We start from the raw sequence: 417,241 nt of genomic DNA on the forward strand, positions 1-417,241 counted from the left end.
AGAAGTGAAATTTTAAAATTTTCTTTCAAACTGTGCACAAGGAAATCTTATTTGTGGCTCAATGTTTAATATATATGTTAGGAAGAGTAATACTTTCTTATAAAATGGTAATTTTAAAAAATTTGCTAAAATGGCATCCAAACTAATATTATACAAGTTACGGCCTTGGGCCAGGAGATCCTGGAACAGAAATCTATCAGAGAAGAGTGTGATTTGCCTCCCTGAGCTGCTGAACACAAGGCACGCTGCGTCAATTTCTCTACTCATTTAATAGATACACATTGAGCCCTGCACTGGGCACTTAAGCCGTGGAGGAGAAATTGAATTGGTCCTCAAACTCAAAGATCTCCTAATTAAGCCACGAAGCAGTTATAGGAGTGGAAAAGTGCCTAGGCTAGAGCTGTAATGAAAATGTGGACAGAGTGCAATGTAAACACCAAGCAGAGCCGGCAGGCTCCTTCTGAAGGAGCGTGGGACACGTACACACAAGCATCAGAGCAATCCGCCTGAGAGGAGGGCGAATGGTTTTCAAGGGGCAGTTGTTGCAGAAGCCACCTGACACACAGCATGGGCGTGAGAAAGACTGTCAGTTTGCTAGGGCTGCCATAACAAAATAGCAGGCTGAGGGGCTTAAACAACAGACATTTATTTTCTCTGTTTTGGAGGCTGAAAGGCCAAGATCAAGGTGCCTGCAGGGCGGTCTCCTCAGAGGCCTCTCTCCTTGGCTTGCAGATAAGCATCCTCTCGCTGCCTCTTCACATGCTTGTCCCTCTGTGCACACGCACTCCTGGTGTCTCTCTGCATCCTGATCACCTCTTCTTATAAGGACATCAGTCAGATTGTATTAGACCACCCAAAGGGCCTCGTTTTACCTTAATCACCTCTTTAAAGGCCCTATCTCCAAATACAGTCACATTCTGACGTTCTGGGATTAGGGCTTCAACACAGGAATTTTAGGGGAACACCATTCAACCCATAACAGCAGTTCTCAAAGCGTGATGACATGGACCACTGGCGGTTTCCAAGGCCCTCTCAGGAGGTCTGCAGGGTCAAAATTATTATCGGAATAATACTAAAGTGTTGTTTGCCTTTTTCACTATGTTGCCATTTGCACTGATGCTACAAAAGCAGCGGAGGATAAAACTGCTGAAGTCTTGGCACAAATTGTGGCAGTGGCACCAAACTGTGCTGGTACGCACGGTATCCTTCACTGCCATCCATGATGGGTTAAAGAAAGAAAGCCGGTTTTACATAAGAACGTCCTTGATAAAGCAATACGAACTACTAATCGCATTAAATCTTGGCCTTTCAGCATGTCTTGTGAGTATTCTGTGTGATGTAGTGGAAAGTGGGCACAAAGCACTTCTGCGGTGTGTCCAAGCACCATGGTCATCTCGAGGAAGAGCGCCTGTGCCATTGAGTGGTGAGCTGAACTAACCGCTTTCTTCAGGGAACACTCTTTTTACTTGAAAGAACAGGTGGCAACTATGGTTATTCAGACTTGACTGCTCAGCAGACATTTTTGTGAAAATGGACCAAGCGAGCTTGTCACACCAAGGAAAGGCAACCACCAGGATTTGTTTCTCAAAAGAAACAGAAAAAGTTAGATTTTTAAAAATCTTGTATCAGGCCTTGTAAGCTTGACAGCTTCCCAACACTTACTTTTCAGATGAGATTGGTGTTGATATTAATGAATGTGGTTTTTTGATATTGTATAATGAAATGGGTGGACACCTGGAAGACCTCCACAACTCTGTGAACCAGTATTTTCCAAATAGTCAGTGCATGATGTTATAAAATTATGCACGGACATGGATGAAAGATCCACTCAGAGTGTCTGATAGACCAACGGATGAATGCAACTGAGCAGGGAAATTTCACTGATAGAGTTTCAGATTCCACACTGCAACTAAACTTAAGAAACTGCTACTTGTCTCCCTTTGGTGAGATTTCAAAGAAGAATATCCACAATTGCATGAAAATTCTCCTCTCCTTTCCAAGCACATATTTGTACAAGGCCAGATTTTTTTTTTCCCACGTACCTAAACTAAAACAATGTATTACAAAAGAGTAAATGCAGAAGCAGATGTGAGAATCCAGCTGTTCCACGTTAAAGAGATTTTAGGCCCGATATTAAGATTTGCAAAAAATGTAAAACAATGCCACTTTTCTCACTAGATGTTTTTAGTTTCAGAAAATATAGCTGTCTTCATAAAACATGTCATTTGTGTAAAAAAACAATGGATTTATTATTGCTTTTAAATGATTTAATAAATTTTTTTTTACAAAGGAAACTTCCTTTTTTTTTTTTAAAGATTGGCACCTGAGCTAACAACTGTTGCCAGTCTTTTTTTTTCCTGCTGTTTCTCCCCAAATCCCTCAGTACATAGTTGTATATTTTAGTTGTGGGTCCTTCTAGTTGTGGCATGTGGGATGCCACCTCAATGTGGCCTGACGAGCAGTGCCATGTCCATGCCCAGGATCTGAACCGGAGAAACCCCGAGCCGCCAAAGCAGAGCGCACGAACTTAACCACTCAGCCATGGGCCCAGCCCCGTTAATAAATATTTTTTTAAATGTATAGTAAATAACTATAGAGTGAGAACTCACATCAACCAAAGCCCTTTGGAGTTGCAATAATTTTTAAATGTATAAAGAGATCTTAAGGCCAAAAATTTGAGAACCACTGCTGTAAAGATACAGCTTCCCCCAATAAGACACACTGTGGACCATGTGGAAATGATAGCAGAAGATAAACTGAAATTATAAGAAATTTAATGAGCAAAGGCATCAACCAGGCTGCTAGCAGGGCACAGCTGCCCACTGTGATGGCCCCAGTAACTGTGTCCCTCGATGCACAGGCCTGTTCAGATGTGTTTGCACAGTTGTAAAGCAACAGCAGTGGCGTATATACACTTGATAGGACGTATTGAATAACCTAGGAAGACTCTGCAGTATTGGCGCCAAAAGGAGGAGACTAAGTCATCCTGAACCTGTGCCCCAGGCCGGTGGGAGACCAGGGGTGTCTTCTTCAGTGATGTCTGCTCATGCCTAGGACAGCGCTCGCCTCATGATACCTTCTCAGTAAATTCAATATTTATTGAACAAACAAACGAATGAATATCGTGCTAACTTTTATACAATGTTATTAACAATCAACCATCAAGTATTTATCATGCAGCTCTTATGTGATCAAAACTGACCTAGAAGCTATAAAACATACATGCTATAGACTGACTGTGTCCCTCCCAAATTCATGTGTTGAAGCCTAATCCCCACTGTGATGGTATTAGGAGGCGGGGCCTTTGGGAGGTGATTAGGTCATGGGGGTGGAGGCCTCACCCACGTGATTAGTGCCCCGGTAAAAGGGACCCCCATAGAGCTCCCTCTCCCCTTCTGCCGTGTGAGGACACAGTGAAAAGATGGCTGCCTATGGACCAGGAAGCAGGCTCTCATCAGACATCCAATCTGCTGGTGACTGAATCTTGAACTTCCCAACCTCCAGATCTGTGAGAAACAAATCTCTACTGTTTATGAGTCACCGAATATACGGTATTTTTGATGAGAACCAAGGCTGCCCCAGGGAGAGAAGGTCAAGGTGTCCTGCCCTACAGACGGATCTGTATCTGCTAACAGAAGGTTAAGATCAAGAATCGATTATAGAAGACTGTAGGAAGTGATGAGGATGATTTTAACTTTTTATGACGTTTGTTTGAAATATTATTGACTGTTTGATGTTTTGCTTTGTTGTCTCAGATGTAAGTAAATCTTTTTCTCTTTTATGCTAACTATGACTGATAGCAACGTGGTGAAATTATATCTTTGTGAGCAGAACTGAAACATTTCTCTTTTTCTCCCTACCTGATCCCTCCAGAATTTGGAAACTCAGTGATTGAGTGAATATGCTTATTTCATGGCAATATAGTTATTTGCATAAGTTCAGAAAGAATCTGTTCTCCTTATAACAGGACACATTTGGAGACATTGGTTATATAATGAAGGCTTTGACTGGAATGTCATATTTGAGAGAAACATACAGACTCAGATATGACAATACAGCCTTTGAGGAGTGAAGGTTGACTTTCTGGAATAAAGCCACTTGAAACATTAGCCACAGGAAATATTGGCCTGGTACCTTGTTTATAGAGATTCCAGCAAACTTACCTGGTAAGTAAGGAAGCTCACTTATCTGGCAGGTGCAAGGACCCTCAAAATATTTTGAGGGACCTCGAAAAGAGAGGAATCCACCCAAATATGTAGGTATTACAGGCAAAATCTGATGGCAAGTCCTTGGCTTGGCTTTTCTGACCTCAGAGGCTTTAAAGTTCAAGCTAAGATTCTTCATTAAAAAATTCCAGCAAAGCAGATTTAAAAGAGTCTATGTAATCAATTGCTATTCTTGCTGCACTTATGTAAATACTTGGACCAAGTTGAAACTACACTTATTTTGCAAATCAGTTCATCTTAATTTGGCTATCTTTTGTAAAAATGATGGTGATTTTAAGGAGAAAAATTACATTTCAGTAGAAGCTATAGTACACATTCATGGATTTTAGATTCTAGCTCTTCTCTTCTACAAGATTCATCTGTTACTAATCATAATGTCTCCTTGTGGCATCTGTCTCTGATACTTGGGATCTCCCTGGCCACAATCAAACCTTTTGCTTCAACTCTAATGCCCAAATACTAAGTAAATTTGCCTTGTCACAGGTGGATCATAAACAACAAGTTCCTAAGGTAAAGTCCCCAACTTATTGACACACACAGGACAGACTATATCAAACTTGGGACGAATATATTTGGCTTACTCAGTCAAAAGTGGTCAACTCAGTCAAAAGGCCACTCTATGTTGGGAACAAAGCAATCACACTTGTGATGCATGGCCTAATAGCACCCGACCTATGGCACAAATTCCCCATTATATGTGTTCTCATATCATAGCCTTAAAAAAACATACTGGGATAGATGGCCCAACACATGTCAGTTAGCCCCTAATGGCACTCTGTGGTTATGTGTCTCCAACTTACGGCCTTGGCTAGCACCTGGATGGATTGGACAATGCACCCTAGGCTTTATCTGGATGCAAGGTATAATTGCATTTACTATATCTCCTCCTGCTAACCTACCCAACCTGCAACAGCACTGGACTCATTCTGTCTTCGACTGTTATGACCACCTTGCCTCAATTTTCCTTCCCAGTTAGGAATCGAAAGTGTCATCTGGCACGTGGAAGCCCTAAACAAATTTACCATGAAGGCATTAAACAATACACAACATAGCCTTTCACTGCTCAATTTAGAAGTATCCCAAATGCATAAGGCAGTCCTCCAAAACCGAATGGCACTGGATGTCTTGATGGCAGCACAGAGGGGCACTTGTGCAATTCTAAAAACCGAACGTTGTGTCTATATTCCTGACTATCATTAAAATATCTCTGGCTTCCTATCTGATATGAGCCACCAGATTAAATCCATGTCTGACCCTACCCTATCCCTAAATGATTGGTTGGGCTCCTGGTCAAGTCCAGGTCTCTGGACTACTATCAAAGCCTTATTCATTGGGTTAATCATATTGCTTGTATTTCTTATTATAATTTGTTATCTATTTCGTTGTTCGTCTTCCGCATGCCAACAAAGTTTTTGCCTCCTAGACCACTTCTCATCAAATGATTCTCTCATCTCCAGAGGACCTGTATTCCTTGTCAGCTTTGGACTGCATGGACCCAACCTTCCAGTCCACTGAACCTCCTTCCTGTACCCTCATGGCCCCATTTTGGGACAGCTCTATGACCTTGTTCAGCCAGAAGTAGTTACAGAAGGTTGGCCATCGTCCATATCCCCAAAGGATTTTGGGGCCAAATGGGTTCAGGGGAGATTTTATGATGAGGATCAAGCCTGCCCCAGGGTGAGAAGGTCAAGGCATCCTGCCCTACAGATGGATCTATATCATCCTCCGGGAAGCATAGGACATCCTGATCTGATCTGACCTGACTCCTATCCAAAGTTATAGGATCACCCAATAACCAGACCCCGCCTGCACTGATACCATTTTGATGGCTTTTTTTTTTTTTCTGCTTTATTTCCCAAACTCCCCCGGTACATAGTTGTATATCTTAGTTGCAGGTCCTTCTAGTTGTGGGATGTGGGACGCCGCCTCAACGTGGCCTGACGTGCGGTGCCATGTCCGCACCCAGGATCCGATCCCTGGGCCGCTGCAGTGGAGCACGCAAACTTAACCACTCGGCCACGGAGCCGGCCGCCTTTTGATGGCTTTTTTACATGATCTTTCCTTTGTCTTGTAAAGAAATAACTCACATACCTGTGCCTTATAAATTTAGCCCTACCCTCAACCCATTGCAGCTCTTTACTGCCCATGGGTCCTGTCCCCATGCTACTCCATGCTATTCTCTGAATAAAGGAGCACTACTACCAGATCTTGAGAATCCAGGAAATCTTTCTTTCAACTCCTCAGCTCACAGAGCCCGCATCATTTTTCATTAGAACAGCTTAGCTATAATGAGATGATTGCACTTCATTTATCAACAGGTTATATATATATTTTTTTTAGAGGAAGATTAGCCCTGAGCTAACATCTGCTGCCAATCCTCCTCTTTTTGCTGAGGAAGACTGGCCCTGAGCTAACATCCGTGCCCATCTTCCTCCACTTTACATGTGGGACGCCTGCCACAGCCTGGCTTGCCAAGTGGTGCCATGTCTGCACCCAGGATCCGAACCCGCAAAACCCGAACCCCAGGCCTCCACAGTGGAACGTGTGCACTTAACCGCTGCACCACTGGGCTGGCCCCAGGTTATAATTCTTAATAAACCTAACAACAATTTTTTTCAATTTAATTCCACAAAAATATATTCAGTTTACCTGCATTCTCCTTCCATTTTTGCCTTTCTCTGAAGTTGCTTTCCATTCTTTGACCTACAGGAACATCTATATTGCTAAGAATGGCCATAGGACAGTTGAATATCAGTAACATAAAGAACGAAGATAAACACTCAGTTTAAAGGAGAACACTGCATGATGTTTCCCGAAGGCTTCTGAGGAAGGCCGTGGGGTGGCTCTTCTGAATGATTGTCTTAGTTCTGCATTCACTTAATTCCTCAATGCTGTTATCTGCTTTGGAGATAATGTAACAGGGATCTTTAAGCAAAAACAAACAAATAGAAAACCTTTATTTATAACTAACATTACCAAAGCAGTATTGTACAATAGTCAACTAATAAAAGGGGCACTTAGAATAAAAATAATCATACTTTTCATGCAAATTGCACTTTTCATTGTAATACTGACAGCATGCCCTGCACAGATCATTGCTTTGCATCTTGTAGCTCGTAAAACCTTACTTTGGACGCAAACACATTTGTGGAATGTCCAGAATGTAGCAGGACTACTAGAGATTAGGAAGGCTGTGTGGTAAAGAAATTTTTTTAATTTCTGAAAGATACTTTACTGTTATGCATCCTGGTTTCCTGGGTCTATTTCCATCCATTCTTTCAGTACAAGAGTCAATCTAGATTGTAGTAATGGCACCATGCTTATATAGAGTATCTTGGTAAACACATTGTATTTACCTTGTCACATGTGCTAAGATAAGAAGTTTGATCTTGAGCTGCACTGTCCAATATAGTAGCCAACAGTCATATATGATATGTAAATTTAAATTTATATTAATGAGAATTAAATAAAATTTAAAATTCAGCCCCTCATTCTCAACCAGCCCCATTTCAAGTGCTCACATACCTCATATGGCCAGTGGCTACCATATTGGAGAATGTAGATATGTCTCTTGTTGCACGAAGTTCTATTGAACGGTGGTTATCTAGAACATAATCTGTAGTTCTCATTTTTTAATATATGGCTGTATAAAGACCATATCTGGCGTTTAAAGAATGTTAGTAATTTGGAAATTTAATCACATGAAAAAAGACTGAATTTTTGTTTGGAAATTCTGTTTACAAATTCAGGTTTTTGAAGTACTTAAAATGAATACAGAAAAAGCATGTATTTACAGAGCAGCCTTCTTCCAAGTTGCTTGTTTTACTCTGCCAACATTCATGTATTCATTCAAAAATAGTTACTGAGTGCCTTCTGTGTGCCAAGCACTCTTCTGGGCTCTGGGACAAAAAAAATAAAATAAAATACCTGGCCTCATGGAGCTTCCATTGTACCCAGTGGGATGAGAGGCAAATACTATTTCTGTTTTCAGGGCCACAGACAAAGCTATTGTCTACCAAAGCAGTGAACGAAACGAGACTATTCCAATTGTTATTATGTTGCTCACTAGGAAGTCATAGAAAGGGGCAAATATTAAGAACACAGCTTCTGATTTGAAAAGATATTCTCATCACCAACAACAAGAAAGCCTTGTAAAGAATTTTTAAATATTATTTCTGCAAAACCAGATTTGCCTGACAAGGTGTCCGAGGAACTTATGCACATTTTCCAACGTCACCATCTTCCTCCATGGAATCAGAGCCTCTGCAGTTGCAAGTGGCTTTAGCCTCTTCTGTTCCAGCTTTCTGCCCACAACACTCAGCCAAGTAACCGTTGCATCTCTAGCTGAGCACTTTGGGCAGCAGAAAGCTCACTGCTTTCATGAACAGCAGGGTCATGTTTTCATCAGCTCTAACTTACTTTACCATTATTACAATAGCACATATCCCATAGTTAAAAGTTTAGAAATAACATAAAAATAAAAATTTTAAATTAGCTCTATTCTTGCCACCTAGAGAGATAACCACCGTTAGCATTTTGGTATATATCCTTCAAGAATTTCTCTGCCTCTGTCTCTGTCTCCCTCTGTCTCTGTCTCTCTTTCTCTCTATATATAATATAATATATATATTTCTATCAAATTAAAAATGGTGCCATTTGTATCCTGATTTTTTCTACTTAACCATATAGTACAAACATATTTTCATTCAAATAAATATAGCTCTATATCACCATTTCAATAGCTGTATAGTATTCCATTCAATGGCTATATTGTGATTTATTTAAGCCCTGATTGTTGAAAGTTTATGCTGTTATAAATGCTTCCCTATGATAACCAATACTATGGTGAACATTCTTGTACATATATCTTTGAGAAGCGGATTAAATTTCAGTGACCAAAATCTAGAAGTGGAATTCCTAGGTCAAAGTTTCTGTACATATTTAAGACTTTTCATACATGTTACTAAATTCTCTTCCAGAAAAACTGTGCAGTTACCCTGATTCCAGCCCTAATGAGAATGTGCCTTTTCCCACGCCCTCACCCAGGATACCGTACTTGGGAGAACCTGACCTGTTCTCGGTCTTTCATTCACTGGTTCCCAGCTTGCCCTAGGACAACCTTTCTGGTGTTCGAGCAATATTGTCATGTCCCTCCAATGTGTCCTCCTATTTAGACTTAACATCCCTCCAGTGGGGATTAATAAATTATTGTCAACCTGGCACCTGGCAGATCAATAGTTCTGTCCTTGATCTTATACTGCTCAACATTCTAATAGATGATTTGAAGGAAGCTATAAAAAGCAGCCTTGCAAATTCTGCTCAACATTTAGTGCCTACCAGATGCCAGGCATGATGCCCTGTTCTTAGGACATAAATATAAACGAGCTCTCTTCCCTGACCTGGAGGAGCTCACAGGACTATCCACAGCCAGGAGTGTATGATGGGGCTGGACCTGGTGATTTCCAGCTTGGCACACGCAGTAAATGATAGCACTTGTGCCTGAGAGCGCCAGCACCCTGATCCCTTTCATAGCACTGCAGCTCGCTGATTGGGAGACTCTGCTCCAGTCAACAAATGGACATTGAGCACCTTCTGCGGTCAGGCCCTGTGATCCAGAACAGTCCCCTAGAAATTATTTTTTCAAGTGTTATGCCATTTCCCCCAGGATGGCCACAAGCAGAAACATGTTTCCAATACACTTGGACCCAAGTGTTCTCTGGCTTAACTATGCCTCTCCCTCCTTGGTTATTTATTTTCTCTGACAATTTCCCAAGAGAAGTTTTGGCTGGCTGATATAAAACCAAAAGCATTTTGAAGAGTTTTAGGACTCAAACACATTAACCTTAAAGGGAGATAAGTTGCTTCAAATCATTTTGGGAGCAGAATGAGGCAGTGCATAAATACCTAAGACGGTAATTCCAAAAGTCCGCTGTGAAATATAAATTAGTCTGGAATAGAAAAAGAAATGCTCCAAACTCTAAAACATGCAGCACTTGGTGATTGACAGATGATTCTGTTTCTAATATTAAACATCCAGAAACTTCTCAACTGTACTCTGAGATCACCTCACCCCTACATCCTATTTCCTCCTGTGCCGTAACAGGCAGGTCTTAGGTTCATTTTATCCTCAGAGAAAGTAGGTGTGGCACACACCAGGAAATCCTTGTTGTTTGACAGGACTTGAAGAAGAAACAGCCTCTCTCCATTGTGAGACTTCAGGCCAGATGTCCTAGCTGGGCCAGAAGGACCTAGAAAATGTTACCATACTTTGAACTGTTGGGTGTTGGATACCAAAATCAATGGCCCTTCTTTCCCGAGAAGTACAATCAGCTCATGACTGGAAGAGAGAAATAATGGAGCATGCCTTATTCTAGTTCATATTTATATTTTAATCTTTGGATTGGTGCCTGACATTTTGCTCGATGTCACAATTGCTCGCGGTTGATTGGAGCAGAACAGTTGATCTTTGCCTCTCGATTGTTCTATGAACCATGTCCTGCTCACTACAGTTCAGGGATTGTGCTAGGGGTTGGCTTTGCCTTCTTCTTGCTCTCCTTTCTGGAACATTGTGGCTAAGAGGGAGAGAAACATTGTGCCTGCCTCCTCCCTGCACCGGGTCACTGCCATGTGGAGTTACCAACACTGTAAGTTTTCATTTTCCAAATCAACTTCTGTCCATACACTCCACAAACAGCCACACCTTTGCCTCCCCCTGGGCCTAGAGGTGCACACACCGGCAGTGCAGGGAGATCCACTCAGGAGGATGGCGAAAGGGGAACGCCTGTGCAGGCCCTGGCAGTGGGCTGGAGGCCATTTCAGCAGGGAGTTCCAGGGCCCTGGGGCCCCAGAGCGTGGTTTGGAAGGGGGAGCACTGTGCAAGTCTTAGGTAAGCTGCCTTAGCCTGTGGGCTCCTTGTCCCACGAGGAGGGGCCTGGCCGAAGGTGGCCACAAGGGGTCCGCTAAAGCAGACAGCCCAGCACAGGGGCACCACTTGTTTGGGCCTGTGGGCCATACTGCACACACACACAGACTCCCTCTCTCTCTTTCTTCATTCCTCCCTCTTCCTCTTTTTTTCTATATTTAAGTTTGTACTGAGATAATCGTAGATTCAAAATAACATAGAGGGGCCGGCCCGGTGGCACAGCGGTTAAGCTCACATGTTCCGCTTCTCGGTGGCCAGGGGTTCGCTGGTTCGGATCCTGGGTGCGGACATGGCACTGCTTGGCATGCCATGCTGTGCTAGGCGTCCCACATATAAAGTAGAGGAAGATGGGCATGGATGTTAGCTCAGGGCCAGGCTTCCTCAGCAAAAAAAAGAGGACTGGCAGTAGTTAGCTCAGGGTTAATCTTCCTCCAAAAAAAAAAAAAAAAGAAAAGAAATAATATAGAACTTGGACGTGTTAGCTGGAGTTACCACATACCTATGTGAAAGGTCCTTTGTGGAATATGATGAGGAGAGCAATAGGGACAGACCCCTGGCGGGGGAGGGATTCTAAATGGGAACCTGCTTTCCATGTCATTAAGCAGTTATGTTTGTCAAGGAAGGAGGATGTAACATGTCATTTAACAGTTTGTTAGCCTGATTTTTGACTTTTACGTATTTAGACATATGGTATGCAGGCCTCGCTTTGCACCTTTGCTCCACATCCCTGCAAAGGTTAGGGGTGGGGCTAGGGCTACAAGGGGGTTATTCCTCAGTTAATTACCCCTAGAGACAGTCTGAAACCGAACTAGAACAGCCTTTGAGGTCCCAGAAAAGGTCTAACCCTCCCTTGGAGAGCCTTCTAAGAGTCTGGCAGCCAGAGGAAGGAGTACGCTAGGAGTATGGGGACGACGTGTGGAAAACTAGGGTCTGGGAAAAGATTCTCTTGGTAAGACTGAAATGAACTCTTGTTCCCTTGGGATAAATGATCCTTGTTCAGTAAACTGGTCTATTTCTCTGCTTTCGTGTTTTCTTCTTTGTTCTTGTTCTTTTGGGATTTCCCTTAGCATCCTAGTAAAATTCCATATGAAGAACTCCTGTACGTCTTGGCTGAGCTGAGAGGCGAAGGCAGATGTACACTTGTGGACTTGACTGCCTGGGGAGCTCAGACCCTGGGACCAGGACACAGCTGGGAGAGCCGGGGCGGGTGGAGCCCTGGAAACGTTTTGCATCCTCTGCTACCTTGCCCTTTACAGGACTGACTGAGGACCCAGCACGTTCAGCAAGGCAGAGCCTTTTCCTGTGCCACCCTAACGACCAGATAATGTTTGTCGAATGAATGAACAAAAGTCTGCATCTAGCATGGTACACCAAGTAAACGGTAAATTGTTGAGTTAAGGGGTTATTTTTAAGCATTTTAATTAATTATTATTAATAATTTAATTAACAATAAATATAAACAATATAATTATATAAATAATATAAGCATACATGTAATAAAATTAAAATATAATTAATAACAAATAAGTTAAACTTTAAAAAGTAAATAATAAATTATTTAGACCATTTGATTGAACTTATTTGAACTACATTTACTCCTAGAAAGTTTGACCACTCTGTCTAAAGAGAGAGAAAAACAAACTGTTATGTTTCCAAGCTGAAAATAGGGGGATGATTTAAAACAGCTTGAAGCAAATGCATCATAATTTCTTCCTGGTTTTAGCATACAGAGCGCGGTGTTCTGAACTGTTTGCAGTGTCTTTGATGGATCTGCCCTTCTTTAAGATGTTTACTTGTGTTTGTGGAACAAGTTCATCCACCAAGATGAGAACCATGGCTTCTGGGACAGGTCTGCCAAGTGAGGGTGGTCAGGTTGTCTCTATTTATTTCAAATTCTCGAAAAGGTCCCTCGATTATTGTTTCAGCATATGTGTTTGTACATTTATGCTTACTGTTAACAGCTCTACTTTTTTTTAACCGATTTACCAAGCACTGAGTATCTGACCTTTGGACAGCATGTACTGACACGTTACCATGACTGCCCAAGGCGGGCTGCAGCCCATTCTGACATGTGTTTGTCCACACCAATTCAAAATGATAAGACACATAGATCAGTGGAATGGAATCAAGAGGCTAGAAATAAACCCATACATGTATGGCTAAATGACAAGGGTGCCAAGACAATAAAATGGGGAAAGAATTGTCTTTCAACAAATGGTACTGGAACAACTAGATTTCCACAAGCAAACGAAGGAAGTTGGACCTCTATTTTACAGCAGATATAAAAATCAACTCGAAGTAGATCAAAGACCTAAATTTAGAAGCTAAAACTATAAAACTCTTAGAAGAAAACATAGCAATAAATCTTCCTGACCTCAGATTTGGCAATGGATTCTTAGAAATGACATACAAGTACAAGCAACAAAAAAGAAAAAACAAACTGGACTTCATAAAACTTAAAAACTTTTGTGCATCAAAAGACTATCAAGGGGCCGGCCCCATGGCCAACTGGTTAAGTTTGAGCGCTCCGCTTCTGCGGTGCAGGATTTCACCGGTTCGGGTCCCTGGGGCGGACATGGCACCGCTCAGTGGGCCACGCTGAGGCTGCATCCCACATAGCACAACCAGAAGGACCCACAACTATGTACCAGGGGGCTTTGGGGAGAAAAAGGAAAAAGAAATTAAATCTTTAAAAAAAAAAGAATTACCATATGATCCAGCATCCTAGGTATGTATACCCCAAAGAATTTAAAACAGGCACTCAAACAAATATGTTTACACAAATGTCCATTATGGCACTACTCACAGTAGCTAAAATGTGGAAACAACCCACGTGTCCATCAACGGATGAATGGATAAACAAAATGTGAACTATCCATACAATGGAATATAATTCAGCCATAATACTACCACGTTACATGCTACCTTCTACAATGTGGATGAACCTCCAAAACATTACGCTAAGAGAAAGAAGCCAGACACAAAAGGTCACATATTGTATGCTTTCCATTTGTATGACTTGTCCAGGATAGGGAAATCGATAGAGACAGAAAGCAAATTAGTGGTTGCCAGGGGTTGAGGGGTGGGAGGAATGGGGAGTGATTGCTTAATGGGTACATGGTTTCCTTTTGAGGTGAGGAAAATGTTTCAGAACTAGATCAGAGGTGATGGTTACAATATTGTGAGTGTACTAAATGCCATTGAACTCTGTGCTTTAAAATGGTTACCTTCATGTTATGTGAATTTTACATCCGCACAATAAAGGGAAAAAATGACAATAACCAGGCCCTGGCTCCTCTCCCACATACCTCTGTGGAGCCGCCTCCGTGGGAATGAGCCCCAGTCCCCACACACTGTCAGGTGAGTCCTTCAGGTGCTAAGCCAGTCCTCTAGGGGCAGGAAGCACGGGGCAGCCCCGTCTTCCCACTTACTGGGGCTTAGGAAGAAGTCACACAGGCCAGGACAGTTCCTGATCTCCCTGTGTCCCCCTCCTCATCATCCACCCAGCCCTCTGCTAAGCAAATCTTGGATGTTGTACTTAGACTGGCTACATAATTTGTGGAGCTTAGTGCAAAGTGAAATTGCAGGGCCCTCTGTTAAAAGATTGTTGTAAATTTCAAGATGGCAATAGCAGAGCATTTACACCAGCACAGGGCTCTTTTCTTCTGAGCGTGGCGTCCTATCTGCACAGGTCAGGCACCCGGGTGGTACCCTGTCCCTGTCTCCTGTTCCTGGCTCCATCACTGTCACCTTATGGCAATACAGACTCCTTCTCTGGTAATGATGAATGGTTGTATCCCATCCCAGCTGCCTTGGACCACTCAGCTGTCCCCGAGGAGCCATCTTCGCAAGCCAGATCAGTTAAAAGTCCTCCCAGCCTTTCCCCTCTTGGCCTCTCCCTCACATTCCTTGGGACTCAGTTTGCCTGAGCCTTCAGTGGACCCTGCAGAAACTTTGGCTGCTATGAGAACTCACTATATGGACGAGAGAGATGTGGCCCTGAATGTGAGGTGACTGGGAGGAAGCATGGCACGACTGAGGCCCTGTGCCAGTGGAAGAGCTTGATGATCCCTAAAGTCCCTCAAGCCCTGAGACTCTATATTTAGTCTACGCTGACACGTACTATCACCCCTATTTTCACCGATGAGTAAACTGAGACTCAGAGAGGGTAAATGACTTTAGCAAGGTCACACAGCTGGTTATGTGTTTTATTTCAAGTACAAATGTAACTTAGAAAAATTTAAGACATTTGTTTCTTTTACTTTTGGCAATACTGGCTCATAAATAGTTACCTGCTAGGACTCTGTTAAGATCAGGGCTCTTTTTTTTAAAAAGCTTTGCTGGCTAGGTTTCAGTTTCGTTTCATTTTCTTTCTATCACTTGAGTTTCAGTTCTGTTTCTCAGGATATTCTCTTCCCCTTGTTAGTGGTATTATCTGATCCTATTTGTTATTATTGTTCCTTTGTGCTCTTTAACCTGATTAAAATATGCCAGTATTCAAAGGCAGGTATTTCTAAACAGAAAGTTTAAACAGATTTAAAGTTTAGTGCCCAGCAAATGTAGTCTAGCTTTAAGCAAAATACATTTACTTTATTAGTCGCATGAATTTGCCCAACAGCTGCCCCTGTCTAGGTATCCATGGCCTAACTTACCCAGTCTGTAAGTTCCTTGATGTGAAAAGGCCACCAAAAATCTCTGACACCCTGACCAACCTAATGGGAAGGAGCCATACCCAGTATTTCTGCTTTTGCTGGAGAGAGCACTGATTGAGAACTTCTGAACTGGCTGGTATCCTGGCCGTGAAGTGGAGGAAAGGAGCCTGGGAGTTCCCTCATTCACAGCTTCTCTCGACTCTATCGAAACCCAAACAGCCCCAGGACTCCATGGGACAACAGGGCCTGGGAAGTTTGAGGAAAGGACTCAAAAGAGGGAGCACATGGTTAGGTCACTCTTCAGTCTTGACAACACTTAGAGAAAAAAAGAAGATTGAACTTCTATTTAGACAAGCACGAAATCACTAAGATACTTGAACTCTAAACATTTTCTGCTTGAAACTTAAATCCTTGATGCCCCTATATATGAAATTACATTCTTTTCCACTCCAAAATTAATATAAGCTCAATTTTGGCAATTAGGAAAACAGGAAAAGAGTAGAAAGAGAAAGATAAAAATTTAAATTGCAATTCTGCCATTAAAAGGTAACTAACTCCTCTTAGCATCGTGGTATATTTCCTCCATTTCTTCTTTTTTTCTATTCATATTTTTGCATGTTGTTTTGACCATGCTATACGTAAAATTTTACATTCTGATTTTTTCACTTAACATTATATTATAGCATTTCTCTGTGTTGATCCAAATTTTACCAACTACATTTTTAATGGCTATATGATCTTCCCTCGTAGATATATAATGTATGTGCCCATTCAAGGGTTTTTTTTCTTTTTCTGATGTAGGATTATTTCTTTAGGATACATTCCCAGAAATAGATATACTAAAAGGTACAAAAAATTTTAACGTTCTCGATACATATTGTCAAGTCACTTTACAAAATGCTTATTGTAGTTTACACTCTAAAGTAGCCTGTTTACTGTAAATGTTCCTTGTAAAAATCAGCTACTTAAAGTTGTCTGAAGCAAATATTCTGTTCAAAGCAGTTTGCTACATATCTAACTTATACAAAAATGTCCTTTATTTTACCTATGCCTCTGAAAGGTTTTTAGCAGTCCACTAATATGACCACATTTGAATCTAAAAATTAAGCATTAATTAGTTTACTTATGTGACACAGAGGCATAAAGAGAAGTACAAAATGTGGTCCATGTCCCGTAAGATAGACAAGCATTATACACAGAAAAATACAGGGGAGAAAACAGGGTCGCTGAACTGGATGATGAGTGCTACGGTAGCTCAGAGGGAGATGAGACTCTTGGGAACTGGGCTGGTTGGGGAGACTGGTTCGTTATTTTCCTCTGGAAGTGGTAGAACCTGACACAGAAGTGTGGTAAGACAGATAAATACAGACGAGGTGAGGAGAGCCTTCTAGACTGGGAAAACAGGATTTACAAAGATGGTTCATTTAAATATTAGGAAGTGAGGAGACAGTAGGCTAAAATTTGCAAGTATTGTAGATTATATTTGTCCACTAAATTCTCATGTTCCATTTCCTGATTTGTATTCAAAGAAGTCAGTCTACATAAGCTCATGCGATTTGCTAGAAGAGAACTTAGCTCAGCCCAGTATCTCCCATAGCCTACATTTTGCCAAGGAGAAAGTGGACATTAGTGAAGGATTAGAAGGTTTGTGTCCTAATTCCTAGGACAGTGCTGTTTTTACTGGGTCCGACACTCAGGTGCACCATATGGGAATCTGACAGAGACCAGAATTATTTAATGGTTTATATTTATATGTTTACAAACACACACACACACACACACAGCATTCTTACAGAGCCTGGGAAAATAATGGAGGGGAAAATCCAGGTAAGAGTAATGTAGACGTGAAGAGGTAACTGAGTTTTGAACAGCTTCAAAGGCTATTTCCATACCTGTATTAGGATATTTTGTGTGGCATGATTAATGGTATAACTAACTATTGGAACGATTTGTTCCAATAGTATAGTTAAAGAAAGTCTAAAAGATAATCATCATATAAATTAGACTTTTTCTTTAACCCTTACTACACAGAAGTCATTCTGCTAAATTTTATAAGGAATGCAATAAATAATAAGGTGGAGGAATAGCCCCAAGCAACTCACAATTTAACTGAGGAAATAAGATATAGAAACATATATCCACAAGTGCAAAATTATTTGATACAGACAACTTTTGTATAACTTCTATTACTTAATCAGTGTCTTACAAAGAGTGGGCACCCAATACATATTTGCTAAATGAATAAATGAAGGAAGGAGAAAAAGGCCATTTCTAGGTGGGATAGCCATGGGAGAGTTCCTGAAACAGTAGAGATTTGAGCTTGGTCCTCAAGGATGGTTAAGATTTAGAAAAGTGGAGAAGATATAAGAAATATTCCAGACAAGAAATAAAACAGAAACCTGGGGCCGGCCCAGTGCCTCAGCGGTTAAGTGCGCATATTCCACTTCGGTGGCCCGGGGTTCGCCGGTTCGGATCCCAGGTGTGGACATGGCACTGCTTGGCAAGCCATGCTGTGGTAGGCGTCCCACATATAAAGTGGAGGAAAATGGGCACGGATGTTAGCTCAGGGCCAGTCTTCCTTGGAAAAAAGGAGGAGGATTGGTAGCAGTTAGCTCAGGGCTAATCTTCCTCAAAAAAACCCAAAAAACAAAAAAACCAGAAACTTGATGTGCCTGTTCTTGACAAGTTAGATAAATATGTTCTCTGATTGCTAAAAACTAACTTTCCAAAATGGATAAATATGGTATAACCAGGTGTATGTACATAGACACAGCATAAAATTAACAGTTTCTCTCTCCAAGAGGTAATTTTAGGCCACAGAAAAATATATATTCTATACGATAGCATTGAAAAGTAAAGAAATTATTTGTCCTCCAAAAAGTAAACACAACTAAAGGAAAACAACACCCTAGAAACTTTTCTATTGTTGTAAACTAGAACAGTCAGGAATGGAAAATATACCATTTCCCGAAATGTCTAAGAGATATTAATGATTTGTGATCACACAGACACAAAATGCTGGTGGATGCTGATTCTCTCCTGGTGTAAAAGGCAGTAAGCTCAGTTCTGTGTGACTGCATGGGAGCAAAGGTGTTGCAAGTATACACAGATTGCTCATTCTGCACACAATACCTTTGCCCAAAATAAGCGTCTGCACCTTTTATACAGTGAAAGAATTAGAGCTATTATTCTAGGCACTATTCCCTAAAACACAAAGGCTTTCTTTCGTCTTTCAAGAATTTTAAACTATAAGAAGAGCCATGCGCTACTCACAGATGTAGAACACATATAGAGTTTTTGTTATAATTTTCTTTCTTCATCAAAAGCATTTGTGTTTTTTGAATGAAAAGGGGCTTAGCAGTTATTTAATCTAAATTCTGAAAGTTGTTTGTAGGTGAATGTAGATATACAACAACACAGTGTAAAGGGCAGGGGTGGGGGAAGTGTTCACACTCCCTATAAATGGCAAATGAGCCTATATATGAACCTAAGCAGTGGTAAGTGAACCTGTATATACCAAGGTTTCTACATTCTGCATGAAGTGGAAACAACTTTAACTAAAGCAGACTGTGAAAAGTTACGGATGTATATTGTATCGCTATAGAAACCATTGGGAGGGTGGGGAGGCAGTGGCAGGATTGCCAGAATGACTGAGGGCGAAGCACAGCAAATCCTTTTCCCAAAAAGCAACTATAAAATTGGACAAAACCATCAAAAACAACCATTTCAGTACTCTGTAAATTGACCAAAGTCATACAACAAGTTGAGAAGAATTTATTGAAGATAAACTACTGAACTTCAGCAAGATCAGTGGAAGTCTGTGGTGTCTTAGCCTGGGGCTGCTTCTGTCTACTCCTTCCCCCAGGTCCATGTGAGATAGTTCTACTCAGGCAGAGTAGGTGATGAGAGGCAGCTGCCAGAGGGGGCTGAATCCAGCAACATATAAAAAGAGTTGTCCATTAGGACCAAGTGGGATTTATTCCAGGAATGCAAGGTTGGTTCAACATCTAAATATTTAATATAACAATAGAATAAAGTACAAAAAACTGCATGATCACCTCAAAATACCCAGGAAAAGCATATGACAAAATCCAATACCTAGTCATGATAAAAACTCTTAGCAAATTAGGAATAGAAAGGAACTTCCACAATCTAATAAAAGGCATCAATGAAAAATGTATAGCTAACATCATACTCAACGGTGAAACCACTGAAGTTTTTCCCCGCTAAGACTGGGAATAAGGTAAGGATGTCCACTCTAACCACTTCTATTCAACACTGTACTAGAAATTTAGCCACTGCAAACAGGGAAGGAAAAAAAGGCACACTGATCAGAAAGGAAAAATTAAAACTTGCCTTTATTCAGAGACTCATGGTCTGAAGTCACAGACTCATATATAGCAAATCTTACAGAATACACACATGGACAACTACCAGAATGAACACGTCAGCAAGGTGTGGGATACAAGATCAGCATACAAAAATCAATTGTATTTCTATATACTAGCAATGAACAATTCAAAAATAGAATTAAGAGGGGCCAGCCCCGTGGTTGAGTGACTAAGTTCGCACGCTCTGCTGCTGAGGCCCACGGTTTCGCCGGTTTGGATCCTGGGCACGGACATGGCACCAGTCATCAGGCCACGTTGAGGCAGTGTCACACGTGCCACAACTAGAAGGACTCACAACTGAAAATACACAACTGTGTGCTGGGGGGCATTTGGGGAGAAAAAAGCAGAAAAAAAAGATTGGAAATAGTTGTTAGCTCAGGTGCCAATCTTTGAGGAAAAAAAATTTTTAAAAATTAAAAATAAAGTAAAATTAAGAAATCAATATAGTCTTAAGTTAAAAACGTAGCATGTCCAAAACTACAGGGTATGATATATATACTCTGCACAAATATATACACATATGTGTGCATACTCACGCACATACAATCACAGGAAAATATTGGAAATGAATTGTATAGTAGCTACCTACAGGCAGTGGAATTACGGCCAATTTAAAATTTTTTATTTTAGGGGCCAGCCCTGCGGCCGAGCGGTTACGTTTGTGTGCTTTGCTTTGGTGGCCCAGGGTTTTTGCCAGTTCAGATCCTGGGCACGGACTTGGCACCGCTCATCCAGCCCATGCTGAGGCGGCATCAACTAGAAGGACCCACAACTAAAGTATACAACTATGTACTGGGGGGCTTTGGAGAGAAGAAGGGAAAATAAAGTCTAAAAAAAAAATTAAAATTTTTTATTTTAATCGAATTTTTTTATTAATCAAATTTTTAGTAATGAACATGTGTGGCTTTTTTGGTCAGGAAACAAATGGTAAACATTATTTTAAATTTTTTCAGTCCTTGAATTGAAAGTATTTTGACTTATCTAGATGGTATAGTAGTTGCAAATGTAGTTTTGGGGGCCAATCGGGGTTAGAATCATGACTTAGTCACTTTCTAGTATGAGACTTTGGCTTAACTTCTCAGTCTCAGTTTCTTCATCTATGAAAGAGTGTAAGTTTAAAGACTGTTATGAAGATTAATAGAAACGGTGTAAAGTGGTTAGTGCAACAGCACACAATTCAGTACTCAATAAATGGTCTTTATTATAGTTGGTGTTGCTCTGTTTAGAAAGATGTATTCTTTGCTGTGGGGAAACGATTCTTTGCTCCTGGCTGTTGTTTCTTTGTTCTGCCTGACTTCTTCAAGTCATTAGAATAGGGAACACGCTGGCCAATAAGGATTAGGTGGAGCTGGAGATGATCATACAACTCTTTGCATTATTAGAGCATTCAGTTGCTATATGACATCAACTCTCAAGGTCACTGCTCAAGTTCACAGGCAGGATGTGCTCAAGAGATGAATTGTGGTGCAGCCATGGCCAGAGCTGTCCCAAATGTGGAGCAGAAGCAAGGATGAGGCCACAGGATGGTTTTCCTCCTTGTCACTGGACGTTGAATACTTGTGAGACCTTGTACCCAGAGGGCTAGGTGTGGAAGCAGAAAGAGCGCTGCGGGAGGGGTTTTGAGAACTGATAATGTGTATACAAGTCTTAATTTAGCACCATGCAGTCATCTCCTCCATATGGCTCACTGCCTGAGTCACCAAGTGAAGCCCAAGACTCCTCAGAGGTTAGAAGTCAGGAAATGACAATTCAGTCAAATTTCTTCTATCATTTCTAACCCTTCTAGCATCATCACCCAAAGCCTTCTGACAGAACTGATAGAATCGAAATGGTTCTGTAGGTCATCCAAATTTCAGTAGCAACAGTGACATACAACATGAGTTTGCTAACTTACATAAGCACAGTTAAATCTGAAAAACAGTAAACCTATGTAGATGGAATCTTAATGTCTGGCCTTAGTTTACATTTCTGTAAAATAAAACTGTTCCCATGCCTTTCGTGATAGTGAGGTATTTGAGACTTATGAAAAACCTTTTGGGTTGTCAATGTTGATGGAACGCTTTAAATACAAATATTGCATGCAAGAAAAATAAACTTTGACTTGAGGTTTAATAGCAAAATAAATATTTTTGAATATTTCAAGTACAGTCAGACTATAAAACCAGTGTTCTGATGTGTTGATATGCTCTGAGATAAATGCGGCAAGAGTATTGTTTAATTTAGGTGATATTTGCTTAACTCGTGTCTGCAGAGTCCCATCATAATCAGTTGAAAAAGTGAAAAATAAAACAAATATTTTTCTACATCATAAACAAATTGGATGGTTTTTAATTGAATAGTCTTTAAGTGAACTAAATAAATCTACCATTTATTTCACCATAATTTAAATGTAATTTTTGTTTTAAAAATAAATTTGTTAAAAAGTTAGTTAAATCTTACATAGCATCAGTTGTTTATGGGGTTTAAGCATGAATCTTTAGTATGTATTTTCCTCTGTACATAAAGGTTTGTAACCAGTCCTCTAAAGTTGATAAGTAATATCTAAAATTTTATAGAGTTTAAAAACAATTCTTCCACATAGTTTTTTTCCTGAGAAAGTATTCTTGAAATGGTGTTGTTTGGGTCTAAATGATTATTTAAGTTTACGCAGTGTATAAATTAAAATGACGTCAAAGAGCAAGAAGAGCAGGCTGTCCAAGGCCCCATATATAGGCCAGCATCCAAGAAAGTGATCTTATTTGTTTACCCAGAATTGATAAGACCCAGGGGATGTGACCTCTCTAGCTAAACTTAGAAGGGACCTGCAAAGCACAATGTCAATGTATTCATTTCAGTGAGAGATATCCCTTTCTTGGGAGTGGGTTATATGTCTCCATTCTCCATGGTGTCCTGTCTCCCAGCATTAAGTCAATGAGAAACTGAATTGCTAATCAAACGGTTGGATTCTGAATCAGAATCATAGTGTGATGCTTGTCTGGTGTCAGAGATTTTTCATGAGGGTGAGGGAAAAGCCCAAAGAACTAAGTCTTCTCCAGGACAGAGTATTTCTCTCTAGTGATGGGAAAGTGATATCCACCCAATACAATGGCTGTTTACATTGAAAAGTTCTGCATCAACCTTAACAAATGCATTGGCTGTCCATTCTTTCTATTTTATTATCTTTAATTTTTTTTCATTTTTCCTATTTTAGTTTATAAGCAGCCTTCTTAAATTCCTTTCAGAAGAAGGCAGGTAATAAAAGAATAATTAATTAAGATAATTTAATTACAATGCACCCCACATGGAACATCATCCTCCTGGTACTTCGCCATGGTTTCATGTAGTCCAGTTCCAGTGGGATTATTTTGCACCCTTCTTTGGGAATGTTTCTGTCCAAAGATGACCTTGCTTGCATTTGGCTGCATCCCAGGTGTCCTTCAGAACACATTGACAAACTGGCTCCTGGGGCACCTTCTGACTCTGCAAGCCATTACAAGTTGATTCTACCCAGCTTCACTCTCTGATTTTTTGGAAAGGTCAATATACTGAGGAAACAAATTCAGAAAAGCAGTTCTCTATTAAGCTGCTATGTTCCTTACAAATGTTATTATTCTGTTTTCTATATAGTTTTAAGGGGACTTGGATTAATGTCTTGTCCCATTTACAAAACCAGTTAAACCACTTTAAACGTAGTAAACTGCATTCATAACTTTAATATATTTTATTTTTTATTCATTCTGTGGATGTGTATTGGTGATCTCCATTTTTTCCAGTTTATTTTGAAAAGAAAAAATCGCACCTACAGAAAGCTGAAATAGTACAATATTTGCCCATATACCCTTCACCTAGATTGGTCTGTTAATATTTTGCCACGTTTGCTTTATTTCTCTCTATATAACTTCTAAATTAAAAAAAATAAGTTGTAGATATCATGACATTTCAACCTTCAGTGTTTCAGCATGGACAATGGAAAACAAGGGCATTTCTCTATCTATGCACAATGTCATTATCTCACCCAAGAAAGTTAGCACTAATACAGTAACCATATCTAAAAAGAAGTCCAGGGTCTGGCCCCATGACCGAGTGGTTAAGTTCGCACGCTCTGCTGCAGGCGGCCCAGTGTTTCGTGGGTTTGAATCCTGGGCGCGGACATGGCACTGCTCATCAAGCCACGCTGAGGCAGCGTCCCACATGCCCCAACTAGAAGGACCCACAACGAAGAATATACAACTAGGTACCGGGGGGCTTTGGGGAGAAAAAGGAAAAAAATAAAATCTTTAAAAAAAAAAAAAGAAGTCCATATTCAGATTTACCTAATCATCCCCAAATTGTCTTTTAGAGTTTTTTTTTTGAAATCCAGGATCCAGTCATAGATTATGAATTGCATTTGATTGGCATGTCTCTTTAGTTTTCTTTAATCGAGAACAGTCTCCTGCCTGTGTTTGCTTTTGCGACATTGATATTTTTGAAGGTTTAGACCAGCTGTCCCACAATCCAGTCCCACAATAATATCCCACAATCCAGATTTATTTCCTCATGATTAGAGTCGATGCAAACATTTTGACCACAATACTGCAAATAGGGTGCACTGCCAATGACATTCACGGCATAAGGAAGAATACTAGATTGTCCTGTGTTGGTGATGCTCATTGTGGAGACATGGTGAAGGCGATGTCTGTCAGATTTAGCCATGTAAAAGTACCTCTCCTCCCTTTTTATTAAGCAAGGTGTTAATTTTCAGAACATGTGAATGTTTCTCTTCCCAAGAGTTTTTCACCCAGTGGTGAAAATGCCTGAATCAATTCTTACATGTGATGGTTGCAAAATGATACTTTTCTTCTCAATTTTTTAGATGGCCTTCTTCTGTAAAGAAGAGCTTTCCCTGCACCCCCCTCCACCTCCCTTTTTTTTTTTTGAGACCCCCCCTATGGACTTGGATTCTTCTTTTTTTTTTTTTTTTAAGATTGGCACCTGAGCTAACAACTGTTGCCAATCTTTTTTTTTTTTTTTCTGCTTTATCTCCCTAAATCCTGCCCCACCCCTGTACACAGCTGTGTGTCCTAGTTGCAGGTCCTACTAGTTGTGGCATGTGGGACGCCATGTCCCCGCCCAGAATCCGAACCGGCGAAACCCTGGGCCGCCACAGGGGAGCGCGGGAACTTAACCACTCGGCCACGGGGGCGGGCCCGGATTCTTCTTTTTATTCACTGATATCATCTTATTCTTTTTGATACTCAAATTCTGCCAGATTTGGCTGTGGGAGCCCCTTCACGTACCAATTTTATAGAATTTATTGGCTCTTGTGTCCTTTTTTTTTTTTGAGGTCACATTGGTTTATAACATTATATGAATTTCAGGTGTACATTACATTTCAACTTCTGTAGAGACTGCATCGTGTTCACCAGCAGAAGTCTAGTTGCCGTCTGTCACTGTGCACTTGTGCCCCTTTACCCCTTCTCCCTCCCTCGTGTTTCCTTTTGACATACTCCAATCATTCAGGATTTCTGAACAAAGTGGCAAGAAGCATGGTCTTTCCTAATTGGGTTACTGATAAAGATCTCTCCACAGAGCTGGCAAAGGTATCCCCCAAGCCACATAGGGTTTTTGGGAGAATGCTGGATACTTGAAAAAAATCAAGTTTCTTTTATGAAGGTGAAAGAGTAAGAGATGGTGGGTTTAAGCTGGTTGACAATCAACAGCTCACCATAATTTGACGTAACCATATATTTAAAGAAGTACACAAATTCAGCAAATTCCATTCCAGAGAACACTGCTGGAGCAGTGGTTATTTTTCTCTCTAGCAAGCCAACCCTCCGGGACTTCAATTCCACCTCTCCACGGGTCCCTAGAAGGCAATGTTGTCTTTTTGGGAGATAGCCCTTGCCTTTTTGAACAGTTGGGCAAAGTCTACTTGGAGACGTCTCATAGAAATAGGCAAGTGCCTAATGTCATCCAACTCCTTAATTTCTAACACAAGCCAGTAGCGTGAGGATTTTCCAAGCCAACTCACTTTAGAATCAAGTTTATTTCTGGACAGACTTCAAAGATTTGTGGATTTCAGGGTTTCTCAAACATTTCAATGTACAACTGGGAGAACGTCAGCAGCCTGGTCAATCTAAGTCCCCTGAACTTTTCTGACAAATGGAACCACAACTCCAGGGAGACTTTGAATTTAACCCAATGCCAGTCTTCCAGAAAAGTTGCCATACACCACAGTGTTGGGTGTGGAGTCCCAACTTACCAATGGGAATATTGTCACAGTGTCAATACTGATGATTTCTTTCTATCTCAAATCTTCTAGGGTGTTTTTGTAAACTTCACAAAAAATTTCTTAATTTTAAATATGCAATTTTTTCCTAAGTTGTGTATCAGTGAATAATTTACCTGTGTTGTTTGCAAGATCTTTAGACCAGCTTTTTAATCGTAATCTTTAAAGATAACTTAATATTTAATATCTCTCTTAAATATGTGACTAACTAAACAAAAATATGTGGTCTAACTAAACAAAAATTTATTTTTGAGGTATCTTAAACTCATGACAATTTAAGTGATTGAAACTACAGATTGTTAGAGCCAGTCCTGCCAGTAGAGCCAGTCCTGACGGCCTAGTGGTTAAACTTCAGCAGCCCAGGTTCACTTCCCCAGCCCAGGTTCACTTCCCAGTCTCAGAACCACACCACCTGTCTGTTAGTTGCCATGTTGTGGCAGTGGGTCACATACAAGAACTAGAATGACTTACAAGTAGGATATACAACCATGCACTGGGGCTTTGGGGAGGAAAAAAATGAGGAAGATTGGCAACAGATGTTAGCTCAGGGTGAATCTTTCCCCGAAAAAAAAAAAAATTAAAACAGAAAACTACAGATTGTAAGTACAATGACCTTGGACGCATGTTGGTTGATTCCCCAGCATCCATGTTTCCCTTCCTCTTTTCCAACAACCTGGGATTTTTGCGGGGGACCCACATAGTTCTGAAGAAGCTGACTCCGCTTCTTTGGCTCCCAGTGAATGATGAGGAATGGGTGTGTAACCTCAGCCAATTCAGTAAGAATGAATCTCAGGACTAGTCTGGCAATGTTGGGATGCACATGTTTTCTGTTCCCTGCAAGATATGAAGAAGAACTCAGGTGACCCCAGGATCTGTTGGCAGGTCTTTTGGTTCCTGAAGCATTATTCATTCATTTGTTTATTGAGCAAACATTTATTAACATCTACTTTGTTCTAGATGTTAAAATAAAAAATTGAATAAGACATGGTCACTGGTGTTAAGATATGTATATTCTAATGGAGGAAACAGGGAGCGTAACGAGACGGGGAGCAAATGGGCCAACATTCACAAAGACTGAGAGAACAAATTCTTGGTATAGATCAGATTGGCTGCTTCAGGATATCATTTGAGGTAGAAGTGGCTGTATCTGGGCATCCTGTTTATGGAGCTGATATCATTATTCATCTTCTCTGAACCATCCAACTAACTGTGGTTTTAGTGAAATTTCTTGTAGTAATCCAATTGCAAAAGGGAGGGTTGCAAAGTCTCCTCAATCCTCCATCACTGGCTAGTGTCTTAATCCAAAATGTAACATGAACTTGAAACCAGTCTTCTGGTTACATATAAATATTTGGACAGAAATGTCAATAATATCATCTTTCATTGTTAAAGAGGCAAATAAAAGAAAGTATATTGAATACGTATTAAACACCATATGGGGACAAGAGACAACTGCACTTTGTGTCCTTAAAGATGTCTTTTACAGGGGGCCGGCCCGGTGGCGCAGCGGTTAAGTTCGCATGTTCCGCTTCTCGGCGGCCCGGGGTTCGCTGGTTCGGATCCCGGGTGCGGACATGGCACTGCTTGGCAGCCATGCTGTGGTAGGCGTCCCACGTATAAACTAGAGGAAGATGGGCACGGATGTTAGCTCAGAGCCAGGCTTCCTCAGCAAAAAGAGGAGGACTGGCAGTAGTTAGCTGAGGGCTAATCTTCCTCCAAAAAACAAACAAACAAACAAACAAAAAAGATGTCTTTTACGGGATATATCCCTCTATGAAAGATTTGTATACAAACATACACCCACCATCACCACGGTAACACTATCTGGCCCATCTGAATGATTATACAGGGAATATATAAAATACCAGAGCAGGTGTTCTCAACAGGTAGACCCAGTGGAAGGAATACCTTCCTAGGTTATCTTATTAGAATCATCTGGGTAGGGGGCTGGCCCGGTGGTGCAGCAGTTAAGTTCGCATGTTCTGCTTCTCGGCAGCCCGGGTACGGACATGGCACCGCCTGGCAAAAAGCCATGCTGTGGTAGGCGTCCCACGTATAAAATAGAGGAAGATGGGCATGGATGTTAGTTCAGGGCCAGTCTTCCTCAGCAAAAAGAACAAGATTGGCAGTAGTTAGCTCAGGGCTAATCTTCCTCAAAAAAAAAAAAAAGAATCATCTGGGTAGTTGTTGCCAACTAAACACACCCTCACCTCATCCTGGGCTTTCCATCTGGGCCCCTCTCTGAGAAGCACTGCAGTAGTGCAGCACTCTCACTGAACGTGTTCCCCTTCACTTACAATAGGGTGGGAAAAAGTGGAGGCCTGGTCTAGTGAGGTGTGGAATGGAGAGAGGCTCTGAAAGAAGGCACCGGGGGGAGAAACAGGAAACTGGCCAACTGATGGATGATAACTAGACTCATTAAATCATAGCATATATGTCATGTATGTGTAGAAGCTTTGATCACTGCATTTTCTAATATTGACCAAAGATAGAAGGACAAAAGTCATCATTATTGATTACAAATCTGAATTCTGACGTAAAATTTATGGATCAAGTAATGTGGCGAGTTCATACCAAATGACTTCTTTTCGCCAAAGAAAATGTAAAGACCTTTTGCCTGGGTCACATGTAAAAATCAGCTCAGAGGTTAAGTATTAGCTTACTACACAATATCCCCATGTAGACAGGTGACTCACTCCGGACCTGTGAACACCTGGCAAGATTAATGTCGCTAATGGTTGCCTAATGTATTTCACTGTAAGCTTTAGAAATGTGGGAACAAGAGATGAGATAGGGTAGAAGATTCTAGGGCAGTTGAGGTTGACAGCAAAAAGGGGCAAGGATTGTTAACAAAAGTCCTTGCAAAGTTTTCTCCTGATTGTAATGTCTACATTACACCCAAAGAATACAAGGAAACAGCAAGTTACATGAAAGAATGGCTTTCATATATTTTGCCAATCTCAAATGTGTTGAAAATAATTCTGTCTCCCCTGAAACTGATTTAGGCTTCAGTTCAGCCTTTTACTGAATTATAAATTAGCTTCTTAGGGCATAAAGTTGTGAGATAAAGAGGGTTCAGAACAAGGTCTCCCAACAGATGTCCCACCATTTTCCGAACGAGTTACAATGTGATTCTTATTTTTATTTACATACTCCTGTATAGCTGTAGTAGTAGCACTTGTTAATTTAAAACATTAGGATTTTTTTTAAACCCCACCTTTTTTTAACCCTCAAAAGATCCAGCTGAGTTTTAAAAATCTGGACTATATTGCTAAAAAAAGCGACATTTTGGAGGTCTTCACACCTTAAAAATGTAACAAAACCAAAAAAGAAAAAGAGAAGTTGAAAGCCAGTCAAGGTGGTAGCTTATTAAACAGGGAATTCATATCGGCAGGAAGATTCAAAATGTTAGTGTTAAGCACAGAAACGTTACTTAGCAAATAAAATGACTCCACAAAGATGGAGGCTTTGGGGGGCTTTCGCTAAACTGTCGTGGAAATAATTTCCAAAGAGCGTTAGAGACCAGCGACAGCCGTTAGGACAGGGGCGTCCCCACCGGCGCGTCCCCGTCGGCCGAGAGGCCGTGGCGCTCCCCGGGGTCGAGCGGCCTCTGCGCCCCGGGGCCGCGTGTCCCCAGCTCCGCACGGCGCCGCCGGCGCTCGGCGTGGGCGCTCGCCCGGGATGGAGGCGTCCGGGCCCCAACCACGGCCACAACCCTCCTCCAGACCCAGTTCCCCGATCCGCAACACAGAGACTGAGTCAACACAAGCGATCCTGGTAAAGTTGGGGAGGGGGAATGATCCCAATGCCGACTCCGGAAAGTCGGCCAGCTGCGGAGGGAGAAGGAGCTCAGCTAGGGTTGGCGCGCCCACTTCCAAGGAACCCCCCGCTCCCCGGACGCGTTCAGTGCGGCCGCCAACGGAACCGGGCGGCGGCCCACGCGAGGAGGCGCCGCAGCGGAGTCAGTAGTCAAAAGCTGGCCCTCAGCCCTCGGAAAAGGTGAAATCCCCCACTTCCCTCCTCTCAGGCGGGCTTCGCCGCGCTCTGGCACACCTAGCTGCCGCCCCACAGTCCCACCCTCCTCCTCCCTCCCGCCACGATCGCCGAGACTTTAGGACCGCGCGGAAGCCGCCGAGAGGGAGGTGGCCGAATAGCAGTTGGGCGTGGCTTCTCGGAGAGAGGCGGCCCCTGGGGGCGGGGAGAGCTACGCAACCGTCGGCTCGGGCGGCTGATTGGCTAAGTGCCTGCGCGGAGCCCGCAAGCGTCTCCGCCCAGCCCGGCCGCTCCTCCTCTTCTCCGCTCCGTCCGCCCCGGCTCGCGAGGGAAGCGCTCAGGCGCCGCCGCCCCAGCCCAGTGCGGACGACAGGAGAGAGGCAGGGGGAAGGAGGACGCGCTCGCTCGCTTGCTCCCACCCGCACCCGGGTTCCCCGAGCCGGCGCGGCGCCCAGGGGGAGGAGCCGCCGCGGGCACGCCCCGCCTCCGGCCGGGGAAGACTACGCCAGCGACCCAGGCGGCCGGCCACCGCCCCCTTCGCCGGCCGAGACCCGCCCCTGGCCCCGGCCCTCCCCCGGCGGCATGGAGGGGCCTCGCTCCTGACGGCTGCGCCGCCGCCTCGGCCCCCGCCCCCCGCCCGGCCCCTCCCGCCCGCCCCCGCTCGCATGTCCGCGCCGCCTTAGCCGAGGATGCTGAGGATGAAGCTGCCGCTGAAGCCGACGCACCCCGCGGAGCCGCCGCCCGAGGCGGAGGAGGCTGAGGCGGACGCGCGGCCGGGCGCGAAGGCGCCGCCGCGCCGCCGCCGCGACTGCCGCCCCCCGCCGCCGCCGCCGCCCGCGGGCCCGCCGCGGGGCCCCCAGCCGCCGCCGCCGCCGCCGCCGCCCCGGGGGCTCGGGCCGCCTGTTGCTGGCGGAGCGGCGGCGGGGGCGGGCATGCCGGGCGGCGGCGGCGGCGGGCCCGGGGCGGCGCTGCGCGAGCAGGAGCGGGTGTACGAGTGGTTCGGGCTAGTGCTGGGCTCTGCGCAGCGCCTGGAGTTCATGTGCGGGCTGCTGGACCTGTGCAACCCGCTGGAGCTGCGCTTCCTCGGCTCGTGCCTGGAGGACCTGGCGCGCAAGGACTACCACTACCTGCGCGACTCGGAGGCCAAGGCCAACGGCCTCTCGGACCCGGGGCCGCTGGCCGACTTCCGAGAGCCGGCTGTGCGCTCGCGCCTCATCGTCTACCTGGCGCTGCTGGGCTCGGAGAACCGCGAGGCCGCCGGCCGCCTGCACCGCCTCCTGCCCCAGGTGGACTCGGTGCTCAAGAGCCTGCGCGCGGCCCGGGGCGAGGGCTCGCGGGGCGGCGCGGAGGACGAGCCCGGCGAGCGCGGCGAGGACGGCGAGGAGGACGCCGAGAAGGACGGCTCCGGCCCGGAAGGCGGCGGCGCTGAGCTCCGGCCGGGCGGCGGGCTGGGCTCCACGGCCCAGGAGGAACTGCTGCTGCTCTTCACCATGGCCTCGCTGCACCCGGCGTTCTCCTTCCACCAGCGGGTCACCCTGCGGGAGCACCTGGAGCGGCTCCGCGCCGCGCTGCGCGGGGGCTCCGAGGAGGCGGAGGTGGAGCCGTGCAACTTCGCCGGCCCCGGGGCCCAGGTAAGGCTCGCGGGCCGGTCGCCGCCCGGCCGCCCTCCTGGCTTGGCTCTCGGACACCCGTTGGCCGAGCCTCACCGGCGCAGGTGGCTCGGAGTCCCCACCCCCGGCTCCCAGCCGCGTCCTACTAATCGTTTTGCTGGGCCGCTCGGTTCCACTCCCTCCTCCCCCCACCCCGTGCACACAGAGGCACCCGCCATAACAGAATGCTCTAGAAGTCTCTTCCGTGCCGGAGTTGCCACGGAAAACATGGACCTCTCAGCCGCGGTCCCCTTCTCGGATGAAGGGTCTCGGGACATTTTTGGCTTTGAGCATCTCTCGGGCCCTGGGCGCTGGGAAAGGCGAAGCGCTGGAGGAGCCGGGGTGGGAGCCGCAGGCTGGCCCCGGGCAGTGCTTTCCTTGGCGTGGCTTGTGGCGCTCCGGTGACACGTTTTAAAGCTCTGCCTTGCCCCTGGGGGAGGTGTACTAAGGTGCGCTCCCGCCAGGCTGCCCCTGTCTTTGGCACAAAGGGGCTTTGGGTTTTTTCCTCAGCGTGTGCCTGAGTTAAAAGGGGTCGTAGGGGTTTTTTGGCTCCTGCTCAGGGACCTTGATGTTTCCAAAAGAAATCTGATGTGGAGATCTGCGAATTGACTCAAATTGAGTAGTAGCGCAGGTTGTTGGCGTAAAGAAACCTCTCCTGGGACGCGCTGGTTATGCCGTTTATCTCTGGCATAACCTGCTTTCTAACGGGCTGGAGTCGTGCCTACACGTTTGGATCTGGAGATATTTGTTGGGCTTTTAGTATAGGCATAAATGTCTTTTTCTAAAACGTTATTAAACACTAAAGTGTAGGAGACGAGAATCTAGACGAGTCGCTTGTCGCAGATGAAGTTTTTATAAAGCCATGAAAGCAGTTTAATAATAACTTAGGCCCAATATAAAGTCCTTGAGCGTGACAAGTTAAGGGAGGAGAGGGGAGCAGGTTTCAGTTAGAGCAAACCTACGTGCGAGAAGAGTTTATTTTCCTGGTTCACAGTTACTTAAAAGGTATTAATTTGGATGCCATGCTTTTCAATTGAGGTGATTTCCAGGATGATATATTGGCAAAGGGGATTTTCTTTCCCTCCTTGCTTGAAAGTTAATTCAACTTACGTATCTGTTGTTATTCAATACCCTAGGACTAAAACTGGGTATTGTATGTCTCTAACGGCTTTGTAGACTCAGTAGCCATACAATCAAGGAATTTGGGAGCTGGAAGGGATTTAGCGATCATCTAGGCTGAGCCCCTCCTTTTAAAACTAGGCTTCTATGAAGAGACTAACTCACATTTTAGCACGTTATCAAACTCATGTAGTAATGCTAATACCCAGTATTTTCTTGGTGAGCTTGAAATTTTATCTTCCAGCGTTTACTACTAGCTTGCAGTTCTGTCAACTGATGGTAAAAGCCCTTTCCACTCCTCAGCCTGCTCAATTCCAAAAAGTCCTTATGCGACTGCCGTGAAATTGATAGAAAAAAGCCTGAACTCAGGAGGAATACGTATTTGTATATCTTATTTTTAAAAATTTCTTCTAATACATATTGTAAAGATAACCTTTGATTGTAGGTATAGTGGAAATGACCCACAGTGGAACAGTTTATATTCATTCCATTCATGTTCTATCAAGGGTAACCGATTTCTGATTTTTAACTGCTGCGAGTCTTCTTTCTCCTCTAAATTTTGCTTATAATGCGAGTGTTGGAAGCCGACTAGAGGAAAGGGAGAGATGCGTGCAAACCAGCGTAATGAGATTTTTATTTTGACTGCAGTGTGTGGCCTTTTCTGCCAACCAGTGAGTGCTGGGAGGAGTGGACGAAGTGAGGCTGGGCATCCTGCCATTAATTTCAGCACATCATTACTTCTCAGGCAGTGCCCTGGGCTGGGGCCATCAGTTGACGTGGGGGAATAAATCATAGGGGATATACGTACTACAGGTGACGCTGAAGCCTATTTCTAGACACTGGTGGGGTGCTGAACTTTTTTCTCCAGTAGTTGTTTAGGGTTATCCTAACAAATCATTTGTCGAATTACATTGTTACAATCCCGCATCTTTTGCTTATTAGCCCGGACTCTGGGTCCCCCAGCTGTGGCATGCTCTGGCCTGGAAGACATTTCCGTTTCCAGGATTTTGTTGCTCCCAGACTGTCACTCCGGAGGCTGCAGACGGGAGTGGATCGATTTCAACCCCGATTCACTGCAGTCCAACCCAGCTGTTCCCCGGCCTTTGCCGCCGCTGCGCTCCGGCGGATGGAGGGCCCACTGAGTGTGGAGGGAGGCGCCCGCATCTCGCGCCTGTCTCGCGCCTGACGGCCCGGTGGTCTGGCGTAGCCGCGGACCAGCACAGGGCCACGGGGTCCCGCCCCGCGGGGCTTCTCCCCTCCCCCGCCCTGCAAGATGGCGGCCGCGCGCTGCCCACATGACTGGCGCGCCGGCCCCGCCCCCTGGGGGGCGGGCTGAGGACGGCCGCGCCTTTGCGGGGGCCTCCCCTAGGCCTCGGCTGGGCGGAGGTGGGTAGGCGAGCGGAGAACCACTAGGATGATGTACCCTGGGGACCTTGAGGGGAAATTCGTGTGGCAGCCCTTTATTGCCCCGAAAGGAACCTTTTAGATCTGTGTAGGTAACTTTAATTGCTTGGGAATCATTCTATTTCTTTTTTTGGTAAGGAAGATTGGACCTGAGCTAAAATCCATTGCCGTTCTTCCTCCTTTTGCTTGAGGAAGATTGTCGCGGAGCTATCATCTATGGCAGTCGTCTTCTATTTTGTGTGTGTGGGACACGCCACAGCGTAGAGTGATGAGCAGCGCATAGGTCCATGCCCAGGATCCGAACCTGTGAACCCGGGCAGGGAAGCGGAGCACTTGAACTTAACTGCTCTGCCACCCAACCGTCCCCATTCTGTTTCTTACTACTGTCTGAATGTCATCTATGCTAAGTGGATAAAGTAGAACTAATCTTTTAATTTTCTTTTCCGTTAGAATAAGAGTATACTAGCCCAGGATAGTGTTCTTGGCTCTTTGAAAACTTGTATCCAGTACCTAATGTGCAGTAGCTTCTGTTTAAAATAAGCAAGCAAATATTAATAACGTCTACAGGGAGAACATGTGCTTTAATGCAAATTTTGAATTAATTACATATGCTTTCAGGTTGACCAGGCCCAGCAACGGTTTGTGACATATCATGGTTATAGTGTTAATGGTTGAGGTGACAAGTCCCTAAACTTGCCACTGGAATGTACTTACTAGGTCATTTTAGAAAAATGGGGGAAGATTAAACAACTGTATACCTTAAATTTTTTTTTTTTTTTTTTGAGAAAGACTAGCTCTGAGCTGACATCTGTGCCAATCTTCCTCTATTTTATATGTGGGTTGCTGCCACAGCATGGCTGAGGAGTGGTGTAGGTCTGTGCCTGGGATCTGAACCCTGACCCACGAAGCAGAGCACATGGAACTCGACCACTAAGCCACAGGCAGGCCCCAAACAACCATATTTTTAACAGTAACATTTTTAGGGTTTTCCTCTGTGATTTGGATGATTGTAGAGGAAATGTTACATTGGATTACAACTTAAATGTTGGCCTTACTTTTTTTGGAGACTTGTGCGTGAAGGTCGTGTTCTTCACAACTGCTCTGGGTAGTCGGTCACTTGCATAAAGTGCAACAAATAAGCCAATGGGCAGTAGTGAAAATACTCATCATTAGCAGTGTCCTAGGAAATTTGGGTGATTGGTGTAGTTATGTGTTAAGAAAGTTACAGACTGCGTATATGGCATAAGTGAAACGACTGGGTTTTAAAAATGGGTCCCTTCTTGTTAGGAACCCTAACTATAAACGATGTGTTAGCACTGGCAACAAAAAACTGCATAAGTATTTTGGAAGATGATAGTCATGTTGCTTTTTCATTGGAAAGAGGAAAGGCAGCCAAGCTTCCTCTCTTTGAATGCCTAAAGACATCTTTAACTGTTCATGAAAATGGAAATTCTAATTTTGGAGATTTTACCCCCAGTTAGCAACACAAAGATGAAGAAAGCCTGAAATCCATAGACTGTCTTATCTTGGTAGTGGTTAGTGGTTAACAATGTTGGTCTGGCATGGTTCTTTGGAGATTGTGTTTTCAGTATCCTCAAAATGCAGTTACTTGGCACGTAGTACTAATGTTTGAATTAAGGATAGAAACGGAAAACTTTTGATAGTAAGACACATGATCATCCTGTGTCTTACTGTTATTTGAGCTTATGAAACGAACGTATTTGAACTCATGAAAATTAAGTGGCCATGGGTCATTTACTTGGCAGAAGTTAATGAGGTTACTGGAAAAGAAAACTTTGCAAAACTGTTAGTTTCTCAGAGCATAGGTTAATTAGCTATATTGTACTTGACGGAGCAAGTACCTCAACTCGTTATGATGATACAGATAATGTATTGGTAATATTGGGGCCTGAAAAAGAAAGCTCTTTTCAGAGAGTTTTAACATAAATGCTCCTACTCTAAGATAACTGGAATATGTGTGTGGCAACCAGAACCCTAGTAAGAAAACTGACCTACGATGAGAAGGGAGAGGTTAGTTGTCAAGATTTCACCTGTCATTGTAGTAGGTACTAAAAAAATGCTTTCTAAAACTGACTTTGAAAAAGAATTCTAGGGCCCGACCCCATGGCCCAGTGGTTAAGTTTGCGCACTCTGTTTTGGTGGCCCAGGGTTTCGCCGGTTTAGATCCCGGGAACCGACGTGGTACCGCTCATCAGCCTATGCTGAGGCGACATCCCACATGGCACAACCAGAGGGACCTACAATTGGAGTATGCAACTATGTACTGGGAGGCTTTAGGGAGAAAAAAAAGAATATTGGCAACAGATGTTAGCTCAGGCACCAATCTAAAAAAAAAAGAATTCTAATGCTCACAGGTAATAAATACCTTTATTTACTTAATTGGTCACTGCTAGGAGATTTTACAGTGCCTAGTATCACTGTAGCAGTGGGCGCTGTCTGAGAAGGCTTTCCCTCTCCCCTAAGGGAGCGATTATAACAGTGCTTTCGTTAGGATTAAATGAACAAGTGCTTGTAGAATGATGCCTGGCACACGCTCTTCAATAAATGTTAGCAATTATAGGTAAAAGTTAAGCCTTGTTTGGAAGGTGGTGGTACAGGAGTCCGTACAGCATCGCGCAAATTGAGAGTGGGGAGCAGACTTAGCCATGTCTCTTACGGGAAATTTTAGGTTGGTTTGGCTGCAGCAAAGAATAAGAGCAGTTCACTTATAAATACCTTTTGGAAAACGCTTTTAGAGTATCACAGTTAACTCGTGATTATTTAGTAGCAAATGGGAGCTATTGGGGATCCCCCTCAGTTTCTTAGATTTTTCTGTGCAGTGGTTTTCTTATACCTCAGTAGCAGCAGGGGGTGGTGGAGATGGAGAGGAAGCAAGTTCCTTTCCTCTAACTAATGTCGTATATATACGTGTGTATACATACACACAGTTTTCATATATACATTATATATATATACACTATATATATATAAACACAGGTTTTTTTTACTACTTTTTGTGGGGTTGAGGACAGGAAATGTGCTGTAGAGGCGCTCACAGGCCTTGAAGAGTGATAGCCATGTTTAGTAGAGCCCTAGGCTTTGGAGGCTTAAATGCCAGCTCTGTCACTAGCTCTTTGATATTAACCAGGCCACGTAAATCCCTAAGTCTCAGTCTTATCTGTAAAATGGGGATAATAACTTCCTTTTGAAGTCCCGATGATTGAATTGAGATAAGATGTAAAATAATTCACATACTGTCTTGAAAACAAATTCTCTGAGAATGATGCTCAGTGCATTTTTCTTTTCCACTAAGCTGCAGCCATCCAGATTATTGTGTCAGTTGTTTTCAGGAATGAGTTTTCTTTTTTTTTTTCACTTAATAAAAATCCATATGATATAGTATTTTCTATATTGTCCTCTATTACCATAACTCTAAATTGATTGATGTCCAGGAAGGACAGGTAATTGAAAAGGTATTATTTGAGACAGGTTTATTTGGGGCAGTTATTTTTGTTAATGCTTACATTGTAAAGATCTGATATGCTGCAGATAAAATAAGCCCAAAGGAAGCATTTCTCTGGGTCACAAATCGTTAAGATACGTATTCTCCCCATGTTGGATTTGAGGATGGGAATGGAGAAAACACATATTTTGAATTTGGATTATCGTTGACTCCCATGCAGCTATAATCTACTTAGATCTTTATCCAGTTTTCACATTTAGCTAGAACACTATTCTATAAAGCTATTTTGCAATTTCGTTACATAATTTTTCATTAGTTCAGAGCAGACTGGAATCCATGGATAATTAAGGAACATTTTTATGTCTTTTTTATAGAAGCTGTTAAATTGTCTAATTTTTAAGCTTATTTAATATTTTTGTCCTTCCTTGAGAAATATTAAGCTAATTTTTTTTTTTTTAAAGAGCAGCAAGAAGGCCTGCGCTACCCTCAGAGCAGACTGAGCTTCCCTTTTACTGACTCTCTTTTTCATTATGGAGGACTGTGTGGAACAGCACTCCTTTTACTCACAGAGAAAGCTTTGTCACAAAAGCCTCCTTCGTCAGTCTGTGTAAACAGTCACTCTAGAAGGGAAGTGCCTGATGGGGTGTTGATGTTACAGGTGGCAGAGCTGCTGAGCGCTTGGTAGTCCATTTCCTTCTGTTCTTCCTATGCTCCAGGGAACTTTTGGCCTTTAATTCCCTTTTAAATGTCTTAGCTCATTAGAAGTGTTTTGTGTTCATTCAAGAAATAATTATTTGAGGTCAGATTTAGGTTTTGAAAAGGTCACTTTGGCAAGTTATGTAGTCTTTCCAAGTTTCAGACTGCTCAGTATAAAATAAGAATATTGACATTTATTGCGTATAGCTGCTGTGAAGATGAACATGATATATATGAACATGCTTGGTAAATGAGACATATATATATCAGTCAATCTCTATATCAGTTGTTTAAAGAGTGAATAGCGCAGTATGGTTGCAGTAGATGAACAGAAATAACAGAAGTTTGAAGAGGTGATGGGGTGGATTACAGAGGGTCTTGAAGGTCATGTGAAAGGAGTAAGTTGTCAGCAGGTTGCAGTGGTGGCAGCCACTGCAAATTTGTGTGCACATGCCTGTTGTGAGTCTCCCTGAGATGTCCGCTGTCACTGTAAACCTAATAACTATGAAAACAATGCATCGTTGATTTAGAAAAAAAATCTTGCAGTCTCATCCAGGTCTCTCAATGGTACCGTTATACTTGGAGTGACTCTGATTTGCTTCATCCTCTCCTCCCTTCATATCTTGAATCCACCCTTTCCTCATCCTTGCTGACACCATTCTCTTTAGGGACTTTATGCCTAAACTTTTATAGTAGTCTCCTAACTGATTCCCCTGTTTTCGGCCTTCCTACCTCTTACCGGCAGATCCCGCTGCCAGATACATCTTCCTAAAGCAATATTTACTCATGTCTTTTTTTTCTCGCAGTGACTGATGGAGCCTGGCCACTAGTAGGTCTTTGGACTCAAAATTCTCTTCTTCTACTCTTTTTCATACTTACCTTTCATTCAAGCCTGGTTTGTGCCATCACTTCTGGATGATGTTCTCTGGAATTGTCCTTATGGTGGGCTTCTAATAAGATTCTTTGCCACATCTGAATTCCAGTAGCACGCATATTCTGTGTTATGATTTTGGCACTCCTCTTATGAGTCTGAATTATGTAACCTAAAAATTGACTTTCTCTCCTAGATTTCAAGTTCCCCAAGCCTCAGGCATGATATATCATTTTTTGTCAGTGTTGCATATAGTGTCATACGTACTCAGTCAAAATTTCCTATGCTTAGGCTTTTCAGATATAGCTTTGACAAATACCAGTATGATAAATTGCTTTAAGACAAAGTGCATCAGGCAGTGATTTTTTTTTTTGGTCTTGTATTGAATTATACTTATCAGCTACTTTATAAAAATAGTTACAGCTGTATCGTATAGGCACAATTGCTTTGGAAATAATAATAGAAACTGTTTCTTTAACTACAAAGCCATGAAACAGTATAGATTTGAACTGAATCTTCAATGAGTGAATGCTGAATAGTTGTGATTGTTAATTACTCTTTCATATCCGACCATTTGTTCTCCCTAAGTTAACTAAGCTTTTGTCTGTGGGGGGTGCATAAATTGGGGCAAACCTATGGGTGATGTTTTGATAGACTGGAAAGTCGTAAATTACAGACTATTTTCTTATTGTTTGGGTAGTTATCTGTAGTTGTCTAGTGGTGATCTCCATTTTATGATTTGCTTGAGAGGCAGTGGGAGTCAGATGCAGAGTTGAGGGCGTAACTTGCTTGTGATCAGAAAGTTAAAAACTTACTTTGGTCACTGAGTGAGCAATCTATAAGAGTTGTGGAATTTTTATATTTCTTGTTAGGAATGCATAAATAGGGATAGTTAAGAAACATAACTTTCCTGTAGTATAATTGATTTTTGTTTTGGGTATCAAATGATTGAAATTCACTAGTGGGTTTGGAAGGGGCAACTTGGTCACATGTGAGCCAAAATGCTGTAGTGTTTGTGGAGCACTTCCTCGAGAAAGAGGTCATTGTACTTACAGAGGTTGCCTGTTGAGAGGGTAGCATTAAGTGGTTTTGTTAGTTTGGGGAAGGTGCCTGTTCTTGCAGGTGGCATTGAACACGAGTCCTAATGCAGTGTTTCCCAACGTGAATATTCAGCAGCCTGTAAATCACTTACTGTCAAGGATCCTTCTTAAACTCTATACATTTCAATTTCTACATGGTTCCAGGAACGTTTCCTCCGCTGGGGTGATGGTGGTGACTCTGCTGCAGGAGCCAGAAGTGGCTGCAGTGCCACTGCCTGTTAAGCTTCTGAGCCCAGGGCTCACTTCTGCCAGGGACACCTTGTGTCCCCTAGCTCTCATCTCCTCTGGGGTGCAGCTGTGAAGGAGAGGCACACCCTCTCTAGATCCTCTTGTACTCATGTTGGTGGGTGTGTTCATTTCACCTCACCCGAGAACATCCTGGCAAAGTGGGGATTTAAAGATTTGGGGCCTGCTACCCCAGGGAGGTAGCAATTTCTGGTTCAATGTCTAGTTCTGGGGTAAAAGAAGAGATCTTTTCCCTTCTGTGATAGGAGAGCAAAAAGTTGGTGAAAGAAACACAGATGCTGATGCTAAAAAGGGGGTCCCCAGCTTTGGTCTAGCCTGGGAATCCGTTACCACTACCCCTGTGCGTTATTCTATACCTTTGTAGTTTTGTGGTCCAATACCATTTATATTTTTCACAGTCCACCTGCCAACTACAGATGACGCTATTCAGGTTGAAATAGCATAAACATGAGGGGAGTTTTACAAGGAAAACATCAAGGCCAGTTCTTGGGTAAAAAGTGCTGCCCTCACTTCTCTTTCATTCTCCACTCTGCTCCTCCCCCGTAGGCTTCTGTGTCAGCATTCTTTTGCCAGATCTTCCCTAAGTGTGCATCGTACAAGTTCAGTTCTCTAGAAAAGACACAGACAATTTTAATGATTTTTAATTTGTAATAAATTCACAGAGTTCCCCCAAATACATAGAAGGTTATAGGCATGAGTTTCCCTCGCCCATCTTGTTCCACCCACCCAGTTCCAGTCCACCCCTACTCTGCACAGATAACCACTGTTCATAAATGTCACATTAAGAACAACTTGCGACGCTGCTTTGCTATGGTCAGATCTGGTCTGTGGGCTGTGATGGCAGAAGAGTATATGCAGATTCAGCAAATTGTTTGGCCCTTCCTCCATGTTCAGTAGCTAGAGTGCATTTACCCATGCTTTAAGACGGTTAATTCTGCCACACTCGTCTTGCTGAATCACCTTATACCTCTATTTCTAGTTAAACTAAACAATAAGTTACATAGGAAGTGAGTCCACGATCATCGCAGAAATCCGTATCATGCAGGTTCGGAGCTGGTCTCTCTAGCGCGGCAGCCTCAGGGGAATTGCACTTCTTACGTGGTGGCTCAGAACTCCAAGAGCAAGAGTTCCAAGAGTCCCAGGCTGCAAAGCTTCTTATGACCCTCAACCCTCTTAATCCAAGCAGAGAAAAATTCTCCACTTTTCATTTGGTCCTAACACTTTCGTTTAACTAGTCTTTGTAAAATGCCAATTCTGGCATGTCATCTGTATTGCATTTTCATGGGAATCTGAACTTTTAATAGAGAAAGTGGGTGTAATTCCTCTCTGTAAGATATCATTAAACCCTTACTCTCAGATTTTTATGGCACCATTCCCCTACTCAAAGTAAAGAAAAGCATATTTGACGTGTGAAAACAGGAGACAGCACAACCGACAACCATTCACTGTTGGAACTAGTAAATTCCGTGATTCTGATCTCTGTAGCACATGCGGCATTAGATTAAGTTTTTATTAAATTTTAAATTTTATAAATGGTTTCTCAACTTAGTCTAAATGATTTTATACCACTGCTACATGCTGAGGCTTGGTGGGGGGCGTGGAGAAAACTTCATTAGTAGATATTTCATGGCTTGATGAACTTTAGGTCTTTTGTAGTGAGTGATTCTATGGTCTCGGTTAGAATACACGTGATTTTGTTATTGTTAGAAGAATTCCTCTGTCTACCTTTTTTTGATCAGTAATACTGAAAATTGGTGAATGCCATCATGCTAAATGTTTCAGAAGTTGGATGTTGACTTAAGAGGTCTGTGCCCTCTTTCTCATGAGGTGGTTTATGTAGACAACCTTTATTTCTTCGAGTTTCTAGAGGAAGACAAACTATAAGGCTGAAGCTTAGCTTCCAAGAGAATCTGATGTGATGCTTTATTCCCAAAAATAGAGCTGTCAGCGGGCGACCCGTACTCATTGTCAGGCCAGGATGCGTGATTAGACAGCAGAGCAAAATATTTTAAATTAGGATTCTTGGGAAGTTTAGAGTCCACTGTTTGCTTCATGTCTTTGCGCAATTTAAAAAAATTAATGTATATTATTTATTGCAGATTTGCAAAATTGTAACTGGTTCTTGAAACTGAGGTGATTTTGATCTCAGTAGTTTTTTGAGAGTATGAACGTGAAGGGGGATAGGTGTGAGTTGTGATAAAGAACTGTTATAAAGCTCTTTTATTTTTTGGCTTAACCAGTGTGTTAGAGCAACAATATGTATGTGACAGTGCTTGAATTCTGGAGAGCTGTGTGTAAGATTAGCATGCTCTTTTTTACTCCACGCAGCAGTTCTCCTAGGAGTAAAACTCACTCCAGTTCACTAATGATACTGATCGGCAGAGCAAACCCAGTTAGATTTAGAGCACACAGTTGATATTAGATGGTTTAACGTTAATAGTAAACTCCTGTCCATACACGTTGTTTAGAAAGATTTGGCATGAATTGATACCTTTTGTAAAACTTTCCTAACAGAGCGTCTTATTAGACTGTCACTAAAACTAAGTAATGAATAAAAATTCCATAATAATTGATGTAAAAAATGCAAATGCTTAGCATGAAGGGAACCGTCTTTTATATGTGTTCCTTCGATTGTGGTTCGCTTTTATATAGAATTAACATCATTGGCAATTCTGAATAGTAACATGCATTATGTCTCAAGAAAACTGGATCAGTAAACAATTGATAGAATATTACTGTTAAATGATGATAAATATTAATACTTCTCCTTTTCCTTACTGCTCTGACACTTTGCACCTTTCTTCCCTTAATGTATAATCACCTATTTGATCTCTAAAAATTCCTATCAAAGTGATTGCTATTAAAAGTATAAAACTTCAATCTGGTTTATTTTTATAGAATTTACTATTCTTAGTCTATGGTGTAGATTAACACATGCCCCTCTTTCTCATCCAGAATGACTCTGCTCATGGTGATTACCTGCAAAGTAACGAGGCCAGTTTAATAGAACAAGCCCCAATGCTTCATGACGGACTTACTGTGGCACCTCATAGAACCCAGCGAGAAGGTATGCTTTTTTTTGTGAACTTAAAGCATCTGTACATGGAAAGATTACAGAGTGCTATTTGTGTTAGTTACCTCTAACTCTGCTCTCTCCTTTTTGGAGTAGAGAAATCCTCGAGGTCCTAGGTTTACCTCACATGCTGGTCCTCCCACTTCTTTGAGTCAGCGTCTGGGGTCTGGCTCTGTAGTGCTTGGCCCATCTTAGTGCGTGCTTACTTGATTCTGCCTTGCAGCCAGTTGTCTTAAATCTGGTGGCATACTTCTGGAGGGCAAAGACCTAAACATATTCCCAGAATATTTAGTATATAGTGATTTACATGTAGAATGTGCTCAGCGTCTACTGGAAAAATAAATCTTAAAGATGTTCACTGCAAGAGAGTCACGAAATGTCTTAGAAGTCCATGCTTCCTGCAATAATGCAGTTTTCAAGAGGGCTGGGATCAGGGAATGAAAGGACATTAGCATCTGAAAAGAAATGAATTGAGATATTCTCGTAGCATTTACACATTAACTTACACATTAACTTATGTTGAGCGAAAAACTGAAATGGAAAATGTAGACTGCCACCTTGGCAGCCTTGAAATAATAGTGAAGGATGTACAGTGAGCATCACACTCAGTTATAACAGCTTTGAATTGATGTTTTTTTGGTTTCCTTTAGTCCCAATAATAATCTTTTTTGTGTAATAATGTTTTTCCTCACAGAGGAAAAGTATGTATGGATGTTTAATGTTTAAAAAAAAGTTCACATAGTTAACCACTTCTGTTCAAGACTACTAAACTATTTGAATCATAGACTACTTCAACCAGGCTCACTCAACATATGAGTAAAGCAGAGTTTGGTTTTACAGTGAAGGTCTTTTTTTTTTTTAATAAAAATACTTTAGAAGTACATGAAGACTACATCCAAATGCTAATGAGTAGCTGTAAAGTGGTGCTCTACATGATTTTTCTTATATTCTTAATTTTTAAACAAATGTATGTAATCCATACTTTTCAGTTTTAATTTATGAGGGTTGGAGGGTCTCCCGTTATTGGCCATTCCTCACCACATGCTCTGTTGTCTGACTCATCTTGATTCTGATCGATCACAGCAGGCATACCTTGAAATCACGGCTGAAGACGTAGCTGTGTTCCATACCCTATAGTGCCCTGGTGGTCCCTGCCTTTAGTCCACTGGTTTGCGGAAGTAGAGCTGCTTTATATTTCTGAACGTTGGTTAGTTTAGATGGTTTTTGCTTAGTAGCATCATCCTTTACATCATTTAATAGAAAAACTTCTGAGAACAGCAGACCCTCCGTCCCACACTGTGGCCTTTAGCCCTGTAGCGATTCTGAAGTTACAGGCTTCTCACCTGGCTTTTGAGACTTTTGTCTCCATCCTCAACGTTTCTCACCTAAGGGGAATTGGCCCAGAAGCAAGTCACCAAACACTATGTATTTGGAAATACAAAATACTGGTAATGGTATCTGCTTGGTTTGGTGTGAAGTCTGTTGACCAGCAAATGTCTGTATCCCTGTGTTTCCTGCCTTCTCATTGCCCGTCATCCCTGGTCTATAACAATCTTATTTCTTCCTGTTTACTTTTGTTACTTTGTATTTTCTACTTCATCTATTTTAACTTCTTCCTTTAAGGCAAAATGAATCCTTCCCTCCTCTTCTCCATCTCCTTTCTCCAGAATCCAACACTGTCTGTTGAGTCACTTTCCTAACTTCTTCCCTGTGACCTTTATCATCTTCATTACTACCAGCCTCATTATTGTTTTAAGTACTATTTCTTTCATTTATACCCTGAGCAACAATCTTTTTTTTCCTTAAGTCCTTATATTATGCTTGGTAGACTGGCTCTTTTCACTTTGTAAAGAGATTTACTTCCTGAGGTGATACTTTTATTAAAGGCTGTATAAAATGAGTAGTTTGGGGATTTGCATATTTACTTATTACTTCATGAATAAGCTGACCCTCTTATCTAGTTCAGTTCAGAGTAATTGTTCTTAAGTCGCTAATGTAATTTATGACCACTGTTTTATCTGTATAGTAAATTGTAAAAAATTTTGCTACAGTGAACCTTCATAGTTCATTCTAACGTTAAGTTTGTGTTACCATTATATGAAATTAAGGGTCACATTTGAGAAAAACAATTTTTAAGTTTCCAATTGGAAAGAAATTTCTATTTCATACATTACTTTTGAAGGATTTTTTTTCCAATTTAAAAAAGCTGGATATTTTCTAGTTTACACCTGCTATACATAAATAATTGAATGAATTTAAGTGCTGTATTTGTGGTAATCTGAATAACAAACAATTTTGAAGATTATCATCTAAAAAAATAATCTTCACTGCAGACACCTTTTATTATTTATCTTTGGTGTCCAGCAGAGTGCCTGAAACTACTTAGGCACTCAGCATACTGAATGGCTATAGAAAAAAAGTTACTTCATGGATGGATGGCACATTGCTGTTGTTTCTAGGTTTTTTGTTTTATTTCGTGATTTAGGGCCAGGAGTAAAGATGAAGATAAATAGCTTAATCGTTGAGCATTTGTCAAGTTGGGTAACTGGAATGTGTGTCTAGTCTCTGTAGAACAAGTCAGCCTGTTTTCTTTCTTTCAGCTGTGCACATTGAGAAGATAATGTTGAAAGGAGTCCAGAGAAAAAGGGCTGACAAATATTGGGAGTACACCTTCAAAGTAAGCTACTCTCACCCCCAGAGATATCTTATATCCTATGGTAAATGAGTTGGAAAGAATGAAAATTGATCTTTGGAAAAACTTATGGCAGGTTTGTTAATTTAAGAAAAGCTATACATATGTGTACCTTTGTCTTAATTGAGGGAATGTACTGTTTTCAGTATATATTGCATGGTTTGCCAAGTTGTTAAAATTGTATCACATTAAAATCACTCTGACAGTTTTATTAAAGAGAAATAATAGCCTTAGATTTAAGGTGTAAGAAACATCTTTAAAGAGTAAAAGTCAACATTTTCACCAGTATTTTAAGATCAAGATCATGGGCATTGTCTTTTCCTGGGATCGTTTTCCCTGATATCTTTCTCCTCCTCTTCTTTTTCCGTGGCAGTTTTATTCCTGCACCTTTCTTGCCTTGTCTTCTTATCTCTGATAGCTCTCTTGTCATTCTGCCCTTCACACAGCTGTCTGATTAGCCTTAGAGCCCAGCTCTGTTACTCCCCAAATCTCCTTTTTGCCTGCTGACTGTAATGTGGACTCCTTGTCCACGTCTTCCTTATTCCTCCCTGCTTGGGCTTCACTGTCTAGCCCTTCCTCCTAAGGTTGGACTGCACATGCTTGGAGGCCTAATGGGATGACTCCGTGTTTCTGTGCTTCCTCGCTTCAGTTCCTCCCCAAAGGTATTGTTTGCCAAACTTTAGCTGTACCTTTCTCATGAAGTCATTTCTGGTCCTCCAGCAGAATACTTTTTGATTCATCTAAGGTATACTGTTATCTCACCTTTCACTTGTTATATTTGGGTTACATGTTTTTTCTTTCTAGTAGGTTATTATCATGGAGTGTGAGAATCTTCATCTTCTGTCAACACATCATCTCTGACTTGCTTAGTACATTTGTTGAATGAGTTTCAAAACTCTGGCTTCTGTTTTGTGGGAGAAATATCCACGATGTGCAAATTTTAAGTCCTTATCTTCACGTTTCAGTGGACGGTTCTATAATACGTGGTACTAGCCACACTTTGCTCTCCTCCTTCAGTTACACCGGCTCTCCTTTTGTTGCTGGAGTGCTTAGCTTGTTCCTTCCTTAAGGCCTTCATTGTCCCGTCACTCTGGAATGATAGTCCCCAGACCATGGCACAGCTCACCTCCTTTCAGCTAACAGACTGGCTCAAATGCCCCCTCGTCCAAGATCTTTCTTGGTACCCATCTGTGTGCTTCTCCCTGCTCCTGCACCATGCCCTGTTCATTTTCTTTGGAGCACCGATCACTGATGGGAATCTTCATATTCATTTGCTTTGCTCTGTCTCCTGCACTAAACTTTGACCTCAGCCAGCAGAGACTTCGGCTGTCTTGTCCACTCCTGTATCCCTTTCACCGAGAACAGTGTCTGACCCAAGTAACTACTCAACAAACTTTTGAATAATTAAAAATCATTTAAAAGATGTGCCAGTTAATAAGGATATTTGCTTGCGGGTTGCTCAAAGGGTTGCTAGATAAAATTTTGTATATATTTTTAAGTATCTGATTAATTATGATATGGTTAGTTGATAAGGCTTAGATATTAGTATAGTTCAAGTATTTTCTTAACTCAGATAATTGTAAAGTAGAAATTATTCATGGGCCACCATCTAGTCTGCTGAATTATGAAAGTGTCCTAAGCGGTAAGGCACATGATAGATTCAGTTCTGGCTCTTTTACTTACTTAGGGTCAAATCTAAGTAAGTTAACCTTTTTTGAGTTTTAGTTTTTCCATCTGAAAATGGAGATAGTCATACCTGCCCCATTCACCTTAATAGGATTTTAAAGAATTAAGGTAAGGATGAAATCTATTCATAAACTATAAATTTCCATAAAAATACAGTATGATACTTCCAAAGAGGGGCAGTAAAGTCTAGTTATTTCTCTTAAGAATGTGTATTTAATAAGTTCCAGGAGATAGAATTTTTATCTTTCTTGGGGCATAGATCTGTACTGTCAAAGTGTCGTTGTAGTGTCCTGCAACCTCACAAAAAGGAATGTAAGGCATTTCCCTTTCTGAAAATCTACTAAAATATAGTCACATTTTTTTAAAGACAGCTTTTTAAAAAAAACCATGCAATTCGAAAGGAGTTATTAAGATTGTTTTGAGTAGAATGTCAACATACAGTTACTTGTAACAGTTTTGAAGAAATTATGACAATGCCAGATTAACTTAATATTTCTAATTGTTAATCTTAATAAAATTTAAGTAAGGTCCTTTGTTTTACACATGGCTCTTTTCTAGCCAGTTCCTGCCTGTGAATAACCATATAATATGTGTGTTTTTTTTTTAATCAGGTGAATTGGTCTGATCTTTCAGTCACAACAGTAACAAAAACCCACCAAGAACTACAGGAATTTCTACTGAAGGTAAAAGTATAGATTTTGTTGTTAAAATAATTTTTACCTAACATACAGAATCCAGAAACCTCAATATTAAAACACACCAGGAAAATTAAAACACATATGTAAAGGTTGGCTTAGAACTCTCCATGAACATCAGCTGTAGAAAACGTCGTGTTATTCTAAACATAAGTTTTCTTACCTACATTACCAGTATAAGGAAATGATGAAAGGTTTTCTTTTCCACAGTTTTAAAAAGTGGAACCTTATTCCTAGTTCCTTGCTGAAATGTGTATTATTGATTGCTGCTTACAAGGTACTTCCCTTGAAAGTGTGTCTGTGAAATGAGGTGAAGTTTGTTTGCATTGGTTAGTGGTTCTCAGCTCCCTGTCTCAGCTTCCTTAAATATGTCTCCACTTGCTCCTTCTTTGGGCTCCAGCCTCCCATCGACTTCTCCCAAGGTAAAATCTCCAAAGTGTTGAGAATAAGGGATAATGGAAACATCTTATACAGACTTGCGGATGTGAACAGTATCTCAGATCATTTTGTTCAAACTTTTGCCTGTTTCTTTTATATTAATTTTATTTTATTGAAAAGCGTGTGAGTAGAGATACATATTGAAAAGTGGAAATGGGTTTAAATGGTTAACCAATAAATTACTATTTCTCAGTAGGCGAATATTTTAAAATTTATTTTTAATAGGGAAATAAAGCAGAAGGTCCCGAAACAGGAAACATTCCCAACTCAATTACTAACTTTTGGGTAAAGGTATGACATAATTATTGAACCTACTGAAATTTTCAGGACAGTGCTGATTTTTAGGTTGTCTGCTTGTCACCCTAAATAGGTTCTTTCCCATCTTGTGAGTCTCTATTCATTCCTAAAGCTGAAAGAGCCTGTCATCAGCTTACAGAGCTTTGAGCAGCATGGTAGATGCTGGCCGCGAGGAGCATGTAATTCAAGGTACTGCCACAGTGTTAGCTCTGCTGGGTGAAAACACCCAGGGGCGACTTGAATATTTCTGTTTCCCTGTGGCTTGTTTTAAACTAGGTGCTCTTGGTTAAGGGCTGAGAACTCCCACTTCAAACTAGTGACCTAACTGCATGTAAAGGTTGGGGGTGATTAATGTCTAGTCACCACAGGTCATCTGCACATGACATGTCAGCTTTTAGACAGCGTGGTGAAGAAGGAGAGAATAGTGGAAGGAAACGAGTGTGTGAGCACTGTTGTCCAGTGAAGAGGGCCATCAGCCCCCAAAGGAGAAACTAGTTCCTGGCTACCGTTCTGCCTGTTGCAGAAATTGGGAAGGGCTGTCCCACACCACCCCACACAAGCACTTTTGAAATCTCCTACTTATTGCAGACTTTTCTGTCTCTGGATAGAATAAATTTATCAAAGTTTAGGGCAAGTAATCGTGAGCAGATTCATTTGGATCAGAGAGCAACATGCTTCATTTCCCTTTGTTCCGTTGCTGTTTCTAGGACAGAATTCAGGTGCTGGAGGGTAAGTTTTGGGGAGATAGAGCTAAGGCTGAAATACCTCGCAGTGTGGAGTCCCCCCCTCGCAGTGGGGTCCAAGCACTGCCACCTGGCGAGCAGTTACTTGACGCGCTTGGGTGGGGGTGCTACTGCCTGTCGCCTGTGCCGAAGAGACTTAAATGAGCACATGACGGACCCCTACTCAGCCTGGGCCTGGCACCCTGGCAGAGTCTCTCCTACTGGATTTCCCTTAGCTTCAGCTACTTTTTGTCTTAATGGATTTCATTTTTTCAGTCACAATTTTTGTAAAAGCTTAGAAAAATGCGGCGCTTTAAGAAAAATACGGCCCTAAATAAATAGTTCACTCTTCACAGTCACAGTAATTAACAGTCCCTCTGCTTAGCCGACATTTGATTATAGTTATTTTTCTAAAATAGGGCAAATTCCTTATCAAGTTATATGAAATAGTTGGCAACATTGTGTACTTGTGGAAACAAGTTGCCTATTATAAAGTATCCTTTTAAGTTTACCATATATCCTTTTTTCCTTTTAAAATCATCTACAAAAGTTAAGAGCAAAAGCTGTCCTTTTGACAACCTGTATATACTCACAACCTTTAACTTTTGTGGATGCTGTTTAACTGCACTTACTGTTTGCTATAAGGTGGAAGAGTGAGTTTGAGGTCAGTGCTTTCAAACCCTTTTTTGCCATATAAACAGCAGCCTCTGTCCTTTGCCTCCCAGCCTCTTCCCCTGCTGCTGCTGCTTAGCAGCTGCATCTGACGTGCTGTCCATTGTTTCTCATTACCGGAATGGAAGCTCCCCGGAGGCAGGGTTTTTGTTTGTTCTTTCACTGCTGTCGCCACAGTGCCTAAAACAGTGCCTAGGACAGGGTTGGAGTTTGAATATCTGTTGACTGACTGGGCGAATGAGCCAGAAGAATTAAAATAAATTGTAGTGAGGTTTTGTAGACGGTTGTCCGTTAGGCTTCCATGTTTTTAAAGAAAAGCTTGTCATAGTGAGGTATAAATGCCTCCAGACACTCTGAGCTTGTGCTGAGGCTGAGCCCGAGCTCTGGAGGTAGAGGCTGGGTATGCTGGAATGAAGACCCAAGAGGTGAGAAAATTCTTAAGAGTGACTAGAGTAGAAGAGATGTGATTTGAGGCTGTATTTTTAGCAAATACGCCTTCCTCTAGGCCCGAAAATAGTCCCTGGAAATTGGAGATAAAAACCACTTGAAAGTAAGTCAGTTTGCAAATACCAATGACTGCATATCTGCTCTCTGCCCAGTCACGTGAACAGTCATTGACGAGGTGAACATTTATATACTCTCACCTTCCTGTGTTTAGAAGAGCCATCAGTGATGTAGTAGTTGAAGTAGACGTCTCCACTGAAGCTGGTTTTCTTTAGCTGTGTGCAGATATTTAGGAGAAATCGTGTTTAAAATGGATAATACGATATATGCCTAGTGTCCTAAATCTATAATAAAATAATATTATCAAAGTGTAAATATTGAGATGAATAGTCATTTCTTTGTTTGGAAAATATGTAGATTTAGAACGTGTTTTGTGGTCAGAGGACATGATTTCCCCAGTGGGTGAGTGGAATGCCAGCAGAGCCCTCAGCATTACCAGGTTAATAAAAGGACCAGGAGGAGCTTCATTCTGACATGGTATCTTAGTTCTTTTTGCTACCTTCAGGAAAGTGTCCATTTCTGAATTGTTGACTCAAAATGCTTATTTGTCAAAAGAAGACTTTTTGGTTCTCCAATTAAAGATCAATATGTAAACTGACAGTTTGTATAGTTTTTATATTCTTGCAGCTCCTTAGATACTGTTAATGATTCTGCTCTTTTTTTTTTTTAAGTATTTCTTTTTTTTTTAAAGTATGCTTTTTTTTTGGTGAGGAAGACTGGCCCTGAGCTAACGTCCGTTGCCAGTCTTCCTCTTTGTTTTGCTTTTCTTTTCTCCCCAAAGCCCCAGTACATAGGTGTATATCCAGTTGAAGGTCATTGTAGTTCTTCTATGTGGGACACCACCACAGCATGGCTTGATGAGCAGTGTGTAGGTCCACATCCAGGATCCAAACCGGTGAACCCTGGGCTTAACGTGAACCTAAATACTCAGCCAGGGGACTGGCCCTTCTCCTCTTAATTTTAGTGAGTGTGCCAGTAATTCAGGAGTTAATTGCAAGGACTAGTTACCAAAAGTGAAATTTAAAACTTTGAATTCTTGAAACTCTTAGAATCAATTTACTAGGAATTTTAAAAGTAAGCTAGTTAATGAAGAAAATGACTTAAAATTTTGTTTTTAATTTAAAAATTTTCTTGGCAAAGTGATGATTTTTTTGTGGTTTCTTGTACATTGCTCCGAGGGCACCTCCATCACATTGAGGAAAAGGTTACTAAACTTTCATTAGTGTCTTTTATCTAAGTAAGATTGAGAGTTTTCACCCGATCTTTCACACCCAGTTCTTTATTTGATGCATGGCACTGGTAGTCTGACATTGCCTAAGGTTCAGATGTAAAACAGAGGCACAAAAGTGTTAACTGTAAAGGCAGAGATAACACTTTTCAGAACACTATTTGAGGATAAAAATAATACTAGCTGTGCTTTGCAAAATGTTCCCTGTGACTGTAGAACCTTGGTGTGGGTGTCATTTTGGTGTGGCCTGCGGAACTTAGAAGGTGAGGGGTATGCAGGCGTGTCCCAGAAGCGTGTTGAATGCTGCTGGATTGCTCTGCATCTCAGGGAACCCTGAAGGGTACCCGGAAGGCAGATGCTGTGTTTCCTGGTGAAAGAAGCTGTACTGCTTCAGTGTGGGGCACTGTGCCATGAAGATTTAGAAAAGGAACTGAGCAGGAAGCATTTATCTTCCATTTAGGCCTCTGCTTTTTAACATATTTATCAGTGAGAAATTTAACATTGGCTATGCTGTTTTTCTGTTCTAGCTTCCAAAGGAATTGTCTTCAGAGACTTTTGACAAGACCATCTTAAGAGCCCTGAATCAGGGTTCACTGAAGAGGGAAGAACGGCGACACCCTGATCTCGAGCCCGTCCTAAGGTAACAGTTGACTGGTGCCATTGCAGCAACGGCATAGGCTGGATCACGGGCTGTCCCAAGGACTTAGAATGGAGTTTTAAGGGAGATCATAGAGGTTCTTTCTCTGCAGTACTTTTTTAAAAATTTTATTTGTAAAATATTTTTGTGGGGAAGATTCGCCCTGAGCTAATGTCTGTGCCAGTCTTCCTCTATTTTGTGTGTGGGTTGCCATCACAGCATGGACGCTGATGAGTGCTGTAGGTCCGCACCCAGGAACCACGCCTGGCCTGCCGAAGTGGAGCACACCAAATGTAACCACTAGGCCATGGGCCAGCCCCTCTGCAGTACTTTTTAAAATCGACTTTTAATCCATATGTTATTTAGGTCTAGACTTAGAGTAAGAGACACCAAACTAATTTCTTTTATCATTGTACTCTTTAACTCTCTGACATCATAAAGAATTGCTTCTAAAATATGCAAGTATTCAGTGAAACTTATTTTCTCCATAAAATATTTATTGAAAGAGACCCTTGTCCAAGATCTCAACGATGGAGATGTTTTTTGTTTTAAGTTGTCAAGTAAGATTAGGCCAACGAGTGGGAAGGTGAAAGGAAACCACACTTCCTCAACGCCTGCTCTTCTGTACGGTGGTGGTTGAGGAACAGCAGTACTAGTTAAGTTACAGATGTGGTAGTTGAGGCACAGCGGTGGTGGTTGACATCCAGTGGTGGTGAAGTCGGGTCTTTGCCCTCGTGAGGTTGATGGGCTGGTGGAAAAGATGGGTTTAGTGAGATGAGCATTAAATATGCTGCCAGGGGCACACAAACCTTGTCTTGGGTTAGCTCCCAGAGCATCCTGTGCACCCATAGAGAGGGGAAGAGATGAAGATATAGGCAAGGGCGGATAATTGGTGGCACAAGGTCCTTGCACAGGCAGGATGGGTATGGATATGGGTAAATTTACTTATTTCATGACGGGAAGTTGAGAGATCTCTTGCCTAATGGCTTATGTTTTTTCTAAAGTAAGAGATTTGCTCGAGATGGGGTAGATTGGGGGTGCGGGATCAAATGTTTGCGAGTAGGAGGGATTTAAAATAGTCGTGTGAGGGTATGGAAAACAACATGATAAAGGAATCCTAGTAAGCTGGATGAGGTTTAGAGTCCAGTTGAGGCTGAAGATCAGTAAATTATAGTGGTACTGGTCTGTCCTATACTGGTCTTATCTTTCCAGCAGTTCAGGTCCACGTGTTAGGAAAGCAGAGGGTTGGATTTGTCCTGGATAACCAGTTTCTTTGATGTGGCAAAAGGACAGTGGGACAAGGGAATTTAGGAAGAAGTGTTAAGTTTTTAAAAATGATGGACAGTTAGGTTCATAGGGTGAAAATAGGATGAGTCTGATAGAGCAGAGTGAACTGCAGTTGGAGAGCGGGCATCATGGGAGAAATCAAGTAATTAAGCAGAGAGAATCAAGTTGGAATTAGAGTGTGAAATGTTCTAGGTTAGAATTTTGAGATGAACGAATTCCTTGTAAGCTAGAGATTTGAATTGTGGTTTGGGAATTGTTGCACTCCCCGCTCTCAGAGGGCTTCCCTTTAGGAGAGATAAATTAAGGATTCATGGCCAAGGAAACAAATGCTGTTTTACTGGAAACTTGCAGTTATTAATAAGTAAAATAAGTAAAAGCACCGTGGGAGCATATACAGCTTAGAGTCAAGGCTTAAGTGAGACTTCTTATCTGCCCTCTGAACCTAAGACAGCTCAATTTGGGAAGCCAACTTGCTGAGGCAGAGGGAGCGAGAGCAGAGATGTGCATCATTTAATGTAGTGACCTCTTCTCCTAAGTGAGAGGCCCAGTGAGTGTGGTCGGGATGGGGTGGGGCTGGGAAGATGGACGAATGTTTGCTCCTCAATGGAGAGAAGGCGAAATCTGGGAGGGAGAGTGTTTTCATTGTATGACAAGGTCCAGGGTGTGACTATGGAAAGTAAATGACTTAATAAGATAGGAGGTGGAGGAAGTCCCTGGGGAAAAAGACAGCCAGGCAAAGAGCCTGGAGTGTTCAGTGGTCACCCGTACCAATTTTGAAGTCCCACAACACAATGGAAGTCTTGGAGTAGAGAAGACAGTGAGGCCGGGACCAAAACTGAATATAAGCGTGGAAGAGTGACCTGCAGGTTGCCACGTGACTAGACTAGGTGAAATTGGAGGGTGGAGTGGCCGAATGGCAGGCTGACAGGAGTGCTTCCTCCCTCACAGCCCACCCATGATAGGAGGGGACGTGAGCATCGTCCACCTGAGTGGGCTATGAGGAAAGCTGGATCCCAGGGACTAGCAAGATTTTAGTCAGAATAAGGGGGTATGGGCTCCGTTCATTGAAGAGCCTGAATATTTGGGGTGTCTCAGAGGGCATAGTGTGAGGGTTCAGAGAAAGAGGAGGAGAAATGGGAGGGGCTGGGTCTAGGAAGTGGTTGCAGAGCACGTTCCAGGGATGAGACCAGCTGAGAGGTTGGGTGATGATGATGAGGAAGAGTTGGTTGAGTTGCTGAGTCCCCTGTGAAACTCAGACTTCACTGGACATATGCATCCCTGGGGATCATGTTAAAGTACAGATTTTTACTCCATAGTACTGGGGTGGGCACAATTCTGAGATTCTAGTAGGCTGCAGGAGATGCTGGTGATGCACAGAGCACACGTGGAATAGCAGGCCGTAGAGAGTGGTGAGTGCTCAGACCATGCTTCTAGGAGTGGGTCAGGAGGGAGCTCTGCAGATGTGATACGGGGGGTGGGCATGTCTGTCAACATGAGCCTGGTGGTCTGCTCTGGCAGAGATAGCAAGGATGCCAGATGGCAGCCTCTGGGGTGTGGTAAGCAACAGAATGTGCATCTTTAGGGGCAAGTCGGCATGTGCTGTTACCCTGTCTGTGCCGGCTTCAGTGTGTGCTTTATCCCCAGCCAGACAGTCTTGCTTCTTGGCCTCAGATTCAAACCCAGGTCCTCACCTTGCTTGAGGTCACGTGGCTGACCAGTAGTGAACTCAAAGTTTGACTGCCGTATTGCTCTGATTTAGAGTGATAAAATTATAATACAACCTTATTCAGTATGTTTCTATACAAAGTGCTCCATATAGAATCATTGAATTTTGGGTACTTTGGGGCTTTCATGATAAATCTAACAGAAGCTCTATATAGAACATTTGGGAAACATAGAAAAATAATAAAAAGATAATTACTCAGCTATTATTGACATTTTTATTTTGTCTTTTAGTTGTTTTTTGTTTTGCCTGTAATACTAGATATACAGTTTTATATCCTGTTTTTCCTCTCAAATTGTGAACATTTTTTATGTTTAATTTGTCAGAAGTATTTTTGACTACACAATATATCCCATCTGGCTGTCTAGTCCTTTATTTCTCTGTTTTTAATTTTTCAGTTTTTGGTTTTTTCCCCTAAAGATAAAGCTTTGACCATTTTTGGGCTTAAAACATTTCCCAGATTTATGAATAATTAACTGAGGAGAGATTCTTTGAAATTGATTTACTGATTTAAAGAGTATATGATTCTTTTTAAGGATCCCAGACATATGTTATCATTTTTCTTATGAAAAACTTTCGTGCATAGCAGCACACACTCCCAGTGTCTGAACTTGCCTGCTTACCACAGCTTGCTTAGCTTTCAGTATCATTAAAAAAATATTTCCTGATTTGATGGGTGAACGATTATCTCATTGGCTTAATTTTCATTTCCATCATTAGTGAAATTCAGTATCTTTCTGTAAGTTTAGCCATTTATTTATTTTGTAAGATCATCTGTCCTTGACCAGTTTATCTTTATGGATCTTCGTGGAGTTTTTTTAGATTTTTAAATGAAATCTATATTAATAGAAAACTTATCTTTAGTAATATAGTATTTTTCAGTTAAGTTTTTTTCAGTGAAGTTTAAAATATTATGTTAAGCCTCTCAGTCTTTGATTCTGTGTTCCTGTGTATCTCTTTCATGATTAGAAAGTCATTCGCAGATTGTTTCGTGTTGGGTACATCTGGGTAGCCATCTGGGAAAAAAATTAGGCTGGAACTCTACGTCATTCCTTACATCAAAATTAACTCTACATGGCTCAAAGATTTAAATGCAAAAAAGAAATCATAGTTATAATGTGTTTATGAGAGATTTTTCTAAATATCATACAATACCTAGAAGCCATTAAAGAAAAGCATAAATTGAATACTCAAAAGTCAAATTTCTACATGATGTAAGAAAGAAAATACACATAAAGTGAAGACAGACCTCAAGTTCAGAAAAAAATACTTGCGATAACTTCTTTCTCAGTAAAATAAACTCTTAAAAGTCAGTAAGAGAATAAAAACCAGTAGTCCAAAGCAGGGAGAAAAATGGGAGCAGGTATGAGCAAATAGCACAGAGAAACTGGGATTTTAAGTGTCATTTAAACATGTGAAAGATGCTCATAATAAGAAATATAAATTAAAACCTTGAGATTTTTTAACCTGTTGAATATACAAGGATCAAAAAGTTCGGCAGGTACTCTCGGTGGCAAGGTGCATGAATTGGTAAAATTTCTATGGAAAGCTGTTTGGTACTATCAAAACTTAAGTGCAGATAACCTTTGAATAGTTCCACTTCTAGTAATTTATCCTACAGGCATATTCCCACTTTCATGTAAAGATGAATGTTAAGGATGTTTACCGTCATATTTTTTGACTAGAAAAGACTAGAAACAGCTAGATGTCGATAGGGACTTAGTTAACTCATGGTATGTTCATTACTGGAATACTATGCCACTTTATTGAAAAAGAACGCTAGCAAAGGTACGCGAAATAGTGGTGGGGGGAGCGAGACGTGAACAGTTATCAGAATGTCACTGTTTTAAAGAAAGGATATGTATGTGTTTGTGTGCGTAGAATATCTCTGAAAAAACGTGATAAAATAGTAGAGAGGCTTGTCTCCCGGGAAGAAGAGCCTGGGGAGTAGGAGTGAGACTGACTGGTCACTTGGGAACTTCTAAGTTTGGGCCTTGCATATCCTTCACTTACTTTAAAGATTTAACGCACTCTCACTTTAGAAACACGATGTACTTTTTTGTGTGTGTGGTGGTTTTTGGTTTTTGTTTCCTTTAATCATTTTGGAATTCATTTTGTTATGCCAAATGAGGTCAGGATCTAAATTTATTTCTCTTTCCAAACAATGAATTAGTCCTTTCCTATATTTATTTCCTGTATGATTCTTTATCCTACAGTCTCAGGTATATTAACATATTTTGGGATTTCTCATTTCATCAATCTGTCATTCTTCTTCTGGGATCACATTTTACTTATTTGAGCTTCATAGTTTATTAATAGCTGACAGATCTGGTTTTTCCTATTCCTGGTACTGTTTTTTTTTTTTTTTTTAAAGATTTTATTTTTTCCTTTTTCTCCCCAAAGCCCCCCGGTACATAGTTGTGTATTCTTCGTTGTGGGTTCTTCTAGTTGTGGCATGTGGGACGCTGCCTCAGCGTGGTTTGATGAGCAGTGCCATGTCCACGCCCAGGATTCGAACTAACGAAACACTGGGCCGCCTGCTGCGGAGTGCGCGAACTTAACCACTCAGCCACGGGGCCAGCCCCTCCTGGTACTGTTTTTTAAGATACTCTTCCATGTTCTCAGATATTTATTCTTCAGCTTAGACAGTTACTTTAAAACTTGATGCACGTGTGCTCTAGGAGATAGGCTGAACTGTGCTTCATCTTAGTAATGCCAGTGCCTAGGTTCATTTTTAAAGAGTCGTTGCCAGCTCCTGTCCTCTTTTCCCTGTCCCTCCTGAACAGTTAAATCATAAGCCATTCAGTGGCATAGAGCAAACTAGGCAACAGCATCAGGTTTAGTGGTTGTGCCCTAATAGAGGGACATGAGTGGGGTGAGGAAGTCATTTGCTCTTGGGTGATGGTGGTGGGGGCCTGGCATAATGTTTCAGAGGGCATGCACATGACGGGTGGCCCAGCAGGGCATTGGAGCTTTGGTGGGGTCAGGAGGGCATCTGCGTGGGGCTTGGAAGGGAGCAACAGTGATAATGGGAGATAGATTACTACAGGGAGATTGACCTAATTACTAAATACATTTAGAATAGTGAGAACCAGGTCTCTATTGGAGAAGGGAGTTATAGTATGGAAAAGGAGAAATCCAGAATGAACTCTGGTTTTCTGATTGCAATTGAAAATACTGGTGCAAACTCATAACTTTCAGGATATATTTCTAGATAGAGAAATAAATATAGTCGTATGTGTGTACACATATATCTTTCCTGGCTCTATTCATTAAAAGGATCTGGAAGCAGCCACACTCCAGTAGCAACATGCATACCTGGTGTCCAGATCTTGACTTCTAATACCATTCTCCAGTAATCAGACCTAGGATCTCCTTGGAGGAAGAGCTGATTGCAGGTCTGGAGCAGGAAGAGTGTAAGATGAGCCTGTTGTACCAGAAAGCAAAGAAGTCCCCAAAAATGATGTGACTTGGTCAAAAGGACACAGAAACTGGCTTGAAGGGGCTCTTGTGGTCAAACCTGGGGCAAATCAAACATTAAAATAAATAATCATAGTAACATTGAATAAAATTGGAAACCGTGAGTCAATATTGAAATAAATAATAAATGAATAAATTGAATGTTTGAGGAATAGTATAGTTACAGTATCAAAGCCCTTTCCCACAAAATAATGCTTATTAATTAGAAAGGGAGAGAGAGTAACTTTAGAGCCGAGAAGCCTGACAGATGCCACTTTACTCTGGTAAAGTGAACTCCATGAGTGACAGGTCAGTCAAAATCGCCCACCACACAAGAGGCTGCAGCGAAAGAACCAGCCTCACTCCTGTGATATGCCTGCTATGAGTCTATAATTCTGAGAAACATGAGACAAACCCAAATTGTGACTGTTCCACAAAATACCTGGGCTGTCCTTTTAAAGCCATGAGAGTCGAGAGAGGGCTGAGAAGGTAGAGAGGAATGGCAGCTGGATTCAGTGAAGATTCTGAACTGAGTCTTTGTGATAAAAAGGACACTTTGGGGTCAAATGGCAAAACAGAATGGAGTCTGAGGATGAGGAGGTCGTACTTTATCAGTGTCAGTGTTCTGATGCTGGTTGTAGGAGAATGTCTTCATAGAAAATAGTAATGTCTTACCAGATGTTGGGGCATCAGATCAGCTATTTACGGTTCAGGAAAAAAAAATCTTTTTACTGTATTTGCAAGTTTTCTGTAAGTTTGAGGTTTTCTAAAGGGAAAATATATCCGCAAGTGGTCACCTTCAGAATTTCGGCTTTGGCCAAGACCACAGTTAAGAGGTATGTGTCTGACTCCTTGTTATAGCTTTTAGGGTTCTCAGCAATGATCATGTTTTGTGTTTGTGTGTCTTAAGGTAGCCTTTTTACTATAAAGATGTAATTCAAGCTGTTTGTGAATAATGCAAAGGAAGGTGTTATGTAGAAAGTCCCTAATTTCCTTTTCTGCAAATCTAGTCACTAGAAGTAGCCTTCTTTAAAAATCGCATGTAAGTTTTCAGAAATTTTCTGTGCATGCACACACCCAGAGTTTATAAATTAGTATTTCCTTTACTGTTCAAATTAAATTATCCTATACACACTTTTCTCCCACTTGCTCTTTTCATAAATATATTGGACATGGTAACACATTAGTACGTGTAAAAAGATTGCTGCTTTGTTCTTTCTTTGCTACATAATATTCCATTTTTAGCTGCACCTAAATAATTAAATTAACCAGTATATTTTTTGGCTATTTTGGTTGTTCCTAGATATTTTTAAACTGTCACCAGTAATATTACAGTGAATGTCCACATGTATATATTTTTTAACACATTTGGATACATTTAGGTATAAGATAAATTCCTAGAATTGTAATTGTTTGGTCAAAAGTTATGCCTCTTTTAGTATGCAGTATTTCCAAATTACTTCTAAAGAGGTAGCAACTCTTTTGCCACGCCTCAGCAATCATAAAATACTCTCAATTTCTCATCTTCGCCAGCCTCAAAAAGGAAGACTGTCTCATTTTAATTTGTATTTGAGTGGCCATTTGCACTTTCCATGAATGGCCTTTTCAGTCCTTTCCACTTTTTTATTGGTTTTACTGGTTTATAAGAGTTATTTGTTAGATTAAGGAAAGGAGCCCTGTTTGTCGTTATTTCTTGACCATAAAAATTAAATTTTTATGTAGTCAGTTTTGTCAGTCTTTTCTCTTATGGTTTCAGGGTTTTGTGTCCTTAGAAAGACTTTTTCTCTTCAAAAATTATATTAAAAAATTTTTATTCTGATACTTCCCTTTTTAAAAAATCTTTGGTCCCGGGGCCGGCCTGGTGGTGCAGCGGTTAATTTCACACATTCCACTTCTCAGTGGCCTGGGGTTCGCCGGTTTGGATCCCGGGTGTGGACATGGCACCGCTTAGCAAAAGCCATGCTGTGGTAGGCGTCCCACGTATAAAGTAGAGGAAGATGGGCATGGATCTTAGCTCAGGGCCAGTCTTCCTCAGCAAAAACAGGAGGATTGGCAGCAGATGTTAGCTCAGGGCTAATATTCCTCCAAAAAATAAATAAATAATAATTAAAAAAAAAATCTTTGGTCCATTTGTATGGCTAGCCCGTGGTCTCAACACCGCTAATAGGGTGTTAGGACACTCTTTCTCAGTTTGTGAATTTTAGATTATCATTTATCATTCATTCATGTCACTTAAGAAATGCAGCAGTTATAAAGGAGAAGGGAAATGGAAGTGAGAAATAGGAAGTAAGTTCATAAGTGAAGTAGAGATTGGTTTGGTACGAGACACACTGAATTTCGTTCCAAACACCTTGTAAATTAGGAAAAGGAAAATATGGCACTGAGGTGTACATTCGGGTTATGATTTAAAATGTAAGCCTGCTTTTCTTAGTCATTTAATTCATTAAGTAGTTTATGACCACTTTGATTTTGTAATATACGTGTAATTGCATCTTGCACTAAAGGACCGGGACTTTAATCTGTACGCTGATTTCAAGCCCATGCCTTTATCTCAGGTGTGGCTTAAATGCAGTGCTTGGTGTTCCCGAGTGGATAGGCAGTTGCTATTTGGAGTTGTAGGTGGTGTCTGAGCTATTTCTTGGGACTCCAGCCTTGAATTGAAGGTGTGCCTGTACTTTTGACCAGTTGTTTTGTAAATGTAAGTGGGCGGTAGGTCCAACCACTACCTTTGGATTTTAATCCCTAGCCTTAGGTAATGTGTTCAGATCTAGAAGTTTAGATTAGCTCCTTACATCATTTTTCTTCCATCTCTTCATTTCCGCCTTTAGTCTTCCTATTGAATTTACCTCCATGTTTTGAGTATCAAGAAGCAATTTTGCTTGATGTACAAGGCAACTTTGGCCCATAAGGGTCATCTCTTCGTATGGTATTTAATGATTCTGTAATTTATCTGAATGATAGGTCAGAAACCTTGGGGAGAAATTAAGAATTAAAATATTTAAATGATCATTTAAAGTAATTAATTTCAGAATTAATGGAGGGGGGATTTGTATGTTGAGCATGATGGCAGTTTAATTTACGAATACTATTTGAGTGTCATAACCTTGAAGAATTTGGTGGTATTCCCTATGAGCAAGTTGAAGCTGAAAGGCTAGATAACTTATTTAGGGTGATTCAGCTTTTGAGTGGTTGAGCTGGGTTCAGATCTATGAGTAAACTTTCCATTAGACTGTGCTGTAACTATGCATCTTTTTGCAGGGTCCCTTTTGTAGGGAGGACCTCCAGTTGAAATCTTTTAATTACATTAATAAAATATGGGGAAAGCTCGTTTTCAAAGATAACAGCTTAGAATCATACTATCATACACACTGAAAGGAATTGTCAGTTAGTTGTGCCTCAGGATGTAGTAAAACTTGTGAGTAACCCGACCGCAGCATTCCAAACTTGCCAGTCTCGTCGGGGAAGGTTCCTCCATGGTGTACCGCCAGATGATGAAAAGTAACACCTATGAAGAAGGGTAAAGACATCGCAGTTCTTTTTCTGAGTAGAACTGTGGCTGTTGGACCACTTGGGCAAAAGGCTGAAATAATACACTTTTTTTTGCCAGAATTGAAACCTTACCACTAGATTATATTAAATTAAAAATAAGACTGTTTGTTGTTTTCTTGCAAATAAGTTTTGTTGACGTTTATTCACTTCCTTCTATGGGAAATACATTAGAAAATATTCTTTTCCCTGGGAAAACAGTGTATTTTTTTATAGCTGAATTAAACTGCCACTTAAGTTTGCTTTACAGTCTTAACTGAGACTCTTGTGGATTTATATTACATGAAATTAACACATTTCTTTTCTTTTCATATGCAGGCAGCTATTTTCAACTTCATCACAAGCTTTTCTACAGAGTCAGAAAGTACACAGCTTTTTTCAGTCCATATCATCAGACCCTCTACACAGCCTCAGTAAGCGTCCCTCTGCTTCTCTGTAGAAATCTGATGTTTTTCTTGCTTGGTTTTCTTGCTTTACCACGCTGTCTTGTATGGGGTTGTCATTTTAGTTAAAGCCAAGGAAGATTGACATACAATTAAGAAATATTTGTAGTTTTTAATGAGTTTTATGCTTCAGTTTTAGAGAAAATAATGTATAAAAGCTAATGTAACAAAACAGACTGATTCCAAGGTGAAGGCCAAGTATCTGTGAGACTCGTGGACACACTGGATCCTTACGTTCCTTGACAGAGCTGGGCGACGGCTCGTAAAGATGCTGCCTTTCCTCTCATGGGCCTTGTTCCCATAACGAACTTTCCAGCCTCCCAGGCTGTAAACGTCAGCCTTATTATATTACTCTTCTCACTTTTCCTCTTTGCATTCAGTCATTTAAAGGCCGAACCATGATAGACAAAGGGCAGCTTCCTTTTTACCCCTCCTTAGCAATCAGCTTGTTGTTTGTTAGGCCTTTCTGTCATGCATAGACCATGCAAAGCCTCTTTTCTCAGATTCTGGTTTCTCACTGTACTTTGACCTGTCCCAGGATTATCTCAGAGATCAATTTGATGGTTAATTCTCTATTCAAAACCTTAAATGTTTGGTATGAAATTTAAGTCCTGTCAGGAGCGTACTTGGGCCTCATTTCTCATCCCTCAGGCTCAGCATTCACTCAGGACACCCTGCCATTTCCTGTCCCAGTGTCTCAGCTCATTCTGTACCCATACTTAAATATCCTTCCTTTTGTCACAACCTGTTAAAATCACATCTGTGTAAGACTCACTTGGAACCTCACCTCTTTCATGAAGGTTTCTCAGTTTTGTATTATGTTCCTGTAGTTCAGTTTTGCTCTCACTGATCATAATCTGCCTTATGTTTAGTTGTATGCACAGCTATCTCAGCTGCCTTTTTTAGCAAATATTTTGCCAGTAACAAAATATGTATGCTTTAGGAGAATTTCTGCTAACTTTAAGTACAGCCACTATGGCAAACAGCTATGTATTTTTTTGTCTTTTAAATCCTTCTGCTTTCAACAAAGTTGTGTTTTCCTGTACCTAAAGGGGAAAGAAAATGCATATTTTCTCAAGTCAAGATGTGAAAAAAAGGGAAAAAAATATGATTGGATATTATGACATATAGGTTAACTTTTAAAGTTTCTCTAATTGTATATGTATATATGCCTTAAATGTTTTAAATGGCTAAGTAGCAGTTAAAATTTATGACTCTTCATGAGTTGACTAAGACAAGATGAATAACTCCAGGGTTAAATTTATGTCTGAATAGTGGCAGTAGCTGTTTTTAAAGAGAATACTGATCATTCTAGAGCTGTATAGATTTAACAACCAGTCCTAACTGCTTGAACCAAGTGTAATTACTTTTTAATGAAGATCTATAAATAGCATCTCTTTAATTCTAAAAAGGCATTGAAGCACAAAGTTAAACTTCTCATTCAGATTAACAGACTGCTCAGGAAAACTCACCGAAGTAAGTAGTACATAAATGAATAATAGTAAACTCATCTTGAGAGTTTGGCAGTATTTAAATTAAGTGAGCAATGCCAAAAAGGCTGGTAGATTTTGTTTTAAGATATCAAATTGTTCTGAAATTAAAATAATATATTAAAGTACATGTTTTGAAATTGTAGAAAATCTGGTCAGGATAATGTTCACACGTGTCCAAGTTGTTTCAACAAAGAACACGTTGTCAAAGTTCATTTGCACTTACTGTTTTGAAAAAATGACAGCTCTACCTCTTTTCCCCCTGGGATAGAGAGCAACATTCACATATCCTGACAACTGAGAAAACAAATATTCAACTTCTAAATGACTTAAAATGTTGAACTCTGATTCTCACTGGTCTGTATTTTAATGGAGAAGTAATACAGTGCTATCAGAATGTGTCTGTGAGTCAGTGCTCGTCCACAAATTGCTTGTTACTGGTTTGCAATAGAGGAACAGAAACTGAGAATAGATGTGGAGAGACTTTTGTAGCGATTTGACATTGCCGCAACATTATTATTGTATTTTACAAAGATAACTGTTCACAACAGATTGGAAATTTAAGTAAGAAAAAAAACCTTACCACAGATGTTTGAGAAGCACCAATCTAAATCCGTCTCCTCATTTTGCACTTGAGCACATGGCACTGACAGATATGAAGAAATTTGTGCTAGTCCCCTGGTTCCTACAGGAAGAGCTGGCTCCATGATTCTGGGTCCCCAGTCTGAGTCCAGCTTTCAGTGCTGTGTCATCTTGCTTTCTTAAAGGTCCTAACTAGTGGAAATGTTCTCTTTACCACTAACCCTCCACTCTCATCTGCCTTGGGGGGAAAGTAAGCTTTACGGTTGTTTTCTTTGTCTCTGTTGTAGTTTTCCTAGAAAGTTAATGGTGTTGAATACTTCTTGCAGGTAACTTACAATCCTCTCTGAAAACTTCTAAGATATTAGAACACTTAAAAGAAGACACTTCAGAAGCTTCAAGTCAAGAAGAAGGTAAATGTTGATTCACCAGAATAAATCATTCTGCCTGATAACTGGCACAGGGACAGGTAAACAGACCACTGGAGCAGATTAAGGAGCTGAGAAACAGACATATGGGAAGTTGGAATGTGATGGGTGGCATTACAAATAATTGGAGAGAAAAGAGACTATTCAGTAAATGGTGTTGGCCAGCTCCCCAATCAAAAAAATATTATATAATTAGATCTTACTTACATCATGGACAAAAATTTCAAGTGAATTACAACTTACATGTAATAAAACTTAATGTAATATATAAACTGTAAAATTTAAACTTCTAAATGTTAATAATCCGGGAAGATAAGGCCTTCTTGACAAGGCAAAGCGTGACCATGGTGGAGATCTTGCCAATCTAAATTAGAACTTACATGTGACAAGAAACCAGACAATTAGAAGACATTTGCAGGATATTTACAGATAAGTACTATATTCAAACGATAGAAAGATTCTCCTAAAAATCAATGAGAAAATCAGTCTGATGGTAATATGGGCAAAAGGTACGTAGTTCATAAAAGAAGAAACTTGAATGGCCTTTAAACATGTTCAGCTTCACAAGTAATCCAGAGAATGCATATTAAAAACAATGAGGTTTTATTTCACACTCCTCAGATTGGCAAAACATTTTCAAGGATATGAAGTGATGGGAACTCTCATCCACTGCTGATGGGAGTATAAATTGGTACAACTATTATGGACAGAAATTGGACACTGTGGTGAATTGGAGGTGACGAATTTTAAGCCGCTGCCCAGCAGTTCTGCTTCTATGAAAATCATCATCAGTGTGCTCAGGGATCAGGTGCTCTTGGCAGCATTCTGTGAAATAGCAAATACCTGGGTATTTTACCTGAATGTTTTAAATGTTAATAAAGTTATAAGTAAATTGTGGCATAGTCGTGTTAGGTGGCAGTTAAAATGAAAGATATTTATCGTATATTCAAACATGCAGCACCAAGGTAGTTAAAATAAAAACATGCACTAGAATATTTTGAGTAATTAACCTCTGTAAAGGGAAGGAGTTGAATGGAATGGAGGAAGGCTGTCACTTGTTTCTGTGATAAATTGTGTTTCTTAAAAAAAAGGAGGCAAATATAGTGATATCTGAGAGGTGGATACGTTGGTGTTGGTTATAGTAATAGATATGTGTTTTTTGAATATTTGAGGCACTCTGTTTTTTCACTGGTTAAAAAAAGAGCCCAAAATGAAATGTTATAGTTTGTGGTGGCATGCTTATATTAGACTTTCATAGTTTTGGGCAAAATCAATTTGCTATTAGGTGGAACACATTTGAGAGAATATTTCCTTAAATATTAAGGAAATTCAGTCTTTTATTGTATCCCTGAAAAATTGCTTCTTTAAGGAATTTTCTGTATTGAAAAATGCTTAGAAGTGGTCTACACGGTCTGTCGACACTGTCATAGTGACATAAATTAGTAGCATCATTCTTTTGGATTTTTCCAGAAGCATTTTGTATAATAAATTGTTTTTCTCTCTACTCTAGATGTGTTACAACACACCATAATCCACAAGAAACATACTGGGAAAAGTCCCATTGTAAAGTAGGTATCTAATTCCTAAAACATAAATGTCTTTGTGTATTTTTAAATCACTGTCACATTTAATTTAATTACTGATATATTTGACTATAATCCTATCATTTTACTATTTATTTATTCCTTGTCGCACTTTTCCTGTGTTTCCTTTTCACTCGTTTCTTTTGTTTGGGTGGTTTTTCATTATTTTTCTCTTCAGTTCGGCTTGATAGTTATACATTGTTTCTTGACTCTTCTAGTGGTTTCCTTAGAGATTATATTACACATCTTCAATTTATGAAGTTCTGATATTGATTGTTCCACTCCTTAAACCATGTGAGGACTGTCGATTGCTGTAATTTCATTTATCTCCTCCTGACTTACAGACTGTAGCTGTTGTGTTTTAATTCTCTGTGTATTTCAAACCTTTTTTCACTAATCGTTTAGGTTTTATCATTCTATTGCTCTTCATTCCCTCCAGTGTTTATAAGCATCCACCTATGATCATTTCCTTTAACTGAAGAATACTTCCTGTAGTCGTATCTGCCAATGATGAATTCATTTTTTTATCTAAAAAAATGTTAATTTGCCTTCACTTTTGAAAGATATTTTTGCTGGGTATGGAATTCTAGGTTGGCAGTTATTTTCTGTTAGCACTTTGAAACTATAGTTTCATCGTCTTCTGCTCTAATGCCTTTGGTCTCTTGTATCATCTCCTGTCAGCCCGCCTTTGATATCTGCTGCAAATCACATAAAATTTGTGTGATTGCTGGCACTTCTCATGTTAGTGCTGTCCTACTGCAAGCGTATGCCAGAACCCTTTCCACCTTCTGCCTGAGGGCCCTTACTCATTCTCTAGGGCATGCTTGGCCCTTGAACAAGCACAGTCCAGAAGTGCAAGAGATTTAATTTGCCTGGAGTCAGCTCTCAACTTGTGGAGGAGCTCCAGCTTCCTGTCCACTGGGTAGATAATTCTGGAAGGTCTCTGCTGATTTGAGCCTCTCTTGCTTGTAGTGGCAGCCTCATTAAGGGACCCCCACATTCGTTTGTCCTTTCCTGTTCCAGTCTCCCCACTCCTTGCTCCTGCTTCCTGGGATCACCTCCCAAATCAACTGTGTCATCCCAGATTCTGCTTTTAGGGAGAACTCAAACTTAAGACAGCTGGCATCCATTGTTTCAATCTTACCATTGCTCTTTTGAAGTTAATGTGCCGTTCCCTCTGATTGCTTTTTAAGATTTTTCTCCTTGTCTCGTTTTCAGCAGTTTTCCTGTGATATGTTTGTAGCTTTCTTTGAATGTATTCTGCTTTTTGAGTCTGAAGCTTGATACCTTTTCATTTCAAAGAAGTCTTAAGTTATCATCTGTTCAGATATCGCTTCTGCCCTATTCTCTCGCTTCCTCTGCTGAGACTCCTGAGTACTTATATGTTAGAGTTTTCACCATGTCCCACATGTCTCTTAAATTTTTTTGCATATTCTATGTTTTTTTTCCTCTTGGTGCGCCAATCTGACGATTTTCTTCTGACCAAATTTCCTCCTCACTGATCTTTTTCATCTGTTTTCCATCCATTGAGTTCTTAATTTTAGTTTATTTTCCAATTCCAGAATTTACATTTGGTTCTTTTTTTATATTTTCCAGTCCTCTTCCCAAATTCTCAATCTTGTAGTGAGTGACCCTCTTAAGTACTGTTATTTTTTAAAGTCCATGTCCTGTAACTTCACCTTCTGGATTCTCTTTGGGTCTGTGTCTGTTGTCTGTTTCTTTTGGTTTTCAGTCACATTATCCTGTCTCTTCACCTACCTGAGATAGACTCAGTACTTAGCAACTCTTTCAAGATCAAGGTGATACCCCTACTGTATATGGTACAATGTGACCATAGCATGGAGTATACACTTGATCTTAGCCAAAAGGCCGAGAAGTGATCATAGCATGGAGTCTGAAGACAGAATGTGCATTTGTTATTAATCTCCTGAGAGACAGGTATTAATAAATAGATATGATAGCTGTGTACTGGTTTATTCTCATAGTATACTTTTTTTTCCTTAGAGCTATCACTAGGCATTATATAAAAAAACTAATGTACTGAAGAAAGGGTTACTATAATTTCTTCACTATGTGGTACAGTAGGTTAGATTATTGAGGACAAATTTTCGTACTTATATAAACTTTTCTTTTGATAGCACTACTGGTACGAGTTGTTCTCCATTGGATGGGCTCACCATGCAATATCCTGAGCAGAATGGAGTCATGGACTGGAGGAAGCAGAGCTGCGCTGCCGTCCAGCACCCGGAGCACTGTGTGGCTGTGGCTGACCAGGTACCTGGGGTTTTGTTCGTCTTCCTGCCGTGTGGTTGAAGTGCTGCTGCTCTGTCAGCGTCGACTTTTGTAAGCATTATGATGTCAGATAGGGTAGCTGGTAAGAAGAAATGAAAGAATGTGTAAGTGTTAGACTTTAAACTCAGTTGTTATATATGATCTCAGCTCTTCTGAGACCTGAAAAAATACGTTTAGATTACTTTTATGCTCAGAAACTTACTATGTTTTAATATGAGGCCTAAAATGTTGATTCTAACCAGGGATACATTAAATTGTTATACTAAATGTTTTGCTTTTGAAATAATTATTTATATTTCAATCATTGTCTTGCTATTGGTGATGTGAGTTTTGAAGGTGACCTTCTGTCATGAATAGTTGGGCCAATTTACTGGCACTCCTGAATGTAATTAGGAAGTATTTGCTTTCTTAGAAGTTGGTGTGATCAGAGAGCACAATGCTCTAAGTGTGTTCAGGTTATATGGCATGACAGACACCGGGGGAGTACATGCTGGTGCAGCTGCGGAGAAAACCTTCTGTCTAAAAAATGGATTTGTTCACCTGATTTTTATTTCTGGCCCACACTCTGATCCAGATGTTAACCTTTACTGCAGCGTGTTTTGATGAACAAAAGCATTGAAGCATATTCTAAGAAATTGTGTGTTATCTTAGTCATACTTACTTAATGGCCTGTTTTCAGTCTATCTGATTATATTTTCTCTCTCTCCTTCAATGTCTACACCTTTTCTTCTTAGAGTTACACAAGTGTGTATTGCACTGTTACCAACCTGAACTTGAAGAGGATACTAGCAAACCTGTAATGCCAGTTACATGATTGCATCTGATTTTGTGGTCAGAAGAAAGAATGCAGGCCCATTTTTAAAGCAAAATACAAAATAGATATTTTTCTCATGATTAATATTAAGTATTTGTCAGGAATATGCAAATTTTAGTGGTTCAGGTAGATAACTTCAAAAAATAGGTTGGAAATAAAAATTTGTGAGAATATACAACTAGGAATGTGTCATTTTAATGTGTGTTATCAGAATAAGAGGATACCTGTATGCCTGTGGTTCAGCTTTGTCTGTTTGATTTCTTTTGATTCTTTCCACTAGCAGTCAACTGAAAAACGAAGCTTATCTTCAATAAATAAGAAGAAAGGAAAGCCACAAATAGAAAAGTAGGTTCAATTTAATGTTGCCAGTAATAGAAATTTGTAAGAAAAGATAACATGAAGCATTTGATTATGGGCATGTTTAGTTTGTGTAGTATAAATAGTCTTTTCCTATTAGTTTTCTTCATATTTTTACTTTAGAGCTTTATTCTTTCAGTTCAAAATAAGCAACATATATAGGTGATGAAAGTAAAGCTATTGTCAAATACTCAGTTTGGAGGGGCAAAACTTTCAGAACTGTACACTAAAATGTGAATCTTGCATTTTGATTATACTTTACTAAAAAAATTTATAGAAAAATTATGAAGGGAATTTTAGTTATATTGTACTTAAGATGTTCTCTAGAAAACCTTATAAAAAATGTTGGTAACATGTATACTTTTGGTTTAGGGAGAAAATTAAGAAAACTGACAACAGATTGAGTAGTAGAATAAATGGGATTAGACTCCCCACTCCTCAGCATGCCCATGGCGGTTCTGTAAAAGGTAAGAAAGGTTTCCTTTCAAATGCTCATCACTTAAATATATTCAGCATGATAGCTATTATAGTGGGTATTGAGCTGTTGTGTCAAATCCTGATATTATACTTTTGTCCTCCATTGCTGTGAATAGCAATTTCTGAGTTAAACAGTTCTGAAGTATTAATGAAGTTAATGGAGGAAATAGAATTTAGCCGTGGAAGGTAGACATTTCCTTGGACAGTTACGCTTACCCACACCCACCTTTTCCTTCCTCTGGCAGCAGCAGTCTCCTCACTGATTTCCTTCCAAAGCCAGACCCTACTCCAGAGCACAGGTCTAGAGGACCTGGAGGAGCTTTTCCACGCTCATGGAAGCCTATACCTATTCTTGTGTAAAGGCATTTTTTAGAATCTTGTTGACTTTTTTGTGTTTTAATGACTGGTCTTTGTGAAATTTTATGAGGCTTTAAAGGAATTCAGACACTCAGATTTTTGTTGCACTAGATTTGTGTGGTTTCCATCTACCCATCATTGTTTTAAGGTCCCTTTATTTTTTGGTGAAAGATTTTGTGTTCGTTTGACTGAGAATTGTTCCTTCTGCTGGTTCATTGATAACTTTTATGTTATGTTTACCTTTACTATTAATAGTAAAGATAAAAAAAGAATAAAAGCCCACAGACCTCTAGGGGAATGTTTTATCCATGTGCGTACCTAACACATTTGTTGACTGGATTGATCCCACAAATAAGGATTTTTTTTAATTTAAACTTTATTCAAATATTAGTACATTCAGTTGTGATGCAACATACCCGGAATATATTTTTTTAATGGAGTGTGTTTTTAAACTGTGTATTTGTTTAGAGAAATTGAATATTGACTGTGAAATCATCTGGCCCACTCATTGAATCAGCTGAGCTGTCTTTAGGGGAAAAAATGACGTGGAAAAAACTGATATTCTTTGAGTATATTTTACTGTCTTTGAGGTTTTCCTGTGGTGATGACCGCCAAAAGAAGGAGGAAAAAGCTAAAATAGGAAGATAAAAGCTCTCTGTTGTAGATGATTGAAACTAGCTTCCACCAGGTCTCCCTGTCTCTGTTCTTTTCTCCTTCTCGTTCACTTCCTACACCGCCACCTTATTTGTCTTCTAAAGCACATGCTGAATTAGGTCATTCTCATGTTAAAATTCCTGTCAAATATATACCACTCTCACAAGATCACTCTGTCTCTTGTCTCTCACATAATTTGGGATCTATTGCTCACCAAATAAGTTTACAACAGTTCTTCCCCTTTTACCTTCATATTTTCAGAGGAGAAGTGCATGGAGTTTGATCTCAGACAGGAGTGGGTTGAATCTCGTTCTCTACCAGTTTCTTAGATACGTGGCCTGTCTAAAGCCTTAGTTTCTCATTTGTAAGACAGGAATAATACGTATCTCACCAGATTGTAAGAATTATGTGGGGTAACGTATGAAAAGCGCTTGGCTGGTCCTGAGCCCATAGGTGTTCAGTAAGTTAGAAGAAAACATACTCTGTGTAGGTTATTAAGAACTTTTTAGTAACATCTCAAGCACCAATTCTTTTATCTCTCTATTTTCAAATATTATGAAAGTACAACCTCAGGATTTTTGATTAAGGTAAACCTTGTTCAGTCTGTTTTCTCCTCTATCTGTATCACCAGTTTATATTTATAGAGTATGGCTATAAATAAAATGTACGTTGTACAACTTGTTTTGTTCATGTCATGTCAAATGTAGCTCAACTGTTTTCCAACTTCAACTTAAAAAAAAAAACCCTTTATTAATTTCCCTTTAAAATATATTTGAAGGAATTAGAATTAGCTTTAAGCATTCAGTAAACTCAACATATATTTGAGAATTTTTTTAATGGAATAATCGTACATATCATAAAATACAGATACTATATTGAAGCTGAAAATATTGGATCCTCTGATTCATAGGTTGTCTGGATCTTTAACTCATTCTAGTTTAAGATAAGTATTATTTATTTTTAATTTTAAATTTTAACTTGTATTTTGAGTAATAATATATTTATATAGTTCATAATTCTGAAGGTACAAAAGGGAACAAAATAAATAACTCACTGCCTCCATCCATGTTGTCTCTTTCTAGAAAACAGTCAGTGCTGTTTGTCATCTGTATTCTTTGCAGTGTATTTGCTTTTAAAACCTCAAACTTTAAATCTCTCTAATAAAGAAATGGATGCATTACCTCATCTGCATCATTAAAAACTCTGTTCCAGCGTCTCACCCATGTTTTTTCCACCCCAGTCTTCTGTCTCTGATTGTGGCACCAGAAAATTTAGGGGAATGAGGTGGTTGACCTCTCAATTTCTGTTCGAAGATTACAGTGATTTAAAAATCTCCAGCTTCCTTTAATAACCCATTGTGGTTTTGTCATCTGGTGTATTTAAATGATTCTTAAGTCTAACTAACTTCGGTTTGTTCATAAATACTAGTAACCAGGATTTTTATTGTTAGAATAGTGGCTAATGTTAAAAGTTTTTGACATGCGTGACTTCTTACCCTTTTAGACCTGAATTAAAAAGTTTATATTTCTATTTAAAAGGGCAGTTTCTGGAGTATCCTTTGGCATAGTTGCTTGATCCTCACCTTTATACCTTCTGACTCCAGAGGATCACATAATTTCTGATTATAAAAATTCCAAAGACCCTACACAATTCTGAAGCACCTTCTGGATCATCACAAAGAGAAAATTATGTTTAGTATAATTTTAGATTTATGTATTTAGTTCTTTGAAAAATGCAAATTAATATATGACAATTTGGTGATTAGAATATTTATTAGCTAATCTAAAAATCATTTTATAAATTATGTCATTTTGAGAAATAGCTGGTTTGTTTTTTTTTTCAACATATTCTGAAACTTACTCTTTGAAGTTTCAAAGACTCCACTCCAGTGTGCAAGCAGATCTTGGCTCACTCTAGCCAGTAGTTACTTTTTAGCCCATTATTTCTGGTTTGAGACTATCATATTGAATGTTTGATTTTCTTAATCTTTGAATTACTCGTTTTGTTATATGCTGGTTGAAATATTTATATGCATTATTTCTATATGTGTCACAGTTTTATGCCAGGTTGTTTGGCCACTATGGCACATTAGACTGTCTTCAGATAGCCACTAGTGTTGACTTGCATCCCTTTCCTTAGTCATGTCGTGATTGGTAATTTAGAGCCTAATATTATGTATAAGTATATTCCAGATTACTTTTCTCTAAAATTGTTACTTGCCCAAGTAACTCTGCCACTTTTCTTATAGTTTCATGAGACTGTGCAGTTTTCCCTTGGCAGTTTGTCACCCAAAAGGAATTAGCAACATCTGCATTCTTAATGACTTTATTCTTCTTCGGTATTCATCCACCATTTGAGTAGGTCATCTTTAACAATCTTAACACTCTTACAAATTCACTCCCTTCAAAAGACAGATTAGTCAGGGGGCCAGCCCTGTGGTGTCATGGTTAAGTTCATGCGCTGTGCTTCAGCGGCCTGCGCTTCATGAGTTCAGATCCCAGATGCAGACCTACACACTGCTCATCAAGCCATGTATGTGGGCAGCATCCCACATACAAAATACAGGAAGATTGGCACAGATGTTAGTTCAGGGTCAGTCTTCCTCACCACCCCCCGCCCCCCCCCCCCAAAAGACAGATTGGTGAACTAACTTGCTCATTACACAAATCATGTATTTTCTCTAACACATATTTTGTCCAAGTGATTAGTAGTTATTACCTTTTATTGGTTCTACCAGGCTGCTGTGGAAATGATTCCCTCATATATATAGTTCTTAAGATCCTTCTGGAGTCCCTTATATGAGGATTTATACATTAAACATGTGTTGAATGCTTGCTTCAAGGCAGAAGCTATGCTGGCTATGGGGTTTACAGAAATGAATAAGACAGTTTCCTAAGTTTGGACCAGTGCAGGAATGTCCAATACCTAGATGTGCCAATAATCTCTCCTTTGGCTCAGAACAGATGTAGCTGCTCCATCATGACAGATTCTGCACTTTACCCCCAAGCCCTCCTCACTGTCTGCTTGGCTTCTGGGCAGGACTCAAGGGGCTACTCTACTAGATAGAAAGTATTTTACTCTTTTTAAATACTCAGATGTAGTAATTTTAACTGAATAGGCATTTTTGGCAGTTCTATTCTTGAGTTCTTTTAAAGAATGAATTTTCCAACGAATTTTCCAATTCCAGTGACTTTTCTGAGGAATTAAAATATCTAGACTTAGAAAGTGGCTGAATGTGCTATTATTGGACAGACCCTACAAAGAACCTTAAACTCTGATTTTTTTTGAAGTCAATAAGATTGACTTGTTCTTGTGCTTTTTGTTATAAGAATGTATTTATCAATTATTTTCAATTAAAATTGTGATTTAATAATTTTTACCTAGGTCAAGAACCAGCTTTTTAGGTGATTGTAGGAAAACTGAAAAAAAAATTTGCAGCTGTAACTAATTTCTAATGGTTCAGTTCAGAAATTAACTATTTAACATGATTTTTTAAAAATAGAATTGTTATTTTTAGATGTGAATTTGGACATTGGATCTGGACATGACACATGTGGAGAAACATCTTCAGAGAGTTACAGTTCTCCATCTAGCCCACGACATGATGGAAGAGAAAGTTTTGAAAGTGAAGAAGAAAAAGACAGAGGTTTGCTCTTTGGCGGGGATGTGGGGGTAGCACAGGGAAAAGTGTATTTTCTCTTAAAGTCAGTCAAACATAAGTAATTTTGTTCCTATAAATGTCATTATTGATTTTAAATTTAATTGCTGTAAAGGGTGTCTTATAATAACTGTTGACTTAGCAGTTCCTAGCAATGTTGATTTTTTTAAAGCTTATTTCACTGCATATGAAATTAAATAGAAAGAAGATAAGCATAACACAATGTAGAGTTCCTGTAGAAAGACTGAAAGTTTGTACGTTGTTAGCTGCTTTATCCCTTACCCAGAATAGACAAGCTTTTAGTATGTTTCATTTCACATGTTGTACTTGATTTTGCAGGCCATACAAATACTCCTGTGGCTCTTAATCTAACAGTACAGATTTGGCCTCTTTGTCAAAATTGTTGAGTCCGTCTGTACGCTTGGTTGCCTTGCAGCATCCCTTTCCTGTCATTAGATAGGGTGAGTTGGTGGGTCTGTGTGGAGGAACTTGCCCTTATTCAGATAGGCTCAGTTATTAGGTGACTAAATGAAAAATCATTTAGGGCTCTCTCAAACCAGCAGGGGGAAAAATAGCCACAGTGATAAAAAGCTTTGATTATTTTTAGAATTTTGAGTACATAAAAAAGTTGCTTTGAGGGGCCACCCCCGTGGCCAAGTGGTTCAGTTTGCGAGCTCCACTTCAGCCCGGGATTTCACCAATTCAGATCCCGGGCACGGACACGGCACCGCCCAGCAGGCCATGCTGAGGCGGCGTCCCGCATAGCACAACCGGGAGGACCAACAACTAGAACATACAGCTATGGACTGGGGGGCTCTGGGAAGAAGGGAAAAAAAGGTCGCTTTGAAAAGTACATGGCTTTGTTGTTCTTGTTGGTCGTAATGGAGTTTTGTTTTGAGACTATACTTTTCAAAATCTGTACTAAAAAGGGCGAGACCTCTTTCTAAATAACTAGATGAGTCCTTACAATGCTCAGAAAATCATCTGGGACCATTTTAAATCATGGGGCCATTTGCTATGACTTAAAAAGATTTAAACAAAGCCCAATTTACAGAAATCTAATTGACTATCTGAGAAGTGTTACAGCTTCTTTTGGACTTAAATGTTTGACTCCGTACTTGTCTGATGGTACGGATATAGTTATAATGCCTTAAGGAAGTTATTAATTTGGGGGTACTTTTTGTTTTGCAAAGTTTAGCAAGAAACACCTCAGTTATTAAGAGGAGTTTGTCCTACGACCGTTTACTTATAAATTGAATCTCTTCTTTCTAGTAGATTTTATAATAGTTGGATTAATAACGCGGTTGACAGTCTGTGTCACTTCAGCAGGTTCTATTTGACCTTTCTCCAGGAAGATGAGTATGATTTACTTTTAGCAGTCTGTTTCAAAAATTTTTAACATCTTGGGGGCTGGTCCCGTGGCTGAGTGGTGAAGTTTGCGCTCTCCACTGCAGGCGGCCCAGTATTTCGTTGGTTCGAATCCTGGGCACGGACATGGCACTGCTCAGCAAACCATGCTGAGGCAGCGTCCCACATGCCCCAACTAGAAGGACCCACAACAAAGAATATGCAACTATGTACCGGGGGGCTTTGGGGAGAAAAAGGAAAATAATAAAATCATTAAAAAAAATTTTTTTAACATCTTAGCTGAATATAACTAGTTACTACCTCAATAAATAGAAACATTTTAAGTACATAATGCAATTCTGCTTATATTTATGAGCAGAAAGCTGTTAAAATAGGCTCAATATTTAATTGAATGGTCTTTGTACGTGTTATTGCAGTATCTGGGCTTATGGTATTTAAACATTGTGAATTAGATTTTATCTTTTTCCCTCTTTATACCAAAAGTCAGGAGATCCAGGGGAAGTCTAGATTGAAGTTATTTCTGTATACAAGCACAAGAGCAATGGAGTAATAGAAACAAATTCAGTACGATTGTGTATCTGCCACTTTGCTGTTTTGCATTTGGAGATATGGGAGTGCGCTGACTCATATTTGCCCTGCTTCTTGTGTTGTAGCATATTTGTTTTATGAAACTCTCTTCCCTTCCCTACCTCTAGAGATTTGAGTGAAATACCATTTCGATTGAGCTCTGTTAAATTGTATCATTTATGTAAGACAAGTATGAAGACCGTGGGTTTGGCGGTACAGAATATAAATCAAGTGAATTGCCTAAAATTTATTAAGGTTAAAAATAGCTAATTCTTTTCACAGTATGTGCTTCATTCAGTCTTAAATTAACCTTATGTTTTGTGCTCTCTCTATGGATTTTTTTTTAAGACTTTACTTTTTTGGCACAGGTTTAGGCTTATGATAAAATTGAGAAGAATGCACAGAGATTTTCCATATACTCCCTGTCCCCACACGTGTATAGGCTTCCCCATTATCAACATCTTCCACCATAATAGTACATTTTTTATCAAAGATGAACGTACGTTGACACATCATTGTCACCCAAAGTCCATAGTTTACCTAAGGGTTCAGTCTTGGTGGTGCACCTTCAATGGCTTTGGACAAACGTATAATGACATGTATCCATCATTCTAATAGCATACATAGCATACAGAGTATTTTCACTGCCCTAAAAATCCCCTGTGTCCTGCCTATTCATCTTCCCCCTACTCCCACCCCTGGCAACTACTCATCTTTCTTATTGTCTCCATAGTTTTGCCTTTTCCAGAATCTCCATATTTTTTAAGTAAAGTCCATAGAGAGCCAAAAATTTTTAAAAAATCGTCTTGGCAGGCAGGAAACTGAGGGACACATTTACTCTACTTCCAAACTTCAGAGTTCATTTTAGATATACTTAAAATTTATTTCTATCAAGAAAGATGGGAATTACAGTTGTGTTAACATCTATTTATGTTTGTTTCTCCTAGACACAGACAGCAATTCTGAGGATTCTGGGAATCCATCAACAACCAGGTTTACAGGTTATGGTTCTGTCAACCAGACTGTCACTGTCAAGCCACATGTTCAAATTGCTTCTTTAGGAAATGACAACGGAAGCCTTTTGGAAGATCCCTTAAGCTCACCCAAATATCAGCATATTCCTTTCGTGCCAACTTTACACTGTGTCATGCACAATGGTGCCCAGAAGTCTGAAGTTGTCGTTCCACCACCCAAATCTGCTGATGGCAAAACAATAGGGATGCTCGTTCCTAGTCCTGTTGCTATTTCTGCAATAAGGGAGTCCACGAATTCAACCCCTGTTGGAATACTAGGGCCAACAGCTTCTACTGGAGATTCAGAAAAACACCTTGAATTACTGGCTTCCCCTTTACCTATTCCCTCAACGTTCCTTCCCCATAGTAGTACTCCTGCTTTGCATCTGACAATTCAGAGGCTGAAATTGCCGCCACCGCAGGGATCTTCTGAGAGTTGCACAGTTAACATCCCACAACAGCCAACTGGGAGTCTGAGCATCGGATCACCAAACACTGCCTTTATTCCTGTCCATAACCCAGGTAGTTTTCCAGGATCTCCTGTTGCTACCACGGACCCCATCACAAAATCTGCATCCCAAGTGGTAGGACTAAATCAAATGGTGCCTCAGATTGAGGGAAACACAGGGACAGTCCCTCAACCTACCAATGTGAAGGTAGTTCTTCCAGCAGCTGGCCTCTCAGCTGCACAGCCACCAGCTTCCTACACCCTGCCAGGCTCTCCCCTTGCTGCCAGTGTGTTACCCAGCCAGAATTCCAGCGTGCTCAGCACAGCGGCCACATCTACCCAGTCAGCGGGTGCGGGCATCAGTCAGGCCCAGTCTACTGTTCCTCCTGCAGTTCCCACTCACACCCCAGGCCCTGCCCCAAGCCCAAGCCCTGCTTTGACACACAGTACTGCACAGAGTGACAGCACATCTTATATCAGTGCTGTGGGAAACACGAACGCTAATGGGACAATATTGCCGCCACAGCAGATGGGCTCAGGTCCTTGTGGTTCTTGTGGGCGAAGGTGCAGCTGTGGGACCAATGGAAACCTTCAGCTAAATAGTTACTATTATCCTAATCCAATGCCCGGACCAATGTACCGAGTCCCATCGTTCTTCACTCTGCCATCCATCTGCAATGGCAGCTACCTCAACCAAGCACATCAGAGCAATGGAAACCAACTTCCTTTTTTTCTGCCTCAGACTCCATACGCAAATGGACTGGTGCATGACCCAGTCATGGGGAGCCAAGCCAACTATGGCATGCAACAGATGGCAGGATTTGGGAGATTCTATCCTGTCTATCCAGCACCTAATGTTGTTGCCAACACGAGCAGTTCAGGGCCCAAGAAGAATGGGAATGTTTCATGTTACAACTGTGGTGTAAGCGGACACTATGCACAGGAGTGTAAGCAGTCATCCATGGAGGCCAGTCAACAAGGTAATCATGAGAGCGCCCCGAGGACTTGTTTTTGAGTGTGCCCATTTCTCCCCACCTTATTGATCACGGTGATTCTGTCGTAGAGAAAGAGCTGTTGTTTGTTCATGTACGGATGCTATGCTTTCGGTGACAAATCATAAGATGCAAACAGCAAAACCTAGTGTAGACCCAGGTCACACAGCACAAGGAATTTCAGAGGAATTCAATTTCCAATTAAGGAATAAACCATAAGGCACTTTTTAAGGCGTATAATGGGAATTTGCATTAAATAATGTCAAATCTCTTGCTTGCAGCACTTTTTTTTAAAGCTACAATCCTGTTTAATAGAGTAAGCAAAATTTTTGAATATTGAAAAATAGGAAGTAATGTAGTCATCTGACATGTAAGATTTTTAGTTCTTATTTAGTATATCTGCATAACCAGCCAACCTCATGCGTGTTCCCCCATGCCACCTCTTTCCTTCCCAGCACACGTTTAAAAAAATGCTGTCGCATTTTACAGGAACAAAAATATTTAAGCACTGGTTTGGGTGTAAGGGAATTTGAACTGTTTAAACATTAATACCACTAGAAACAAGAAAATGCTCATAAATGAGTATGAATGCGTAAGATACCAAATTCAGTGTAGACCTCAATTGTTATCTTTTGCTTGCATTTGGCTTTTGTCATTTTGCTAAATCTCTCAGAAAAAACGTCTTGAATTGGGCGTATATACTTGGCATTTTTTAAAGGAAGATTGAGTTTGATACCTTTAGTTTGGACTTAAAGCACAAACTTCGTATTACTTTTTAAAAGTTTTATTTATCATTTTGGAATCGTAGTAGTGTGGAAGAAGGTGCCTTCTGACAAGCATGCCCGTTTGATGTCTTGTAGTGGTTTGTGATGCCTTCCTTGTAAGCAGTGACTTAGCAGTTCTGTCTTTCCCGTTTTAGGCACTTACAGACTGAGATACGCACCTCCCCTCCCCCCTTCTAATGATACGTTGGATTCTGCAGACTGAAACAAGAAAAGCTTGCCTACTTAATACACTGAAGTGTGGGGAGTCCTGGGGGGTGGAGGGGAGGAAAGGAAAGGTATTTTGTTTGTGTTTCTTTGTCGTACATTTCCTAGATTTCTATGCAGTTGGGATTTTTCATTTCTCTTGTACCGATGTCCAAAACACAGAGGAATGTGTTGCTTTTGAGCCTCTGGTCTCCTGGTTCAACAACAGGCTTATCTGTATGATACGTGTAATCAGACATCCAAACAAACCATCAAAAGGAACATGTTGACACGTGTTTTTTTTTTCTTTTTACACTGAATACTTGCTGTGTGCAATGTTTACTGAATCTTGAAAACTGTGTATTTGACCTTTTTTACAACACTGGTGACAGTTACATGGTTTTGAAAAAAAAGAAACTTTGCTTCTTCCCCAGCTTTTCTCACTTTCCCCTCCACTGTACTCTTCTCCCTGCCGCCCTCGTCCTCCCAGTGGCCTGCTGCAGGGGGGCTGGCAGTGCATTGTCCACACTTTGTAAACTGCTCTGCATATAAATCAAGGTAAAATGTTTCACCTAATCTTAAGGGAGAACTCAAATTCCCAAAATAGTGTGTATATATGTAATAAACAGCATCACGTAATACACATATGCAGTGCTTGTTGTCCAAATAAAAATCAGAGTAAGTGGGAAAGAGGAAGAAGTAAAACCATACGAAACTGAAAAAATATGATGTATGAAGTGGACAAAGAGCTTTTTCTTAAAAAACAAAAAAACAAAAAAAACCTTTTTACTTCATCCTACTTTTTTAGCCTGTTGCTTCAGAGAGACATAAAGTGAACAAGCTGGTATGAGTGTCGTCCTCCTGTGTGTGTGTGTAACGACAGTCGACAGCCAGTTTACTTGTAGTCTACCACTGTGTTGTGCTGAAAGAGACACTACTTGAGTAAAGATTTCTTTTTCTACACCAACTGTTACAGTGTTACATTGTGTTTAAAATGTGTGTGGTTTTATTGCAATCTGAACGGAAGCTCTGTGTTTCTCCAAAGTCAGGTATCTGTTCCCTAACCTGTCTCTCGTAGCAAAGTCACTTTTATAACAGTTTACCACTATGCTCGATTATAATGTGAAAGACTGAATTCTGAGTGTGTTAAGATGGTATTAATCATGTCAGTGTCATGTCACTAAGTTTAATGCTGCTGTTTGAACAAAAAAAAAGTTTTTTTTTTAAAGCCAATCTATGTACTAAATTGCTTCCAGGTAATTTTTTATTTCCTAAAGTGCACTGAGGTTATCTGGAAGATTGGGTGTAGTTTTTGGACTGCTGCGTTCAATGGCAGTGAGCAGCTCCCGCTGGATGGTCATAGGCTAAGGGGCTGGGTTGGTTTTGTTTCCCATTCCTCAGTATGGAGCAGAAATGATAGATTTTTGTTGTGTGGAGTAATGTTGGTGTGCATCAGAGGAACTGAAATATTTGGTCTTGATTCAGAAGCCGAACAGATTGCTAGACAAGAGGGAAAACTTGAAGAAAAAAGAAACTTCATTTAATGCTTCATAGGTAGCATTTATATTTCTAGCACCAATGTACATTTTAAAACTTTGTTTCAGGGGTGGGAGTTAAGGGGAAGGGAAAGGGTGGGTGTGAAGGGGTAGATGAAAGCTTTAATTTAAAAAGAAAAAAGTTGGAGTAAAGGAAATTATTTTGATTAAATATATTTTATTTGATCTGGGTATTTTTGGACCACATTATTAAATTAATTGTTAAGCTGCAGTTGAGTTGTTCAAGTGAGAGCTTTGATAAGCCACATATGGACCGCATTGTGAATCACATGCCAGGTGTACTTTATGGAGCTTATTTTATGATTTAAAATACTGTACTGTACATAGGAGGTATGTTACCTTCTCCTTATTTGTATGTTTACCATATACTTTGATATTTGAAATGTTATGTACTGGAAAGGCCACTTATATTTCTAGAACAGATTGGATTTTATGCAACCTTTTTTCCTTGAATTAACAGCAATAAAAAAATGAAAAACGGCTTAAGAATTGTGCTTTATTGCAAATTTCATAAAAGTGAAAGGAGAACATCATACATGGTGATTTTTTTTTTTGTAGGAATCAACCCATTATTTCCCCATAATGTGGGCAGTGGATCCCAAAATTATTTACCTTTTGGATTTTCTTAAATTTTTCCCCCAAATAGCCTTACTGTCTAGGTCGCCTCTGTGGCCACTGATAGACTGCGTTTCTGTGCTGACTGAGCACACACTGTGTGCCAGAGGCGACCGTGGTGGCCAGAACAGAGTCCTTGTCACCCTAGAGCTATGTTTTTGGTTTAGGTCCTCCTCGAAAGTGTAGAGGACCTAATTCACTGTCTCACATTTAATATGATTTTGTTTTTCAGGCCTGTCTTTCAGCACAGTATTGAATCCCTTATATTCAGTGGCTCTGTCTTCTATAGCCCAGTCTCAAGGCAGTTCTTCATGATCAGTAATTGATACAAGTTGAGGAGGAGGTGCTTTCCAAGTATCCATAGATCGGTCATGTCCTCTGGCGAGGACTCATGTGTTGTTGTTCACTCCAGGCCCCTGCGGTTGTCCCCACAGCCTTCTGGGACCTAATGGACCCTCAGAAGGGCTCAAGCCCTCAGGGTACTGGATGATTGTCTGGAGCCATCTAGTGGATGTTCCCTCTGCACCCAGCTGGGCAGTGGGTTTGAAATGATCACCGAATCCCTGATGGTTTACAGTGTGCCAGCTTTCCTTGTTAGCCGGCAAACTCCCACCCGTGCACCATGTGCATAAGTTAGGGACCTCCTTCAGGTTAACTCACACACCTCCAGTGTCGCCACCTGTGTCCCTCATCCATCCCTCCCCCCTCCCTCGCCACACCAAGGAAACCACTGCCCTAGGTTTTATTATACCCTCGCTTTTTTCTCACATTTTCCATCCTCCTGAAATATACAGTGGATTTTGACTTTTCTTGATCTTTATAGAAAGGGTATCCTGTACCTAGTCTTCTGTGACTGCCTCTACTCATCTGGTTTTACAGTCCTGATACTGTGTTCCTGCAGTTTATTCATTTTCATTGCCTTTAAAATACTCCATTGCATGGGGTAGAACACAGGAATACACACACAAGTTATCCCCTCTGTCAACAGACATTTGGGTGTTTTCTTTTCTTTTTTTTTTTTTGCTATTACAAATAGCATTTTTGTACCAGTCTCCTGGTTCGCGTGTACAAGAGTTCTTCTAGGCGTGCAAGTGCTGAGTGGTAGGATGTGCTAATATTCAGTTTTCCAAGATTGCCATATTTTCAAGGGGTTCACACTCACACAAAATCCCTCGGTCCATATCCTGACACCCTCCTGAAATGATGTAATAGTGCCATGGGGAGGCTCGGCCAGGGGGAAATCAGTGTAGCCTGGAGGTGTTTGTGTGAGGCTTCACGAGGAGGTGAGTGTGGGGAGAGCCTTACAGGATGGCGGGTTTGGATGGTCCCGGTGTGAGGGAGGGGACGCACCCTTAGGCGGAAAGTGCTGGAAGAGAAAGGCACAGGACTAGAATCAGTGTCCTGTAGCAGGAGGAGAGACAAAGGCACTTGTAGCTGGAACATCTTGAAAGAGTTAGGAGATTTCTGGTTCAATAGATGAAACACAGTCAGACTCGATTTTGGAGTTGATTTTGGAGATTTTGGAGTTGATTGAATGAAAAATTGGAAGTTACCAAGTTTTAAATGGAGGGAAAAAGATGTTGATAGCTTTTAAGGAAACCATTGGATGGTTGAGGAAAGAAGCCTGGAAGCTCAGGGACTGGTTAGGGTGGGACAGTGGGAAAGAAAGTGGGTAGAAGAGATGAGTAGAAGGACTTTGGCCTCTGAGCCTCATCTGCCCTAGATATAAAATGAGATTGTTTATTTTAAATTATGGCTACACGGATTAAATGAAAGAATATAAGGGAAAGGTCCAACATAACGAAATAGTACCAAGGTGGCTCTCAAATGTTAGTTGAATACAACTTTGATGAACAAAATTGTGATACTGTTTTATGAGACAGGGAAAATGTGGAAGAGAATTAAGCCTAGGAATGAAGGCAATAGTTCTTTGGGGGTGAGGAACTTAGCAAACACAGTTCTTATAGTAAAGTTAGTGATTTCAGCTCTATCCACTGATAAAAGACATAAAATATTCCTTGTCCTCAAAGATTAAATCTAGTTGGAGACCTTACCAATTAATGGGAGCTCTGGGCTGTACATACATGGGCTGAGTCATGCAGTCCCGATAATTCAGTACCAAAGTAGAATAAATTCATTACAAGGCAAGTCCACATTTAATTTTTTATGTAAGTGCTAAAAATCAGATTTTTCTGAGATGGTTCCAAAAAGATTAAAGCACAGTGTAAAATAATCTCTCTCTTTTTTTTACCAGGTAGCATCTAGTACTAATGAGTATCGTCCATTTGAGCTTGGAAGACACCTTTTTTCAATTCTACGTACTGATTACAAAAGCATTCTAAGGTTAAGGCAGTGAAAGGAACAGAGGCAAGCTGTGACAGTACCTCCACCCATATCCTCCCATCATCTCATCTGAAAAGAATAAAGAAAAATGCTGACTTCCCCCACCCCACCCCCCCTGCTAAGGGGGCCCATTGATTATGAGAGAAATGATCTGAGGTGTGGGGGACGAGGTGAGGAAAGGGATGCTCTGACTTTAAACATGGTCACTGCATCTCTGGACCTTCCTCGTCTTGGGGGAGGTGGGGCAGAGAGACCGGCTGTTATGAGAGAAGGCCCTGGGGTCCCAGGGTGGCAGAGGGGAGCTTGCAACTGCAGTGCCCTAGACCCTGGATGTGACTGAGCACAGAGGGCAGCGCTGTCCTTTCCCAGAAAACGACCCTTGGTACGTTGGCTTACACAATTTGGATTCCTAAGGTCAAGCTCACATCAGTATTTTATCTCTGCTTACAAATCACAGCTCCTGTGCCTGTACATGCAAAAATAACTTTTCTTTGCCATATCTCAAGAGAAATCGACCTAATTCTTAAATGCTGTCCTCTTTTGGAAAATGTGAACCCTCTAGATTGGAGCGTGGGTACACACTGCCTGAACGCCGTGTGTTTACGTAGACATCTGTCTGTCTAGGAAGCACAGGGGCTTTAGGCTTCCTCTTTCCTGCTTTGGAAAGTGGGGCACATCACAAGTGGGGGGATGAGAGACCCCCCCCCCCGTTACTGCAGTCACACCTCTTCTGCAGTGACTACAGGCCTCAGTCACCAGAGCTCCTAATCGTGAGATCCTGTTTGCTACTTGAAATTCGGGGGTAGGTGGTGGGGGTAGGATCTCCCAGTGGTTCTTCATTGTTTTTCTTTTTCCTCTTGCAGCTCCAACTTGATCTGCTGTAAAAGGAGGTTTGAGCCAGCCTCTCGCAGAAAGAAATTGCTAATTGGGAAGCAGTGCCACCTGGTGGAGGAAGAGGCCCATGCACGCAAGCAGATGTCATTTCCCACTGACCTAATTTATGGAAAATTGAATGGAAGACAGAAGACATTTGAGATTGTAAGCCTGTGCCCAAAATATTAAGGAAAGCAGGCAGCTGGCCATAAAAGTAATCTGAGCAGTCTCCTCTTTCAGCCTTTGCAATCTAAGTTTGTGATAAACATCTTAAACGTGTGGATGGTACGTGACGGTTTCCTTTGCACTTTCCTCTGTGCTCGTCGGTCAGCACAACTGTGATGGGCATGGGATCATCTTCCCTATTTTATGGATGAGGAACTTGGGGTTTAGAGGGGTTAAGTGCCACAGACACACCGGTGATGAAGGCCAGGCCCCAGCTTATGTTTAATTCCCACCTCTCGAACACCTTGCCTGCCGCACAGGTAGCTTTGCTGCTGACCCCAGGGCAGTGGCCTTTTTAATCCATATAAAATGATAGGGGCGCATGGACATTACAACCATGGGGCCTCTGGATTCCTGAGAGAGGAGTGGGGTGGGCCTAGTGGGTCGGTATGTCTCTTTTCTGCGTCTCTGTTGAAGGAGTTCAAGACATGGGATGAGGGAGTTTCCAGAGATGGGAAACCTCAGGACTGTTACAGCTAGGCCTTAAGCACTTGTCTGTCTCAGGTAAGCTCAAGGAGCAGCACATCCATGGTTTAAACGTGCACAAACCTCTGTGGGAACACTGAGTTTTGCTTTGCAAGCATCATTATCCCCAGGTGTCTTGATAAATCAAGCATAAAGTGAATATTCCATTAGTTTTGAAACTTCAGAACTTAGGAAAAAATCAGTACGAGGGCAAGCAGAAAGGACACATAACTGCTGATACTTTTAAAGCTCCGACATTTGCATATAGATTGTCCCAAGCACTCCCTCTACCAGCCAGCACCACTCAGAAACACTCCCCACACCAAGAAGGATGGAGGCAAAGTCACCTTGAAGCAGGAACGGTGATAGTCACACCCACCCCAAAGGCCCTTCTGAATGCTAAGAATGCCACCAGGTTACCCAGCAGTTACTCAGTGCTCATCCTTGCTAGCATGTCAGGGTTGGGTCATCTTTGTAACGTGTAGCTCAGTTGTGCAGTGGATGCCTTCAGTGTGAGTTGTGCATTGGAGCTAGTGTGAGGGGGGCACCCATCATGGCTTTGTTCCCAGCACCCACCCACAGTACACATGCCCTTTCTCAGGCTTATTTACAGAAGAGGGTAACATCACTTTGTGGACTAGCAACAAGGATTAAATCTGGCAAAATAATAAAGCACTCAGTGTGTGACACACAGTGGGTGCTCAGTAAATTTGTATTGGTAGCTAACACCTTAATGCCCATTGAAGGCACTATTAGCTCATTTCAACCTCACAACAACTCTGTGAGGTAGGTACTCTGCCCCATTTTACAGCTGGGGAAGCTGAGGCACAAAGGCTAAGTAAGTGTCCAAGGGCACAGAGCAATTAAGTGACAGGGCCGGGATTGGAACCCAATGCTTTTACCCACTGGGCAGCTCCCCTTCTCTGGGGTGCCCACGTCACAGGACTTTTGTAGGCGCTCACTCTGGTGGCATGGAGTGCCCTGTGCCGGGATCAGGCAGGCGGGTCTCTGAGGCAGGCTCTGCCTTGTCATCTTGAACAATTGGCCCTCCTGGACCTTCGAAGTTTTCTCCAAAAGCTGGGGGGATGGTCGGTAAAGAGTAGTAGAAACTGAACCAAATGATCTCAAAATTCTATGACTTGAAGCTTTTTCACTTTAAATGATTTATCAAGATTTTATAATTCTTTACACTTATTTTTGGTTTAACTGATTTGAAGTGTTTATTGGATGTGGTCAGGAACACAAACCCCAGCTGTCGCCGTGTGCCTGTGGGAGGGAACACGCCTTCCCGGTCCTGGGGGAGAGCCGGAGCCGAGGACAGACCTCACTCAGGTGACCAGTCACTAGGTGGCAGCACCAGCAGTTCTGGCTGTACGTAGTCTCGCTGAAGAGCAGATTCTGGCCCTCCTTACGCACTGTCCTAGACTTTCCAGGCTCTTCTCCACTTACATTGATAAAGTTTTCTCCTGCAGGGACGTTTCAGTCAAAAAATAAAGCTCACATGCCAAGCCTTGTGCTGAAGGACTCAGGTTAGGCGTAGCTCGCAGACTGGTGACACGGGGATGGGCAAACTGCGGCCCATGGCTAAGAGCAGTTTTTACATCTTTAAATGGTTGAAAAAGAAACAAAAGAGGAATAATTTTTCATGGCCCATGAAAATTACGTGAAATTCAAATTTCAGTGTCTACAAATAAACTATTATTGGAATACAGCCACTCTCATTCATTTATGTATCGTGGCTGCTTTCGCCCTACAACAGCAAAGGTGAGCAGGTAACGGCAGAGACCGTGTGGCCCTCAAAGCCTGACATAGTTACTCTCTGTGCCTGTACGGAAAAAGCTAGCTGACCCCGACATAGATGCACCTCATCTAGTACAGTTGCACTTTCTGGGGTCCTTCAGGCCCCAGAGGGGGTGAGTGTAGAGATTTGCACTCTGTCCTATTTGGTGCTGTGTTTTCTTAGCACGATAAACAGCATCTGGTGCTTGAGTAGGATGTGCACACAGTCAGCTGTTTAGCAAACGTTTCTTGGCTAAGAACGGGAGTTCAGAGTGTAGGGAGTTGCATAACCAGCTACAATTAGTGGAGAGGTGAACTCTGCCTGCGGAGAATTGGAGAAGAGTTTTCAAAGGACAGAACATTCTAGTTGGGCCAAGAAGGAAGAAGTGAGAGATTCCTTAGTGAAGAGGTGAGAAATGGCAGAGACAGCAGCATCGTCAAAGCTGTATCTCAGAAAAGCTCTCCTATACCACGTGTCGGGGGCGGGCGGAAATAAGAAAGCAGGTAGTGCCAGCAAGAGCTGTGAGGACTGGGCAAGGCTGGGGCTGGGAGGGGTAGCAGGGCATGAAGAAGGAGAAAAACAGTTCTTTTGCTCATGCTGACTTTGTGGTGCTTGAGCACATCTGGGAGTGAAAGTATGGCCTTGGGTTACCAGCAGAATCACTTGAAGGGCTTCAGTGAAAACACAGATCCCTTGGCAGTCCCTCCCCCCAAACACAGACCTACAGTGGAAGTTATCAGAATGTTTTGGGGGAGGGAGGGCAGAGCCATCAAAGGTTGAGAATGAGAATTCAGAGAGATTGGAGAAGATGGAGAGAATGTGCCCTGAAGACCAAAGACAAATTTCAAGAATGAAAGGGTCGTTCCCACGTGCAGTAGAGGTAAGGAATCATGGCCAGTGAGTTTGACGATCATGAGGTCATCAGTGACTTTAAGAGGATAGTTACAAGAGGAACGGTGAGGAGTGGGGCAGGGGACTGAGAGCAGCGCTGGAGGAAGATGCCAGACGGACCGAAGAATGTGAAGAGGGAGCTGGTGCAGCTGGTACATCATAAATGTGCAGGAGAAGGAAAGGGACCTGATGGCCTGTCTTTTCTTGGTGGAATAAGGAGAGGCCGGGGCTTAGGAGAGGCAGTGTGGTCTGGAAGCGCTGCTTGGAACGGGAGCCGAAGGGCACTGAGTTGACCCTGAGAGTCCACTGAGGTTGGAACCATTCATTTGAGGTGCGGCCGCTCGCTCAGCACAGTTTAGGGATTTTTTCTAATGGTGTAGGAAGCAGGGGCGTGGAGAAGGTTTAGGTGGATTAGGGGTGGAGATTTGAGGGTTGGTTTCACTGTCCCAGCTAATTCACCGGCCTCTGTGGGGCTCTCCTTTCTCTTCCATCACTCTCCCGCGGAGTCGGCGCCCACAGTGGCTCTGGGCCGGGTCCCCAGGATCCTGTTCCCTCCCCACCTCCTCAGCCTTCTCTACCAGTTCTTGGTCCATCCCCAGCCTCCAGGGCACAGTTCCCGGGTTGAGGCTCAGGAGATGCAGACCTTGTCACAAGTCACTATTAAATCTCTGGTGACTTGTAGCGGTCAAACAAGCCAGGGACAGAGGAGAGGCCCCAGGCCACCAGAGGGGCTGTCTTTTTACACAGAGTGTGTGTCAGGCAGCAAGCTGAACTCGATGCCCGAGCAGCCAGCAGCAGAGGCCTCCAGGAAACTGCATCTGGACGACACTAATGTGAATTTACAGAAATAAAAGGTGAGTGGCTAAAATCTGCCTTTCACTGTGTCAGGGGGATGAGGGGAGGGAGGGCAGTTTGCTAAACATAGGAGCACGAATTCGATTTCTGGGGCAATGTTTAAACCGCCAGGACAAGCACTGCAGAAGGATCTATTTACTAACAAATAAATGATGTTATAATTCTCTCTTTTTGAGGAGGTCCTTGGACAACCCTTTGACCTCACTCTAGTCACTAATTTTTCTAAAAAGCCGTCTGATGTAGTGGTTATCGGCATAGACTCGTTTGAATCCTAAGGTTGCCGCTCTAGCTGGGGCCTCTGAGCAGCTTCCCTTACCTGTAAGAAAGATTCCAGGAGTGTCCACCCTCAGGGCCACGTGAGGGTTAATCTGTTCAGACATGGTGCCTGGCAAACAGGGAGCACTAACACGTCATTTTAGTTCCTTTAAAAATGTTTTCTCATTTAAAACCTGCCTTCCTATTGTAAGGCCTGTCAAAGTTAGGGATGCCTGCCTTCTTTGGTTCAGACTGCTCTTCGTCCTTCATGTTAGCTATTTCTATTTTATATATCGTAATTATTTTATACATGTGTTTTGTATGTTTCTTTTTATAATCCATGAGCCAGTACTGACAGTTTATTGCTAACTGAAGGCCACAATTTACATTAGAATTCGCTTTTTGTGTGGTACCCTCTGTGGGTTTTGGCAAATGTATAATGACGTGCCCACCATTACAACAGCATACAGGGTAGTTCCAGGGCCCTGAAAATCCACTGGGCTCTGCCTGTTTGTCCCCTCTGCCTTCCAACCCTTTGCAACCGCTCATCATTTTACTGTCTCCATAGTTTTGCCTTTTCCAGAATGTCATGTCGTTGGAATCGCACAGTAGGCAGCCTTTTCAGGTGGGCTGCTTTCACTTAGTCATGTGCGTTTAAGGTTCCTCCATGTCTTTTCAGGGCGTGATAGCTCCTTTTTTTGCTGGATAGTCCGTTGTCTGGATGTCCCATAGTTTGTTTATCCATCCACCTACTGGAGGACATCTTGGTTGCCCCCAGGCTTTGACGATTATGAATAAAGCTGCTCTAGACATCTGTGTATAGGTTTTTGTGTGGACGTAAGTTTTCAGTTTATTTGGATAAATGCCAAGGAGTGCAACTGCTGGATTGTATGGTAAGATATATTTGCTTTTGTAGGAAACTGCCAAACTGTCTTCCAAAGCGGCCGTGCCGTTCTGCATGCCACCAGCAGTGAGTGGGAGTTCTCGTTGCGCACATCCTCCCCAGCAGTGGGTCTTGTCAGTGTTTTAGACTTTAGCCATTCTAGGAGGTATGTAGTAGCATCTTACTGTTGTGTGAATTTGCATTTCCTTAATGACATATGTGGAGCACATTTTCATATGCTTGCTTGTCATCCTTTTTAGTGAAGTGTCTGTTAAGATCTTTTGCTGATTTGTTTTTAAGATTTTATTTTTCCTTTTTCTCCCCAAAGCCCCCCGGTACATAGTTGTATACTTTTAGTTGTGGGTCCCTCTAGTTGCGGCATGTGGGATGCCACCTCAACATGGCTTGATGAGTGGTGTCATGTCCGCGCCCAGGATCTGAACCAGTGAAACCCTGGGCCACCGAAGCGGAGCACAGGAACTTAACCACTCGGCCACGGGGCTGGCCCCTTTTGCTGATTTTTTTAGTTGGATGGTTTGTTTTCTTATTGTTGAGTTTTAAGATTTGTGTATTTTGGATACCAGTCCTTTGTCAGATATGCGTTTTGCAAATATTTTCTCCTTGTCTTTTCATTCTTTTAATGCTTTGTTCTTTTTATTGCAATGAAATGGAAATGTGGGGACACCAAGGGACAGAAACCAGTCAGAGGGTTCAACTGTGTCTTTATTCTTATCAGATGTAACACCAAGCAGCATCCAGTGGTACTTCCGTGTTCAGTCAGCAACGTTCCAGAAATGGATTCCCCACTGGTTGCCAAGTCCTCAACCCAAAGCTGGCGCCGCTCACTGGGTGGTGGGGGTGGACCCTGGGGGCTTCCAAGTCCATCCCTTGTAGAGAAAACCAGGCACTATCAGGGGGCTGGGCCACTGCTGACCCCTTTTGTTACTTGCCCAGAGGACAAACATTGTGGGCCTATGGTGACATCCCCTCATAACTTCTTCAACCTTATTTGGGACACAAAGGACTGAGTTCCTCCCCAGTGTATTTATAGAGTCAGGCACAGTAAAAGAAGAAGTAAGCCGCTTTCTCGCTGCAGGCTTCAGGCAGCGGGTGCAGGTGTTGCCTGTTGCCCCTCAGTGCAGATGTGTCTCCTTCTAGAACACACACAAGACCTTGGCAGGGCCTTGGCGGAACAACAGACAGTAGTGCAGACTGTTATTGCCCTCTGCTTCCCACAGGATGGAAAATCACCATGTGGCAGCAGAGAGGAAGCTCAGCCCCATGGAGGGGCTTTTCCTGCTTGGGGGTCCGCAGCACACATCTCCCGCCCCACCCACCTCATGGTAAATTATTCAGGGTCCTAGTGCTTCAGAATCACTAAGTATCTGCTCTGGAGTTCAGTAGTAAAATATACATCTTTCTGGCCATCCTGAAAAACATGTCAAGGAGGACGCGAGCTGCTCTCGAGTGTCCATGACCCCAGTGAAAATAAATCATTGTGCCAAGTTCTGAATTCCAGTTTCCTCTTAAATCAGACTTTCCACCTAATAGAACACAGAGGTGTGTTTACTCTGGCAAAGATGGTGGTAATTCTTGATTGAAAACAATTGGAAGAGGCCCTTCAAGTGGAGTGAAAGTGGTGGAGCCGGGGGGCCACAGCGCTTCTCCAGTGCCATCCAAGGACCGCCTGGGGAGCCTACGAAATGCAGACTCCCAGGCCCAGCCCCACGGACGGAATGCCTTGGGAGGGCCCGGGAGCGCGCATTTCCCAAGTGCCCAGGCCATTCAGATGCGCATCGATTTTGAACATCACGAAATGAAAAGCACAAACTTTAGAGGCCTAAAACCCTGGATTTAGATCTTAACTCTGTCACCCAGTACCCATGTGACTTTGGACAAATATCTGAATGCCTTAATTCTTATCTGCAAAATGGGAATCGTAATACTGGGGCTGTGGAGATACCACCAGTGCCTGCACAGCCACCAAATGTCCTGAAGCTGAAGTGTTTGAAATGGGAGCGAAAACACACAAGAGCTTCTCTGAAGACAAGAGAACAGGGTTCAGAAAGGACAGACTGTCTCCCCCCTCGGCTGCTGTGTTTTGTTTTATATTACATGAACTAATAGTAATGAGGAGCTTTCACTGAGTCCTTATCATGTCCCAGGCATTATCCTAAGCACTTCCATGTATTATTTAATCCTCAGATGATCTTGGGACATAGGTGTAATTACGATACCCATTTTATAGATGAAGAAACAGACAAGGAAACGCTAAGTAACTTGCCTGTGGTCACACAGCTAGTAAGTCGCTAAGTCAGGATTTGAACTGTGAGATCTCAGAGCCTGGAGCTCTCCCATCTTCTTGGGCCTCCAGCCCTTAAAGACCTGATAATAAACTGCTAGAGAAAATTGAAGTCCACTTACTGAGAGACAGTGGAAGTTAACTCCTCTTCAGCAGCCACATGATAAGAATGTTTAAATTATTATTCTGGAGCGTAAGGCAGAGCCAAAAGTTCTCTCTGATGAGATTTACAAACAGCATCCTTTCTGAGATGCTCACAGTCTAAACCTGAGAAGTCCAATTTGGTAGCCACTAGCCACAGATAGTTGTTTAAATTTAAATTAAGCAATCAGTGCAATAGAATAGAGAATCCAGATACAGATCTACACATATACCAAAAACTGATTTTCGACAAAGGTGCAAAGGTGACTCAATGGGAGAAAGATAGTCTTTTCAACAAATGGTACTGAAACAATTGGATATCCATATGCAAAAAACTGAACATCAACTCCTACCTTGCACCATGTGCCAAAACTAACTCAAAATGGACCATAAATCTAAATATAAAAGCAAAAACTGTAAAATGTATACACAAAAGTATAGAGAAAAAACCTTTGTGACTTTGGGTTGGGCAAAGATTTCTTAGATACTACACTGAAAACAACCTATAAGAATAAATTAATAAATTGGACTTCTTCAAAATTAAAGCTCTACTCTTTGAAAAACATTGTTAAGAAAATAAAAAGACAAGCCATGGACTGGGAGAAAATATTTGCACATTATGTATTTGATAAGGGACTTGAATCTAGAATATGAAAGAACCCTTAAAACTCAATAATAAACAGTGTAATGAAAAACGGGTGAAAGATACGAACACTTCACCAAAGAAGATATACTAATGTCAAATAAGCCCATGGAAAGATGCTCAACATCATTAGCATTAGGGCAATACAAATTAAAACCAAAATTAGATACCACTACACACCCATGAGAATGCTAAAATTAAAAAGACTCACCATACCAGGTGTTGGCTAGGATGTGGTGGAATAGGCAGGAATGTAAAATGGTACAACTACTTTGGAAAAGTTTGCCAGTTTCTTAAGTTAAACACACACCTAACAGAAACCAACCATTCTACATTTAGGAATTTACCCAAGAGAAATGTCTACACAAAGATCTGTGCAAGAATGTTCACAGCAGCTTTATTTATTTGTTCATAGCCAAAAAATGGAACAACCCAAATCTCCATCAACAGGTGCAACTGTGGTATCGCCAAACAAGGGAATATTATTCAGCAATAAAAAGAAACAGACACACGCAATATGGATGAATATCAAAATAATTTTGCTGAGAGTAAGAAGCCAGACAAAAAAAACAGTACAGGCTGCATGATTCCATTTACATAATATCCTAGGAAATGCAAACTAATCTCATGACAGACAGCAGATCAATGGTTGCTTGAGTGTGGGGCCGGGTACGGAGGAGTTATGAAGGGGCGTGAGGAAACCTTGGGACGTGATCAGTATGTTAGCTGTCTTGGTTGTGGTCATGGTTTCACAGGTATATATGTCAAACCAGCAATTTTTACGCTTTAGGTGCAGTTCATTGATGTCTTTTTTATACCTCGAAATAGCTGTTAAAATTTTAAATTTAGTTTAAATAAAATTTACAATTCAGTTCCTCAGTCGCACTAGCTGTATTTCAAGTGCTCAGTAGCCACGTGTGGCTAGTGGCTACTGTCCTGGGTCAGAACATTTCCATCATGGCAGAAAGTTCTATTGAATAGTGCTGGACCAAACACAGTGTCTCCTGTTCCAGGCTGGCAGGCAGGGAGTTCTAATAAAAAAGAATGTTTCAGTTGACCAAAGTGCCCCCTGCTTCTTTTGTCTACAAGCAAGATGGATAATGGAGGGGAGGGACATTTGTCAATCAATCATCTGCCATCAGGACAAGCCACTGGGTATGTCCTGCTAAATGAATTGGGAGGAGAAAAGGGAGGAAATAAAAGAGAGGGAAAGGAGTAATGAGGGGCGCAGAGGTGGGACGGATAAATGATGGAATCACAGGAAGTTCTAGCTCCTTTAGCAATCTTGTGGTTCAAACTACATGAGGAAAATGAGGCCCAGAGATGGGAAGGGATGGGCCCAGGTGTCACCAGGATTAAAGAGAACAGACAGAGCCAAGAGAATCCAGGTCTCCTAATGCCGTCGGCAATCTAGGTGTTGAGGATTAGAAACATAAGTAGGAATTATAATTGAGTGACGAATAATGTTAGACATGCCTATTTCCTCAGTTGTACCAGTTGAGAGCGTTAGTATTTTCCTTTTAGTTGTGCCCTCAAACTCAGTGCACCCTTAAATCTGCCTGTTCAGTGTGAAAACCGAGGTCTTCACCCCTTTGTGGCCTCAGGAAGCCACAGCCCCTTCTCAGAGTGACGTTTTTAGGTGCAAATCACATGCGTAGAATTACAAAGAAAATCAGTAGTGTTACAATACGGTTTTGTACCCAGAACCTTGCTATATGGGAGCACTAATGTGACTGCGAGGGGAATGAGGCCACCCATTGAATCTGTTTTGATAATTTGACAATTCTCACCTCAGTTTCCAGAATGCAATCGAGCAGTTTGTCGTCCCTAGAAATCGGGCCTTTTTTGGATGACGGGAAGGGATTGATACAAGAGGACTGTGAGGAAAGGCCCGGCCTCCCGCCCTCCCGGATTCTGACGCAGTCATCTCAGCCTCCACTGCGGACGAGTTCGCCCTCCAACGCCCCCTCCCCAAATATATATTTTTGAAAATATCCGTTCAACAAAAATGTGCTGGGGTCGAGCCCTCAATGCTCCGCTGGGAGGAGACCCTCACGTGGAACCTCCCCTGACACCGGGGCATCACGCCAGGTTTGTTGGGCAGGAACTGGAGGAGGCGGTGGAGGGGGCGGCCTGGGGCACCCCGCCCGCGCTGGGTGGGATCGCGTCCACATCCTCCAAGGAGGTCCCTCGGGGGCCGCTCCCTTCCCCGATGCCAAACTCTGGGCCTCGGAGAAGACTTCCCGGGACACTCGGCCAAGCCAGGTGACCGGCGGGTCCACAGCCCGGACCCCAGCCCCGGCCCTGAGCCCCCAGCCCCGAGCCCGACCGCCGCTCACCCGCGCCAGGGGCGGCGGTCGCGGGGTTGCGCCCGCCGCCGCCCGGTTGGCAGCGAGCTGTCCGCGGGCGCCCCGCCCCGAGAGCTGCCCGGCTGGCGGACGGACCGGTCCGGGGCTGGCGAGGAGCGGCGGGGCGGCTGGATCCCGGGGGAGGAGAGGGGCCGTCCCAGCTACCCCCGCGGCCTCGGTCCCCGGGCCACGTGGACACCCCTCTTCACTTCTCCAAGCCGCTTTTAGGAACAAAAGAGGCGCCCACAGGATCCCACCCCCGGCGCGCCGCACCCTAGGGGTGTTTTAATGCCAGGGCTGAGGGTGCTAAATGTCCTGAAAGATGCGTGCGACGGCCGGGAACCACCCAGGATTGTCCCTCTCCGAAGCCACAGGGCCCCAAAGAGGAGGACCCAGCCCCGCCGCCAGCGCACACGGAGTCGACTGGCCAGACGCCACCGCAGAGGCCGCGCTTCTCCATCCCGGCTCCGGCTGTGTCCACAGCTGCCTGCGCCGCGCGTCCGGGGGCCGCGACCCTGCAGAGCGGGACAGGGAGAGGGAGGCCCCAGCCCCACCCGCTGCCCGAGTGCGAGTGGAGGAAGGTGGGAAAGGGTCCCTTCCAAGAGGCTCAAGACAGGGCTGCCCGAGGACTGGTGGTCTGGAAAGAGCTCCTCTGTTGCCTTCACCTGATTCCCCAACGCCTCAATTGGAATGGGTGCTTCAGCCCAGGCTGGCAGGCAGCCCAGAAGGCCAGGAAAACTTTCCCTTTGGATCGTCTCCTCCCTTCCGGCTTTCCCGCTGGATCCCAATCCCATCTGCCTCAGGCTTGGATTCTCAGCATTTAGTTCCATCCTGAAGTGAGAAGAGAGATTTGGACCTGGAAATCCCTGCAAAACTAGCAGGGCCTTGTAGATGATATGTTATGACTGGGTAAATGTCAAATGAAGGAATGAAGCGAGGAACTGTCGCCCCCGTGGTTCCCTTCTGTTCTTCCTGGAGTCAAGAAGTGAGTGCCCTCTGGGTGGACTTTCTGGAACCACAGCCCTGATGAGAAGAGGTTATGAGGGCTTCACACCCCATGGATTTTTTCCCCCTTGAGACTAGAAAAGGACCTGCAAAACCATTAACTTCCTTAGAGCAAGCAGCTGGAAAGGCGGAAAGCAACACTCTGAAAGCAAAAGAATGGCCTCATTTATTTATTTTTGAAATGACACATGTAAAACGTGACGACATGGTCAAAACCAAAATATTTTTGAAAAGAGTAAGCAGGTAAAATCCCTGTTCCAGAGCCCCAAACTTAATTCTCTCCCCAGGGATAACCACTGTTAAATTGGTGCAGGTCAACCTCGTCCCAATCCCACCCCCTCCTACCCCCACCCCCCAACCCCGTCCTCCACCTGAGGTCTCTGTGTTCTTCACCGGGAGCCTGTCCCACGGACAGGCCTTCGTGTTTGTCGTTCCCTCCACCTGGAAAGGCCCCCTTGCCCTTTCTTTTCTTTTTTGGGAAGGGATGTTTTATGTTTATTAAGATATAATGTTCACATAGTAATGTGCACAAACCTTAAAGTGTGCAGCTCAATGAATTTCTACATAATTTTTTGTATATATATTCAGCCAGATCAAGATGCAGAATATTTCCAGCATGCCGGAAGGCTCCCTCATGCCTCCCCAGTCGGTACCCTCCCCACAGGTAACCACTCTTCTGAGTCCATCACTATGGATTCCTTTTGTCGGTTTGTATAAATGACCTAAGGTTCTTTTGTGTCTCCAGCACTTTCCGTGGGAGCTCATTCTCATCTCCAGGTCTCAGCTTGAATGTCACCTCCTCTCCCCTTCCTTTCGATAGCATTATACTCTTCCTTTCCTTCAGAGCGCTTCACAGTTTGCAATTTCTCTGTTTGTTTACTTGTTTAGTGCTTCTCTCCCCAACTAGAGGGTCAGCGTCCTCTCCTAGTCACTGCTGCCTCTTGAACCCTTAGCGCAGTGTCAAGCATGTGTAGATGGTCAACAATTATTTATTCAATGGATGAATATGTGCGTGAATGAAAGGGAGAAATGCCCAGGTATCAATTTGTACGGTCCTGAATCAAAAACTAATTACAGGGGCCGGCCCGGTGGTCCAGTGGTTAAGTTCACTCGTTCTGCTTTGGCGGCCCAGGGTTTGCCGGCACAGATCCCGGGTGTGGACATGGCACCACTTGGCAAGCCATGCTGTGGTCGGCATCCCACATATAAAGTAGAGGAAGATGGGCACGGGTGTTAGCACAGGGCCAGTCTTCCTCAGCGAAAAGAGGAGGATTGGCAGCAGATGTTAGCTCAGGGCTAATCTTCCTCAAAAAAAAAAAAAAACCCACAAAACCAATTACAGTTGTCCAGACGCCAGCCTGTGCCTGAGGCATCTGCACTTCTTGTTACAAAGACAATATTCCCCAAATTCAAGCGTGAAGACTTAGAAATACTGGAGTCGTTCCAGTCTGCCTGGAAGCGAAAAGTGGGCTAATTCTCACCCTCTGTCGCGGGATTGCTTTCTCCACCAAGACCTGGCTTTTGCTTTACACTGTTGAATGCATGTTTTATAAAATAGCTCCACTTTAGCTACATAAAAAGACTCTCAACAGTGGAATCTCCATTAGAGTGATAGAGGAAGGTGTTTTTAACACTTCCTTTATACTTTGTCATGCCTTAAAAATGAGCACATGAAAACTTTTTAAAAATTAAAAAAATATTTCTGGTAAAATACACATAACATGAAATTTATCATCGTAACCATTTATTAAGTGTACCTATGGGTCAGTGGTGTTAAGGACATTCACGTTGTTTTGTAACCAGGCTCCAGAGCTCTTTTCATCTTGCAAAACTGAAACTCTGTACCCGCTAAACAACAACTCCCCATTCCCCCCCTCCCCGGTCCCTGGCAACCATCGTTCCACTTTCTGTCTCTATGAATTTGACTACTCGGGGGAGCTCATGTAAATGGAATCATATACCACTTGTCTTTTTGTGACAGGCTTATTTCTCTTAGCATAGTGTCTTCAAGCTTCATCCATATTGTAGCATGTGTCAGAATTTCCTTCCCTTTTCAGCCTGAATAATATGCCATTGTATGGATATACCACATTCTGTTTATCCCTGCATCCACTGATGGACACTTGGGTTGCTTCCACCTTTTGGCTATCGTGGATAATGCTGCTGTGAACATGGCTGTACAGATGTCTCTTAGAGACTCTGCTTTCAGTTCTTTGGGGTGTGTATCCAGAACTGGATCATATGGTAATTCTATTTTTAATTTTCTTGAGTAACTGCCATGCTCTTTTCCACATCATCTGCATCATTTTACATTCCCACCAGCAATGCACAAGTGTTCCAATTTCTTCACATCCTCGCTGACACCTCATACTTTCTGGTTTTTTGATAGTAACCTTCCTAATGGGTGTGATCTCATTGTGGTTTTGTGAGGTGGTATCTCACTGTGGTTTTGATTTGCATTTCCCCAATGACAAATGATGGTGAGAGTATCTTTTCAAGTGCTTGTTGGCCATTTGTACATCTTCTTTGGAGAAATGTTATTCAAGTCCTGTGCCCATTTTTTAACCAGGTTGTTTGTGTTGTTATTGTTTTTGAGTTCTGAGCACATACTACTTTTAAAATCGGGAAAGAATTTTATTCTGTGAAGAAAGGGGGAAAGAACATACAGAAACTAATCAAGAGAGTATAGCAGTTAAACGCTTGGGCTCTGAAATTAGAACATTCAATCACCATAATGATTGAGCACCTACGGTACAAGTCAGGGCAGGCTCACTACTCTAACACACAGCCCTGAAATCTTGGTGACCTTGATACAAGGAAAGTATTGCTCATTTACTTCAAGTCCAATGTGGCCTGAGGTGGAGATGGGGGAAGGGTGGGAGGGACAATCGCTCTGCGTCATGTAGTCATTTAGGGACCTAGGCTGCATCCATCCTGTGACACTGACATCCTGGACATGTGGCCTCCAAGGTCACCATGGGAGGGGATAAAAGGGTAACTTTTTATGGATCAGTCTTTGCCTATGTTACTTCAACCTAAACTTGTAATACAGCCCCACCCACTACAAAGGAAACTGGGAAACTTCCTCTTCCTGTGTGCCCAGAAGGAAAGGAAATTGCATTGTCTCTGCCATAGTAGACCCCTTTGGTCACCTAACCATCTCACTCTTCTTCCCACACACAGACACACTCATCCTTGTCTTGGGAGACAACTCAAAGTTACACCCAGGATCTCCACGTCAAGCACATTCTTCCCCCTCGGTGGGTATCATTCCAATGTTCTAGTGGCCAATGAACTAAAGGAACAAGTTGTCTGCCCCTGACCCCAACACCCAACATACAGTGGTGAAGTAGAAACAACAAAATTCCCATTGAGGAAAGGAAGGGCTCAGTAGTCCCTGGTCCACAGAAGTGACTCCTCCTTATGAGACAGGCTTTATGAGGGTCCCCTGCTCTGGCAAGGGCACAGCTCCCTGATGAGGTTCTGCTCTCATCTCTGAAGGGCAGGCACCCCTTGTCCATTTTCTCTATGGTTCCTGCATTCCCTTCAGAGGAGTTTCTCCTTTTTCATGATCTTCCCTGACAACACCTGAAATGTTCCTTGTGGAGTAAGCCTTTCTCCTTTGCACTGTCCAGTTCTGGGAGCTTTCTTCCAGTTCATGGAACCCAAAGGGTTGTTTTAAGTCTCAGAGTCAAAGGCGTTTTAGGGTGACTTCATGGTTCCTCTGACAATAATTTTCTCAGAAAGTTAGTGGGTTTAGTGAAACAGGGAAAACTCTGGAAAGGGTAGGTTTGAGACGCCTACTAGAAATCCATGCAGAGATGTGGGCTAGCTAGTTGGATATAGGAGCCTGGCACTCAGGGAGTAATCCAGGCTGGAGAGATCTACTGGGGAATCGTCACCACATAGCTGGCATTTATCAGGAGGCTAGCACATGTAGCCAGAGAAGAGGTCCGAAGACTAAGTCCTGAGTCACTCCAGTGGCCAAAGTAGTGAGGAGACACCTGTCAGGAGATGGAAAGGAAGAGCCTGGGAAGTAGGTAAAAATCCAGAAGAGTGTGGTGTCTGTAAAGACAAATGAAGAACGTGTCTCAAGGAGGAGGGTGCGCTCAACTAATCCCATGGTGCTGAGAAGTCAATAAGGGGAGACCTGAGGACTGACACTGAGGGGGGTATTGGTGACTTGGGCAGGCGCAGTTTCCGTGTAGTAGCAGAGCGAAAGTCTGATTGAAGTGAATTCAGTCAACAAGGGGATAGGAAGGTGAGGGCATGACTGTCCTTCTTCAGGCAAGCACAGCCAGGGGGCACAGGCATACAGGTCAAAGAGTTGGATTTAACCAGTGTTGGGGTTTTTGCCTCCAGTGGCCCCCCTGGTTCTCAGGTCTTCAGGTTTGGACTGGAACTATACCACTAGCTTTCCTGGGCCTCCAGCCTGCAGATGGCAGGTCATGGGACTTCTCAGCCTCCATCATTGCATGAGCCAATCCCTCATAATAAATCTCTTTCTCTAAATCTACATATACCCTGTGGGTTCTGTTTCTCTGAAAAGGTGCACTGGGGAAAGTCATGGGGAGGGGAGGGGGGAATGTGGCGGGGGAAGGGAGGGGGAAGTCCTGGGAGTGCACGGAGGAAACCTGGCATCACTTGAGAGGGTCAGGAGCAGCAGTGTCTTCAGGATGGAGCCAGGTTTGGGTCTGAGCATGAAGGTGCAGAGAACATTCAGAGAAGAGGCTGCAAGCGTAGGAAAGCTGGGACTCGGGGATGGGTAGGAGATGGGGGCACAGAAGGGAGGCACCAAGCCCCCGAAGGCTTCACACGCCGGGAAGGGTTTGGATCTCAGACATTTAGTGAACACCTTTGTCCTTCCTCAGAGAGGATGAGAAACTCATCCAGGGTCACAAGACTACTCAGCGACAGGGATGTGACCCTGATGCCAAACCCGGACTCTCTCCTCTGTGTTCCAGGCTGCTCGTGGGAAACACAGGAATCACTCTGGGACTACAACCATCTTTCCTTTTCTACCAGGGAGATCCCTGTGTCGGTGGTTTTAACACTTCTGGGCTCATAGATCTTTTCAAGATGCTGGACAAAATCTATGGATTTTACCTAGAAAAATGCACATGGCCACAAGGTGTCGCCTGTCGTTTCCAAAGGGTGTGGACTCTGAAACCCATCCAAAGCCCTCAGGTTGACAGCCCCTGCCCTTTGGCCTCCACACCTCACGCAGGTGGAGCTGAGGTGAGCTGGAAACAAAATGGTACAGTGGCCCTGATGTGCCCTCCACTACGGGCGCCCAGTAACTAAGGGCCAGGTGACTAAACCACTATTCCCGCACCTCCCTGCCTTGTCAGCCATCTTCCTGGCTGTTGCCTGGACCCGCCGGACAAAGGAGAAGGCATTCGCATGGCAATGTGAGGAGCCAGTGGTGTAGCGTTTCCACCTGCAGCTCAGTCCCTGCTCAGGGCTGGGAAAGGTCCATCCTGCAGCCCCCCGAGGTGCTGAGTAGGCCACCCGGCTTGCTAGGGAGCCCTTCGGAAGTGCGTCCTCATCAGATCAGCCCTGATCAGCAGCTTCCAGGGGCTCCTGTCTTGTGGACACCCAACTTCAGAGAGCCAGGCCTAGCTGGGGTGTAGCTAGGACTTCCGTGCTCCCCGCAACCCCATGGAAGAGTCCCTCCATGGGCTGCCTCCCACTCTCTTCCCATCTCCAAATTAGCAACCATCTCCAACTGGAAACGGTTTCTTGGGCCTGTGAAGAGAGCAGAAAGGGCAGCCCATCTGGGGACCAGGGCTCAGAAATGAGTCACTCCCCGCATTCTAGGATGCTCTGGAGGCCTCTGAAAAGGTGTACAGCAGATCCCCCCGGGGAATTAGCAGAGCCTTGAATTAGCTCGCTTGTCAAAACTGCCTCATTCTCCAGGTCCCCCAGGACTAACTGGCTTTTTTTCCTTTCCATTTGATGCTGGAGAGGCCCAGCCATTGTCTCACCTTCATTTCTTTCCCTGGAAACAAGACAATCCATTTGCTTGCCCCCCCCCCCACCTCCTGCCCTTTTCACCTTAGAAAATATGGAAACTCTCCACACAGTCACCACAATAAAAGCAGCCCTTAATCTTGTTAGTGATCAGAAGAATAAGGAGTGTCAAAGGAGGGCAGTTATCTTATTCACGAGGGTGTTTCTCATGTCCTGAGAAACCTGGACTCATGTTTTGATGACGAGACCAAAGCATGACTACATAGAACGTTATCATTTCCTGGACCAGTAGGGCCCATTGCTATCTACTCTGGTTGGGCTCTTCTTACAGTACGAGTCTTAAATTACCAAAAAGAAAAAAAACAGGGCTTATTTTAAGGATCTTATGCCGAGTGAGATGCGGCGTGGGACACTGTCAGGGGTTGTGAGGGCTCTGCGTGCTGGCTGGCAGGACCCATTCTTCCGCAAGTCCCTTCTTCTCTCTGGACACCCTCTGCTGGCGTTTCCTCTTTCCTCGCCCAACTTCCTCTACCGACCCACAGAGCCAGCTTCCTGGGAGGGAGCCCACCGTGCCCTTTCCAGACCTCTGCACATCACATCTCAGAGTCCCCTTCCATTTCGAACTGCCTCATTCTTATCGTCTCTTAGCTCCAATTCCCAAGAGAGAGAAGGGATCGACCCTTGCATTTGTTTGCATGGGCTGCTGCAACCAAGTTCGACAAACGAGGTGGCTTAAACAACAGAAATTTGTTATCTTGCAGTTCTGGAAGCTGGAAGTCCAAGATCAAAATGGCAACAGGGTTGGTTCCTTCTGATGGCTGTCTGTTTCACGCTTCTCCCCCAGCTTCTGGTGGTTTGCTGGCAACCTTTGGCGTTCCTGTACTTGCAAATGCATCACCCCAATCTCTGCGTTCATCTTCACACAGCGTTCTCCCTGTGTCTCTGTGTCCAAATTTCCCCTTTTTATAAAGACACCAGGCATATTGGATTAGGGACTCACCCTACTCGAATATGATCTCATCTGGATGAGTAATTACACCTGTAATGGCTATATTTCCGAATAAGGTCACATTCTGAGGTACCAGGGGTCAGGAATTCAACATATGAATTTGAGGGGACATGATGCAGCCCATAATAGCCCTCCTCAGCTTTTAGAATCAGGCCACATCTTAGGCGGGTGGCGGTGTCAGTTTCCTAGGGCTGCTGGAACAAATTATTATAGACTGAGTGGCTTAAAGCCACACAGATATATCGTCTCACAGTTCTAGAGGCTAGAAGTCTGAAATCAAGGTACCGGCAGGGCCACGCTCCCTCCAAAACCAGTGGGGAGTCCTTCCTTGCCTCTTGCCAGCATCTGGGGCTGCCGCCGTCTTTGGCATTCCTTGGCTTGGCCCCTGCAGCACTTCCATCTCTACCTCCATCATCACATGACCTTCTCCCCTTACATGTCCCTCTCTGTGTGTCTCTGGTGGCAAATTTCCCTTGTTTTATAAGGACACCAGTCATTTTGGATTAAAGCCCTGCCCTAAAGACCTCCTGTTAACTTGATTACATTTGCAATGACCCTATTTCCAAATAAGGTCGCATTCACAGGTATCAGGAGTTCGGACTTCAACATATCTTTTTTTTTTTTTTTTTTTTTTTTAAAGATTTTATTTTTTCCTTTTTCTCCCCAAAGCCCCCCGGTACATAGTTGTATATTCTTCGATGTGGGTCCTTCTAGTTGTGGCATGTGGGACGCTGCCTCAGCGTGGTTTGATGAGCAGTGTCATGTCCGCGCCCAGGATTCGAACCAACGAAACACTGGGCCGCCTGCAGCGGAGCGCGCGAACTTAACCGCTCGGCCACGGGGCCAGCCCCTTCAACATATCTTTTTGAGAGACACAATTCAACCCATAACAGTGACCATCTTGTGATTGGCTGCTCCTTGGATCAGATCACTTCTGTTCCATTCAGCTATGGGGAGGCTGTCTCATGTGATACAATAATGGCTAAAAGTGAGGACAGTTTGCTTCTCCTAGGGAAGGCATGGATCTCAGAGACCCCATAACGCGTCTTCCAGTACATAGTTTCAAATATGTTCCCACCTAATATGATCCAACTGTCAAACACAAAGCCTAAAACCCTTTCACCTCATCCAGAGGCACATCTTATTGCCCCAGAAACAGTAGGGCAGGGCCATTTCAGAAACCACTTGCTCTTCACAGAGTCAGTTTCCCCCTGGTTATGGTGAGATCCCTTCTAGATGTTTCTCTCCATTCTGCAATGTGCCTACTAAATGGTTAATGTATCCACATCCGATATAGATTCCATATGACAGTGGAACAGAAGTGTAATAATTTCATGGGCAGAAAGAGAGTGCTTGCTCCTGGACCCACAAATTCCAGTGATGGCAGGGACAGCATCCTCATTGCGATTTGTCCCCAGTCTGCTCTGAGCCCTATGGACACCATCCTAGCCCCTCTGTGTTGGACTTCTACTATTAGATTAAACACCTGAGTGGTGAGAGGATTTTGGGGTCCCCATGTGACCTCCCTTCTTTGCGCTGCAGTGAGTTCTGGTTGTCGAATCTGACTCCTGGAGCTTCAGCCTGCTGGGAGAGTTGAGCCGCCTTTCAGCTGGTGCCAACATCAAGGGGTAGGCTACCTGGCTTTCCAGCCCTGTTCTAAGGTCTCGGGATTAATTGAGTGACCAAAACTCCCTGCAGCCTTTGTTCGAGTGAGACTCACTCCTTCTTACTAGGCTGGGGATTTTTGTGACGCTACAGCTCCTGCAGAACCTCTGGGGGCTGGCCATCAATTCCTGCTCTGGGATCTCTTGGCTTATAGATGAGTGATTTTGGATCTCCGTGTGCTTGGATCACCACACCCTTTGGAGTGGCGAGCTCTCAATAGCTACCATTGGCCCCAAAGACCAAAGTCCCAAGGCCTTCATTGCTTGGCGACAACTTGGATTGGCCTCCTCATTCTAGCGTAGTGGAGGGACCATAAGAGCCTCGCAGCTGAGCACGGTTCCTCCCGGATCTGATTTTGACCTTGTTGCATGATTGTGGGCTGGACAGCTTCATCACAGAAGTTGTGGACGGGGCAGGCACTGCGAACACACACTGCAGACTATCATTATGTCATGTGAAATTCAAGACATTTAAAAATAATCTCAGTCACTTGGGCAAGCTGCCAATGGGTTCTCATTTCTCTCCCTGGTACCACTCACCCCCACCGAGGCCCCTGGAGGGCCACACTCTGCCTTCCCTACTGTCATCTCATTTGATCCTCAAAACACCCCTCGAGTCTGGTTTTAGGGTTCCCCATCTGATAACTGGGGAAACGGAGGCAGAGAACATTTAAGTGATTTGTTCAGGGTAACAGGGCAAGAATTAGAATCCTAATTTCCTAACTTCTAACCCTATTTGGGGCCTTTAGTTTGATGTGAGCAGCTCTTTAGAGTTTTAGCAGGGAGATGTGTCCCTGAGGGTTGTCCCTCAGGAAGGGGAGGACAACATCAATAAATGCCTAGAAAGATCAGCCTGCTCAGGCCCCCAGGCTCCGTGGGTGGCCTGCCTTGGCCTCCTCATTCTCTTTGTTGGGAATTCACTTTGCTTTCTTCTGTGCTCATTACACGTCGTTATGTGGGGGCAGAGGGAAGAGGGAACTCCCAGGCGAGGCCGTCCCTTTGTCCCGAGCCCTCTGCATCCTCCGTGTCCTTCTCCTCCAAGATCAAGCTCTTTCATCCCTTTTTCCAGTTTCCTCTGATGCAAGCCTTTATGACTGGGAGGATGTGCTTGTCAGTTGCTGTTCTAAAGACGGTGGAGGTCATTTCAGTTCCTGCTTTGATAAAAAGGATGAAAGTGGAGGGAGGCAGCCTCCCCTTCCTCTGTTTCTGTGTTTGCATCATCTCTCTTCAGCAGTCATTGTCCTAGATATGAAAATATGAACCCTTATTTTGACAGCTGGCAGTGTCTTTGATATCGGGAGATGTCATTTGGAAAGGAGGGGCGTGACAGCAGATGGGCAGCAGCTGGTCTGCACCGCAGTTGCCCCTGAATGCAGCTGTAGGGGGTGGGATTTGGGGTGGGGGGGTGCGTTGGTGTCTGTTCTGCCCAATTCCCCGGGCTGGGTACCATTACACTACACGCACTCTGCTTTGTTTCATTAGAACCAGGAGCTTCCAGTACCAGGGAGGAGGAAAGGAGAGAGAGCCAAGAGACAAGGAAAGGAAGAGAAAGAAGAGGAACAGAGAGCACCCCAAAGGTGAAGTCAGAGTGAAGTGAGGGTCCGGAGTGGGGGAACCCCAGAAAGTGAAAGGGGAGAATGCGGAGGTGGTAGGGGGCGCTTGGCACGTGGATGGGCTGATGGCCCAAGATGGGCTCTGACCTAATCTATTCTTGTCCTTTTATAACAAAGTACCACAAACTGAGTGGCTTGTAAACAACAGAAACTTACTGCTCACCCTTCTGGAGGCTGGATCCGAGATGAGGGTGCCAGCATGCCTCAGTTCTGCTGAGGGCCCTCTGCCGGGTTGCCGATGGCTTGCTATGTCCTCACAAGGCAGAAGGAAGGGGTGAGGTTGCTCTCTGTGGGGTCTCTTTTATAAGAACACTAATCCCGTCCTGAGAGCTCCACCTGCCTGACCTAAGCGCCTCCCAAAGGCCCCACCTCCTAAGAGCATCCTATTGGGGGTTAGGTTTCAACACATGAATTTGGGGGGGACACGGACACTCAGTCCATCGCAGGCTCTTTCCTGAGAGCTGAGAATTCTCCAGCTGCCTTTGCTGATGGGCATCACAAGGCCTGGCGCTACCCTGGCACAGGGGACGGGGAGCATTAGGGCTCCAGAATGTCCTCGAGGCTGTGGACAAGCCCCACCCGTGGCTGACTACCCACCCCAGAGCAGCCAGGCCAGGCTCCCCTCAGCTGTCAAAAGCCATTCGCCAGCTGGCCTGCTCTGCATGATGCCTGTCCCTGAACTTAAATGTCTAAACATAGGAGAAGTGATTTTCTAGTACTTTCTCAGGGTCCCAAGGCAGCTGTTCCCTCAAGACTGTCCAGCCTGCAGCTGCCAAGCTCAGAGGCCAGCCCAGCTACAGGATCAGCTCAGCGTGGTCACTCTCGACCCCCACTCCTCCCCTCCTCACTCCTTCTGTTCTCCATTTCCTGTCCTGGGTGTTCCTTGTCGCCACCAGCAGCGGTAAGTCCTGCTCTAAGGCCCTCAGAGACCAGGGCTTCATGGGGAAATCTGGTCAGCATTGTTCCTGAGGGTCAAGGGTCAAGACAGGAATCCCAGAGACCAATCTCTGCCTTATTACACCCCAAGATGAGCCTTCCAGTAGAGCTGGGCACAGGCAGGGAGTGGGTACCCCTCCAGGGTCTGTGATGGGGCATAAACCACAGGACCTCAGGGAGGACAGCCAGGCCCCTCCCGGGCTCCCTGCCCACAAATCCAGGTTATCCCACTAAACCAGGGCAGCCGGAGACTACCCTCTGACCACAGAGTGGAACCACAATGCAGGGGTGTTGCTGGGGAGAATCCACCTGGGCTCAGCTGCTTTCTCCCTTCCAGTCTTCAGACTGTGAGCTGAGAACCTGCTGCCCTCCGGTGGCTCCTGGAGCCCTCTGTGGTGTTGGGGGGGCTGCCCCTCTGACCTCACCGCCATCCTGGCTCTGTCCCTTCCTGGCAGCCATTTGGAATTCTCCAGAAGTGGGGAGATTTGCTAGAAAAACTAGTGGAAGCCTCTCCATCCCAATCACACTCAGCTGATAGAAGCTGAGCAATTCCAGGGGGAAATTCCAGCGCTTTCTTCAGAAGGACCTGGCTACAGGTCAGGTGCACAGAGACCCTGCTCTCAATCCCGTCGTCTTGGTGGAAAGAGGGAGCAGGGAAGTGGGAGGCACACACGTGGCTGAGGCTGACTGCTTCCATAGGCTCCCTGCCATTGGATCCTTCCGGTGTCAGAAGTCTCCCGAACTGCCGCCACCTGCCTGTGGCCCAGCCCCGTGGGGATCAGCTCCCTCTTCTGTTGTCAGCCTGGTGATGGCGGTGGCCGTGTGGCCAAGGGAATGCGGAAGTGGCAGCATTCCGTGGGTGGTGAAGCCCCTCTGTGGAGCCCTTATCTTGCTGGTCTCTGGACCAGTTCTCCCAGGTGCCAGAGAGTTGGGCACAGTCAGAAGCTGGGGAAAGTTTCCAGGAGATGAGTGGTCCCCAGCATTCAATGTTGCAGAGAGCTTAAGGAAAGCACTTACTGAATCTCGTCACTGGGCAGTCCCTGAGACAGAGGAGCTGCAGAGAACAGCTGGCCACGGCTCCTTTGGGAATCTTAGCCAAACAAGCATGATGTAGGCAAGAGGGAGAGTAGGAGGGACCCCACTGAGGGCATTTAAACAAGAAGGAAGGAGGAGATGTTGTTATTTTTTAAGACTGAAGAGATCAGATGGCACAGTATTAATAATTGGGAACAAGACTGTCATACACATCGTGACACTTCATCAGTTCCGACCTCTCTCACGTGACAGCTGACATTCACATGTGTGACACACACTTCCAGGACTGTGAGCCAACATATGGCTGGGGAGTGACGGGTGACTCTGTCCCTTCTGTCTCTGCTAAAGAAAGCATCTCAGAACACACACACGAGGCGGTGACTCCTGTACAGATGCCACTGAATCACCTCTAACTTGTTAAAATATTGTAATCGCCAAGGACTATTACTTTAACTGTTAGTAACAAGTTACTTGCAGCACGCCTCTCAATATCATAAACCAGAAAGAAACTCAGTGAGGTTGAAAACCTCAGTAGTTCAACCAGTACCCCTGCCTTCTCGCCCTTTCCTTTTAAAAAAATATTAATGCAAGCAATTTACAGAAAAACCTAATAAACATGAAATGGCTATTTGTTTCATAAAAATTCCCTTTGGATGTATATTGCTAAACACATCAGTTTAAGAAACTGTAATCAATACGTACATGTAATTTCATGTTCTACTTCTCTTCACTAAGTATTTCATTTACACATTTCCATTTACTGGTATACTCTGACAATATCTAGTGGCTAAAAATACTTTATTGATTAGTGTTGTCCTGTTACTGAGTATTGGTTGTTTCCCATCGTTTGTTTTATAAATAGTGCTGTCAGGGAGTTTTGTATAGAATCGTTTCCATTTCGAGGTACAGTCTCCCCAAATTGAAACTACTGGGTCAAAGCGTAGAAAGCATTTGACACCTCATTACATATTGCCAGAGTCCTTTTCTGCAAGAATAACCCTATTTTTAGTACCACTAGCAATATATAAATAACCAATTTCCCTTCAGGCCTACAGATTTTTTTCTTCCTCCCCCCCTTCCCCCTCCTGTTCTTCTTCAATACATATGCAATATTATATTAAAGCACTGTTCTAAATTTGCATTTCTGAGGTTGAAATGAGGGTCGAGCCTATGCTTCTGAGGCCACCTCAAAGTGTCAGAGCCTCTTTACCCTACAGCCTGATGGCCCACATGTGTTTGAACCCAAACAGTGAAGTTTCTTCAAGACCCAAGCTCAGACATGTTCATAAATGTGTGTGACTGGTCAGAAGGAAAGTGTGTACCTGGCCCAGAGCATAATCCAGCCCCTGGCGAAGGGTAGACAGAGGGAAGTGGGCACTGAGCTCGCTGCGTCTTGGGAGTGTTAAGGAAAGCATGGCGTCCTGAGCCTTCCTCCCCTGGAGCTGCGTAGCACTGCACATGGCTCCTAGAGAGCTTTCTTACTCTGTCTTCTGTTCTAAGTATGGCAACTGCTTGTCCTAAAACTGCTAACATTTCAAACGTTTGGTCCAGTTGTCCCCATAAAGTGCACCCATTCTTTTCAGACCATGTGTCCCAAATGTGAATTTGGAAAATATGGTCACTGCTATTTTGGTATATTGGTCTCACCCACTCCACTAGAATGCAAGCTTATTAAGAGCGAAGACTGTGTCTTATTCATCCTTCCAAACCCGTATCAGCCCTTTCCTCCAACCCACCCCCCCATCCCTTCATTCTAAAACTGGTTCTACGTGCTCTCGTCACTTACAGAGCTGCTGTTCTTTGAAAACACAGATCCTAAAATAGCACTTGTCTCTTTTCTCTCTTCCAAGCTCTGTGTGTATGTGTCAAAATGGGTTCCAAAAATGTAATTTTCCTTAATGTTTTATATTAGGCAATATAGAAGTTAAAGGCAATAATATATCCAGTAAGCATTGCCTATCTAATTCTTCTGAATACTTCATTGTGCTGCTGACAACTGAATGGTATTTGAAAGTCACAGATTTCACTGCTTTTGCTTAGTATGTAAGTGGAAGATGGCATAGCCAATGAAAGATATTAGCTATAGATGTCAATCATTTAAAGAGTTTTCAGTGCAGTGCTATGAATCCGTAGCTTTCAATAAATATTATAAAGATGAAAATGATAAACACTCAGAAATTACGCACTAGTCCAGCATACCCATACAGGAAATCCTCTAGGGTACCAGGAGAAGTATTCTGGCAAATGTTTTGATTCTAAAGTTTTCTCATTCCACTGACTTTATTACAGACCCCAGCACTTAATATTTTCTCCCAGATTCCTCCTCCCAGTATGACTCTCCAGGAGCCAGTCTGGTTGAATTGGCAGAGTCTTCAATATGCAAGGAGACCATAGCCATCCTCAACCTATAGCTCAGAATCAAGCTTTTGCTATAGATAGAAACATCTAGGTGGTTTGGGTGAGCATGGAGTGAAGAGGATACTTCAGGATTTATAAAATGGTGAGTTTGATCTGGCAGGACTTGTCTTTCATTGTCCCATTGGGGTTTTTAATTCCCCACCAAACAACTTGAGGCACAAATTCAAGGGACGTGAAAAACCAGTCTTTGGAAGGTAAATCACCTATCCCATTTGTAGGCTCCAGGACAGCAGCTTAAGTGGCTGATGTGAACCTAGGGCAGTACAAACCTTCCAGGGCCCGCCCGGGGGCGCAGCGGTTAAGTGCGCACGTTCGGCTTCAACAGCCCCTAGTTCTCCAGTTCGGATCCCGGGTGCAGACATGGCACCGCTTGGCAAGCCATGCTGTGGCAGGCGTCCCACATATAAAGTAGAGGAAGATGGGCACGGATGTTAGCTCAGGGCCAATCTTCCTCAACAAGAGGAGGATTGGCAGCAGATGTTAGCTCAGGGCTAACCTTCCAAAAAAAAAAAAAACACCTTTCACATTTCTGGACTCTACCACACCTGGCCCCAACCCTGAACCTTCTAAGTCCAGAAGACTTTACACTTCACAGCTGTCTTCTGCTGCCCAGAAGTCATGCTTGGACTGCTGTGGCTTGCCTGCTTTAAGGCCACAGAGCTTCAAGTCAACCAGCAAAGATCTGTCTTGTTTTCCTCCCAACTTTCTGTATGACATGAGCTCCAGACCTGACGCTTAGCAGAATGGAGGAGGTGGGGTCTCAGCCCATGTTAACAGTGAAACACTGCTCCAAGGGGCTAAAGACAAGGCAAGGCAAGAACTCCACTAGTGTTAGAGGGTGGAAGTGGGGAAGACGGACTCTGAAGTCCGAAGAGCGTCTACCAGGAGGATGTCCATAGAGAACCCCAGCTGGGCATTGGGACCTGGGAAGAGGTCTGCATGAACAAGAAAAGGCTGGGTCTCGGGACAGCAGGGGGCTCCAAGCTGAGAGAACCAGCTTTGAGACCAGCCGGATTGCCTATCAGAGTAGGTAGTAAGGGCGGAGATAAAAGCTTAGTTTTGGACCCCGGGTGAGGGAGAGAGATTCTGTGACCCAGAAATCTCCAATGGGGGGCCCCAACCCTAACCATAGTTCATTCATTCAGCATCTACACTGAGCTCCTCTCTTGACTGGACAGCGTCTTGGGGGCCAGGAACACAGCAGTAAGTAAGATAGACACAGCTCCTGCTCTTCTGGAAGAAATATTCTCTGAAGAAGGAGTTTCAGTAGGAAGACTTGGGCTCCATAGCAAAACTTAGCACCTATAACTAGGCCCCAGAACCCACACCTGAGCTCATGACTTCATTCTAAACCTGTCAGATTGTTAATCACTTCCTGCCTCCACCATATTTGGCTCAGGAAGAAGATGAGACTGTGTCTGTGAGCAGAAGAGCATCACTGGACTCAGCTGAGAAAACTGGGAGGAAGCTTCGAATGGATATCTGCATACTTGTGTTCACAGCAGCATCATTCACAGTAGTCAAAAGGCAGAAGCAACCCAAATGCCCATGGACAGATGAGGGGGTAAACAAAATGTGATGTACACAGACAATGGGATATTATCCAGCCTCAAAAAGGAAGGAAATTCTGACACACTCTACAACATGGATGAACCTTGAAGACATTATACTAATCGAAATAAGCCAGACACAAGAGAACGAGTACAATATGATTCCATTAATGTGAAGTATCTGGAATAGTCCAATTCACAGAGACAAAAGGAGAATGGTGGTTACCAGAGGCTGGAAGGGGTTGGGGAAGGGAGAATTAGTGTTTAACGGGTGCTGAGTTTCAGTCTGGGGAGCTGAAAAAGCTCTGGTGATGGATGCTGGTGATGATGGCACAACTACCTGAATGTACCTAGTGCCAATGAACTGTACACTTAAAAATCGTTAAAATGATAAATTTTATGTTATGTATATTTTATCACAATAAAAAATTTAAGGTCTGGCCCCGTGGCCGAGTGGTTAAGTTCGCGCACTCCGCTGCAGGCAGCCCAGTGTTTCGTTGGTTCGAATCCTGGGCGCGGACATGGCACTGCTCATCAGACCACGCTGAGGCAGCGTCCCACATGCCACAACTAGAAGAACCCACCACGAAGAATATACAACTATGTACCGGGGGGCTTTGGGGAGAAAAAGGAAATAATAAAATCTTTAAAAAAAAAAAAAATTTAAAAACCCATGATATGGTAGGTAAGACCCCTTCAAACTCAGCACTCTTTCCCAGGCCGTCTTCCCCACCTGGCCTATCAACTCCTTGAAGTTTAGGAAACTCTACAAGAATAAACTAACATGTTCTTTAGTGAAAAATAAAACAAAACAAAACTGGGAAGAAGCAGGGGAAATAGTGAGCGATAACCCTTTCTATGAGCTTATCCTGTGCCAGTGGCTCTAACATCACATGCACCAGAATCACTTGGAGATCTGGTTAAAACAAGACTATATTTGCATTTCTAGCAAGTTTCCAGGTGATGCTGATGCTGCTGATTCAGGGTCCACACTTTGAGAACCTTGGGCCTGTCCAAAGCTCTTATTTAAATTGTCAAAACCACAGTCCAGGGGTTCTCAAATTGTAGCAAGAAGATTTACATGGAATATTTGCTGCAATTCCAGAGTCCTGAGCCCTATGGAAATTTGTACTTTTAAAGCTTTCCGAGCTGATTCTGATGCAGTCGGTTCACATTCCACAGGGTAATAAGTACTGCCTCAAGCATGCAATTAATTAGCCCAGTGGTTCTCAAGGTTTGGTCCGTGGACCAGCAGCAGTAGCATCCCCTGGGTACTAAGTAGAGAACCAAATTTTCAGGCCCCACCCAGACCTCCTGAATTAGATCTCTGGGGTGGGGCCCAGCAGTCTGCTTTGACAAGCCCCTTGGGTGGTTCTGATTCACACTAAAGTCAGAGAACCATTGAGCTAGATCTTTCCACAATTCCTTTTTCATTGATGTGTTGATGACTAAACCAAGGCTTTCGGACAACTGGATATGCAGTTTCCCCATGCATGTGAGCAATTACTGGAGAAAGGGACAGTTTAGTCTTTTTTTTTTTCCGTTGGCCTGGAAATGTGATTTGTATATTACTAGGGTTGGAAAAGTTTATGAAGAGAATTAGAAATACTCTGGCACCAAAGGCCATACCTAGCATAATTCATAGAAACTTCCAGGAGGAAAATTTTGGCTTAGTAAAAGAAAAAAACGGTCTTATGTTTGGAGGACTCTGGCCGTGGGAAGGGTTTTCTTGGGATGTAGTAACTGCCCTCTCATTGGAGGTCTTCCATCTGGATGCCATGAGGAAATCTAAGAATGACTCGCCTGGGTCAAGGGTTCCCAGACGCCTGTCTGAACAATGTCAGTATCACAGTCACCTGGGGTTGTTAAAAATAAATTCTGGATTCCCACTCACAGAGATTCTGATTTGGCACAGCTGGGATGGGACTGTGACATTGCATTGACTTGCAGATTTTGAAGTGCTGGGTCTCAGAAATACTAAACCAGATACATTTGATGTCCCTTTCCAATTCTACGACTGTATGAAAGAGGATAGAGACATTAGCTTCTAAATGCCAGAAAATGAGAAAAGATTAAAGAATTTCCTCCTTCAGGTGACAGGTTTATGTTAAAAAGTAATATGGAGAGTAGTGTTTTTACCTCTACTAAGGGCACCCATAAGAAACAAGTTTAAACTACAGTAGAAGGGATTTGGATTAAAAGAAGAAAAATTTTATAGCAATGAGGATTATTAAACATTGGGATGGACTAAAAGAGTTGATTGCGGAAGATTCTTCTCTAGAGATTCCTAAGAGTGGGATGACTTCTCCTCTGCCTGGAATGACACTGGGGAATGATTTTAAACTCCCTTCCAGCCCTGATGCTGATGTTCCGATTTACACACCAGCATAGCAAGCTAATACAAACCCTGTTTCCCCGAAGCTTCTAGAAGAGCCATAATGAAAGCTTCCCTGGTTATTAGATTGCTAATAAAACAGAATCAGCAAGTGGGGAATAGATAAAATATTCATACACCAAGAGGACCTGGGTTTGAATAGGACGACAGTCCAGGCCCTTGTTGACCAGCCGCTTAATCCCCTGTGGATGACTTCAGAGGCATTAGCTTTGTTTGAGCCTTTGTCCCATGGGCACCAAGTCTCCAACATACAAAGATAAGAAAGAAACTTCTACCTGACAATATCTCTCTGTGGTTCTGATTTTGAGGGACAGTTGGAGTTTGACATCAAGGCCGAGGCTCCTGAAGAGGGAAGATCTTAAAATGAAAAGGGAGGCAGGAAGGAAGCCTCTGAACAAATACAGCTATGAATAGCAGCTGGAGAGAACAGGCCCCACCCTGGATGTAGAGTCAGGAGCTGACACGGAGCCAGCGCAGGGACCTGGGACCCGGAGGTGAACCCGGCTGGGGGCCAGGCCAGAGGAGATGCGGCAACCACTGCTTTTAAGTCTCTTGAGTATTTCTCAAGTATAGTTTGAGGGAGACCCTTGTATGTTTTCAATTGGAGGCATAACCAAAACGGATACGGAGTTTGTGAAAACCCTTCTAAGTTGTCTACAAAGTCCAGAAGGCTCCCACCATCAAGGACCATGTTGAAGGGCAACGTCATAGTTTAAAATGCTGGCCCCGGAGTCAAGTGCCTTGGAATAAAACCGGCCTCTCCCACTTGGCCGTAAACAAGTTTACTAACACTTCCAGGCCTCGCTTTCCTTATTTCAAATATGAGAACAGTAAATAGAACTGGGCGATTGATGCGATTTCGTGAGATGGTGACTGAGGACATAAATGCCTGGTAAATGTGAGCTTTTACCATTTTTCTGAAGAGATGCATAGCTAAACTCTTAGCAGTGCCTCCCAAGTGCCAAGCTGGGACCTGGCACCAGCCTGTGACAAATTTTCAGCATTCCTTGGCAAAATGGGAGAAATAAGGGTAATGTCGTGTGCGTTCATATTGGCATTCGGTTGCCAATAACAGTTTTCTTCCCCTACTCAGAGAATGTACAAAGTTCTTGCTTTTGAAAATAATGAGCATAAGGTACTTATAAGGTACTTTCAGTTTTTAGTAGTTTTAAGTGCCTCCTTGATTTATTTTTTTCTGGCCCATGAAATCCAAACTCTCAGAACTATTCTTCTTAAAGGTGTGAGGGGAGAGCGAAGAGGGGCAGGCGGGCTCCCCCTTGGCGGTTCTGTCTGGGGCAGAATCTTGCCTTGAACTCAGGGCCGACAGACAGGTATCTTCTCTACTTCTCATACCAGCACAGGCTTCTCACGTTCTTCCATTTTTGCTTCCTTACCCAATTTCTCCCTCTCTTTGAGAATATTTCTAACCCTATTCTATCTATTGCTTTTGCTCCAGCCTTTGCAGGATGGCAGAATATGCCACGCCAAAACATGCCACATTGGCATAAGGATTACTTTGAGCTGAAGGCGATTTGAGAAGAAGCAAACACAAGAAAAGCCCTCCGCCCTCCCCCAATCACCTAAAAATCAGGACCTGAATTTGTAAAGATGTCTCCTCTCCCCTCTCTGCCAGGAAGGACAGTCATGGGAGAGCGCTCTAGGCTGTCACCTGGAGGTAACCTACGTTACAGACTTTACTAACCAGCCCTTGGCTTCCATTAGTTCCCCATCTATTCACCTTCCTACAATCTGCTGCCCCAGAAACAGAAAGTCCTTTTCCTTTGTCCTTTCAGTTCTCTAAACATGTATTTTTCTTTTGTTGAGAAGCTATATAAGCCCAAGTTCTAACCACCCGTTGAGTTCCTCATCGCTGAGTGCCCCACATATTTGTGTGTTAATAACCTTCTGTTTGTTTTCTCTTGTTCATGTCTCTTGTCAGTCTAATTTAAAGGGCCCCAGCCAATGAACCTGGGAGGGTAGAGAGAAAAAGTTAAAGTTTTTGCTATAGCTTTAAGCTCTTTTCTCCCTTTTTTGGCATTCTCCTGTCTTGTTTCTCCTCCCCATACACCCTTCGTATCTGTTCCTGTTTTCGCTCCTGATTCTTTTTTCTAGCCACAGGTGCTGCGTCCCCTTGTGTGCCTGCTCATCCAGGTGACTGCGGTGGAGGACACGCAGGTGCTATGTGCTGTGGGTCAGACGCTCTGCCATGTCCCTTCCAGACGGAGGTCTGTGCCGGGAACAGAACAACAAACGAGGCACTCAAGATTGATCTTCCCATGCCCAGACAGTGACATGTCATTAATTGAGATGCTCCCTTTTAGCATCAGAGGATGGATCGTTGCCCGTATCCCTTCCGACAACAGGGGCACATTTTGGGCAATGAATTTGAGGAAGAGCAGTTGGGGTTTGTACATGCTCTAAGGATCAGAGCCAAGGCACAGATATGAGTATGACTTTAGCAGTTTTCTTGAATTTTGAGGGTGAGACATTTCTCTTCTGTAGAGAGCCAGCTCGGCCAACATGTCCTGGTTTGCCTGGGACTTTCCTGGTTTCAGCACTTAAATTTCCACATCCTGGGAAGCCCCTGCCACACTGGGACAGTTGGCCCCCCCCCCGAGCCAGTAGTGACCAGACCAACCCTCTACTGGACTGTTTGGCAAAGATTAGGCACAGGTAGGCTTCGTTCAGGGAATGAAACCAAGGAGAAGCGATTAAAGGATCACTTAACCCAGGGAGGAGACAGCTGGTGGTGTGGGTGGGTGGGGGCTATTTTGGTGACAACTTCCCGTGTGTTCACTGGGTGGCCCAACGCTGTCCATCTCCCCCGGAGCTCAGAGCCAGAGGAAATGGGTGTGATTGGAGCCCGAACTTACTCACAACGCTGAACTTCCTGCCTGTAAGTATTCTTAGACACTAGCATGAGTTTCTAAAACAGATTAGGTATTGTCCTTGGAGCTCTTCAGCACGTTAATTCCTAAGGGCTTTAAGAGTTTAGGTGTGGCCCAGAGCTGAGGGTGTGGACAAAACACGATCCCAAGATTCCTTCCAACCCCAGATTCTGTTTCCATCGCCCCATCTATTACGGCCCCGATGATTTTTGATGTCCTCTTTTGCCTGAGGTTAAACCGTAACCGTCCGATGACCAGGAAAAAGTGCTTTGAGCATAGTGTCCTGGGAGACCAGTGAGCCTCCCCAGAGCATGAGGAGGAGGAAAGATTAGCTTATTGGTTTGTTTTCCCAGAAGGAATGCTTAAATTTAGGAAGGGTTATTTACTCGTCAGACAAGTTCATGACGGCAATGTTGGAAGTTTAAAACAGGGAGAAAAATTCACTGTGATCTTGTTACTCCCAACTGGCCGAGTGACCACCTTCTCTTTCCATTCACCGGCCTGAGATTTCCCCAGGACGTCGTGAATGTTTAACCTGGCATCCAGCCTCACCCACAGAGGAGTCTTACCTTATGGCGACTGGGCCTTACTGAGTGAGTAGAATGAAAAGCAAACAAAACAAACTAAAAGAAAAATCCTATGTAACGGAATTATTTCCAGTTTTTAGAATCGGCTTATTTTCCTTCATGGAATCGTCTCACCTTCTGGGAAACCAAGCTGAGCCATCTGGTGAATTGTTGTGGTTAACATTGATAGGGTTTGGGGATCGATGGTGGGACATTGTTGTTTTAGAGATGTTTTCCCCTTCGTATAAACAGTTCTGTTTGTTGGAAATTGAACACCACCTACACGAAATCTGAGCATCTCTTTCCGCCGTGCTATGCTGAAGTTGTTGTTGCTTATCACTGATCCCAAGCCACCAACCCTGCAGGCAGAAGCCGATGCACAAACTCTGGCTGATATGCTGCTGATCAGCCCCTTGCAGGAGTTCCTCGGTATATTAGGGTTCTCCAGAGAGAGAACCAATAGGATATGTCTCTATGGAGAGAGATTTATTTTGAGAAATTGGCTGGCACGTCCAAAACCTGCTCGGTGGGCTGTCAGGCTGAAGAACCAATGCTGTAGTTGAAATCCAAAGGCTGTCAGGCTGGAGAATTCCTTCTTGCTGGGGGAGGTCAGTTTTTGTTCTATTCAGGCCTTTCACTGATTGCATGAGGCCCACCCACATTACGGAGGGCAATCGGCTGTGCTTAAAGCCTACTCATTTAAATGTTAATCTCATCAAAGAATACTCATAAAATGTCAAGAAAAAGTTTGACCGAATATCTGGACACCATGGGCCCAGCCAAGCTGAGACATAAAATGAACCATCACACTTGGATTCTGTCTGCCCATGAGTTCAGCACAGCTCCCTGTCCTAACCCGGATGCTGTCCTCCCTCAGCCCACCACACTCACACCTATAATCTCTTCATGGGTTACTGTACCGGGGAGACAGTAGAGGAAGGTCTGTATTCCACGAACTCAAATGGCTATGAAAAACGTAACCAGATGTAAGCATGGTAATAAGACCGGGGCCAGGACAAATTCTTAACTCAAGGAATAACACCTTGATTCTCGCATGAGTGGTTGTTTCCAGGTAAGAATATACAGATAGATTGGTTTTACCTTTGGATGTAAGCTAGATGAAATAAATTATTCTCAAGAGTGGTATAAGGTTGGAGGCCCTGCATAGATATTGATTTCATATTTAAAGAAGTGGTTGTTACAGAAGCTGGCCCAGTGATGTAGTGGTTAGGTTTGTGCTCTGCTTCAGTGGCCCAGGGTTCATGGGTTTGGATCCTGGGCATAGACCTACACACCACTCATCAAGCCATGCTGTAGCAGCATCCCACATATAAAATAGAGGAATATTGGTACAGAGGTTAGCTCAGGGACAATCTTCTTCAAGCAAAAAGAGGAAGACTGGGAGCAGATGTTAGCACAGGGCCAATCTTCCTCACCAAAAAAAAAAAAAAGAAAAAGAAAAAGAAAAAAAGAAGTGGTTGTTACAAAGCAGCACAGCCATAGAGCAAAATTCACTGTAGAGTGCAGATCATGGGTATGAGTGAAGGGCACCACGAGCCTTTTAATATCTGATTTCAGCAAGAAGCCTGGGATTTTCCCCACATGGATTCTTCCTTTAAGAAGAAAGATGCTTTTTGTCTTGTTTGTTTTCCACACTGGGCATCCATTTAGAGTTACAGGTTCATAGTGATGCTAGCGGTACCAGCAAAATACTGTCCCAGCTGGGGGGCTCACTCTGCACTTTGTACTCTATTGACATAAAAGAAGCTCTTCTTTTTTGTTTATATTTTTTTAATTTAGCTTTCTAAATTGCAGCTTTATCAGTAAAACTCATGCAGTTGTACATAGTAGGTACACATATAAAACTAATTTTCTGATTTTGTTTTATTTTATGATAGTCCCTTAACCGCCATATTATTCTCCTCTCACAAACACCCATTCTGGGTTTTAATGTGCGCTCTTCTAACCCACCTTCCATACCTTCACATTTGTAAGGTAGATGTAGTTTACGTCACTGGTGCTGTGCCGTACCTCTCATTCTACGTATTTTTTCACTCTACGTGATGGTTTTGAGAAGTAGCCATGTTGCTATAAGTAAATCTTGTTTAGTGCTTCTGACCGCTGTCTAGTTTTTTCCATCCTATGCATGTACCACAGCTTGTCTACGCTCCACTGAAGGACAGTTAGATTGTTTAATGCTGTCTGCACTGACAATGCCAGTGCAAATACACGGACAGAAGTCTCTTTGGGCACCTGTCAGTTTCTCTAGGGTATCGCCAGGAATGGTATTTCTGGTTCACACAAAGAATATGCATATACTTGTTTTCACTAAATATTGCCCGACTGACCTCTAAAAATGGTGGTAGCAGGTGACTCCTGCTCATCTGTGGTGCGATAAGGAGTTCCATTTCCCCATGTCCTTGTCAGCACTTGCTCTCACATAACGTTTAATTTCTTGTCAGTCTAATGGTCGTAAGGCAATATCTCATTGTTAATGCAATCTGCATTCCTGACTACTGAGAAGTTTGAGACTCTCCTCATATACTCACTGGCCATTCCAGTTTTACTTCTAAGAATTCTTTTTCATATTTTTGCCCATTTTTCTATTTTTTTTTTCTTGTTGATCTGAAAGAGTTCCTTGGATATTCTGGATTTTAATCCTTTTTTGTTGTTGTTGAGGAAGATTGGCCCTGAGCTACCATCTGTTGCCAGTCTTCCCCCTGTTCTTCCCCCGCAAAGCCCCAGTACATAGTTGTATATCCTAGTTGTAGGGCCTTCTAGTTCTTCTACGTGGGACGCTGCCTCAGCACGGCTTGAGTGAGTGGTGCTAGGTCCATGCCCAGGATCCGAACCAGTGAACCCTGGGCCACCACAGCAGAGTGTGCGAACTTGACCACTATGCCACCAAGCCGGCCCCCTGGATTTTAATTCTTTGTCCTACTTTTGCAAAATATCTTCTTCCAGCATATCTCTTGTCTATTACCTTTGTCTAGCGTGTCTTTTTTTGAAGAGAAAACTTTACTTTTGAGGTTGTTAAATCCATCCATTTCTTCCTTTAAAGTTGTATTTTTGGGGGCCCCTACTCGAATCAGCTAGCTTTTGCTGTATAACAAATCACTCCAAAGCCAAGTGGCTTAAGCCAACAGTGATTAGTTGTTGTGGGCTGGTGGGGTGGTTCTTCCGGACTGGACCTGCCTCCTGGGGCTGGATGGTCAGTGGTGGCCTCACATCATGGGGACTTCAGCTGGGATGGCCGAGCCTCTCACTCACTCCACACGGCCTCTCATCCTCCAGGAGGCTAGCCCCGGCTTCTTCACATGGTGGTCTCAGGGTCGCAGCAGCAGGGAGGGCAAGCCCTAGCGTACGTGTGCTTTTCCAGCCTCTGCTTCTTCATATGGCTAATGCCCGGTGGGCCAAAGCAAGTCACACGGCCAAGCCCAGATTCAGGGACAGGGAAAAAAGACTCCTTCTACCTCCTAATGGGAGGAGCTGCAAAATGTGTGTGTTAGTCTGTTTTAATGAGCTTTATTTTTCAGAGCAGTTTTAGGTTCACAGCAAAATTGAGTGGAAGGTACAGAGAGTTCCCATACGCCCCCTGCCCCTACACATTCGTAGCCTCCCTCATTATCAGCATCCCCCACCAGAGGGGTGCCTTTGTTACAATCGATGAACCTCCACTGACACATTGTTCTCACTCAGCGTCCATGGTTTCCCTTAAGGTTCACTCTTGGTGTTGTACATTCTACGGGTTTGGATAAATGTGTCATGATGCATACCCACCATTATAGTATCATACAGAGTAGTTTCACTGCCCTAAAAATCCTCTGTACTCCACCTATTGGTCTATTTTTCCCAATCTCCCTTGCTTCTGCAAGCTTAGAGATTTTCCCCTATATTTCCTATTAGTGGTTTTATAGTCTTAAAACTATTTGGCATTTCTTTCTCTATTTTGTGATTTTTAATATGTTTAAATAAATTATTTAAATTTTAAAATACTTCATTTATAATTATATAAATAATTATATTTGTTATATAAAAATTATATCTGTTATTATATAATGTAATTGTGTATTATATAATTCTTGAAAAGAAATTTAAATTAAAAAGTTTTAACTTAAATCTATGTTTCCCACAGAGTGGACCACATTTTCCAAGGCCTGTCACTGCGTGCGGCGCCTCGCTCCCTCTGATCTGTAGCGCCAGCTCCATCATGCAGCGACTCCCTCACATATGGAGCGCTTCTTCAAACTTTCTATTTTGCTGGTCTCTCCTATGCTTATGCTTTGTAATATGGGTTGCTGTCTGATAGAGCTAGTCCTTCTTTGCTTTTCTTTTGCAGAATTCCCTTGGCTATTTGTGGACTTTTACTCTTCTTTATAAGTTTTTAGAATTAATCTTTCCACTTGAAAAATCATCTTGAATTCAAGTTCCGGGGATCTAAGGCACGGCAGGTGAGTGTGGTTAACAATACTGTATTGCGTACTTGAAAGTTGCTGTGAGAATAGAGCTTTAATGTTCTCACCATAACAACAGCAAAATGGCAATTGTGTGAGGTGAAAGATGTGTTAACTTACCTTGTTGTGGTAATCGTTTCACCTGTGTACATACGTGTACCAGATCATGACACTGTACACCGTAAGCTTACCTAATGTCATAGGTCAACTGTATCTCAAAAACTCATCTTGAGATTTTGATTAAAATTGCATTGATTTAGAGATTAATTCAGGGAAAATGAACATCTATTCTGCACTAAGTTGGCCCATTCAGAAATGTGGTCCATAACCATCTGTTTATTTAGGTGGTTTTTTGTATCTTTTATTAGTTTTAATTTTTTTCCATAACTTCATGTGGTTTTGTTGTTAGACTAATTCATGGATACTTTACAGTTTTTGATACTTTTTCAATAATATCAAACAATGTTGTTTTTCCCCCTGTGTTTTACAAATGTTATAGGTGTGGCTGAACGGAATTGTTGAAATGTAGTAAAGCTCTGAATCTGAGGAAAAAGCATGTTATCTAGGGTTCTAACAATATTAATATTTGAGGTGACATCATTCATCATGCCTTCTAAAATGCACCAAATGATTAGTTTCAAAATGAAATCAGCCTGTTGAAGTATTCACCCAAGAGACTTTAAGAGATGCTTCTCTCCCAGTAACGGAGGAGGTTAGTTCTCGGCACGAGGCACAAAGGCATGAGGTCATGAACCACTCTCTGAAATCTCCTTTATTTCACAGCTCCCAAGTGTTAGAGAGAATTAATTGCTCAACTGTAAAAACTGGGTCCCAGAGAAGTTTCAAAAACCAGCCAGATGGGAGAGTTTTACAGTATACGTGCTCTCATACCCAGCAGCAAAACACCGGAGGAGAAAAAAAAAGCTTACGTTTCCATTGTCGGCACAATACCTATAATTTTCCTTTGTTCTTGAGGATACAAACTGAGAGCGATTAAGGGCGAAAACTATATACCTGAATTTTCATAATGTCGGGCGCTAGGATTGTCATCATTTGCTCAGAAAAAAAGATTATAACTGCTTGTCATTTTTGTGCAGAAAAAAGGAATATAATGAATCTTTTGAGAAACACACGCTTAGACAGCTTGAGCGTGCTTTGTCTCACGGACGCACGAGTGTTTAGCAGAGTGATTAGCTGGTCTAGGGAGCAAACGCCATATGCATTGTTTTCTGCTTAAGACTTTTCCCCTTATTTTTGTATTCTTTGTTTTGATTGCTTTTTATTATATTTTTAATCCTTTTTTTTTTGCATTCATTTTTTAATATCTGGATCCAGACCAACTATTTCGGTCAGCGAGGAAGCATGATATAGTGGAACATGGGAAGCTCAGTTCAAAGGACCGACATTCACTTAGTGGGACTTTAGGCAACCATCACTTCTCTCAGCCTCCATTTATTCATCTGACTCAGGAGGGGTTTGGGTGACCTGTCCTGTCAAACTCAAAGAGTCTGGATATCTTCTTGGACTCTTGGCCTTTGGAGATGATTCTTGAAGTTTCTATAAATGAAAGTGGAAATCAGCCACTTTTTTAAAACCGGTGAGAAGCTTAGGGAACACAGTAATGACCATGTTTCTGTAATCCCTGCGGAACCCAGTCAGAAACTGCCAGGATGGCAAGGCGTTTGCGTGATAGCGAGGAGCAAAGTCCCAACTTCATATATCTTTCCAAAGTCCACATTTCTCCTTCCAGCAATTTCTTGAACTGCCATGAAAATTGGAATGGATGAGAATTTGAGTTTGTCAACAAGATAAAAAGGCTCACAGATAAAGTGAGTTATCTGCCTTTTGTTCCAACTGAAATGTAACTTTACCAGAAATTGTGCTGAACATCTAAGGAATTAATCTGAATGAGTGAGCTCAGCCTGACATTAAGATGCTCTGATGCCCTTCTTAGCAATGATGCTGAAATAGCAGCAGCTTTAGTTTGCTGAGGCAAGAACAGCTGCCAGCGGAAAAAAAAGAGAAAGAGAGAAACTAGAAAATCAAAGGCATTCCAAAGGTAGAAGGTAGCAATTAAGAGGCCATCCTCTTGTAAGGCGTGTTTAAGCAATCAAACAACCGCTATCTATTGATTGCCTACTGATCCAGACAGCACATCTGCATTCTCTGCCTTCCAGGAGCTCATGATTTCGTTAACAGCTACATCTCCTCTCCAGGCCAGTGAACGCCAGTGCCTACTCAGCTTTCTCAGATTGCACCACTCCCTTAGGACTAGGGGCAGCCCCAGCCATACGTCTTTGCAGGATTGGGTCTTTGGTTTTTTAATCCCTTTCAGTTCTCAGGTCCCCACATTGGTAATCCACCTGCTGTTGGCTTTTAGCTGCCTGGATCCAGACATATTTCTGGCTAACCCTTCTTCGTTCTTGGAATCCACCTCAGTTGCTGTTGCGTTTGCCTTTCCAACATCATCCTCTCTTTAGCCCCTCATTCTGCTGAATTCTGCAGCCAAAGACCTTTTCCCCATCCTTCCAGGCCGATGTGGCACATTGAGGTCCTAGGCCTCTGCTTCTGCATTCTAACTGCCCCAGCAGAGGCTTGTCTATTGGCTGGAGCCACCCTCTAGCCTGTCCTCTCCTGGAACTTGATTTTTCCTTGGATCCGCAAATGTGCCTATTCACAGCTGATGTGATTTAGGTCCCTTCACCACTCTGTCAGGTCATACACCAGTGGACATGTCCACTGGAGTGTCCAGATGTGGCTTGCTAGACTTTGAGCAGAGCAGACCAGAGCAAGAGCAATCTCTCTCTTATTCTAGGAAGCCTGCTTCTTCAGGGATCCCACTGAGGACTCCAGTTGAGACTTTTCTTGAGTTAGAGCTATAGAGATAAATTCATTAGAGATAAAAGGTTCCAGATGGGAGAGGAATTGGCTTCCTCAGAATTGAACAGTTCTCTTCAGAAGATGAAGCATGGTAACAAGAGAAGACCTTCATTCTTTGATGCCTAGCCAGCAAGAGGACATAATTCCCAAAAGTCAACATCTGTGTAGGCTTTGGGATTATAAAGTTTGGCTCTGATAGATTATCGGGGAAGACACAGTAGTTCAAAATTAACTTCATCTTTCCTACCCCATCATCCTCTTCCTCCTCATGTTGGTGACATCATTATATAGACAGTCTCGAGGTCTGAAAAGCCCCTCCTCACCCTAATAGAATACTGTTGAGTGTTGACCCCTCTTTGTGTGTGTCTTTGACCTCTTTGACCCCTCCTTTCTGGCGCCTAGTTCAGGTCCTCATTATCTCACCTAGGCTGATGATGCAATAACCTCTTAGCTCTGAAATTTCCAGCCCCACACTTTCCTCTCCCCTTCCCCCCTTCTCCCCCTTTCCATGCCCCTTCAGGGAACCGTGACGGCTTCCCTTTGCCTTAAGAAAGGAAGTTCACATTTTTTAGTACAACAGTCAAAGTTCTCCAAAAGTTGGCCATCTCCCATCGTTACCACATACGCTCTGAAACAAGGAGAAGAAAGGCCAGATGTTATCTGATGTAGTAACTCTCATATTAATTTCTGCCCTGGCACAACAAATGACTCATTGCTTAAACAGGCCATGTATTTCCACCTCTGGCCTAAGCTCCTGCTATGCCTTTGCCTGGAATGCCCTCCTGGCACCTCTATCTCCTTTCAAGCTGATCTCAAAGATCAGAACAATTCTCCTCTTCTTTGTGCCGTTAAGGCATGCAGCGTCTTTGATCTTGTGCTGCATATGGTTGCTTATGTGTCTATCTTTCCAACCAGCTTATAATCTCTGTGCATCTAGAGAAATGTGATACTCCTCTTCGTGGTTGCACAGTCATTGGTCATTGGAGGTACTCAAGGAACGTTCATTGAAATGAATCTGTCCAAATATATACCTGAATGCCTGGCCTCAGAGCTCGATATAGACACGCATGCACACTTGCACTATAGGCACACCTATGTACACACATGTTCAGGCACATGCACACACACATGCACACCTACACTTTCACATACATCCATTCATGTTGCACAATCACACACACATGCTCACATGCAAACTCCCAATGTGCACGTAGGCACATGGGCATGCACTTGCACCACGGGTAAATCCACATACATATTCATGCACCCACTCACATATATGCATATATGCAAACTCACACACATATACACATGAATGAACACACATGCACACTCACACATTATCATACCTTCAAAAGAGGAGTTTTGCCAAGAGCGTTTGGGTGTGGAATGGTGAGGGATCAGAGAGTCCAGTCCATAAGGGAGATGGGGCACAGGGGTGTATTTTGGGGGTATCCTTATTCTCCACATTTGACCGTTATCTCAGGAGGAGGGGACTCTATTTATGTAACACCCTGGCCTGTCTCTCTATCTGCTTAGAGAAGATGGAGTGACTTGGCTTACAGGAAATTTAGAGAAAACAAAGCAATGTGATGGGCTCGGCCCCTCTCTGTTTCCTTCTTTGGGAGCTACCCTACCATCAGAGGACGTGAGTTGGTAGGTGAGCTGGGGAAGGGCAGGGCCAGGGTGGGAGGCCATCATGGTCCAGGCTGCTATGACAGTTCAGCATTGGAAAGCTTTTGCTCACAGATATAAGCTCTATCTTCAATATCACTTTAATAAAGGTGATGCCGTAGCCTCCACTGGGCATCTTTCTTGCTTTGTTTCTCAATTGACTCATAAATCAGGCAGGGAAGAAGAGTTATCCCCTGACACCTCTCAAAGACCCTAACAGAATTTGGAACCAAGGCAGAACTTGCGTAATTCACCACCTCTCTGCTCTGACTTGGTGTCTTCAAATTCTCATACAGAAAGGAGGCGGAGGAAATTGCCTCTTGTCATCAAATGGTACATTTACTTACTGCTAGTGATGTATAAGACACCACTGCCCGTATCTACCATATATGTCTTGATACATGATACTTCTGTGATATAGGATACACATATGATGCTGCTTCTCAGCTTGCCCAGGGCTTAGAATCTCCTTGAACAAAAAGACTCATTCATATTTATCTCAATTTGTTTACAACTGGTTTTGCTGGCAAGGGACTTCCTGCTCTGTTAGCTTCAGCTCCCTGGGGAGTCGGTCTCAAACCCTGGGATGTTTGTTTTCCTCCCCTGGGCATGACATCATTGTGTTGGCTGCACCTCGTCAGGCATCTCATCCAGCAGGAGCTGTGTTTTCTTTTTTGTAATAAGATACTTCTGAAGACACAGCAAAGTAGTCCTATTTCTCACAGCATGCTTATTTCTGGGGTGAGACAGTCTCTTGCTCTGTCCCTCTGTTTCATTCAGTGCTGATTTCACTTCAGCGTGAGACAAATTCAGAGAAGATTCTGCGATGAGGGTTAGGGTTCAAGTTCAGTTTTCAGTGAAGGCCAACGAGGAAAGGTTAAGGGACAAGGATTATTGGAGGGAGAAGGCTGAGGAGCAGGTTAATAAATATGGTATCCAGAAACTTAGGGGTTATTTACAGACTTAGTGACAAGCTGATGTCCATCTCCACAGGGAAAGGAGAGGAAATAGCCTTAGGGTGCAGCCGAGGGATTGAGTCTTGGAATGGGTGACTAAAAGGCTAGTGGGCAAAGAGCTTCTTCAAGGCAAGGGAAAACAGGATTGAAACAAAAAAACAGCTCACTAATTGGGAAAAAATATTTACAAGCCACTTATCCGACAAAGGGTTAATCTCCATAATATACAAAGAACTCACACTGCTTAACAACAAAAAAACAAACAACCCGATCAAAAAATGGGCAGAGGACATGAACAGACATTTCTCAAAAGAAGATATGAATATGGCCAATAGACACATGAAAAGATGTTCATCATCGCTAATCATCAGGGAAATGCAAATCAAAACTACACTAAGATATCACCTTACCCCCGTTAGATTGGCAAAAACATCCAAAACCAAGAACGACAAATGTTGGAGAGGTTGTGGAGAAAGAGGAACCCTCATACACTGTTGGTGGGAATGCAAACTGGTACAGCCACTATGGAAAACAGTATGGAGATTTCTCAAAAAGTTAAAAATAGAAATACCCTATGACCCAGCCATCCCATTACTGGGTATCTATCCTAAGAACCTGATATCAGATATCTCAAGAGTCCGTTGCACCCCTATGTTCATCGCAGCATTATTTACAATAGCCAAGACGTGGAACCAGCCTACATGCCCAGAAACTGATGATTGGATAAAGAAGATATGGTATATATACACAATGGAATACTACTCAGCCATAAAAAAAGACGAAATTGGCCCATTCACAACAATGTGGATGGACCTCGAGGGCATTATGTTAAGCGAAATAAGTCAGTCAGAGAAAGACGAACTCTATATGACTCCACTCATAGGTGGAAATTAGTATATTGAGAAGGAGATCTGATCGGTGGTTACCAGGGAAAAGGGGGGGTGGGGGGAGGGTACGGAGGGGGAAGTGGTGTACCCACAACATGACTAACAAAAATGTACAACTGAAATCTCACAAGGTTGTAATCTATCATAACATTAATTTAAAAAAATAAAAAATAAAAAATAAAAATAAAAGGCTAGTGGAGGGGGCCAGCCTGGTGGCACAGTGGTTAAGTTCACACACTCTGCTTTGGTGGCCTGGGGTTCACCAGCTCGGATCCCGGGTGCAGACGTATGCACCACTTGTCAAGCCATGCTGTGGCAGGCGTCCCACATATAAAATACAGGAAGATGGGCACAGATGTTAGCTTAGGGTTAGTCTTCCTCAGCAAAAAGAGGAAGATTGGTGGCAGATGTTAGCTCAGGCCTAATCTTCCTCAAAAAAAGAAAAAAAATATTAAAGGGCTCAGTGGAGGGGTCTTCTCTTGATGGGCTTGGCAATTCAACCAGATTTTAGTTGCCTGGGATGGTTGGCATTGCTCTTCAAATAAGTCTTAGAAGGAAACAATAAGGCTGTCACATTAAAAACATTTCACCAACTCCACTTTCACCAAAAGAGGGGGTTTTTTTGTTGGTTGGTTGGTTGGTTGGTCTGGGGAATCCAGCAATTACTGCGGGCTGGCCTCTCCCCAGGATCCACTCAAATACAAGCCATACTGTGGAACTTGTTGACATGAATATTACAATTATTTATGTCTCCAATTAAGAGTGCTACCCATCTTAGAGGCCTGCAATTGCCAGCTCTGGATGAGGTCTGTAGAGAGTATATTTATTTTGAAAATAATACCTAAATAAAACAAATATTTACAGAATTATGTGGTATTTTTGAGATCTTGAAACTGGAATGGGAATCTCAAAATGTAAAGGACTGTATAGGTCATGTGGTGTAAACCTATTAGACACATTGGTCCTTTTGATAACATCCCTGACAAGTCTCCATGAGTCCTCTGACCATGCCCACTGCATGAGGTGAAGACCCTGCCTCTCACACCAGCTTGGAGTTTCCAAAAAGGTGATGTGTGCCACTGCTGGTATTCAAGGCAATTGTAGGGACACAGAGATGACCAATTTTTCACTTCAATATTTATGTATTTATTTTCTTATTACATTAGAAAAAATAATCAAAAGGCAGACCTTTCAAAGAAAAGTGAGGAGAGGCTGAGAGTAACATGACAAAGGAACACAGTTCAGCATGCATTTGGTGTTTGCGAACAAGAGGGAGAAGAGAACTGAAAAAGGGTGGTGGGGGGACCAAGTCAAGATGGAGGAGAAATAAGATTAGACAAAAAATGTGCAGTCTGTCAGGGAGACCTTGAAAGCAGCAATAAATGTAATAAATGGCGTGTTAGAAATAGCAAGAACATGGACGCTGGAGAAAATAAGATGGAATTCTGAGCTGGAGTTGCGTAACTCTGACCGTAGATGTGGTGGTGACTTTTTCTTTTTTTGCTGGGATATTGGTGATTTTGTGGGTTGTGGTAACATCAAAATTAAATTATCCCTGGTGGTAGCCGTGCTTCTGGTATAGCTGAATAGATTATTTTGTGTCAAACGTATTTCTGAAAACAACTAGAAAAGCTAGACTAAACATGAAAACATCTTTTTTAAGACTTTGGAGAGCTACTAAGAGAATCTGCAATACCAACATTAGGGTATTTTCTTTGACCACAGTGAAATTAAGCTAAATATGAATAACAAAAAGTTAAGGAGACAGTCCTCATATGTTTGGAAATTAAGCAATACATTTATAATACCCAGGGGTCAAAGAAGAAATCACAATGAAAATTAGGAAATATTTTGAATTAAGCCATAATTAAATTTCTATATTTCACAACTTGTGGGATGCAGCTAAAGTCAAGCTTAGAAGGATACTTATAGCTTTAATACGCACATATTAGAAAATTGTAAAAAGGCTGAAAAACCAATGATCTAGGAATCAATCTAAAGAACTTAGAAAACAATCAGAAAATCAAATCTAACAGTAAAAAGAAGAAAACAAAGAAAAAAGCAGAAATTAGTAAGATAGAAAACAAACCTACAGTTGATAAAATCAGCAATGCCAGAAGTTAGTACTATAAATTTTCCTCTAATCACTGCATTAACCTCACTCCATAAATTTTGAAATGTTGTGTTTTTGTTTTCATTCAATTCAAAATATTTAAAAAATTTTCTTGAGATTTCCTTGTAGATATTAGACTACATTAAAATCAGGAATTTTCGTGTATCAAATGATACGATTAAAAGAGTAAAAAGACAAACCACAGAGGGAGAGAAGTTATTTACCACACATGTAAGTCACAAAGAGCTGGGATACATAATATATAAAGGACTTCTACAAATCAAGAAGAAAAAGAAAACTCAATGGAAAAATGGGCGAAAGACTCAAAAAAACCCCAGACATCTCACAAAAGAGGATATCTAAATGGCTAATAAATATGTAAAGAGCTGCTCAAAGTCTGTAGTCAGCAAAGACGTAGAAATAAAAAACACCATGAGATACCTCTATATACTCACAGTGGTTAAGTATCAAAACTACATGTTGGAGAGGATGCAGATCGACTGAAACTCTCATAGGTAGGAATGTAACTCGTACCACTTTGGAAATCGTTTTTACAGAATCTAAAGCTGAACATATTCATACTCTATAACTCAGCAATTCCATTCTTAGGTATACCCCCAAGAGAAATGCAGAATGTGTGCACCAAAAGACATGTAGACAAATGTCCTCAGCAGGTTTATTCATAATGCTCTGTGGCAGGCTAAATAATGGCCCCTCAAAGACAGCCACAACCTAATTCCTGGGATTTGTGGATATATTACCTGACACAGCAAAAGGGACTTTGCAGATATGATCAAGTTAAGGATGTTGAGATGGGGATTGTTCTGGATTATCTAGGTGGGCCCAATTTAATCACAAAGATTCTTTTAAGAAGGACACCAGGGGCTCAAAGTCAGAGAGAAGTAAGGACAGAAGCAGAGGCCAGAGAGGAGAAAAGATGCTATGTAACTGGTTCTGAAGATGGAGAAAGGGACCATGAGCCAAGAAATATATGTGGCTTCTAGAATCTGTAAAAAGCAAGGAAATAGGTTCTTTCTCAAAGCTTCCAAAGTAATGCAGCCCTGTGGACCCATTTTAGAATTCTGACCTCCAGAACTACAAGATCACAAATCTGTGTTATTTTAAGCCACTAAATTTGTGGTGATTTGTTACAGTAGCAATAGGAAACTAATACATGCTCCAGACTGGAAACAGCCCAAATGTCCACCATGAGCAGAATGAATACATAAATGGTGGTATATTTCTATAACGGAAGCCTATACCGAAATTAAAATGATCAATTATAGCTTCATGCAACAGCATGATGAAGTCTCACATATATGAGCTTGAGCAAAGAAGCCAGACACTAAAGAATACATACCACACGATCCCATTTATATGACGTTTAAAGCTGGTGCCCCTGTGGCCTACTTGGGTGGCCACAGAGAGATGTCCAGTTGTTAAAGTGAATTAAATTGTACGGAGGCCCCAGTCGTGATGGCTCACGGTCCTTGAGAAACTTGCCAGTGCTAGCCATAGGAACACAATAATCTGAACAAGGACTATTTGGAAAATTCTTGTTTACGTTAGGTTCTTGGCTTCTTTTGACAACATCTATATTCAGAGGCAGTCCTCCATAAAATTGAACAATAAGATAATAGGAGGAAAGGCATTCCCTTGGATTATCTTTCAGAGGTGAATAATGGGCTAGGAAAGCTCACTGTTCTGCTTGCTTTCTAAATTTCCAAGCAGGAAGCAGACCCGAGGGTGGAGTTGGCACTTCCCCACATAATAGGGGCCCTCTCAAGAAAGAATTTAAGGGAGTTTTGGCTGTTTTACAAGACTTAAGTCCTAAGAATAATTTCTTGGGCTGCTGTAACAAAGGGCTTTGCAAACGAAGGGTCTTGGAGGATCTGTTGCCAGCTGGGCACTGCTCCTGACCTGGGGTGGGCGGAACCATGATCTACCTGGCTGGGAACATTCCACCTGAGTCACCACGACTGAGGGGAACAAGGTGATTAAAAATATGCATGTTCAATCCCTAACCATTTTATAGAAAAGCAAGTTTGGAGAATGAAAGTCACTGGGCAATCTAAACTTTCTCGTCTCTCTCAGGCACAAGCAGTGGCAGACTCTGGTAAAACCCACATACTCACGTGATGTAGGGATCGGGTTCCCCCCAAGAAGTCTCCATCATTTAAAACTGCCTTTGGCGGCTGGGATAATAAGTACCATCCTCAGGAGCTCCCACTCTGCTGCTTGTCTCTCTCCCAGGCTGATTTATTCTGGAAGGTTAAAGTTTCATCTTAGCGCAACATTCTCTCAAGAGGGGTCCAGATGTTTCTCCTGGACATTTGTTCTCTTTCTTCCCTATTGATGTAGTCATATTGTAGAATGTCATGTTGTTGCACGTTTTTACAGAAAGACTTCAGATTTACCTGTTCTTTAAGATTTGTCATTGGTGTTTTCTACAATGCAGATCCTACACCGAAGTGTGGTGTCAGCCGGAGTTTTCTCTGGAGTTCCCCATCCTATCACTGGAGGCTTTCTCCCATATTTTGGGTCTTAAAGCCTTTCCCAAATGAAAATCCCTCTCAAGACAACATCTGAAATCAAGTCATACCAAATGTAAATTACTGTCAACAACTATCAGCTCAACTAGGAACCTCTATCATTTTGAAAGAGGTCAGGGTCTGAAAGAAAGGAATCACGTGTCAACTTGAACTTTTAAGGGATAGTAAACAAGAGGGAGAGAATTGGTTGCTCAAAGGAGCTCTCCCGGTGTCCCAGAAATCAAATTAAATAAGCAAATGACAATTTGTCACTGCATCTCTATTTTAATATCTCAAAATTGGCAAGTGGAGGTTTAAAACAATGATGACCATTGATTCATTAGCTATTCAGTCCCACGTTCTAGACATGATAAGGCTCCCTCAGTCCTCAACACAACAAGCAACTTAAACACCTCATCACTTAAACATCAAATCCTTCCTTATGAGAATAGTTATATATCTAAGTGGAAACGACAGCGTGGTTCTTATTTAACCCTCCAAAGGCTGACGACAGCAAGCTGAACATCGCAAGCATCGAAGGGCTATTTATTGGATGAGTATCAGAATATCACCCTCTAACGGGCTCTCAGTTATTGCCTTGACGTCTCTCTCAGCCGTGTGTTAACATGCATCAGCTGACATTTCAGACATACTTATCTGAAGGGAGAAAAGAATGTTTTGGAAAAAGGAAATACACCAGTTTTAACTAAAATTTTGAATATTTTCTCAGGAAGCCAAAAAAAATGCCTATTTACTTGAACTGACCTAAAATGCAATATTTTAAGACCAACTTGATATATTTATGACCAGTCTTCCAAAATCATGTTCAACATGACCTCTACCTCAGCAATTTTTCCCAATTTCTTATTTTCAGCAGTATTAGTTCTCTTTTTCTTGCTCATTTAGAAATGTTAATGATAATTAATACTAATAAATATTTATACTTTGAACCTTAGTGCTTTATTTCTAGTTTTTAAAAGTCTTCTCATATATTGTTGATTTCACCCTCACACATATCAAGCAGAGAGCGAGAGAGATAAAGAGCCGAATGTTTGTTGCAGAGAAGATGGCATAGTTCATAAGCTGCTCTTCCGAGAGACCTAGTTGGGGAGGGTGGAGAATGGGGTGAGAAGTAAGTGTACAGATAGGGAGGAGTAACGTGGGAGGGGCACAATGTTGCTCTTTTCCCCCACTGGAGAGATTCAAAAAATTCAGATTGTCTCTTGTCAGTTAAATACTCATATGCTTTTTCAGCCAAACCTGATTTTAAAAGAAAATATTTAAGAGATGGAACAATCCCAGTAAAAAGATCAGCGCTTTGTCACCTACTGAGCCTCCCCGAATTCTTGCCAATCTTGGAAAATGCAGTGGCTTTGAGTTTCTGCGGACTCTCTACATCCATCCCCTGCTTTCTTTCACATGCCTCCCTTTCCAGTGTTTTGGACCTGGGTCAATTCAATGGAGATATATACATACATACCCAGAAATGTCGATCTTCAAGGAAAACATACCATACAATATTTTGGAAGTTGCCTAGGACCAGATGACACATTGTCATGGGTTTGCATGAATTGTGCCTGTATTTTGGCAGATCACAAGTGGATATGAATATAACACTCCTCAGTTCATAAGTGGGGTGTGGCCCTCATAAAGTTCTATCAGAGAACACTGGCTTAAAGGACCAATTCCTGTGTTGTTATGGGGCAGCCTAACAATGTATTGTATGAACTTACCACTTAAACTGGTAACATTCCTTAAGACAGCAATTTAGTGGTGGTATCAAGAGTCATAATGTTCATTCCCTTTTACATAATAATCACATTCAATCCTGGAAATTAATCCCAAGAAATATTTTGTTAATTTTGCTTTTTTTTTTCTTGAAGACATTTTTTTGCAGTGGGATCTATGAGGAAGAATGGGTGTGAAAAAGGGACATATCATACATCATTCAATATTAGTGGAATAGCTATGTAAATTGTAGCAGATTACCAGTAGAATTTTATGCTGCAATTGAAAGTTGTAAATATGTAACTCCATGGGAGAATTTTGATAATATAATATTCATTGGAAACAACAGAATGCAAAATTGTCCATGCCCTATGATTAAGAAAATATTAAAAAGCACTAGTGTCTGAAGCATGGAGCCTGGAAAGTAACAGAGGGTATCAGAACAGATGTATTCAGATGCTGAAATTGAGGCGAGGGATTTTTTTCTTTCAAAATCCCCCTTCATGTTATTTTAATAGAAGTTTTAAAATAAGGAAAAATAAAAAGATAAAATGCAACATTGGAACTACCTCGGGCAGAATCAAAATAAGAAGACAACAGAATGTCAGTCTCAGAATTTTTTGGCTTGAGTCAAGTTTGTGACATGATTGACTATAATCCTATTTAAGTACTATTTGTCATACTGGCTTCTCCAAGGTGAGGGGGTGGAGGATATATCTGATTGCTTAGTAGATGTGGTGGGGGAGGGAGGGCTTCCCAGCATTCCATGTGCTTTCATAAAGATGTGCTCATCATACTTTTTTCTCTCCAGACACATGCTGTATGTCCTTTACCTGTGAAGGAGCTCAGAGTGTGTCACCCCAAGATATGCCGCTTAGGCATATTGATTATTTTAAGTTAAAGGCACTTGAGAAAGAGCAGGTGCAAGAAGGGCACTCTGACCCTCCTTTTCCTCCTGAAAGCAGGAGGTAAAACTCCAGTGTGAAGGGTACCTTCTCTGTACCAGGAGGAAGGAAGACCTTCTTATCACTAGAGGTGGGGAATTGGGGCTGAGAATCTGTACAACCAAACCTCGTTAAACCAACCCTTGTCTTCCTGGTTACCGCTCCACAACTTACTACCCCCAGCCCAAACTGCTCTGTCCTATCTCTATACATTTATTGCTCTTTGTCGAAGATGCTCTAGGAGCTGGGATTCTAAGCTGCCATTTTGAGTTACTTTTCCTTTAGGTTTCTCCCTGTGATGTGTGCTGCAGGTGTTAATAAACTGTTCATTTCCTTCTTGTGAATCTTCTTTTAAAGAGTTCCAGCTGAAAACCTAGGATGGGTAGAGGTGAAGTTTGCCTCCCCTACAACCACAAACGCATCCTAGAGGAACTATTTCTCTGGGAACTACCAGATGATAGATACCTTGTAAAGCCAAGAAGCAGATCCAGCACTCGCCACAGTAATATCGGAATGAATGACTATGGTACATTTTCCCTTAAAGGAGACAACGACGTGCAGTGAGAAGAGGGAAAGGAGAGAGTATGAAGGAGGTGATGTGGGGAACCCAAACCTTGAAACTGGGACAGGACTTCAACAAAGGAGATGCGGAGAACTTCCTGGGAGAAGAAAGCTCAGGCAAGATCCAAACACCAGGGGTGTTCAGGACATGTCCCAGTAGTGGTTGGTTCTTAGGGATGAGACAACCAGATAACTGCTTTGAAAAGAAGGGAGAGACATTACCTTGTTCCCCGTTCATTGTGTTGAGCACCATCTGACGTGCAGTGAGTACTCAATAATTGACACTGAGTGAATAAATGAAAACATGTCCACAGCAGAGCCAGCCCTGGTTGTCTAGTGGTTAAGATTGGCAGTGAGTGCCTCTGCCCAGGTTTGTTTTGGGTGAGGGAACCACACCACCCATCTGTCAGTTGTCAGACTGTGGTGGCTGCATGTTGCTGTGATGCTGAAAGCTATGCCACAGGGATTTCAAACACCAGCAGGGTCACCCAGGGTGGACAGTTTCCTGTGGAGCTTCCAGACTAGGAAGAAACACCCACTCCTGAAAAAAATTGGCCATGAAAACCCTATGAATGGCAGCAGAGCATTGTCTGATATAGCGCCGGATGGTATAAAAGGACAGGGTTTCAGCTCCACCGTACACAGTCACTAGGGTCACTAGGATGGACTAAAAAAATTTAAAAACACAGGATGGACTGGGACTCGCAAAAGGTGGAAGCAGGGAACCCAAGGAAGAGTTGCAAGGACCTGAACAAGGGCAGCGGGGGATGGGAGTGAAGGGGAGGAAAGGAATGTCAAGGGTGGGGGGTAGTAGAATTGATAGGAGGTGGAGTGGGGGTGGGAAAATGACTTCAAGGTCGAAAACTTGGGAAACTGGGAAAACAAAGGAGAAGGGGCAGCTGGAGTTGCAGCTAAAATCACTAAGAAGCAGCCGCAGTTAATTCCATCAGTAAAGCATGGGTATCCTCTCTCTTAACGCATAAAGTAAAATTAAAGAAGTGTAAGCACACCAAAATTTATTACAAGATGCTATTGTGGCCACATGGGAGCAAGAGAAGACGGGAAAAAATATCTCCAAGGTGAATGGCTACAGTAGCTCAGGAACAGGGGTGAGGAATCATTTTATGGAAATGAAGGGGTCCCAGGAGTCTGCAAACATCCATAAATTGTATTGAGACACAATTCATGTTGCCACCTGGTAGAGCTGTGCCTTTGTCCTCTTTGTCTGTTGTCATGGGCTACCAATCCTGGAGAGAAAAAGCAGCTCTGAAACAACTGATTAAATAAATTTAATTAACTTGGAAAACATAAATGGGGCCTCATGGGACTTCTTTCTGTTTGGCCAGCTTTGAAGACACTGTCACGTGCGTCTTCTGCTTTCTGCCCTAGCTGAGACACTCTGACTGTTGTATGAGTTTCCTCTAACGGCGTTTATTGGGTCCCAAAAAACATTCTCGTGTGTCTAGAGATTTCTTACTGAGCCTAGGGGTTGTTCGTTTTTGAAAACATTGATTCAGCTGCATAAAGCTATAGGCCAGGCATGGTGCAGAAAGTAAACCTGCTTTGTAGGGTGAGAATCAGCCCATTGTTTGTTTCCAGGTGGAAAGAACCACACACTCCAGTATTCTTTTCTGTCTCCTTAAGTTTGAATTCAAGCGAAGTTTGCCTCGTGAGTAAGCAAGTCAGAGACCTCAGAGCTCAGCTAGACCAGTGGGTCCCAAAGTGCAGCCCTGGATCAGCAGCATCAGCCTGGGAATGTGTTAGAAATGCACACTTTCAGGCCCCACTCCAGACCTACCAACTCAGAATCTCTGCAGCCATAGCTCAGAAATCTGTGTTTTAACAAGCCCCTCGGTGATTCTAACACAGGCTAAAGTTTGAGAACCACTGGGTTAAGGTCTGGATAATTGTATTAGTCAGGATTTTCCTGAGAAACAGAACCAATAGTCTATATATAGATATACATAAGAAGAGGTTTATTATAGGAATTGGCTCAGCAGTTATGGAGGCTGAGAAGTCCCACGATCTGCCATCTGCAAGCTGGGGAACCAAGACAGCCAGCAGTATAATTTAGAGTCCAAAGGCCTGATAATTAGGGGCTGATGGTATAAGTCCCAATCTGAGTCCAGAAGCTAGGAGTGCCGATGCTTGAGGGCAGGAGAAGGCGAGGGTCTCAGCTCAAGCAGGTGGAGAGCGGATTCATCCTTCCTCCACCTTTTTGTTCTATTTGGGCCCTCAATGGATTGGACGATGCCCACTCACACTGGGGAGGGCCATCGACTTTACTCAGTTCACCAATTCAAATGTTAATCTCTTCCAGAGACACTGCCACAAACACCTCCCAAAATAATGTTTTACCAGCTATCTGGGCATCCATTAGCCCAGTCAAGTTGACAGATAAAATTAACTGTCACAATAACTAAAACCAGTTTTTAGACAGAACATCATACAAATTGATACCTTTACCTTCTTTCATTCATTCAATCACTGTTTCATTTCATCAATATTTTATGGCGTGCTTGCCATATGTCAGACATCGCTATACACGGTGGGGTGATTGATAAAGCAGTCAAAGTTTCTGCTCTTGAACAGGCTTGCAGATAAAATACAGAAAGCCCAGTTAAATTTGAATCTCAGAGAAGCAATGAAAACAACTTTTTGGTATAAGTATGTCTCAAAAATTGCATGGGATATACTTATACTAAAAATTATTCTTTGTTTATCTGAAATTTGAATGTAACTAGGTGCCTTGTATTTTTATTTATGAAATATGGCAACCTTACCCTTGTGGCATTTATATTCTAGTGGGGAACACAGACCAAAAAAGGTAAACTTATTTAAGGAAGCAATGCTTTGCTTTTCAGTGGTAGTACGTGGAACTAAGAAAATAAAATGGAGTAATATAGAGAGAGAGGTATTGGCTGGGCTGGTTAGAGAAACCCTCTCTGGGGAGCTGGGAAGCAGCTACATGTAGATCTTAGTGAAAAATAGCCCAGACAAAAGGAACAACTTAGTACAAAGTCCCTAAGGTGGCAAAGATCTTAATACGTTAAAGGAATTGGCCGAAAGTCAGCAAGGATGAGCATAGCAAGGGAGAAGGAGAGAAGCAGAAGATGGGGATAGAGACGCAAACAGGAGCTCCATCATGTAGGCCGTATGGGCCAGATTAGAGAGTGGAATTGATTCTCTCATTCGAGAATTTTTAAGCATGAGGAACCGCAGACCAGTTTTGGGTTTTTAGATGATATCTTAGCTTCTACGGGGAGAACGGGTTGTAGAAGGGGGAAGAGTGGGAAGCAAGGAGGCAGTTCAGGAAGGGCTTGTTGAGGTCCAGGCAGGAGATGATGATAGCTGTGACATGGGTGGTAGTCATGATCTGGGAGGAAACGGAGAAACTCGGGAAAGTTTTGGACAAGAGTTGACAGAACTTGCTAATGGGTGGTACGTGGTGGGTAGAAAGAAAGGAAAACAATGTCGGTGATGGTGCTTTTTATTGAGATGGAGAAAGACGGGGGGCACATAGGTTTTGGCCAGGGGAAACTGAGTTGCTTTTGGACAGGTTGCATTTAAAAAATCTATTAGATGTTCAAGTTAAGAAATCAAATGCATGATTTTAGGGCTAGAGACAAAAATTTGGGAGCTATTAGCATATTCATGGCATTTAAACTATGGAACTGATTAATATTACCTTGGGGAGCAACTGTAGACAAAGAGAAAAGAGACCAGGACCAAGCTGGTACTCCTACGTCAGAGGTCAAACCAAGGAGAAGAGCCAACAAGGGGGCTGAGGTAGGACAAAACCAGACAACGAGGCATCTTAGAAGCAAAGGAGAGACCCAGCTATCCCACTACTGGGTATCTACCCAAACAATTTTAAATCAACAATCCAAAGTAACATGTGCACCCCTATGTTCATTGCAGCACTATTTACAATAGCCAAGACATGGAAGAAACCCATGTGCCCATTGACTGATGATTGGATAAAGAAGTTGTGGTATATATATACAATGGAATACTACTCAGCCAGAAAAAAAGACCAATTCATCCCATTTGCAATAACATGGAAGGACCTAGAGGGAATTATGCTAAGCGAAGTAAGCCAGACTGAGAAAGACAAACACCAGAGGATTTCACTCATATGTGGAATATAAACAAATACATGGACAAAGAAAACAGTTCAGTGGTTGCCAGGGGAAAGGGGGTGGGGGGTGGGCACATGGTAGTGGAGCACTTATGTGGTGACAGTCAAAAAATAATGTACAACTGAAATCTCACATTGATGTAAACTATTATGAACTCAAAAAAAAAAAAGCAAAGGAGAAAAGACTGAGAGCAGGTGAGAGTGGCCAATGTGCTAAAAGGTCAAACAAAATAAAGACAGAAGTGTGATTGCTAAATTTACAACATAGAGGTCATTGCAACCTTGAAAAGACCACTTTTGATGGAACAGCAAGGTCAGAATCCTGTTTGGAGCAGGTCACAGAAAGGAGCAAAGATGAGCAGGTAGAGGCACCCATTATGAAGAACTCTTTGGAGAAGTTTTACTGGGAAAGGGAGAGAAGTGGGATTGATGGCTGAAAACGGATTGAGGATCAAGGGAAGAATTTTTTTTAAGCAATGGAAAGTATTAGAACATATTTAGTGTTGATGGGACTAATCTGATAGAAAGAGAGAAACTGATGCTGCAAGAGAAAGAAGAGAAAACTGCAGGAGAGAAGTTCTTGAGGAACAAAGGTGCACAAGATTAACAGCACCAGAGAAGGGGTTACCCTTTGATACAAACAAGGACAGTTCAGCCAGTGTAATGAGAGAGAAGACACAGAGTATAGACACAGATGCAGGGAGATTTGGAGATTTGGTCAGGGGACAATGAGGAAATCCCAGGCAGAAGTACTTTTTTTTTCCTTCTTTTTCTTTTTTTTTTTTTTTGAGGAAGATTAGCCCTGAGCTAATATTTCCTGCCAATCCTCCTCTTTTTGCTGAGGAAGACTGACCCTGAGTTAACATCTGTGCCCATCATTCCTCTACTTTATATGTGGGACGCCTACCACAGCATGGCTTGACAAGCAGTGTGTAGGTCCACACTCGGGATCCAAACCGGTTAACCTCGGGCCGCCAAAGCAGAACGTGAGAACTTAACCACTTTGCCACCAAGCAGAAGTATTTTTTATTCAACATCAGCTTCATCACAAAAACTCTGTGTGTGTGTGTGTGTGTAATATTGTTGTGCTGTGTATTCATATTTGTAAATTATGTCAACAACCTCTTCTGTTGAATTGAAGACTATCACAACTTGATTGGATGAAATTAAAAATTATGTGTATGGGGCTGACCCCGTGGCCGAGCGGTTAAGTTCGTGCGCTCTGCTGTAGGCGGCCCAGTGTTTTGTTGGTTCGAATCCTGGGCGCAGACATGGCACTGCTCATCAAGCCACTCTGAGACAGCGTCCCACATGCTGCAACTAGAAGGACCCACAACAAAGAATATACAACTATGTACTGGGGGGCTTTGGGGAGAAAAAGGAAAAAAAATTATGTGTATGCCACGAACAATTTCAAATATGTTTTTGTCCACTAGGCTTCTTTTCATAAAATTTTGGTAAAAAAAAACCAAACATGAAATCTATCCTCTTAAGAAATTTTTAACTGTACTGTACTATGAACTGCATGAATGTTGTCGTACAGCAGACCTCTAGAACTTGCTGTTGCATGACTGAAACATTACACCCATTGAATAACTACTCTTCACCCCGCCCCCAGCCCCTAGTCACCACTATTGTATTTCCTTCTTCTGTGAGGTTGCCTCCTTTAGATACTTCATACGAGTAGAATCATAGAGTATTCGCCCTTCTGTGACTGGCTTATTTCATTTAGCATAATGTCCTCGAAGTTCATCCATGTTGTCACATGTGGCAGGATTTCCTTCTTTTTTCAAGGCTGAATAACATTCTGTTACGTATGTATACTACATTTTATTTATCCATTCATCTGTGAATGAACATTTGAGTTTTTTCCACCTCTTGGATATTGTGAATAATGCTTTAATGAATGTGGGAATGCAAATATCTCTTCGAGATCCCATTTTTAATCCTTGTGGATAAATACCCAGAGGTAGGATTGCTGGATTATGTGGCAGTTCTATTTTTAACTTTTTGAAGACCCTCCATGCTGTTTCCATAGTGTCTGCACCATCTTACATTTCCACTAATGGTGCATAAGGCTTCCACTTCCTCTATGTTCTTGCAACGCCGGTTAGTTTCTGTTTGTTTGTTTTATAATGGCCATTCCAACAGGTGTGAGGTGATATCTCATTGTGGTTTTGATTTGCATTTCCCTGATGATTAGCAATGTTGAGCATCTTTTTATAGACCTGTTGGCCATTTGTACGTCTTCTTTGGAGAAATGTCTATTCAAGTCCTTTGCCCATTTTTTAATTGGGTTACTTGCTTTTTTACTTTTGAGTTGTAACAGTTCCTTATAACTTTGGATATTAATCCCTTATCAGATATTTGGTTTACAAATATTTTACCCCATTCTGTAGGTTGCCTTTTCTCTCTATGGGTTGTTTTCTTTGCTGTGCAGAACCTTTTAATTTACTGTGGTCCCACTTGTCTGTTTTTGCTTCTGTTGCCTGTGCTTTTGGTGTCATATCCAAGAAGTCATTGCCAAGACCATTTGGCTTCTTAACAATATTAAGGGTAAGGGTATTATTTTTTGCATGGTGAAGTGCTCCTCCAAAAATCGTATTTACATTTTTCCTGCAAAAACAAATCATTTTATTTTTAATGGTGACCTTTTGAACTGAATTTACAGTAGAATTAGCAATAACATCAGACATTTCACCTTTAGTAAAATGAACCTCCAAAAACTTTACATGGATTCCATGAATTGTGTGAAACAACAACAAAAAAGAGCCATTACAGGGCCGAACTGCTTTTCTTTTGGAAACGTCTGATGACATCATATCCAACCACCATCATTAACCATTTGCAAAGTTCTGCTGCTGCCAACAGGGCCAACACAAACAGTGATCACCTCACTTCTGACGTCTGCAAGAAAATTTGAAAGTAAAAAGGGCAAAATTAACTTAGGAGAACAGTTATTTGATATAAACAAAAAGTCATGCTTCACAGAGTGAGACGTAAATGACAGCTGCACGTGTCAATTGTTGTCTTTGGGAATAACTACTTAAAATAACCTCTTAAAATAAAATAAACATATTTATTTCTGATACTTCTTCAGCAGGTTTGTGCCTTCAGGTTTTCGCCTGGTCAGTCGTAGAACCACAGCTCCATCGGGTGGGAAAGGTCATCAAACATTTTGACCAAGCCACTTAAAGGGCCCACTCCCAGTGTTACTATGGAGACCAATGCTTCTTATCCTGGTCGCTATGTGCTACCTGCTTGTTCTCTCTGAAAGCTTTTGGGAATTTTTTAATCTCTGGTGTCTTAAATTTTACCATGTTATGGCTTGTTGTGGGTTTCTTTTATTCCGGGTGCTCAGTGGGCCCTTTAAATATGGGAAGTCACGTCTTTTAGTTCTAGAGAAAATGTTTATTTCTGTAGTTGAGATTGCTAATGGCCTACCTAATACAACTTTCCTTGTTTATTCCTAGTAGAATATCTATACATAGGATGGCAACGTGCCTACCTAGAGTTTCCCCGCTTGTTGGCAGATGCAGTCACATGACACAGTCCTGCTCAGTGAGATGTAAGTCGGAATCACAGCTGGCATGAATGATTTCACTCCTCTTCCTCCTGCTAGAAACAGAGCTGCAAGGGCTGAGATGGGAAGAGGGTGGGCAGGAGCTAGCCGGTTCCTCCAGGGCCACCTCAGTGCACAGCTTCAGGAAGCACCACTCACATGGCAGTCCTTGGAATGACGGTTGCCTCGAGTCTGCATTGTGGTCGCCCTGCAGAGAAGGCAGTGTGGTGGGGCATTGTCTCAGCGGGTCGGGTGGGGAGCGGGGGCCTGTCATATGTGACTTCTGGGAGCCTTACTCTTTTCAGGATGTCTTTGTCTTCTGCCTTCTGCCATGCTTCATGTCCCCTGGGTCAGAATCTCTCTGGTTCACCCTCTTTAGATAGCAAATGTGTCATCTGCTGGATGGTAGAGGAGCTATGGCGCCTGGCTGTGTGGGGCAAGGGAGAAAATCTGGGGGTCTAGATCCTTCTTATACAGACTTACGAGTGAATCCTCTTCTTCTCAGCCCCATCCTGACCCCTGGATTCAGAGATGTCTGGTGCTTCCAGATCCTCTGCCTTTTGAGGACCCATGGTGGATTCAATTTACGTTTTGTTGGCTTCTTCAGGTGTAGACGCTTAGCAGAATGGCTAAAGCTAAAACTAAATTAGATGCCCTTTGTTCAAACACCTTACATCTTTCAAAATTTTGTTGACATTTTTTGCATTTGCTCTCCCAGTTGCTTCCTCTTACTTTATTCCCTTATGGCTATCTTAGTGGGTTTGGAGGGGCAGTGGAGAAAAAGGCGTGCAGTCAATCTGCAGAGTTAGAGGGAAGCTGACGGCTGCAGGTGGGCAGGAAAGCCTAGGTGAGGCCTCGTCAGCATCTGTGCTAAGCAGCTGCAGGCTTCAGTCCAAATCCCTCGCCACGGGGACTAAAAGAAAGAACAGCAAGTTATGAAGAAAAACATTAATCGACTTCACAGTTATATCTAGAGATGCCCAAACCTAAGTAAACAAGTATCGAAAATAGTTACCAAGTTTCCTCTTGAATGACCAATAAAGCAGCTGCGTGTCGTTACAACAATAAGAACCATTCACTCTACTCAGCACCGTCAGACTCCCAGCCCATTGTCTTTCCAGGCCATGGTCTTCCCCTTAGACCACAAGGCCTCTCACAGATGCCGCTGCTGCTGGGAAAGATGAAGCTGAGGAGGATAGCTGACACTTGCATACATTTAGTACGTGCCAAGTGCTCTTACCATTTTAATCCCCACAACCATCATTTCCTACAGTTACTATTATTATCCCCAACAGGATGATAAGACACAGAGCAGGTAAGTAACTTGCACAAGCTCACAGAGCTAGAATAGTTCAAATAGAATGAATGGTTCAAAGCCAGGATTGGAACCAAGGAAGTCCTCCCCTAGAGTCTTTGCTTGTACAAATGCACTATAGAGAAAAATATTTGAATTTATATATTGCCCTACAACTTCAAAAGCAATTTCACATGATCTCATTTGATCCTCGCCAGCCCACATACCACTGAGAAACTCCAAGCTCAACTGACTTCAGATGGTCACAGTAAAGTAAAGGGCAATTGCACCTCGTGATACATGGCGGCACTTTGTTTTTAAGGTTTACAGAGCTTTGTAGCCCTAAGATCAGCTCTTTGACTAATTCATTTTGATGATTATAAACATTCATTTAGAGAAAATTCCAAGAAGAGGCATTATAAAGGCAATAGAAATATTCGATGGCAAGTTGTAAATTGTTGGTTTAAACCTCAGAGAGTACTTTCCCATAGAAACAACATGATTCATGGTGAGTAGGTGCGTAGGCTAAGCCACAAATGCCAGAGTGTTGCTCACTGTTACCACAGTAACCACAGCTCTCCAGGGCCTGGGGTGGAGAGGAGCCCAGCAGGAAGAGGCAGGCCTGGTGGTGGCGGTAGCACCCCCATTCGAGGGACAAGGCCTGAAGGCGGAAAGGTATCTGTGAGGGGCTCATGGAAAGGCCAATCGTAAGCAGGGTGTTTGTAAAGTGGGGCCAGCTGGGAAAACTTCACACCTATGGCTCCACACACACCCATGCCGCTTAACTACAACGGGATAAAATCTGCCATTTAATCAAAAAGATTGCCTGGAATAACACACACACATCATCTAAGGGACATGGGAACCAGAGGGTCTATGCTTAAAGAACCAAGGGTGGACAGAGGTCAAATGGCAGGCCCAAGGCCAGCTGACAGCCATCTGTAGAAGGAACGCTATGCCCAAATAAGGCCTGTTTCCCAAAAGAATTCTGCTTCTGGGGCCGGTTCCATGGCCGAGTGGTTAAGTTCACGCGCTCTGCCATGGCGGCCCAGGGTTCAGATCCTGGGCGCGGACATGGCACCGCTCGTCAGGCCACGTTGAGGCAGCGTCCCACATCCCACAACTGGAAGGATGTGCAACTAGGATATACAACTGTGTACAGGGGGGTTTGGGGAGATAAAGCAGAAAAAAAAAAAAAGGAAGATTGGCAACAGTTAGCCCAGGTGCGAATCTTTAAAAAAAAAAAAAAGAATTCTGCTTCTTTCCCTCTCATCGTTGGGCCCTTAGTTTTGCTATTAGCTTATTGTATAGTTAGAGGCTCTTTTTCTTTTTTTCTTCAAAGATTGGCCCTGAGCTAACATCTGTTGTCAATCTTTTTCTTCTTCTTCTTCTCCCCAAAGCCCCCCAGCACATAGTCATATTTTCTAGTTGTAGGTCCTTCTAGTTGTGCTATGTGGGATGCTGCCTCAGCATGGCCTGACGAGCAGTGCTAGGTCCATGCCCAGGATCCGAACCAGCAAAGACCTGGGCCTCCAAAGTGGAGCACGTGAAGTTAACCACTCAGCCACAGGGCCAGCCTGTTAGAGGCACTTTTTGTCCCAGGATGACAGTACAAGAATTTCATATTCTGAGCTAATATCATCAGTCATTTTTAAGAGATTAAAAAGATTAAAAGGTTAGGGATCTTTTTAGGATAAAGCATATGCCAGCTTGACCCTGGATAAGAGCTGGGCATTATCATGCTTTAATTGATTAATTATAACCATAATAATCATTCATTCAGTTATTCATCTATCTCTTTCACTTATTCTAAAAATTATGTGAGGTGACCAAATGTGATGATGATGATGATCTGAGTCCATGAATTCCTTGAATCTTCTGCAGTTGTAGAAGAGTAACATTTCTATGCAGAGGGCTGGTTTTTCCTGTTGCCAAGGCTCAGAGATTGTTTTATCTTACTTTGTGTTTTTTCCTGAGAGAAATTAAACAGTTCTTGCAACCCAATCTGACTCCTGGCCACAAAGTACCCCTGCTATTTATTATCAGAGCAGATCTAGTAAGAGAGCAGCCATCTTAAATTCTAGAAACTTCATGATGACTTGCCTAGAAGCTAGGCCAAGGCCTGAGGACCTTCATGGCCCTGCAGCTGTAATGTTGGGAGACTGTAGTACCTTCTAAAGTCTTAGAATAAGCAAAATCCACTTGAGAGAAAACAAACCACAGAAAAATAGTTGCAATTTGAATCATCTGCTCCTTGCTCAGGAGCCAGTCAAACTGAGGGCTCCACTGCCCTTCCCTCCAAGATAAGGATGCTCAATGATGTGTCATTATTGTTGTCCAGGCCATCCATCCATCCTCACAAAAACACAACTAGTGACAGCTGGTTGGCTGCCCAAAGGGAGACAAATTCTCCTTTTATTACTTCATTGAGAAAATTGAGGCCATTATCAAAAACTGTCTCCCTCTACTTCTTGCCCTTCCCAGCTATATAATGTTCTACATCTAAAATCCATCCTGTCTTCTTTTTGGTTTATGGTCAACTTTTCCACCTATGTTCTGACCCTTTATTCTTTCAGCTCCTGCAAGATTTTTTTTAAATTGAGGTGTAATTCACATAACATAAAATTAACAATTTTAAAGCGAACAATTAGTGGCATTTGGTACATTCATAATGTTTTGCAACCATCCCCTCTATCTAGTTCCAAAACATTTCCATCACTGCAAAATAAAACCCCACATCTGTTAAGAACTCACTCCCGATTTCCGCCTGTTCCTAGCCCAGCAACCACCAATCTGTTTTCTGACTTTATGGATTTACCTATTCTGGATATTTCATATAGATGAAATCATATTAGAAGTGACATTTTGTGTCTGGCTTCTTTCACTTGGCATAATGTTTTTGAGGTTCATCCACACTGTAGCATGTGTCAGTATTCATTCTTTTTTATGGCTGAATAATATTCCATTATATGTATATACCACAGTGGGTTTATCCAATCATTCATGGATAGACATTTATGTTTTTACACCTTTTGGCTATTATGAACAGTGCTATTCATGAACATTCAGGTACAGTATCTGTTTTAAATGCTTTTGGATATATACCTAGGAATAAAATTGCTGTGTCATAAGATAATTCTATGTTTAACTTACTGAGAAACCACCAAAATCTACAGTGGCTGACCCCTTTTACATTCCCACCAGCAATGTGCAATGTTTCCACTTCCTCATCAACAGCTGTTGGTTGGTAGTGATGCACCCACTTTCATTTCTTTTTTTTTTTTGAGGATGATCAGCCCTGCGCTAACATCTGCTGCCAATCTTCCTCTTTTTGCTTTATATGTGGGACACCTCCCACAGCATGACTTGATGAGCGGTGCCATGTCTGCACCCGGGATCCGAACCCGTGGACCCCGGGCCTCCAAAGTGGAACGTGTGAACTTAACTGCTGCGCCACCAGGCCAGCCCCCACTTCTGTTTCTGATTTTAGTTATTTGCATCTTCTTTTTTTTTTTTAGTCAGTCTAGCAAAAGGTTTGTCAGTTTCATTGATCTTTTTGAAAAACTAACTTTGATTTCATTGATTCTCTCTATGGTTTTCCCACTGTCTAATTCAGTCATCTCTGCTCTAATCTTTTTACCTCCTTCCTTCTGCTGGCTTTGGGTTTGGTTTGCTCGTCTTTTTATAGTTCCTTAAGGTATAAAGTTAGATTACTGCTTTGAGGTCTTTCTTCCTCTTCTCTCTCTTTTTTTTTTGTGTGAGAAAGATTGTCACTGAGCTGACATCTGTGCCAATCTTCCTCTATTTTATGTGGGGTGCTGCCACAGTGTAGCTTCATGAGTAGTGCTGGGTCTCTGCCCAGGCTCTGAAGCTGCAAATCCAGGGCCACCAAAGCAGAGAGCATGAACTTAATCACTATGCCACTGGGCTGGCCCTCTTTCTTCTTTTCTAATGTAAGCATTTACAGCTATAAATTCCTCTCTGACCTCTGCTTTCACTAAATCCCATAAGAATTGGTATGTTGTGTTTTTGTTTTCATTATTTTAAAGTATTTTCTAATTTCCCTTGTGATTTCTTCTTTGACTACTTGCTTAAGAGCATGCTGTTTGATTTCCATGTGTTTATGAATTTTCCAGTTTTTGTTCTGTTATTGATTTCTCACAACATTCTGTTGTGGTCTGAGAAGGTATTTTGTATGATTTCAATCTCTTTAAATTTATTGAGATTGTTTTTTGTGGCTTAACGTATGGTCTATCTTGGAGAATCTTCCATTTACACTTGTGAGGCATGTGTAGTCTGCTATTATTGGTGGAGCATTCTACAAACAAAACACCTGGAGCCAAAAAAATAAAGAAATACTCTTCTGGTCTTTGCAGATTGGCTAAGGTACTTCTTCAACTCGGCCTTAGCCTTCAGCTCCTGCTAGCACAGAGCCCGAAGATCCACCAGAGGTGCAAGCACAGGGTCCATTCAGGGTCTTTTCTGAGCAGACTCTGGGCCTAGGCATGTGTTTTACACTCCAGATTCCCCAGTATACAGGGTAGCCCTTCAAAGTTTTTATTCCTCTCCTCCTCCCCCAAGAATCTTCTTCCTCACCCTCCTCCCTCCCAGGCTTTTGGGTCTGTCTGTGGCTTGCCTGGTCCTACATCCCTTGCCCCAGGCATCTGCAAGCAGTGTACATCTTTATATGCTTTTGCCGTTTCTGTGATGTCACTCACCCGCCTGTCAGATTTTGCTCCATTCCTTCATTTCTCTAATGTTCCTCACTATCCCCTCTCCTCTGGTATCTTCCCTTAGATGACAAATGATTCTAATCTCACTCATCTAAAAAGAAAAACATCGGGGCTGGTCCCGTGGCCGAGTGGTTAAGTTTGTGCGCTCCGCTGCAGGCAGCCCAGTATTTCGTTGGTTCGAATCCTAGGCGCGGACATGGCACTGCTCATCAAACCACGCTGAGGCAGCGTCCCACATGCCACAACTAGAAGGACCCACAACAAAGAATATACAACTATGTACTGGAGGGTTTGGGGGAGAAAAAGGAAAAAAATAAAATCTTTAAAAAAAAAAGAAAAACATTTCTGTTCAATTTCTCTCTTCTCTAAAAAGTAGTCTACATTCTCTCTCTCCACTTCAGCTTCCCTTTGGCTCACAAACCCCTGCATTCTGGTTTCTTGGAAAACTCTGCTCCTTAAAGACCACGTATGACTTCCCAATCTCTCTGAGCAGCGAATATTCCTCAATCCTCTTCTTGCATCTTTCTGAGACATTGTTCATTGTTAACTTATCCCTCCTTCCTGAAACAATTGCTTCCCTTGACTTCCACGACATTTCCTGGTTTGTGATTCCTGACATTTATGATTCTTCCTTCTCTTTCTCTTTTGTTTCTCCACTCATTCTTTAACTTCCAGTATCCCCCAAGGCTTAATCCTCCACCCACAGTTCTTGTTACACTCTCTCTAGGTGATCTCATCCATGCTCATTGTTTCGCCTTCATCTTTGCACTAATAACTCCCAAATCTGTTTCTCTGGCACTTTGGGTTCCCTCCCCAAGAAGAGGACTCAGATATCCTGTTTCCTACTAAATGGATAGATAGATAAACATCTCACATGTACCAAAACAGAACCTAAATTTTTTCTTCCTCCTATGTTCTTGCTCACAAATGGTAGCACCACCTGTCACTAGGTTAGAAACCTGAATGTCATTCTAAACTCCTTCCTGTCCTTCAGCATCTACACCCAGGTAATCAATCAGTTCTGCCCAGCCTCCTGGGTATTTCTGAGGTTGGTCCAGCTTTCTCCATCCTTATTACCAATGCCCCAATCCAGGCATGCATCATTCTCTCTTGTACCACTGTGCCAGCATCCTCACCGGTCTGTCTTGCTCAGTCCTATCATCCCCTAATTCTTTCCCTCAGTTGCCAAAGAGATAATCCTTAAATGCAGATGTAATCACATCCTTCCTCTTTTGGTTCTTTGATGGCTGCCTATCTCCTACAGCTCTGTGATTGATTAGGTCCCTACACACCTCATCTTTTGACACCTCCCGCTTCTGACTTTCTGTTACAGCAACTTTGGACTGCAGCCATCCCACTGCATTCACCATGACTTTTCTTGCCTCTGGGCCTTTCCTTCCCTTCCAACTCGATAACTCCTGTTTACGTCATCCTTGAAGCCTTCTTTGGCCCGATCCTCAAGGTCCCTACGCTGAGCTCCTGGAACACGTTGGGCCCATTCCTGTGGTTGCATCTTTACACAGTTCTGTAGTGATCTGTCTCTGTGTCTTTCTCTTTCACTGGGTTGGAAGCTCCTTGTATACTCATCATCTGGCTCCATTCCTACCACATTGTTGATCCTTAAAGTTAATGGAATGAATGCATGAATAAATAAATAAATGATGAATAGATTTTCTCCCTTTCAGGATTAGCAAAAGCGAGATTAGAGGCAACAACTGGAAACAATTCTGAGAAATATTTCAAATAGAAAACATCAGACTGCTGGTTAATCTAATATTTTTAAGTCATGGTGTTTAAAGTATTCTTTTTAATGCCTTGTTTTTTTTTGGCGAGGAAGATTGGCCCTGAGCTAACATCTGTTGCCAATATTTCTCTCTTTTTTTTCCTCCCCGAAGCCCCAGTACACAGTTGTGTATCCTAGTTGTAAGTCATTCTAGTTCTTCTATGTGGGATGCTGCCACAGTGTGGCTTAATGAGCGGCGTGTAGGTCTGTGCCCAGGATCCAAACTGGCAAACTCTGGGCTGCTAAAGCAGAGTGCACAAATTTAACCATTTGGCCACAGGGCCGGCCCCACATTTAAGGTTTGTTTCTTTTTTTTTTAAGATTGGCACCCGAGCTAACAACTGTTACCAATCTTCGTTTTTTTTCTGCTTTTTTCCCCTCCCAAATCCCCCCAGCACATAGTTGTATATTTTAGTTGTGAGTCCTTCTAGTAGCGGCAAGTGGGCCACCACCTCAGCACGGCCTGACGAGCAGTGCCATGTCCACGCCCAGGATCCGAAGTGGTGAAACCCTGGGCCACCAAAGCAGGGCGTGCAAACTTAACCACTCGGCCACGGGGCCAGCCCCTGAAGTATTTTAAGAGTAGTATTTGAACTTTACAGAATTCGAAATTGGGAGGGATTATAAGAGGTCACCTGTCTCAACCTCCAGTTTCTAAAGTGCAGTCATTAAAAGAAAAAAAAAAATGGTCATTTTGAAAATACCTTTTAAAAAATATCTTTCTATATCTTAAATCTTGGATGATGAGCCTTCCAGTATCTGGACCTGTTGAACTCAAACTGTGAAACTCCAATACTAAAATAAGCTCAGAGGACAGGGCTGGAGCAGGTTTGGTGTGGAGAGGACGTGGCGTTGCCTGGTAACTTACAGGCAGCACCTGCCATAGGCCCGCCCCTTCTGCCTGACGTTCCAGGTAGCCAGGAGCAAAGAATCTTACTTTCCAAGGTACTGCTATCTCTGTCACCAAGAGGACATCACGTTTACTTGCCTTCCTCACTCTTGCTCTTTAACTGATTAGTTAATATTGATTTTAAAATGTTAGAGGCTGGGAAAATCTTCCTGATTTTATTCACTCAGGTCCATCTGCAGGGGGCAGATGTACTTTGTAAGTACTATTAAATGTCTAACAAATTGGAAGGGCTGTTACATTATATGGAGATAAAAACTTATTTGTTACTTTTTAAAGCAAAGGGTAGAGAAGGAAAGGGAGATTAGAGTCAAATAAATCATTTTACTCCCTAGTCTGGTGACAGGAGGAGGAAGTGATCTCTAATCCTCCAGGGACAACTAAGAAATAAGAACAAGGAAACAGCAACAGGTAGAAAGAAATGTGGTCTCAGGGGCCAGCCCCGTGGCTGAGTGGTTAAGTTCGCACACTCCGCTGCGGCAGCCCAGGGTTTCGCTGGTTCAGATCCTGGGTACGGACATGGCACCGCTCATCAGGCCATGCTGAGGCGGCATCCTATATGCCACAACTAGAAGGACCCACAACTAAAAGTACACAACTATGTACCGGGGGACTATGGGGAGAAAAAGAAAAAAATTAAAATAAATTTAAAAAAGTAATGTGACCTCATGCTGCTGAGAATGAAATACTAAGACCCACAGATAGTATCATTTGCAACATACCAATCTCATAACCAGAATCTTGGCCACTGAGCACAGCAGCAACAACAACAACAATAAGAATAAGAATAAACAACTGAGTGAATAATAAACCAAGTCTGGCACACTGGCCAGAAAGTCATCTCCACGTTGTTAGCAGAGGAAAGAAAGCTGTCAGAGTTGGAATTGTGGGGATGGAACTAAAATAGTCCAAAGGATGGATATAAACAAAAAGATCCTTTGGAGAGTTGAAAAGGGTTGAAAGGTCAATCTAAGGCAGTGATTTCTTTTTTTTTTTTAGGAAGATTAGCCCTGAGCTAACATCTGCTGCCAATATTCCTCTTTTCGCTGAGGAAAACTAGCCCTGAGCTACCACCCGTGCCCATCTTCCACTACTTTATACATGGGACGCCTACCACAGCATGGCGTGCCAAGCGGTGGCATGTCCGCACCCGGGATCTGAACCTGCAAACCTCGGGCCACCGAAGTGGAATATGTGTACTTAACCGCTGCTCCACCGGGCCAGCCCCTAAGGCAGTGATTCTTAACGGAGTGGTTTTGCCGTGCTAGGGACAATTGGCAATGTCTGGAGACATTTTTGATTGTCACAACTGAATGGGGGTGGGGGTGTTACTGGCATCTGCTGAATAGAGGCCAGGGGTGCTGCTAAACATCATGCGATGCACAGGGCAAAGAATGATCCAGTCCTGGAGCCGGCCTGGTGGCTTCGCCAGTTCAGATCCCGGCTGCGGACATGGCATCGCTTGGCATGCCATGTTGTGGTAGGCGTCCCATGTATAAAGTAGAGGAAGATGGGCACGGATGTTAGCTCAGGGCCAGCCTTCCTCAGTGAAAAGAGAAGGATTGGCAGCAGTTAGCCTAGGGCTAACCTTCCCCAAAAAGAGAAAAGAAAAGAATGATCCAGTCAAAATGTCAGCTGTGCTAAGGTTGAGAAACCCTGATCTAAGGGAATTTTTCAACCTGATAAACAACCCCAGGGACATTGACTGGACTTACCAAGGGCCACAGCACAAGTCCTCTCCTTACTCTGACCAAGTAGTGGAGTCCACTTGTGCCAGTTTACAAGGTCCCTGTTCCACATTCTGCAACCTCATGTTGGTTGCTTGAAATAGGCTGTGGTGGCAGTATTTACACCATGGAAATTCACAAATGCCACAAAGCAGGGCTTTGTGCCTCCCATGCTCCACACCCTGGAGATCTGATTTTAATACATCACTACACCACTGCTTCTCGGTTACTGGAGGAATGAGACTAAGTCTCCCTCTCTCTGTCTCTATCCCTCTGCCTCTTCCCTCTCCCTCTCTCTCTCTCCTCCTCTCTCTCCTTCTCTCTCTCCCTCTGTCTCTTCGTCTCTGTTTTTTGTGGGTGTTTTTGCTGAGGAAGATTTGCCCTGAGCTAACATCTATTGCCAATCTTCCTCTATTTTATATGTGGGTCTCCACCACAGCATGGCCACTGACAGATGAGTGGTGTGGGTCTGCACCCAGGAACTGAACCTGGGCTACTGAAGTGGAGTGTGTGGACCTTAACCACTAGGCAACCGGGGCTGGCCCACCTCTCTCTGTTTTTAAAGGGCGCTACCTTAAACATACAAATGAAAGTCACGAAGTCTTTAATCCTTCTCCTTCCAGCCAGAGGTTCTGGGAGGACAGCATGTGGCAGTCACCTGGAGGGCTCGTTAAACCATAGACTGCTGGGTCCCTCCTCCAGGGTTTCTGACTCAGTAGGTCTGTGGAACCCAAGACTTTCCATTTCTCTTAAGTGCCCCAGGTGATGTTGGTGCTGCCAGTGTGGCGACCACAGTTTGAGGCCCACTGTTCCGTGCTGTCTCTGAGAATGACCTCGATGACTGGCATGACTTTGTCTTCAGGGAGAAACTCAGTGGAATTTCAAGGTGATGCTTCCACGTCTCTCAAATAACTCACATCAATGTAACGTTGCAGGATGTGACTGTGCCCTTGTTTGGCTGCTTGTATTTTAGTGGTTTTATTTTTCTGGCCTTGGATCCTTTGAAGATGGGTCATAGGATAGTTAATGAGATAATCTCAAATGTGGAATACTGAGTAACAGGGCAAGTTTTCAAGCTTCTGCCAGGGCCTCTCTATGCCTTGAGACCAGTGGTCTACGAACGTGGGAACACTTTAACAGGAAAATTTTCTGAAAAACTGTTCTAAGGTGAAATAACTGAAAGTTAAAAAAAAAATTTTAAGATGGAGAAGACCATAAACAGATGAGTTTCCAAAGTACTGATGGGAGCAGTGTGGCTTCCAGTGTCCCAGGAGTTCAGGTGCCCAGATATGGCCATCTTTACGGGCATTTTTTGTTCACACTGCAAACTAACCTCAGAGCAGGACTCTGCTCTTCCTTCTGTTCCCCAGAGAGAAGATACCAACCTGAGGCAGGAGTGAGCAACAGAAATCTTACAGACTGTGAGAGAGCGTTTACGTTGGACACCACTCAGCATTTCACTCCTTAGATTCCCCATTAGTCATCTGTCCCCAAGTTTCTCTCCTTGGCTTCCAGCTCGGGAGCCTCACTCTGTCTTCATTCACTCTCCCCACCTGCAGCTGAGTGGACACCACTGATGCCCGTCTCAGCTTCCTGAAGCCTGTCACTCCTGTGATTAAGTTACATTGTAAAGACTCTGTCTTAGTGGACCGGAGGAGAGATTCTCCTGCTGGCCTTGCAGAAGCGAGCTCCGTGTTGTCCGAGGGCCATGTAGCAGAGAACTGCGGTCAACCTCTAAGAGCTGAGAGTGGCCCTTGGTTGACAGCCAGCAAGAAAGCAGAGACCTCAGTCCCACAAATGCAAGAAACTGAATTCTGCCAATAACACCATGAGCTTAGAAGAGAAAGCTCCAAGTTCCAGAAAGGAATGCAGTCTAGCCCACACCTAAATTGTGGGCTTCTGAGACCCTGAGCAGAGGACCCAGGTAAGCTATGCCCAGACCCCTGACTCACAGGAACTGTGTGTTATGGACTGTGTGTGTCCCCCACAAATTCATACGTTGAAACCTAATCCCCAGTGTGATGCTCTTAGGAGGTGGGGCCTTTGGGAGGCGATTAGGTTATGGAGGTGGGGTCCTCATGAATGGGATTAGTGCCCTTATGAAAGAGACCCAGAAAGCTCTCTCGTCCCTCCTGCCATGTGAGGACACAATGAGAAGGTGGTCGTCTGCAACTGAAAGAGGATCCACCTGTTCTGGCTCCCTGATCTGGGACCTCCTGCCTCCAGAACTGTGAAAAATAAAGTTCTATTGTTTGTAAGTGGCCCAGTCTATGCCACTTTGTTATGGCAGACCTAATGGACTAAGACAATGTGAGATAATAAACGCCTGTTGTTTGAGGCCACTAAATTTGTAGTAATTTGTTACATAGCTATAGATAGCTATTACATCCCCCAAGAGCCCTGAGGCAAGGGGAAGGAGCAGTTATCTGAACCCAAAGAGGGGCAGCGTGACCAGAGCTGTGGCCTTTGGCAGGGACAGCGAACCTGTGGTGGCCTGAGAGGGAAGGAGTGGAGAATGAGGGCCCTGTCCTCTGACCTCCCCGCCAGTGCTCTCATTAGTGATCCCAGACAGAAGGCTGAGGTAGGGGCCAATTGACACAGTGTGACGGGTCAGCTTCTCGGGGCACAGAGCAGGGTGGAGAAGGCTGGACAGCAGTTTTGAAGGGGCAAACGGGATACACATCTAGCACTGGGGGATTTTCAGGCTAGCTATAGGAAAAGTAAGCATTTTCCTTCATATTGTTACCTTATAAGTGGACAGCAAAAGCAAAAACAAAAACAAAGGAGAGTTAAGGTTTTGGTTTCCACGGTAGAATCAATAAATAAAAATATCCTAAAAACTGAAATGACTTAAATCTTGACATTTTCCCTTGTTAAGTGGGCTAATCAAAGCATATCTTTACACAACCCGCTTTACTCAAGAGGTCCCGTCCTATAGTTACACTTTAGACCCCAACATTGTTCAAGCTCTAGAGAGACAACTCATATAATAAGGCTGGCCATAAATCAGACAGCTCTGTACTTACTGGGTAAATGAGGTGGTCCCTAGACAACTGTTTCGCTGTTGTTCTTTCCTGGTTATCCCTTAGAAGGTACAATTTATTCCCTGCTCGGGTAAGAACGGACTTGTTTAAACACAGTGTATCTCACTTTACAGCCGTAGAGGTGAGGGTCTGTGTTAGTTCGTTAGAGCTGCCATGACAAAGTACCACCAACTGAGTGGCTTAAGCAACAAGAACCTATGGTCTCACGGTTCTGGAGACGACAAGTCCAAGACAAACGCGGGTTGGTTCCTTCTGAGGGCTGTGAGGGGGACTCTGTTCCACGTCTCCCTCCCAGCTTCTGGGAGCCTCAGGTGTTCCTTGGCTCATGGCCGATGTTCTCCCTGTGTCTTCACATTGTCTTCCCTCTATGCGTGTCTGTCTCTGTGTCTAAATTTCCGTTTTTTATAAGGACACAGTTGTATTGGATTAGAGCCCACTCTAAAGACCTCATCTTAACTCAACCATTCGCAAAGACCCTATTTCCCAATAAGGTCACCTTTACAGGTATTGGAGATTAGGACTTGAACATCTTTTTGGAGGACACAATTCAACCCAATACCAGCCTACAGTTTAAAGGCAAAGCCTGCTTCTAATGGCCAACTTGAAGACCCCAGTGAATCCTCATTTGTTGCTGGTGAGAATGTAAAATGGTACAGCCCCTTTGGAACACAGTCTGGCAGTTCCTTAAAAAGGTAAACATACACCTACCATATGACCCAGCCATTCCTCTCCTAGGTATCCCAGGAGAAATGAAAACATACGTCCACAAAAAATTTGCACATGCATGTTCAAAGCAGCATCGTTCACTATAGCCCCAAACTAGAAGCATCTGAAATGCCTGTCACCTGTGAATGGATAAACACTATGTGGTATACCCATACAATAGAATATTATTCATTGGGGCTGGCTCCATGGCCGAGTGGTTAAGTTCGTGCGCTCCGCTGTGGCAGCCCAGGGTTTGGATCCTGGGCGTGGACATGGCACCACTCGTCAGGCCACGTTGAGGTGGCGTCCCACATCCCACAACTAGAAGGACCTGCGACTAAGATATACAACTATGTACAGGTGGGGGTTGGGGAGATAAAGCAGAAAAAAAAAAGAAAGATTGGCAACAGTTGTTAGCTCAGATGCCAATCTTAAAAAAAAAAAAAAAAGAGTAAGACTACCTTTAAACAAAAAGAATACTATTCAGCCATAAAAAGGAACAAACTACTCATACATGTCACGACATGGATGAACCTCAAACACTTTATGCAAAGGGGAGGAAGCCAGTTACAAAGACCCCACACTGTATGATTCCATTTGTATGAAATGTCCAGAAAAGGCAAACCTATAGGGACAGAAAGTAGATTAGGGGTCCTGGTCTGGGAGTACGAATGGGGCATAACTACAAACAGGCAGGGGGAATCTTACTGGGGAGATGGAGGTGTTCAAAAACTAATTACAGTGATGGTCACACAAGTGAATAAATTTAGTAAAAATCATTTAATTGTACACTTAAAATGGGGGAATTTTATGGTATGTAAATTATATCTCAATAAAGTTGTTTAAAAAAATAACCTCCCGGGGAGCCGGCCCCGTGGCCTAGTGGTTAAGTTCGTGAGCTCCACTTCAGTGGCCCAAGGTTTCAGCGGTTCGGATCCTGGGCACGGACATGGCACAGCTCATCAGGCCACATTGAGGTGGCGTCCCACATGCCACAACTAGAAGCACCCACAACTAAGATATACAATTATGTACTGGGGGGATTTGGGGAGAAAAAGCAGGAAAAAAAAAGATTGGCAACAGTTGTTAGCTCAGGTGCCAATCTTTAAAAAAAAATAAATAACCTCCCAGTGCCCCTTAGGTAAAAATCAAACACTTTTACCATTTATAGGGTGTTCTTCAACAGCACGTTAAATAGACCAAAGCCTGTTTTGCGTACCGATGTGGAACCATATCCAAGATGAAGTGATAAGTGAAAAGAAGAAAACAGGCCTCAGGACACACATGCGTGTGTGTGCATAGAAGTTTTTCCAGACAGTAACACAGGAAATTGGTACTAGTGGTTTTCCCTGGGGAGTGAGAATGGGATGGGAACTTTTCCCTGTAAATCTTTTTGTATCTTTTGAATTTGGTACCATGCGTACGTTTTCAAAATCATAGGTGATTAAACATTTTTTAAAGTATAAGTATACTACAAACCAAAATGTACACTTGACATTGGAGATGACCTTCCAGAAAATAAAAATAGTGAATTTTTTCCCCCATGGACAGACTGTTACTTAATAAGTGATCCTTCCAGATCTGCTGTTTGGCCTTGTGTGCTAAGAATAGTTAATTCACCTCCACCAACGAGCCATTTTCCACTAGGGGCCACGTTTTAATTATGTGGTCATGTTCAAGATCAGAGGTTTCATGTCTTTCTGGTCTGTCCTACCTACTTTATATGGGGAAATTGAGAAATCTTCTCTCTTTTTAAGGAAAGGCACTAGATAAACATTAAAGCATTAAGAGAATTCATTGGCTGGGAGGTGGAGAGGCCCTGTTTATGTGTTTGCACTCTTTGTGGAGTACTTGCTGGCCATAGTTCAAAGGGGAAACAATGACACTATTTGCTTTTCCTTTTAACAATGTTGGCTGCTGTGTAGACGCTTATGTTACTATTTATTGATCTCTCTTTTTCCCTGTTTGTTGTTTTAATGATGTCATGCGAATGGAAAATAAGGTAAGTTTTTTCTTAGTGCAATAAAATAGCATTATAGAAGAGATTCCAATAATCAAGCAGTTGGTTTCTAAAGAAAACAAGGGAGACTCAACTGACCATTCTTAGAATACATTAGAGACCCAAAACACATCATTGCTTCTCTCTCATCCTTTCTACTGGGCCATGTGGTCCTGGCTGCTGCAGGCTCTTGTCGGATGCCCTCTCTGTGGTCAGGCTCCTCTGCTGGAGTAATACCCCGTAATCACTCAGCCCTCTATGGCCTGAGAAAACTCACAAGCATCACATTTGGAAACTGTCTCACCACATCCAGCTCCTCGTCACATCTGGCCAGGGGGCCAAGCAGACGATCAAAAGGCATTGGGTCTGTGCACGGAGCTGCTGTAGACTAAGAGAGATTTTTCAGTTGGCTTGGGAGTAGAGTAGGGTAAGGGGATTATTATTTCCTCAAAAATGAGTTTCTTTAATCCAGAGCTTTAAAAATGACATTCTTATTCAAATGAGTTGTAGCCGAAGAAAAGAAAGTAAAGAGAAGCATTCATTAATGACAAGGCCTCCTGCTGGTCTCAAACTAGTCTATTTTCAAAGCAGCCCACATAAAATTGATCCAGCCAAAATGTGCCCTGGTTACATTTACTAGGACATTATTAATTTGCTTAATGATGAGCTGTCACACAATTCTAATATGCAGTCCCCAAAAAGCAAAGATGCTACGACTTCTAGTTTGCAACTGTGATCTCTGCTTCATTTCAGTGAGCAGAGAAAACTAGAAGATAGTAGATAAGGACATCTAATTGAGGTGGGTCTTCAGAATTCCTATTTAAGCAGCTTTCAACCTCTTTGAATTTATGCTAAAATTAAATGTTCCTCTGAATAAATTGATGTATCTGAATACATAAATGTGTGCTCATGAACTTAATTATCTACTTTTCTATAAAATAAAACATATTGAGGGGTTGGCCTGGAGTGTAGTGGTTAAGTTTGTGTGCTCTGCTTCTGCAGCCAGGGTTCACAGGTTCAGATCTGGATTCTGGACCTACACACTGCTCATCAAGCCGTTCTGTGGCGGTGTCCCACATACAAAATAGAGGAAGATTGGCACAGATTTTAGCCTAGCAACAATCTTCCTCAAGCAAAAAGAGGAAGATTGGCAATAGACTTTAGCTCAGGGCCACTCCTCCTCACCAAAAAAAAAAAAAAAAAAGACAAATTGATAAAGGGCACATGAATGGTGACAGATGGTAATTAGTCTTTGGGTGGTGAACATGATGTAGTCTACAGAGAAATCAAAATGTAATGATGTACACTTGAAATGTTATATAATGTTCTAAACCAATCTTACCTCAATAAAGAACTTTTAAAAAGTAAAATAAAACAAAACATATTGGTAGCTCACCTTATCTACTGAAATAACCTAACAAAACCATTTTAAAGTAAATTCTTCCCCAAGTTTTCTTCTAGTGCTTTCTGCCCTAAGTACATTTGATTACTGGTTTCTAGTCCTCATCCCAATGATGTATAACTATTAGCAGCTTCCAAGATAGACGAACTGCAGGGGGAGGTGTGATGGTTTAGTCACAGGAGAAATTAGATGCACATCTACGCTTCTCTTCTTCTCCATCTCCCAACCCAACGTCACATGGCAAGTAACTGTGGGAGCTGAGAGCTGAACCAGCTGTCTTGACCACCTGGCCCTGATGACTGGTGTGCCCCTTCTTGCCAGCCTTGCTCACTCTGGATATTATTATTTTGCAAATCTTTACCAACCTGTGGTGTGAGATGGCAAGAGTGGTGCAAAATGAGTTTTAAAAGCATTTTGTCTATGTTTTACTTCCAGGGGAACACACTAACTGGTAGCTGGTGACTAGGGAAGCTCTATGTCCCCAGATGTGATAAGAATGATAAGGGCTTCCTGTGGCTTTCCATTGGGAATAGAGTTATAAGAAACAAGCAAGCAAAAAATCGAGGGATAGAGGTCCTTGTCAAAAGGTGAAAATGAGAAATAATCTCCTAGTCTTGATGCCCTCTTAGAAATGGATCATTGAAAACATTTTTTTTGCCATATTTGGTCAACACATTTTCTGCTTTGTGTATTCGAGTAAGACCTCAAGATCCTTACAGATTGCAGTTTGGAGAAAGCCTGCCTATACTCTTATCTTTGAATTGAAGAAGACAGAGAAATCTACTGTTAAGAAGACAAGGAGAAATATACTTACCTCAATGACGTATGGTAAAATTCTATGTACAAAATGAGTACTTACTCAGGATTAATTAAAAAGAAAGTTATTCCACAGAGCAGCTGTACACAAATTAACGAAAGGTATTTACACAAAAGGACTTCTGAATTTGTGTGTTCGATAGAATGCTATTGGTTGTGGAAAAGTTAATCTTCTAATAAAAGTTCATATGCTTTCAGTGGGGGCAGGCATGGCCACTATAACCAACATAAAAACACTTGAGTTTGGTGTCTGTCAAAGCTAGGAGATGATAACAAGTACCCAGAGAATCAACTTCCATATGTATTCCAGTTGTTCACTCAAACACAGACTCCATAATAGTTGAAAGGATGCCCGTGTTACCCAGTAGATTTTAAAAGAGAAAAGTTGGCAATGTAATAAAAGCCTACACAGTGTGGTAAAAAGTTTATGGTTTTTAGAGTCAGACAGGCCTAAAATCCCAATCCTCCTACTTATTAGCTAGGTGAACCTGGACTCAGTGGGATCTTTCTGAGCCTGTTTGGTCTTCCGTAAAATGGAAATATTCATTCCTCACTCACTTAGTCATTCAACAAATACTTATTTTGTGCTACTAATATGCCAGGCACTGTTCTAGGCACTAGAAACCCAGCAACGAACAACAACAATAACCCATGTCCCGTCATAAGGAACATATGTCCCAGGAGGAAAAGAGAAAGACAACAAACCAGCCAATAAATAAATATACATCAGGTGGAGACAATGCCGTATTAGTTTCCTTGGGTTTCTGTAACAAAGTACCCCAACTGGTTGGCTTAAAAAGACAGAAATTTATTCTCTCACAGTCCTGGAGGCTAGAAGCCTGAAATCAATGCGTCCTCTGGGCCGTGCTCCCTCTGAAGGCGCTGAGGGAGAATCCTTCCTCGCCTCTTCCAGCTGCTGGTGGTTGCAGCTGCATCGCTCTGATCTTTGCTTTGTAGTCACACGACACTCTCCCTGTGTGTCCTTTCCTCCTCTTAGAAGGACATCAGTCTTAGTGGATTTAGGGCCTACCCGAATCCAGTATAACTTCATCTTGGCTAATTACATCTGTGAAGACCGTATTTCCAAATAAGGTCACATTCTGGGTAGACATAAATCTTTGGGGACATTATTCAACCCACTACAAATACATGAAGGAAAATAAAGCAGGGTGAGGGGAGAAAGCATGGGGGAGGTGCTGTTTAAATAGGGAGGGGTCACGTGCTTGAAGTGAGGGAGGGAGCCCTGTTGCTCACTTAAGGAAGAGCGCCCAGACAGTGGGACAGCGCGGCTGTGCAGAGTTCCAGAGGTGGAACCTGTTTGGTAGCTTCAAGGGACAGTCAAGAGGGCTGCATGGCTGGGGCAGAACTAGCCAGCAAGGGGGGGAGAATGGTGGAGTGGAGCCAGAGAGGCCACCAGGAGCAGGACAACTTATCACCTGGTAGACAGAGACCAGGATTTTGGAATGAGCCCACCCCCCGGGGGTTTTGCCAGAGCGAAGTGAGATGCAATTTGTTAAGCACTTAAGAGGACCCTGCTAGGGGCCAGCCTGGTGGTGCAGCGGTTACGTGGGCATGTTCGCTTCAGCAGCCAGGGGTTCACCGGTTTGGATCCCGGGTGTGGACATGGCACCGCTTGGCAAGCCATGCTGTGGTAGGCGTCCCAAATATAACGTAGAGGAAGATGGGCATGGACGTTAGCTCAGGGCCAGTCTTCCTCAGCAAAAAGAGGAGGATTGGCGGCAGATGTTAGCTCAGGGCTAAAATTCCTCAAAAAAATAAAAATGAAAAATAAAATTAAAAAAGAGGACTCTGCTAAAAGCAGCCACGCGGAAATGTCAGTTCTCTTCTTCGTTGCTCACCTCACTGTCCCAGCTCTAAGACAGCACATTAAGAAATGCTTCTCTCTGGATTTGGTGTAACTGACTTCTCCAACTGAGAAGTTCTTTTCTACTTAAGTGGTCACCCGATAAGGAATCTTATTCTGATAAGTAATGAGGACATTTTCCATTGCTGAAGGGACTGCGTTTCAGGGCTCGCATCAGATAAACTCCAAGTAACCTCTAATAAGGAAAGTACCTGCTAAATCGGGATACCTGCAGAGCAAGGATTTCTTGCAGTACCTGCAGAGCAAGCAGAGCCACTTAGGTGGGAAAGAAACGTCTGGTCCTACCCTCCATCCTCACCCTAGTCATCCCTGAAGACCCCCCCACCCCCCTGCCTTGACACTGCAGAGGAGCAGGGCTAGATTCTAGAAAAGCCTCTTATGTCTTTTATTTCCCAAGTGGCCCTATGACTGCTCTAAGTCAACAGACTTGGAATGTTCATGTATCATTTAAAACTGATCTCATCATTGTACTTTTTGTTTGAAAAACATTTTAAAGAGTGAAAGAAGTGTAAGATGATATGATGTATGAATATATTGCCCACCAATGAATCTTCATTCATTCTATCCCCATTCAATTCTCATTCTATCCCCAGGTCTCAAGCATCATATATATTTGCACATTTCTAATTTATCTGTGTCAATTTCATCACTCCCTCATTTGTGTTCAAAATATGAAGTTTAGAAAGATGTTTCAGCTAGTCACAGCTTTACAGACATTCCTATGATTTGTCTGGGAAAACAGACACCTAACAGTGGTATTGTGGGGCATTCTGATGCTCCCCTCCAGAAACTCTGACCTTGGGGAAATATTGCTTTGACCCCTGAAGAGTATTCATTTGGTTGACATTTAGGGAGAAACTGCTAAGTATACTGGCACAAAAAATGTTTGCTCACCATGCTGTTTTGGGTGTCCTTAGTGGACTTGTGTAAGCTTTTTGAATTCCAAATTAATACCATTCTTCTAACCATTTGTCCCTCTGATACGTGAGATGGAATCTTCTGGAAGGCAGCAATAACCAACATAAGCAAATGGGAAAATTCAGCAGTAAAGTGTCTTGGTGGGCTTTTGAAAAATACAAAACTAGGCTTTTCTGGTCGTCTTGCATCTGTTTGGAGGGTGTGTAGCGCAATCTACACTAGAAAGAGAAAATCACTTGTGGTGAGATTAGGGAACATTTGCTACCAATTATGCTTTTAGTCCTGAAGCCAAGCCCTGAATTCGACTCAGCAAAATGTAATAGTGAAATCTTTCCCCAAGTCTGCTTTCGTCTTAAGATGAGACTTAATATAACATTTGGTATTTTGAATGTAGCCTTTGACATGCTTGCAAGGAAAAGCAGCCTCATTTTGTTTGTTTTCTTGTGCTTCTATCTTGTTTGGGGTGTCAGTAACACCACAGCCTATGACAGGCAGCTGATCAGAGGGGAAATGCAGCCAAAAGGAAGATCCTAGGCAAGCCATGAACTTTAGCTCAAACGCTCATCACTGACACAGACAATGCCATCCCTTGTGTGGAAAAAGAAACAGGGACAGAGCTTTGTATGGGAATGGCAATGACAATATGCCCTAAGATTCACTTTCTTATTAATGCAGGGTTTGTGCAACTGCACCATGAAAGACAACTGTGTATTTATTGAAAACAGGGTCACTGTCATTGTGTGGTGACCTGGAAAAATACAAGATCATTCCAAAACCCAAAACCTATTTTTAATTTAAGGCTCATTACAGGGTGTGAACTTAATCCTTAGATGAGAATACCCTCCTTAGAAATTTCATGGTTTATTCTAATGGTCTGGGCCTCTTTGACCCCCTGCGCACTTGACCTTGTTCACCCTCCCTTCCCCCAGCATTGAAACTCCTCTTTTCCTTGGTTTTCTTGGCAGCTCTCTTAAGGGAGTCTCTTTCTCTCCTGACACTCTAAACGGCACTTACAAAATGTTTGTGTTCAAGCCCTCTTCTCTTTCTTCTCAATATCATTTTTCCTATAGAGCTAATTCTCTTCCATGTAAATAAGTACAAAATCTCTACTCCAAACCTCGACTTGCCTCCTGAGCTCTAGTCTCATATCTCAGATTGCCTGAATATCTTGCTGCTACTGCAACCTAAGCTTGATTTTAAACTCAGTTTATTTCCCTTCTTCCCTCTTTCCAACAAAAGTATGGGTGGGCCTTGTGATTTTTAAAATTTAATCTTGGTTTCCATCAGTGTTGTCCATAATGAGTCAAGTCGTTTTATTTCATAAGCTGGCAGCTCCCTGCTCCCCTTTCCTTCTCCCTAAAGGCAAAGGTTTTCAATCCTTTTAGCTATTTCTTTTGGTATTTCCTCCTTATCACAAAATAGCCTGTCTATGTTGCTGCTTCTTGCATTTTTTCCATTTTTGGCATTCTCTCTCTTACCACCACCACCACACACTTGCATTCTCTGTCCATGCACCCTCCCCAAATAGTTAAATCACAATTTGGGTTAGATTAATTGCAACAATTCTTGTGACTATGTAACTCTGCTGAGCTATGTAATACTGCTGAGGAACATAGTTTAAGACTACTTTTCCTTTCTTCTAAGACTTTGTTTTCCCTGAAGTTAATAATTTGCATTTTGTTCACACAGTTGTCTTATCACGAATTAAGCCCCAGACTCTTTACTGGGAGAGCACATATGTTCTCACTGTGTTGGAAGCCACCAGGCATTTTATCAATTTTATCTTGTGGAAGCATCTCCAGAGGAGTCTATCCCAGACAGGCCACCCTCCAGGCCTGCCGCATGTACAGCTCCCGTATTGAATCTCCCGTCACCATGGAGTCTCCCGTCACCACGGAGTCTCCCCTCACCACGGAATCTCCCCTCACCACGGAGTCTCCCCTCACCATGGAGTCTCCCCTCACCATGGAGTCTCCCCTCACCATGGAGTCTCCCATCATCATCAACCCAGGATCTTCTTCTGCTCTCTTGAATTGGGGTGTGTGTTTTCTGGATCCCCTAACTTCCTATTTCTTGGCACGTTCCTTCATTTATCTGTAGCGTATTCTTTAGTGCCAAATTCCACTTTAATCCCAACTTCAATTATATTTAGTGTCCCCCATCCCAGAACTCCCTATTTTATCTACTTTTTCCAGAGAATAAACTGGGAAGGGCAATCAGTTTTACCAAAGGTGAAGGGCACAGATCTACTGATATCATTGCTTTCTAAATAGATTAGCAGCTTTCTCTTAAGTCCCACCTTTACTCCCTCTGAGAGCCTGTTGTCACCAGTTCCTGTGTTTTTAGAAGGTTCTGCATTGCAAAGTACATTCCTTCTCAGCTTTCCCCACTGCTGCCTTAGAATTCAGTTTCTTAGTTCTGCTAACTTGATTACCACTCATCTCTCAGATTTTCAGCTTCAAAATTTTATTGCCATGCTTCTTCCTCTCTATCTACCTACCCATCTATCTATCATCATTTTTTAAAGTCCACTTCCATTTCTGTGGGATTTCTTGAGAGATCAGAGTTAAATGAATATTGCAGTCTGCTTTCTTTAGCCAAAAATTGGTCTAGTTTTTAATAGAAGTATATAAGATGATTTTATGACTTTTTTTTTTTCTCAGTAGTTTCTTCCTTGTTTGTATCCTTTTCCACTTCTCCTTGGTCTTTACCCAGATTTAGCATGGTGATAACTGGTTTCTGGGATGAATGTGCATGTGGACAGTTGTCCTGTTAGCTGTACTGTACTGTTAAATCAGGCTGCACACATTCAGTGTAGATGACATATTTTTCTTGCACATCTGGACTACCTGGCCACTTTGCTGACTTTCGTACTTTCCTTGAATGACTTGGACTTCATCATTCTTTGAGATGGGTGTAGAGAAAACATTGTACTTCAGTATTAGCACATTGGCAAGAGAAGACATAATCTTCCTACTAATAGGTAAAAGTGCATTGAAATGCTTTTTATGGTTTTGCTAGGTGAGAAGCCACAAAGGGACTGAACTTTATGTTGGCCACTAGAGGAAGATTTCTGATTTTTTATTGGTGCACTTGGTCACCCAGCATAAAAAGCAGAGTCAAGGAGTCACAGGCTTTTATAGACAGGAAAGTGAAATCCAGAGAGATAACCATCACACAGTAAGTCAGCCATATGCTCTGGTGGGACCCCCTCTCCTTGCCATGACTAACTTCTCCTTGTCCCTCAGGACTCAGCTCAGATGCATCTCTTCTGGGAAGCTTTCCTTCACTACCAGCCTTCCCTTCTAGGTTGATTCAGGGAGCTTTACACAGATGCTCCCAAAACAACTTATGCTTACCTCTATTATGGAGGAGAACATCTTTTTCCTAGACGATGTGAGTCAATTCTTATTCTTTGGCTCCCTTCAGATTATAACAGTCCTTCTCCTAAAACATCCTTCTTGCAGACAGTTATACGACTACACAGTTGGCAAGGTTGCAGTACATTCTAGTCCTGAGCACACACTGTAATCACTTTGATTTAACTTGGTTAGTTTTCAGGTCTCTGTAGCAATATATTTACATCTTAGTATGGGCTATTTCTATAAATGTCTACTTTCAATATTTCTTTATTTTCAGAGACTTTGTCCTCGAATTCCATGAGTGGGAGCACCCAATCAGAATTGCCTGTATCTGGATGATGTCTGTCATTTATCTACCTCCCAGACTTGTTGGGATCATCAGGTGAGGTGACGGACATGAAAATGCTTTGTCAACAGGAATGTGCCATAAAGATACAAGGTATTATTTTTGCAACACATGTTATTCTTGGTTTATCATCCAGCCTGAAAAAAGTTGGATGGATTACAAAATAATCTTTAATCTAAAAAAACCATTCTACAATTTAATTGATCTTTAGATGTAAATTTAATGCAAGCTATCTTACTGTTTATGTAAAACAACAACAGCTAGAATTTGTTAGCTTTTCTTTCTTTTTTCCATTTTTTGCAGTGGGCTTAAGATTTTTTGTTTGAAAGTGCCTTTTCCCCCTTAATTTTAATATATAAATCAAGCTTGTTTGTGCTCAGTCCTATATAGACATTATGTCCATTTTCCAACCATGATTAGTTTAAGATAGAACTGAGGTAGACTGCAGATACCATAAAATACTATAAATTGATATGTATTTTAGAAATTCTATGTGGTTCTCTCTCCCTGAGTCTTGTAATCTTGGATTATGAATCTCTAACCTTTCAAAAATTTTTAAACACATTACCTAAAACTTGTTTCTCCCTGTGTTTTGATATCACTATTAAGTATAAATCTTATCAATCAACTTTGACTAATACTGTTTATGTACTTACATTTGAGTAGGGAAAATATAAATACGACCTTTCCCACATCGTTATCTTTCATGCCCTTTGCCTGATTTAAATGTAAACGCATTAATCTCACAGTTAGGTTTTTATAATTTTAAGCACCAGTGGTAAAGTAGGTCATAATTCTAGAAAGTTATGTTAATAGTCGTGTCAACCTTTAGAATACAGAAAAGGTATAATTACAAAACGTTTGTTCGTTCTTTGCAATATTCAGGGGCAAAAAACCTCTTCTATTGTCAGATTTTGAGTTTTTCCTATTTTTTAATTTTAAGAACTGCATACATAGCATTCTAACCCAATGGAATAGTCACCTCCTTCCTCCCTTACTTCCTCCTTCCCTCTTGCCTTTGCTGCCTCCATCCTTCTTTCTGATCTCAGATTATGTGATTCTAAAGGACAGAACTGAATCCCAGTTTGAGAAGTTGATTCCTGATGGACAGTTGAGGGCATCTGTTTTTATAGGAGCAATGCTGGTTGGCAGAGTTTCCCCTTGTAAAGCTACTAGATCCAAGAAGCGAGAGTCTATGGATGATGTGGTCATCAGTGGATTCTTTGTACTTACCAAAGTGCCTGGCAGACAGCTAAGGCTCAATCAGAATTTCTTTAATGAGTTAATCTGCATAACTAGACCATCACAACTTATTTTATTTTATTTTGTTTTACTTTACTTTATGCTGAGGAAGATTCGCCCTGAGCTAACAACTGCTGCCAATCTTTCTCTTTTTCTCTACGACCCGCTGCTACAGCATGGCCACTGACAGATGACTGGAATATGGACCATCACAATTTCTATCATAATATTGTATTGCCCAAAGCCAATAAATACAACTCATTTTAAATCCAATCTGTAGGTTCATTTGTAGTTCAAATAAAGGGAAACAGGTCCTGGTCCATGTGCTTTAGCACAGAACATTTAGCTTATAGGAAAAATGTAGAAGTTATGACTCATGGACAAAGTTGCAAGGTGAATGCCATTCTACCCCCTCTTCCAGATTTTGCTGCCTATTTTGGCATTTTCTCCATATATTCACCCCAGCTTTGTCCTTCCCTGGGCCTGCCTATCCTACCCAACACACCACCTGTCACCTATCTCACACGCTCAAAACCCAGAGTTTTATGTAATGAATGTGTTAAACAAATCCAATGTTCCGTGTCTTAAATAACAACAACAAAAGACCAACCTTTTATTAAAGGATTATGCATAAAGAACTCATATCACACAGATCTATGAACTTTCACACCTATAAGCCACAATCCAGGTAAAGAAATAGAACACTTACCAGCAGCCCAGAAGCCCCCTCCAGTCACTGCCCCAGATCAAGGTTAACTTCTATTTTAGATTAGTTTTGTCTATTATTTTTTTTAATTGTGTTAAAATAGACACAACATAAAACTTACCATCCTTATCATTTTTCATTGTTAAGTACATTCACACTGGGCAACCAATCTCTAGAACTCTTTTCATCTTGCAAAACTCAAAACTCTACACCCATTAAACAATAACTCCCCCCTGACAACCACCATTTTACTTTCTGTCTCTATAAATTTGACTATTCTAGCTACCTCATATAAGTGGAATCAAAGTATTTGCCTTTTTATGACTGGCTTATTTCACAGTTTTGCCTATTCTTAAACTTGATTCATATACGTGGAGTCATATAATCTGTGCTCTTTTCTGTCTTTTTCTGCTCAACATAATGTCTTTAAGATTCATCCAGGGGCTGGCCTGGTAGCGCAGCAGTTAAGTGCGCATGTTCCGCTTCTGGATGGCCAGGGGTTCACCGGTTCGGATCCTGGGTGCGGACATGGTACTGCTTGGCAAAAGCTATGTTGTGGTAGGCGTCCCACATATAAAGTAGAAGAAGATGGGCACAGATGTTAGCTCAGGGCCAGTCTTCCTCAGCAAAAAGAGGAGGATTGGCGTAGTTAGTTCAGGGATAATCTTCCTCAAAAAAAATAAGATTCATCCATGTTACCACATGTTTCAGTAGGGTGTTCTTTTTCATTGCTATGTAATATTTCATTGCATAATTATATGCCACAGTTTATTTATCGATTCTCCTATTGATGGATATTTGGGTTGTTTTCTACTTTTGGCTATTTATGAATGAAGATGCTGTGAGTATTCATATTTTTGTACTTACTATTTGGTGAAAATATTCACTCATTTCTCTTGGCGATCATATCTGGGAGTGGAATATGGCATATGTGTAGCCATAGTAGCTACCTTGAACAGTTTTCCAGGGTGGAATGCAGGAGAGTTCTAGTTGCTCTACCATCTAGCCATTACTTTGTATTGTCACTCTTAATTTTAGCCATTCTAAGGTGTGTAGTGGTACGTTAGGTAGTTTGAATTTGCATTTTCCTGATAAGCAATGATGGTGAGCACCTTTTCACATGCTAGTTGGCTTCTTGATATCTTCTTTTGTGTAGTGCCTGTCTAAGTGTTTGTATTCCCTGTTATCTTTGAAAATTATTTTTCTTATTAATTTGCAGGAGTTCTTTAAACATTCCGAACATAAAGCGTTTGTCTCTCCATGGTCTGTGGCTTGCATCCTTACTCTCTTGGTGATATCTTTGGATGAGCAGAAGTTCTTTTGTGTCTTAAGACATTTGCCTATCCCAAGGTCACCTTCAGTAGTTCTGTTATTTTTCTTTCACATTTAGGTCTAAGATCCACTCAAATTAATTTTTTGGTACGGTGCCCCATAGCATCTTAATTGTAGCCTAAGAGTGGTGAGATCTCTCTCTCCCTCAAGGACCTTGTCCTCATGTCTTTTACTTTATCTGATTGTGGTCATTTCAAGTCAAGCTAGGCTACTGGAGAAAGTGTAGAGATGTTCTGGGGAAGGAAAGCCTTTCTTCTCAAGTCACATCTCTTAAGTGTCCACTTTTGCAGCTTTAAATCTATGTCAAATTCTGTTCCAGGGCAATTCTAATTTACCAGCATGATGCCAATGTGCAAAAATTATAACTTGTTTAAAAGCTGGGGTAAAAATCAGAAACTAGATTCTCCCTTCCGAAGCTAAAATTGCACCAAAGTTAGGCAGGCAAGGAAGACTTTGTTTAAGGCTATAGCAATAAGGGGGAGAGACCAGAACTCAGTCTGCGCTCCACTCCACTAAAGCAGGGGTGGCCGGGTTTTTAAGGGCTGGGGGTGGGAAAGTGGAAAAGTGCTGGAGTATGTTAGGCCATCTCTTAGCTAACTGACTTAATCCAGAGGAGAAATAAACTTCTCCTATTTTTATGACAGGAGGTAGTTTTGCAACTTGGAGCAAGACAGCCACTGAAGTTAGGCTCCTATCCTCCCACGGGAAGTGGGAGATAGGACCCCTGTCTCCTTTGATGATGACATTTCAAAGAGGTACCTCCCATGTCTTTGAGCAAAACATGTCTAGGTTGTAAAACTGGCAAGAGGCTTTATAAAACATTTACATATACCTCAGAGGAGTAGAGAATCGACAGTGACAAGTTTTCTAAAGAAAACACTCTAATTAAAGGAGGTTGGGGCCTGCAGTCGGAAGAAGCCTGTCTGAAGTTTAGTCCAGCAGACAGGAACATTAAGGTTGTCTTTGTCACCTTTTCTCCAAGACATAGTGAAGATGGAATTAATAAACTCACGCTGGAGTTGCTACCTGCTGCCTGGACCGACTACCTTATCTGCCCACAAGTTGGTTGAGCTTTCCAAGAGTGCCAGCTTCGCTGGGGTTCTGGGACTCTGAGCTGCTTTGGGGGTTGATGGCTATCGGGACTTCAGGAGGGCGACTGCAATCGCTGGCTGCTCCCCCTGCCCCGTGCGGAAGAGAGAGCCTCTGATCCTGTGGTCAGAGCTGTCTGCCATTGGCCAGATATGTTTGCCTGGAGTGAGGACTGGCAGCCTCAGTGGGAGGCACGTTGACGTCTGTGTGCTTCTCCAAAACTCTACCACATACCTCACCTGGCTCTGTCACCAGAGCCACACCCAGGGTATCTCAGGAGCATAGCGGGGGGTTGTGGACTTGGTCATTTTATCCTATTTCAGCTCCACTCTGTCTCCTGCAACCACTCCCCTCCAAGCACCTCCTCACTTCACCCAGGGAGGTTTCACCTCTGCCTGAGAGCAGTAGAGAATCTGGGGGACTGGCCAAATGGCTTGTCTGGAAGGAATCTGTGTGCGGAAGGAAAGCAGTAAGGCTAAAAGGGATCAATGAGGAGGAGCAAGAGAGACAATCCTGGTTGTTCTGCTAGCTTGGCCAGTGGTCCTGCCTGGACTGGAGAAGATGAAGATAACTTACACCCTGGTCATGCTTCCTTCCAGACTCCAGAGGAACCACTTCTGGAAGGTTCACCCTTTGCGTTATTTATGTAAAACCGAAAAAAAAAGCCCATCAAAAAACAAATACGCAAACACTCCCGGGGTTTCTAGGAGCAACTGAAATAAAAGTGTTCCAAGTGGTTGTCATCAGAAAGTATGATGGTGGGTGAAGGGGTCGGGGGTGGGGGGTCAGATCCCTCTTGCTGCTCTGTGTCAATGAAAAGCCTCTTTTCCTGGGCCTCATTGTCGAATCACGTTCAGTAGCTTGACCCTGTCACCTGGGTCCAGTACTTTTTTTTCTTTTGGTACTCGTTTTTAACATAACATTACAAAGGAGTGATGAGCACTTTTAAAAAAAGGAACAACGGCAACAAGTGAGAACGAAAAACACCCTCCCTCAGTGAGGGAGAGTTGGGTCCATATTACCCAAGCACTAGTGGGTGGACTGCCAAACATGGAGCCCTAATCCTGGTGTCAGAAAGCTTGGGTTTCTATCCTTGCTTTGCCTCTTTCTAGCTGTGTGACCTTAGAAAAGTTACTGAACCTTTCTGAGTTCTTGACAATGGCAATCATATACAACTCTCAAAGGGGACAAAGAAATTAAATTAGAAAATATATGCAACAGGCATGCCAGTGGCCCTGGCATAGCGCTGCAAGAAAAAATATGGGATGCTCGGTTAAATTCAAATCTCAGACAAACAATGAATAATTTTTTCATATAAGTATGTCTAAATATTGCAATTACTGGATGTCCTGTATTTTTATTTGCTAAATCTGGCCACCCTACCGTGGCATGTTACAATCTAAGTAAATGTTTCCTCAATTCCACTTCCCCATAAGCTCACCTACAAAGCACTTCAGACTCTGCCTGATTTAAATATTGCTAAATTGCGGTTGAAGGGTGGGAAGATAAGGAAAGATGACTGTAGCAAAAGTGGTTCTAATCGTATTCATATTTCCACAAGTAGAAGACTACAAAAAATAGCATAAAAATACTGAGGGCCAGCATAGTGTCATACCTGATCATTAATTCACTCTTTATGGAGGTGCTTAATTGAATTATGGATCTCCAACATAATGCTTTTTTTTTTTTGCTGAGGAAGTCTGGCCCTGAGCTAACAACTGTTGCCAATCTTCCTCTTTGTATGTGAGCCACTGCCACAGCATGGCCACTGACAAATGATGTAAGTTTGTGCCTGGGAACCAAACCTGGGCTGCCAAAGTGGAGTGCACCCAACTTAACCACTAGGCCACCAAGTGTGGACATAATGCATTTTTTTTTTTTTTATTAATGTTATGATAGATTACAACCTTGTGAGATTTCAGTTGTACATTTTTGTTAGTCATGTTGTGGGTACACCACTTCCCCCTCCGTACCCTCCCCCCACCCCCCCTTTTCCCTGGTAACCACCGATCAGATCTCCTTCTCAATATACTAAATTCCACCTATGAGTGGAGTCATATAGAGTTCGTCTTTCTCTGACTGACTTATTTCGCTTAACATAATGCCCTCGAGGTCCATCCACATTGTTGTGAATGGGCCAATTTCGTCTTTTTTTATGGCTGAGTAGTATTCCATTGTGTATATATACCACATCTTCTTTATCCAATCATCGGTTTCTGGGCATGTAGGCTGGTTCCACGTCTTGGCTATTGTAAATAATGCTGCGATGAACATAGGGGTGCAACGGACTCTTGAGATATCTGATATCAGGTTCTTAGGATAGATACCCAGTAATGGGATGGCTGGGTCATAGGGTATTTCTATTTTTAACTTTTTGAGAAATCTCCATACTGTTTTCCATAGTGGCTGTACCAGTTTGCATTCCCACCAACAGTGTATGAGGGTTCCTCTTTCTCCACAACCTCTCCAACATTTGTCGTTCTTGGTTTTGGATGTTTTTGCCAATCTAACGGGGGTAAGGTGATATCTTAGTGTAGTTTTGATTTGCATTTCCCTGATGATTAGCGATGATGAACATCTTTTCATGTGTCTATTGGCCATATTCATATCTTCTTTTGAGAAATGTCTGTTCATGTCCTCTGCCCATTTTTTGATCGGGTTGTTTGTTTTTTTGTTGTTAAGCAGTGTGAGTTCTTTGTATATTATGGAGATTAACCCTTTGTCGGATAAGTGGCTTGTAAATATTTTTTCCCAATTAGTGAGCTGTTTTTTTGTTTCAATCCTGTTTTCCCTTGCCTTGAAGAAGCTCTTTAGTCTGATGAAGTCCCATTTGTTTATTCTTTCTATTGTTTCCCTCAACTGAGGAGTTACAGTGTCCGAAAAGATTCTTTTGAAACTGATGTCAAAGAGTGTACTGCCTATATTCTCTTCCAAAAGACTTATTGTCTCAGACCTAATCTTTAGGTCTTTGATCCATTTTGAGTTTATTTTGGTGTGTGGTGAAAAAGAATGGTCAATTTTCAATCTTTTGCATGTGGCTGTCCAGTTTTCCCAGCACCATTTGTTGAAGAGACTTTCTTTTCTCCATTGTAGGCCCTCTGCTCCTTTGTCGAAGATTAGCTGTCCATAGATGTGTGGTTTAATCTCTGGGCTTTCAATTCTGTTCCATTGATCTGTGGACCTGTTTTTGTACCAGTACCATGCTGTTTTGATCACTGTAGCTTTGTAGTATGTTTTGAAATCGGGGATTGTGATTCCGCCGGCTTTGTTTTTCTTGCTCAGGATTGCTTTAGCAATTCGCGGTCTTTTGTTCCCCCATATGAATTTTAGGATTGTTTGTTCAATTTCTGTGAAGAATGTTCTTGGGATTCTGATTGGGATAGCATTGAATCTGTATATTGCTTTAGGTAGTATGGACATTTTAACTATGTTTATTCTTCCAATCCATGTGCAAGGAATGTTTTTCCATCTCTTTATGTCATCGCCTATTTCTTTCAAGAAAGTCTTGTAGTTTTCATTGTATAGATCCTTCACTTCCTTGGTTAAGTTTATCCCAAGGTATTTTATTCTTTTCGTTGCGATTGTGAATGGGATAGAGTTCTTGAGTTCTTTTTCTGTTAGTTTATTGTTAGTGTATAGAAATGCTATTGATTTATGCACGTTAATTTTATACCCTGCTACTTTGCTGTAGTTGTTGATTATTTCTAATAGTTTTTCTGTGGATTCTTTGGGGTTTTCTATGTATAAGATCATGTCGTCTGCAAACAACGAGAGTTTTACTTCTTCGTTACCTATTTGGATTCCTTTTATTTCTTTTTCCTGCCGAATTGCTCTGGCCAGCACCATGTTGAATAGGAGTGGTGAAAGTGGGCACCCTTGTCTTGTTCCTGTCCTCAGAGGGATGGCTTTCAGCTTTTGTCCATTGAGTATGATGTTGGCTGTGGGTCTATCATATATGGCCTTTATTATGTTGAGGTACTTTCCTTCTATACCCATTTTACTGAGGGTTTTTATCATAAATGGGTGTTGGATCTTGTCAAATGCTTTCTCTGCATCTATTGAGATGATCATGTGGTTTTTGTTTTTCATTTTGTTGATGTAGTGTATCACGTTGATTGACTTGCGGATGTTGAACCATCCCTGTGTCCCTGGTATAAATCCCACTTGATCATGGTGTATAATCTTTTTGATATATTGCTGTAATCGGTTTGCCAAAATTTTGTTGAGGATTTTTGCATCTATGTTCATCAGTGATATCGGCCTGTAGTTCTCCTTCTTTGTGTTGTCCTTGTCAGGTTTGGGGATCAGAGTGATGTTGGCTTCATAGAATGTGTTAGGGAGTTCTCCATCTTTCTCAATTTTCTGGAACAGTTTGAGGAGAATAGGTATTAAGTCTTCTTTGAATGTTTGGTAGAATTCTCCAGAGAAGCCGTCTGGTCCTGGACTCTTGTTTTTGGGGAGGTTTTTGATTACCGTTTCTATTTCCTTACTTGTGATTGGTCTATTCAGATTCTCCATTTCTTCCTGATTCAGTTTGGGGAGATTGTAGGAGTCTAGGAATTTGTCCATTTCTTCCAGGTTGTTCAATTTGTTGGCATATAGTTTTTCATAGTATTCTCTTATGATCTCTTGTATTTCATTGGTATCTGTTGTGATTTCTCCTCTGTCATTCCTGATTTTATTATTTTGCGATTTCTCTCTTCTTTTCTTGGTGAGTCTGGCTAGGGGTTTGTCAATTTTGTTAATTCTTTTGAAGAACCAACTCTTTGTTTCATTGATCCTTTCTATTGTCTTTTTTGTATCAATAACGTTTATTTCTGCTCTTATTTTTATTATTTCCCTCCTTCTACTGACTCTGGGCTTTGTTTGTTCTTCTTTTTCTAGTTCTGTTAGGTGTCGTTTGAGGTTGCTTACGTGAGCTTTTTCTTGTTTAGTGAGGTGAGCCTGTATTGCGATGAATTTCCCTCTTAGGACTGCTTTTGCTGCATCCCAAATGATTTGGTATGTCGTGTTCTCATTTTCATTTGTCTCCAGATAATATTTGATTTCTTCTTTAATTTCTTCAATGATCCATTGTTTGTTGAGAAGCGTGTTGTTTAGTCTCCACATTTTTGCACCTTTCTCTGCTTTTTTCTTGTAGTTGATTTCTAGTTTAATAGCGTTATGATCAGAAAAGATGCTTGATATTATTTCAAGTCTCTTGTATTTATTGATGTTTGCTTTGGTTCCCAAAATATGGTCAATCCTTGAGAATGTTCCATGTGCACTTGAGAAGAATGTGTAACCTGCTGTTTTTGGATGAAGTGTTCTATATATATCTATTAAGTCCATCTGGTCTAATTTTTCATTTAATTCTATTATTTCCTTGTTGATTTTCTGTCTGGATGATCTGTCCATTGGTGTTAATGGTGTGTTGCGGTCCCCTACTATTTATTGTATTGTTGTTGATGTCTTCTTTTAGTTCTATTAAGAGTTGCTTTATAAATTTTGGTGCTCCTGTGTTGGGTGCGTATATATTTATAAGTGTTATGTCTTCTTGGTGGAGAGTCCCTTTTATCATTATATACTGTCCCTCTTTATCTTTCTTTATCTGTTTTGCTTTGAAATCTACCTTGTCTGATATTAGTATAGCGACACCTGCTTTCTTTTGTTCATTATTAGCTTGGAGTATTGTTCTCCATCCCTTCACTCTGAGTCTGTGTTTGTCTTTGGGGCTGAGGTGTGTTTCCTGGAGGCAGCATATTGTTGGATCTTGTTCTTTGATCCATCCTGCCACTCTGTGTCTTTTGATTGGGGAGTTCAATCCATTTACATTTAGAGTGATTATTGAGACGTGGGGGCCTACCACTACCATTTTGTGTCTTGTTTTCCAGTTTTCTTCAGTTTCCTTTGTTTCTCGTCCCATGGTTTAATCTGTTCTGATGTAGAGCTGCTACTCTCTGTTGTTGTCCTTCTACTTATCTCCTCTGCTCTTGGTTTTGTAGCCCCTTTCCTTTTTTGGATTTTTCAGGAATGAGGGTTTTCCTGAGGATTTCCTGAAGAGGAGGTTTTGTGGCAATGAACTCCCTTAATTTTTGTTTATCTGGGAAAGTTTTTATTTCTCCATCGTATTTGAAGGATATTTTCGCTGGGTAGAGAATTCTCGGCTGTAGATTTTTGTCCTTCAGATTTTTGAATATATCATTCCACTCTCTTCTAGCCTGTAAAGTTTCTGCTGAGAAATCTGCTGATAGCCTGATGGGGGTTCCTTTGTAGGTTAGTTTCTTTTGCCTGGCTGTCCTTAATATTTTCTCCTTGTCGTTGACTTTTGCTAGCTTCACTACTATATGCCGTGGAGTTGGTCTTCTTGCATTGATAAAGTTTGGAGATCTATTGGCTTCTGTCACCTGAAGATCCATCTCCCTCACCAGATTTGGAAAGTTCTCAGCCATTATTTCTTTGAATAGGCTTTCTGCCCCTTCCTCCTTCTCTTCTCCCTCTGGTATACCTATAATCCTTACGTTGCATCTCCTAATTGTGTCTGATAATTCTCGGAGAGTTTCTTCATTTCTTTTAAGTCTTGCTTCTCTCTCCTCCTCTGCCTGCAACAATTCTATATTGCCATCTTCCAAATTGCTAATTCTTTCCTCCATATTATCGGCCCTACTGTTCAGAGCATCTAGATTTTTCTTAATCTCCTCTATTGTGTTCTTCATTTCCAATATTTCTGTTTGGTTCTTCTTTATCGTATCAAACTCTTTTGTGACATAGCTCCTGAACTCGTTGAGTTGTCGGTCAGAATTCTCTCTTAACTCATTGAGAATCTTAATGATGGCTGTTTTGAAGTCATCATCATTTAGGTTATATATCTCATTTTCTTTGGGATTGTTTTCTGTGTATTTGTTACTTTCTTTCTGTTCTGGAGATTTAATGTATTTTTTCATATTGCTTGATGTTGTTGATTTGTGCCTCCGCATGGAGATAGAGTTTAGTTGCTCCTTTCACTTGTTTCAGCTGCTGCGGTGGGGGGAGCAGCTGTTTATACTTCCCCAACCAGGAACCCTGTCCGTAGTTGCTAACTGGGCCTGGGCCCCTCTTCGTAGCCACAGTGGCCCTTTGGATTCCCTCCTCTCCCGTGGGGGCTGTCACAGGGGGGCTTCAGGCTGCAGGTGCCTACTGTAGCAGCCCACCTAGATGTGCTCTCTCCTTGGGGTCTGCAACGGTGTTATGGGCTTTTCCAGCGGCCAGGGGTGGGATCACTTATATTTGTCGCTCCGTTGCTGTCGGCACCCACCAAATCTCACTTGTCCTCTATGGGTCACAGGAGAGCTATTGGCATCTTCTACAGTCTGTGGTTAGTACACCTAGCTATGCTGCTTTTGCCCTGGGGTCTTCCAGCCTTGTGGCTGGTGGCTGGGTGCCTTCTACTGATGCTGTGCAGAGAGGCTTTCCCTAAGGCTGCTGTGAGCCTGTAGGGTTTCCCCCTAGGCTACTAAGCTGGGTCTCTGGAACTCTCTCCAGCCCCAGTCCTCTCCGAGATCTCCGGCAATCCCTAGTCTCACGGGGCGGGCAACGGCAGCTGGGGGTCACCCCGCCCTCTGGGCTTCTCTCCGGGCCTCTCCCGGGAGCCCTGAATGTTGGGCGTAGCCCCTCTGCTAATGGCAGACAGAGAGTTTTGTCTGCTGCCTGGCGGAACTCCGGCGCTTCCCCTCCGGGTCGCAGAACCGGCCTTTGAAAGTTCCCCCCGCCCCGGTTCTCTCCGAGATCTCTGGCAATCCCTAGCCCCACGGGGCAGGCAATGGCAGCTGGGGGTCGCCCCGCCCTCTGGGATTCTCTCCGGGCCTCTCCCGGAGCCGTGAATGCTCGGCGTGGCCCCTCTGCTAACGGCAGACAGAGAGTTTTGTCTGCTGCCCGGGCGGAGCTCCGGCGCTTCCCCTCCAGGTTGCAGAACCGGCCTTTGAAAGTTCCCCCAGCCCCAGTCCTCTCCGAGATCTCCGGCAATCCCTAGTCCCACGGGGCGGGCAACGGCAGCTGGGAGACCTCCGTACCCTCCGTGACTCTCTCTGGGACCCTCCGGGCGCCTCGAGCACCAGGCTGGGTCTCCCCGCCAATGGCGGGGAGAGACTCTTCCCGCGGGCTCAGGTGTGCAACTCCAAAGTTTCCCTCTGCGTTTAGGAGTAATTGCGGGGGGTTTAGGTAGGGTTCTGGTCACCTGTTTCCACCGTCGCTCCTCTGTTGTGTTCTCGCTCCTGCCCTAGATGTGTGTGGATCCTCTGGGGGCGTCCGTTGGAAGAAAGCCGCTTGCGGGTACTAGGCTGCCCGTCGGGGTCGGAGAGTTTTCACCTATTTCCACATCCTCCCGGAGGAAAGTCCGTCCGCCTTCCGATGTATAGTCGTGTGGGTGTCTCAGACGTCCTGAGATGCTGTCTGGATATCCTTTGTCAAGCGATAAGTGTCCAAATAATTGTAGACTCGAAGGGCGAGAGACAAAGAGGACTACTCACGGCACCATCTTGGATCTTCTCTCCTCTAGTCCTTTCTTATCATGATTTATTTTGAGCTTAAAATAGCAAACCTTACATTCTTGATCTTGTCCTCCTTGCTCCCTTCTCCCACCAAATCCCTTTCTTTAATTGTATAAAAAGATTTTGAAATTCTTCCTTGATTCTTTCCTGCCTCGAGGGAAAGGGGTGAATTGGCAGGGCTTTATTGCTACAGCCACGATGTTGATCTCTCGGACATAATGCATTTTTATCTAGAAATTTAAAATGATGTTTATGATGAGTTTCGAATGACATGGAAAAGTATTTAAGGCACAGTTTTGAGTGAGAAAAGCAGGATAGAAAATTGTAGCTACATTGTGATCTCTATTACATTAAAATGCATAGAAAATATCTGGGAGGAAATATGTGAAAATAACTCTGGGTCCCTGGATTTTTTTGTTCATCCTTTCATCTTTATAGTTGTCAATATTGTCTAAACTTTCTATAATGAACTTATTACTCTTAGAATTGTAATGTTTGAAGTTCTCTCCTAAATTATATTAGGTTTATAATTTATCAAATTTTTAAAATTATAAATGAATTAAACAAGTGGTGGGAAATAGCATAATTTTAAACTCTTAATTATGGACAAAATGTAGAAATTCTGATTACCACAAAACCATATGGTTGATCTTTAAAAAAAAACCCTTTGTTACAAAGTATAACACAAACAGGAAGGGGTATAGAACACAAATGTACAGAGGAAGACATTTTTTTAAGCAGAGACCCAGGTAACTACCTACGTCAAGACACAGACACTGTCAGTGTACCAGAAGCCACCCATATGCCCTTTCCCAGTCACAACCCACTTGCTTCCACCTAGTTGATTTGTGTGATTTACTTCCTTTTCCTTTCATTTCAGTTTTACCTCCTAAATTCCATCCCTAAGAAAATATAGATTAGTTTGGTTTGCTCTTGAACTTGATATAAATGGAATTACCTATGGTAAGTATTCTATTGTGTCTGGCTTCCTCTACTCAACATGCTTTGAAGATTCATTCATATTGCCTTTATTCATTTTTGCTGCTGTCTTGGTATTTCAGTGTAGGACTATGCTAGTACTTTTTTATCCATTCTATTGATGGACATTCGGCTTGGTTCCAGGTTTTGGCATTGTGACCTGCAGCTGCTATCCACATCCTTGTCCATGTCTCCTGGTGAATATGTGCTCCCTGGGGCTGACGTTCTAGCCCTGGGAGCTGACCTTACTTTGTGCTAATGAGATTTCTACCCATCTGTGACCATAAAGGGAAAGCTGATAAAGACCCTGGAGTTTGGGAATCTGAAGCGGTGGATCTTATTGTCATGGATTGGTTCCTATTCATGACAAATTCATATTGCAAAGGACCGAAAACCCAGCAGTTTTCTTAAACGTCAGAATAAACCTGCTGTTATTTTAAAAGCATTAAAAATTCTTTTAAACGGCAAGAATCACTCTTAAAAGTCTTTTTATTTCAAATTAATAGCTTCTAAATGTGAAGGTCTCTGCTTTGTGACTAACAAAAATGTTTGCCAATATTCCAAATTAGATTATTTTGTTTTTAGCAAGAATCAGACTTTTTTTTTGAGCCAGAGGAGACTTTAGAGACACTATCTATCTAGTTCAACCCCTTCATTTCATATTATCAGTAACAGAAGCCTCCTTGAGGTCAAATGTCTTCCCAAGGTCATACTTAACTAGTTAGGATAGAACGAGGACTAGAATGAGGACTTCTGACTTCCAGCCTTGTGTATTATTAAACTCCCGCAAAATACTACACAGAGCCACCTTTCAAATTATGGAATGTGTAGAAGACTGAGAATGTTATTCTGCCGTTGTCACCATCATTATACCTGACTTATTAGTACACCCACTTGAGCATGAGCCCATCTGCTTGACTGTCCTGGCACCCCGTTTTTCCCACAGAGGAATGGTAAGCTCACACATATTCCATGGCACTGGTGCAGTGGTCATTTTTTGTAATATTTTGATCCATATGGCAACAGATGGCTGTAAATTTTTTTTTTTTTTTTTGAGGAAGATTAGCTCTGAGCTAACACCTGCTGCCAATCCTCCTCTTTTCACTGACCAAGATTGGCCCTGAGCTAACATCTGTGCCCATCTTCTTCTACTTTATATGTGGGATGCCTGCATGGCTTGATAAGGGGTGCATAGGTCTGGCGCGGGATCCAAACCTGCGAACCCTGGGCTGCTGAAGTGGAGTGTGTGAACTTAACCACTATGCCACCAGGATGGCCCTGTAAATTGTTAAATTCTTGCTCTGTATTTACTGTAACCATCTATTACTGGCTATAGAATGGAAGAGCACTAGAGACAGCAGCTCTTTGCAAGCTCCAGTGCTGAGATTCTCAAATGCCACTTTGAGATGGGGTACTGGTTTGGGATGGTATTTTTCCTGATCTATGGTAACACGAGAAAAAAAAAGGGCAAGGTAATGAGTTTTTCATAAAGTTAACTTTCTTCCATTTAAAGGAACTACCTTTTATGCTGAGATTTGTCTTCCCACTTTTTGTGTGGGTTAAAATGTTCTTTCTTGGGGCCAGCCCCATGGCCTAGTGGTTAAGTTTGGTGGGCTCCGCTTCAGTGGCCTGGGTTCAGTTCTGAGTGTGGCTCTATACCACTCATCAGCAGCCATTCTGTGGTGGTGACCCACATACAAAACAGAGGGAGACTGGCACAAACATTAGCTCAGGGCAAATTTTCCTCAGCAGAAAAACAAAAGAGTACTTTCTTTAATAGTATTTTAATAATATTTATAATTTAAAAATGTTTTTGAGGGCAATGTGTATGACTTTTACTCACTATTATATACTCAGCTCCTAGCACAGTACCTGACATATAACAGAGACTCAATAAATATATAAATGAATGAGCAAAAAGTTAAAAGCCCTAGTCTGGTCACCAACTTTTTTTGAGGGGGGAGGATTTTACTAATCCTTGAAATCCAGAAGTCTGGTAAATTTCACATTGTCACTCTTGAGGAGTGATATAAAGCACTTAGAGTGCTGAAGTGTCCCCCCCGCCCCAAATGTACATCTACCTGGAACCGCAGAATGTGACCTTATTGGGAAATACAGTCTTCGAAGATGCAATCAAGTTAAGACGAGATCCTAAGGGATTAGAGTGGGCCCTGATCCAATGACTGGTGTCCTTGTAAGAAGAGGGATATTTGGACACAGACACACAGGGAGAAGGCCATGAGATGACAGATACCAGAAGGCAGAGGCTGGAGTGATGCCACTCCAAGCCAAAGAATGCAAGCAACTGGATGAGGCAAGAAAGGATCTCCCCGCTGGAGCCTCCAGAGGAAGCCCGATCCTGTGGACACCTTGATTTTGGACTTGCAGCCTCCAGAAGTGTGAGAGGATAAATTTCTGCTGTTTCGAGCCACCCAATTCATGGTACTTTGTTGCAGCAGCCCTAAGAAACAATGTGTCTAGGAGTCCAGACCAGTGGATGTGGTGGGAAACAGAGGGGAAAGGCAAGATTTCTAGGGACTGATTGTGTCTCATAATCTTTCTATTTTGGGGCAAAAAGGAGAATAACCATGCTGCCTCTTCAGAGTATAACTAATGACTCTAAGTATAGAGAAATCATTATTGGATACTTTTCTAATTTAGTCATGGAAGATTCAGGGGACATGCTTTGGATGACGTAAGAATGATTTTTGTTAGATATGAATCTTGATGGAAGCAGTGTTAGGCACCTGTTAGAACCCAAAATGGGTTTCTAAAAAAGTGGATATAAATCAACTTTTAAAATTAACATACTTTAAATGCATTAATATTACAGGAGCCCAGTAGTTAAAACAATTGTATGATGAATTCACATATGTATAAGAGGAAGAGTAAAGAATACTTTGGGAAGAAATATTTATACTGTATGTTATAGATGTAGATTTTCATTTATTCCATTTACTTAAAATAAGAACCATCTATACAAAAGAAGAAGATAGGTCAATTTTAACTAAAGATTAAAAAAATGACAATGCCTATACATAAACTTCCTTAGAAGAGGTATTTTCGTCTATACTATTTACTGGAAGTGGTGCCTACACATAAAAGGTCAATAAATACTTATTGAATGAACGTCCCAGATGATTTACATTGTTACCAGAAGTGGTGGGATTACATGATCTCTATTTCTTGGTCTAATAGTTAGTTGTTGTGACACAGATATACATATCTGTTTATTTCCATAAGGCTGGATGTGCGAAATAAGATAAAGAATTATGGGACTAAAAAGGGCACACTAAAATCTGAAAAGCTATCAAGCTGTATCTATAAAGTGGACTACCTAAGATGATATTGGCAATCTAAGTTCTTGATAGAGTTGAAAGGATAAGTTTTGTGAGGGAGGGGTAAGGCTTTAGAGAGCCCAGACCATCTCATCCTGCAGTGAGCAGGGAACATGTGAATTCAGTTTGGCCACCTGGGCCCCACTTAGTGCAGTAGAGCAGTAATTGGCTAAATGGGTCCCTCCTAGTAAAAAAGAATGAGTAAACAGTGAGCAATTTGGGCATGGTAAACCACTAGTAGCTCAAGGGATACAAAAATGTGAAACTATAATTAGATTCCTTGCTCATAATGTACTAACTAAATGTATTACATTGTATATTGCATCTTTCTGAGTTTATTTCTGGACACAGCTGAGCCCTTAACAGTTCAGACTGAAACCATCCCAGCTATCAATTCATGCCTCTATTAAAATTCCAACTGCTATTATTAAGAAAAAAATTTCCAGAGATGGTTTCTTTTATCTTGGATCTAAGGATGCAAACAGGATTAACCTAGATGCAAAACACAGCAAGTCAGTTATAAATCGCACAGCATAAAATAAACTGTGGCAGTAAATTGAAAATTATGTTCCCTTTTTCTATACTTAGCTGTGAAAATATTTTAACAAGTTGGCATCAGGGTTTGCAACTTTTACATCTGTTGTTTCTTTTCAGGATTATCTTTTAACATTTTAAGATGTGATTCTTTGAAAAGTGTGGCTAGTCAGAAATGTCGTATTAGATTGAACATTTGGAACACTTTAACGGGTGGGAGACATTCATGAGTTAGTTACGTGGTTTCAGGATACGGGCCTATTCCCCACTCTTCTTTTAAGTAGGAGAAGCTGCTATTTCATGAGGGTCTGGAAAACATTTGTCCTTGACCAAAATCCTTTCTTATTCAGAGAAGTTATACAGTATGGGTTGGCAGATGGTCTGGATGAAGTTCCACGATACCAGCAAGCTCTTAGTACAAGTTTCATTGTCCTCATCAATGTCTGTTATTTCAACTACGAGGTTCCAGTTGATCTAGACTGTCCTATTCTTTATGAACTCTCATCTTCTTTCTCTCTCTCCTCTCATGCCCAAGTTTAGTAACTTTATTAAAGATTTGGAAGTGGAACAAGGGATGGAACACACCATAGACCCTTGCTTTTCTACTCTCCTCTCAACTCTGAGTTTTATTATTCTGCGTACAATGGAATATGGCATCTTTCAGATTAAGGACACTATGCATGAAATAGTTTCTCTATGTAGAAATTATATTCTACATTCTGCCCTCTTCCCCACCCCCCAACAATGTTTTTTTGAGTCTGGAATGTACTTCATTTTTCTTGATGTTGAGATACTTTACCAGTATTCATTATTCCTCTCCTCCTCCCAATTTAGAAATCTCTTGTACCAAGTCTGGCAGGTGTGTATGTTGACTCCCCAACCCCTCCCCCCTCCAATACTTCGGATACTAAATTCTCTGAGTAATTCAGAGAATTGCTTTTTCTTTAATTTTTTTCCCTTTTGGAGGAGGTGTTTTGGTTACAGATGCCTTCAAAGAGTAAATAAAATTCCTAGAGGATAAAAAGGCAGAGTCGTGGTGACTGTAAAGCTAAATGACATAAACCAGAGATAGATTAAGTACACTATTATAGTTTCTTGGAGAGGATGCACATGGACATTGGCCAAATGGTGACAGTATTTATGATTAAGAAAAAACTTTCCTTGAGTTTGTTACATTAGCTAAAGAAATATAACTCTAGAAAGCAGATATTTGGGAGTTAATATATATTTCTTAATATAGCAAACATTAAAGAGGTTTGTAGGAAATCAATTAAGGAACCAACAAATATAAAGGGATACAAACAGTCCACGTTTTAGTACTGAACTTTAACATGCTCTGTTTTTTAATCTTATTAAAGGAAGGCTAAATTAAAATACCATTCTTTTCATTTCTAAAACTAATTGTTTAGGGGCTACTGAAGGCAACATATGGAATAGTATAGTTGAAATTTACCTTTAATATCTTACCTCTTTCTCTGCCTCTTTGCTTTCTCTCAGAGACTAATTCTTCATCAACTGCTCCATTTCATTCATTCCGGAAAATATCATCCAAAGTTAGGTCTCTATTGTCTGACTTCCTACACTAGGTCAGTTCCCCTTGTTTTATTTTTGTCTCTTCCCATGGCATCTTCTATTTTCCCCTACCCTACACCCTTCTCACTTGTTGAATGCCTTTTTCTCTAATCTATAAACTCTATGAAAGCAAGGACAGTGTCTGATTTATTCGATTGTTGTAACACAGCAACTGGTATATAAAATGTTATATAATTATTTGTTAAATTAATTGACTTGACTATCTTATCTCTCTTGGGAGAATTTGCATTCTCCCTAATTTCAAAACATGGAACTCTGTGCTGTTGATTGAATTGAAATGCAATAAAAATTAGTTTCATGAGGCCAAGGGGTAAGACTTCAAAGGAAAAATACAGAAAATAATTTTCATAAATTTTAAGAATCAAGAGAAATATTTTTTGCCCTACTAGCTACCCACATTCCTCTTCAATGAAACTATGTAGATAACCTAAGCACGACTTTCCTTGCCTGTATCAATTTCTATTTCAGCTATAAGTTCCAGTTGATCTCTCTCTGTCTCTCTCTTCCCCCGTCGCTCGCAAGTTTAGAAACTTTAAGTTAAGGCAAGCCCTGGATAGTACGCAGCTGAGTCTCATATGTGAAAATCCAGATTTATAAAACAATCTGAATGGTAATTCAATTAAAAAGGTTTACTAAATTCTTTTTAATAGTAAGCTACCCTAGTCTAGTTCACAATAGTTTTAACTAATAAGAAAGAGCAACTTTTCAGACCACAACTAAACACCGCAGCAGTAGAAAATAAAATTTTCTGAATATTGAAAAAAAAACCCAAACAAGGGAAGACGTAAGAGAGAACACACAAGACCAGCCCATCTCATATCCCACCGTCTCCATTCTAACGTTTCTTCCACTTTCCACTGCTTTCTGTGTCGTTAAGTTACTTCAAACTTTAAGATCAATGGGCAAAAATGCGATCTCAGCCCTTTGCCCTTTTCCTTCTCAGATATAGGAGAGGGAGAGGATTGGTTCGGGATTGCACGATTTCCACCAAACACATTCAACAATCGTCCAAGTTAGAAGTTCCGGACACTGCCTGTCTTCCCCGGCCTTGCAAAAGTGGGGAAAAAGTGAGGTTGGCCCACTTTGACGGCCAGTTATCCTGCCGTGAGCTGATATAAATAGTATCTCATATAACGGGTGGAGATAAGGACCAAGGACTGGGGACCTTCGTACCGTTTACAGTCCCTCAAAGCCCTCACTTTCAATTAGCAGAAAAAAATGAAAGTCTTCTGGGGAGCGGGAGTGGCCAGGTCGGGTACAAGTTAATGAACAAGAACATTCCTGGCCACAGAGTTCAACAGCAGGGGGCACAATACACGCTGTCCACCGCCAGCTGCCGGCTGCAAGGCGGGGGGGGGGGGGGGGGGCGTAACCTAAGGATCTCTGGGGCTTGTAGTTCTCCATGTTTCCCTCAGGTCCGCCCCTACCGGCAATAGAACTACAACTCCCAAGGTGCACAGCGCGCCTCTCCATTCTCGGCGGCCCCCTCTCTGAGTTCCACGCAGGAACCTCCCGGGAAACTGCCCCATCGCCCCTCCCTCGTACGCACGCGTAACGTTTGTTTACCCTGAAGCCCCGCCTCCCCGCCGTCCTCCGGCTGTTCCCACTCCTCCCTGGAAGGCCGTCATGCTAATGATGCATATTCATGAGGCCTGCGTGGAGCTCCGCCCCGCCCGCCTCCCGCTTTCCCGCTCCCGGCACGTGATTAATATTCAATAAGCCCAGCTTCGCGGCTGGTTCGCCCGGGTAAGGTGGGGGGAGCGGGCGGGGCCTGCGCTCGGGAGCCCGCGACCCGGGCGGGGAGGGCGTGTGTGGGGGGGCGGTGGCGGCGAGGCCGGCGGGCGGGCGCGCGGGATGGAACACCGAGACATCGACGGAATGCTCCGAATTGCCACATAATCCCCTGGAACGGCCGCGCCGAACGCCATTGGCTTCTCCCTTCTCCCCGCTCCGCCGCCGCCGCCGCCGTCTCCCACCTTCGCCTCTCCGCCTCCCTCTCCGCCCGCTGCCTCCGGAGCTGGGGGGGAAACGCGAAGCCCCACTGCAATGGAGCCCGCCGCCGCGGCGACGGCGCAGCGACTCCCGGAGCCCAGCGGGGAGGACCGAGCTCCTGCTCCGGCGGCGGCTCTGGCGGCGGCGGCTGGCCGGGCGGCCGGAGCCCGGAGCCCGCGCTGACCCCGGCGGCCCCGAGCGGCAGGGCGCGGGAAGAGGCCCCCGGCGAGGCGCAGCCGGGGCCGCTGCCGGGCAGGGCGGGAGGCGCGGGGCGCAGGCGGCGGCGCGGCGCGCCCCAGCCCCCCGCCGGCGGGGCTGTCCCGGGGCCGGGGGCTGGCGGCGGCGCCAACTCCCTTCTGCTGCGGAGAGGGCGGCTGAAGCGGAATCTGTCCGTGGCCGCCGCCGCCTCGTCGTCGTCGTCGTCGTCGTCCTCGTCCTCGTCCTCGTCGTCGTGCTCGGCCGCCGCCGCCTCGCACTCCGCGGGCGCCGCCGGCCTGTCCGCCTCCTGCTCGGCCTCGGCATCGCTGTGCACCCGGAGCCTGGACAGGAAGACGCTGCTCCTGAAGCACCGGCAGATGCTGCAGCTGCAGCCGTCGGACCGGGACTGGGTGAGGCACCAGCTCCGGCGGGGCTGCGTGCACGTCTTCGACCGCCACATGGCCTCGACCTACCTGCGCCCGGTGCTCTGCACGCTGGACACCACGGCCGGCGAGGTGGCCGCCCGCCTGCTCCAGCTGGGCCACAAGGGCGGCGGCGTGGTGAAGGTGCTGGGCGCCGAGCCGCCCCCCGACGCTGGCCCGCGGCTGGCGCCCGCCGAGCCACGGGACCCCGGGCCTCCTGCCGTCGGGGGCCCGCCGCGCGCGCCTCCCGTCGACCTGCCGCTGCCCGGCGGCCCCCCGGCCGGGTGGGCGCGCCGAGCCTCCCGCGCCAGCCCCGCGCCCTCGGACTCCAGCCCCGGCGAGCCGGGCGCCCCGCGGCCCCTGGACGGCGCGGCCGCGGGCCCGGCCTCGGACACCGAGAGCTTCAGCCTGAGCCCCAGCGCCGAGAGCGTGTCCGACCAGCTCGACCCCTACAGCAGCGGCGGCGGCTCCGCCTCGTCGTCCGAGGAGCTCGAGGCCGACGCCGCCCCGGCCCCGACGGGGGCTCCGGTCCAGCCCCGCCTGCCCGGCCGCTCCGCGCAGCCCCGGCCCGGAGCGGGCGCCCGGCCGCCTTCCCCGACGGCCTCCCCGCCGCCGCCGCAGCCGAAAGCGCCGAGGGGCGTCGACGGCCCGGCCGGGGCCGCCCGCGATCGACTTCGGGAGGAGAAGGCGACAGCAGCCGTGGCCCCTGGCCGCCCCCCGTCGACTCCGGGTGGGCCCGGGGCCACCCCGGAGAAGGCGCTGCCGCCGCCCACCCTGTACGTGCAGCTCCACGGAGAGACCACCCGGCGCTTGGAGGCGGACGAGAAGCCATTGCAGATCCAAAATGACTACCTCTTCCAGCTGGGGTTTGGGGAGTTGTGGAGGGTGCAGGAGGAGGGCATGGACTCGGAGATCGGCTGCCTCATCCGCTTCTATGCAGGTAAGGAGCTCCCCTGCGCTGTGACGGGCGCCTGTCAGCACTTCCAGGCACCGAGAAATGAGTCGAATGGCCGTCCGGTGGCCCAACCCGAGAGGAAGCGCAGGTCCTCGGGAGTCTTTGTTGCTTCTTTATAGCTTTCCCGTGCCATCTGTGTAATACTAAATTGAGCAATTTTAGAGTCCGCGAGTTGTGTCAATCTTGAGGGTTCAGAGGTTGGGAAGCGAGGTGGAGGAGGGGGCCGAACCACCGGGAAGTCGGGGAAGCAGAGACTGGAAGAGGCAGTGGTACGTTCAACAATGAAGGTGCTGCCTTCGGGCCTCTCCTCATGGCACGTTGGCTTTGAGGCAGTTTGGGATTTTCAGGTAAACTATCGCGTGCAGTTAGTACCAACAGAGGAAAATGACCACAGAAGCGCCCTACAACACTCTCCCTACGTTGGACTATCCTTAGTTGCCATTCTAGCTGTGATATACCCCGGCAGCTCGTTCCTTGCCACCCAGTGCACTCGGGCGGCCCTCTGTCAGGCTTAATTGCCCATTTAGTCCTCGTTAGAAACTTAACAGATATGATCCTTTTTAGTGATACTTTTCCCCAGCGCTTTTTTGCTGTATTTCAATCTCCTCTGCAAGTTTGATTCTTGCATCGAAAGTGATTTTGCCTATTTCTTTCTCTCATTTCTGATTTCCACCCTTTATAGCCAGAACTGACCATTGCAAGGTGGCTTGGAAAAGGGATCACAATAAGACTTTAAGTGGTCAGCCTCTTTTGAGATGTGATCTAAAATCCTCCTCATTCTTTTTTTCAGTTCTAGATTAAAATCCGTTTTTATTTTTCTATTATTTGTTCATTCCAGCGTTATTGAGATATAATTGACATTAGATCAAATTCTTGACTAGGGGTAACTAATGTTTCTCTTTTGCTTGAAGGCTTGGTGGATACTAAATTAGGGATCTATAGATCCTGGTTGTTCTATTGGAGGTTTGTAAGTTGTTTGCATCCTTTTCTTCCTCTGGTTTGAAGCATTATGTTCTTAATGATAAGCACTTTTATTTAAAATAAAGTTAGCATAGCAAAATTAAATCGGAAGAGTTGTATCTTCTCCAGCTTTACTATTCTAGATTGTAGGTGATGGTGGAAAAATAATCGTACTTGTAACTTCATTAAGCTGTAGCCATTCTTTCTAATTTAATATGTTTTTGGTCCAAGTTGTGTCTTAGTGGCAGTTTAGTCAGTTTGAATGAAGAAATCTTTACTCTCACGTTGAAATATGCAAGACCAGTAGAATTCCTGGTGAGGTGTTCCTCTAAGTTTCATTAAGTTTTTCTGTAATTCAGGTGGATATCTGATGGATTTTTGCCTTATAAAGAAAATCATATCATAATACAATAGCATTTGCAGTGTCTGAAGATAATGTCCCAACTGAATGACATGCCTTTAAAAGTTTATGGCTTAGAAAATAGGTGTGTATTCTTTTTTTTTTTTTAACATAAGAGCTACATCTATGTCATTTTCTCCGGTAGCTCATGTAATTTGTAAAATAGTTATTTTACAAAAGCATTATATGGTAATCGTACTTGGAATGAGAATATTTTGTTAACATGAGAATGTTAAATGCCCTTATAACCAAACTAATTACATTGAAGGAAATATATATAAAGCAGGGATATGTTAAATAAACAGTATTGAACATATTTTATATGGAAAGAGCTCTGCATCCCTTGTTTTCCTCATGATTGGATATGTTGATTACAGTAAATGTCCATGGGATAGGTTTTGGGTGTCATAGTCATGAAATTTATCTTTGAATCTCGTCGATTGTCTCTTCAAGTGTGTCTAAAATATTCTAGGTGGATGATACACAGTTTTTTTTTTTAAACTTATCTCAACAAAAAAGGGACAAATTATCTTTGGTTAAATCTTAAATTTCTGGTGTGGTCATTTAAATCTTGTTGGATTTTTGTTTATGAAAAGCATTAATTGTTACTTCATTCTGAATTTATTTGCTTTATTTCTGTATGCACAGCATAAATACATAGATGCCTCTGTGTATACGCTCGTAAAAATGACTAGTAAAATGGGAAAGCCACACACTGACCTCTTCTTGAATGTGAAGCCGGTGTACAGGTGTCCTAGAAGGAAGATGCTTGATTGTTATAAAGATGTCTAGTTGCTTATTTTGGTTTTTATACCAAGTTGAAGTTATTTTAAGTCCAAATTAGTGTATCAAATGTCTGTGTTGATATTCATTTGCCATTGAACAAAATTTAGCATATAGTGAGTCCACTTGAACTTTTGCAAGGAAGTTTAGTTATTAATGAACAAAAGGGCCTTGTTATAAGGTGGTCTCGCTAATTATGGGGACGTTGTCAAGACTTCACATGTAACGAAGATTTGCACCAAGCTGGAGGAGATTCCTAGAAATTACCCCTATGCTGCAATGGAATGCAGCACACCCAACAGGGAACTGTTACATTTTGATGGTAATTCTTTTCCTTAGGAAGAAGAGAATTAGTGTTTGTTTTAGAGGACACCCTTTAAGGAGGTGTTGTTTACCACATTTGTTTTTATAATTTTACATATAACGTACTCTTAAATTTATTGCTGCGTATCTTTTTGTTTATATGTGTAGTTGAAGTTAAGGATAGAGTAGGAAGTTGCCTTTGAGTCCTTTTGAATCTTTTCCTATATTTAAATTGAGCTCATTACTTGCTGTCCATCTCATTTGTCTAGGCAGCTGTTTTTTTGAGAGGTTCTTGTCCAGTAGAGAACTTTCATTCTCATGAGGGTGACCTTTCAATTAAATTTTAGTATTTATAACCTGATTCAAGTTATTCTTAAAAGGCTTTGAAAGCCATTTGTGGTTGCTTTGAATTTTTAAATACTTATTTGGGTAAAGTAAAATGAAAGTAATGAAGTAGAAGGCTTTGGACAAAAGGTACTATCTTATTACCAGAGTTGTTAATGAAAACTTAGTTTCAGAATTGTTATTGCACCTATCAAGCAACCAGATTCTTAGCTGATTTAAAATATGAAAAAATTTAAGTGGCTTTATCTGAAGTTAACTATCTTAAGTATGTTAAGTACATTAAAATTTAATTTCCTTTTAAAATCAGTTATAAATTTTCCCTGAAAGAGAGTAATTTTAGGTTAAAAAGATTTAAGAGTTTAGATTGCTTGATGTAAGTTATGGACTTCAAAACATTAATGAGCTTGTGTTTTGGACTCCCTGGGGAGTCTGAGTCATTGATCAAGGGCAGTATGAAACTATATTTTTTGACTCTTTTCTATTACCCTTTAGATTTAGTAGTCTAGCTATTTCAGTTCAAATTGTCATAGAGGGGAAGGATGTTGACAGAATGGGGAGCACACCCCCTGTGCCTAGTGAATCTGGACAAGGTATTTTTATGTGTGACTTCTTGGCATTGCTCAGGAGAACAATCTCCTTACCCCTCTCATATTCTCTTTTTCTCTTCTGGAAATGATCAGACCTTACATGGTTTCCTACGGGGAAACCAAGAAGGGGTGGTTCAGCATTAAGCTGTAATATTGACGAGCAGGCTCTTATTACTATAATTACAGCAGTATTGGGTATCGTGGTATGAACATGTGACACTAGTGTGTGCTTGAACACTCCTTTTGGTTTTAAGAACAAAGGGTTTAACTTTATTTTTTTATATTTAAATTTTATATTTGTTGTTTTTGATGGAAAGTGCATTCTGTCATTTCCTTCATAACTGTGGTGTGATGACGTCTATTAATATGATGGGTTTATCTTCAGAAATCTTAAAGGGCTTTCACAGAAATCATCTCATTTGTCCTTTCAGAAGCATTCTTAGGGAGGAGTTGGTGTCAATCCTCCTTTCACATAGAGAAACTGGTGCACAGAGAGGTTTGACGCTCACTTGTGGTTTTTCAGTCCTTGGCAGAGCTGAGAAGAGAGAGCTTGGATATTCTGTTTTGCAATTCATATCACTTTCCATGAAACAATGCTGAATTTCATTTATACTTGAATTTTTCACTTGGTTAAAAGCATTCAGAAAATAGGCTATTTTTGTTGATAATGAGGTGATATTATCCTCTAGTCCAAAGTGATATTCCTCGTGAAATGTGGATGGTTCTATTTTTATCATGCTGCCTTTAAAAATGTAAAGAACCAAAACTGGCAAATCAGTAGGCAATACAGAAAATATATTAAAGTGTTCTAAATATTCTGGTTGCAAATAGTCATACTTGCATTTAAGTTGATATGAAATTAAGTTTACCTAATGATTCTTTATTCTCTTATTCAAGCATATCTCATTTGTGAAACCTTAAATCTTCATTGGGTTTAGAGAATTAATACTTCATCTGAAAAGTGGATAAGCTTTGAGGGTGAAGGTGTGACAATTCCGTTCCTTTAAAACATAGCCTTGCTTGTAAGGCTTGAATTGTATTGAAAATACTGATTGTGAAAGAAAGGTTTGTTTAAACCTTTCATTTTAAAATAGAATTATTTCTCCTTTTGTGATCATTAGTGCTTTATTGGTGTTACTATGCTATTTTACAGTTTTTGTAATTCATATGTTATATAGAGCTAGAGAGTAAGCTATTCTCCCTGAATTTCATAGTTATTCCTAAAGTGGTGTGTCTTTTGTGCTCATTGAAATAATTATAGGGAGTTTGTAAAGTTTCTGTGTTGACAGTTGTATCTTTTTGTTAAATCAACCACCTTAAAATGATTGGTTATCCAAAGATTATTAGTATTTTTTGAAGTGTAAGGTGTTTTTGTTGTGACTTATTCTCTTTCGTTTTGAAACTCTGAATTTGATTTATTGGTAACATAACATTCCTTGACATTGTATGTGATCCAAGCCTTGAATAATATTTGGCATTTTAAACATTTGTTGAATTCAATTTGTGGAATTTTGTGAAGCAGCTGGTGGTGTATGCCCTGATTCTTCAGCCTTCCATCCTATTTGGGTCCCCAGGGATGTGTTAAACACACAGACAGCACAGAGGCATTTCTCCCGTGGCAGGAGACTCTGGATGTGCCACATACTGTCAATATCTTCTGTTTCACGTGAGTGAAGCTCTCTGTGGGTTTTGAGAGATCAGTTCTCTCTCAAAGTTTTCTTAAGTTAACAGGTGTCCCCGCACCCCCGCATTCAAAGGTATCTCTTACCTCAGCTCCGAGATGAATTTAATGAGACATCTGTCAAATGAGGCATCTTAGATTTAATGATTTTGTTTTGTGCCAGGGTTGAACACAGTTCAGACTATCTGGACAGGAGAAGAGTTTAATTGTTGTACTGTGAAAGTGGAGCGACCCTGAAGCCACTCAGTAGAAAAGCATTTCCTTTAAAAACGCTTGACATTTTGAAAAAGAGAAAGAGATGTTATCAAAATGTCCAAAACAGTCTGGGAAAATGAAGCCTTTTTTAAAAAAATCCCGCCTTTTAAAACCCACTCCACCCCTTTAATCCCAGGCATCTGGTACAACACTGGTAATGAGGGGTTTTGAATCTGGCCTCATGTCTTTGTGCTTCTAAGGAAAACCATTTTTTTTATACTTACCTTTGGTTTTCTAAAGATGGTATGATTAAAACAAAACAAAACAATAGACCATGTGGATTCTTTAGACATATTAGGTATTTATGACATAAGTCTGTGTCACTGGTTGTGTTTGGATTTGTATGAAACTTCAGCTCTAGGCTTTGGAAAATTTTGATAAGTTGAAACTCAAGGATCTGGAAAGAATAGACTTTAACGATACTTTGATTAAAGAACATTAGAATATTTAGTTAACTGAAATAGCTCTTTCAAGTTGTGTGATATGATATTGTGCTTTAGAATTGAGCATGATAACAGTTACTAGTTTGCTGAAGTCTTGTTATGTTATTACACTTTGATTTACAGCTGATTTTGTTGTATGTTATGTATATAATATATATATCCCTGGTGTACCTTTTAGTATGTTAAATGAAACAAAGCAGACCATCTCATAATGCCACATTCATGCTGAGATAATTGTTTCCCTGTTGTATTTTTACATTTGAGACTGCTTTAATATATTGTAAAATGTATTTAATGGTAAAGTGTCTGGTTGAGGTACAAGTCCAGTGGCCTCTGAGTTTGGAACCTAAAAGTTCTATAGGAAACGGAGAGAAATACTCTATTTGTGGGTTGTGTGTATTTTATGAGTTTGTAAATGTCAATACTTTAGCAAAAAACAAACAGAAAAATCCAGAATTTTTGGTATATACTTTCCCAAATGAAGCTTGCTAAAAGTAAAGTAGTTTCATTTCTAGTTATGTGAAAGCATTCAGTTGAAGACTGATTAAAATTTGAAATAATTTTATTTTGGACCATTTCAATAATGAGTGAAAAATCTAATTAGAAATTTGAAGTTCGAGGTAATTTGAATTGGTTGATTTTTATTTTTAGGTTTTTTTCCTGCATTCTTTTCAAGTGGGAAGAGTGTTGTATTTGTTGCTGTCTCTTTTTTCTCACTTATACATCTGAGGAAGAGCTGTTGGAGAATGAGTCTTTTCATATACTTGCCTCCAATCACAATATGTTAGAATGTTTGGGCTTTCTTTTCACATATGAAGCATGTTTTTAAATACAACAAAAGGAAATATGATCTATACTTGTGTTCATTGCCTATTTAATAATTATCTGGAGTTTACAATCAGTTCACTCCTGACATATGGTCCAAAGTGTGACGTTTCAGACACAGACCAGTTTTTTACCTTTATTGCTAATTATGAGAAATATATTCCAAATATTCCTAAGGAATTCTTTCTTTGTTCCCATCCATCCATTTTGAGAGCTCGTCGGGCTGTACCTTAGTGCTTGAATGGGTGCTACATTATGGTTCTTGAGTTTGGCTGATGTGTCCTGGGGTTGAGTGAAAGTAACCTTGTTCTTTTCAAAAACAGCTTTGGGAAATAATTTGTATTGTCTTATCTCACACTTTGGGAGAAAATGGTCTGTACTTTGAAGAAACTAGTCTGAGAGTTGGGAAACTTGGTATGACTTTGGGCATTCATTTCAGCCTGTCCTGGGCTTTGCTTTCCTCATCAGTAAAACAGTGAGCTTGGAGTAGAATAAATCTAAGATCTCTTCCAACTCTTAACATTCTGGTGCTCCATTAGAGAGCCTGTTCTTCAAATTAGAAGGACTAAGAGTTGTAGTTGTTTTAAGTTCTGTAAGACCTGTCCATGGGTTTAAAACAGTCAAATCCCCTGCCTTTTCCCAGGGAGAAAGGAATGGATTTGGACCTAATATACACAAGCCAGCTGAGGTTGCCAACCAAAGCAGACCACCTTTTTGGTGTAAGTTAGGACTAATGACAGAATAGATAATGTTTGATTTACCCTCTCCCTGCCAGCCCTGCTCCACAAAGCAGACTTCAGCATGCTAGAGATGAATTTAAAGAAATACATCCTTTTTAAAGTTAACGTAAGATTCTTTTCTTAAGTTGACTTATAAAGCAAGATACTTTCGTCAACCAATTTATAAAGTTTACTATACTGATGACTCTGTATCCAAATGTACAAAACTTGCTGGTTTGTTAACTTTAATCACAGTGAGCTGTGAGCCTGTCTACTTCTGCCTAGAGTGAGTAGAAGAAAAAACCCTTAAAGAAAATGAAATTTTCATATGGTTGTTTTGATTAGATTTAGAATTTAGGATCCTGTAGAGATTCTAACCTCTGTATTTTTATAGATGGGGAAAGCAAGTCCATAAGGGTGAAGTGGTCCAAGATCATTGATCAAGTCAGTCTCAGAATTAGGAATAGCACTCAGGATTTGGATTATCTGTCCATTCTTCTTTTTCCCCCACGCTATGAATTTGTATACTTAATGTCTTTGGAGCATCCTTATATTTACTATTCAAAATGAAAGTTTAAAAAAATGGAGTGTCTTACACATTTGGTGGTTTCTCTATTACTTCAAGGTGTTTCTAGTTTCTTTTCATTCTAATCAGTGCTTTTGGGAGGTTGCATATCCCTTTGACAGATTATATGGAGCGAGCTTCTAATGGAATAGTTGGGTGTTTTAAATGCATAGAGGGAAATTAGACTTTGTCAGTGATCTTCTTACCCTTTGGGGGATTTATACTAGAACTTTAAAGTTGACTGAGAAGAGTTACAGTGATAGGAAATCAGAAAGTCAGTGGTGATTTGTCTAGTACTTTGAAATTGAAATTATTAGAAGAATGGAAATACTGAAAAAATAAATCACTGAATTTTTTTTAATATTTGGGAGAAAAATTTAAGAATAGATTTTGAATGAAAAAAATTCCCATACAGACATATGTTTATTAAAAGGATACAGTCAGTATTCATTATATTCTTTATTTCAGCAATTTTTTTGAAAGAAAAAAACATGTCTTCTCACAATTAAATGCACATAGCTTATTCAGGTACACCTACAGTTCTACTTTTGTGTGATTTAAAAAATTGAAAGAACTTAATACAGTAATCTTTGGGCTTTTGCTGTTTGCTGGTTTTGGAAGTCTCTATTATGAAATCTGCTACTGCTTTGAATATCTCCTCTCCCTCTAAAAAAAAAAAGAGAGACAGAGAAAGATATATCCTAATCCTATTAGCAAAAAGACAGTTTGTGAATCTTTTTAGGGGTGAGAGAGGGAGATTCCCTTTTATATTAGGTTTCATTTTAATCATTTATCTTAGCAAAAGTTTTCGCTTCCCTTATATGGAAGTTAATCTCCTGAGTCAATTAATTCCTCAGAGATGACTGAGGAAGGAGATTTTTAAAGTGCAGAAGCACAAAGGGGTAAAAATACATTGCATCTGACATATAGAATATGTACTCCAGATGCTGAAGCAGAGGAGAAATTTCTCTTGATGGTCTCTTAGAGAGGGGGTATGGCTAGGGGCGGCTGACAGTCAGTTTTATGTAATAAGGATCTCTCCTTATGGGAAGATGTAAACACTACTGTAATTCGAGGAGACCTGTTCTCTTTCTTACACCTCCCCACCACATATGTGATACGTGCACACACACATGTTCTCCTTTGAATGTTGAGGTAGGATGTGATGGGAGGTGGTAGTCATATTTATGGATGGGAGGGGGTGGTTGGAGTAAATAGTCTTGGGGGGGAAAATCTCGATTTAAAAAAATTGGCAGTTCTTAATTATGTACAACTTTTTTTTCACATATTGGTAACATATTTCTTTTGTAAATAGCTTGTTCATATCCCTTGCCTCTTTTTTTTGGATATTTGCCTTTATCCTACTAGCTTATAGATTTGTTTCAGGGGGTATATTTAGGGAAACTAGATTGTTTTTTTGTTTGCTTGTTTTTATTTTTGGTGAGGAAGATTGGCCCTGAGCTAACATCTTTTGCCAATCTTCCTCTTTTTTTCCATCCCCAGAGCCCCAATACGTAGTTGTATATCCTAGTTGTAGGTCATCCTAGTTCTTCCTAGGTCATCCTGTGGACGCCCCCACAGCATGGCTTGATAAGCGGTACTTAGGTCTGCGCCCAGGATCCAAACTGGTGAACCCCGGGCCACTGAAGTGGAGTGTGCTAACTTAACCACTTGGCCACGGGGTCAGCCCTGAAACTAGATTTGTTTTATAAGTCACTAATATTTTCTTTATCTGTTAACACTTTTATGTTCGTCTTTTCCTCTAGATAGTCAAGGTTCTGGGTCATGCTTAGGAAAGCCTCCCCATCCCAAGATTTAAAAAGTTTTTTCCATGTTTTCCTGTAGTATGTTATAGTTTTATTTTCTATGCCGATAATTTTAACCTATCTGTTGTTTAAGATAGGAACAAGGAAAGAACAAATTGTCCCCACGCTTTTTATTGGATAATTGAGTTGTCCAATTGAGTGAGTTTTTTCGCTGATTTAAAATGCCACTTTTCCTGAGAGCTTACACCTTTTTTTTTTAACTAACAGGCAGGGGTTAAAACTTATGATATAGAGCAGTGTAGGTTTCGTAGCTGTTTTGCATTTGTTGAGGAAAAATAGGGAGAAAGGGAAAGATCTTTATCTGACTTCATTTCTTTTCTTTACTCCCTAATAGCTGTCTGTCACTGTTGCTTTCAGGATGACAACTCTTGTCTTCTGGAACGTGGATGTATCAGGATACTTCTTTCCTGTGGATACTTTGTCATCCCTAACTGGCTGGGGTGGGAGTGGGGTTTGCTAGAGTATAAAATGCTGCTTGGATGTGGTTTCTTCCTTTACGTATTGGAAATTATATACATTGGAAATTTTTTAGCAGAGACATAAAGCAGTGATTCCCATTCTCCAAATTTTGAACTCTGAATAATTTAACTTGGATTAGGCAGCAATCTGAGCTGCTTATTTATGCTGAAGAAATTCCTTTTTTCCCCTCCTGGGGAAATTCTGGGGACTACTCTGAAGGTCACTGAAGCACACGTGATGTATCTTTTAAATATAGAAAAATGAAGACTAACATACCCATTGAAATCAGTAGTGATCCTGCCAGTGGTACCTTGAGCTTTTCTGTAGTTGACCTGAGAAGGGATTTGCATGCATAGTCTTGAACTGAGATGACAAGAATATAATGCAGAACAACTCCGTGATGAGATAGCAGGAAATTGTGATATGGGACCAGTGTTCTAATGGTACCTGTCATACTTTTGTGCTATGAGTAAGTGAACTCCCAGAAAAGATGAAGTAGTTTTAGTGGGGAGGGAAAAGTAATGGATGGCAAACATTGAAAAATCAAATTAGAACATCTACCACCTTTGGTAAGCAGGCTTTCATGGTCTGGTGACCAATTCTTAGTTATTAAGTGACCACAAGACAAAAATACTACTGCTGGATTTGATGGCCTTATACGAGTCCGTCTGGTGGAGAACTAGGTTTCTCTTCTGCAGGCCTTTAGTTGTGTTGTCAAAGTTCCAAATCATCTTAGCTGGAGAAGACTTGAATGCTTAAGGGACAGCTAAGGGGACAATCTCCAGGCCCACTGCCTGAAACAGTGAATGAAGTAAAGCTTCAGTTGTCAAACTTATTTAGGTGTTTGCGAGTAACATTTCTTTCTTCCACAATGACAGTCCAATAATTTGAAGAAACAATTGCAAAAGAATTCAACTGCCTCAGCATCATTGTATCCTGCTGAATAATGTTCGAGAAATTGAGTCGCATTTTGTTATTTAGCAAACATTTATATCATCCTTACTATGTGCTAGACACTGTTTTAAATGCTTTATAAATGTTAACTAATTTAATCCTTGTAACAACCCTATGAGGTAATGTTATCACCCCAGTATTGCGATAGAGAAACTGAGTATAGAGTTACTTAGTAACTTTTGTCTGGATTTATACAGCAAGCAAGGCACAGGCAGAATTCAAGTCCAGGCTTCTGACACTAGAGTTAACTAGTTAACTATGTAGTTTGTAACACCTCGATTTACTGAATGTGGAAAATGTCTCTAAGAACCTTCTGGGGCGTTTGGGCATAGCAGCATTTGGAAAGCTTAGACTTGAAGGAGTTAAGGCCTGGACTTGAGTTCTGGCTCTGCCACTGACCCCAGAGCTCTACTTCCTTCTTTCCTTCTCTATAGAAAGAGATCATCCCTTTGTGCTTCCTGAGGTTGTTGAGAAGATCAAGTGAAATGAATGGAAATGCCTAGGGCAACAGTGCTAGTTGTTATAAACCGAGCCCTGGTCTTAGGGTGGAAAGAGCGCTGATGGAAGAACTAGAGACCTAGATTTGATTGTGAACTGCTTCTTTGCTTGATGGGAGATCTATAATGAACCCCTTAACCTCCTTAAGCCCCATTTATTAGAGAGAGAGGGAGAGAAAAGGTGGTAAAAAAAAAATCTGTCTCAGAGAACTTTGTGAGGTTCAAGATTTGGTGATATATGTGGAAGTGCTTTGTAAACTGTGAGATGTTATACAAATGTAGTGTGGTTTTATTATTTTTAGCAATAGTAATTGCCACAAATGTTAATTAGAGTTAATTGGGGCTCATTAGGGAAGATGGGATATACTTTTGCTCAGTGACACTGGCAGACTGTACATTTTCACTTGTTCATTGATCTAGTAATTACTGTATCTACTATGTCAGAGGTGCTTTTGATTCAAAGGTGACTAATTTGAATTTTCTAGGATCCCTTGAAATACTTATAGATTGGAAGGCATGTTTGTGGAAATAAAGAAGCAAGCCAATGTTTACAATACAAAGGTGAAAAGTGTTCTGACAGAGGCCCAGTGTTCACAGATTACTGTAGTAGCAGTAAAGGAGAGAGGCTCCTAAATCCACTGTGTAACTTCTAAATCCCCAAAAGATTCTAGAGGCAAATCTTGAAGGACCAGAAGGAGTAGACTGTTGCCGTAATTCTGAGATGCTGACTTGTTTTAGGAGCACCCATAAATTACTAGTTCAGAGTCCAGTCAGACTGAATTTAGGATTAATAAACTCATCCAGCTTAATCCTTTAAGATTTACCAGGTACCCTTCTCTAGGCATCTAGGCCTTTTTATCCATGTGAATCATTTGGGCTCCACTTGATGTCATAGTCTGTGAAAATCTAAGTTCTGGGTTTTGCTTTTTTGAAAAGAGAATGCAATTGTGCACATGATCAAGGTTGCCCTGAAGCCTGGCAGGGGGCCTACATACACTTGAAAGACATTCTCTTCTTTCTTTTTTTAAGGGCTGGGAAGGTTTTGCTTTCCTTGGGTTTAAGGGAAATGCTGTGTTTGTCTTCTGGAGGCAGGTGTTTTCTTTTAGTGTAGTGCACATTAGTGTAAAATTTGGAAAGTGAGGGATTGGTCACAACCTGGGTTAGGTTTGACTTTGCCCATCTGCTGTCTGGATCTTCACTGATGAAGGAATTTTTAAAGAAATTCTTTCTTGTGAGGAAACACAGCTCTTAAATGTTCATATGAGCAAAAGTAACTTTTCTGTGCATGGCTGTAAAATCTGTACTACCTATGGCAAGTTGTCTTTACTGATGGTCTGTTGTAAATCTTTTTGAAGTGAAAGGCAAATGTCTCTGTGAAATATCGTCTCATGTAGTAATGTTGAATGACAACAATGGGGAAAAAAATCTTCATTTTACTTTTTATGTTAGTTTTAAAATTATGAAAAACACCATGGTAGAAAAAGGTTATTCAAATCCTGTCTGACTAAAAAATAAGTCACGCTTCTAATTCAAATGAAAATACTTCCAATTCAGATCAATCAACATTCAGGTTAATTACCTGCCAATGTGTATTTTCCACTGTGATTAGCACCTTTCTGTGCCCTGTGACAGATTTTTACAGAGACCTCAGTTAACTCATTAGAGCATTATCAACACCCGACAAGCTGATTTTCATGGGGAATATTGACAGAAATGTTAGCATCCATGTAGTCATAAGGAGAACAGTTACCTGTCCTTGTGATTACAAAGTGGACACTCAAAATCCCTTGCTCTATATCCAAGTCATGGGAGGGACTTGGTGTTTTTAACAAAAACTGAATGGTATTGTCTCGTTGATAAATAAGTACATGATGACAGAAGTTGTATAAACAGATATCTTGGAATTGCTTAAGATAATGTCATTCTGAAGATACCACACAAAAATCCATTTCTGAGAGTAGGGATCCTCTTGTAGTTAGTACCTTTGGAATGTTTACTTTTATCATGAATCGGCTTGCAGCTGCTAATACAGAATTGGGAGCAGTCATTGCTTCCTGCTTCTGTAGATGTGCACTTGATCCCGCCCCCACACCCCCATACCAAACACCAAAACAATACAGTTGACAACCCTCTTGGTTCTAAGAAACTGATAGATTGACCCGAGTGGCATCAACCTCCAGATAATACTGATGGATAAAGGGAAGTAGTGGTGTTCATTTATCTTTAAGGTACTATCATAAGCACAACTACACTTACCCCCTGCACAATATCTTCTTTATCTTTTAAAAACATTTGTAATATTGGAGTAGACTAAAGCAGAGTTGTCTGTGGATAGTTAGTAATTCAGAACCTGGTGAATGTGATAGTTGAAGTAATACCTGCTATGGTATAGCTTTACCAGGCTTCTTGGGTGAGAAATGGATGACAGTGTCACGGATATCCCAGGAACGGCATAGAATCTGAGCGCTGGAAGGCACTGGGGGCATCTAGTCCGGTTTATTACCTAGCATAGAAATCTGTGCTTATACATTCCTGATTGAGAGTCAAGCATCTGCTTGTTGACTACTTGCTAGGCACTTTATTCCAGGACAGCATTGAATGGAGTCTTGCTCTTTGAAGTGTGTTTGTGGATCAGCATCATCAGCATCTCCTGAGAATGTATTAGAAATGCAGAATCTCAGGTGCCACCTCAGATTTAACTGAATAATCGGCTTTTTAACAAGATCCCCAGGTGATTTGTCTGTACAATACAGTTTAAGAAGTACCAGCATTGGGTGAATCGGGAGTGGAGAGATTAGAATTGGAGGAGAGAAATTATTAGGAGCTTGGTGTGGTTCAGTGAGATGCTGAGGGCCTGAACTAGAGCAGTAGCAGGAGGAAAGGAGACAGCTGCAGACCTTATGCTAGAACTCAGTAGCTAATTGGCTCTTTTGGTGATAGAAACTCAAAGATGACAAGTTTGCAGTTTGAGTGATGGGAGAATTGTGGGTCAGTTCATGAAAGTAGGAAGCAAGAGGTTGTGCAGGAAAAGTCACTAATTAATTCAGTAAAGCTTGAGGAGCAGGCCTGATAGCTAGGAGTTGGTGAAATGAGAATGAATGAAGGTGTATCTCCTGCTCTTGGTATTTACAAATATTTAGCAGTTGAGGACAGATTTTGCTGAGGATGAGTTTGAAATGGTAATGCACATTAAGCTGATTATAATCATCCGTTTAGCTGGTAAATGGACCTGGCTCACCACCCAGCTTCCGGATCTCAGTGGGCCTTCTTGCTTTCTACTGCTTACCATATGTGCGGTAACTCTCAGGAAGGTAATATAAACATTTATGTACCTGGTTTCCTAGTAAGAGGCATTTTTTTCACACTCTGAATAAATGCTGGTGCTGGCCATGGCCATGGACAGAAGTGAAGAGGTCTGAAAAGAGTGTTTGTATTAAACTTATGAGGCTCTCAGGATGAATGCCTTTTGAATGTTGAGGCTTCCCTATCTGGTGTGTGTGTGTGTAGGGGGGCATTTACATAAACAATTATAATAAAATTTGAAATGCCTAAGTGAAGGCATTTACACAGTACCAAAGGAACCCAGAAGCCTGACAAACCAACTCTTCCTGGAAGTGGAATGATCTGGAAAGGCTTCCTGGGAAGGATTCCCCATGTAAACGGGGGACTAGCATTGCATGAAAAGAGCATGTCAAAAACTAAAGCATGAAGGAAAGGGCACGATGTGTGTACGGAGTGGTGAGATGCTCGAGTGGTGGTGTTAGGTGATGAGATAAAAAGTGGGAGATGAGACTAAAAAGCGGGTTGGGGCCAGATGACGAAAGGCCTTCCATGCTAAGGACTTGATTTGATAAGCAGTGGGAGCTACTGCGCATTTTAAAGTGGGTAGTGACATGATTATATTTGTTAACTGGCAGCCAGCTCGGGGATGGAGTGGAAAGGGAGCTGCTCGAGACTTGGAGACTGCCCTCTCCTGGCCTTTAATAAACATTTAGAGCACTCTTTTAGGAGCTGGAAATCCAAAGAAAGAATGTCCTTGCTTCAAGGAGTTCAGCCTAGTAGGTGAGAAAGAAATCATTGCAATCCAGAGTGTGCTGCTTTTGAGGTTTGTATAATGTGGTTGTTGTACCAAATAGGGAATCAGTCAACTCTGTTGCAGTTGGGGTAGGTGGCAGATGGTTTTGACTATTAGGAGGAGTAGACCAGGAGTAGGAGTACTGGATGGGTTAGGGCATTCCTGGCTTGGGGAGCAGGGAGCTGCTGAGGAAGATCTGGACTAGATGAGCGCAGATGAAGAGCGGCGGACATAGGAGAGTTGTTTAGAATGTAGAACTCTTGGGTCTTATTGGATGATTTTATGTTGGGGAGAAGGAACAGTCTGGGATTTATTATTCATTCCTGAACTAATGTGAGTATGTCTTCCATGTCAGGAAGTTTGTCACTATATTCTATGCCAGGGATATAGTGTGAACAAGACCCACAGGGTTTTGTATGTTATGATGACTTGGAGGTTTCTAGTTTGGTTGACTGTAGTCTCATTAACTAACAGGCAGAATGTAAGAGCAGGAATTGACTTTAGGGTAAGGAGGAGAGATGGTGAAGTAGATTTTGGATTTGTTAACTTAAGGTGCCTGAAGGACATCCAGGTATGTCTAAAGAGCTCAGGGATCACCTATATTTAGGTAGTAGTTGAAGTTTTTGGATTGAATGAAATTGCTAGATGGAGTGGGCAGAATGAGGAAAGGGTTGAGGGAGCAACTCTGAGAAATGACTGTATTTAAAAAGTGCTAGTGGATTATGTTGAGTGAAAGAATTCGGATATAAAAGAGACATACTGTACGACTATGTGAAGGCCAGTTAACAGGCAAAACTAGTTTTTGGTGACAGATCCTAACAGTTGTTACCTTTCAGAGGGATGTTGATGAGAAGGGGCTTGAGCCATCTGCTATTGATAATGTTTTTTGTATTTTTCCAGGTTTTAGTTTCCTGGGTATAAACATATATGACAATTTGTTGAATGTATATGTAGGGTTTGTGTGCTTTACCAGATGTAAGTTATACCTCGATAGAAGAAGGGAAAAGGTCCTGAAGGAAGAAACTCGAACACTGTTTCTATCCTGAAGGAAGAGAGAGGGAGAGGCTAAGGATGAAGGACGAATGGAGAGGGAAAAATAATCAGGAAAGTCCTGGAAGAAGTAAGAAGGGGTGGAATCATGAACACCCATGAAGGAGTTAACCGTGGGTGGAAGGAGGGCTGCCTATTTCTTTGAGGCTGCTAGGAAGGATGGGTAAAGATAAAGATTCATTTAAGTGACAGTTCAGGAAGTTGGGCCTCAATTTTCTTAGTGAGTTAGAAGGTAAGGAAAAACCACGTGTCAATATTTATTGTAATATGCTTTTTCTTGAGCAATCAACCAACTAATCATAGTTTATAACCTCTTTTGGGAGTTCATTACTTTGATTTCAACCTATGCTGAATTTTATGTGGGGTGATCCTTTCTTGGACTAGTGTAAAGCACCTTACTGCACTGGAGGCGAGGGTGGGTAGTAAACTGAAGGTGGAGGAAATGATTGCCACACTCGGTTTTACAGGTTTGGCAGTGCTTGCATTGGGCAGGTTTGTTTTGGACGGTTTTGATACCATGGTTTTGGTTCCCTACTCCCACTCTCTATGACTGTGGGTGGGGTAGATATGGAGACATGATGCTCAAAAACCAGTAGAAAATTTGCAACTAGTAAATGACAGAGCTTGAATTGTCTCTTCCATTATATCCCATTTCCCTTCTGTTTGTAAAATCATTTATGGAATAATAGAACTTCTGAGATAGTTTGATTTTTTTTTTCCCATGACCTATTGCTTATATATTAATTCAGAGATAAGAGCTGGTTCTGAAGAATGCGTTTTCCATTTCTAGATTGTTAAAGTGACTTGTGGCTTAAATCTGTTTATGAAGTGAGCATGAAGATGTGACAAATTGTAAGTTTAGATAGATATAAACCAAATTGTATAGGGGACAATCATTGTTAAATAATAAATACTATTTGAAACCATGTTAGGGGCTGGCTGAGTGGAGCAGTGGTTAAGTTCACATGTTTTGCTTTGGCAGCCCGTGGTTTGTCAGCTCGGATCTCAGGCATGGACCAATGCGTCGCCCATCAAGCCATGCTGTGGCAGCGTCCCATATATAAAGTAGAGGAGGATGGGCACGGATCTTAGCTCAGGGCCAGTCTTCCTCAGCAAAAAGAGGAAGATTGGTGGCAGATGTTAGCTCAGGGCTAATCTTCCTAAAAAAAAAAAAAAGACAGAAAGAAACCATGTTAAACCTATTGTTTTTCCTCTTGTTGATTGTAGTAAGCATTGAATTTCTGTTTTGTGCTAAGTACTGGGCTAGATGCTGAGATTTCAAATTGTCGTTACTGAAGCAAATGAAAAACTAGCAGTTAGGTCTTTCTTAAGAATATAATTGCCTGAATATTTACTGAAGTATTATATTCAGTTGAAAAGTTAGTTTCTGTAAATTTCTAATAAAGATGTTTCAGGGCATAGGATAGAAACTCTTGAGAAAGAACCGTAATTGTTAACTCTTCATATCAAACATGGTAAATTGCCAAACTCGTAATATTGGAGGGAAAAAAAAGAGCTTTGCTTTTGATTTGGAGAGCCTAGTAGAATGGGAGTAGAGTTGTTTTTATGTATTTTTTTCTTGTTTTATTCCCTTAGGAACTTTATATTTATTGGGCTGGCAGTTGTTGGCACAAAATTTTGTTTATGTTCAAAAGTCACTGATCAGTATAACAGAAACTGTCTTTATATGGGATACTGTCTTTTTTTCTCATCTACTTAGTCAATTCACACAGTTGTAGAGTGCTTGCTTCCAAAAACACAAGGTGCTTTGAAGGTTGGGGGAAGATGAGTCAGACGGATCCTCTGCCTTTTCAGAAGCTTAAGCCAAATTGCACAAGGACACATAATCATTAAACGGCAGAGTAAGACTGTACAGGGAGAGCTCTCCCGTCTCCCTTTCTTACAAATAGTTCTTGAACCTTATGCCTACTACATGCCAGTCTGTAACAAGACAAACACGGTCCCTGTCCTTGTGACTTCACAGCAAGGAGGAGACTTGTCAAACACATACTTGTATAGTAATTGTGATGTGTGCCACTGAGGAAAAATATGTATTTCTATAGCAGTGAATCCTTGTCGTTTAAGCTGAGACCTGAGCATAAATAGTGGTTTAGGGGCTTGGGGTCTAGGGCGTGTGGAAGAGTGTTCCACGTGGGGGAATGGTATGTGTGAAGGCCCTGAGGTGGGGAGCCCAGCATGTTTAAGGACCTCGGGGAAGGCCCACTGTGAGTGTGGTGAAGTGAGAGTGTTACAAGGCGAGGCTGGAGGAATAGTCAGGGCTGGACGGTGGGTGTGTGTCATCTGGGGCCAAGTTCTGCCGACATCAGAGTGATTTGCTCATTAAAGGTTTTTTCCCCCCTTTAAGTTAAATACAAAATAGGTAGATATGCCCTCCAGGTTATGTCTGGCTGTGAGGGCCTTATAGGCCACAGTTAGTGTTTGGAATTAATTTTAAGAATAATAGGAAATCATTCCATTGGGTTGTCAAACATTATTTAGATTTGTCTTTTGCAAGGACAGGTGCCATAACTATCATTTTATAGCTTCATCTTATCAATAGGAGGGATAGAGGGAGGATAAAAGTAACTCTGTCTTTTCTGTATTCGCTTGAGCCTTCTGTTCTGGACACACTCAGAACAGCTCCTTTTCTCCCCTTCCTATATACGCTCTCTACATGTACCTTCTTCATCTATCTAGCTCTCCCAAGCCACCTAGTTCTTTACCCAGCCACACTGACTGTGCACTGAGAACCGAGATGCTCCCAAATTAGTGGGCCATGGTCTGATAACAAAGGCATAACCTTTTACCGGCCTCACATTCGTTTTTACAGAAAGCTTTGTTTTACCCTCTTTTTGCCCCACCCACACATTTTGCCTTTCTTAGAAAAGAAAAATTAGTACTTCTCGTTGAATGAGTATATAAACATTCCCTGTTGTATACTCCGTCTTCCCCTAACTCACCCCCGGCAATGATGAGCCATGCTGAACATCAAGCATGTTTGACTGAGGAAATTAAAAAACACCAACTCAGTTTGTTCTCTTGGCACTTTAGCAGCCGACTTCCATTTTAATGAAGTTGGAATACAGCATTACAATTTTTATGTCCTGTTAGGGGGACATTCAATGAGATTATGCTGGCATAGGATTTCTTTTTTGTACATTTTTATCCATAAATGAGAGAGGTCCTGGGGTCATTTGTGCACAAAGTCAATTATTTTTCAATTAAGGGCAGGTTAATTAGTTTCTTTATAGTTAGTACTGAAGTGATTACTCTCTGTTCTCCTTTTCCCCTCTCTTGGTCTTTATCTTTTGAATTGTTTTCCTACTTTTGATAAAATCAAGTGATAGTAAACAGGAAAGAGGTAAAAATTTTTTTATTTTAGGATTTTTTTACTTATGGAAAATTTAAAAACGTTTTAAAAGGTAGGCAAAATAGTGTCACAAACTCCTGGGTAGTCGTTTCCCAGCATCAGCAATTACTTCCTCCTGGCCAGTCTTGCTTCATCTTGAGCCCCTTCTACCTGATTATTTTGTAGCAAATCCTAGACATCATATCATTTTACCTATAAATTTCTTTGTACTTAAGTATCTCTAAAACATAAGCACTCTTTTTGAAAACAACCGTAACTCTGTTACTGTAAAGAAATTAACCCTATTCCTAATTTTCAACAAATATTTAGTCACTGTTCATATTTCCAATTGTCTTAAATTTTTAGTTTGAATTATGACCCAAATGTGTTCCCTATCTTGTGATTGGTTTTATGTTTTTTAAATTTCTTTTAATTTTAGGTTATCCTTCTCTCTCTCCCACCCTTGCCCTCTTCCTCTCTTTCTCTTGCAATATAGTTGTTGAAAAAACCAGGTTATCCGTTCTGTAGAGTCTCCCACAGTCTGGATTTTTGTGACTACAGACATCCTGTGGTGTTAACAGGAGTACATTTAAAGTTTGGGTATATACTTTTGGTATTTTTTTTTCTTTTGAATTTTGCTTGACTTTTACTATCTTGATCGGGAGACTTAAGTTGGATCATCTTTTGGAGGACTTGGAGCTCCAAACTGGTGCCCATGTGCTGCACGTGGCTCACAGACCTGTTTTATTTGGTGGACACAGTTTGAAATATTTTTAAATGAATTGCTATCAGTTAAGCATTGTAAAGTTTCCTATTAAAATCAAAATTTCTTTTTTTTCTTTCTCTTTTTAATCAGAACATCTGAGCATACTGGGCTTCTGTGGCAATGCCTGCAGGTACAGCTGATGAGTGCTGGCAGCTCTCTTCAGAGGGTACCTGTCCTCTTCACGTCCCCCTGAGCTCTTCTCTCATGCAGGTTTCCTGCCTGGTCCCAAAGGGCTGGGGGGCTTCTGAACCCTGACTTAGAGCAACAGGAGTTACTTTTATCTGTGTGGGGTTGCTTAAATTCTATGCATGATAGTTAACTTCTAATTTTTTGCTACATGTTTACTCTGAGCTGGTGTTAGAGCTGTTTTTCTTTCTAACAATTGATGTTTATTCAGACAGGAGTCAGAGTGCCAGCTGATTGTACTTTGTGTATCTGTGGTAAGACTTATTTAGTGCATTGTATGAGTTTATTCTCATACCCGTTTGGAAATTGATGTTTATAGTTTTAGAACCTAACAGAATGCTTGACACTTAGTAGATACTCAATAAATTCTTATAGAGTGAGTGAAGGAGGAAAGGAAGCAGTAAACAAGCTACCAGATAAAACATAGGAGGAGGAAAAAATCATGTAATGCATATCCATGTTTGAGCTTCAGTGCTGTTTATCTCTGCTTCTTCCATTGGCATGTATTATCAGAAAGTGACTGTAATTACGGTATGTTATACTACACTATACAATATTAGAAATAACTACTGTATGGATTTGCAAATATTTATCACATACATTAATAACATGTAAGTCAGGGATAGATTTCTTAATGAGAGATTTCAGTTGACATGTGGTTTGTAACACATACTAGCTAGGCTTTCCTATTTTGCCCCCCTAAGAATTTGGATTTTAATTCCTCCTTTGGTTTATGTCCTCTGTTAACAAGGACTTGCGGCAAGTGTGAAAAAGGAAAAGGGTACAGCGTGGACAGAGCTCACAGACTTGAGGAAAGTTTAGGAAGTATCTGCTATGATTTAGTAAGGTTTGTAAACCTGGCATGTGGATATTACTGAAAACATTTAAAAATTCTGTTATGTTTTAGAGTTTAATAATCTTATTTGTGTTATACTAATACGTACTTAAAAAAATTATAATCGAGAGGTTGGGTTTTTTTTTTTTTGGTTTGTGTTAAGCCTACCTGAACTTTTCCTTGCTTACTGACAGACAGCCTTTCATAAAAAGTGTGGGTGAGGTTGAGTTCTGTACACTTTGACTCCAGAAGACTATTTAATTTATCATAAGTAAAAGAAGAGGAGAAACAAATACATGTTACCTGTAGCATGTTCTAGCACAGTCTGAATTCTTATAAGCTAGTGATAATGTATGAAAATGTAGTTTGGATAACCCTGAACCATCAACAAACTCACATGTCATTAAGAATCCAGCTCATTTTACATTTTTTATTGTGAACTGAAAGGAACAAGTTGCATTATTAAATGTAAGGGGTGTCAGTTTCAGAGTCCTTCAGTGGCATATTTGTGGGGGGTGAAGTGATAAACTCTTATTGAAAGTATGTGGTATTTTCACATGAGGTTGTGAGTATTACAGAGAAGTGCTGTAATGTTGACAGATATTAGGGGATTTTTTTTGAGCCGATGATTTTAACAAGAGCAACAATGATAATAGTAATATCACCATTCTGTATTTACAGAATGCTTTACATTTTCAAAGCACTTTCAATATTGAAATGATAATCACTGGACCAAATCTGTGAGAAATTCCTGATAAAAAGAAAAATTCTTAATGTTACTGTTGCCCCTTTTAGTTACTGTGTTTTTAAAAAATTAGTTACTGGTAGTAAATGTTAGCCAATATTTCTTTACTACATAAATATAAAAGGAAAATTATGATAAGAGTCTTTACAATTTGGAGGAAAACTATGATTTAAAGATTTGAAACTGAAGTACTGTACTAATTTCAAATGAACCGTGTCAGAGACAGGCTGTGTCAGAGGTGTTAAATCTATATAGCTGACTGCCGGATTTATTTCTGGGCCCCCAAGGGGAAGACTATAAGCCACGCTTAATGGATTGCTTTAATATTAATAGGTGGAGGAAGATAGTTGGAAGAAAAACTAATTTTTTGTATAGTGAAGTTTCCTCAGGTATTAACACTTGCCTGCTGTTGTTACCTTTTGTTTATGCAATTTGATTTTCTTCTTCGTTTTCTACATATTGCCTATACATCCTTTGAAAATTGTAAGATGAACACTATTTGAATGATGTGCTTAAACAGCAATTAATTTATTTTGATTTTGCCCAAATGATTTTAGCTTTGCAGTATTTCTTTCTTTTAAAAAATTTTGTCGTGAGCCATTTCAAGCCTGAAGGTAAGTTGAGAGAGTGATGTAAAGAACTCCTGGGTCACCACCGCCCAGCTTTACTGGGTTGACTCTTAACATTTTGCTGGCTTTGCTTCACATGTGTTTTTTCTCTTGTTTAAAGAAATAAACCTGTGTACACATCATGATCTCAGTAACCTGCCACATGCTTTGTGAGATTCATTCCTATACAGCTTATGGTTATTTTTTTTATTAAGTGGTGGACTCAAGTCTTAAATTGTTTGCTGGTGCATAGCAGTGTAATTTATTTTTGCATTTTAATCTTAGATTTATCAGCTTTGCTGAGCTTTTGTTCGTTTTAGTAGTTTGTATATCTGAATTATTTTGTGCAGTCAGCCATATCCCTTGTGAATGGTGGTGGTGTTATTTCTTTCGGGTCTTAGACATGTAATTTCTTTTGCTTGTCATGCTGGCTAGGACTTCCAGTACAGAGTTGAAAGAAAGTGGAGATAGGAGACTTCTCTGAATTTTGTTTCTTTCTTTAAAGGGAATTCATTTTGCCATTTAATTTGATTGAAGTTTCTCGTTGATAAACTTTATAAGGTTAGGAATGTTATGAGAAGTTTGTTTTTAAAATCATGAAAGGAGTATTGATTTTATTGATTATTTTTCTGTACCTAGAGATCTTATGGTGGTGTTTATATTCTGTGGAATGTGATAAATTTACGTATTTAGATTTTCTAATGTTAAATGATCCATGTGTTCTTGAGATTTTAAAAAATTATCTTGCTGAATTTAATTAGCTAATATTTTATTTAGTCATGTTTTGTTATACAAGTAGAATTGGCTCAAACTTCCTTTCTTGAACTGTTCTTCCCCTATTTTAGTTGCAGAGTTGTACTGGCCCCAGAAGGTGAATTGGGGAGTGTTCCCTCTTTTTGTTTTTTCTGGAACCATTTGTATAAGATGGGAGTTATGTGTTTGTTCCCTGAATGTTTGGTAGAACTTGCTTAAACTTTCTGGGTCTGGTGGCTTTTAAATTTGTGTTTCAATTTATCTAATGGTTATAGCTATATTCAGGTTTTCTAATTCTTCTAGAGTCAGCTTTGGGAAGCTGTGTTTTTCTAGAAAATATTCCAGGTTTGTTTTTCAACATTATTGAAATCTCTACTACCTTTGCAATGTCTTCTTTATATGTGCCTTCTCTTTCTTGTTGGTCTGACTATGGATTTGTAAGTATTATTGGTGTTTTGAAGGAATCAACGTTAGATTTTATTGAAATCCATTGTTCCGCTCCCCCCATAGCTAATTAATGTATGCTCTTATTTTTAATCTCATTAATCAATTTTTAGGCATTCTCTTTCATTTTATTCCTAACTAAAGTTGGATGCTTAGCTTATTAATCTTCAGCCCTTCTTTTCTAAGATCGTATTTTAGTCCGTTCCCGGCTGCTATAACAAAGTACCATAGACTGGTGGCTTATAAGTAGCAAAAATTTATTTCTCATGGTTCTGGAGGCTAGAAGTCTGAGATCAGGGTGCCAGCATGTTTGGGTTCTGGTGAGAACCCTCTTCCAGGTTACAGACTGCTGACTTCTTGTATCCTTATATATCTGAAGAGAGAGGGAACTCTCTGAGGTCTCTTTTATAAGGGCACTAATACCATTCATGAGAGCTCCACCCTCAAGACCTAATCATCTCCCAAAGGCCTCACCTTCTAATACGACACACTGGGGATTAGTTTTCAACAGATGAATTTTAGGGGGAAACATGCATTCTGTCTACAGCAGACCATAAATATCTCTCTAATACCACTTTACTGGCATCCCACAAATTTTAATATGAGGTGCTTTAGTTTTCATTTGATAGGCAGTTCATTTCTAAATATTTTTATAATTTTACTGTGATTTTTTTTATTTTGTGAATTAGTTTGAAGGGCTTTTTTTTGTTTCTTTTTTTTTTAATATTTTGTTTTTCCTTCTTCTCTCCAAAGCCCCCCAATACTTAGTTGTATATGTCTTTTTAGTTGTGGGTCCTTCTAGTTGTGGCATGTTGGGACACCGCCTCAGCATGGCTTGATGAGCAGTGCTATCTAGGTCCACGCCCAGGATCAGAACCCTGAGCCGCCAAAGCAGAGCGCACGAACTTAACCACTCAGCCATGGGGCTGGCCCCTGAACGGCATTTGTAAAACTAATTTTTTGTCAAGGTAACATTGGTTTATAACATTGTCTAAACTTTGGTACATCATTATATTTTGACTTCTGTGTAGGCTAACGTGTTCAACATCCAAAGCCTAGTTGCCATCTGTCACGGTATAAATCTGCCCTTTTACCCACTTTGGAGGGCATTTTAGTGTTTCCAAATATATATATATTAGAATATTTAAAATCTAAAATGCGTTATTTCTAATTTTACGGCATAATTGTTAGACACGGTGCCTGTGTGATACTGATTTTTTGGTATTTGTTGAGGTTGATTTTGTGGGCTGGTATGTTTTTATAATTGTTCCATGTTTGCTTGAAAAGCACATATATTCTAATTGTTGGGTTGTTTGGCTATTATATATGTTTGTTAGATCATGCTTGTTATATCATTCAGATTTTCTGTAGTCTTACTAATTTTTGACTGTTCAGTTTATTGAGAATATGTTAAAATCTTTCTCACTGATTGTGAATTTATTAAATTCCTCCTTTAATTCAGTTGATATTTGCTTTATATATTTTGAGGTTATTTTGATAAATTGCAGGTAAATTCAGAATTTTAATCTTGTTGGCTGAATCTTATTATTAGATAATGACTTTTTATTTCTAAAGTGACTTTTGCCTTAATGAGTATTTTGTTTGATTTTAATGTGATTATTTGAGCTTTCTTTGGTTAATACTTGATATACGTTCTTTCCTTTCTTTAACATTCTTTCTGTGTTGTTTTTGTTGCCCATCTTCTAAACCGCATACAGCAGGCTTAAAATTTAATCTGAGAATCTGTAAATTCAGTCTGTTGATTTACATTTTGGTGTATTTATTAACTGTTAATTTTTTGCTCCTCCCACCTTTTTAGGTTTTGATTTTCTCTTGATAAGGTTTTCTTTAATTCTCATTTTACTTTCTGTTCATCTGGAAGTTTTGTAATTTGTTTTATTATTTTATTGGTTACTTTAAAATATTTAACTTGAATATGTGACCTAAAAAGCCTGTAGTTAATCACCATTTCTTCAGCACCCTCTCCTTAAAAACCAAAAAACAAAGACTTTAGAATACTTTATCTCTGACACTTTCTGTTGTAGGTCTTATTTTTGGCTGATGGCTTTTGTTCTTTCTTGCTTATTACCCTTGAAGTTAGACATTATTCCTTTTATTTAGTTAGCACATGTTTAGATTAACTCAGGCGTATAGGTACTCTAAATATATAAGTGTATAGGGGATTCTTTTTTTTAAGGAATTTAAGTTTTTATAGCCTCATATTATCAAGCTCCAAAGCTCTTGGAATTTGGAAAAAAAGAACAGATTCTCCTCCCCGACCCCTAGTCCCACCACTGTTATAAAGAAAGGTACATACTTCTTGTCAAAAAATATTTGTTACAATGTGGAAAAGTATATGGCAGAGAGCGTAAATTTCTGGAAACTTAGAGCTGACACCTGGTTAACTACTTAACATCTTCCTTTCCGTTTCTCTGTCCTTCCCTGTTTCCCTCTTTCCCGTTGTATTAGTCTCCTAGGGCTGCCATAACGCAATACCACAGGCTGAGAGGCTTAAATTACAGAATTTGTTTCCTCGCACTTCTGGGCATTGGAAGTCCAAGATCAAGGGGTTGGCAGGTTTGGTTTCCTCTGAGGGCTGTCTCCTTAGCTGCAGATGGCTTTCTTCTCGCTGTGTCCTCGCGTGGTCTTTCCTTTGTGCACTTGCGACGCTGGTGTTCGTTTGTGTGTCCAAATTTCCTCTCCTTATAAGGACACCAGTCAGATTGGATTAGGGCCACCTTAATGGCCTGCTTTTACCCTAATACCTCTTTAAAGGCCCTGTCTCCTAATACAGTCACATTCTGAGGTACATATGAATTATAGAGGAACTAGTTCAGCCCATAATACCCATCTTCCAGCTTCTTTCTTTTGGCTAATTGTTGATTGCCACTGTGTGCAGATGTGTGTTCACTGGGGATTTAGTAGTGAATGAGGCAGTAGTTCATGTCCTCAGGAGGCTTCCAATCTTAGCCTAGTCTAGTGACAATGTCTCTACCTCCCTCCCTCTCATCCATTCTTTGCCTCTCTCCCTCCACCTTTCCTCACACACACACACCTACTTGTTTTGTGTTCATTTAATGTAACCGCTCTGTTTTACGTAGAGGAAAAAGCCTTTACAGTCTTGAAAAACTGCCACTTATATCTTGATAGTTTTTCTCAGAGCTCTGCTCAGATTCAAATTGGCTCTTAGATTTCTGACTACTGAATTTTTGTCTTTTGCATTTTTTGCTCTTCTCTTCTTTTTCCTATGTTTGTAGCTTCTTGTGTGACTTGCTGCTGTCATGTAAAGTCTGTATTCTACAGTTTTAATGGTAGGGAGGGTGAATTTCTTAGGTTTTTGTAAGCTATTGGGATCTCTACTTTCTTCTGCTATTCATTAATACATTTCTTTTTTTGCTGCATCTCAAAAAACTGTCTCCTCCTCCTCTCCTTTTTAAGTTTTAGCTGTCAAGTCACTGCATTTTAGGGGGAGGGCCTGGGCAGAAGAATGAAAAGAAAGAGAAAATGAAAGGGTTCAAGTACAATAGAGGGGGGAAAAAAGGTCATTTTGTGGGCTTGATTGTCTGTGTGTCTGTTCACTTTAAATCCTGTTTCTCGGGTTCCCCTGATTGCTCAGGTGCCCAGAGTGAGAGCTGTGTGTAAAAAGAAGATACAGTGTTAACTGCCTTTGGGTTTTCGAGTCCTGCGGCTTACGTATAGGTGACCCAGAGTGGATCTTGGGTTGGTTCTTCACACAACAGCGCATTAGAGATGTGTGCTAAGTTTTTCCCACTACTTATTCGTCATCCTGATAAGCAGAATTGGTCTGGAAACATTTTCTAGTATTATTATTCTGGTTAAAAAATAAGTGTGAAGCATGTAGAGTGTTTGTGGGGGGAAGGAGGCAGTCGTTCCCTATCTGAACACTTCTCTCAAATAATGCATTTGTATGGGAATCTATAAAGCAGTGAAACTTGAAGGTACCTCAGAATTTGACCTCTAGGTAAGAGATAATTTGTACTTCTTGAGAAGGGTGGGCTGAATTATTATATCTAGCCAAGTTCCTCCTGAAATGTTTGTCTAAGACTAAGAAAAGCATCAACTCAAGGGGAGAAATGGGGAGTATGGAGGGGGGAGTCATCTGGCCTTGTTAGTGCAGGCCAGCTCCTTGGGAAAGGCTTTCATTTGTATGCTGCCTAATTATACGTAAAATAAAAGACTGAATCCATTAAATCGCCAGGCCCTTTGTGCAGCTCCTGAATTCCTTTAATTTAGTGGCTGCATAGAAGCTTTATTCAGAGCATTCATAGTCCTGTACTATCTTTCCTGTCTGGATGCCAGGTCCTATTCATGGTGTTCTCACTGCAGGAAGTTCTCACATTCATTTAGGGGTGGGGGAGGGGGGAGGGGAAAGGGGGGGGCAGGCACAGGACTGTGAGGATCTCTTTTTCCCCTCCATTTCCTGCTCTACTCCTTAAAAACAAAACAAAACAAAACCCTAAACAAAAAGCAAACTCAAGAGGATAGCTATGAAGGAAATTCTCAAGTGACTCAATGGATTGATAACTCCCAGTAAATCACAGAAAAGTTGTGTCTGCGTCTGGCATCTATTTACAAATAGTACTAAAACACCAAGAAAAAGCATTTCAGGTCGGATGAGGGTAGGAGGCATCGGAAGAATAGATGGCAGTGTGCTCCAAGGGATTTATTTCCTTCAACTGAATGTATTTTAAAGGATTTTCTCTCTTTTTTTTGGGTGAAGAGTAGCTCTTAAGGTGGTATTAGCAGTCAAGTTGGGAGTTGACACAGACAGGAGAGAAGTTCAAGTGAACATCTTAAAATCTAAAGGGGGAGTATAAAGAGGCCAAGGAGTGCTTTTTATCCCCTCCTTCTGCAGAGTTTTAAAGAAGAAAGAATTATTTTAGGTTTGGTTTTGGATATATGACCTTTTACCAATAGATGCTGAATTGTTGCTTATATTTCCAGTTTTTTAAAATAGATATGCACATAAGGAAGGGAACCTGAATGATCTGAGTTTTGTTTTGTTTTTTGTTTTGACAGGCTGGTGGTGGTGGAAAATAAATGAAGGAATGATGAGCACAGATGGTTTCTTGAGAGGAAATCAATAGTGCGTCAGTTTTGAACTGCCAGGTTGTTATATCTTGGTTAATGGTGGTTCTGTAACCCAAGGGAAATTCCATCTTTTTGAGTTTTGTTTGCCTAGATCTTGAAAAGTGGAATGGAGAAGTTATTAGGTAGGGGTGGTCAAGGTTAGATTCTAGTTACATATGTAGTGTCTTTTTCAGGACTTTTGGGTATGTGGTATCATTTCAAGTTTCTGATCCCTAGTAGTCTCAGTAGACTCTTATTGAAATGGGCCATGCAATTGAAAAACAAAAAATCAAACAGCCCCACATCTCTGTAACATCTTCAGTAGAAGACAGGGCTGCATAACTGGATGAAAACTAAAGGGAAGTGAAGAATGTAGCTGCATGTTGTACCATGTTTTGTACTGTGAAATAAATTCTTTTTTTTTAAGATTTGCCCTGAGCTAACATCTGTTGCCAATATTCCTCTTTTATTTTCTCCTCCCCAAAGCCCCAGTACATAGTTGTATATTACAGTTGTAAGTCCTTCTAGTTCTTCTGTGTAAGCTGCTACCACTACATGCCTACTGACAGACGAGTGGTGTAGTTCCATGCCTGGGAACCAAACCTGGGCCACTGAGGTGGAGAGGGCCAAACTTTAACCACTAGGCCATCAGGGCTGGCTCATGAAATAAGTTTTTAAAAATGATAAATACATAAACAAACAGGTGTTTAAGGGATATGGTAGGAAGAGTTCCTGACATGTGGAGTCCTTGACTGGATACAGAGGAAACCAAGTAATAGAATGGAGTAAAGGCAAAGAACCGAATATTCAATAGTTTTCATTGAGAGAAATAATGCAGAACTTTTGTTTTTGTTTTTTGGTGAGGTAGGAATGATAATGTGTTGCAACGTTTTATAACATTTAAGTATATAATTAGGTAAAGTTGTCTTTTCTACTATGGGAAGATATCAAAAATGTTTCTAGTTAAATTTGAAATAAGTCTTGCACCAGAGATTGTCCAGCATGCTAGTGAGTAGGTTATTAAAATAATGTACGAAAGAGAAACCGGTCATATTTTCATGTAATATTCCCAAGCATTTTTGTTACCATACCTTGTGAAAATAATTTCTGAGATAAAACTGTAATGTGTAAATTAGTTTTCCCCCATTTTTGCATTACCTTTTTTTTTTTATCATTGCTGATGTTTGCTAATAAATTTTATGACTAATGAGAAACTAGATCTCAGCTAGTACATGCTTTAAAGCTATTCGTGGTATGATGTTTTTCTTCTAGGGTATGTGCTTATATGAGCCTTAGATGGCAGCCTTATACAGTATGTGCTAATCTAGAGTGGGCACTGTACTACTAACACTTTCTGTTGGCTTTCCAGTCTGATGATGGGGATGGAAGTACCATGGGACCAGAAGCTCTGCCTGTTTTATTTACTGCTCTGTCCCCAATGCTTGGAGTAGGCACTTCATACACAGGAATGTGATTTTGTTCATATAATTATTTTCACTCACCCTTTGTTTTAAATTTAGTGAAATTAAACTGACTTGATTAAAAAAAGGTTTATTTCTCTTTAATCTGCAGTTGTCTTGTTAAAAGACTTTTCATTGGACAGTTGCTTTTAAAGATGTCTGTAATTCACTTCAAATTGTTGAGCCAGGCACTTGGGAAATAGAAATGGAAAAGAAAATGGTTTCTACCATTTTGAATATTCTGAACGTTTTTATATTAATGCCAGGATTTTTCTTTGTTTCACTAAAGTTATGATCTTCATCACATTGAAATAAAGTTTTCAATTTCAAATGGAGAATGGGAATATTTCTTCATTTTTAGGAATATTGTCTAGAGTAGTGGTTCTCAACCAGGGGCCATTTTGTCCCCCAGGGGACATTTGGCTGTGTCTGGAGACATATCGGTTGCTACTGCTTAGGGAGAGGGAGGAGTTAACTACTGGCCTCTTGTGAGTAGAGGCCAAGGATGCTGCTAAACATCCCATAGTGCACAGGACAGCCGCCTACAACAAAGAATTATGTGGCTGTAAATGTTAGTAGTGCTGAGGTTGAGGAACCTGATCTAGAAAATGCCTAAATAGAGAAAATAAAGGTCTTTGATTTAATCCCGCAGAATATGCCTGCCTATCTAGAACTTTAAGAGAAGAAGTTCTTATGGGAAGAACACTGAGATTCCCAAGGCTGAAAAAAAAATTGGAAAAATAGTGCTATGTGAGGTACTTACATTAAACTGAAATGACCTGCAAGAGTTGCAGCCTGTTTTTATTTGTTTCTCATGCATGTATCTTGTACTGTGTTCCAGGCAGTGTTAGGCACTGGGGAGAGGATACAAACATGTAAAAGACTGGGCCCCTGCAGCTCAGAAACCGACACTGGCATCCTACAGATGCTCTAACAGAGGTATGTACCAGATGCTATGGGAGCACAGAGAAGGAATAAAGAACTCAATCTGGGGAGGCAGAGAACCCGTCTTCATAGAAGACATGAAATTAAACTAAGTGAAAGGTGTGAAATTAAACTCACAGGAGGATGTCTAGAAGATAATGGGATTTTGCCAGATGAAGAATGTAGGGATACTAGCATCATTTATGTGGAAGAGGAAACGTGTACAAAGGCCCTGACGCATTGAGAGAGTGTATAGAGTTTGGGAAAAGTGGTTTAGTTTTGTGTGACTGGAATGTAAACTGCATTGGAGGGGATGAATGAGGAGGGGAAAGATAAGGTTGGAAGAAGCAATATGTGAAGGACCCTGTTTGCTGTGTTCTGTAGAATGTGGACTTTATTTGGTAGGCATGGGGAACCTTATAGGTGAGTGATGTGGGGTATTCATTTCAGAAAGGTGAATGGGACCAGTAGGAGTCTGGCTGGATCAGAAGTAAGGGGATCAGTGGAAGTCTAGCTGTTTAAGTTCATTTGAGAGAGAATGAGGCAGTGGGAATAGAAAAAGGGGATAGAGTCCATCAAGGTAAGAGCTGTTTAGACAAAACATCTACAGGTTTTGTTGAAGGTAGGATGAGGACTTTGGAGAAAGGGAAAAAATTGAGACTGGCTTCTAGCTCCTATGGAAATGAAGAATATGAAAGAAGCAACTTTGGGCACGGTGACAAGGGAGTGCCTGGTGTTGAGGTACTCTGCTACCTGTTTCTCCTTACAGCTGAGGCCCAGGAAGGTCAAGAATCTTATTTAAGTCCATACAGGTAGGTTTGTGGCAAGGTTGGAATTCAACTCTTGCACGTCCCCAGAGTAGACCGCTGACTACAGCTGTAGGGGCTGTGCACTGCACAGCAGTAGGGGTGCCGGGCATGCACGAGAGGCTGTAGAGCCGCACCACAGTACTGCTTCCTTCTGCCTAAAACAGAAGAGCCATAGCTACTTTCCATAGAATTTTAGTAACATGCACTTTTATTTAATCCTTAAAATAACATGTTCAGATGGGTATAATTATTTTTAAAAAACTGAGATGTTAGGAGGTTAATGAGTTGGATTGTGGATATGTTGAGCTGGTTGACCACAATAGTGAATTTGGAGTTGATCTCTTACTGAAGAAGAGAAAATACATTGTTAGGGACTAGACTATAAATTTTATTATTTTAACTGGTCCATATAGATATTGTTTTAGGATTAAAGAGTAACAACTTAACCAAATTTATTCTCAGATGAAGCACAGTTTGTTTTAAGGTAGAAGCTCTCTTAATTGACCTCACTCTCCACTCTTTGTAACATTAACTGTTTCTCCCAAGTGTTGGAGGCTGGGAGGCCGTTTTCTGGTCTGTCTGTATAGTTCTCTCCTCCTGGTTGAGTTGAATATTACACTGGCTCCATCTTTAAAATATGTCCAGGATTTGACTTACCTCTACTGCCGCCTCCTTAGTTCAAGTCCCGTCATCTGTCTCCTGGATTTATCATAATAGCCGCTTACTGTCCTGTCTCCCTGCTTCCACCCTCCCAAGCAAAATGATCCTGATAAAGTTAAAGTCAGGTCATGTCACTCTTCTCAAAATCCTCCAACGGTTGCTGTCTCAGAGTAAAAGCCAGAGGCCTTACTAAATCTTAGGACAGGGCTTGGCTTGTAGTGGGCACTCAGCATTTGTTGAATAAATGAATAATCCTGCTTTAAAGGAACAGAAACTGAATGTTTTAGAGAATGCATTGCAAGTGTGGTTTATGTAAGAACCATGAGTTTATACTTGGCTCTACATCAAAAATTGATAGAATGCACGTTTATGTTTTATATTAAAATGCAATGGTTTAAGGTAGTTATGTTTATATTATTCTAAATGTTTAATCATTTTAATAAGCTCTTTTTCGATTATTAATCAGCTGAGTCTATATAAGTCATATAAGAAGACTTTTTCAATGTGGTATATCTGGAGAGTTTGAAAATAAGTGAGGGCTTATTCTATAATAGTATTTATAGTGACTATCGCTTACCAAACCCATCCAATGTCACATAGACTGCACAGGCATTTTGCATGCCTTATTGGTATCTGGTGCTGTTCCCTGACAGATATGTGAGTCCTCTATTCACTGCCACTAAGAATTTGATCAGTTCTGTGTCAGGAAATGTGTGTAGCTGCAGTCGGCTGCCCTGCAGGGAGTGGGACTTTTGAAGTTCATTAGTTACTGCTTGCAGCACAAACTTTGAAATAGGACATGCCATACCCACGTTACCGACTCTCTTGATGGACTTCACCTTACTCAGGATGTGACATGGGCTAACTGTTGTTTATGTACCTTCCAAACAATTATATTAACAAAAAGAGTAGATTCCTCAAGATAATGACGTTAAAAGTTTGGCAGTTTTTTCTCTGCAACTTTGCTCAGAGAAATGGACTGTTTTGTAAAGTTCCTACCTTGGGCCAAGGGAAAAGACACCGCAGTGATTTCTGATCCTGTGGGTTTGAGGGTTTTGCTTTTTCTTGAAGTCAGCTCTTTTGGAGTTGGATTGATTTCCGTCATTTGTCACCTATTCTTGATTCCCAGTGAGGGCTGTGTGGTAAAAACATCTTGTTTCAGTCATGAAACTAGCCCTTCTGCCTGCCTATCCCACCCCTCCTGTCCTAACGCTGCAGCTGTTCTTCTGAACTGCTTTCCGATCTTACCTTCTCTGGGGGGGTGTGCCCATTATGCTCTGACTTAGATATGGGGCTCTCACTTGTGCCCGAGTTGCTTGCTCAGCTGTTCCTGTTCTGCTGTGGAATTCCTTTCATCCCTGTGCAGCAGGCATTCCCCATCACCTGTTTTGTCACTCTGGCAGACTGCTTGGGACCAGGGCCAGGCAGTTGTTGGGTACAAACATTGGGATAGCAATAGGGTGTGCCTGTGTGCGCACAAGAATGTGTGCGGGGGGTCCTGTCTACCTCTAGGTCTTGTACTAGAGCTAGAGGCTGCTGCCTCCATACTTTACTTTTCTGAGCTCTTCTGCCAGGGTGTCTGTGTAGTAAAGTGTATTTGGCTGTCAGAGAAGGCTTTCTGGTAAGAGGGATGAGTAGATTTGAGCTTTGCAGTTTTGCTGAGAGAGGGGAATGGTCCTTTGGGGAGTATGATGGAACAGACTAAAAGGTGTCTGAGAAACCTTCGCCTACTTTGGATCGACAGTATCAAAGGTGGGATCTCTTGACAAAGTTCAGAAGGCAGACTGCTCAGCTATTGTATTAAAGGGTAATAGAAGCTGTTGTTTCCCCTCTAATTTGCTGTAAGGGTAACTTAATGACATATGCAATGTACATAACAGCATTTAGAAATAACTGATGTAGTCAAATGAGCTAATAATTATTTTTTTGTAGGCTATAAAGATTAGACATTTTATATTCCTTTCTTTGTTGTCCTCTGGATAGATGATCATTATAATCCTTTAATTCTGCGTGGATATGGAAAAGTTGAAAAGCACTTTGCTTCTGTAACTAGCCAGAATGTCCAAAATCTGATACTATTATGCTCTGTTAGCCTGTTGGCCTCATTCTTTTCCTTTCTTCAGGTTCTTACTCTTCTTCTTCATAAATAACTCCTTTCCCTCTAATGACTCCCGTGGGGAATGAAGAGGGAAAAGTTTAGATAGAAAATTCCTTCATATTGTGCTGGTAAGATAGTTTGTAACTACTTTTGTTTGAGTGAACTGGGCATTTACTGTGGGAGTTTCTTAGAAGATATTATTCTCTCTTTGGGTGCAATTCTCTCTTGTTTTCCCTTAGCAAACTTTCTGCCATTTCTTTAGTGTTGGTAGGGCAAACAGAAACACGATTGGTGAGAACATAGTTTTTTCCTTCTACTTGTGCTAACTGGGAACTCAGATAAATGTTTGTTTATTTCATTCATTTTTTTAAAATAAAATGTACTAGACAGACTAGCTTATTTTACACTAACAAATAACTCTCAGATGATTTTAGTGGCTTAAAATAATAAAGATTTAATTCTTACTCATGTTATGTGTATTCATTATGGATTAGCAATGGGTAGGGAGAGGGGGGATCTGTACATCATTATTACTTAGGTATCCAGGTCAACGGAGCAAACACTGTCTGGAACATTGCTAGTTGCTGTGCCAAAGGGAAAAGAGAGCCATCTAGAGGACTCCAGTTCACATGGATGATGTGACATGGCCCCACCTAACCACGGGGGGCCAAGAGGGGTAATCCTACCATGTGCTCAGAAGAGGAGGCCTACACCATGGTATGGGTCATCTGGGATGCCTTTGGCTGCAAGTGCTGGACAGCCTGAATCAAGTATACCTAAATCATAAGGGAATTTAGTATTTCACAACACTGAGAATCCAGAAGTTGGTGGGATCCAGACAACAGGTCGTGTGATCCAGGACTCAATGATGTCATCAAGGACTTGAGCCCTTTCTGTCTCTCAGTTCTGCCATCCTTGACCTGGTCTTTGTTCTCAGGCAGCCTTCCCTCTTGGTCATAAGCTACTTCAGCAGTTCCAGATGGCACTTCCGGAAATGATAATGTCTAAAGAAGAAAAGGGTGCAGGAAGAATCGAAACATTTTCTTTCTTTTTTTTTTTTTACGAGATTGGCACCTGAGCTAACAGCTGTTGCCAGTCTTCTTCTTTTTTTCTTTTTTTCTGCTTCTTCTCCCCACATCCCCCCAGTACATGATTATATATTTTAGTTGTGGGTCCCTCTAGTTGTGGTTGAAACATTTTCTTAGGGAATATTTCCCAGAAGCCCCCAGTTAGATTTCTTATGTTTCATTGGAAAGAATTGTCACTTGTCTATTCTAAACCAGTTACCATGATAGGTTTAGAAATCACAGTCTACTTGTTGGAGCTAGGAGTAGGGTTGACTTTCTGCTGAAGAACATGGCCATAGACAGGAGAGGTGAGTACTTAAAAAAAAAAAGTGGGGTTCAATCAAGAAGAGGAATGTAGGGGCCGGCCCCATGGCCGAGTGGTTAAGTTCGCACACTCTGCTTTGGTGGCCTGGGATTTCACCCGTTCGGATCCTGGGCACGGAAATGGCACGACTCATTAAGCCATGCTAAGGCAGTGTCCCACATAGCAGAGCCAGAAGGACCTACAATTAGAATATACAACTATGTACTGGGGGGCTTTGGGGAGAAGAAGAAGAGAAAAGAGATTGGCAACAGATATTAGCTCAGGTGCCAATCTTCAAAAAAGAAGCGGAATGTAGAATGAGCCACCAACAATGTCTGCCACGCTTTTTGCAGCATGGATGCATACGGTGGAGGCTTTCCTCTCTAGAGGTGATGATGCTCATTTCTTATGGGTGTAAGATGGTACGTAAAAGGAGACTTGAGTGGAAAAGGGGTAACCTTAACTTTAAAACCTTTTTTTTCAGATAGTTCAGCAGACACAGGATATGATTGTTTTTACCGAAGTCAACATGATGTGCATAGCACTGCAGTAGGTGCCAGATAATGCATTTTAGGAAAGAGAATGCCTTCAATGCATCATCCGTCATCAGTTTATAGAACTCCTCCCTAAAAGCAGAAACCGACATGAAGCAAACCAGAAATTGGCCATTGCATGTACTCTGTCTCTCTGAAAGAGTTCAGTTTTTACTTGGATGAGATAACACTCTAGTGTGAATTTAATTAGTTTTTTATGTCATTGCTTGCTCTCTATTAGAGATGTGTTAGTAATGTTGTAGTGATTTGTCATACTGTGTTTCAACGGAGGCTTGGTGTTTTTCTGGGGTTTTGAAAAAGCCATGTTCCACCTTCTCCTTATCTCTCTAGCATGGCCTAGGCTGGTGATACTTAACCCATTTGTATGGGGCACGGGGTAGGGTGGGGTTGGGGGGCATTTTAACTTCTGAAATCCTTGTTTCTTCTCTCAGAATTAAGCTTCACTGTCTATCCACCATCTGAGGGAACTGGAAAGAGTGCTGATCGCTAAACTGGCAATGTGCTGGTGGAGGTGTGCTCCCTCTCTTTATAGTTTTATATTTATTTCTTTTCTTTCAATTCTTCAGCAGGACTCCTGGTATAACATACCCTGGGCATCCAGTAATTAATAACATAGATTTTTTTTAAAAAAGAGAGACAAAGTGGAACACCTCATTCAGGACCAGTGAACTGACGTTTCAAAGATGAGGAAATAGGCACAGGGAAGCGAAGTAGCTTGATCACGATAAAGCAGTTAGTAAGTGGGCCGCCTTCTGTCCTCAGCCGTGCTGTTACAGCATCAGTCTCTCCTTGTCTTTTCTTTTAGCTTTGCTTTTTCTTTCTTTTGTTTTTCGTTTGATATAGTTCATATCTTGTGTAGAAAAGTGAGAGGAAGGTCAGAACTCTGTTTCTTGCACATTTTTATTCTTGTAGGCTGGTGACAGTTAGAACTTAAGAAAAAAAAGATAAAGCAAAACCTTTATTCCTCAGTGCATTTTTAGGTATTTACAGAAACCCATAATTACCGAACCAAGAAAAAAATCTAGTTTCTTTTTGCTGAGGTAAAGAACCTCTGGCTTATTAACTTTCTGGGTATTATTTAGTGAACTGGTCTGAGGCGGAGATGAAACATCTTATTGTTAAGTTTATTACTTTCCTCAGTAAGCCCGTTGCGGAAAAGAAAATTTCGGTTAATGACCACACTTGCGTTTTGCATGTGGAAAATGGAAAACCCTTGCCACCGGAATGAACTATTTTCTTAAGAGTTAAAAAAATAAAAATAAACTGTCTTCTCTGTTTCTGAAAATTCTTCCCTTTTAAGGATCATGACACCTTACTAGTTTTACACGAAAATGAAATGCAAATTCATGTCTTATCACATGGTGATTTCAGTGATGGGAGGGTTGTAAGGTTAAATCCCTGTGTAGATTAGAGGCTCTTGTTGAATCCAAGAAAAAAGGAAATTTTGTGTGTACCTATGTAGTGTTTATAGAACTGACTGTGATGTTTATGAGTCAAAAACAGGATTTATATGGAAATATTTATTGGTTGAATTTGTGAGTCTACTTGTTGGAAAGTATAGAGGATAGAGAGAAGCATCCTTAAAATAACTTAACAGCTACTTTCTTTTTTAATCACGTATATATAGTGACAGAAAGTGTTTCAGTAGTTGTGGTGGGATTTACAGCAAGGGTCTGAGTGCATATAATGATGTGGAGTCTATCAAATGGCCATGCCATTTAGTGAGCAGATTGCTGTAGGAAAAAAAATATAGGTGAAAAGAATTGTCTTGGGGCTTCAAGTAAAAAGTTTGGAAAATGTTTTCTTTAAAAGCTCAAAAAATTGCCATTCACCTGTAAAATAAAAATACTTTTTTACTCTTAGTCCACTTTCTACTTTCTGAGATTCTGTTGTGTTTATAGCTAAAATGTTTTGAATTTATTCACAAATGTATTTCTTTGAAAATCCAACAGATTGAGAATGTGTAGGGAGAAGAGAAGAGGTGGTATACTGATGATATTCTCATTTGTATCTTTGGCTTAAATAATATTTGTCAAAATCTTTATGAAATATTTCTGTTTAAATTTCAAGATCTTTCTTGCACTGTAACATACTAATGTGCTTACTTTCCCTTGGTTATGCTTTGTTGGCTAAGAAATGACTAATTCTATACTTTGTTGGTAAACCCACAATGTAGTATACTGGTTTTGGAGATCAGTTTCTTCCACACTTATGTATGGACCTCATTGGTGTTTGTTGGTTACTGACTATTTTATGGCTTACCCCATTTATTTGTTTCCAACCCCAGACTGCTTTCCTTTTGGAGTCTGCAGGAAGGATGAGTTGAACTAGTGAGATTTTCCCATTTTGGTTTTAAAAAAATGAACCACTTCAAGTACATATGTCCAAAGTGAACAGCCTTCAAAATAGTGAAATAATTGGGAAATATATAAATATAATTGTTCAAAAATTTTTCCACCCTTTCTGATGTTTTTACCCTGCCCGGTAATTAGCTTTTTAGGCTATTGACGTTCTAGCCTCCTAAATATCTAAATCTAAATTACAACATAAAATTATTTTTCCTATATTGGAAATTTCAACTATATCTTCTGTTTGATTACATTTTTGATGTTGTTTCAGACCTATTACATATATACTTGTATGTGTCTTTTCAGGAATGTCAGTATTATTCTGAAACATATTAGAAACTTATTGAGAAGGTGATATGACACTGGGATTGCCCACCGCTACCGAAATTAATCCTAACTGGTTCAGAATTAATGGTATTACAGTTTCTATAACTGGTGGCTTGACTCACTTAAGAGTAGATTTTTCCTGGATGTTAAAATCATTACCATATAGCGCATCCATCCTCCCTCACTCTTTCTCTTTTATCTTTCTTTCTTCAACTTTGGGATGTTGAAAACCAAAAAATTGAGAATGAAACATACTGCTGATAACTAATTTCATCTTAGATTAAACAGATACAGTCATTCATCTAACTTTATAGTTTTCCAGATGTTCCCAGACCTGGCCTCTTTGCCCCTTGGGTTCTATACTTGTCTGTTTCTACTTCCGTTAGAAACTGTAGTACAGCCTCCAGACAGAACTTCAGTCTGGCAGTTCCAGGGGCTGGATGCTGGTGGTCACAGATGTATCTTGTTTGAACAGTATAGTGTTTAGTTTTAAAAAATTAATTGTATTGTTTTAAAAATGAGATTATTTCTAGGTCTCTTGAGAAAAAGCAGGAATTCTGGCAACGCCAGGCGCCCATTCCCATATCAAGTGAGACATAGCTGCCTTCTTTAGATGGTACACATAGTCTCCTGTTCCCCAGCTCCATTGAATTCCCTTTATTTTATATTGCTTGCCTGGCCCTTGGAGGCATTTTCAACTTGCAGTCCCACTCTAGAAGAATTCCTGCTACAGGTGCTTCCCCATTTTTATAGCATTAATTTTCTTCCTTTATTGTGGCTGATTCTGTGCTTACTATGGCTTGCGAACTGGTGGGAAAAAAAGTATGATTTTTGGGAGCCGGATATAATTGGTTTTGAATCCTCCTTTTACCATTGCTTAGCTGGGTGTCTTTGGACAAGTTTTCTCTCACCTCCCTAAGCCTCAGATGCCTTGTGTGTGTCGTGAGTGTAACCCCCCTCATGGAGTGGTCGTGGCCCTCTGTGCGAGGTTCTTTCTAGTACCCTCCTCTATTTTTCTTTCTCCACTTCCTCTCTCCTGCAACAGTATGTTTTGTATTATTTTAATTATTTACATTGTAAACTAGGTAGCACAATTTAATTTTGTAGGAAATCCAGGGTTTTGGGAAGGGAAGGGTGAATATAAAATAAGATTTACACATAGGTGGGATTTTTGTTTGTTATTGTTAGTGGTCTGCTTAGCAAAACTTGATGAAATTTGCACAGTGAGGCCCCTTGGAAATGGGTGTCCTGGCGTTTTTAATAAGAGCAGACCTGCATATGTGCAGGTTCTCTGGAGATGATTAAATCTTAAAACTTAAAAGCAATACATCACTTTTAATATTCTAAGCAGTATAGTGACTGTTAAATAGCACAGTTTTCTAAGCAAGGTGCTAAAAGAATATGGTTTATTGAGAATGTAAGGTTATCAACATCGTAAAGAAAAAACTCAGGTGTTTTACAAGTTTGAGCAGGGATACTGAGTACATGTTTCCGTAAGCATTTTTTAAAGATTGAGAAAATGCTAACAGAAAAACATCCTAGACTGTATTCTCATTTATAATCAGATGATCTAAGACCTGATGAAGAGCTACTAGTTTTTACTTAGTAATTACTTAAGTGATAGCATTTATTATCTTTAATAACAATTAATATTGATTGTTAATTAATAAATTATAGGTGCTGTGAGAATATTCCTGTCTAACTAAATAGAAGCCTGTTTTTGTGCTAGAAAATTAATTATCTGTGTTTATAAAGCTGCGGTTTTGATGTACTATGAATCTAGTCCAAATCACTCATTGACAGTGAAGAGACTGGCGCTTAAAGAGAGCTCTGGATTGTTTAGGTCCCACAAGTAATTATCGACTGAGCCTGAACTATGACTCAGGTCTTCTCCGTTCAGTTTATATTCTTTCTGTAACTCTTCACTAACTTAAAAAAGAACAAATGTTTTTCTAGAAATCATTTCTGTTCTCTTGACGTTAACATGATTTTCATGTAGATTTATGCTTTGAAATTAAATTTAAAACATTAGAACTGTTCTTTAATTTTTTGAATGGGTTTTACGATTGATCCAAGTAGGGTACAAATTGCTCAAGGGAAATACCTATATTATGTATGTATAATCTGCTTAAAAATATTGACTCCTTTTCTGATTTTGCCATCATGGTTGTGTAGAGGTGTCTGTGGGAAAGAGTTCTTAAGTGTTTTTACCTTGGAGATATAAATTGTAAAATAAGGTATCTAAAACACAGCTGTTACCTTTTAACACCCTTTAATACCACTTTGCAGCTAAATCCACAAAATCTATCCGTCCAGGGTTCCACCTAGCCAATTAAAATTTCCATCCAGAAATTTTCCCAGTGTGACTAGCTTACTCATTTTTTTGTTCTCTAACAATTGGTTCTGCCTCCAGGGTATTCATGAGCTCCCAGCTACTTAAGAAAGCCGGGCCTGTGAGCCAAACTGTTGCACCAAAGTGGTTGCAGTAACTTGTCTGCCACCCTTCTCCACTGCTCTCTGAGCATTCTTCTCTCTCTGTAACTCTGTGTGCTTCTGAAATAATTATAGTGTAATGACCTGTGACCATGCTATCTGACCTCCTTTGGAATTCAGAAGGAAGCAGGGTGCTCCCAAAGAGAGGAAGATCGCAAGTGATTTCCATATAGGGTGTAAGTGGGGCACTGGGCACCTACTCTCCTCAGCCACGGCTTCCGTCCTTTGGTCAGGTACATGCATCTTGCCTGCAGGAATCATGGGCATGCCTCTTGCAGTCTATACTGAACCAGTGCTGCTCACCCCACCCAAGGGCTGGGCCAGAAGGAAGACGGAGACTGTTACACAACTGCCATTTCTGTCCCATCCGCTCTCAGATTTTACTATTTCTCAGTCCCTTCTTTTTCATTTCTCTCTTTGCAGAGTCAGCCAGTCTGTGGCACTGTGACATTGTTGTTTGGTGGTGCTGTGCCAGTCTCTCCTGTGTGTCCTTCCTTACCTGCTCCCTGGACTCTTGGTAGCATGCCCCCGTCCTCTCTAAATGTGACTTTCCCAGTGACACTAGGATATTTTTCCTATTGAGCAGCCCTAGATTTTATTGCTTCAGTTGATAAATGCTTAAACCTTCAAATAGCCTCAAAAGACCCAAAACAAAACCACTTTCACCTCCAGCTACTGTTCTGTCTGCTGTCCTTTTGTTTTATAAGCAAATCTTTTATAACTCGTCTTTCTCAACTCCCATTTCTTCACAACCCTATCCAATCTGGGTTCTACCTCTGCTTTATTATGGAGGCAATTTTTTTGATGATCACCAAAATGAGGATGGTAATATTTACCTCATAGGGTTTTTGGGAGGGTTAAATGAGTTAGTACTTGTAAAACATTAGGACAGTATGCCCGGTGGGTGGTAAGCACTCAGTAGGTGTTAGCTTTTATTATTAGTTATTTACCACATCTACTAATGTCTTTGTCCCTTGTCTCCTTTAATTATTGACAGTGTTTGACATAGAAGATCATCTCATCCTTTTATAATGCTTTCCCCTTCCCTTGGCTACTATGACTCTTTACTGTCCTTGTTCTTTTCCAGTGTCATTGATCATTTTTAGCTCCTTCATTAGATTCTGTTCCACTTTTCCTTTAAACGTAAATATTTCTCAAGTATCTCTCCGTGTCCTTCCCTCAAATTGCTGTTTGTGCATTTTGATTAATGCTATTACATTCTCCCAGTCATTCAGGATTGTTACCTTGAAATCATCCAAAATTCTTTCTTCTCCCTCACTTCCTTTCTCCAAACCACCCCCAAATCTAACCTTTTGCCAAATCCTGTTGATTGCACCCCTGTCATCGAGTGCATAGCTTTGTCATGTTCATTGCCACTATTTTATTTTAGGTCTCAGGTCTTTTAACTGTTACCTCTCCACTTTGCTACCAGAGTTATCTTTCTTAAAGCTCAGCTCTGATGTCACTCCCCATTTCTTCAAGTGGTGGTCTCCCAAGAGGGGTGCTCACATCATTGGGAGTATGCAGATAGATACATTTGCATGTAGGAAGAAAATATGAAAACTTGTCTTTATATTTAAATTAAGCTTTAGCAATATTTGATGTGTGCGTTGACTTTGGTACCTTCATTGGATCTGTAAGTCATTTATTTGATCATATGTCATAAAAAGGGAAGAATGCAAGATGAGTTAACAGTGTCCATTGTTTCTTTTCAGCGTATTGCAGTCTATTACAGTTTACATGTGCCTGCTTAAGTGGATTTATAGAGTATACCACTTAGTTTTTAATAAGCAAATGCTCTCAAAATGGATAAATACTTATAAGGATTCCTACAAAAAAGAAGACTGAAGACAGTTTTTTGTGTGTGTGTGAGGAAGATTGTCCCTGAGCTAATATCTGTTGCCAAACTTCCTCTTTTTGCTTGAGGAAGATTGTGCCTGAGCTAACATCAGTACCAGTCTTCCTCTATCTTGTATGTGGGACACGGCCACAGCATGGCTTGATGGGCGGTATGTAGGTCTGTGTCCAGGATCTGAACCGCCAACCCTGGGCCGCTGAAGTGGAGCACACAAATGTAACCACTCCACCACTGGGCCAGCCCTGAAGATAAGATTAATAATGCAAGATGAATAGGTTTTAGATAGAAGGAGAGGAAAAGCGTTTCAGTCGGAGAGAACAAGGTGTGGGAACTTGGGAATGTCCTGCTGGATTTGGGGACAGCTTGAGGTCCCTTCGATGCTACATGTTGGGTGAGAACCTCCTTTACTCTGGTTTCGTGTTTGCTTGTATGGAATGATCATTCTTTATGGTAAAACTCCTGGCCTCTCTAGGAACCGTCACTTACTCTTCTAGGGGAGGAGAAGTGACTTATCTTTCTGGAGTTTGGAAAATGGCACTGGGCATATTTAGTGCAGCTCATCATTTCCTGCAGAGAGCCTGCATTCTGCCCTGCCCGTTCATGCTGTAAGTTTTACAGGGGCGGGCCTGTGCAGGAAGACCTGTGGTGTTGAGCTGTACCTTGACTGGCTAGGTAAATTGGCTTAATTCTGGGCTGAAATATTAGCAAGATCACTTGGCTAACTGACCTGAGCTACCTTTTCCCACCTAGGCTTTGTTAGTAATAAAGCTGATATTTTACCTCTATCTGTCTGGCATCCTGTTTGTTTCTCACCGGTTCTAATCTTGGGGAGGTAGGGGGAGTAGGGGTGGTAAGTACTGAATCTCTTTCACCTCGACGCCAAAGCCTCCATCTCTAAAATAAGTTACTGATTAGTTACTAACTGAGAGTTGTTTTATGAGAGTAAAAGATACAGAATGAAGTTTTTGAGAAATAGACTGTCTACAAACGTATAGATATTTATTAATATTCTTGGGAGAGGAAAGTAGAAACAAGTTGGGACCTGTTACTTTTGTAATTAACTGCCATCCACAGATTAAATCCTGGCTCCTGCCAACCAGCCCCGCCAAATCCTGGGTTATGGGAAGTGGTAGTGGGGGGGGGGGTAAGTGGAAATAACAAATGAAAAACATCTCACGTCGAATATAATCTGAGTATCAGTCTCTAAATTATAGTATTATGATATCACAGAATATGGAAATGAACAAATATCAGATCAAGAAAATTAATTTTCCAACAGGAAATGGGGAAAGGTAAAATTAAAATAATAATTTCAAAGGCGACCAGAGATTGCCTCATCTTTTCAAAAGTGCCACAGTGTTATTTGGCCCTCTTGCAGTTAATGAAATTTAGGACATGTGCTTGCGTTGGATTATGGGAGCAAAACTGCAATTCCTACTCCCACTTGAGAAAGTCCTAGAGTTTGTTAGAATACACCCATTACTATATAAGACTAGAAAATCATTTCGAGTTTTCTGTTGGATTTTATCCTTTCCTCCATACATGAAAAGATACAGCACATACATGGCAAAAACGAATTCAGTTTTTGAGAGTTTTCAGTGAAGCGGTTTAGGTTTGGAGCATGACTCCCTGGTGGCATAGGCATAAAATCTTAAGTCATGACTCATGAGAATTGCTACTGCCACAGAGTTTTAGAACACAGGGACTGAACTCTCTCTGAAAATATTTATATTTATTTGCATTTCCAAGTAGGTAAGTAGGTAACAGCTGTTTGAATCTGGTGGTAGCATGTGTTTGGGGGCGTGGAGGAAAAGACAGAGTATACTGCTTTTATGTTAGATTGTGCTCCCCACGTCATCTGTCTGGTTTCATAGAGGACAGTAGCAAAAAACTAGTCAGTTCAGGGAGCAGCCCATTTAAATCTGGCCCTCTTTATCCACAAAGTGTTTTGGAACAAGGATGCTAAGATGCAGTATTTGGCTGGCACTAGTTAACCACATTAGAATGTAGAAAAGAGAGTGGATCTGAGGCTCAAGTCATCTTAGGGCTTCAAGAGAGGGATGAGAACCCATTAGCACCTCTGTATCTGGGAAAAGGAGTGTTGCCAAGAAGCCCTGTTTTGTAAGTTTATTTAATTTCTCTTTTAGAAAGAAACTATCCAGAGAAGTCTAAAGTTAGAAATTTGAGAACTGCAGTGTAGTGGTCAAAGAAGCCACAGCTTGGATGAAAAATTTCAGCTGCTATGATTAAAGAAAAGCAAAAATGAAAAGAAATTACGAAAACAACATTCTCTCCCATTCCTCAAGTCTCAAATCAGTGAGTAGGCACCTTGAGAATGGAAGAGATTGAATACAGTGGAGAAGATCCCAAAACGGAACCAGATATAACCTGTATGGCAGGAAGTACAGCTTGAGCCTCTATTGAAAACAACTCAACAATGATATCATTGGCTGGGGATGGAGGAGGCTATTTTATAAGTCTCTGGGATATGAGTTTAATAATTACATTACTCTGTAAGCAACAGAAACAGCACAACAACAAAAGGCTGTGTAACAATCTTACCTCTCTGGAATATAGGCAAAAGTAGGAAAATAGGCAGAAAATGTCTCTGAATGGTCTAAATTGATGTCGCTAAACCTTACCTAGCTCAGATTTCATTATCTTTAAATATGATTCTGCTAAGCTTGGTTCTGTGGTTATATTAGAAATATGCAATTGGGAAAGAAGCTGCTGTACGCGTTCACAGTGACAGTATCAGGCAAGTATGTGGGTGGGGATGAAAAATTATATGATTACCTAACAATGAAAAAGGAGATGAAAAAAACTATAGAAAACAAATACAAGTATTTAAAATCTCAGAAGCTGCAGTCTAATTAGGATAAAAGCGAAAAATTTATATCTTAGTAAACCTTTAGGTGTCAGAATTACAATTGAGTTATTTTATAGATATCAAGACAATGGTTTATATGTTGTGTTCTTTAGGTGGGTGGTGGTGGTGAGGATGGCAATCTATCAGTGGTGTTTGCTGCACTCATTGATCTTCATAGCTGAATAGAGGATAAACTTTTGAAAGTTTAATGCATCATGTATAAAATGATTACTAACAATAAGGATAATCATAAAGATTGAGTCCTTAAAATAACTCTGATGTCTAGAAAACTATTAAGAACTGTTCATTCACTCAGTATTTTATATGCAGAGTTTCAGAGATAATTATTTAGTTGAAGGAAAAAGAAAGTAGTCAAGTATGATTTGAAGTTGTAAATTAGAAACACCTTTGAATTTTAATGGACTGTTGGATGTAAACCTTGACTAAAATTTTTGGTATTATGGCATCAGAAGTCTAGAGATAGAAAGGAGTTAAAGAAGATTTCTTATAATCCCTGTTTTCTGCCAGGATGTTTTATAGAGTTTTGAAGCCTATCATGTTAGAGGTAAAAATTATTGACCAATTGAAAAAAAAGGTTTCTGATTTTCAAGTGAGTAGAATAATTAGCCGTGATTGCTGTGGGGAGGGACGATAACCATAATTTTAAACAAACTCTTGTTTAATCACGCTCAGATTCAAAAATGTATATTCTGTCTTTCCAAAAACATCTTTTAAACTTTCACAGAAATGTCCCAGAGCTGCTTTATCTTCCATATGCCAGGAAGAATAGTCTGTTACCATTCACTATCTGAATTCAGTGGCTCCTTAAAATTTTTTGTGTGTTTTTAAGTTTGTTTACAAATAATTCACAGAACAATAAAGGGATAATGAGAAACAGATTTATTGAGACTTTTAAACAAGAATTTAAGCATAGCAAATCCAAATTCTTATTCCATGTTTTCCAGGTTTTGAAGGTATGTACCTCCAAAATGGGTAACATTCTCTGAATGCAACTAACTGCTCATCAGCTGTTATGCCTGAATCTATAAATATCCATCTTGTAAATACTGATTCCAGATTTCATATATACCTATAACACCTTATCATTACTTCTTGTTTTTCTTGCACTTGCATCATCAAATGCCATGCTTAAAGAATTTCTTTGCAATCTTGGACAACTCATAGTTCTGTTGAAGGAAGAAGGCCATCATTATCTTTGCTCCTTAATTGCAAAATATTTTTATTCCTAGGTTTGTAAATGCCAATTAACATGGTCAATCTAATGAATATTTTTGATTTTCATATCATGTATTTCCTTTCAGTCCCGTCTTCAGCATTTCAACCTGCAATCTACTAACGAACCATATGAAGTAAGTTTTGGCATACAAACATCATAATAGAAGAACAAATACTGTCACAGGCCCTTTTAGCAAAATGGTATGGTCCATGTTCTTGTTGCAAAATAGTGCATGACTTACTGGGTGAGAATACCGTACTTTCTTTTTGTACTTCAAAATATATTGTTCATGCATCAGTTCTTGAATTTGAGAAAAATCCATCTAGGCTGTCTTCATTTGAAGACTTATAGTCAGAGATTTTGCTTATATAATTAATTTCATCATCATCATCATTAGAGTCGGGAGTGCTGTCATCTGTCTCTTTGCATTCATCATTAGATTTGTCTAATTGTGACGTCTTCCTTTGTCAGTTTTCTTCTCTTTGCCATTATGGGCAGAAAGTGAAAAATTCTGGATTCTCCACTGTGTTCAATGAATGCTAAAAGCAGATGACAAAGTCAATGTCTTCAGTCTAAAACTTTCTTGAAAGATCATGTAATGCTTTGGGCAATGCAGTAAAACAAGTGAAGGATGATACAATAGTAACAGTTTATTTCATTATTATATCATCCTTCTCTAGATGATTCCACCATTCTTCTGTTTTCTTATTTTAGTCCTTTTTAAAAAGTGTATTTGGAAATAATTGCTTATTAATAATGAAGTAATCTTAGGGTGATTTGCAGGCATGAAACACCTTGCAGATAGCAAAGTGTTTCAAGATACATGAAAAATAAGATTACTAGATACAATATCCATTTATGATAAAAACTCTAAATAAAATAGGTATAGAAGGAGAGTACCTCAACATAATGAAGGCCATATATGACAAACCCACAGCCACCATCATACTCAATGGGGAAAAACTGAAAGCCATCCCTCTAAGAAAAGGAACAAGACAAGGATGCCCACTTTCACCACTCTTATTCAACATAGTACTGGAGGTTTTGACCAGAGCAATTAGGCAGGAAAAAGAAATAAAAAGGAATCCAAATGGGCAATGAAGAAGTGAAACTCTCACTGTTTGCAGACGATATGATCTTATATATAGAAAACCCTAAAAAATCCATCAGATTTAGAAGTAATCAACAATTACAGCGAAGTTGCAGGGTACAAAATCAACTTACATAAATCAGTAGCATTTCTATACTCCAATAACAAACTAACAGAACTCAAGAACACAATCCCATTCACAGTTGCAGCAAAAAGAATAAAATATCTTGGAATAAATTTAACCAAGGAAGTGAAAGACCTGTACAATGAAAACTACAAGACTTTCATGAAAGAAATTGATGACAATGTAAAGAGATGGAAAGACATTCCATGCACATGGATTGGAAGAATAAACATAGTTAAAATGTCCATACTACCTAAAGCAATCTACAGATTCAGTGCAACCCCAATGAGAATCCCAGTGACATTCTTCACAGAAATAGAACAGAGAATCCTAAAATTCATACGGGGCACAAAAGATCCCGAATTGCTAAAGCAATCCTGAGAAAAAAAGAACAAAGCTGTAGGCATCACAATCCCTGACTTCAAAATATACTACAAAGCTATAGTAATCAAAACAGCATGGTGCTGTTACAAAAACAGGCACACAGATCAGTTGAACTGAATTGAAAGCCCAGAAATAAAACCACACATCTATGGGCAGCTAATCTTTGACAAAGGAGCTGAGAACATACAGTGGAGAAAAGAAAGTGTCTTCAACATATGCTCTTGGGAAAACTGGACAGCCACATGCAGAAGAATGAAAATAGACCATTCTTTTATGCCATTCACAAAAGTAAACTCAAAATGGATCAAAGACTTAAAGGTAAGACCTGAAACCATAAGACTTCTAGAAGAAAATGTAGGCAGTACCCTCTTTGACATCAGTCTTAAAAGGATCTTTTTGGACACCATGTCTTCTCAGACAAGGGAAACAATAGAAAGGATAAACAAATGGGACTTCATCAGACTAAAGAGCTTCTACAAGGCAAGGGAAAACAGGATTGAAACAAAAACACAACCCACCAACTGGGAAAAAATATTTGCAAATCATATATCCGACAAAGGGTTAATCTCCATAATATATAAAGAACTCACACAGCTCAACAACAAAAAATCAAACAACCCGAACAAAAAATGGGCAGGAGACATGAACAGGCATTTCTCCAAAAAAGATATACAGATGGCCAATAGGCACATGAAAAGATGCTCATCATCACTGATCATCAGGGAAATGCAAATCAAAACTACACTAAGATATCACCTTACAAAAAAAAAAAAAAAGATATCACCTTACACCTGTTAAAATGGCTAAAATAACCAACACAAAAAATAACAAATGTTGGAGAGGTTTTGGAGAAAAAGGAAGCCTTATACACTGCTGGTAGGAATGCAAACTGTTGCAGCTGCTATGGAAAACAGCATGGAGATTTCTCAAAAAATTAAAAATAGAAATACCATGTGACCCAGCCATCCCGTTACTGGATATCTATGCAAAGAACTTGAAGTCAGCAATTCAGAGAGACCCACACACCCCTATGTTCATTGCAGCATTATTCACAATAGCCTAGACATGGAAGCAACCTAAGTGTCCATTGACTGATGACTGGGTAAAGAAGATATGGTATATGTATACAATGGAATACTACTCAGCCATAAAAAAGGATAAAATCGTCCCATTCAGAACAACATGGATGGACCTTGAGGGTGTTATGTTAAGTGAAATAAGCCAGATAGAGAAAGACAAACTCTGTATAACTCCATTCCTGTGTGGAAGGTAAAGAAACACATGGACAAAGAGAACAGATTAGTGGTTACCAGGGGGAAGTGAGGTGGGGGTTGGGCACAAAGGGTGAAGTGGTGCACATATAATATGACTGGCAGATGATAATGTACAACTGAAATTTCACAAGGTTGTAAACTGTCATAAGCTCAATTAAAAAAAAAAAAGATCACTAAGATCCCATAGTGTATCTTAGTTTCATAAAATGGTCCATTGGACCTGTCTAGTAATTCTAAGAGTGAATTTTATTCTGCTTTTAAAAATAATTAGATTTTTCTCTTTGTTCTTTGAAAGACCTCTAAGAAAGAGTAACTCACGAAATACAATCCTTACAATAGTTAGAACTGCTCAAAAAAGAAACTCAACTAAAACTGGGTACAGTGGACCCTGCTGGTATGACAAGGGTCAATCAAGATGGCAGGCAGTATGTGATGGTTTATGGAAGCAAAAGAGAAAGGATGGGTGCCAGAAACACCATGAGCAAGAAAGGTCTGGATATGGTCACTCTGGGAACCTTATGCTGCTTGCGTTTTGAGAGTATCTTTTCAGCTTCAGTTTTGTGGTACTGCTGAATTGAATCTACTCTGCGGTGCCCCCCCCCCCTTTTTTTTTTTAATGTTTCATAGGTTTTAGCTGCTGGAAAACTTCAAGAAATGCAATGGGACATTTGCGTTAGCTAGTCAAAATCTCAGAGTTACGTAGAAGGTGGGACCTTGTCATAGCCCTTCAAGACTGTTAATGCAGTCTGGAGCTTTGTGCATGAGTGAATTCTTTTTTTGGTGCTATCTGCCTTGATTGAGTATGTGTTTATTGTCTCTCTCTGGAAGTGTAGTAAGTTTCAGAGACCGGTGTTGGTAAGAACTTTGGCTATATGTCAAGTTCCTCTTTATTTATACTTCTTTGTCACCACACGGTGCCAGATTTGGGGAAGGACTATTAAAAACAATTTTTTAGGGGGAGGTAGGTATTGTATTTCTTTGTTCTTCGCCAAAATTGAAGAGTATTTTAACGCTGAGGAAGCTCAAAGAAATGAAAAGCCATTCCTGATGCTGCTGTGAATTTGGTAGAAAATGTCACAAACTTTTTGTGATGTGTGTGTTAATTTATTGGTTCATTCTGCCTGTTGTCCAAAATCTGATTAGCTGGGCTAGATTCAAGGCTGTGTAAGATGTGGCTGTAGGCAGTCTTTTTCCTCTTCCCACATATTATTCACTACAGCGGAATCAAAGCAGTGTTGTTTTCCTATGATACTTCCACACTCTTAGGCGCATAGCATGGCATGGGGAAGTACAAGGGGATTGGAGTCAGACCAGCTTCCTTTTGAGCCTTACTCTGCTGCCAACTGGATTTTTGACCTTGGGAAAGTCACTTCTCTGACCCTCTCATTCTTCATCTACAAATGGATTGCGAAGTTGTGGTGTTTAAATGTGATAATAAATGTGAAAGCCTTTGACATAGAGGGCACTTAGGAAGTCGTCTCTTCCCTTACCCTTGACTGAGCTAATATCATAATGATCCCTACCCCTTCTTTTAAAAGAGGCAACGCACACACACTTAAAATTTCAGTAAATGTGAAAGTTGTCCTGAGAATTTGTAGTACCCGTTGAGAGGATTATTTAAGGTAACACTTCCACCTGTGTTCTTGATCTCCCATTTAGAAACCTTGCCCTTCTCTTTTGTATCACCAGTTTATGTACATTGTGGGCTAGTTCTCTCAGGCTATAAAAGCACTCACATTTTTTTAGGTGTATAAGCAAAACAAAATAATATGTCAAATCAAATGAATAGCAAAAGCAAAATCCAAGCAAACAAAAATACCTCCTCAAAAAACCAAAATCCTTCTTGGTTCTCATTCCCATTTATCAACCTCTTTTTCTTTTGCTGTGATAGGTAGATTTTTAAAAAATAACCCATAACATTACTGTCACTTTTAAAAATTTTCCTTTTCTTTCTAAGACTGCCTTTGGTGCAACTTTCAGCCCTACTACTCTATTGAAACTGCTCTCCCTGAGGTCGCAGAAGACCCAATAGCATAATCCATGGGACACCAAGGCATTCTTTTTCTTGCTATCTTGTTCTCATCCAATCTATCCCTAGTCATTCTTATCACTTTTGTATAGACAACTCCCAAAGCAGCTCAGATTTCTCTTTGAAAGCCTGGACTCATATTCATAGGTTTTCTTGCATTGAAGGAAATGCGTTGACATTTCAAACGTAGGACATCCCAGCAGGACCATAACTTACCGGGGTTAAAGCTTAATCCATTTCAGCGTGGACCTCTTCTCGTATTCTTGATCTCAGCCAATGGTACAATCATTCACCCAGTTGCCCAGTTTAGGTATAATTTATTGAGGTGTGATTTATGGACATTTAAAGTATACCCACCTAAAGTATATAATTCGATTAGTTGTGACATATATACCCCTGTGAAACCATCACCACAGTCAAGATATGAATTGGGGCCTGCCCCGTGGCCGAGTGGTTAAGTTCATGCGCTCCGCTGTGGCGGCCCAGGGTTTCGCTAGTTCGGATCCTGGTCTTGGACATGGTACCACTCGTCAGGCTACGCTGAAGCAGCGTCTCACATGCCACAACTAGAAGGACACACAATAAGATATACAACTATGTACTGGGGGGATTTGGGGAGAAAAAAGCAGGAAAAAAAAAAGATTGGAAACAGTTGTTAGCTCAGGTGCCAATCTTTAGGAAAAAAAAGATGAAATATTTCTATCACCCTGAAAAATTTGCTCATGTTACTTTGCAGTCAGTTTATCCTTCCCTTCCTTGGCCCTAGGGAACCAATGATCTACTTTCAGTCACTCCATATTAGTTTCTGTTTTCTGTAATTTTATATAAATCGACTTGTATCTGTATTGGGGTTCTCCAGAGAAAGTGAACTAACAGGATGGGTATAGGTATAGATATATGTGCTCTCTATCTCTCTCTCTATATAGATATATAAAAAGATTTCTTTTAAGGAATTGGCTTACCTGATTGTAGGGGCTGGCAGGTCCGAGATGTTTAGGGCAGGCCTGCAGGCTGGAAGCTCAAGGAAGAGTCCATGTTGAAGTCTTGAGTTTGAAGTTTGTAGGGTAGGCCAGTAGGCTATAAACTCAGATCGGAGTTGATATTATAGTCTTGAGTCTAAAACCTGCAGGACAGTCTTGAAATTCAGACGGAATTTCTCTATTACTGTCTTGAGGCAGAATTCCTTTTTCTCTGGGAAACCTCAGTTTTTGTTCTTATGGCCTTAGATCCCCCCCATAATCGAATGTCATGTGTTGTAAATTTCTTCTTTTTTTTCTTCTCCTGGAATAAGGACTCTCTCCTTTAAACTCTTTTTTCTGTGTTCAAGTGTTCCTTGTCTTTAACCTTCACATTAAAATATCCTTCCCATTGATGTCCTGTGTATGGTATCTTCCTTCTCCGATCTGTTTCTATAATGCCACAAGTTATTATTCTCAACCTCAATCTGTTTGTATTACTCCCTGCTGAAAAATCCTCAGTAACTATCCATTTCCCAAAAATTGCCTAAGTCTAGGTGATGTCTCCTGACAGAATTTCCATTTTACAGAATATGATGTGGAGAGAGACTGAATCAGCCAGTTTTCTATATGAAAGAATAATCCCAAACTTGGAGGACTTGGGCATGATCTCTGTTATTGTATTTACCACATTCTGTTGTCATTATTTCTTTTATTAGCCTGAACTCTCTTTACATTGCCTTTGGTATTCCCGCTGGCTCCTAACACAGGCCACACATTGTGATATAGGAGACTTTCATACCTGTTTTTTTGAGGGAATAATTAGAGAAACTTTGGAAATTAAAAAACCAGTGGTAGAAATCATCGACTTGAAGAGAAGACTAGGCAGCCTATAATTTTTGGGTGTTATATTATTTTTTTTTAATTTTGTGGTTTTATATTTAGAGGCCCTAATTTAAAGGGAATAATCTGGAAGACTAAATGTAACCTTCAGTTTAATTAGGAGGTAATTTTTGTTGAACTGGCCATGGAGGATGTGTTGAAGAGAATTATGAGTATCATTGGTTCATTATTCTGAATTTTCTTTGACACGTGTATACTGTGGCTATTATATCAAGTCCTTGCTATGTTTTGGTTTGAGACATAGATTTCTAAGCAGGAAGATTACATATTTTTAGAAATGTAGAAAGAAGCATGTGTTCAGAGTAAGTTCTTCGGAGGTTTGTTTTTTGTGGAGGTAGCCTTAGAATTCTAATAGGCATCTCATGAAACTATTTTATGACTGCTTTCTAGGTTGTACACAGGCTAAGCGTCCAGTAGATACAGTAATTTAGCTTGTAGAGTAACTGCGTGTTAATGTGTTGATTTAATGTTTATAGCTTGATGATATGGTGTCATGCCTTGCGTGTTTGCTCAAACTGTGCTTTGGAAATATTTTAAATTAAACTTTCTGACTCCTGTGTTCCCATGAGCTTAGCTGTGGGCTTGTGCATCTTTAGTTCAGGGAATGAGAGTTGCTGGGGTGATAAACTCAAAGGCGTGTTTAGAATTTGTAATGATTCTGTTGTATTCGTAAGTAATCAGATCCTGTTGTGCTCCTATTAAAAACCTTCGAGGGGTTTCCCATTGCAGTTAGAATGAAATCCAAACACCCTGCCAGGCCTGCAACCTCCTGCCTGCCTCTCAGCCCTATCTGCTATCCGTCTTCCCTCATTAGCCTGGCTTCAGCTGCCATGCCCTCTGAGCAGGTGAGGTCATTCCCTCCTTCGGCCTTTGTACTTGCGGTCACCTCTGGCTGTAATCCTCTTCCTTCAGACCTTCAAATGCCTTTTTCAGGTTTCAGATCAAATGTCACCTTGTCAGAGAGGTCTTTACCAGTATCTCCTTCTCCCCAGTCACCCTATCTGATTACACTATTTTTATTGTCTTGGTAGTATTCATCACCATCCCTCTCATCATTGGTCAGTAATCCTCAGGAGAGCCTGCGCCTTGCTGTTTGGTTTACTCGCTGCTGTATCCCTGTGCATGGAGACACATAGTGGGTGCTCTGTTAAGTGTTAAGAGGGATGAATGTAATCCTTATCATTATCCTCACTGAAATAAAGTGATGAGTTAAAAACAACATATGACTAAACAGGTACTAATTCATACGACTGTCTATTTAAATTACTCGATAATTGATTCATCTTTTCATTACATAGTAGAGAATTCAATTATGGTAGAAACAGATACTGTCTCTTGTGGCTGGATCTGTATGCAGATACAAGATCCTATCTTTTATTCAATTTGTCAGGTCATGATTACTATCAATTCTTTAAGAGAGGTAGCTGAATAATAATTGCCTGTTTTTTTAGACTTTAAGTTTATATTAATTCTAGAGGCTTTTTGGAAATTGCTGAAATGTCATTAGATCATGCAGTCTGTTTTTTATTAAGTTAGATTATGGCTGAGGCAGGGTAGTGGATTGAGAGCATTCTGGACTGGAGGTCAGGAGGCCCAGGCTCTGGTTTTAGTTCTGCCAGTAGCCAACTCTCCACATGAGTCTTTTGGCCCTCAGTTCCCTAATTTATAGAATAATAGGGTTGAATAAAATGGTCTTAAATGTCTGTCCTCTTTTAACAGTACGTAGTAATTCCAGACACAAACCAGTCATTTTTTCACTTTGGGGAATTTTTATAGGTTGCATGCATATGTGATACCTATGATAGTTGTCCAGATATCATTAAGCTTTTGCTAGAATGGAAAGGCATATTTGTTTAATTTATCAGAACATTAAAACACCTAAAAGATTCAGAAGTGGTCTGGTTTATTTCACTTGCTTTTTTTTTTTTTTTAAGTAACAGCTGTGGTAAGAAATCCTGTGCATGATTTTTTGGAGGTATTGATTTTAAAATTGATACTATTATTTATGTAGGTAATAAAGGTTTGTCTTTAGCCAGTACTAATTAGCCAACACTAATTTTGGCCTTATCACCCTTCAAGGATCCCAAACTTTTTCTTCTTTGGAAATCACTTAAGAATTGTATAAGTGACTTGGCCTAATGTGTCCCACTTTAGCACATCTCTTTTACTTAAAGTTAATATAATTCTTCATTGATCTTAGATACATGTCAGTTTTAAGAAAGACTGTAGAATACTGTATGTTCCAGTGTATATTCTGTAGTTCACTGGTCCTCAAACTTTGTTTGAGCATCAAAATTGCCTCTAGGATTTGTTCAAACACAGGTTGCTGCTGCCCTATCCTGAGTATGTGATTCAGTAGGTCTGGGATGGGGCCTGAGAACTTGCATTTCTAACAAGTTTCCAGGTGATGCTGATGCTGCTGGTCCGAGACCCACACTTTGAGGACTGCTGGAGTTTGTCAAGTTCTTTCTTTGTACTTGTTGGCATCCTCTTGATCCAGAAGAGTCTAGGTCCTTCCATGTTGTGTCAAGATGCATCTTGACAGCACTGTTCTCCTTCCCCTCTTTACCTTGTGGTCATTGGATTCCCTGGGATTATATGGTATCTCAGATCCTTTCCAGCCTCCTGGTAAATAGGATACATAACAAATGGTTAAATGCAGCTGGAACCCTCAACAACAGCATGCTGTCAGTAGCTTAACCTTTTGGATTGTGTGCTTAAATGGGAAAAACATGCATTTAGAGGTGATGGGCAGTTTATTCTTGTCAGTTTGACAACATTGGCTTTAGAATCAGAAATACTGTGGCTTGGAAGTTAGCTCTATCACTTATTGGTTATTTGAGTTAGGGAAAATAATGTAACTTTTTTTTTTTTTTGAGGAAGATTAGCCCTGAGCTAACATCTGCTGCCAATCCTCCTCTTTTCGCTGAGGAAGACTGGCCCTGAGCTAACATCCATGCCCACCTTCCTCCACTTTATATGTGGGACGCCTACTACAGCATGGCTTGCCAAGCGGTGCCATGTCTGCACCCGGGATCCGAACCTGTGAACCCTGGGCTGCCGAAGCAGAACGTGTGAACTTAACCACTGTGCTTACTGGACTGGCCCCAATGTAACTTTTTTGATTCTTAGTGTCGGTATTTCTAAAATGGGTTTGATAATGCCTGCCTCATAGGATTGCTGTGACGACTGAAGTTAGATAAGGTATATAGAGTACTTCATAGGTACTCAATAATTGGTGGTTTTATAAGAAGTCATATGTCAGCTGAGGTGGTCATAGCTTGCATCTAGTTTTGGATAGTTTGTTACTCTCACAGCACTATTCATGTCTTCTTTAATATGAGGGTTGCTCACCCAACCTGTTTGTGGGAGCCTAGCCATGGGCAGTAGACGTTTGCTGTCTACCGTGTTTGCACAGATCCCACTTCTCTTACTTGTTTGGAAACGCCGTCTTGTTTCTGTCTGACCTGGCTCGATATCCCTGAGCACTTAGCTCTGGCTTCTGGTGCCCGTATCAGGCCCTTCCTGCTCTGAGGACCTGTCGCAGCCTGTTTCTCTGATTCTGATCTTCACTGTCTTCCGGCATGATTTTATGCTCCCCTTTCTGGCTCCACATGAAAACCAGTGTATTAAGAGGCATGTAGCTCCACCCCCAACCTGGGATGGGATGATTTTTTTTGTCACAAAATGAATTATTCTAATCTTAAAATGTCTTTCAAAATGTGAGTTATTTTAATTTTATTAGAATTAAAGAACAACCTTTTCTTGTGCATTTAAGCTCCAGTTTTCATACTGGATGTTCGTTAGGCAGATAGCCCAATGAAGAGAACCCTGATTTGCTGTGTGTCTTCTTAAAAAGTACCTATATTCACCAGATTTTAGGTAGCTTGGAATATATTGGGGAAATTTTCAACCGTGAATTCTGTTGATTGAGATGGAGATCCCCTAAGAAACGGTTTTGGCTACTAACAAATGTTTTGTGAGCAAGTGCCAGTTGCTCCCGTCACAGATTATGCTTGGTGGCAGTGATGAGGTTTCAATGACTCTTCATTGTTGTTTTACATTCTTTTTTTGGATATGACTGTGAATTCTCTATTGTCCTAAGGCCTATTGTAATGATGGATTTTCAGCCATATTGATGATTTCATGCTTTTCAGAAACAGAAGAGGTTTGTCTTGTTACATGTTTACACAAACACTTTGCTTCCCATTTCCTTTTCCATGTACCGGTACTCATCTGGCTCAACTGAGGGCGGGGGGGGGGGCCTGTCTTAGCAAATATCTATGAGTCTGACTGAGCAGCTGTCTCCTGAACATGATTTTTGCTTTGCATTTGCGAGCATGTGGCAAGTCTCATGCACTCAACCAAGTGAGATTCATGGAGAGAGGGCAGAAGCACCAGATATAGACTACCATTTATTTACAAAATTAGGAAAAATGTATAATAGATGTAAGGAACAAGAAGTAGTAGTTTTACTTGATTGAATTATGATATTTGAATATTGGCAGAATAATTCAGGACTGGCACACAATATTGTCATCTAAAGAGATATAACTTAGTCTGAAGGGTTGACTAGTACATAGTGGAGCTCTCCCTGCCATTCGTATATTCTTGCTTAAAATAGTTTTATTATAGTGCAGACATATCATATATAAATTTAATTTACATATGAATTCAGCTATATGTACCCCATCTTTTGTATAAACTATAAATGTTGTTTACGTCAAAGAATTTACAAATGGAAGGAATTTACAAGGATAATTTCAATAATGTGATTTTTATTGTATTCTTCACTGACTTTAATAATTATCCTTGAGTAAGGTGCAACTGATAGTAGAAGTAACAAGGATAATGACTTTAGTGTTGTTAAAGATGGTATAGCAAAGAGCAATGTAGTGGTGTTTTTGACAGATTAAGATCAAATGTTTTTGGAGCAAAATGGTATTTGTTTTTTGACTTTCTGTAGTCTGCTTTTCTTTTTTGTGAGGAAGATTGGCCCTAAGTGAACATCTGTTGCTAATCTTCCTCTTTTTGCCTGAGGAAAATTGTCTCTGAGCTAACATCTGTGCCAATCTTTTTTTTTTTTTTTTTTTTGTGGAAGATTAGCCCTGAGCTAACTACTGCCAATCCTCCTCTTTTTGCTGAGGAAGACTGGCCCTGAGCTAACATCCATGCCCATCTTCCTGTATTTTATACATGGGATGCCTACCACAGCATGGCTTTTGCCAAGCAGTGCCATGTCCACACCCGGGATCTGAACCAGTGAACCCTGGGCCGCCGAGAAGCAGAACGTGTGAACTTAACTGCTGCGCCACCAGGCTGGCCCCCAGTCTTCCTCTATTTTATGTGGGATGCCGCCACAGCGTGGCTTGACAAGTGGTGCTAGGTCTGTGCCTGGGATCCAAACCTGTGAAACCCGGGCTGCCAAAGCAGAGCATGTGAACTTAACCACTATGCCACCAGGCTGGCCCCACACTAGTCTGCTTTTTGGCATTTGTTTGTGCTGTAGTAAAATAAATTTATTTGTTTTTGTAGTGTTTTGAATACTTACCATGGTTTGGGTTGATTTCAGCTTTCATAAGTAAATAGCTTGGGTGAAAGTTTATGAGAATCTCTTAAGTAGTTTAGGGACCAATGAAACATCATTCTTGCCAGAAGATGGAAATGGTATGGAAATGATACCCATCCATGGTACTTGTGCTAAAACTTGATGAGTTAGACTATTTGTTTTCAGAGTTTAAAAAGATCAAGGTCAGGTGAGTCGCCTGCAGTTACTGGATTTCGACAGTACTCCCTGCATGCCTTTCGATAAATGCTGTATTGTAATGCTTGTTGCATCAAGAAGCTATTGGGCTGCACTCATGAAATATCTTTTCTGATCCGTGAATACTACCATTATAGAGGGGACACTTGAAGCCTTGAAGAAAAGCTTTTCTTTTGCCCTTTCTTTTTGATGCAATTTTTTCTCTTAGAGCCGCTGCTGGTTCATGTTTTGCAATACAGCCTATAACTTGTGTCTTAACCTAATTAAATCATCTTTCATACATGGTGAAATGAGTGACTATAAGCATGACAGTCCCCATACTGGAAAGAAAGAGGGAACATTTATACTTGTATTTTAAAAAGCTCATACTTCTCGAAACTTAGGTCTGATCTCTCACTCAGGGGCTTCAGTGAGGAGGGGCCTCTTGTCTGCCATCTAGTCAGAGACTAAGCAGCTGGTACACTATTAACTCCAGAGCCAGGCTCACAGTCTTCAAGGATTTTTATCTTTAAAATGCGAGACAGTGCGAAGAGTCTTGCAGTTATTCTCATCCTTTGATTACACTTTCCTCAGCCTAGACTTTTTACAGAAGGAGACAGTAGAATACCTCTAAAGCAGTGGTTCTCATTTGGGCCAGTTTTGCCTCCCAGGGGACATTTGGCAACATCTGGAGACATTTTTGGTTGTCACACTAGGGGGATTGCTCCTGGCATCTATTGTCATTGGACAGCTAACCATCCTGTAATACACAACAGCCTCTCAGGAAAGAATTATATAGTCCAGAATGTCAGTAGTTCCATGGTTGAGAAACCTACCACTAAAGCGTCATCTCAAAGAAGGAAACAAAAGTTTCTAGTGGAATATTCTCACCCTGAAGGGTAGTTCAAGCAGGAAAGCAGGATCAGAATTCTAATTTTAGTTTCTGCCTTAAAATGAGGTAATAGAAATTGGTATACTAGGATGCCATGATATAGGTTTTGTGGTCTCATCCACCAGTCCTCATCTTTAGAAGAAAGAGAAGTTTACAGGCTGAGTTAGTTCCAGTGCAGGTCATCTTGCATTTAAGTGAGTAGTGCAAATTCAGAGAGTACTGAAGCCACAAATTTGTCTGTGTGCTGAAGAAATGAGGGAATCAGCACCAAAAACCTCATTTGGTTTGCAAAATGGTATATAGCCAGCTTCAGTATGTGGTACATTGTTGGATCCACACTTTCCTCTTATTTCATTCAGTCTTAATTTGATTTTTTCAGAATGAATTGAAACAGAGCACAAATCTACTTTCACTGACACTTCAATCGACAGAAGATTATAGGGATCTTTTTTTGGAATTTAGTAATTGTGGTTTCTTTTTTGATGTAGTTGCCATAATCAAGAAATTGAAGCATGGCCTGCTTAAGGCAAAATGAGTCACGAAGTCAGAAAATATATAGATATTTGTGGAAAAAGATTAATATGACAAGTGCTAGAGGAGGGGAGAGTAATTTGAATACTCATTATTTATAACTTGAGGCAAATAAATCATAGTTCCAAAATTACGTTGTTCTAAAACATGGAAAACCAGATAATTGGTATGTTTTTCTGTTTGACTCTCAATTTTAAAGGACTCTAATTGATGTATTGTTTATATTGTTCACTAAATACAGTGTTTGGATGATAGGGAGGGAGCAGAGAATGCATGTGATAGCAGCTCAGAGATGTAGTGCTTTTCCCCAAAACAATTATAGTGCAGCGGCTGCCAATGGTGATGTCACAGCTGTAGATAAAGAGCCAGTTAAGACTCTTTAAAACTATCATTAGAAGGACAGAGAGAATTTGTGCAAAATCCAAAGCAGTGTTAAGATTCCTACTGTATTCCTCTGTTTTGTTGCCTTAACTATTAATGTTATCAACAGTTAATTACTTACATAATTTACAAATTATATTTAACACCATCCAGGAAAAGAGGGAGTGCTGTTTATAGGGGGCAAAGCAGTTGCTCTGTTTGTTGAAGCAGCAGAATAAATTCAAAGCAGTACTTTGGGACTGAGAGAGAAAAAAGAATGCTCGTTTCTAACTTAGTAATGTGGCTATTGGATGTGGTATTGGGCTAGACTGATCTGCCTAGATTGTAAGTTTTGATACTGTTTATAGATAAGTAACATCCCTTTGGGGAGAGAAAAATGGCATTGATATAGACTTAAATGGTGTGTGGGGGAAAAAACCATCTTCCTTAGAAGTAGAAAGAGCCTAACTTAAAACTAATTTGCTGAATGCCAAAGGCCTTCTCCATCAGCTGTCCCTCTACCCTGTGCTATTTCGCCAAGATTTGGGCATGTCTTTTTCCTGGATCATTACCCTTCATGCTTGATGTGCAGCTTAAGTTGGAAAGGAGTATGTTGTCTATCATTTATATTTTAGAGATGAGGAAAACCATGCCATCATTTGTATGGCAGGAGCAGACAGTGCAGGGGGAAGAGTGGTGAGCGATGAGTCTGGAGAACCAGGTGAGTTAGTCCTTGAATTTTACCTCAATATTTTCTTTTCTTTTTCTCTTATTAAACCTTGGCATCTGAGCTAACAACTGTTGCCAAGCTTTTTTTTTTTCCCTTTTTCTCCCCAAATCCCCCTAGTAAGTATATAGTTGTATATGTTTTAGTTGTGGGTCCTTCTAGTTGTGGCATGTGGGATGCTGCCTCAGCATGGCCTGATGAGTGGTGCCATGTCTGCACCCAAGATCCGAACTGGTAAAACCCTGGGCCGCCAAAGTGGAGCACGTGAACTTAACCACTCAGCCACGGGGCCGGCCCCTATCTCAATATTTTTAGTCCATAGCTTAGTGCCTGACCCATAATAATTGCTTTGTCAGTAACTATAATAATTTATAGGTAATAATAGGTAAATACTTCTAGAGAGATTACTACTTCCTAAATAAATCTTTTTATCACCTTCTTTTCTCTTTCTGACCCTGTCTTAAATCAGGCTATCAATTAGAGAGAGAGAGAGACAGAGAAAGAGAAAGACAGTGAATACCAGTACAGCAGAAAGAAAACTAAAGCACATTGGGCCAGGCTTCATGTACTGTGTTTCAGTTAATCCTCACAGCCACCTTGTGATGTAAATAGTAGTATTCATGTTTTATGGATAAGAAAACTAAGGTTCAGAGATGTTACCCAAGTTATAGTAAATAGCAGAGCTGGGGTTTGATCCCAAGTCTGAAGAATTCCAAATCAAGCCACTCTTTTTTTCTTTTTTAACAGAATTCTGTATCTTGTGGTAGTTTGGAATTCTCCTAAGGACAGGGTGTGTTATTCATCTGTGTTTCTCCATAACTTAGCAGGTTTAGTTATAGAGAAATGCCAAAAAAGTGTTTGTTAAAGGATCTGTTTCAATCTAGAAACTTGAATTTTCTTTGGAGGAACGTATGAAAAAAGGGAAGAGTTAGGGCCAGTCTTAGAGATAAGATGAAAGGAGAGAGAAGTAAGCATGTGCAGTACATACAATGAGTGCCTGGCAGTGGCGGGCCCCTGCTAGGAGGGAAATGTGAGTGGTGAAAGCAGGGCCACTGCACAACCCCTTGGGATGCCTTTCACGGTGCAGTGTGTGGTAGGGCCTCCTGGAGTTGTGCAGTGTGTGGCTGGGTGTGATGGCTTGCCTGGTGAACATCTAGGTGTGTGCTTTGAGGGGAGGAGTCAGCACCTGCTGCAGGCGTGCGTATCGCTCCCATTCTGGAAAAAGAGAGAAATGCCTGGAAGCTTAGAAGTTAGAGTTACTAAACAAAACAAAACAAAAAACAACTTGATTAAAAATGAGCACAGGACTTGAATAGATGTTTCTCCAAAGAAGATACACAAATGGCCAATAAACACATTTAAAAAATGCTCAACATCACTAGTCATTAGGGAAATGCAAATCAAAACACAGTGAGATACCACTTTATGGTCATTAGGATAGCTACTGAAAAAAAGTGTTGACGACGATGTGGGGAAATTGGAACCCATGTGCACTGCTGATGGGAATGTAAAATGGTGCAGCTGCTATAGAAAACAATGTGGCAGTTGCTCAAAAAATTAAAAATAAAATTACCATATGATCCAGCAATTCCACTTCTGGATATATACCCAAAAGAACTTCAGGCAGAGTCTCAAAGAGCTATTGTGCACCCAGGTTCACAGCAGGATTATTCACAATAGCCAAAAGGTGGAAGCAACCTAGATGTCCATTAATGAATGAATGGATAAACGAAATGTGGTATATACATACAATGGAATATTATTCAACGTTAAAAAGGGGGGAAATTCTGACACATGCTACAATATGGATGAACCTTGAGGACATACTAAGTGAAATAAGCCAGTTACAAAAAGGACAAATACTGTATGATTCGGTTTGTGTGAGGTGCCTAGAGTCATCAAATTCATAGAGACAGAAAGTAGATGGTGATTCCCAGGGGCAGGAGAGATGGGAAGTTAGTGTTTAACGGATACCAAGTTTTAGTTTGAGATGAAAAAGTTCTGCAGATGAATGGTGCTGATGGTTGCACAACAGTGTGAATGTACTCAGTGCCACAAAACTGTACACTTAAAAATGATTAAGATGGTGAATTTTATGTTGTGTGTTTTACCGCAATTAAAAAAAATGGGTAGCTGTTCCCATAAGCTTTACTATTGTCTTCTCTTTTTGCCACAAACTTTTCATTTAAACATATAATTTTCTTGGTCAATATTAAGAAGGAAAACGTCATCTATAATTTGAGTGCTATTTACAAAGGAGAGGAATAACATGTTGACTTTTCCCACATCCACACTTAAGGAATGTCTGAAGCTGTTGCCCTTAATAGTAGCTGCCTTTGGTAGAATTAATTTGGAAAAATGGTGCTGGTGTCCTTTCCCTTCACAGTCTCCTGACTTTTCCCTGGTGAACGACCTTCTCAGCAAGTTACACAGCTGCCACTTGTGTCAAACAAGTAATGACATTTGTCGTTGTGCCTTTGGATGGTTTGTGTTAAGTTTATTTAATATAAAGCCTCTCACGTCATAAGATTGGAACTAGTATTTAGTCAGTTAATTGAAAAAGTTGGTTAAAGCAGAACATAAAATGTTTTAAGGTAATTTTTTGTCCTTTCCTCTGCTATAGAGGCCAGGAGGGAGGATACCTCTGAAGAATCATTTTGAAGAGAGGATCTGAGAGGAGCAAAGAGCAGCAATTTCTAGTGGAACATTCCTAGGCTAACAGGTAGTTCCAGGAACTAAAAACTAAATCAGGAACAGACTTATTTTAGTTCCTGCCTCAGAACCAGGTGACTAGATTTTTATCAGCACCCCCCACCCCGACTATTTGCAGTTTCTCCACAAACCTACTTTAATATTATTTTTATTAATTGATTCACTTTATTTTCTCCAAAGCATTCAATTTAGTTTTCATAGAAATCATTTTTCCTTTGCATTCATATTTCCCTGTCTATACGAAAGTTAATATAATTACAACGAGTACCGGTGGCGTTACAGGTTTGGTTCCAACCTACCACTCAGCAGGTGGGGGCAGAAATGTGCCGTGATGCTGTGGGAGCCTCAGAGCGCTGTGGGCTTCACTGGTATATTTTACCAAAGGGATCGAGACCAGCTTAAGGTGGCTTGGAAGAGGAGATTTGTTAAGAGAGCGTTTTCTCTGTTCAGAATCTTTACTAAGTCTCCTCCCTTTGGGAGAATATTTCTAGTTTCATCAGACCTCAGTAGTGCAGTATTCATTCAGTACCCTCCTGTCATAAACATTTCATGTCTGTTTTATTTGATATTTCCAATAATTTGTCAATGAAGAAGTTATGCCAATAGCATTTTCTCTGTTTAAGGCTGTGGTCTCCTGAGCTCAGCTGAAAGGCTCTTTTATGTTTGTTTTCTTTAAATTCCTTCCTTTGAATTGACTGTTAAGAGAACCCTGGGCCATATCTCTGGGAGATGGATCGTCTTTCACTGCCCCAATGTTGTATGCTTTGGCACGCTTGTGTTTTTTCTGTATGAGCTGGATACTGGGAGTGCAGAGCAGGATCTGAAATAGTGGGAAGAGGCAGGAGGACTGTTGTCAGAGACAGCCAGGACTAGACAGGCCCCGCAGTGGATGTGTGATCCTACCGTAATTACCACGGGCGAGCCTAACGTGAAATCAGTCCCTTCTCTTCTCACTTTATATTAGAATTGTGCCTTCTGGCAAAAGGTAAAAGCTTTTTCCTTTTTTATGCTATTTATAACATCATCATTTTATGCAATTTAAGTGAACCTTCTAAAATAGATAGATAGTGAGAGGTGGGTTGGTTTGTTTTTTAACTAGGGGCTGTTCTGGTTCAATCGACTGTAGTGTGTCATCATAAATTGTAATTAAAACTTGTTATATCTTATGTGTTTAAAAACACCAATCTTGAGTTTAAAATAACCATACCAAGCCGTTGATAAGGCACAGCTTCTGTTTTTGATACTGGATAGATAAACCTAAAACAGACAGATTTATGTGAGAAGATAATTCTGGATTCCAGGGAAAAGATGGTTTACTTAGGATGCCTTTTTCTTTTTCTTTTTTTTCGCTTAGCAAATGCTCTCAATTTTTGAAATATAGTTAACCCCAATTATCTTTATATGGAATGCAGGCAAGTAGAAACTTCCAGAAGATCTTGGCTACTCCCACCCACTCCTTGCTGTCTTTCCTCTTGCAGTCATTGGTTATTATATATGTGCATGGGGTGCAAACTAATATTAATTTTGGCCTAAGCTTCAGAAAAATCACAGTGCATTAAAGAATGATTTTTTTGGAGTATTCAAAATTTTACATACCATTTTTCCTTCTGTTAGCATGTTTAATTGACTGTATGCAGAAACTTCTTATATTCCTTTTTTCTATTTGCATTCTTATGTCTATTTCTGTATTGTGCAAAGGGAACCAGTTCTTCCAGACCCTTCCATCTAGGTGCTAGCAAATAAGGAGAGAGTGAAAAACCAGCTTTAACCTGCTATTGAGGTGGCTGGCTTTATTTCCCATCGCTGGAGATGTTGATGTTGTGGCAAGGAAGCCCATAAAGCTAAATTAAACAAAGCCACATCAAGGCTTGCGTCAAGGCAATAAACCAGGCAGGGAGGGCTACTCTGATACCACGTCAGATGAACACACGGGGCACGTGGGAGAGGAAGGTTAACTAAAAATACTTTAGGAGTCTGAACTGTGCTGTGTAATTTCTTTCCTTAAGTTAGTGAATATATGTAAAACTTTTTGTTTTCCCAGAAACAAATGTTAGCAGTGAACATTTTCATGTTAGTAGGTGGCATTGCTGTCCTGAGAGAATCATTGCTTGAAAAATCTGAGATGGCTCTGTGTGTGTGTGGCTATATATTGATCAAATAATAAATTTAGTTGTTTGAGTGAAAGCAAAACAGTGCCTTTGTTTTTGAAGAAGCTAACACACAAGTACATGTCAGATTTCATAAAATACTGAAGGTTTACCAAAATTTTCTAGGCTATTTTAAAAAAAGTTTTATGCAGAGGTGAAATACTGATTCTGCTGCCTGCCATGAAGGGTGGAGGTGCAGTAGGAAAGCCCAGCAGCAGGAGGGGGCCCACATCCTCCTCTTCATCACTGTCTCCTTACTCAGCATCAGACCTTCTGCACCTCTGATGTCTAGTCTCTAGGCACCACGATCCTGCTGTCTGGCTTGTGTTTCTTCATGTTGCAAATCCCTGATGCCCATTTAAAGTGTAGCCTTCTTCTCCTGTGGTGCAGAAGTTCTGACTGACAAAGGTAAATAGTGGTAAATAGTTCCAGGCTGTACTTGAGGCCAATTATATGTATATATAATGTGTATGTGCATACATGTATATAAATGTAAAATCTAAACATGCAAACCTTTAATGCTTTTCATAGCAACAAGTTCAATTCTCTGGCTTTTTCTCTTCTTTAGCACTCTCCATATGTCATTTATTGTGGTTGTAGTCCTATGTGTAAGTACACTTATTTTCCAGCTAATTTTTTTTTTTTGGTGAGAAAGATTGGCTGTGAGCTAACAACTGTTGCCAATCTTCCTCCTTTTGGTTGAGGAAAAGTGGCCCTGAGCTAACATCTGTGCCCATCTTCCTCCATTTTGTATGTGAGACACCTCCATAGCATGTCTTAATGAGCGGTGTAGGTCCGTGCCCAGGATCTGAACCTGCAAACCTGGGCTGCCTAAGTGGATTGCGCTAAACTCAACCACTATGCCACCATGCCAGCCCCTGACTTAATTTTTTAATAAATTCTACGTGAGGCTAGGAAACATAGATTGCATAATATGGGGTCATTGCCTTCACAGTTTTTCAAAGAATTTGGAGAAGGAAGACTTTATAAATAAGAAAGTTAAATAATAGGTACACCTTGCTTGTTTGGTTATCAGGTAGCATTGTCAATTGCAAACACAACTTTAAGCCAGGAGGCTAGCAAAAATGGCCTCTAAGCAACCCAAAGAGACACTTCAGAATTTCAGTGTAAGCACTTGATATACTTGGGGTATATCAGAGGTAGCAATCATAAAGTGGGAGCCAGGCAGCCTGAGACCTCAGTAGTCCCTGAGGACGTTTTTATGAATATCATTTATTGTACTCTTACATATCCTTTAATAATGATGATGCAAGGCCATCAAGAAAAAGTATTCATTGTTTATTTGATTTTTGACAAGGCAGGACAAGTTATGGTATATTCAGAAGTATTGAAATAAAGCTTATTGCCAAAAGAAGAATGTCTTGGACATATATAAAGCTCAGTAATCTAGAACAGGACGTGATCCCCAGGTTTAAGAAAGCCAAGATATTATTGTTAACAACTACAAAGATTTAAAATGTTCCAGAAAAAGTCACAGGCTTTAAGTGGGACAGGAGAAGGTACCCTCCTGGTGGTGGTGCGTATACTGGTGGTGTGTGGTGGGGAGAAACTGGAGGCAGGAAAAGTAGTTAGGTGGCCGTAGATAAGAGGAAAGTGGAGAGTTCAGGTCAAGAACCTTAACCTGGGTAGTGACATGGGGAAGGGATAGACGCAGGAGGTACTGTGAAGGCTGCAGGGTGAAGTGATTAACTGGATATGGAGCAAGAGGGAGGGGAAATTTAAAAGTGACCCTTCTTTTGCAGCTCTTGAGTCTGGGCAAATGTTGTTCAACTGCAGAGATGTGACAGGCAGCCGATTTTGCAGTGAGGGAGACTGGCTTTGTTTTCGGGGTGCTGAGCTGGGGAGCTGGCCTGAGAGCAGGCCAGCCTTTGGACTTGAGAGCCTGGTGCTCTAAGAGGCTTTTTTCAGCTGTTCCCAAGACAAGTGAAGACAGGCATGCTTTCAGTGTTGCCCTGGTAAGTGCTTAATAATTACTGGCTGGTTTGTAGTTCTTTTGAATTTTGTGGGATGATTGGATTTGCTTGAAAACAAACTTTGTTCAGATACATAGTTTTTAGTTACAAGTAAGAAGTCAGTAATTAGACCTGCTCATGCATTTGGAGAGAGGGAATAGAAGCCAACGCAGGCATGCTAGCCTGCCATCACTGTAAAGTCTCAAGTTTTCTCTGGAGATGTTTTGTAAAAATCTCCATTCTACTCCATGATGTTTATTTAAATGTAGTTTTTAAGATATGAAAGTATTAGTAATTGCCATCAATCCAAAATGAGGAGTGTCCTACCATGTTTCTCTTGAGGTGTTGCCTGGCTCTTCTTGGTTCTACATGGGTATGCTTTGCTGCTGACTGTTTGAACTGCAAAGGGAAATGCAGTTTCCTGCCAGCAATATGACAGCCCTTTTGGTTCATCATTGAATGTTCTTGCTTTGTTATTTCCATCATCTTTACACATAATTTTAAATTAGTCGAGCATTATGGAATTCTCACCAAAAGATAGTACAGCTCACGTTATTGGGACTTTTTTGTGGCTGGATTTACAATAGGGTAATAGGGAATGCCAGAAGGGACTAGGTAAGACTTTTGTCTTTATGGAAGATGGTGCTTAGTTTTGTTGAAAGGGCTAATTAACAATTTAAGAGACTGCCATTTAAGGGCTGAGAGTCCAAGTGGTTAAATAGGTAGACTTGAGGGAAATCAAACCTTAGGTGACTTGGATAACTGCCTTTTAAAAATTACTACCCGTCAAACACTACTTTTTCCTGGAGTGAGATATTTTCTCTCTTTCTGAATAAAAAAATTGTACAGATAACTTCTTTTTCTTAGTCTGAATATAATCAGCTTGGATTCCTATAGCCAAGGAGAAGAATTTTGTTCTTCTAATGTGTTTTTCTAATCAGAGTGATTAAATTAGGCCCTTCTTTCCATGCTACGACTGTATTTTAAGTGAATGCTACACAAATAGGAAACTAAACTCAAGGGGAGTGTACAATATCGGCTAAGCTTTACTTCTAGACTTGGAGAGTTTCCCATCTTTCAGAGTGCTGGAGCCTGAAGGCAGTTTAGAAAAGAAGTGTTTTCCCAGGCATAGCTTATTGAATCTCTAGTGATTATTTTTCAGTATCAGGAGTGAAGCTGTAATTTGCTATCACATTTGTGATCCGTGGACACTGATGTGAACAGTTGATTTTATTGCTGATGTCTTTTTAGGATAATTGATTTTTCATAATTTTTTCAAATGGCATCGCTTTTCCTTGGGAAAATAAATTCTGATTTTGCTACCCATTTCTCTCTAAATGACCGCTTTTGCTCTCTTCTCACTTTCTTCTAACATACCTCTCACCTTTTTATCCTGATGACTCTTCTAAATATTGGCTTCCCCAAACCTAATGCAAAGGAGCACCTGTTGATAAACAAGTTTAAAAAGATGTCTTCCCTTTTACTGTCAGGCTCTGAGTTTGAATTGTTCTTATAATTCAACAATCCCAACGAGGGTTTTCTTTTTAAATTTCCCTTTTTTTCTTAGCTCTCTTTTGAAAGTGTTGGTTTTCGCCTATATTTGATGCTTTGTAAGTGTCACACAAAGAAATTCCCTGGCAATTAAAAATAAAATTTACCCTTTGGAATAGAGATGAGAGCATAGTCCCATTAGAAATCTGTATAAGATTTTACAGTGAATGTTGATTGCAAGGGGGTTCTTGTCATGGTCTGCAAGTTACCTAGATATTTGCATAGAAAAATCAGTTCTGAAAAATTAATAAGAAATTAATTGGATGGGATTCTGTGTACTAAGAAATACGGCTTTCAGGTACCTTGAAGGGCCTTTCTAACAGTAATCAGTACATATAAGGAGCCAGATGCACTTTAAAGTTTTTCCTCTGTAACATGGAGATACTAGGGTCTGCCTGCTGTATAGTGTTGACAGCAAAGCACGTTCATTCACTAAGTTCTGTGGATGCCGAGATGAGCGAGACAACCCTTGTCCTGGAGAGCGTTCTCAAGCAGATATCTTGGCCGAGTTTTGTAAGGTGAGAGGGGTAGCTAACCTGGTGAAGGAAGTAAAGAAGAGCATTCCAAGCAGGGGGACATAGTGAGACATGAGAGCATGTTGGTGCATTTAGGGTTCTGCAAGTGGGTCTAGTGTGACTAGAGGGATGGAATGTTAAAATAAAACATGCAGAAAGATGACAATGCAGACGTCACCAGGGATAGGGTCCTGAAGAATTTCCTTTGCCATGCTAGGAGTTTGAGTGAGGTAGTATGGTCCAGTGGTTAAGAGCGGGGCTCTGGGTGGGATTCTGGCTTTGCCTACTGCTAACCTGCTTTGTGATGTGGGACAACTCCTTTGGTCTCTGTTGTCTCATCAGTAAATTGGAGCTAATAATTGTACCTACCTCACAGGAATGTTGTGATGATCAAATTAGGCCAACATCTGAGAGTGAGCACTCAATAATTGTTACTTCCTATTATTGTTGTTGATGATGTAATTATTGTTACTGTCATCTAAAGGCTGTGGGGGAATCATTAAAGGATATCATTAAAGGATATTAGACAGAGAAATTGATGACATTAGCATTTTAGAAAAACATTGCTGGCAAGCAGTGTGGAAAGATGAGGTATATCGGATTAAGTAAGATGGATAAGGCCCATTGTTACAGTAGTCATCCAGGTAAGACAAAATGAGGGCCTGAACTGAAGCAGTTGCACGGGGACTGGAGGGAGGAAAGGATGGGCTCGAGAGACTGAGGATGGAGATTTGATTGATGGTAAATTTGATACGGAGGAAAAAACTCCAGTGTGTCTAGGGTAACTAGAGGCTTTACATTTGAGTAACAAATGAGGAAGCCAGAGAGAAAATATATGAGGAGGGGAGAAGATGGTGAGTTTAATTTGCATTTGGATTTCATGTGCTTGTGGGTCTTCCTCGTAGAGAGATCCAGCAGCCAGTTAGGTACCAGTATATAGTTCAGGGGAGAGATCCAGGCTGACCTTGAGATATGGGAGTTAATAGTAAAGTCATGGAAGTGAGTAGAAGTGAGGAGCCTGAGAAGCTAGGGCTGGAAACCACCCACGTTTATGGAAACCCCCCATATTTCAAGAACTTGACGATGGGGCCTTCCACAAGAGGGATCCCATAAAGAAGATTAAAAAGAATCTGGAGAAATAGGAAAAAACTGGAGAAGAGGCATGTTACACAAGTTGGGATTGGCTGGGGGTGGGGCTGGGAGAGAGGAGCTTGTTATGGAATAGTTGGGGCCAGTAGGTCGGCGTTGAAGGGTGGCGCTAAGTGCCCTTCGAAGACTTGGGTCTGAAGGGAAGGAGAGACTCTTAATTTATCAACATGGTTCCCTGCTAATCTGGGGCTGAGGCTCCTGAACAGTCCCTCTCTCCTCCACAGTCTCCCAGTAGTTTCAGCTCCATTCGGTATTTTGAGACCAAGCCTGCCCAAGATCGAGCCAACATGCCCACAAGAGTGCTCTTTGAGCCTCCTTTCCTCCCCGTCAAACTCTCCACCAACTCCTGTGCACTATCCCCCCACCCCCGCCCCGGCCCCCCGGTTGAAGTCCTTTCTCTGCTTTCCAGCCTAGTACTTCAGTTGCTTGGAGACAGAGGTTCCACCTTTTCCACTCAGTTTTTTCTCTTATGAATAAATCTTCAGAGCTGGGTCTTTACCACCTACAGCTGATTCACCTTCATGTCAGCTTGCCTGTTTGAACTATCTCATCTCATCTCATCCTAACTGCCAGATTCACCTGGTGATGGAGCTTGATCTACCAATTGTTTAGCCTCAACCATTTCTGACACTGTCTGTTGTCCACAGTCTCCTAGAGCCTGCTACTCAGCTTTCTCCTGACAACAGCCATGACCTGTGTTTATTGAGCACGGAGCTTTATATACATTAGAACAGTAATTTGGTTAACAGTGATTGAGTGCTTGCTATTTATTAGGCACTATGCCAAATACTACAAGTATATGATTTAGATGGCAGTTGTATGTGTTTTACAGATGAATAGATGGAGGCTTGGTTTAGTAACTTGCACAAATTCACACAGTTAGGAAGAGGTGAGCCAGCCCTCAAGCATAGGTCTTTCTGATTCCAAAGCAGGTACTACTCTAATTGTCATACCATGTTGGCAGTTCCCTGCTCTACCGCTCTGGTTCGGAGTAGTTGAATGTTTCTCAAACTGGGGTCCAGTGGCCTACTATTTGGGTCTTAATTTCCATTGTGTCCAGTCCTGCATCAAAGTTAAGTTTTACAAGTTTGGTTTTCTGATATGGATGGTTCTCTATTGTTGTTATCCACATGTTTAATGACCTTTGCCATAGTTAACCAGTTTGCTTTCCCGAAAGGTAAGTATTGTTAAAGAAATTTTGAATCAGCATTTTTATTCTGGGGGTAAGTGGCTCTCTGCAAGCTTGTGATAAGCCTTCTTTAAAAACTTCAGGAGAAATGTCATAAATATACACATACACACATAATGTGATATATTTGATATATGTTTGAAGTGCTTGGGTTTTTTGTTTAGTTTTGAGATGTTGGGGGGGAAGTCCTAAGTCCTTGTCTAGAACTTTTAACAAATCAGCATACTAGTTTGTGATTTTGGAGATGGGCAAGAATGACTTTTCATTCCACAAGCATATGTTTTTGTGGATAATTAATTAGTCCTGTTTTAATCTACAATTAACAATTTAAAGTACTAGTTTTTCCCACAAATTGCTGAGATTTTATTTGTAGATTTATTGTTGATAACAAAAAAGGATTAAGGACTCAAAACTGGCTGATGTTATTTAAATATTCAAAGTGGGCTCTGTAGGCCTGGAGTTTGCAATGCTGAGGAGGGGGAGGATTCTTTTTTTTTTGAGGAAGATTAACCCTGAGCTAGCATCCACCACCAATCCTCCTCTTTTTTGCTGAGGAAGACTGGCCCTGAGCTAACATCCATGCCCATCTTCCTTTACTTTATCTGTGGGACACCTGCCACAGCATAGCTTGACAAACGGTGCATAGGTCTGCACCTGGGATCCGAACCGGGGAACCCCGGGCCGCCGATGCGGAATGTGCGAACTTAAGAGCTGTGCCACCGGGCTAGCCCCAAGGATTCATTTTTAATGAATATCAGTACTTTTTACTAATATAACCATGTCAAGGATTAAGTGGATGGAGTAGAAAACAAAACTCTTCTATTGAGGCAACAGAGTAAAGAGTAGAGAAAATGGAAATCATGGACCCTACACTACTCTTCATTATCTATCAATTCCAGCTTATTTTGGAATCTACCGTAATATTACGTTAGGGCATGAGTTGGCAAACTTTTTGTGTAAAGGGCTAGATAGGAAATTCTTTAGGCTTTGAGGGTCACATAGGTCTTTGTTGGATATTCTTATTCTTATTTGTTTTTGTTTTTTTTTACAACCTTTTAAAATTTTATTTTAAAAATCTAAGAACCATGCTTAGTTCACTGACCATACAAAAACAAACCACAGTCTGGACTTGGCCCCTGGATGATAGTTTTCTGACCTCTGCTCTAAAGGAAGCTTTTCAGCTGAGCCCCATGATCACCTGAAATAAATGTAAGCTCATCTTCCATCCCATCCTCCAGAAAGTATAGACTTCCCTTCCACCCCTAGTGTCCTGTTGCTCCTCCTCACTCTCAGACTTCTGCTATGGCCTATCTACCCTTCCTTTCCAAGTTTACCCTCTAATCTAAACCCTGATTGCCCTGTTGCCTGAATTATTGCAGCAGTTGCCTGCTGTGCAGGTTTCTCTGCTTCTACAGAAGTTTAGTTTAGGCTGGTCTAAACTGTCTTATACACAGCAATGAATGTTCTGGAGATACGGTTATACTGTGTCATCTTTTTACTCAAGGTATGTTAATTTCTTGTTGTATGACATTGAAACTCATCATTCTTATCTTTGAGAGGTTACTGGGCTTCCCATGCATGGAACATTTTTCTTATTCCTTTCCTATGTGAGCTCACAGTTCACAAAGCAGGTTATATTTTGTGATGACTTTCTGGACAAACCTAAAATTATTGGTCATAATGGACTTTGTTGAAGTACGTTGTTAAAAGTCACCTCCAAGTTTGTAAGATTTAGAGGTAACATTCAGAGGCTCTAATAGTGATGGTAAGTGTGAAGTGTCAGTCACTGTGCTTTACAGATATATTGGCCTCTGTGCCCTCACAACCAACTAATGAGGAAGGTGCTGTTGCGTTCACCATTTTACAGGGAGGATGCTAAGACAGAGAGGTCAGTAAAGGAAGTGAGTGGCAGAGTTAGGATCTAAACTAGGCTAACTGGCGCCAGAATCCATATTTTTGAACGACTGTGCTGTATTGCTTCCACAATGAATTAACAGTGAAAAAAAGACTTTGAACCTAGTACAGGAAAGGAAGGAATCGTTCAAACATGGCTTTAACCTTCATTCCTTTCCCTGCCAAGGTCCCAGGTCTCTTTGTATTTGTTGTTTTGCCAGATAGTTTGTGAACTTGGCTGAACTTTATAAATGGAAGTATTTGAATGTTTGAAGTCGGGAAGAGTTGAAGGTTATCAGAAAGAAAAAGTACAGCTCTTTTCCCTCAACACAGTTAGGTGCCTTTAGATAGAGTGTGTTGGGGACTCTATCCATAGTCAAAGAGAAGAGAAGGCATTTGAGTATGATTATTCATTGTGAAAATTTGTTAAAAACATCAACAAAGCACTGTTTTGGTCAGCCATCTGCTGGAAGATAGAAGTGAACTTGTTAAGAATTTGCGGTTGTTTCAGAAAACTGTTGATTGCTGTTTTGTTTATGGATTACATATTGTCATCTGGATTGTTAATTGCTTGTGAAGAGAAATTCTATTTTCTGTTTCTTTTGCAATCCAAGCCCCAGTTGCTCGCTCTTAGAATTCTGAATATAGGTGGGTGATCTGTGAATGTTGACAAAGTGAGGTACAGATGTCTGATCCTAATAAACAGTAGTTAACTTTGATCTTCACCTGTTTGTTTGAGTTAAATCCTCAGATACTTAAGGTAAAGAAAACTGATAAATAAAATTCTTACTTTCCAACATATTTGGTTAAGAATAGATTATTCTTTTGTACCTAAAACACTTTTATAATAATAAAACAAATAGTACCAAGCCATTCTTTGTACAGCTTTTTATTGAGGCTACTATGTGTCAGGCATTGGATGACTTCTCTGCTGCAGGCACTGTTGTAGGCACTCAGGATACAGCTAAGGATAAAACAAAGATCTGTGTTCCCACCATAAAGCTTAAATTCTAGTGGAGAGAAGAGATGATAAGCTAAAACAGAAGGAAATTATGTACTATATTAAGTGATAGGTGCCATGGAAAAAAAGAGTGGGGCAGGGTAAGGGGGTGCCAGCACCCTGGGAGGAGGCAGGGTGTTATAAATAGGGTCGTCGGGATAGGCCTCGTTGCGATTTGAGCAAAGGCTTGAAGGAATAAGCCAAGTGGCTAATTAACTGTAATGCTTGTCACTTCCTCTTCTTTTATTACCACTCTTCAGCTTATTGTAGATAGACCATGATTAATTTGAGTCCCTGTTTTATTCCACTGGTTATAATCTGTGATGGCTTATTTAGTGTACATCGTGGAATTTTGAAGTATCCTCCTCTACCCTCTGCTACTATAATCAGAGCAAATAAATTAAGGCTTTAGGATTTTTCTCGTATAAATGTAATTTATTTGGGCCAAATCTATAGTTTTTGTGGTTTGATTATTTTTAGCAAGTGCAGTCTTCATGTTTTTTAAAAACTTGCTCTAAAGTTATTAATATTAGATAACTGTACAGTGGTAGGCAACTTTTTTTTTTTTTGCTTTTAGATTGATCGTATGTAGTACATACAAACTCTCACCTGTAACGTCTTTCAGTTATGCAGTTAAAATTATTCTCACTGGAGGAGGTGAAGTGAGGATGGCTGAAGAATGGGGCTTTCCTCCAGGGGAGCACATGAAAAAGAAGGAAGTGTCTCTGTTGTAAAAGAGAGAAATTCAGCTGAAATTGATTTTATGAAGTCCTTTTATTATCTACTTTCACTCCATGGGAAATTTCTCTTCTTAGTATTTGTGCAAATTGAGAGTTGAATTAAAGCTAATTTCTAATGTAATTATCCAGAGTAGTTAATTCTTAACTGTAGGTTTGCCAAAGTGACATGTTTTACATGATAGTTTTGGTTTGGAGCTAAAGAGATGCATTGTGCAGAAATTGTTTTTATATAATTTCACCACCAAAATTATTCAGCAGGACAACTGAGACAAATGTGTTAAAAAGTAGTTATAAAGTACTTGGATAGTTTAGTATTTGGGATTAACTACTCTGATAGTGTGCCAATGTTTATCTTGAAAATGGGACCGCAGGTCTCTGGAGTTAGTTGACTTTTGCACTCTGTTGTAAAACTTCTGAATGAGCCTGCAGGATTGTGTTTTAGTTCTTGTTTTTCTAAAACAATTAGTAAGATAAAGTACTACCATTTGTATCATTGGTGGTCATCTTTACTAAGCCTAAGAGCTATTTCAAAATATTTATGTAAGTTTTTTATCCAGATTTTAAAGATTGTCATCACCATACCTTGTAAAATAAATTATTTGAAAATTATGTTGTTGATAATTTTTTCTTCTCCAGGGGTGTGCTCTAATTTCTTTAGTTGTTATAGCTTGATGTCTAATCAAAAGCTCACTTTATTGAATTTCTGTGATGCCTGACATTGTTCTAAATGCTTTACATGTGTTCATCTTCACAACAATCTGGTTTGATGTAATCTTCATTTTATAGCTAAGGAAATTGAATCACAGAGAGGCTAAGGGTATTCCTTCATTTATTCAGTAGCTATGTTTTGAGTTTATATGATGTGCCAGGCATTGTTCTGGGTGCTGTGGATACAGCACTGACAAAAACATTAAAACAGAGAGGAACAAAAACATTCCATTTAGGGAGCTGTTAAGGAACTTGCCCAGAGTTGCACAGCTGCTAAGGACAGAGCTGGAATTCGGACACACGCTCTTCACACCAAGCTGTGGGCATGTCCCATTTGTTTTTATGTCCAGAGTTTCCCTTCTTTCTCACCAGGTCTTAGGGAGTTACCCTCTGTCTCTTCAGCAATTTAACATGTTTTCTTACCAATTTCTTGTCTTTCCCATATTCCCTATTTTATTTTACCTTTTATGTCATATTCATATTTGTGCGAGCTGAGGCTACCATTGCTAGTCTCCAGGAACACTGTTCTCTTTGTGTCGTTTTCCTGTGTATCTGTACTATTTATATTTTTATGTCCTCTCTCTCCCTCCTCCTCATCTTCTTGTACCTCTTTTCCTTTTTGTCTTCCTTTTTCATTTCCCTGACTACCTTCCTTCCTTGCCAGAATGCATGCTAGCACCCAGAGGCGAAGAAGGCCTGGGGGAATGAGCAGAGGGGAATGTGAACATACCCCTTCTTCCAGTTGTTGATGGGAAGAGAGGCCAGAAGAAAGAACAGCAGCAAACTCCCCAGTGGTTAGGGAAAGGATGGACTGTGTGCCCGGGGAGAGAGGGAGAGGTGGGTCTGCTGAAACTGAAGAGCTGAAGTGGAACAGCAAGAGAGCAGCAGGGCCAACCCAGGAAGCAAATGAGAGCAGACCCCAAGTCTCCTTGGAGAGCGCACATTGGGGAAAAGGGCAGATTAAATTCCATGGAAGGAAAGAGCAAAATGGAGCCTGAGCAAATGGGGATTAACCCTCTCCCAAATAGAATATGACTTCACTAAGGTTGAGGATTCAAATTGTTCTAAGCATTTCAGTCGTAGTATTTGTGGCTCTAGAACATCATACAGATAACTAAAATAAGTAGACAGAGGTAGCAAGATATGGACTACAAAATGCAGCTGAGTTAAAGATTGTTTCTAATCTCCTAATTAGGGCTAAATATCTTAGGTGAAATAAGCGCTTAAATACTGGTTGAATTGAAAGTAATTTGGTCTCATTCTGTAACTTTTTTTTTTTTTATCATGCACATGTGAATGTTTTCATCCATCTTTCTGCTGTGTGCCAGGCACTGAGAATATATAAACAATGAGACAATGCGTTCTGTAGGTGCTTGGAACTTAGTTGGGCAGACAGACGACAACTTTTAAAGTTGTCCAAGGAGTATAAATTAAGTAGAAGCCTACAAATTATGCCTTTTGGGTGGGAAAGTCTAGTTTGGTAGAATCCAAATTAAAAATTGGATTGGGATAGGAGTTCAGAAAAGCCATTTCAGGCAGAGAGAATAGCAGGATTGAAGGCAGGGCAAGTGTGGAAAGAAAGGTGTGGAGAAGCCCAGTTAGGGTTGGATACATGGTGAGCCGCAGAAGATGAATTGGCAGAGTAGGCTGGAGAATGGAGAATGCATATTGCATGTTCCTTAATCACTTCTATTTTTGTTTTTTTAAAGATTTTATTTTTCCTTTTTCTCTCAAAGCCCCCCTGTCCATAGTTGTGTATTTTTAGTTGTGGGTCCTTCTAGTTGTGGCATGTGGGATGCCGCCTCAGCATGGCTTGACCAGCCGTGCCATGTCCTCACCCAGGATTCAAACCTGCGAAACCCTGGGCTGCCAAGCAGAGTGCACGAACTTAACCACTCGGCCACAGGGCTGGCCCCTCTATTTTTGTTTTTATTTATTTTATGCCGTAAAAGTCTCTCTTAAAGTCAGATTTAAAAATAATCTCAAAATATTTAGTTCTTAAAGAGTGTGCCCTCTGGATATATGAAGGCTTCATATCGGTGTTAACACTTTACGTACTAGAAATTTTAATTATCTTTAATTTAAAAATTTGGTTAGTTTTCTAAATCAAATTACTTTTTTGAAAAAAATCAAGTCTTTTATTAAAATATATATCCAGAAAGACGCACAAGTCTTAATCACCAATTGACTACCTCTGAGCTCAAGAAGTAGAATATTAGCAGCATCCCAAATCCTCTTATGCCCCTCCTAGTTACTACCTTCACCCTCCTCCTCTAACATAACCACTATCCTGATTTCTAACACTATTGATTAGTTCTGCCTGTTTGAACTTTATATAAATAGAACTATATCATATGTACTCTTTTGTGTTTAGTTTCTGCTTGAGGTTGTTTGTGAAATTCATCTATGCTTTTGCATGTAGGAGTAATTCATTCATTTTCATTATGTGGTATTACACTGTATAATTACACCACAGTTTATTCCTTCCACTGTATACGCAAAGTTGTATTGTTTCCTTTTTTTTTCTAATTACAGTTATTGCTGCCATGAACATTCTTATGTGTCTTTTAGTGTACTTCCATATATGTTTCTGTTGGGTAAAGCTCTAGGAATGGAATGGATGAGTCCTAGGATATTCATGTTTTAACTTTAGTAGATCCTGCCAATAGTTCCAGAAGGTTGTACTAGTTTATGTTTCTATCAGCAATGTATAAGACTTCATATTGCTCCACTTCCTTGCCAGCACTAGGTATTGTTGGCCTTAAATTCAGCCATTCAGGTTGGTGTATAGTGTGATCTCATGGTGTGCCTTTTCTAGTAACTAAGGTTGGACACTTTTCTTATGTTTATTGGCTCTGTAGATATATATGTGTGTGAGAGAGAAAGGTGTGGGGGGATTCAGTTTTTTACTGGATTGTTCTTTTAAAAACTTATTAGTAATTTGTTAGAGGTTCTTTTTATATATTCTGAACATGAGCCCTTAACTAGTTAAATGTTGCAGATGTCTTTTTTCCATTCAGTAGCTTGCTTTTTTCACTCGCTTAATGGTGTGTTTTGCTGGCAGACATTTAGTTTTAATGTTTTCTAATATGTCCATCTTTTCCTTCTGATGATTCCTTTTTGTGTCCTATTTGAGAAATCTTTGCCTGTGTTAAGGTCATGGAGATATTCTCCTATGGTAATGTCTATGTCTACTTATGGTTCAAGGTAGAGGTCAAGATTCTTTTTTTTTTTTTCTTCTTCTTCATCCATATAGCTAGCCAGAATTACCTTTTTTGTTTGTTTCCATCATAGGAAATAAAACATTTCAAATTGTTTTATCTAATTCAGTGTCCTCTGCAAATAATTTTAAATAATTTAAAACGCTGTCTTAATAGAAATAATGATTGTTCTGTTTCTGCTAGTTTATAGTATCCTAACTTGCAAGTACACTGGTTTTTCTGCCTGCTCATCCACTTCTCCTCATCTGTCTATAGAGAAAACAAAAGTTCAATCTCAAGAGTTTTATCTAGTGTCTTTACCGTCAGAAGTCATGTCTTTTTGTTGAACACAAGAAAAATCCTCTCCGTTTGAGGTCATCATTGGGTGTGTTTATGCATAAATAGAAGATGGAGAATTGGTAGATAAAATTTAGGTAAGACTATCCGGAAAACCAGTAATTTCTCTTACCTGGCTCCTTTCTATTTCTTCTTTCTAGACTGATTTCTTACAGTGATTCCAAAAAGGACTTACTGATAGATTCAGAAGGAAAGGAAACCTTCTATGTTATTCCTTCCTAGTATTTATTATGTATACTTTATCTTTTCTCCTGCTTTCCCCATTTTTTAGGCATAAGGTATAAAAATGGTTATAGCAGTGGGGCTGACGAGCAAGTATATTATACTTTCAGAATAGCTTGTTGTTTGATTCTTTTTTTTGGTTAGTATTTGTATTGGTCCTAAGATTTTGAGAAAACTCTTTTCTTCCAAAAGATAGATAATACTCACTTCCAAACATTTTTTAGGGAAATAAAAAGATTTTAAATAAGAATTTTGTAGTGTGTTGTGTGTACACTACTTCTCTCTGTAGTTGAACTATCTAAATGTTGTTTGCAATGTTGAAATCTTTGAGGATTAGCTTAACATCTGTTTTGAAATCCATAATTTCCTATTTATCTAAACAGAACTTTGCCTTCAGATCTTAGCATGAGATTATATTCTTTAACTCTAAAGCTCTTAAGTAGAGTTTTATTTTCCCTGTAAATTTGTTTGGGATTACATGAGCTGAAGTGTTGTCTCAGGGAAGGAGGTAAGATAAAGACAGTCAAAAGCTGTGTGAGGAAACTCTAAGAAATAAAAACCTTGAGGTAAAAACTCTCGGTTCATCAGGAGTTAGTTTAAGTCAGTATGTTATTTACCCAAAAGTTGTCACCTTTTAGGTTAAAATACCTTATATGAGTAAAGTTACCCTCACTCCCTTTCATCATGAAATTTTCTGGTTTAATATAAGTTGAATATATTAATTAGGTTTTCTTTTTTCAAGTTAATAATCTTTAGGAATTATTGTAGAATGCAACCACCAAATAATTTTCTCCTTTATCATTTGAGAAGAAAATTCTCACATCTTTTTAACATAGTTATTGGCAAAGTATAATGGTGAAGGAGAGTCCTTATTAATCATAATCAATCTGGGTTTGTCTGGAAAGTTATATTTTCCACTAATTATATTTACTCTAAAACTCAAGGACATAAAATTTAGTTACTAGGCTAAAATTTTAAGGACATTTCTGTTGTGTGTCTTAAGCATTCATTCTAAGGCTTAGGATTTCTGGGGTAGAAGCATAAACAAGATGATACCATTGTTGTACTCGCGTAGTTGATAAACTAAAATAGAACTAAGACATTTGTATATGTGGGTTATTCTGAGGTGAGCAATTAGGAATAATTGCTTCAGTGATATATTCCGGAATTCTTCTACTCCTTGGGATGTAGGGAGTGGGCGGGTCCAGTGTGGTGCACGAAGACTCACTAGGACGACTCCAGCATGCGTTCAGTCTCAGAGGGGAGCAACATCTGGCCTCCTGTCAGGAACAGAGAAGTTTCCTCTCCACTGTAGCCTGTAAGCTCAATGACTCAAGCAGAACTGACTAGGAAGATAAGGCTGATAAACAAGAGATAAGTGAATGAACAACTAAACTTGGGGTAAAAAAGCTAGTCATATGACTAAAAAGCTAATTATGCTGCCCTGAAGGAGTTTGTCACCAGTAACAATGATAAATGTAGAAAATGAAAGATATTTTTGGATATAGAGTAAGAAATGGATGGATTTGTCACATTCATAGTCTCTTAGGGAAGAAAGTTTTATGCTTGATTGTCTTTGATCACTGCAGTCTAGAATTTTGTATCCATAACTAGTAATTAGTTTTTCTTTGCTCCTAAAAATGTAAAAAGTTTTAAATTTAGTATTTTGTGTGTATGAGGGACAAGTTATGTAATAGATTTGATTGGTTGTAACTCCACGCTTCTTTCTGAATAGTCTATTAGCTAAACAGTTCTTCCTGTTCTTCAGCTTATGTTGCCTTTATATTTCAGGTAACTGAGGCAGTTTCTTTTATATCCAGTTTATTATCAGAAAATACCATATATAAATTGAATTTTTCTCCTCATTAGAAGTGGTTTCTTATTTTCTTATCTCCAGTATTTCAGTTAATTTGTTTAGACTTTTATTGAATGCCTACTGTATGTTTGTCATTGGTTTAGGTCCTTTGAGACTACAAAGAGGAATGGCATGATTCTTGCTCCTGAACTAACAGAAGATAGAAAGGTTAATACTTTTGCCATTATATGAATCATGTTTTAAGTAGGAAGTATATGTAAAGTATTATTGGAGGATAGATGAGGGAGAAATTAATTTGGTAGGCAAAGAAAGGTGCTGATATGAGATATTTAAGCAGGGACTTGCAGGATGGGTAAGAATTGGGTTTGTGATTTAAATACAGACCTTAAGAGAAAATATGCTTTACTGGAATTATATAGGCTGAATTCCATTGCAAAAAATATAGCAAATCTGAAAAATTCTCCCCTCAAAATTCTAAATTACCGTTAGTAGTCTTCTTAGATTAAAAAAATATTCTGTTAAACAAAAAAGTGTGAATAATTCTCAGTGAGGTTTCCATAGAACGGATTTGACCAGACTTGAGACAGTTTTAAAAATATTTAGTTATAGTTGTAATCCATACTTTTGGTGTAATTTTAAGAAATCCATGCTTTTTCTGAAAATAAGTTAATTCGTTTTCAGATCTGTGTTTGTTTTGTGTGTGTGTGTATGTGTATGTGTGTTCCCTTGCTGTTCTGTTGACTCAGGACTTTTTTGTCTTATTTAATAGCCATCAGATTTTATCTAAGCTGATGAAACAAAATGTGTAGATTCATTCTGCTGCATGATGTAATTTTTAATTTTTACTCCTTGGTAATTAGTGAATTAATTCTGTTAGTGTTAAGTACCAATGGCTAAGAATAAATGCCACTTAAAACTGCTTGTAATTGTTGATATGGAAGGCTCCAAATTCCAAATGTGAAAACCCAGAATTAATGTAGAAGTTTTTAGGTGATTAGCCTGAGAAGTTAATGATTTAGAGTAGAGGGGGCAAGGTTGACCAAATAATCAGGTATAGTATTTGGGGGCAAGAATGGGTACAACTAGTTCAAATGCCTTGAGACAAGGAGGGCTGTCTGACTGGGAGGACGTGGGCCAGGGTGAGTGTAGTAGGATATTAGATTGAAGAGTTAGTAGAAGGCCAGGTCAATAAGAACATGCCAGGCTATCACAGACTTTGGCTTTTACTCCGAGTTGGTAAGGTTGGTAAGTCATTGACGTCTTTTGAGCAGAGGAGTGAACGTGATCTGATCTCTTTAAAAGTATTATTTTGGGTGCTGTGCTGAGAGTAGACTAGTATGAGGCAAGGGCAGAAGCAGGAAGACCAGCTAGCAGGCTATGGCAGAAATCTTTAGAGGGATGATGGTAATACATCTGGTGTAGATGGTAGTAAGGTTGGTAAATGGTTGAATTCTCGATGTATTTTAAAGCTAGGGCAGAGGTGGAGTTTGGATTGGATCTGGAGTGTGTGAGGGAGAGGAGTTGAGGAAGACACCCTGGGTTTTGACCAAGACACTCGATGGAATTGCCTTTTCTGCAGATGGGTTAATCTTAGGAAAGTAGGAGGAGACATTCAAGTGGAGATGTGGTTTAGACAGTTGAATGGAAGCTGGTGTTCAAGGGAAGAAGATTGGGCTGGAGATACAGATTTGGGAAGTTAAAAGTCTGATGTAATGAATCCATACTTTGGATTCCATTCATGCATGTAATCGTGTAATTATCATACTAATTATATGCAAATAGATACTTGTTAATAGTTGTCTTATGCTAAATATCTGTCTAAAATAATTGTTTTTGTTTGGAATCAGTTTCTCATGTGATTCCCCAGCACGCCGTACTTTTTCTATCATGATTTCTACCAAATTATACTGTAGTTCCCTTGTTATCTTACCTAGACTGTAAGGCTTTGAGGTCTGGAACCCGCCTTCTTTTATAGTGGCTGCTGGATACAGAGGTGCTCACACAGAGCATATAAAACTGCATTCACTATGAATTGAAATTTAATGGTGAGGACTGGAAGACCAAGTGTTACTAAATTTGAATTTTTAAGACTATATCTTACATGAAAGCTAGAGATTACCATCTTTCCATTTTTACACTTTGTAGCTGCAAACAAAAAATAATTGAATTTTCTTTTCTCCCTGAGGAGCTTACCTTTGGGGAGACAAAACCCAAGTGGTATCACAGTGGAAATTAAGTCATAACCATGTAGCTTTTTAAAGGACTCTAAATCATTAATTTGAGAGAAGCTCAAAATAGCTCCACTATGACTATCTTATTCTATCCAAAGTTGACTATTTCTGAAGGCATACACAGTGTAAGTATTGGAAAGGTTGTAAAAATGAAAATGTTGTGTTTTTCCTTTTGCTGTTGAGTTTGACTCCTCACCGTATCCTTAATTATAATGCCACAGTTGGAGAGTTGGAAAGAACATTCTTCTGATCTTTAAAAACTTGCTTGATTTTAGCAGATTGCACACAGGAATGATTAACACGTTAAACACCTCAGCTATTGCAGTCCTCTGACCTCTTACAGAAGAAAATAGCACCAGTAAAAGGTATAATAACAGTGAAGGAACTGTCACTCTTATTTACAAAAATAAGGAACACTAAGGAGCCACCCTAAATATAGATGGGGAATAAAAATATCTGAGGAATGGTTAATATGTAAATCATAGAAAACTAGGACTTTATACCAAGAAGGAACCTTAATCAGGTAATCCAGTGTGTGTGTGTGTGTGTGTGTGTGTGTGTGTGTGTGTGTTTCCCCTCAGAGCAAGCCAAGTCTAGAATTCTAATTCTCTGACTTTCAATTCAATCCTGCCATCTTAATTCTCATTTTAGACTTAAATATTAATATTTATTTAAAGTAATAATAATGTATTTATTATTAGCCTCTATTTAAAACTGTGGGAAATATATTCTATATATTAAGTTAAAAACTTTTTTCCTTTCTAAATCCATGAGAGGAACCAAAAATCACTACCTAAGATGTGAACAAAAACACACAGTTTGTTTTGGGTTGCGTTTTACTTGTATACTTGACTGTGGATTCAGAGGCTATATATTGTTTTGTAGGTGAAAGACTGGACAGAACCAGCACAGATATAGTAGCAGTTGTTCAGTCAATAGCACAAAACCCTGGGATGTTCTGGTGTGGATGGAGTGTCTAGCTTACCGAGCCTGTTCTCATGCCATTGGACCAGGTCGTGGTGAAAGCATGACCTTGTCTCTCGCTCTTAAAAGAGCTGCATGATGTGCTGATGTTGCAGATTTATCTTGTGAAGGCATATGGTAGTGATGGGAACTCAAGGAACTTCCATAATTTACAGAAACCAACTAGAATCCTTTTTTGCCTTTTCTCAACTGTAATGGTGAAATTAACAGAAATCTCCACTATTTTCACTGGTAGTTTTTGAAAGTTTTATTCTCTTTTATTAAGTAAGGTAACTTTTATGAAACAATAACTAAATAAATTTTAGCCTTATTTCTACTTCCTACTTTTTCTCACCTACTGTGCCAATTTCTGAAACATGAAAGATGAGTAAGAGATGGCTGCTGCCTTCAGAGAGTTTGTATATAGTCACAGAAATTGGGGGTGGAGGGGTAAAGGAAGATAAGGATAAAGATATGAATATAGTGGTGGGACATGGGAGCACTTCTGCCCTTAGGAGGTGGGAGTTGGGTAGGGCTTTCCAGAGGCGTCATCATTTGAATTGGGCCTTGAAAGATGGGTAGGATCTTTCCTGGTCGAAATGATAATGCCACTGGAGAAATGGTTCATAACCCTTGTTCTCTCTTCTTCTCACCTTGCCTCATTTCTTCAGCCCTCTTTCCTCTCTCTTTTCCCCCTTCCTTCTCTTTAGCAAAGATGTATTCATTTGCTTGACACACTCATGAGATTCCTAGGACTATATGCCTGTGATGGTAGGGTGATAATAGTTCCCAAAGATGTGTCCACGTCCTAATCCCTGGAACTTGTGAATGTCACCTTGTTTGGAAAAAGGGTCTTTGCTGATGTAATTAAGGTCAGGATCTTGAGATGGAATAATTATTGGATTATCCAGGAGGACCCTAAATTCAGTCATAAGTGTTCTTATGAGAGAGAGCAGAAGGAGAGTTGAGGCACTCACAGAGAATATGTGAAGATGGAGACAGAGATTGGAGTGATGTGGCTACAAGCCAAGGAATGTTGACAGCCTCCAGAAGCTAGAAGAGGCAAGGAACAAATTCTCCCCTGGAAACTCTAGAGGGAGCACAGCCTTGTTGACACCTGTTTCCTGGAGCTACCGTAACAGATTACCACAAACTGGGTGACTTAAAACAACAAAAATTTATTCTTTCACAGTTCCAGAGGCTAGAAGTGCTTCCTCTGAAGCCTCTGGGGGAGGATTCTTCCTTGTCTTTCCTAGCCTCTGGCGGTTGCTAAACCTTGGTGTTCCTTGGCTCTGCAACTGCATCATTCCAATCTACCTCTCTTGTCACATGGCCATTTTCCCTCTTTGTGACTGTGTCCAAATTTTTCTCTTCTTATAGGAACACTAGTCATTGGATTAGGACCTACCCTAATCCAGTATGACCTCATCTTAAACTGATTGGGTCTGCAAAGTCCCTATTTCCGTATAAGGTTTTGTTCATAGATACCGGGGGTTGGAACTTGAACATATCTTTTTGGCAAATGCAGTTCAACCTACAACAAGGGGTGTAGATGGCTTCCACAACAAGCAAGGGAACTAATTGGGAGTTTGTTGCTCTGTTGGCAAAAGATGATGGCTGTTACATTTGGAATATATTTGGGAGATGGAGCTGGTAAGATTTGCTGAAGGTAATGAGGGAGAGAGAGAAATTGATGATGACTTTTCTACTGTTATGTTTATACAGTTGTTAATCCAAGGTAGTGAGAATGATAGGTTTATAGTGATGACCTTGAATACATTTAAGTGATTAAAAATTTTATTGGCATTTCTCAGCACACCTTACAACTAACTGAATGTCAGGTACTATTTTTTGATAATTTTTTTTTTACTCTGGATGTTAGTTAAATGAATGTGTATGCTAAGTAAGTATGTTCTGTTTAGTGTTTTACAACTAATGTGCAAATCATTTGTTTATGTGTGGGCATTTTAATTCATCATCCAGTTGGTTTATTTAGCTGATGGATGCTACCTTTATTTGGAGTTCTGAGTATGTAGCAAAAATATGTAAAATTGTTGAAAAAATATGGAAGACCGTTCCAGTCTGCAGGGTTAATCTTTGTGGTTTTTAAGTACTCTTCAAGTGCTAAGAGTTTCTCTTGAAGACAGTTAAATAAACAGTGAGGTTTGTTGAGCTGAGGGAGGAGAAGTGCTACACTGGCACAGTCTACTAATGTACCGATTACTGGACTTTGGCTAGCCATTGCTACGCCAGACAGAAATCACAGAATGCTTCATGTAGCGTTAGTTCGAATTTCCGGATACAGTGCTCAGAGACATGATACTTTTGTCTGCCGAGGCATTTGCCTTTAATATTTAAAAGTCAAAATGCCATCTTGTACCTAGCAATCTTTTTAGAGCTCTGCAAACAAGAATTGCTTGATTCTAAGTGATACTTCCTGATTAAGTTTTATTGTAAGCTTAATATGCTCGCTGCGTTGTATTGAAAATACACTGTGACAATACTGAACAAAGATAGTGTTATAAATATTAGCAAATTAAAAAAACTGTAAAACCAAAGAAAATTGGACTTGTTTAGATCAAAGATCAACAGTGTAGTAGGTGTCCTTAGAAAATTTGTGTCTACCCAAAACCTCAGAATGTGACCTTAGGGTCTACGCAGATGTAATTAGTTAAGATGAGGTCATACTGGAATAAAGTGGGCCCTAAATTCAATGACTGGTGTCCTTATAAGAAGAGAAGAGGATACATAGAGATACACAGAGAAGAAGGTGATATGAAGACAGAGGCCAAGATTGGAATTACGCTGCCACAGCCAGGGAATGTCAAGGATTGCCTACAACCACCAGGAGCTAGGAGAGAGGCATGGGACAGCTTCTCTCCCAGAGCCTCCAGAGGGAACCAACCCCACTGTCACCTTGATTTCAAACTTCAGACTCCACAACTGTGAGAAAATAAATTTCTATCGTTTTAAGTGCCCAATTTGTGGTAGTTTGTTATGGCAGACCTAGGCAACTAATACAGATAGTTTATGATTCCAAGACAGATTTTCAATGAAAGATGGATCATTTGCTGCTCTCAGAGCCATTCGACTCTCTTCTCAAGCTACTGCTCAGTCACTCTTCTTTAGAATTGGCTGCCCCCATTTCCCTCATGTGTCAGAAGAAGGATGGGAAACTTGGTACCGACTGCTTAGGAATATTGGTGTTCCCAGTTCCAGATGTTTGCTCGTGTGATATGACAGAGTTTATTTCACTTCCAGATAGAGTGAAATTTTGACTTGAATATAACTGTTAGGGAAGTTTTAGCTACGGCAACAACTAACCATACCAATCTTATACTTTACCATAATACAGGTTTCTTTTGTTCTCATGATCAAGTCCATTGCTGTTGTTTCTGGTCAGGCAACTCCATTCCAAGTGACTCTGAAACCTGGGCTCCTTCGTCTTGTGGCTCACCATCCCTTTGAGGCTCCTCAGAGAGTTCTTCTGGACTATCTTTATCCAGCTGGCCAGTGGATATAGTGGAAGAGCGTGTGTAGTATAGGCAGATCTAGAAGTGGCATATATATTTCTGCCCGCATTTCCTTGGCCAGAACCTCTTGCATGGCTCTAGCCGAATTCCTAGAAAGGCTGAGAAATGTAGTTATTGTGTGTGTCCAGGAAGATGAAATGGGATTGCTGAATATCTAGGTAGTCTCTACCAAAATAGCATATGTAATATATGCTATTATAAGCGAAATAGCATTTTGGTCCATTCCTATTAAAAAGGTCAGTTTAATATATTTTGTAACCATGAAGGTTTTATTTGATTATTTTGAATGTGGGATTTAGGTTTTCCAGTGTGTTCTAAGTCATTCCTCTGAAATTCCCCTGTGTTGTTTTGAGTAATTACATTTTATAATTTGTTGCCCTACTGAAATTAAAACTTCTCTTTGGTAGTTTAGGATTGAAAAGTATGACCTAGAATCATGGTCTAGTACAATACGATATATTACTTCTATAAATCACAATGAAAATGAAGAGCAGGCTTTTAAATTTCTGATATGAGGTTTCATGGTACCTGGGAATGCATGTTTCTCAAAAGTTTTTGTTCTTCTGGTCACTTTATTTGTAGTCTGAAAAATGAGCTAGGAAATACTCCTTTCATATAGTCAGTAAGTTTTGGAGACAGATTTTTCTTTCTCATTTCCAGGGACACTAAAAATGACAAATGGACATTATTCCTGTTGTGAACACATGCCTCTCATTTATCCATCTTTCTGATTCTTCCTGGTGTGATCTCTGTTACTCATTCTTTTGTCCCATCTACTTCACTTGAGTGTTTATATATGTATCTATTTTCTACTCCCAATACGCTTTATGATGAAAATAAGGACAGCTTATTTTTTCAAAAATGTATACACATTGTAATCAATTCAGCCGAATGACTTTTATTTGTCCATTGAAAATATCCGTTTTCCTTAAAAAAAAATTCTCTTATGTTTCTAGAAAAGAAGCTTGAAATATTTGGCTGATAATTCTAGGCAAATGTTTTCCTCAGTAATATAAACTAAAGATTGTTAGAGGCTGTAAGTTTGTTTTGAGCCATCCATTTTCTCTCCTATCTTTCTTCCAAACACATAGCTGTAGATTGTATAGTTTTAGTAATTTGCTGTATGTGTTGAGAAGTGGCTGTTTTCTTTGGTCCAGACATAGGAGTGTTTTTGTTCATTTAACAGACGCTTTTTGAGCACTCAGTCTATTCCAGATATTGTGAAGGCTTTGGACTTGTGCATCGTAGGAAAGAGCCTTACCTGGTAGATATGTGTTTGGCTCACCCTGGAATCTACAAACCAAGGGGTGGGGTCAGTTGGAGGAACTCAAATGCCCAGGAAGACTGGAGTTCTGGGGTTCTAGAATCCTCTGAAGATCAAAAGACTTACTTGTGAATAAGTGATTTGGTCACCAAGGTCTTAAATCATTACCGCAGATCTGAAAGACTTACGAAATATGCTTTTAGGGTAGCAAGCACTATAAAAATCCATGACAGTCATTTACAGCTATTTTCTTTTTGTTACACTTGTTTGGAAATGTTTTTTTATCATTGCTAAGTGTTTTGCCGCTCCGTCTAATCGCAGTTAGTGACTTACAGCAGAGTAACCCTCTCCTTCTTCCTTTCCCCATTTGGTAAAAAGCTGTTCCTTTTTGGAGTTTGGGAACAGAGAGGAAAAACAGTAGAGAGTGCTAGATAAAATTAGAATGCTATTTGTCTATGTACAAATACAAAAAGTTTTCACCAGAAAAATTATAGGGCTTTTTCCTTTCACTTTTTTAGTCTGTTTTCTTTTAATCATTCTTTAAAAAGTAGTGACTTCGTATGTCTTATTCAAACACAACTACTGGTATCAACAATGTGAAACCTGTTTCCATTATGGGTAGTGCTTGTGGATTCATTTTTATTAATAATATGGTTTATTGTGCAGTCTTTTTCTTGCATATGTTCCTATGATACCTGGAAAGGTTAGTCATTCCTTTAGGAAAAATAGTCAGTAGTGGAGGCATGCTTATTTTTGCTCATTTTGATTTATAGCTGATTTTGAGCTACTGGCTAGAAAGAACTGGTAATAATAAAGAGGGATCAAGAGTCGTAAAAAAGTCTTGCACTTTGATTTAGCAATTTATAGAATGAAAATTCAGAAACAGCCATCAGTAATGAGGAAATGGGTAAACAAATGATAGCTCATGCAGTATTTTGCAAGTCTTTGAGATATCAAGAGTGACAACTTGGAAAAATATGTATGATACAATTTGAAGATGCTGAAGCATGATATAAAATGCATATTATGATTACAATTAGGTAAATAATTTGTAAATTACAACTGAAAAAATTCACTAAAATGTTCATAATACTATGAAGATTGTTTATTTTGTTGTTTTTTTACTCCCTTTTACTCTTTTGGTGATAGAGCTGTATTTAAAATAGTAATTGGAAATAATTTGTGGGAAGTTTGTGGGTTTTTTGTGCAGTTCTGAGAAAGTTTAAAATGAGGAAGGACCCACAGGAAGATCCTGAAGTTTCCTATAGGTAAACCATAGGACTGAGCTAATAATGGGAGGTTTTGTAAATTTATTTTTTTGAATAGAAATTCCTAATAAGTTGAGGGATGTCGTCTGTTTGGAATGGATGAGTTTTAGACATCTCTGAGGTGACATTTGTATAAGATAGTTTCTTAAGGTCAGTTTTAGAACTTTTGCATCTAGATTCAACATCTTTAGTCTAACCAACCTGATAAGGGGAAGGGCAGTCAACTGAATATTATCTAATGCAGTAGAGAGGAGTGGAAAATAATGTTTTTAGGAAATTGTTTTGCCCTTGAAATCTTTGTTTCTGTTTATAAAAGTCAAATTTAAACATTGTCAGTATGTATTATAAAGAGGAAAGTAAACTTTAATCCCATCTCCGAGAGAGAACCACCATGAAATAGAATTTTGAATCATATTGTGTCTTATGTGACTATGTAGGCATTGTTCTTTGTAACCTTCTCACGTCATCTCCACTGAAGTCTGTTCTTTGCCGCAAAGGAAACTGAAATGTAGTTGGTTTTTTTCTTTGTCTCAGGAGGGAGGAATAGTGGTAAGGATTATCTAAAAACCATTAGTGCTTGACTATAGAATTTTCATTTTGGTACTTACTTATGAATGTGTGTATGCCTGGCTGGAACGTCACCACTCTCCTAATAAAAGTGTCTCACAGTGAAAACTTGACTCAGCTGGAGCTGTGGAGCTGTCTAGTTTCATCATCCTGATTTCCACACCCATAGCAGTATGCATCCCTTCGGAAACAAGTCACAATTTTTATCTAAAGGAGGTGGTGAGTATACTGGCTGTTGTTTTGAGAGCAGTTAGAGTAAGTAGGGGTATCCTGGACCTTAGCATTCTCAGATTTAAGGTTTAGTCATTCCTCAGGCTTGCTGCCCAGCTTCATCATTTCAGCAAAGTTCAGCTGTTTCTCTTCACTCATGGTGTTTTATGCTTTAATGTTTGTGCCTTGTGACATTGTTCTTTGTGGAGAAGTACCACGAAATAAAGCCAGCTGGAAAAGCAGGTGATGAAAATTCTGAAGTCTACCAAAGTGATGATTTTTAGCCAGAAAATAGAAATTGTAGGTAATTTACAAATGTTGAGTGTGGCAGAAGCTTAACAAACCTATGAACCTGAACAAGTCTACCATCCATTATAATGGAAATGACAACAAAAAGTTAGTAAACCTATTTCAGTGATAGTTCTGGCCAAGGAAAAAATTATTCATAAAATGAGAAAGAATACTCGAGAATGTTGAAAAGGCTCTTAAGGTATGGTCTGAAGTTACGCACAGGAAAAATGAGACTACCATTCTGGGATGTAACAGATGGTGAAGACGTTGAACTGACAGGTGAAGGTTGCTTTGATGAAATTTTTAAAATGTGTTTTCTTTGCCAATTGTGAGATTAATAAGGGGAGGCCACACCAGCTAACCATATATTGCTCCTGGAATAAGCTGGAGAAGTTCATAAAGCAGGGAAGGGTTATGGTCTCTATGAATGCGAAATTGTAATGAAACCCACATTTGAAGAAAATATTTTTTCTAAATATACATCCCAAGAAGAGATGTGAGCATCAGATATTCAGACAACTAAGAAGTAATTTTGATGATGGAATGGAGGGAACTTTAAAGATGCTGAGAAATGAATCTAGTTCCTTGTGAGGACAGGTGACGAGAGCAGCAGGAGGGAAGGAGGGGAGTGTCAAAGGCAGCACCTGCTCTCTAGTTCATTCCCAGTTGCTTCTCTCATCTTCTCCCCAACTCCATTGGTTTGGTTTTTTGGTCAAGGTTAGTCAAAATGCTTACGATCCACCAGGTCAATAAGAGATTGTTAACCTGATCCTGTAACTCAGTGGGTCTCAAATTGTGATCCCGAGACTTAGAGCATCAGCACAATCTTGGGCCTCACCCAGAATGACTGAATCAGAAACCCTGGATGGCGGTGCCCTGCAGTCTGTTTTTAGCAAGCCTTCCAGATGATTCTGTTGCTTGCTAACGTTTGAGGCCCTCTGCTGTACCTCATCTTCATTCAGCATTTCCTTTCAGCGTTTAAATTTAGTGTAGTTTGCTACACCATGTTGTCATGATAATCATCTTCACTACTTTGATTTTTCTGGTTTTTGAAGTTCGTGGCTAATTTTACGATAGTTTATATTAGAATATGCTTTGGTGGATTTTTTTTTTCCTTTTAAATTACTTTGGCCCTGTGTTTACAGAATCTTTGAGTATGAAGGGGTAGGTCACATTTTCCAGGTATTGTTTAATAAATATTATAAGGGAAATTATAAGCTCTAGTGGTATTCAAGAATTTAGAGATTAGAGAAAGGTTAGGGGCATGACATTTCTCAGGGATAAGGGTCTACAGTAATTTGGGAGATATAAATAAACTTAATCAAATTGAGTGGCTGTCAGTAAGAAGCAAGATTTAATGGGCAATTGACTTTATATATTTTGATCTAATGCATAAATTAACCCTCCCCAAATCTGTGTAGCAGCTGGTTGTCACTTCCATTAGCTAAAAGCAACTAGTCCTAAATCTGTTTCAGAGCTCCTGCCAGCACGCCTTGCTGAGCTTGTTTAGCCTTTCAGCTCTGAGACAGAATTCCCAGGTGCCGGTTCAGTGCTCAGGTCTCTAGACCTTGTTTTGGGGTCATTTAAATCCTCCTGCTAGCTCTTGAAATGACCCTGGGCAAGTAATTTAACTCAGTCTTTCTGTCACTGGAGGTAGTCAAGAAGGATTTAAGGATTTATATGCAATAAGAAACATGCTGTAGAGTTTTATCAGTCTAAGCTCTAAAGGTAGAGGAGGTAAGGTAAGAGTTGAGAATTTTCGCTCACTTCTGACTATTTTCAGCTCCAGGGACATGATAAATTCTTCCATTAACTTTTATGTAGTGTTCAAACTTTCTTAGTTTTTGGTGCCGTATCATCACGAATACTTTCATTTTCTAAAGTTTTGGAATTTGTGTTTGCTTAATGTGCTGTTCTAGTCTTGCTTTTGACTATTTCAGGTGATGGTAGACCTTCACTAGTTTAGACAAAGTCCTGTAAATACTTTTGTAGATTACTTCAGGGAAATGTAAGTTATTAACATTTTACTATGTTGAGATAAATAGAACTAAGTGAAACCAACATAGTAAAGTGGTATTAGTTATTGCCCCAAAACTTAGTGACTGAAAACACCACACGTTTATAATCTCCTAGTTTCTCTGAGTCAGGAATTCAAGAGTGGCTTAGCTGGGTAGTTCTGGCTGGGGGCACAGTTCTTTGGTCTTGACAGGGACTGGAGGATCTACTTTCCAATATGGCTTGCTCACATGTCTGCTGAAAAGAGGCCTCAGTTCCTTGCTGGCTGTTGGCAGGAAGTTTCAGTTCCCCACCTTGTTGGTCTTTTCATTGGGTTCGCAGAATGTCCTCAGGACTTGACAGCTGGCTCCCCCAGAGGGAGTGATCCTACAGAGAGCAGAAAGGAAACTATATGCCTTTTGCCACTCCGTTTCAGAAGTCCCAGGCAGCCATCAAGTCGGCCACGTTCTACTTGCTAAAAGCAAGTAACTAAGTCCAAGTATACTCCACATGCACGGGGAGTGGAATTAGGCTCTGCATTTTGAAGGGAAGAGTTTAAAAGAATTTGCAGACATTTTTAAGCTACCACGGTGATAGATACTAGGATATATTTAGCAACGAGGTGTAATTGGCAACAACCAAATTTGTGCTTATTTCTATGTTTTAGTGGTCTTCTAAGTTCAAACAGGTGCTTCTGCTATTTATATATATGTTCCTGAAAATTCTCATGTTCTCCAAAATTGTAAATTAAAAATAAAAGGGTCTGTGAGAAAATAGAGTTGGGGAATGGCAGGACTGTAAGTCCATGCATCTTTGTAACCGAAATACCAACCAAAATTACATTGGGCACCTCAGGAGATAACCTGGACAGCCTAGGCAGGCAGCTTGGTGTGTCTGGAAGTTGATCTGCTTTAGGGAATATGTATGAAAATGCACAATAACAGAAGAGTGGAAATGCTGGCTTGCAGACATTGCGACAGTGCATTTACTGTGGGCTTTTTTCTCTGCTTTTCTGGCTCTCTTTGCCTGGAGTAAACCTTTCAAAACCAACATAATATGCTTATTATACTGACATCATTCCCCTCTTTACAATCATATATGAGGTAATTAGTATTAACGAAACACATATTGTAGCAGAACAGGTTGTAGTTTCCCTTAAATTAATAAACACTTCTAATCATGTTTATTAATTTATTTAGTAAAATTCCCTGCTGAAGAGACGTAAGTAGACTTAATTTCAAAAGCTCCTGGTCAAAATTCTAAGTTAGTGAAGTCCAAATTAGTGATGTTTTATTATGTTCTTTTTCCCCCTCAAAGTTAAAATCCTGTCATCTTGTGGAATGACATGTAAGTGTAGACTTTCACCTATAGAATGAAAGAAAGAAGGGGCCGACCTGGTGGTGTAGCGATTAAGTTTGACCGCTCTGCTTCGGCAGCCAGGGGGTTTGCTGGTTCAGATCCTGACTGTGGACCAACACACCGCTCATCAAACCATGCTGTGGTGGCATCTCACATAGAAAGACTTACAACTATGATATACAACTATGTACTGGGGCTTTGAGGAGGAACAAAAAAAAGGAAGCCTTAATTTCAGAAGAAAGAAGAAGAGAAAAAAAAAGGAAAGAAACAAGCAAAATCCCACTCTTATTTTTAAAAGATGGAGGGGTTTGTCTAATCATTAAAATGATCTTGCTGTTCTTTGAATCAGACAGTTATATAGGGCTTGTTAAAACACAGATCGCTGGGCTGCACCCCTGGAGATGCCTCTTCAGTAGTTCTGGGGTGGGGCCTGAGAATTTGCATTTCTAGTAAGTTTCCAGGTGTTTCTAGTACTACTGGTCCTGGTACCACACTTTAAGAGACACTGTGTCTAAAGCAGTTGTTATAATAATATGCCCTACTCCCACTTGAGTCAGTAAAGAAGGCTATTTTAGAATTCTCAGTCAAGAGTTTTTCCACCAGAGTAGTTCTGTCCAGTTATCTTGGTTTTTGTCTGTTAAGGTTGGAATTCTAATATTTGTGGCAGGGAAGAGAGATTAATGAACTATGCATTATTGTTTTATTTACCTTTGGTTTCAAAAGGTAGTATAGTGACACCCATCTTAACCAAAAAAGTGAATTATGCACATGCCTGAACTATTTAGATAAATACTTACAAATATGGATGTCTAGAAGGACCTCTGAGTAGAGCAAAAGACTTAGCACAAAGTTCACTCCTTTACTATGGAAAAGGGTAGAGAGCTAGCTTTTTAGGATTGAATGTAAGTAAGGCAGCAAATTAGAAGTTGCTTATATATTCATTACAGTCAATAATTGGAGGAGAAGAACTATGTAAATACTGAAGTTTGGAGCCATTTTTTGACAAGGGCAGATAACTCTTCCAGTCCACTGGTCTCACAGGGCTTCTCTGAATATAGTAATAAATGTATTGATAATCAGCACCTTTGAAGAAAATCTTTAATTATGTTAAACATACTTTTATAATCTATAAAAGTGAACAATAGGTATTAGAAAGAGTTAAATTAAGAAATATGGCACTTTGTTCCAGCCAAGATGAAGTAACAGGAACCACCTTTACTCTTTCACCCAAAACAACTAAAAATCAGATGAAATACGTGAAACAGCTTTCAGACATTGGGCATCAGGCAGCACAGGACACAAAACCCTAAAACAGATGCCCCCTTTGAGAGAGAGGAAACAAATTAGAAGAACCCTACAAATGTACCAACGTACCAATGGGAGAGAGGTCCAGGCCTCACTTGCAGACAGGAGGAACCCAGACAGAGCCTGGTATTCACCCTGTTCAAGAGACAGAGCTGGGAGTCCATTGAGGCTAAGCAGCTTGAGTTTACAAAGCAGAGTGCTGGAGAGAAAAGAGCTTCTAAGAGAGACGGAGTCCTGGAGATGTACAAGGCGTCCTTGAGCCTTCAGCTGTGTACTGATCAGTGTGGGCATGTGAGGAATCTCTCCAAGGCTGGGGGGAAAAACCACTGAAAAGGAGCAGAGCGAACAAGCTTGAAGCTCACACAGGGCTAAGAATAGTTCATGTTCCTACCAGCCAGAGTGGAAAATCTTGTTATTTACAGGGTATCAGAGTACTCAGCAGGGTATTGCTTGCTAATATTACTGTTAGCTCTAGACTTAAGACTGCTCTGGTCTTATATGACAAATCTTAGAAAGCAAGCCTCGTCAGAACCAAACTTTTTTCCAGCTAACTTAACTGTGTCTTAGAACAACACTCCATAATGTTTACAGAAATACAAAAATATTCAGCACTCAACAAGATAAAATTCATGACTGGCATTCAAACAGAAATTGCCAGATGTGAAACAAGCAGTCAAATATGACCCATAATGAGGAGAAAACTCAATGAAACGAAACTGACATGGAAATGGTACAGATGATGGAATTAGTTGACAAGGACATTTAAGCAGCTATTTTAATTATGTTCCATGTATTCATGAAGGTAAAAGAAAGCATCACATGTTAAGGAAAGACATGGAAGATATATACATATGATATGTGTGTGTGCCATGTGTGTATATACATACACACACAAACACATATACCCAAATTGAACTTCTGGAGATGAAAAGTACACTAGGTGGAATTAACAGTAGATTAAATACTACAAAAGAAAAGATTAGTGAACCTAAAACCACAGTATCCCAGAATTCATGGAATACAGCTAAAGCAGTGCTTAGAAGGAAATTCATATAACACTTAAATGCCTATATTAGGAAAAAAGCCTCAAATCAGCCACCTGAAATCAGTTTCTACTTTAAGAAACTACAAAAAAGAAATGTAAATTAATCCCAAAATTAGTAAAAGAACCAATAATGATAAAAAGAAGAAAAGACACCATAAACAGAAAAACAGGGGTTGGTCTGGTGGTGCAGTGGTTAAGTGCTCACGTTCCGCTTCAGTGGCCTGGGGTTCACCGGTTCGGATCCCAGGTGCCGACACTGCACGACTTGGCAAGCCATGCTGTGGTAGGCGTCCCACTATAAAGTAGAGGAAGATGGGCATGGATGTTAGCTCAGGACCAGTCTTCCTCAGCAAAAAGAGGAGGATTGGCAGCAGATGTTAGCTCAGGGCTAATCTTCCTCAAGAAAAGAAAACAAAAAAAACCCCAGAAAAACAATACAGAGTGAAACCAAAAACTGGTTCTTTGAGAAGCTTAATAACATGGGTAATCCTCTAACCAGACTGATCAAGAAAAGACGAGAGAATCAAGTTACCAATATCAGGAATGAGAGAAGTAACATCACTACAGATTCTATTAAAAAGATAATAAGGGAATATTGTGAACTTTATGCCAACTATATGACAACTTAAATGAAGTGGACAAACTTTCTGAAAGTCAAACCACCAAAGCTTACTCAAGAAGAAATAGATACTGGAATAGCCCTAACAAGAAATTGAAATTATTGTGTTATTAAATTGCTAAGTTAAAAACCTTCTCTCTCTCTCTCTCTCACACACACACAGGCACACACAGGCACACACAGGCACACACACACACCAGAAAAAACAAGCCTCCAAGTCTGGATGGCTTCACTGGTGAATTCTACCAAAGGTTTAAGGAAGAAATAATACTAATTCCAGCCAAACTCTTCCAGAAAAGTAAAGAGGAAAGAATACTTTTCAACTTAGTCTCTGAGGCCAGCATTACCCTGACACCAAAGCCGGAAAAAGACAAGTATAATTATGAAAAAAGAGAAGTATAATCTGAAATCCCTCATGAACATAAATGGAATAATTATTGACCAAGTTTTAGCAAATTGAATCCAACAGTATGTGAAAATAATATGTCATGACCAAGTGCAGTTTATCCTGGAAATGCAAGACTAATTCAACATTTAAGAAGTGATTGAATTTATCATGTTCCTCTCCATAGATGGTAGAAGCAGTATTTGAATAATTCCAACATCCCTTTCTGATTAAAAAAGAAAACAACTTAGCAAGTTAGGAATAGAAGGGAACTTACTCAGCTTGATAAAAGGCATCTATGAAAAACATACAGTTAATAGTGTTTTTACTGGTAAAAAAAACTGAAGATTGGGAAAAAGGAAAGGATGTTTGTTTTCACTACTGCTGTTCAATATTGTATCTAAGGTTCTAGCTAGTGTGTCAAGGCAAGAAAAAGAAATAAAAGGCACCCAGGTTTCAAGGGAAGAAGTAGAACTGTCGTTCTTTACAGAGAAGGAATCATGCTACCTGATTTCAAGACTAATTATAAAGATTCAGCAAATCAAGAAATGTGATACTGGTTGAAGATAGACAAGTAGATGAGTGGAACAGGAATAATCAAGAAATTGACTCACTCAACTATGGTCACTAGTTTTGTTTTGATACAGGTGCCAGAGCACTTAAATAGGAATGGGTAATCTTTTCAACAAATGGTCCTAGAATAATCTAGATAGTCATTTGTTGAAAACAACAAAAAAACCCTGAACCTCTGCTTATTTCTTGCTATGTACAGCAGTCAACTTGAAATTAATCATAGACCTAAATGTAAGAATTAAAACTATAAAGCTTCTAGAAGAAACCATAGGGGAAAATCTTAGTGATCTTGAGTTTTTCAGAATTCTTAAATACAACACAAAAAGTGCTAATTATAAAAGATAAATCAAATAATCGGACTTTATTAAAATTGAAACTTTTGCTTTCCTAAAGTACTGTCAAGAAAATGAAAAAGCAAGCCAGACCTAGGAAAAATAATTTCAAGTCATATATCTGACAAAGGACTTGTGTTCAGAATATATGAAGAACTCAATCCAAGTAAAATTGGACAAAAGGCTTGAATTAGTTACCTCAGCAAAGAAGGTGTGTGGATTGCAAATAAGCTCTGAAACATGATCAGCATCATTAGTAATTAATGGAAGGCAAATTAAATCTATAACAAGATACCACTGCATGTGTACTAGAACAGCTGAAAGTATTGACCAGGAGGTAGAACAACTGAAACTCTCTTGTGCTGGTGATGGGGATGTAGAATGGTACAACCCAGCCATACCAGTCCTGCGTGTTTACACAAGAGAAATAAAAGCATATGTCCACACAAGAACTTAACAGTACACCAGTGTTCTCAGTTAAAATAGGCAAAAATTGGAAACAATCCAAATGTCCATCAGCAGATGAATGGTTAAACTGTGGCATATTCATACAATGGAATACTTAGCAATAAAAAAAAATGAACTGTTGGCACAGTAAACAATATGGACAAAAAGTGATAAAAAGCAGATTAACAGTTGCTTGAGCATGGGAGGCACTGGCTGCGGGTGAGAGAGAGAGGGAGAGATCACAATGGGGACAAGGATGATATTGGCAGTGATCAGTGTGCTCATTTTCCACTGGTGGTTTAATGGATGTATGTCACATCTTATCAAATTGCCATGTGCCAAGTGAGTAAGAGAAAGTTTATGTTTTAGATCATCCTCTGTTGTAGTCAGGTCTCTATCTCGGTTTGAAATACTTACTTACTCTTGCTATCTTTGCCTCCTGTATCATGTAAGAAATGCCTTAAACCTGTAGGGCATTAAAGTAACATTTCTAAAGTAAAAGTTATAACAACTGATCCAACTTCAAACTGGCCAGCGTTTGTTACTTTGGTCTTGTCAATATTCATTAGAGCATAGGACAATTGGAATTCCTCTGAATTGAGAAGTTTGAGACTTGGCAGGGAGAACTAAAACAATTCCTTCTGCCGTAAAATAAGAAAGTCTGACACAAGGAGGCTGTGCCTGGGTGATTGCCCAGGTTTATGTTGCTCATTCATCTCCATTTTCTCCAGAGCCCAGTTGGTACACAGCCGAGTACTGAGGGTGTGTCTGATCTGGAACACCCAGGGAGGAAGCGGACAACAAGGACATTGAAATTCACTCAGAACAAGACAAGAGGGATTTGATTCAGATTGGGATGTTCAGGGCTTTCCATTAGGCTCTAGCACTATTAAGGCCCCTTGGGAATTTTTCTAACTAGGGAATAAAAAGCCTGTCTCTGATGTCTTCATACTTTTATGTATCCCTTCCAGCCTTAATCCACTCTATCATGATTTGCTCTGGGGCTTTCTCTAGGATTTTTGTGGAGTTGGACAATTTGAAGGGCTGTTCCTTATGTACCTCTGTGGTCTTTTTCTTCAGTCTCTAATTACTCACTGATCTACATTAATGTGACAGGTTAACAAGTGTCCTTGAAGCCACTCTCTGATGTGGCTAAATAAGATGCCTTATTCTTTACATTCATTAGCCTGTGTGTGTGTGTGTGTGTGCGCACTCATGCGTGTGTGCATGTGTGTTTACATATGTATTTGGATCAGATCTCTTGTTAGAGAATGTTAATTTATTACAGTCATGGAAATTGGATTTTAGAAACCTAATTGCTGTTGTCTATTGTTTTTAGCCTTGCAGTTACCTTTTATTTTTCCTCTGAGTCTTCTGTCTCGTTTCTTCTCTATAGGAAGAGTCTGTCATGTAGACAGGAACTCTTAGACTGGGAGCCTAGGCGTCTTTCTCTGTGAGTGTAAATGAACTTGTACATAATGGGACAATTGAATCACTGCGATCTGACCCATCACTGGCAGCCTTTGCAAATCACATGTATTTTGAAGTCTCCTGCGCATCCTACCCCTTTGTGGGAGCGTTAGCATTTTGTGGACAGACAACTCAGTGGAGCACTGTCTGTGTGGCTGTTTGCTGGGTGCCAAGTGCGAATAGCTAAACCACGGTTCCACTTCATTCTGGCCCAGCCCAGCAAAATGATGTAGTTAGTGTGCAATATTTTATAAAACATTCTAATATACTAGGAGAAGAAGGAAGTGAAATTCAAACCTGCTGGTTTTGTTAGTTACTAACATTTCTGCCCAAAGGTATGTATTAGGAGGATTCAAACACTCTTTGGATCTTCTTGAGGTCTGTTTTTGGTGTTGCTCTTCCTGTCTCGTTCTCCAGTAGGTATGAGACATATATCCAAACTACTTGATATTTATATTAATTTTTAATATTCACAAGAACATAATTTGTCTTGAATCTGTTTTTTTTTGCTAGCCCTTGGCATCTAGGCAAATAAATGTTACACTTCTGGCTTGGGCCCTATTCAAGGACGCGTCTCCCTCATTCATTTATTTCTGAGCATGGGCTTCAGTACCCTCTGATATTATACATTCAGTGTCTACGACTGGGAGATATTTTATTCCTTGTTTATACAACTCCATCATGTAAATCACAGTAGTTCTCCCATTCAGTTGATAGGACTTGTCTGAATGTCATTCTGCCAAATTCATTTTCATCTAGGAAAGAAGACTCTTCAGATCCTTCTGAACTCTCTCTTTGTCTCTGAGTCTCAGTGCGTCTCTCTGTGTCTCTGTTCCCTCCACGAGTCACAAGCACCACAGCACACCATGCTTCATAGATGAATGTTAAGTTTATCTTTGAGGACTTAGCCTATGGTTATTGGGTAATATTTTCTTATTAGGAAAGTCATTCATTTTTTGATTGTCTCCTTAAAAGTAAATATATATTGACTATCTGTAGGAGGAAGAATATCAGCAGTTAATTCCATTAAAACTGATTAGTTTCATTAAATGCATCATCTTGAATGTTATTTTCTTCTGTCTTCAATTACAGTACTTAAATTAACTCCAGCCATTCATAAAAATCTTGAAGTCATCTCTCTTTTAAATGTAAAATTAAATTGTGAAGAATATAGAAGAAAATAAAACGGGTTACAATGGAGGAGTTAAAACGGTCTTTTCCTGGGGTTTAGAGGGAAAGTGTAATATTAAAACCTAATATTCTTCACCTAATATTAAATTGTATATGTGGAGTAGATGTGGTCGTTCTTACCATAATTGTATTACTGCAGGCTTCAGATTCCCTCAGTTATAAATTAGATTGTTTCCTTATAAGTAATCTCTGTTGACCAAGTAATCTGTCCATTATACCAACGAATAGAAAAAAACCTCATTTCTTACAGACTAAAATATTTGCGTGTGTTTGTTTCAGGAAAACCTCACAGCACCAGTAACTCTGAACGGATTCAGCTCTCAGGAATGTATAATGTCCGTAAAGGCAAAATGCAGTTGCCAGTGAACCGATGGACCAGACGCCAAGTCATCCTGTGTGGGACCTGCCTAATAGTATCATCTGTGAAAGACAGCTTGACCGGAAAGATGCATGTTCTGCCGCTAATTGGTGGAAAAGTAAGTTTAAAACAAACAAAATACCATCAGGTTTCCCAGTGTCATTGAGGAGCTTATCTTGAGCCATTTCTGTAATAAAGGGTAGGTGGTTTTCGATTTATCTAAGGTCTTATTCAGTTCCAGTTGTCTTCCTCCAGTGGGCATTGCTGGTTGGTGAAGTTGTGGAAAATGACAATGCCATTGGCTCACATAAGAACCTGGTGATCTTTGCTTCCTTAGTACATGAATCTTACCTACAGAACTGAAAATAGAACAGCTAGAATTTCAGTGTAATATTTTAGGCTGTAGATGATAAAATATTCTTTATGAGTAGATGTCTTTTGATATCTTGAGCATGTATTTTGTAGTTTAGTGTAATGACCCTTAAGTCCACGACATTAGGGTCATTCAAGCCTGCTTATCAAAGGTTAGACTTTCTGGCGTGAATCTTTGATCCCACTTTGCCATACCTCTTTGTTTGTGTTTAGTGAACAGTGGGGTTAGCATTTTTAGTTTATCTCTATAGCTAGTCATAATTTTTAAACCTGAAATGTTACTTATTTCAGGGAAGACCTGTGATACAGCTGATAGATCTTTCTGATATTACTGGCTGCCTTTCCTTGGGAGTGTTAACTGTTTTATTCTTATCATTTATAAAATAGAAAGAGCCAGCTTGCTTGAGAAAATATTACATTCTTTTTTTTGGGCCAGATTTATTTATAAACTCCAAGCATTGGTAGGGTATAATTACCATAATTATATGTCAGTATTTCCTCATTTTTATATGATATGGTAATCTGTTAATAAGCAGGAAGGCATATTTAGATGAAGAAATGAGTTTTTGGAAATCAGGGGCATATTAAACAAATATTTTCTTTACCATTTTTTCCCCCTGTGTGGGCATGGGAAAGAAGGTAGGATGTGGAGAATATAGAGAGGAAAAATAAAGAACCAACTTTTGTTAAAGTGAACTTTTTAAAGTGGCAGATGTTTGATCTGCTGGTTTCAAGGATTAGAAATGACGAAGGTGAGACCAGATGTGTGCAATAAGAAGTTGTTTTGTTGTTCACCTGCTATGTAGCAAGTTCATTCTTCATTCATAAGTTTAAATTAGTCTTTCCTAATGAGTACATAGCCCATGTCAGGTTTTTCCTTCTACTATTATACATTTTGGTCCTAAGAAGACTAATACTTGATCATTTTTAAAAATAGATTTTAGCCAGGCTGCAAGGTATATTTAGATCTATTTCAGTCATCCATTTCAAACTCATTGCTTCTTAACTTTTGTCTGAACGTTGAAGAGTTAGTGATATTTTATTACTGAAGATTTTGTCCTTTGGTCAGATTGCTGAAAAATTAGTCAGCATTATTACTCCCATAGGTCATCATTAAAAATGCGTATTTAATGTTTGATGCCCTGTTAGGTCAACAATCTGTTTCTTTCTTTTCTCTATTGTTAGACATTTGCATAGGTATATTTAATATAACTATTTATTAAATGTCCTCTGTGGGGAAGCCACTTTGCTTGGCATCCCAGAAATCCAAGATGGGTAAGTCACCATCCCTGCCTTTGAGTAGCTTATAATTTACTATCTAGAGATGAAGGATGAACAACAATATCTGCTCTAAGAGAGGTGCAAAAAAGTAGTGTGGGAGATCAGTGGAAGGAGAGATTACGTTTTGTGGGGGGAATCAGGGAATTTTGTAATGAAGGAGGTAACAATCATGGTAGAACTTGACGGGTGAAAAATCTCTTGACATATGAAGGACATGGGCAGAAAGAGTATTGTGCTCAGAGAAGCCAAAGCAGGAAAGCAATGGTATGTTCAGATAAGGTCAGAAGATCCAGTTATAATTAGCATTTTCATTCAGAGCGAGGGGCTTGTCCTGTTTCCCAGGCCTGTTATTGGATGGATTTCTACCATTGAGTGAATTGAAAGTTATTAACTTCCTTTTCTCACAGACAAACCTTGTAAAATCTGTTTTGCATTATGCCTTTAAAAATAGAGTTTGTTGAAAAATTGGGTCTTTTAAAACCTGTTGACCGAGTTAGGACAAAATAATTCACTCCTTGCGCTTTGAGTTTTCATTAATGTTTGTCTGTTCCCTTTTTCATTCTGTTCTGTTGTTAAAAGAAAAACAGAGTAAATGGAAGGTTTTAGTTTTTTAAAAATTTATGTAAAGAAGAGCTAGAACTGAAATGTGAGATAGATTGGTCATAACCTAGCCATAATTGCTGTGATAATCAAATTTGACACACCACTTGAGTATGAGTTTACATTTTCAAATGTAGATTTCCAAATGTGAAGTTAAATAAAACTCTCTTAAAAATGTAATTGTTGAAAAAAATTTGTTTAAATGATAAGTTTTTATTCCTTGTATAATCATTGTTATATTTAAATCATCCTTGAGAAATTAACACAGATTTTTAGGGGGCCAGCCCCGTGATGTAGTGGTTAATTTTGGCTTGCTCTGCTTCAGTGACCTGGGTTCATGAGTTCAGATCCCAGACACAGACCTGTACCACTCATTAGCCATGCTGTGGCAGCAAGCCACATATGAAGTGGAGGAAGATTGACACAGTTGTTGGCTTAGGGCTAATCTTAGTCAAGCAAAAAAAAAGAGGAAGATTGGCAACAGATGTTAGTTCAGGGCTAGTCTTCCTCAGGGAAAAAAAAAAGTTAACAGATTTTTAGATAATTTGCTTTATTTGATATTTGTTAAATTATGATGCATGATAACTTGAATAGCTGTTAACCTACTCCTCAACTTAGGAACTGTAGCAGGGTTTCTGCCTGTGTTCTCTTTACATCTGTCCCATTGCCTCTCTCAACCCCAGAGGTATCTACTGTCCTGGAATATGTATTCATCACTTTCTTACTTTTTGGAGATAAGTTTTATCATGTAACTCTGTTTTGCTTCTTTTTGATCTGAATAAAACTGGTATCATACTGTGTATGGTCTTCTGTGATTAAATTTTTTCATTCAGTCTTGTGTTTCATAATAACATTCTGTGTTGCTTGTTATGTGGTTTTGATTTCTGTATAATGTTTCACTCTGTAAATGTTCTAAATTCCCATGATTTCTTAAGTAGTTTTCCTGTTGATGGACATTTGAGCTGATTCTAGTTTTTTGTTGTTATGAATAATGCTGCTGAATGTCTTATGTTGGTATGCAAGTAGCTTTCTAGGGCAGTAGTTCTCAAGTAGAGTTACTATGCCCGAAGGGACTATTTGGTATAATGTGTATGTTTTGACTGTTGTATGATTGAACAGTCAACTATCAGTTCACGTAAGCTAGGTTATGCTGTAGTAACAAAACCCTGCAGATCTCAGTGACTTATAACAACTGTTTCTCACTCATACTGTGTCCCCACTGTGGGTCAGTGGAGTTTTCTTTTTTCACATAGTTTTACAGGGGGCCCAGCCTGATGGAGGCTCTGCTCTTTTATAACATTTGGAACATGTGGCCTTCCTTTGTTGCTTAAGCAGGAGAAGAGGTAACTGGAGGTTCATTAACTGGCTTTTGTATATTTGAATGCAGAAGTGAGCGTGCCACTTCTGCTCATGGATCATTGGCCAGAACTAGTCACATGACTTCACCTTCATTGCAAGAGGTCTAAGAAATGTGGAGAAGTAGATAGTGATTGGTTAATACCAATGTCTTTGTTGCAAGCGTACACTATTAGCATTTACAGGGCCAGGGACTCAGAGAGTAAAATGTCATCCAAAGTATTAGACAGTCCTGCACAATGCGCAATGAAGAACCATTCAATCCAAATTCCTACAATGACCTCCTTGAGAAATGTTGCTCTTGGATGCACACTTAGGAGTGCAGTTAGTGGGCTGTTGGGTATATGCACATTTACTTTTACAAGATAATGTCAAATTGTTTTCTAAAGTGGTTGTACCATTTTACACTCACATCAGTGTAGAAGTGTTCCTCTTTCTCTACATCTTCACCAAACTTTATTGAGATATAATTGACGTGCAATAAAGTGCACATTTTGATAATTTGATAACTATATCACCCCGTGAGTACAATAGCTATATACACCCATTAAACCATCACCACGATCAAGATAGTGATCATATCACCCCCAAAAGTTTCCTTGTGCTCTTTTGTATGCCTTCCCTCTCACCTTTTCCTCTCACTTCTCCCTAGCCCCAAGAAACCACTGGCCTGATCTCTGTCAATATAGATTAGATTAAATGGCATCTTAAAAAATTTATGCTTTCTCTTTAGTGTATAGATATGTAGTTGATTTTTGAGTATTGATCTTATATGCAGCCATTTTGCTAAATTTTATTCTAATATAATGTCTGTAGATTCTTTGGAGTTTACTATGTAGCTAATCATGTCATATTCAAATAATGACAATTTTCTTTCTTCCTTAATACAAATCTTTGTCTTATTGTAATGGCCAGGACTCCAGTACAGTATTGAATAGGAACAGTAGATACTTGTCTTATCAGTGGTCTTGAAGAGAGTGATATTTCATCATTAACACTGAAGTTTTCTTTAGATGTTTGATAAATACCCTCTGTCAGCTTAAGTGAGTTATTTGTGTTTTTGGTTAGTTAAGAGTTTTTATCATGAAGGATGAATGGGTGGTTCATTGATAATATGCTTTTTCTGCAACTCTGGGTATGATCTTATGGTTTTCTTTGTAATCTGTTAATGTGATTAATTTTATAGTTCCAAAGATGTTACACCATCTTTCTTTTCATGAGGTGAATCCAACTTGTCCTTGATATATTTTTTTCTGTATTATTGCCTTCTGATGCAACATTTTATTCAAGATAAGTGTTCATGACTGAGATTGGCCTGTAATTTTCCTTTCTTTTTCTTTTTTTTTTTTTTTTTGAGGAAGATTAGCTCTGAGCTAACTACTGCCAATTCTCTTTTTGCTGAGGAAGACTGGCCCTGAGCTAACATTCATGCCCATCTTCCTCTACTTTATATGTGGGACGCCTACCACAGCATGGCTTGCCAAGCAGTGCCATGTCCGCACCCGGGATCCAATCCAGTGAACCCCAGGCCACCAAGAAGTGGAACGTGCGCACTTAACTGCTGTGCCACTGGGCCGGCCCCAAATTTTCCTTTCTTTTATTCCTGTGATCTGTTTTTGATTAGACCAGCCTTATAGAATAGATTGGGGCGTTTTTGTTTATTTTTTGTTTGGTGCATGAGTTTACACAAGTTTGAAATGATCCATTTCTTAGAACTTTTGTAAAACTTACCTGTAAAACAACATAGGCCTGATATTTTCTTGAGAATTTTTTAAAATATTCATTCAATTTCTTAAATGGTTTTAGGACTATTTAGACTTTGTTTTTTTCTTGATTTAGTGTTGGTAGAATACTTTTCTAAAAATTTACCACAAAATTATTTGTAGTATCCTCCTTTTAATCTGCTTAATCTGTAGTCATGTCTTCCTTTTTGTTGTTAATATTACTTATATCTTCAATTGATGTCATTCATCAATATGAATTGCTATTCAATTTTGTTAGCTTTTTCAAAGCACTAGTGGTTTGCTTTGTTAATGTCATTGTTCTTTGTTGTATGTTTGCTTTTCATTTCATTAATTTCTGCTTTTTATTGTCGCTTTTATTCTACTTTGAGTTTATTCAGTTTTTGGTTTGGTACTTTTTCCCTTAAGTTCTTGAGATCCATGCCGACTAAATTAATTTTCTGCCTCATTTTCTCATTTGAGCATTTAAAATTATAAACTTCCATCTATGTACCACTTTCATTGCCTTCCATAAATTTCAATATGTAGTATTTTTCATGGTTTAGTTCTAAGAATTTCTAAATTTCGATTATGATTTTTTTTTACCTGTGAATTGTTTAGAAGTGTATTATTAATTTCCAAGTGTACTTGGATTTTTTTTTTTTTTTTGGTGAGGAAGATTCGCCCTGAACTAACATCTGTGCTAGTCTACCTCTATTTTGTGTGTGGGTCACCCCCACAGCATGGCTGACGAGTGGTGTAGGTCCACGCCTGGGATCTGAACCCACAAACCCGGGCTGCTGAGATGGAGTGTGCTGAACTTAACCACTATGCCATGGGACCAGCCTCAGTGTTCTTTGATTTTGAATTGATTTTTTTTTTATTATTGACTTCTAACTTAATTACATTTTGGTCCAAGAATATAGTCTGCATGATATAGACTTCTTTGAAATTTTTTTAGTTTCTTTGTAACTTGATTTGTGGTCATTTTTGTAATTTAAACATACGAGTTTGTTTAATATCATGTTAGTTTATTGTTTGGACTTTTATTCCAAAATGAAGAATTTACTGGGAGTGGAAATTTGATTTGACTCTAATACTGCATTATTAGGACTTGAAAGTTCTCATGGTAGGGTTTTATTTCGGCTTAATCTCAATTTCACATTAAATTTTAAAACTTGTTTAATATGCTTGAAAACCTCTTTAATAAAGGTTGTAATTCAGAGTAATACAAAAGTCGCTTAAGTAAAAATCCACCTGAAGTAAAAATCCTTAGGTGGAATCCTCCCAAGAGAAAGTATGAGCCCTGGCACCCTATTGTGAGGATGAAGAAAGAGAGGAAAGGGAGTCGGTGTCCATTTTAAAGAGGAAGAAGAGAATTTCACTATTGTGGGGAAATCTGATGAAGATAAAACTCCCCTTTTTTGGTTTCCTTGTAATTCAGATTGTTGGTCAGCCTCCAGAACTTACATATTTTAAGTAATAAGAGGACCATATATAGGGAAGGATGCAAATCTCTGCAGCCTCGCTGATGGAAGGTGTAGTTAGTGAACTGTGTAAATGGTTCTGCTTTCTGACTTGTTTTTGTGTCTCCTTGTTTGTTGTTATAGGTAGAAGAAGTGAAAAAGCACCAGCACTGTTTAGCATTTAGCTCCTCTGGACCCCAAAGCCAGACTTACTACATTTGTTTTGATACATTCACGGAGTATTTAAGGTGGCTTCGACAAGTCTCCAAGGTAAGCACTCACCCAAGAATTCTGTTCAGCTTCTAGCTGCCTCAGGAGTTGCTTTCTGCTTTACCCAGTTCCAAAATATAGTCATGAATTCAAACTTATTTTCAGATACTGCCAGTAGTTGGCAATTTTTATTTATTTAAAAGTTCATTTTTCCTGAAAAGTAGCTTTTTAAAAATTGTGTTTTGTTTGCCAGGTTTTGTTTATATTTAAAAAAAGAGAATTGAGTTGGTAGGCTGGCATCACTTACTCAATGTTATAGATATGCAACATGAGATTGAGACTATTTCAGGGACTGGCCCAGGGTAGGCCAACTACAAAACCACAAAATACCCAGAAATGGTTATAAATTTCCCCTCTTCCTCTGAATATTTTTTCTTAAAGCAGTCTAATCTTGTGCCATCTCTTTTTCACCTTTTCAGCTTCTTCCTTTTGAATCATTTAATTTCTTTTCTCATCTTAATTATTTTGACCATTTTATAGTCCCTTGATTAAATAAGATCACCATGACCTGTGAAACAATATACCTTTGTGTGCACGTGTGTGTGTGTGTTTGTGTGTGTATAATGGAAACCAGAATAACATGACAAATATGCTGGTATTTCAGGTGCACACGTGAGGAGTTGTTTTTATATTACTTTTATAGAATTATGTGCAAATGGGTGGATTGCAGTACTTTGTGCCTTGGTTTTGGGTGTGTTTGTGAAATGATGAAACCTCCAGGGTGCAGAAGCATGACAATGGAATTTGCTTTCGTATTTTTAAATTTGTAATCCAATTTGTTATGCAAGTTCCCTGTGATTCAGACTGCTGTCTGATGTAATTATTTGTCAAGTGAATGAATTGCAAATAACTTTGTAAAACAGTTAATAGAAAATTAGGGAATAAAGTCTAGAAAGTCTTTCTGCAATATCGGCCACCTTTGATTTGTCAGGTAAAAACTCTTCTCTGAGGATGCAATATAGTTAGGAACATTAGTTTCTCCTCCTTTTAGAGAAGAAGCAATGGGCAGAGTTTAGGTTGACAGGATTTATAAGATGCTGTCAACCTAGTAGGCAAATGGAGATTCTAAATGTACAGGGCAGCACCCTACTAGAGAAAATGGGCAAGATGACGCTTCTCCTTCAGATTTGCATGGAGAATTAATGTGATATTGGAGGTAATAAGTAAATCTGCCTAGATGTTTTAACATTACTCTTATGGTTGCAAATGTGAGGAGACAAGTATTAAGTAATATTGTGCTTTTATATATAAGTGGTTGTATGTGTTCAAAGCAAAAAGTCAGTGGCCTACACTCTGCTTTATTCAGAATAAAATGCCAAACTATGATCAAAGTGCAGTAAATTTCTTTTTATATGGAGATGTTGATTTTTTTTAATAACGTTTTTATTTTGGAATAATTTTCTATTTACAGAAAAGTTGCAAAGATAGTACAGAGAATTTCCATATGTCCCTCACCCAGTTTCCTGAATACCATATAATACCATGATACATTTGTCAAACTAAGAAACCAACGTTAGTATATTACTCTGAATTAAACTCCAGAATTTATTTGGATTTCACTAGTTTTTCCATTAATGTCTTCTTTCTGTTCGCTGATCTAATCCAGGATACTACATTGCATTTGGTTGTCATGTCTCCTTTGTCTGCTCTGGTCTGTGACAGGTTTACATGACCTTGACAGGTTTGAGGAGTACTGGTCAGGTACTTTATGGAATGTCCTATATGGAGATGTTTTGATCTTTTACACCAAATGCACAGTGTAATAGTCTGCTGCTTTACATTCTTTTTGGAACAAGTCAGAGGTATAAATTCTTAAACAAACGTGAATAAGGATGTAAATAAAAGTATATGTAAACTATCAAGCTTATCAATGACAGATTGTTCTTATTGAAACAATAATAAAAAAAATTAATAGGTATTGAGTTTAATAGTTTTGTAATTAAACATCCACACAATTGATGTCACTGTTCTAACACCAGCAAGCATTTATTAAGCACCTGCTATATGTCAGGTATTTGTTTTATGCACTGGGATACAGCAAAGAACAGGTCCAGCTCCCCTCTCTGGGTAGGGCTTACGCTGGGGAGACAGATGATAAATTAAAAAAAAAAGACAAGAGGGGCCGGCCCCGTGGCTGAGTGGTTAAGTTCACATGCTCTGCTGCGGTGGCCCAGGGGTTCGTATCCTGGGCACAGACCTGGCACCACTCGTTAGGCCATGTTGAGGTGGCGTCCCACATGCCACACCTAGAAGGACCTACAACTAAAATATACAACTATGTACTGGGGGGATTTGGGGAGAAAAAAGCAGGAAAAGAAAAAGAAGATTGGCAACAGTTGTTAGCTCAGGTGCCAATCTTTAAAAAAAAAAATTTTTTAAAAAAGACAAAATATCAAATAATCATGGTGCTGTGATACAAGGTAATAATGACAGAGAATAATGGGGGAGGAATAACTTTCTGAGAGGGGACGTTTAAACTGAAAACTTCAATGAAAGAAGTATTGGATTATTTGAAGATCTGGTGGGAGGAGCTTTCCAGGCAACGGGAGAAGATGGTGTGAAACCCTAAGCCTGGAACATGGGACCTGAAGTCGGGGAAGGCAGGCGTATTATATTATAGAACAGAGTAAAGAATCTGGATGTTATTATTGGCATAATGGCAAGCCATTAAAGAGTCTTCTTCCAGAAAGTTACATGATCTAACGTTGCTGTTGTTTAGAGAACGGATTGTGGACGGCAGGGAAGTCTAACTGGCAAGAGGCTCTTGTGGTGTTTTCTATGCAAGAGGTGAGGGTAGAAGTGGAGAGAAGTAGACAGATGTGTTTTGGGGCATGTTTGGAGATTGAGTGACAGGATTACTGATAAACTACATAAAGCCTGAGGAACGGAAAAAATAAAGAATGGTTTCTTGGTTCTCACTTTGAATTACTGAGTGAATTGTAGCCTCAGTCAGAAACCATAGCACTAATTAGACTCTATATGTTTGCACCTTTATAACTATGGCAAAATACAGTTCTTGACTTCAAAGAGCTTCTGTTCCTGGAGAGACAGCAGAGACGTGAAGTACCAGAGGCAGATTATGAAATCTCTCTTAAATAGGCTGTGGAAAATGTTAATTTCTAACTTGTTGCTGGTGATTGGAAATGTCGAATGTTAGCTTGGTTAGTACTCTTTCCTGTTGCTGATTGGCTAATATGCCATCTCCATGGTCTAATAGGATGGTGTATCTATAACGAGACTCACTTTGATTATCCAAACCATGAACAGATGTCAGACATCAGACCTCTCAAGAGCGGGAGGTAGGGGATGAGGGGAGAATTGTGACACAGGACATGATGGTAACAGGATTGGGGAGAGGAATGTTGGTGTGAGTTTCCCATTCCGCTGATTATTGTATTGCCGTTAGAAAGCATTTGATCTGTATGTGCTAAATGTAATGTAGCTATATTCAGAAGATAGTTCACATACATGTACATATAAAACACGCCTGCTGCTTACATTTGACACGTAAGAGTGTGGGTGAGTGCTTCCAGGAGGGAGGAGGGACTTTGAGTTAATTACCTTGGATTGCTAGTATTAACAAGTAGTTAACTGGTATTGATTAGAATGAATTCCAATTAGAACCCGAACCTCTTTTTCCTTCAGAAAGGCTCTAAGTCTTTGGAGAAGCCGAATGGTGTGGGGGTAAAGAGTTTGAATTTCAAAGTAAAGCAGACATGGATTCTACCATTCAGTGGCCATGTGACTGATCCAAGTTTCTAAATTTTAAGCTTTTTCATTCGTTAAAGGGAATAATAATATTACCTACCTCTTAGGGCTTGTGTGAAATATACATGTAATGATTGGACTTATACTAGCACATAGTAAGTAAGAGGGTGTGAGTGTGTTGGTGTGAATGAATGACTAAATAAATACATAAACAAATAAAATAATTTTATGACCGCCATTCCTTCCATCGCCACTGATTCGCTCATCTCTTATAAGTATTATCTGTTTTTATTTTCATTTTAGACAGATAAAGACACACATATCCTTAGTCTGTCTGAGCAAGGGATCTTTTGCTGCTCTTAACAACCACAGCAGGCTTTTGGGGTAAAGTAATTAAGGATGGCAGAAACTGGAGAGAAAGATTTCTTCTTGAAAAGTCAGAGGTAGGGGACAGAAGGCAAAACATTTTAGTAAATGCAGATTTTAGATACATTGTCTTCCCTTTCTCTAATCTTAAAAATCGGATACACATTTCAAAATCTTTTAGGAGTTGTTAGTGAATTAAAGAGAAAATGAGTTGTAAGGGGCTGATTAAAAAGGTTGGATGTTATAGAATAAGTGGGAGAACTCCCTATTTCATTATGAATCCTATGTAAAATATGGCCACACTCTTCTCTAAACTTTGTGTGTTGAGGATAATCCTATGACAGTATCTTTTTCTTTAATCCAGCATCCTGGGAGAGTAGGTTGGGGCCTCTGGAAAGAGGATGAGAACCTCAGCCCATTTGGGACTATGTGCTTATGGGACATTTGGAGTGGCAAAGGCTGACTATTACAAGCTACTTCTATTTCTAGCTTCCCCTTTCCGTTGTCATCTCTTCTTCCTCATATGTAGGTATTAGGAAGTTACACAGTTTAGTCACACTCAGGGAAGCTATGGGAACAGTTTCTTTTTCTTTTTAATGAGAAACAAAACTTCACAGAATGGGTTGTCTTTACATCCTGATATTTAAATGGGGATTCATTTTGATAGGGATCTGAAAGAAAAACCAACAACAGAAAGAAATATCTGAGTTTCTGATTTTTAATGACCATCCCCACCCCAGTCAGAGGGAGGACAAAAAGAACCAAATTCCAGTGATTTTTAAATTAAAATGAGTTGGATAATTAATTTAAAGGAATTCTTTATTTTCTGTTTATGCTTCTTGATCTTAGCTACAAGAGAAGTGTTAATCTTTGTTCTAATTTGTTTCATTTGATTTTGGGAAAATTTTTAAAAGGTTATTAATTAGACATGTTCTATCAAGATAGGCTCTTATTTACTTACTATTTTTTAAACGTAATCTTAGCACTTAGTATTGCTTGCCAAAATAATACCTAAGGCAGTCCGTTAGAATTTTAATTTGGGGCGGTGTTAGCGGTAGATACTGTGGAAGAAATAGCTCCTTTGGGAGGATTACGATATTGATTGTAAAGTCATCCCTAAAATATTAATGCTTGACATGCTTTAAAAATTCAGTAAACAGCCTATTGAATGCAGTGTAGAAAAGGGCTGTGTTTGCTCAACACGAGTGCATGTATCCAGCATGTTTTCAAAGTGGTTGGAGGGGCAGTGATCTAAGAAGGCCGAGGGTGGTAGCTGAGGGAAGAACAGGAATTGCAGAAGAGCGCCTGTCAGATATACAAGTGACATTATAGAAATGCTGATATCACTGTCCGTCTTTGTGACCCACTTTTTGGAGTACTTTAGTTTTAGACATGTTGATTGATCCTGTGAATTCTTTTCAAAGTTAGTCTTTCAAGTGAGTCTCTAGCCAAAGTCGTACTTGTTTTTAATTTAAAAGCCTTAGTCACTTCTTCAACACTGTATTGTCCCACTTTAAAATCTGTTTATTTCAAGGAAGATTAAAGGGAGATTTAGATCACTGATTTGATGTTGTGCATGAGTGTATTTTCAATTTTTGTTATGGAAAATGTCAAATATTCAGAACTATATATAATGTTATAGTAACACCCACGTATCTATGACCCAGCTCCCACAATTGTCAACTCGTAGCCAGTTGTGTCCTGTGTATATGTTGTATGGCCCAGCATTATAAATTCACGCCTCCTAAGACCACTTAGCTTGTCTACATGTCTTTCTCCTTGTTGATCAGTGGCTGACATGCTGGTAGTTGCCAGTGACTGTGGCTATCACAGTGGTTCTCACTCTTGCTGTCTTTCTTTCACTATTAACCCTAGTATTTTAATTCTAGCCTATCCTTTTTTTTTAAGTCACTGTAGTGAACTTTTGGTTGCCATAAGATGTTAGGTTCACTCTTAACATGCAGAGTGTAGGCAAGAAAAAGATAGACAGTGAAACACAGTTGAACTTTTGCTTTTGTGTCCTTAAAAAGAGTGTTTTATTGTCCAGATTTTACTCAAAGAATGCTTCACTAACCACCTGAGTCAAATCATTCTAGTGTAATTGGATTGAGTAATCTATTTTCAACACATAGATTTGTGTCATTAGACATAGTTGCAAGGAACCCTTTAAGATTACTTAGTCATCTTTATACATATTTTTGTTCTTAATTTGAAATGTGTTTTAGGGAGTAGGCTACTTTCTGTCAGCCTGGTTTGTCACCTGTCTTTTAGGGACTGTGCTGTAGTTGTTTACATTGGCATTGTAGTGGTAAGAAGCTTTACTCTCAGTACCATTCTACTAAGGAGTCCAGGGCTTAACAGGGCTTCTGGAAATCCTTCACATTTTATACCTGTTCTTTAGATAAGAATTAAGGACCATTTGATCAAGGACAGCCTAACAAGTCTATGGTAGAATCTGAAGTAGAACTGAGGGTCGGAGTGTCATGGATTTTAGCTTATAAAATGTCACCCCTACCCCAAGATTACTCTCATACCAATTCTTTGTAAAGATATGAGAAAAGTTTGGAATTCAGTTTATGAGATATTTGGGTACAGGAAGATTTCAAGGAGGTGATGGGCAAGCTGAACCTTGATGGATGAATAGGAGTTCACCACAAAGACAAGATGGGAAAGGGTATTTCAAGGAGAGGTAAAATATGGACAAAGGCACAACTGTGTAAAATGTAGAAACGTAGTCATATCACAGATGTCTGAGCAGTGTGAAAAAGAGAAAACAATGGAAGCTAGATAAAGGAAAAAAGTGCTGGCCAGTCTAGATGGTTCTCTGCTAGTTCCGTTTCATTTTCTTGGGGAAATTTGATTATGTTACCAAATATTATAACTAACTTTCCAATATAGTAATGGATTTATTACATAAAAATTCACTTTATGGAGTCTTTCCATATTACAGATATGAACAGCAGTTTATGAAATTAGGGAACTTAGAAATTCTACTGTGAATTTAAGCCAAAGATGAAATATTTTAGATTGCATTACATTTTGTTTTTGTATTGCATAAAACTGTGATTAAGTTAGTTAGTAAAAATAATCTCTTTGTAGTTATAATTATGCTTCGTCTTTCTTCCACATTGCTAATTCCTTCCATTCTTTTTTTCTTGTGGTAACTATTGGTTCTGAAATCCTAGTTAATATATTCCTAAAGAAGGGATTTTCCCTTGAGTTCTGTTATTTCAGTTTAAAACTATTTAATTTTATTTTCTTCAAAGTTTTGTAATCCAATTTTATACAAATAAAAGAGATACCTAGCTTGCTTAATATCTCCTAACAAAAGAAGCACGCTTTTGTGAAACAGTGCCGACTTGTATACGTACCATTTTAAACTCATCCCATGTATCTCCATCTTCCCTCCCCGTCTCCTCACTCCGTCTCCCTTTCTTTCTCCAGCTCTGTTGGAATTACTGAGTTTTTGCTCCCCCTGCCCAGCAGGGAAAGCCGGGAGAGTGAGGGAGGAACAAGAGGACACTTAGTCTTACCTTGTGCCCGGGCTCGTCCAGGCTCAACTTTGAGTGCCAGGACCTCAGCAAATGGAAGAAATGTGTTCTTCAGGTGGATTTTATCTGTATATTGTTATTATCTTTAATAAAATACATTCTAGATTTCAACGAGGAACTTACAGCTATGTTTTAAAGTTCCAATGTTATTTTAAGATTGGGAAAGACCCTTGTAAAGTACTCACCAAAAAGACAATCTTAATTGTTATGGTTTTCTAGAATAATTGGCCTAACAGTTATTTGGCATTTTCTTTCAAAGTCTTCTTTAGCTTAACCTCAAATTCTAGTCATCATCAAGTGGCTCTTAGTTCAGAGATTTAGAATTTAAGATTTCAAAAAGACCTTGTGGATTCCCAGACTTACTTCCTTCTCTCCTAAAAAACCTCTGTAGCATTTCAGACACCTGTATTGTCTCACAAGACGGTTCTTCCTTATAAGGGAGCTGACGTCTTTATCCTCATAGCTTTGACTCATTGATCCCAGTTTTGCTGTCTGGCATAACACAAGATAACTCTACCCCTCTCTTATTTGATAGCCTCTAAATATTGAAGAGTGAGCGTGATTTCTGTGCCCTCCCCCACCCCTTAGCAGTCTGGTTTCGGGAGAAGCATCCCTGGTGATTCCAACAGTTCCCTCCGTCATTTGGTTCTCGAGTCTGTTCTCTAGCCTCCCTTCTGGGTGCTCTCCAGTTTGTTGATAAATTTGCAGATACCGTCTGATGAGCACAGAGTAGTAACCATTGTTTTCCTTGCTTTAGACAGTATGTCCAAAGTGAATTAATTATTCATTCCTGAGGTCAACACCAAAACAAAAAGACTTTTTGTTTTGTTTTTCCATCAACTTGTTGATAGATATGTTTTGTTAATAATAAAATTGTTTAGCTTACTGAATTGATCTGACAGTCACAGCGGTAACACAAATAGTAATAACTAACATTTTGGTGACTTTTTCTTTGTACCAAGCACTGTTCTAGGTGCTTTATAGTAGCCCTGTGAGGTAGGTACTTGTAACAACTCTACGAAGTTGGGCTTTACAACAAAAGATAATGACTCTTGAGGAGGTATCCTCATCTCCGTTTTGCAGATGAGGGGACTGGAATATAGTGTCCACTACTGCTTTGTGCAGCAAGTTCTGCTGCCTTGCTCTTCTTCCTTAATTGTACTTCCAGTGTTTTACACTGGCCTGAAGGGACACAACCAAGATTCAAGTAACGACTGAGATTTGCTGAAAATATCAGAAGGAAGTACTTCATATACACAGTTGTCAGCAAAATCCAGGCAGCTCAGTAGTAGAATAAAAGGTGGTTTACCAAGCAGTATGTTAAATGGGGTTTGCTGCTAAGGACACTTGATCATAGCCACCGTACCTTGATTGGTGATCTTTCTAAATGATGGCCAAGAGGTATTTAAGAAATCTGAGAAGCCTTCTGAGTCATCTAAGGCAGATTAAATTGGTTTTAATGTTGAGGGGACTACTCTTGTCTATTCTTCAAAAACTAGTCAAGTATTGCTGTACTGGGAACTTAGCATATATGATTAACCACATCTGCATCTGGTCATGTTCTATTTTGAAGTTAAATCATTCTAATCTGAGAGTTTAGACCAATATAAAAATATATGTCCTTAAGAGTTTAGTTTCCATGATATATTTACTTATCTTGGAAGACCCCAATATTTGTAACCCAGAGTATTGAATTTTCTACAACTACTCTGAAGAGTTAAATTCTTCTACCCACTGGTCTGATTTATAATTTTATAAAGTAAAAAATAGTGGTAATTGAAAAAATGTCAATGAACTCTCTCTGTTAGACATACTTTGTAGGTTAGACTTGGAACTTAAACATTGAGGTTTTTGTATTTTAAATACAAAAGAAGTAGCTTATTTCTAATAGTAGAATCATTTAAGTATGTACTTATATTATTTCTTTTAATAGAAAGTTAAAATTTAAGCTTTTTGTGGTTAGCTGTCTTTTCCCTTCTCCTCTGTCAAGGAGATGTGGCATTTGGGAAATGCTGCTACAATGGACCTCAGAGACATTCTCAGGTAGTCACATTCTAAAGAGATTGTTTACACATATTTTGCCAATAAGGAAATGAGGAAGGAACTCTGAGTTCAGATTTGGTCTCCACCCAGGCTGAGCTCTATTTTTCTGTTGTTACTGAGAAACACAATGGAGTTTATGTGTGTGGAGGGGTGATAACTATTGGAGTGACATGGTTAGTGATTCTAGAAGCTGTTGGTGCCATCTCCTCTGCGCCTTTTACAAAAGTTGCTTTTCACTCGGAGAGAGTGAGGCACCAGGTCTCCATTTCCAGTGTCGGCTGTGCAGTGAGCTCACTGGACAGACACCCAGCTCTGCCTGCTCTTTGTGGCCCTGTGCAAGGCTCCACACAAGGGCCTGGGAACACCCGCCCATTGTGTCAGTGAGGGGGCTGTCGGTCCTGGGAATGTCACGGGAGTTCTGAGGCTGTGCTCTGGGTGCTCTCATCACACCGTTGCACGTGCGTTCTTTTGCTTTTTTAAAGATTTTATTTTTCCTTTTTCTCCCCAAAGCCCCCAGGTACATAGTTGTATATTTTTAGTTGTGGATCCTTCTAGTTGTGGCATGTGGGATGCTGCCTCAGCATGGCTTGATGAGCGGTGCCATGTCTGCGCCCAGGATCCAAACCGGCAAAACCCTGGGCCGCCGAAGCAGAGTGTGTGAACTTAACCACTCGGCCACGGGGCTGGCCCCCTGCACGTATGTTCTTGAATTACAGTTGTTTAAGTGTCTGTGTCCTCAAGAGACTAAGCTTTTGAAGACAAAGAGTACATCTCTCCAGTACCAAGTACAGTGCCTGGTTCATAAAGGCAGATGGTAAATACATGTTGAGATTCATTCACTCCCATCCCTTCCACTCCCCAGCAGAGAGAGGTCAGGATGTGCAGGAGGATCTCTTACTCTAAATTTCTCAGTATTGTTTTTTCTATATTGTCATAGCCTGGTGCTTTCACACTGAGCCAGGTGTTTTATCTGTTTATTATTTTTTCTTCTTTTTTAGCCTGCATCTCTCTCTATGCTCTTTTATTCTTTGGTATCTTAACTGTATTTTAACTGGTACCGTTTAGTTTGAATAAGCCTAATCTTAAATTGTAGTCCAAAATGCTTTTGCCCTCATAGAATTCCATCTCTCATTTTTGCATATTAATGATAGCGTCTCTAGAACTTCCTGTTGTTTGTCTTCATTAAGTTGCCATTTCATTACCTCTAGTGATTTAGAATGGTGTGTAAATTTATGTATTTTATTTCTTGGGTTTTTTTTCATATCATTTAATAATTTATGGCAAAGAAATGATAAGATATTAGAATTCTAGGTAGAATTTACCCATGTCCAATAATCGCAGCTTTATGTGCTCCTATTAAGACATTATTAATGTACATATTGTAATTAATTTTATAGTAAAGTTTTCTGCATCTGTGGTTAAACAGATTTTATAAAATGGTAATTAGTACAGGATCAAGAAATGAGATGTCATCATGAAAGGTCTTGGGTCAAGTTAAGGCATTTCTATAAGAATTTTTTTGAAGAAATGATTGCATGTTTTAAAGCAGTAAGAATTTAAATTTTGTTAATATTGGAAATTTTTGTTTGATTTAAAGTATTGTAAAACTTTATTGATGAGGATGAAATTGAACATAAATTATTAGAATGGTCTGAATTTATGTTCTTCTACCACATGCCTTCCCAAAGCATTTTTAGGGGGATGAGAATTAAAACTAGGTCAGTTGAGGTTAAGAATTTTTTACAGAAGTCTGGTAAACTCCCTGGAGACTGTCCCTGTAGCCAGGGCATAATTTCCCAAGCCACTAGAAGGCTAGGCCAGAGCAATTAATGACTCATAATGCCAGTTTACAGCCGTCTTTTACTTTACACAAGCAGAATTATTTGTGCTATTTCAGCTGCTTTGACCAAGCCTTTCAGAGTCATTTTGCTTAATTTGAGCTCGCCATGCACATAATAAGGATAAATACTACTTCACTAGAGTGGGGATAGAAAAATCACATGACTGTTATTCTGAACTTTCCCTTGCCCGTGAAAAATTATTGTCCACTAAGTGAACATCGAGAGTAATGAGAGCAATGAAGAGTACAGTCCTGTTGCAAGGGAAGATGCTATTTTGAAAGCACGGTGGGATAGGTCATGTTTAGGACAGACGTATTGGTTTAGAAATGCAACTCAGCTAGACTCAGAGCAGAGACATTTTCTGACATGTGTCCTCAAGGTTGGCAAAGAAACGATGGAGGAAAGTGCCAAGTTGAGTAGCATGTTAGAAATGTGTGGAAGCCCAATAGCTAATCTGAAAAGTTCGTTGTTTATATTATTATTTTTGTTTTTACCCTGCAATGTTCTTTGGAGGAGATACTTTTTTAGGGCCAAGTAACCTTTTATATACATGTTTACAAGTCATTTGGTAAGGAAGACAACCCGGGCAGGTGGTTGGGATTCATGTTCATTTTAATGTATCCCCCAGAGTATGTAGGTTCATGGGGGGAAAGCATCCCATTTAATTCACTAACTCTAATTGTCAGCCTTAATAAAATTGTTGTTGTTGTTAATACAGGCTATCACTGATTTCCTAAACCACAGTTACCTCGAACTTTTCTTCTAGAACGTGAGTCCCTTCACGTGTAGCTCATTCATAGCCAGTGAACTGCATGAGTAGTGTAATGTTCTGCTTTTGTCTGATTGGGCTTTATCTGTGTAACTGCTCAGCATGGCAAGAGCAGTGTCCTGCACCGTAGTTCTTTTTCTTATAGATTTCTATTGCTGTAGCTGTCTAGGGATACTTAGAGCCTCTTTCAGAGCCTCTCCTGATGTTTTTAAAATGAGGAACTTTTCTTTACAGCAGCGTGTTAAGTTGATAGGGCAGGTACTGTTTATTCCACTTTTGAGATGAGGAAACTGAAGGACAGGTAGGTAAAGAGATTTATCCAGGGCCACATGGCTAGGCAGTGGTAGCACTGTTGCTGTATGCCCTCCATATTGTTAAGCCTGTGCCCTTTCTCCTGTGTGTCGAGTTGCTTGGGCCTCGACTTTGTCTCTTCCACTCTCTTGATGTTTGCTGATAGGAGCACAGTAGCTTTTGCCAAGAGGATCTTATATTCTAATTGTGAGGTCCTTTAGAAGTCCCTTTCTGTAACAAAGATTTGAGACAATTTCTACATGTGCCTGTTTCTTTCATTTTCTTTCCGAATTTCTCTAGCCTTTTAAACTTTTCCTGTAACCTTTTAAAATTCGAATAGGTGCTTGCCAGGGGGCATCACTGCTGCCCAGGTGGGCAAGCTGTGTGAGACAGGAGTGGGCAGAGCCCTTGAATGTAAGGACTGGTGCCCCCATGGGGCTTCACCCCTTCCCTTCTGTCTGTGTGTGGTCAGCAGATGGTCTTCTCGGCTTCTCTCCAGGAGGACTCCCATCTGTCACTGCCCTGTCTTCATTCCTGAGGCTTAAGCTTATCCTAGGGGTGACATCGAGTTGTCTTTGCTCTAGTCTGAGAGGTTATGTTGCTATTTTATCATGGGAGTTAGAGGACCCTCCCTTCGGGCAAGATCTGAACTATGTCTAGGCTCTGGTTTGATGGTGTTGCATTAATAGTGCAAGCTCGGGTTCTGCCATTGCTTTGGCACCTTGGGCACACTCTGTGACTCAGTTTAACCTTCATCTTTGAAATAAGGATAAACCCTTACCACACTGAGCTGTTGTGAAGATTAAATTAAATATTATGTCTAAGGCGCTTAGAAGCATGCCTATCCCAAGTGAAGCACCCCCTAAATGTTAGCTGCTATTGTTGTTTCACTGCTACTTGGGGGAAAAAAGCTAGAATAATAAAAGGCTGCTTGTTCTGACGTGTATACAGTGGCTTTCTGGTTTATTTTTATTACTTATTTAGGTCTTTCTTATTTTGAGAAGGATCTTAGTTTTAATAGGTGCTCTGTTGGTAGCCCAGCTGATAGTTTTTTCGTTTGAGAGTCAAGCAAAACCTCTTTGTGGCGGAGTCCTTATGTGCCCAGGCTGGTCTGGGTGGAAGCACTTACATCTCCCCTTTGTGCAGGGCATAGGGCTGGGCAGAGGTGTGGCTCGTGGTAGCCTTTGTGGTCACCTTGGCAGCTCACTGCCCCGCTGCCATCATGACACGTTTAACTTCTCTTCTGCTGTAGATATTCCCAGTTCTGCCTTGACTCCCACAGACTGCTCTTGTTTGTTGTAGCTTTGTTAATGTGGTTTCCTCCCCCTTGTTTCCAGCAGGAACAGCTTGCGGTCCAGAATGAGGAAAGGAATCGAATTTAGCTTGACATTTAATCATTATCTCTTAGTTGTCCAAAGAGAGTATTTAGTGTGATGCTTCAGTTGAAATAGAATTTCTCCTCTTCAGAGCAGTCTCCACGTGAAGGAATACCCTAGATGGGTCAGATGCAAACTGGTGAGAAAGGACGGCTGGTAAAGTATTCCAGTTGCCATTCTTCCAGCAAATACTTTCTTGTCTGTTTTTTCTTTTTTGCTGAGGAAGATTTGCCCTGAGCTAATGTCTGTTGCCAGTCTTCCTCTTTTGGTATGTGAGCTGCTGCCACAGCATGGCCACTGAAGAGTGGTGTAGGTCCACACCCAGGAACCGAACCTGTGCGGCCGAAGCGGAACACACTGAACTTTAACCACTAGACCACCAGGGCTGGCCTAGCAAATACTTTTTGAGATCAGTGAACAAAATAAGACAAAAATCCTACCCTTATGGAACTTACAGTCTAGAGATGGGCTCTTCTCAGCACTTTTCTACGCTTCTTATTTTGCTCACATTAAAAACCAGAGTCTGTATGATGACCTAAAAGGCCCTGCGGGATCTGCTGCCCAGCCCCACCCACTTACCTCTTTGACCTCATTACAGGTCGCTCTCCCCTCACCTTACTGATCTCGGTGCTGCTCCTCAAATGTGACAGGCACTCCTTTTTAGGGCCTTTACGCTGGTTACTTCCTCTGCCTGTTGAGTTCATCTTCTAGATAAATCATTTCAGCTAACTTCCTCATGTCCTTCGTGCCTAAATGTCAGCTTTTCAATGAGGCCCACCCTACCAACCTATTTAAGTTACAACCGCCCCACCCTCCCAACAATCCTGACCCCCTTTTCCTTGCTCTGTCTTTTTCCATACTACTTACCAATTTTTAACATATAATTTACTTATTTGTGAAGTAAGTTTAAAGAGGGCAGGGATTTCATTTTGTTTGCTGAGGCATACTAAGTGCCTACCCAGATCAGTAGTCGGCACATAGTAGGTATTCAATAAACGCGTTGAAAGAATGATTGAAAATGAAAAGTACTGCAGAAAACTTTAAGAAGGTGGTAGTAGTTTCTCATGGCTGTTGTAACATATTAACAAAACCTTGGTGACTTAAAACAACAGAAATTTATTCTCTCAGAGTTCTGGAGGCAGAAGTCCAAAATCAACGTGTTGCCAGGACTGTGTTTTTTGAAGGCCCCAGTGAGGATCTGTTGCTTGCCTCTTCTGGCTTTTGGTGGCTCTAAGCGTTCTTTACCTTGTGGCCCACATCACTCCAGTCTCTGCCTCTGTGGTCACATCACCTTCTCTCTCAAAACTCCTTCTGCCTCTCTCTCATAAAGATACATGTTAACTGATTTTAGGGCCCACTGAATAGTCCAGCATCAGTGCCTCCTCTCAGGATCCTTAACTTAATAATGTCTTTCATCATAAAAGGTAATATGCACCCTTTGCCATATAAAATAATCTTTACAGATTCTGGTGGTTAGGATGTGGACATACCTTTTTAGGGGCCACCCTTCAGCCCACTGAAAAGGGTGAAGGGGATCCTTTGGTTAAGGAGGAAGAATCTTCCCTGTGTACCACCTAGTGGAATGCTGAATACAGGGAAGGCCAGGAGACTGCTTTCATCCATTTCCCCCAGTTTTACTGAAATTTTTATTAAGATTACATTATTTTTTTTCAAACTAAACACATACACACGCAGAAGAGCACAAAGGATAATATTACAATTTCCATGTACTGGCCTCCCCATTGTTAACATGTTAACATAGTTTCTTCATACCCTCTCTTCTTCTTGTTAGGAAATAGACATTATAAATAAACTCCAGATCTCCTATGTTCCCATTCCTATTTCTGTTCCTTTCTCTGCCTTTCTAGAGGCAGTCACTATCATTAATTTGGTATAGGACCAATATATGGTTGATAGCTTTATTGCACGTGCAACTATTCATACATAGTTTGGGCAGTTCTGTAAGTTTGTGTTAAAATATTTTCCATTAATGGCATTGTACTGTTTGTGACATTCTGCAGCTTGCTTTTTTATCAATACAAGTTGATACATATGAATCTAGTTCATTCATTTTAGCTGCAGCTCTAAGGGACAGGTTCTTTCTCTCTCGGCTTCAGTATATGTAAATCCCGGAGAAGGCCTCTGATTAGCCTAGCTTGATCTTGTGGGTTCATTGGAAGGCGGACTCTGATTGTTCAAGCTTGGCGTACACGCCTCCCCCTGTAGCCAGAGGGTCGGCTTGTTGTGTGTGCAGCTCCCATCAGGATCACGTGCGTTTGAAGGATTGTTGCAGGAAGAAGTGGAAAAAGGATTTGGGGCAGACAAAAACACAGATTTGCACTTGAGTTTCAACCTTGAGCTTGGACGTCAGGTCCTCCAGGAAGCCTTCCCTGCCTCCTTAGAGCATGCTCTGAGCCCTTGCACTTACAATCATTGTAACCATTATCATGTAGTATCTTAACTGCCCTCTTCTTCTCTTGAGGTGTACTCATTCAGGCCAGAGACTGACTGTGTTGTTCTACTGCTATATCTCAGGAAATATAAGGTCCAGCACACCATTACATGTTCGGCATATGTTTCTGAATGACTGATTCCAGGTACAACTTTCAACCTCACTCCCTGTGAACAGGTTCCTGCCAGGGAATCCTGAGTGGCTGTGGATGTTTGCATCTGCCTTTCAGGTCCGTTAGACTCTGGCTCTTTTCACATCTTTTGGTTTACATGGGTCATTTGGCCCTGTTTGGGATTTTCTTTTTCTTATTTAATAGTGAGAATTCAAGGAAAGATGAAATTGCTAAAATGCAAACTCAGACTTCCTTTGTAAACTCTTTTGAGTTGAGCCCTGCCAGGCCTTTTTCATCCCACTATCCCTTTAGCTTTCATGTGTGTGCAGTAATTTCTTTCTAACCTCAAATATGCTATCAGCAGAATATGTTTTATTCAGATTTACTTCTGAACATCTTTTTAGCATCAGGAGACTTCGGATTCCATTGGCTGTAGGATGTGAATCATTCTGTTTGGAAGGAGGGGAGGAGGAACAGCAGCAGCAGTGGTGGCAGTAGTAGTAATGATAGTAGCAGCCACCGTTTGTTGCATGCTTTTTCTGTACCAGGCATGTAGAGGTAGGTGTCATCTCTATGCCTGTCATACAGATGAGGAAACTGGAGCTTGAAGAGCTCAATGAGCCACTCAAGTTCTCTCAGCTCCTGAGTGGTGGGGCTGGGATGTGAATCCGCACACTGATACCAGAGCCACACTCCTAAGGACCCTGTTCTGTTGCTTCTGTAATTAAGAAAGAGAAAGCTGGGGTTTGGTAACAGAAAAGGATATCAAACTGATCATGGATAATGAGTGGGGTTTCTTTCATAAAGCGTTGAAAAAGATAAAGAGCATGAGGGAGGATCCCAGATGCTAGAACATTATTCCCACGGCCTATGTGAGGAGAGAAGGAGCCAAGGTGTGTGTAAGTGGGGCTGAAGCCACGCACTGTGGCACAAACAGGCACCACGTTACCCAGAATATTGGAGAGACCGTTTGAGAAATACAGGTTGCCCAGCGCTCTTTCTGTCTCCAGCGTGCTAGTTGGTCTGTAGCCCTGGGACTCTTGCCGTGCTAGGAGTCATTTAACCAGAAAGATTTTGAATATGTGGATAAATATTTAGACATAAAACAAGCTTTACTTAGAATACCTACATACAGCAAAGCACAGTCAATTTATAAGCATCTCACTGAAACTTTATGGGAGAGGCAACCCCAGAAGTTTACAGCAGGCAGGCAGTGGAATCTGACTATATGCTACCATTATTATTAAAGATACGTACAAGGCCACTGATGCCACTTTTCTTTATTTGTGTTGTTTTAAATCAATAGATACAAGGGCTGTCATAGGTTCAGTCTAGATCTTGGTATCTGTCCCCTAACCCTGTATTTACTCTAATCTTGTGTTATCTTAGCTCTGAATTCTCTTGCCCTGGATGTTTTCAGGAACATAACTCCTACAGTTGGAGATGACTCATATCACTAAACTTGATAGGATAATCTGTGCCCTTTGTAACCTGTCTCCTATACTAGGTTATTGTAAGTACCTTCCAGGCAGGGACGCTGTTTTCTGCTTTTGTAGTACTTGACTCAGTTCTCTACCGAGTAAATACTCTACTGGTTTATATTTGGACTAATAGTGCTACTTGCATAGTGTGTCTGTATTCCCAAATGGGGTTGTCTTACTTCTATCCATAGAAAGCAAGTGTAGCTTAATGGATGGTATTAAATGGAATCGTGTTTTTATCTCCCTCTAGGTTGCATCACAGCGTATTAGCTCAGTGGACCTCTCGTGTTGTAGCCTGGAGCATCTGCCTGCCAACCTCTTCTACAGCCAAGACCTCACTCATCTCAATTTAAAACAAAACTTCCTAAGGCAAAATCCTAGCCTACCAACTGCCAGGGGCCTCAATGAGCTACAAAGGTGAGCGTGCAGAGACGGGTGGATGATTAGAAAGGGGAGTGGGTGTCAGCTTCTAATTTTTTCTTGAATATTCTGACCTAAAAATCTATAGTGTATAACCTTTCTCTTTCAGAGGGCAGGATAATAGGACTTTATGAGTGAGGACATTATCAATTCTCATTCTGAAATTTTTTCAAAGTTTCTGCCTTTGAAATGAATGATTTATGGTATTCATCAACTGGATAGATTTGTATAAGGAGAACATTTCTCTTTAAATCACTCTGTCTACAAATCTTAACCATCTACAAATGGGTCTGTGAAAAGTTAATGATGTTTGGTATGTTACTTACGAATGACAGGGGTTTGGTCAGATTAAATTATTCCTTTTGAAATTTATAAAAGATCAACTTTTTCCATGAAAAGACATTTCCTTAGAAATTTAAGAACTAAAATTTAAACCCATGAGTACTGTGTCATCTGGGTGGTTAGTGTGGAGGGTTCAGGAGGGACATGTTAAATGGGAAGGGCTTGCTCCTTTAGAACCGGAGGGAAGGCACTTTATTTGCATCTATCTAAAACAGATTTAAGAATTTACCATATTCCTTTCCTTTTCTTTTCTGGAGCAGTGATCAATCTCGATTCTGTGGTAAATAAAGCCTCTGATATTTATACATTTGTTGCAAATATATGAGACTATAACTGCATAAGAATATTACTTTAAATAAATAATGAATTGTTCATTTGTTCTTAAATGACCAATAATGACCAGAGATTAAACTTTGGTAATTAACCATTGTGGTTATGTGTTTATGGTTTTTTAACATCCAGGAAGAATAATGCAATAAGTGCTTGTTATAAAGTTTGTGTACATTTGTAGAAAAAGGGAAGAGTATTTTAACTGTCTTTTCAGATAATTGTGAATATTCTTCTTTGATACTATACTCAAACTTGACAAGTGGGTCCTTTCTTAAATGTTGGTTCCAACGTGGAATCAAACACCCTGTCAGTGGACTTTTTAAACTCCTTTATGTTAGGATCCATTGGTCTTTCTTGCACTTTGAGTGGACCTTTGCCTATGCATCATTTTACTGCTTTAGGTATTGGTCATTTGGAAAATTCTGTTTTGTCGGGTAATACAGATATTACAAACGTTAACGTTTTTTATTATGCAATTTTAAGAAATCACAGTTGTTAATATCACCACTGATCTCATCAGAAAAATCTTTTAAGTATTGGGAAGTTGTCAAGCTCACTGTGAAAACAAGTTTTCCAAAATTTTAATTTTCAATTGAAAGCTTAAAGGCTATCCTTGGCAAGAAATACTGTCAGTTGTTTTTCCTGAATTGACCTTCTCACTTCATTGTAGAGAAAACGTCTGCCAAATACCCAAGTCTGAATAACGGGTTTGTCAGTTGTTCTGTCAAGTAAAAGTAGTATTCCATGAACATAGTGACTCGTTTGGCTCACAACTCAAATAATTGTGCAAGTGTTTTCTGTGAGATAACCATCCAACTTTAGTATACAGCGGGCGTGCTTTATGTGTCCTTCCCATTTTATCACCCAGAAAATAACAAAGATATGTACTCCAAAGGTCAAGATGTAGTAGAAATAACTTTCTTGCATCATCATGGACATTTTTAAGTAAAACTGGCATTACAAATTTTTTTAAAGAATATTTTTGCTGTGATTACCTTGCAGAGAATAATACAATGACAACTGGGGTAGTTTGGTGCTACATTGAATTAGTTACACAGGCAGGAAGAACTCCACTAAGGGTACTGTGCTCCAGCACTTCCTTCTTGTTCCCAGAGCTGGTGGGGATGATAAAAGGAAACCACAGCGAAATTCTTAAACTTAGGTTTTTGTATGCCCTATGTACTGATAATGTTTTTACTGACACTACTATAATAAAGTTACTATGATTTTTTTGCCAAAGGGTTACATAATGATTGTCTGTTTTTGAAGTTGTTTTGAAATATTTTTGTGTATTTCACAGCAGTGTAGGCTTCTGCACTTCCGTTACAGAACATCAAGAACTTTATATCATACTCTCGAATCCTGGTGTCTTAGAACAGAAAGGGGCATTAGAAATTAGAGGCAAATTTGAAAGAGCTGAGTAGTGGATACTTGGATGATCATTATTTTCTGTATTTTTCTTTTTGTATATTTCTTAGTAACCTGAAAATTAAATGCTTCTAATTACATAGGGGAATATGACGTTCCCAAAGAGGCAGCATTTGTGGACTTAATAAATAAATACCAGATGGAAGGATATTTGGGGCATTGCCTTGCCTGTTAGTTCTTTCAGAGTCCCCTCATTGGTCCTCCATGTCTATTGATTCTGCATCTATAAATAGCTTTTCAGCCCCTCGTCCTTTCTCCTTTGATCCCCATCCTTCACACATACCCAGCTCTCCACCTGGCTGTCGGAGGAAGCATTTCTCTTCTCTCACCTGGACTGTTGCAGGTGATTTGGAGAACTGGTTGTCTCACTGTTGTTTTCCCACTGCAATTCACCCTCTCTAGTTTTCTTGCCTGCTGCTTTGTACATTTCTTGGTTTTGTTTTGTATTTTAAAAAAATTAAACTCTTTTTTCCCATCAAAGCAATATCCTATATTGATTAAAAAAACAATCTTAATAGGGAACAAGACTTATAATAAGGAATAGGCGCCTGGAACTCCAGCCCATCCTAACACCCAAGTCCTGCCCCCTAGGCAGCCACTTTTGAGTCTTTTGGCCCTTTTTTCTGTTTTCCTTCATCTTTCAAAATATTATGTCTATACTGCTATTTTTAAATCTTTTGTTATTGGACATTATATGTTGACTTATTACTATGGAAGATGAGGGTTTAACTCTTTTTTACACTGTCTCACACCCCCTCTGCTCCACACCACATGCAGAACCTGTTGTTTCCCCCATGCTCTCAATATATAGGTATCAATTTTTGGTTAAGCCAGTGTTGAGGGTTGACATTCTTAGGAGCATGGAACTGTGGTTCACGGCTAAGGCACTTAACTGCCGTGATTACATTTCCTTTCTTGTGCTGTCTGGATGCAATCTCTCTTTTTCACTTGTGTAATTTTCTTTTTCTCCAGTATTCCTAAGCTTTCTAACAGAACACCCTCTTCTTAACACCTTTTTCCTGGACGCATCTTCTCTCCTGTAGCTGGTGTAGGTGCTTGCCTTGTGGGCCTGTGACAGCTGTTGTCCTGGGGTTACCCTTTGTCGTGTTCCTGGTAATTCCCTTTCTGTCTCTCCTGTGTTGGACCCCTAGTTTTCCTATGTCTACTGACTTCTTTCTTGGTTTACTCTCTCTTTTTAATAGAATATCTTATCTTCTAGGATCTTCCTGAGAAAGAGGACATGGGAGACAAACTTATTAGACGCTTTGCATACCTGAAAATATTTTTATCTCACAGTTGATTGATAACTTAGTTGGCTTCTAGATAGGAAAACATGTTTCCTCAGAATTTTAAAGCCAGTGCACCATTGTTTTCTGTCTTTTACAGTTGCTATTAAGAAGTGTTATACTATTCTGATTCCTCTCTTGGTAGGTGACCTTTTTTCCTCTTTTTTTTTTTCTTAACAACCCTCCCCCCCCCCCCCCCCCCGCCACAGATTTTAGGATCTTCTTTTTATGGCACTCTGTTCATTTCAGCCACTGTAGTGAACACTTGATTTGAAACAATTATGTCCTTCAGTTCTGAAAAACTTTCTCATGTCTTTGGATCCTTCCCTCCCATTTGGTTTTCTCTTTTCTTCCTCTGAATTCCAGCAGTTAGGCGAGACCTCCTTTTTTATCCTCTCACTCTCTTATCCCTTTGTCTTAATGCCCTGCTTCTTTACAGGTTTCCTCTACTTTATCTTAACCTTTCTGAATTTCTGTCCTCCTTATTTTTCAAGAGCTCTTTGTTTGTTTTAATTTGTGTGCATTTTAATACCATTCTGTTCTTTTTTCATGGGTGCAATTCTTCTCTTTCTGAGGACATTCAATTTGTATATGTATCTATATATTTCTTTATATTGTCTTGATTTCTTTTTTTCCTGTTTGTATAGGTGTCTGACCTTTATGTTAGAAACGTAACTATTTGGTGATCCTTTGGTCTCTGTTCCTATTTAATGATGAGTCACTGGAAAACAAATGGGTCGCCGTGGTTTGTGGGCAGGGCTTCTCCGTCATAGCCTTCATTGCCAGGGCTATCAGGGGTGAGCCTTGTGGTTTCATTGGGGAACTTCCAAAGACAGTATCTGTGGATCATTTCCCTAGGGCGTGTAGGTTTTACTTGAGAGGAATCCTTCGGTCTTCTGCCTGGGCAGTGCATGCTGAGGTTCAGGGAGCTGAGTGGGGAGGAGAGCTGGAATCTCAAGGTTTAGTGTGTGGATTTTTATTCGATCCCTGTGTTTTCTACTCTGCGTGATGTCTTTGAGCCAGGGCCTCTCTGGCTCAGTTTCTTCCAGAGAATAAACGGTCTCTTGGTGGAAGGGGAGAGGATCTGGTGGTCTGTCTCCTTCTTACATAACCTTTGGAAAGTCTTTTTGTAGAAGTATAACAAAAACATAGAAAAGGCACAAATGTGAGTGTACAATTTGATGGGTTTCCACAAAGTGAACACATCCATGTAACCAGTGCCCGTATTGAGAAGTAGAATATTACTAGCACCCCAGAAGCCCTCCTTGTGCCCCTCCTCTCTGTACCCTAAAGATAGTCACTATCCTGACTTCCAACACCATCAATTAGTTTTGCCTGTTTTTGTACTTGATATAATGTACTTGTGTCTAACTTCTTTCATTTACATTTCCTTTTAAAAAGCGAAACAAAGCACATCAAGTTACATATTATCTGCTTGTACTTTATCGTGTATAGTATAAAGCCATGACTTTGATTTGTTTAAGGTGGAAGATTTTTCAGTTTTACACGGCAACAAAGATTTCTGTTTTGTTTCTTTTGCTTTAAGTGTGAGGGAGATAGGCCAAGGGGATTTGGTATGTGGGGTCTGAGCAACTGGTGAAGCTGCTGTTGTGTTGCCCTTTGAAAAAACTAAACTTTATGGGCCGGCCCGGTGGCGCAGCGGTTAAGTTTGCACGTTCCGCTTCTCGGAGGCCTGGGGTTCACCGGTTCGGGTCCCAGGTGCAGACATGGCACCGCTTGACAAACCATGCTGTGGTAGGCATCCCACATATAAAGTAGAGGAAGATGGGCATGGATGTTAGCTCAGGGCCAGTCTTCCTCAACAAAAAGAGGAAGATTAGCAGTAGTTAGCTCAGGGCTGATCTTCATCAAAACTTTAAACCAATTTCTTTTTCACCACTACTACTGTGAGATTTTTATTGCCCACTCCCATTATCCAAGAAAGATTTTATTGCTAAGTTTTCAAAGTAATAAGTTCGTAAGTGTACGTGCATGCACACATATACATAAACACACATTTAATGCTAGGAATTGAAATTATACATTTTAAAAACTCATATTTATACTTTAAAAGGTGTTAATTAGTGGTTTTTTTCTTTTGAGGAAGATTAGCCCTGAGCTAACACCTGTGCCCATCTTCCTCTACTTTATATGTGAGACGCCTGCCTCAGTGTGGCTTGATAAGTGGTATGTAGGTCCACACCCGGGATCCAAACCCACGAACCCCAGGCTGCCACAGCAGAGCACGTGAACCTGACCACTACACCACTGGGCTGGCCCCAGTGTAGTTTTTTTAATGTTGTGCAGTTAGTATGATAGTTTTGAGATATGTCATATATTTAATTGCTTATTTTTATTTGTGTGTTTAAGGAATTTTTGCTAATCTCCAGTGTATGTTTCACAGGGTACGTGTTAGAGAGGTACCAAAGGGTAACTCATTTTTATGTTTTTACCTAAGTTTCAATGAATGAATTTTTAGTTTACAATATTAGGACAAATATCCGGGGAGAAACTTTAAGTGCAATGCATGTGTAACAGGTAAGAGTTCTGAGATTTTTTCTATTACCCACATGTCCCCTTAATTTTTCTTCCTGTTGCAAATTCTCGCCTTAAATAAACGAGCTGTTTTCACAGAACATTTAAATTGGTAATTGCAGCATTCTAAATATGGAAGATGGCATGCTGATGCACACACACAGGCCAGCAGTTTCAGAGGGAAAACATTGTTCTTGGAATGATCACTGTTTGTTTTTCCTTTATTGGCATTGGAACTCATCGAGTTAGTTTTCAAAATATAGAGGAGAGGCAAAATCAGAGTAATTTTTCGTAGTTTTAATGGTTTCTTTCCTGATTATGTATGTCACTAATAATTATAATGCATTATTTACCTCTGTCTATGTTATTAATAGACAGTACTTCACTTAGATTAACCCTATCTCCATTTAGATGACCCAGGTGGTATTAGTACTAAGATTGTTATTATTTGCAATGTAAAATTATTTTTAATAGAATATAATAGGTTTCTTCTTAAAGTCAGTGAAGAGGACATAACTCTTGGCTGATTTAAATTCAAGGAATATAACCTTCCTTCCCTTGTCTTAATTTTATTGTTTTTAACGCTGTATCAAAGCAGTGTGAACTTATTTCTACCAAATTATATTGGTGTTCAAACATTTTACTGTATGATCGAGTTAGCTCTTTTAAACATTGTTTATTAAATAAGTTTCATGGGTAGTAATATTGAATTGAAGGAGCTAGAATTTGTAAGGGATGATAGATCAGTTCTTTCATGGTGACATCCAGTGCAGTGTTTACAAAGAGCGATGTAGAGAGCAAACTCAAAAGCAAAGTTTGATGGAAATAATTTGTGTGTGTATGTTTCTGATAGCTTTGTCCATAGTACTTGGAAAGTTTGCCACTTAAGTTGAACTTGAATCTCTTTATCTTAGATCATTTAATTTACTAATCGCTTCTACCTACCACTTTTAGGGATAAGCCTATGTTTTAGTAATTATTTGACAAATTGATGATAACTGAATACACACACTTAAATTACTTAATTCTATATGTTGGCAATTAGACAAATTATAAAATAATTACTATCATAAATAGAAATTGGTTATAATGTTTCAATTGTGTTTGGTGGCTGGTGGTTATCTATCACTTCCACCCGTTAATAAGAGAAGTGAATCTGCTTTACAGCTCTGGCTATTTGTAGGTGAACTGGTATAAAGAAATGAAGCTAGCACAGCTAGTTTTTTTTTTTTATAGGAGGATTACTAACTTTGATTTCAGTAGAAGTTGATACTTCAAATTACTTGACAAATTTTGTATGTCTGTAGAATTGTTAATGTGGTTTTTACCATACGTGATACTGAAATTGAAAAAAAAGTTAGATGTACCACTATCAGCTTTTCTTTTTTTTTAACATACTCCTTTAGAGCCTGAATTTCATTGTTGTTGTTTTGTTACTGTTGTCCCCTCACACTTGCACAATATTTTATGCAATAGTTAAAAAAGAGCCTGTTGGGGCTGGCCCCATGACATAGAGGTTAAGTTCACTCTCTCAGCTTCAATGGCCTGGGGTTTGTGGGTTTGGATCCTGGATACGGACCTACACACCACTCATCAAGCCAGGCTATTGTGGCGTCCCACATACACAATAGAGGAAGATTGGCACAGATGTTAGCTCAACGACATTCTTCTTCAAAAAAAAGAGCCTGTTTTCATAAAGCCATAATGCCTAGGATAGCAATATTGCCTCAACTTGTAAACATTTGATGTTACATTTAATTTTTGCCTGAGTGACTTACAGTGTAGTTACCACAAGGAAAGAGTTGACTTTGGCCTATCACGTTTATTATTTAACTTATTTGTATTTATTTTGTTTGCTCTGCCTGGCTTTGAATTCCTAGAGGGCAGGAATCAGCTCTTCCTCGGAGGCAGGCCCTATTGCCAGGTGGACTGTTAAACACATACTTGATAAATGAATGAATATGTGAGTGAATGGTAGTGGGAATTGTCTTTATTCATTCAACTCTGTGTTAAGTATACCCTCCTTCTTTGCAAAAGGTATTTGTAGCAACTTGTAGGAGGAAGTGTCACTGGTAATTTATCATTGTATTTCTCTTTGGTTGAAAGTAAGATGAGAAGACAGCCTGCATAGTGATATGATTCAGAAAACATTACATAGAAAAAGATTCGTAAGAAAGGATTTGAAGTTGGAAAAGGAGACATTAGGTTTAAAATAGGCAGTATGATACTGGACTTTCTAAAAAATCCGTGGGTCTATTCACCATTCTCTAAACATACCTCACATTCACCTTGCAAGGAATGTGCCACTCCTTTTACTTTTTACCTGCCAAACCCAGGCTGCACCTAGTGAATCCTACCCACCCTTCAAAGCATATTTGTAATGACTTTTATTTCTTGAAGCTTCTGATTATTTCCCAATTTCTTGTGACCTTTTCCTCTTCTGAATTGTTAGCTTTCTTTGTACTTAATGCACTTTTCAATTATACCTTTTGTAATAAAACATTTGAAAACTTGTAAAATTGCCATCTATATAAAGTCCTCAAGGGTAGAAGTGGGTTTTCCTTATCTTTTATTCTCTCCCTGCCCCCAAAATTTAGCCAGGGAGATTATATATATATATGGCAAGCCGCTTAATAAATATTCATTGAATTGAAGTGTTGGTTTTCCCACCACCAAAGATAATCAAAAGAATGTGATCCTAAAACTTTCAGAAGAGAGCATCCAAAAATGCTTTGGACGGTGGGACCACTTCATGTATTTAGTACTCAAGGTGACTATTTTAAGGGGACAGTAGTCATTTAGAATGATTATAGATCAATCACATTACATTATATGTCTCCTGGAGATCGATTTCATGGAACTTAGGAGTAAGTGCGTGATTGTGTCTTAGAGGCTATGGTATAAAATTAGTATAATATAGCCTAAAATAAAGTAAAGATTACCTTTGAGTCAAGGAGAGTAAATTAAAGACTTAGAGGAAAGAAGTGATTTGAGCTCTGATTAGATGTGAAATTTGTTTTAGCTGAAAAGAATAAGAGAGGTCAGGGCCGGGGGTTGGGGAGGGATTTTTCAAGTGGGAGAGAAGGAATGAAGTTGAGTTGGGTGTGCAAGTATGTGGGTGTAATAGAATGAAAGTTATGAAGAAATGAGCATTGAGAATCTCATAATTATGCCTGGCATTTATCAAGTACCTTTCTTCTTAGAAAGCTCAATTTTCTACATTTTTAATCCCCATGGAGTGGAAAACAAATGACCTTCTTTCCTACTCTGTCCTTTTGGGGATCTTGGCACTCCAGAGCTACAAAATTATGCATGTTAGTTACTTATCCTTACCAAAAGTTCACATTCCCAGGTTTTTATAGAAAGAGATTTTAATTTTTGTTTTTATCAGTAGTTCCTGACAAGTCACTTTTAATGAAAATACTGATGATTCATTAACATAGTAGAATCAGGAGTGGCATGCTAAAATGTTTTTGCAGCTTATTTACCAGACTTAGACTGCAGTACTTAGAACAATTTCAGTTTCTTTGAAGATGCTCTGCCATATAAAAAATATTACAAGCAAACAAGACTGCTGACACCTAGAGAAAGGGTATGGCCGATGTAGTAAAGAAAAAACACTTAGTATAAGTGCTGCCCAGGGATAGAGATAACCTTGGGAAGGAATTTCCACTACTGGGCTTTGGTGAGGCTTGCCACATGTTTGAGGGATTTCAGAATGCCCTTCTTTCAATTAACTCTTCCAAGTGCTGGAAGTTCCTTTCTTATACAGCTTTGCTTTTCAGATGGCATTTTGATCCTTTTGAGAAGCTTTCCATTTCACAGGATTCTCATTTTCCTTCCCTGAGTGTTCGATCAAAGGAAAGCCCGTACTTGGTGCTTGGGATGCTGAGATTGTGTAGCTTTTGGTTCTCTCCTTGACATCAGTCCCCAACCTCGTTTCTGGTAATAATAGCCTATTTTCTTCTTCCCTCCTACAGTGCATTTAGAGGAAGGAGCATGGACAGAAACAAAAGATTTATCAGCCAGACTGTATAAAATTACGGTTTGCTCCATTGACTTGTTGGGAGCCTTTGCGATGTTCTTTAGCTTTTTGCTCATTTAAATAGAAAGGGGGGAGGGATCGTCAGAAGTCTTGGCTCGATTCCAGTGAGACTATTTATTGTATTCTGGCCAATTCCATTCTTCTGTTTGTTTTAGTGGAGTTCTTCGCTGTACTTCCTAAGCTTTAACTTAACTGCAAGAGTTCAGTGTTAAACATAGTGTTTGTAGGTATTTGTTGTTCTGAGTGGTAACCAACTTTTCCCTCTGCCTAGCTCTTAGGGGACAAAAAGCATGCAGTGAGAGGGCCAACAGGTGCTTATTTTGTGATTGTTGATAGTGACTTGTCGTCATAACTTGGGACTTGGGAACATGATTAACATCATTGCTAATGACTTCTGAAATAACTCTTTGGTTGCCTGTGTGAGAATACTGCTGGAAACCAGCAATGCTCCTCATTCTCCTTCTGTCCTCTGCCTCATGTCAGTCAGGCGCAGCTAACTCTGGAACACCTTCTGACAATATACATGTGTAGCTTTTGAAAATTAAAGACCCATGAGAGTTTCTATTTTTCCTGAGTACCTGTAATTTTGAAGTCACCCACCATGCTCTCTGTAGTAATAGAGCTTTGAATGGGAGGAGTCATATGCCTGTTGTCATTTCCCACTGGTGGGCTAGGATGATGACATTAGAGCTGGCAGGATATTTGACAGTGGCTTCTCTAAAGTAGGGTATACCCATCCCTCCCTGATGATGTCTTTGGGACTTATGATTAACAAGAGAAACTTAGGGCAAGTCTAAGTTTCCAAATAGTTGTTCTTCCCTACAATTTTAAAATTTCTGTCAAAATGCACACTTTCACCCTATGTAGACGTGTGTGTGTGTGTGTGTGTGTGTGTATGTAGGTATGTAGAGGAAGTGCAAAAAGGTAAGAGGAGATGTTATCTGATTTATGTGATATACAAATCCATGTGTCCCAGGATAGATTATTTCACTACTCATTCAAAATTGTTCAGAAGTAAAAAGCAGTGTCTTCATCTGGAATTCGAGGCACTCTCGGACTAGTCTTTAAGCATCCTTTACAACCACAGGTGTTCTTTCTGCTTAACTGTATAGTTTGTTTACTGTTGCCAAGTACATCCTGGAGTTTCTGCCCTCAATATCAGTGCTTCTGAAAATATGATTCATGAAATGCCTGTATCAGAATCACTGGGATGTTTACTAGAAATGGAGGTACCTAGTTTTCATCCCAGGCCTGCTGAATCAGCACCTCTGGTGACAGGGTGTAGGAATCTGCATTTTATTATTATTATTATATTTTCATTAGTGCCCCTTTTTTTTAAAAGATTTTATTTTTTTTTTCCTTTTTCTCCATTTTTTTTCATTTTTTTCCTTTTTCTTCCCAAAGCCCTCCGGTACATAGTTGTATATTCTTAGTTGTGGGTCCTTCTAGTTGTAGCATGTGGGACACCACCTCAGTGTGGCTCGATGAGTGGTACCATGTCCGTGCCCAGGATTCAAACCTACGAAACCCTGGGCCACCTGCAGCCAAGCTGCGAACTTAACCACTCGGCCACGGGGCTGGCCCCGGAATCTGCATTTTAACTGTGCATGCTAGAGTTGAGAAACAGTCACACCACCCTGTTCTCTCTGAATGTTCTCGTTTCCAATCCCCATCTGCCTGTTGAACTCTTGCTCATATCCCTTAGATAAAATTGAGTTTTCTCTTCTGTAAGCACTTTCATGGTATTTTTTTTTTCCAGTTAAGTTTTCATCTTTTGCTTTATATTATAGCAAGTTTGCTCCCAAACTGTTTCAAGTTCCTGGAGGGTAAAAATCATGCCTAATTCACATTTGTGTGCTTCACACACCTTTGTGTATAATAAGAACTCAGAAAATGTTTGGTGAATGAGTGATTCAGTCCTAAGATCAGGCTTGCATTATATCTAGTAGACTTTGCAGTGTTGGATTTTTTTCTGTTTAACTACCAGATATGCCTCGTCTATTTGTGATGTGAGCTTACGCTCCTCATGGCTAAGCACATTTTCCTGATAGAATTATTCTCTCTGGCTTTAGTTTATGCTCATTTTCTCCTTTGGTAATGCGATATCCTGGATAGAGATGTTATCAGGTTTTTGTTTTTATACATCCTTATATGACTCGGCTGGGATTCCATCCAGGTATACTGTGTGGATGTACTCTCCTTTGCTTTGAAAAGTGGAGTGGAAATAGTGATCTGTCTTCTGACTTATGCAGAAATCTTTTTACATTTTTGTTATTTGTCCTGCTAGTGTGGTGGTTAATATTAAATATCTCTTGAATAGTATTGCAATTAAATTGGCTAACTATGGGCAGATCTGATGGTGAGAAAATGAAAAAAATGTACTCATAGATAAATTGAGCAAAGAAACCATTTCGTAAGAGAGATATGTTTAACTGTGACATTCTAATGTATTTCTTGGTTTTTTTTTGATCATTATATTGCCAATTTATAAAAGAATCAGTGGGGCCAGCCTGTGGCACAGAGGTTAAGTTCCCATGTTCTGCTTCGGCAGCACAGGTGCAGACACGGCACCGCTTGTTGGGCCATGCTGTGGCAGGCGTCCCACATGTAAAGTAGAGGAAGGTGGGCACAGTCTTCCTCAGCAAAAAGAGGAGGATTGGTGGCAGATGTTAGCTCAGAGCTAATATTCCTCAAAAAAAAATAAATAAATAAAAATGTAAAAGAATCAGAAAATGACAGATTTATGCTGGTTGTGACTCATTGTTTTCATGAATTTAATTAGTGCAGGGTTACTGTAAATCTAGTGACTGCTGTTTCCACATGATTACTGTCTTATGCTTTGGAGTGGTTTTCTATATAATCTACTTACTTGATTCATGGGAGCCCACCCTGTATGTCCCCTCCTCGTGCCTGTGGGCAGGAGCTCCATCTTGCTGGCAGTTGTATCCACAGGGTTAATTTAGCCTAGAGTCTAGCACAAAGTAAGGAATCAATAAATGCCTCCTGTTGGAATTATTTTAAAAGAGGGTGAAAATAAGATTTTCGCTCTTTAGGGAATGCTTTAATTTGCTGTTACAGCAATCTATCCGTTGTAATTATTGCCAACACTGAGTGTTCTTTATTCCCTTGATTATTAGTTTGAAAAAATTACATCCATGGGTTGTAGCTTTGGTATACTTATTCTGTTTTTTAACATCTGCAGTAGTCTTCAGAAAGTTTTGCTCAAATCCTTTTGTGGCAGTGAATTTTCATTTTTATCCAAGTAAAATATGCATGTGTTTATTTTTGTTTTCTAGTCACATGAGAAAGTGATATGTTTATTGTGCTTGTACCGAGAGTCATTTATGGCCATTAGGATTAAGATGGGATGGTTTCTGTTTATTTTGGCTCAAGTGTTGAGAAGCTGGTCATGTGCCACGTTAGCATTTGTGCACACTGAACGTCCTAGAAGTCTCTGGCAGGTGCTCACTGGGAACAAGGCTGGTGGACTGCTCGGGCCTTGGAACAGAATGGCATGCAGTACATAAGTTCATGTGGATTCATTTCAGAAGTTGTAAAGGGACAACAGGAACAAAGCGCTGCACCGACAAACGGAGACGTGACCAATGCAAGTCAAATCCAGGACAGCACAGTTTGAGGGTATGGGGAGCAGTGTGAGTGCTAAAAGGTTCTGAGTCATGCCTTCTGAAGGGCAAGTGTTCCCAGCAATTCTGAAGCAGGCCCAACGATTCAAATGTCTCTCATGCCACCACAACCACAGGCAAGTCCAAGAGGAAGATAGGGCAAAGGGTATTTCTTTCCTTCTGTGTCTGGGAGAGAGAGCCTCTTAAGTCTTTTTCACATTGTTTTGCTTTCTTACATAGCTCTTATAGCACAGATAGGTTGCCCTATGTCATACCTGGATTGGGGCAAAAATATTAAAACTTTGCTGTAGGACTAAGTTCACAAGCCAGTGAAGTTCCACACTAAAGGAATCAGAGTTTCAGCAGTGCATGGAAGGTAAATCAAGGAAGTTGCTGACTGATGTTTCTTTCATTCATTGACTTAACTGTTTCTTTTCTTTTTTAAGATTTTATTTTTCCTTTTTCTCCCCAAAGCCCCCGGTACATAGTTGTATATATTTTTAGTGTGGGTCCTTCTAGTTGTGGCATGTGGGACTCCTGCCTCAACATGGCCTGATGAGTGGTGCCATGTCCGTGCCCAGGACCCAAACCGGCGAAACCCTGGGCCGCCGAAGTGGAGCGTGCAACCTTAACCACTCAGCCATGGGACTGGCCCCTAACTAATGTTTCTTGAGAGAAGGTGCATTCAATACAATTTTTTTAAAAGTACTTTGATACCCTTCCCAAGATTTGTTCTTCTACAGATAAAAGAGGAAAGTTACTCTGTCAAACTAATCATTTTATTAAAGCATTTTACCAGCTCAAAACCAAAAGTTAGGGTCTTAGGAGGAACAAAAATGCAGTCACTTGATCTTATAAATTCTCTTGGAAAAAAAGGAAAGAGAAACAAAAAGTAAGTTTAACTTGTTTTTGCCCAAATGTAACTTGTTTTTTCTCTGTGTCTATTTTATTTGAACAGCACTAAGCTTTCTCTTTTTGTTCTCTCTTCCCCTAGTGTATGAAATTTAAATTGAATGGATATTGAAAAGGATGATTTATTTAATAAATAGTGTTGATATAATTAGCTACCAGGAAAAAAAAATAGTTAGACCTCCACCTAACATTACATGTAAAAATAAATGTCAGGTGAAATAAAGATCTAAATGTAAAAAATAAAATTAGAAGGAAATATGGGAGAACATTTATACCACATTGGAGTAGAGTAAGAGGACTTTCTTAAGCAAGGAAAAAAACATAGACTCCATAAAAAAAAGATTGCCAGATTTGAGTAGATGAAAATTAAAAATTAGGGCCAGCCCTGGTGTCCTAGTGGTTAAGTTCAGCATGCTCTGCTTCGGCGGCCCAGGTTTGGTTCTTGGGCATGGACCTATACCACTCATCTATTGGTATCCATACTGTGGCAGTGGCTCACATACAAAACAGAGGAAGAATGGCAACAGATATTAGCTCAGGGCGAAACTTCCTCAGCAAAATAAATAAATAAATAAAATTAGTATGTGGCAAAAGTCACCATTAACAGGTGGGAAAAACAAATCAGTAGGTGAAAGTGTCATGTGACACATATGCAGCATATGACACTTTGTGTGGCGCATAGTGTTCAGGGAGCTCATACAAATTGAAAAGTAAAAGACAAACGACTCAGTAGACAAATGGGCAAAGGATATGAATGTGTGTTTCAAAAGAGAAGATGACCTTAACAGAGAGATGAACTTCACTGAGAAATATAAATTGAGGGCCTGGCCCGGTGGTGCAGCAGTTAAGTTTGCACGTTCTGCTTTGGTGGCCCGGGGTTTGCCGGTTCAGGTCCTGGGTGCGGACCTAAGCACTGCTCATCAAGCCATGCTGTGGCAGGCGTCTTGCATATAAAGTAGAGGAAGATGGGCACAAATGTTAGCTCAGGGCCAGTCTTTCTCAGCAAAAAGAGGAGGATTGGCGGTGGATGTTAGCTCAGGGCTATTCTTCCAAAAAGAAAAAAAGAAATATAAATTCAAATGACCTAATACCACTTTTTGCCCATCAGATTAGGAACAATTGAAAGGATGCTAACATTAAATGCTAGTGAAGGTAGCATGGAAAGAAAGAAGCCTCCTTCATGGCTGATTGGGAGTATGAATTTCTACAACTTTTTGGTAATTTTTGCAGTGTGTATTAAAATTAAATTGTATATACTCTTGCACGCAACTTTTAGAAATACAGGTTCACAATCCCCTATCCAAAACCCTTGAGGCCATTTGTGTTTCAGATTTCAGAGATTTTCAGATTACTAAAGGTAGTACAGTGTATAACACCTCCAGCAAGGTTTGGGACAGCACTTCATAAGCAGAAACATTCATATTCTAAAGAGAATGAATGAATATTCACATCAGTTCACATCAGCTTTTCCTACCACATGAATCAATAAAAAAATCTTTGAATTTTTAGATCCCGTTGGATTTCAGAATTATAGATAGGCATTGGGGCACTCATAAATGCTACAAAATAAAATCATTGATGCACAAACAGATATGCCAGATTACTTCTAACAGCAAAAAAACTGGGAGTACTCCTAATGTCAGTCAGTGGAGGGTTGGAATAAATTGTGGTACATTTGTACTCTGTATTATGCAGCTGTCAAAAGAGTGAGTTAGATTTTTATGTACTGACTTAGAAGGATGATTTGTTTGTATTTGACGGGAAAACAAGTTGTAGCAGAAATCTGTGTGGTATAATCCCACTCAAAAAATAGGGAGGGAGGTTATCTCCCCTTTATGCTTGTATGTGTTTTATAAGGAAGAAAAGCTTTGGAAGGATGTATATCAAAGTCTTGACACTGGTTATCTCGGGAGGATGGGATTTTGAAGGAAGTAGGAGACACTGTTAACATTTTCTTTAAATACTGCTATACTTTGACTTGTTAAAATGAGCATGTATTATTTTGATAATCAAATAAAAGCAGTCTTTCTCTTAAAAGCTGATTTAGTGAGTATTACAGAGCTCTGACAGCCCGACAACTCTCCACTAAGGTGCAACCACTCTGAACCATTAGGGAGCCTGCTTTTCGTAATTGCTGGAACACAGGGGACTAAGCCCAGAGCTGGGCTTTACAGCTCCAGCCCTCCAGTAGGCCCTTCATTACCTAATACTGAAGCCTAATAATTTCCAAAGTGTATTAGCATGTCCCCCCACAGGGAAAAAATAAAGTTAAACATGGACTGTTACTATGAAACGGAAACCCGGTCACCCAGGGAATCTTTTTTTAATTGACCCACTTGTAGTGAATAATAACTCCAGAAAATAATATTGATTTTTCTCCGTTAGGCTCATTGAGTAAAACATATTGGGTTTTCTCTTCATGAGTGTAATGTGTGACACTCATTTTAAGCACTTTTGGGATGTGTTTAAAAATAGAAGTACTTCCACCATACTGTTACTTTATTTTTACAGTCAAGTTTTCCTAGTATACCCTTAGTTCCTGGAAGGAAAATTACTAAAGATTTACATGGATCTAAAGCTAATTCATGTTATGTCTCCAAATAGTCGTCATGCTATTTATTTGGTTTTGTTTCCTAAATATATAGAGATATATATAGCCATCCCCCTTACTCAGATGCAGAAAGAACCTTGTACGTAAATTTTTGAGTGTAGATTGACTGAGTGGATAAATGCTGAGAAAGAAGAAAAGATTAAGTACGTCTATGATCATGACACAACAAGCCCAGGAGGGGAAGGTATATGAGAAGCGGCATTTGTGTGTTTATTTTTCTCAGTTTTGGTATTGTAGAATGTTTGCTTTTTCTTTCCTGCCCTTGGAAAACATGGCTCCTCTTCATTTTCTAAGGAGCACTTGCTCCCAAGTAGTTTTTTTAGAGGCCAGAATAAAATAAGCTTGTAGAGCTGTAGTTGATCTATTTTAAAAACCTATATATCTACCTAATAAAGGTAGGGGAATCAGATGCATGAATGAGATGCATTTTAACCTTTGCTTTAATGTAAGAAACTAAGCACTGTTCCCTTTTGTAGAGTTAAATAATTTGTTCCAGGGAGTGGCTTCGAAGATTACACCTGGAAATTTAGTGACTGAGGAAAACAATCCATTTAAAGCTACCTGTAGACTATGACAGCATGTATGCTGCTGTCTAGATTAAAAGGGAATTGAGACAGGTGCAGGGACAAAGCTAATGGTTGCTTTGTTCCCTCAATAGCAGTTTTAGGATGTGTGCTATTCCTGCTTTACTCTTAATTAGTTATGGCTGTGAAGTTGGAGAAAGAAAGGAACAGTAAGAACATTAATAGATGAAACCACTGGATAGGTTAGCACGTTTTGTGACTAGATACAGTATCATTGTCACTATGCTTTTATTTTGCAACATAAATGTGATAGAAGATGCAAATGAAAGAAATTTGGCACTAATTTGGCAGAGCAGTGATGTTATCAGCTCTATTCTACCATCTTTCTCTAGGTCTTCTTTTGACCTTCTGTCATCTCAAGGCCCCATCCCATCCTTTGCAAACAATCATACACTTTGTTATCTGGCCCTTAGGACAGCTTTGTTTGAAAGGCACTTCAGTGTTTCTTTGTAAAAACACACATTTAGAGTTTTCTGTCTCTGTAGATTACCAAGGAGCCAGCACTGGTGGTCTAGTGGTTAAGATTCAGTGCTCTCACCAATATGGCCCAAGTTCCTTTCCTGTCAGGGATCCACAGCACCCATCTGTTGGTTGTCATACTGTGGCAGCTGCGTGTTGCTGTGATGCTGAAAGCTATGCCCCCAGTATTTCAAATACCAGCAGGGTCACCCATGGTGGACAGGTTTTAGCAGAGCTTCCAGACAAGGAAGAAGGACCTCGCCACTCACTTCTGAAAAATGGGCCATGAAAGCCCTGTGAATAGCAGCACAACACCATCTGATACAGCGCCAGAAGGTGAGAGGATGGCACAAAAAGATGGGGCAGGGTTCTGCCCAGCTGTACACAGTGTTCCTCAGAGTCGGAATCCACTCGACGGCACTAACAACAAAGATTCTCAGGTGTGTTTGATTGTACTCTTCTGTGACAGTATTAAAAACAGAAGTGTGCCTTGGAAGCTTGGATTAAGTCAGACCTGAGTTCTAAATGCCCACAGTTCCCATTGCCATTTGCTAAATGTACTACTAGTACCAGACTGTGTGACTTTATTTTAAGAAGATTACTCTTCGGTAGACTCGGGATAAATGTTAACTTGATTTCTTTTCTCTGCTCTGAGCTCTATCATAGAACAAATGGATACAAGTTACATCTGTCCTTAAAGCATATTGCCGGCTCTGGAAAGTGAAGTCAGACCTTTCAGATTGTTGGGTATATTGGGAGCACTGGACTGTGCCTGAACTGGTTTGAATGTAAATGTTCAGCTAACATCCATTCCCATCTTTCTCTGCTTTACATGTGGGACGCCTACCACAGCATGGCTTGCCAAGTGGTGCCATGTCCACACCCAGGATCCGAACCGGTGAACCCTGCGCTGCCGAAGCAGAACGTGCCAACTTAACCGTTGCACCATCAGGCCGGCCCCAACAAAAATTATTTTAATGATGATTGTAATAACTACAGTGATCAGTTTAGCAATAATAAGGAATGATTTTTTTTTTGATGCTTTAGAAACTACAAAAACAAGAAACTGGCTTGTTTTTTAAAAACATGTCATATGTGCATATACACACACAGCACCAAGGCTAAATAAAGTTACTGAAGTGGATATATCTTCCTTATTTCCGAGGGTTATCAAAAATAAGAATAAAAGAAGCATTTGAGGTCATTTTCTTTCATTTCCCAAGCCCAGAGGTGAAGAATCCAGGCTCAGAGAAATTGTATGACTATTGCATACAACTTGAATCTACTGCCTTTCAACATCACTACTTCTCATCTCTCCTGTTCTTCTATTACAGCTTATTAAAGTATTAAATATAAGTAGATATCAATTATTAATAATTCTAAGTCACAGGTCAAAGAATGGCCTCAGAGTAGTGTATGGAAAGCACTCCTTTTTCACCCTCATTCCCCACTACAGAGGGCGGCATTACCGGCCATGGAGGACAGTGAGTATTTTGAACTTACATATGTTGAACAGCTATGAGGAAAAATTGTTACCACACCTCCTAATCTCAATTTCCTGTGCCTGATGTGCAATAAAACCAAACACTGAGACATGGGTGCTTGGAGATGGAGAAAAGTTTGTTTGAATTGGCCAAGATGAGAAGGCGAGAGCATGGGTTCTCTCAAATAAGCCTTAACAAGAGAAGAAGGCAGGGAGTTTTATAGAGCTAAGGGGTGGGTGTGGCAGGAGGAGTTTCAGAGAAACAAAGGGTAATCCATGTTTCTTTCACTCCACATAAGCCCCTGGGCAGTCTGACTTCTGGGCATCGGAGGCAGCTGAGAGCTGATTATGTGCTGATCCTTGAAGACATTCTCTTTGTTCTGTAAAAACAAACTCATAAATCCTTGTGAGTCTTGAGTTTACTCCTCGGGTTAACAAGAAAACAGCAAAGTGACAACATTAACTTCTTTTCATTAACAAGGTCAAAAGGTAATCTTAGAATATTTACAGTAGCCCTCAGGTACCCAGCTTCAATATCTGTAGCCTGAGTGAATATAATGTAACTTCATTTTAAGTATTTTAAGATTTAAGAACTTAATATTAGTTTAAAATAAAATTATTTAGGGGCCAGCCTGATGGCGTAGTGGGTAAGTTTGTGTGCTCTGCTCCGGCAGCCCAGGGTTTGCAGGTATGGATCCCAGGCATGGACCTACATACCATTCATCAAGTCATGCTGTGGTGGCGTCCTGCATACAATACAAAATAGAGGAAGATTGGCCACAGATGTTAGCTCAGGGCCAATCTTCCTCACCAAACATAAAATATATATATATATAAAACATTTAACCAAATATGTGTTTTTCCAAAGCCAACCAGTTTTATTTTAGAATTTGGGTCTGGGTCTATTTGGCTCACCTAGTTAGCATGACCAAGTTGAAAGTCTTTTATTTTGTAGGAGACATGTCTTGTCTTCTGTTACAGTGTGCCTGTGCTGTCACCTTGCTCCCTCCTCTGCATTCTTTTCGAATGAAGGTAAAGGGAGGAAAGGTCACTCACTCCCCGTTTTGGTCTCTTATTTCTCTCTTCAACATTGCCTTCTGGTATCTGTTTCACACAGTGTAAGACCAGAGGGAAGTGGATACTAGGTGGACTTGCCCTGTCTTTCTCTGAGGGATTTCTGAATTGGCAGGTGCCTTTAATCTGACTGCTTTCCACATCTGTAAAGAAAAAGTGGAACTCTAAGAAGGCTAAGGGTTTGAGTTTCCAAAACAGATGAGTTTTAATGTGTTCTGATCCAGAGCTTGAGTTCTCAGAAACAATCCATGCTTTGTTTGCTAAACAAGACTACTGAACACTGTGTTCTTTTCTGGGAAGAATTTGGGGGATGGGCTGCACGGGGAGGAGCATGAGGCAGGGGGAGAATGTAGTGAGAAGGAGTGGGAGAAATTTAAGGTTCTTACAAATCAGAATCAGCCCTTAAATGTACAGGTCTGGGGCAAGAGTATAAATGGAGGCCCCATACTCTATATCTAAATATTTAAGTATAATCAAGCTAACAAATACATTCTCTCCCACGCCCTTGACATGTGCTTGTATAATGACCTGCAAGCATAGATTCAAATTTAGAATCCTCAGACTCCTTGGGATTCTGCACTGGATATGGCAGCAAGGGGAGAGCTAGCCCAGTGGCCCGAATCTCTTCTCATCCCATCTCCAGCTCCATCCCTCACCCAGCAAGGATGTGGACAGCAGCCCACGTGTCCAAGCTCTGTTCACCCCTAGGGCCCGTGAGGCACATACTTATGGAGGATGGGCCCAGGGAAGAGGCCCACACAAGCCCTGAAAACAGATTTGGTGTCATTTGAGCAGGGAATTTCAGCGTCCTACTTGTTCGTAGTATGCAGAGATTGCTTCTCTGATGGAAATACAGTGCGAGCCACATATGTAATTTTAAGTTTTCTGGTAGCCATATTAGAAAAAGAAGAAACAAGTGAAATTCATTTTAATAATATCTTATTTTACGCAATATATCAAAATTATCAGTTCTAAAAAACTGTTAATGAGTTTGCATTCTTTTTTGTACTAAGTCTTTGAAATCCAGTGTGTTTTTTATGCTTAGAGAACATCTCAGTTTGAACTAGCCCATTGCGGGTGCTCGGCAGCCCCTGGGCTCGGGGTGTGGTGTGGACAGTGCGGCTCTGTACGAGGGAGCCCAGACTCCTTGTTCTGTGGGGCGCAGCCCCTGGGACTGAGAGCAGTTCTGGTTACCATAAGGTCTCGTAGTGTTTCTATCATTGAATTGATGCAGAAAATAATTGCATTTCTTTATATTTAGAGCTGATGACCATTTTAAAACTTGAAAGATATGTAAATGAAATTAATGGAGGGTACTTGTTAAGAGGGTTTGTTTTCTGGGGGTGGTGCCTGGTGGTGCAGTGGTTAAGTGCGCATGTTCCGCTTCTGGGCATCCAGGGGTTCACTGGTTTGGATCCCGGCTGTGGACATGGCACCGCTTGGCAAAAGCCATGCTGTGGTAGGCGTCCCACATATAAAGTAGAGGAAGATGGGCACGAATGTTAGCTCAGGGCCAGTCTTCCTCAGCAAAAAGAGGAGGATTGGCAGTAGTTAGCTCAGGGCTGATCTTCCTCAAAAAAAGAAAGAGGGTTTTTTTTTCCCCTCTCTTCCATTTAAGCTTATCAACTGCCTTTTACTCATTCAACTCACTACTGCTTTCCTTTGTTCTCAGGAGTGGTGTGGTCCTAGTAAATTTGTTTGCGTACATGAATATACCTTTTTTTCCCCTCCTATTATTGACAGATACTTTTCCAAAAGCCAGTGCTTCCATTTTCCATCTCGAGTAAATATTGAAATTGTAATCCTTCCATTCTCCGCTTTCTGAAAAGTCTTTGTACTGCGTTGTGTAGGAGAATGTCTAGTGGATCTTTTTCCTTCCTGGAGGAACTTTTTTTAAAAAGTTCATTTTAATTGCATACGTATTTTAAAACTGTGGCCAGTTCTACCAAATGAAGAAACATATCTAGAAAGTAGGATACTGTTTTTGTTTGGACTAGAACAGCAGTTTCATCTATTTCAGGAGGGAGTTGCCAGATTTAGAAGAAAAAAAACAACACCCAGTTAAATTTGAATTTCAGAAAAACAACAATTTTTTGTTTTTAGTATAAGTAGGTCCCATGCAATATTTGGGACCTACTTATACTAAAAAATTAATTTGTTGTTTATCTGAAAGTCACATTTAACTAAATGCCCTGTATTTTATCTGGAAACCCTATTTCAAGACTCCTTTACCCTCTCAAAAATTGAGGACCCTAAGCGGCTTTTATTTATGGGGATTAAATTTATTGATATTTACTTTATTAGAAATTTAAACTGAAAAATGTTTTAATATATATTAATTCATCTAGAAAAATAATAAAACCATTCTTGTTAATGTACATATTTTTTATGAAAAATAACTTTTCTAAAACAAAATAAAAATAGGGAGAAGAGTATCATTGTTTTATATTTTTGTAAATCTTTTAATGTCTGGCTTAATAGAAGCTAGTTGGATTTTCACGTCTGTTTCTGCATCCAATCAGGTATGCTATCACAAGGACGAGTACTATCTGGAAGTCTCCACTGGACACATGGCAGAAAATGAGAGTGGCAAAAGGCAGATGGCATCTTAGTCTTGTTATAAAAATAGTTTTGGCCTTGGGAATCTCCTGAAAGGGTCTCAGGTGTCTCTTCAGGGATCCCCCAACCATACTTTGAGAACCCCTGGACTAGGAATAATAGACCCCATAATTCTAGCTTGTGTTGTGTAAATCATAGTTAATCTGAAAAGAGGATAAGCATTCTTTGTTTTAAGAAGGCTTAATGAGTCAAATTGTAAAACATAAAACAAATTCAAAAATGATTATTCAGGAGGCTGGCCCAGTGGCATAGTGGTTAACTTCACGTGCTCCGCTTCAGCAGCCCGGGGGTTCCTGGGTTCAGATCCTGGGTGCGGACCTATATACTGCTCATCAAGCCATGCTGTGACAGCATCCCACATATAAAATAGAGAAAGTTTGGCAGAGGTGTTAGCCCAGGGACAATCTTCCTCAAGCAAAAAGAGGAAGATTTGCAACCAATGTTAGCTCAGGGCCAGTCTTCCTCACCAAAAAAATTTTTAAAAATTTTAAAAACCAAAAATGATTGTTCAAGTTTAGCAGTAATTCTTTCTTAAGTGTTTTTTTAAATTTAAAATAATATTACATCTACCCAAGAAAACAGCTATTATAAAAAATCAAGGTAACATTTCCAACCTGTCAGATAGGTACATTACCAGCTTTCTGTTGAGAATAGACTTTATCTAGATATTTAGAACAAAGCTTAACATTTTTTATTACAGAATTCAACAAATAGGTCACATGACAGTTTCTTTAATTTGCTGATTGAATTGAATTGGATTTATTTTTTAAGATGTGAGTGTCTTGTAGGCATGGTACATACTGCCTAGTATTTAGCCTTGTGTGTATGGTTTTAAAATAATTACCGTAACATAGTAACTAATCTGATTCTCATCTCAAATAGAACAAGTGTAGTTGTTGGCAATGGGCCAAATATAAGATCTTGTGCACAGAAAAGTAAAATTTAAAGATGACTTCTTTAATTGCTGTAATTGTTTGGACAACTGAGAAAATGAAAGAGCCTTTAATAAAAATAGAACAGGAGGAAGTGCTGGTCTGGGATAAAGATGATAAGTTCCATTTTGGACTGGAAATATTGTAGGGTAACTCAGGGCAAAAGCGATGGCGTGTGATAGGTTAGAGAGAGCTGTTCACAGAGCAGTAAAGGGGCTCCAAGGAAGGCAATGTAGAAAGAGAAAAGAAGCTGACAAGGAACAGATTGTTGAGGAACACTTAACTGTGGGACAGGAAGAACCAAGAAGGAAAAATAGGAGAAAAAGTTTGGAGAGAGCTGGGAAGAAGCTAGGTGAGGAAAATGTTGATAAAGTAAGATGAGAAGAACTTCAAGTGAGGTGTGTGGTTAGCAGTATTGAGTGTTGGACAGAGACTGAGGAATGATAATTGGTTCTTTGTTCCTTTTTTTTTTTTGAGGAAGATTAGCGCCGAGCTAACACCTGCCACCAATCCTCCTCTTTTTGCTGAGGAAGACTGGCCCTGAGCTAACATCTGTGCCCATCTTCCTCTACTTTATGTGTGGGACCCCTACCACAGCATGACTTGCCAAGCGGTGCGATGGGATCCGAACCAGCAACGGTGGGCGGCTGAAGCAGAACATGCGAATTTAACCACTGCACCACTGGGCCAGTCCCTGATAATTGATTCTTAAATTTGGGACTACAAAACTTGGTTACCTTAGAGAAAGTGTAGCTTTGATAAATTGTTAAGTTTTTATTATTTCAGGTTTGAATTTGAGAGAAGTGAGGCAGAAAAATTTTTTACTTGACCGGGGTAACACAGAAATTCAGAAGAACTGGATCTACCTGTTCTTTTCCTTTCTCTCCATTATCATTTCATATGTGTTAATTAAGCTGGCTGAGGTAAAGCTGAAAAACTTACTCCAGCAGAACTCACCTCCTCAAATAGTCAGCCTTATTTTAGAGTGACAAGTTTGTTTTTAAAAATAATGTTTGTATTTTAGGTAAAACACTGGCCTTGAGTCTGAAGATGTGCACTCCAGCTCTGCTGCTCACTTAGCCTCCGAGGGCCCCATTTCCTCCTCAGCTGAATTAGAGTTGCGCTAGGTTATCTCTAAGGCTCTGCTAAAATTATGTGATGTTATGCATCTGTGACATTTGTCTTTTCTTCTGTTTTGTTTTATCGTAATAGGTTCACCAAATTGAAGAGTCTTAACCTTTCCAATAATCATTTAGGGGACTTCCCATTAGCAGTCTGCAATATTCCGACCCTGACTGAGCTGAATGTGTCCTGCAACGCCCTTCGTGCAGTCCCGGCGGCCGTCGGAGTCATGCACAAGTGCGTACTTTAAACCCTCCTGCGGAGTGTCCCTCAGAAACCCCTGGGAACCTGCAGCCAGGTCGCAGCACATGAGATTAGTTAACTTGTTATGTTGGTCATGTAAGTCTTAGCCCCAAACCAAGAGATTAAGCTCGTGTCAAGTTCATTTTTTAGTTTTTTTACTCTTAATAGAATCTTGTAAAAACTTAAAATAACCTTGTTAAACTGAAGATCTCTACAAATGACTGTGCCTAAACATGGGAGGAGTTACTTTCTCGTTTTCTGAATTATGTCGAATTCTAAGACTTAAAAGTCAATTTTTAAAATAATAAAAGATGAGTGTTTCGGCTGATTCATGCTGCAGTTAGCTCATGTTCCCATTTATGCCTATCTAAGTTGGGAAAATTGGTCATAATTTTGATTTTCAACAAAAGATTAAGATGCTTATCTCTGATCTTTGCTCTCTGGTGTATTATTGCCTCAGGCCCTGCCCTAATGCATTTTGCAAAGGATAGTACATTTTCTTTTTCTGGTAATATGATCTATACTTATGGAACTCATGTGTTGATAATAAAGATGTAAAATTTACACATTCTCTTTATAATTCTTATGTTTTCTTTAATAGCTTGCAGACATTTTTGTTGGATGGAAACTTTCTCCAGGCCCTTCCTGCTGAGTTGGAGAACATGCATCAGCTTAGTTATCTCGGTCTTTCTTTCAATGAATTCACTGACATTCCAGAGGTATTGGAGAAATTAACTGCTGTGGATAAACTTTGTATGTCTGGAAACTGTATGGAGACCCTTAGGCTACAGGCTTTGCGAAAAATGCCTCACATTAAACACGTGGATCTAAGGTAACCATTTTTAAGAAATATATCCCATTGGAGTGGTTGGCTTATATTTAGGGGGTTAGGGTATAGCCCTTTGGATGACATTCTCCTGCCAAGGCAGGCAGCCTGGCTAGTTGCAATTAGGGCCCATTTTTCTACTTCTGCTCTGAGGGAAGAGTAATGATTAACAGTAGGAGACTTGTTAAAAAAATTTCTCATCGGTGAATGACCATGTGTCTTGAAGGTCTTATCTTGTTTTTCAAATTTGAACCCAGTTTTAATTTACGTGGATAGGGCCATCGAATCAGAGAGAGCTGTTTATGGTGAATAAAAACCGTATCGTTGAGAGTAGAGTGAATATTTTTCTCTCTTAGTCCTCCTCTTCTGTGGCTTGAGGCAGTTGACATCATTGAGCATCTCTCCTTCAATTTTTTTCTTTCCTTGGCTTCTCTAACTTAATATAATGTAATATATTGTAGTCAGTAAATATAATGCAGTCAGTAAATTAAATTATTTATTTAACTTATTTTTCCCTTTTCTCTGTTTAGGTGGCTCTGACTTTCATTTACAACAACACAAAACTTCACAAAATATAAAACTCATAATCTCTTGTTAGGCCTAAGTTTGACTAGAACCTCCACTCTCACCCCTTGCAAGAGCAGGGAGCCTGTATTTTGAATCCTGGTCACACTAAAGTCCAACTGAAAACCACTAGCATAATCCTTGCCACATCAAAGAGGCTCGATAATCATCTCTTAGTACGTAAGGTTCAGTTTTAGTTTCCAATGCACAAAGAACTTGTACATGAGGAGGAAGCTATTCTAAATTTCTCTTTCCTAAGGAAAGACAAGAGCCCGTCATGAGCTTGAGTTCCTGCAAAGCAACATATTGGGCTTAGGCCTTAATACTGACTTGCCCAATTTGATACTTTTTCAACCAAACTAGCCAGGGGTTGATGATCACATACTAGCCACGTTAAATCTTGGGTGAGATACTTAAATGTCTCTGTGCAACTGTGTTCTTGTCTCTAAATTACGGTTAATAACAGAACCTAATTCATAGAGTTTTGGAAGGAATTGAGTTAAACGCCTCACCCTCCCAGCGAGTGGTATGCGTTGTTATCGTCACCTGGTTGAGGACTTTCGTACTCACGGAATCTGCTCAGCTGTTGTTCTTGGCATCTTTATACCTCACCATTTGTCAAACGTGGTTCTTTCCTTGTTTACTACCCACTCTCCTCCCTGTTGGTAACCCCAGGCCTTCACTCATACCTGTTGAGTTTCATAGTGTAAACCAGCATCATCTTTTGCCCCCCTTTCTTCTCCATTTATGTAGTTTGGCCTAGGAAGCCCATTCATTCCAGTCCCACAGAGAATTGCTTGGCTTTACCTTTCCTCAGACTGATGGTATCAAGCTGTCATACCTAGAGAAGTGTTAGCAGTAGGCAGACTTAGAATTCTTTTTTTTTTTTTTTTTTTTTTGCAGGAAAAGAGTCTCCCTGAGTAACATCTGTTGCCAATCTTCCTCTTTTTTTCCTCCTTCCCAAAGCCCCACTGCATAGTTATATATCCTAGTGGTAAATTGTTCTGGTTCTTCTATGTGAACCACCGCTACAGCATGGCAACTGACAGACAGGTGGTGTGGTTCCGTGACCCGGAAGTGAACCCAGGGCGCTGAAGCCATGAGCGCCAAACTTTAACCACTAGGCCACCAGGGCTGGCTCTAGACCTAGAATTCTTAATTCAGGGAGTACAAATGGTAATAACTGATCTGACTTTGAGAACTTTTTGGAATGTGACAAAAAGTTTTGTCTTGTTAACTTTCTTTCTAAATTGTTAACATTATTTGCCTCTGAGTCCCTTGGATTTAGAAAACCTTCATATTCAAGAATTTAAGCCCTTTTTTATTTAGCCAGCCAGCAGTATAATGATGGTTGTATTGACCTCAGGTAACAAACATGAGAGGATTTCTGCATTACCTGGTACTTATAAGACGACATCATTTCTCTTGATCCGAATTAGTTTACAAATAAGATCAATCTCTTATGTCTAGAAGTAACTTTTCTTATTAGGACCTTTATAAATTCTTCAGATTTCCAGTTCTAATTGGGTCTTCTTAGATGAGATCAGTTGCAGGGTATTTAAATACCAGAGTAGACTTTGGACACTGTAAATGTTGAATGATCGGGAGTAGATAACTGCTTCCCTCCAGGCCACTGAGCTGGGGAGGGGGACGTCTGGTCAGATTTGTTTATTCTGCCTTAATATTTTAAATTGAAGCTAGTGGAAGGGGTGTTTCAGTTAGTTTGTATAAGCGGAAAGCTAGTTTTATTGATTTTTTTATTCCTTCAGATAGAAATGTTACATCAGATTAAAAGTGATCATTTTTCTTTTAATCTTTTTCTTTTATTGATGTTCTTTGAATCTGATATTATTTCTTCTATGGCATCATTAATAATTCCTCCTTCTCTTCTCTGTCCAAAATGTTGATGTTACTCATATCTCTCCTCGGGCACTTCTCCTTCTATTTTCTGCCTTGGCGGTTGCCTGTGCTCTCAGGGCGTCGTCATTCACCTTTCATCTCCATGTTAATTATTCCCCAATCTTTCTCTGATCCTTATTTCTCTTTTTGGAACTGATTCCACTTCAGCTGCCAGGTGGATAATTTCACCTTGGTTTCCCCTGTTGACACACTTAACCAAATACCTGTGAAACAGAGTTCAATTTCTTTCTTTATTCAACCAGTTCTTTCCCCTGGATTTCTGTTTTTGCTGATGGCCGCACCACTTCATTGGTTATCTAGACACAAAATTTGTGACTCTATTTTTAGTCTGCCACCAGATTCTATCAGTTCTTCTTTCATACTAGGTTCTCTCTTTGTCCCTTCCTTTTCCTTCTTATTGCTATTGTTGTCTCCTAGGTGAGCCATCTGCTTCCGTTGTGCCACCTCTCAAGCAAGCACGGTCTTGCTCAGAGCCTTCAATTCTCTAGTTCATGGTATTCAGGCTCTCCTATCTGGTTTCAGCCAACTAGCCTGTGAGTCCCTTGAGGATGACGCTCTAACTCAGAGCTACTCAAAGTATAGTCCCCTGACCTGTGTTGGCAAGCCAACTATTTGCTCCTTTTCCACAATGAGATATCTATAGAAATTGTGACAATATTTTAGAAACATAGAGCTATTCGACATTGCCACAATATCCAAATAGACTCCTACAAGTAGACTCATCTCATTGTACAGGAAATAGACTAGTTTAGGTAAACTCGCACAGTGAGCCACATGTGGTGTGAGCTGTGTCCTGGTTGTGTGCACTATGACTGCACATCAGTCTTTGATGCAGTAAAAGTTTAGAGCATAGGTCCTTCACCCTAGATAACTTGAGTGGCGCTGCTCTTTATTCATCCTGGAGCCCCCAAATTTAGCACTTAGTAGGTATAATACTCAACAAATATTAATTAACTAATCCACCTCTATAGCCATGTTCTCACATTTCTCACATACCCTGCACTCCTGAGAGCTCCTACATTCGCGCCTGAAATTCTCCCTGTGCTCTTCCTTTCAGTCCAAAGGCCATTCTGCTCTTCCTCGTGGACTGTTTTCTTCTCCCATTTGCATCTGTTAAATTCTGCCTACCCTTGGGATTCAGATAAGATGCTTCCTCTTCTGTAGCTTCTTTTTTGACCATACTCTGTATTTTATACGTCATTTATGGCACTTACCACATACTAGTATTGTTTATCCTTCATATTTTAAAGCGTATGTGATTTTCCTCACTAAATTACTTAATCTGCTGACAAACACCTTGCTTTATACATCTCTTGTTGACACAAGGTCATTGTCATCATCATCAACATAACCTTTCATGGTTTGCAAAGTACTGGCTCATATATTCATTTCATTTTCTCACCCGCTTTGTAGGACAAGGAAGGTATAATTCCTCGTTTTACAGATTAGAGTTAGAATTAACAGAAATGTTAGATGACTTACTCAAGGTCATATATGCAAAGTGTTGAGCAGCAAACTGGAAGTAGAACATATAATCCTCTCTGACGCTGCCGGTCTACACATGGTAAATGTTCAGTGAATATTTATGAAATAAATAAAATGGTTGTGTTAACCAAGGGGATTATTGGAAGGAAATTTTAACCACATTTTGCCTTTTTAAAAGTTTATCCTATGGGCCTGGCCTGGTGGTGCAGTGGTTAAGTGCACACATTCCGCTTTGGTGGCCCAGGGTTCGCCAGTTCAGATGCCGGGTAAGGACATGGCACCACTTGGCACGCCATGCTGTGGTAGGCATCCCACATATAAAGTAGAGGAAGACGGGCACGGATGTTAGCTCAGGGCCAGTCTTCCTCAGCGAAAAGAGGAGAATTGGCAGCAGAGAATTGGCAGCTCAGGGCTAATCTTCCTCAAGCAAAAAAAAGAGAAGGATTGGCAACAGATGTTAGCTGAGGGTGAATCTTCCTCTCACACTCAAAAAACTTTATCCTAAATCGTTGTATTATTATGTGAACCTGAAAGCTTTTGATATTTGAATCCTGATAAGACTTGGCAATTTAAACTGAATAGTTGGAATATCTTCCCTCTCATTACAGATTTTCTTTTGTCTCCTTATTAAACCAACCCTTTAATTATTTTAATGTTAATACAGTAATATTGTGGGGGGGAGCTATTTCAAATGAAGATGATGATGCCACATGAAGGTAATTTAAAGTATAGATTAGGGAGAACATGGGGCATTTTGTTAATTCCTGCAGTCTGCTGTATCCAAAATGAGATTTGTTTTTTCTTTTTATTCCGTATTCATATTCTAGTAATCTAGTGAGCATTTGGAAATAGGAGAATTGCTGGGTAGAGGCCAGTTTTTAAATCTTAAAACCTGGAATAAAAAAGAAGCAAAAAAAAAAAAAACACTGTTGGGGACATTGGAAGAGGTCTTATGCTATGTTTGCAGGTTGACAAATCCTGGCCCTTTGCTATCTGTTATCTGTCACTCATCCTTCTGTTTCAGTGGCTTTATGATATTGCTTTTAATAACTCGGTTACCATCATTTTATTTTTTCTAAGAGCAGAAAGTCACTACTGAGAACCTTTGGCTTTTTTCTAAGCTGCAGCCTTTATGTTAGTGCTCTTCTAACCAAGTGCATGATCTCCACACTTTGTTGGCTTTGTCATGAGAAGTAGAGGGTTCTTGTTTGTTTGCTTGTAAAGGAGTTGGGCGTAGCCAGCAAACCAGGAATTGAGATTTTGATTTCATTTATTTTTCCCCCCTATGAAGCTAAATGTGTCTTTGTTATGTTGAATTATATATATATTGAATAGTAAGTCTCTCTTACTATTTACTTAAATCTTGGCAGCTTATCCTCTGCACCTTCAGTCTGTTCGCTCGCTAGTCCTCATGACTGAGCTTCTGCAGGTTTTCCCTGTGCCTTGCTGTATCCTAGACTTGTTGATCCCATCATTGTCTCTTGTTTTATGATTTCTCAGTGAATCCTAGATGCCAAATTTCAGTATTTTCTGCACTTTGCTCTTTCAAGCAATATTATTATAATTTTTTTTTTGGTGAGGACAATATGCCCTGAGCTAACATCTGTTGCCAATCTTCCTTTTTTTTTTTTAGATGTATGTATATATATATATATTTTTTTTTTTTTTTTGAGGAAGATTAGCCCTGAGCTAACACCTGCCACCAATCCTCCTCTTTTTGCTGAGGAAGAGTGGCCCTGAGCTAACATCCACACCCATCTTTCTCTACTTTATATGTGGGACGCCTACCACAGCATAGCATGCCAAGTGCTGCCATGTCCGCACCTAAGGAACCCCGGGCCACCGAAGCAGAATGTGCGCACTTAACCGCTGCGCCACCGGGCCGGCCCCTCAAGCAATATTTTAAAGATGGAGATAGTTTTGGTAATTAATCCTTGGTCCTGAACCAGTTGAAAATCCAGATATTTGCCTTCCTATCTCTGGTGCATATGTGGCTCCCATTCATTTTTTTCCCACAGTTCACCCTTTAATTCTGTCCTATGTCGCTGCTCATCTACCTGCTCACTCATCTTCTCTCCTTCCTTAAATATTCAGTGTAGTCGTAATGTGCTTAATGGGTTGTTCTGGGTTTTGTTTCTTGTGTTCTTTCAACCAAATTCTTTGGAAATAAATGTTTAAATGGATTTTTTTTCCTCTTGAAATGAATTAAAATGAAATCAATGTGCATGCTTCTCTTCCAGCCTTAGTGGTCTAAATTGTATTTCCGAATATATTGTCAAGGTTATGACCTTATGGAGTTATAGCTAAAAATAGCCAGAGAATCTGGCCAGTTAAGGAAGGCCTGATGATGAGATTAAAGAAATCATGGAGGACTATGAGATAGTGAGACTTGAGTCCCTTCTCATTACCTTACCATGTTAGGATGTGGCCATTTATTTATAGCATTGCAGTTAATTATGGTCTATTTGCATCCTTTTCCTCTCAAGACTGAACATACTTAGGAAGCTAATAGCAGATGAAGTGGACTTTCTCCAGCATGTCACTCAGCTTGATCTGCGCGACAATAAGCTTGGTGATCTAGATGCTATGATTTTCAACAACATTGAAGTTTTACACTGTGAAAGGAATCAACTGGTGACGTTAAACATCTGTGGCTACTTCCTGAAAGCGCTCTATGCCTCTTCTAACGGTATGTAACATAGACCACATCAAAGTTTCTCTTTTGGTTCCACGAATCTATCCATGCCATCCTGTCTGCCTCGCTTTGATTTTTCCTTCCTCATTTAGTCAAATAAGTGTCAAATTTTGCTAAGATAAAAATCATCAAAGAATAATGCTGGTTTGGTATTTAAAGGAATCAAAAAAGAAAATTTTATGGTTCCTAACTTGTTCTTCTCATATTGTGATATTTAGACAAGTTACTCCCACTTTTGATTTGGTTCCTCTGTTTGAAGGTGGGGGGTGAGCTGTTTCTTAGGCTGCCTTATTAAGACAGTAAATTTGGAATCTTGATTTAATACTGGAGAGTGAAAGTGAAGGGAAGGTCCCTTTTGGACTCCCTCAGGGTCTCAGATTTCATGTTCCACTAACAAAGGAACTCACCTTAAAAGAAAACTAAATTCTCTACCCTCAGGGGCACCACAAAGCAAGAGGCTTACTCATTTAATAAAATCTCTTCCTTAGAATTTGGAAATCATAGCAGTTCTAAAAAAGAAAAGGTCATATGGTCATGTTTGCTAAAGTGAAGATTCAATTCCCTACCATCAGACAACTGAATGAAAACAAATATTTACCCCTACAGGTTGAACAAATGCTCATGAAGCACTTGTTTTATGCATAGTGTACTGCATGAGCTCTAAAGGATGAGGGATTTTTTTTAATGAGTTTACTGTCATCTCACTGGAATCAAGCCAAACCTGAAATAGCTACAGGTCACTGAAGGGTTATAGGATTTGGTTTTGGTTTTTTTTTCTTTCTGCTTTTTCTCCCCAAATTCCCCCAGTACATGGTTGTATATTTTAGTTGTGGGTCCTCCTAGTTGTGACACATGGGACGCCGCCTCAACGTGGCCTGATGAGTGGTGCCATGTCCACACCCAGGATCTGAGCCAGCGAAACCCTGAGCCACCGTAGTGGAGCGGGCGAACTTAACCACTCGGCCATGGGGCTTGCCCTGGGTTATAGGATTTGGATTGCCAGGAGCCACAGAGCCTGTTGAAGGGGGAAGAATCTGAATGTGGTTTCTTTGGCAGATGAGAGAAGACAGGGGATTCTGAACTCATAGGTGACTGCTGGAGAGTGTTAAGTAATTATGGGATGCATGGCTTAGAGTCAGATGGTGAATCTTTAAGTCAATACAGTAAGCTGTAGAGAACCAGTGGAGACTCCTAAGCAAAGGAGGCATGTGATGGAAGTGATGCTCTATGAAAGTGGTGCGCAGAGTGCTTTTATGGGAGAAGAGTGGAGTAATCCACTCCCCTGCTAATCCAGGTTATTGTAATGGTCTTCATGTGAGCTAACACGAATTTGCAGTCAGGACTACAGACGTTGATTGAGACTTATCTGCTCAGAGTTGGTACCTGAAACCATGGAAATAAGGTAACTGGAAAAGGGAAGAGAGCTGGTACCAAAAGTGGACTTACAAAACCCTCAGTTAGCCAGGGCCAGAGTGGGCAGTCAGATAGGAGCTGAACCTGTGAGTTACTTGGTAAGTGTTTAGAGAGGCAGCAGAACATCTAGAAACTACCCTCTCCGAGAAGCAAAGCCCTAGGTGGACGGTGGTGTCACATTTCATACAGTTTTGAGAAGGGGTTTTCAGATTTGAGTAGAGGAAGTCAGTTGTGACCCTCAGGAGAGCTGTTTCCGTAGAGTGAAAAAGGTAAAAGCCAGGATGTGTTTGGATTTATGGAAGGAACCGTGAATGTTCAAAAAAACAGTATTCATACAGTTAATCTTCCAGATAAAATGTAACATGTAAAATAAGAGGAGAGCCACAGTAAGTGGTTGAGAGAGAGGTCGGAAGGCAGAATGAGTGATTGATTTCAGTCTCTGAATAAGATCTTGTGATTAAATTAGAAGTTCTCTGTACTTTCCTGTAGTTTCAAAGTTGAACAAACGGATGTATTGTACTTCCTAATCTAAACAAACAATGGAGAATAAAGCACAGTAATGATATTCTACATACAAAAAGAGTCTCTGTGTCACTTGAATGGTAATGTTTTTGTGTTTTTTTCCACCTCCTAGAACTTGTTCAACTTGATGTTTACCCAGTTCCGAATTATCTGTCCTACATGGACGTTTCAAGGTAAGAAGCCAAGTGCTAGAGTGCCCTTCAGTCTGCCTGAAAGTTATTAGTTAATTCTGTCTGAGCTTATGCATAAGAACTTTTTATATATTTTGAAGGTAAGTAATAAAAAATTCAGTCATTTTTACTTACCCTCTAAAAATGTCTGTAAATATCTGTTAGTTAAAATACTACATTTTGTATACTGTAGTTCAAACCAGAAGAATCAAGGTGTCTGTGTGAACACCAATTTGAATGCCAGGTTTGTGTTTGAAAGATTAATGAGTTGAGGGTCATATGGCTGGAAGGTCCAGTAGTTCTTTAATTATGCTAACCAAATCTTCATGTCTTTCCCTCAAATGATATTAATTTCATTTTAAAAAATATTGTTCTGTATCTATTTGATTTTTTTCCCTTCTTTTACATACATCTCCTTGCTCAGTAGACCTTAGAAAGTCGTGACTAAGCCCACCAAAGTAGGATTTCTGTACAGCCTGCTCACTTTCCTCAGCTCATTTGCTGGTAGGCTGACCATCTCACCTTTTACACAAATTCACTGCTGTAGTGTGTCATATTTATTCCAGTTCCCACAAATATCATAGAGACTTTTTCCTGAAGGCACAAAGCATGTGTTTACACAAATTAGACTTTAATCATCTTAACGCACTGAAATTGGGGAAACTCACTTTTAGCATAATTCCAAAGGAAATACACCAAATTTTCTGAACAATCACAGTGCCTAGGAGTATGCAGCCCTCTCAACGTGACAACTGTTAACTCGGTTCAGTGTGTAAAATCTGATACAACTGCTATGTAATATGTCAAGTGCATAATTTGCCTTTAGTCATGAAAGTGCACAAACCTAGTTATTTTACTAATATTCTCAATCATAACTGTGTGAGAATTTGTCAGAATCTAGCTACTGTGAGAATTATTAAAATTACAATTTTATTAGAAATTTATAATTATAAAATCATTTATGAGTAGTGCTTTATGCATTTCCTACTAAATTCATGTTGGATAGTTTTGTTTGATGAACTTGAAGTCAGACATTACCTGATTAAGTTCTTTGTTTTCTGTCAGCATCGAATGTTATCCATAGCCTTTAAATTAAAGACCAGTGCAGGAGTGGTGTTTGCATACATGGGTGCATATAATTATCTTGAACAGATTTCTTCTCGCCAGGTGGCCATAGAGTGAATCTATTTCCCTTTCAATTATAGGATGTAATTGCAAATGGTACCCCTTGAAGCCCCTAAGTGAGACTGGATTGGAAACTATTGTGTCTTGCTTGTCCCTGAATTCTGCCACTTAAATGCTGTTCATCTTTCTTTTGTAACTCTCATGTCCCCAGAATCCTCACTGTAACATGCTCTGCCTCATCCACCTCCCTCTATGTAGGACTTTTTCTTAGAAAATCTCTGCTTCCCCTCACATAGCTCTCAGGATTTCACCCTCCTCCTTTTGTGTGAGTATTTGTGTTAGCTAAAGGAACTGGGCTGTCACTCATCATAGTGTTTCCTAGGTCCTTAGAGTTCCTCAGGTTCAAAGTTCCAGGCTATTTTATCACTTATAGTAGTTTTGTTACTATATATTAAGATTGCTTATACTCAAGGATGCTTTCACTCTCCTATCTTATTGAGATGTTAACTCAATAAGAATAGGTTGGTTAACTACTAGAAAATAAAATAATTATGTGTGTCGATCTTTAGGACTTCAAAGCCAGAACTGTGTGCGCCTATGTAGACACTAAGCAGAAAGTAATGCCTTCTTTTCTGTAGTTTAATTAAAAAGTTGATTTAATAGTAAAAACTTTTACTCTCATATTGTCCTTGTTCCAAGCATCATATTTTCACAGAATTGTTCATCTGTTTTTAAAGAATTGTGATCATACATACCCTTTTAGATTCTTTGTTCCTGGTCATTTCACATATTTAAAAAAGAAGGTAAGGGACTGGCCCAGTGGCATAGTGGTCAAGTTCACGTGCTCTGCCTCTGCAGCCTGGGGTTTCTGGGTTTGGGTCCTGGATGCAGACCTATGCACCGCTTGTCAAGCCAAGGTGTGGTGGCGTCCTGTATACAAAAAGAGAAGATTGGCACAGATGTTAGCTCAGGGCCAATCATCCTCACCAAAAAAAAAGAGAAGAAGGTAAAAGGCTAATAGCTGTTTATGACTAGGGAGACATTCAAATATAGTAGATTTGTATAAGAAGTGGTCAATTCATTTAATAATTAAAATCATCATTAGTTTAGTTCACTTGTTTCTGGTAATTGAAATTACCATCTAATGCCTAAGTAGATGTTTTCAAATAAGTAATTCTGAGTCTTGAGGGTCAGTGTACCTTTTCACCGCTGCCATTTCTTTCCATTTATCTATGGCTATGCTTTTGTGTTAGCTACTGGATTTGAGAAGTATTTTAATGTTAAGGGCAAAAATGTAAATTGGAAAATAAAACTTTTATGTCATTTGACTGTTTGACTTGACTGGAACTGTGTGTGTGTGTGTGTGTGTGTGTGTGTGTGTGTGCTGTTTTCCAGTGTAAGATATCCTCTCCCTAAATTGGAATGTGTTTGTCGACTTTTTAGGATAGCAGTTCTGAGGATTAGACTTTTTTTGGGGACTTTAGAGATGATGCAAATGCTATAACTATGTCCTTTCCTACTTTTTCTTTATTTCTTATTCCCTATCATAGTTCATTTTGCTTCTAGATTAAAGAGAATACACATCCTTTTGATTTATACTCACTACACTTTGGTATTTCATTTGAAGTTTTATTTATTCTATGTAATTATTTTGAGTTTCAAACCATATTTTAGGCCAAATTCCAATCAAAGAAAAAAAATTGTTTATTTTATATTTAGGAACCGCTTAGAAAACGTGCCTGAGTGGATATGTGAAAGTCGAAAGCTGGAAGTTTTGGATATTGGCCATAATCAAATATGTGAACTTCCTGCACGGTGAGTATTACAGATCAAATTAGAGAATCCCCAATTAGATAAAGCAATTAAAAATTTGCTGATTCAATGTTTAACTTGTTATTATGAACCTGTAAAGAGTTTGTTTGAAAACCTTTTAGCATCTTTTAAAGCCTCATGTGGTATCTTCACATTATGGAATTTCTTCATGCAGCTAAGAGTAGAGTGAGGCTTTGACTCTCAGCCCGACCTTTCAAAGCCATGCAGGAGGCGTGGCTGGTGAAAATGTATAAATAAGCCAAAAGAAATGTTAAAGAACTCAACAAACAGTATAATTGGTTCACCTCCGTAATCTTAATTTTTTCATAATCTACCCCTTCTGTTTGTTAACTGAACATGTCTACCTTATCCACAAATAATTTTTGGTTTTCCTTAAACATAACTTTGATAAAAAAAGATTATTGGGTTATTAATTAGAAAGAGCAAACTAGATTCTGTTTTTCTTAAAGTGAAATTTGGAGTAGAAGGTCCAAGAACATGTCTTTGCTTGTCTTCTCTCTTTTAACATGTGTTACTGTTTTTATTTCATAATTTTCACTTTAATAGCAAGATTTGTAAAATAGCCATGTGATGATGTCTTGTGTCCATAGATACAAATATCTTCACGTTGACTGATTGTGGCACAAAACATTATTGGACTGGTAGTGACTAGCCATACAATTAATAACCAAAAGAGTACTCTCTGCCAGTGCTGTCCTGTAGAACTTTCTGTGATGATTGAAATGGTCTATATCTGTGCTGGCCAGTACAATATCCACTAGCCACATGTGACTACCAAGCACTTGAAATGTGACCAGTGTGACTGAGGAATGGAATTTTAAGTTTTATTTAATTTTAATTACTTTAAATTTGAATAGCCGTTTGTGGCTAGTGACTGCTACGCCGCCGGTCTAGCTATTTCTTCCATTCTCAGCCAATCACTGAACAGAGGAAGTCAGTTGTTTTTAACTGTATATAGTCAAATATATCCATGAAAATATTGTAAAAATCTATCACTAATTTGGAGTAAACTTTTACTTTGGGTGAACGCTCTTTAAAGGTATACGATCAGTATGCCTCTATTCGTTTGTAAAGAACAAAGATTATGAAATATACGTGCTTAGTAAGTCTAGCAATTGTGTTAGAGTTCAGCTGTCCAATATGGTAGCCACTAGCCATTAGCCAAGGGGCTATTGAGCACTTGAAATGTGACTAGTCCTAACTGAGAAGTGCTGAATTGTAAAGTATATTCTGGATGCAAAATATCTCAATAACATTGTATATTAATTACATGTTAAAATAATACTTTGGATATATTGGGTCAAATAAAAAGTACTATGAGAATTCATTTACCTGTTGCTTTTCACTTTTTTTAATGTGGCTACCAGAAAATTTAAAATTAAATGTGTGGCTTATATTATATTTCTGTTGGATAACATTGTGTTACACTATAGCTCTCATAAAAGAAATCTGAATTACATTTTCAATCCCTGGACAGCTGATTAATTTTACTTTGTTCCTCAGCCATGCGTTATATCTATAAATTCAATCCATTTGAAAATGCTTTCCGCTTTAGAGTTTTATGTTGACTGAGCATTTAGGTGACCCAGTGCAGCCCATCACCATTATCAAGAGAAGGACTTTGGTGATGTGCCCTGTGGACAACATTGCATGTGTGTGTATGTGAGAGAGAGAGAGACCCTTTTAGGAGACAAACAGCAAAAAATGAAAACAGGCTATCACTAATGGGAAAAAACAATTTGTTGAAAAAATCTTTTACTGTTATCTTTCCTTCCATTATCTCTCTTCTCTTCCCTACTTTGACCTCCCCAATCCAACAGATACAGCACATTGGAGTCTAAAGCCTCAGTTTCACTGTAGGCTGCAACAAAGATACTGTATATACAAACCAACAATTGAATAAATACAAGATAACTGATATTTTATCCAGTTTTTCCCAAAGTTAATTAATCTTTGATTTGCTCTGCATTAGTACAGGCTTTTTTAGGATCTAAACAAATGCTTATTCAAAGCAAATTCCAAATGCTCTATTGTGAAGGAATTTAAACAATGTTTGTTTGTGTGTGTGTGTTTTTAACACGTGGAACAAAAACAATATGTATTGTTTTCTCATTTGTGGTGGTGTTTAGTTGCACACTTTGTATCAGCCCTGTCATTGATCTAGTTCTCAGGCAAGACAGTGAGTCATTAGAATTTGATTTAATATTCAAGCTTTGTTTATCTAAGTGAACTGTGAAGGGTTTGCCCAAACAAATTAGTATTTAGAAGTGGAGATGTATTCAAATGAAAAGAAACTATTTTAATGCTTACACAGTATCCAAAAGAATTGAACTATCCAATAATTAGCACTTAATACTCATCCTGTAGTTATCAAGTCTAGATTTTTATTTGGAAAAATCAAAATAAAGATTTTTTCACATCTTTCAGTTATCCATCTATTTAAGGTGAAGTGTGTGTGTTTTTGTGTGTGTGAATAATAAATAACCCCATTCTACCCTCTAAGAATTCTAAATTGTACCCTAGGCCCAGCAAGACAGTAAAATTGGTGAACCAAATCCTGAATTATTGGGTTGAGGTGACCGTTACAGAGACTGCCCCCTGTGATAACTGTGACTGAATAGCAGTCCTGGATAGTCTGTCTTGTCACACTGATGCTTAAACCTGTGAAGTCAGGCATGTCAAATATCGTTAATGGTAACCCGTGGTGTGACAGCATGGAGACAGGTTGCTAGGGTCTTTAAAAGCAAAGAGTCTAGTTTTGATATTGAAAGTGAGTAAAGTTATAGCTGTAATGGAGAGTGATTTTAACAACTTTGGATGTCATTGAGTGAGGTCAGAATGGTCGAAAGCAGGAGGTAGATGAGGAAGACTCGTTCTTTGACAGCAGTGGAGAAGAAATCTTATTACAAAGTGGTCCCGATGCAAAAAACAACCACACTTTTCCATTGCCCAGATTTCTGTGTTTAAACACAGGGCCTGTTTTATTCCGTACAACTTTTGAAGTCTCCACTAGTCATAGAGCAGATTTACATTAGATTAACAAGAATTTATCATATGTTGCAGTTTTGATGACCCATGAGAGAAAACAGCCAAGCTCCCAAACAGCTCCTTGAGGCTCAAAAGAAAATAGCGGATTAAGTGCCTTGTATTGTCTTTAGAAGGGAGTCTCCACTTGGGTCTGGGATTAAACCAACCAGAAAACAAAAATATACAGATTTAGGGAAGTGATGAAAGGGAGAAATAATTATGATTATGAAATGCAACTGAGGAAAAATGTAACATTTTATCAGTTGGCATTTGTAAAAGTTTAATTGGATAAAAGAATTCTTATTTAATGTTGATCCTGTAGGTAAAAAACTTGATTCAGAATCTATTGTGGGTAAAATACCCCTGTTCCAGGCTGCCACAAGACAGACACATCCCTACCTCGAGAAGCCTACAGCCTCATACAGCTTGCCTGGAAGTCTAACAAGATTAGACTGCTCTCCTCGGCATCTGCTCCTATGAAACTGGTTTTTTTCTTTCACTAAATGAAGCTTCTTTGTTAAATATCCCTTTTTATTGTTCTTCCTGCCCTTTTTTTAAAGTATGGAAAGTATTGAAATGTGAACAGCTCCAAGTTTGAGTTATGTTAAAATGAGTTTTCAGTTGCTCTGAATGGATTTGTTTGGTTTTTTTTTTTTTAAAGATTGGCACTTGAGCTAACAACTGTTACCAATCTTTTTTTTTTTTCTTTCTGCTTTTTCTCCCCAAATCCCCCCAGTACATAATTGTATATTTTAGTTGTGGGTCCTTCTGGTTGTGGCATGTGGGACACCGCCTCAGCATGGCCTGATGAGCGGTGCCACGTCTGCACCCAGGATCCGAACCAGCGAAACCCTGGGCCGCTGAAGCGGTAGACGCAAACTTAATCCCTCGGCCACAGGGCCGGCCCCTGACTTTATGTTTTTTGGAGAGAGAATTTTAAGTGCTTTCCTACTGCTATTAGTTTTTTAATCTTTATCCCAAATTAGCTGTAAGTCATTTTGTCTTTGTCTTTTTTTGCACAGCTTATTTTGTAATAGTAGTCTCCGGAAACTACTGGCAGGACACAACCAGCTGACGAGGCTTCCTGAAAGGCTAGAAAGAACCTCAGTGGAGGTCTTGGATGTGCAACACAACCAGCTCCTGGAGCTACCACCGAACCTTCTGATGAAGGCGGACAGGTAAAGCGGCTTGTTTGTTTTGGTTATTCATCTGAGTTGTACAATGCTCCCTCGTTAGCATTCTTGTCTTATATGATAGAGACCATTTCTGATTATCTGTTGATCCTGGATTTAAGAAGAAAATGGTTTTGCCGGCCACTTCTCTTACCATTTTGTAGGGGATGGAGGCGGAGGTTATCCTATAGAGTGTTCATTAATTTCACTCCTTTCTGGTGAGAAGTGGGTTGAGTTGCTCATAAGCGTGTGTTGTGAGGGTGTAGGAATAAAACAGGGGTGAGAAGTGTGCTCCTGTATTGCTGCCTGGTCAGAACGGATGCAGGCTGCGCCAGGCTCAGCTGAATTATCTTACGATTCTCTGTCCTTGCTTTCACATATTTTGTGACTTTGGGTGACAGAGATAGATTTTCCTAGAGTTTGCTTAGTTACCTTGTTTTTTTGTTTGTTAAACCAGTTGTTCTTATCTTTACCACAGTTTTTCCCTTGCATTTAAATAAGTTATTTTCTTTTGAACAAACAGTATTTTCCTAAATAAATGGTTTCACTAAGTATTTAAAGAAATTGTTTTGATTTGAAGGAGAGGTTAGTTTAATCATTAAGTGAAATCTATTTTTTGTGAAAATTTGCCACATGCAGAACTATTTTTAAAGAAAGCTTTAAGTAAGTGTAACTGTTAACTGACTTTGGAACGTCTTGTTTGCTTCAGGTCCCTTGTGCGTTATACTAAAATGCTTATATCATGGTGGCCTGAATCCTTTTAGTTTCACCCTCAGCATCTTGCACTGTGTCTGGAATAAAGCAAAGTGCTCAACAAATATTTGTTTAAAGAACAATAGAATATTTAAGGAATCTTAAATACTACCTTCATTCTTGGATTTGCATTGCTTTTCTTCTTCTCCTTTTCCTTTTTTAAAAAATCTTTTTATCAAGATATAACTTATAGTCAAAAAAAGTACACAGCTCTTGGGGCCGGCCTGGTGGCATAGTGGTTAACTTGACGCGCTCCACTTTGGCAGCCCAGGGTTCATGGGTTTGGATCCCAGTCGTGGACCTACACACTGTTCATCAAGCCACGGTGAGATAGTGCCCCACATGCAAAATAGAGGAAGATTAGGACAGATGTTAGCTCAGGGACAATCTTCCTCTCCAAAAAAAAAAGGATACACAGCTCTTAAGCCTACTCCTCAGTGAACTTTTACATATGTATATAACACTGTAGCCATCACCTGGATCAGGGCAGAGAACATTCTAGCACCTCTTTCCTTTTCCTTTGGTTTTGTTTTCCTCATTTTCAAAAAACATTTATTCTCTGTACTTAACATAAGTTACAATGAATTCCTACTGGAATAATTATAGAGAAATAATGGAATTGTGAGAAAATTGTATTGTTACGTTGTAATTGACCAGTGCTATATCATTCCTGTGGAAAAAAGAGCAATGCGTCAAGGTCATTTAAAGAGTTGTTCTTACTTTCGCATTCATATCAAAGTACAGTGCACAGCTTATGGGTAACTCTAGACATGTGTTTTTTGTTGCTATGAACATTATAGGATTCGATTTCTTCCCCTGTGGAGAATTCCAAGTTATGTTGTAACCTTGTGTTTTCTTTCGTAAGGCTAACTAAGCAAAATTTGGGTGCAGTTTTACAATGAGAATCCACTTGTTTTCCTACAGAGAGTCTACACTGAATCTACAGAAACAAATAGATGGATTCAGGTTTTAGGAGTCTTTGAGTGAGATAAAACCGTTTCTGAATCTGGTCAAGTCTGATAAGTTCATGGCTAATAAAGTAGGCAAATAATGCTGGAACTCTGCAATAGATAATAATCATTATTTCTGAGGATTTGACTGTAAAAGGACAATTCTCTGCATTTGTCATTCTCTAAAGGCAATCAGGAAGCGGCGATTGAATCTTCTTGGTGCCTGAAAACCAGGGTAGATCTGAAAACATGTCCCTGAGGGATTATAGTCGAGGAGACTGTGTTTTAACAAGGATTTGAGCTGGGCAACTATAATTTAGATTGTTCCCAAGAGATTCTGCTGACTCCCAGGGTGTAGAACCACTGCGTGAACTGTTGACTTTGTGACCGTGGGCAGGGCACTCTAAATCTCGGTTTTCCCATGTTACATGTTTTGTACTGTTCCCAGATGGAATCTCTAAGTTGGAAAAGGAAGGATTGTATGAACTGGAATATTTCTAGTAATGCAACGTGGAAAAATTAGCACCTGAGTTGAGCCAGTGAAAGAGGACAAGTGCTGTCATAGAGAACAGTAAAAGCTGAGCAAAAGTGTAAGCTAAAGGCATTTAGGCAGAAATTCCTATAGTCTGAATAGATGGGCCTATCCAGAACCAACTGCACTTTGGAAAATAGGGGCGGTTGTCGGAGGAGTTAGCCAGCCTCTGTAGATCTTGGGAGGAGGGCAGACCAGCTAAAGGTATTTCTGGCACAGGAAAGTTGGGTGGGGCTGGGTGAATTAAAAAGAGTAAGAATCTGGCTTTTTCTTAATGAGAGAAAAGCAAATGAACAAGAAGGCTGAAATAAACTTTTTCAAGAAGGCATATTCCAGTGCCTTTGTTTTCCAACCACTGTAATAGCCACATCTCCAACATAGTGTAGCAACTGATCTTAATAGCCACGACTCTGAATCAGAAGGAAAAGTGGAGAGGTTTGGTTCTCCCAGGCAGATCGGATTATGAAGAGGGTGGGGTAAAGTTGATTAGCTCTTTTTTGAACGACTTTCTTGTAGTATTTCACTTGTTGGAAGACACAAAACACAGAAGATTTTATAATGATTCTCACAAAACTATTTACTACTTGTTAAAGAGTTAATACTTCTTTCCAAAACCTAAATAATGGAGGTTTTATGTACCTAAATTAAAAGCAAAAACAGCTTTTTATTGAGAGATAATTTACCTTCAGGAAAATGTAGAGAGATTGTCTGTTTGGTTGGATGAGTTTTGGGGGAAGAAATAAACTAGTACTGACAGTTGTGAGAGCAGGTTAACCCAGAAAACACGAAGTTTAAAATATTAAAGAGGATTTCTGAGGAAGGAGTCTTTGTGACGAGCTTCTTGCAGGTGGGCCAGTTGTGATTTGTTCTGGTGTACTCAGTTCAGGACAGCCGACATCTTCCGGGCTGAATAAGTTGAAGTCCCGGTGTCGGGTGCTGCAGGGGGTTGAAAATGACTGACAGGTGTTACTCTCAGGGAGTTTACACTCTAATGCTGAGTCTAAAATAACTACACAATAAGCCGTAATAAAAGGGGTGTTTGAGAGGGTGAAAAAGCAGGAAACTGAAATGTGTGGTTTTGATTTAGGCTCCTGGTGTGAAGAAGAGCACTTTGTTCTGTGATACAGAGCTGTGTGTTTGGCAGATAGCTTCGGGCAGCCGTGACACTTTGCTTCAGTCCTCCTTCCGTTCAGTCTGCTCCATAATACAAATCTTAAGAATATCTAGATGCTTCCTTTTTCATATCTTTTATGGTAATAAGTTATTATTACCAGTTTTTGTTTGGTTATATAACTGAGGAAAGGGTCTGAATACAAGTCTTCATAAGTTAAAAATAGTGCTGAGGCCGGCCCCGTGGCGAGTGGTTGAGTTCACGTGCTCTGCTTCGGCAGCCCAGGGTTTTGCCGGTTCGGATCCTGGGTGCAGACATGGCACCTCTCATCAAGCCATGCTGAGGCAGCGTCCCACACAGCACAACCAGAAGGACCTATGCCTAGAATATACAACTATGTACTGGGGGGCTTCGAAGAGGAGAAGAAAAAAAAGAAAAAGATTGGCAAAAGATGTTAGCTCAGGTGGCAATCTTAAAAAAGTAAAAATTAAAAAAATAAATTAAAAAATGGTGTGGTTCATGCTCCAAGTAGAACTTGTGCTTGGAAACAAGAGAACTGTCAGGAAAACACATGTTATTGGACAAAGAGCTAAAGAATGAACTTAGACTCTCTTTCTTGGGAGTTTTTCTTGATTCTGAATCTTGCCTGCTAAAACCAGTGTCATGGTTTTAATTACATGATCTTGTCTATTAAGTTTTACAGGTTTAGAATGCTGTGTATTAATCTGCATCACCTGGTAGCAGGAAGGCATTTGGTAACCAAACAGGGGAATCTGCTTCAAGTTATATGACTTTTAGAAGTACCTTTATCTTCCTCTGAAAACTTAGGCTAATTTTATTAAAATTCTTGTGACTTGAATCAGCAATTTCAGTTTATGAGTTTACTTTCCACATTCATCTTTGAGTTTTGTTTATTTTGACTTGCTTTTCACTGGCAGCTCAAAAACTGTAGACAGATGTGAAATATGATGGACCATACGTTGCTGAGAAGTTGACTGTGATTTTACATCTTATGTTCAGAGCGGGATTGGTTCTGTGGGGTGAACTGGAGGATATTCTAACCTGGATCTTACTGGCCTTGATCTCTCATCCAACCTCTTTTTGCTTAGAGTTAAGGATTTTCTTGATGGAAACCCCCCCAAAGAGTTTCACATAATCAGTTTTCATCAACAGATGGGCAGGGGTGGTAGGAGATATTCCCTGTGGGTCACCAGAGTGGATGGATGAGGTAGTGCCATCCTTCTGTTCTTCCTGAAACCTTGGTGATGGCTGACTCCCTCTCCATCTTGCATCTGCACTCTCATTTGATGGCCAGGGGACTGCTCCTGATGAGGTCAGCTAATTAACAAAGCCATACCAGACCCTTTAAAGGTGAGTTGTAGATTCCTGTTGTGGGTGGACGTTAGGGTCTGTTTTTATCCCCGGTTGGAGCAGGTATTTTCAGGGGTGGGAGTAGGGGGAGTGTATGTGCAAATGAAGTACATGGTAATTATTAAATAGCTCCAGAGCATTAGTCATGTTACAGACCATAAGTTTTAATGACTCAGACAGAACATGTGTAAATATCAAGGGGACTAAAAGGGAACAGAAAATTGGGGGAGAGTGTGATCGATTGACCATGACAACTGGTGCCTCTTGGCAAAGATAGATATTTCTGGCATTTTGAAGAGCCAAGTTGCCTACACTATTTTTTTTAAGTGAAGAGAGCTATCTTGTGAAGTTCTGATGTTTTTGAGAGCCATAGTGGAATAAAACTGTATTTCTCAAAATGTGTCTTCAGAATCGGCTACATTACTTATTAAATAAACATGCAGATTCCTGGCCCTTGTCTCAGTTCTACTGACTCTACTTGGCCAATCATCAGAATTCTTAATTCTGTGGATTTTTGAAGCCTTACGCTGACCTACTTAATAAGAATCTCTGGGAGTTGAAGTTGAGAATCACGTACCTTCTGATAGGAGGACACAACTTCACTTCTGTGTTTTTTTGCTAAAAATGCATCACCTTATTCTACTGATGATAAAATATCAAACAAACTTAAATCGGGAGACATTCTACAAAATAATTGTCTAATGCTTTTCTAAAGTGTCAAGGTCATTTGAGACAAATAAGACAGATTAGAGAAGACTATGGAGGTATGATAATGAAATGCAATGTGGGATCCGGGAATGGATCCTGGACCAGATAGGAGACATCAGTAGGGAAACTGATGGAATTTGAATAAGGTCTGTAGGTCAATTTATAGTATTGCTTCAATGTTAATTAATTAATTTTTAAAATTAATTCTTTTCAAGTTCTTGTTCAATAATTCCTTTTATTTTTTTGAGGAAGATTAGCCCTGAGTTAACATCTGCTGCCAATCCTGCTCTTTTTGCTGAGGAAGACTGGCCCTGAGCTAACATCTGTGCCCATCTTCCTCTACTTTATATGTGGGATGCCTGCCACAGCATGGCTTGCCAAGCAGTGCCATGTCCGCACCCGGGATCCGAACTAGGAAAACCTGGGCCACCAAAGTGGAACATGCAAACTTAACCACTGCGCCCCTGGGTCGGCCCTCAACAATTCTTACATCTGTATAACTTTTGTTTCTTTACTCTGTAAGCTTATGATCTTTATTGCCTAAGCGAGGCAGATTTTCAGACCTTCCAGAATAATAATGTGTGAGTTCTGTGCATTTTTTCTTCACTTGGAATCCCCACTGTTAGGTGGTGTTGCTAGACAATCAATAATTGTGGTTCTTTTTTTGAATGGATTAGTCGGGGTATGACATTAATTTAGTGGGTTTCTACCAGCACTTAAAAAATTAGATAGGGTAGGAAATATCAGTGTAAGATAGAGTAAGGTTAAGGACGGTTTCATGAAACTTTTGTTTTCAATTATACATGTGCATGTTGCATCTGTACCAGGTGGTCATGTAAAATATATTTTGGTTACTCTTGGTTACTGTCATAAAAAGTTTGAAAGCCCTGCTTTAAGAGCTATCAGCCTTGTGAAGACAGATGAAATTGTCAAAAGTGTTGTGTTATACAGACAAATGATAAGGAATTGAGAGCATTTTGTTTGACACTTCTGGAACATTTTGGGGCCAGGAGGGTTGTCTAAAAGTAGAAGAGTTTTGCTGGGCTTATTCTTAACCTTTTGCATTTTTAATAGAATACAAATCCCAGTAGTGATCTCCAGAAAAATTATTTAGATGCAGAATGCCTGCTGTGCCTACAAACAGAGAAATCTGTTGTGGCACCAAATCCTGTGCTTTGTTTCAAGAACAGAAGTTGGCTGTAAAATTTAAGGGTGTGCTGGAAATTACTAAAAAGCAAGCAAAGTAAAGCTAAGCAGAAACCTAGATGTGCCAGAGCAGATGGACAGAATGTACCAAAGAAGAACAGAGCAGTTGCTCAAGAAGCAGGAAGTGGATTTGTCTCGCTGCTGTTGTTGCCACTTCCCAAACGCTTTAGGGCAGGAGTCATATGGGAGTATCTTTTTCTCTACGACTTTTGCACTTCCCACTAAGAAAAGTTTTTGAGTATTAGGCTATTTATTAAGTTATTTTAAGAATGGAGCTTGAAGTTCTGTGCATATGTGGTCCTCACGCTGCCCAGCAGGTGCCCTGTTTGACCTCCAGCTTTTTGGAGAGAAGGGCCTAGGAAAATGTTTTCTGATTACTATTTTTTAACATCTGAATTTTGGAGAGATGTGTTAGGGAATAATGGACTCTTAAGATTGACAAGATCTAGGCTTTATTTCTGGCTCTGCCACTGATAATTGTTTAACCATTGCCAAGTAATTTGACTTTTCTCAGCTTCAGTTTCTGTCTTCTGTGAAATATAAGGGGGAGCTGTCTGAGATGATGGGAGAATCAAATGAGATAGGAATTGGGGAAGAGCTGTGGTCTCTACAAAGCAGCTGACAAATGGACAGAAAGTGGTAATCTGTTACTGCTTTTTCTCTAATTAGTAGAAGAGGGTTGCGTAGTGAAGAGGGTTATATGGACAAAACATTTCTTGGCACATTTAACAGTCTTTTATAAGTTTTATAAGTTATTACAAAAATCTACAAGGGAGAAGCTTAAGGAGGTTATCACATCATATTGAGTTGAGACCAAACAGTGCTTTAGAAATTTAGCTTTTTTGGAGGTTTTGAAAGCAGAAGGTGGGGTTATACACCCTGCGTATTGAGTAAGACTGTTATCCATACCAGAGAAATATCACAAAATTAAAGTATTTGCTTGTCCTGGTGGAAGTGCAACACCCATACCGTTAAACGAATTTAATTGTCTCGTGCTGAAACGTTGTGAGATTGTGGGACAAATGTTTTATTTTTAAGAGGATGGGTATTGAATTTAATTTTCCTGAGACCATCATAATCAAAAATCTTTTTAGCCCAATTGTTTGCTCTCTATTAACTAACAAGATGATTCAGTCAGGCTTTATTCAGTTCACATTAAATCTTTTGGAACCAGCTCATGTAGTTTCAACTTAGTTTCATTTTCCGGAGGGGTAGGATGTGGGAATTTTTTCCCCTTAACTTCCTATAAAGGGTGTATAGCTCCTCCAGTGCAGGCAAATTTCAACAAGATGAGAGGACAAGTCTTTTTGGAAATCACTTTCTTCCCTTCATTCAGATGTGGGGGGTTTTTAAAGTCCTTTTTGCGGCTTTCTAGATGAGCATTCACTAGTCCATCTTTTTTCCTTTCAAAACAGCATTCTCTCTTACTGGCCTAAAAATATGCAGATATTCAAGAATTAATTTCTCTCTCTTTTCATGTGTCTATAACTATATCTTTCCTAGAGAATTGTATTTTAATGAGATTGTCAGATAGTGTCCCAGCCCCAGTCCATGGTATTTTAGGGCAATACATTTTAATTTCTTCTGATTCTACACTGAAGAAATTCTTACCAGGGTATTTAAGTCAGATGATATAAATGGGACCTAAAGAAACAGACATGTAAAAATACTTTAAAGAACTATGGACTGAAACTGGTTTCCTTCCTAGTTCAAAACCATTTCAGAAACTGCATGAATGACCTTTATTTTCTTCTCTGTAGCACACACGACTATAATTTCCCATGACTATTTATGGTCTGTACAGCCCTTTTCTAACTTCCTTTTTCTTTTTCTTTTTTTTTTTAAATGTCAGCGGAATACGTGTTTCTTTAATGGAAAATGTTCTATTTTGGGGAAGCTGCTTTTCCTTAGATAAGTAGTGGAGTTGGGTGTGTGTGTGTGTGTGTGTAAGTAAGTGTGGGGGGATTGCAAGGTTGGGGAGTATTAAATTAGTGGGTTGAAAGCTTGGAATGACAGTCCTGGTGATGACTCCTGAATTCAGAGCCTTCTTTTTATCCAAAATTAACAATAACTGTACTTGGTATTCCATATTCTTCCTTTTTAAGGAAGATTTTATTCTTTTTTTCCTAACATATGGCAGAATAGTCCTGAATTGAATGCTGAAAGTTTCAAACTCACGTGGTTTGAAATGCGAGAGAGGCGTTTCATTAACAGGCTAGGTCCAGGTGGGGAGGCAAGGCAGCTCTGGCCGTGGTAACAATAGCAGGTGAGTCCTCCGGGCTGAACACTCTCTGTGTCCTGGTTGCTGCAGCTTCACAATGCAGCACACGCAGTGGCGATCCATTGTGAAGCAGGGGGTCGTCTGTCTGCCGCGTGAACCATGCACAGTGCCCTGTCCTTCCCTTTCCTTTGGAATGATTTGGAACTTGATCACAGCAAGGATTCTGTTTCACTTCTCCAGCTTTGCATTTTGCGTTTATCTATGTTTCACAATAACTGTTGGAGGATTACCCTGTTTTGACAATTTTAATTGCCTTAGGTGAAGAACGTTCATGTTTTAGCCATTATTCACTCTATCGTTTGGATAACTGATAGCATATACATCTTATTTGTTTGTTTTAATGTAAATTTTATTGAACTATAATATAAATACAGAAAAGGGGCCAAATCATAAGTATAGTACTTGATAAATTTTCTCAAAGTGAACACACTTGTGTAGACAGCACTCAAATAAAAAACCAGGATATTATCATATTAGAAAAATCAGAAGCCCTCCTAGACACTGCTTCTCTTCTCTGATTTCTAATGTCATAGATTAGTTTTGCCTGATTTTCAACTCTGTATTAATGGAATCACGCAGTGTGTCCTCTGGTATCTGGACTTCTTTCTCTTGGTATTGTATTTGTGAGATTCATCCTGTTCACGCATATAGTTGTTCTTCATTTTCACCTCTATATACTGTTCTGTTATTTGAATACAGAGAAAATTATCTCTTGCATTATGAATGAATGTGTGTCAGTAAAATGTGGTTTGAACATTATACTGAAAAGGATTTAGTCACTATGTGATTTAGTTGTACTGTGATCTAATGCCTAATTGTTTTATAAGAGCTCTTTTATTTAAAAGTAGGCAGTTGTTTTTCTCTTAAGACAGAATGTTAACTTTACCTTATCACTCCCTTCCATTCCCTAGAAGCTATAAAATTAATCACTTCCTCTCACCTTTGTGCTTCCATAAAAATTTCTATCACTGGTATTTAACACACATGAATAGTTATTGTGTTCGTCATAGATAGTGGGGTTGCATATCCGTATGCCTGCTAAAGCCAGGGCCTATCTTTAAATTCATGTTTCTAATCCCAGTTCCCTATATGCCAGATTTCGATCAGGATGCTTGACTAGAGCTCTGGCTTATCAATGAGATTCTGTTGCATTTTTGTCATTGTAGCCTGAGATTTCTGAATGCATCTGCGAACAAACTGGAAACCCTTCCTCCAGCCACACTTTCTGAAGAGACGAACAGCATCTTACAGGAGTTGTATTTGACAAATAACAACCTCACGGATAAATGTGTGCCCTTGTTAACAGGACACCCCCATCTGAAGATCCTTCACATGGCCTATAACCGACTTCAAAGCTTTCCAGCAAGGTAAAAGAAGATCGCAAAGTGATGTTCATTGCATTTCTGAAAATGAATTCATAGATGGCAAGGCGAAAGCTAAAATGTTTATTCCCCAGATAATGTAAAGCTTGTTCCCCTGGTTCTGGTTCACAGTTGTCTTTTATATAGGTCATGATCAACATTCCCCTAAAGAGAAATGTGTTAGTTTTTCCAATATGAATGTATCCAAAGACTCAATCACTGGAATATTCTTATGATTTTGAAATAAAGTATATTATCTAGTAGGTATATTTTTTCTTTTGCTTCTTTTTAACCAAATTAGTTTTTAAAAATTAACCTAATATAGGGCGTGAGAATTAGAACATAAACTGGAAACCTAAAGTTTCTTAATTAGCTGCCGGCTTTTATATTTGGACTTAACGGTATAAAAAGCAGTGGTGGCCTCTGCAACCATAGAAACTGTGTGACATTACAGATAATTTATGGTTCTCTGAAGATTCCATTTTTAATTCTGTTTTAATTTTAATTTCTAGTTTTTGAGAGCAGTAGCATTGTGTCTAGCTTTGGGTGAATCTACACACTGAGCCTGCCATGACGCATTTACTCCACTTCCAGGTCACTGGCATTTATCCATCTAGCAAGTAAGGACTTGGAACACACACCCACACGGAGAAGCAAGCACTAACCTCTCTAGTATTCTACTGCTGACTGCAACTCAGCGTTGGGCCAAAGCAGAATATTGGCACAGCCTCCCTCTGCTGCCATCAAGGCTACCAGTCTGTTAAAACCTTTACTAAAGGAGGAATTTGGGCCCAAATATGCATTGACTTAAAATACTACTTTGTGTTTTATAGTATATATTTATCTTTTAATTTTTCTTCTCATTTGATGTTAATGATTAAACTTTTTTTTTTTTACTTCAATATACTTTTACTATAGAATGAAGTGATGGTATTTTTGGAAGAAAAAATGGTAATCACATAACAATAATATTTCTGAAAGGGCTCATTGTCCTATTTGAGATGGTGAATAACTGAGCCCTGCAGGAGAAATGATCATCAGTCTGAATTCTGACGCTATCCCCTAGTGATCCATGCCAGTTATAATTACCCTAAGTACAGAGACTTTTTTCATGCTCCTCATAACAATCTATCTTGTTATATTTCCGTCTCTCTGGAGATTGTGCTGTGGCACAGGAGCTCCCCTACAAGACCCCGAGCTCCTTAAGAGTCAGGGCTGTGATGTGTCTCCACCAGCCTCATGTCTCACCTGAGGTCTGGCCTGGGCTAGACTCTCAGCCCACACTTGCTGAAACGGTTGCATGACGAACACGCTCCAGCAATCAAGTCCTTCTTCAACCACCTTCTTTCTGTGTTGAGGGACAGAAACTTAAGTTTTCCTTTCTTGGGCCTGATCTCAATACTTTCAATCATTTTTCATGCCCTGTTACCCATTGATTTCTCCATATTTCTTTTCAAAATATGATGACAACATATTCAAATAATAGTCTTATAAATTCAGGCTATCATAGCTGGATTACTTCACAATCTGTGTGTATAATGTTGTTTATAGCATATCCTGAAACCATGTTGGATGTTTATGATATTAAAAGATCCAATCTCATAAGATAAAAACTTCTTTCTTGTTGCCTCTTTGGCATATATTTATTTTCAAGATAAGCAAATAAGATAACCTTTATTTTTGAGAGATGATAGGAAAAAAGTAATAAAGAGTTTCTTCCTTAATTTTTTAAAGGTTTATTGTTACAAACGAAAGCACAGCAAGCAGAGAAGATATCAATAAATGTAAACTAAATAATTCAGATTATAAGTTTCAGTTACACTCACTGGGAATCCTGTGCTTCTTGAGTCCAGCATCACCAGTGGTAGAAAAAGGATCAGAGAAATGGTAGATGCTATAATAGGATTGTAGAAGCTAGGAATTTTTCCCTCTAAATTTATAGAGGGAATACAAGAAACCCTTATTCTGGAGTTTTTCTTTATTTGGTTACTGTAATTATTGGTTAATATTATTAAGATTAATTGTAGATTAAGATTGAATAATAAAAGACATTCTTAAAAGCGTTAAATAATTTTAGGACGTTATTAAGGTGATGTCAGAGAGATTCCTTCTGTGTAGATGTTTAGCAGGAGTTGAGATAAATTTCTTTTGGGTACGGTTTGGTTTGGGCATTGCCAGAAGGTTGCGAGAGGATCCAGATGCCATTGCCGCATACCTTCCCCTCACCACCACCTTGTCATCACGAATGATGTCAGAGGAATTTGGGGAGTGGGGTTTTAGAAGAAAGTATATGGTCGTGTGAGCTCTAGCCCTACTCCCTTCTGTGTCCCTTTAGTTTTCAGTGCCAATACAAAGAAATCCTGCTCTAAACTATGCTCTTTTACAGCGCTTATACTGGATCAATGCTGACTTGTGACCCATTGGAGTAGGATTTTCACTAGAGTTCAGACTACGCTACACTGCAAAGTGATTGTTGCCAGGATAACTAAATTCACACACAGAGTTTTAAGAGGAAAAGGATATCCCTTTTTCTTTTTGCTAGCAATTTGAAGAGTTGAAGTTAATGGTTTTGGGGAAGGAGGTGTTAAAATACTTCGATACTCAGGGGCTGGCCCGGTGGTGCAGCGGTTAGGTTCGCATGTTCCGCTTCTCGGCGGCCCGGGGTTCACTAGTTGGGGTTTTGGGTGTGGACATGGCACCGCTTGGCACACCATGCTGTGGTAGGCATCCCAGGTATAAGGTAGACGAAGATGGGCACGGATGCTAACTCAGGGCCAGGCTTAGGGCCAGGCTTCCTCAGCAAAAAGGGGAGGACTGGCAGTAGTTAGCTCAGGGCTAATCTTCCTAAAAAATAATTAATTAATTAATTTAATTAAATAATAAAATACTTTGATACTCAAAAATAATAGTGAAAAAATTGTCATGTTTGTTAAAATGGATATTACAAGTGAATCTTTAAAGAATCTTTAGAGTCATAGTAAATTCCCCTTTTGATTCTCATTGTATATTATTTTCTTTTTAAATTGCCTTGTAATTATTTTATGAACCCCTCTCTCTTGGATTTTCTCTTTTTTAGTAAAATGGCAAAACTGGAGGAACTGGAAGAAATTGATATCAGTGGGAATAAACTGAAAGCCATCCCAACAACTATCATGAATTGCAGGCGCATGCACACCGTGATCGCTCACTCCAACTGCATTGAGGTCTTTCCTGAAGTTATGCAGCTCCCGGAGATCAAGGTATGTGGTTTGAGTCCATAAACTCCAAGCTTCAAGTCAGCAGAGAGAATTGTTTTCTCTAATTCGTCAATTCAGGATGTTTGCAACTTTGTTGGGTTTCCTCAGAAGGTAGACTCTTCATCCTTCCTAACCACTGGCCACACTGTTGAGTCCGGAGAGGAAAAAAAAGCAATAAACAAAAAGTGCTGGACTAGGAGTTGGGCTCTGTCCCTAACTAGCTGTATGACTTGAAGCTGGACATATAGCCACCTGACTGTTTCCCATCTCACAATACTTGTCCTTCTTACTTCCAGGGTGGTTATGAGGCTCAAAGACTGAATCAGGTGTGACAGCAGTTTGAAAAAGTTAACAGTACCACTGCCCACCCCTCCCCGCCAATTCCCCTGATTAAATAGCATCTTACCACCACAGGACCCAATTATCAGTCGTAAATGCTTATGGAGATATAGCATCATTACTGTCACCAGATATTCATTTCAATTGAATGAAACTGGCAGAACAGATATTAGTCCCGTTTGATAGGTGAGGAAACTGAGGTGCTAAAAAATGAAGGGATTTGTGTAAATGAAGCCCATAAATTGGTGGCAGAGACAGTCTGCAATTCCTGACTCCTGACTCACGGTGAACTCATGGGATGAAACCAGCTCACTACAATGAAAACCATCTAGCAACTTTTTAGTCATGGTGGTTTTTTTGGTGCAAAAGGAAGAAGTTCTTGGGGCCTGCCCAGAGGCATAGCAGTTAAGTTCACGCACTCTGCTTCAGCAGCCCAAGGTTTACCAGTTCAGATCCCGGGCACAGACCTGTGCACTACTTATCAAGCCATGCTGTGGCAGTTGTCCCACATATAAATAGTGGGAGATGGGCATGGATGCTAGCTCAGGGCCAATCTTCCTCAGCAAAAAAGAGGAGGATTGGCAGCAGATGTTTAACTCAGGGCTAATCTTCCTTAAAAAAAAGAAAGTTCTTTATATATAATGTAGTTTTTCATTTGCATCTTAGCATTTCTGATTATCAGTTTTTAATGAAAAATAACTTAGTGGTTATAGATTTGGAGCATATTCTAATATCCTAAAAAGGAACAAGTCATCCTACTTGGTCATTTTTCACTTTTCAGGTACTTTCTGGTATAAACTTTATGTATCAGATTAAAAAATTATATAAACACTTGAAGACCCTTTAAATAGCATGCATAATTTTTCATCACAGCAGTTTTTATTAATTCATATGGTTGATGCGTGTACAAGCCATTTATAAGTGTGTTTGTGTGTGTGTGTGCGCCTTAAGCCATGAAATACTTTACTTTGAGTGCATTACCGTCTGATACATCACCGTGGCGTTTTAGAACATTTACTTTAAATTAGCAGAAACATTTTGCTTTTACTTTCTACGTAGTACCTTCCACAGAGGTCAAGAGGCAGGACTCTGAAGGGAGACAGACCTAGAGGTGGATCCTGGCTAAAATTGCTGAATTGCCCAGTTTCCTCATATGTAAAAGGAGAGAAAGGATGAAGAGCGCTTCCTTTACAGTCCTGCAGTGAGGCTGAAATGAAATAATACATCTAAAGCTTTTGAAATCGGAGAACTCCATAAGTGTTAGCTATAATTAATACAAGTCCTAGATATGGTTCAGCTGTGATGTCGATTATATGGAGCAACTGTTTTGGCTGGTGATCAACAAAATCCAGGCAGTCTATTTCTTAAGCAAATCTTTGCCTCCAGCACAGGAATGATGTTGGCAGCTAAGCTTTCCAGGGGGCTCCTCCTCTGCCCATGACCGGACAAGGGGGCTGTGCCGTGGGATCTTTCACAGGAGTTTGTTAAGCTGGTCTCTGTGCACCATGCACAATGCTACACCAGCACAGGGAGAGAGGAGTCTCAACGTTAACCTCCCATTTGCTCATTTTGCTTTCTGTACCTGTCTTTTAATGGTATATAACTCTTAGTTGTAGATTGGTGTGTTGGGTTTTTTTTTAAGTCTCTAATTTAAAACGCAGCTACAGATAGATGTTTAAACTTTTCAGGTTTTGACTAGATTTTGGAAAGTACGAATCTTACTCTATGAAAACAAATCTTCTCCTAGACCCTTGCTTGGATTCCTGGATTCTAAAATTGGTGCCTTCTATTGTTGTTTAATTCCTTCCTGTCTTGTCTTCTCTCTGTACCCGGCTTTACAGCTCCATTTCAAATTTTACTTCTGGAATTGCTTTTTAAATTGTTTATCCTTCTTTTGTTCTTTGATTTTTTTTTTTTTATCCCAGCTGATATGTCATAGCTTTTTCCTTACGTTAACAAATGTCCAGTCTTTCCGATCCAGCTCTTCCATTACCAAATAGATAGAGATTTTGTTGTTGGGGGTTTTTTTTGGAGGAGGTGAGCAATATCAAGTATCTTTATGTACAAAAGTATAAATTTTGCAGCCCTAGGCAGATAGTGTTATTGAAAAAGTAGCAGTTATATCATTTTAGAACTCTAAATTGATATTTTAGTGTTCTTTCTTATGAGACTATTTTAAGTTGCAGTATAAGTACTTATGCACATTTAAACCATCCAGAAGAAAATTCCTATTAAAAATAGTTGCTGCATCTCAAATAATAAAATACCCATGAGAGTCTTCACTGAAAACTGAGCCCTACGGCATGTTTTTAATGTAAAAGAAATAATATTTTTCCTAAGTTGAAATACTTCAGCCTATATTAAAATTTTATTATTGAGCTAATAACACTAGATTATATTCATATTGCTTCTTGAAAATAATTGTAATTGTAAAGTATTTCATAAAGGTATTAAGGTCATTGCAATTATAAAAACCTAGCAGATAACATAATTTAAAGAGAGTTAAGATCCTGGTGTATTTTAACTAGCCAGTTCTCTCCATGCAGTCTCATCTTCTAAGACATTAAAGGAAAGTGCTTATTCACCATTTGTTACCAAAGCTTTAAAACCAGTTATTTAAAAGAGTAAACAGGGCCAGCCCGGTGGCGCAGCGGTTAAGTTCACATGCTCCGCTTCTCGGGGGCTCGGGGTTCGCTGGTTCCGATACCAAGTGCAGACATGGCACCGCTTGGCAAGCTATGCTGTGGCAGGCGTCCCACCTGTAAAGTAGAGGAAGATGGGCATGGATGTTAGCTCAGGGCCAATCTTCCTCAGCAAAAAGAGGAAGATTGGCAGTAGTTAGCTCAGGGCTAATCTTCTTCAAAAAAAGAAAAAAGAGTAAACAAGTCCCCTTACTAAGTTATATATGCTTAAGTGTATTTTTTTTAAAAAACTTGAAAAATTAAGCCATTATTCACATACTTCTAAAACAAACTATAGGCACCCTCTAATCATGGATAAAATTTAGATCTGGCCTCTTTTCATTTTGGTACGTTCAATGAGGTCTGTTAAAGTGATCATTGGGCATCAACTTCTGTACTTGGGCAGGAAGGTCATATAAGTTGTTAGTAGGAAAAAATTATATCTTTCAGAGTTTTCTGGTGAGCCCAAGAGGACCCAAAGTCATAGTACTTTTGTTCCTTGGTATTATTGTCTTCACCTTTGTTTAGCACTTTCAAATTAATCCAGACCCCTACCACCAGTCCAGTATTCCTGGAGCAGGTCATATTTTGTTCTGGTTGTAAGATAGACAGTCTTCCTTGTGGATGTCGATCAGCTCTCACCTAGAAAGGAAGACATGATCCCAGAGTCACCACATAAGCCAGACTGGGCTTGCTGGTCCTGGGCCAAAGTCTGCACTTAGGCTACTAGTGGCTGATGAACCCAAAAAGTAAAGGTGGCCATGGATATGGCACTCAGTTCCCCTTACTCAGAGAACCTTCTAAGGAACCACACAATAGTCATATCGATAATGTAGGAGTTTTGCAACAAAACCCAAGCTTTTAGTTGAGTAACTTCTAATTGACTTATTCTAACCTTTTCTGAAGTATGGTTTAGGCAGGTGAAATAAATGTTTGACAAATATGGTGAATGAAGTCAGTAATTTAAACACCCTGTCAGCAACTTTTTTGTCAAATTTTTTGTGTTCTGTGGTGTCTTGATTCTAACTACTGGGTGAACAGCATCTTTTAAAGTATTTAACTTCTCTTCAGAAGATTATTTTCACATTTGTCCTATCCAGTAATAAACTATGTGGATAAGTTGAGTGAACTCATCTCTAGGATCTGTGTTATTTTCACTGGGAAATGGTGTATGAAGTATTTTTAATATGCCACACTTTCGAGAACAATGGCTACAGGAAGTTGAATATCCTTTGGAATCAAGCCCTGTTTCTAAAGTGAGATGAGAGAGAGAGAGAACAGCTCAGTCATAAAGACACACAGAAATGGGGAAATCTCGGGGTCAGAATGGATGAAAGAAAAGAGATTAATTCTTTGGAAAGTAGGATAAAGGAAGTGAAAACAGAGCAGAGACCAGTTAGGTGTCATTTGGGTGGAGTAGTTGACCTAGTAGACTTAGAAGGTCATCTAGGCGTCAGTACCGCATATCCAAAACCAGAAACCAGGAGCAGTCATTGTTATGATTCTGGAATCTAAGTAAAAGTTCCTGGGGAAGTTTTCTGATAGTTTAGGAATCTGGTGTCCACTCCTCTTTGGGACAGGGTTCCATACAAGGGCTAAGGAAAGAAGAATGAGGCAGTGTCTACCAGGAGGTGGCCATTAAAGCCACTTTTCTCCCTGCCTCTCTAGCAACGGACTAGTAGGAAGCTAGGACTTCATGCTCTCTCTCTTTCAAAATTGATATACTGAATTAACTCAGAATACTTTGGTTTTTTAACTCTAGTTTAAAAAATTATTTCAGCAGATCTTTTTAGCTTCGGAGCCATATCCTCGCCAACAAAATTATGCATGCGTTTTATGAAGTGGGTTATGTATCCATACAGGTAAATGACTGGTCCTCTGGGAGCTCATGCATATTTAAAGTCTGTTTAGAGATGCTCCTGGAGAAAGGAGTACTTGTGACCATGAGCCCACAAAGGACTAGGCTGTGAAGTGGTCACAAGTGGTCATGCTCTTCAAACTCTTCTGTCCCTAAGGGTAAAGAGAAGTGAGCTCATACTCCCCAACATCTGGGATACCACCTGGAATCACCGGCAAACTTCTTTGAAGCTCCTTTTCAACTAAAATTACGTGCTAATTTTGTGTTCTACTTTTTACCATTTTTGTTAGTTTTAAGGTAAAAATAAAAACTCGTCCTCTCAATAATCTTTGAGTAAAACTGAAGCCCCCGGAAGCGTGGGCCAGGTGCGCTGTGACTTTGTCCCCCCCAGTGGTACACATAACCCGTTTTAGGAAGTGATGATGTAAAGGAATTGCTCAGTTTATATAGGGTACATTTTCTTAAAGTCAAATTTTTCAAATAATGTAGTTTTAGTGTTTAAGAGAATTCACTGTTTGGAGGAATAGAATACAATTTGGTGAAATGAGGATTTTTTAGAAGAAATTTTTACCCTGATTGTCATTTTTATCAAATTGTTTTATCAAAGCCAATAAGGTTTCCTAAATGTGAAATCCAGTTGAGAAAAATCACAGATAGTGTATGTAAATTTAAAAGGAAGGCTTTATACAAGATTAAAGGTCTCCTTTTACAACTGCCTGAAAGGTGGAGAGGTTTAAACAGTATACGTTTCTAAATAATTATAGACAAATATGATTTTATATAAAAAATAGAACTTTGGCTTTGAGGTCTGTGTTTGAGGTAGAAGGTTCAGACTAGCTCACTTAGTTAATAAATTTACTTAGATGTATGAACCTCCTACAATAATGATCACAGCCTTTTACAACATTAGGATTATATAGTAGTTTAAGTGTTATAAGAGAATTTGACTAGAAGTTAGATAATGAGAAATAATACATATGTGTATATTTATTTTACTAAGAAATTAAAATATTCTGGTTCCTATATAACTATAAGAGAGGGAAGAGGTAGTACAGATTACTTCCACATGACACATAATCTTTAGTTCTCCATTTAGTCTCTACCTGCCTCTCTACCCCCATCTTCTGCTCTCAGGCCCATCCGTCTCCAGCCACACCAACCACTCATGGTTTGTGTCCTGATGCGCCATGCATTGTTCTCATCTCCTGCCTGGTGCACATGCTGTTAGCTCTCCCTAGGTGGCCTCCTGTTCTCATCTGCCTTGTTATCTTTAACTTTGATTCTTTACAAAAATCCCCTCCTGGAAAGCCTTCTCTGAGGTCTTAGTAGGTGCCCCTTTGCCGGCACAACTGTGCACACTTGGATGTGTTGTTGATCACAGCAGCTGGAGTTAGTATTGTTTATTTCCCCTTCTAGTCTGGGAGTTCTTCCTGGTGAGGACTGTGTCTGCCATCTCTGTAGATCCCTAATATCTGGCTTACTATCTGCCACTTTATAGGTATTAAATAAGTGTTCTTTTGAATGAATACTTGGATTTATTTGCTTCTTATGGATTCAAAATTAAAATGAGTGACTCTATTCAGTGGGGGAAGCATGTTAGACCTCACCAGCTTTTACCTTGTGAGGGCAAGGAAATGTGAAAGGTGATTGGGAGCCCCGTTTTTGGAACTGTCAGAGCTGTTGGGAGCACAATTGAGATGGTGGACTAGCTGTGGTCAGGAGAAGGATGGAGCACAGGGTTGCGGGATCTCAGAGCTAGCAGGTTGGGTTGCTATTTCAGGGCAGTACAGGCAAGTATTTGGCAGATAATATATAACACACTGCTATGAAAGTTGATATGCCCATTAGTAATGTTTTCTGAGGAAAACATCATAATAAAGATATTGGAGCTTTACTTAAACTATATATGTGATTGAATTTCTTTTTCTTTAAGATACACTGACTATTTTTCTATGCTCTTATCTAAATTTATTGACAGTGTTTCCCTCTAAATCATGAGTTCCTTCTCAACTATGAATTATCTCACTTTTTCTGAGGTTTGGATAATTCTGTTTTGAGTATTCTTACCAGAATTGTGAATATAGCAAAGTAATTTTTCTTTGCTATATCCTAGAATGGGCCTGAAAGAGGGAAAGGTAACTTTTCTGTTAGTCATGTTATAGCCAGATTTGACATTCTATTTAACAATGTATTTTCAACAGAATTTTAATGCATTAAAACAGAGATACATATCTGAAACAATATAGAGAGAATATGTTGGTACTGTTTTTTTCTCCAGTCTCACCCCAAAATTTTCTGTTTTCTTAGTGGTGGATATTACAATTTTTCAGCCAACAAGTGTTGAGGACTATTAAAAGGGTAGGAAATAATACTTACAAGTAGAGCAAATCTATGTTAACGCCAGTAACTTGGCACCAAGTACCAACATCCTATAATTTTTATGAACAAACCTCCTTTGATGTGCAGATCTATAAAAGCGTGTTTCTGTGCTTATCTACCATTAAAGAAAATAGTTGCCTTCTCATGCAGAAATAAACAATCACATTTAAGACGTATCAGAATTAGATTGCAATGCTACTTACTCTAGACTGGATTTAACCTACGCATATGTATCTCAGTTCTCATCCTAGCAGATTTAATTACTGAAAGACCTTCTTGTAAGATGCCTTCATTTATTCATTCAACAAATAATTGTCTACCAAGTGCTAGGCAATTGGTTTGTTGTTTGTTCATACTTTCAATGAAAACGTTTGTTGAGCATCTACTCCTTGCAATGCACTGCACTTAGGATATAGGACGAGAAGAAGCAATCCCTGTTCTCCAGGAGGCCATAATCGAGTGGAAGAAATAAATAAGCAGGTATTTATAACAAGGGATATCTAATTGAAACAGGAGTTGGCATTGAATTGAGTCTTAAAAGAATAAGGCAGATTTTACCAGGTAAAAGGCAAGGATAGCTTGAAGAGTGCCAGTCACAGAGAATAAGATGTGCAAAGGCACAGACAAATGAGAACATGACACATGCAGGAACTAGAATTAACTTTGACATAGCTGAATACAGAGTGTGAGGAAGCAGGTGGTGAAAGGTGGGGACGAAGGGCCTTATTTGACCTATCAAGGAGTTTGGTGGCAGATTGAAGGGCAGTGGGGAGCTACTGAAAGACTGAAGCTGGAGTTTGACCGGATGAAATAAACCACAGCAGAAAATCACCCTGTGACAGCATTGTGGGGAGTAGATCAGAGGGAAGAGAGACTGAAAGCAAAGTTAAGATGCAGTGTAGTCCTCCAGGGGAAATATGATGTTGTTCGGAACAGGATAACGAAACTAGATGGAAGGGAAGTGGCTGCTGCAGCGAATTAAAGACATGGTGACTAAATGGGCCTGGGTGGGCCTAGTGCATAAGCACCACCTCTAAGAAGATCTGCGTGGCGTAACATCACCAGCGTTATCTTTCTAAGTAGCTACCCTACCGAACTCATTTTATAATTTGGTAATTTAAGGAATAAAGAATATTACATCTGCGGAACTCTGAAAGTTTAAATCTTTAGGTAGCATTAAAAAACATTACTAGCCAGTTTCATAAAATTCGGTAGTGTTCTAAAATGTCTTTAATCTTTCCCTATAATGCATGCTGTGACCTCTGAATTTGTTTCTGTCAACTACTTATGCTCTAAGTTAGCCACACTGTCAGTCCTTAAGCTCATAGTTTCATCATTACCTAGTAGATGGTTTTTAGTCCAGTTGTTGTCTTATCCGTGCTGATGTATGTGACAGAGTAGCCCAGTATTCAACTATGTTATCACTTTTTCATTAAAGTCCAGTTGACTATTCATGCAACCATTATTTATAGTTGGAAAAACAAAACAAAAGGAAGATGACCATTTCACAATTATTACTGTTTAGGTTAAGTGAATTATTGCACTTCTACTCAAAGTATTAAGGTTATTAAAGATGATGAAAGTGAAGATATAGAATAAGTAAAATGTAATGAAATTGTACCTACATTTATGATTTAAAAATTATTTTTTTAATAATAATAAGGCTACAAGAAAAAAATAGAATGCCAACTGGTTGTGTTAGGGTGTTAAATTTAAGGGTAAGTTTCCTAAGCCTTTTTTGTCCAACTTTTTGTAATGTGGTTTTGTAATGAAGTGAGGGACCGAACCTGTGCACACCTGGAGAACAGCTGTTTCAGCGAGAGGGGACAGTAAGTATACGTGCTCTGAGGCAGGAGCACGTTTGGTGCATTCAGGGGAAGGTGAGAAGCCAGTTGTGAACTGAGAGAGAGAAAGAGGGTAGGAAATGAAGTGGGAGAGGCAGTCAGGGGCCAGTAACCACTGCAGAAGATGGTGCAATAAGTCCATGTTTTCAGAGTGAAAGGATCTGCCGAGACACAGAGTGCCTGAGCACCGCCTGTGCCTGGCCAGCTCAAAAGGAGGAAATGAGCAGGAAGGCAAAATGAGCAGGTCAAGCCTTCTGGAGTGCGGAAGTGGCATTTGGAAAAGACGGGGAGCTAACGAAGCAATTGAGAAGAGAACAATACAAAATTATAATAAGTAATTATTTAAAATTGCAATATGATTTTATATCATTGCTACTGTTTGGGAACAAAGGAATGAAACAGTTTGTGTGGAAAGATTGTATTATTTGAAGTCAGTTGAGAATATATTTCTCCAAAAATAATAGGTTTTCGTTTTACCCAATCTCTACCCCTCCCCAATCCATAAGAGATTTAAATTCTTTCAGAATTTTTCCAAATAAAGATGATTTTATCCACTTTTAAGATTCTGAAATTTTTGGGTACAATTTGCCTTTCAAACCATCTTAGGACTTTTAATAGACTGTTTAGGCATCCTTTAAAAATTACAGCCAGGTCCAGCTCAAGCCAGATAATTGAATGCTTTCCACCCCATTCTGCTGACTTGTGTGTTACACATTCTTTTATCCAGAAAAATCGCCAGTTTCTCTTGTTCTCTCTCGCACGGGGTGAGCCTCCTTCTACCCTGGTTCCCTGCTCCCATAGCAGAAGTGCAGCCCCACATTTTAGGATTTATCTTGTTTAAGCCTTACATTGGTTTTGTGAGAAAGGAGGTATTATTCCCATTCGCAGATAACACAGAATTTTTGTTCTAATTAATATGCTGACCCTTTTTGTGTGGGTTTCCCAGGTGAGACTAGGCAGGAGCTATTGCAGAGGCCAGGTATTGGAGCCTGGAGGGCAGGATCCGTGTTCGACTCATGCCTTTTTCTTTTGGATATAATAGGCACGCTCCCCGCTAGTCTTTTACCAATTTCTTATTTAGCTTCTTTTGAATTATCTTCTGATTTTGAATGTTTGTTCCATTTTGACGTTGTGATTATGACCTCATGGCCACAACAGATGCTTATCCTTAAGATTTTTCAGTTAATTTTTAAATGCAGAGATAAACAAAAGGATAAAGATATAAATAAAGACAGTAAGGAGCATGTATTTCTGTGTTATTCAAAGAAAGTAAAAATTTTAACTGCGTTTAGCAAAATCTGTTTTAAATGTTTATGGCAGAGTAGCAGACAAACTTATTTTTCTGCATTTGGCCGGCATAGTATAGTGAATGGTCAGATTGATTCTCTGCAACGAGCAGGGGCATAGAACCACCTGAACAACTTCTCCAGGCCGTCTCTTCTTGTTTCCACTTGCTCCTTTAGTGCGTGGACCTGAGCTGTAATGAACTAAGCGAAGTCACTTTACCAGAAAACTTGCCCTCAAAACTGCAAGAACTAGACCTCACTGGAAACCCCCGACTTACCCTCGATCACAAAACCCTGGAACTGCTGAAGTAAGTATTTTGTGAAGCACTGCAGCCCCATCAGTGTTCACCGACAGTGGGATTTATAATCTAGTAAATCCTTACACCAAATACGAAGCATCCATTGACTCAGTAGCTTTATCTACACACATTTGAAGTGAGTGATTTGTGAGTCTGTAGTTCACCAAAACGGAGGGCCAGAAAATTTAATAGTTGGATACTCACATGTCCTTTCAGAAAGTTTCTGAAAAAATATCCAGAAAAAATGAGAATAATAAATACAAAGAGGAAAACGGGATATAAAGACACAGGGAGAGCAACGAACAACCAAGACACAAGCTTACATCTCATTACTAATAACATGGTGTGATGCTTAATGCAAATGTACGAAAGGATTTTGAAAGAGATGCACAGTGTGGAGAAATTAACAGTTTGGGACTAAAATTCAGATTATGTAAACAAAACTCGTATTGTGTAGTAGTTAGAACCTGCCAAGTTCTCTTCCTGTTTCCGGAAGGAGTTCACCAAGGCCGTCTCAGTCTTGGTGTTTGGAGAATTACAGGTTGAAGTTCACTGTGTAAAACATTAAAGGTAGACATTTTTCATTAGCAAACATGTCTTATAAGAATGTTCATCACAGAACTCTAAATGTGTATCAATAGAACTAAGTAAATTTTGCTCCACAGTTGAATATTATACAGACATTAAAAACAATGATGTAGTTATATTACTAACGTGAAAGCTCTCTACATATGACGTTAAGTGAAAAGAAAGTCTACAAGGAACTTGCATAGTATAATCCCACTTCTTGCAAAATAAGTTTGTGTGCATGTGCACACCTAGAAAATGTCAGAAAGGTTATAAAACAAAATGTTAAAATACTGCTATTCTCTGGATAATAGCATTATTGATGGGCTTTATTTTCTTCTTTAAACTTTTCTGAATTTTCAGAATTTTTTGCAGTATCTCTTAAAGACAGTCTTGGACATTGACACACATTCATCATTGCGTATGCCATCTACACTTAAATCCTGTTGTAATATCTGTTGCTGAAAGTTGCCTTCCATTATCTTAGAAAAAACTAAAAAGGAGTAGAATTTTGAAAAGAAGAGGGGTATTAATGGTCTGTTGATACTATCCTAGGCTTTAGTGCAAACCAAAATTTGAAAATCACTTAAGGTGATTCCCGGATGGAATTGGCCTGATTAGTGCCTGTTTGTTGACATTTTAAGTACTTAATGAGAATATTGATTTTGATATATAACTGAAGAATACTGCCTAGTCGAGTGTCCTAGGAGGCCACAGGGGACCTAGGCGCTCTCCAGTCTGTCAGCACGTGAAGCCTTGGCCCCGTCCCTCGGTCACCCCGGATTCGGTTTTCTCTCTGAGATGAGGAGGACGGTCCACGTACCCTCTCAGGGACTTTGCAGAACTAAGAGTACGTGGATTTGCAAAATGTGTTTCATCTTTATACAGGGAACTTTTGAGTATTTTTACAAATATGATATGAAATTTTGTATTAAAAATTATATCAAAACTTGTTAATAAATGGAAGTAACTGTTTGGAGAAAAATAAAAGTTGAATTCTTGTTGCACAACAAAATAAATTCCAGCTAAATTAAAGAGTTAAATCTATAAGATGAAATAATTTTTTAAAGTAAAAAGAAATCATGTGAATATATTTACAAGCCAGAAAGGACTTTTTAGGCCAAAAAAGGGGAGAAAAAATCACAAGAAGAGAAATCAATATATATAGATGGGTTTTGATATTTGTTATGTCTGTTTGTATATAAAAATACTTTTTATACATAAAAGTTTTAAATGCCTATTTTAAAAGCTATCAGGAGTAAATCTAAAAGGCAAATGACAAACTAAGAAGAAACATTAGCAAAAAATATGAAAAATAAAAGCATTAATGCTCTTAATAAAAAATGTTTTTATAAAGGCGGTAGGAAAAGTACTCACTCAGCCAGGAAATAAGCGAAGGACATTAACATTTAACAAAAGAAGTATAAATAGTTACCTGAAAAGATCTGTTCAACCTTATTAGTATATCAAGGAAATATCAAATAAGATATTTAAATGAAAACATTTTCTTCCTCAAATTTGATGCTGCTGGAGGACCGTGAACGGATGTAGCTTTTCTTAAGAGCTAGCGGACCTACGTATCAAGCTTTTAAAAGATGCACATACTTAGACCAATGTTTTCTGTGGCAAAAGTTTATTCTAAAAAACAGTCAGAAATATGGTGTTCATTTTAGGCACAGAGATAGTCATCAAGATATTTCTAATTATATTTACGATGAATATAAAATGACACAGGAGAATGTTCATGATGTAATTAGAAAAAAGGTGCAAAACCACATATGTAGAATGGCCCCGGAATTACATATACATAAGAGAAAATCTGTTTCTTCAAGCTCTACAGTGGGCATGTGTTGCTGGAGTGGCCTGAGCTGCTACAGTGAAGGACGTGTGTGCTCCCAGATTTAAAAAAAAGTTAGTGACAGACGATGAAATTGTAATGCTCTTATGTCAAAATGTTATCTTCTGTTTAGTTTCCACAAGGTTGTAGCGTCTTAGTAACTGGGAGGAGTTCCCATAGCTAATGTGTTACTTGCGCTCCTGGAGGGCTGGCCTCTTTGTTCTACGGGAGCCAGGATAAGTGCGTATGGTGACTCTTCTGTGTGACTGAGCTCCAGCTCCCAGTCTCTCAGACACGTTTAAAGATGTACAAGAGTCAGCATTCAGGCCACTTCAGACAGCTGCTCAGCCACACTGTATTCAGCTAGGCAGAGAGGGGGAAACTGCTTCTTCACCAGGAAGGATTATGAAAGAGTTTAAGGATTATGTTTTTCTTTAATAGTCAGGCTAGAAAGTGGAGTTATTTCGTTGAAGGCTCTGTGTTCTGTAAAAAGCATAAATGTCTTTAGAAGTGGGCCTTCAGTTTTCCTCTAGAATTCAGAAAGCCTGCCAAGATGTAGTGAGAGCCTTAAGGTATGCCTTAAGAAACCTGTTGCATTGTTTACCATTGTACATGGATAAAATTTGGTACCAGGTCATATGGAAAGCAAATAATGGTGGACTTTCTTTTTTAATGCCCCTCTTTTATTGGTAGGATTGAAAACTTTGAAAAGAGGATACATAGCCCTGCTGTAAAATGAGGTATTAATTTGATTTGGGGGTTTTCTATTGGTACCATCTATGATTTTTATATTTTTCCAGTTTTTAGGGTAAAGAGAAAAGTGAGTGTTTGCTGATAACTGAGAGTAGAAACTGCTTTAACAAAATATTCTTAAATTTCACAGAAATTGCCACCAGCTATTTCTAGAATCAAAGTGTATAATATGAGGTATTGATTTACTTCTTACAGTCAAATGGTTCTTAGGAAGGGTATTTAGTATTTGTTATATTTTGGAATTAATGAATGCCGACAGATAATTTAAATTCTTAGATCCATGACAATAGTGTTTAGGTGTTGTTTTAAGTTAAGAGATTACGCATATGCTCTTTCTCTTATTTTAGTAATAGGGGAAAAACTAGTGGCAATTTACAAGTAAGCAGGATTTATTTCACCATGTGGTAGCCAGCCTTTTTAAAAACCTGCTTCACATCTGTGTGACTTCCTGTTTGGGGGTATTGAGTGCTTTCTAGTAGGCTGGTTTATAATAATTGGAAATTATTATAAATTGGAAAGTTTACCATTTTCATGTTCTGTTTTGGGTCCTGTTGGATCAATTATGGTATTTGGGGGCCGAGGTGAGATAAGGACTTGTCTCCCAGTTAAATATACATAGTTAACGTGCAACTTATTGAAATGCCCGTCACTTACTTTGTAACTTTATGTCGTTTGTCTTAGCGTGGAGAGTTGTGTGAGGAAAGAATTGGAAGCTTCGGGATGGCAAGTCCTCAGTAATATCTGTGAAATGTTTGAGGGGGTGAGGTGGGCAGAAATTGGATTTGAGGATGAATGTTGCAGAATTCTCTCACATCTCCCAAATATAATATAATTGTGGCTTAAGTTTCGTTCTTTTCAAATCTGGGTTTTCATGTTCTAAGAATACCTCTAACTTAACAGTTAAGTTTTCTTTTCTCGTGCCAAGGAGAGAGCAGCCATCTAATGCAATGTGTGTGAAAGGCTCTAATAATCACCATTCGATGCTGATAAAAACTAATTTTCATGCGCTATGCATGTACCCCTTTGTTTTCATTATGATGAGTAGCTAGTTCTTGTTGCTGATAAATATTTCAGACACATTAAACACAGTAAGAAATGGTAAGTATAGAATGCTTAGCAGGTGTTTTTCATTTCTCAGATAAAAGTAGCAATTCCCACGTTTGGTTTTAATGAGTCCTGTCCCCTCTATTTCTCTCATTAGTAATATCCGCTGTTTCAAGATTGATCAGCCTTCAGCAGGAGATGCATCTGGAGCCCCAGCTGTATGGAGCCATGGTTACACTGAAGCTTCAGGAGTGAAAAACAAGTAAGTGGGTGAAACTTGGGAGTGAGAACCGCCTCCTGCCCGCCTCCCTTCTTTAGTAGGGCCGACAGAAACCCAGTGCTGGCACGCTCTTTCCTCATGCAACCTTTATTTGAGCATGTTTCCCCAATGTGAGGCCACCTCATGACTTACATTTGGACATTAAGCTGAGCTCTGCTTGGCATCACATACTCTCTCTTTGTGAGAGATGTTGCTAGGATACCGTGTAACTGACACATTACATCTATGTGAGACTCCAGTGTGTGGAGAAGGCCTAAGTATTGAAATGCATCCCTGCTCTTTGAAAAGCCCCTTTATCTTTCTCTGAAGCCTGTTTACCAAGCAAAACGGGGATAGTATTAAGGGAGAAGTAGCCTTGATTGTCCATATTCGAGATCACTTATGTTAACCAGTCCCTGGTTCCATGGAGCTGTTTTTTACAATCCGAATTAGCTTCACAGGAGTTTGATGTCCCTTCCCTGTAATGTCAACTGCTTGTCTTGCCACCAGCACTTGTCCATCTTAATTTTTTTCTTCCCTATTTTCACCAACCTTCCCTGTCTTAGATGCAAATGTTAGTTTTCCTGAGAATTGTGAGGCTTGCTTGCTTTTTATGAAGAGATGCTAATAATTAGTACCAGAACAGTAAAGAACCCTATAAATTAGAATAGTCATAATTTAATTAGCTAAGGTTTAGGAACACAAACATTGAGAGTAAGGGAAGGACGGAAAGTGGAGGATGGTCCAATAATAGCTAACATTAGTATTCAACCCTGGGCGCACATTAGAATCAGTCAGGCGAGGAACTTAAAAATTCTCCAACCTAGACTCTAAATCAGAATGGTTTAAAATCACCCCCAGGTGATTCTAATGTGCATCCAGGATTAAGAATCACTTGACTGACTAGCTGAATACCCTTCGTGGAAAATGAAAGGTGGAATTGTGGTTACCACGCTGACTGCTTTTCTTTGGGACAGAAAACAAAATCAACTCAAGTTCAGGATCTGACACACTGATCCTTTCCTCTTTGCTAAGAGTGCAATTTGGCGTTGTGCTGTCTAGAGAAGAGGCAGCCCCCCTTTCAACACTTCTGTTCCATTTGCCCTGTAAAGGCCAAATAACTGCTTGTGCCTGGGCTCTGGTTGTTGCATTATTTCTATGTACTTTGCACTGTATATCATTGTCTTTGGGGGAAAGAGGAAGAAATTATACATTCTTCGGAGCACTCAGAGTTCCTTCCTAGAGATCTTTCTTTTTAGGGTAAAACACCTTATGTCTTACTTTAGAACACCAGTATGTGAAACTGCTTTCTAATTCCAGAACATTGGTGTGAAATCCAAGACTGGTTTTTAAACATCTGTGGATATTAAAATTTATAATCTAGTCTTGTATATTAGTGAAGCCATAGGCCAATTAGATCTGTTTTTTCTTCATAATTCCCCCTTGTACAATTAATTTTTTTAAATTTTTGTTATATTGAAGTATAGGTATAGAAAAGTACATAAATGAGCATACAACTCTATGACTCACCCTAAAGTGAGCACGCCTGCACGCCATCACCTCCACCAGCACCTCAGGAGGCCCATGCCACCCAGCCCTCACTCTGTTTCCCCTTTTTCATCCTTTGGTTTTGCCAGAAGTTTCTCAAGTGTTTTCTTTTTGAATTGTAGATAATATGGTTATATAAACAAGGAACTTGCCACTTGCCGTCTTGAAGGAAGGAGAGAACTGTGGTGGTCCCACCTCCAAATCCCCATGGGTGTCGGTTCTCTTCTCCCCCTCCCTCCTGCCCCAGGGGTGCCGTGTTGTCTCCCTGTCAGGTCCTTTCAGGTCCTTTGGGGAAACCTGAGCAGGGAGCTGCAGCTGGATAATGTAGGTTCTTCCTCAGACGGAAAGACAAACAGGAAGCTTCAGCAGAAAGAGGAGCTTACAGAAGGGAGACAGAATTAGAAGATTTAATATTATATTATTAAATTTTATTTTGCCACTACTGGCCTTATAACTTGGGGTGACTTATTTTTCTTAATAAGTGGAGGCAGGAATTTCAAAGTACTGAGATGAGAGCCAGACTGCCTGGCTTTGCATCTGGGCTCTCTACTTGCTTGCTGTGTGACCTTGAGCAGTCACTCAACCTCTCTTTGGCTTAATTTCTGTAAAATGGCACTAAAAATACTCCCTGTCCCTCATAGGGTGATAAGGATCCCCTGAGTTACATATGTGAAGTACTTAGAACAATGTGTGCTGTGTAGTAATCCTTTCTAGTGTTAGCTACTATTAATGATAATGCTTATTGCTGTTATTATTTATCCCCACACTCCTTAAGGGCAGGGACTATATTTTCAGGTTCATCGCTCTGTTTTCTGGCCATGATACATATCAGGTGCTTAATTTTTGTTTTCTTTTGATTAATTTATATACAGTAAGAAGGTAGAATTTATATTCAGTAAAATTCACCCTTTTTAGTGTACAGCTCTGCAAGTTTTGATGAAAGATTATCATTGTGTAACCATGAGCAGCTCCACCACCCTCTAGAATTCCCCCACGCCCCTCTGTTGTCACTTCCTCTCCCCACCCCAGCCCCTGGCAACTCCCGATCTTTTTGTTCCCTTAGTTTTGCCTTTTCTAGAATGTCATATAAATGGAATTAGACAGTGTATAGCCTTCTCCATCCAGCTTCTTTCACTTAGCATACTGCATTTGAGATTCATTTGTGATGTTACATGTGTTCCTTTTTTATTGCAGAGTATTATTCCATTGCATGGACACATTATGGTTTGTTTATCCATTCACCATTTGAAGGATAAATTATTTAGATTGTTTGAAGTTTTTAGCAAATACAAATAATGCTATAAACAGTTTCACAGAGGTTTTTGTATGAACATATGTTTCATTTCTCTTGGGTAAATACCTACGAGTAGGATTTCTGAGTCATATGATAAGTATATAATTTTAGAAGACTGCCAAACAGTTTCCTAAAGTGTCTACCATTTTGCATTCCCACTGGCAACGTATGAGAATTCTAGTTGCTCCACATCCTAACCATACTTGTTAGTTATTATCAGGTTGTGGTGGTGGTGGTTTTGGCCATTCTAATAGTGATATCTCTTGATTTTAATGTGCGTTTCCCTAATGATTAATGATTGTTGATCATCCTTTCACATGCTTATTTATCATTGGTCCATATATCTCCGGTCAGAATGTAGTCTTTCACAGCTAAGTATGATGTTAGCTGACGGTATTTTTGTAGACACCCTTTATCAAATTAAGAAAATTCCCTTTAATTCCTAGTTTGCTAAGAGTTTTTATAGTGGGTGTCAAATTTTGTCACAGGCTTTTTCTGCATCAATTGAAATGATCGTATTTTTTTCTTCTTTAGTCTGTTGATGTGGTAAATTACGTTGATTTAAAAATGTTGAATCAGCTTTGCATTTCCAGAATAAATTCCACTTGGTCATGATGTATTATCCTTTTTATGTGCTGCTAGATTCAATTTGCTGGTAATTTGCTGAGCATGTCTCTATTCATAGTTGATATTAGCTTTTAGTTTTCTTTTCTTATGATGTCTTTGTCTAGTTTTGGTATCAGGGTAATTCTTGCCTCATAGAATGATTTGAGAAGTGTTTCTTCAGCTTAAGTTTTCTGGAAGAGTTTGTACAGAATTGATATTATTTATTCCTTAAATGCTTGGTAGAATTTACCAATAAAACTATCTGGGCCTGAAATTTTCTTTGGTTTTTAATTTAGCATACAATTTCATTAATACAGGATTATCTCTTTCTTCTTGAATGAACTTTAGTAATTTGTGTCTTTCAAGGAATTTATCCATTTCATCTAGTTTTCAGATTTGTTGGGATAAACTTGTTGATAATATTATTATCCTTTTAATATATGTAGGATGTGCAGTGATGCCTCTCCCCTCACTCATTCCTAACATTGGTAATTTGTGTCTTGTCTTTTTACCCTGATCAATTTGGTTTGAGGTTTATCAATTTTATTGATATTCTCAAAGAACCATCTTTTGGTTTCATTGATTTTTCTATATTTTTCTGTTTTCTAAGAATTTCAGTGACTTCTGCTCTTATTTTTATTTTTTCCTTTCTGCTTGCTTTGGGATTTCTCTGTTCTTACTTTTCTAGTTTCTTAAGGTGGAAGCTTATGTCATTGATTTGAACTTAGGACATTAATTTTCTAAGCACTTAGACCTGTAAATTTCCTTCTAAGCCATTTCTTCAATATGGTTAGAGAACATGCTTTGAATGACTTGAATCTTGAAATTTTAGACGTTTTTTTAGCCCAGAATATGGCCTATCTTGGTAAGTATTCTGTGTGCTTTTGGGGAAAAAAAATGTGTTCTGTTGTTTTGGGGTAGAGTGTCAATTAGATCAAATTGGTTGATGCCGTTGTTCAAGTCTTAAATCTCCTTACTGGTTTTCTGTCTACTTGTGCTGTTGATGACGGAGAGACTATAGTTATGCATTTGTCTGTTTCTCCTTGTAGTTGTCTCAGTTTTTGCTTAGTGTATTTAAGCATTGTTATTAAGAGCGTAAACATTTAGAATGTTAAAGCTTTGTGATGTACTGACCATTTTATCATTATAAATGAATTCATTTATGTAATATTCTTTGTTCTGAAATGTTCTTTGTCTGATATTAATGTAGCTGCTCCAGCTTTCTTTTGATTAGTTTATTAGCATGGTGTATCATTTTTTATCCTTTTACTTTTAATCTACTTGTCTCTTTATATTTAAAATGTATTTCTTATAGGTTATAAACTATATATGCTATAGTTAGGTCTTTCTTTTTTTTATCCAATCTGACTTGCTGTCTTTTTGGGGGGTGTTTAGACCTTTCTTTTTCTTTTCTTTTTTTTTTGTTTTTTTGTTTTTTGTTTTTTTGTTTTGTTTTTTTGGTGAGGCAGATTGTCCCTGAGCTAACATCTGCTGCCAATCTTCCTCTTTTTGCTTCAGGAAGATTGTCCCTGAGCTAACATCTGTCCCAATCTTCCTCTATTTTGTATGTGGGATGCCACCCCAGCATGGCTTGATGAGTGGTGTGTAGGTCTGCACCCAGGATCTGAACCTGCAAATCCCAGGCTGCCGAAGTGCAGTGCCTGAACTTAACCACTATGCCACCAGGCCTGCTCCAGACCATTTTTATTTTTAATGAAACCATTGATATGATTAGGTTTAAATCAGCCAACTTATTATTTGTTTTCTTTGTCTCATCTGTTCTTGATTCCCTTTTTCTCTCTTTTTTTTTGTTCTTTTGGGTTGAGTAATTCTTAGAATTCCGTTTTATCTCCTTTATTTGTTGTTACTAGTCCTCCCTTCTGTGTGTGTGTGTGGTTTCTTCAGGGTTTATAGTATAATCTGTATCTTATTAATTAGTTGACCTTTAAGTAATATTATATCACTTCACCTATGTTATGAGAACCTTAGCATGTGTACTTCCATTTCCCCTCTCCTACTTTTCTTGTTATTGTTGTTGTATGTTTTACTTCTACCTTTATTATAATCCCCAAAATACATTGTTATAATTTTTACTTTAAACAGTCAGTTATTTTCCAAAGCAGGATTTCTCAACTTCAGTACTATTGACATTTTCAGCCAGATAATTATTTGTGTTGTCGGGGGGCGCGGGTGTTGTGTGCACTGTAGGATGTTTAGCAGCTTCCTTCTACCTACTAGAGGTGATACACCCATGCCCCCAGTCGTGACCATCAGAAGTGTCTCCTAGGGACAGCATTGCCCCCATTGAGAACCACTGTTGTAAAGTGACTTTAAAAATAAGAAAAATAAAATTTTGTATTTATTCACCTATTTGTCATTTCTGGTACACTTCATTCTTTTATGTAGATCCAGATTTCTATCTGGTAGCATTTTCTTCTGCCTCACGTATTTCCATTTACGTTTCTTATAGTGCCAGTCTTTTGGTGGTAAATTCTTTTATTTTGTGCATCTGAAAATATCTTTATTTCACATCAACTTTTGAAAGCTGTTTTCGCTGGGTTAGAAATCCAGGTTGACAGTTTTGCCTATCATACTTTAAAGATGTTGCTCCACTGTCTTCTGCATTTTCTAATGAGAAGTCAGCTGTCATTCGTGTCTTTGTTCCTCCCCCCTCCCCCGCCTTTATTCCTGGCTTTCGGCCATTTGATTTTGATGTGCCTCAGTCAAGTTTTTTCATTTCCTTTTGCTTACTGTTTGTTGAGCTTCTTGTATCTGTAGGTTCATAGACGTCATCAGATTTGAAGTATTTTCAGCCATTAATTCTTCAAAAGTTTTTTCTGTCTCTTCTCCTTTGAAGACTCCAATTCCCTATAAATTAGGCTGCTTGAAGTTATGCCGCTGCTCACTAATGCCCTGGCTTCTTGTTTTTCCCGGAGTCTTTTTTTCTCTGTGTTTCACTTTGGATAGTTTCTGGGACACAGCGAAGTTCCTGGGAAACAGTTTGGTTCCTTGGAGGCATGGAGTGGAGACTCTGCAGGCCGCCAGAGCCCTTTCCCCTCCGCACAGCTCTCCTCCCACCAGTCCTCCGCCTCTGAACTCTCCCGCCCGTCCTCCTTCCACCTGGGGAGGCCGCCAGGCTCCACTTGGGTTTCTCCTCCCTGTGCTGCAGCCCAGAAATTGTTTCCAAGCAGTAAGCTGGGCAGGCACCAGTCTTGCTCTCTGATCTGCACTTCTTATTGTCCAGTCTCTGAACACTGGTTTTTTTGTGGGGTTTTTTTGCCTTTTTTAAAGTTGTTTGAGACTTTTCATATGTTTTTATATGTTTTTCATATATTTTTGCAATGTTTTAGTTGTTACTCCATTTTTGCCTGATATGAAAGTTCTCCTTAATAAATGTTTTGTGAATGAATGTGGACATGTGGCTTCATATTCTTGTATTATTTCCCATGCCTCTATGCCCTTTCTTTCACTGCCATTTAAAAATAAAATCGTCAGAAGATAAGGGTGGGGGAAACCATGTGTGAAGCACAAATATGTGCTAATCATTCTTCTTTGCCCACAGAGATTAGTTGATATAAGTGAGCTGGGGTTAGTCTATTCTTAGTCTGTAGTCATGAAGAAAGAGACAAGACTGGGATAGGCAAATCTGAAAAAAGAGTGAGTCAGGTGGGCGTGGAGAGGGAGAGGTGAGTAGACTTAGCACGAAAGCATTCTTGCTTTGCAGGTTGTGTGTTGCAGCCCTGTCGGTGAATAACTTCTGTGACAACCGGGAGGCCCTGTATGGTGTATTTGACGGAGACCGTAACGTGGAGGTACCCTACCTTCTCCAGTGTACTATGAGTGACATTTTGGCAGAAGAGCTGCAGAAAACAAAAAATGAAGAAGAATACATGGTCAATACGTTCATCGTTATGCAAAGGTAAAGCTGAGAGTCCCTGCTGTGTGTTTTCTTGCTCTCGTTTGAGTGTTTGCCCTCGGATTAGAAAACTAGGTGCCAGCGATCTCAAAGCACTGTTGTGGAACAGGGTATGCAAGATGCATTCAGGCCGCTTGGTTTTGCCCAAACGTCAGGATGGACTGTGTTCTGTTTGAGACATGCTGATGTCCAGACAACTTTGTAGGAAGTCGAGTCAGTGACAGGAACTTGGTTTCTCTTAGAACTGGACCTCACAGGCTTGTCGTGATTCCAGATTTTCACCAGATTGTTTGCAATGCACTTCACCCTCCCCGTAAAATCACCTGGGCTCCAGAGGCTCTTTAGACCCTCTGGTGTGTGAGCTGCTCTTTCAAATGGACTGTTTTGATCTTGTTATGTTCACTCGTATGAAATACTGTCGCTGGTTTGAGATCATGCAAACCTTTGTGAACTTGAGATGGTCAGATTTTAGGCCAGGCGTTAAATCATTCTTCATATGTTGTTACTGAATGTTCAAGACAGTGTTTCTAGCAGAATCATAGGCCATTGCCTAGAGGTTTTGGTCACCATAGGAATTGTGGAATGTTGTTTGTAACTCTTAGGGCTGAATGTTACAAGCATTCCCTCCTTCAAAGAATTGCTCGTTCTTTTGTCACTTTAACGGCTTTGTAGGTTGTAAAGGAATTGCCTGTCTATTAATATTGTGCTGCAAACACTTGCTGATGTGGGACCAAGAAGTGGAGAGTGCTCTAAAGGTCGTGGGAACAATGACGATCTTTTCTCTTTCTCTCCTTTTTCTCTCTTGATAATCTGCCAGAGGAAGTATCTTTGTAACAGGGATAGAAAAGTATCTGCTAAGGAATGCTGCTTCAGAGGAGCCTTTACAGATACCCTGAGTCGTGGGTGTAGTCACGAGGAAGAGGTCCTCCTGAAGCGCTCAGTGAGGGCAGGCCCAGTGAGGTTCTTTGCTGCCAGACACACCTGTCTTTCAGAGTCTCGGTGGGCAGGTACAATTAACCATTGGATACTGGTGGTAGCTCTTATTTAGTGAGCCCTTAATATGTACCTGTCCTTGTTCTAAATACCTTAATACCATAAATTTTACACGGTGAGATAGATAATGTTACTGTTCTTGTTTTACTGATGAGTAACTGAGGTACAGAGAGGTGAAGCAAATTGCTCTAAGAACTAACAGATGGTACAGCTGGAATTTGACCTCAGGCAGTAAGACTCCAGAGGACGTTCTGCCTGCCAGGCACATCCATCTCCTTTTCTGTGTTTACCACCATCCCATCATAAGAAAAAAACAAGTAAGTATCATACACACAGACACAAACGTGCACACACACAACCCCATCACCCGCCCCTCCAAGAGATCTGCTTTTTATAGACTCTCAAACATTGGAAAGAATTAAGAACTTAAGAACCTCAAACTCTGATTACCAGCTGTACTTTTTACAAATTCCGTCTATTTCTGGCTTTGCTGAGAGGAGTCATTATGCCTTTGAAAGGAAGAAAGTGGTGCTGCCTTGGCAGGGCCTAAAGCCAAATCCAGTCATGAGTGTCCTGAAGTTGGAGTGTAGAGACCCAAATTGTCGGCCCATCTCCAGGGTCATTTGTGTGCCTCCTCTTTTCCCTCTTTGTTAATAAGTTATGGGATGTGTGGTGATCTTTTCGGTCCTTAGGAGAACTGTATGTTCTTTGTGCGTGACATCCTAATGCATGTGAGTAGGCAGCCCTGGTTTCCATTGCTATTACTGCCACTTACCTAACGTAGACCGGTGATGTGAGCTGACAGCACCTGAGGGTCTGCCCTTGTCATTGGAGGAGTCTGTCTGTCTTCACCTTCTTGCTCCTGTGCCACTCAGGATCAGCGGGGACCTGGGAGGCACTGCTGTCTGTGGGGCTTGTCATGGGGAGTTCTTGGCTCCTTTTGATTGTTGAAACTTGCAGATGCTGTGTGTATTCAGTAAGTCTCTGGATTAATGGTCATGAATAAAAGCACTTTGGAGCTTGATTACTAGAATGTCCTTTCTGTAAATGTTCTAGGATAGACACTGGTCCAGGAAGCCTTCACCATATAGGGCAAGAACATGAATGGTCCAATACTTAAAAGCTCATACCAGCAAACATCCTTATAAAGGCAGAGAATGTGGTCAGGTAGTTTTGGAGTGTATGTGTCAATGGGTCTCGTATGTCTGCACCTGCTCCTGTTTGAGTGGTCCCTTCAATTTCCTCTCCCTGGAGCAGAGGGCATTTAGAGAGGTGAATGGGGCAAGCAGTGGTCATTTTCCTCTGTCTTTGGAGTGTGCTGAGATGGCGGTAGCAGGCTGGATGCACAGGACAGGGGCTCCTTTCCTCCACATCAGCTCCTGGGGCTTTAGTGGTAAAGTGACACTTCGCCTCAGTTGTGAGCAGACACCTCTCTGTGTGTATCAGATTCCGGGGGCTCTTTTCCTCTGAGAAGCTGAGCAGAGCCTGCTTGGGTGAAAGAGGCTGAAGTGAACCCCTAGGTTCTGGTTTTCCCCAAGCGCTGTCCAGTGGCCCAGTCAGAAAGTTGAATTAGCAAAACTGACACATGACAGGTTGTGTTTACCTTCGCCCTTCCGATTCCAGGAAACTCGGAACTGCTGGGCAGAAACTTGGAGGTGCTGCTGTCCTCTGTCATATCAGGCATGACCCTGTGGACCCAGGAGGATCCTTCACCTTGACCTCTGCTAATGTGGGCAAGTGCCAAACGGTTCTCTGTCGGAATGGGCAGCCGTTGCCTCTGTCCAGATCGTATGTCATGAGCTGTGAAGAAGAACTGAAGAGAATTAAACGGCACAAGGCCATTATCACTGAGGTGAGGGGAGAGCCCTTCTCTTCAGGGTGGTGGGGAGGATGGGGCCAGGGTCATGGCAGAAACCAGCCAGGGAGCATTTCCCTTCAAAGAACGTTCTTTGAAGTTGGTTTAAAATTAAAATTACAAATCCATGTGTCACAAAGCAAATTCTTTGTGTGATATGTCTGAAGACATTATGATGTACAGAATAATAAACCATTGATTGATGGCCTCTCTGTGTCAGGAGCTGTGCCAGGTGCTTCAGGGCATTATCACATCTGATCTTCACAGCCATTCTGCCAGGGGCTGGTTCGGGGGTTGAGGGCTCTGCCCCTGAAATTACACAGCTGGTCCTCATAGCCTAGTTCTGCCACCTGCAGGCTGTGACTGTTAAACCACTAAGCCTCAGTTTCCTCATCTGTAAAGTGGGAATAATCACTTATCTGTCCTGTCTTGCAAGGCTAGTGTGAGCATCAGTGTAAACGTAACTCGTTGGTATTTCGGTTCGTGTCTAGTGTTCCATTTGAGTAAGGCCGTGAATGGTTTTCATTCAACCAGGGGCGATTTTGTCCCCCACAGGACATTTGGCAAGGTCTGGAGACATTTTTGTTGTCACAACTGGGGTGGAGAGTGCTTTTGACATGTAGTAGACAGAGGCAGGGGGCTGCTAAACATCTACAACGTTCAGGGCAGCCCCCACAACAAAGAATTATTGGACCAAAATGTCAATAGTGGCACTGTTGAGAAACTCTGGGGTAAGTCTACGATATAACAAGATTCATTACAGCGCAGCTTCCCAAACGGGCTCTAGGAGTTCTGCTCCATTCACTAATTCAGCCTACGATGTTGGTTGTCTGCTGTGTGCCTGAAGAATGGTGTGGGGATACAGAAGTGACCCCCGCAGACACCCACCTGCCCACAGGAGGTGTCCAGTCTTGTGTTGGTGATAAAACCCAAAGAACCATGTGTAGCCTGGGTGAAGAGAGGTGGAAGTTTACAGACCAGTAGAAAAATAGCTGTGATTCTGGATAGGCTTTGATAAATCAGGGCCATAAGAAAGACACAGAGGGACTCCAGAAGCCACCATGAGGGTCTGTGGAAGTGAGTCTGTGTGTCGGTTTTAGTTCCCTGCCTATTCTGGGAGCAGAGAGGACTGAAATGGACAGTAGACACGATGCTAGGGAGAAAAGACAGTCTAAGATGGGACAGAATGTATTGAATTAAATGCTCAGTATTGCACAATGCAAAGGTTAATTATTTCTACTGCATAAATGCATCACAGTCTGTGCTTCAGACTTTTTCTCCTGTTTTCTCTGCCTCTCCTCTTCCTCACTTTGTCTGCATTGCTAAATACTCTACTCCATTCGGAATTTTTACTTCTCTACTTTGAGGCACGCCCCCAAGCATGCACGCACGCACACGCACACACACCATTGGTTCTGATGGGGAGAGATCTCAAGGGTTGGGCAGAACAACAACGGTAATTTTTGCCAAATTCCGTACTTTGGGGAAGAACAAATTATGTGATTTGTTCTTCAAATCGGGAAGAAAAATTGTGATTGAAACCCTGTTGTAGTAATTTTACTTCTAAGAATGCTGTCTGCTTATAAGCGTGGCATGGCAGGATGCATGCAGGGTTGGGGAAGGCACCCTCAAATGTAGGCAGGTGGTAGGGTTGGAAAGGAAATGGATATTCTCTGGAAGTAACACTTCCTTTGAGGGAGTTGGTGAGACCATCTCCATTGCCTCATCCTAGACACACACTGAAAGTTACCTTTGTCGTAATGGAGCCTGCCCTGGAAGGGGTCTTAAAAATAGGGGCATGTAGAGGCATGTTATGGACCTGAGAACCTCAAACTTGACAAGTAAAGAACCGAGCAGGTACATGGGGTCATCTCCCCCCTCCCCTCTAGCTTCAGAGTAGAGGTCCTTTTACTGGCAAATGGTCTGAAGTTTAGTAATTAATTAGATTCGTGATTTAAATGGCGTGAACCCGACTGAACGAAAGCTGGAAGACTGTCTTCTCCATTTGCCACCAGGAGAGCAAGTTCAAGGAAATGAAAGAACCTGGCACTTCTCCTCTAGCCTCTACCTCTCAACACGGACATTCTTACCCTGCTTTCTCTCCACCATTTTTTTTTTTTAAAGATTGGCACCTGGGCTAACAACTGTTGCCAATCTTTTTTTTTCTTCCTGCTTTATCACCCCAACCCCCCCCCGTACCCAGTTGTATATCTTAGTTGCAGGTCCTTCCAGTTGTGGGATGTGGGACGCTCCCTCAACATGGCCTGACGAGCGATGCCATGTCCTCGCCCAGGATCCGAACCCTGGGCCGCCGCAGCAGAGCGCGCGAACTTAACCACTCGGCCACGGAGCCGGCCCCTCTCCACCATTTTTTTTTCAGCTTTCTTAAGTTTAAAACAGTGTCTCTCTTCCCGCTTCTGCACCTTCAGACACTCCCACCCCTCGTGGTTGATGTGCTGTTGGAGAGTAACCTAAGATTTGGGGGCATTATCTTGAACGGTCCCCGCCTCCTGTCTGCTCAGGACGGCTCGTGTCAGAAGGGCTCTTCCTCTCCTGTGGGTTTCAGGAGAAGCTGATCGGTCATGATGCTGTGTCAGGCTAGCTGATGGTTTGCTTTACAGATTGGCATGTCTCTCTACCCAATGTACACACGGTCCCAATAAAGGGAACAGCTGAAATACTGTCCTCTTGTCCCTCCTGCTCCTGGCCTGCCCAGGCTCCTGCCGCAGGTTTCTGCTGACAGATGGACGTTAACCACTCACCAGAGGGTGAGCAGTCCTTCCCTTTGTGGACCACACAGCACTCTTCTTGGGGCCCCAGGGAAGCTGCACAGTTGCGACGTGCACTCTGTGTTAACGTCTATTTGGAAACCCCTCTTCTTCCAGGACGGCAAGGTGAATGGAGTGACGGAGTCCACGCGCATCCTGGGCTACACCTTCCTCCACCCCAGCGTGGTGCCTCGCCCCCACGTACAGTCTGTGCCCCTGACCCCTCAGGACGAGTTCTTCATCCTAGGAAGTAAGGGCTTGTGGGACAGCCTGTCCATCGAGGAGGCTGTGGGGGCTGTGCGGAATGTGCCTGATGCCCTGGCTGCTGCCAAGAAGCTGTGCACGCTGGCCCAGAGCTATGGCTGCCACGACAGCATCAGCGCCGTGGTGGTGCAGCTCAGCGTCACTGAGGACAGCTTCTGCTGCTGCGAGCTCAGCGCAGGTGGGGCTGTCCCGCCACCCAGCCCAGGCATCTTCCCTCCCTCCGTCAGCATGGTCATCAAGGACCGGCCCACCGACGGGCTGGGCGTGCCATCCTCCAGCAGCGGCATGGCCTCTGAGATCAGCAGTGAGCTGTCCACCTCCGAGATGAGCAGTGAGGTGGGGTCTACAGCTTCTGATGAGCCCCCATCTGGAGCCCTGAATGAGAACAGCCCTGCCTACCCCAGCGAGCAGCGCTGCATGCTCCACCCGGTCTGCCTGTCCAACTCCTTCCAGCGCCAGCTGTCCAGCGCCACTTTCTCCAGCGCGTTCTCTGACAATGGCCTTGACAGCGATGATGAAGAGCCAATTGAGGGTGTCTTTACCAATGGCAGCCGAGTAGAGGTAGAAGTCGACATCCACTGCAGCAGGGCCAAGGAGAAGGAGAAACAGCAGCACCTGCTCCAGGTGCCAGCGGAGGCCAGCGATGAGGGGATTGTCATCAGCGCCAACGAGGATGAGCCAGGTCTGCCCAGGAAAGTAGACTTTGCCACTGTGGGGACCATTGGCCGCCGGAGGGCCAACGGCTCTGTGGCGCCCCAGGAAAGGAGCCACAACATGATAGAGGTAGCTACAGACGCGCCTCTCCGAAAGCCTGGAGGCTATTTTGCGGCCCCGGCTCAGCCAGACCCTGATGATCAGTTTATCATACCCCCAGAGCTGGAGGAGGAGGTCAAGGAGATCATGAAACACCACCAGCAGCAGCAGCAGCCTCCAGCACAGCTCCCCCTGCAGCAGCCACAGCGGCAGTGCCCGGCAGACCCGCTGCCAGACTACTGTGACACACCACTATGACCCGCCCGAGCACTATTTAAGAAATAAACGAACCAGGAAAGACTGAGTTGCAAGAGTCTCCCAGGCTCACGTTAAACCAGGGGTACCCACGCCCTTCTCCCAGACACTTCCCCAACTGTCTCTGCAGCTAGGCTCCAGGGTCTCCTCCTGTTGGTCCTTTTTTTTAATAATTACCACTTTTCTTCTAGTGATGCTTTACCAATATGATTGAAATCTGTTAACTTCTTCCCCTAACATATCAGATGTGTAAAGACAAAGAGCAAAAGGTTTAATATATTAAGAGAAACAGTTAATGATAATGTAATATTTTTTAAAATGGCTTTTTGTTGTTTTGTTTGTTTGGAAGGCAGGGCAGGTTGCCAGTGCTAAGTGATATAATAATATTGTAATTCTGTATTTCTTCGGGGGGAAAAGCTTTTTTTTTTGTCTTGAAAATGATAGACATTTGTAGAATATGGAGACTAACTCCTAGGAGTTGCTTTACTCTGTCAGGTGACTTAAGTCACTGGGATTCACTAATTTTCTCTGAGAGAACAGTTGATTGAGAAATTTCTATTGTAAATAGCTCAGTGTTGTATAGTGATGCTTCAAATGTTTTGTAGTTTGGCACAAGGACACAGCCTAAACAACTGACTTTCCTCTCCCTTCCCTTCTGAGGAGCCTGCCTGCCCACGCCCGCCCCATAACCCACGTTTAGTTCATTAAATGGTGAGGCTGGGCAGCTGAGAGCATTTCTGTTCAGATAAGGTGGATCTTAGGCCACTGGCAACGAACCTGCACCCAGGGGGCCTCTGAACCTTTTCTCCTCCTCTCCTGTCCCCACCCAGCCTCTTGACTTTTGCAGACACTTTTTAATTGTGTTCCTTGCTGCTGCCACAATCAGCATGATTGTATAGAGTTCAATTAGATCATTTACATACCAAGAGTTATATTAAAGCAGAATGCACAAATGAACATGTCATAATTTTTGTTATAATAAATATAAAATTTACAAGTATTGCACCCATCTGCTTTTGTCTCAGGAGCCAGATGTGTCTTGCAGATGATCACACCCACCTTGGGTTTGGAATGAATGGATATAACTTTGGTGTTATGAGCTATTTCTGACGTTGGTGTTTTTTTAAGGGGAAACACTCAACAGGTTAGCCTCCATTGAATGAGGCAGTGAAATCAACCCTATGGTTAACAATGCAAGTAGCTGATCTTACAGCCTTTCTATTTCTTGTTATTATTATGTAGGGGAGCCATTAAAAGGGGACTAGGTGGAGGTTGCACAGAGGAGATCCCTAGAAGACTTCTCCCCCACAAGCCCGTTTGTCTCCAGTTCTCTCAGGGCCCCTCCATCACATGAACAGGTTAGTAGACCGTTATTTGAACAGTCCCCATTTACAGACTGTAGTGCCCACCTCACCCCACCCTGCATCTTGTGAACCGTGTGTTGAAGATGCTGTTGGTCTTCTCTATCCCACAGGAACCAACTTCCCAGGTAGAGCTGTCTTCTTTCTTCAGGTCTGCCCTCAAGTAGTACCTGCCTAGTTCAATGACAGGACAGAGCAATTAGTATTTCTTGTAGACTTGGCGACGGGCTATCTGTCCCTTCACTGAGTGGCCAGATCAGTAGACTGAGCTTGCCTTGGTTATGTCCATACTTCATTCTGTGTCAGGCTACTTAAACACCGTGCTCTTTGAAAACCACTAAGGCCATGAAAGAAGATTGAGCTCATCTCAGCCCAGGAAGAGACCCAGAGACCAAAGGACTAGACTGCCCAAGCCCAGCGTTCTCTGCTCTAGACCAGAAACAGAACCATCTCAGGATCCTTGCGCCCATCCGCACTCACCAGCACCTTGCCTTCCTCAGTCTTTGCCCTGCTCGGTTGGATTGGAGCAGACTTGGAAAGCTCTGGGTTTTTACAACAGTAGTGCTTTATTCACTGCAGAAGATCTGGGCTGGTTCTCTGACTTCCTCAGTTCTTAAATCTCCTGGGAGATGGGTTCACCTGTTGCCTGAGTGGGGCATACCCAGACTATCAGGGTGGGTCCCTCTTCCACCGCAGCTCCCTTCCGGAGGGGTCAACACTTGCTGCCCTGAGTGTGGTCAACTGAGGCAGCAGCCATTTGAGAATTCCATGACGGGTCCCACGGCAGCTCCTTATGCCAGGGGCAGCCGCTGGGACCAGCAAGTCTCATGTGGAGGTTTATCTCATTTACTAACTGTTGTGGCTGATGTGGGAGAACAGGCACAGGCTTGGTGTTGGTGTTTCCTCAGTCCACGGTTCAGTCAGTGTTTGCTTCTGTTTACTGTATCATTGAGTCACATTGAGCACATACTGCTTAAAGATACTGTGGAGATACAGGATAAAACTTTGCCTTTGGGAGCTTGAACTAATAGGCATGTGGATGGAAAGATAACAGATGAGCCCATGTTAGGTGGCCACAGAGGCAGAGACATACTAACAGGTCTCCTGGCTCTTGCTTGGGAGCCTCCCAGTTATTTCCTGAGGAGTCATTTCCTTTCACTTCTACTCATCAAGGTAGCATCTAATACTATATTTAGAACTGCTCACAGACTAAATGACAGTGCTTCGTATTTGAAGATCCCCAAAGCCATGGGATCTCTAGGGTGGGTATGAGGGAAAAGGGCATTCCCGCTTGCTACATTCCCTTTTTCCTGCTGGAAAGCCTGGTAATCGGGAGAGGGTTGGGGAAGAAGGAGGAAGCGGTTGGAGCAGAAGGTGGGAAGCTCTGAGGAGGCCCACAGCTTTGCTACTAGACTCAAAGCTCCTGATTGAGAACCCTAGAGGGTTTTTGGTGTTGGACCAGCCACGTGTGTGTCCATGGAATACTGGCTTTGAAGAGGACACCAGGGCCAGTCTCTGGAGCCCAGACACCCAACCTGTCTGACTTGGTTTCTCTTGATTGCTTTTGTCACAGCACCACCTGCTGGTAAGATTAGACTTTGGGAAGAAGTGGTCTTAACTCGCGTTCTTTCTTTATCTTTATCCTTCCTCCACTCTTCCAGAACAAGCAAAGTTTAAGTTACTCATTCTTTTCCTAGACACGTGACAGCAATCCCAAGCACTGTTAAATAGGCAGAGAAACAACATTAAACCATGTTGTTATTGCACCTGTGGAGGTCTGCTTTGTAGGGTGGTTCAGTTGATGACAACTGGCGCCTGTGATGGACACTGTTTTTCCATGGGAAATTGACATGCGGACATATCAAGAGATGTCACCAGAGTCATAGCATTGACCTGGGAGAGAGGAAGTCAGTCTCCAACATCCATCCAATTCCCATTGCCCATGGTGAAAGATAAATAAAAGTACATAATGTGCTTTAGGTCTTATGGGATAACATCTGAGGGTCAGCTCATTGCTGGCGTGCTCGGTGGGGAGAATAAGATAACTCCCATTTGATCGTGCTAATGCCCATGTGCACACCCGTCAGAAGGCATTCTGAATTAACCCTGACACATCAGGAGATAGACTTTCTGTAAAGTATGGGCGCTGTGGAATCTGCTGTACCTACCTCCCCAATGATCAAACCAGGTGATGTATTTGAAGTAATCTGTAGACAGTAAAGCCTTATGTAAGTGCAAGTATTGTTGTCATTGTTGTAATCGAAGAACTAAGGGTGGTCAGAAAGAAAATAATTGGGAACACAGCAAAAGTACCTTTTTAAATTACAAACTCTGAGAGAAACATCTGTTGGATTGTTCCAGGAGGGAGAGGATGAGGTAATGATAGAGAAAATAGGCTTTTCTCATTGCCGTTGAATTTCATTTTTCTTTCACTTCATCCCCCAACCTATGTTTGATGCAAATGAATCTATGCAAACTTTTTTATTCCACGGTTGTCATTCATCTGTCATGAGCAGATTCCTATTGCTGCGGATGTGAGAGATGGCTCTAAGGGCTCTTCCTCCCAGGCCCAAAATTGCAACCAAGTTCAGACTTAGTTTGGCAGACCCGTTGCCCTGATCCGTAATGAAAGCAGCAACTCCAGCTAGCAGACAAACTTCAGGCTAATGATAGGAAACAGGCTCCACCACCACCATACCCACCGGTTCACCACGTCCGTTTGCTCAGCACGTCTAGGAAACGCCACCCTAGCGTCACCACTGTGTTGGGCTCTGGGTCACCACCTGGGACCTCGAATGCAGTGGGGCGTGGGTGCAGTGGTGGCTGTGCCGACCTCGAGAGGTCAGGGCCTGAGCCAGCATCAGGGTGGACTGTGGCCCACATATTGTCCCCTCCCTTCTAGAAGACTAAGGTTGAACACTTGACAGGAGGAAATGGGCAAGGGAGTCCCTGAGGCCACCTTCCGTTTTCTGGGCTGTGTGGTCAAGTGGCAGGCCATGCTGTCCCCTGCCCTGAATTTAAGTGCCCTGGACAAGCACTGTTTTTGTTGGGCTCCAGTTCAGTAGTCCCTTCATTTTATTCTAAATCAGAAACACAGTGTCCTATCCTGTTCAAAGGGGGAACAGCAGAATACTTGGAGAATTTTCTTCCATCTGCTTATGACTAGAACTGTTCCCAATGTCATTCCTCTCTTTTTTCTAAAGACGTGGAACGAAAACCGACTTCAAACGGAAATTTCAAGTACTTTCTCGCCGTTACTATTTTTTAGGTCTTATGCCAATAAACTGTGCCTTCCCCTAATTACTAACCTTATCTATTGAAAGAAAGTTGAAATGGCAACTGAGATGAATCTCCCAAATGTTGCGCCTCCAGATGTTGGCTTTTCTCGAACTGATTTATAGGTCATTTGCTTTGCTCAGTCTTTAA

At 40.7% G+C, this 417,241-nt stretch overlaps 2 protein-coding genes and 4 long non-coding RNA genes across 30 annotated transcripts; all 6 read left to right on the forward strand.

Moving 5' to 3' along the window:
* The first annotated feature begins 10,742 nt into the window (after window positions 1–10,742).
* On the forward strand, window positions 10,743–13,011 carry LOC139084880 (uncharacterized). The gene is made up of 3 exons (XR_011542815.1): window positions 10,743–10,870; window positions 12,405–12,529; window positions 12,872–13,011. It is a non-coding gene; the product is annotated as an uncharacterized lncRNA (long non-coding RNA).
* Window positions 13,012–31,045: 18,034 nt separating this feature from the next.
* ZCCHC2 (zinc finger CCHC-type containing 2) lies at window positions 31,046–87,792 on the forward strand. 25 transcript variants are annotated; one of them, XR_011542798.1, is made up of 16 exons: window positions 31,051–32,062; window positions 43,935–44,046; window positions 46,653–46,729; window positions 49,042–49,113; window positions 53,514–53,626; window positions 63,957–64,051; window positions 66,480–66,563; window positions 68,089–68,146; window positions 70,300–70,435; window positions 71,551–71,612; window positions 71,997–72,091; window positions 76,615–76,758; window positions 79,653–81,146; window positions 82,078–82,218; window positions 86,552–87,022; window positions 87,504–87,792. XR_011542798.1 is itself a non-coding variant. In XM_070630283.1 (14 exons), the coding sequence occupies exons 1-14, from the start codon at window positions 31,121–31,123 to the stop codon at window positions 82,143–82,145; spliced, it is 3,552 nt and encodes a 1,183-aa protein (XP_070486384.1). In that variant the 5' UTR covers window positions 31,052–31,120; the 3' UTR covers window positions 82,146–84,168. The 25 variants fall into 25 exon arrangements, 4 of the variants coding, with proteins under 4 accessions (XP_070486384.1, XP_070486383.1, XP_070486386.1 ...); XR_011542794.1 differs by having other exon boundaries at window positions 31,055–32,062; window positions 71,548–71,612; window positions 86,552–87,410; XR_011542795.1 differs by having other exon boundaries at window positions 31,055–32,062; window positions 71,548–71,612.
* A 14,650-nt stretch (window positions 87,793–102,442) lies between these two features.
* LOC103567327 (uncharacterized) lies at window positions 102,443–115,946 on the forward strand. The gene is made up of 3 exons (XR_011542816.1): window positions 102,443–102,566; window positions 109,435–110,466; window positions 115,354–115,946. It is a non-coding gene; the product is annotated as an uncharacterized lncRNA (long non-coding RNA).
* Window positions 115,947–170,936: 54,990 nt separating this feature from the next.
* LOC139084584 (uncharacterized) lies at window positions 170,937–187,024 on the forward strand. Its single transcript, XR_011542081.1, has 3 exons — window positions 170,937–171,035; window positions 172,637–172,741; window positions 186,701–187,024. It is a non-coding gene; the product is annotated as an uncharacterized lncRNA (long non-coding RNA).
* A 6,896-nt stretch (window positions 187,025–193,920) lies between these two features.
* PHLPP1 (PH domain and leucine rich repeat protein phosphatase 1) lies at window positions 193,921–413,454 on the forward strand. Its single transcript, XM_070627811.1, is given in 18 exon segments — window positions 193,921–194,164; window positions 194,167–195,573; window positions 301,613–301,809; window positions 308,632–308,757; window positions 326,998–327,164; window positions 352,643–352,789; window positions 353,397–353,627; window positions 360,077–360,279; window positions 362,333–362,393; window positions 365,235–365,330; window positions 369,398–369,553; window positions 379,626–379,826; window positions 382,897–383,059; window positions 393,621–393,751; window positions 398,101–398,205; window positions 405,375–405,569; window positions 408,183–408,411; window positions 411,300–413,454. Coding segments are annotated over 18 exon segments (5,070 nt in total). The 5' UTR covers window positions 193,921–194,067; the 3' UTR covers window positions 412,458–413,454.
* A 240-nt stretch (window positions 413,455–413,694) lies between these two features.
* Window positions 413,695–416,053, forward strand: LOC139084583 (uncharacterized). The gene is made up of 2 exons (XR_011542080.1): window positions 413,695–413,812; window positions 413,929–416,053. It is a non-coding gene; the product is annotated as an uncharacterized lncRNA (long non-coding RNA).
* The last annotated feature ends 1,188 nt before the right edge of the window (window positions 416,054–417,241 follow it).

This window comes from Equus przewalskii, chromosome 7 (genome assembly GCF_037783145.1).
Source record: "Equus przewalskii isolate Varuska chromosome 7, EquPr2, whole genome shotgun sequence".
NCBI classification, from domain to species: Eukaryota; Metazoa; Chordata; class Mammalia; order Perissodactyla; family Equidae; genus Equus; species Equus przewalskii.

What these genes read in the sequence shown, in the direction of transcription:
- ZCCHC2 (XM_070630282.1), top strand. Translation starts at nt 31,121, where the DNA reads ATGCTGAGGATGAAGCTGCCGCTGAAGCCGACGCACCCCGCGGAGCCG. An exon ending in TCATAGAACCCAGCGAGAAG is followed by an intron (nt 44,047 to 46,652) that starts GTATGCTTTTTT and finishes TCTTTCTTTCAG; the next exon opens with CTGTGCACATTGAGAAGATA. An exon ending in AGCTTCAAGTCAAGAAGAAG is followed by an intron (nt 66,564 to 68,088) that starts GTAAATGTTGAT and finishes TCTCTACTCTAG; the next exon opens with ATGTGTTACAACACACCATA.